Below are 463634 nucleotides of genomic sequence, written 5' to 3'. Positions count from 1 at the left end.
AAGCCTGCGATGCGCTTTAGTGTGATCTCATATGATTGATAAGCTACCAATAATAATCAATATAATTTCTCTCCGCCTATCGATTCTCAAGTGAAAACAATTCCTTTTCCCTGATTATGGCCGAGAAATATCACGGAGTCATGAAAGCTCACGGTCGAGGTATTGATTACTGCGGGGTATTGTGAATTATTTCCATTGAAACGAGTGAATCAATGAACCGTCCAAGAAAGTCATATTTCACCTGGGCATTTACTGAGACCAAAATTGTGAAGTTAATGAGTGAATGGATCATCTGAGTGTGACTGAATCTATCTTCACCATTCATGTTCTAAACTTCGAATCCAACGATGCGAGGGTATATAAACACGACACCGTCAATGTATATGCTCTCCATGTTATTAAATAGGCACTTCCATTTCGAAGTGTATGGGGTCTCCAATCCTTGGGACAATCTGCAGAGATTTAACAACTTCTGTCTGAAAGTATCATGGAAATTGAAAACACATGGGTGGAAGAGGGTAGAGAAGCACAGAAATGGTGAGAGTCGCAACGATGAGAGCTTAAACAGTAACAAAAACAAGAAAACGATGAAGAGCTCAAAACTTTGACAACAAAGAAGAGGAAGAATAGTGCTATCATGTATTCGCATAATTTGGAGTATATTCATTTGAAAAGTGCAGAGATCATACCATTATTCCAAATGATTTATGAGGTTAACTTGAGTGATCCAAGGTTTAATAAGCAATGCAATATCTTCAACATATGATCTTTCCAGGTTTGTTTCACTTTAGAATACCAAGTCAAGATCTAGAAAGAGAAGAGCCTTATATACCAAGATTTGTGGTCGTTTTAGTGGCTTCCAAGTTTGCGTCACGCTTAAACTTTCTGGAATGATGTCACGGTCTGAGAGCGTGGATCCACAGCTTCGGCGATCATAATACACAAGGAAAATTAGAGATATAGGAATAGAATACTTACTGTGAGATAAAGTTGGTCTAGCATTCATTAGTGGGCACTTGAGACATCAGACTCAACTCTCGACATGAAGTTCAGAATCATGTTACTCGACCTTGGACTCCAAATTTCCTTTCATACTCTCGTGGAAAAGGAAGCCATAATCTCACCGCGTATTTCACAGCCAGAAAACAGCTTTCCAACATGAAACCAAATCTACTCGCAACATAGAAATCAGGAACAATCAACGCAACTCGCAGCTGAAGGAGCAGCTCACAGCACCAGACCATCGACTCTACATCTAGACTTTCATCTATATCTCAATATTCGCGCAAAAACCGACAGATAATCAAGTATCGAGATGCCCCAAGTCATTTAAAAGTATCGGTAAGCTACCCCGGGATATTCAAAGATAGTCCAAGTCCCCAAAATCCGTAGCGAACTATAAAAACCGTGACATTTCCAACCTTTCTTCTTCCTTCAAACATTACAAGTCCTTTCGATTAATCGTGTGATGAGAGGTAGCAACGATCCAAGAGGCATTCTTTTCGAAGCTCGATGAGAGAGCTAAGGAGTGTAGACGCATTCATGTAGCTCTATTGAGGCATAGCATCGAAAATCCTTTCTACGAGGAATTGGTGATGAGCTGAAAATTGCTAGATTGAGGTAAACAACGACGACGAAAGTAGGGCATCGATAACAGAAACTTTATAATCTACATGAGAAATCAGAAGATTTCTTAAAGATACTCCTTGGTATGAATTATTCAATATAAGTTCCTAATGAAGATTTAAATGTAGAAGCAAGATGTTCGAACAGTCACATTTTTTCTGATGGAATTGTCTTACACTCATATCGGAGCAGAGAATAAAGTTCAACGTAGATCTTATATCGTTCCAACCACCTACCCCTTCTCTATCTTCCAGGTTATCTTTCTAAAGCTGTTCCAAATTTGAAACGAGTGAATTCATCCACAATCCACAGCCCCAAAACTCTCAACCCATGATCTCCAATACCTACCTAGGTAGGCTGAGAAAATCCCATTCCCGAAGAAGTGAATATACAAACTCACATAGTAAACACATCACGCTTGTAAAATCATCGCTACCCGTCGACCCCTCTTTCTCGCCCCTCTTTCTCACCCCTCTCAAATCCCTCATCACAAACTTATATAAACAACCACCCCTCTCCCCTCCAACTTTTCTCTCCAAAAACAAGTATTGGGGGGTATTTGGCGATATATGGTGAGAATATATCCTCTGGGTATCTAGTCTGGGTCACAAAATACAATACATAGATAGCATACACATCTCCCATTTTTCGTTCAAATCTTAAGAAAAGATTATAAACTTCTCAGCCGAGAAGGGGATGGAGATTATATAGTAATAATGATATTGAAACTAAAAGTGACAACAATAACAATAATAGCAAGAAAGAAAACGACGATGAATTTAGGATAAACGACTATACAATATAATACAATACAATAAAATACTCATCTTCAATTTTCCATCTCTCCCTATAGTAGAAAAACATAAAAATTGATAATAATCAAAACCTTCCATCAATAAGATAAGAATCCAAGAATTCACAAAGTGTATCACAGCCCAGAAAGCGGACCGCAGACCGCAGACCACACATCTCATTACCACAAGTATAATATCATCGAGTCTTTTGGTTGCCAAATGGATATTTAGAATTGAATTTTCTTTCTGGAGTTCGGGGGGTTTATATATTTATTTATTTGTTTATATATTTGTTTATTTACTCACTCATCTATTCATCCTCATTCAAATCTATTTATATATTTTTACTGAATCAGAAAACAAGATTAAGAAAACAAGATAAGTAATTTAGATAATTGATTATACGGTATATTATAAATATTTAAATTAAATAGAGAATATTAGGTAAGTGAGAAAGGAGGAGAAGTAAATAAATATGAATGGTTGGGATTTAGTATGTAAGTATATGAATATAGTAAGAAAAGTAAGAAAAGTAGGAGGGAATTAATTGAAGGAGGATGGGATGGGATGGGATGGGATGGGATGGGATGGGATGGGATGGGATGGGATGGGATGGGATGGGATGGGATGGGATGGGATGGGATGGGATGGGATGGGATGGGATGGGATGGGATGGGATGGATGGATGGGATGGGATGGGATGGGATGGGTGGGCTGGGTGGGATGGGATGGGATGGGATGGGGATGGGCTGGGATGGGATGGGGAGGGATGGGATGGGATGGGCTGGGATGGGATGGGCTGAACATGGAATGGATGGATGGAATAGATAGAATCCGATGAGATGCGATGAGATGCGGTGAAGGAATGGCTCCATCATGAGCTGCGCTGGTACCCTACAATCTCCCATCCGGGGCCTACCCGCCATCCCCCCCCCCGATAACGATCGGATCGCCTATAATATTTAATAGATACCTATATCTAGATATAGGTAGGTATCGATAGATAAAGGCATAATCAAAAATAGAAATATAATGATCAGAAATTCTCTTAATCCTCTCCCTTTTTCTTACTTTTTCACACATCTTTACTTGAGTATATATATTCATAATATATAAATCTGATTACCAATTAAAATATCTTAACCTCGATTCGCTATGATAATAAAATACTATGATGCTATTGAAAAGAAAAGGGCTCCGTATTTTATTTCCACCGAGTTATCCGTTTCGTTTCTTGATCATATTTTCAGATGCCGAGTTCTTTCTGGAACTTGAGCTTTACAACTCACTCCCCGATATCCAGCCTCACCCCTTACTTCCTCCGGCTTACTTCCTTCAACTTCCTCCCTCACGCTCACGCTCACGCTCACAAACAAACAATCCCCACATCAAAAATCCCCTCTTCCCCCCTCAACTCCTCCTCCACCTCCCTACCCACCACCCCATCAATCCCCAATATCATCAACGCCTCATTTTTAATCTCCTCACGCTGCATTCCCTCATCCCCATTTCCACTCTCCCCTCCCTTCTTATCCAAAGCCGCTACACTCATAAACCTCACATTAATCCCCGCTCTACCCAGAATCCCGCCTACCACTCCAATCTTCCCGGGCTCATCATTATTCCTCAACAAACACAATGTTCCCTCGGGTGCAAAACTCGTATTGAAGCGATCAAGTCTACTAATGAAAATTCCGCGATCACTCACATAACCACTTATAATCTGATGACCATTTCCATTCCCATTTCCATTTCCCGCGCCCCCACCCTCAACCTTCAACGTCACCAAACTCGCATAAACCAAATACTTACTCTCACTAACATGCGTCTCACTAATCACAATCCCCCTCTCCTTCGCCAACAAACTCGCATTCACAATATTCACATCTCTTCCTCCGCGTTCACTAATACTCCCCACCAATCCCTTTACCAACGCGGCAAAAAGCGGTCGCGTATTAGCGATCCCCGCAAGTTCCCCTTCATAAATCACCTCGAATTTTTTGCCCCCCACGCCCTTCCCACGATAATGTTGCGTGTACAAGCCTCCCATCTTCTCCATCAATTTGACAAACGGTTGGAGTTTTTTGTATTCTTCAGGGAGAATCAGAGGTGCGTTGACAGCAGAAGTAGGGAGACCTCCAGAGAGAATAGCACGAACTTGTGTGCACACATCCACCGAAACCGATTCTTGAGCTTCGATTGTCGAGGCGCCGAGGTGAGGAGTTGCGACGACTTTAGGATGTTGAGTGAGTTTTTGAGCGGGGGAGGAAAGGGTCGGAGGTTCAGATGTGAAGACGTCGAGACCTGCTCCTGCGATGATACCAGCGTCGAGAGCATCGAGGAGAGCTTGTTCGTTGTAGACTCCTCCTCTTGCTACATTGAGTACCTTTGCAGTTTTCTTCATCTTTGCCAATTCCTCTTTTCCGATTAGATCCAACGTACTAGCAATAAGCGGGGTATGAATTGTCAAAAAATCCACCACCGGCAACAACTCTCCCAGCTCCTTCACAAGAAGCACATCATTTGCCTCCGCAATCTGCGGACTAGCATACGGATCCATGGCCCAAACCTTCATCCCCAACCCCACCGCCATCCTCGCAACTTTCAATCCCACCTTCCCCAGCCCCACAACCCCCAATATCTTCCCTCCAACTTCCGTGCCTACAAGTTTTGCTCTCTCCCACCCTCCATTCCTCAACGACCTATCCCCAGCCGGTACATTCCTCGCCACCGCCATCAAAAGCGCAATCGTATGTTCTGCCGCCGCCGCAATATTTCCACTCGGAGAATTTACCACGATGATTCCATGTCTCGTCGCAGCTTCTACATCAATATTATCCACACCTACTCCTGCTCTCGCCACCACCTTGAGATTCTTCGCAGCAGCGAGAATCTCAGCTGTAACTTTTGTTTCTGATCGAATGATGAGAGCAGAGTAGTGAGGAATTATTTCTAGAAGGTCGGCAGGTGATAGGTTTTTAGGTTGTTGGATTTCGAATGTATTGCCTAACAGAGCAAGACCATCGACTGATACCTTTTCTGGAATGAGAATCTTGGGACGATTTGAGAATTCGGAAGAATTATTGTCGAGATTTGGTAATGCTGATGGTGCCATTGTGAAGTTTTTTGTGTTCCTTTTTCGAGTTTGATTAAAGAACAATCTTAAAGCTTCTCGAAGACTGTGTGTATAGTGACCATGTAGTATTGGGATATTCCACCGTAGGTTTGTTGAGTAATCGTAGATACTATGTTCTTTGCACTTGGTGCTCTTTCTTTGTTTTTAAAGGTCAGTATGAAAGAGAATTGAAAAGTCAAGAAGTCAGAAGAAGGAGAGAAGAAGCAAGGAAGAAGTGAATAGATAATACCAAAAACAAGAACAGGAAAGGTTGGTCTTTTGTATAGTACCCACCACCAAGAACGAAGATCAACTGCAATTCGTTCATGAAACTTTCTGAGATCTGATTGAGATGAGATGACACGGAACCCCCCACCCCGCAATTGAACCCCGCATTACGCTAATGTAGGTTATGCGGAATGTCGATGAGAACCCGGCCATCTAAGGAACCTTATTCGTGTGAAATCTAATCATAATTAGTAAAAAGATGATGTTATACTCGTAGAAATTGTAGAAGTTATATGAGATGATAGAATCTATATTGATTTGTAATGTATTATCCCCTAATCTACTCGAGTATCCCACTCAAACTTCTACCAATTAGCTCTCTCCTTCAATTTCTCATTTTGAATAACCTCAATCCAATAATTATCAGGATCAAGAACAAATGCCACGTGTTTCATACGACCATCAGTCAATCTCTTCTTCCAGTTAACTCCCATTTTCTCAAATCTCTCGCATGCTGCATCTAAATTATCAACCGACACGCCTATCATCAAATTAGTCTAGCCCATATGCGGAGAAGAAATCACTAGATAACTTACAGATGTGACCAAAGCCTTGTGGCTCATCATTACCGTTATGGTATTTGAAGTTTTCTTCTTTCTCTGTACCGTAGTTCCAGGTCAATTCCAACAAACCTTCGCGATTGGATGTAGTTGATGATGTAGGAAGACCCTTTTCTCCAGGATACCCAAGGAAGTAAAGATTGAAGTTAGCACCTGGGTTTTCAGCTGTTCGCATGAGTGACATTCCCATAATTTCTTGGTAGAACTTCAATGACTTTTCTTTATCCTTGACACGAATCATGGTGTGGTTCTACAATTTTGTTAGTTACCCAGATGTCGTTTTGTAGAGGAAAGGAAAGAGTACCATTCGATATGTCTCGGTATCAGTAGTTGTGATGTTCTCAGTCTGTTCAATAGGACTTTGCCCAATGATCTCAACCCAATAATTATCTGGATCCAATGCAAACGCAATGTGCTTCATACGTCCATCGGATAATTTCTTTTGAAATTTATATCCTGCATCTTCAATTCGTTGACAAGCTGCTTGAAGATTGTCGACAGATATGCAGGTATGCCCAAAACCTTTGTGGGGTTCAGTGTTTCCGTTGGAGACTTTATAATCGGCATCATTCTCAGTTCCATAGTTGTGTGTCAATTCGATCAATCCTTCGCGATCGCTGAAATGGTTTCCGTGCGAGAGAGCTTTGGGGGAATCGTAACCCATGAAGTAAAGGTCGAATTTAGCTTCGGGTTGTTCAATCTTGCGAATCATTTTCATGCCCAAGTGTTCGTAGAATTTGACTGGATAGATAGTTAGGTCTTGTAACTATTTGAGTGCATGTATTTGAGGTACAAACTTACCAGATTCCTTAGGATCTTTCACTCGAATCCTTTTGGCGGATTAGCATCATCCAATTGTAAAAGATGTTAATGTTTATTTTGAATTCGTACATCGAGTGATTAAACTTATAGGTGTTGGTATTGGTAGCCATTGTTGCGTATGATCTACTTGCTGTAAAAGTACTTGAGTATTAGCAAACTGTACAAGGTGGGATTGAGAGGAGTGATTGGGCTGATTGATGTAGCCTCGATAGCGCTATGGAGAACGTACCTGAATCTACAATACTTTGTCGTAAATAACTTGGTTTGATGAGTCTGTTTAGATTGCGAAAGGAGTACATAGAATGAAAGGCGAGAGTAGTTGACGTTGTTATGAATGGATAGAGACAATTTATATTGAAGAGGGGTACAAAAATACTTCGACAATAATGATGTTCCCACGCCCCTCTCTTCGGCTACCTAGTCTAGTCTAGGGAATTATGACGTGGGGGGGATTGTGAAAGGTCCAATATAATATTTCTAAGCAAATGATATCTTGTCCGATGGAAAGCTATGGATTGAGCATATATCCGAGCTGCAGCATTTAGAGAGGAGAGAGTATTTCGGTACCGACTACTTTGTACATCAAAGGGGACCGGATTTTCTCCTTTGCACAGGTGAGTGAGTTCAAATACCTAGTAATCCTATCAAAAGATTACCTACACACACTCAAGTTCGTATGTATATCTAGGTAGATGACCTTCTCATACGCTTACTCACACCTGCTACGCAAAGATGTTCTGGACCTTACCATCACCCAAGCCTCAAGCTCATATGAAAGTTATTTCCCCTTTTAACCTTTAGGCCACTGGTGGGCTAATAAAAGAGCTCTTCTTCGAAAACTTCCATGAGATCGCTAAGCTCTTCAACTACCACCACCATGATATATTTAAATCCAAACATCCATAAGGTATAAAATGCCAATGGAAATAAGAGATAATGTAATGAAGGGGTCTCGGGCGTATACCTTTCCATCCAATTTTCAAGAATCGTCATGTTTGCCGATGTCGATGATGTCTGTCTGTCTGTCTGTGCTTGTCGTAATTACCGTCGAAATTGATACTGTCGAGAATTTGTGAATTATCTAAAGGATCCTGCAAAGAAGGGAGAATAATTAAAGATTAAATGATATTAAATAATAAAGTAGTGTTCTATATTGTAAATTTCATATAAGAAAGATCTCAGTAGAATAATTGAATACCTAGTACTTGAGTAGAGAAAAGTACTTGGGTATTTATACTAGACACATAAATCATCAATTATCGATTTGTGGGTGCTAAATGTGACCGACACATTTTAGTACCATCTAGTAGATTGTCTGGTATGTATACTTCTCAATAGTAAGTGTATAACGTAGTAATAAAAGTATATTCAAACCTTATATACAAACTCTGGAAATCAAAACCAATCATGAATTCAATCTTCATGACATATATAATCGAGCGCAGCGAGCTATGGGGGTTTGGGGGCTTGCCCCCATAATTAAACCGATTAATGAATGGAAATGACGCTCCGCTGGCCCTCCGGGGGCCACTGCCGTGGAGGCAGAGTCGCTTCTTCAAACGTATACATAGGTATTCTCTACTGTTTGATATAATATACAGATTAGATCATTTCAAATAGATGGGCGTGAGATGTGGTTCCAAAAGTATGAATTCAAATGTCTGTCCATAGAATTCATGGTACTATACTTGATACACCAGTGTTGACATTTTTATATGAGTCTATTCATACATACAAGTTTCATATTCACAAACTCCAACTTTTCTGTGGAAACAATGAGTATTGTATTGAGTCATGATGAGTTACAAAATAGTAAAATCCTACCTTCCACCCTCTTGCTGCCATGAATATAAATTCGAAGTTGTAACCATGAATCTTCATGGCCTAGACTTTACCGAGATCATCTACAGCTACCTATAAACTACTCAGACCTTCCCCGCCCATGCTGCCGAGCCATTGAACAACCTCTTATCAGCTCAGAATTGCAATTCACTTCTTTTTATTATTATTATTATCCTATTGTAAGGTTGCTCACTCAATTACTTTCACTACAGCTGATTCATAATATTGTATGTATTGTCCTGAATTAATCCTATTGATATTTTCCATCTCTACAAACCTTGGAAGACAAAGATAATCAATCTCATACGAGAAATCTCTACTAACAATATCTCATTCAATAGAACAAAATATAACCAGACCAGATCAAATAATAACCATGACGTCCCATCCACCACAAAGTCAAACCATGCTCCTGAGCAAAAGAATATCCACCTTCCTACAGAACAACATATCACCACATCTGCATACACTAATGCTGCTGACGCCCACCGGCAAGCTTCTGAGTACCTCTTCCAGTTCTCCAGCCTCAGTACTGCGTCATCAAGGTACTCTCGCCCTCTCACTCTGGACACTCTACTCACCCTTTCCGGCGCAAACCGTATCGGACGCGCTTCCTCTCAATGGCGAAGCATCCAATGGTCGCACTCCCAAATCTCGAGAAACAAAAAGTATATTGATACAAATGGAATTGGGCATCATGGTGATACGACTATTAGCTTGTGGATTATTATTCGTCGCGATCGGACCAACACCCGGTGCATCAGGAACCACCACACCGCAGATTCAAAGAGAAGGGGGGTTGATTTCGATATCGCAACCAGCGTCACCAGATGGAGGGCACGAGAGGGAAGTTATCAGGAGTGGAGAAGGGAGCGAGACGGCGAGTTTGAGGAGTGCGAGAGGAGGTGGAGTGGGTATTAGCGGTATGAGAAGACAAGCAGAGGAATTGGGGAAATGGTTAGAGGGTGCATTGGACGGTTTGGTGTTGAGTACAGCGGAACGATAAATCCAGCGCGATTGATGGATGTGGGTGTGGGTTATAGGAGAAACCACTCAATCGCATTCCGACCACTTTGCGACAATTTACCATCGCGTCGCAAAAGATCAGGGGGGAAAAGTTTCAGTAATCGATCGATATTATTCGACGGAGCAAAAATAAATATCAAACATTAATGGGATTGGGTATAATGGAATAAATGGACACTGTGCATAAAATGGGAATCAGGACATCAGCACTTGGATTGTACGGATTATTCATCAGAGGATTGGTGTCAGGGGATTGGAGTTATGATACCACAGCATTCGATTCTGGTATACTTTTTTTTTAATATATATCGATTCTCAAACATATAAATAATCTTGTATCATATTGAATACCTAGTATTGGTTACTGATGCGATTGTGATTATAGGGGCATGCGGCTCCGCCAAATTGGTGATTGATCTTTCTCGATGAACAAAATCTCAATAATATCCATGTTATTTCGAGAATCAAAATCGATTCAACAGTCACTTATATCTAATGATTTAAATCTACAACCCTGGCCCGGCCCGTTCAATCCAAACCCAAAACCATTAGTTTTGATTTCAGACCTCCCTCCACAGTTTCGGTATCCTGCAAAAAATACCTTTTCCTCGAGGTCATCATCACCATCATTCTTCTCACCAATTCCTCAATTCCTCACATTCATCCTCCAGTTACATACCACAGCATCATGACAAAAAAAAGCGCCAAGAGAAAATCTTTGTCAATTCCTTCCGGTTCCACCCATCATATCCCCGCGTGTCAGAAATGCGTCTTTGTCTGTGTGCCACTAGTGTTGGTTTTGCTACCTAGCTGTAGGGGGTTGGGGTACAAAGAATGAAAGAATGAGAGAAAGAAAGGAGGGAGATGAGGATGAGGATGAGGATGAGGATGGGGATGGGGATTTGGAAGGAGGGTTGTGAAAGAGTGGTCGTGGGCTGTATACGTATACTACTGATCTCTGGGTGTATATGGTGCTTTGATTTAAACAAGGTATTGAAGAGTGTAGCCGGGAGTGTTCTGTTATTTCTCGAAGATTACTTTTTCAAGGGATGAGATGTGCGGATTGAGCTTTGGAGTTGATTAGTATATCATATCGTTCTTCGTTATATTTTACACTTTCTATTTTATCCTATCCTATCCTACCCATTACCCACACCCTCTCAACAAACAAAAATGTCCTCACGAACCCCCAACCCCTTCCTCATAAAATCCCCCTTTTCCTCTCCCTCCCCCTCCCCCTCCAAACCCACAACCACAACCACAACCACAATCTCAACCTCAACCCCCCTCCCCCTCTCCCAAGGCCTCCTCCTCTCCTCCTCCTCCGACCCCCTCGTTCCACTCGAACTACGTCTCGTCTCCCTCCTCTCCTATCCCTGCACCGCGATCGTAAATCCGATTTCTCAATCTCCGGCTGCGTATCCGCTTATGCGCGCGAAGGGTTCGATGACTGGGGTTGCGGATTCTGGACTCGTGGATTCCGGGCTCGTGGACTCGCCTTCAAGGATGGGTATGACTATTGGTACAGGGATACCACAAATAAGTCTCCCAGGCCTGATCGATAAAACCGCCGGGGAGGATCTGGCGAAGTGGAGAGAAAAGAATTGGAAAGAAGGATTGAATGCAGGAGCGTGTGGAGTGAGTGGGAGTTTTGGATTGGGTAATGGTGCTGAAGCAAAGATTGGCGAAGGGAAGAAAAATGGGAAAGTGAGAATGAGAATGAGAGAGGAGGAATATGAGAGACCGAAATACATTATTCATACGCATGCGCCGAATTTTGCGGATAAAGCGTATAGTACGCCGTTGGTGAAACAGTTGTTAGTTAATTGTTATCGGGGGGCGCTGGTGGAGGCTATGGGGATTGCAGAGAGGGAGGAGAAGGAGGAGAAGAGAGAGAGGATAAAGGGAGGAGATGAAAAACAAGAGGAGGAGGAGGAGAGGGAGAAGGAGAAGGAAATTGCTTCAGATATTGAAGTGAAAAAAATAGATGAGAATTCAGTATTCTCCACCAGTACAGGCGAAGATACGATTATGGCGGATACAGAGCCAAACACGGATGAGAATATGTCAGCAGAGCAGGAGACAACACCGGAGATACCAAGGAAAAGAGGAATAGGAAGTTTCGGCACCATTAATATGGCAGGGAGTGTGAGTGGTCCAGCAAGTCTGGCGAGTCCAAAACATGTGGATTTAGATGCGTTTGGTGTTTCGCCCATTCCGTCTCCGTCTATTCTGCCAAGTACATCTATTCCGTCGATTTCATCGATTCCGCCAATACTACTCCCATCATCCATATCATCCACATCCGTCCCTTTGATTTCCCATGACCCTTCGAAGCATCATATTGCGCAATCCTCTCCCAAACCAGCAGGTATAATCATTGCCTTCCCCGCCATCTCCACAGGTCACAAATCCTTCCCCTATCGTCTCGCTGCCCGTATTGCTGTAGGTACTGTGAGAGATTTTCTACGCCATCCTATTTTTGGCGCCGCACGAAGAAAAAGGATTCGGAAGGTTGTTTTTTGTGTGTGGCCTGGTGATAGTCCGAATAGAAAAGCGTTGCAAGTAGCATTTGGACTTAATTTTCCGCCACCTTTACCACAGAGTGCACCGTTGAGCCCGGTGACTAATCAGCTTTCTACGCCGCCGTTCTCGCCCAGTGTGAAGGGGAAGAGGGGGTTTGATTTTAAGTTAGGGATGGCGTTGCGGGATTTTGAGGGGCAGGAGAGCGAGGTGCCGAAGATTGTGGTTACGCCGCCAGTTACGCCGATGGTGGGGTCTGGTCTGAGTTTGAGTTTAGGTTCGGGGGAGAGAGATAGGGATTCGTCTGGTTTGGAAAATTTGGAAGGGGAGAGATTGAGTAGGGGACATGAGGATCTGGGAGATAGGGGAAGTGAGATTGTGGAGGAAGTGGGAATGGATGTGGAGGAAGTGGGAATGGATGTGGATGTTGATGTGGATCCGGAGAAGAAGGAGACTGAGAAAGACTTGAACGTAGAGACGGGAAGAGAGACGAGTGAGGGTGATGGTATTAGTGTTGATGGGAAACTGACAGCGGAAGTTGGGCAAGGAGGTGAGGAAGAGGAATTAAGAGAGAAATTGAGACTACGCAAACTAGAAGTAGGAGAGGAAGAGAAACAGAGAGAGGAAGAGAAACAGAGAGAAGAAGAAAAAAAGAGAGAAGAAGAAAAAAAGAGAGAAGAAGAAAAAAAGAGAGAAGAAGAAAAAAAGAGAGAGGTGAGACTACTCAAAGCAGAATTAGAGGAGGAACTGAAAAAGGAAGTGAAACGACTCAAAACAGAAGTGGAAAAGGGGGAACTGAGAGAGCAAGTGAGACGACTCAAAGCAGAAATAGAGAAAGTGCATGGACGTGGAGATAGTCGTGGTAGAGATAGAAGAGGGAGAAAAGAAACATACAGACAGAGAAAAAGGCAACAAGGGTTGAGATTGGCTGCTGCGATGAGAATGAGGAGAGAGAGGGAGAGGGAAAGAGGGGGGAAGAAAGGATATCTAAATTTGGGTGAGAATTTGAGGGTTGGAGAGAGGGATACGAGGACACCAGACAGAATGCCAGGAATTGGTGATGGGAAGACAGAGAAAAGGGTGGATGAAAGGATAGGAGAGCAAGAAGTAGACCAAATGAATGTGGCTGATGAGGGTGTTCGGAGACCTGAAGTGGGAGATGATACCGGCTCACCCGAAAGCAAACTAAGCACCGGAGAAGGACAAGCAGAAGGAATTCAACCTAAGGATAAGGAATCGCAGGAGAATATAAAAGTTAGTGGATACGTCCGTCGACATGGAGGAAGCGAAACGAGAATAAAACAAGAGAGAAGATATCCGGAACAAGTTGGTGGAGGAGATATCAACGTGGGTACGAAGAGAGGAAGGCCAAGTAGGGTAGAAGGAAGACGACCAGGAGGTGTTGATACTGAACGACGTGGAGGGAGGAAACTGAGAAAAAGGGGGAGATAGCGAGGGGAGCTTGGTTGGTGAGTTTTGTTGTTTGGTTTAAACGGATGGAGTGGAGTTAGTCCGAGGGGAGTATTTCATAATTGCGTAAATGAAATTCTTGATACGATTGGGTACGATGGAGGTAAAACAATCATAGCCCCCGATTTACAAGCTTGTGATTCAAGGGGTGTGATATGTACCCGTATCTTTAGAGCCTTTATAAGAGAATGGATCATAAGAGTTCTGGAACCTACTCACCGCACATGTAACGCTTTTCCGGCTAAAATATACGATTATTCAGCTTTTTATACTCTGGTTTATTTATGAAAGTATTAGATAAAATTGAATATAGTATTATAGAAAGACTTAAAATTACTTAAATTACTCAAAAAAATATATTATTTATTTTTAAATATTTTTATAATAGCATTTTTGAAAGGTTAAAGTTGAAAATTCGAAAAAATTCGAAAAATTCGCTTATTTTGTATAGGAAAAGTGTTACAAATTAAAAATTCTAAACTTTTTCAATTAAAAGCTTATATAATTTTTCAACAAAAATATTTAAAAATAAATTAGAAATTTTTATATATAAATAATAATTCAAATTATTCATTACAAAGTTTTTATAAATTAATATCAATAATTGTATAAATTATATAAGATTTTAGTTTATATAGGAAAATATGAATTTTGTAGGGATTATGTTATAAAACCTCACGCTGTGCGGTAAGTATGTTCGATAACTCTTATAATAAAATAAGAGTCTACTGTTTAATTATATAAATGATGAAACTAAGATAAAGAGATTCAAACTTATCAAAGAGAATATATTATTCATCCTATTGGATACTGAAGTCAAACTCAATCAAATCATAATGCTTTCACGTGATAGATGAGTTAAATTGCCATATCAGGTAAGGGCTTGTGGGAAGGAGGGGGAGGGGGGTTACAGAACGAGAAAGAGGGACATCGAAACTGTACTCTCTTGCCAATATCCAATATCAACTCTAACACTCGATATCAATGTTCATATGTCCCTGACTAGGAATTAATTCAATTACGAATTATTGAAATCTAGGTGCTCTCAATATAGCTCTCAATATATAGTTCTATTTGATGATTTGATGTCGGGTTATCTGTCCACAAGGTTAACAATAAGATATCTCCGCGAAAGTATTCCACACATCCCGTTTTCTAATGAGTTATTCTCTAAAAAAACAATGTTTCCGAGATGTAACCGAGATGGAAGGACAGCGCGTATCTTCAAGAGCGCTACAGAGACTGGGATTTTTATCTGCTGACTGACAGTCATGTGTTACATCATTCCTCGTCTTCGGTCACAAAACTTTCATGTCGTAAGTGTGCTTTATCGTCAACTAGCTGAGAAAATGAGCTTGAAATAATCATGGACTTGAGGCGACAGGAATGTTCTGGAAGTGACGAAATCACTGCCAGTACAGAAAATGGTTTATTGTGTTAGACTTGTGCGCAGAGTCTCTAATTAGATGACGCATGGCCTGTGAGTACTCTTTCTATGTGCCCAAAGGATGGTAAAGTTGGACTTCATTTTCCGACCTGGATATCTTCTGATAAATTTTTTAAGGGTGGCAGGCAAAATAAAAACCGTCCTGTCACCTCACCATTTTTGTCAGACCTATCAGACGAGTGCTGATTCTGCTGCAAGGTCAAAGCCGAGTTCAACAAAGCTTTAGGTCCATCTGAAACTTGGCAGTTATCAACATAGCAACCTAGCTTTCAGGTGCAATATATATGGGCAGAATAGTGCGAAAACTATCGAGACACAAGCTATCTTTCGTAATACAGACTGGAACACTCGAACTTATTCTCTATCATGATCGTCCTTTGCTTGGAAATCACCAAGTCAAGTTCTTTAATGCGGTATCGTCTTCAGGTTGGTAATGGCACTGGATTGTATATCTATGCTTACTTCAGTGATAGATCTATGTCGAAAATGGCTACGCATCAGTAGAAGCTCACTAGAAGTAGAAAGCAGGTTTACGGAAAGGAAAAGTGGTATTGTCCAAGACTCGGTCGAGATATGCATTTTTGATTAAGATTGTTCCGGGATTTTGACCTGTTTGCGTCACCGTTTATTCCCTCTCAGCTACTCGGAGTGAAAGACAATAATCATTCTCTTATCAGATTGTTCTATACGAAGATACTTGGTTTGTCAAAATATGCTCCTCAAACCAAGTCTATTTACTTGAGATAATGCTGAGGTACTGATGGAAAATTCCTCAAAACGGCCCAAGAGAACATGAACAATGGAAAAGGAACACATCCAGCAATTCCAATATGCCACTAGTTCTCCGTAATGCAATATCGGTGGCCAGGAAGCTTGACGTCTGATATCTTTGGATTGAGTAATTTTGTGTTATTTAGGATGGCGACAATGGCCGAGACCGAGCTGAGCAATCAACAATGATGGAGGATATCTTTATTCACGCATGGATGACCATCGAGTCGCTGTGCCATCTTGTTGCCACGAAAGTCGATATTTAAACGAGAAAATAAGGAAGCCAAGATATTGAGTGGCAGAACAACTAACCTGAACGCGTCTGTATCTACAGATAGCCACTCAGAGCCATACACACTTAGATTTTAGGTTGTGAAAATTCCGCCCGCCATTTCCTCCGTTAATGGAAAGGACCACATATCAAACGTCGCTCTTCTTCTTAGCTCCCACTACGTCTACATAAAGTCCATCCTATATGTTTCATAATAAATTACCAAAAAACCAATAGAGTCAGCTCAAGTAGCACAGCCACAATTTCTTTCGCCTAGAATCGTTTCATCTTCGATGACACTAGAGTCTTAAGTTAAGCGAGAGCAGATTGTTGGCGTTTGATGATGGAGGAAGAGGCAAAGTCTAATTGTTTGGTTTGCTGTTGCAATATTATCACAACTTTAGAAAATTTGGAAGACTGAGGAGGGAGTTTTGTTTTCGTTATGCAGGTGGGAAAGTTGGTGTCTGGTTTTATGTTTCGTGGGCTCTGGGGTTCTGAGATTTTGATAACAGGAATGAGTACTGTGCCTCAGGGCTGGGAGTCAAGCTTTCTGATCAGTGTAGTATGTGTGTGACGTGTGGACTTTGGCGGCCAAGAGACATTGGTGTAAAAGGTAAATCACCTCCTATCATTTTGATGCAGTTGGAGTTACTTTGAGAAAGTTCATAGTGACTCCGTCATTTATATGCTCACCACTCCGCATTCTACGACAACTATTTAGGAGGCATCAAGATGAGCTTCTCACTCATGAAATTAATAGCATTAGCTACTCTTATCACCTACTCCCACGCTAGAGAATGTACCTTTACAAATAGCACCACCATTTTTCGCGAACCTGCTCAGATTACCAATCTCTTCATCTGCGATATTTTCCCCACATCTGTTCGGATCTCCTCCATCTTCCCAGGCACATTTTCCCTCCCCAATATCATTAATTTCACAGGCTCTATATCCATCTACAAAGAAGTTGGTCCGCCTACTTTGACTTCTATTTTTCTTGATGATTTACAACTTCTGGGTAGTCTGGATCTAAACCAAACAACCTGGAAACTGGATTTTGTGTCTATGGGAACCATAGAAACGGTGGGGAGTATAACGACTAGTTCGATTAAGAAGATGATCTTGAGATTTCCCGGGCTAAAGAGTGCGGGAGTTGTGACGTTGAAGGGGAATGTTTCTACGTATGTGATTTTGTTTGGTATTGGTTGGATGTTTGAAGTTTAATTATTGGCGAGCTAATCGAGCAGAGATCAGGTGCTAATTTGAATGTTCGAACATAGTATAGACTTTAGATCCTTGGTAAACGTATCGCAGATTAATGTTCGCCAGTCGGTCCTTGTAGGTCAATATGCGATAATACAGATGCCGGCTCTGAACATTACATTCCCAGCTTGAAGTCCTATGGCTCTCTTACCACATAGGGAAACATATCCGAGTATGTTTTCCCAGAGTTCCTTTCTTCTTCTCTATACACATTCGATTAAATTGTCATCTGACAAATTACAGAATATCAATGCTCGTGTTCGTCGGTGGTAAAAATATAGACGATCCCATATCCATCGATGTGCAAACAATCCATGAATCACCTGGGCATCTGTATCTATAGCTTCGACCCTCTCACTAATGCCGCCGATGTTGATGTTAAAGGTTTCGTTGAACCGTATGTCGGGGGACAATGGGCTGGAGGGTGCCTCTGGTTCTAGCAATCCTTGAGATCTCGTATTTCTGGTAGTCATCTTTTTAACTAATTTGTTCACTCCCGATCTTTCTTTGTAGTGTATGGAGCCTGCGAGTAGCTCGGGGTTTGTTTAGGTGTTGATGTGGATGGTTGTTGATTTGGATTGGGTAACGATTGATCCGATTTATTTTGTGTACAGACAACCTCTGTTTAATTCGAGAGTAGATCAATAACTCTATCAAAAGGTAAGTAACTAAAGAAAGGTTGGCATTGGTAATTGTAGTTATTGATAAAGACTAGAAAGGAAGTTGGAAGTGCACCGCTGGGGTGATACCCATAGATTCGTTAATTATGTGAAATGCACATTGTGACCAGATGATTACTTATCAACTAACTCACCATAAACTCACAATAAGACAAGGTAGAGTCTCTCATCGTTTTCCAGTTCAACCAACATAATAAATTGTCTAATAAATAGAGGTTCTGATTGTTCCGAATGATTTCAAACATTCCTTTAACTTAATCATTTATTTCCGCCTGATATTTCGACTAAAACATCCCAAATGATCCGTCTCTCCGCCCTCTCAAAGTCCAAACTTCTCCTTAAACCTCAAAATCGCATCCGCAATCTCCTCAACATTAGTCTCCAGAGCGAAATGACCCGCATCCAAATACTCCACCACCACATTCTTACTATCCTTCTTGAACCCCTCTGCCCCAGCCGGAACAAAAATCTCATCATTCTTTCCCCAAACCGCTAGAATCGGTACATTTGACGCTCTAAAGAATTTCTGAAACTCCGGATACAAGTCAATATTCGTACGATAATCGTAGAAAAGATCGAGTTGGATTTCCGTGTTTCCCGGACGGGACATCAGAGCATAGTCTAAGGTATAAGACTCTGGTGCAATTTTGTGGAGATTAGCTTCTGGGGTTCCGGTAACGTATTGCCATTTGGTAAAATCAAGGGAAATAACTCCTTTGAGGGATTCTCTGGATGAGGCGAGTTCTTCAGCTGTTTTGGTTGCCCACATCTGTTCAAGAGGGGCCCAGAAACCACCGAGTCCTTCGGTATATGCGTTGCCATTCTGGGAGATTATTGATTGTATGGCGTCTGGTTGACGAAGTGCAAGACGTAATCCGATTGGACCGCCATAGTTGAAGAGGTAGATTGAGTATTTTTGAACTTTTAGTTCACGTAAGAAAGACTCGATGGAAGTGGTTAAAGAATCAAATGTGTACTTGTAGTTGAGGTTTTCGGGAACTGTAGTAAACCCAAATCCAGGGATGTCTGGAGCTAAGATGTGATATTTCTTAGATAGAAGAGGAATTAGATTGCGGTATTGATGAGACGAGCTAGGGAAGCCGTGAAGGAGAAGGAGCGTAGGAGCATCAGAGAGCCCAGCTTCTCTGTAGAATATGTCGACGCCATCAGCCTTAATAGTTTTGAGGTGTACGGCAGTCATGCTTGAGTATCGATGCGTGATTATGTCAAGCAGATGGAGATCGATTATGTGGCTCATGTCTTACATTTATACACGTCCGTCTTCAGAATCGCGGGGTACATTCCGCAACCCATGTCTGAATTATGTCAATATGGAGAGCATATAATGGCCAGAGTTTGTTAAATCTGAAAGCGGCCGCGGACTTCCATTCTTTTGTCTTTGTCATCTGCTTACAGGACGCTGACGACTTGGTGATAAGTGCATATCTGATTGGTTGATTTGCCGAACAAGGGAAGGAACAACAAATTTAGAGCATCCTTGATTAAACTTCTCCGGCGAACTCAGGTCCTTCTCGAATAATTATTCGTGTTCACATGGCATTGATCAATGAGAAGGAGTAGAGCTTCGACTATCGAAATGTTGCACAAGATATCACAAACTCGGGGATTAAATAAAATTAGCTCAAACGCCGAATGATATTATTCAGCCCGGATTGGGACATCCATGGTTTATGTTTGAGGTTGAATGAGCAATGAAAGTTGTCAATAAGATAACGAAAGGATAGTTTCCACAATTGAACAATCAGGATCTGCGAATGGGATTGTGCTTCATGCAGAGGCAATGATACTCACTCTACACGGCAGCCCACCCTCCATGGGCAAAGTAAGACTATTCCTACTAATTCTCTCTTTCTTGTCGATCAACGAAAAGTTAAAATTGACAACCAATGTTGCAATTACTTGAGCAGCCACAGCTTCTGCCATTTTCTTTCCTAGACAAGTACGCGGTCCCCCATTGAATACTGGATACTCAAAAGCAGTCTTCGAAATTATGACGCCGTCTTCGAGCCATCTCTCGGGTCTAAAATTATCAGCATCCTCACCCCAAATTGACCTTGACCTGTTCATTGCCCATGGACACCAGACTAGTACGGCATATTTAGGAAGAAAGGTTCCATCGGGTAGTGTAGTCGCTTGCTCGCATTGCTTGATTTCGAATGGCACCGGTGGATAAAGTCTCAGTGCTTCATAGAAAACAGCCATAGCATACGGGACGATTGTGGGCCTGTATGTCGTTGACTGTTTGCGGGTACTTTCTTTAGTGAGAGAGGCTGCTTCTCGACGTACACTGTCCATGACTCTTGGGTGACGCATTAGAAGATAAAATGCCCACGTTAAAGCTTGTGCAGTAGTATCACGGCCTAGGCATCATCAGCTGAAGAATGGATACACGGCCATTCGATGTGATACGTACCAGCAGAAAGATAATTCAGGGCTGCATCTGCTACCATTTGATGGTCGTCAATTGAATCCAAGAGAGAATTGATTAAACTGCCGGAAATAGAATCCAAGGACTTTTGCTCCTTGTTCACCAGAGACTTGTCTTGTCGGGCCTTAACAGCATTCGATACAATCTCAGTACCAAAGGCTTTGACTTTTTCTATTGATGATCTGAAACGACCACCAAATACCATCTCGGTGACAGGCCAAAGGGGATTTTGAAACCTTTCTCCGGTAGCTCCGGATGCGTGTTCGAAAGCTAATGAGAACGGGTCACCTGAACGCATGTCCATCTAACACTATCAGTGGAGAGCCCCATATCTGAACTACGAAGGTTACAATCCTTACATCGTATGCCATTCGACCCATAAGCTTCGTAGTCAATTCATGAAATACGGCCTCCAAATCGATGGTCCTGCCATTTCCTGCATTCCTAAGCTGTGCCAGCGTCTCCTCTAGATATTTTGGAAGTGCAACATCGGTAAGAACTTTCAGATTTGAAGCATTGAGAAAATTCAAGCCAGCTTTTCGCTGAACTTTCCATAGATCCCCATCAGCATTGATAATTCCATTGCCAAATAAATCCCAAGATCTGCTTTTGAAGAAGTCCCCTTTTGCAAAAATGTCTTCATTCTTCAAAACGTACTCGAGATTTTTCGGATCATTTATCACAACACCGGGTGGCAATGAAGGAACTGAAATTTCAAATGTCTCCCATCCAAATCTGCGCTCGCACTTGACGAACCAGGAAAAGAGCTTGTGACGAGCTTGGAGAAAGAGGATACCATTTCCAACTAATGGTAATGTATTTGGTGGTCGTCTGAACAGTTTATTAGTTTGATAGGTGACCGGGGAAAAGACTGTGATGGAAACATTTGTGCGAGATTTGCCAGATGTCAACACGAAGGACGAATGAATGTACACTCGTACAAAATTCCAATGTGATGTAGGATCATCACTAAAAAGATGCGCAACCTCGTGATTTCGTGCCAAGTTCGCGTTCACGTACCTCAGTTTCTTTCCATTTCTCTTAATCTCCGAACCTTTACACAAAGAAGTCCCCAAACAAATCGCAATGACAATTGATATAATTATCGAGATGAACATCCTCCTTCAATTCCGTACGACATCAGACAAAGAATCATGAACGTGAAAAATGTGGTGATGCAATATGCATAAGAATGGAATGAAGGAACCTGATTTTGGGCTAGTGCTAGGTTACTTGAGTAGCGTTGTGAGGATAAGAGATAAAGCTTCATGTCTCATATTTGGGATACAACATCATTCATCATTCGTCTGTTACAACTCGACATTATTCAATCGACGGCACTTATCTTTGACCGTGAGATACATATTGTGATCCAATTGAAGATACGAGGAATAAAAAAGGAAAAATGGTACTCATTTGTCCACGACTTCATTTATTTGAGATCAATGATCAACCCTGGTATGTTGGCCCTTGCAGCTCAAGACAAGCTCTCCAAGCTCCACACTTCTCCCATCTTTCATTGATACTTCATCGCCATCCCACCTCTTGCTACAACTAACGACGCCTCTTCACAGGTTTCCCCAATACCTCCGTCTAAAAGTTCAATCTTGCCTAACCCTCTGCTGGACTTTCCGCGTCCCCATCATCCAACCCTCCTCCCCCGCCCAACTAGTCGCCACAACCCTCTCTCGAGTGCTCTCCAACGACGTCACATCCTATACTTATGTCGATTTCTGTGCCGGGGCCGGGGGTCCCACCCCTTATATCGAAGTGTACATGAATGCACATTTAAATCACTCCTCTACTTCTACCACCAATGCCTCGACCTCATCAATCGCAAACCATGAAGTCTCATATGCCGAAGTCGCAGCTACGCCAAAAAATCAGATAGACGGACTCGCTCTGCGCTCACCACGCCCTGTTAATGGCGATGATAGATATGGAAAAGTACAATTTGTTTTAACGGATTTACATCCTCATATACCCGATTGGACAGAAGCGTCGAAACGCAGCGAGAACCTCAATTTTATATCTGAGCCTGTCGATGCAGCAAATGCGCCGAGAGATCTATTGAAGAACGTCAACGGCGAGACAAATGGTGTACATGGCGAGACCAAAGTTTTCCGATTGTATAATTTGGCTTTTCATCATTTTGGTGATGAATTGGGAGGCGATATATTGAAGAACACGGTGGAGACTGCGGATGGTTTTGGGTATATTTTCCCCTGCTTTCATCTCAATGTTATTTTTTCCCATTGTTATTGCCGAAATTTCTAACACATGGGTGCAGTATTTTCGAGCTCCAAGAACGCACTATTTCCTCCCTAATAACCATGTTCGCCATGGGCATAATGATTCTTGGAATTACTCCCTTCTACTTCTGGCGCTCTCCTGGTCATCTATTTTTCACATATATTATACCGATTATTCCTTTTGTGCTAGTTTTTGATGGAATCATAAGTTCTGTAAGGACCAGGAGTGCAGGTGAAGTGGAGGTATTGATGAAGAAGAGTGGCGGTGATACGAATGGGTGGAAGGTGTTGAGTGGGAGGGAGAGACACACATGGCCCACGGGATATATGACTTGGGTTATGGGGGTTAAGGAGTAGTGTGAGAGCGATGGATTCCGGGTTTTGGGACACAAGGCCGACCGTAGTAAGGTTATTATGAAATGTCTGAGTTAGCCTCCAGTTTCTTTGGAATCGTCGCATTGCAGCAGTTGTGGTTATGAACCCACTGCTACGATCAACGAACTTCTTTCACTCGAGGTGGGATTCGTTAGGAGAACATATGGATTGTGATCCGGAATTGTAAGATGGTTAGATAAAAGTAATGAATGTATAATTTATCATACTTGCTCTATATATGATTCTATTCTGGAATAAATCCACCACCCATATCATCGTCATATTCATCATCTGTATACGTATCGCTCAGCTCACTGCTATCATCGCTCTCCATAATCTCATCTTCTCTTACGAAACCACCCCCTTCATCCCCATCATCATTTTCATCCTCCTTCACGAATCCACCCTCATTTTCTTCCTCGTCATCTCTCACAAATCCACCGTCCTCCACCCCGGGCTCCGCTTCCTCCTTCTCATCGTGAGCCCCATCCTCTTCATCAACCTCAGCATCGTCCTCCCCTTCCTCATCATCAAAATACCCATCCACCGTCTCCTTGATCCTCAACCCCAGTAACCACTTCCTCCAAAGCCTCAACACCACTTCCCTCTTTTCTTCCTCTATTTCCCTCTCCCTCTCGTCCCTAAATCCCCTGACAATCTCTTCTACTGCCTCTCTATACTCTTTCGCCACCACAATTCCCCTTAAAACCGCCGTCCCATGTCTCCCTCTAAATTCAAATCCCGTAAGCGCGGCTGCAAAATCTATACCCAGCAACTTTGCCGCATATACAGATTCGGGTGCTGAGATATGAACGCCCCCTTTAGGAACCATAGATGGTACATATATATCTATATTTCCGAACGAGTTTTTGGGCACCCGACCATTTACTATTGGGGGTGGAATGAAGAGTTCAGTTTGTAATTGTGTGTAGAGGGCTGTGCCTGCTCTTTCTTCTCTTTCTTCTTCGTCTGCAAAATCGTTTTTTCGTGGGTTTCGAGATGGTACGACTTTGACGGGTTCTTCGCCCATTTTTACCTCGCGACCAAGTCGATACCATGCATCTGCACTTTTGCATATGTGAACGTCTTTCCTACGATATACATTTTCTAATTTCTTGATTCCATTCGCATTCGCATTCCCAGTGGCTACTTTCCCACTTTCTCTTTCCGCAACAATAACTTCATTTCTTCGCAAATGGCGTTCAAGTGCATAAACCGGATGGTCTTTGAAATCCTGTACATTTTTTGGCATAGGTTCTCTTCCTTCTAATGCTGCCAATTCCCCATCTTCGATTTGTTCCACATCTGTCTTCCAACCACGGGAATAGTGGGAGAGGACTTTGTTCCACCATTTTTGTCCTCCGGGCATGGATTCGATGCGTTGTTTGCGGGTTTTGGAATTGGGAGCCTTGGCGTAACGACGTGTTACGTCCCGTGCGGATGAATCTGAGGAAAAGGCAAGGACATAAGAGAGCGCGTTTTCTTTATCTGTGAGAGGTGGCTCAAAGGAGCGGGGTTTAGAGATTGTTTCTGTGACTAGGGGGTCGATGGGAATCCATTTTTGGTGAGCAGAGTCGAGGACTTCGACCCAGAATATGGGGAAGGGAGATTCGCGAATAGGTTTTGCTTTTGGGGTGGGTGGCGGTAAAGGTGCGGGATTGATTGTAGGAATACTGTAGCCGGCGGCCCCGGGATGTCCGAGACGACTGCGTGGATTTGAGAGAAGGGTTGAGTTACTGGGTCCTGGTGAGGGTATGGGTGGAGGTGGAATGGTTGGTCTCACTTTCGGCTTGGGTGGTTTGGGCATGGATGGGCCGCCGGTGGTGAAGGATAGGGGTTGTAAAGAACAAACTAAGCGGGCTTCAACATCTACGCTTCGTAACAATGCACAGAACAGTTGCGCTCCTGAGTCTCTAGAGCCTTTTAGTACCGTCGCCGCGTTCCTAAAATCTACCCTCTCATATGAAGCATCTGCATCTTCAGGCAATTTGTACTGTAAATATGTCAGATTTTTTCCTAAAAAAAAGTAAGAAGAAATCTTACATTTTTAATATCGTCCTCACTATCCGCCCACAATGCCCGCCTCATTCCCCTCTTTGTAATCTGAAACTTTGTCCTCCACAAAACAGCCACCATATCCAAACCTTTTTTCAACGATTCAGCTTGACTGAATTGCGATAGATCCTTTCTCGGCCTCAAAAATGACAATATTTTCCTATTCAAAAGCGGTCTAAGAGAATCCTGAACTTCAGAATCGTTACACCATTCATTTCTTCTATGAACATGTGACAATAAACATAAAAGATGCAATTTATGAATCTCTAATCGAAGATTTCTGTCTCCTTGAGTGAGAGTTTTACGTCTGGGGGTAGCAGTTCGACGTTGAGGTTCTGGTCTGGTAAGGGTTAATTCTAGATCTCCTGATGGTTCATCGTCTTTGGTGTTAAAATTAATATTTTCCCAGTCAATTTCCACATCTGCATCGCTCTCGTCTGTTTCTTCATCCGAATCTCTGTATGCAGTCTGCTGGGGCCCATTCACGTCCCCCTCCGGGCCTTCACCATTGAGACTCGTTGGTGCCGTCATGACATCCTCAAATTCGACATCTTCATCATCTTTAGCTTCGTCATGTGACTCCGCCACAAAAGGTTTCGAAGGCCCTGCTTCTGATGCCGTAACTACAGCATCTCGTAAAACAACTCTCCGTCTCTTTAAAGGTCTTTCGGGTACTGCTGACTGCGACGGTATGGCCTCTTCTAGCATATCACGATATACATCTGGGACTGCATTTTGACTCGCAGCTTTGCCTTTCCCCTTTGCTCTTCCCCTGGTCTTTGGAGGCATTTTTGTTTGTCAGGTATTGTGATTGGAATTTCAGTGGATGTTGATATCGATTGCGTACATGCGTCGTGCTTGGTGATCTCATTGTCCGAGAAAAATGTCCCTAGAAAGTGTTGCTACCTGGTTTGGTCGCGATGCCTTATCAGGGCTTTGTGGATTAATGATCGATCATAGAAGGTACGTTAAAGCAAGAGAATGTCAAGTTCCAAGCCATATATAATAAATCGGCAATCAATACCCGTACATAAACTTATGCTCGAACAAGAGTCTTTACAATGTTGGAGCACGCCGAAGCAAGTAAATTCAGGAACACCAGAACTGGTGAACTTGGATGTTGATTAATAAGCATGAGGTCGTTACTGGTGTACTGAGTGTGTATATTAAAAGTGGGGATGGGAATTTATCAAACTGCACGTTCCGCGCCGACAAACATCTCATCCGAAGGCATCATCCACGTTTGAATGCACACCGAGAATATATCAAGTACATGATAGTTCAGCGGGAGCCAAATGTTTGTTTCGTCGATTTCGGCTGTGACCTTCATCTAATTTTTCGGTACTTAACATTTCAAACATCAGTATCATGGTCGGTCAATGTTTAAAAAGAATTATCAATAATATCAGTAACTACCTAGTAGGTAACTATTGACATACTAAAGCTACATTCAGCAGGCCGAGCGAGTTACTGGATCTTCCTCGGTTTCGTCTATATGGTCGAAAGACTACCTCACATTTTAATGTTGGTTGTATCTCTCTCTTCCACACGAAATCCACGAAATGCCCAGAACCATATGAGCTGCTTTGAGACATTGAAATGATCTGATATATCGACAAATGATTTGATAGCAAAGGTACGACCGAATCGAATCTCGTTCCTCACAACTTACTTTCCTCATTGCTATTTCCCCTTCTCAATGTATGTGCATAATGCCAATCATCTCGTCCAATATCCATGCGTACCTTGTAAGCTTCTTCCGCGTCTTCTAAGATTTGCATGTCTAGTTCTACCACATTCATTCCTTCTTCTCTTCCCATTTTGCCTAGAGCTCCTTGGAATGGTACGGTGACCTGGCTGATTCCCAAAAATCCAGAATTCTCTTTCCCTTTTCCTACAGGTGCTCCAGCGTTGCAGAATATGATTCCACACGTATTTTCAAAGGCTCTAGATACTAGTGTAGATTGAACGAACAATTCTTCAGAGAGCGAATTTCGTGCCAACCCTGCAGGGGTACAGTCGCTGAGAGTCCAGAAGGTTGGGATGATGATGAGCTTCGCGCCTTGAGAGATGAGCTCTCGGAATGCTTCAGGAAATGCGGCATCCCAGCAAATAAGCATACCGGCTTTCCCAAGAGGAGTATCGAAAGTAGTATGTGGATCATTCGTAGACGAGGTTAGATGTGGACGCTCAGGATGCCAGAGATTTTTCTTGGTATAGGAGGAAAGTATTTTGCCCTCAGGGGAAATGAAGTGAGCCGTGTTGTGGAGATTAGAAGTCTCGGGGTGTAAAGTGCAGATAGTTCCTGGCACTATAGATATTTTGAGTTCGGAAGCGAGAGACTGATAGCCAGAGAGATATTTAGATGTGATGTCGTGGTGACACAGTGGCAGGAATTCAGGTTCATCTGGAACCCATGACGTAAGGTGATATTCAGGCAGAACGACAAGGTCGCAGCCATTGGAAGCGGCTTCTCTGATAAATTCTACTGCTTTTTTATAATTGTAATCAATAGCTAGAGGCTAGTAGAAAAATATGAGCTCGAATTCTTTCAATAACTTAGAAAATCGTGAGCATCGTATGTTGTGAATATCACATACGAAGAGCAATCAATGACAGGAAAAGAAAGAAGCAAAAGCTAGTATTTTGGAACCAGATCGCTCTTTTTGTATCAAAACTGCTGAGAAGAATTATATAGGAATGATGACCGAAAGCCAGAACCCCCACGTTGAAACCTATCTTGACTGGCTAAGCTCAAACAGTGAGAAAATAAAGGACGGAAACGCCTCTAACGGTCTCTAAGTGGTGTCATTGTGATAAAGATCCATCACTGACAGATCATTGCCAAAGCAGTTAAAAACATGAATGCCAACGAACCTTCGGGCAGAGCTGCACCAACGCAATCTTATATACTGATGCCATTTTTGTGTTTTAGTGGTTTTGAATTTCTCTTTGCTCTATCAGTGTTTGATCATGTTGAGCAGAAACCAATACTTACGAAGGAGCCCGCTTTATGATTGCTGTTCGCCAAAAATTTCTCAAGTCGGCTGGCTGACGATAGTCTTGAAAGTAGAAAGGAATTGGAATAACGGAGCGACGAACGTGGGGGTAAGGGGCTGGGGAGGTAAAGCGGGCGCTAGCGGGAAAAACTGCGCCCAATCAGGACTAGCGCAGTGTTACACTTGCGGGCAGGTAAACTCACAGACTCATAAATCTTAACGACAAGAGGGTCCTTGAGAAACGATTTATGACAGGTTCTCATTAAAAATGATATTGCTGGATACCTAGTTTATGTTTGCTATATATCTGTAAACAAAACGATGGAATTCCATCCTGGGCATTTTGGTATCTTTCGTTATTAGCCGGGGCTTCATTGGCCGATGAAAATGATGACTTTCGTGGAACATGTCATGGGGGTCAAATTCCGCAGCCTTGTTACGACATTGATGTCGTGGTACCTGTAGCTGAACCTCCACTTCTTTTTAAAATTCCCATCACTAGTTCAATATCTGTTCTTCGTCATCACAATGATGAACCCATTAGACGCGTTGTCATTGGCAGGAACCATTATTCAATTCGTGGATTTCAGCTCGAAGGTGTTGGCTGGTACTAATGAACTATACAAATCGGGCGCGGAAGCTTTGGCCGTTCACCAACAATTGGGTCTTGTGGTGGATGATCTAACTAAGATGTCCAAGAGGCTCTCGGATTCATACTGGGGCTTATCTGGGATGGGAGTCGTTTCTACACCATCAGATGACGCATTTATGTTCATATGCAGAGATGCATCAGAATTGTCCATTGAACTCAGTAATAAGCTAAACAGTTTAAAATTGACAGCCACTGGCAAGCGTAGGAAATGGGAAACTGTTAAGCAAGCGCTGAAGTCTGTGTGGACTGAGAAGGACTTGACGGCTTTAACGAATCGACTGGCATTACTGAGAGATTCTATTCAGATGCACATCGTCGTGGATCTTCGGTAAGTAACTCAATGAAGTCCTCTATCAATAGAAAATGACGAGCAGAAGAGATCAGCTCGATTCGATATCATCAAATCAAGAAGTTCGCTTCGATCACCTCGACTATAGTACGAAGACTATTATTACTGCCCTTCTCACACATCAGGATGAAGTCAGCAAAGGGATCCAAGATCAAACGATAGCAATTACTCAGTTACTCGGCAGAATTGAAATTCTGGCTGAGAAGCACACATTTCCATCAGGTATTGTGCAGCAGATTGACAAGATTGAAGTAAATCAGTGAGTTTATTTGGTGTTTTTTTTTCAATTCGCATTATTCAATCCCAAGCCATACTTTCAACAGTCCAGATTGTTGTCTGTCAACTAAAGCCTCTCGACCCGCGAGTCGTTCAAAACATTCGCTCATTTGCCTATGTATTAGGAGCCAAAGTTTGATACTCGCCGAAGAACAAACATCTCAGAATCAGGTTCTGCACAACCATGAGTGGCACGAAAAAGCACTCCGCTTGCAGATTGCTCAATACCTTGTCCAAAATTTAAAGTTCCCAGCATTGAAAGAACGAGAAGAAACTATCGCGGATGTATATCGAGGAACATTTGAGTGGTTATTCAATGATAGCCATGAATCTACGCCGTGGCCTAGTTTTGTTCATTGGTTAGAACATGGGTCCAGTATTTATTGGATCAATGGAAAAGCTGCTTCGGGCAAGTCAACACTGATGAGATTCATATATGATCACAGTAAAACGAAAGTACTTTTAGAAAAATGGTCTGCTCCTTTACCCATTGTTATGGCCAGGTTTTATTTTTGGAACAGTGGGACTCTTGTACAGAGGTCTCTAAGCGGTCTTCTTCGAGCTCTTCTTTCCCAAATTCTGGGACATCTTCCTGATCTTATTCCTGTCTGTTTTCCCCAAAGATGGGCCAAAACCTACACTGATTCGGTTAGACCGTTCTCTGAAGCACACCAAAAGGTTCATCCGATGGAAATGGAGTACTGGAGTTTAACCGAATTGCAGGCCGCAATGCGGAGCCTCGTAAGCCAAAGCGTACAGCACTTCAAACTTTGTTTGTTCGTTGACGGTCTTGACGAATATGAAGGGGAACCTTCAGCTATAACCAAATACTTTAGTATGCTCGCTCAGGTACCGTGGCTAAAAATTTGCGTCTCCAGTCGTCCTTTACTTGGATTCGATGATGCTTTTGGATCTGGACCATCATTGCGGCTGCAAGATCTAACATGTATCGATATCAACCATTATGTCAAGTCGAGTCTCCAAGAGAATGTTAACTATCGACGCTTATGCGTAGAACAGCCTGTTCAAGCATTAAATCTCATCAGAAATATTGTATCGCGAGCAGATGGGGTTTTCTTGTGGGTTAGGCTTGTATTACAGGAGATTGTAAGAGGTCTCGACAATAGAGATAGCCTGCAAGATTTGCAGGAACGTATGGAAATATTGCCGCAAGATCTAGAGGAACTTTTCTCCTCGATGCTTGGAAAGATTGAGCCCTTCTATAGTAAGAAAGCTGCATCAATTTTTCTCATTGTCCAAGCGGCAAATGTACATCAGAGGAGCGTTAAATCATTGGACACACTGATTCTGTCCTTTGCTCTTGATTACGGCACCAGTCGTTTCGCAGATATCAAATTCAACTTTCAGGACCTGGAGCTGAGAAACAAAGAGATTAGTGATCATCTAAAAGTGAGATGTGCAGGATTGCTCGAGACCGGACCGAAATACTCCCCAGGATTTGAATATCTTGGATATCGCGTCACTTATTTGCATCGCAGCGTCCGAGAATATTTAGAACGTTCAGATATACATCAAAAATTCATGAAACATAGCAATGGAAGAGGCTTTGAGCCCCACACTGCCCTTATGTGCTCATACATAAAAGAACTTCAGATCTCCAAACCTCGGAAAAACATTTTAACCCAGCCTTCGGGCCTTCCTTTATTTGTGGCAACAGTCCTCAACTACGCCCACGATGCTGAAATTGCGGGATCAAATGCTTACGTTGAACCATTGGATACATTTGCGGCATTGACGCACAGTGCGAGGTCCAAAAGAATCATTTGGGCACCGGCGAAGTTCTCTTCTTTTCTACACATCGCGACCAAATGGGATCTTTGTGCATACGTCAGAGTTATTTTAGAGAGACTCGCCTCCGAAACGAAAGGAATTGTTGCTCACAACTTGTTAGCATATGCGCTTGCGGGAACAGATGAATACTATGTGCATGGCATGGAGCAGATGGAAAACTCGGATTATCGGCGAGATCGATTTCCTCCTAGTAATCGCATGATAGGATTACTGTTGGAACATGGAGCGCAGCCTAACAAAAAGCTAAAAGACTTTCCAGCTCTTTGTGAATGGACTGCATTTGAGATAGCCGTCCGTAATGTTTGCGCAATCCTACCGCCGGTGGACACGGAAGAAAGTGAAAATCAGCAATTTTCCGAGGAGGAGAAATTTTTGGTCTCAAACCATTTGGCAATTGTCAAACTCATGCTAGACAATGGGGCAGATGCGAATACAACCCTCAATTACCAAGGACGAACAATCACCTCCAGAAAGTTGCTGACTGAGACTATGAGAAAATATTGGAGAAGCAAGGAGCGGACTGTAGATGAAATGTTTAGGATGAAAGGTGGTAAATTGGAGCCATCGATGATTAGGAAGTGGATCATGACTAGTTGGAAATATTGGATTAGCATATACTAATTAATCAACCACAGATTCTCAATGTTCCAGTTTAATTCTTTCGTTTTAAAGTCAAGAAATCTTTTGATAAAAATGAAAAAGACTGCAACGATACGCTGCACACGTAGCTTGCATCGGTTCTCAAAAATGAGAACTTCCTAAACCAATTCAGACGAGATCTTGACTCTTTATATCCATCTCACCGTGACATGTTTTGTAGTAAAACCAATCTGAGAAGTTTTTTCTTTGCAATTGTAAATATGAATTCTTTGAAATTTTCGTGAATATTGGCCACCATATGGAAATTTTTGATAAGTTGCCAACGTAATGAACAGCAGAGGAAGAAATCTGAGTTCATCGTATTGTGAGTTATCACAATGTTCATAATCAGTCCATGCGTTGAATTGGGTGATTTCTTTTTCGCGGGTGAAAGAGGAAGTAACGCTTGGGGATGACAAGGCAGGCGCTTTGAGATCGCTTTCCATTTTGAAATCAACACCAAATCTATCACGGGTAAGCTCACATCTGAATTTTCTCAAGAACATTCTTGAATGTAATGATAAAAACGCTCTCAAAATTCTTTTCCTTTTCACGGTAAGCAAAAATGTCGAACGCTGCTGGTATGTGATAGATTGGATAATCTGCCCATCTCTATCTCTCCAGTGATATATACTGATGTTTGAACTTTGAAAAAAGATCAAACCCCGCACCAGAAGCGCAGAGGGTAAGTTCTCATTTTCGTCTTGATTCCATTGGGTACATCAACTAATGAACCATTTCAAAGGACCCAACCCTCTGATCACCGTGTCTCCGTCGAGTAAGCTTCACCATATACCAGCCTGATAATCTTCTATAGGCATACTAAGAGTATTAGGGAGTACGTTGCTGCAGCAGAAAGAGAGCGTGAGAAGTGAGTCTTTTAATTGACATTGATAGCTTTGAGTTTTGTGTTAACTTGCATTCAGTGATGAAAGATATGAAGACCTGTAAGTATTATATTCAATATTGAATCGACCAATAAAACATATTCTAAGAACGTGTTAGGGAAAATGAATTCCAGGCAGGAAAGTTAGTCTCTCTATAAATCTTGACTTCTTTAGATCCCGTCATTGACGGGAAATATAGGAGAGATTGGCGTGAGGTGGAGAAGAAATTGTAAGCATTTGTTGTATTATTTATCTAAAAGTCTTCGATACTGATTTTGTGTTGTAGTAATCACCAGATTGGTGGCTTGTAAGTTTTCAAACATCCGAATTATATGTAACATTCAAAGTTGATTCAATGTAGAAGAGAAGAATTGGGCAGATAGTGAGTTTTCTTCACCCACTATCAATAAATGTACACTTAGACTGATTTGTCTCTAGCGAAAGACGTTTAGATGATGTGTAAGTTTTCCTTATGTCTAGTCTGGATTGTTGAAAGCTTACATATTAATGAACGGTTAGATCATCTAAATTAAGCACGGCGTAAGTATTCAAAACTTTTTATATCACAATCTATGTTGATGACATTGAAGACAATACTCGTCCTCTATATCTGGCTTAATTGACTTTTTGTCTCTGATTTCCTGATCTGATCATCTCAAGCCCACAACCCATGTCTTGGACGCTATAAGTATCGTTATCCTGGCAAGTAATGCACTGGCTACCTAGCTCTTTGCGTTCCTAATTTGCCAAATCAACAACATGCATAAATTTAATTTAGACCTTCGTTCTTCTTAATGCTCATTCAATATTAGTTATTGTTTGGCTCTCAACATTTTTATGGTGTTCAAGTAACCTCCTCCTGTCCTATTTGTGGCGGAAATTACCATATCACGTCGATTCTGGAGACGGCTTGACCCAATCTGCCTGATTAAGCTTCAAAGAAGCTGTATCTATTCTCTTCTTAGTAAGAAGAGAAGAAGATAAATCATGTGTTCTATAATACTTCATTCGATCTCTCATTGCTATCATTCAATGTTAAACTATCCTACTATAACCTAGCGGTGGACTCTAAGTCCTGGAATATATTAGGATCAATCGATATGATTTAACTTTTTTTATTCTGAATCAGGCTTATTTCCTGAAGCTCTCACTCATGAAACTTAACAGAACTAACTTATACTTAGAGAAGATGAAAAGCATAAGCTGTTAGTATATTTACCTAGGCAGTGATATATTTTCACTAAGATGAGAAACTAATTTTGAATGACATCTCAGAGAAAGTGTATTGGAACAGAAGTTAGTAAATTTTTAAGAAAAGATTCAAAATAGTACAGATATTAATGTTTTATTCTTCTAGAGATCGTGAAATCAATGATTTGTTAGTAAAATCTTATAGAAAGATTTTACTAGTATAAATCTAATTTAATTAATAGGAAACAACAACTCGCGATATCGGAGAGAAAGTAGGTTAAATCGTTATTATATATTTATTTATATTACTTTATTAATTTATTCTTCTAGTACATATAATTTGCGTCGAATGAGAAATAAGTAAGTTTTTAAATTTTCATTCATACTAGAATGTTTACTAATAACTATAATAGTCTAGATGAAATGGAACGATAGTATGTAAATTCTATAATCTAGAAATAATAATATATACTGATACTAAATCTTTATAGCATTCATGACTCTCGAGCTAGATGGGTAGAGGAGGATAAGATTCGGAAAACCAAGTAAGTATAATACAAATCTACTAATCGATGTTTTATATATAGTTTTTCTTTTAGCTAATTATAGTATAATAGATGGGATGGATTTTTCTTGAAGGGCTTATTAGGACGAGGCATGCTTATATTAAAGTGGGTTAATTTAATATGGTTAGCGTAAGTCTATTTCTACTACATATACTATAAATATAATATAGAGCTAACAAAATATAGAATAAGCGGAGTGATTCAGTTCGTACTTGCTATTCGTGGAGAAAAGAGAGCATCAAAAGAAGAGTAGATTACTTTTCTTACTTTCGAAAATTTTAAAAAATTTGCTCTTTAATGATTTGATTTTTTATATATAGTGAATGATTGTGAAAACTCTTAGAATATATAACTTTATATATTAAAAGATATTTATAAATTTATTTATAAAAATAATTTTATATAGAAAAACTAAAATATACATTTAAAGTTTTATACTTATTACATCATTCTTTTTTTGAAAAATTATTTAGAATACAATTTTTTTGGTTTTTGATAATAAACATAATAATTTAAAGTAGATTTTGATATATTATATATTTGAATTATTATCTCTTCTTGAGTATATTAAATAAGCTCCGAAAGTGATCTGTATATCAAGTAAGAATATTAATAACTATATTAAGAAATACTTATTTCTTTATTCTTGATTTAATTAATAAATCACAATTTAAATATGTATATACCAAAAGGAATATCCAAAAATAATATAATTTCGAATATATTTTTAATTATTAATTTATTAATCTCTTTCTTCCTGGATTCTTTATATATAATTGGATTCTTGAGATTAATAACAAAACAATCAGAATAATAATTTTGTATATAAGCTCGAATTTAAGATATAACTACTTACAAAAAAGATATTGATAAAAATATCTGATTATTTTTAAATAAATTTAAAAAGCGTTTTTTTTAAATTCGTTATATATAAAATCACTATTTTGTTTAAAAAAATACAACTTTACTAGAATTTGATAAAGTTATTTTGAAATTAATATTATAATCAATTTCTTTAATTTCCTTAATATATCTAGTTTTTAAATATTTATAATATAGTTTTATTGATATAGATCTAAATCTTATAGATTTATAAAATAAATTAAAAAAATATGTTTTTCCTTTTATATCAATCAATAAAAAAGATCCCTTTTATTTATTAGTAATTGTTTTATTGCTTTTTTTAAAAATTAAAATCTTATTATTTGATAATAAATTATAAAATTTAAAACCTTTTGTATCTATATAGAATTATATAATTTATGAATTTTTATTATAACTTTAGAGATTGTAGTAGTATATTATTTAATAATAGATATTAAAGAATTGATATTGATTATATGGGGAAATATATTAAAAATAAGTAAAGTAAATATTAAACCATTAGATTTAATAATATTATTAATTGCTTTTATAGCTATTTAAAGTATAATTATTTTATGAATATTGAATTTATAAATCTTTTTATGAATAATTTTATAAGATCTATATAATAGTATTTAAAATCTTCTAATAATATTAATTAAATAACGTATTTTTAAAAGGATTATTTTTATCTGAATAGATATTAATATAGTATATTATTGAAATGCTTTTTTAATAAAGTTAATATCAATATTATAAGTAATATACTCTAATGAATTAATATATGTATCAATCTAGTACTTACGAATCTTATTTTATATTTACTTTATAAATATATTATTTAATTATAAAATAACTTAAAAATAGATAAATCGGGTACAGAAAGCAGGCTAAACGCATTAGGCGTATTATATAATAATCTTGATTGATATAGTCAACTGGATTATATATAGCTTTTAATATAATATATATTAGAGTAGATAATAATAATGAATTAACTAGGTGTAATGTAGTATAAAGACTTTTCATTAATTCCTTCAAACTATTAAAATTCTATAATTTATAATTGTGTATAGGTTAGTATTGATCTAAAGTAGCTTTATAGGAATTATTTATATACTCTTGTTAGTTTTTATTTAGATTGATTGTGATAGAGCTCTTTATATTATATATTGCATTTCGAGATATATATATTTATTTTTTAAATTTGGTTTGTATGATATAAGAAAATGGAGTATTAAATAATTATATTCAGATTATATTCTAAAAGAAAATAAGAATATTATAAAGTTATAAATAATTAATAAATAATATTTTAATATGCTTATTACTCTTATTAATAAATTATTAAAAGCTTTATAAGTTTTTTTAATTTCCTAAATTCTTTTTTCTTTTAATAAATTATCCTTTATTAATCTTTTATTAATCCTTATTTTATTATAATTATTTTTCAATCTATTAATCTCTAAATAATTATAATTTAATCTGTAATAGGTTCTATTAGATTGATTATTTCTATATATCTTTATTATTTTAAATATATTATAATCTTTACCCCTAAAGATTTTTATTATTATAATAAAAATCCTTATATTAAATATATATCACGGAATTCACCGTATAGTATAACCTTACGGTACTAATCCCAGTACTCCTTCGGAGTACTCACTCCTATAATTACTAAAACTATTTTATTCATTTCATTTGTATGCTTTATATACCTAATTAAACAAATACCTCGCCCAATCAGAATATATAAACAAAATATAATTCCTTATAATTATACCTTAAGTCAATCTAGTTTATTATCACTCTATATACCTACCTCCTAATCAAAGTAACCATTAGACCTAGCTATTACCTCCGTGATAATATAGCTATTGCTATATTCAAGAAAAGATTTACTAACTAATATCTTTATAATATATTTCCAATATCAATTTAATATATCAAACCTAAATCTTTTAATTAATTATTTTTATTAATAATTTAAAGAAATAGAATATCAAAATTATATTAATTTATTAAAACAAATATTATATTAAGAGTATAAAGGTTTTTTTATAAAAGAAAAATAAATGAAATGATATTAAAAAATTAGAGTTAATAAAAATTTTATTTCTATTTATTATAAAAAAACTAAGTTGAATAGGTAATCTTATAAAATACTTTATAGATTTTTATAAAATTGTTATTAATTATCCCTTATTTTTTTATAAAATTATTTAATTGATTTCTTGGATTATAGAGTAATTTGTTTATATTGAATATTATTATTCTAAGTTTTATTTTGAGATTAATAATTATAATAGTTTTAAATAAAAAGGGTGAATTCCTTATTTCAATTGTTTATCCCTATGTTTTTATTATTTTTATTCTACTTTTTACTTTTTCAAAAAATAAGGCTTCAGGTGCTATGAATATAATAACTGATTTAGAAGATTATAGATTCTTTTATTATTACGGGTATTGATACGATATAGAATCAATATCGAGCTGACTATTAGTCCGGAAGCAAAGAGTTTTCATATATATATAGCTTTAGGAAAAAGATTTTGAAGAAATTAATAAAAAGTTTTATTCTAGTTTTTTATCTATATTCTATACTAATCATTATCTTATATTAATTCTAATGATTCTTTTTATTTAATCTTTTTAAAATAAACCATTAACTAATTTTTTTGAAAATAATTTTAAAAGCTTTAAAAACTTCAAACCTCGATTAGACTATAATATGCTTACAATATATTTACAATATACTAACAACATACAATTAATATTATTTAAATCAAGATTTTCAATACAAATTTTTTAAAATACCTAAAGCACCTTCATAATATATCTTTTTCTATAATATACTATCAATACCCTTTCAAAATAAAATAGAATAATTAAATAAAAAAAAAACATAGAAAAAAAAAGAAAATCTTTTTTACAAAATAATTATAAATTTTATTTTATACCCATAAAATATTAATAATACATTTATTTTATATTATCAAAAATGATAATAATATTTGTTTAATACCTTAAACCTTTTATTAGAATTTTCTTTAAATTTTAAGAATTCAACAAAAAATTAACAAAACTTTACTATTTTATAAATTTTTTATCAAAAAAATAGAGTTTTGGTATAATGTTATATAAAAAAAAAGGATTTAATTAGCTGTTTTGTAATTAATCAAAATCACTGATTAAAGCTAATTATAAATAGTTGATATTATATTGAATAGCTTGTATTTTAATTAAAAACAAAAACAATATTCACTAGAATTATTTTGTTTTAATAAATAAATATAGATTAAATAGCTTATATATTAATAAAAGATATATTAAATAGTTGATATTTAATCAAAAACAAAATGATGCTTTACTAGAATTGTTTTACCCTAATAAATAAATACAAATAAGTTATTTTTGAAACTTTTAGGTTTTTCCAGAACATTTAGGATTTTAAACCTTTTTCCAAATTTTCTTTAGAATTTGAGGATTTAATAAAAAGCTTGTAAAACTCCATTATTTTCAAGATTTTCAGAATTTTTAGACTTTTCCAGAACTTTCGGAATATTAAACCTCCTTCAAACATTCCGGATTTTTATTATTTTTAGGATTTTAAATACTATATAATATCAAAAATACTGTTTATTTCTAATTTCATAAATTTTATATATTTTCAAGAATTGGTTAAAAAGCTAACAAAATTCCATCGTTTTGAAAAGTTTTCCTATATTAAAGTTTTAAGATTTTTAGATTTAAAGAGTTTTAGAATTTTCAGATTTTAAGAATATTAACCCAACTAGTTTATAAAGTTCTATTATTTTTTAGGATTTTCAAATTTTAAAATGTCATTCACCCACAAACCACTATTAAATTCTAATTTTATATATTATATTTTTAAGAATAAAAGCTAAAAAAAAGGAAAACAAAATTCTATCGAATATAAATTATTATTTCATTATCAAATATAAATCATTACCCTACTAAAAGCAAATTGATTTTTTTTTTGAATTTTTAAGATTTTCAAAATTTTTAAGAATTCGAATATAAATTGAATTAGTTTTTGACACTCTTATACTACAACATCACTCTTTTAAAACTATAAAGAAATTAAATTTTATAAAATAAGAATATAAATACTATAACACTAACTTATTACTATGAAAATTAATAAAACTATAAAAAAAATCGATTTAATAACAATTAATTATTAAATAACTTTAAAACTTTTGAAAAAAAAAGTTTAAAAAAAAGGACTTTATTACAAATAATAATATAATATAAAATTAATATCAAACCAATTATTAATCCAAAAATAAAGAGTTTTTATATGTACATATAACTTTAAAAAAAAGATTTCAAGAGAATTAATAAAAAGTCTTATTCTAGTTTTTCACCTATATTCTATACTAATCATCACCTTATATTGATTCTAATATTTATATTAATAACAAATTATCATATTATTTCTATTTTTGTATTTATTTCTTTATGTATAAAAAAAGTTAACTTAAATACCCCAAAAAGCTCTCTTTTATTTCTAATAATAATAATAATAAGAATAATATTAATAATAATAATAATAATATTTTTCTTTATTAGATTATTAATATTTCTTAATATTCTAATATTTTCTATATTTCTAAAAGTGATATTAATATTATTATTTTCTAGATAAAGAAATGTATTTTTAAAGATTTAATAACTTTTATTTATTAATCTGTAATTAAGATATTAATCATTTAAACTATTTTTTCTTCTAATAAAGCTTTTTATATAGCTTTAAAATTAAAGATGGTATTGATTATTATTAATTCTCTTTTTGGTTTTCAATATTGGAATTCTAGTATTTTATGAAAATCTAAGGGTTTTTATAAAAATTGTAATATCTATATTGGAAAATCTAATATTTGTATAGATTTTTTTGAAAATATTCGATTTTATAAATATTAGTAGATTGCTAATAATCAATTAATAAAGATTCAAATATTTAATAAAGTTTTTAGAAAAATAAAGGAAATAGAAAGTAAGGATATATAGTGACCCACAAAAAATAAGGGCCGTAACTCAAAAACACACCAAAAATAGCCATTTTTCAGTTTTTTTAAAATACCCTAATTCTATATCGATTAGATATCTAGATTTCAAACTTTCAAATATAATAAATATTGAATAGAAGTTTAATTAAAAATGAATGAAATGTTTTTGAAAATTTACTTAATCTTGATATTTCGATTCGAAATCGAAAAAATCAAAAAATCAAAAAGTACGATAAATTTACTAGTAAAAATGTTACAAAATCGAAAATTTCAATTCAATCAATTTTAATTAATTATATCAAAACGAAATAATTTAGAAAAAAAATTCACCTTTTTTTTATTAAAATTTATATAATTTTCTATATTCAAGTGAAATTTCATTATAATAAATCTAAAGACTTTCTAAATATACAAAAATAAAAAGGTTGAATAATAGCTATTTTTGGTGTGTTTTTGAGCTACGGCCCTTATTTTTTGTCTAGTACTGTAGATAAAGTAAATACATTTTTGATGAATAAGGGTAAGCAAAGTAATAATGATATAAATAATATTATTTTTAAGGTTTTTCTTATTATATTAGATTCTTTTGATGTATAGAGTAAAAAGATTAATTCTTATTATAGGATTTTCTCAATACGTTAATATAATAACGTTTTTATAATAATATTTTTATGTTAATTAAAAGTGTATTTTTATTAAGGATAAGATTTTATAGAAGGAATAGTAATAATTCTATATGTTAAATATTAATAAGGATTTAATTAACATTAATTTCGATATTTATAAGTTGAAGTCTGAAGTATTTAAGAGATATTAGGATGAGTTGGTATTCTTGGTAGTAGTATATGATATACTAATAAATGAAAAGTTATAATTCTTGTTTTTGTTAGAATAAAAAACAGTAAAAGAAGGAATATTGTAAATAATTTTATATTATTAGTGATTTGTTTGTAGATATATAATGAAACCTTATTGTTTTATAACTTTTTTCCTTTTTTTTTCAAATTCTATATTAACAAAAAATAATTTTTTTTGTATTTTTTTAATACTTTTTTTGTATTATTAAGATTATGGAAGGCCTTTTATATATCTTTTATTAACTAGTAGTTTTTCTATTAAATTAGATATTAAATATTTCCATCTTTTTTTTTACATTATAATTTTCTTTATTTTGTATTTTAAGTGATTATTTATTTTCTTTGATAATAGTAGGTTAGTAATACCCTATTATTTGTATTATAGTTTTAATAAGAAAATATAAAAATATTATAAATTTTATAGATAGATACTAGCTTGAGTTTATATATTTAATTACTAGTTTTTATATTTATTATTTAAAAGAGATTTGTAAATTTATTCGAAAACTTCTTTTTGAATTGAAATTGCTTGATATTTTAAATATTTAATATTACTTTATTTCTGATATTGTATTATTAGGATATTATGCTTTTTATATTCTTCAATTTTCGATTTATAACTACTTGTTATAGTTTTTTTAATTTTTCCCTTCTTTTATTAAGGAAAATAATTCACTTATATATAGCTAATACTCTCCCTATAGCATTAGCATTTTCGCTAATATAATAAAATATTAATAGGAATCTATATATTATTTAGAATAAATTTATATTTATTATATTATACTATATAGTATTATAAATAAACTTTATAAATAATAATAATGAAGCCCAATTATTCTATTAGTAATATAAAAGAGTAGAAGGTGATAAGGTCATAAAGTAATCCTTCGTAAATACCACAAACAAGTCACTAAGACGTAGCACCTCCGACAAAAGAGAGGAGGAATAGGTACTATATAGCGTATCACAAAACATATAAAAAGGTAAATGAAAACTGACTACTTTTCTCTAAACTACACAAAAAAAACCTATAAATACTAGCTACAGAAAGAGGTCACGTGACCAGTACCAAGTTTCGCCCACAGTAATTTAAGTAATAACTAATATAGTAAATTAGATTCTGATTTTATTATTTTATTTATCTATCAATTTGAAAATAGAATATAATAAACAATTTGTATTGTATTTGTAAAAAAAAAACAGCTATTTTAGAATTTATTTGTAAACTGTAATTCCTTATCTAAAGTAATATCTTTTAATATTCTGAAATTCTTAAATGTATTTTATATCAATATTTAAATAAATTTTAATAAAATGATTATCTTATTAATAAATATGTATTAAATAAATTTTATAAATTTATTAGTAATTATTAAAATTATATTATATATATACTTACTTAATTTTGATAGGAATAGATCTATAATGAAATCCAAAAAAAAAAAAATTTTAAGATTTATAAAAAATTAAAAAGAACTATAGCTCACTATAAGATTTATATTTTTTGATAATGGTTTGTTAGTATATTATATGAATTTTGATATACATTTTTATATCTTTTCTTGTTAAAAACTAAAAATATTTAGATTTTAAGATTTCTATCTTCAAAGTAAAGTTTAGTAATATATAAGTGTTCTTATTATGTTTAAGAAGTTTATTGGTATTTATTTACTAAAATGAGACGATTTTAGTAAAATATAGTTTTTGATTTAAATATTTTTTATAAAATCATTATTTATTTAAAATTATAATAAAGTATTTTTTATTATTTTTAATATTAATTTAAATATGATTTTACTTTTTATTAAAATGTAAGTTATTTGATATAATATTGATTATTTTTTATTAATTTTAATTAATATATTCAATTATTTATAGAATAATAAATTACACTTTTCCCTTTATAAAAGGTCTACAATATTATATAAAAGCTTCGTTTTTTTAATAAAGGAATTTTGAAATAATTTCATAATTATTAATTTATTCCTTAATTTATTCTGTAGAGTTGGAAGTATATTATTTATACTCTTTGTATTAATAGTATAATTAGGGTGGTGTAATAATTTATTTATAGGATTTAATTTTCCTATTCTATATATTATCTCAAAACTATGTATAACTAAAACCTCCATTTATTTTGTTTATTAATCATTTAGACTTTTCTTTATTATGAAATACTGAAAACTATTATAACTCAATTTAATTATAATAGTATATCAACTCCCTATCGTATAATAATACTACTATACAAAATGATATACATTACTAATTATTTTTTGATTATAAATAAAATATTGTTATTTTGTTAGATTTAGCTTTTTTGAATAGAATATAATAAAATATCACTATTAAACCAGTGTATTTTTAATTCCTTCCAAAAAAAAAACTATAATAATATATAATTTAATGTAAAGATTGAAGTATTAATTTCGATTATTATAAGAAATAAAAAATTAAAATACTAGAAAATAAATATCAATATAAAGATTTTCTTTAATACTTCGAATATCTTTTTATCATACAAGACAATAGCATATCATGGTGGAGTAGAATAATTGGATAATAACAGTATAAGATAGAAAATATGTATATATTAAACTATACTTCTAATTAAAATTAATCTCTCCTTATAGAAAAGAAATAGGATTATATACTAAATAATCACTAAATACCGATTACAGGAGTAATAACCAGATCAGTGTTCGATCCGATTATCGTTATTCCGCTCCGAAGTATTCCACAGATAAGTCGAGTACCCCACTTTCTGACCACCCCCCTTTTCGGCTACTTTTAACACCAAAAATGCAATTTTTAACTTTCTCATTTATAGATAGAATTTTTTGAAAATTGAAATATATATAATTTAGATTTATCTAAACTTATTTTAAAATTTTCAGATTTTTAGGATTTTTCTGTATTGAGATTTAGAACTTCAAAATATCGATTTTTTTATTTGTATAGGAATCCTATACAAATTTAGAAATTCTATAAAATCTTCAATAATTTTCTAATTAAAATTGCTAAAAATAAATTGTAAAATTTTATTATAAATTTATAATATATTCAACTCAATAGATTCAGGAAAAATAGAAAATTTCTTATAAAAAAATATTTAAAGGGGTATCCTCAAAATAACAAAAATTATTTATATTATTCTAAACTTATTATATATTATATCTCTATATCTATTAATTTTTTTGAATTTTTTTTTGAATTTCTATATGGATTCAAGTTTAAATATCTCTAAAAAATATATATAATTTTCTTTTAATTATTATTATTAAAAAGTTATTAAAGATTTAATAAAAAACTTAAATTTATATATGATTTCTATATAAATTTAAAAATCAATATTTTGAAACTTTAATTCTTAATATAAATTTTTTTTAAAAAATCTAAAAATTTCAGAATAAGCTTAAATCGATCTAAATTATATTTATACAAATTTTCATTGAATTATATTAAATATTGATGGAGATATTAATCGGCCTAAAAAGTGATTTTTGGTGTGAAAAGATGGCCCAAAACAGGGGTAGCCCGAAAGTAGGGTAACCGACTTAAATTATGAAATTATTAAATCATTAAATCATTAAATCATTAAATCATTAAATCATTAAATCATTAAATCATTAAATCATTAAATCATTAAATCATTAAATCATTAAATCATTAAATCATTAAATTATTAAATCATTAAATCATTAAATCATTAAATTATTAAATCATTAAAGTATTAAACTATTAAAGTATTAAAGTATTAAACTATTAAACTATTAAACTATTAAACTATTAAACTATTAAACTATTAAACTATTAAACTATTAAACTATTAAACTATTAAACTATTAAACTATTAAACTATTAAACTATTAAACTATTAAACTATTAAACTATTAAACTATTAAACTATTAAACTATTAAACTATTAAACTATTAAAATAATAATAAAAATAAAAATAGTAAAAATAATAGAAAATAATAGACGCTCTAAAACACTGGCGAGCTAGCTCGGCCCTAAATTTTGAAAGATGTACCAATATACTCACTGAAGCATTTACAACACCCGAAAAGTCAAAGATTATGTTTGATTTAGATATTCACTCACAGTACCTGGGCTGTTTTGGGTACTCCGCTCTATTGAATTCTTGTTAGATGAAGAAATTGAGCAAGCTACCTAGCGGACTATTACGCTTTCCACCTGATTTCTTGAACTCAGCCACCTGGAGTCAGCTTCAACTTTCTCCCATTATCAACCTCCATTCTTCTACATTGATACAGCTTCTTCAACTTACGTCGGTCTGCAACGACAATTTGCAATCCTATTTCACAGAGGATGCAGTTCCTCGACCTCGCACCCGAGTTGGTCCATCAGATTTTACTCGAAGCCGTCCTTACTCGCGGGATCCATAGATCTATCACATTAAGACTTGTATGCAGTAAGTTTGATCTTGTACTCGGATTCAAAAATTCTATCCCTGACACTGTCGTGCAGAGCGGTTTTATTATGACGTCCAATTTGCGCTATTTAGATCTCACCTTCTAGACGATTACAAGACCAACAGACTCTTATGCCTCTGGGAAATAGATGGAAATAAATGGGCGAGCACATTTTGGCACTCCTACCTTGTATACAGAGTCCAATATAACTCCGATTCCTGCCCACCCCATTTTTGCCACATCCGCAGACTTGTCGAAACTCTCTGTGCGGAAACGGGCAACGACGTGAGAACCACAATCGAAAGACTTTGCTGGCCGATATTAAGACACGCAACAAATCGTGCCAGTTCCAATTTGATTGATTTAAACTTCAAGTTGGATCTTTTATGTGCCGCAACTTATCTCAATATCATCCCTGTAGTAAAACGCTTACTCAAAGAAGGATACCCACCACGGACTATGCGCGATCTCTTCGTTACACCTATGGCATTGGCTGCATGGGCAGGAAATAAAGATCTACTAGAATATTTGCAAAAGATGGTGATTGAAAGCCAATCAAGTCACGATTCAGAAGCTGAGCGCTTCAGCTCGATTGTAACGGCGGCAATGAGCGGAGACATAGAGATGGTACGCACTGCTTTGTATCCGCCATCGTGGTCAACTATCAATGATACGAACTTCATAGACGGGTCGTTTATCCCCCTAGAATCATCCGCTTCGTTTTCTCTTTGGAAAGCGCAAAGGTCCACAGGGAATCTTGAAATATACAAATACATTGAAGGATTCTTTCCAAGACCTGTAGAGCAACCGAGCAAGAGTCTCCTAGTGTTGCATATTCGTTTAGGAAATTTCGAGATAGTGAAGTACATCCTCGATACAACAGGAACGTTTTTCCGTGGGGTTCGGGGTGCCGACGGAGCAAAGCATCGAGACATGATTCATCTTCTACTTGAATACGGCTTCGATAGAAACTTCTCTCGCTTAGACGGACAGCAATCGGAATGGCTAGGAAATAAATCTATATCCATTGAAGCCCAGACAAGAAATATGCTACTCGTTCACAAGCTCTTCGATCGCGGGGCCGGTATAGACGATGTTATAACGGCCAAAAGTGCGCTAAAATGGGCGATATCAAGGGAGGATACGGTTATGGTGGGGATACTTTTGGCTTCGGGAATCGATTTGGCAAGTTGCGGAGGAAGGATGTTGAAATTGGCTGTAACCCTTGGTCTTGACTCGATGGAAGACATTTTGCAGGCGGAGTTCTTCAAACTTTCAATACCTCAAAGGGCGCGTTGGATGATGATATCGGATGGCAGGATCGATCCAGAGAAACATGAACAATGAGATTGTGTGTGGGAGGCTAACAATTCAGATATATCTCTTGAGATATTGACTTAAATACTTGAGAAGTAATGTGAAGTCTCTTCATATTTTAAGCAATGAAAGAATGGATTTACATATTAAATAATTTAACAATGAATATGTTACCGGTACATAGTTTCAATTTGAAAAGTGACCCATCAGTCCATACACCCCACTCGCGGCAACAGGAAAAATTGTGATGATTGTCACAACGATCGCAAACAATGAGTTTAACAACATTGCTATTTAGGCAGCTTCACCTATCAAACCTCGGATGTAGTTTAATAGATTGATGCTGATAATTAAAAAAAGATTCTTGAAAATACCTACACTTCTCGATTGCTCGATCATCAACGTGGCGGTGAAATAAGTTATTGTGAGTCAGCATTTATGTAATCACACTCGCTAGTTTGGTGGTTCCCAACGTCAAAATCAACGACATGCGTTCCAAAGAAATCTGCATTGTACATGAAATGGTGCCCAGAAAGGTAATTCTGGAAGTTCTGTTGACTAAGTATTGAGCCTATTGATATGATGATACTTTTCCGGAAAAAATGTCTCGTGGATTGGTTTCAAGCAAACCCCGCCCATGATTTTTGTTCTCGGGGAAGGTCTTCAGCCCATTGCACGATCAGATTTAGAATTTTCACGGAGTGTACTGGACGAAATGGACACGTTACTAATGACTCTTACTGTAGGTTGTAGCTAGATACATCTCTCTTCTATTTGTACATGCAATGTGTAGTAGCGAGGCCGTCTCACAGCGCAAGTTTGTCTCCGATAAGGGATGTAGGTCGTTGCAAGTGCAAAACCAATGCCAGTTGAATCACGTAATCTCTTTTTGAACTAAAATCATAAAGATTCGTTGAAACCTATCTTCGAAGGATTGTCGCAATTGAAAGACTCAAACTTCTTGTCTAATAATATTTTTGATTCGTGGCCATTCCCCAGAGCGAAATTATCACAAGCTTTGCGACAATCTTTCAAGTTGTCGATTTGTATGTTTACACCATGTTGTCCTGTGTTCACTTCTGCGCTTTTATCTCGCCTTCAACATTTGAGACGAATACTTTGTGCCTGGCCACTTGAAAGCCAGTTGCAAAAGCCAGGATCAGCTTGCGCCCCAACGAAACCAGCCATTCTGACATTGAGCAAGGGTCAGAAATTCAGATATGCAACATTACATCCTCAAGGTTATTCACTATTGCTGTCAGCCCTACCAGCGTGGCCCGCGCGTGGATCAGGCGTGGAAATACAGCTCAAATCTTTTGTTGCATATCTGAAAGTTTGAACTTTTTGTTAGCTCCATCTGAAATGGTTGGCTCTCGTTGAGCGCAAAGGAAAAAAAGTGACCTGAGCTTTGCGCTCGTCAAGCTATTGGGCACATACAACTCTTGAACAGTTTTGTTGCATATCTGAAAGTTTGATCGTTTTTTTAGCGTCTCTGAGAATGGTTGGCTCTCGTTGAGTTTAAAGGAAAAGAAGGAAGGGAATGTTACCATAGCTTTGCGCTCGTCAAGCTATTGGACCTCTCGAAAATATTGAGTAATTTTGTTGCATATCTAACGTTTCATCTTTTTTCTTAGCGTCTCTGAAATGGTTGGCTCTCGTTGAGTCTGTAGGAAAGGAAGAAGAAAATAGTGACCCAAGCTTTGCGCTCATTCATTTATTGGATACATTCAGAATCCAGGTCGTTTTTGTTGCATATCTGACGTTTCAACTTTTTCTTTAGCGTCTCCTAAATGGTTGGCTCTCGTTGAGCGCAAGAGAGAGGAAGGTGAACAGAGCTTTGCGCTCGCCAGTCCATTGGACAAGTCCATTCTTCGGAATATTCGAGATCTGATCATATTTCAAGTGCCGTTGTGGAGTTCCGCAACTCCCGACACGTGGATTCACTTTCATACAACATACTATTGGAAATGGTTTTAGAAACAAGTGGTGTATAAGCTTTGCCTTTTTTAACCATTGGCGCGCCTCTGCTCACTCATTGGAAGAATAATTTTGAGGAATATTTCTAACATCGTGGTAGTTCAGATATGCAACATGTGCCGGCTTCCCCTCATATTGTTGTATTCACTATCAGGGCCACGTGGGAAGTTCAACTCTGGGCGATTTGTTGCATATCTGAAGGACATCGAAATTGACGTAAGCAATCTCAAGGAGCCAATAGCATGGCGAGCGCAAAACTCTAGATATATTTTCAAGTTTCTCCACGTGGGGTTGTATTCAGGCATGCTTTGACCAATTTGTTTTGTTGCATATCTGAAAGACATCGAAATTGACGTAAGCAAGATTAGGTGACCAATAACCGCGCGCGCGCAAAGATTGATGATCTGTATTTCAAGGGGAAAGAACCACCAGCCTCGTGAGCGCATTTTCTTGCCTGATTACTCTAAATTTGTATTTCTGTTGAATTATTTTTTATTGATATCGCTCGCATATTACGATAAATCCAATTTCTGCCACCACCAGTGGGTGTACAGACGGGAAACTGCAAGAATGGACTTTTGAATATCTCTTGATATACCAAGTTCTATATGTTAAGAATTCCTACAATTGTTCAGTAGGGATGAAACAATCAAATCATTGAAGAACAAATTTGTTAAAACTTTCGAAAGTTGGAAAGTGCCCCGTCAATCCATGCACCCACTGTGCTTCCCGAAATATCTACCCGCTACTAATATTAGATCTCCTTGATAGTGAATTTCAGAGGTCACTGGATCATCGAGCGTTAATAAGCTTAGGCCACAATTTCAAAGAGTTTTGTTGCATATCTAAAAAAGATCAAGTAAAATTTTAGCCAGTAGATCATCGAGCGCAAAGCTATGGTAAATCTGATATAAAGCTTTTGTTGCACGTCTGAAGATTGGAAAAGTCTTCCTTGTCAGCCCTACATACTAAATCCCGCGTTCTACCCAGAGGTAGCACATAACCATGTGTAGGTGGGCCCTCGAAAGCCAGTCTAGTGCCCATGGCCAAGCCTAGACCACAAGTTGAAAAGTTTTGTTGCATATCTGACGTTTCATCTTTTTTCTTAGCGCCTTTTGAAATGGTTGGCTCTCGTTGAACGCAAACTTTGGGACTCTTGATTGTGTTGTGTTCTGACTGGAGCGAGAGAGGCTTTTGCATCTTCGGGTTTTCGACATGTCTTTAAATCTAGTAAATCGAAACCATACTGGTTTTTACTCAAAGATACAAGAACAGTAGCCCGAGGCTTGCTCCTAATTTACATATCTTTGAATAAATCAACAGAATGAAACTGTTGATCTCAGTCCCAGAGGCGCATAGTTTCAAAAGGATTGGAAGCTGTCTCAAGGCGCCTATCTTGTCATCTCCCAATGTGACGCTCCCCAACCGTATCTTTATCGTTTCAAAAGTGAGTGAACAAGTGCCCTTAACTACGCGACCCTTTTGGTCGATTCAGAGTCCTGGATTTCCTGAAATACAAAATCAACATTTAAAGGAATTTTCCTCTCTTGTAACAACCTTGGAACTTGAAGGTGACTTGACCCCCGTAGAATAATTACCCTAATACTACACGTGACATTCGGGTATTGCTGGCGCACACAATTACCTTCGCGAATATTGAAGCTTTCAAAAATTAACCTTCAACTTTACAACCCAATTCAATCAACAACTTTTCGATTATGATTATCAACCAACAACGCGCCAACGCTGGATTCGGCTTCATATTTACGCTCTGTTTTTAGTCTAACGGACTCTACATGGTAGAATTACTACGGACTCGAAATAAAAATATTGGCTTGAAATAGGATGCGTGCGCCTTCGAGCTGGAATCTAGAGGAAACATCACATGGACTTTGTGGAAGGGAGAGAACGAAAAATCGAATACTGGATCAACAGCTTTGTGTGCTTACTTGGATTTTACTTGGACGGACATCCATAACGTTGAAATTTGTATACTGATTTTTGGCTTGAGATGGATAGGTCGAAAACTCGACTTTTTGAACCGCCCACATTCTATTCCACAATCCTAGACGAAACAACGCCTTGGGATATCGGACAGGGGCAATGAATATTATTTCACTTTCAAAACAAAAAATTTGAGATCGACATCCAGGACAGCCGGAGCGGCCAAGGAATTGTTCAAAATCGATTTGATCAATTGAAGCACAGGATTGGAAGAATTAATAACAGTGATAGGAATCGGAATTGAGTATGTATTCTTTCATAAATTCATAACTTGTGTCGTTTAATAGTCTAGGATCAAATGGGACCAGGGATACGACAAAGAAGAGGAAGAGACTTTGGGATTCAACCACGAGGGAAATGGACTTGGGATACGCCACGAGGGATACGATAATCGGTATTGAAAGAGTGTGACTTGGCAGAGAGACTTGGGATTCAAACACGAGGGATCAACTTAGGAACTTAGGTCATTATCAAAAAAGGATTGAAAATTGGAATTCGACAACGAAGGAACGAATAAGTGATTTGTGATACGACGACGAGGGATAGGAGATTACGGATTCAACCGCCAGGGAGAGATTTTAGGACTCAACAACGAGGGAGCTAAAGAGACCTGGGACTCGACAACAGGGATTAACAAAAGACTTGGGATTCAATCACGAGGGGATGAGAATAAGACCAGGTTTCTCAACAAATTTGATAGGCTAAAAGCATTGGGTACTAAGGGAGAAATCACCAGGCTTCGTACAACATCGGCTCAATACTTATGGCCTGGGGAGGGGATGGGACTTGAGAGGAACACCGGACCAACAACTGCAAGCGTGCACACACGAACGACCTGGATTTTGCGCTGCTTACTCCTTCTATAATGTGTTCGTGACTTTTCATACGACGAAGAAATGAATTATCACTGTGGAAAGAAATAATGATGAACTTTGAAATTCCTCCAACTGTTGAAAGCGCTGTGATTCATAACGCTTTCCGTGGAAGATTTTCGATGTCTGAATTTCTGTTGATGATTCCGCGGTAGGGAAATGGAGATACCGATGATAGATTATTACCACAAAGTGACCCTCTTCACGATCCGGTTGAGGTCTTATATTCGTGGAACTGGTTATAGAGGTGAAATTGCATCAATGGAAAAGATATCTTTCCGGCGGCTTGATGGCATGTTGATTCCGGATTCTGAAGAGCAGGTTTTCGAGTGAAATTGAGAGATATACTGACATTGAAGCTCACATCAAGTAGTTTGCTGGTAATATAACATTCCTAATACCAATCAACTTATTCTATTCCAAGAACATATAATCCTTTCGATCTTTAAATTCACCACGACATTTTGTTTTTCACTTTGCCATCAAGGGCCAAAAATGAACTGATATCTCATAGCAGTACTCCTGGAAAGAATAACTATGATACAAGACAATGTACTAGTATAGGCTCCATGGCGACGTACTAACATTTGAGAAGAAGACTGAACTAATGTTTAAGGTAGCCTGGCACAACAAGCTCATTATTCTAGCGTTTTATTCTGGCATTCTTAACTATAAGGACACTTACAACTTCGGAGACCCTTTTCTATCTGTGATGACTTTCGAGGCAATTTGGATTGTTCTTGTGTTGATAGTATTTGATGAAAGGGTATTTACACGGAACTGAAGAGTGGACAAACGGGGTAGGATCACCAATCCACCAGATGGTACCAATGGAAGTCAAATACAGTACCTTCAATATGGATTCGGCTCAACTGTAATATGTGTAAGATCTTATATCTATGATAATCCTATATTGTTTCGAAATCTGATACCCCGTCAATCATATAATATAATCGAATCCTAACAACCCTCTTAATCATTGTCACTATTATCTCGTACTCTGTTATTGGCAGTCCTGAGCGCCTATGCCCGATAAACCATAGATGGAGCAATAGTTGATGTCCTGGAAGACCCGAAGCAAGCTAAAGATCCATCTTGCTTGCTCATGCATACCATAGGATGGCGATACCGATTTTTCTTGCGTCGTGTTTCAAATTGCAGTCCACCACTCAAAGACTATTTGTTATTGGCCCAATTCAAAGCTTTCCATTAATCTAGGAAGTTGAATCTGTCTTATAGTGTAAACATTCTTCGTGTACAGAAATTTTTTGATTGTTGGATCGCATCTTGGACTATGAGGAACCACGTTCTCGTTCCAGCACCGATTTTCTATCAATGAACTCCCGCACTCTTCTTTCATTGACAGTCGCCAGCTCCTGGGTCTAGGGTAGTTTGTAGTAGGGATCGGTGGGGTCCCATCCAAACTTCTCACACATCTCTACCCTGTCCCTTTCATCCGCTACAGGGTCATTCCTCTCCACTCGCATTCGTTTTTCCTTAGAATGCGACTCACGAACATCATCATATTCCATTACAAGTTTTTTAGACTCCAGTGGATGCTTTACCAACCATTCTACTTCTTCAGCATACTTCTCTTCATATTCGAGAATTAATATCTTGAGTATCTCTAAATCCGTAAGTTTTTTCTGTCCATCTGTAGCTTCGAATCGAGCATAATCATCGCTAATGTGTACCTCATCTTTTTTCGAAAAACGGTTCCCAGCTCTGCTTCGAAAACGAATGATACGGGAGAAATCGACCCCTTTCTGATCGCGGTCTTTGGCCTTTTTCTCGGACGCAGCTTCTTCTTCATCTATTTTTTTCATTTCTTCTTTAAACTTCGCGTATCTTAGTTCCCCTTCCTTGGATGCCTTCTCATACTCAGCTCTTCTGGACTTGGCCCGTGGACTTTCCAACACAAGGAGAATCGTAATGCAGATAATGACCAAAAATAATACTACCGGTATAGCCAAGAAAGGCATCCACCAAGAATTCGACCCATGGTGTGTTTTTTTGGTTGTTGATGTGGTTATGTTCGATGAGTTGTTTGTGAGAGAGACAAACTGCGAGATCAGGGTATTAGTATTGCCTACTAAGCATAAATTTCGCGAGACAAGTAGCAGAATGAGGAGCCAATACTCTTTGGGGAAGCAAAAGGATTATAAGCATGAGATACAAAAGCAGAGGGAATTTGGGCAATAGGGTTAGTCAGTCAAAATAATGAAATTATCGAATCATCTATACTCACAGGTGAAAATGTGGATGTTGTGCCGTTGATTGGAAAGGTTGGTGTAGCATTAGCAATATTTGCAGTGAGACTTTGGCTGATGACGGTGCTTAACGTAGTTAATGAAACGATGTCATATAGGGTCTTAGTCACAGTGATTGTTGCCGTCGCAGAATTGGGGGTAATGAGGAGCGCCATTGTGTGTTGTTTTCCAATGGAAATTGTGTGTTAAAATCTTTCTGATTACTGGGGAACGAACATATATATACTAAGGAGGTTGAGTTTAGCTTTTGGCCAAGAAGTTCGTCCTAGGAATGACTGAACCCGAAGAATCTTGGCTTGTCTTGATTTATGAGGTGAGTGTGTTAGGCAGATGACTAAGGCCAAGAAGTTTGGTAATCGATCCAATATAATGCCTTGATCTACTCACTTGAATGATGATGCCTGTCATAGTTTGATGCTTAAAATCATCTAAACCACCGTAGTGCTTTAGGAAGCAAACAAATGGGTCACGAGTAGCTTCACTTGATCTTGAATGGAGACCTCGCGATAGATTTCTTGCTCTACAAGATAAATAACAGGAAGTGATCTACAAAAACCTACTTTTCTAGAAGCGCTAATTCCTCTGGGTGAAAGATATGTGATAGTTGGGGTTAGATCGCAGGGAAAATGGATATATTCTGAGGCTAATACTCTTAGTACTTGACTAACTAGAACAATTCCAAACTTTAAAACTTGTGAACACATATACCTTGGGGGGAAAGATCAAATCATGCCCAGCTGCGAAGAATTGGAACAGAATCCAGCTAAACCCACACAATCTACCAAGTTGGGGGTGCACATTGCACACATTGTCATGAAGGCCTGGGAGTAGAAGTGGAAGTACAGATACCAAAGGGAAACATGTTGTGACCTTCACCTCTCCTTCAAAGCCCTATGGTTATCCCAATTGATATAATTGTCCTAACTGATTTCACCATTCCAATTTATATCATTATGCCAATTCACAATATTCAATCCCTTTCATTCCATACTACCATACAAATCCTCCTACACAACCATATCATTTGATGATTAGCTCAATGTACAAAAACCCCCATCACGCCATACAGCAACTTTTCCGTAAAAACCTTGACAAAGCGATTTTCTCGCAGGCTCTATAACATGCCTCCAAAACACAGCTTCCGCCCATTAGTTCCACAGCTCCAGCTTATATTGCCATGTTCATAAACAAATGCAACAAATTCTCTCCATACTCCTGGAATCATGCCGCCAAGTTTCAAAAATGTGGTCAAATCCCTCTATATGCGTACGTCATTCATACCGTCGTAGAATTACACCAATTGCTCGCGTTGTGTAGTCATTTTTTATATATATCTACTTTTTACAACCCTCACCAACTTGGCCGAGTAGCTGACAGATATTGCTTAATAGTATTCAGGCAATGCGCTGAAGCTCGGGACTGTTGATGAACATTTAAAGTCCGGATCGTATGCTAGCTTTGGCAGGATGCCGGCTGCTAATCCTCTTTGGTAGCCTATTCAACCAATCTGTTAGCAGTCATCCAGTGATATTCTTCGTGCTTTGGTTCTTGATCGCCCCTTTCATTCCATTCCCCGTCAATGAAGTCGTAGGTATGGGGAAGAGGAGACCTGCAGACGCGAGGAGTCGGGAACTTACTCCACTGTGTGCCACCACCCTCACTAGTCTCCGTAGTCCAAGTCCAATAAAACCAGCCCCAGCCTAATTCGAAACTATACATCTGCGCTTCGGCAAACATTTTCAAAAAGCTCTTATACGTATCACTATAAGTACTTGGATCTGCATTCGCATTGGTACAACTACATGTGCTGTCCTGTGTTGGACAATCTGGCGTCGTTTGTTGTGTCGATGAGTCTCCAGTATTATATGTTCCTTCCCATCTATTTCCTTGATTGACATTTGTGAGATAGGTCGCACAATCCGTATCGGCTTGAGACCATTCAGCAACCATCGTGGGCCCAAATCCTGTACTCGTGTTCATAGATATCTCCGTTTGTTGAGTCCAACCACTACAAGCATAATTTACTTTCTCTGTGTGGTTATACAGAATCTGTCCGCTGTTGAAAATGACATATTGATGAACATCTAAGATTAGATTATCATGACCTGTCAAATCGCCCTGCCAATTCTCGAGTCCCCGAAATCCATCTCCAATAACGACATACGCCGAAATACCATTCTTCACGACCATATCAGTGACGGTAGATGTCCAGTTTAGGACATCATTGACGTCAAGAGATGTCATTCTAGGTTCATTAGCGAGGCCATAGAAACTAACAATGTTCTTATAACGGTCTTGAGCGAAGAATTTAGAGAGCCTATCGTGGATTTCGATACTGCGTTGAGCATTTAGGTCGCCATCAGTTCCATTCAACCAACCAATAGCTCCTTGACGGCCAGAGTGATTCCAACCATTTTGAGAACCTGGGAGCGCATGAAGATCCAGGTTGATACGGAGACCATATTTTCGAGCCCATTCTATACCACGAAGAAGATAACGCCATGAGGTGCGGAAAACATAGGGGTCATCATCGTAGGTTATCACAGCCCAGTACGAGAATGGAATGCGAACGTGGTCCAGTCCAGCAGCGGCAATGTCGGCAAATGTTTGTTCGGAAACGAAGGTTGCATAGTGTTTCTCAAGGGTAGATGCGGCAGCAGTGGGACCCAATTTAGTAGTCAATGTCCACTCATCAATGATTCCATCTGCTGATGAATAGGAATTGAAAAGAGACGGTGTGATGAAAGGTTCGATAGAAAGCCAGCCACCTAAATTTACACCTCTAGCCGGTCTTGAAGTATAAGCTCCCCATTCTGCAGATAACTTTGGTGCCTTGGAATTTGGTGCTACATCATCGCTGTATGAGATATTTAAACCCATAACCGGAAGATCTCCAACAGTCTCATTCGTGTATGTGACATTGAAATCCAATGTATCGTACCATGTAAATGGGTCCAAATATGTTCCTTGGGCTGCAACCGGGATATCACTTTCTGACATCCCATCAAGATTTGAATTTGAAGGAGTTCCACTTTCTGTTGCAGGGGCTGTAGACGAGGAAGAACTTGAAGTGTGCTTTTTGCTGGTGCTCACTGCAATTGCTATTATAATTATCAAAATTACTATGCCAATGCCAATTCCCATCCCTAAATACATTATCAGCTCTCAAAATTGACTCCTTCGACCTTGAGTCTGAGAACTCACAGATACGTTTCCGCCTTTTTCTGAAGTCTTCGTCACTTTCGACGTACTTCTCTGGACAGCTTGATTCAGTAGGCGCATATCCACCTCTCAATCCTTTCAGATGTCTCAGATCATTTTTCAGTTCTGCGCCACTAAACATTCTTCGTTGCTTCAACTCCCCTTCACCTTCTTCCAGAAGTGCTCCGCTGACAACTCTCCGTTTCTTTCCTTTTGGCTCTTTCCAAGGTTTCTCATAGACAGTCTCGTCGTCTGTATATGTGTTTGGTATTTTCAAACTCCGTTCTTCTTTACGCGGCGCATTTGGCTTCGGCTTCGGCTTTGGTTTCGGTTCGGGGATGCCGTTTGGCTTTCTTCTCTGCTTTTGAATTCGTAAAGCTGTTTGTGCCGCTGTCTCATCGGAATAATCTCTAACTTTCTTATCTTTGCCAGGGTATCCAGATTCATCATCGGTATATCCCCTTTCTTGTCTCCTTCTGTCTTTTCTTGGCGAACCGGATTCATCATCGGTATATTCGTTTCGTCTCCTTCTTTCTCTACTTGGTGATCCAGGAATCTCATCATAATCGCGTTCTCTCCTTCTATTTTTAATCGGCGAACTAGAATCCTCAGTCGCATAACCGCGCTCTTTTCGTCTTCTATCTTTACTGGGCGAACCTCGTTCCCTTGATCGTCCATGGTCTTCCTTCACTGGTGGTCGCGATCTTGATTTCCTCCTCTCCTCCCTCCTCTTCTCTCGTTCAAGGGAATCCTTCAATCTTGCCAGAGAATCAATTGATAAAGTTTGCGATCCAGTTGGTTCAGAAGCCGCCTCTGATTCTGCGACAATAGCCCTCGTTCGTCGTTCTGCTCGTCGTTTTTCGTGCAACGTACTCTTTCTATGTGGTCGTTCAGTCGCGTCCCCAGCCATTCTCTCCTCCTCCAGCTTTCGCAGATTATGGGTAAAACAGATTTGCCAAAATAGATAAACTATAGAATTGACATGGTTTATATGTACAATGAATCGTGCTCGTGCTGATCATGCATCAGAAAAAGCTGTATGCTCAACATACGTATGCGCATCGAATTTCCAGGATTATTGTCTTGTTTCCACAGCAACATCCTCATCCGCATAAATTTGGGGGCTGGTCTATAATAGCTTGGCGCTTAGATCCCGTCACTAAACACGTGCTACGAGATCTGTCGGTTTATCGGTTTATCGATTAAACGCTTAGATGTGGCTACAAACGGCTACCCCAGATTTCTCCGCGTTTTGTAACTGTACATCAACAATGTCGTTTCATCGCTATCATGGAATTTTTTTTAATACAATACATCCATTTCATCCAACGTCGTAGAACGTCGTACTTGTGATCATAACTCCTATCCATCATGCGAATAACTTCCAGATTATCGACTTCCTTGGTCAAACCATTAAAACCCTTATGTGTTGTCCACAATTCGAGATTCCCAAGATCATATTCCACACATCCTCCGCAAGCAAAACTAAATAAGCCAATTGATTATGGATCAACTGCTATCTTAAGCCATACTTCATCTAGTGCATTGCAGAACCCAGAGCTTTCACCGGAAATACGAAACGGTGCCACGAAACGAATGAACCTATTCCAATCAATTAACGATGCATTATCACTCGCATTATCCAAAGATGAAACTACTATGGTTTTTGGTGAAGACGTAGGATTTGGAGGAGTATTTCGTTGCAGTACGGGACTTGCAGAGCAATATGGATCAGAACGAGTTTTCAATACGCCATTGTGCGAACAAGGCATAATAGGATTCGCGATTGGAGCAGCTGCGGAAGGTATGAAGGCTGTTGCAGAAATCCAGTTCGCTGACTACGTATATCCGGCTTTTGATCAATTAGTCAATGAGGCAGCGAAGTGGAGATACAGAGATGGAGAATATGGGAGAGGATTGGGTGGACTCACTGTTAGAATGCCTTGTGGTGCAGTGGGACATGGCGCTTTGTTCGTTTTTACTTCCATGATCTATTTTGACGCAACGCAGACTGATGAAGAGTTTTTAACAGATTTCACTCTCAATCTCCCGAATCCCTATTCACGCATATTCCCGGTCTTCGAGTCATAATGCCACGATCGCCAATCCAAGCAAAAGGTCTTCTTCTCTCCGCCATACAAAGTCCAGATCCATGTATCTTTATGGAACCTAAAGCACTGTACCGAGCAGCTGTCGAGCAGGTCCCAGTAGATGCGTACACACTACCTCTGTCAGTGGCAGAAGTGGTCAAGCCCGGAAAGGATCTGACGTTAATATCTTACGGTCATCCTATGTATACATGTTCCGCTGCACTACAAGCTGCAGAAAAGGATTTCGGGATAAATATCGAATTGATCGATCTGCGAACCGTTTATCCATGGGACAAAGAGACGTTATTGAAAAGTGTAAGGAAGACTGGGAGATGTGTGGTAGTACATGAAAGTATGATAAATGCCGGCATTGGTGCGGAAGTCGCTGCAAGTATACAAGGGGATAAGGAGACATTTTTGAGAATGGAGGCACCTGTGGCTAGAGTCGCCGGCTGGGGCATCCATATGCCATTGATGTTTGAGAAATTTAACGTACCAGATGTTGCTAGTAAGTTCAATGAACTCTCTGGGATTTGATTCAATCGCTGACAATTATAGGGGTTTATGACGCTATCAAGAAATCTATACAGTACTAGATGGGTCTCAATGCGCAGGGGGGTATAGACTAGAGCATGATAATGATTTCAATGAGAGTTAAGCAGGCGTTATAGAAAGCAGCTATTCAGTTTGCATATCCAAATTTACAAACAGTTACTAGAGGAATTCCTACAGCTTTGTGGGTATCTATCAATCAACCCATGGCCACAGTTCCAAAAGGTTAAGATTTCCTCCACTCAGAGTTCCATATATCGACTATTTGTACACATGCAATGAGAGGTTTTCACCGTGCATATTGGCTTTATACTTTGAATGATGTCGTGTATGAACCACTACATGACGGTGAGATTCATACAGTGGTAAAGCGATAAGCTTCTCTATTCTTGTCATGCAAACAGGGTAGCGCCCCGTTCTTCTGATCAATATTTAAAATCTATTCAATGTTTACACGAGAATCAATGCTCTAAAAAATATTAAGTGATACGGCTGACGAAAGGGTTCTTATGAGCAGAGTGGTTCGATCTGTCAAGAGCCCTTAAGTAGAAACTGTGAAAAGATTTGTCGTTAGAGCTATCATGAGGACTATGTTGATGATTATCAGAATATAGAAGTGGATATTGTGTTGCGTTAATTGTAAGGACTGGCGAAACTTATATCATTACTTGCACTCCGAATGTGACGATGAGGTATCATATAGAGGTTTGAGATCGGCCAGCGCAACACTGCGCTGCTCTCCATTTTTCAGCGTTCAATCACGTGATATACAAGACACTCGGATCTCGGCAGCCCCCCTATCCGAGCCGAGAAACAACACGTGGAGTTTGGAACATCAAAGTCACGCAATCATAAGGGAGTCATGTTCAATTAGTATATGGTAATTTTTCCAAGCTAGTCTGTAATCCACAACCTGAGTCTTCCCTTCTTTTGATGGTGGAAATATAGCGTACGAAATTTCGAACTAAATGGCGTACAGGACACAAGAACAAGTTAGTCAGCTGTTAAAGAAATATATTCAAGGTAATGGTACTCACAAAATATTTCCCAACAAACAACCCCCAAGATTAGAGCCGGCTTTCTTTCGCTTCTCCGGGTTCCCCAGAGTTTAAACTTACACTTGCAAGTACATTCTCCGAGCGATCTGGTTGGTTCCCCAGGTTCGGGCTTTCTTTCGCTTCTCCCAAATTACTCAGAGTACACCCTAAGGTGACTTTGAGCGATATTCTCTCAAAAAGAGAGAACGTGTTGATTGAAAAAATAAAGAGTGATCACTTAGCTCCTCGTGAGAGGGTACCCAGCTAGCACGACGTGGACGTGTGATCAAGGCTAGCCTCCCTACACACAAAAGTTAGCATTGATTCATCAGAGGAATTTGATCACCTTGTCGTCGTTTGGTCTACCCCCGGGCAGGTAGAGTGTCGTCGATGCCTGGTATCCTAGCTGCGAACTCTAGGTAATATTGGCTCCCATATTCCTATTTTTATAGTGCGGGATGGGCACTGGCGATGCCGGGTATCCTAGCTGCGTAATCTAGGTAATATTGGCCCCCATTGTGTCTGTATTTATAGTGCGGATGAGGCACTGTCGTTGATGATGCCGGGTATCCTAGCTGCGTAATCTAGGTAATATTGGCCCCCGTGTCTGTATTTATAGTGCGGATGAGGCACTGGCGATGCCGGGTATCCTAGCTGCGAACTCTAGGTAATATTGGCCCCCGTGTCTGTATTTATAGTGCGGATGGGCACTGTCGTCGTCGATGATGCCGGGTATCCTAGCTTCGAACTCTAGGTAATATTGGGCTCCCCATTCGTGTCTGTATTTATAGTGCGGATGAGGCACTGTCGTCGAGGCCGGGTATCCTAGCTGCGAACTCTAGGTAATATTGGGCTCCCCATTCGTGTCTGTATTTATAGTGCGGATGAGGCACTGGCGTCGACTGCCTGGTATCCTAGCTGCGTAATCTAGGTAATATTGGCTCCCATCGTACTCCGAAGAGATCGTTTGTGTCTGAGTCGATTCGCCTGGTATCCCGGTCGACAAGGCCGGGTAATATTGGCCCCATTGTGTCTGTATTTATAGTGCGGATGAGGCACTGGCGTCGATGCCTGGTATCCTAGCTGCGTAATCTAGGTAATATTGGCGCCCATTGTCGAGGAAGTTTAGAGACCACACTCCGAAGAGATCGGTCTTGTCTCGAGTCGATTCTCCTGGTATCCCGGTTGACAAGGCCGGGTAATATTGGCCCCATATGCTTATAGTCACACTCCGAAGAGGTCGGACTTGTCGATGTTATATTGAAGTGAGATGTGTGAAGTGAAATGTATGAAGTGAGATGTATGAAGTGAAATGTATGATATGAAATGTGTGATGTGAGATGTGCGATATGAGATGTGTGAAAAAGAGATAAGTAAGAAAAACAAAAGTCTGAAGATGTCGAGATTCTACGGAAGGAAAAGAAAAGAAAAATCCAGAGGAGAGAAGAGACCCTTATATACCCTTTCGAGGCCTTAGCCTCGCTTAGTAGTTCATAAGAAAATCATCAAACACCTTCGAGCTTTTTCAGAGATGATCTGGCTTTTACGATTCTAGCTGTTTCGATTTCGTGGATCTGGAGTAATATTTTGTAGATCATTGGTATTTTTAGGATCACGAGTACATATAATCAATAGTATAAGATCTTAGTCTATTCTGCATGCAAATCCGGGGTAAAATTGACTCAATGTCACAATCTCCCCCACCCGATTGGAACAGATATCCATGTACTAAGGAAATTGATTCCAAATCCAAGATCAATAGAACAGAGTTTTCATATGCACTTGGTACAATTTGGAAGATTTTTACTGTTTCAGTCTCAGCTTATTAGGACTTTAATGACACGATTCAGATGCCGATTGGAAAGTATTGATATGAAAATTATTTTCACTCATGGATTCAGGAGTCTAACCGAAGAATTTTCTCATCAACTGATCAAGTAGTGATAAAATGTCGGCAAAATAGTCCCATTCCATATACCAGATATCTTGATCCGGACCGGAAGTCGTCGTCTATCGGAATCGGGCTGTGTTGGATGTGAAACTTAGTTCTTTTCTCCTAACTATGGAAGCTATTGAAGATGCTTATTACCCCAGATTTTCAAAAAGACGCTCAGACCTAAATGACTCAGAATCACTTAGAATTTTCCACACGTCTATACTCCACATAGTTCAAAATACTTTCAAAGATTCTAGGTCTTCGTTAATGGCAGTATAGACAAAGGTTTACTCCGCCCCCTTCCCTCATTACCGGCTAAGATGGCATCATTGTAGCAACAACATGTCTCGAAATTTACCTAGGAAAAGTTCTCCCTAGCCTGGATAAGAGACGAATTTATTGCAGGAAGGTACGTGCTACGATCAAAAGCTAAGCGTATTGCTAGAAGTCAAATAAACGAGAACACGAAAGCTTAAAAAGGAAAGCGAGATCCTCAATAGATCTTTCCATCTCCTTTGTAATAAAAATCGCTTACTTTAAGCTAGTCTTGAAAAGAAGTAAGCGTATTGAGTAAATCACATAGGTATCCATGTGTTATTTGTCACAATAACCATCTCATCTGATATTCTCGTGTTCCGCTTTCCGGTCTTCGCAAGCGATGATCGTATACTCACATTAAAAGTTAAAATCAAAAGTCGGAATCAGATTAGGGAAACCAATAGTCCAGTCTGCAGTTCAAAGATCAGAGATTGAATACTAAAAGTAGTTGAAAATTTGAAAATAGTTCAATATCACGATCAAATTTGATATCTCAGATGACTTGAAGATTTTTTTGATTTGGGAATTTGATAATCTTCGTTGTTAAACTGCAATTCGGACTACTGAACACTCTGTATCCAACCTAGTAGCTTCGATCACCGCTCCTTCCGTATTCACACAAGAAAGCCCTCGCCGATCATCCGGCATTCTAGACCTCTTCAAAATCCAGATCTCCCTTACCCCTCACCTCGCGCCCTTTCTCCTCCCCCACAAACAACTACAAATCCAATAATCCCCCCTACTATGAGGAAACTTCTGAACTTTTTAGAACATCTAAAGGCCAGCGAGTCACTTGATAAGCCCACGTCTAATCAACACCCAAACCTAATCAATCCCCTCACTATTGGACACATCTTAGCTTTTCAGAATCCAACTTACCAGAAGACTATTCAATCCTTCAACAAGCCTACCTCTAATCAACACTCAAACCTAATCAATCCCCTCACTATTGGACACCCGTGACATCTCAGTTTTTCATCATCCAGATTCCCAGAAGACTATCCAACCACTAAACAAACTTACCTCTATTGAAACTCCATCCCATACCCACTCCCCCAGAATCTCATCGCCACTTTTCACTTCCACTTCCACTTCCACTTCCACACCCACACCCATCCACGCACCCTACGCATCCCCAGAAAATCCACCATCCCAAAACTCAACTACCTACTACTCCTATTTTATCCTAGCCAATCAACCACCTACTCCTATCCTATCCTAACCAATCATCCAATATCCAATATCCATCCTATCCACAATATAACATAACATAACATAAGGCAACATGAAAGAACAACAAACAACTAATGAAAAGACTTTTACGAAATAAAATAAAAGTATTCTATCCTTATAAAATCTAACTACCTACTCCTATCCAATCATCCAATCAACCAAACAACCAATATCTAATGTCCATCTTATCCACAATGTAACATAAAATAACATAAAACAATAACAAACAACTAAAAAGACTTTTACAAAACAAATCGAAAATATCCTATCCCCATAACATTTACAACATAACACAATACAACACAACCCAACACAACAAAATACCAACCACCCAAAAACCCAAAAACCCATTCACAAAACAAAAGTATCCCTCCCATCTTCATTACCCCCTCCCATCTCCCCTCTCCAAAATCAACCCTAACCCATTCCATCTCATCCCATCCATCCCACCCAAAATTTCAATCCAAATCCAATTCCCCACCCACGACTTATCAATCCAGCCAACAGCCCCCTAGAATCTACCATTTCAATTGACACAATTTAATTTCGAATCTTCCATTGACCCAAGGTAACCAACCGTACGACACTGTCCATTCATTATCTATTACCCTGAGAAACAAGCGAAGCGAAGCGAGGGAGCACGGGAAAAAGTTGTACCTATGCTGGAAAGAGATATTTATAGTGGTAATAAAAGAAAAGAGAAGCCCACAGAAGACAATGAATGCACTTTCATTTTGAACGTCGAGCTTCGTTCAATACATATTGCAATGCCGACACTATCGACACGTAACTCACAAACATACAAGATAGAGGGGACATGCTAAGTTGCTATTTGCTATTTAAATGCTTATCGATTCTTGTACCATATCAACCATACCATGTCGACCATACCAGACCATTCATTCATATCATCATTCCCATATCCATTTCCTTTCCCTTTCCCTTTCCCTTTCCCTTTCCCACCATGCAAATCATCTTTATCTCACGGCACTAGGATAGAGATCGGTCATTCCCTTCAACAGCGAACTAGGTTGAAAAGAATAAGTCAACAATCTACTGTAAACTTATCCGTCCCAAACCCCTTTATCATCAAACACTGCAAACCACTCCAATCAACAAGCCAATGACCAATCAAATAAATCCGAAAAGGGTACAAAACCAGGTAACCAAATTCCCATACCAAGCCCCCCAAAAGAAAAAAGGAGAAACAAAAACCAATCCAGGTCCATGAGATGTATCATGACCATATGGGCGCCAAAAACATTGCTTTGTCCTAGCAAAATGTTATCCTTAACCATGATCCGACCTTGTGGTCATTTTAATGTGTTTGCAACGCCATTCCGTTCCAATATAGGTATCATCCCAAAATGTATATCCGATCGATCATTCACGCCTTCTTGGCCATTGGAGAGGTCATAGATTCGCAGCCTTGAGGGGCATAATTCTTCATGATTTTCTGGAAATCGGATTCGTTGACGACGGCGCCTGTCTCCGAGCATTTAGCTTTCTTTTGAAGATCCTTGCAAAGGCCATCAAGGTCAAATTCGCCTTCCTTGACCTTGGGACAATTTTGGAGACGATCCCTAAAACATCAATTAGCAAATTTATCAACTATCATCGCAATGCAGCAGTCTTACCAAATGGTGTTGCACGTAAGCATCGTCGATCTATCTTCGCCTGGGACTACCTCATTATCTTCGTTCTGCTTTTCATCAATTTGTTGTACAAGATCCTTCTTTGTAGTTGCGGGACTTGGAACATTGAATGGAGTATTGAAATCTGGCATCTCAAATGCATCTGCGAAGAAACCATCATCAAGAGCAAAAGGATCGTTCGAAAGAACACTATTTTGAGGTTCGCGGTAGTCACCAAAGAGCTGAGGATCAAATTGGTTGTTGTTTTGTTGAGCGAACCAATCAATACCGTTGACATCGAAAAGGGCAGTTTCTACATTTCCTGAATTGATACCGGGTTCAGACATTGTACGTGGAATGGGATTGTTGGGATTGCCGCAAGCCATGTTGAGCTTTTCGCAGAAGGACAGCTCACCTGGTGCTGAGTTGCTGTTGCTACATGTATTCTCTTCTCCAATTGTTGTTAACGTACTGTCAATAGCTTTGTTGTATGGTGACTGCATGTTGATAGGTTCTGGAGAGGTTCCACAAGATGAACTTGCTCCGTTGTTGGAGTGCGAAGAAGCCGACGGTGAGCTGTATGACGTACTTTGACCATTGGTGGAAATGTTGGGCGAGCCGTTACTTGACATTGAACCATTGGTTAGATGTCCGAAGCCGTCGAATGGTGAGCTTTTAGATGCGTTATCCAAAATTTCGGGGGAGAATAAACCAGAGAATGAAGACATGTCATCACCGCCAGTCTGAACTGGAGTTTGAGTCAAACCAACACCAAAGGTGCTCGCATTGGATTGATTGCGGGAGCTGGTTTGACTCTTGTCAGTTGGACTAGGAGCATTCTGAGAAGAAATTGGGGAGTTAGATGGTCCGACTGATGAGCTTCCATTAGTGATAGGGGGTCCGGGAAGGCGACCAAATCTTGGGAACTCGAATTGAAAATTGACGTCATTTGGATTAGCAGATGCAGATGGAAGCCCTTTGCCTGCGAGATAAGCTGGAACGTTGCCATTTGAGCTTCGGTTGATACCACCAGTGAGAGACAATCTCTTCTTGTATTCCCTCAATTCCATCGACATTCGTTCGATTTGCGCTCTTAGAATACTATTCTCATGATTGGCAGATTCGGAAGCTTTTTCTAAATCCTCAACCTTCGTCTCAAGATCCTTTAGATGCTTTTCTTTTCGCTCACGGAACGCACGTTGGGCGGCACGATTTTGAGCTTTGCGTTTCTAATTGAGAAGTTAGAAGCCATTCAAAACAACGAAAACACCAAGAAGTACTCACTGAAGTGGGTTCTGATGTAAGAGGTTTTCTACCGGGCTTCTTCGACGATTTATCATCGCCTTCTCTTCGTTTACCACCGCCTTCTTCATCGTCGTCGTCGTCTGGATGACTTCTCTTTTCATGATTATCAGCATCACCATCCGACGAAGTTCCAGGTAAGTTTCCAATCATTTGTCCTTGTGAATCATTGGTAAAGTCGAAGTTAAAACTATCATCACCTTCAAATTCGTAGTCGTAGTCGATAAAGGGACTCTCTTCGAATCCGCTTAATGTACCCGAACCCGGAGCTTGGGTCGGAGATTCGTTGAATGCGGGTGTAGATATGTTTGGAAGGCCATGGTTCTGAGCAGAAATTGAGGTATCCATATTGTTTGAAGATTTGTTTGAATTGAGAGCAGCGAAAAGTAATTCCTCTTGTCGTGGAGATAAGGTGAAATCCGGATTTATTGGATTTGAATGGTGTGTACTGGTGGTAGCCATTGGAGCCTTGTTATGTATTGATTTGTGATTCTGACGTAGATAAGAAGAGAGCGATAGAATTCCTTTGTATAATGAAATGGGAGATTCTTTCAAGAAGAACTATCTCACATTCCCTAGATATCAACTAAAATAGTATGAATCAAATGGCGCCAATCGAAAGCGAAGTTTGAGTTCGATATCAGGAACGGACGGATTGTGTGTTGTAGTTGAGTGGGATTTGGGTTCGAGGTGGTCGGAATAAAAGTTCGATTGACTCTTCTCAACCGTAAGCTTATGCAGGACAATCAATCCCACTTCGGCGGATAAAAGAGAGGGGCCAGATGTCTTGGGGGAGTATCTTGGGGAAGTATCTTGGAGAGAAAAGAGAGATGGGAGGCGAAAAGTGGAGGATGTGTGCGGTGTATGGTGTATGGTGTAAGGTGTGAGGTGTGAGGTGTATGGAATTGTTGGAGGTGATGGGGTTATTGATGGTTGACTACCCTTTTGATTCTGGAAGCCTCGAATTCGTGGCCTCAATTGATATATGGGTGGGGTGAATGGATGGATGGATGGATGGATGTCCAGGTCAAATTGATTGATTGATGTTACTCTGTACTTCGTACTCTCTCCAATATGTATGTGTATGATGTAAGTAAAGTCGCAATATCGTCCTCGGATTGAAAGAAGGAATGGGATTGGGGAATACGATTTTACTCGGACTGAGTAATAAACTTTCTCCCCAGCTGATTTCACGATTTTTGGGCAGATGGGCAGATGGGCAGATGGACAGATGGACAGATTCATTACTCCCATTCCCCCTTCCTCGAATGATTCTTCAAGGTTCCAGGGATTCTAGAGGGGCAGTGAATTTTTGAGTTTTTTGATTTCTCAGCAACAAAATTCGAAAAGTCCGCTAAATCCGTATGCGATCTAGTCCCCTTTGATGGGATGCTCAAGTCGTTCGAGAAGGGAAATAAAAGTCTTTACATATATATACACCAGTACATATTGAGTAACTCATGGACTAGGTAGGTAGGGACAAGTAGGTACAGTGTCCACAAAGGAGAAAGATTCTCTTCTTTTTGCGATACGAGCGAGGCTCTTCTACGAATCAAAGTAAGGTTTCTTGTCTTTTTGCACAAGACTTGGCGTGGCGTATATGTATATAGGGACGACCCAGGCTCAGGTAGGTATTAACACAACACGTTCGTTCATGCTCGATCGTTTATCGTGCAGCAATTTACTGCGATTGTGTTGGTCTTGAGTGTTACCATTACTGGACGAGGAGAGTATTTTCTATGGAAACATGGCTCATAGTTTTACCGTACTAGGTAGATGTTCAGTTCATCTTTTCTGCACAGAGTAAGGTCTCTACTGTGTCTACTGTGTCCACTGGTCGGTCTACTGTACCTAGGTATGAGTCAACAGCATAAACAACGCAAGTGGTGGAATTAAACTCTTTAATGCTTCCTTCGATATTGAATTCTTAACCCTTGAACAAATCAATGGATGAGACGTTGAAGTTTCTATCCCAGCTTTGCATATGCACTACCTAGGTATTCTTATCTAACACCTAACTTGTACCTTTTTCGGGGGCTCCCATGTTGTGGGCATTCCACCGGGCTACTTGGGTGTAATCTTGTCTTTAGCATATGTCCATCTGAAAAGCTACCGCTATTCATCTCAAAACTCCACCCAAAGACCATAATACAAGAAATCAATGCAAGAGCCAAGTTTGCCGGATGCTACTACCGAGGCCAAGGAAAATGTGTGTACCTAGGAGCCTAGGTATGTATCGTACATGGCCTCAAAAGGACCCCGAAATTCGGTTTTGACAATCATTCGCCGGATTGGAGGGGATCCTTAATCGACCCTTTGACCTATCATTCACAAATTGTCTCAGCCTGTGAAACAATCTCTAGAATCTACACATCTGCGTAACCGAAAGATTACCCGATGGATTAGACAAATTGCACATGACTTTGTGGCTAGTGTGCCATTTCAGCCACAGGTCAGGTGAGGCTTGAAAGCGAGCGGGATATTATGGTCGAATGGTATGCGAGGTTGCGCTCTGCTTGCAGATCAATCACAACGTACTATTGCTCCACTCTATGGAGTATTATTCCATGCGTAAACAATTTGATAAACTCCCTATGAACTTTTAGATTTATACAGAATCATACCGCCGGTTTTCCTGTCAAGATGGATCTCGCATATGATCATATCCAAGAAGAAGCTCTCCAACCCGATCAGAACAAGGAGAAATCAACAGAGCCTGCCCCAACTCTCAATGCCGATTTCCAAGAAGCATATAAAGCTATCTCTTCAAGTCCTTGGGGTGCGAAATTAGGTGGATTCTTTGGAAGTGTCGTCAAACAGGTAAGAGACTATGGTTGGCAAACACATGAGTATTTTGGCTGAGTATATCTATTTGATCTACAGGGCGAGAATGTCTATAAAGAGGCTCAACAGGAGTTCAATACTGTTAGCGAGGAAGCTACCAAGGGATTCACCGACCTAAGATCTTCGATCATTAGTCGCACACGAGGACTTACGATTACACAAGCTCAAGAGGATGAGAAAGCGGCAGCAGGAGGATCCGCAAGCAAAGATGGAGAGTCAACTTCGAAAGATCTCACAACAGACGAGGCATTAAAGGAATCGGAAGGTGTTTTAGCAAGATTAAAGTCCGAGGCTGCGAAGAGATTAGTAGAGATTCAAAAGGCGGAAGATGCAGCAGATGAAGCTCTCCTAAAGTTTGGAACGAACATTCGAAACTTCTTGAAAGATGCTGTTAGCATTGCACCACCTACTTCAAATGCAGATGGACAAGCCAATGCCGTCCTATTTGAGAGTAAGGATTCTCAAGGAAAAAGAGTTATCCATACTACACGATTCGATGCGCAACTTCACGTTATTCATTCTACACTTGATAGCTTCACCACCGATCCAGTCAGCGAGGAATTCGAGCTTTGGGCTAAGACTTTTAGTGTTGACAAGAAGACGGATGATATCGCTAAGGACTTGGAAAAATATGAAGAGTTGAGAAGTTCAATGGAAAAATTGGTACCTGACAAGGTCAAATATGAGGATTTCTTCAAGCGATACTATTTCCTTCGTCACAGTATTGAAACTGCCGAAGCTAAGAGGAGAGATTTACTCAAAGGTATGGTTACTTGTGATACCCCAGAAAGTATAAGAAAAATGCATTAACGATATGAGAAGGCGCTGCAGCAACCGAACAAGAAGAAGAAGTAAAATGGACATCCGATTCTGAAGACGACTCAGAAGAGGATTCCGATGACGATGATTCTGAAGATGAAGATGACAAAACTGCGAAGGTCAAGACAACTTCCGATAGACCAGCTTCTGCCGAATCCTCTACCACTTTACATCCCGCAACACAAGATAAGGAAAAGTCCACTGCTACATCTCCAACTCCTACCCTCAAACCGACTGAACCAAGAAAATCCAACGATGAAAAATCTCAAGCAGATAGCGATGGCAGTTATGATGTTGTAGGCGCGGCATCAGGAGCTCCTAGTCGGGCTCCCAACAGTCCAAAGGAAAAGGCTGTAGGTGCAGGAGCAAAGAAGGAAGAGAGCGACGATGACGACGACAGCGAGGAGGAGGACTGGGAATAGATGTTTTGAGTGTGCTAAGGGAATTGAACATATCTTGATGATGACACAGGCGTCGTGGATGAGTTGACATGAGGAGTTTTGGGATTGGATTTCTCTTCTTTTTGTTGTGTTCTTAGCGACCTCATTCATAGAAAGATGCATTCGCGCCTTTCTATGCTATTGCTATTGCTATTGCTATTGCTATTGCTATTGCTATTGCTATGCTTACAGATATCCGCATTATGTCTTTAGACCTGTAGGCAATAGAACATATTTCTTCATTGATTGATATTTGATATTTCTGATACGTTTTATCTTGTGATGTGGATTGTGTTTACATTGTTTGTGTACCTAGGTATGAATCTTCGTTTCCCCCTTTAAACAACGATATTCGCTTCAATAGTCTAGGTATCTAGGCTGCATCGTTTATTGTGAATCCATCCATTATGGATAGTTTGAGTTTGTATATATATAGGTATTAGTATAATATTTCATGTATGTATACTCTCCAAATCGTTGGTTTCTTATAGGGAGGGATATTTATTGGTTGTGATGGGTTTGGCTGTATATATCATGTTTGTAGATGTAGATGTAGGTGTAGATGGCTTGGAACTTGAGGGGTTTAGGATTTTTTGGGTCTTTGGGTCTTTGGGGTAAGAATGAGTGTGGGTTGGGAGGTGGAAATGGAGATGGAGTTGAGTTGGAGGGTTATTTCATATTGTGGGTTGATTGGGGTTTGAATGGGGGGATAGGGAGAATGGGGGGAATGGAGAGGAGGGTTTTGAAATGGAGATGAGTATGGAGATGAAGATGAAGATGAAGATGGAAATGGAAATGGAAATGGAAATGGAGATGGAAATGGAGATGGAAATGGAGATGGAAATGGAGATGGAAATGGAGATGGAAATGGAGATGGAGATGGGTGTGGGTGTGGATATTTGTTAGTGGGTGTTAGGAATCGGAATGGGAAGTTTGAGGATCGGAGTTGGAAGTCGAGAGTTGGAGAGATAGGATAGTGAGTGTGAATGGGAACGGTGGGCTGAGTCGAGGGTGTGAGGAGTGAGAAGTGAGAGAGACGAAGAATTTATTACTTGGTATGTGTTTGGGATCTTGGGCATTGATGGGAGGGGTTGTATATGAGTAATATTGTATTGAGTAGTTTTGCGAGATCGAGGAGATGTAGGAGGGGAGAGAGAAAAGAGGAAAGAGGGAAGAGGAAAGAAATAATTGTGGATGGTGACCCGGACTCTGGAGATCGCCTGTAAAAACTGCGTTTTCTTTTGTTTTGAGATGGCGCTCTTTACTGCCGAGATGTATAGGAGGTAGGATGTTGGGACTATATACATAGATCTTCTCTCGGTTCTCGGAAGGCTTCATAGGGGGTTGTTCATACTCTTAAGTCATGAATATTTCATATTGGGATATTTAGGGGTCGAGATTTGATATGGAAATCTCGGGTGTTGGCGATTTCATCCTTAATTTCATCCCTCATATACATTAATCAGCTCATCACAGTAATTTGGTGTAGAAGTTTCTGGGGCGTGGAGGGATGGAGGGTCAAATTGGTACAAGCATCAAGTATCCATGGAGAGATGACTGGCGTGGTAGTACCTATTAACTCAGCAGGGTAGAACTAGGATAAGAAAAAGCAAGGGAAGTGATGCATTTGATTGGATTCTCTAGCTAGTTTAGTGGTATTTGCATTGAACATTTCAAGGTTAGGATCTATATAATACCTCGTCCAAGCAGCTCTGCTCACTCGAATAGCCCAATATAAAATGAAGAGGCCAAAAATCGCATCCAAGGAACTTCGTTGTGAGTCCTCCGTGCTGAGGCATTGAGGTCCTTCGAGCTAAAATGAGATTGAGAAAACCTTCCACACAATTGATGACGCTAGATCTTGACAGAACTATCCATCTTCATCGAGTAGATTTGCCTATGTATCCGAATTGTATGTGATCCTGAAGGCTATCCCTCGCTACCTCCGCGAATTCATCTTCATCGTGATCCGTCAGCTCCAGAATCCTCAACAAAATGAGAATCTCAGGATGTTCCACCTTTATTCCAATTGAGACTGTCCATCGGCCAGTCAAGCCTCGCCATTTCATGAACATCTGCAGAACTTCAACACCTCCTACATCTCCTCTCTATTTCTTCTTGTTTTCTTGCCAATTTCATCTTCTCTTCTTGGTAACCATAGTAAACCCATCCTCATCCACCTGAGGCACAACTGGTTCCTTAACTCTCACCAATTGTGGCGCCTCATCCATATCCACATCTCCATCTTCATCATCATCCCCACTCGCTTCCGAATCCGTTTCTCCTTGGTCCTCTCCTTGCTGGAACTGCGCTAAACTGTCACTCTTTCCCCCCTTCGTCTCCCATGCCTTCTCCAACTTTCTGCACAAACTGCTTTCCTCCTCCCAAGCACCCCTCTTACATTCTTCTCTACATTTAACAATGCCATTGGCGACTTCCATGGCGCTCCCATCGTCGACATTTACTTCGAATTCGTCAGACATGAACTGTAGCAGAATTGTCTCGATCCAGTCGGCTTCTACATCCTTGTTTTCCTCCTCGGAGAGAAGATCAATGAGAGTACCGGCAATATATTCGCGTTTATCGGCGGACTCAGGACCTCCCCAGAGGGATGTTACGGCGAGGGAGAGAGAGGGCCAAAGGAAGATGGAGAGGACGATGCTGCGTTGAAAGGTTTTGAGACGGAGTTCTAGAAAATGGAGTTTAGTATTTTGTCGTTCAAAGCATGGATATGCGTATTTGTATGCATATGCGAGGGGTAAATGAACGTGGAGTATGTACGTGAGGAATGCGATCGAGCAGGAAGGAGAGGAAATAACATACCAGGAGAGTATACCCCATTTCCTCCATTTGATTGTGAAGAAGCCATAATGTTTTCTTTCTTTCTCCTTTCTCTATCTTTCAATCTGTATTCTCTGTTCTTTTGCGACTCTTCTTTCACGGTTTTTTTCTTGAATATTATAGCCTCGAGGTTGTTTGCGACAAGAAATCCAAATCCTATTATCGCGGGGTAACCTTCAATCGCAAAATTAACAATTTTTTATCCCCAGCATAATTTGTGCTACGCTAAACCTTAAAATTTATGTATGCACCAAGGATCTGATCTCTCCACCTGAACAACCATTCACGACGCTGGAACTAAATTACTCGTGTTCATCAGCTACAATGTGCGAGTACGAAAATCCCCATGACAAGAAAGAGCCGAGGACGCCGCCTATGACGTTCATCTACCCAAGTGTGTACCGTGTACATAAGAAGGAGCGTGCGACAGCGGCTGGCTATGCAATTTGGCCAAGAAGGTAACAAGATAAGGTAGGTTCACTTGGTGGCAGTTTGGTTTTCAATTTCATATTCATATCCTTTATTTGTACCAAGTATTATTCGCACATCAATTATTGATTAATTGCCTCTCCTTTTTCGAGTATATCTTACACACTATTCGTTACTTTGTCGTGTTGTGTTTGAGACGTGTAGAGTGAAAGAAAGGGGTTCACGTCCCAGGGAATAGATAAAACTGGTAACAAAGGGTTTATGTTTATGGTTGTTGACGGGGAGATCTTGAATCTTCTTCTTGTTCTTTAATATACATACACAGCTAATTAGGACTCTCATTCGTTGGTGGAAGAAGATTCTGTGTGGTCGAGAGTGAGGAAGGAGTTGGAGATTTGATCTGCAATTTGGTTTGAAGGGATCGAAGGTGCGAGGACTTGCGAAAGAAATACCACTTAATTCGATTCGAGACTATATCACAAACAACAACACCAAATTTCAAGCTCGCAAAGTCCAGCAACTATGGGTCTTAGTACACTTTCGGTCGGGACGGCAGTTGCTCCTGTTGTATTCCAAACATTTGTTGCTCACGTACGTTTCCCCTTCCTGTACATATATTTAACTCTCTAAGAAATCGTTTCACAGTATCTCGGAGATCGGTCCCGCAAAAAGCAAAAACCTACTGCACATATCTCCTACGATGAAGGTCTTCACTTGATTCGCAAATTCCTGCTTTATGCATCTCAACATACAGTCGAAGATATTCAAGCCTTCACCTCGCAATGGGTACCTCACCCTCCGTACGTTAGCGTGAGGGAAACAACCATTGCAGAGAAGCATATACATGAAGCAGAAAAGTATTTGTCGATTCAATTGGATAAACAGGGAGGGATTGGGATCATTGGGGGGCATCAATGGTGGAAATGGAGGCGACCAGGGAATGAACTCAAGTCGGAAACGATCGAGATGAAGGCAGATCTTGAAGAAAGGAATCAGAAGGGAGAAGATCCCAAGAGGGTCATGCTGTATGTCCATGGAGGCGCTTACTTTTTCGGAAGTACGGATGAACATAGATATCAGATGCAAAGACATGCCAGGAAGTTGAAGGCCGTGGTCGTAGCACCTAGATATCGTTTGGCACCTCAATTCCCATTTCCATGTGGTCTTAACGATTGCTTAGCAGTGTATCTCAGTCTTCTTGATGATTTGCAACCATCCAGTATTATCTTTGCAGGGGATTCAGCAGGTGGTGGTATGGTGTTGAGTATGCTTGTCATTCTGCGTGATAATGGTCTACCTTTACCTGCGGGTGCTATTCTTATTTCACCATGGGTTGATTTGACTCATTCTTTTCCGAGCGTTGCTGCAGATAATCCTTTGGATTATATCCCACCGCATGGATTTCACCACCGACCATCTCCGGCCTGGCCACCTCCAAACGCAGATGATTTGGCGGATATAAAAAGAGGCGTTTCTAACAATACTTCAAGGAGGGAACGCAAGGCTACATCTAAACAATCGGAAAGGGATGCAGTTCGGGGATTCACGTCTGATGCTATCCCATCACCAGAGACGCATAATAATGCTGCTGCTGCTACTGAACCTTCATCTAACAAAGATGAAGGGCCATTGGCAAGTTCAATTCCTAAACCTGGATATGATCTTTCAGTCATGATTGATGGAAAGCTAGTTGTGATAAAAGACCAAATTCAGATGTATACCACAAACCAGCTATTATCTCATCCTCTGGTGTCTCCGGTCCTCCAAACTTCACTCGGTGGTCTTCCACCCCTCCTCGTTCTCACAGGCGGTGGCGAGATGCTACGGGATGAACAAATTTATATTGCACACAAAGCAGCCAATCCAGTTCGATATGCACCCGGGGATGCGTTTTGTGATCCACAGTCTCGTCTACAGGCATGGGACAAGTGGGCACCAACGGATGTACAATTACAAGTTTGGGATGATTTATGCCACGTTCCACCAACTTTAAGTTTTACTCGACCCGCTAAACATATGTATCGATCAATAGCACAGTTTGGAGCTTGGGCTCTAGCCAAAGCTCAGCAAACGGGGATTGAGATCCTAGATGATGATAACATTTCGGTTATCTCAAAGTCTTCAGACTCTGGCGAGGATGCTCAAAAGGTATTTTTCCTGTACCAATTCTTTCACATTTGAATTAGCTGAACTAACAAAAACTAGGAAATACCTGAATCTACAGAGGGAATAGCCGGATCTATAGGAACAATAGGCAAGGCAGGCGATCCCCTCCCTCCCTTCATAGATCATATGATCCGTCAACGTGTCGACCGTCATGGCAACATCTTCCCCCTTGACCCAGCCGATAAACTTCCTGCTTGTAATATCTCACCCAATGATGTAGGTGTCGTTAAACCTGGGCCAGTCAAGAAATGGATGGCTGTAAAAACAAAATTCGATACGAAATACGCTAAGGATAAGCGAAAGATACAAAAGAATAGGGCAAAGGAAATTGCAAGAGGATATGAACAATTTCTAGATCTACAACAAGTACCAGAAATGCCACCTCCTAGTGCATTAGCCGGGCGTAGAATGGTTGGTGTTGAAATCGACAGGGAAAGTGGGGGCAAGCAAAAGAAGAGTTGGGGGCTGTCGAAATGGAGTACATGGGGTAGTAAACATGATGAACTTACCATAGATCGCGGAATTGAAGCAGAAAGAGCAGGCAAAAATGTCGAGACTACGACTGCGAGTGCAGAAGACGGGGCTGGGGCCAGGGACATACACAGTAGAGAGACAAATGATGCTATTTCTCATGAGGCCGGTATTGTTCACACCGAGCCAAGATTAGGAGCTCATGTGGTAAATCAGCCCGTCAAAACGCCGACAAAGACTAGAGCGGGGTTCACTGAGATGAAGGTGAATAGGAGCGGAATCGCTGATATAGCGGATGAGAACGCTGATGTGAAAAGAAAATCGGGCGGGGAAATTAATGGGGAATTTTTGACCACCTATTCTGATATGCAACAATCAATGAGGACTGTGGACGATCCTCTTTTTTCTACGAAGGAAATCGCTAGTCCCCAGGTTGAAGAACCTACTCCTCACTCAACCTTGGCGTCAAGAGCTCCTGCTGAAGAAGCGAATGAAATGGGAGGTGAACCAGATGTACCAGGAATAACAATAAGCCAACCGATTATTGGAGTCGAAAATGAAGAGGGGGTAGTGAGGTATACTAGTAATGGGGAGGAAATGAGGAGACCTACGGCACAAGGTATAGCTTTCCCATTTTCCATGCGCATGGGTGGGGAGGGGGTAGATGGGATTATGAAAGATGGTGTTCGGGAGAGAAATGCGCGTAATGGTAAAATGGGGAGAGATGCTAATGCCAGTACAGAATCACTGGTTGGCAGTGTCAGGAGCGTGGTTCCTGAAGGATATGAGCGGAAGTACGATGACGAAGTAGAGGATTATGTAACAGTGAAGATTGCAGAGGATGGAGTAAAGGGGAAGGAGAACGAGCATTTAAGTGCGGGGGGGAATGTTGCTGGGCCTGACAGTTCACCTGTGTATAGTTCAGCGGATGGGATAAGCGAAATTGAAGGACAAGGGGGGCTGGACATGCTAGATACACCTCAGAGGGGTGGCAAGGGCAAAGAAATTACAGAGAAGCTGAGGACAGCGATGAACTTGGATGGGCAGGATGATGTTAATCATGTGAGTCCAAGTCTTTCGGCTGTAGGGGCTCGTTCGCGTCCGGGACCGGAGAGATTTTACTCGGCACAGGAAATTCAGGAGGAGGCTGAGAATGCCAAGGGAACTTAGAAGTGATTGTTTTTACATATGGTTTAGAAAGGTTAGATGATATTTAATGTCTGGAATGGATAGAGTGGGTCACTGGAGTTTTATTGCATTAACATCAGCATCATTGTGCAGAAGTCATCAGACTGAGTACTTACTTGTATTAGTACGATAGCGTATACCAAAAAGCGATAAAGATGACTAGCAGATAACGAATAGATTCATGTTATAATCATTTCTGTTGTTGGTTTCTACATTTACTTTAGGGTATGCATGATATAAGCATGCTCATTCAAATTTTGTGACTGTGAACGGCGTGTCAAGGAAATGGAATGTACTGGGTGGCTTCAAAAGTTCCAAAGCTAACAGTCCATATGCAACTGTTATACCACGAACCCTTATTAATATCACGCTACGATACCCCTCTCTGAACTGTACTGAGCAGTAACGGGTAAATCGTCGAATTTGCATGAAGTGTCGTAATTCGCCGGTTTATAGATACTCAAATTTTCGTTGAGATTTTCCAGGCAAACTGATATAATCTTATTGATACGTTCTTCTACTCTATTTGATACATATACAGAGTGGTTGTTGTTACAAACTTTCTGATTGGTCAATAAAGTCGCGGCTCCGATCCCCGATGTAAAGCGCGAGTTTGACAAAAACAAAAACAACATGAACTTCCATTTTGGAGACCGATATGTATCGGTGACAATGAAGGGAGCCACGTTTGTATCCCTTTTATGGTGGATAAAGTGATATTCCTTGAATCTTTGGAATTTGCATCTCGAACTTCATTTTTGCCTAGGCATTCATCTTGGCGCACCAACCTGATGTGGCAGGTCCCAACGTTATCATGCTCTCAGCTTCCTGTACACCGGGCTTGGTACGCCCAACTTCAACTTACAGATATGCTGCCACTTTCTTTCACTCGTGATCAATCGCTGAAGGTTCCAGCTTCCTGAATGCCGGGCTTGGTATCGCGGCATTTGGATTGCAGATACTCAAGTGGTTTTTGTTATCTGAAGCTGATGTATCACCCATTCTCAACCTTCCTAAATGTTGTTTTTCGTTTTAAGAATAGAATTTTCAGGCACTAGATGAGTTTCTCGAAAGAGAAGGTAGCGATTTATGTAAGATGGCCAAGCTTGCCAAGTGGTTCGCAATCTTGAAGAACTCCTTTCACATACCTATTTGCGACCGAGGGGAAGCTACAAGGCCGAGATGAGGGGAAAACAGTGAATGGGAAAGCCACGATATTGATACATATATATACTTGAGCATCATGGTCTACGTGAAGTTTTCTGATCAGTTTCTTACTACTCAACTGGCACCATGAAGCTCACATCATTGTATTACATCGCGGCTCTCGCTCCCATTTTTTCTCAGGGATGTCTTCTCCCAGAAGAAAGGGAAGGAAAACCAAGAGTTGTTCGTCGTCAAACTAGCAACGGCGTACCAATCGGAACTGGTGATCGCTACAGTGCTGGAACTATTGCACCACGAGGTGTGGGATCTCAAACCACCACTTTCACCACACTCCTGAACGTCAACGAGATCTCAAGTGGACTCAAAGCTCTTGCGAGTGTATACGGTATCACCACTTTCACCACCCCATACAAAACATATAATGGTGCTTCCATCACTGGCGCTAAAGTCGGAGGTAATGGAACATGTAATGATGCGATTCGCGTGTATTTGAATGCAGCCATTCACGCAAGAGAGCGAGGTTCTTCAGATGGCTTGTTGCTCTTTATTAGTGATCTCTTGTATGCAAACAAGAATGGTCTCGGTCTGAAATACGGTTCAAAGTCTTACACCAATGCTCAGGTGAAGACTGCCTTATCGACAGGAATTGTTTTTATTCCGCTTAGTAACCCTGATGGTGTTGCTTATGATCAGTCCACCAACAGCTGCTGGCGTAAGAACCGAAACCCAGCATCGGGAACTGGTGCTTCTGCTGGTGTGGATTTGAACCGTAACTTTGACTTTGTGTGGGATTTGACCAAGTGGGCTTCAAGCGTTCGAAGTCAGGTTGCGTCTTCCAGTCCTTCTTCTGAAGTATTCCATGGTATGTACTTATGCTTCACTATCCCTGGTCCAAACCATCTCTAATCAGTCTCACCATATAGGTACCGCCGCTTTCTCAGAGCCAGAAACCAAAAGCATCAAATGGGTGATGGATACATACTCCAAAGTTCGCTGGTTCATCGATCTTCACTCTTACACCGGTGACGTTCTCTACTCCTGGGGGAGTGACACAAACCAAGCCTCCTACCCGACCATGAATTTCCTCAACGCGGCCTACAACTCAGTCCGCGGAATCGTATCCGATACTCCTGGTTCTGGTTCCGGCTACGGTGAATACTCACCCACAGCCGAAGCTACCGCCAACAAAGCTGCAGCTACAAAGATCGGTGCAGGTATGAGTGCCGCTGCTGGACGCACATACTCTGTCATCCCAGCTGCGGCATTATACCCAACCAGCGGCGCCAGTGATGATTATTCATACTCTAGACATTTTGCCGATACGACCAAGAATCTTATCCATGGTTATACCATTGAATTTGGATTTGGAAACTCGGCATCTAGTTGTCCATTTTACCCTACCCAAGCTCAGCATAACCTCAATTTGCAAGAGATTGGAGCTGGGTATATGGAGTTTTTGCTTGCTGCTGTCAGCTTGGGATTGGGTGATGCTACGACTTGTTAGGGCGGTGTTGAATAAAAACATACTTGGAGATGGAGATCAGGATCTAGGTCTTATGTTTCGGTCTATTTGGTTGTGTATTTGGAAATAAAATGGCTGCAGTCAAGTGATGCATAAAATAGTTAGCTTGGTTTATGAATCAATTTCAAATTCATTCAGGTGCTCATTCATTGCTCTTTGTTTCTAGTAGTCCCAATTTTATCTATGTAATGCTTAGATTTTCTGTAGATTTTCTGAAAATGCTCCGGAGAATTCCCTACTCGAGGGTAAAAGTAATATAATTTCTGAGAAGTGAGCTCATCCAGTACCATGCGTTAGTGGACAATATTCAACTCGTCTTCAACGTGATGCTATAATAAAATGACAAAACAGCACTCACTCATAGAATACAATTCGGTCACCATGGCGGTACAGAGTCTCCGTTCGGAAACCCCACAATATCCGATGACTGCCCATTGGACTAATTTCAGCCTACCTGTTAGCTTCCCACTACCAGGGTTTCCAATAGGACAGAACGAAGTTTATTCTTGAGTGGTGTTTCATTCACGGATCCGTTCGTCTCTCTTGATCAATAATATTCCTACCGTGATGATATAATATATTGGTAGGTGGGTAATAAGCGAGAGGCCAACAGTGCTAGAAAGGAGCTAGATAACAACCAAACCTACCTACCCGAAACAGTAAAGCTATCACGTGTGTTTCGTATCATTGGTTCAAAGCCAATTCAATAAGGCTCAAACTCAAATTTCGAGAATCTGGGGTAGATAGGGTGAAGCCGCTCAAGTCCAAAAGAGGTTTGGTTGCAAAGCTAGATGGCCTAGATTCGACCAACTCGGGGAACTAAGAGTAAAACTTTGGAACTAAAGACTGACGGCGGCACAACTTTTGGGGATGGATAGTTCGTCATGATCGATATGTATATTTTGTCTCGAATTTCTTTTTCATCTTCAACTTTGCATTCTTTCTTAACAATAAATTTGGACATCGTATACTTGCAATTCACGCTGATGATACACACTATATAATACTATAACTTCTAATCTTTAATACCTATACAGACATTTGACGTCGTTCAGTACTTGAGATCAATACATATATTCGAATACCTTTGGATTTATACAAGCAGTTACTCACTGTCAATCATCAACGTCGGCGCGAACATCCGGCTATTTGCAATATCCAGCACAGATACAAACATTTACCAACTCGCAATTTACAATATTGACAGAAGCATAAAATCGCCCTCGATGTCTAACACCACCACCGAGATCGAATACCTTTCGATCTCCAGCCCCGGTAGAAATAATCATTCATTGGGGAGCATAATCAGCACGGGAACATTAACCCAAGAACTTCAACCTGACAATGTTGAATCGACTACTGTACCTGCACCTGCGCCCATTCGAAAATGGCGTTGGCCAAAACCATCCGAGAGAAGAAAGAAAGCAGTAACACTAGATACCAATACCAATACCAATACTAACACTCTCCCACTACCTCAAAACCCTAGTGGATGGATCTGGTGGAACGATTCACCCCAACTACCCTCGCGAAGCACTACTCCCTCATCCTCATCCTCACAACCACAACTCCTCTCTTCCCCAGACAACTCACCACCCACCCTATCCCTCACCGAGGGTTTCGAAAAATACTGGGAAGACATCTCGGACGAAGAAATGATTACGTATATCCCGCCCAACACCGTCAAGATCTGGAAGTGTATAATCGCACAGAAACGTAGGCATGCGAGAGCAGCGGGCGCAGAATATGAGAGAGCGTTGGAAGAAGAGCTTGAGGAGAAATATGGTGCGATGTTGAGGTGTAGGGAGGAGAAGAATGAGGCGTGGTCTGTGGAGGAATTGTTGGAGATGGTGGAGGAGTGTGATTTGTTTGGGTGGGTGAGGGAGAGGGGGATGGAGGCATTTTGGGAGGGGGATAGGGTGGATAAGATGGGTGATGGGAAGGGGAATGAAGGAAGGAAGAGGTGGGGGAGTTAGGTATATATCACGTGTTTATAGCGATGAGGGATGGTTCACCTTCATGTCAATACTAAGCGCAGGTGTCTTCCTATATCACGAGATACCCAACCAAACTCTGTATAAATTGCATAATCATCTTATTATTCAAACACACCCATCTCTGTCCCTACTCAACATATCCACCCCAAAACCAAACCTCCCATTCTCTATCCCTTTCCTATCCACGATCTCATCCCCAAAACCACAACTCTAGATTTTCGAATCCTCAAATTAGGTCCCTCAAGGATTTCAGATCCTAACAATCACTCAATTTCTTCCTTATATATTCTCTCCTCAAAATTCAAAAAAATCGAACCCTCTCTAAAAATAAACTCCTGAGCCATAAATACTACCCTACTAACCTACTACCCTATCACCCAACAAGCCTTCCTCTGAGTTTCAAATTTAGATGCAGGCTTCCATCATTTATCATTCCATACAAGTCTCCCTAAATAACAACCCACAAATTCTCATTTGATCAACACATCAATCCTCTCACCGTCACCACTCTTCCACTTCCTCATAAAGAGATAGAGATACCACAGCAAATACTTTAGCGAAGGAAACGAATGTGTTCATTTCACATACTTAACGCAATGGGAACTTTTTTTTTTAGATGTACATGTAATAGTAAGAACTTGAAGTGGATATAATTCTCTATTCTCTATTTCTACCCTTCATTCCAAACTTTCGAGTTCATATGAATATCTGTCTAATGTAATGAACTTCTCTTTTCGTTCATGATTCAAAAATATTTGTGTATGTAGCTGATTCCATGCCTGCTGTATTATGAAGCTTATCTCGAGCCCATGCCTAAGTTCTCGCGCGCAAAAGTATATTATGATACAACGAAACGAAGGGTACCAAACTATTTGGCAGCGCTAATTTTCTCCTGTGGTCTCCCCCTTCCCCGTCTTCCACTTCCACTTCCACCGCCTCCCCCCTTAACGGGTTCTCCTCCACTCCCACCCTTCACAGACTCTCCACCTCCACCACCTCTCCCCCTACCTCCTCTACCTCTCGTCCCACCCTTTCCTCTCCCGCTACCACTCTTCGAACCACCTCGCCCAGCCCCACTGCTAAAAGCCTTCATCCTCTGTGCTTCTTCCTCAATTGCTCTCTTACTTTCCTGATCCCACCACTCCTGAAATTTCTGCTCCTCTTGAATTTCCTGGAGACTTCTCTTTGCAACTGCTTCTTTGATCACTTCTTGTTCTCTCTGTTGCATTCCAATGATATCAGCCATTGATAATTGCAGCGAGGGCTCTGCCTTGGATGCTGGCGCTTTATATGACTTAGAGTGAGGGATGAGTGGAGTAGATCTAGATGATGGTATTGGCTGTTTTGATGGACCAGGTGATGGGGTTTGTACTTTTGTGATGCTACTGCTATCATTCCTTTTCTGTCCAGAGAATCTAGTATCTGGAGACGCAACTCGGCGTGCAATCGAGGGAGTATTTGCTGGTGAAATCGCTGGTGAAATCGTTGACAATGGCGCTAGAGATACTGGCGAAGATTTATTCTCTTTATCAAGGATATCCTTAAGATTTGTTCTCGAACCGACACCCGCAACTTGCCAAGGAGACGATGCTTTTTCTTTGCCTTTACTCACGGGAGTCTGTACAGCTTGTTGAAATGCTGCCTGCTGTTTCTTGCGTTCCTTCTGCGAGAGTCTTGGGGTTGCCGACTTAGCAGTTGCTTCTTCATCCTTGGCCTTTTGGGCAGAGAGGCTCAGGGATAAATTGGAAGTACGACTTGTTGACGCCTGGGCCATGATTTCTTTCATATCAAGCTTCAGTGAAAGATTGGGGGAAGACCATGTTTTAGCTGCTGATTGAGGTGTGTCAGGGGCGTATTTGATTCCCAAACCAGCAGAACTTGGTAGGTCCGTAGGAGACCCTGACTCTACAATCCTGGGAGTTGAGCTGCTTGTAGGAAACCTTGGAGTGGCTGGACCACCCGGAGAAGCAGAAGTCAAATCGATAGTCAAGTTCAAGTCAGGTGGACTTCCAGGCAGTTCGTCGTCATCCATATCGAACATGAAGTCGGCCGCCACATCCTTGGGACGTATACTTGGGCTAAATGGTTCGTTCTGCGCCGCCCTGGATCTTCTCCTGGCTTTCTCATTACTGGGAGAGGACAAATTATCATCAATACTTCCCATACGCATCTTAAAAGACGAAGATAATCGACTATCCTCATCTTTAAGATGAGCACGAAACATCATATCTCCAAGCCTGCGACGCCTTTCCTCGTCTATATCCTCTGCTAATTCTGGATACTTCTCGTGTAAGTCCAGATCAGCTCGGCCACTTTTTGCAAACGGCAAACAATGTAGTTGATTATCGCGTACGACTTCATCCAATTCGAGAACAAGTTCCTCGTCAAGATCATCAAGTAGACTATTTAAAGTTAGTAATGTACAAGACCAAATATTAAGATATTGCGGCTCATCAGAATTCCGAAAATAGACTTACTGATTCTCAAGCATTGATTCTAGCTGCAAGCACATGTACTCAAGACCAGCATGTTTAAGCTCGGTGATTGAGCAAGGTGCTATAGCATTAACAATATGGCAGGCATTGCGGGTAGTGACTTTGAGGATGTTAGTATTATTCGCAAAAGAATCTGTGAGGAGTGAGGTGCGGAAAGAACATACCGAACCGGCCCAAAACGTGCTGACAAATTTGGGATAATCTATCGATCATCAACTCGTTTGCAACACTCATGACATCTAAGATAAGTTCCGAGAACTCATCGATATCTGTGGAGACTATGTGGTCGAAAATCTCAGGCCCTATATCAACATATAGATAGCGTAATACGACCTCGAAGGTTTCTGGTGCAATATGCTTCAAATCGATCCTGATCGGACCTGTATTTTCCGCACGTCTACCAGCAAGCCATTGACCCCCAGACCGACCATTGAATAGACCATCAAAGAAAGGACATCTTTGGCATGCAAGCGCACTGTGAATAGGAATTTCTCCTCCATCCAACTCAACAAGAGCATCACAACCATCAAAGAATTTCTCGTCTTTGATTGCATTGTCCAAGTCAGTGGTTATTGAATCTGAGGGCCGTCTATGAAGCCCAGGCCCATTCAAGTATTCCATATTCAAATAGGAACCAAGTTCCATGAGTTGACCCCTAACCTTTCTATACCTGAAAGCCAAGTGTGGGTAGTAATTTGCAAAGTTCCAAACATCAGCAACTTCATCCTGGTAAAGAAATATAACAACGTTGACAAGAGTGATAAAATCCAGGCCGTTGAAAGTGATTCTTATCCTACCGCTTGTACCTTTATGAATGTTAAGAATATCAGGTTCTGATTTGGAACGATCGGGGAGCGAAGCGGTTCCACTGTGACGGAACTCGGCTAGAAGTGATCTTAGGACAGCAGATCTACCTGCAACCAAGAAGCTATGGACAGGTATTGCGATGTCAGATGTGCTGCTACAGATCTCAATATCATAGCTGCTATCAAAATTCTGACCCATGAACAAGCGTTCGACGTCCCCCTCAAGGTCCGGAGATGTAATGACTGCTGCCATAACAGACCCATATTCAGATGCCAAATTTTCGAAGCGATCCTTCCATTTTGCATGCTGTTCTGCTGGATACTCTGAGGCAACCAGATCTTTGATGCTTGACAATGGTTCAAGATCCTCCAACAATTTCTCATCTTCAACCCTCACTTGAGTCCTAGTCACGTCACAGTCCTTACGGATCGCCGCAAATACACCAAAAGGATTACTTCTGACAGCAACTACTTTGGTAAGTCCAGGGACCCGCTGGAATTTGAAATCCTTTCGGTCATAATCACTATTCCCAGTGAAAGAATCCTTATTCTTAGCTCTTTTGACACGTCGCCACACGGCACCAGCCTGAGTGCAAACTATGACGGATCCATTTTCGGCAACACCAACAGACTTGATTCCATCCCAGTTACCCTTGCGGAGTGACCAGACTCGCTGCGGTTGTGATAGAGCTTCCTTGATTTTTGAGGGGTTGGTTGTTGAAGCTGCCGCAACCTTTGTATCAACCTTCCTTACATTCAAAGTGTATAAATCTCCTCTACCAGAAATGGCTGCAATCGTATCTCCACCAGACTCAATATTAGTGATATTGTTAGACTCGTTGTCATATCGGGTTGTGAATGAAGTGCTTTGAAGGTAGTAGTTTGTGAAGCTTTCATGTAATGGGAATTTGACCATATTATAACCATAGTTCGTGAAAACACAGACTGTATGGTTTTCCAGAAGGCAAATTGTTGCACTGTTGATGGCCGAAACTTTAACGATTGATGACTTGAATAGGGATGCCGCAACTCTGCGGGGTACTAGTTGAGCCTCCAAGGATCGGGAATCTGAATCCATAAGGCCTAGTTGTCCTTCGTTCTTCCCCCAACAGAACAGTGAGCTAGATGTATGAGCCACTGAATGAATAGCAGATGCAGCTATACCGACTATGGTTTCTCTTTTCAGAGGTCCAAAAATCTGGCGCGGAGTTGTGCAAAAGGGTTCTTCATCCTTTAAGGCAGGGCGAGGTAGGTTGTAGCCTAATTGACCCCAAGTGTTTGTGCCCCAACTGAAAATCTCTCCTTCAGATGATACAGCAAGGGTATGGTTCTGACCGAGAGCAACGGTCGAGACTTTCTTCCCTGCTAAGCCACCCTGGTTCACTGGCACATAATTGAAGCGAGTGGTTTCATCTCCCATCCCTAATCTACCTCCAGGACCAAAGCCACACATGTAAAGGTTTGATTCTGGATCTGTAGTCAAGACAGCACTACTCAACTTGGAAAGAACGACATCATGTATGATAATAGGCCTATTTTGGATCATGGAGGGAAGCTCCGATACAGTGGTAGGAAAGCTTTCGTGACCCGCGACAGGATTGTCATGATGGACAGAGTCTAGGTAGTTTTCATAAAACTGAAAGAGTAATCGGTCAGGACGCTTCAGTGTTATCCTTTCCGGATACTGGCGATCATCCTGATCACCGAACCCCAGTGAAAAGTTTTTGTTGCTACCAAAAGCAAAAAGCTCATCCCCATCAATACTTTCGGGTTCTGACACATCAATCTTGAGCAGCTCAGAATCACCGTCATTAGAGTCGTCATCTCTTTCGTGGCGGCGCAATCTTTGCTCTCTGATGTATTCCCGGATCGATCGTGGTGCGATGGTCGCATTGTAGACATCAAAAGGGGTGTTTCCCTCCCGATCTTTAATCTTGATAACTGACGAGTCTGGCTTGGCTCCTGTGTTTCCAGTAGCGCGGTCCTTTGAGTCCCTTTCGATGATTGCCCGAGCAATCGTGACGTTACCAAAATACAAAGCCCTATGCAATGCTGTCCATCCACTTTCTGTGTCTTGTATATAGAGGTCGATAGAGGGATGTTCGATAAGGGCGGTGGCGAATTCTATTGCATTCACCGCTGTTGAAGACGCAGCTCGGTGCAAAACTGTTAACCCAGCATGATCTCTGCTATTTAACTCCGCTCGACTGATCGCATTTCCCTGCCCTTTGATCCCATTTATGTTTCCAGCAGGACCAGAAGCCTTGCGACTCTTGCCGAAAGTCTTCGGTGACGTTCCCAACCCGCCAGAACTTCCTATTTTATTCCCAAAGCTACTGGAAAATGCCGATCCTCCACCATGTCCTTTCAATGTGTGCGATGGGTTGGCGACGTTTGCCAATATGCGTCGAAATTTATCGACGTCATCTTCGTGATAATATTTCCAGAGAAGATTGCTCATGTGTGGATAAGGGTGGCAAGAAGGATATCTTCCGATTACTTCAATGAACACCTAGCTGTGGCCTCAGAGGGACACGGCGTTTTTAAAGGTGTTATGAAGTGGAGGAAGACTCCTGATAAAATCGAAGAGAAATAAAGTCTGGGCTTGATCTGCCAGACGTCTTAATCGATAGTCCAAGGTGATTTGGGCGATTGTGAAGCGGGGGTGCTTATGCGATTGATGAAAGTCGTACAAGCTCCGATACCTGTCGAATTTGAAGTTTTTGGTCGATCTTATTTATTCGATTGAATTTGGATTGTAATATGTAGTCTTTCTGTTAATTCAAGTTGAAATAATTGAGTCAGTATCGATATGGTTATTGGAAATGTATCGCACAATGTGAAGACCGTTGATATTGTGCGACGCGATAAATGCCCTGGCCAATCGGAATCGCGACTTTAGCAGCATGCTTACGGAGTGACTTGAACGTGGGGCAAGTATTTGACGAGACCCATCGTGAGCTATCACCTACCGTCATCACTTCTTACCTAATATATAATTGAAGATTTGTAGCTTCCAATTTTCAAGAATTCAAACAAGAAGTGTTTATTAGAGCTTGAGAGGAAAGTTAATATATTGGCATGAAGCTTTCTTTATGTATTCGTGCTTTAACTCCAAAAGCCATTTTCTGAAGCGGTGAAGGAAACGGACCCACATGCTCATGCAATTCTCAAAGCATTCTCGACATTTTCGACATTTTCTATCATAAATCGAATTTCAAAAGAAGCTAGAAGCACGCTGTATTATTGGTTGTTATGCTAATTGAAACCCCAGGTTATAAAGCACGTAATCTTGTGCTATAATTTTCCAATCTTGAGATTCAGATTTCTACGATGAACTTTATATGATGACTGTAACATTTTGGGCAGGTCTTCAGATGTATCTGAACTTTCACTCGGTCTTCTGCTAGCCCCTTTTGACATAGCTACAAGCGAAGCTTTTGGCTGATGATGCCATCCCAGTGTTCTCTTAATGGGCTCGTCATCGCCGGTGGAATATGATTTCCATCTTAATTGTTTTTCAAGTATGAGCAAATATCATCCATGATTTCGAACTTCTCTGTCGAGCGTTGGAGCGATGGCTGGACGAATCCGGTCCTGTGATTGAATTCCTTGATTCTCTCGTTCCTGATGGCCTGGTGATGGCCTCGGCTTCGATGACTTCCAACCTCCGTCAACAGAATCTTTTAACGTGTCGGGCACTATTTGAAGCGTGACCTGTCATTCCATCTCAAGTCTTCAGGTTGTTTCCAAATGTCTCATCCCCAGCCTCTATCCAATCCACCTCTCCTCTTCTTGCTCCCCAAAACCCTCTTCCATAACTAACCAAAATCTCCTCTCCCTTCTTAATCCCCTTCCACTTTCCCACACCCTTCCCCTTCCCTCCACCAGCCTTCTCCCCTAGGACCCAAACCCCCATACCTCTCTCTCCCCTCCCACTATCCCAAATCTCTTTAAACTCAGCGTTAACCCTTGCCCTCTCCCCACCAATAGTCACCCCCCTGAAATCGTTAATGAACCTTGCTTCATTCCCCTTTCCTTGTGCATCAACCCCAATACCTCCCTCTCGATCCAAACTCAAATCATAATCACTCTTCTCATGCCATTCTACCAGCCTCTTGATCTTTTCATCCGCCAAAGAACTCGGTGCATGCACTTCACCGATGTACTGCAAAATGAAAGTTCCAGGTTTCAAGTCTCTCATAGCGAACAATCCACTCTGGCCATTGGCGGGATGAGAAGGGTCATTGATGGGCGTAATTTTGACGAGGGATGAGGGGCCTTTCGTGTGAGAAGTGGGAATGGGAAGCGAGTCTGCAGTTGGCGTGCGGAGAGTTTTCAGATGTGAAGGGGTCATTGTTGTGCAGTATGTGGGGGTTATCAGATATGGGATCTGAGAGGGCCAATTTTTGGGTAGGGGTTGAGATGGTGCCATTTTCTTTAAGAAGAATTTGTGTGAAGGATTGGGGTCCAGTTTCTGGAAAAACTTCTGAAGGTGCCTCGACCGAATCCAAAATTGCAGCTATGGACACTTCAGCTTTCTTGATCCTAGAACTCTGTGACCAAGTATCTGTACACAAAGTAAACTTATCCCCAAATGATTTCTCTTAATCTCTGCCTCGTCACCTCAAATCGCTTCCCCCAAACCAAAAATCTTCCATCCTCAAACGCCAAGCCTTGGCGTCCGCTAGCGCCCGCCCCCACAAAACCCTAGCAACAATGACGAGCATGGCGACCAACCCTGTGAGGATCATTCTTTCCTGATCAAACAATATGGACTTTTTGATTCGTTACTTGGACTTAGACATTCACTTTCTTGTTTATGAAAGATGGGGTTTGGAAATGCCATGTTTTTTCCTTGATAGACGGTAGGATACTCCTAATTGTGGCAGGCGAGTACAAATGGCGTGGTAAAGAATGCGGAAATTGGATGTAAACGGTTGACGGTGATAGGGCTGCAAACAGGTTTTTGATATGACGCAGATGCTTGCAATAAATAGGAACAGATGCTCCTTGCTATGATTTTGTCTGGTTGTTTGCTCACGACAATGAGGTCATCTTCGATAAGTGACGCCACAAAGGTGAAAGCGATGGATGCAGGTGGTATAGGTAGCAGGTATAAATTGATAGATTTCACCGCCACATCCACACAATTCTAGTTCTAGTTCAGGATTCGTATACTCAATCTATCTACGATTCAGTTCTATCGCAATCCAATTCTAAAACAAATCAAATCAAATAGAACGACACGATCTAGCCCAGTCCAACTCGAATCAACAGCAAATATCAAAGCAACCATGCCTTCCCTCGTTGAATCCCTCACAAACCTCGTCTCCTCCATCTTCAACACTATCATCGCAACATTCAGCTCCATCATCGCCTTCCTCCAATCAATCCTCAACACGATTCTCGGCCTCATCAATGCATTTTTCGCAGCAATCGGTTCTGCTCTCGCGGGTATTGCGCAGACGTTTGAGGGATTGGTGAAGTTCCTCTTGAGTACGTATACTTTTCTTCTTTCAAATAGTAGGATAGGAAATGGAAAGGCAATTGGAAGAAAAATAGGTGAAACGATCCAAACACAAGCTAAATCTTTTCTTCAAACAGGCAACATAATTATCGTCGTCGCTCTCGGCGCTGCCTTCGTCACATACACCGTCTATCAACGTAGTCAAGGAAGACCTGTTACTGCTGCACCCGGTAGCGTCAAGAAGACTTCTTAAACTTGTCTTCTCACGAATCTCGGCGTCCAAACGGGTGATGGTGGGATACGAAATAAAGAAAATAAGTGCTAGGAAACTTCCAGCGGGACAATCATATGAGATGCATAAGAGGAGTGCTGACCGGAAAGAAGGAAAGTGAAGGGGAGGAAATAATAAAACAATGAAATAAGGGCGGTTCACTCGCGGAGTATACTTTATGATACCTCACTACGTAGTACTAATACAACAAAACAATCAAACAACAAAACAATAATCCATCTTGGAGTGACGCACAAATGATGAACTACACATCGTGTGACGTTTTCCACCTTTCAAGTGAATCTACCGGAATCGGAGTCCGAGTCATATCGTACAGATTCCGTACGACGTGAGTATTCCGCGATACTGTAGATTCCGTGGGGGCGCATTGATCTATCCACCTCTGCATTTCTGCTACCCATTCGAATTTTTCGTGTATAAAATATATGAAGTATACCTAGGTAGGTAGTGTTCGGTTACATGGCTCGCATGGAAAGGGGTTTTTTCGCTTTTTTCGCTTTTTTCGCCTGACTAGGTACCTCAAGATTACCTATTGTACAGGTCAATGCAAAGCACTAAGCATTTCCACCATCCAAATGAATCATCTCGGTCGTGCGTATTCTCATTACAGATACGAATGGATAATCCCGTTTCTCCAACTATAAAAACCATCAACGAAGATCCTCGTGGGTATCTCCGTCCCGGATTTTTGGAAGCGAATTCGTAGGCTGAGGTTGCGCTCAGACTCGAGATCATTTGATGCCCGGGCAGGAGATGGATGGAAGGTATACCCACGCACGCCACGGTCGATGCGCATTGTAAGATCAGATCACACGTTTGATATCTCCGAGCAGGTGTCTAATCACCCAGTATGTGAAAATGCAAACGAATCTTGCTATACTCACGACAAGAAAATGATAGAAAGAGAGTAAGACGGGTATCATTATCTCGAGTCAGTGATGATGATATTCCTTTTTACTTACTAGGTATGTAATCTTTCTAAATATACATCCAAAAATAATCATATCCAGCACATACTTTCCCATCCTCCCATTCTACCTTGTGCACCCCTCGGAATCCGGAACTGATTCATCATCACCCTATCATCCACGGACGTCAATGCACCTACCGACCTACCTGCCAAAAAAGCTTGTCTCCTATAAACATCAATAGCGACGGCAATTGAACAATCGTCTTTCGATCTCATTCATGAAACCACTGACTAATTTACTAATTTACTATTGTCCATCAAGATCCAGATGGCTCTTGGTTTACTTGGCAACACGTAGGTTATTTTTTATTTGATAATTTTGATTTGAGTTTGCTGCCGCGGTCTTTAATTTCTTCGAGCTAGTAGTGCAAATCTAGGACCCTTACATCTCCTTCCGCTTTTAACAGTATGCAGATATGATTGGATGATGCACTGCACCTCTGAGAATCCAGGGTTTTCTCACTTGCTCGTAATCGGAAATGCTCGACCTACCTGCCGCAAGTCCACGAGGAAGGGAAGGATAGATTGCACATGCAGTCCACGTGACACAAATGAGGTATTTATTCTATTGGTTCATTTTACTTCGCATGTCATTCATTTTGTCGAGTATCTCTGGCGGTGAGAACCTGTTTGCTTGCCCTGTTTGCGTGCATCTTGTTCGCGGAGGTCGGAGGAGAATACAGATTAAGTTTAAGGTCTTGAGTTCGAGGACCTCTGATGCGTGGGGTTGTGGTTTTGAAGCTTACAAGCAGGTTGCATCTGCATTAGTTGGTTCTGTAGGCAATGTAAACATTGCATATGGGAGAAGGATTGAGGACTATGGATGAAATTGAATTGAGAGCGGGTAGCGCGAGACTCGCGCGAGAGAGAATGTTTGATTGTTCTGATCTTGTGGTTTAATTTGAATACCCGGGTAGAATGTAAAATGTGGAAATCTTGGTTGTAGGTAGGTATTGAGGAAAACATTGGAGCTGAGTACCTACTGAAGTCTCGTTCTCGGGTCCATCCCTTAATTTCAATTCGCTTGTGGGACGATCAATTCTATCAATGCAAGACTGCAAAGATACAACATGTAATGCATAGTTTAAGGAGCTCAATTGACCCCCGCAGCAATTTTGTACCTACAGCATTTTGTCATTTCAAAGTAAACGAACAAGAAGAATCGATCCGTGTGATTGTTCAAAGTGGAAGAAGTGCAGGTGAGCAGATGATCATATTACACTTCAGATTCGGTTTTCATCACCATAGAGCATCGTGGCATCCGAGTATTGTACCACCAATTAAATGATGGTTGATATCAGTCATATTATGACGAAGAGGGCGCAGCACGCACATCAAAATTTGATCGTTCCTCTGGATTTTCCTCGTGGGGTTGAAGTTCATTTGATATGTACAAGGAGCCAGGCGAGCTCCTCCCTTGCGAATAATTTCATGCAGCTGCCTTCGAACGTGGCAACTCTAAACTTCGTATGTTGCACGAAGTTTTCGAGTATCCCATAACTTCAGCGTTAAAATCCCAGCATTCTGGTGGGCTCGTCGACCATGCATTGCACTACAGCGCTAATGTGAATGAAGGCCTGTTTGTCATACCAAGTTTTTATTGAGGGTTCTTTAGTCTCGAGTTGAGGAAATTGTAAATTTCAAGGACTCGATCTCGTCTACCGACTGCCGTAGAACTAGTGACAAGATCGTCAAATAGCTAGACAAATATTTCGGGAGATGAACATCGATTGTGTATGTGCTATTATTATAGATTGTGTTCTCCGTTCAACCGTGGTGCGTGCGTGAGCCATGAAGTAAGATAGGAGGATATCATTCCCGTCCCGTAGAAATTCCGATTGTTCTTCGTCACCATTATTTGCGTGCACATCATGTCAAGCCATATCAAATATGATACATGGAAGTTGGTGTAACGTCGACTATCTTGGGTTACTGATATTCCGGACCGTCAGAAAAACGGTAATTATACGGGGTGGGTATCAGTTTTGGGGCTGAGTCGTTGTTGTCAATGCTGATTCATGGGGATCTGTAGGTGTGGTGGGATGTGTGAATGGCTTGCATATCTTCCTTGAAGGAGGTGTACAGTAACCATAACGGCATTTACTGTATTCAAATGTATGTTCTCAAGGCAAGGCGTGAAAAGAGAGCGATTAGATGTTGATAGTGGGCCGATGAATACTCGATATTTTTCGATGGATTCCCAATGAGGGATGTTTGAAGTTGGCTGGAAATGAATGCCTTGATAGAACTCCTTCATTGACCGAATTAGACGAGGCTTTGCAATTCGTTCATGTGGTGAGCCAGTAATCGGGCAAACAGATCGGTGGTTGAATCGATTGTTGCAAAATAAAAACATCCATCCTCTATTTGCTTATCTGCATGTGTGAATGCTTACTTAGATTAGCTGACAAGAGAAATATGTTTCAATGAAGTCAAAACCGTTTCCGGGGAAGTAAACTATGCTGGCTAAATGTAGGTTTTTGTGGATGGATTGTGGATTCCGATAATCTTTCTGCTCTGATTTGATATTATTTCTCTTAACCCTAATCTTGACCTGCCCGTATATGGAGTTCTCCAAGCCGCCATGCCACCATTAGGTTACAAAATCATTTGATGTTTTAAACTTTGGACCGGGAGACAGATAGTGAAGCCAGTGCTACTCTATAGTCTTCCAGATTGACTGTTCAGACTTCAAATCAAACGAAGAGGAGAGGAGCCACCGCCCAGAAACTGACGGCTGAGGCTTCGTACATGCAAATCAAAATTTGGCGCCGAGTAAGTACTGGGTCTTTCATATATTGAATACTTGTAGATTGTAGATTGCAGGTTGCGGATTGAAGATTGTGAGATATCTGCATGTGAGTAGTCGGATACGGGTAGTAAAGTACACATTGTACGGAGTAGGTGCTAGGTGGTGTGGCATTGTAGTAGCCGCAGGTGATAAAGCAGGGGAATAAAGAGAAGAATTCCTTCCAGCCTATATGACAAAACTATTGATGAGCAGAGGCAGGTGGTCATCATTCATCCTTTCTTTCGCTGGCAAAGGGTGCAAAGAGCACAGTCACCAAACCTGCTTGATGTGACTTGATGTGACTTGATTTGGCTTGACTTGATGTGACTAGATTTGGCTTGATTTGGCTTGACTTGACTTGACCTGACTTGACTCGACTCGATTCACGATCAATGAAAAGACAGGAGTATGGGTAGTAAAAGCATAATGAACGAATAATGAACTCGATGAATGAAATTGAAGTGTTTCGCTTCGATGAGACTAACCAAACCCTTCCTACTTTGTCGAAAATAGTGGGATCATTAGACCATGAAATACTTCATAAACCCTTACTACCTGGCTACCTACTCTTTCTTCCACCCACTCCTTCACTCCCACCACGACTCACCTTCACTCCCAACACCACTCCCTTTCACTCCTGCCACTCACTTCTCCCCTCTCTCTTCACGCCCACCTCTCCCACCCCTTGCAAGAACAATAAACACCAACCAACTCCTTCCTACAAGCACAAGCGATCAGACCCAGCCCACTTCTCGCCCACCCACGCAATCCTCATTACCCTCATTACCCTCATCCCGTACACGCTACACACTGGCCACACCATAAACCAACGAACTGATCGAACTGCGTCTTTGGTTCGTTTCATTCACAAACACCCAAATCTTAATACTGTGGGTTAAGGGTCACCGTATTCCTCATATAATTCATTTTCATCGCCCAGTTTTCTATCAACCTATTCACATTTCAACTTGTCCTCCAAACAAAGGAACATAACCATATAATTTGGTAAAGCCAAACCGGCCTCGGTGTCCCGCTGTTCTAAGCCGGCGCCAGACGGTGCAAGGCTCTGCCATTGTAAAAAAAAAAAAAGCTCAAAAAAATAACAAATCTCCCCTCCATCTTCCTTCAATTTTCTGTTCTCGGATATCGCATCTTACCGGCGTTGGATCAAATATTCAATTTTGGAGTCAAAGGGCATATACCCCATATACCACGGCAGCGGCATTTTACTTTTATTATACATCAGAGCAATTTCCCATATTGCTCTCTTAACTTTTATTTACTTCGACTCGATCTATTATCGACTCAGCAATTCAATTGAATTGCATACAATTTCTTACAGATCTCATCTATCATCTTGAGGGTGGTTTTTTCCCATCTTGTTACCAGTGACGACTTGTTGACGGTCGTCCAACTTTATCCTTACTCTTACCTAAAATATATATCTCACGCTCGATTTATCTCTCTTCACGATGATCATCGACGGAGAAAAGTGGGCTTGTGATGCTTGTGTCAGAGGTCATCGTGTTAGCAATTGTCATCATTCAGACAGACCTCTGCAACACATCAATAAAAAGGTATACTAATTGTATTTTGTTGTGCCGATCTTGCTAACCAGACTTGTCTAGGGTCGTCCTGTCTCACAATGTACTCATTGTCGAACATTGCGCAAATCCAGAGCAGCACATGTTCGATGTGAATGCGGTTCAGAAAAGGCACATTCGAAAGGATCCTGTCCGGAAAATGGAGATACACAGGGTGAGCTTTTACGACAAACTCCTGGCACAACAATCCCAGTTTCTGACATGATTAAAGCAGATACCTGTTGTTGCAGCCATGGAGCCCGATGCACTTGCGCTTTGAAAAGTGATCATCTCCCTCCAGTACCCGAGTCCGACTCTGATGAAACTCCTTCGATGTCTATACCAGTATCCAAACCAAGACGACCCCGCGCGCAGACCACCCAATCGGAAAACAATTTGACAATATTTACAAATGGTCACCACAAGCCCGTACACAAGAATAACAATATGGCTCACAAATGTGGTCTTCCATACACCGTGCCCCGAGCACACTCAATCCATGGACAATCGTCATCGAGTCTGGCCAATAGGTCTGTTGATAATTTACCACACACGAACGCTATCGATACCTTACACAGCGAATCTCAAATCAAAGACTCTATAGTGAGTGCTCAGCAAGAGCAGCGAATGATCAAGTCCGAGCATGCATCGCCACTCGTCAGCCCAACAACAAATTTCCACCAAATAAATGGTCAATTACCACCTTTGGATATAACGAATATGTCGACCCCCGATTACAATAACATATATCAATTCGATGGATACGGTGGGGCAATCCAAGATTTCGAACAACCGATATTCTCCGCCGGAATCGGCTCCGCTTCTGTCGACTGGAGTAATTACCCGGGATTAAATTTCAACGATGATAATTTCGCAGCCTCTTCTTATAGCCAAGCGGCATCATTCAATGGATTCGACTTTTCTAGTATCGATCATCCAGCATTAACGACTACATCAACCTCTGGGGAGCAATCAGAAATCGAAGATTTTATGGGTGTTTCGGATCCTTCCAGACCTGCATTGATGAACAATCAAAATAATCAATACGGGTCTGATCTTGATGCATCAGAATTTGGTGGAGAAATTGAAAGATACAGATTAAGCACGACGTCATCCTATCTCGACGTGTCACAGATGCAGATGCTCGCAAGCAATGATGTTGGGACTTTTGGACTTGAGGAATTCATGAAACCAAGCTCCAGCGAATTTCTGCCATTGACACCTTCAAACCAAGGTCTACCTATGACAGGGTATCCAACCGAGATCAAGAATAATCTGCAAATACCATTTGACGAGAGCAGCACTTTTTTGCCCATAAATGTCGAAGAACCCGACAACTTTTGGATGACGGAATATTCTGTCGCAAACAACGTTGCGGCCAACAATGCGAATGGAGTACAGGATGAGATTGTTTGGAGACAATAACACCGGTGGAAAGGCAAATGGCCTCTGTGTGCAAATTCCTGATCTTTGGATATCGATTTCGATCACTTACGATGATCACTTTCCCATGAGTTTCAAGTACAGAATGGCGGCAACAGCGTTTGGCACAAGAAGTGCAGCATTTTCAGGTGGCATTATATTTTATAGACGTCTCTTGTGTGAATAGCGATAAATGACTTACATGACCAAAATATATCATGATGCATCCTGTGTATGCACTTGATATGAAATAACTGACTTTAGTGATGATTTCGCGTTCATATGTTTTTCCGTCCACAAATTGAGGACCGGATGCCAACCCATGTTACATAGGTGACTCTGCAGGCAAAACGGTTGTGCCGAAGTCACGATACGAAGAATACTTTATCTTGCATCAGTCGCTCCCGACATGCTTTACGCAATGTCACTATGAACAAGTCAACAGATCGGCTGATAGATTAGATGTTGACTTCCTCGGACTGGATCCGTATTGTAAAAGCACGAAAAGGGTGGTGAGAAAAGTAGTAAGAAAGCGCTGACCGGGAAAATGGTGGTATCCGAATCGCAAAATTTGATCGAACACGATCTAGATATGGAGGGGAGTTGTGACTATTGGCATCTCGTTATTGAAAGTTTATTAAAGATTGATCAAGTGGTGATTCGATCCTAGGTGAGATTGGTGCGATTCGACGAGTCACTTGCACGCTTGTCGGATTGCATGGACGATTCATGCTACGTTCAAACAATAGGTAAAGTATGTTTCTTCGAAGGCGGAGGAAATGGGATAAATATCTTCCAGTTGTAACAGAAGGTCTCGGCATTCTAAAACATTTGACCGAGCCCCCCTCCTTTCTGCGCTGTAGGCGAAAGGGAAAGTAAACGGAGAAGTTGGAGGTAAGAGGGATTGAGAAGATCCTGTTTGCCAAGACAGACACGTCCCTATTAATATTGAAAGGGTCACATCTTAGTTCATAATACGGCACTGATACCCCGCCGGTAAAGGCTGATGAGTGACTTGAACGTTACATCGGGGAGTGGAATATGGGCACAAGTTGCATTCTTAGGATTTACGTCGCATGACGAGATTAGGAGGATATCAATGGTGTAGACTCGAACGGAACAATAGCACTTCTTCTTCCGGCGAGATGAGACTTCTTTCGGCAGAGAGGAAGAGGGAAGTGGTGGAATTGTAAGTTCTTCAGGAATGGGTCGGATGGTCTGGGGTATTTAGGCTGGATAAATGCATGAGGGTGCTATGCAAGTGATCAAATGAGTATAGATTCCATCGGTTGTTTGGGGAAAGTTGGCAGGGAGGCAGGATACCGTATGTATGCGTGAACTCGTCTCCAAAAGATTGAAGTGGAATTGGCAGGGCAATAGATGATTAGGTCCAATAAGGAGAAGGAGATATGAGTACGAGGATATCCTCCCCAACCCTTCTGCAAGGGCTCCCGAGGGCTTACATGGAGGCTGGTCAGTCTTTGTAGATGTGGCCGATGGTGGATCAACAGGAAGTTAAATAAAAAATCACGATTTGCCCTTTGGACTTCACTCGTAACCCTTCTCCGAGATACCTAGTTAACCCGGCCGTGGATATATTGTTCACACCCTGCTCCCCCACATTTCCACATTCGTAGCTCCCGTCCCCTCCCTCCCCCTTCTCCACAAGGTGGAAAGATCACCTGCCGAGGAAGCTTCTTTCAATTATGAACATGATCATGATCATGACTATGACCTACCTACCTACTGGTGAAATATGAATGGAAGGGGATGGAGGAATGAATTTCTTGATGCAACTGCAACTGCAACCACAACATCGAAGATCAACGATTCAAGAATTCAAGAATTCAAGGTCAGCTCAACACCTCTCTTCGTATATGAAAGTTGGGTGTGTATAACCATGAATAGACATGGGAAAGCTAACAATTGATAGGTTCTCCAATTCTCCGAAGTGTTTTATTGTGATGTAGTACAAGCAAGGTATTTGTGAAACAACATCTTGAGTTGCACCTCTATCACGGAAGAGGGCGAGAGAGAAGATAGACAAAAGCAAAGAAACATCATTGAAGATACGGATACCGGACCTCATCTCATTCTGGAAATCGTTTCGATATTTGAGTGAGTGGGCCAATCAATCCTTCCTTGGACTATTCCTTCTATCTACCTATTGCACATTCATTCTCTTATGATCCTTTTCCCATGACTTCCAGCATCACTCAAAAAGCCACTTCTTACTGCTTTCTTACTTCTCTCATTCTTTGCTCTAGGTCGAAAGTCAAACGCTAACAACTCCTCCTCGAGGGTTATCCGAAAGTTCCGCTTCAATTCAATTCGATATTGTTATTGCTTCTTGCTTCACTCACGGTCCTGTGGGACTTTTGGCTATATGGATGGATGGAACATTGAATTGAATGTCAAACATTGAATGAACATATTTACCCCATCGGAGGTTATTATCACCGAGGTATGGAAGAAAGCTCCACCTTATTTGAAGATTCTCATTAGTGTCTCGAGCTTGTGAATCTCATTGGACATCTTCTTATTAATCCACAAACCTTTAATGAGGGACCACCAGGACCTTGACTGATAAATGCTTCAGCTTACTTTCTATCTTTGTACGATACAGCTTCTCGGACAACAGTTCTTCCATCACCGAAAATTTCCATATTCATCATACCATCCAAAGTTACAATCTACAACTTCCGATTGTTGTACAGTGAGCATCTGCTTGTTTACTGTTCTGCAAACTAATTAATTGGAGTCGCATACTTCTTCTCCATCAAGAATCCTTTCAAGTAAGTTCATTGAAGCCAATTTCGTTGTTTGAGAACGACGGGACTATAACAATAACCTAGGTGCGGTGGCTATTGAGATCAAGATGGAAGTGAATAAAAGTACTATGGATAGGAGTTCTCTTAACTAACTTTTTTTCAATTAGGAAACTAATCAACGTTCCTTCCTTTTGCGCCGATGAAGTCAAAGTGAAAAAGATGAACCATAACGACGCGCCAACAATGCAATCCTATCCATCTCCTAACGCGACTGCTGCTGATAGTAGTGGTGGACCTTTCTATGGACCAAATTCCTCGAATCCACATCCCAATCAACATCAGCAACATCTACCCACTCCCGATGAGCTGCAACTTGCAGAGCAATTATCCGCCGATGCTCAATTATCACGTAGTATACAGCCAAACATGGGAACCAATCGTGGAATGAGCGAAAATCCAGATTCTCGAGGTCAAGGAAATGTCAACATGAACCATCAATACCAACCAGATCATCAAATGCATGGAGGTCATACACCTATGAATCATGGACTTATGGAAGTGGGTCCTCAATATGAGGATGATTCAATATCTCCAGCTGGAAGAAAGAGATCAAAGGTATCAAGAGCTTGTGATGAGTGTCGGAGAAAGAAAATCAGATGCAATGCCAATGAACCAGGAAATGAAGATATATGCTCAAACTGTAAAAGAGTCGGTGTTCATTGTCAATTTAGCAGGCAACCTATGAAACGTGGACCAAGTAAAGGGTAGGTTGTGTAAAACGAGAAATCATGATCTTGAAGGAAACTCACTGACAAAGTAGTAGCTACATTAAAGAGCTTGCTGATCGGATCAATACATTGGAAGGTCAAGTGCAAGGAAGTGAGATGCCTCAATATCAACAGTCACAAGATATTTTACAAAGAAGACCTTCCGAAGAGTTTTCTCCGACTCCGAACCCTGAGCAACTTCCCCGCAAGCGCGGTTATTCTTCAATTTCCGGGGTCGGCGAATTTAATTCTCCGTATCAGAATCAACCACAGAGGTCAGCTTCCAATTGGATCCCTCAAGAACAGCCGCGTTCTTCAATTCCAAATTCATCATATCCTACCGGTGCATCACTACCTGGTACCACTCAACTACCTACCAGAGAGCAGAACTACTCGCCAAACATGACAGTACCTCAGCAGAAGTGGGTGAACGCGCCTGTTGTTAGTGGTTCTGTTGAAGCAGTAAATCATACCTCCCAACCTCACACTGAAGATCCTGTGGACTATATTGACGATTCTCTTCTTGAAAAGTATGTAATCACTTAAAATGTACAAACTGCATAATTACTAACAACATTTAGTTATTACAAATTCATACACCCAACTTATCCTATACTATCCCTCACCAAAGCCAGGTTAATTTCTCGGCTTTCTGCTTGTCCTGCTCCTGTCAGGCATGCTTTTTGGGAGGCGCTATATGCTGCAATCAGATCATTTCCAACCGCAGTTCCCCTCAAGCCACGAGGTATCACAAACGCTGTCAGACTCATTCACACAGTTCAATATGATTCGCAAACCATCCGTTCCCCTACTACTATGATCGCATATCTTCAAATAATGATGCTGCTTTCAATTGAAGCCAACAATCTCCCTTGTGACATTCAGGACGGTCAAATTATTCAGTTACCATCTGTTTGGTTGAGCACTGCTGTTGGCTTCGCATATTCTACGAAATTGCACGCACACAAACCAATTGACAAATCGAACAATGATCCGGATTCTGATGACAAGCATGCGAGGCGAGTTTGGTTCAGCTTGGTCATTATGGAGAGATGGAATGCTGCAGTGAGAGCTTGTCCAATACAAATTCCAGATTCGGTTGCACAAATTTATCCTGATGATCGAGCTATATTGGGTGAAGTTACATACCATTTAGTTCGTGAGTACAGTTCTCTCGTCCTATCTGCTTATCTGTTGCTAACTATATAGGTATCGCCGTCGTTATTGGAAACTACACAGAGGTGAATCTTGCTACAAATGACTTGCCGCCGCTCGCAGTTCATCGTGGACTTCACTCTCGACTCCTCAAAACCCAACTCGAACTCGTACGTCATGAGTTGAGTAATTCTGGTATCACACCGATCGAATCTCCCGTTCTTCATATCAATTATTGGTGTGCTTATCTCCTTATACTACTTCTTCAAGGGCCACAAGAAGACGCCGATGAACAAATGAGAGCTACTCATTATATTATCAGCCAACTTTCTTTCAATCCAGACCTTAAATCTCCTCTAGTAAATTACTACAAATGTTTCGCAGCTCTCGCACTTCCAAATCTTCTTCAAATTGAGAATACAAAGAAAGAGGCAGAAACTACATTGAAAACTATGTTAGATGGTCGGCTTGCATCTTCGTCTTGGGATAAAGTGACAATGGAATTCTTGATCAATCATTTGGGACCGCAAAGAAGAGGATCGATTGGTTTGTCTCAAGGTCAAAGTCAAGGAGTGCAACAAGTTCCAAGTGCAGTGGTGAATGCAAAAGTAGATGACAATCAACATATGATTACGGCTGCAAATCAAGGTCTTCAACGTTTGGCTGATTTGGCAACAGCAGAGACGGAAGATAGAGTAGAAGCTAGCAGTGGAGTTTCGACTGCGGAAACGGGGAAGAACGATAAAGACGGAAGTTTCTCGAGTGGGGGGTTGAATAAGGTATAGGTGGTGTGTGATTAGAAGAGATTGAGGGGAGGGGTGGAAGAGGATAAGGGGGAGAATATATAAGATTAAGATGGTGTGTGAGAAGTGGGCATGGTGCTTCAAGCATTTAACATGGAGTTATTTGGGTGGATGGATTGATGGATAGGATAGGATAGGATGGTGGTGTTTTGGGACATTGTTATGTATCATAGTAAGGTTTTGTTTGTGTATACCCCCATTTTGAAGTTCTATTTTTCTGAAATTTTGCGGATGGGGTTTGAGAGGAGAGGAGAGGAGTTCGGGTTGGGGTGTGATGTGGTGTAGTATATGGGGTGAGGTGTGTGGTGATGGCACTTGGAGATGGAGAGGGGAAAACAAATTGGGACTGGACGCGTGTATGCATTTATAGGCGTTATTTTGGGGATTTAGGATGTTTATTTGGTTTTGGTTTTCGGTTTTTGGTATGAAGGGGGTGAGACTTGAAATTATTCGGGGGATTTGAAAAGATCGAATTTGAATGAGTGGAGAGCAAGAAGAGAGGAGGGGAAGAAAGTGGTATGGGGGTTGTAGAATGGATATATCTGTTTGTGTATTTGAGTGTTTGAGTAGAATGCATTGATGAATTGATGAGTGAATGAGTGAATGAATGAATGAATAAATGAATAAATGAATAAATGAATGAATGAATAAAGTTGGAGTGTGATTATAAGAATAATAAGAATAATAATGAAAATATTAGAAAATATTAGGCGCTCCGAACACTAGCGAGCTGGCTCGCCCCGAAATGATGTGTTGGGGAGATTGGGGAGCTTGGGGAGATTGAGGAGATTGGGGAGAGGGATAGAGGGATAGAGGGATAGAGGGATAGAGGGATAGAGGGATAGAGGGATAGAGGGATAGAGGGATAGAGGGATAGAGGGATAGAGGGATAGAGGGATAGAGGGATAGAGGGATAGAGGGATAGAGGGATAGAGGGATAGAGGGATAGAGGGATAGAGGGATAGAGGGATAGAGGGATAGAGGGATAGAGGGATAGAGGGATAGAGGGATAGAGGAATAAATATATAGTTGTAGAATTATCTTATAGTTAATTATTTATTAAGGGGGGCTCTATGTAAGCGAAAAAAACAGGCGGAAATTAACCTATTATTTATTTATTGAATTATTAATTCAATTCAAAATAAATATTACAATTCGAAAAGATCAAATATAAATTTGAGTCTTCTTTGTATTGATAATTAGAATCTCTTAGGTTTAATATTATATTCTTTTGAATATTCGTCAATTCTCGCTGGTTATTTCGCTGATGTAGAAGGAGGTTAAGAAGCGAGAGGCGAAGATTGAGAACTGAGAAATCTGAGGTTTATGAGGGAGGCGAGGATGTGTTTGTATGACTGTGGATGGGGAATGTTATATTGTGAGATTTGAGTGAGTGGTTGATTTTGGATTTTGGATATTGGATATTGGAGAGATGGATGGATGGATAAATTAAAGTGATTGATTGATAGGGGAATATATATATGTATTATAAAGTAAAGGAAAATAGGATTAGAGAGATGGAGATATAGATAGAGAAATAGAAAAATGAAGAGAAGGAAGGAGAATGATATTGTTGAATTGTTGGATTATATTGTATCTAAGTGATCATTGAATAATTAATCATTAACTAGAGAATTGGAAATTAGAGAATTGGAAATTAGAGAATTGGAAATTAGAGAATTGGAAATTAGAGAATTGGAAATTAGAGAATTGGAAATTAGAGAATTGGAAATTAGAGAATTGGAAATTAGAGAATTGGAAATTAGAGAATTGGAAATTAGAGAATTGGAAATTAGAGAATTGGAAATTAGAGAATTGGAAATTAGAGAATTGGAAGGCGAGAATCGAGTATTATGAGGTAGGAGGTGAGAATTTAGAGAAGGATGAGAAAAATGAGGTAAGGGTATTAGATAGGGAGTGTAGTAGTATAGTGGTTTGAGAGATGTAGAATATGAGATATGAGATATAAGATATAGTGGTTTGAGATATGAGATATGAGATATGAGATATGAGATATGAGATATGAGATATGAGATATGAGATATGAGATATGAGATATGAGATATGAGATATGAGATATGAGATATGAGATATGAGATATGAGATATGAGATATGAAGTAGTTAAGGTTTGAAAATATAGAGGAATAAGTAGATATTTAAGAGGTATTTGTTTTGAGGGAGAGAGAATGAGTTGAGAATGAGTTTGAGAATGAGTTTGAGAATGATAAATAAGGATGAAAAGGGATAAAGATAGCTAAATAAATATATAAATAAATAATAGATAAATAACTAGATAAATAAATAGATAAATAAATAGATAAATAAATAGATAAATAAATAGATAAATAAATAGATAAATAAATAGATAAATAATAGCTAAATAAATAGATAAATAAATAGATAAATAATAGATAATAAATAGATAAATAAAATAAACAAATAAAAGATAATTAGAATAAAAGATAGTATTGATATTAATTACTGATATCGATAATATTATCTTTACTATTTTGATTATATGTAATATGGTATATATATAAACGTAACCAGACTAGAATAGAAAGATTTTGCGCTTCTTATATTGATCGGTATGATATTTACTCATAGTATGATATTAAATAATATATTATAGTTTGAGGTTATATATCTAGAATAAAGATGGGTAAGCGAGTAAGCGCGATGGGGAAGTTAAGATGGTGGAATGTTAAATGACAGATGGAATAGGGGATAGTAATAGTATACGGATTTAGATTTAAGGGATTCTGAGGGGACTTGAGTATATGAAGTGGAGGGTAAGAGGTGGAATCTGAGGTGTTGAGGTATTGGATTTGAGGTATGAGGTGTTGGATTTGAGATCAAGAGATGGATATAGAGAGGAGAGGAGAAGGGGGAATGTATGGAGAGAAGGGAGAGATGGGGAAGATAGAATGAGAGGGAAGGGATGAAAAGGAGAAAGATATAGAAGAGAATAGAGATGAATGAATAGATGAATAAAAGAAATAGAATAATAAGTAAAGGAATTGTTGGTTTGAGAGAGATATGGAAGACGTGGTTCCCACTATGTGTAGGCCCCTAAATATCTATTTGTATTTAATTTAAGGAGCTAGTTAAATAAGGGAAATAGTAGGCTTTATATAGGTATTATTGAAAAAACTAGTCTTCTTCGCTTTCGCTTAATACCCTTAATATAGTTGCTATTGTATTGAAATGAATTCTTTGAAGTGAATTCCCTTAAATGAATTCCCTTATTCATACACTTGTCCATACAGGAATAAAAAAGAAAGAAATAGAAAGGAGAAAGAGATAAAAGAGAGGAAATATATAGAGAGAAAAGAAAAGAGATACAAAAGATAGAATGAGAGGGGAATGAATAGAGGGTATGTTGGTTTGAGAGAGATACGGAAGACGTGGTTCCCACTATGTGTAGGCCCCTAAATGTCTATTTGTATTCAATCTAAGGAGCTAGCTAAATGAGGGGAATAGTAGGCCTTATATAGGCACTACTGAAAGAGCTAGTCTCCTTCGCTTTCGCCTAAATACCTTTAATACAGTTGCCATTGTATGGAAGTCATTCCCTTGAAGTGAATTCCTTTGAGTGAATTTCCTTGTCTACACAGGGTAGCTAGAGAAGATAGAAGAGGAGAGAGATAGATGAATAGAAGAGATAGAATACTAAGCGAGGAAATAGTAAAAAGGTAAATAGGAGAAATTATATAATCAGTATGATAACTTTAAAGTCCTTGCTTAGCTACTTACATACTCATTTATATAAACGAGATCTCAAGTTTTTGAATTACTATAATCTACTATATAAAAACCTTTCTATTTTCATCTTCTACTTTAATGTATCTATTTAGAGAGAAATTATATTCTAATATGAGATTTATACTATACTCTTAATATTATTTAAAAAATTCTTATCTTTTTATTATATAAATGAACAAAAAGTTATAAGAAATATTGAGCTATATTATATAATATATAAAACTCAATACCTTATCTAATCTTATAGAAAGAAATTATAAATAGTTAAGTCGTCGCTTCTTATAATATCAAAAATTAATTATTAAAATATAATATGTTAGGGTTGATCTACTTTATCACTAACCCACAAAAGCATAGAGTGTTCCGAATACATTCGGAACAGTGGATCTACTATACAAACCCTGTCAGGTGATCGCTCCCTGATATAATAAGTAGATACTAAATTACTTACTTAACTTATTTAATATATCTAGTATATCTCTTTATTTATCTATAAAATCGAATAAGAAAATTTTATAACTCAATTTGTTGGTTTGAGAGAGATACGGAAGATGTGGTTTCTATTATGTATAGGCCTCTAAATATCTATTTGTATTTAATTTAAGGAGCTAGCTAAATGAAAAAAATAATAGGCCTTATATAGATACTATTGAAAGAATTAGTCTTTTTTGTTTTTGCTTAATAATTTTAATATAATTGTTTTTGTATTGAAGTGAATTTTTTGAAATAAATTTCCTTAAATGAATTTCTTTATTTATATACTCGGAACTCTTTTTTATGGCTTCAAATATAATAGTAAAAAAGAAATTTGTGAAATTATAAATATTTTTTATCTATTAATTAAAGTTTCTGATCTTTTACTAACAGAATCAATTCCTTTTTTTAATCTTATTCTATTCACTTTATTGTTTTGATATCAATTTTATTTATATTAATCAGATCAATAAGAGCTTGATATAGCTTTCTTTTTGTTATTGTATTAGCTGGATTAATTGGATTATCAATTCAGATTATTTTAACGATTTTTTTTTGTTTGTAGAATTGATATAGTATTATAATATTGATTATTAGTTTCTTTTCACTAATTGTTTTCAGCTTTATGAATAGATTATATAATAATTTGAAATTAGTATATAGAATTAATAGAATCTTTTTGCTGAGAATAATATTAATTGTAGAAGTGATTGTTATATCAATATCAAATCCTTGAACTAATTTGTATAGTTTGAATACTAAAATATTATATATGATTTTTTTGTATTTAATAAATAATTAATGAATGATATTAATATTATTATGTTTATTTATTATTATAATTATATAATTTATTTAGAATAAATAGTTTTTATTATTTACAAAAGAGATATTAGCAAAAATAACAATCTTAAATAAATCTAGATTAAATAATATATATTTGAGTTTTCTAATAAAGTTTTTTTTTTACTATTTGATATACTTGTTTAATACTACAATATTATTCTTGCTAGATTGGGTTGTTTGTGTTATTATAAATAGATTGAATAATACTTTAGGCTAATATATAGTTATAATATATACTCTACAGACTTGTTATATAATATATTATTTATATATAGAAATATATTTTCAAATTTTGTTATATATATTATATATATCTATGGATTTAATAAATACAAGCTATAAATTATTGTATTACTTTTTCTAGTCGAGATAAATATTATTATTTTTAAATGTAAAAGTAATATTATTAAACTTTAATAGGTGGTTGTAAATAAGTTCCTTACAATCTTTAGTTATAAAACTAATCTGCTTAAGTTGTTTGTTTTCAATTTATATAAATATATTATCCCTAACAATGAATGTATTATCTGTTTGAAGCTCTATAATACTAAATCTAGTTTTTTTATTATTAGTATATAAAAGATAAGGATTATATGTGAATTACTATATCTTAAGCTTTTTATAATAATAGATATAATATATTCGGAACTAATAATTTCTTGTTTCAGGAATATTATATAATAACTTAATAATTAGTAAAATTATATTATTTAATAAGTTTATCTTTTTTGGAATATAAATATAAAAAATACAATACAAGTTCGAAATAGATTGAGTATATACTTGAATGATATTTCGAATATATATTTCTATATTTGTTTTTCAAGTATTTGTGATTAGTGAAACTAAAATGTATTGATACAATTATTGGATTATTGGAGATTGTATTAATATAGATATTTTATTAGTATTATTATATACTTGAATGATTAGTCTCGATTTGTGGAATTCAATATCTGTTTTTTTGTTTTTGATTTTATTGATAAATTGTAATTTGAAAATATATATATTAAAAGGAATATTCGAAAGTAATATAATTTCGAATATACTTTTAATTGTTAATCTATTAATTTCTTTCTTTTTGGATTTCTTATATATAATAGGATTTTTGGGATTGATAGTAAAATATTTGGGGTGATAATTCTGTATATAAGCTCGAATTTAAGATATAATTATTTATAGAAAAGATATCAGAATAGAAATTTAATCATTCTTAAATAAATCCAAAAAGAGTTTTTTTGGATTTGTTGTATACGTGATCACTAAAGAAGGCAATATAACTTTACTAGATTTTGATAAAGTTATTTCGAAATCAATATCATAATTAATTTTCTTAATTTTTTTAATATGTTTAGTTTTTAATTATTTATAATACAGTTTTATTAATATAAATCTAAACCTTATAGGTTTATAAGGTAGATTAAGAATATATATTTCTCTTTTTATATTAATAAATAAAAAAAGTTCTTTTTATTTATTGATAGCTATTCTATTGCTTTCCCTTTAGACCAAAACCTTATTATTCGATAATAAATTATAAAGTATAATTGTAAAAAATTTATTATATATATTTAAAGCCTTTTATATTTGTATAAAATTATATAGTCTACAAATCTTTATTATAGCTTTAGAGATTGTAATAGTATACTATTGAATAATAGATATTAAAGAGCTAGTATTGATTATATAAAAAAATATCCTAAAAACGAATAAAATAGATATTAAACTATTAGATCCAGTAGTATTATTAATTGCTTTTATAGTTATTTGGAATATAGCTATTTTACGAATATCAAGTTTATGAATTTCTTTATAAATAATTTTATAGGATTTATACAATAATATATAAAATCTCTCAATAATATTAATTAAATAATATATTTCTATAGAGATTATTTTTGTTTGAATAGATATTAATATAGTATATTATTGAAATTCCTTTTCGACGAAGTTGGTATCAGTATTATGAGTAACATACTCTAATAAATTAATATATATGTTGATCTAATATTTATAGAGTTTATTTTATATATACTTTACAAATATATTATTTAATTATTGAATAGCTTAAAAGTATATAGCTTTGTTAATAATATATAAGATTGGATTATTGTTGATATAAAGTATATCGATAAATATAATATAATTAAATTCAAAATCTTTATCAAATAAAGAAAATTTAAATCTGTTGAATGATTTATTATAAATTTAATAATAATAACAAAACTTAATAAACTATTTGATTGCTTTAAAATCCTTATTGTACTTGAAGTATTTAAATATTTTATAAAACTTATATATAAATGAATGGTTGAATTGATAGTGAATTTGTTATAATTCAATTTTGGTAAAATAGTAATCATTATTATTAATAAAATAATTAATCAATTTCTTAATATTAATATTCCAGAATAAAAATATATAATTAAATCATCAATATATAAAATAAATACTTTTAAATATAATAGCAATATTATCAAGATTATTATATTTAAATCTAAGTCTATTTATATCAATTAAAAAAAGTAAAAAGGAAAGATTGACTTCTATTATATTCTATTTTATTTTTTCAAATAGAAATTCAATATAAAACAAATTAATAGAAATTGTTATTCTAATATTATACTAAACTGTTATCTATTCAATAATAACTATATTATATTCAACATTCTCGATCTTCTTTTATACTAAATACTAATTATATCCAACAAATAATCTTTTAATTATACCTATATCAATCATAATACTGAAAAACATATCAGTATTATATTATTCATTATTTATAATAAATATCTCAACTATTAATTTATAAATACTTATAGTATTATTGAAATTAATTATTACTGAAAAACTATTACAAACTCTTATAGAAATAAAGAATATCCTGAAAACCCTATCAGAATCATTTATATCAATAAAATATTAATTAATAAAATAATCATTATTATTATTATTATTATTATCTTAATTATCTTTTTATTTAATATTAATAATAAACTACTTATATTGTTTTATAAAACTCTTATTATCAAGATTACTATATTTAATATAATAATCCGTTTTAAATCGGTTTTTTTCCTTTTATATATATTTATAATATCTATAATCCTTTTTTTTATAATCAGAAAAATAACAATCGTTCTTATCCTTATCAATTAATACAAAAAAAGATTGTTATTCGATATATTTATTATAAGATTTCCAAAAAAAGAAGTTCGAAGATCTATTGTTATAGAAATATCGATCTATAAGAAATATTTCAGGTAATACATTTTGTTTTGGAAATACTTTTTGATAAGAATTAATAGCTTATTTAATCTAATTAATAAACTCTGTAACAATTAAACAAGGATTGTATATTACAGAATAGCACTCCAAAACACCATTATATGTAAACAAGATTTTAATATAATATAATTAAGAGTTATATATATTCCTAGAAATAATATACTAAATAAAGCGTAAATCCGTAATTATTGTATTAAATATTTTCTGAGATTCTTTAATCGGGTTCTTTTCAATATAATTCTTGAAAGTGATTCTGTTCCATTTAAAAAGTATATTTTGTTGATATTCAGGTTTTTCGAAATTGTTGATTATCATCTTATATACACTTTTATATATCTCAAAAAGAATATTGAGATTAGTTTGATAAAAATCTCTAGTAATATCTAAAAGTATAATAAGGAAGGCTATCAAAGTTATTTCAATTAGTATAAATACTCTACAACAATACTTTGCAAATATAAAAATCTTCAATTGAAAAGAATTATCGATACCCTTATATTTGTTGTTATTTCTATAGATCTTAGAGAGATTAATAAAACAACAATTCTGATTATATTAATTATCTTTCTAGCGATTAGAACAATCATAATGATTCTCATTTCTATTATTTCTATTATTTCTATTATTACCTCTATTACTACCTCTATCACCTCTATCATTATTATTATTTTAGTTATTACCCTTATCATCATTATCATTTAAACCATTATCATTATTAAATAATTTTATAGGAATATTAATTAATAGAACTCTTAAACCTAATAAAAATATATTTTATATATCCCCAGATTAAAATAAAGATTAAAATAAAGCTGATTCTCTTATCATATTAAAAAAAAGGATTGATATAACTTTGCTAGGTTTCAGTAAAGTTAGTTAATTAGCTGTATTACTATTCTAAGGTTTGAGAGATTTAGTTTGTGATTTCGAATTGAGTTCAATAAAAAAGTAAATTTATTTTGTTGATATAAATAATTATATTTTATTAAACTAATATTCTAAAAGTTGATTTGTAATCTAATTATAATATTTGCTATAATCAAATATTTCTATAAAAGTATTCTCGATATTTATATTAATATCAATATAAACTCTATAACATTGCAGGATTATACAAAAGTTATATAATATCAGCTTATCAATATTTCTTAATATACCTCTACAAGCGCAATCGAAATCGGATATAACTATATCCTGAAAAAATATATCGATAATCCTTATATCCAAATATACAGCCTTTCTAAAAAGAAAATATCTATTAGTATAATACTCTATTCCCAACCTGAATATATATCCTTTATAGAACTATCTAGCTTTATTGAAATTCTTTAGAAAAATATAATTCTGAAATTTTCCTTTAAATCCCAAATCCTTAATTTCCTAAACTTTTCTTTTTTCAATTGATATTTTATCAAAAAGAATATAAAGGTTAGAGAAAACAATAAAATAGGAATAAGAAGAAATACTAATCAGATTCAGATCTCTATAAAAAGAAATACTGAAATCTACTTATAGAAGATCAATACTATTGATCGTTATATCGATATATCCTTCTATACCAATAAATTAATCAAATAAAATTGGTTTTTTACCAATATCGGATTTCTTATCAGGATTGGGTTTTTTACCAGCTTATTTAAAGCTAGCACTAGCACTTACCCAGAATATTATAATACTAATAACAGGAAATAAAAGAAATAAAAATAAAAAAGTATTTCGAATAAGTAAGTAATTTATAATATCATTAATTAATATTAATTTAAAAAAAATACAGAAAATATAGTTCCCACTATATATAAATCCCTAAATATCTATTTATATTTAATTTAAGGAGCTAACTAAATAAAAAAAATAATAGGTCTTATATAGACACTACTGAAAGAACTAATCTCCTTCGCTTTCATTTAATAACCTTAATATAGTTGCCTTTATATTAAAGTAAATCCTTTAAAGTGAATTCCCTTGAATGAATTCCCTTGTCCATACACAATTATTATTTTTATTTTATTTTATTCCAATTGTTCTTTATAGCTATTTAGTTATATAATATTAATACTTATATTTATATCTATAGATAAATAAATACTCATACTCATATTTACAAATATATTAATAAAATATTATAATATAATTATTCATCTATAAAAAGAAGTTATAAATATATATCTAAATAATAAAAGAAATAAAGAATTAAGATAATAAATAATAAATCAATATATTCTATCGATTTGTTTTTCTATATTATATATATTATATATATACTCGACTTTAATTATTAATACTATTTATAATCTATATATAATAAACCACTCGTCTATCTATCTCTCTATTTATTCTTTTTTTGTAAAGTTTAAAAATAAACAAAGTAAATAAATAGATTAATAAAATTCTAAGAAATTAAGTTTCGAGTCTCGATATCTTTATAATATATTTCTGAGATAGATATATATTTATCTATTAATTTATAGTATTTAATTAATACTCATAATTAATATAAAAGAAATATAATATATAATATATTTAACATTCACATTTATAATTCCTTTCTTTTCTTACTTTCTTTCTTTCTTTCTATTTCCAAGTTATCTATTTATATCTATATATTTCTTCTTTCTCCTCATATCGAGCTGAGGCGAGCAAAAGAAATCACTATATACCGTAAAAACTCGACAAACTGAGATCCTACTTAACCGCATTTAGCCTAGCATATTGCCGATCTCCCCAACCGGACTTATTGAAATCTAATATTTATTCTACTTTTCTTAATTATTTATATATTTAAAATACATGAATTATTTTTCGAAATTGAAAATTAGAAAAAAAAATTGATTTTGATTTCTTTCTATTATTAATTACTAAATAATATCTTCAATTTGAAAGTAAAATATTGATTGTTTATTTAATAATAATTTATTGAGGTTTTTCAAAAAAAATATTTCTTGTTTATAAATTGATTTAGTTTGTGGGGTGAGGCGTTTATATTAGGCTAAATGTGGTTAAGTAGGATTTCAGTTTGTCGAGTTTTTACGGTATACATACTACACGACTCGTGAATTCGCCTCATCAAACTAATTCTCGATAGCACCTGTATTCATAGTAAAAAATCAAATTCATAGATATGAATTAATAAAATTTACAGATTTGTAACTTAAAAAGCATTGAAAGATGAATGTAGTTACCACGCCACACTATGTAATTGTAATTTGTGGCGGAGTATTTGTGTACCTACCTATGGATGGATGTAGGTACTTATGTATGTATCTACGATATGTATATATATAAATACCTAGATACCGTACCTACCTATATATCTATATATATATTCAAGCAAATCCCATCAGCTATCTATCAAAGAAGATCTCATCTCTCTCTCTCTCTCTCTCTCTCTCTCTCTCTCTCTCTCTCTCTCTCTCTCTCTCTCTCTCTCTCTCTCTCTCTCTCTCTCTCTCTCTCTTTTGAGAAAAAAAAAGAAAGAGTAACCATGAAGCAAAAGGTGGAATCGATGATAGCTGGAGGTACCTACATATCTTCTTGAGTCTCGCTACAAGTTGCGACGCCTCTTTTCTTTTGAGGCTTTTTGAGGCTTTCAAGGCTTCTAAGGCTTTCAAGGTTCTAGAACGTTTGGATGGATGGATGATGAATGGATAGATGATGGATGAGGGGGTGGAAGACATATTTTTCTATAGATTTTTTCATCTTTTTTTCTTTCTTTAATCTTGGGGCTGGCTGTGGAATTTGAATGATTTCTAGGGGAGGGAATACTAGTATCTGGGTAGGTGGGTAGGTATTATCCCCTTAGGTGCGTTAAATAAACTCCGTTGCTTAATAGAGGCGTATTAATTAATAATATTATTAGAATTTCTTGATTTAATTTAATATTCAAATTCAATCTTTAATATAAAAATCAATCAATATCATTTTTATATTAAAATTTCGAATATAATAATATATTCTAATTTTCAATCTCTAGAATTTTTTTAAATTTAAGAAAATCGAAAATAAAAGTCAAGATTCAATATTATAAATAGTATAACTAAAAAACTATTAAAATAGCTATTTTATTCAATAAGGCTTTATTATTCAAGGCTTATTATAAGTCGGGTACCCCACTTTCGGGCCACCCCCCTTTTGGGCCACTTTTTATACCAAAAATACACCAAAAATGGAATTTATAACTTTCTTATTTATAGATAGAATTTAATGAAAATTTATATGTATATAATTTAAATCGATTTAAGCTTATTCTGAAATTTTTAGATTTTTAGGATTTTTCTGTATTGAGAACTAGAGCTTCAAAATATCGATTTTTAAATTTATATGGGAATCATATATAAATTTAAATTTTTATAAAATCATTAATAACTTTCTAATAAAAATTGCTAAAAATAAATTGTAAAATTTTATTATAAATTTATGATATATTCAACGTAATAGATTCAGAAAAAATAGAAAATCTATTATAAATAAATACTTATAGGGATACCCTCATAATGACAGGGATTATTTATATTACTCTAAACTCACTGTATACTATATTTCTATATCTATTAATTTTTTTGAATTTTTTTTTGAATTTCTATATAGATTCAAGCTTAAATATCTCAAAAATATATATGATTTTCTTTTAATAATTGTTTTTAAAAAGTTATTAAAGATTTTATAAAATTTCTAAATTTGTATATGATTTTCATATAAATTAAAAAATTGATATTTTGAAGTTTTAGATCTCGATATAGAAAAATCCTAAAAATTTGAAAATTTCAAAATAGACTTAAATTGATTTAAATTATATTATATATTAATAGAAATATTAATAAACCTAAAAAGCAATTTTTGGTATAAAAGAGTGGCTCAAAACAGGGGTGGCCCGAAAGTAGGGTACTCGACTTATATAAATTTATTTATTCTATAATCAATTCTATTATTTTAATAGAAAAATATAAATAAAATAGATTAAGTATATTATAATTTCGATTATTAATTAATAGGGATAGTTTTCAATCGAAATCAACAAATTCTATAGATATAAAGTTCTCCCCTATTTCTAAAGTTGGGATAATATCTGGATATAGTGTTCTTATATTAGTTGAATCAAATTGTATATCAATTGAAGGTATATTGATTGAATAGTTGTGTATAGTATATTGGTTGTTTTATTAAATATCAATATCAGGAATTATTATTTTAATAGTTGGGCTGGGTGCACGGGCCACATATGCCGGCCGTAACCCGCAGTCTAGGGGATACTAGGTACCTCGGTACCTGTGTATTGATTGATTGTATTATATAATCCAAATCTTTAGTACACCAGGTATTGGTGTATCTAGATATCGAGGTCATGTTATGGTCAGCCTCATCTTCGTAAGGGGCTTTTATTTTATTTTTATGTCTAGAACCTTTGGAGGGAGGAAAGTGAGGAGGAGAGAAAATTCCGAGATTCGCGATAGAATACCCCGAGAGGATTTGGAGAAGGTTGGTTGGTCGATCTTGAACTTTTTTTTTTTAGTTGTTTGATTGTTTTTGGGTTGGTTAGTGGTTTATTTGGTTGTTGTTTTTGTGGTTGAGATTGCAGTTGAGATGATAAGAGTACTGTGTATATAATTATGTTTTGGTTAGGAGGGAGTTTTATGGGGGTTTGGTGAAGATGAATGGGTTACCTAGTAGTTAATTGTGGATGGTGAATCTTGATGTTAGGGGAGCGGAGATGGATTGTATGTATGATGTACGATGTATGATGTACGATGTGATGGATTGAAGGAGTTGGAGATGTGTGTATGTAAGATGATATCATTCTGAATGAATGGAGACCGGTGATGGATGCATTGATTGATAATTATTGATAATGGATGGATAATCGATCAACAGGATGAGGGAATCCGATGGGATGACTTGATAAGCAGCAACGAGCGAAGATGGAGGACGGGGGAGGGAGGAGGGACGCATTGTGGATTGTGGATTGTGGATTGCGTTTATGGATTGTGTTTGGGTCTGTGGACGGGAAACGAACTGTGTACACAATTTTATGTGTAGGTTGGAGGGAAAAGTTGGTGCGGAATGCGAGAAGAAGAGAATTGACCAATGAGGGAGGTGGAGCGACAGATTCTAGGTTCTGGAGGAGAGGTACCTAGGTTCTAGGATAAAAGGGTTACAACTTACATTTACAACTTCATCCGAGTCCATTCGTAGAAGTGGAACTAGGTGTGTGTAAGATAGATTAATTTTGTGCATTGGTCGAGGAAGTGAGGAAGTGAGGAAGTGTGTAACTGTTGCGAGATTCTAGCTAGGTCTTTCCTTCATAAGGAGAGATACTGTCTAGAGGAGATGGATGTCTGAAACATAAAACGGATGAAAAGGACGGGAGACTGTATCTGTATCTGTATCGGTATCTGTATCGGTGATGGAGAATATTGATTCTTGGCCGTTCACATAGAGAGTATCGCACCGGCGGTTTTATCCCAATTGATGTGGAGAGAAAGGGTTTGGTTCTGTTCTTGGCCTCGTTCTTGGAGGTGGAGGTGGGTGGAGGTGTGGAAGTCTTTCTTTCAGATAATGATAATTTTGATAAGCGATGATCTTGAGGGTATGTGGATTGAGGTGAGGGTATGATGTATATTCCGTGATAATAAGTATTAATTAATGAAATGTTATATGTATAGTATGGGTATATATATGTATACTGGGTAGGTATAATAAAACAATATTCATATTAAAGTCAAGAATGATAAAGCATCCTATGAAGTATTAAATTAGTTAATAAATTGAATCCTTAGTATATTGAATACTATATCTACTTATTACTTAATCTCTAGCCATTACTTATTACTTACTACTTACTACTACTTACCACTTACTCCTCAATTCCTTACTACCTCCTACTTACTCCCTCCTATCTCCTACCTACCTCTCCTCCATTCACGTTACATTCTCACCCTAACCCCAGCCTTCAACTAAGCCCGAATCATGTGTTGACCGATGCTAGACCAAGACCATTCAAACAAAAGCATATCCTACTGCTACATACAGTCAGTGGTCAAAGTGAACCCTATTTCCCCTAAGATCTCAAGGTAGCCAAAGATGCTTGTGCAATATCCTAAAGGAGACAAAGTTGACGGGAAAGGGAAATTTTAAAGTCTTGAATTCTTGCTGAACCACCGGAATCTGGTAAATTCGAGACGGCCAACTCACTCGCTCACACGCTTTGTTTCGGTTGAGACTCTTCTCTCACAAAAACCAAGAGTCAAGAGAAGAGGAACAAGGTCATCGTAAACAAGGTAAATATGAATAACTCATTACAAGCACTTTTCATCTTTATTTCACATGAGTGATGGGATAATCCTAAGAGATCAAAAGATAATTCAAATACGAACTTTGCCCCATTCCACGCACATTTCCTATCGTCTTGTTATCAACACTCCGTCTATCCTGCACTCCGTACGACAATACCCAGGGTAGTCTCTCAAATCATGATCCGAAACATTGCCCTTCGTATTGAGATTTTGTATAACAACTCTCTGACAAAGCCATCTCCCAAGTGAAAATGTTGTCCAAAGTTTAAGGTTAAGTGAAGAAAAGGAAGAAGAAGAAGAAGAAGAAGAAGAAAAAGACCAACCCAAATCCAACTGCGCCACTCTCAAACTGTTTGTCCTTTTCCTCTCTAGTCCGTAGTCTTCTTCTCCATCAGGTCAGCTCATGACAGGACAATCCATAATACCACAAGATTGGAAATCCAAACTGGAGCACGGTCCAACTGAGCGGACGACAAACCACCGATTCATTCTTCCTTAAACCTAACCTTGTCTTGACTTAACTTGTGTCTCTTGCATCTATCGACATTATCTCCTGTTTTGGAGATTCATTCAATCACTCCATTTCATAATCCTCTCTTCATCAACATCATCGTTCATATAAGTTCGAGTCGCAGCTCTTGTTAAAGCTGTGATACTCGATCTCAATGACTCAGTTATTTCACGCTTCATCTCCAAATTCTCTTCCTGCCAATAACGAGAAGCGGAATTTGTCCGGTTCCTCGATGTCGTCGAACAAGCATTCCAATGGCCACAGTCCATTTCCTCAAAAGTTGAAGAACTTCTTTCGAATCAACAGTTCAACAAACCATAGTGAAAAGAGCGATCCGTCACTAAAGTCCGAAGGCAAATCAGGCTTTCGACAATCCAAATTCTTTCCAGGTGGTGGACGAAATCGATCAACGACAGTAGCAAGCGAAGGCAATGCATTAGACGACGGCGTCAGTAGTCCCACCGCACATGCGAATCCATACTTTGCACATCAAGGTCCTCCTGCCCTGCGACATCACGACGATGCATCGATACCTCCCAGTCCTCCCGATACTCCAAGTTTCAAAGTCGATACCGTTCCAGGTGTGAATGATCAAGCCACGGCAGCTGGCAAAGAAGAATTGGCACGGAAACTAAGAAGAGTCGCGAGCGCTCCTAATGCACAAGGTCTTTTCTCAGGTAAGGGTGATGGTGATCGACCGGCTACTGCCGAGCTTGGAAAGGAACCTTTGGTACACAATGCTAGCACGACAATGTTGAGTATGGTGGATGGAAATGATGCTATGGGTGTAAGTGCTGAAGATGACTTGGCACCCTTACAACCCCCCAGTCTACGAAACAATCCAGCCTTCAGGAGGACGTACAGCTCAAATTCCATAAAAGTACGTGATGTCGAGGTAGGACCAGGGAGTTTTGATAAGATCAAGTTGATTGGTAAGGGAGATGTGGGAAAGGTATACTTGGTGAGAGAGAAGAAGAGCAGCAGATTATACGCGATGAAAGGTATGCCACATCACGATCAAGGTGTTGTCTTCTGTCTAACATTCTTTAGTGTTGAGCAAACAAGAGATGATCAAGCGCAACAAGATCAAGAGAGCATTGGCAGAACAGGAAATCTTGGCTACGAGCAATCATCCATTCATTGTCACCTTATACCACTCCTTCCAATCCGAGGACCATTTATATCTCTGCATGGAATATTGCAGTGGGGGAGAATTCTTTAGAGCTTTACAAACTCGACCAGGCAAATGCATACCAGAAGATGATGCTAGATTTTATGCGGCGGAAGTCACTGCTGCATTGGAGTATCTACATTTGATGGGTTTCATTTATCGAGATTTGAAACCTGAGAGTAAGTTGTTTCTTGAAGCTTGGGCGTTGAAATATTAACAAGCATAGATATTTTGCTCCATCAATCTGGTCATATCATGTTGTCAGACTTTGATCTTTCGAAACAATCGGCCCCTGGCGGAAAACCAACCATGATTCTTGGCCGAAACGGCACAAACGTAAATTCCTTACCAACGATCGACACAAAGTCATGTATAGCAAATTTCCGAACAAATTCATTTGTTGGAACCGAGGAATACATAGCGCCAGAAGTTATTAAAGGATGCGGTCACACAAGTGCAGTTGATTGGTGGACATTGGGAATCTTGATTTATGAGATGTTGTTTGGCACAACACCTTTCAAGGGAAAGAATCGAAATGCAACATTTGCAAATATTTTGAGAGATGATGTTCCTTTCCCGGAACATTCTGGCTCTCCCCAAGTCTCAAAGTCGGTTACCCTTCACAAATTGACTTTCCAAAAATGCTAACAATATTTAGTCTTTGTAAATCAGTAATTCGAAAACTCCTAATCAAGGACGAAAACCGACGATTGGGGGCTCGAGCTGGAGCTTCTGATGTCAAAACTCACCCATTCTTCCGCACAACTCAATGGGCACTTATCAGACATATGAAGCCTCCCATGATTCCCCACCAAGGTCGCGGTATTGACACTGTCAATTTCAGAAATGTTAAAGAGAGCGAAAGTGTTGATATCAGCGGATCAAGAACCTTAGCGTCAGCTAAAGGAGTACCACTTGATTCTGGCTTGGCAACACCAGGTGCTGCCGAAGTCGAAGTTGATCCATTCGAGGAATTCAACAGTGTCACACTCCACCACGATGGTGACGATCACCATCAAACCGTGGATCAACATAATGGAAGATATGACGGTCGGTGATTGTAAGTTTTGGCGATCATCATATCAGAAACTGTTTATCGTCTATACTATGTGATGGAGTTTGGAGGAGTCACTTGGATGATTGATAGGACAAAAGACATCTCGCGAGCATATTTTCCTATGTCATTTCTTTGATTGCAAGGACTGGATGATTTTAATACATTGCTTGCGGTTGATATTCAGTAAGCAGACGAGTGTTTGAAGAAAAAACACAAATACGAGACTAACGCTACGCATTTTACCTCTTTCTGTTTGTAAATACTGAAACTGGGAGAAGGGAGCAGAAAGACAAGGTTATGGGGTTTTAAATTTGGGAATTTTTGAGGTATAGGGAAAAGAGTTTGAGAATTTGTGTTGTTTTCCCCAGAATGTTCAGTCCATTGACTGGATCGTGTTTATTAGCAAAGATTTGGGGTTCATTGTGGGGTATGGCGCGTACCGGTTAAGAGAATGGCGTTTTACTTTTCTAGCTCTCCTTTTCTGTGGCTGATTATGATTGGGAGATGGGAGATGGGGACTGGAGCCGAAGGTAAAGGGAGGTTGGACGGGTAGTAAGGATTAGCAGGTTAGAGGAACATGTCGATAGGTCAATAAGTTGATAGGAATTCTACTTCTTCTTCAATGAAGGGGTTGGTTTAACTAGGCGAATCTGCGTATAATTTGTGAGAGTAGGTCTTGAAAGTTGTGATGCTAAGCCTTGCCGTGAAGCATGTCACGTGTTGGATTAATGTTTGGAGGCAAGTGCGACTACGTTCCTACTCGTTTGGTCAGTTTGTGAGGAATGATTTCTCCCACATTTGAGTTTTGATAATATTATATATACTCTTTGTCAATCAAGAAGGGGTCCGAATGCACAAGATTGATGCGGACATGGTTTCATCTCCTTCGGCTTACCATTTCTTGCTTTTGATTTGACATTTCTCAATTCAAGTTTTTCTCACGCATGAATGTCAAAATGATATGTGGACTCAAATGAATGATGTGTCATTCGCCTTTCTTCGTTGGCGAGACAATCTTCGCCCTTGAGTGCAATGATGGTGGTGCGAAATATTTCGATGCACATGACCCACGAGATGCACATTTGAGATGCGACAGTCGCTTCGAAATCAAGTTATTCGAGGAGGCCTGAGGTCGGTGAGAGAATTAGGACAGAATGGGGCGAAGACTGTATGTAGTGTGATTGAATTGTGTGTATGTAGTGGAAGATGGGGATGCGGGGAGCCGGTGAGGGCTGTGCTGTGGTGGGTGGTACGGGAGAGCCTTGTCGAGTTCGTCTTTATCTTTTTGTTTTTGTCCTTTCGGTTTGAAACTACGTTTTTGTGATGGTTTGTAGTATTTGCTGATTTTTTATCAATCATTAAATAAGCAGCTATGCCCATCGGCAAGAGATTCAAACGAGGCTTTCGCTCGATCAAAGCAAATCTTAAGAATCGCTCTGATCTTCTGCAAGAGCCTGTTCAGTCCGAATCGAGTGTTGATATAACGGGTTCTGGAGCAGTTTCTGATAGGAAGAGTGGTGAATCTGTAATTCAGAGTGGCAAAAAAGCAGCTGGCGAGCAAATACAGGAGCCTATACACGATGATTCAGCCTGCTTGATGACAGGGTCATTGACGACTACCACGAATGATTTGCAGCTCTCAAATGAGAACGATCTTTGGTTCCAAGCTTCGGAGAAGCTCAAGGCTGATGATCCAGAACTGGTATGTAACTTCATTACTTCATCTCGAAAAGCATTTCTGACCAGCTAACTTTGCTAAACGTAGTATGAACAATACTCAATCATTATATGTCGCGAAGCAGACAAGAACAATGAGCACCACCCCGACGAGTCCGCACAATGCTTAGCGAATCCAGCGATGCTTCTCAAAGTGTGCCAAAATAGCCTCGAAACCATGAATTCCCCAAGTGGCAGAGCCAATAAAGTTTTTGAGAAGACGATTGAGATTGTAGGCCTGGCTAAAGATTTCGTGGGGTCTGTTGTAAGTGCCGAACCTCATGGAGCAGTAGCTTGGGCAGGTGTCTGTCTTTTTCTTCCGGTATGTTTTTGCCTACTCAGAGCTTAGTCTCTACCTTTTCTTATTTTTCTTTCATGACTTCCGATGCTTATGGTTTGCTAACAGAGGGCCAGCTTCTCCTCAATCCCTCTCAACAAGATGAAGCTTGTCGCAAAGGTCTTGAGGAACTACCCTTCCTTATCCACAAGTATAGTCTAGTGGAGAGCATTTGTGCAACTAAAAGTTCGGATTCAACAATTGCTACCACGGCTACTATGTTGTCCAGTGGGATCATCGACTTATATACCAAGATACTTAGTTTTCAGGCCGAGGTTGTATGTCAATTAAATCGATCCACGATCAAAGGCTATTTGCGGAAAGTTTTCCAAACCGATAAGTGGGAAGCCATGCATCACGATGTCTTACGCATAGAAGGGCGATGTTGGGGTATAGCCCAGGCGACTGATAGCGATCGTTGTAGTAGGTTGTCGAAGGAATGCAATAGCAAACTGGCAGAGCTTCATACCATTGGGCAAGTCCTCAGGTACACATCCAAAAAGATGATGGGCTGATTTTAATTCAGATCGGAGCTCCTTAAAGTTTCAAGTCATACATATCAGGCCGTTATTGATATTGGAATAGAATATCAGCAACGCGAAAGAACCAGGGAGGAAATGGATTGTCTGCAAGCTTTTCGTTCGGCTAATCTTTACGAAATACAGCAAAAGCGTAATCCAGATCGAGTCCCGGGCACTTGCGAATGGCTTTTAGCATCGCAGGCATTTACTGATTGGAGGGACAAGAAGAGCGCGGGTCTACTTTGGATCTCAGCTGATCCAGGCTGTGGGAAGTCCGTCCTGTCGAAAGCCTTTTACAAAGAAAAGCTAGTGAGCTTTTCTTCCGCCACAATCATATGTTACTTCTTCTTCAAGGATTCATCGCCTGAACAATGCAGCATTACAAAAGCAGTTGCGGCTTTGCTTCATCAGATATTTTTGTCTAACGGTAGTCTTCTAAAACATGCCATGGCCAAGTGGAACAAAAATAAAAGCGAGCTTTGTAATCTGCATGATGACATGTGGGATATTCTAGAAGCTATCGCTACTGACCAAGCCGCTGGAGATATTGTCTGTATAGTGGACGCCTTGGATGAATGCGAGTCTGAAAATAACTCAAGAAAATCGTTTGTACAGAGAATGCACAAACTTTTATTCAGGCCAGAATGTCATATGCGATTTGTTGTCACTAGTCGTCCTTACTCTCAAATCGAACGAATATTCACAGGATTGCATCATAATTTTCCTGTAATTCGCATAGCTGGGGAAATGGAATCTGAAACTATCTCGAGGGAAATCAACCTGGTCATCAACCACGAGGTTCAGCAGTTGGACTTGGATGAGAATGTTAAAAGTTATATCATAACTCGTCTACGAGAGATGGAACACAGAACTTACCTTTGGTTGCACCTTATCATGGACGTTATTCGAAAAAGAATCGAGAGTAGTGGGGAGTCTAGGAAGATAGATGAAAGCTTGCGATCACTGCCCAAGACTGTGGAGAAAATGTAAGTAGAATGGTTGTGTTCTATATCCATCAACACTCCAGTGGAAGCAATAGACTACCAATACTGATCAAACCCGCCTCAGATACGAAGAAATTCTAGACAAGAGTCCTTATCGAGCAGAGACCGAAAAATTACTTCATATAATTGTTGGTGCAGAGCGTCCGTTAAGTACGGATGAAGTAAACGTAGCTATGAACATTCAGATATGTTACGATGGTACCCAGAGTTTTGACGACATACAGTTAGAAAATAGTGAGCGCTATCCAGGAATGCTTCGTAACCTCTGTGGTCTATTCATACAATTTGTGGACTCGAAAGTGTACCTCATACATCAGACAGCGAAAGAATTTCTCGTCGCAACTGAATCTGGAAGAAAGTTTCCGGGTAAATGGAGATATTGTCTTGAGCCGCAAGAAACACAGAAGATTTTGGCTCAAATTTGCATCTCTTATTTATATCTGAGCGATCTCAATGCTTGGAGTGATTCTGGTTACCCAGAAGACGAGCATGGCTCCATCCCTGCGACGAATGTACCCAATAATCTGATTGATTATTGGGGGAAGAATTGGATGGTTCACTATAAACGTGTACCTAGCACCGTTGACCCCGTTGTTATCGTCGAACTATGCTCCATATCTACTCGACGCATAATCTGGCTTCGAGTTATGGGCTGGAACCCAAAGAGTTACTACCGGGTGAGCATGGAAATGGGTGATTGCTACCGTTTGAATCGAAAATTAAAAGCAGGGGTAACGCCTTTAATGATAGCTTCATTCTTTAATCTTCATGAAGTTGGCAAGTATATTGCTTCAACTTTAAATTTCCAAGAGAAAGAGTTGAATTACTGCGGCCTTTTAGGAACAGCTTTGTCGTTTGCAGTCGAAAATAAATCTTTTGAAATGGTATGTTTGAGTTCATCGTTTCTCCCGCGATAAGCGTTGTTTTATCTTGAAATAAACCTTGTTCTAGGTGGAGTTACTCCTCCAGAAGGGCGCCGATGCAAGTTTAGGGTACCACCCGTATTTGGTGAGATATTTACCTCTTGATTCTGCAGTGGAAGTCGGTGACCTTCCGATCGTCCGACTCTTGTTAGAAAACCAGGTGGCAGACGAAAGAAATAAGTACACTATAATTAGCGCACTAGAAACGGCAGTACATGCTCACAAAACTGAAATAGTCAGATTGCTCCTTGAATCAGCAGTGCGACCTGTCGTGGAAGGATATCTGGAATCAGCCTTAAAAGTTGCTGTGGAGTGTCGTTTCGCTGAGATCGTAGAAATTTTGCTGGAATTTGGAGCTAGTTCAACCTACAAATTTGATCTATGGTTCATGAACAATGCCAGATCATGTTTATCATACGTTCTAGACTCCCTTAGCGAGAGTTCACATACAGATTCTTGCGAAGCGGAGCTTATGTTGAAATTGCTTTTGTTGAAGACGGAGCCGCTGCCTCGTAAGGTTATGAATGATCTGCTAGTCGAATACGTCAGCTTTAAGTCAGATGAAGTCGATCTAGTTCGGTTGCTACTCAATCATCCACTCCATACCGAGCCAGAAGCTCATGATGAGGGTTCACCAATAGTGTTCGCAGCGCTATACGCAAAAATTAAATCCATGGAACTTATGATGAATGAGACGCATGATATTGATAGCTGTCGAGGAGCCATCCCATGGTTTAACAAATATACTTTGCCGCGAGGAAGATATGGGGGCTATACCTGGTCAGAAAGAAGGCCGATTCACAAAGGCTGGTTTACCAGGGACATCGAAATCACTGTATTGTTTGCAGGTATCATTTCTACAAATGAGCGTGTGGTCCAAAGTTTGATTGATCACGGCGCCGACGTCAACATGAATATAGAGCTTGGGACACCCTTGTTCATTGCCGCCGCGCTATCTAGCAAATCTGTGGTTCAATTGCTGCTCAAGAATGGTGCACGAATCACGCCGTCAAAATTTAGGGGGAGAGAGCAGTCGTCTCCTTTGGTTTTTGCGGCGGCTCGGGGAAACATCGAAATCGTGGAATTACTGCTTAACGCTGGCGCGGATGTTGAGCGGGGGACAGCAATTATGATTCATTCGATGCTGGCTCATAAGCGTGGTATTGAGGGAAGATTTTATCCTTCTGCCATTGAAGCTGCGGAGATGGAAGGTCATGAAGAGGTGGCTGCGCTTTTGCGGGAGTATAGGGCGAGGCAGGCCGTGACGGGAGTGGAGGAAGTGGAAGTTACTATGATGCCGAGCAGAGTTGAAGGGGTGGAAGATTAGTCTGTGGGTTGATGTCGGGGATGTTTAGTTCTTGTAGTTTGTGTAGTATTTGTTTTAGGAGATTTTGAATGTTTTGAATGTTTCTGGGAATTTGGTTTACTATATGGGTTTCTTTTTGGGGGAATATGATACTAGGATCGTGACGAGTTGTATCAAAACTTACTACCGCCAGCTTCAGAAGAAAGAGGCCCCAATATTTGAATTGAGATGAGCGCGAATAATTTGTGCATACGTCTATATAACGGACTACAATTGAACACATTTATAAGTCTCGAGACCAATGGTATCCGATATGCTCCACTGATGTACGAAAACTTGGAGCTCTCAATTTCTGTATCCGATCAGTATATGCAGTTAGTTCAAATTCTTCGATTCGATCTGAGGTCTGATGGAGGAAAGTGAAACCCACGCATCGTATCTCTCATTGATGTACTCTCCTCCCACATTACATCATGACATTCATTGCGTGACCGCTTTCCCCTTGACCCACGACCTCATCTTCTCACGATATGAAAATATAACGAGCAGGAAGTGCGAGTTATGGATAGCATAGAAAGGCATTGTTATTGTTATTGTCCTTGCTATTTATTTACATATTTACTTCTTTATTTATTTGCAATGCTAAATTCTCACGACATTTGCAATTAATAATTCCATCCCATATTTGAGCACATGACTACATTGCAATATTGCAACATAGGTGTATATAGCAACCCGTTCATTCATGCAAGCTATCGTCCATAGAAGCTATTGAATTGAATGCAATATTATTCAGATCCAAAGCAATTGATATTATCATTATCTCGTAACTTCGTAATATGCACGTACACTTACTTCTCATTCTAGTGATCTCTTGCCACATTTTTTTTCTCTCGAAGAAATACCAACAGATCCGTAAATATTCCATGAAACATATTTCTTTCGTTTCCTTTCATTCATCATTTTTCCGTCTTCCAGTCACGGAAACTCACACCCACGCACAACCCCATCCATCCAACCAACTATCTCCGTCTCGCCCTCCCCGAACTAACCGCACTCATAGGCTGAAACGCATCATCCTCATCATCCTCACTAATCTCATCATCACTCAACTCAACCACCTGTTTTTTTCTCCCTACTCCTCCTCCTCCTCTTCCCGTCGCCTGACTCGGCTGCGAAAAAGTCAACTGTGTTTGAGTTTGTCTTCCGCGCGCCGCAGCCGCTCTCTTAGGTTGACTCTTTGGTTTGGCTGCTGGCGTAGGCGCAGGTGGTTCTTCCATTTCTACATCTTCGTCTTCGTCATCGCTTGGTTCGGGCTCGGGGATCTTTTTTCTACCTCTTGCTGTGGTGGTTGGTTTGGCGGGTGTTTTTTTGGGTGCTGCGGGTTTCTTGGCTGGGGCTCGTTTGGCGGGCGTTTTTCTGGTGGTGGTAGTGGGTTTAGGTGCTTCTTCTACGACTTCAGCGAATGGATCATCGGAGTCATCGTCGCTGATGATGAATCCGCTTGTGTTCTTTCCGTTGCCGTTACCGTTTCCGCGTTTGGGCGGGGGAGCAGGTGGTGCATTGTCACTATCATCATCATTGTTTTCCCCGTTATCCGTTTCACAATGCTCGACTTTTTCACCCCATTCTCCATCGAGGTCCGAGTCGAAATCTGCGGGTCTGGGTTTAGGTTTGAGTTTCTTGGCAGGTTTTTTGGACTTGGTTCCTGAGCGGGCGGCAAGTGCTTCTTGTTGAGCGCGAAACTTTTCCATGGCAGCGTTGAGATATTCATCTTCGTCTCCGACTTCGTTGTCTGCGCCGTTGGCTTGTTTGATGAGTTCTTCGACTTGAGCTTTGAGGGACTTTTGAACAAAGATTTCCATGGCGTGACGATCATCCTTATCAACAAACTGACCTACAGCGTCGCCAAAGGGGGTTGTGGGGAGGACTTGAAGGGATTGTTTTTCGAGAAATTCTTTTACAAGGAGTTCGACTTTTACGTCGTCGAAACCGGCAACTTGAGCGAGAGTTCCTTCTTCTGGGAGATCGATTTCGGTGGCGGATTTACGGGTTGCGCCGGCTTTTTTGCGATGGTATTGGATGACATCTTTGATGTTTGCGACGCGGTTGATGAAACGACTGGAGAAACGTTGAGGATTTTCGCAGTCGAATTTACCGCCTTCTGGTGGAGTGAATTCAACCTTGAGACGAACGAGAGGGAGGGGAATATCGTCGAGTTCTTCTTCTGGTTCATCTTGAAGGGAAATCCATTCAGCGCGTGCTTGATCTATGAGCTCATCCACAATGGTCATAAGTTCTTTGGTGAGTTTTGTGCGATTATCCTTTACTTTTGCGAGATGTTTAGTTCGCTTGTCTGTAGCGAGGACAACTTCTTTTGTAATGAATGGTCGTACAGACTTGAGACGAATCTTCTCGATCTTGAATTCACGACCTGTGATGCTGGCGATAGCAACATGTTTTGGGACAGCTTCACCAGGAACTAAGGATGTAGCTACTGATGATCCAGGTTGCATGACATGAAATGACTTTTCGGGATTGTAAGTTGGATCAATAAGACATTCATGTTCGTGACCCCAGACTACTAAGTCTAGGAAATCAGGAAGAAAGTTTTCGGGTAAATAGGAGGTTTCTGTGTGAGCGTGGTGATTTTGATGAACTGCCATGAGATTAAACCAATCTTTTTGTTGTACTCCTGGTTTGAACCATTTGACATGACCATCTCTGAATGTACGATAAAGACGCTCGTCTCTTACGTTACTCATACCATACAAAGCTAGCTTCGTTTGACCTTTTTGCAAAAGTACTGGTTTGATTTGAATGCGATCAGCTTCGGGGGTTCGACCAAAGTAATTGACCAACCCGGAAGCTTGTAGTAAATCCAAAGCACAGTAATTTCCATCTCCAGCCGGATCATCATGATTGCCATGAATAGAAAACACTGGTATAGCAACATTAATATCTGGATCCTCATAATTGACATGATTAAATGAACCATCAAAGATATCGTTTGCGTCGCTGAGTAATTCCAATTCGCAGGGTTTCTCTCCTAGACAATTCATTCGTAGTGATCGCATAACTTGGTACATGGCTTTTCGGGAAGGTTGACTATAGTGAAAGAGATCGCCTGCGAGTAAGACCATATCTACATCTCGATCCTTTGCTAGACGCATAACTTCGTCGAAGCTTCTCCAGCTGTCGTCCTTGCGCACAGCATCATTCTCTGCGTATCCCACATGGCTATCTGTGGCAATGAGTATTCGAATCGTATCTGCCGCTGTAAAGAAGTCAATTGACTGTTTCCTAATTAGACATTAGAACTTACCTGTGAAAGTTGGCATTTTGGCCACTCGATTTTCTTCCAAAGGAAGCTCTCCAGAAAGGTTGTGATTGTTCCGACTTATTGCAGAAGATAGAATCACTTAAATAGGGATCATCAATATCAAAGACACGAAAATATTAACAGTTTAAGTAGTATTCCGTACGAATTTACGGTTACTATCAGAATCTAAAGTTTTTGGTTGCCTGCAGTATCTGGGAGACGCGATCTGGATTAGCGTGTTTTGTTACCCCTGCAGAATGCGAGCACTTGGAAATTTATCAAACGACAACGAAGGGACGAAGTAAATCGCCCACCAAAGACATTTACTCTTTTCAATAATCAATTTAAAATCAGCCAATAATTATTTTCAATTGAAACTCTCATAAAACCGATTAGGGTCTTTTAATTTTTCAGAAAATCGATTTTTAGATCTCAAACTATAATATTTGTTGTTTTATAGCATTGAGATACAGCAGGCGTTACAATCTATAAATTGTATTGAGGGTGCGGCTTTTTCCGTTCAGTGCGTGAAAGATTTGCCGTAATTGGCGACGAGACAATTTGATATCAATCCAACGACACAATGTTTCCCAGTAGAGTTCTTCTTTCACGGTCGGTCTGGAAAGGTACGTTTTAACTCACGCCTTCAAACTTAATCATGGAATTCTAACACATAATTTAGGCCCCAATATCGTTCCGTAAGACATTCCTTGCAGATTCTATAACTTCTCTAATCACCCCTCCTCACCAGTCTCCCCATTGTCAAACCAGTACCGGGTGTTCGAACATTGCCAATTAGAACGCAAGCAAGATCTGCGACTATTCTACCTAATTTCGTTGGTTTAACCTTTGAGATTCACAATGGGAAGGTTTACAATGAGGTGACCATTACTGAAGATATGGTGGGACATAAGTTGGGGGAATTCTCGGCGTAGGTTCTAAGGAATTGGATGAGGGAAATGAGGGGCTAATTTTGCGGTCAGAACAAGAAAACGATTTACATATAAGCAGAGTAAGAACAAGTAAATGCGGGGTGTTTAGCACCGTATGGCATGGTATGGCGTTCTGGGTTGGAAAAGAGTCTTTGGGCTTTGGCGTGTGTGCATTGTGTTGCACATCAGGTGTATCATATGAACTGGTGAAGAGTGGATACATTGGAAGAACCAAGGGTGTCTTCACTTCCAGAAGCCCTTGTCGAAGATCACAAAGTCATTACTGAGTGTGAATCGTTGTAGCTTCACAGCTGAGAGACGGATTGAACCTTCTCTGACATTGGCAGCATGGCTTTTGATATTATCAAAAGGTCGACCGAAGAGGCAGTGTCTAGAAGACGTGCGCCCAGCTCTCAAATACCCATATACAATGAGTTAAACATAGGTCGAATGAGAATAAATATCTGTTTGATTTCTGTACCTGAAATATAGAATCGTTATACAATTTCGTGATGGGTCGTTCTCTGTATGCCCTTGTGCCTCTTCAAAACTCCGTGTAAATTGTAACGCCATTGAATCCCCCAAACCTTCCCAAATTATGCCTTATGATATTGCGATTTTAACGATAGAACTCCCCGCGTTTTACATTCACGCCATATTCTCCAACGGCCATACCCAAGTCTTCCATGGTGAGAATCGTTCGGTTTTGACTACCTCCCTGTCCACCACCACCAAATCCAGGTCTTTGGATACCAAGAGGTCCTCCACGTCCCTGCTGGTCCTTTCCTCCTGTTGCGCCAGCTGGTTGCTGACCTGGAATTGGGAAACCAGCGGCAGCGCCCAAGTTTCCCATGGGATTATTGGCACTTGAAGAATTGGAAGACCTAATGCGGGAATATTGATAAGCATCGGCCGCAATATCAGCGATGAACTTTTGAGTTGCAAGCGCAAGCAGACGGGCCAAACGCGCATCTGTTTGTGGTGGGGGTGGAAGACCAGCTTTTGTGAGGTAATAGTTTGTCACAGCATCAGGAATCTACGGACAAGGATTAGATAACAAAATCATAAAACAATGCGAAACAAGTAAATCTTACGATTGGAGCGTAATCATCCATCTTCCCAAGAAACTCTTTGAGTGAGATATCTTTTTTGGTTGGAAGCTTGGGTTCTTGCGCTGGAGCATCATTTTCAGCAGTTTCTTCTTCTTGCTTGATAGGAACGAGGTCCATAGCGGGATCTGGAGATGGTGCAGCCATGATTATAATTCTGGATAGAAATTGACTATTTTGTAATAGCTACGAAGTTGCGACACCTTCAGATTCGCGATATCTTAAGTACCCTGCATTCATGGTCGATTTCGCTTACATAATACTCACTGTGGTCAAGGCGGTGACTTGAATCAGTCTAGCGTAATCAATGTCCCTACAGCATATCGATAACTTTTTCTATCTGCAATATTTTTGCGTGAATTTTAATCAGCCTTGTGAACAAATCTTGGAGAAGTAGATATAACAACAAACAATCCTTGATTGGCGTTCAACAATGGCTGACCGTCGTCCAGAAGAAGTAGAAATGTCTCGAGCAAAGCGTGCGAGAACCGACGATATGGATCCCAAGACGAATCCGTATTTGGCGCATATGTATGAGGAGGAAAGTAATGGCTGGGGCAATGGTTCAAATGGTGCTGGATCTGGACTTTCGAACTTCAAACGCCATCATACAACCGCTGCACAGGCACATGAAGCTGAAGATGGACCTGCGAATCCTTTCAATGAAAAGCCTCTTTCGAAACAGTATTTCAATATCTTAAAGACCAGAAGGGATTTGCCTGTTCACAAGCAAAGGTGAGGTTCTACTTTTCTCCAGGCAAATTGTCTACCAGCTTCTAACTATTTTAACAGACAAGAGTTTCTTGATATGTTCCAAAAGACCCAAATTTTGGTCTTCGTCGGAGAGACTGGTTCTGGTAAAACAACACAAATTCCTCAATTCGTTCTCTACGATGATCTTCCTCACCTGACTGGCAAACTTGTCGCATGTACACAACCTCGTCGAGTAGCAGCTATGTCGGTGGCGCAGCGTGTGGCAAACGAAATGGACGTCAAACTAGGAGACGAAGTCGGATACAGCATTCGTTTCGAGGATGTGACGAGTTCGAAAACCATACTTAAATATATGACAGATGGTATGCTTCTCAGAGAAGCCATGCATGATCATAATTTGACGAGGTATAGCTGCATCATTCTTGATGAAGCTCACGAACGTACTTTGGCCACGGATATTTTGATGGGTTTGTTAAAGGAAGTGGCGCTCAGACGACCAGACCTCAAGATCGTTATTATGTCTGCTACACTTGATGCGCAAAAGTTCCAGAAATACTTCAATGATGCTCCACTTTTGGCAGTACCTGGAAGAACACATCCAGTCGAGATCTTTTACACCCCAGAGCCAGAGAGAGATTATGTCGAGGCAGCACTTCGAACCGTTTTGCAGATTCACGCCACCGAAGCCGAGGGAGATATTCTGTTGTTCTTGACTGGTGAAGAGGAAATTGAAGATGCGTGCCGAAAGATATCTTTAGAGGCAGATGAGATGATTAGAGAAGCAGATGCTGGTCCATTAAAGGTGTATCCACTGTACGGTACATTGCCCCCGGCACAACAACAAAGAATTTTCGAGCCAGCACCACAGCCATTAAGACCCGGTGGACGTCCAGGACGAAAAGTCATTGTGGGAACAAACATTGCGGAAACCTCTTTGACCATTGATGGTATCGTGTATGTGGTTGATCCCGGTTTCAGTAAACAGAAGGTCTACAATCCTAGAATCAGAGTCGAATCTCTTCTTGTGTCGCCTATTTCGAAAGCATCTGCACAACAACGAGCAGGTCGTGCTGGTCGTACTAGACCCGGTAAATGCTTCAGATTATATACCGAAGCAGCATTCAAAAAGGAACTTATCGAACAAACTTACCCTGAAATTCTTCGATCGAATTTGGCCAACACTGTTTTAGAATTGAAGAAGCTTGGTATTGACGATTTGGTACATTTTGATCTTATGGATCCTCCAGCTCCAGAAACCCTCATGAGAGCTCTTGAGGAACTCAACTACCTTGCCTGTCTTGACGATGATGGAAACCTTACACAGTTAGGAAAACTCGCCTCAGAATTCCCTCTCGATCCTGCTCTTGCAGTGATGCTTATCTCGTCCCCAGAGTTTTATTGCTCAAATGAAATCTTATCCCTGACCGCCCTCCTTTCTGTTCCTCAAATATTTGTTCGTCCTGCTTCGGCTAGAAAGCGTGCCGATGAAATGAAAGATCTTTTCGCCCACCCCGACGGAGATCACTTGACCATGCTCAACGTTTACCACGCTTTCAAGGGAGAAGCCGCACAATCCGATCCTAAAGGCTGGTGTCACCAACATTTCCTCTCTCTCCGAGCTCTGCAGTCAGCTGATAACGTCCGTCAACAACTTAAGCGCATCATGGAGAAATCAGAGCTCGAGCTCGTATCTACAGATTTCAACGACAAATCCTACTACACTAATATTCGTCGTGCACTCGTAGCAGGGTTCTTCATGCAAGTTGCAAAGAAGGAAGCGACGGGCAAGACCTACAAGACGGTCAAGGATGACCAGAGTGTTTTATTGCATCCTAGTACCGTGTTGAAACAGGATGCTGAGTGGGTGTTGTACAATGAATTTGTGCTCACGACAAAGAACTATGTGAGAAGCGTCACGGCTGTTAGACCGGAGTGGTTATTGGTATGATTATCCCTTGATTTCCTCATTCGCTTACTACCTCGACCGCAATTCGAATCGTCATGTGAATCGAACATAAGCTAATTTATACCAGGACATTGCGCCAACCTACTACGATCTTGAAACATTCGGAAAAGGAGAAATTAAAACAGCTTTATTGCGGGCTCAAGATAAAGTTAAGAGGAAGCAGGCTATGAAGGGTGGTAGATAAATGCCAATCATTTTGATTCGACAACATCAAGCACGGGATACATTCCTGATGTCGTGACTAGTTTCTAGTACGTCAATGGTGCTCTAGTCGTCGACTCAGGTCAACGAACCGAGGTGAAGAAGGAAGATATTAGCATGCGCTCAATGATGCCACTTAGGAGTTGGGTTAGATGTACATTTTTGACATTACGAATATTACGAGGCTGGCAATTCTTGAGGCATGAACTCTTTAAAGTTCACTGAAAGGTATCAGAATGGTCTAAGGGCACTCAAAAAGGAAATGGAGGTGACGTGGAATAATTGCTTATACCTGGAAATGCGTATGCGATAGATGGATGATGAGGAGAAAGAGAAGAAATACAGAAACTTTTACTCCATCAATGTTTTGCATCTTGATGAATGGATCATTTTATTTGTATGCATGAGACAATTTGACTATTCTGTGTACTCGCTATAGACTTATGACAGATCCATGATGACAGAAGGCGAAGTTGAACACGGAAGTATACGAGATAATGGATGGTGTATGTATGCATCTTCCACTGTCTCACTTCAGCAGTGAGCCGCTTGGATAACTTGAACCATGGTAAAGATTAGATATCGAAGATAAAATGACATTTGCAATTAAGATGTCACGACGGACTACCATAAACGAATCCTGTAGTATCAGCTAGCCTCGGCCCTGGGAATCAGTAACCCAAAGTAAAGTCCAAACCCGTATAAACACATTTTGACGGCGAGCCGGACTGGATACCAGGATTACAATAGTGTCTGTGTTGTCCAAATTGTAATGTATATTGGCACCATAGAATATTGATCCGGGTATCATCCGGAATACGAGATGGCAGGGACTTGTGACACTGAAATAGATGGATCATAAAAACCGGTTTAGTAGACTACGTCTTGAGAAGGTAAAAATCAGTTAGCTTGTGAAGGGGCGAGGAAGACACGACAGTCTGCACGGAGAATCTGATTACCAAAGAGGTGCGAGAAAATGTGACTCGAAGGCTGAAATGCCAAGATACATCTGACAGGAAATATATCGATGTGTGAGGGAGGGAGGATTGGGCTACGAGATTGAGGAGTAGATATGTAGCAATCGAAATATTATAGGTGCTGGCACAGCAGCATTTTTACGTCCGAGAAGAAGAGCCATGATGTATGTATTGTCCAATCCGAGGTTGATGGTAAGGGAGAATGCCCCCTGAAAGAGATCGTAGAAGCAGAAGCTAGCTTCGCGGATGTTCGTCGGAAGCATCGTTCGTGTAGGGTGGTGTGAGAGAGCCTAGGCGATTGGAGCAGCCTTGGCATGTTTTTTGACGTCCCAAGGAAGAACAGTAACCTTTACCAGCTTCAGGTAATTTGTAGATCCGAGAAACCGTGTTTACGGTCCGGGTAATGGTTGCTGAGTTTTCAAAATGTATTGGAATTTGATGGAAGAGAACAAAGGGTGGGTATTCAAGTTTTCAAGAAATGAGCGATCGAAGAAACCTCGCGAAAGAAGTAAGCATAAGTGATTGTGTAAGGTAGCCATGGGAAACAAAATAGTAGCACAAAAAGAATCGGATGAATTGATGAAGTATAAGGTCCCTGGATGTATCAACACATACATGCATGACTGCAGTTGAAGATGATATGTGGGAGACTGTGCAAACTAAGCAGTGTGAAGGAGAACAAAACACAAAGTAGAAGGTAATACTGGGAGGAACTTCGAGACTGTTGTCAAAGACGATATCCGGCCCGCAAACGAATGGAGCAGGAAAACACTCGGTAAATAGGCTCGGGCTCGAATCGGAATGAAAGGCTAGAACACTGTGTGTGAAAGTTGGCAATGTAACTTCACTGGGAAATCTTCAACCTTACGCCGAGTTTTCCGAACGTTTGATTGGTATGATATTTCCAATCGGAATAATATGCTAATTAGGAAGGAGGAAGTGTCAAATCCGCATAGAATGTGGAGTAGAGCAGGGTGTGAAGTGGTGTGGTGTGATGATGCATCATAGAGTATTTTTTGAGGAAGAAGCGTGTGGGAATGTAACTAGGCAAAATGTCCGACACGACGTCGCATGAAATTGGAAAGTGTGATTTGGTGTATGCGAATTGATGCCTTGCATACCCTTCGGGCCAAAAAGGGCATTGGCAAAATTCTAAATATCGCATTTTGTCAAGTTCGGTTTACGAATTGACAGCCAGCAACTTTCAACGAATCATCTGCCGAGAGTATGGTATTGATTGCTCATAACAATTGATACGAGAAATGTATCATTCGAGTGCTTATCCCTAGCGAAGAAGAACCTGAGATATGTAATGGATATCTAGAGCCATGGTACCGCGCTAGATGTATGGGTGGCATAGCTCTTCTGCCTACCTTGACCGAGTGATATCATTCATGTGACTCAGGTATTATCATACGCAGATGCCCCTTGGAGCCCAAAGAGTAATCTGGCCATCTAACAGATCACACTCTCTGAGAAAAGACTAAACTTTCAGGTCACTGATGAATGGAAGTCAAGTAATATCCTGCATATTCTTGCATTCAGACAAAGATGTAAGCCGGAACTATAGAATGCTGTATTTATAAATGACATACGATATACGATATATGAACAATATACGAAGTGTAGTATCCATGCAGGATGGGAGACCCTATTTTGATGCTCAGGGGTCGAGTGGGAGTGGCGTGGGAGTGGCGTGATGGTGCCAGTAGATGAAACTGACGCGGGGAGGTCTGTCAAGTAGTAATTACCATGAAAAACAAGAAAGAAATACGGCAATCCTAGGTGGCAGAAACTTCGACCTCAGGATAAACATTTAAAACTTCAATTTAGATCTACTTTTAATAATGCATCTTGAGGTTCTAATATCAAACTTCAATAAAAGAGTCGAGCTTTTCTCTCAAGAAACCTGGAAACTGTTTGGATAGAAACAAAAGTCGAATGGGAGGGAAACGTGGTCTCCGGTCCCCCAAGATTCGGCATCCTCCGATGTTGAAGCTTACTTTCCCCCGTATTTGCAGTGAGTTTCATAGATATGAGCTAGTAGAAACCAATGCCATTTTTGATGACATGCATTTGCAGCCAATTGGGATATCCGCGGAGATTTGCATAAGACATTTGCACTACATCTTCGATCAACTTCGCGCCGTTCCGTTCACTTGCATCATCACAAGCATGCAGGTGGCTTTAAAGTAGTATTTTGGCTGGTCCATTGTTTCGGGATACGATTTTTGTTGCAAAAGGGTAGACAGTCGGTCAACATTGCTTCTGTCTGTTCCCCATACTAACATAGGTGAAAAGTACTCTATACCTGAGTATTAGTAGAAGAGTAGAAGAGTAGAAGAGTAGAAGAGTAGAAGAGTAGAGAGTTTCATTCGAAAGATCCATTTAATCCCGAAGAAAATTGGTCAACAGGCATGGAATTTGTTTTGTGCACGTGTGTCTCCTGCATTGAGAATTTAGGCTAATAAGATACCAGGAAAGATTCCTTGTTTGATATCGAAGTGGCGTCAATATTCTCCGAGAACACTATTATTAGATAAATACCTCAACAAGCACCGTTCAGATCTAGACTATCGGTTGGTGCTTTGAGAGGCTGACAGAGGTTCGACTTTTATATCTGGTGCAACAAAGCCTGCGAACTGATAATCGTGGCAAAATTGTGATTGGGTAGAGAGTCGATTATTAGGCAAGATGAAGCATACTTCTGATAATATAGTTCCAAGAGCGACATTCTAAGGACCGTGGAAAAGATTGACTTCTGGTGTAATGCCTTGAAATTGACTATTCAATGTCCAATATGTTTATCTCAGGGTGATGAATCTTAGTGGTTGTCGAGGAAGAAGTCTTTCCGCAGATGCGTTGCCACTTTGCGAAACTATCCATGGGGCCATTGAAAAATGCAACCTGAACTATAGCCAATCTGTGGAATCATCAGTTGAGAATAGCGTAATGTAATTCCAGATATTGATTTGATCGCAGCATGGATAGGTCCAAGAGCTGTTGTTCAACATAGCACCATTCAAAACAGAGATCCGTCTTGATGACATAGACTCATGCCTTGATTTATAACAGATGTCACTGTGGCTGTTGTACAGTAAGATCCTTCGAGAGGCTTTCAGCAACAGCGAGCTTTCGGAGAAGCTCCTCTGTGACTGCTTGTTGATTAGAGGTCTGTCAAATAACGGCCATCGCTGTCAACATTAGATATTGGATCCTTATTTAATCTAATGGCATCGAGGTTGATTCCAAGTACTTGAGTTGCTTTCTTCGCTATGAAAGATTTTCAGTCGATCGCATGGGTACTAATAAAGAAATTGATCTTGCATATGAAAGCGCCAGTTGAACTTGCGGATGCGATATAATCGTACATTCAGTATGCACATCATGCAGATATTCTTGTAAAAAATTCAAGCATGCAATCCACTGTGACACCGTCGTCTGTAGGCGTGTAAGACCCACAAACCGGAAGATTGACCCGGGGCCTTTTTTAACTGCCGTTGTTTCCAAAGGTACAGACAGACATGTCTACGTAGTCCAAAGCTTCACCGATATCTCGGTAATTGGCAGTCAATCATCAAACCGATCGTGGTAATAGAGGGCACGACAGCCGCGGTGTAATATGGCTTGAATTTCAACAATCGAAATCCAGGTTTTTGGAAGTGGCCTCGAAAAAAATCAGGCTGATGAAGCAAAGATCTCGCGCGGCAAGAATCAGTTGCCGGCCCGCGAGAATGCAAAATCTACAAGCAAAATTGAGATTTAAGACCTAACGGCTTAAAAGCTTGAGACTTTCATCCCAGCCAATGTAGGTCGACAGATTGAGAACATAAAGTGCTCTACTTGAATATATACTTTAACGTGCATATATCAACTCCGTAGCACAAGGTCTCTTGAAAGCCATTCAAATTCAACTGTTCCGATGGCATTCTAACGATGATAATCATTGAGCTTGTGCGTTGTCTGCTCGCACAGCGATTTGGTGAATTAGCTCAACAACTGAAAGTTGGAGTTCTGCTGCCGATCCTTGTCCTGTACGTGAGCAAAAGAAGATATGTTCGCGCTGTAGAAAGCTCAATTTCCAGATCTTCTCACTTAAATCAGGGCCATTTTATTCAGCCATTTCTGCGGTAACGAATCAGAGGCATCAAAACTCACACAAAACCGTGAAGCGTCTCACAACGCTATTTTATAGGCTTGTACCACGCAAGGTCATAGAATTTGGTTTCATTGGCCGGAGAACATCCCACTGCTCTACTATTCGTTACGACTGTGATGATATGAATTTAAAGAAACAAAGCCAAGAGTGAACTGTTCGGGGAAGCGGAGGCTAAATGTAGGGACACGGTATCAACAATGATGACTCCGAGCTGAAAGTCCGTATTGATGAATTCCGAGGTTGCGTGCACAAAAGATTTGCTGTATTCATATCCATGTAGACACATTAGTTGCACCGAAGATATTTGAGGCTTGAGGTACTATACTCGAGCTAGAGAAAGCGGAATTATTTTGAGCAACATACTTTTGCTTTCCACCACGTGTAACTACTCAATTTTGACAAAAATGTGATGGATTGATGTTTACCTATCCACGGGGCTGAGAATGCAGGAGCGGTCCAAATGCAACGGCCACTAAATCAAGTACCATTATCATCCTTGCGACGGCACAAGGGCGGGCAGGAAGTGTGGAAGCTGACCCGGGAAGCCTTCGCTAACGACCCGAACATCCTAGCACATTGCAGACGTCCGCGGATATTGGATTATAGATTCATATCTGCATTTATGTGTCAGCAATAATTACAATAACAATGCAGTCTATATTGTCTTTAATCTTAGCTGCACATGCCGTGTTTCGTGAAGGAAACTATGATGTCCCCAGTCGGATATGGATACAATCGCCAATTGATTTGCGGCGCAAGGCTCTCGAAAGATAGAAGTAGTCACCCATATATCATCGAGATGGGGCGATTGATTGCGTAAACTGCGTATGGGCCAGTAATAGGTGCATTAACTTAGCTGCATAAGTCTTGCGCGCCTGCAAGTTTGACAGGTGGAATGTTACATCGATTCTGATGATGATTCAACAAGCGACCGCAGAGGTACAGTCAACCAGAAAACACTCCGTATTCGAGATTGACTGCTTAAATATATCATGAATGAATCCGTGCCCGTTGTCAAATATGATATTCTTTTCAAAAGTGGGGTCTTGCCCTCGATTGTTTTTCTCTGTCGCATGGATCTTGTTGTCTGTTCATGGACTTCAGATGATTCAGTATATGGGAATCATACGTCGACTTCTCGAATATTATGAGTGCCACTGGAATGAAATCTAAAGCCACATTATTACGTATAGGACTCTATTTGGGCCTACTGCAGATGCGAGCGGATGTTTTCTTCCTGCGCTGCGAAAGCCGTGAAGTCTGCATGAATCATAATTGGAGAAACCACATGCATTCCGACACAAATCTGCAACATTGACTTTCCATGTAACTCTCATAAGATTTGAGCGGGGAAAACTTCGTTTTGATCCATGTAATTTGCCTCGAAGATTTAAAGTATTGTTGGCCTCTAAAGTGCCCTACTACTTTCCATGATCCTGGATGTCTTGATATCAGTTATATATCTTGACTCATCCAAATTCTTTCCTGCCAAAAGGTAGATATTTTACTCATACTTTTATTGAACCTCATTTGCAGGTTGAGAGTCCATACTGAGAATTAGAACAAGTATTTACATTCTCGGTGCCATATTAAGTCGTTAAAAGCTGCCCTGTTGTAGCCATCCTGTCATTTGAGCCGCTCTCCTACCAGCGGGTAGTGCAATCAAATCCGAAAGATATATTGCTGTTAGCAGTCAGTAAAAACATATTCAGAACACAATGAGTGGATCTGGTGGAGGATACTACAAGTACCGGTGTAAGTACTGGTTATTGTATAATTGCGAAAATTGGGTCTGGGTTAATAATGAATCGTGTGCAAAATGCTTGGTATGTCAATCGCCAGCCATGAGCCGATGCATGCTAATATCGGTCAGGCGAGCGGCAGAGATGAAATCATCGTTTCTGCATCTCAACTTAGAATGTCGAGGGAGATATTCGTGCCACAGATTCAAGATGGGAATTTGTATTATACAGTGATGGAGATTGTCGCTTTGAGCGACTTTGACAGCGGTTGGATAGTGAAGGAGCCAAAGAGCCCAGAGTTTCCAACAACCACGTCCCCAACGGCCGAGAGTCTTCCAGCAAACAATGGTGCTGTTTCTCAAGTTACAAGAGTGCAAATTTTACCAGCACAAAAGGATACTCGATAGATGACATACATCTAATCAATCTCCTTTGCTTTCTCCGGTTTTTGCGTTTGCTCGACAATGAAAGAATATTGTTTTTGGTGGATTATTTTCTCGCTAAAAGGGGTAATTTCCGATGTTGGCCGGACTGGGACGATTTGGAAACGAAAAGTGTTTTTCTGAAATTGCGACGGTCTATATTGGATTATCAAAATTCATTCAGCATCGTGTGGGGATATCTTCATGTGGTCAAGAATTTTTGTAATTGACCAAGTCGGCGGGTGAACAAGGGTGTAACAAAATCTTGAATCACAATATAACGGATTGCGTTGCGTGCGCATCCAGGGAACTCCTTGAAAAGCATGTGACCCTTTACGTATTTCGTACCATTGAAAGATCTTGCTCAGGAAGTACCTAGCAAATGACAATCCGCATAGGAGATTCTCGGATACAATCTTGAGAAATGAAGCTAGGCGATACACGGAGTCTGGAGAAAGGTTTCACAGCCTTGCGTGTTTGATATTGCATCAAATTGCCGGTCCTATTGAACGATAATATCCACTTTGACGAAGACAAAAGTCCGGAAACATTGGAAGTACATGTTTCTATCCTCAGTTAGCGTTTGCCTCTTTCGGTGAACTCAGCATAATTTACCGGCCATCTGCCTATCAATCATCTTGACGTCAATGAAGAAACTTTGAGATACAACGTCGTTCCCGAGTATTCGCAAATCGCTGTGCAAATTGATGTCTACTGTAGTATACATGTTGGAGATATGACATGATTGAGAAGAGCACAGTAATAAAAGTTCAAGAATAATAGCGATATTGTTCCACTCCGATTCGCCGAAGTTGTTCATACGGAGAAAGCTAAGTCACGTGTAAGACAATTATGCTTATCTAGTTCTCACTAGTCCTTAATCAGTAAAGTCGAACGCTCGCCTAGCTTCTGTCTCAACATCACTTCACTCAGGCTTCGTTCCTTCCACATCAACATCGTGTTTCCCACCCGTCTAGATTCCTATCTCTCCCCAAATCTCTTCTATATTGTTCTTCTCTTCCCCTTCCATCGATACTTCCCTCCTTCTCCATCATTCTTCCCTTATTGATGCGCTTTTATCGATATCTGGAAACGCAACATCGGTTACAGGGCATATGCTGCACATGCACAATACCTGATGATTTTCCATGCATGAATGAAGTGTATTTTCGTGGTGAAGATGCTAAAAGAAGTGATACTTGGAGAGGAGGTAATTGCACTTTTCTGATATACTCACTTCGATCGTATTTATTGGGAATCAGTGTATTTCAAGGCTTTGATGTTGACTAGAGAAGCATTCCGCTTTGAGAAGTGTCAATCTCGCATGCCCAAGCATGAGTAAGTTTAGGACAGGAAGGGTTATATCATGTTCTTAGAGTTTGATTTGATGCATCAAATTCGAACCAGTGGTTATGGCCAAGTCTCTACACAAGCTGCCAATACGTAACCACACCCAATCAATAAATCAGTAGAACGAGAGGAGCATTTTTACTGATTCGATTGTATTCGATTGTATCTTCTGTTTGTAGCCTGACAGGAACGGAATGGCAGGATCTTAACTGCAAAGCACCTGGGCATTCTGAATTCTCATGTGGCTGGACTCGCCACCATGCTTCCAAGTGCTTTGGTACTGGTAGTGGTGAAGATCGTTCGACAGACCATTTCTCTACATATCACGGTATCAAGCTCTAAGTTTGTAGTTGTAGGGAGAAGCAATGGCTCCGCTCCTATTAAAATTCATGGGTCATCTATCATGATTCCTTGATTGTTGCAGTGCTCGAGAGTAAAGCTTCAATCCGTGGTCCCTGTCTTGCTCTTGCCTCAACCAGCCTCATCACACCACACTGAGTAAGTACTAGGTAAGCATCAATGGGAGGAAATGACTTCTCGTTTGCTTGAAAAGAATTGTAAAAGTACCCAATATAGTAAGTGCACTTTGTGTCCTACATAACCGAAACTTCTGTTCCCTCAAAGAACAGCAACACCACTCCCTTCAATTTCAGTATTGCTGTTGACTGAATCCGTTCACCAGCAAGCTTTTCCTCCAACAGAGCCTCCCTCTGCCTCTTGCTACTCCTTGTGAAAGTCTCTTTATCTCTCTTCTATCGCTTTGTTTATGTCTGTCTCCCACTATCCAGACTTGCAAAATAAATGTTTGGTTTTCGCCCTTTTCAAACTTTTGTGTTTCTGATAACAATTTGACTCACTTCTGCTATACCAGTAAGTTGCATACCATCCCATCAACATTGACTCCTGTGAAGCTGTCCAGAGAATGAGATGGATGAAATGATATTCGAGATCAGAGAAGAGCATATCATGACTTTTGGATGACAACCATTACCATGACAATCTGATCAAGCAGTCATCCCCAGCTTCCAATAAACTATCCTCGAGGATGTTGGTTGTCTACCCCACCTTTCCTCACGTTGGCAGATTTGTTTTGACATTGCACATGCCCATTTTTCCACGCATTCACTTGAAAATATTCAATCACTGACTACTATCTTTGATTTTTTAGCGAGCCATCTTGAAAGGATAGGTATCAGGTATTCAAGAGAAAAAACCAACAACTCAATCTTCAATTCTTTTTTTGCGACAGGATTCCACCCTCCTCTTGACTTCCAATCAACCTCATTCTGCGATACCTTTCGCTGAACAACTTCAATTGTTTAAGAATAACCACAAGCGAGTAAAAGCTCTCAAGATCAAAACTTCGGTTCATTCTCACTCTTGTCGCAAATCACAAGATATAGCTGAGAGACGGCGTCAAACGTGGTGTTTGGCAATTCAATTCATCGACTTTCCGCAATGTCTTTTCTTGAAGATACAAGCATGAAGGCACACCGCTACACAATTGATCAATTGCTTGATCTGAAGAGATCCCTTCCATTTGTTTCTTGTGTGATCGACAACATAAACAAGCACCCTGATATTGGTTAGTATTATCCTGATCTTCCTTGAGTCGCCATTTGACAATTACTAATGAAACGACGTCTGCAGCTGCTATATTCACTCTTCCTGAGCAAGCATTCCACAACCCCCACACTTACACTTGTTTGACTACAATCCTCTCGAAACAATACAAGTATACACGTCCTGAAGTTACAACGCGCCGTGGAGAATCATCATCTTCTTCATCTCAATCAATGCGCAGTCAAGGTAGTTGGTGTTTACGTCAAAATACCAATTCGGAGTCACGCCGCACATTTGACAATCAAATCCAACCACATTCTGCGCCAACTAGCGTAGCTTTGCATCAGGCCGAGAACTTTAGAAGATTCTATAGAGCCGTTGTTTCTCCAACACACGTAAGAGTTACTGCTGGTGGTCGCATAGTTCCAAACACTAGAGCAATGGCACCACCGTCGTTTGAGCCAATTGGCAATAAGCATACATCCGAGTCTCTCCAGCAAACCAACGAGACTGAACAAATTGATCACAGCCGAGCTTCAAATGGTATTGCTGGGGACGCTCAAGCATCTTTAATTCCTGTTGGAGCTCAAGGCCCTCCAGGATTTCATCCTGTCTTTCCTGGCTCTTTCCTACCACCTTATGGCTATTTTCACCAAGGTGCACCAAATATGCCGGGCCAAACATTTAGTCACCCAGGCCACACACAGCCTCTTCATCAAAGCGCCAATAGTAACGATAGCACTAATAGCTCTTTGCAACCAGTTAGAGTCTCTCATCCTGGTCAATTTGACCCGAATCGTCCATACATGATGGTCAATAACCAGTTGTGTTTCCCCACCACAGGGTTTCCTCAACCTCCCAGCGGATTTCCTTCCGGCTTGGTGGGAAACCCACCATTTGGTCCTCCTATGCTAGGCGGCCCTCCAGGACACCATATGCCACACCCAATGCTTGGCCCCATTCCATTTCCAATATCTCCAGGAAATTTTCCGGTACCTATGATGCAACATCCTAATGGACAATTTTTCTCGATGATGCCACAACAAGCTCACACTCAGCAAACTCCGATGGCACCGATGCTACCACTCCAATCGACCTCCACCGATCAGACTCTTCAACAACATCGAGACCATCTCATGATGCTTGAAGATCACATATCCCGTCAATCGCTACAATCAGTTCCTTACTGGGCAAATCAACGTCAGGTTCTTATGGGAGAGATTGCGAGAATGACGAGCTTACTTCAATCTGAGCGCAATCAATCAGGCAGCGGCCAAACTGAACAGGCAAAATCTCAAACCTCGGTCGATGCGGGAAGCTCACTTGATAATTTATCTAACAAAAATGATATTCGAAGTCCAGTCATTGTCAGCTCTAGTCCAAGCACCACCTTACGCAGTCAGGAACCTTCCGTCGCTTATGCAAATTCGTCAACCACGCGAAGTGTTGATTCTCCAACCATTCCGCGAGCTTCCACTACTAAACTTGGATCTGGCTCACGATTGCCTGCTACAGCAGCAATGGCTCCACCATTCCAACCCCGTGGCTGTCGTACAGATCTTAGTGCTGCTGAATGGGATGAATTTGCGAGAGTGACAGATCCTCGTCCGGGAGGTCAAACATCACCACCAGCAACGCCGGAAAACACTGCTCAAAGATTGGCTCGGCTCATGGGTAACTGTCAGACACGTTGGGAGGACTCTGCTGCTGGCTCAAGCATGATCAGCATGCCAAGATCGCAGACGATGCCTGTACTTCAATTGCAAACACATGCAGCATCCTTGCCAAGTTTCCAGAGAGCTGAGACGCACCCTAACTCCGTTTCGCAGATGGCGCAGATGTCTTATGTCCCTGGTATGAATTCACATAATACAGGCCTCCAACCATACGCTCGAGTAAATACTCAAAGCTATGACCCAGAGAGATTCATTGCCCAAAAAGAGTACTTTGGCAATTTGGCAAGCAATATTTCAAATCACGGTTCTACTCGTCAAGCCCCAAGATTTGATACTGGTAGACAGACATCCGCACAAACTTCACCTGTCCATGGTAACAATAACAATCAAACCACATTCACTACGGAAGATTATCTCAACAAATGTCAATCGATATTTCTCAACGAAACAACTGATTCAGGTGTGACAAAATATGCATCACCATGGTCCAGTCCAGAACGAAATTCTGCTAGTCATAATGCTCTGGACACACGACCAAGAGCTGGCAGATCAATTCCACCATTCAGTTTGACTACCAAATCTCTTGCCAATGAGTTTACTAGCAGCTCTCACGGAGATCCGTCTCCCGAAGTTGTCAAAACACCACGTGCTATCTCTGCTGATGCTGAAGGACTCAAGATTCTCTCCGATGTCTTTGCTGAGACCCCTGAGGAGAAAATAAGCTCAGGCAAGAAGTCTGCAGTACTTCAGGGACCTCAACATGATATGCATGTAGCCTTACACAGCCCTTGCACTGAGCAGGCTACGAACTCCGCCGGTATAGGCTCGTCAACTCGTGGCGATCTTGATGTGACTTCTGAGTTGGAGGATCGATTTGCATCAACACCCACTCATTACTCCACTCAAACTACAAGTCATTCTCTTGATCGTCACTATACATCTGAAGATCTGGCTATTATCTTTTCTTCGGATGAACCTCGTGAATCGACACCGAAACGAGTCACAAGACCTGCTAGTACTCCGTCCTTAACACAAAGAGATCTTGGTATTATTTTTAACTCAAATGAACCAGATGCCCCAGACTCCTACCAGGCTAAAAAAGACTCAACTACCTCTGCCATCAATTCCAAAAAGGTTGGAGACTTGCGCAGTGCATCTCCATTGAACGACCTGCATGCAGAAGCATCTAAGCAAGACACAATATCAACTGGTACCGAGTCATTGACTCTTCAAGACCTAGGGGAGATTTTCGCATCGGGTTCTCCACAAGCCGTACCATCTTACAAGATTGAAGAGGCTTCTAGTGTTCGATTACACACATCTGAACATTTGGGTGGCATTTTTGCGTCCAACTCCCCAATCAGAGGCAGACCAGGTACCGTTACACCAACATATATGAACGGGGATGATGTAGATGATGATAAGAGTATTGGATCTTGGACCCGACGTGAAGATCATCGTACTTCGACAAGTACTCAGTCTTGTAATGAGAAGGAGAACTTGATCGTCACTCCGTCAGCTCAAGATGGTTCTCCAAAGAGTAAATCTAGTTTCGTTGAACTGATCAGAACTACAAGCAGGTGCGTAAAACCTGTTTCCTCAAACTTTCAACTCTTACTGATTATTTGTAGTGCTGTACAAAAGAACCAAATTTTGAAGAACTTGCTGAACCTTCAGCCTGCAACTCATTCAGCCATTGCTGCACCTGCCCATGTTTCTTCGGCTAATGCTCAAGGTATTGTTCCTCTCCAAAATCGCGGCTCGGCAGCAGCATCTCTGGCTCCTGCTATGGTCAACATGACATGTACCAATAAATCCTCAGCGGTCACATCGCCCCGGAGTATTGCTAGTCCAAGCACGCCAGAAAACCGTTCGCGTATCGGTCGTGGTCAATCTTTCCATCGCTCTCCAGAGCATTTAGGAAACGAGGACTATCTTGATTGCCTAAAAGAAATTGCCCGCCATACATCTATCAAGCGACGTCAAGCAGAACTTCAATGATGTGACTTTGTGACATTTTGTCATCCACTCTAGAATCTCATGTTCACAATTCATGCTACAATCGTAGTTTTCTCGTCTGCTTACCATGTTTTTCATGGAGTTCAACAGATATTGGAGACCATGTTGTATCAAACATGCACTTTCTTGTATTAATGGTTCGTTAGCACTCGATATCAAAATACCTGGACTTGCATCTGATGATTTGAACCCACTTATGCTAGGATTGGCTTTTCGTATCTTTGTACCTTTGCCGTTTACATTACTGTCTTTTGTTTTAATTATTTGGCCACAGACATACACACGAGTTTCTTTTTGTAGGATTATTTGGGCACTGAGCATTACGTTTTCTCAACATGAGATACGGCTTTCTTTCTCATAGTTGATATGAATTTGGCGGATAGTTTTATGAATGATATGGCGGGCGGGAATCAATAGGAGACGTGGATAATATGATCGGGCAGGCTCTATGGTTTTCTTTCTGATACAATTTCGTTATTTCCTTTTTTCCTCTTTGCAGAAGACTGTCAATCAGTCAGTATTGATATTGAGGTTTCAGATTGGTGAGGAAAATACTAGCATTCTTGTTTCATAGTCAAATAAAATTAATTATGTAAAATCTTTGGTATATTATGACACGATGTAACATGACGTTGAATTGACTGGTGCGAGGAGACCTCATGGAGAATATGCGTGTCTCGGTGATTCTGTCGGTATTCCATGAAGGATGTGGAATGTTTTGCCAAGGTGATGGGATTGCATCATCTTTAATGCTATTTATATGGAACCACTGCTCCAAAACTTGAATCCCAGCTCTATAAGAAAACTCTCAAACACGACCCTCGAATGTCTCAACCCAAGCTCAAGATATCTCACAAGCCAGCAAACACTGCGTACATTCTGACCAAGCCAAATCTTTGAAAAGATAGGAGTGGTAGAGTCAGTCAAATGTGGAGATTACATGGTAGTTTGGGCCTTGAGATGATAGAGGTTTGTATCTATCTCTCTACTCTTTTATGTTTTTTTTTTAAGTTGTTGGTGTGATTAACTAGGTAATTTTCGAAGTTTCATATGTAATCTTATATTCGGTTGTTATTTGAGGTATTCGGGGAGTTTTGTGGATAGAGATAGGTGGGTGGGTGGATGATGTGTTTTTCGAGGGGGGGGAGGGGGTGAGTGGGAGGTTTATAGTGTAGGTATCTAGTAGGTATTTGATGTTTTGGGAGGGGGGAAGGGGGGGAGGGAGGAAGGGGGGGAGGGAGGGATGGATGGTTTGGAATGGAATGGATATATGCTTTCGGGGAGGGAAATCTTGTTTGGGATACGCGTTGTATTTATTTATTTATTTATTTATTTATTTATTTATTTATTTATTTATTTATTTATTTATTTATTTATTTATTTATTTATTTATTTATTTATTTATTTATTTATTTATTTATTTATTTATTTATTTATTTATTTATTTATTTATTTATTTATTTATTTATTTATTTATTTATTTATTTATTTATTTATTTATTTATTTATTTATTGTTTGTTTGTTTGTTGTTTGTTTGTTTGTTTGTTGTTGTTGTATACGGAGGGGGTGATCGATTGATTTGGATGTGAGAGATGTTCAAGGTTTATGATGTATAAGTTGGAGGGAGGATGGAGTTGATGAATGTACTATCATTCATTACCTACCCTTGGCCTGTCCTAGCCGTGGGGAAAAGTAAAAAGCAACTATGTTGGTGGGAGACCAATTCTCAACATTAATATATATAGCTACATCATAAACTCATGAGATTGTATATCATCCAGCCCGTCCGCAAAACACTCATAAATCTCTCATTCATCCTCTTCATCTTCATCTTCATCTTCGCCATCCGTACTAACTTGCGTTAAAGTAGGTGGAGGCCTACTACTCATGTTCTCCCTCTTCACACTTCGCCGCCTCTCTTCGTCATCTACATCCAAAAATGTACTTTCATCATCCAACTCCTCAGGTCTATTCCTTTGCGTTCCTCTCGGAGCGTCATCCTCATCATCGCTATCCTCACTTCTGTCTCTCTGCGTCGCCCTCTTAACCTGTCTCAACAACAATTGATCATCATACATATCTTTCATGGCAATTAAATTCTCACACCCAATCGCCGGACACTTAACCACTCTTTGTCCAGCCTGATTTGTTGCGTTTTTCCCATGATATTCGATGATTGCTTCTTTCTCGAAACTGTGATTGCACTTGTTATTGGTGTATGGGAAGCGAAAAATTGCAAATGTGAGTGGACATTTGAGATCTTTGACGACTCGTTCAATAACAATCTCGTCATCGGAAGACTCTTCTTCGGCTTGTCCGTTGGCTTGAGTAGATGGGTGGGAGCGGTCCGAGGGGAACCATGTGGATTCTTTGGGGAGGGGTAGGTCTCCATCTGGATGAAGGGAGTCGTGGACTACACGCTTGAAGCTCTTGTAGTCGTTATGGGAGGCGTATCTGTGGGAGAATTAATTAGTCTTGGCCCGCATATTTGACTCTAAACTTTATGAGAGCACAGATACAAGGACAATATACCTTTTTGTCATACTTTCCGCCTCATATTTTGACCTATACTCCTCCTTGATTTGATCCAGCAACTCCACTGCACTTATGGCCACTCCATCTTGCTTCACTTCCTCTTCATCTTCTTGACCCCTAGTCCTTCGCATTGGAGGAGCTGGATTAGCCTCAGCCAATTTACCACAAACATCCCTAACGACCAGATCATTCCTCTCCACCTCATCACCCTTATCAATCAAGACCCGCATCGCCAACTCCGCCTGCTCCGTCCAAATTTTAACTTTTTTCGCCAAATGTTTCGTATGAATTTCCAAATCTTTATGATCCGCCGGAATCTCCTCATCCTCTTGTCCATCCCTCTGTCTCTTCCGCGCATTTTTCTCTACTTGTCTTTTGCGCTCCCAGATCCTATCGTTATTGGCGACAGTGGTGTCTGTGATATTTTTGATCGCTTGAATTAGATGTTTCTTGAGCTTAGCGCTATTGTGAAGAGTACGAACATTGGAAATGGCTCGTTGTGCATCGGCCGAGAGGGGACATGTTGGTGGAGTATATTCTGGGAAGGGAATTGATCCGTTTGGATTAGAGGGGCGGGATCTGCCTGGTGCAGGAGATGATTGTGAGCCATGGCGCTCAGCGCCTGTTTGGAGTCGTCTGCGGACGGACATGGTATTAGATATTGGTGCTGATGTATATTTGTCGTCGAAGGTGGGTTTTAATTATGATGTGGTGGGGAGACGCGCTTGGTCGCATGAAATCTGGGGACGCGAACTTTGGTGTATTGGTCCGCGAGCCGTTAGCGTGAGCACATGATACGGCATATTTTATATTGTATTCATTCCTGAACTGTTTCAGTGGAAATCAGAATTTTTGCAGCATTAATCATTTCTACAACAAAGATCGTGAGTCTTGTAATTTTTTTGGATGTACATTATTTTAGAAATTGTTGTTTAGTAGCAGCAAGGCTCTATTGAAGTTGCGATTCCAAATGCTCAAATTTATTTGCTTCCTTCGTTTGCACGGCTTTGGGATAATTTACTTGAGGCATTATGTTGGGCAATAACAACCTTAGCTAGGCTTTTTTGTTTTGCGCGTTGAAGTTACTGTGCTTCGATGCTAAGAGAAGAAGAGGTAAGAAGACAGAACGGCTCTGCTGTCATTCGCCCTTTCAGGCAGAATTGAACATCTAGCCCTGTCTCGATGTAGGGAGCATGAGCAATCCGCAGTCAAAGTTTCAGACTTTTCATTCTGCTTTGTTCTACGACTATATGATTCATTGTATCACTCTTGCTATCATCATCATCATCTCTCACTTCGAACCTTGATTTTCTTTTTCTACGGTTTTATTCTCCTCCGTAGCCATCAATATTTAATGACATTTGCACAGTTCCGAGGGACCGTAAGAAGATTCATCTTTCATCCTTCAAATGGCAGACTTTCCAACGATCACCGACCGCTCTTACGGCATTTACGCCATCCGTTACCTGCCCGGCCTTACGCTCTCCACACCTCCACCCGTTCCAAGCACAGAAAATACTGAAGTCCTACTCATCCTTCAAAAAACTATTTGGGAGAGTGTTCCCCCATTTTGGTGTTTCCCAAAGGGTCATGCAGAACCTGGCGATGCGTCGACATTGTATACTGCCATTCGAGAGCTCGAGGAAGAGACATCCTTGAAGGTTGAGCCTGAGGATGTCTTGAGATTCAAACCAGCTGAACACACAGGGGAGATTGAGGGACAAGATTCTAAGGACTGGGATGGAAGTTTTTCGGAGAGATACATAAACCCAGTCAGAAAGAATGGAAAGGAGGTTAGGTATTGGCTTGCATTAGTTGGAAAAGGAGAGGGAGAGAAGGAAATTAAGCTCCAGGAAAAAGAGGTTGCGGGATACAAGTGGTGTTCGTGGGATGAGGCGGCGGAAAAGGTGACTTATGACGAAACAAAAGCAACATTGAGGAGAGCGGTGGCCATGCTTGAGGGTCACGGGAAGGTTGGTGAGGAGTTCAAGGCTAAAGTTTGAAGGAATAATGGACAATGATCGGTAAGAAAGAAAATTTCTCATGGCTATCACCAGCTAACTATGCTCTCAAGTCAACACTGTTGTTAGATCTAGACGGCTGTGTACAGCCGTCGATCAACTCGATATTCTTGTGTTTGATTCGGTGAACACATAAGATGGTGTGCTCGTGAAACTTATCTCACAAAGCTGATAGGGCTGAAGCTTTTCATAGAAACATGATACACTAGACTCCAATATCTATCAATAACACAAAAAGCGGTGCCACAGCAGTGTGCAATTCTCGACACATGGTTGAGGAATTGGATAGAAGGAGACGCAAATCACAAGTGATACCTAACTTCCCAAAACTTGTTAAACTACATCCTCGAGCATACGCAATGGAACTGGCCAAATCCTACGATAGCCGTGAGAGATAACAATCGAAACTTTGACCTTCGGATATCGGTCCTGTGCCAAGATAATAGCTCTTGCCCGACAGTTTGGATGGAACTAGATCTAAATCGAGATCCTTGATCTGCTAACACGTCTCCAGAAATTGCCAATTCTGAGAAATATTAGAAAAATGGTAGACTTCGCCGTTGGTAGCCAATCCAGGAACCTGTATATTGCACATGCAAATGTTCGAGTAGTGGAAGCAGTAGTGGATAGAGGAAATCGGACTTAGGGATGATCCTCCTTGGATCAGGTTAGTTGAGTGAACTCGCAAGCATTTCTCAACCCATTTTGATTCATCCGATTGTTGACCGGTGGACTTTGAAGTTTTTAGTGTGCCCCATTTTCAGAATCGGGCAAACCGATGTGGTGTGGCTCTGTGGGTATTTTTCCCGATAGGCGTTGCTGATCATCGGAAATGGGCGTGCTTCATCATCTCTTCATGATTGGATCTCGGTGCTGACTGAGCTGAGAGCTCCACAGCGAAAAGCTTGATTATCTCACAAGAATGTGTTTCCCGTCGGTATGGCGGCGGCTTTTAAACTTTTTGAAAACGTGCCAAGTTGGCGGACGTAAGTTGTAACGTAGGTTGTGGGTAATATTCGAGGTAGTAATGGAAAAACATACTCATGACGAAGTGAAGGCACGATGATCTGGTCGAGTCGTTGATATACTCGTTTGTTGATGACGAGTGTGTTGCAAATTGGTGTGTGTATCTATCAATGGAAGTCCAAGATTACCGTGGTTATCATCTATGATTGTCTGTGACTATCTGCGACTATCAGTCACAATGCATGTTATCGCAAAGACCTCGGCCGTACTTTCCCATTTGAAAAAGTATGGAGGGGTGGGGGAAATGTCTCAAACCATTTTTGAACATTGTGCTCCATCCAAACTCCACTTCCCCACCACCGGATAAATAAATACTGATTATTGGATGGAAGTTTCTAGTATCGACGCTTGATTCCTCGTCCAGCTCACAACGTCACAATCTCTCGAGCCACCATCAAATAAAAGATCAAATACGGCGTGAATAAATCGCGGCTTCGAATTTGTATTGTGGGTATCAATCTCATCACATGCAGCTCAACGGCCTGCTTGTTGGTTGCATCGCAACAACACGATGGGTTGATGAAAGCGTTGCTTGAGCCTTGAGCTGAGCACCTGCCAGATTTGATTTGTGTTTGACAGATGGGTGGCAGAACTCTAGAATCCTATGCAATCAGAGAAATTGGAAGGGATCATCAGGTTCAACCTCAATGGAGTGGCAAGCCTTGTATCGCAGTCTGACAAATGCATTGCTGTTGCTAGTGTATCTGAATGGATTCACTGCAACTAAAAAGATGCTTGCTGCAGGAGAATCTGCATGTTACCCTACACTTGCTTCTACTGAGGGGCAAGTGAATACGGAAGAATGAATATGATGTTATTCGACAGCTACGAAGCAGGTATGCAAATGCCAATACGGTAGGCATATTTTAGATTCAAAGTTAATCACCCCTAGCACACGAAGCTTAACTTTATTTCGACGGTATTACCTATTACTTACCCTGTCCCATTCTAGGACCCCCAGACATTTCGGTAAAAGCTGGGTTCGGTTTAGCTAACTAGTAGATATCCATGATCCTTCACTCAAAAGTTCGCACATTGTTCTGTTCATTTAAGACTCCTTGTCTACCCGGTTTTTGAGAACTTTGTCTTCAGTCTTCCTCAATATCCCCCGTTGAAAATATAAGTCGAGGTTCTTGTGCGACCATCATTCGAGGAAAATGTTTAATCGCAGCAAGAAATCTGCGGCTGATGCCAATGATCTTGCTATCGATTCCAATTCGAGTCCGCAGAATCATGAAGACCCTCTCGCCAATATCCCAAAGACAAAATGGGAAAAACTCTGGCCAGCTATGGCCTGTGGTTCGGGATTGTTCTCTGATGGATACATCAATAACGTATGCTAATTCCAGCCACAAGTTCGGCTATGATAAACATACTAATGTGTGCGTACAGGTAATCGGATCAGTATCTACTATGCTCGGAGTAATCTACGGAGACGTATACACAAAATCTGCCGCCGTGAAAAACATTTCCGCAATCACATTTGCTGGTACGGTTGCGGGTATGCTCATATTTGGTTATACCAGTGATAAATGGGGCAGAGCAAACACACTCACGCTGTCCACGGTAATTCTTATCGTCTTCGCTGCTCTTGGCGCTGGCTCATATGGATACCACGGAAGTGTACAGGGTCTATTCGCTGCACTTGCTGCTTATCGTTTCCTGGTCGGAGTCGGTATTGGAGGAGAGTATCCGGCTGGATCTGTCGGTTGCTCCGAAGCTTCTGGAGAATTGAAAGAGGGTACCCGAAACAGATGGTTCATCATCTTCACGAACGTTATGATTGATTTCGGTTTTGTCATCGGCGCTTTTGTTCCATATTTATTGGTTGTCATTTGTACAGAAGACCATTTGCGGGCTGCCTGGAGAATCTCACTTGGACTTGGTGTAATCCCACCATTGCTTTTGTTCTATCTTCGATTGAAATTGAAGGAGCCAGAAGAGTTTCAAAGGTATGTGCCATGGCTGTTGAACGTTCCTCGAACTCGCTAATCCATAAACAGAGAGAGCATGAAAAATGCCAAAATTCCCTATGGTCTTGTAATTAAGTACTATTGGTTTAGGCTATTAATAGTTTCCTTGATTTGGTTCATCTACGATGTATGTGAATATTCAAATCATAAAATTGGTTTACACTAACACATAACCATAGTTCTCAACCTACTCGTTTGGCATTTACTCCTCCAAAATTCTCAGCAACATTTACGGAGATACGGCGCCACTATCTCAATCTTTCGGTTGGAATACCGTTATCAATCTCTTCTATATTCCTGGCGCTGTTCTCGGTTCTTTCTTCTCCGATATGGTCGGACCTCGCTATGCTCTTGCCATAGGAGTCACATTGCAGGGTATTGTTGGCTTCATCATGTCCGGCTTGTACCCAGTTTTATCTCAAGTCAAGAATGTCCCCGCATTTGTCGTCGTGTACGGAATCTTCCTTTCCCTCGGTGAACTCGGTCCAGGTGACAACATTGGACTCCTCGCGTCCAAAACTTCGGCGACAGGTGTTAGAGGACAATACTATGCTATTGCAGCCGCTATTGGTAAAGTTGGTGCCTTTGTTGGTACTTATGTTTTCCCATATATCGAGGCAGCCGGTGGCAGTGGAAATGCTTCTGCGCAGTATCCATTTTACGTCTCGAGTTCGGGGTGTATCTTGAGTGCAGCTTTAGCGCTCTTTTGTTTACCACATATTGGCCAAGATACTATCACAACGGAAGATGCAGCTTTCAGAGAGTATCTGGAGAGTAAGGGATGGGATACCAATCAAATGGGTTTGGGAAAAGTGGATAATATTGAAGAGTCTCCTATCAGACAGGAGATTGGAGAAAAGCAGTAGGAGACTGTTTCTTCCTTGTGCGAGGAGAGGGGTAGCTTTAATGAGTAAGGAGTGGACTGATGGTTATAAACAGAGGAGAGCTAGACATGGGGAAGAAGTATGTAATGAAGTAATGACCTCGTAGAGAGATACCTACCTAATGATACTATTAATCGTCAATCTTCTGAAGATACTAGTAGTTTGTTTCATCCGATGTCCACATGTGACGCGTTAGTACTCATGTAGTGGTTAAGATATTGATTATAACTACGTATTAGATGAAAATACACCACGTTACTAGAGTAGTACTCGCCCCTTGTGTTTCAAATTTAAATTCTGTCATCGTGCTTACCTGCGGTATTGTAGAATGGTAATTGTCTTGTTGTTTTAGATGCAGATACAAGTGTAGTGTTATAAGAGCATTCTTTACCTTTCTGCTTTCATACTTCGTGTCTTTTACTTTATGTTTCATGCTCGTTAATGAGTCTTTTGCTTTATTTCTTTTATTCTTTTTTGAAGTTTATTTATGGTTTATGATTTGTGGTTTATGGTTTATTACTGCTGAGTCCTGATTCTTGAGTTTGTGTGGAGGTGTGGAGAAGATTGATGTGGAGAAAATTGATGGGATGGGATGGGATGGATGGGATGGGATGGATTGTTTGCAGATAGTGTGGAATCTGGAGTCTGGGGTTGAGATTGGGGGTTTTGTGGCGTAATGGTTTTGTATTTTGATAGTTTGGTAGTTTGTATAGGAGAGCTGGAGGTTGGAGAGTGAGTGGGTGGGAGGTACGGGAGAATGGGTGGTTTGGAGGAGATTTGAAGAGGGATTTGGGGGATAGAGAAAGGGGATGAAAGCTATGGCTGAGGGGGTTACGATGGGAGATCAGATCTGGTGGAGAAACCCAGGGATTAGAAAACCTTAGTGGGAGTTGGGAGGAGGTAGGAGGGGAAGTAGTATAGCTAGAGGTGTTTGCGGAGATAGGGTAGGAGTTCGTAGGTTTGTGATCTCCTGTTTAATGGGGAGAGATTTGGAAAGGAATTTGTATCTGTATGGCGAGGGGGCGGAGGGATATTCTGTGAAGGGAAGGATGGGGGAGTGGGAGGTGGAGGTGGAGGAGGAGGAGGGGGAAGGAGGTAATTTAAGGTTATAGGTTGTGTCTGTGAATTCATTCATTATTGAACTTCTTTGTTTCCATGTGGATCTGACGTACAGTTGTACACTGATGTTCTGTAGAATCTTGGATCTGAATGGCTTTGATATTTTGATCATTTGAGTGTTCACAGTTATTTCAATATTCAAAATCATTTTAAAGACGCCTGGATATTCAGAACTGTTTAATATTCAAATGCAGTCGGATAAATCAGATTGCTAACTCCAAGATACATTGATACTCCAAACATTTCCAGGGTTCTCTTTTACCACTTCAACTCTTCAAATCAAACGAATCTTGCATTTCAAATAATCAAAGGCAATGGGATTTTTACCAGTCAATCTACCGTGGGGGAAACGTTCTATATGATCGTAATCTCTCGCAAACCTGCAGATTCTTTTTTGAAGACCAGTGAGTCATCCCCTGTCTGTTCAATATCACCAAGAGATGATAGAAATGGATCTTCTATGGAAACTTTCCCGGTGTACCCAATTTCGACTGAAATAGGTGTAAAGTACTCCAACAGTCCCACACGGCGATATTCGTTCCTGGTGACATCAACGCACTCGAGGATAAGGCCTTTGAGATATAAACACTTCCGATCGAAATGTAGATGGATAGGCAAACAGTACAACTGGTTTATTGAAGTCTTAGTTCTCATGTTGACATCATCCTCTGTTATCATTGCAATTCTGGGTTTGCCATTGAAGAGGACTTTGCGTGGCCCTGGCCCTGGCTTTTCGTTTTCGTCTAAGACTTCAAGATCGATCGTTTTTCCTAGAAGTTTTAGATGACCGCCTTGAACTTGACCAAATTCGTCTTCGCCGACAAGATCTATGACCACTTCCAGGATTTCTACTAGGTAATCACTTGACGAATAGAGATACATAGAAGTAAGGATAACGCGCCCATCAATTGAAGCCCAAGACCATGATGGTGCTCGATATACCCTTGATTGAAGGACAGAATTGCCACTACGCCACGCTAGCTGGAATACAAGATCAACTTCCCAAAGACCAGCTAGATATCGACATCTCATGAAGGGCTGTAGTTCCCTTGCTATGGCGGAAATTGCAACGAGCTTGTCGGAGCCTTTGCTTAATTTTCCTCGTGTATAAGCGGATAGAGCTGAGTCCCAAATCAAAAACCCACGGGTTAAGCGCTCGTATTTTTGAGATGGTGTCTCTACCTCAAGATCCAGATCAGTGAGATATTGATCCTGATGTTGAAGGGGGCTCAGGGTTTTGAAATTTGTTGCTTTCTCTATAGGTGTCCCAAATGGTGACGATTCAGAGGCTTGCAATTCTGCACATTCCCAAATGAGTTGTCTGTCTGAAAAATGGAGAACTCGGGGACTTAGAAGGCGCTAGATTATCTTTTTAGAATAACAGATTAAGTGAGCATGTTCGTCTAGTGCAATGTGCATACCTCTTGAACAACCCAAGAGCGCTGGTTTACAGGGGCATTACTGATGTCCCTGGTCCAGGTAAACTCTTCTTGAATGTCATAATAACCCTGTAGAGCTTTAGGCCTAGAATCTTCTGGCAAAAGGTTGGAGTTGGGTATTGATTGTTTGCTAGCGCTACGAAAGTATATCTGATTCTGAGAAAATTCTACTCTGGTGGGCAGACAGATGTCCAGATCACGATCAAAGAAGCATCCCGCAGTGTCATCGATTGCGGCTGTGGCGGTGATAGTGCACTTGGAATATTTATATACCGTGCTCATGAGTGATGCCTCCTGGCGCCAATCATCCTGACAGTTTTGCAAAATGCACAGAGAATCGATCCATATATATTCCAGCCCAAGCTTTTGACAAATGATAACTGCGTGATCAAATGTCTTCATGGATTCAAGGCCAAGTATTCCTCGTGTCCATGTACTGATATTCTCACTTGTCAAGACTAATCTCTGGGTCTCTGGAATGTTGCCCCAACAGTGAGATAATGTGGCGTAATCTACTCCTATGGGGATATTCCCCATCTTTCGCAAACATAAGACTAAATCATTGATACCTTTGATGCGAATCAAGCGACTCGGTGTCCATTCTTTCAACGAAGGAGGACGAAGATGTTCACATCTTCGATGCGAACTCATACATGTCTTTAGCCAATGATTAGCAAGTACAAAGCAAGCATCGGAGCCTGTATTGGTAGTTTCTTGGTAACCAGGAAGCAATAGTCGATCTGAAACCACTATCAGTAGGTACCATGCACACAGACTTCAGGCTGTGATGAACTTGGGAATAGATAGGATACCTTTAGAAGGATCAATCTTTGTAAGAAAAATACTGCAAATCAGTCGGAATGCATTGTCAGGGGCAGGGGCAATCCAGATTGCTATATTTGATTGATCACCCCATGGCAAGTATAAATGCCACCGGAATGTCAAACCGAAAGCTGCAAGTTCATCATCAACCATATTAAGAGCTTCGTCATCTATCTGTGCCCAAATTTTCTTGCATAGAGCACAGCCTTTATCAAGCGCCCTCTTGAAGGCATTATAAGTAGCATGGTGTTTGAATGATCCCCAAGTTTCTCCGAATACGGGTTCACCTTTCGCGAGAGCATCCGCTATTGTTCGAAGAAAATCCGTACAAGTTTCACAGAACATTGCAGCAGGAGACTTGTCTTTAAAGATTGCAATGAGATGAATAAAACCAAAAATTGAATGCGGGGTAGAAGACCTTTTTACATGTTAGACGTGTGTGTACGTCGGACATGCAGCCCGAACAAGACTCTGACTGGAGAACTTCTCTATCGTCCAATGAGGAAGGGGGTCGATATCGTCACTTCCATTTTCCGAATGCAGTCGAACATGCAGATCTTCCTTGAAAATTCATACAAGGTGTCAATGTCCACCAGACAGACACGTGTATCGAATCGTCGCCCTCGGGTTGTCTTTTCTCTTAATTATCTCTATAAAGCAACAGTACAGCAAGTAAACTTTCGCTATGCTGTCTACCTGTATATTGATTCCGCGACGGAAGATCGAATTCATCTAACTCTCATTCTTATCTCTACACCACTAAAAGCCCATCCCTCTCAACCCATATCAGCCTAATCACACTGTGGATAACGATTAATAAGCATGCATTCACTGTCATTTTTGAGGCTCTACATCAATTGTCAAGCCAAAATGATAGAGACAATCAGATATTCAGATTTCAAAGCAGAAGTTCTTTTCCAATTTCACACAGCTCAAACGAATGACGTTTAATGAGAGAAGTGAGCTATATACATGTCTATTCATTAAACAAGCTCATTGTTTGATTTCATTTCCGATCTGTTTCCATCACAAATAACCTCCATTCGTCATTACCAAATACATTCATTAAGTGCCAAACGCCATTCCCTCCATCCATACCCTATCATTCATCTCATTCCATTCATTTCCCTACTTATGCATCTCACATACATACAAACAGACATTATACACAGATCATGACCCTCCAACAATTACTCCTTCATTCACCTCGACAGAGGACTAACCGGACTAATCGGACTCACAATCCCATCTCTACCGGAACCAATCCCCCCATTATTCCCAAGTAATCCTCTGATTCTTCTTTCTGCCTCTCTAACAGCCGCACTCTCATCCGTCCTCCCCATTGGACTTCTAAATGTTGTTGATTGAGACGCCTGAGACATTATCGAAGTTGGCGGTGGAGGGAATGATGTTTGCACAGCTTGATATGAAGATGAAGGTATATTGTATGAAGATTTTTGATATGTCGATGCAGGATTTGAAAAGTTATATCCTTCCGATCCTCCTCTTTGAAGCGAGCTTTTCCTCGCAGGATAGTAAGTAGAAGAAGGTTGAGGTATGGTACCAAAATCCGAACCCGAACGTGAAAATGAATTACTCCTCGGAATGGTAACTACTTTTGCCGTACCTCTAAGGGCTGTGGGGCTTGGTGGTTGTGGCGGTACCTGTGTTCCTCTTTCCTTAAATGTGGGAGTTCCGAAGTCTAAAGGAAAGGGACCACGTTCGCGTTCTCGGTCGAAAGATGAAGATAGAGCTGATGAAGATGGAATGCCTGAACTTTCCGTCGTGATGGTCTTGATAGTTGAGGCACGTGGATAGGAATGATGTGTGTGGGTCACACTAATAGGAGTTTTGGGATCTGAGTTGTGGTTATTGATTGCCGAATTCGGACCTACAGCCGAAAAGCCGACTTCGCGTCCTGGGTAATTTTGTGGTTGATATCGGGTTTTAGTCGATGAGATTGCATTTGCTCCAGTGGGAGGAATAATTATAGGCGTGTGAGCCATTTCGCTCTTGTTTGTTATTGTCGTTCCGCTTGGACTGGTGTTACGCTGTGAGGTAGACTTTAATGTACCGGGGCCTTCATACCCAGGCAACTCAGCAACACTATTCCGTGGGCGTTTGGCTTTCAGACGATACCAGAAACGATTGGATTTATTCTTGACAGTGGAAGTCGTGGTATCCATCCATGTATTGGGATGAGTAGGCGGTGGTGGGAAAAATGGAAGAATAGATCCGTCTGGATCAGCCTTTTCGGACGATGGATGCCGACGCCTATATCGAACAACGAAGAAGAGAAAGAGACCAGCCAGAGCAGCTATACCTAAAGTGACAGGAACAGCGATCACTATTCTCTTATGAGCACTGGCTGTGAGAGTCGGAGTCTGTATCGGAGTTTCTGTAACAGGCTGAGGAGAGGCAGTGGGCGTTGGTGTAAAGAAGATAGTTGTCACGAGAGACGAAGGCGAAGTAGTCGCTGAAACGACAGGTGTCAAAGGAATAGTCGTAACGAGTACACCATCAGTTGGATTGTGAATCACCCCGGAAGTTGTGATCTGAGCGGATGACAGAGAGCGTACATTAGCCATACCCAGAGATACTTGATCTTGCGATTCATCTCGAATTACAGAATCCGGCCCATCCATGGTATTGCACGCGGCATTTGCAGCGCTGATAGAAGGGCTAAAATCTCTACCCGTCATGTTCGTGAGGGAGAAACGAGGTGAGAAGTTTGTGAGAACTGGAATGGAGGTTGATGGATAGTCCGTCGTGTTTATGGGGTTTGATTGAATGCCGAAGAAACTAATATTTGTTAAATCAACTGACCCGAGTGACACGAAAGCAGTATGCCCAACTATCCGAACTGATGCACGGGATTGTAAATGCTGCAAAAGTGATTGCTTACTAGGAATTGTTTGCATTGGGTCCAATGTTTGAGTTGAGGTGTATAGTTGCATTGTACGTTCCAACGGGAATGACCCATTCATTTAGAATTTGCTATGCAAACATCAGCAACTCACTCAAAATACTTTTGGAGGCAGGAAACTTCCACATACCATAACATTATTACTTCCGGTAAACAAGACCAACAAATGACTACCCATCTCCTCGATCAAAAGCGCATTTCCATCTTCCCTCCACCAAAGAGTGACATCTCCCGAACCCAAGGTGGCTCCTGGATAGGGCCATGTGAAAGCAACATCTGCCTTGATGCACCCCAGAAAAATGCAAAATACGAGGAGAGAGACCAGACGTTGCATCTTCAAGTAAGATCTTCTTCAAAACCACAAATATGCATTTTCCAAAGGAACACTTGATGTCCAAAAAAATCCAAAAGTAAAATCAGATAAAAACCTCACGTATAGGGACATGATCATTCTTATTAGAACCCCCGCAAACAGACTCGCATATCATGCAAGAAAAGATTTATTCGTGTAAAATGAACAGACGATACCACGCCACCACAGATACTACCACACCAAATGAGAAATAAAAACAATTGTGCCGAGCGAGAAGGCAGTAAGTGGTTACTTACGATTACTGTTCCATGAATACTGTTGGCCCTTGCATATACTGACAGCTGTGCCGCTCAACCTCGTCAATTTAGAGAATCTTCATTCGTTGGACCGAGGCAACTGCGCCTCTTCCCGCCGCTAATGTGGTCAGATTGTACTGCATGTTATTGAAAAAAATGTAAGAAAGATAAATAGATATCTTGATTAGATGTAAGTGTTTGTTCGTTGGAGAAAAGTGTTTCGATGAAGAAGATCCACAACGTCATCTAGGCTTCTTCACTTGAAGATCTTTCACAATTGAAGAACAACGTGTTATAAAAATCTGGCAACTTTACAATCGCTAATTATTTTCCATGTAGAAAATGTTGTATAATTTTAGAACTCAATGAAAAAAAGGATATTGAATTGGGTATCAAACTCGGTATAGTTAAATAAGAGCGAAGGATGAAAAAGGTTGTATTGAAGCTGCGCTGTAACATTCGAAAAAGAAAATCCTTCATTGTGATCAGGCTCCAAGGATAGCATACATTTATGTAGTACAATGGTACGTTAACCGGGGGAACAAACTTCCAGTACCTACACGGTGTACCATTCAGGATTCGTCAAACACGGGACGGAAAGGTTATGAAAACATATCCGCACGTTGTTGAAGATCGTTTTCCATACAGAATAGGTGGCTTTTTGGCTGTCTCGAGAAGTTGGTTGAAGGTGTATGGAAATGATACTTTGCTTGCTTGCGTCAGAGACATGATTGTTGATCGCGTAAAAGTTATTTAAAGATGCAAAGAGGTCAGGGAATCCACTTCAAATCTTCATATCTCCATATCTCCCTATAGTATAGTGCAAGATACCTGGGTGCCCCCCCTTCTACCCTCGTGCGGGGTTTCCTGAGTAGGAAGGTATCACTTGCCTAACCGAGTATAGCAACTTCAATTTCGCCATTCTTACATGCAGTCTGCCCGAGTAATCCTTCGCTACTACAAGGAGTAGATTGAAAATGAAGATCTTTGTAAACGAGAAGATTCATTGTCTCAACGAGGATATCCCAATGTTCGTGACAGAATTTCATTCACGGGGAATACGTGGGGGTTTTACTAAACGAAATATTCTAGATCGCCAGTGGGGGTATGGATTAACAGGACACTTCCCAACTTCCAATATTTTCAGCAAATTCATTTTCTAATTGTTTGATATCAGATTTCACACTTTGATTGTTTTATCTCTAATCGTCAATTGTAACAATTCCTAGAATAAACGATTTGAAACATCAAGAGATATTCACAAGTCCATTTTTGCAGTATCCGTCAGTCCGTACACCCACTTGCGTAGACCCACTGGTGGATGTTTGAAGAAAGACCGCCTTTTATTTTTCGTTTCAATAAACCAAAAAGATAGGTTCGTGTCTTTTATCTAATTTCAGAAATCCGTTTAGCAATCAAGGCTCCCTGTAGCCTATAAAATTGCGCTTCACTTGTCGACTCGTGACACAATTCTAAACTTCTCACACCCAATCATGTGACAGACTCTTACACCAGAACACAATCTGTTCAAAATCGTCAGATGTATTTGAGGAATTATTTGATTGACAGACATGGACTGAAGCATCGAAGTGTGCTATTTAGTAGCTCTGATAGCTATCAATTTGTTTCGTGCATCGTGTGTCTCTCAAGCTCTTTCCACTTTCCAAAACCTTGCAGCTACCCCTATCAATCCGCAGGCAGCACTTACTCCGGTGAATACTATCACCGCTCCATAATCAGTGCCATAACCGCCTCCCAAACTCCCAAGCCCTCCATACTGAACGAGCCATTCAGTAACTGGTCCACATGCTACGCTTCCCACTCCTCTTCCTGCGCTAAAAAGACCCATCAATACACCAAAACCAGCGCTGCTATCTGCGCGTTGGACCTCTCGTATCATTCCTGCCCAGATAGCACTCCACCCTCCTGCAAAAGTTCCATAGATAATGGTAAATATAATTAGAGATGGAAGGGAGGTTGAAATGCCCCATAGCATAAATACAGATAGAGTAGATAGAGTAGATGAGAGAAGTACGACGGTGGTTATATGCCTGACATCCGAAAGATGGCCTAGTGAAATGGCTCCGATCACGGAAAAGAAATTCAGGAGTGCGATGAGTGAAGTTCCAAGCACGGGAGAGAATGAAAGCGAAGCGCTATACGACGAAAGATAAATGGAAGGTGCGAAGAACCCAAGTGAGGACAAGACATTTGCTATCTGCAGAAACCAGAATATGGGTGACCTAAGGAATGTGTAGCTTGGTTTTGATGGTTGTTGGCTAGAGAACTTCGTTGGAATCCTGGGTTTGATATAATAGATCAATGGGCAACAAAGTAGGAACAAGATAGCAGCCCAAATCCGAAGAGTACCGCGGAATCCGCATCGATCGACAAGATATGACAGGAGAAATGGGAAGATGAGACCTGAAGTTCCCACACTGCCAAAGTTAGCTCGAGCTTTGGGCTACTGATATTCCATGCTTACCCTGACCACATAACACCAAGTGCGAGACCCTTTCGCTTGACTATCACACGGTCAGTGAAATGTAAGTAGAAATTACTGCTAAAGTAAAATGAGGTAGCAACGCGGTAGTAAAATTAAGGAAATATGGGAAACCCAAACAGAATTAGACATTATAACGATGCGAATTGTCCAACCATAGTTGAAAATGGCAATGCATTGGGACAAGCAAAAAAGTTTGGACCATAACTGAGAAAATAATAATTACTTACCGAACCATTGATCGAGATAGAACATTGTTGGAGAGTACAAAAGGCTGCCCCCAATAGCATATAGAAATCCTTGAGTAGCAATGAGGTGCCAAACTTCTGTAGCGAAACTAGCTGCAACTAGGGCTATCACTACAATAACAAGTCCCAATATTGAAGATAGCCTGCGAGTTGGCGGGAACGTCTCCAGAACGTAGAGGGAAATGGGTGCAAAAAGATACACTAATGATACCTTGTAAGTACTTATTAAGGAACGGAACAGAGAAGGGAGTGAAATAGTTTCATAGAAGCATCTAAATAAGATAAAATTTTGCACATACTGATTCCAGTAGCACAAGTTCCTGTAATAGCTATATCGTTTGCATGTTTATCGAAGGGCGGGTGAGTAGAGTAGTACGTCTGGAAAACTCCAAAAGCGAACGGAAATCCTGTTGATGTGTCAGTTGAAATGAAGTTCTCAATTTCCTTTTGATATGTTTCTATTAAAGCAATCGTAGTTTTGAAATTTCGATAAATATGATGATTTTCAGTGCTGTTCAGAAGATTGACGCGATGAGGCGGACCTGCACAGGAAGGATCACTTACCCCAGATTAATGCTTCGAATAAAAAGCATGCAGCTAAGAACAGCCAAGCATCTTTACCTCCATCTGCTCTGGGAACGTTTCCATCCGTGTTGTCTGGGTCATTGATTCCTTCCTCCAAATCTCGAGTGCTTGCATTTGAAAGCGGAATCTCAAGATCTGCAACAGCCGGTTGAACTTTGGGTTCATCTGCATCAGAGCCGAAGAATTTCCTCAAACAGAGATTAGAAAATGGATGCGCCATTGGGTGAAGGAAAATGTGAAATAGTCAGAGAGCACGATTTATGTTCTTAGAGTTGCAGTGTGAAATTGACAACCTCAAGCAAGAGAAATTTTAACTCAATGCTTTCTAAATAGGCGGCGCAAGAATGAGTGAATATATGAAGGTGTAGATGTATGTTGGAAGAGAGGTCTACCGCTTGGTGCGCTATACCTTGGTACGAGGTGCATCGCACCTTCTCTTCTGGGGCAACACTTTCCGGCCATATACACCAACATGATGGTTACGCAAGCTTCGATTTCTAAATCTGGTAACCAGACAGGTGCATGATTCGAGTCGTTATCTCCCGTGTCAGTTTGATGACGGTTGTGAGTCGTAAGTGAATTCCGGTAAATATCCAAGGGACGCAAGCAATCAGCTTCTTTGCCTTGAATCTACCTTCTGCTGCAGTGTGTCGATTTCCATTCAGTAAACTAGCTCTCGAAGTCGGGGTACCAATCTCCATACGTCCAGGAGATGCGGCTCTAGCCGAAAAAAGATCGCGATGTAACTTAAAGACAGCCAATTTTTTAAACTTTTCATCACTGATCCCGTCGAACCCTTTGCCAGGTCACGCCCAACTGCAGGAACAAATTCCGTGGTCAAACCAGGTGATCGCTCGGCCCGTGTACGAATGACACCAAATACCGAGTGGACAATGCTAAAGGCAAGGCTTCAGTCCAGTAGATTTTGAAATAGAATACCGGTAGAGTGGTTCACCAAGCATTCTAGCAAGTTTGGCAACTAGATCTTCGCAAGCAGGGCAATCTGCAGTGGGATAAATTCCGTCATCTAATATCGGAGAACCTTGCCGCCAAAGCTTTGTTGGCATTTGATTGGCTTTCCATATTGCATGGTACGATGCAACCCAGTGGGAGTCGAGTTGGAAACAAGACTCCCATTCATGTACGAGTAGATTGCTCTAGATGCAAGATAAGTGAATGACACCATCTTAGCTACATGATTTTGCTCAGAGATTGTCCTCCGCATGAGACACCATAGCGTCATTGCAGCACCAAGAAGGCGCAGCTAAAAAGTTGTATTCTTGCTCACTAACTATTTTAGTGGACGCTCTTTCTTCAGTGGAAGTTCCATGCAGCGGGGAAGTATTACCACCCGTCGCTCCCGCTGGTTTCCAGATGGGCTTGCCCTAGCTAAATTGGAACTTCCTAGAAGAGACGGTTCTTATCAGGTTGCCAAGCGTTCATATGATATGCTTCATCCAATAGTGGTACGGACCCGTGTACTTTGCTTGTTGGTTGGTCGTTGGCTGTTGATTGCTGGTATCATGCACGGTTAATGTTACTCTGTGGGTCTGGAATCTAAGTCCCCGGCTATGATACCCCACAAGAAGCGGAATTCGGCATATCTCGAGAGGTTATCGGGCTGCAATATTGAAGAATTTCCGAAATATAGTACCAACAACGCTAGCAGTTTCACACTCAAGTGCCTTGCACTCCTTTCACCGTCGATGTACGGATAGGTATCAAATAAGCTTTACCCATGGAAAGATTCGCGCTAGAGTGGCTATCGTACTCGGTATGTAGGAATGAGGCGTCTTCAAATGAATGTCGGGCCGACATGAGAAGGCGATACGGCATAGGCCCGGTCTTGATGTTGGAGAATGTTGACTTGCTAACTTTGGTTGCACGCTCTCAAGGGACAACTTTCATCGATATTCAAAATGCTTTGACTTGAGCTAGGCTTTCCGCTGTGTCGTAAACTGAGTACTCAGTGAACTTTCTGGTATTGAATGTCCAGATGGCTCAAATCTTCAAGGATGATGTCGAATTTAGACATTATTTGAGGTCGGAAAGGTTGCTTTCAAGGGATGCTGAGATAGAAACGAACAGAGGAGGCTCGGTGTATTGTCCAAGAGAAAGCAATTTCAGTCACATTGTGATTGATCCGGGGTACAAGTTGGTGCTACACTGTTGTAGCCAATAGGAGCGTTTCAAGGTGCCAAGAATTATGTTTACTGCCCGTATTAGCATGTGCCTTTCGAGTTATGCCGGGGTGAGAGAATACCTCGGCGGCCCAAATACCGTGAGATATATACAACACTAAATAAAATCGGTCGGTCCAACAGCCTTTGGATAGCATCTGTTGACCGAAAATGCTCAAAGCACACGGCGGATGAATAACATCATAGCTGCCGAAGTCGATTGGAAACGCAGCCAGCCACTCGTCCGTTAGGTGTGGTTTGATTGGTTTCACGGGGAGACGGGAAGTCCGACAAGACGAAGGTTTTCTCAAAAAAGATATTGCTATATTAAAAGCTTATAGTATAAAGGCTAGTAGGAAGCATACTGCCTAGAGAGATACCGCCGTTCAACATTCAGTTTCTGTCAACAAAATATTTGGACGGAGCGTCCGTAATTAAACAAAACGTAATCGAGCAGCTTTGTGATGGAGATTCCGAAAGAAAATGTGTTAGGTGCAATCGGGTAAGGGCTTTCTAACCATCTTATACAAGTCTCGGTTATGAACTCCGGTGAACTCTGGTCCCTCATCGTGATCTTTTATTCCATGAGATAAATTCCAGACTACTTAAACCTACAAGGTTGCAATGACAATGATCCAATCTCGTACATACAATCTTATCATCCGTGACCAATCTGATAGTCCGGAAGGGAGCTGCTTGTCAAGTCTTGCGATTGTTCATATGCTCTCCAGATTTTAAAACACCTGATTGGCAAATTATTCAGGCAGTCTTCTTCCATTGACCATAAACACCGATCAAACTGCTCAAAGTGCCAGCCAATCCAACAATACCATCATCGAAGTTAGCCAAGCCGATTGCCGAACTTGGAACTGTGAGATCGCAGAGATCTGATAAGAGTTGCATATTGATCGCAGCACGCTCCCTATACCGAGAGATTAGCAACAAGCCTGGTACGAATATCTGCGAGGCTCAACCTACTTTTCGATCCTCTTACTCGTCACAACACTTTCTCCATCTTTCTTATCAATTTTTGCAGATTGTTGTCGTAGGTTATACAAAGAGTACATTCCCGACGCCGTGCTAAACAGCAGTCCCATCAACCAGAACCTATAGGCCTCCTTCTGTATCCTCTTCGTCGAAGGGCTCTTCCTAATACCTGCAGCATCCAACACCGTGAACGCATCAAAAGTTAAATAACCTGCATATCCTAATTGCCTTCCAACAGCGCAGTACTTGATTACCGGATCAAGACTTTTAGAATCCGCAGCGATGGCGGCTGCTTTCAAATGTTCGACATTCTTGCCAAAGCGCATTAATTTGCGCGCGAGTCCGAACTGTTTTTTGATGGCCTCGTAAGGTGCAATTTCACTAGGAGTTCCATTGGTGCGAAGGAGATACCAGGCGTAAAATCTGGAAAAGTATTGAAGGGTTCGAAGGAGCTTATCGCGACCAACGGTTGTTGCGACAAATTTGAGGTAATGTGCAACGGATGGGTGGTAAACTAGAGTGTCGGCAACCATCTTGATAATGTGAGTTGTGGGATTAGGAAATCGAAGGAACGTATTGAGAAACTATGAACAGAGATGTTAGATTATAAGGTTGGAAACAAAAAGGGCGTTTGAAGGCATGAGATGATGAGATAGATGGCTTGTGAAAGGGATATGGCTATCTCGATGCCTCGGTAGTATGGGGAATCCTTGGCCCGATGACTTAATAAGCTGAAGTCTATTTTTAAGGCACTCATGCAAACATCATGGAGCATGGCTCATGGCTAGTGGAAGGCGAGTCACGTTTTGTGAAACTTTATTAACACTAGAGTTATTATCAAAGGTACCTACCTAGCTGGCGAACTATTATTTACTGATAACTACCTACCTATTTTCACGTTTTTCTTGTGATGCCGAAAATTTGAATTACATCCGACTTCATCTTTTCTTCTACCCTCTCTAAGGTTACCCCTTTTAGTACAATTAAAGCACATTCCGAGATGCCCGAAATCGCGGAGGGTAAGCCCACCAACTCATCTCCATCACGAGCTACTATGAAATACTGACTTGACCTTGCAGTTGCGCGAGCTGTGCACTATATTCGAAAAAGTCTTGTCGGCAAAACATTGGCGGTCGTCAACGCTCAAGATGATGCCAATGTCTTTGGAAAGGTCGGAACAAGTGCCGCCGAATTCCAGAAGGCATTGACTGGTAAGAAGGTTGAGAGTGCTGGACAGCAAGGAAAATACTTCTGGTTGGGTCATTCTTGCTGCTTCAAGAATCGATGCTAAATTGTTGTGACAGGATGATCATGTCCTCGCCACCACATCCAGTGTTCCACTTTGGCATGACGGGTATGGAAATAGCCAAAGTTATCTCTTGACAAGTGCTGAACAATTCAGGATGGTTTCATATTCGAGGGCAAGGCTCTTACTATTATAGATCGAAAAATGAGGATGAAAAGGAAGCCTGGCCACCGAAGTTCTCGAAATTTTCACTCCAAACAGCCGGAGAACCAAAGGTTGAGGCTGCATTCACAGATTCACGTAGATTTTCAAGGATTCGACTGGTAAATTGTGTCGCTGAGGCCATTCGAGACACGTCTCCACTTAAAGAGAACGGTCCAGATCCTGTCATTGATAAAGACATCTTGACAGTTGAGTGGCTCGAACAAAAATTGAACAAGAAGCAGGTGCCAATAAAGGCATTATTACTTGACCAGGCGAATATCAGTGGAATTGGAAACTGGGTCGGGTCAGTGAATCTCACATTTACCCCAATCTAATTGTTCGACTCCGAACTATCCAGCCTGCCATTATTATTTCACTCCCGGTTACCAAATTCACCCTCGATGTCCAATCATGCTAACATCACTCGAAGCGATGAAATACTATACAATGCACGACTTCATCCTGAACAATATAGTAATACGTTTAGCTCCGAAGAGATCAAGCGATTGCACACTTCGATGATGTCCATTTGTCAAACAGCAGTAGACTTGTTGGCAGATTCGTCAAAATTTCCCGATGACTGGATGTTCAAGCATCGATGGGGGAAGGGGAAGAAAGATGGCCCAACAGCATTACCAAACGGGGAGAAAATCACCTTTCTTACCGTTGGGGGAAGAACTTCTTGTGTGGTGCCAAGTGTACAGAAGAAAACAGGTGCCGTGGCTGGTGATATGAAGAAGAGAAGTACGTCGAGTGAAAGTGAGGATGTCAAGGATGTTCCAGTGAACAAGCAAAGCTCGAGGAAGAGGAAGGTTGCCGTGGCATCCACAAAATCAGAAGAAACCGATGAAGATATCATGGAGCGCAAGAGGGTGAAAGCCAGATCCCAAAAACCGATTCGGGGGAAAGAGGTGATTCTAAATAACGATGCGGGGCTCATTTCCACAAAAGCGAACAAGCTGACTAAGGGAAAGATGTCAAAATCTACCGAATCAAAAGTCACGGAAGATATTGCAATGATTCAACCGCGACGCAGATCTAGCCGTCAGGCAAAGCCTGTTGTATCCCTTTGAAATGGGGATAATGTACTATACCGAAAGACTCGTCCGTTCTTCAATTGTAGTAAATATGGGGGGAGATATTGTATTTTCATGTACGAATATTTGCCCGATTTTGTTTACTTCTCCATACCATAAATGATTGCTTACCTCGAAGTTTGTTCACGGGTACGATCTTAAATTCGCAACCTTAATGTGTCTGGAATGGGTGGCGTCTAGCTCTAGACAACAAGAATTCTTCGCTCGTTAAAACAGGAAATGGATCATTTAATACTCTATTCTATTCATTAGGGAGTATTGCCAATGCATTGGCATCCATCATATTATTAGTCGAGTGTGGAGTGTGAGCTTGTAGTCAGAAAGTTTCTATCTCGGATGTTCGCAGCAGCCGCTGAACCCCGTACCCATAAGGTTAGGTAGGTATGTACATAAGTCTCAGCAGCGTATTCGGGTTTTGGACTTGGCACTCTTAGTTGTGATTGATGAGATAAGTGTCGATAAGGCTGAATGTGACTGGACCAGGTTCAATTAATCAAATTCGAATGTGAAGCATGGCCATATAATAAAGTGGATGTTGGGATGTTGAAAAGAAGCTAAAGAGTAAATTTCTGGGTTTTCCTGTCATTGCCACAAATGGGTGCGAGAATAGCAAGCGAATCAAATTCTATCATTCGGAACACGGGAACTTTTCTAGCCGTCATCCATTTTATATGGTGAGCATTTAACCCCACCCCTCACATCTTGAATTACCTACGAGACTATCCATCTGCCTAGCTATCCGCCAATCTCTCAGCCAAGCTCTCAACCAATCAACACACACAAAACCTGAAGCCTCTTTCGTATATACGAGCTCTAAACGAGTTTGCTTTTCCAAAAGATTAACCATGCGGAATTTAGGAACTTCGAAAGCCTCCTAGAACCTCCTGAGAATCCTGAGACTTTCTTCGGTTCTCCATAATTTCGTTCCTTAATATACGGAACTAGTCTTTCATTCTACATAATCATTGTCATTGGCTGTACTCGGAAGAAGCTTACTCCTCTCCGCCCGGACGGCGGATGTACAGTGGAATTTAGATACCCGAGCTTTCTACGTGCCACCACAAGCTTAAAGAACTCCTATCTCACTCCTGTCATACTTTTTTGAGCAGTTTGTTACTTTACAGTGAAGGAATTTCTTCTTCACACCCTTTGCACCCAGTACATTTAATAATTTCCTCTTAATTTCTTAATTTTATCCGGATTTAGTGTTGATCGAAACAGGAATACAGTATGGCCACTTCGGCACCTTTTGGGGTTCTACCTCAAAGCGAGGCCGTTGCTGAGAAAGCGGATGAGGTCATTCAAGAAAAGACATATCAAAACATCGGTCATAAACGGAAAGACAGTGATTCGGAATCCTCGACTTTAGACTCCACGAGAGAAAGGGAAGATGCCACCATTCGAACACTTGCAAGGCAAATTACGCAAAAGTCTACGGAAGGGAATCACGATCCGAATATCAACCCGTTCCTTGGATCAGATGACCCTAGACTCGATCCATCGTCGGGAAAGTTCAGTTCTAGAGCATGGACAAAACATCTTGTCCACCTTCAATCTCGAGACCCAGAAAGATATCCCAACAGGACAGCAGGAATCGCCTATAAGAACTTAAATGCTCATGGATTTGGTGAACCAACCGATTACCAAAAGACTTTTGGTAACTACCCATTGGAAATTATCGGTATGGGCAAAAGGGTTCTTGGGCTCAGCAAACCCACCAAAATTCAGATTCTGAGAGACTTTGACGGACTTATCAGAGGTGGAGAAATGCTTGTCGTTCTTGGTCGACCTGGTTCTGGATGTTCAACTTTACTCAAGACGATCTCTGGAGAGACTGCTGGATTCTTCGTTGATAGTAACACATACATCAACTACCAGGGAATACCAATGGAGACTATGCACAACGATTTCAGAGGGGAATGCATATACCAAGCCGAAGTTGATGTACATTTTCCTCAATTGACTGTGTCACAGACATTAGGCTTTGCAGCTAAGGCCAAAGCTCCTCGCAATCGCATACCTGGTGTTACACGGGAACAATATGCAGACCATCTTCGAGATGTCACCATGGCCACTTTTGGGCTCTCGCATACTTTCAATACAAAAGTTGGTAACGATTTCATTCGTGGAGTCAGTGGTGGTGAGAGAAAACGTGTCAGTATTGCGGAAGCTGCTGTGGGTGGAAGTCCTCTTCAATGCTGGGATAATAGTACAAGAGGTTTAGATTCTGCGACTGCATTGGAATTCGTCAAGACTCTTAGAAATTCCACCGAATTGACTGGCTCCACAGCGGTTGTAGCCATTTACCAGGCCTCTCAGTCAATTTATGATCTTTTCGATAAGGTGGCTGTACTATACGAAGGAAGGCAAATATACTTTGGTGATATTCACGCGGCGAAGACATTCTTCATCAATTTAGGTTTCGATTGCCCAGCTCGACAGACAACTGCAGACTTTTTGACTTCAATTACATCGCCAGCAGAGAGAATCGTTCGACCTGGATTCGAAGGCAAGACTCCATACACCCCAGATGAATTCGCCGCAGTTTGGCAAAAGAGCGAGGATAGAGCACAACTGCTCCGGGAGATCGATCAGTTTGATGCGGAGTTCCCCATTGGCGGACAAGCCCTTGACGACTTTAAGAATTCGAGGAAGGCAGTTCAGGCTAAGGGTCAGCGTATTAAGAGTCCATATACTATTTCACTTCCTATGCAAATCAGGTTGTGCGTGGAGCGTGGATTTCAGAGACTTCGGGGTGACATGTCTCTTCTCTTGACAGGTCTCATAGGTATGTTGTAGCTCATAGATATGTGCTGACCCATTCACTGACCTTATACTTTAGGTCAAAGTGCGATGGCTTTAATTATTGGTAGTGTTTTTTACAATCTTCCGGACGATACCAACAGTCTGTATAGCAGAGGTGCACTCCTGTTCTTTTCCATCTTGATGGCAGCATTCCAGAGCGCACTGGAGATTCTTACTCTTTATGCGCAAAGACCAATCGTTGAGAAGCATACCAAATACGCTTTCTATCATCCAGTAGCAGAAGCTTGCGGGTCCATGTTGTGCGATATACCGAATAAATTATTCTCGACTATCTTCTTCGATCTCGCTCTTTACTTCATGACAAATCTGCGAAGAGAACCAGGGTATTTCTTTGTATTCTTTCTCTTCACCTTTTTGTGTACTTTGACAATGTCTATGTACTTCCGGTCTATTGCTTCACTATCGCGAAGTTTGTCAGAGGTTCGTATTATTTCCCAATTATTTTACACCTTTCAAAGTACTAACAAGGATAGGCAATGGCACCAGCTGCCATCTTCATCCTTGCCATCGTCACTTATACTGGTTTTGCGGTCCCAATTCGAGATATGCATCCATGGTTTAGGTGGATCAATTATCTCGACCCGGTTAGTTATGGATTTGAGGCTTTGATGATCAATGAATTCCATGGCCGAAAGATTCCTTGCTCGGTGTTTGTACCTTCCGGTGGCAACTACACAAATGTTGGCGCGGATGAGAGAATTTGTTCTACCACTGGTGCCGCAGCTGGTGCAAATTACGTTGATGGTGATAGATATCTCGAAGTCAATTATGGTTACTCCCATACCCACCTCTGGAGGTGAGTACTGAATTTTAGACTCGGTTTCGAGACTAGCTGACATTTTTGGTAGAAACCTCGGTGTCATGATTGCATTCATGTTCTTGGGCCTCTTCGTCTACTTAAGCGCCAGTGAATTTATATCTGCAAAAAAGTCCAAAGGAGAAGTCCTTCTATTCCGTCGTGGTCGCATACCTTACGTTTCGAAGACATCTGATGAGGAAGCAAAGATGGATGATCGAATGACTGCTGCGACTGTCACCAGAACAAAGACGGTTCCAGATGCACCACCTAGTATTCAGAAGCAAACTGCCATATTCCATTGGGACGATGTTCATTATGATATCAAGATCAAGGGTGAGCCTAGGAAACTACTAGATGGAGTTGACGGATGGGTCAAACCTGGAACATTGACTGCTCTTATGGTAAGCTCTTTCAACGTTCAACCCTCGCGTGATCTATCTGACCAAATCCTCTTAGGGTGTCTCTGGTGCGGGAAAGACCACCCTTCTCGACGTCCTTGCCTCGCGTGTAACTATGGGAGTTGTCACCGGACAGATGCTCGTAGATGGACGACAAAGAGATATTGGTTTCCAAAGAAAGACAGGTTACGTTCAACAACAGGATCTCCACTTGGCTACATCTACTGTTAGAGAAGCACTAGCTTTCAGTGCCGTTCTTCGTCAGCCTAAAGCCACTCCACACGCCGAAAAGATTGCCTACGTTGATGAAGTTATCAAGGTTTTGGAGATGGAAGAATACGCCGATGCTATTGTTGGGGTTCCAGGTGAAGGTACATACTCGTCTCCATTTGCACATACTTTTTGGTATTTAGTCTCACAATTCATCTAGGTCTTAATGTCGAACAACGTAAACGCCTTACAATTGGTGTGGAACTTGCAGCAAAACCGGCCCTTCTTCTATTCCTTGATGAACCTACTTCTGGTTTAGACTCTCAAACAGCCTGGTCTATCTGTGCATTGCTACGTAAGCTCGCAGACAACGGTCAAGCTATTCTCTGCACAATCCATCAACCTTCCGCCATTCTTTTCCAAGAATTCGATCGTCTATTGTTCTTGGCTAGAGGTGGAAAGACTGTATACTTCGGCGAAATTGGAGAGCATTCAAAGGTCCTGACTAATTATTTTGAGCGCAATGGTGCTCCTCCTTGTGGAGATCTAGCCAACCCTGCAGAATGGATGCTTGACGGTAAGATTAATCTTCGCATGGCGTTTTGTGGCCTTCACTAACATTCAATATAGTCATTGGTGCCTCTCCAGGAGCCAGCAATACGATTGACTGGCCTGAAACCTGGAAAAATTCTCCAGAACGTCAACAAGTCAAGTCGCACCTCGCAGAGTTGAAGACTACACTATCTCAAAAGCAAGTCGAGCATGATCCTACCTCATTCAATTCATTTGCTGCAGGGTTCGGAACCCAAATGCAGGTAGTACTTGTTCGAGTATTTCAACAATATTGGCGTACCCCTCCATATCTTTACTCCAAAACTGCGCTCTGTCTATGTGTTGTAAGTCACTTCCTCATCTGACCCCACATCACGCGATTAATATTTAATAGGGTCTCTTCCTTGGATTTTCTTTCTATGATACCAAAACATCTCTTCAAGGAATGCAAAACCAACTTTTCGCCATCTTCATGCTCCTCACTATCTTCGGTAACCTTGTTCAACAAATCCTACCCCACTTCGTCACCCAACGTTCCCTTTACGAAGTCCGCGAACGCCCCTCCAAAACGTACTCTTGGAAAGTCTTCATCCTCTCTAACATCATTGTTGAACTTCCATGGAATACACTTATGGCTGTCATCATTTTCGTCACATGGTACTACCCCATTGGTCTCTACCGCAACGCTGAAATGACCGATGCTGTCAATGAACGCAGCGGTCTCATGTTCGCTTTCATCTGGGCATTCTTAATGTTCACGTCTACCTTTGCGGATTTCATTATTGCCGGCGTGGATACTGCCGAAAACGCTGGAAACATAGCCAATCTCATGTTCTCTCTCTGTCTTATTTTCTGCGGTGTCCTCGCTTCTCCTACTGCTCTCCCTGGATTCTGGATCTTCATGTATCGCGTCTCACCTTTCACGTATCTCGTTTCGGGAATGATGTCCACGGGTCTCGCTAACACAAATGTGGTTTGCGATGCTATCGAATATCTTCATTTCAATCCTCCCTCTTCTCAAACGTGTGGAGACTACCTTGGTCCATATATGAGCGTCGCGGGTGGATATCTGAATAATCCTGAAGCAATGACGGACTGTGAGTTCTGCAGTATCAAAGACACGAATGTGTTTTTGGCGGCAGTAAACAGTCACTACAGTGATGTGTGGAGAAATTGGGGTTTGTTGTGGGTGTTTATTTTATTCAATATCGCGGGCGCTATTGGTATGTATTGGTTGGTCAGAGTACCAAAGGGTGCTAGTCAGGGAGAAGATAATAAAGAGGGGGCGAAAAAGGGCTGGTTCTCGAAGAAGAAGGCAGATGCTTAGATGAGCGGTTTGCAAATGCGGGTTAGAATTGTCGTTTGGGTGGTCTGTTTTCTGGGATTTTTTATTGAATGCAACGAATGCATGAAAAGAGCGATGTTTAGAAGATCAGATACCTTTCTTGTGGAAACACTTATTATTTGTTTGGTTGAAGTTTTAGAAGGGGAAGACATGATTATTACGTCGTACGTATTATATCTTATGAGTATTTTTGATGTGTCCATTAGCTTTAGAACTAGACGAGAGTATCTGCTATTAGCAGTAGGTACCGAATGGATTATTTTATTTCTGATTTGTCTGTTTATTATTTTGACAGTGCTGAAATGAGATATTGAAATCGAGGTGATGCTTCGATGCTGAGCTCATAGATCAATCAAAGCCAGCACTCGACATCATCGAACAGGAAATGTTAATTCTACATGTATCTTGAGATCTGTTCAATATCAGGATATCTTACTTTTTCACTATTCAATGGGATCCTGTAGTTGTCCCTTTCGATTCCTTCTCGCAACCATTGTGGTGTACATTTATCGACTATAGTCACATGACATAGACAGCTTCATTGCGTGTTAACTTTACTAAATCCACTCCGATTGAGCAGACGCTACCTCGTCTAATGACAAGTTCGAGCACTCAAACGCGATGGTCTAGAAACAATGTCATTCAAAGCTAGGTGGTACCTATTCAATGATTGACATTCGAACTAAAATCATTTTCTCTGGATATCATACCAGACTTCTCCCAAACAAAATGTAGATCTACATCAATACCACGCATGCATACCAATATTCATGGTCCACACCCACAACCCACACATCTCCACAGCCCCTGGATGACAGTTCCACCGATCAAATGGACAAAAGTACCGTACAACAAACGAGCCAAATCGTTCTTGCAACCACAAACAACCATAACCCCATAAACCAAACAAACACTCAGTGCAAAAAATCAACAAAATATGAAATCCCCAAAAGAATTGCCTATTACTGGAATCGAACCAATGATCTTAGCATTACAAGTGCTACGCGTTACCACTGCGCCAAACAGGCTTGGATTAGAAGTTATCTTCTAGTAGTGGATGGTGACGAGGCGGATAAATTGGTATATATCTATAACACAGCATCAAGAGATGGGGCTGGGATGTAAAACTCCCTATGATTATTCCGCACAGACTCCTCGCAACTCCTTATTCATCAGTGTATCAGTTACCTAACTCGAGCTACTTCACCTCCAGAGATCTTCACTTCACATCATATCACCGTCTACCGATAGCTCACCGCAAGGTCGTTCAAGAAATAGATGAACGATTGGGAGAAATCGCGTATCAATGTTGATGTTGATGAGTGCAATAGTAGTGTGTATGTATGTAGGTACTAGGTAGGTAGGTAGATATTCCATAATGTTTCATTTGCGAATTGACAAATAATTGTTTCACAGTCTTCAATCTAGATTTGAGAATCGGTCTTCCGTGAGACTTTGATACTTGGTATTACTTTTTACATTGGTATGTGTGTAATGCATTCTGTTCGTTTACCGGTAGGGGGTTGAAATCTTGTTAGAATTGATGGTATGGATTTGGTACCTCTCTAGAATTGTTCAGAAGGTGGTATTCAAATGCATACTAGGTACATACATGCAAAATACAAAACTAAAATAACTCTACAATAATAATAAAAGCTATCAACCCAATCTCATCCATTCCTTTCATTACCATTACCATCCAATTCAATATCTACCTGTGAACCCTACATTAATCACTCATATGGATCTTCCATACCTACCGCTACCACTACCAATTTCCCACACCAAACTCCCCCATTCTGCCAAGTCGGTGAAGAGCCCACGTGACATCCTCGCCCGACAAAAAGTTTTGTTGCACGTCTGAAAATTTGCACTGTGCAATCGGATTCATCGACACCCTTCCAAAACGAGACAAAATTTTAGAAAAAGACATCGACTGGGAATAAGAGGACTTTTGGAGAGCTTATTTCCGGCCGTGTTGCTGGAAAATTTTGGAAATTTTGGGTGGAGGTGGATGGTGATTTTGCGAACCTACTACTTACTACTTGAGGCGGTACCCAGTGACCACTTACCTCAAGATACCTAGGTAGGTACCTTCGACCTTAGATATTGGCGGCGGAAATACATGTTGAATGAATATACCTGCTCGAGTTGATTTGTGTGATGGATGAAATGGTGTTTTGTGTAGTATATCAATATACTTCTATGTTTACTGGTACTTGTATACCTACCTAAGTCTTGAACAATAGAGTCATTTTCATCTTTTGAATTTTCGAATTGCAAATCCTATGTATATATATATGTGAATTCCGCATCTCGTATGGATAGCTACCTATATATATGTATATCTACCTAGTTAGGTGTCTAGTATCTGCTAGTATATATACACTTTATCCCATTCACCAAGAAATTCCCGTACGCCTTTAGATTTCTACATCTCTCAACGCCCGCTAAATTGAACAAAAAACAAAGCAACCCCCATGATACATTCTCCAAAACCATCACCATCACTATCACTATCACCATCACCACCCCATAAACTCCCTCTCTCCCTACCCCTCCTCACAAACTCCCGTCCCCTCATCCAACCCACAAGTAATCATCGCATCCTCGGCCCCCCCTCCCTCCCCCCAAAACCTCGTCTCTCCTCCCCTAAGCCCCAATCTTACCCCCAATCCCCCCTCCCTATGCTCCAACAATCCCCCCACCAACCCACCCCCATTAATCCTCTCTACCTTCCTCTTCCCTCCCACCCCATCCTTCGTATGCAAAAACATACAACAGCACTGCTTCCCAAATAACGCCGCATCCGCGTCTTTGCGCGCGTATGCGCGTCCGCAGACTTTTTTATTCGCAGAAGGGTCTGCGAGGGGAAATTGACCTTGAGGGGAGATTTTTAGCAATCGTTCTCGTGGGAAAAGGGGAAAGAAGCAATCTTACTATCGGCTCGCAATTTGAAACTTCTAGCCAAGCTATCGGAAGCGAATAATTCCGCGAGATAACTCAGATCTTCCTTTGTCGTTTTTGAAGCGGGAGCGGGAGCGGGAGTGGGAATCGCGGAGATGGAGAGGGGGATGGAGAGGGAAAAGAGGAGGGTGAGGAGGGAGGCGGTTGTTATGTGCATTTTGTGGTGTTGTGGTGATTGATAATGCGGATGGAGAGATGAACGGATTGAGGTAAGAATTCGAAGGGTGAATAGATGAATGGTTGTTTAGTTGTTCTTTGTAGGGATGACGCTGAAGATATTGACAGTAATGCTCAAGGGAAATATATATATATATATATATATATATCTCAATCTGTCCTTTTTCTTTTCCCTTTTCTTTTCTGCCCTATCCTCGTATCAAGTCTGTTATCGATCTTCGTATTTTCCAACTGTATGCGCAGCACAATTCAATCACAGCCCAAGTACAAACACAACTGTTTTCTAACAGAAAGACGTCGTAAAATCCTTCACGAGATTCGAATTCGACACAACAGCAAAAGGCAAGATGAGAAAGACACAAAAACTCGCAAACAAAACAAACAGGAGAGTTCCAGAAGATTAAGAAGTACAAGAACACGAGAAAAATATTAAATGTTCTAGATGATCTCGTAATCACCATCTGCCATCTCTATAACTTATTCAAACCTCTCGTATCGTCCAACCCCTAGTCAAATTTATATGCATATATATAAAAATACATCCATACCCATATCCACACACTCAACCCCTTCCGGAACCAAAAAAGAAAAAACCCAAATCGAATCCCTTCCATTCCATTCCAATTTCCAATCCAAGACAATCAATCCCTATACATGAAATCCTCAAGAACAAAAAACCACACAAAGCAAGGAACGCAACACAACGCGGATATACACGTAAGGATCCCCAAAGACTCAGATCACCATAAGGGTATTTGCTGACCTCATCTTCATCCTCACTGCTGACATACATGCACGCATGAACTGGGATAATCTTCATCTCGGATTCTCAGCCCTTCCACACGGAGGTAATGGGTAGGTATGCATGTGAAGATCTTCGACGCTTGTCGTATGTAAAGAAATATGGAATATGGAGTATAGAATATGTAAGTAGCTCAAATCATAAATCATAAATCATCAAACTCAAACTCAAACTCATAGGAATAAACAAACCCGCAGACAGATCGATACCTCTCAATCAGGATCTTCACAAACCTCTCAATCGACAAACTCAACCCCCTATCCATATCCATATCCATATCCCAAGTAATCCATACCCCTTTCCCCTTTCCCCAAAGAAAAACACAATTCCGCATGCATCATAAATGTATGAACCCAAGCTACCTACAAACAAACCAACCCATACCAACCTACACAAACCAGAAAATCATCCAGAAAAAAGAATGATAGCTCATGATCACCACCACACAAAATAACCTACCTCATCCGTCATCTCTCCTCTCAATCTCCCACCACAAACCCGAACGTTAACCTTAAACCCTAGGTTAATAATAACAATCCAGAGATCCCAATTATGCCCTCCCAAAAAACACAAAGACCTGGTAGGTAGGTAGGTAGGTAGGAAGTATTTATAGATAGATTCCTCATCATACCTCATCTTACTGAACCTTACCTAAACATTATTGTATGAGATACTACCTAGGTACTCCGTAGATACCCAGCCTTATACCCAATTTCATAACTAGCTTCCAAAACGTGACTTTTTTTGATCTAATCAACTTTTTGCTAAATCCTATGTGAAAATAATTCAATTGCTTTCAATTCGATCAATACAACTCCAAATTGAAAAAACTCTATATAGAAATATAGATCTCAATTAATAGAATCAATAGATAAAATATGAATAATTTCGATTCAAAATTCATTGAATTGGAGGTGGTTAAATGAAAATTGAATTTCGAAAGTTCAAAAACCTGAAAACTACTCCAAAAATCATAATTTCATTCAACCACCTCTAATTCAATAAATTTTTGATCAATTCTATTCAAATTTTATTTATAGATTCTATCAATTAAGATCTATATTATGATACAAAGTTTTTTCAATTTGGAGTTGTATTGATCGAATTGAATTTTCAATTTCAAAAGTTCGATTAGATGATATTGAAAAAAGTGCTTTTTTCTTTGGAAGCTAGTTATGAAATTGGGTGTACCTATCCTACCCCCCCTACCAAAAATTTTCCGAACAACCGAAACGGAAAGAAGGATATGAGATAAAATGAGATATCGTAGGAATCGAGATATATAATCATCAAATCAGCTACGAAATATCTACCTAGTATCTATCTACAAACCACAAACCACAACCCCTCCCCCTCCCAAAAGATTATTCTTCAATCCTTCAAACCCTCTCTCCTCTAAGAATCAACCACTAATCACTGGTATCGATTTAATCTACTTAATACTTAAATACTTATACTTAATACTAAATACTTACTTTATTTACTCAGATATTATCTATACAATATAATCTATACATATATCTATAAACTTCATCTACAAATCCATCAACAAATCCATCAACACATCCATCAACACATCCATCAAGATTCAATTACTACCCTTCTTCCCCCTCCACCACTCTCTCTTTCTCCAACCCATTAATAAATACCTAGTACTTCACCTACATAACATAACCTAGGTATCTAAACTAAATATCAATACACCAACACTATCAACCATACTATCGACATCCACACCCACACCAACGCCAACAAAACCATCCATACCTAAACCCCAAACCCCAACCTAACGAAGATCACCTACCAAATCATTCATTCATTCATTCATTCATTCATTCATTCATCACATCCAGATTCTACTGCACCATCTACAATACAACATCTCCCATCTGGAAACCTCATACCCCAATCCCCAAAACAAGATTCCACATTAGAAAATCCCATCACGAGATACTATTCAGTTTCTGTTTTAATTTCATTTTTACATTTCTTAATATTTCCTACAAGATACGCAAGGGTATATAACCTCTCTAAACATTCTACCCGCGATGTTCAAGTAGCACCCCATCCCATCCCATCCCAGTCCATCCAACCACGTACATACGATACACCTGGGCAATGCTAGATAGGTAAGCCAGTAGACACAAATCGCCATCCGTTCTTCTCCCTACTGCTGAATTCCCACAGCATTGCTAAATCCCAACCCGTCGCATATATTTTCTATATATGTACGTATCCATGTGATAACTCCCTAAATAAACTCCATTCCCATGCCCGAATCCATTGGGTCAAAGGATCTAAAAAACGAATGTACGAATACATCAAACGCCAGCTATGCACAATTGTATGCCCTTGCCCCGTGTATATATGTACCATTACTCAAATCCGAGTATATGTGCATGCGCCCACCAATTAAATGCTTTATTTTATTTTTGACATTGACTTCATAGACATATTTACTGTGTTGTTCGTAAGATTGCGTTGAAGAAGAACCCGTCTTAGGTGTTGATATTCATGAAATATCCATATCAAATATTTTATGCGTATTCCCAAGATGTTTCGTATTGAGGTAATTCAAGACCTTGCCATGTCTCGCCGTATGGATTGGTGCGTGAACCAGAGAAGAAACCATCTTGCGCTCTTTGAATGACGTTAAGCCATGATGATGGTTCAGGATTTTTGCGCCACTAGAGTAATATTAGCCAAACTCTTGTCCAAAAAAATTGTAAACCTACCTGGTTGTGAATATGATATGTCCATGCGCCTCGGAAGAAATTCTCTAGAGTTCGATTTGTTGGTGGATATTTGTCCTCTTCCAATCTGTACTCGGCTTTGCTTAATGCTGCTCGATCAACAGTCACCATTTCGAGACCATTTCCTGTTGTTGCTCGTTCTGTTGTAACTTCACGCTTCTCAACTTCTGCTTCTTCAATAGACCTCATTTCCCAGAAATGCTTTGGTTTGGTCTCTGAGGCTAGCTTCAGTTGTGGTCCATCATAGCTTTCCCATTCATCGTGATTTGGGAAAGCATTCTTTCCTTTGAATACTTGTCCATAATCTTTGATACATGGAACTGTACATCTTCCTAATCTATCCCAGTTGAATTCAGTCCAGATCGGGTCGAAAGCGGCAGTCTCCAACATGTTGAATTCTTGATTTCGGCCATCCTTTACAGCCATAACGCCAATGATTCGAGGGTGAAAGTTCAATCCCATTCTCACACCACCTCGTAGAAGATAAGAGGATAAAGAAGAATTGGCTGTCAGAGACATCACCGCAGTGTTATAGTCACCAGGACTGGAATGCCCTCCCCAACGTTCTGCAAATGAATGTTCATCTCCAATGAGTAACGGTCGCATGTCTCGTAGCATGATAACATCCATATCATAATAAGATCCTCCATATATGTGCAAAACAACAAATCTCATAGCATCTGAAACTGCAACCGGCAAGAATGTCATTTGCTTCTCTGTCAATATCAACCATTCCTGGTCGTTTGAATCTCGGATAAGTCCATCCGCTACCAGAACCTCGCCTTTTGGATTGGGTTTTCCTGGGTTTTTGTAATATCCACGTCCATCCGTGTTATCTCCAGGTGGTAGTGGTATTCTAGAGGGAAATTTCCACAATTTCAGAGTGATGTCACCCCTTTCGACGAATGGTACAAACTTTTCAAAGAGAGGGTCTCTGGTCGTAAACTTGTCGATGGCATTTGGGTCCCTGTCTCCATCTAACCATATGAATAACCTTGAGCAAGGAAGATTTTGCGTATAAAAGTAACTTTTTATAAAAAGCTCCACTCTCCAAGTCGCAGGGCCAGTCCAGTAAGTGTGATATGGTACAATTGGCCCATTACATTGACCAGATGAGGACTTTGAGTAAGCTTTCTGTGATGGGTACTGAGCCAAAGAGTTATCCCGACCATCTGAATTGAGATACTCGGCCAACTTGGGGGGCTGCTCGCTTGCTCGTTCTCCTTGTGCCGGCATGTAATAATATTCCTTCTCACCCTCATTCATATAATTCAAACAGTCGAAAACGTATGGCATTTTCTCAATTTTTTTGTATGATCCTCTGCATTCTTCCACTAATTTTGTTAGATTCGCAACCGTATCGATGTGTGGTCGTTTTCCCAAATAGTCATCCTTTGGAACAACCAAACTCTCGGGTCTGTTGAACCAATTTGCATGTGGATTGATCTTTTCGATATGTAGTGTTGCGGGTGGAGGGGGGACGGGTGTAGAACCATGTTCAGAAGACGATCCATGAGAGGGTTTCTTGTAAAGTTCAGATGGCGATTTTGGAAGAGCTCCCCTTTCGAAGATGAGTACTGCTAAGTATAGAGTCCCATACAATGCCAGCGCTGCTAGAATGCTGTTCATCACTCCACAGCATGATTTTGCCCAATTCCTTTTTGCCATCTTGTAGGTGAATTTGTTGGTTGGTTAGAGAGTGTTCGTGCGCGTATCGATGGAGGGTTTGTGTGAGACGATTGCTTGACGCAACTTGAAAGGGTTATCTCAACTGAAAGCCATGAAGAAGTAAATGAGTGGTTTGACTGTTCGTAATTTGCAGAAAGCTATTTTTTGAATTTTAGGTTTTGGATATTGAGAGTTGGATAGCTAGATATATATCGTAAGTTGTTTGGAACAAGGTAGGCTAAGTTGAACTCCATGCGAACGGGGTACGTAAAGCACAGGCGTACGGTACTTACGAGGAGCAAAGGTGAATTATGTAAGTCAAAGATACGAAGATTCGAAGATTTTCTGGAGAGAAAGTGTAATTAATGAAAAGGAGAGGAAAAGAAGATGTGTAATATCTGTATTGAGAAAAGAATTGGAGAATGAGGGAATTCAATGGTTTGGTGACTGCGTCCACAATGTCCCAGGATGGTTTTGGTGGAGTTGAACAAGCGGAAAGGGGAGAGAAGATTAAAGATTGACTTTTCTGACTTCTCTCTTGAGTGAAGTTTGAGGTGAAATGTTCGATGTGTGAATCTGGAATCCCGATATGGACCAATGAGAGAAGAGGACGATGAGTTTAGGCAGGGGTAGAAGGATTTGGGAGTCTGTGCCATGCTCGAAAGGATCCATGCAAGCGCTCGTAGGTCGAGGGTAGATGTTCATTTATGGAGATGCTGTGAAATGTTGAATCATGAATCTTACGCGTTTTTTGATATTGTGAGAGGAGGGAAGCATACAACGTGAGGAGTTGATGATGGATGTTTGAAGATAGATTACCTTTTCTATATATGAGTGTGTATATCGTATGTATATATCGTATATATATACATACATATAATATATATTCATCGATTACCCAGGTAAATGTGATGGATCATTTGATTGATTGAAATGTGTAGTTGGATCACTTTGAAATCCTTCCAGGGTTAGAGCATTCGATGCGCAGCCAAGACTGCGGCACTGGTAGCGTAAAAGTCCTCTCGACTAAATGGGGAATGGGGAAAATCGCAATTCTAACCAACAGGGCTGGGCGTGATATCAATCCTTTGAGGCTTTGAGGGATTGAGTGATGTACATGTAGATGATTCTGATACATGTGGTGATGCTTACTTTTTGCTCATGCGTGCTTGTGTGACTCTCCATGGGCTGCGCTGATCTAGTAATATGGAGGAATTGTCTTCTGATGGTAGAAAAGGACAATATGATACTCGTATATCATGTATCATGTATCATATGCATTATCACATGTATGGAACCCTTTTTTCAACGGTTTATATCCTCAAGATGGGGGTCCACCGTACCAACAACAGTCTTCCATCTTGATTCGTCGCATCGTATCTTTGAAAAATGCCCGAATACACACAGTTTTGCAAAATGCCTCATTGACCAATCATGGTTCGACGCAGACAGTCCTTCTTACTCTTTGATCATTAGTATTGAATGCTAATGCTGTGTATCTCCTGATTCTCCTCCTACTTGCACTGCCCCCCATGCGGTGCTTCAATTCTTTTACCTTGGGAGTACAAGCAAGTTCTCAAGTTGTACCGCACAGTAGTGACAGTACTCCCAAGCTCTCCAAGGTTCCCTTAGCGAGCCTGCCTGTCAGCTCAATGGAGTTAGTTTCAGATTGTTTGGTTCAGGGGATGAGGGAACCGATTGAAATGGGGGGAAAATGATAAGTGGATCGAGGGGTGAGATTATTAGAATATCTTCTTAAGCAAATTATCATAAATGCCGCCTTTTGTAGACGAGAATATTGCTTTTTAATAAATAAACATCTTATGTATAAATTAATATATTAATATATTATCCAATGATAAACTCGTTCATTGTACATTCTATAATATTTTATTATTTTCTCAATATATTCGCAATAAAATCAATTATTTATATTAACTAAAAATAAAGATGAGATCTTATTATTGCTAATTTGCTTACAAGTGCACGGACCTGACTTTCAATAAAAACTCGTACGTACCTCCAGCTATTACTTCACTCTGTACTTACTAATTATTAGTATGTATCAGCGCGGGAGGCAATTTGCACACGTAGAAATGATTGGTCCATTTACCGACTCATTGTTTTAGATACCAGATAGACAGAAACATCATGAGAATCATACCTAGGTAATAACTAATAAATTAGTAATAATTCAGTGAAAGGGTTGATCATTGATAACTTATTACTCCATCAGACTTAGCGCCATATGCCCCTTGTCAGCCTAGGTATCCATTTTCAACCGATGCAAGAAAGTCAAGCCGATAATTTTCAATCAACGCTCTTCCATCCATTCAACCAACCTCGTGCGCAAGCTATAGATTCGGCGTCCACCAAACGAGTCTTTGCTGCATGTTAATGAAATTCTCCAAAGCCTTCCACAATACAGGACGAGACGACGGATCTGAACAGTACCGCTGATTGAAGGCGCGTATCGTGATTCTGTCTTTCTCGTCGCACTGAAAAGGTCCAATTTGGATACCATACTTTACTCCTACATTCAACATCACAGAGTTGAAATCGTTGGAAATGCGCTTGTATGAATATGGGCACAGTATACGCACATGTCGCATATTTGCACGAGTTGCAACCAAGAAATGGCCAGCTCAAAAATTGAGACAATTGGCAACAGCTGCGCCGCTACAAGTGGAAAAATATGATATCGCTTGTGGTATCTCGGGACACATCACCGTCGAGTAGGTTGGCAACTTATGTTTTCTATTTATCCGGCCATGGTTCTAGCCCGACCCGTGAAGCAAATACCCCCGGTATGGCATTCCACATTATTTGAGATAATTCACGCATCACGTGTGGAAAACGATCAAGTGGTCTTCCTCCCCTGGTAACTATGCTGGCTTCGGGTGAGTTCTCGAGCAAGTTTGTTCGCCATGATGGGTGATTTACCAACGCAGTGGATAGAAGGTCATGGTGTAAGTATCCACCAGATAAGTAATAGTAGGTGACGCCTTCGTGCCAATCGCGTAAGGGTTCTTGTACATGTTCAACATTGGTTAGTGATATATTTCCATGGCGTTTCTATATATAAAAAATGATAATCAAGCTAACATTATGCATACAGAATTCGCAATGGATTTCTCCTTCGCGATTCGCCCAAAACACCTCTGGTTATCTACTTACCACCATACCCGTCTTCTCCACTTTCATCATTTCATACACCTTCATGGTTATTGAATTCATATCCTGTCATTAACATACCCTACCGTTGGTCCCATGACCCTAAAACTTCATTTCGCAAACAAAGATCTCACGCGTTTCCCATACCACGTAAGTAAATTAATCTCAATCATGTCACCTGGCGTACAATCTCTCGGTTCTTTGCCGAAAAGAGACTTAAGTTATCCTATGGCTTTCACTGACCGCTACCACAGTTCATGATACACTTCAAGCGTATAGTTGGCTATTGAAAATTTACCTTCCCTCTCTGTTACCGGAGCCTAAACCTCTAGAATCAACCTATTTTTACAACAATCCAAAACCAATCCAACGACCACTTCTAATCTATGGATCATACCTTGGCGGTACTCTTGCCACCTCTCTCGCCCTCACAGAATCGTTTACCTCTTCCTTCTTACCCACTAAGATCCATTCTCTCATAGTGCATAATGGAATCTTTAACTGGACTCCCATCTCTACCACACCCGACCCCTCAATCTTCAACTCTGAATCCGCAGATTCGTCACCAAATCTTTCCTACAATCGCCTCTCAACGTTAGACTTATACGAAAGTTCTCCTTGGACAACTTTGACCCTCCACGCCCTCAAAACTCGGCTCTTTTCATCTCCATCTCAGACTTTCGATCCCTTCGCTTCACCCATCCTCTTCTTTCGCAACTCCGGCATCTCGGTTCCACAAAGATGGCCCGTTCCTCCCCCCGCTTCCATTCCACCCACTGAGACATCTAGTTTTGAAAGTACAGGTTCTATCGAAGCCGACGACTTCTCCCGCTATCCTGATCCCCAGTTTCCACACCCGGATCTCTCAAACGAGTGCGCAACCGAAGATGATGAAGAAGAGCCACATGAGACCCTCCTCGAATCCCGAAAATCAAATCTTATCTTCCCACCTGCTAACTCATCGTTACGGATACCAAGATCGTTGTTTACTTACTCTTCTTTTCCGTTTACTGGAGAGAAAGCATTTGACATATCACAAAACATATCACAAGATGAGGGAAAGATTGGAGAAAAAGATGAAGGAGAAAAAGGAAACAATATCTTCAAACAACAAGCTCAAGAACTAACAAAGTTAATGAGAAGAAGTGTAGTATTGCATGAATTGAAAGTAAGAGTTCAATGGGATGAGGATTGTGATGCGGGTGAGAATGCGAAGGAGAGAGTTACCGAGATGGAGGTTGGAGATGCGGGGTGGGATGGGGCGGTGGAGAGGGATACGGCAGTTAGGGAGTGGATTGATGAAGGGGGGTTGTGATTGGGGTGACGAGGCTCGAAGGGAGAGAGGTATATAAGTTTACAGTATGAGATCATTGATTATCAATGAATATTATATCTGTCAAGAAGTCCTTGGCGTGTTTGGCTTTTTGGAGGTTTGTCCAGTGCGGGATCATACTCCAGGAACATGAATATAATAACTTGTATGTATATGTGCTATGGTTCTAGTTTACATAGCACCGTTTACTAATAAGTGAATTCTATGATTGCTTTCTAGCATGCGAACTATCTTTCTATCTATCTATCCATCCATCTACATCTACCCGAGTCTGTCGAATCTATTCAAAATCTATATGCAATCTATGATATCTTTCAACAATTTAAGTCCTGAACCTCCATCCATCTCTTTATACCTATACCATCTACATCATCTCCATCTTTCTAAGCAGCAACCTCAACCTCCTTCCCCTCCTCATTCTTCACCTTCTGTTGAAACCCATCTTGCTGCCATCCACTCTCCGCCGCAGCTCTCAAATTCCTCTGCTCATCATCCGTAAGTGGTCTCTCAGTTCCCTTCCTTCTCTCTCTACTTTCTTTCGTTTCTTGAACTGCGGCATTGGGATCGCTGGAATCGGCAGCGCGGAAATGATACGAGCGGAATTCGGTATTGGTCCAGCCGGTTCCGACGAAAAGGGAGGAATCTTCCCACTATTTGGAAGAAAGTTAGTTTTTAGTTCATTTGAGTTTTTTTGAAGGATAGATCGATAGATAACACCACCAAAAAGAAAGAAAAAGAAGAAGAAAAAAAAACATACATCATCCGTAAAATAATGCAAAAAGCCTCCATGCGTCACCACCACAATATTCACATCCTCCATCCCCTCCCTCTCGGCCCTCCTCCCCAATTCCCTCAACCAAACCCGTGCTTCGCGCGCGCGCTTCTCGATCGCCGGCGCATTCGATGCCCATCTCCCACTCTTACTATTCCATCCTTCATGCACCAGTCCCAAATCCACGCTTCCGGCGAATTCCTCCGCGAGAGCCGCAGGCGCAGAGCCGGTATCGCAGGGGAGAGTCGAAGTTTCCTGGATTTCGGGGAGCGCGATGACTTTGATGTCGCGGGCGATGGCGCGGGGGAAGGAGTAGAGCGCGGTGTAGAGGGTGCGGCGGAGGGGGGAGGCGACGATGTGGGTTATTTTTTCGGGGGAGGGGAAGGTTTGCGAGAGGCTGGTGCATTGGGTTTTGCCGAGATCGGTGAGGAGGGGGTCTGGGAGGGTGTGGTTGGCGGTGCAGAGGTTGTGGAAACCTTGGGCGTGGCGCACGAAGTGGAGGGTTATGGTCATTTTGAGGGGTGGGTGTGGTGAGGTTGAAGGGTGGGTGAATGTGTGTGTTGTTGGTTTGTCAATGTTGTTTGTAGAGGAAGGAGGGAGGAAGGAAGGAAATATATATATATATAATAGATATGTAAATCCAATTGGCAATCAGCAATTCAAAATCCCCAATTGGAAATATAGACCGAGATAATTTTCTCAGAAAAAAAATGGAAATGTTTGATAATCTACGTAGTGAGTCTGAATGACTCTTACATGCAATTCTTTCTCAACGATGCAGTTTTGTCAGAAGTTTGTGAAATTTTGGTCCGCGGACCGATGGTAGATGAAACCAATGACGTGATTGGGATTGAGGGCGTGGTGGGGTGGAGTGGAATGGGGAAGGTTGTCCGAGGATCACGTGGGAGGGGTAAGTGATGGTTGATGCTCTGGGGGTGGGTGATGATCTTGATGTAGGTAATTTGGGCAGTACTCTTTTCAAGATGGTTGTGTGGGATTCATGCTTTGTTCGCATGTTTCTCAATATACATACTGTCCTGGTTCGGCAGCGTATACGAATCCGACGAGTTGGAATATCAAACATTGGGGCTATATTATCTCTTGAAATTATAGAGTTTGCAACTTGGATACTCACGATGAGATGTATTCTGTTATCAATCACTTCAAAAACTTGGAGCGAAGAACATGATCAAATCAGAGTCATATTAAAGAAGTTCATCATGAAGTTTTTGTTTCAATCATCGTGTGGTTTGTCTAGAAGCTTGAAGCCAAGTGCCCCCAATGCTCTCAACCTTGAGTTGAACTGAATGTGGCGATGTTATCTGAGCTCAAAGAATGATAATATTGGTTAAGCAGTCAAAATGAGGTTGAGAATGAAAAAAATCAGCCGCTCAAGAGGTGAGTAATACATGAAATGGAGCCCTAGGACGTTGGTCGGGATCACTGCTGACCAAACGCATTTATGGATATAACATTTCTTTGGTACAGGTTTTTGCGGCTTTGATGTACCGAGAGATCAAATATACATCATATCACTATGGCCAGATCTCTAAGAGGGCTTATGAGCTTAAAGATCCGGTGGCTATAACAGCGAGAAAGACGGCGGCTAAAATTACTGAGACCATATTTCGCTTCTCACTATTCGTGACCCTTTCGTGGATCCCTACTAGATGAACAATCCACTTCCTCAGAGATCCTGGGCGTCATTCAACACAATATAGGGGATACACCCAAATTGGAAAGTTCTGTTAGAAAGAAATGGTCTCCAAATACCAGGCTTGTTGATTTCGTGTTGAACGAGCTTCGATTTGACCACGAAGCCGACGCCGGAAAAATCCTCACTCATCGCCTCCCTATTCCATGCCGCATAGTAAAATCGTCGACTTGAAAATTTGTATCGACAGGATCGACCTCGCTGAGATCGGGCTCGAGGATCTACAATCAAAGATCTCCATCATCACATCTACAACCCGAAGCCACAAATTTCTCCAGGGACAACAGCGACAATTTTCGCTCGCACACACAGTTCTTGATCAGAATGAGGTTCTTCTCGATGAAGCGATGATTAATGTTAATTCTTAAATCGATGTGCAACTTCAAGTTGATATGCCCACCGCGGTTGAAGATACGTACGGTGTTGAGGTTCTAATTGAATGTAGTGATGGAGAAGCGGAGGCCGGGGGGTTTTTCGAGATTGGGGGGGGGGGATTTGTTGGGAGGAGTGAGAGTAGTGAGAGTAGTGGATGAATAGGGAAAGAAGTGAGGATGGGAGTGAACGAAGTGAGCGGGTTGATGCGGATTGGGATAGATGGGGAAGATGGGAGGGTTTAAGTAGTGATTATAACTTTATATGCACACAAATCGTAGGTTCTAAATTAACAAAATATTTGTCTACAAACTTACAAAGAAATCTGTTTCAGTCAATTTTCCTCCATATCAGTAGCAGGAACTTACATTTCATTCATTGTTGCTCTCCACCTAAGTACATATCATAACAACAACCATCTCGTCCAGAATCACAGGCGCGCATTTGTATCAACCACACCACAAACCTTTCTGCAAAGTCAGCCGTTTTTAAGCGATTCAATAATATCAATCTTCCAATTCAACTCAAGACATTCATCCATAACTATTTAATAATCATCCCTTCTGCATGAAATCCAACCAAGTACTATCAAGAACCACCAAGAACTGCACAAATTCCTCGCAAACAAACTCCAAGTAACTACTCACCCCCGTCTACCAGCCAATACCACCAATACCCATTCCCATAGCTTGTTCCTCTGGTACCAGGACAAAACGAACACGTGGTAATTTGATATTAGCACCACGTCTCTTATATACCTTGGCAATTTCTGTATCAGCTCCTTCGACGACTTTAGAAGCCTTCTCTCTGTATTTGGACCAGTACTCCCCATCTGAAAGACTGAATTCGAGGCGAATAAGATTTGGGAAAGCCTTGTAGAGACTAGTGGCAAAGAGACGCATATCTGTGACGTCGCAAAGTCTGTAATGAGGAAATGATAATCTTTGTACAACGTTGCCTCTCCACAAGGCAATTTGAGATGCATAGAGATTGACATTTTCTGCGGAATCGTTGAGAAACAATGTATCGAATCTCGAGGAGAAATAATCGCAGCCAAAGTAGAATGCACAGCTTTTATCCAACATGCACGCCTTCTGCGCTTGCTTGTTAACAAGCCATAATGGTGAAGGTGAAGTTCCACGTCGACGTTTGAATAAACCAGGACCCCCTTCAGTATGAATTGCATCCCGGTTAAGACTGACTGTGAGAGTTCTCCCACTTCTGACTGCAAATCCCCAGATCTTCATACACAACTCGTTAGGAAGGTCATCGAAACAATGGAAAATATCATACTTTGGCCTCGCTTGTTCTGCTTCATAGGCGGCTCTAAGTTTTTGGATATAGAGCTGCACCTTGAATGTAAATCGTACGGGGATTTCTGGTAGATATCCGATATGGGTTAGAAACTCATCGGTATTCAGATTGATGGCTCGACCCCACATAGTAAGATTGTCAAAGTTGTTGAAATGCCGAAAGTTTCGATTCACGCCCATCTCTTTACACCATTCAATAGCTTCCTCTTTCGTTGGGGCGAATTTGCCAAATATTTGGAGAATGGCTCCGGTGCAATAGGCCTCATCACCCAAATTAGGATTGCCTTCCCATACAATGGGTTTCGCAGCCGAAAATATCTGCTCCGGCTCAGAAGTTTTGACGACCGTGGCTTTTGAAGATTTCTTAGCCTTGCGCTTGCGTAACATGGCTTTAGGACATTTGGGGATTTGATTGCTTGAGATAGTATTGGAAACCTCTGGGGCTTCACCAGGAACGGTGTCGTCAATAAGCTTTTCCGGTTCGTCGTGTGAAGACAGGCAATTCTTTTGAACACAGCCATTGGGAGAATGGAAGTTTTTGCAAGCTAGCCTCTTTTTCTTTGATGGGCGTTTCGGGGAGGGCTTTAAAGGTTTAGCGACAGCAACAGGGATATTTGAATTATTGCTCTTGGGTGCAAGGACTTCTCTTGTATAGGCAGTCTGTTGATTAGTGCGAACTTGCTCAAGCTTCTTCTTGGCATCGTTGGCCGCCCATTTTTCCTTGAGCTTAGCCATGGCATTGTGATCGTGAAAGGATTGACAGTTATGCTTGTATCTGCATCCTTTGCGACTCAAGAAGTACTTGCAGACTTTAACAGGTGAGACTGCAGCGTCGGAAGTAGAATTGGCGACTTTGACGCTTGAATCTGTAACATCAGGAGTACAGAGAGCGGCCTTAATTCGGTCAAGTCCTACATCAGTAGCCACTGTAACGGCACTCTTCTCTTTGAATGTGACCGGAACAACTGAAACCGCCCCGTTTGATACAGCTTCCCCATTTCCGAATTTTACCTGAGATGCCTTAACTTGTGGATTTTTAATATCAGATGTAGATCGAGCGTCTTTGGTTTGTTCAAGCCCTACATCAGTAGCAATCAGAACGGGACTACGCGCTTCAGATTTGACTGGAACAAGTGGAGCAGCGTCGTTTGATATAGCTTCCTCACTTCCAGATACTATCCGAGAGGCCTCAACTGGTGAATCTTTAACGTCGGATGTAAAGTGAGCGGCCCTAATCCGATCAAGCCCTGCGTCAGCAAAAGCTGGAGCAGTGCCACGTTGTTTGGTCTTAGAACCGAATGATGCTGTTTCAGTCATTCCTATCAACTCCTCAAATCCAAGTGATTTCCGCGCAATCTTAATCTGATGAAGGGCCCGATCGATGCCAACCAGAGAAGGTTCATTTACTTTTGGATTAGCGTCGACGAAGTCTATTTGTGGAACTTCGATTGCAATATCTGTAAGGGCTTTGCTTGACGGGGCTAAGATATTCGCATCGTGGCGGGCTTTTTCGCGCCGGCTTAATTTAACGACTTCGGAAAGAATTTGTCGAAGTGGCTGATCATAGAAGCTGGAGAATGACATCTTGATAAAGTGGACAGACTTGAATTATCTCCGCTGTAGCAAGTAGGAAGGAGACAATGTTGAAGGTAAGAACAATGACTATCGAATCTTCGAATTGTAAGATGAATTCGAAGTATCAATCTCAGAGTAATTATGGTATCCTAAAGGAATTCGTGATGAAAAAAATAACACTTTGCTTGAAAGATAAGTTACTTTCAAAGAGTCTTCTTTCTTGCTGGATATCGTTGTTATAGGAGTATCTGAAGAGTTATATGTATGATGGAAGAAGTATGAAAATGAAGAAAGAAGTCTCAACTCCCTACTAACCCAACCCGAAGTGTGCAACCCGAAGTGTGCCGAGAAATAAAGCTAGGGGGAAAGAATGACACTAGGCAGAAATTCCACGTGAGGAGTAAAGACTTCTGCAAGTTGCAAATGCTGGATGAGAAGGGGGCTTTGGAATAATTATGTCGTTTTTATTGGTCTTGCATATGGACTTCTTTTGTAGTTTGCACTGCCGGTTGCTACTTTCCGAGTTAAGTGAATGCACTTGGCCTTGACTGTCGATAAAGTGGAATAAAATAAGGACAAGTTGTGGTTCTTCCTTGAATGAAGTTTCTATTAAGAGTTTTCTGGATTTGTTGTGAAGAATTTTATAAAATCCTATTGGTTGTCCTAGTCAATATTCATTTTTTTTTATCAAAGTTGATGTAGTTGAAATAAGTAATAAAGTATCGGATGAGGCTCAGACTGTGAATCATACGAGGTACATACCCGGGACCAGTTGCCCTTTTAATCCTCATTTAGAGATTGAAAAAAAAGCAAGTGAGTGAGAGGTAGCAGTGAAGTATGAATGTGTAATGGGCCGAAGAAGAGATGATATGATTGAATCAATATCAATTTCCCTTGGAGAGCTTAGGTGGGTACTAGGTGTAGTTCTTTGGGATGAGGAGTAAACAAAGTGGTAGCCAGGAAAGTATTATTTGGAATCACTTTGCGGCAATGGAGTAGGTAGAGTGGTATGTAAAATCGCAGGCAAATGCAAAAAGTTGTAAAGGTTGAGACTTTGCGTCGTTTTTGTTGATTTTTGATTGATATGCAGTAAAGTGTGAACGTCTCTGATTCCATCTTCGTTTGTATCCGGGAAGGTTCAGATGTTAGCTTACCCGCAATATATTTGCTGTTTATTTCAAAATGGGAAGCTGCGAATATGGAATATGCGAGCACAAATAAGATAGGAAGTAACTAACCAGTCGTCGATCTACGTTTTCAAACTTCAATTCTTACAAGCTGCCCGTGTAGTAAATTCATAGGTAACCATGGCCACCTAAGCTATTCACTTCGCAACTATCCCTAATGATAGGTGAGCCACAAAAACACTTGCAACATCAGGGTCATTCAACTAGCAACGGCGATAGCCTCAAAATTCCTGTCATTAATAGGTGTATCAAATTGAAGCGCTTAAATGAATCTATTGAATCATGGAACCCTAGTCTATTTTACTATGGCAATTTTTCCATTCTAAAATTCATTCTCATCGTTTCCAGCAATGATGACATTATTGATCTTCAATACCATACGACAAAGTTGAGTGGCCAACATCAATTGTTGCTTTTTACCGATCAATGGATCGATAACGAAAGCATCTCTCATGTCATTGCTACCAGTTTGCATACAATCAACACCTAATCTTGTGTTCTTCTCGGTGGCTTGTCTACTCTTGACAGAGGCAAGGGTTTCGATGGAAGAGAGACCGGAGTTTTCTGCCAAAGCCATTGGGATAGCATCAAGAGCATCGGCAAAGGCGCGCATAGCGTATTGTTCAAGGCCAGGTGACTTAACAGCGGCGTCCTCAACGGCTAATGAGCATGCGATTTCTGCAGCACCACCACCATAAACAACTCTGTTGTCTCTAACGAGGTTACGAACAACACATAGAGCGTCGTGGAGGGAGCGTTTCGCCTCATCAATGATCTGTTTAACCAATTAGTAACGATACAAATGTCGAATTCTTGTACAACATACCATCTTGTTACTTCCTCTAACAAAGACCGTAACAGCACGAGTGTTTGCACACTCTTCGATGACCAACATCTTCTCCCTGGTAGTACCAAAGCTCATCTCTCTGACTAGTCCAGCTCTTCCGAGTTTCTCAGCTGATAAATCTTCAAATCTTGGTACGATTCTACCGTTTGTTGCAATGGCGATTAATTCTATCTCTGGTCCTCCAACCCATCGCACGGCTGGTAATTGACTTTGTAATAAAAGATGGTTTGCCTCATCATCAAATCCCCACTGACAAATAACAAGATTGGCACCAGTATCCTTGATTTGTTGAACCATCTCGGTAAACTTGTCCTTTTCGTATGTTTGTAGTTTCTTAAATTCTTCAACGGAGGTAATGTCGAGCTTATGCTTGGTTTTTGGCTTGGGTGGTTCGAATGCACATGTGAGAATAGCAATCTTGGCGTCTCGAACTTCATCAGGCATTTGAGGGTGTGAGAAGTCTTTGTCGACAATAACACCTTGAACTAGTAAAGAATCCTCGAGAGATCCACCGACCTTACCATCAACCTTGATCAAGTCAAAGTCAACATCCTTACGCTCCAAATCAGCAACAGATAAGATAGCATCAACGGCAATGTTGGCAAATTGGTCGTGGGCCTTGGAGACGATTTTACTTCCCAAACTTGTCCTTGCAACCTTAACTAAATTCTCTTTTTGTGTTTTTGTGAATTCGATAGTATCGGCAATTCTATCCAGCTCCGCAACAGCAATATCACAAGCTTGGTCGTAACCATCAGCTATACGAATGGGGTGGATTCCCTTGTCGATAAGTTCGGCAGCTTGTTCTAACAAGGCACCGGCCAAAACTACCACACCAGTTGTACCGTCACCGATTTCGTCATCCTGAGATTTTGAGAGTTCGACTAAAAGCTTTGCAACGTGGTTCTGAATCTCCATCTGTCCCAAGATGGTAGCACCGTCGTTTGTGACTGTAATATCACCATCTGGAGAAATAAGGATCTTATCGAGGCCTCGGGGACCAAGGGAGGTCTTGACAATATTGGCTACTGTCCTCGCTGCGAGAATATGTGATTTGACTGCCTCGTTTCCATGTTGTCTCTTTTTCTTTCCCTGACTATAACCTCATCAGTACTTGAACTTTCGGCAGGAAAGAGTTAAATCCCTACTCTCTAACAACGATGAAAGGTCTTCCTTGTTCATCCTTGATCACAGAAGCTATAAATTTCTTGTAAGCTTCCAGGGCGATTTGGTGGTGTGTACAGATACAACTTACCCTGTGACATATCAATATCTACATAGCGGGGTGGTTAGCAGAAGCTCTTTAAGACATATGCTCGGTGACAGCAGGTAAAAACTTACTCATCGCCATGTTTGAAGATGTGCGAGGTTTCCTATATCAAAAGAGTGCTGAAACAAACTGCAGAGGTATCGAACAAACCAAACAAAAAGCAGAATATTTGGACAAACTTCTTCCCTGACCAGCGCGTTCAAATCGACAGTCGCGTTTATTGAAAGCCCTTCGTCTGCCAAAAATTATTTAGACAGCCTCAGGTTACAGATCATCAGCCACGATTATTAAGTGACCCCGCATCAGCCACAGTATCTTGAAATTCCAAGGTTTCCAAGTTATTCATGGCCTCGCGATAAACTTTTTGCTTTTCAATATACGATATCCATCCATGGATATCATCAATATGACATTAATATATAGTATTCTGACACCCAATCTCACATCTGATATGTATCATGAATTCGCAACCTTCCAGGTTTTCCATGAACCTAAAGAACGAACTTAAAGAACGAACCTAAAGAATGAACCCCTTTCTTTTCCATTTCATTTTCGACAAGACATTCTTCATTCGAAGAGATACTACCTATATACCTGTACACATTGGCGATACATATTTTACTGTACAGACCCATTTCATCGTGCTTGTGCTAATTTACTTCCAAGCAAGAGCTTGCTGCGGAGTCTCAGGGACTCTCGAAGGCCATCAACATCCCTCCACAACTTGGTCTACCGCTTTTAATCTCGGAAAATACATCAAATGCTCGCAAGGAAACCTTAATTTGTTGCTCCTCTCGATCGCCTTATTGGGTAATAGCAGCGAAAGTAGAAATTCTTTGAATTTCAGATATGCTCTCAAGAAACTATGGACATCGTTGTGAAAAGAACATCAATAAAACTTCAAACTTTTGATACTGCTATTAATACTCTAGGTGAGAATTTTATGGATCAGCCTTCGGACTTTTCACATTCGTACAGCTACCGATATTCATACGAGAAAGCCCACAGTCAACTCCAATACTTGAGTCTTGAGCAGATCATCGAAGCGGGGAAACAGATTAGATATTGCTCTCTTTGGAAGAAACAAAAGATGCCGTCTGATCATTTGACCCAAGAGGGCTGTCAATAATGTCATGGTTCGTACATATTCAATGCTGCACAGGGTATAAACAGGTCTAGGCGTCGGAAGTATATACACGAAACATGGCTGTCGAATGACAACTACTCCTTTTTGTTGGGATGGAAGCTTTACAACAGCCGCCACCAATTATGTACCTATGTCAACTTGTCAAGCTAATTTTCAATGCTGTTTGATTGATCTCATATCGAATCAATCCTCCTTTTCCTCACACAGACAAGTTGCACAACATATCTTCTATACTGACAAACTTTGGCAAAGGAGGAGCTTTATATAAAGCAGCAACACTCTAACAATCAAGAAGCCCTAGGAACTTGTGTCGTACCTGCATTCAGGGGAACACCAAGAACTAAAATCTAATCGCCTCGCTACCGAAAGAGGTAAGCAAGCCATGGCATCTAACCGCTTTTTGGCGGGTCAAAGTTTCAGATATATTCAAAGATTAGTACCACATTTCCCCTCGGATATATGAAATCGTCGGTAGGAACATTCTTTCAATCCCACATTCAAACAACTAGTGTTGTTTAATCTAAATACTACTTTAATTGGCTACAGCAAAGTGATTTTGACTTCATCAACATGGATTTCCATGATCCTCATCATGCTCATCTCTTTGATCTTACCCAGGTGCATCGTCCCTTTAATTCCCCACCCCAAGTTATCGATTGATTCCTTACACAGGAATAGCATAACATGGACATGGCATATACTCGAGCGAGTAAAAAGTACATGGTAGACCTATTCGGTACATATAGGCAAGTATAGTTCCAGATCTTTCAATGTTTCTTGAAGCTTTCTATCTTTGACTTCTCTTTTCTATTCTAAACGCGGATTTGTCTGCCTTTCACTCTTTTGGGGGTTCACTTCTATTTTTGAACTTTTACCATTCTCCATTCCTTCAATTTCCTATCATTCCTTTTCAAATTATTTGCAAAATGCAAATCAGCACATTATCAGCCCTCGCGGCAATTGTCCTCCCAGCTTTAGTATCAGCACAATTGACTGGTTCAGTTGGCCCCTTGACTTCAAGAGAATCTAAAGCCACAAAAATTTGTAGTGTTTTGGATTATGGTGGAAAGGCAAGCAAGACTTCAGATATTGGCCCGGCGCTCACTTCTGCATTCGCTGCTTGCAAGACTGGTGGAACAGGTACACAGTTCAAGATCCATTTCCATTTACTGAAAGCTCATTTTTAAACAGTTTATGTCCCACCTGGAGATTATGGTATGAGTACTTGGATTACACTCAGCGGAGGTTCGGCATGGGCACTTAAGCTTGATGGTATCATTTATCGTGTTGGTAGCGATGATGGAAACATGATCATGATCAAACACACTAGCGATTTCGAGATGTACAGTAGTACCTCTGCAGGTGCTATTCAAGGTTATGGTTATGAATTTCACAAAGACTCGACTTATGGACCACGTCTCCTCCGATTTTTCGATGCTAAAAACTTCTCCATTCACGACATTGCTTTAGTCGATGCCCCTGCATTCCATTTCTCCATTGATACTTGCGAGAGCGGAGAGGTTTACAACATGATCATTCGTGGTGGTGACGAGGGTGGTCTTGATGGTATTGATGTTTGGGGAACAAACATCTGGATTCATGATGTTGAAGTGACTAACAAGGATGAGTGTATTACTGTCAAGGTGAGTCTTTTTCCAATGAAGCTTTTCTAAAATACCTAATCACGTTATAGAATCCTTCCGATCACCTTCTCATTGAAGATATCTACTGTAACAGTTCAGGAGGCTGTGGTATGGGATCTCTCGGAGCAGACACTGCCATCTCCAATATCATCTACAACAATATTTACACTTATGGATCTAACCAAATGTACATGATCAAATCAAACGGTGGTAGCGGAACCGTTTCTGACTGTCAATTCAACAACTTCATTGGTCGCTCGAACGCCTACAGTTTAAACATTAACGCAGCCTGGACTCAAGCAAGCAAAGCTGCCGGTGATGGAGTCATCTACGAGAACCTCTCTTTCAACAACTGGAAGGGAACGTGTGAGAGCACCACTGCACGTGGACCAATCAACCTCCTCTGCTCATCCACCGCTCCGTGCACAAATATCACCATCACTGACTTTGCCATCGGAGCTGATTCCGGCAGCACCGGAAAATACGTCTGCCAAAATGCTTACGGTTCAGGAGGATGTCTTAAAGCCGACACCGATTCCCCATCCGCTTACACTACAACTCAATCTTGGTCCGCTATGCCAACCGGCTACGAAGCCTCTACCATGGCCCAAGATTTGGCTACTCCTTTCGCCGTGAGCGTAAGCATTCCTATCCCAACCGTCCCAACCTCTTTCTTCCCAGGTAGAACTCCTGTCTCCGCTCTCATGGCCAATGGCGGTGGATCTTCAGTTACAGCCTCCGCATCCCACGGAGCAATCACCACCTCTTCAAAAGTCGCAGTAGCCACCTCAACCGCCGTCGCTTCCTCCTCAAAGGTCGCTGCTACATCCAGCAAGGCCTCTCCCACAGCAATCGTTGCTACCAGCAAAGCTTCTTCCTCAGCTGCTGCCGTTGCCACCAGCAAAACCACTCTTGTCACCCAAAAATCCAGCTCTACTCTTGCTACTTCCGCTAAACCAGCTACTACAACCGCTGCTTCATCTTCTGGCTCAGTCCCTTTGTATGGTAACTGCGCCGGAGGAAAGTCTTGCTCTGCCGGTACGTGTGTAAAGCAGAATGACTATTATTCCCAGTGCCTTTCTGCATAGACTGACTAACAGTGCGATAGATGGTGGGTCAGGTGGTGAAGTTTCTTCAACCGAGATTGCTAGCTCGGTTGCTCCTGCTGCAACTGATGCAACGGATGCAGGTGGAGAGGAAGATGATGAGTGCGAAATTTAGATGTCTAGACGTCATCCTCAAATTGGAGACGTACGACAAGAAAGCAAATATATAAGAAGGGAATAGATTCATTGTATTATAGTTAGAACAGTATCTTGATTGTAAATATTGGAATGAAGAAAACACTTCCTACTGCCCTATTGAGTGGGGTGGAGGTTGATTGAATTTTATTTGTTGTATTTCTTTTGTGTATGTTCTATTTCAGGTCGATCATAAATGATGACGTTTGATATGTGTACATTATTCATTTTTGCGCTGTCCTTGATCTTGGTTTCCTTGGTCGAAGGTTTAAGTAAATCCTCTTTCAACATCCCTTTTCACTCCTCTGCGTCCGCTATTTCGGCTATCTTTTCCATCTCAGCTTTCAATCATTTTTCACGTAACTACTACTTCCCGTATCCTCTCAAGTTCTCAATTTTTGAATCTCTATTCCATAGACTTACTCCCATATTCCAGGTAAGTAAATATCTCTTTCTATCCAAGTCTCCATAGGCAGGAATGGATACAGAAAGTAGTACTTCCGGTGGCATAACTATTTTCTCGCTTCGGTAGCTAGCTCGGGTCTCAAGACTCGAAGGAGTGTAGTGTAACATTCAAACACTCTACATTAAAAACTTCTCTGCATGTAGCAAAGAAAGAGCATTCAATTGTTGAATAGTGATTAACAAAGCTCCTAGCTCCCCACGTATCTTCCTTCCCAACCACTAGCATCAAAGACGATTCCCACTCTCCTATTCTCACCTTCCCCTATATCCCCTACCAAATCTCGAGAGGTTTTTTCTCATTCACTCTCTCCCCTTGCCTCTCTCTTTGCCTCTATTCCTCGTTTGTCTGTGTCTTCCTCTTCCTTCCCCACATCTTTCCACTCCACCATCCAATAACCCACCGCTTCACAACCCGCAAACACCGTGTACAAAATCAAAACATAAAACACAGCCCGCAGCACCGAAACATCCCATTTATTCATAATAGCAGGTGTTAGGAAACCCGACGCGCCCGTCAACAAACCGGTGCGGAACGCTCGTCGAGTCGGGAGGGAGAAATGTGAGAGTATAGACATTGTGTTGAACTGTGTTGTATTGCGAAATATATGTGTATGGAATTGCGGAAGAGGAAATATGAGTATGTAGATAGAGAATAGGAATAGGGAAAGAAAAACAAAAGGAAAAAGAACAAAGATGTAATCATCGAGGATGAAGGAAGCCCCCTTGCTCTTGAAATCTCAGCCCTGCTGTGGCGTATGCCTTGCATATGTATGTACGTCAGCTTACCTACTTACCAGTTGGTTCCCTCCATCCCATGCAGAACTTGCAAACCGCATCTTCCGATGTGAGCAGTCGATTTCGGAAAAATCGACATTACACACATGTATGTATGTACATGGATACCAGCAGAAACTTCAAATGAATAAAATACTCCTCATTATTTCCCTCAACACCAACAGAATGCACAATCAAATTTTCAAAAATCGCAAATGTACCTCTCCGCACCCGACACACATACACTCCTCCTCCCACCCCCTGCAAAACCATAACTCCATTCCCGTCCCGTGTTTTCGCGATAAAGAGAAGTGGTAATGACAGTGCGAAAGACGCATCATACTCAAAATTCGGAGATATGTAACGGGAATTCATGTTGTCCCTCGCCTCCACCTGTACCTAGTTGGTATGTGGCGGGGTGTGATCATGATGTACCGATCCTCGGGGTTTAAAGAGGGGGTGTGCGAAGGGATTAATTTGGTGAGAGAGGTCGTGGTGACGATTGATGGTGAGGTGTGGATGAAGAAGAAAGAGGAGAGGGGTGGTATTATAATAGTTAGGGAGAGAGAAGGGGAGGTCGTTACTTTGATGCTGGCGAATTCAGATTCGGAGAAGAGATGACTCAAGTTATTGGATGAGATTTCGTGAAAAAGCATGATGCTATATAAGTCCCACTAATTTATACCAACTATTCACTCATACCATTACATCTTTCCAAGCCCTATAGTGGCGAGAATTATATCATTAATGGATATCTAGCCCATAATCCACAAACCGCAACTCAGAAAATGCCCAATACGCAAAGAACATTCCATGCAAAGCTCCCGATTGTTCAATAGGTACATAAATAAAACAATGCCGTGTAGTGCACCCCAACAAATAAACCAGACCAAATGAAATAATACTAATCCCAAACCACAGACGCCTATGTATACCTTCGAAAGGTCATATGCACAATTTATCATTCCCTTCCTCAATAACCAACCCAATGCCGATTTGTTAATACCATGAGTACATACGCTAGATGCTTATATCAAAACTCTCAACTTCATACATTACTCCGTATACCATCCCGTCTAAACCCCCACACGAGTCCAGATTTCCACATGAGTAATCTATACCACAACTCCCCTATCGCTCCACCCATTCTTTCCCTTCCAAGCCCAAACCCAAAATACAATTCCAACACCCACACTCCCTGCCATTCCCCAGAAAGTCCCCGCGTAACAGCTTTGTCCCCAGCAAAGTACTCCATCACCAAGGAATTCCTTCCATAATCCCTCGGCAACTTTCTGGTAGACTTGGCTATAGATCACACCCCAGAGCGTAGCACCTAGTGCTGGCACCATTGCTACGATTCCCCAGTTGGTTCCGAAGTTTTCAACACCCCAGATAACCGTCACGATTAAAGGAGTCAGGGAGAATAAAGCGCCGTAACCGGATCCGATGAGAGTAGAAATAATCCAAAAGCGGTCAGCGTGGTTTTGGCAAATTCCTGCAGCCAGTAGGATATCACCCAAGAGGATTAGGAGAGCGGACAAGATAAGGAACGTTATACGGGATATCGTGAAGCGAGATCTAGGTTGTGGTGGGAGAGAGGCGAAAGAATTTGACAGAGAACCGAAATGATGTGTTATAGGAACCGGAGCCAGTATATCGGTGAGGGTACCAAATAGGATACGAGCGATGGTTGAGGTAAGTGCAACAACTGAAACATGTGTTGCTGCGGAAGTAGGATTGTGGATTGTAGGTGGATTAAGCGTGCCGATTATTGTGCCCAAATTCGTGATGAACGACTCGCCTGGTCCGGAGACGAAGAAGAATCCAATGGCTAACCACCACATCGTATGATCTTTCAGAAATCGTCTTGTTTCCTCGTTTAATAACCAAGTCTTCTTTCTCGCTTCTTCATCCTCCTCATCCACGCCACCTCGCTCTTCTCCATTCAAAGTACCATATCCTCTCCTGGTATACCCTTCCTCCTCCCCAAGTAACCCACTCCTCTCCAATTCCTCAACAGCTTCTTCAATCAACTCATCCTCATCCACAATCTTCAACAATCCACATCCAATAACTCCCACCACAAGAAGTGTAATAGCCAAGAACCAAAAGAACCTTCCCACATCAACATCTCCCCTTTGACCGTCTCTCCCCCTCTCATACAATATCTTCTCCCCCACCTGACTCTGCCACATTCCACTCAACCCAAACGCTGCAATTGGACATGCAAGAGCCAGGCCTCTATATTTCGACTTCCCAAAATTCTTCGCACACGCCGTCACCGCACTAATATACATACAAGTCGTTGCCATTCCAATAATCATGAATGCAATCACCATCCAAATAATTGGCCATCCTCTTTCCGTCACATAACCCTCTATGTCTTTCTCTCCACTCTTGTATGTAAGTGCCGCCAATCCATATCCAGCTCCAAACATAATTCCCGCCCCGAGAGACAGTGGCGCAGGTCCAACCCGATCGCATAGATATCCAAACACCGGCACTGGCAGATACATTGCCAATTCCGCCGCGATGATAACAATATTGACTTGTAATTGCGTATAATGCAATCGCGATTGAAATAAATGGCCATAAAGCGAATAAGCGGTGATGGAACCTGCGCAGAGACAGGAGAGGATGGCGGAGGCGTAGGAGGTATAGCGGATCATATCTTGTTTACGGGCCTTTTGGTCGCGGAAAGCAGAGGAAGACTCGGATGGTGATCGTAACGATGAGGATGGGGAGGAGGATCGAAGGAGAAGGGTACGATTTGTGGGCGCCATGGTTTCGATGGGTGATGGGCCCCGGCTTGTGTAGATATCTATGTTAGATACGAGGGCATCGAGTGAGTTCTGAATCAAGGTGTACTCTAGAGACTTGGATCCCAAAGGTATTAGGAATTGTATCGAGGGATACCGTAGATTCAAAGTAAAACGAATTTAACAGTTTCGAATCAGAGAAATTCAGCGAGGTATGTTGTGATTGTTGTGATATTATGACTCCCGAGGTCTCTGAGCTTGGAGCTTGGAGCGTGGATGATCTCTCAAACGCGACTTCGGGATCGGCTTACGCCATTAGGCAAAGTAAGAAGTTGAATTCACTCAAGATATTAGAGATCAAATGTATGACCGTCCTAGGTGTCTTGATTTCAATTTAAAAATCCTTTCTCATCTGTAATATCTCCATCTCCATCTCCATTTCCATTTCTTGATATTCTCGGATTTCACACACCACGTCTGATTGAATGTGTACCTAGGTGTTCGGTATTACTTCGGTAAGCCGAATTTTGTTCTACAAGTTCGGAATTCGACAAGTTCATTATGTGATAATACCTCTGGTGTTCTCATCTTGTGGCAGCCAATTGAATCATGTGAAATTTGTCAAGTTTGAAAATGTTGAATTTATGTATTCAAGAGGAACTATCGCTCTTTAATCGCGAGAGCGGGGAGGATATTAATACTATAAATGCAGCCTCTTCCTCGCATTGTCTAACCTTCCAGCATTTAACGCTTCTATAACGGTATCTCATCAAAAGGTATCAAGCTGAACGCCCCCAAAATTCCCAATGTACCAAGTCTATTTCAAAACCCTCCTGCGCCAAAAGATGCTTGGATCTCGCATTCCATTCCGATGGTCTATTCCATTAATTTATCCAATCTTCCTTCTTTTAATGTACCCTATCTCTATGCTGTAACAAGTGCAATCTCCTCCTTTCATCTGCTTCCCCCGAATGTGCATGTGATGGTGGATGCAACGGTGTGAATCCCATGCTGGAGAATGGGTTTCTTCTCAAAAATCCCGGTCCGTGGTGGTGTCTATGCGTATCCGCGTGGGAATGGGAATTTGAGTTTGAGTGTGAGTGTGAATGAGAATGACCTCCGTCCAATGGGTGCTCATGCGGTGTATTTGAGCCACTACTTGCATGTAATGTCGGACTCGGTGGTGCTGAGATGGCAGATTCGTAATTGGGCAGTGCTTCGGTATAACTCATTCCTCTTACAGGGGTTTTGAGGGCTGTAGTATAGGAAGGAACTTTGGTTAAATCTCCCATTTCATTGTAATCCAAATGTTCAGGAGTATGGTATCCGCTGCTCATCGTGGTACTAGTGGCATCTGGGTGATGATCCTCGTTAAAACTTCCTCGTCTGCTAAGAGGATTACTTCTGGCAGTTGCTGAAGAAGCGGAATGACCATGGTGTGAATCAAAATAGCTTCCTTGGTGATCATCGTTATGGTGAGGAGTATTTCCTCCGGATCCAGATCCTCCATATCGTCTTAAAAAGCTATTCCTGCCAGAATTTAAATTGGTATTTAAACTTTGAAGCCTAGATGACAATGCTGCAGGGGGAACGGCGCCTGCAGGATGATGAGATTCTGGGGAGGCAGATAGATTCTCTGATGAACCTGCTCGAGACTGGGCGTAGAACGGAGTGTTCATTCCAGATTGTGGCATAGGGGTCATTAGTCCAGATTGATCCATGTCGGCGTAAAGTTGATCTAATACGTGCTCTCCATAAAGAGGTGGTGCATGTGCTGATACTGCAGTTGATTGAGTATTGGTTGTTGGTGTCTGGTCCACTAAAGCACCTTCGGCAGTTAATGGCATATTGGGAGAAATAAAGATTGTCACTGGTAGCGTTGCGCGGAGCTATATTTGATCAGTATTTTTTGCATGGATTGAAGACAAGGGAGTCATACCTCTGAAATATGCCCATCTGGGTTGTGCAATGCAATGTTGAATTTGACCTTGTGGCGAATTTTGATACCATGTACGTCCACATCTTGTATGCATCGGCTCAATCTTTTTGGCAGTGGCATGAATTCGGTCATTTTGAATCCATCTTGCCCACTGTCGTCAAGCATATCTTGATAATGCTCTTCTTCATTCAGTTCAAAGGTCCAAGCATCCACATCTCTGGAATTTTTCCAATATCTATCCGAAGTCGTAGATGTTCCTGGGAGAACAAATTCTTGTACTTCGATCAAATGACACTTTATCTTGCCTATTTTCAAGCCTTTCAACAAGGAGGTGAATCTCATCTCGATGGTGATTGCAGTACCAAATACTATGGCCTTTTGTGGAATAACCAGTTGATATTCGATTTTATTTGGCCAAACATTCTCAACTGTCATGGCGTGAGCCAATTCCAATGCTGAAGGGTCCAAAGTTCGAACGATTCGCACCGGTTTCCAAGCATGTAAATCGTATGCCAATTTTCCTCTAGCGACTGTTGCCTTCAATTTGTAGATAATGTGGCTGTCATTCAAACCCTCCACACTTTCTGACATAGATCCTGGAATGACGAGTTCGAATGGCCACTCATAATTTCCTGCTGGTAAAAGTAATCCCTTTGAGGAAGAACCAGGCCCTGCTCCACCCACAAACGGCGCCCATCTATGACTGAAAATCTCAGTAGTTCTATCGACTCGATTATTCGAAATACCGGTAGGTGTGACTCGCTGATCATTCCACCTGCATGTGGTAGTTAGTTTTTCAGCCCTTGCATATGTCCAAATGCCTTGGAAAAACTCACCCAACTTTCAATTGTCCAGTCATACGAAGATGTACATCTTCTACCTTCAGAGCAGCTGGCAGGCATAAAACTACTGATCCCTTGAGCAATTGACTCGATGCTTCATTTTCACCTCCTCGAAGTACGATGATTTCCTCGTCAAGACTGCAAAATGTCAGTAAATGAGGAGGGAATAACATCGCAGATATATTATAACATACCGTATCTCGAAAAGTGTCGAAACACCTCTTCCAGTAACGCCTCCAAAGAAATTAGGCATAACGTCTTATTAACTCGAATATTGGTCGTATGCCAAATGAGAAATAATGATTCAGGAGTTGTTTGGCGTCAGCAGGAAAGACAGAATCCCCCGACCGTTTCGTGTGCTTATTATGTTGGTGCAAAGTTGTCAAGGAGTGAGCTCCGAATATTGAGAAATACTTATACTCCACTCGTATCGGCGACTTCCTTTCCACAGCAGTTACCAAGGAAATGCGTGAAAGTGGTAATGCTAGTTGCGAATCGCTCTTTCTGTTCTGCAGCCAATATACTGCACAGGTGTATATTGAAGGGCAATAACCATATGAGTATAAAAAAGATTGAAAAAAGAAATCACAAATTATGACCTCTTCTTTTAGTTATCTTTCCTCTAAGGTTAGTCCTTCTTTGTATTTTGTATCTCAAAGATTTCGTCCTTACCCTATTGTTACTAGTATATTTGTCGCAATCTCTGTTTCTCTCTCCTTTCTTCGGTATCGAGGTACTCTTTTGCGTACTCTTCTCTCCATCCCAATCCCAATCCCACTTCAATAATCCAATGACCAGTCAATAATCCAGTGGCTCAGGCGCAATTCACGAAAATCCACACAGTCAAGACTCAAGCTGGGTAGGCGTGGGTACGAAGTAGATCAAAGTGGCGCTTCCGCACGTCACAAATCGGAAGGGGCTACGGTTTCTTGGTATGAAGTGGATATCTTCTAGTGGGGGTCACCTTCTTAGGAGAAAACCTTAGGAGAAACTTTTTTGCTGATGTTCGAGAACTTTTTCTTTACCCTTTTCTTTTCGTTGGTGTACCGTGTATCAAAAGGATTCCAAAGTGCCGATACGGTCGTATCCGTAAAAATTGGAGACTTTCAATCAAACAGACACACAAATATAGATTCGGACTTTCTCTCCTCACAAGTTGGATCTAACGATGATGGTGAATGCTACTTGAACCATATATACTTCTTCGACTTCCGAGGTTCTTACCGTCACAGTCACCGTCACAGTCACCGTCACAGTCACAGTCCCAAACTGTTATATGATTGATCGATGGTGGTTGACTGGCGCATATTCGATTATCAAATGATAATGTGATAAAAACTACCCAACCTAGCTACCCAGCACACTAAGCCCAGGATAATTCCCAAGGCTGAAGGAGTTTTCTTCCGTTCCTCGGATGTGTACCGGGTATATCTAAAAGATTTAACATTTGAAGACTCGACATCGGGTACTGCAGGAAGGTGGATATCAATAGGAGTATCTCCCTAGCATTACGGTAGCAAGGACCCAGTAAGCAGGGCAAAGTCTAAACTCTGGAAGGTAACCCGTCAAAACAGCTGCAGCATATGCTGTACTCTGTATTCATGAAAGTCAGGTCAGATCAACCTCATTTCGAAACGTGCTGAAGCTCGATGTAACTTGACGCACCTACTAGCTCTACTTTGACACGTGAAAAGGGGGTGATTCGAGCGAGGTGCGAATACTGGGTAGGTGTGAGCATCTGATAAGAGACAGGAGATCCCCTAGATATGGCATGATCAAACCTCATGAGCGATAACCTTTATCTCAGAAATCGAATGACTTCCACATGATAACAACTTTGACGGCTTAACGAGAAATCATCGGTTGTGAGGGACGGGTAGTTGAAAACAGGGTACCTATACTGTAAACGCTAATGAGTACCGATGGCATCAATCTCCTTTTCTATTATTCGATAAGGATGAGTCGTAAAGAGCGGGTTCTGATTCAGGATGATTCAGATGCATACTTCTAATTCGACGCTACTGTACTGTTTCGACCTAATAAGTTCCAACCCTGATCAACAAACTATGAACGTTTTTCTGTATGAAAATCTAAAAATCTAACCATCTAGAAATCGGAATAAGCTCGACAAGTTCCGCTATTTGACCTTTCTTTGACAGTGGACACGGACGGAAGCGCCTGCATCAAATCTTTCTCACACGTTTCGTTCTTTATCTAGCAAAAGTTAAACAACCGACACTACATAGTATGGCCGACCTCTCATGAGTCTCGTCGATACCATTAGAGGGCTCCGCCACCGAGAATAGGCCGCTCATTCTAATCAGTACCTACAGACCGACGCCGTATATACTCCGCAACTTCGCATAAAGAGATGTCTGCTCGAGTAGGATTTGCGCATTTCCTAGGTCGGTGCCGCTGCCACACCTGAAAATGTAAATGGCCGGTTAGGGCTATATGGATCCTACATATCATACAGAACCCATTATGGATGGATCAACCTCCAAAGTCACACTCCAATGTCACTTCAAAAATGCCTCATGGGAAAAATACCCACAAATATCTGATATGGAACCTTGACCTCGACTTCTCTCCATTCAATTCTTGATTCTTTCAGAAAATCCTGCGATAAGGCACAATTATGCATGGGTCACACTCTGATCTTGTTCCCGCCCCTGGAAAAGTTTACGAACTCGAGACGAATTGGTCTAATTGCGTGACAAAAAAGGATGAGGCTCAAGGATAACCACTTTTTCTCATGAGCCACTTTATTGTAATTTGTATCGGGCCTTAAAAAAAACTAGGACTGAAGAATCCATACGAGATTAAGAATCTTGGATGATGATTGGTGCATATTCTTTCGCTCGAACTTTGCTGGTTGGATTGTGGATTCATGGATCCGTACCTGGCATTGATGATATCTGAGATTTCGAGATTTCCCGATGGATAATTATTGAACGAGAGGATCTGAGAACTAATAATTGATATGGAAGACAACGGGAAATAGACTCACCGCCACCGATATAGGTGTGCTTGAGTATGAGTTCTATTCGTATATTCTCGATGTGTTAGGTTGTACGGAATAATTCCTTCCACTGATATCTAGACGTGAGATTCAGTCTTCATATTTCGACTAGGAACAGCGGCGACGGTGACACTCTTCAACGCATCTGCACCACTCCAAGTCTCCAACATATCCACATAGTAAAACACGAACACATCAACACATCAACACATAAATCCATCCACACCTATAGATCTCAAGATCACCACTCTGTTCCATTATAATCTTCACATGGAGGAGCAATTGAACCAAAGTTTAGACTGTCTGGCTGTATATTGACGCGTTCTTGCAAAATGCTAGCTCACATTACATACCTCAATTGCACATCTGCACATCAGTTGCTCTATAAATGCAAGTTGTCGCAAGGATAATCATATAATCACATCACCACTTCACACCACATCATATCATTTTGCACAATTCTCGAATCTAGAATCCAACATGCAAAGATCTAGAATCACTTATTGAATGTGTTGTACAACCTATGATCTTACCATCCAAACCCAGTTAATTAATCATTCTTCATATGATATGATCCATCATGATGAGATCAAGCGACGCGGAAATGAGTTTCACATGGAAAGCTCACTCACTAACTGTACGAGTTACTCACCCGACACTACAAGCTTTTCTTGATTCTTCATACGAAACATCGAATGCCTCCATCGATATCCAAACTTCATCACATCACATCACATCATATGTATCATTCACATGTGCTTCGAGTTCCTGATAGCGAAAGCCACATCCTGCAAGCCAAGGTCCTGATAACGATTTCTATCGCCAAGAATCGACAATGGAATGAAGTCATCCCTCTCATCCTATCCCAACAATGAATCATGGATTTTGTATTGAAAAAATAGGTAAATTTGAATATATTTTTAGAACTTCACATTAGAGTTTTGTTACCTAGCTGTGTTATTTATTGTCGGCGTAAAAGAGCAATCGAGACTCAAGAGTTTCGAGAAGATCCAATCATTTCGGCATGTGCAGAAGACTACTCTCGCTACGCTTTCCTTTCATGATTCACCAACGATCTATTTATTATATTCACCTTTCGACATCAACGTCATCCTCACTATCTATCAACCACTATCATTAACCATTAACCCAAAATCCTGCCCCTCTCATTCACTGTAGATAGCCCCACCTTTGAAGAAAAGCAAAAAGGCTCCGGCAAGGTAGTAGTGGGGTCCGCTACACGCCAAACTTCCCGCCTACGAAAAAAAAGATTTTTGCGTCAAAAAATTAGAAAAAGATATTTGAACATGAGATTCGAGGAATTCTATGTAGAATGAACTCTCTGACGGGGAGTCGAACCCCGGTCTCCCGCGGCTTGCAATGAACCATTGACAAGCGGAAATCATGACCGTTAGACCATCAAAGATGTTGTGTTATTGTTGTGGTGGAGGACTGTTTTAGAGTATATGTATGAAAGTGTGACATGGGGCGGAAAGGGGCGGACTAGTGCTTGGTGTGGAGAGTGGTGGGCGGCGGGTGGGAACGAAGAGCAGTGAGCGGGCGTTAGTCCTGGCAGAGGAGAGTGCTACGGCGGGGAGACGACCAGATTTACAATAGCTAGGGTTAAGTGTTTGCCCCATTCAGTCTGTCTTGACTTGTCTACACACATTGCAAATGGTGGAAAGATGATAACTCGTCGAACATAACGTCAAACAAAAGCTCATCACTCTGATTTGAACTCATTGAAACCCATTCAAAGAGAGGTTGAAAACTCAATTCTTCCACTGAAGATGAGAAAGAAAATTGGTAGTACAACTATTTGAGTTCATGTCTTAAGAGGTCGATGTGTTATATTGGAGACTTCAAGAAGATGGACATCAAAAGGATTGATGCACTTAGCTGTATGATCGCGGAACCATATCGAAACAGCCATCAAAGAAACAATATCAGGTGCATGTAAATAATATTCACCGCCCATAAATTTATGAATTATTTCGTCCTAGGTGTGTCAAATAGCCTGTTCAACATGGAGAACTTCCATTCTCAATGAGAAATCCACATCATGACATTGACAGCCACTTCAAATCTGCCACATAACCATCTGCCTATGCTGGTCCTCCTGAGTTTGGAAAAACTGGATGTCATTGGCGTGTCGATCCCGCCGCTGCGAGTTCGTATCTGCGCTGCTTTCACGAGTATCCTCGAAGGAAGACTTGTGATATTCACAACTATGCGACTTGTTCCCAATTACTTTTTGTTATGCCAATAGATGGCAACTCCCAGGCTGATCGCACCAAGTATACTGTATGTAAGTTGGATTAGTAAGAAGTCGGGATCTTACAATGAATTAAAGTGTGTATAGTATAACTTACTTGTCAACCAACAACGCTAGAAAACCTAGGGCGATCCATTTACCCCAACCCCCGCAACTATTTCTTCTTCTTCTCTCCTCTTGTCTTGCGGTCTCTGTTGCGCTATTGCTACATGATGATGTATTAGCTCAAATTACTGCAAGAACGCGAACAACCCTATAATATTCGAAACTTACAGAATATTCTGCTCCCTCATGCTATTGGAGAGATGTTAGCATCTTACAAGCAGATAATTTAAAGACGTACAGCTCTTGTATTTCGGTGATTCTATTGCCAAGAACATCAGCATTCAATTATGTAAAGCTTTCCTCTTCAAACAATTGGTTGAATCCGACCTACCGGATTTCAAGAACTACATCTCTGGATCCAAGGCCGTCTGCGTCAGCACTGATTTGTTATTCACTCGCCAGACTCGGTCCAAAGCACTAACCTGCGAATGGCTTCTATCATCCTACAAAGGTCAGAAATGAATTCTCAGCCAGTCATACTTCTCGAGCGAAGGCACTGACAACGTCTCGATACGCCTTAAACTATATCTAAGTTAGTGACTTGGACAGGAGCATAAGCGTTTTCAAGATAATAGACAGGAAAAGGTCAACAAAGGTATCTACAACCTTTCAATATTCAACGGACTGAATCATTAGTATTGACTCTTCAGAAAATGAGGGGCTTGCAAAATGCACCACTTACTTCTCTTCAGATGTGCTGAATTGCAAATTAGCAAAGAGCATAGAGAACGGATGAAGTTACTTGCTGCTCGCTGTCACTACTGTTTCACTTATTAGCTGTGTTTGAGTGTAGCATCTAGTAGAACTCACTCATCTTCTGAGCCGATGCCTCTCCCCGTGGCCGGTGAGCTTGCTTCGATGTTGTTAGTAAATATTAAAAGTACAGACAGGAATAAAGGCGAGACTGCTCAAGACCTCAGGGAATCGCCTCTACATACATGCCATGTTTGCAAGTGAAGAGTGCAGAAGACTGTGGAAATTAAGATTACAATTTGATCATGCTTTATGGGGAGCTCATAATATATATAAAATTTGATTGCATCATGGCTTTCTTGTCTGTCATCAGCGTGCAACTACAAAGCTTGGAAGCCAGGTAAGTAAGGGGAAGACGATTGCTTATCTCCTTTATACCCTCTGCAAAGCCCAAATAGATTGATTCAAAAAATTTTTCCCTTGAACAAGCTTTCTTCATCATTTGCTTTGATCTCGGTGTTTGTGATGAAGAAAAAAGTCAGGATAAAGATGAGTGTATATGGTAAAAGAGAGAAAAAGAATAATAGATAATGAAGGTTTGATACATGAGGTATAGTGGGAGATTAAATGGGGTAAATAGAAGATCAGAAGCTAGTAAGATGAAAGATGAGATAGGTGTCCCAATGGAAATCATTTGACAAAAGTAAAGACAGTAGAAATAAGAAAAATCTAATGTATCCCATTTTTCTGATCAATTCTTTGAAATATTATAGCAGACTAACTTGGTGGTTTGAAGGCACAAACTTCTACAAAAGGTACACAAAGACTGAAAGTGATCTTGAAAGATGAATAGCGAAGAGAAAAGATACTTTAACATCACACCTATCCTTCAATTCACCACTGCGGTGTTTGCTTTCTCGCTTCGCTTACGCACCACATCACCCCTTTCAAATTCATTTGTTGCACATCTGCTGTGAATCTTCAGCTTTGAGATATCCAAGTATCGCCTCATTTCCCAAATTCTTTGAAAGTCATCTCCATACCTTGAACAAACTCCAACAAATCTCCACACATTGCTCGCCATCTTACTTCCTATCATCCCAACTCATTACACATCACCAATGACCTCCCCATAAATCCCCTTGAACAATCGCTCTATCCCATCTAGCTTCACATCTGGTTCTTCACATCTGATTCTTCACAAACCATATTTACTCCCTTTATTCACCTCGCATTCACTCAATCCACATTTCACCCTCTCCTCGCTTGCTTCCACCAATCACAACCCGCTCATCTCCCTTCCATAACTTTTTGTTGCACATCTACTTCAGGGCCTCAAGCCTATAAATCCCTATAAACCCACTGGAATCAATCTGTACACGCTATGTATCTAAATACAAGTATTCCACACCTAAAATACCAAACATCTGAGCTACTTCCTATCGCCTACCTCTCATCTATTTTCATCCCTCTCACACACTATCTTCTCAACAGCTCGTCTGATCGCCAACTTCCTACTTACTTCTTTTCCAATCTCCACTATCACTCAGGTTCTTGCACTAACCTATCACCACTTGTGAGTCAAATCTCAAAGATATTCCGTTGCATATCTGCTTCAGCGGTCCAAACTTATAACTCCCCATCCTTCAATTGGGAAAGAATACCATGTCGTCCCCATAAGCTACTCACTCGTACTTCCCTCAATATGATACTCGCTTGTAATAACTATTCACTTAACAAATATTTTTAACAGCCTTGAAATTGAAATGAGATAATCGCGTATAGATCACCACCAATAAATTCAAGGCTTCACAGGTAGTAAAAAGTGAATAGAGTAAAAATATGATTGGATTACATGAGTAATCATCGCTAGTTTCGCCTATAGGCAGATTCTCCTATGCTACCTCTACACCAGAATGAATATTTGAATATGCCGTGCAAGAAATATGTACGCCCTCCAATCCTAGTTAGGTCCACTGGATCCCATTAAAAATATTAACACCCCAAAACCAGCCATTGTATAAGCAAAATGTCCGCGCTCAATCCATTTTAAACCCCGTATTCCTTGTCCATATACCCATTATTCAATACTCATTTTCATCAATCCATCATTAGTGTCTACCATACCCTGAAACCCAATTCTCCTGCCTCCCATCCCCGCCGAACCATTCCCCAATCCGCTCTTTCCATTTCCGGGCTCCCCGTTACTATTTGGTCTTGAGCCCCAAGGAGCCAAATCCCTTTGCATCGGACTTTGCATTACCGGACTATTGTGTACGCTCATGCCAGGACTAACCGCCCGTCTCTTAAAACTTGTAGGATCGAGATCATCGTCCCGACGACGTTTATGGGTGATTTTACGCATAGGTTCGGATGCTTGAGGAGTAGAGGATCGAGATGGAGAGGAATCAGAGTTGCTTCGGTGGGGATGAAGAGGCGTCGAGAGGTGAGCCTCTAATGATAAATCCTCACTCATGCCAGAAGTGGAACCGCGATGATTGAAATTGGGTGGAGGTGGAGTGCGATTATTATCATCACTAAAAGAATCCCAGAATTCCTTGCCTTTAGAATTGCGAATAACTTGTTGCTTGAAGCTACCAGATAGTTGAGAACTGGATGCATCAGCCATTATATCATCTTCGGGTATGCCTTCCAGAGAATCCTGTGTTGGACCCATTATCGGTGACGAGCGTGCATCTATTGTTGATATAGAGGGATGTCGAGAAGGTTCGAGATCCATATCACTTTCGCGGGTTTGGCGGACAACTTCTGCTTCTCTGCGAACTTCGGTTTCGACTGGTGCACTCTCTTCAGCTAGAGCTGCTCGAATGCGTGCGAATCCTTTTGTTTTGGGCTATCAAAAGTTAGTAGAGGTCGATTTACAAGGATTGTATACATACTAGCATGTTTCCCCTCCTGGTCACTACCCTGCGAATGACCCCTCGCTGTCCATCTTTTCCAGGTGTGCTAGGCATACCATCCACATTCTCTAGAGTGGATTTCAATCCAGCATCATCACTCTCACTTCCTGATATATGTAATTGATTTGCAGCCCAGCTTATGCTTTCTCTCCTCGAACGAAAATTATCCACAGGTCTTGGTCTGTTAAAGTAATTGCTTTCGACATTGCGCATAGTAGGAGGTGATTTGGAGGTTGGACTGGCCATTGGTCCACTCCTCGATCCTTTGCGACTCTTCCCACTTCTTAATCTTGCCGACTGGAAATTCATAAGACTATTGACTGCGGGGGATTGTCCAGACCAGGCGCCACCAGGGCTTGGGTTATAACTCCCGCCGAAAGGTGCTGTAATTCTGCTAATTTGAGGTGTTGTAATAATAGAGTCGTCGATGTCGTCTGATTCCATCATATCATCATTGTCGGAACTACTTTCAGAATCATCGGAGGCCATCATGTTAACACTGCCAAGCGAATTGGATGCCATCATTCTTTCTGTATTTGGCGCGGGAGACCACAAAGAACCTTCCCCAGCGCTGGTAAAGCTTAATCCATTTTTTCTATTCGGGATATTCATAGCTCTGCCAGTAATTGTAGGTGACGAATCGGGTGATGATTGCTCTGCAAGTGTGGAGTGATGAAGGTTTGTTGCAGCTCTTGAAAAATCTAGACCTCGAGATCGTCTAGGCAAAACACTTGTAGGTGACCCATATGTTTGTGATTGATCTAATTTTGGTGACAATGGTACTCGATTGATGTATGCTGAAGACCCTACTGGCATAAAATCCTTTGGTGGCATCTGCAAAGAAAGACCTCGGGCAAGTGCAGCAGGTCGCCTTGGTGTTGTCGGACTTTCGGAGATGGAACTATCATCTTTGGAGACTGGCTTTTCTGGTTCGCGGAATTTAGGAGACGGTGAAAGTATTGGTTGACCGCCATCTGATAATGACCGAGCTTTTGAAGGTGATTGTGATGTATTTCTAATATTGGCTTCTTCGCGTTTGTCGTTCACTTCAGTCCCCGTTTCGGGTTCAACGATATCCATACTTGACGACATATCCTCGATGGATCGATTTGGAAACATGATATCAGATTAATTGTTAAATATTATAAAGATTGAGAAAAAGTTTAAACCGATGTTTCTATATCATCTTCTAATTGTATGGGCGTATAGACTCAGCGGAAGTAGTTGCTGTATATCGAGGTGGTGGGCGATGAAGATATCCAAGGTAGGGATTATATTGAGTGAGTTGATGCCGTAGATGAATATATGCAGTTCAAAGTTGCGGGATAAAAGGAGGGGTACCTAGTCATAAAAGGTATTGTAGAAATATGAAACTGATGAGGTAGAAATTGACGATGATACTGTTTTACATGAATGACAGTCTGTCGGGTATCAGATCGGAGGCCTTCCCATTATCGTTCAAAGTATTGCACTTTCTTAAGATCGTCAAGGTGTAATAAGTAATTGTCTTGGTCGTGCACACAACGAATCAAGAATTGGATATGATTTTGGCTAGTTTCTGGAGCTGGAGCGGGACTATCAAAAGATGATACGCTTGTCTGTTTACGGCCAAATCTGCAAACGATCATCACGTGTTATCTTTTTCCTTTTTTTCTAGAACCTAGATAGAGTACACTTTCTACAACCTTAGATTTATCTAACATTCATCCTACCTACCTCGATCCAATGGATGGATATCAAGGACCCTTTGATAACTTCAGAACCTCACATAATTCAATCGATCTCAATTGAGCCATAATCTGGGAGCCTACGATTTTTTTTCATTCCTCTGTTATTTCAGGCCGGAAATTCCTCTCTTCAAGTTCAGCAACGACTAAATCATATGCTCGAGACATGGCACATTGATTGGAAATACATTGGATTTTTTTATTACTCAAAATACATTGTCATTATTCATTAAATATAGGGATGATCAAGACTCGACCCTCATCGACCCTCAGAATATTCATACAGCAGAATCATTCTTTCTCCCATTATCCCATACTTCACTGTCTATACTCGATCCCGAGGTACTGGCACTTCCACCAAGAGCACCGTTCTTGGATAAATGTTGCATGATACCCTCTTCTCCTTTCTCGTGTACATTATGGCCTTTGGCTATAACTCCAAAGCTATCGCGCTGAATCATCTCATACAATGCTGTCCCAAAAAGCATGGCAGGTATACTCGTGAGAATGGGTATCAATGAATAAAGCGAGAAAGCATCGCCTCCAAAAAATATGGCTGCAACGATGCGAGCACCCAGGTCACGGGACGAATTAAGCTCTATCGTTACATCCGCAAAACCCCAGATCATTGTTGCTAAAAGAGGTTAGCAAGTGTACAACAACCAAGAAACTGTTGAGTCCGAAGAAAACAATCGTGGATTCTATGCTTACCATAACCTAGTCCAATAACCCATGGCACCGCAGATGCAGACACAAATGGATTCATAGGGTCAAGGCAAGCCCAAATCACAATTCCCTAAAAGGTGTCAGCAAATGCTTCAATGTTTGGAAAAGTCTTTGCCGCATACCACGAAGACGTCGGCAAAAAATTCAATGAAGAACAGATATCCATATGATTGTGATGCTCCAGGAAACGAGCAAAGAATACTTCCTGGTCCGCCTGGTGAATTGAGACTCAAGCCTTTAGCACGATACTCCGCAGCAAGTTCCATTAGCTGTGGGTAGTATTGTCCAACTAAAAGCATGGCTGCCATAAAAGAACCGAAGACTTGAGCGAAGATGTATTGAGGAACCTTTTTCCAAGGGAACTGGGGTGAATTAGCTGATGTTGATATGCAAATAGAGACCACAAAAACGTACACCTAGCCAAACGGCACAAGATATCGTTACTGCTGCATTGAAATGTCCCCCTGAAGTACTTCCGCAAGTTCTATTGCGTGTCAGCGATTGAAACGATATGATAGATCGTATCCTGATAACACAGTTCAACATACATGATAGCGAAAGCAATACCAATTGCAAAGGCCCAACCAATTTGGAAAATTGATCCTAGCCCTGGGTCCCCAGGATTCAGAAAGAATGATGCGCATGATGCAATCCCCGGATAACTATGGATAACTGTCAGTTGATGTTGCATCTGACCGCCTCTTTAATCTTACACGAAAAAGAACACCCCCATGGCCTCCGCAGCCATTTCTCTCATCCACCTCGGCCTTGCATTTTCGAAGTCTAGTTTGCGTTGCGATACAGGCTTGGGTGCTACGACATGTCTATTTGCATGACGCTCTACTGCTTCTGTATAGCCAATTTCCAACTCCCCGGTACGAAGACGACTTGGTTCGTTATGGGACATTGTGGAGCGAGTGAAGAACAGCAATGTGTTCAAACTGTAGCGGTGGAAGTGGCAACAGACCAGATATATGGGATTCTTAAGCAACGTGGGAAATGCTCTAAGTGCGGGGTACAGGTGTATTATGTACAGTGCGATGCCACTAAATCTGCGGGATGTTGTTTAATGTTTGAATGAGGAAGGTTGTAGTTAATGTTTATTCGAACAGACGGGATCATGTTTAAATATGGATTCGCCACCTGTAGGTTCCACGGGAAAGGAGCAGAAAAGTATTCGACTCGTCTCAATATAGCATGTACCAAGTTGCTCATTGTGGCTAGAAGGCCAGAAACGTTATGGTCAGGAAATCAACGAGATCAACAAATCCTACAGTCCAACATTGAAACTCACTCTCATTGGTTCAATTAACGTTTATATCTTTTTGTACAGCCAATCAGATTAACTCCTCGATGAGTTCCTAAAGGAGTCCGGAGCAGTTCTAACCTTTTCGCTTATACGCATGCTTACAATAGGAGCGGAGATATTTTCGTATCTTACACCGAGGACAACATAATACCTATCTTCACAATGCCCTGGCTTCTGCACTGTTCTCAGGCTGCACTGCGTCAGGTTCAAGCACATCTTCAAAAGCTCAAAGAATTGCTAGCTTGCTTCCGAATCTGGACGACCGTTTCATGTCCGGGTGGCTTATCCATGCGCCACAAACGCCACACGCACTTTCACCTTGATATATCTCGTACTTCCTCAAACTTAAAGATCAATGGAGTTTACAACGATAATTCTGAATTTGTGTGTAATGATACAATTCAGGTAACAAAATGAATGGCCGTTATTCCTGTTCTCCTTCTCCGTTGGTACAAAAGTTTCTTCCTCCCTTTTAGATACACAACATGACCAATTCTTTCGAAGCTCCAACTGGATCCCATCCCCGTTTTGTCGATATCCTATTTTCTATTCTACAAAAGGCAAGAGAAAAAGACACATCCTCGAAGCACCGGTTCTTCAAGATTGTAAACCACCTTAATCATTCTTCATTGCTGGAGTCTTACTTCGCTTTTCATGGGGTCGAACTGGTGATTCCTGGCTATCAATCGTCCTCACTTCAGCTCGCCCATCTGAAGATCTAGTAGATTTTCTCCTTTGAGCACGTTTTGTTTTCACGATTTCCGAAGGGGAAAGCATATCATCAGCATCTGAATCCTCGGTCTCTCTGCGTGGTGTTTTTTTATAGCGAGGCTTGCCATCTTTCAGGTTATCAGTCGTTGTGTAGCAATGGAAAGACTGATGTGGAAGGGTGGAAGACATACCTATGTCGCGGCTTTGAGTGTTATTCGAGGACGGAGTTCTCGTCTGATTTGAAATCTCCGATCTGTCGCTTTCTTTGAGAGGAGTCGATGGAGTTTGTGGTTCAGGCATTTTTACATCTTTTGGCTTTTCCCCTACCGACTTGTGCTCCCTGCGCTGGTGGTAACGTCTTTCTTCGAGGCTTGCAAAATTTTCCATGCACTCTGAACATTCGAGTGAGCAGACATCTAGCAACTTATATCAGCAACATACTGGTTAGATCCATGGAGCGTGGAACTCACTTCGTCTAACATGGCGCTGTACACTCTCCTTGCTCGAGAACACGTTACCGCAAAGATCACATTTTGGCTTAGCGTTAACGATTTCACCTTCGGGAATTTTCTGTCTGGGGTTATCCTGGCATACCTGTGCCGGTCTAGCCTTTGATGCAACCGCAGAAACTGCTTGCGGCGCCTTGATGAGTTGATTTCCCATACGACTCTTATTTCGTTGACGATTCGGGCTGGCATCTTTAGCTTCAGCAGTTACTAAAATTTTGTGGATTTTATTCTTTTTCTGGCCCACTGAGGTGCCCGGCTCAGGGTGTGCCCGCCTCGGCTCGATGGGGAGTTCCTCAGGTCTGGGCGCACGATATTCGCTATGCTCGGCCTTCTGGTGATTTTGTAGAGCAGCTAGGCGGGAAAATCTTCTACCGCACTCTGGGCACTCTGTGCATTTTCCTATTTGATGTTACCACGAAGCTTGTCACAAAAGATCCAAAATCGACTCACTATTCTTTTCGTGTCTACGAAGTAGAGCTATTGCCGTAAACTCTATGTCACATTCTTCGCATCGTGGAAGAGGTGGATCTTTACTATGGTCAGATTTCGCATCATCTTCTGCTCCAGCAGATCTTTGTTCTTTCAAATTTTCAACATCACTTTCGGGAACCGGTGATGTAAGAGAGGCTTCAGCTCCTATGATAACTTTTGATTGATCCGTACTTTTATGTTTGGGAATCGGAGTTTCCGCGACCTCTGTGATATGATTGGAAACAACTTCAGGCGATCTCTTGGGGAATAGCAAATCCTTGCTGTACTTTGCACTAGCTCTTGCTTCGGACACCTTGACGAAATTTTCCGTTTGCACTAACGCGCTCTGGTTGCTATTGCCAATAATCTCAGCGTCGTAGATGTGAAATGATGCATGCATCCAACTACTACCACTTTTAGGTCTGCTTGTTTCTTCCACATCTGTTTCGTCCCCAGCAAATGTTGTACCTGGTGGGTAGATTGTAAATCCATACCGGGACTTTGTTACAACAGAATCGGCTTTCAAGGTTAATGCAGTCTGGAAAATTTCTTGCAGATGTGCTCGCCTGTCTTTCCAACATTCTGAATGCTCCCCCCAAGTGTGGAACAATCCATCTTCTGCACTGTATGGTGTGCTTGCGAACAAGGGAGCGACTGCATTAGAGAACCTGGCCGCTAGATCTGTGGCTCTTTTGGGTATCGATTCCTCTTTGAGCCATTTTCCTTCGATGAGAGCGCGATGAGCTGCTATGTCCAAGCTAGAAAGCTTGCTTTCCCCGCCTATAAAAGTTAATTTTCTACACTGTTATTAATGGCGGGACACTCACCTAAACTGGAGATAATGTGCCTGTAACTGGATAGAATGCGAGGGTTTGAAGGGGCGAAATTAGGAAACCTTGACATAAAAACCCAATCTCTCAGCGCAGCTAACACAAGAGCTCTGATGCAGACTTGAGCACCGAATTTCTTTGTAATGATCCCGACTTCATTTCTCCCAATGGCGGTTTCGATGTCACTATTGAAAGCAGAATATAGAAGGTTGCGCAAGTCGCTTGGTATTGAAAATATCTTCGGAAAAGGTTGCGGAGTATTGATGTGATGACAAGAGATGGAGGAGAGTTCGAATTGTATTTGATCTATCGCTTCGTCGATCGTGTCGTGTGCTATATTCAGGGTTCCTGGTAAATCTAAATCGGCGAATTCAGAGAACTTGTGCATTTCTCTATTTTCTTTGGTCAATCGGTAGATTTCCTCAAGGTCTTCGAATTGTCGGGTTTCTAATGAAACATAGGCATCGCTTTCTAAAGCTCTTTGTTCCTCCTCTTGACGAACCCTTCGTGCCTCATTCAGGTGTTTTAACTGTGCCCTCAAATCTCTGATCGTCCCTTGGGCCTTGGCTTCCATTATGCTGAGTTTCTCGGACTCTGCTTGCCAGAGCTCTTGCATTTGAGCTATCTCTTGGTTATGTTTATTCTCCAATGATCTCAGACGCTTTGGCCAGCTATCTCCATTTGCTGTTTGGCCTAGCGGCTCATACTGGAATGCTTGAGATTTGGCTCTGGTGAGCTCTCCGCCATTGCAAACTGCAGCTTCGGTCGAAGTTGTTGCTGGTTTTTGGGTTGGCAATCGGGATTTTACAACTCCATTCACAATATCAGCTTCAATCGTCTTTGCAGATATTTTAGCCTATGGACTAGATCAATCAAAGTTCTGTGCTAATGACAAGAAAAGTACATACTTTGCTCGAGCGAGGCTTTTTGGAAGGTGGGAGATCATCGTCTGCTTTCTCGGCCTTCTTGCTACGCTTCAATCCCCTCTGATCCTCCTCCGTTGAAGAGAGGCCCCTCAAATTCTTCGTGGCTTTCTTCAGCTTTCTATTATCCCCCATTTTAGCAATGATGAGCAGCATTAGTGAATCGCTGGAATTGCCGTCAACTTTCGTTCTGATGCTCTCGCGCATCTCGCCTGGAAGTTTGGTCATGTAAGCAGACCCTTTACTTATCATATCAACGAGAGACATTGTTTGGTCCGAGTCTTCACTCTGATCACCGTATCTTTCCCATAGCTCGCTTAGATGTTCCTTCACTACATCGCGACTGGTGAAGCGGGAGTGCTCAATCATGTAGTCGAGCGTGTCTTCCTCGGTTCCTACTTTCTGCAGCTTGCAAAAGTCAATCCAAGCAAGTAGCTCAATGTCATCCTCCTCTTTCCAGATTAAGGGCGTCATATTTGTTATCGGATTCAATATTTGAGCAATCTGGGAATGTTTGAATTTTAATGATGGTGTTTGAGGGATATGCGGACAGATAAATCCGATACTTGCATAAATTCCAGCAACCAAGCTCATTCTCATTGTCGGTCGTTTGTAATTCTCCAGATATTGTGGATCTGATAGAATTTTGGATAGAAATCAGTACTGGGGTTTTTCGTGATACCTGAAAGATGTGGCGTCCCTCCTGCAGCAACCCATTTTGCATCCAAGCGTCCTATCAAATCACTTTTCCCGCCCTGGACTATTTGCATGGATAGTCTCTATGCGTTTGCTCAAAAAGAAAAATTCAACCTATTGTTCAAGTTTGCTATTCGGATAGCACTAACACCCAATAAGCATAAGCAGATGTTATAATCAGATAACATGTAGAACCGATTCGGCCCCTTCCACTCCAGTCCATACCCCGCCCCCACATTTTGTACTTCAAGGATAAAGTTATGCTTCCTTCTTCTCTTGAATGATCTCGTGAGATAAATTTCTTTTTTACTCACGGTAGCCTACTTCCCTGTCACCCTGGAGATATGCCTTGCCAAGTATCTTTTACGAATCATTCTGTAAGATGCCGACATCCAATAGGAATCGTAGCTGATGATATATCACTTCTGTTTGTTTCTTCAAAACGAGGCCTAAGAACTTGCATAGTCAAATTCGCGGCAGGCTTCCGCTCTATCAGCCTTGTTCCAAAGTATGAAGATAATAAACCAATGAGGCGCATCTCCCTCCCCATTCCCCCAAGTCTCTATCTTGAAAGCATCATTCAAAGCTTGACTATACATCCTTATACTTCTACGGGCTAAAAGTCAAATTTTTGGAGCCTTCGAGATGTCAAAAAATATGGCAACAAGAGGAGGCCCTTTCGGGTCAAAGAATCGCAATGTCTCTAGACAGACAGTGCCAGCTCGACGTGGAGACAAGTCACAAAATCAAGGCAACAGGACGATGCATTCCCCGACCCCAAGCACTGCTATATCGGTGCGGAGTTCCAACATGCGATCACATCTCATCACCCCAACAGATAAAGTTGTTGTTGGTCTAGACTACGGAACTACATTCACATCTGTCTCTTACAGCATTGTTCCAATTAACTGTGGTAATATGAAAGGCTCTTCTAATGACGTCCTGAGTGTGATCAATTGGCCAAGCGACGGAGAAGATGGCCAGAGGAAGCAAGTTCCAACAGAGAGTTGGTACTCACCAGAGCCGGTCGAGCGGTATCGGAACGATGAAGATGAGATATTTGATGAGAATTTATTCGATACATCTCAAGGACAACATCCATTGCTTCTTAGTGGAGCAGGTGGGGACACCATCAATGAGCCCGAAGATTCGGAAATGGAAGATGAACTCTCTGTCGATTTTCTCTGGGGGTACAGCGTGCCATATCAAATGTACAAGGCGAATTCAACACGAAGTCAGAGACGTCTCGTGAAGAGAGCTAAACTCATGTTGGTGGAAACCGAGTACACTAATGAAGATCGAAAGGGTCTTCGAAGCACATTAACTGGCCTTCTCAAGGAAGGCATCATACGAAGACATGGTAAACGATCCAAAACCGAATCTGATATGTGGGATGCTGTTGACCCAATCTCGGATTATATCGTGAAGGTATTACAGCATACCAAAGAACAATTGAAAATTCTCCATGGGTTCACTGATCAAACACCTGTGGATTTCGTCATGACTGTACCTACTGTCTGGTCCCCAGAAGCTTCTCGTGTGCTTCAAACGTCTGTCAAGGCGGCTATTCAGGCGACCACCTTCGGAAATCCTTGGGTCACAACTGCGGACAACATTTTCCTCATCTCTGAGCCTGAAGCTGCCGCTACGTTTCTCTTGGAAAGTTCAGAGGACATATCTGTGAGGTCTTGTTGACAAATTTTCAATCCCTTAGCTAATAATCGTATAGCTTGGTGAGACTTTCATTATCGCTGACTGTGGCGGTGGAACCGTCGATGTCGTCACATATGGAGTCAGCAATCGGTATCCACTACGTCTACAAGATGAAAAAATCCAGCCCGCTGGTAAGTTTAAGCAGTTCTTTCTAACAATTCTGTGACGTTAATTTGTAATCTTAGGGGACAATTGCGGTTCCAGCTATCTCAATGATAATTATAAAGACATGCTACTTAATCGCCTCCAAGACGAAGATTATCTCTTCAAGAATGGCGATACCCTTGAGTCAATTGTCAATCGATTGATACCGGACTTTGAGAATGAATACAAGAGACGAGTTAATGTCATGAAGAGGTGTGGACATAGGGTTTATATCGCTGGCTTGCGCGGTGATGAACAGATGAATCGCATTGGCCTAGCTGAAAAGCGTTTCGAGGCTAACTATTTACAAATGAATTTGTATGTGTTATCCGTCTCCAGCTGGCCAGCTCATTCACTAACATGGTCTCAGGAGTGATTATAAAGAAATTTTCGATCCTCTTCTAACGCGTATCGCAAATTTGCTGGAGAACCAGATTCAACAAGCTGTGGAAAAAAAACTTGAGGTCAAGGTATGCTCCAAGATAACTGAAGGAACCCCAATCATTATCTTACTGAGTATTCAAAGAAAGTATTTCTTGTTGGTGGCTTTGGTGGCTCTCCTTCCCTGAGAAGCTACCTCAAGAACTGGCTTACAGATAGATCTGGAAAACTTAGATTCAATATCGAATTAGTAGCAGACAGGCATAAATGGTGAGATTAGTATCTTTCAGTCTGCCCAATAGGCTGACAATTTTAAAGCATTACAGCTGTAGCATCTGGTGCTGTTCTTCGCGCCCTTGATAAGAAAAATGGGCCACAAAGAATTTCCCAATCAAGCTATGGTTTCCTCCGTCATGAGCCATGGCAACCTCGAATATATCCCGGGCATGAAAGGGCTAGGCCAGATGAGAGTGAATTGGATGGTGAAAAATATGTAGCCACTATTGATTACTTCATGGTCAAGGTAATATGTTGAGTCATTAATGTTCTTGGCATTCATCCTGACAATCAATAGGGAAACCCAATTCGTCCAGACCACCAGTTCTCTCCATTCCCTACCTATCACACCTTTCCAATCGACGAAAAGAAATTCCTCTGTGAAGAAGTTCTCTATGTTTCTGACACCGCTACCGAATCCCACTACAGTCGCAGGAACCTTAAAAATGCTGGTAAGAAACCATAAATTCTAACGTGAATTATATCATCATGTCATACTGACACAAAATAGACGCACAAATCGCCGGCCGCATCATCGTAGACATGACGTTTCTCCGCGACAAAGGCATCATCACACCTGTATACCCAGAAGACGGTATGGGCGGGAAGGAACATTATAGAGTTGAATATGAATTGGTGGCCAAAGTCGAAGGGAGAGCACTCAGGTATGAGGCTAGATATCCAGCTGGAGAAGGTGGGAAAGTACGAGGCAAGGGACAATTTAGTATTGCGGCTGCTTTTAGGGAAGGAACTGCTTAGTATGTATTTCGGTCTATGATTTGGTATGTGTTTTGAATATTGGATTGGTTGGTAGGTAGTGTTAGTTATTTTTGATAATATTGATACCCCGTTTATGGCGCCTGGATACTCATCGTCACTGACTCGATTTTTTTGTGATTTTCGTCTTGGGGTCCATGGGAAATTAGTATGGGCATTGGAAAAACCATAAGCAAGAAGCTTGTACAACCAAGGCAGTTAGTCTCCTTGCATAGCCCTTCTTTTCCATTGGTCGGAATGATCATCCTATTGGAACTTCTTGCTTGTGATATCACTATCTAAAATTTCGTACCATTCAAGGAAATCCACTCACTCATTAGATGATGTGCCAAGTGAAGTGAGAGGGGAGACTAAGAAGGAGTCGTTTGAGGTTGCTGAAAAATATAATGAAAACTGTATTATCTACTAGCCACAATTCAAACACCACACACTTATGTACTCACACACTCGTCAAACACATCATTAGCTTTGCTAGTATAGTATAGACATTACTATACACTGCCAATCGTTCCACTAAAGAATCGAAGCTGAACTAGCAATCAAAAAAAGAAAGATTAGCAAAAAGGTAAAAGTATGGAAAGTTGGATACACCCGACCTTCAACGAAACTTGCTAATAATTGTTACCTACTTTCTTGGTACACAAGATATCTTCGGGGGGGAAAATTGAAAAAATTGTACCTTTTCCCAAAACGGGAGGGGGAAAAGAATCTCTAACAAGGTAACGAGACGATCTCCTATGTTGATAATCCTCCATTTCATACACAATATAAAAAGCTTGACACTCAACAAAAAATGCAAAAGATCATGCAACTGCCGTGAATCGAACACGAACCTCCACCTTGGAAGGGTGGAATCCTAACCATTGGACCACAGAAGCTAGGTAGCTTATTAAGCTGTTTGCTTAATTTGTTGGAAGGTACCACTTAGTTTAATTACATAGACCTATAATTTAACCTTCGATGATTGGATCATATAAATCATTGTGGTTCCTATTGTATCAATTTGTGGGGCTAAAATGGGGGGTGGAGGAGCTCGGCCCTCCATGATCGATAATATTGTATTTTGCGCGTTTATTTCATACGCTAGATAACTCAGGACAACGACATAGCTCCAATACATACATTTAATTTTCATTTATATGACAGAAGCCAATACAAATCAAACACTTACTACGATACAATGAAGCTCAAGCTATGGAGCTTTCGTCCTTTGGTCTGCATAAGTTTGGTTTGAATTTAGTGTTCGACTTTGGTAACCTTATGGGTAACCATACCTTCCTCTCTAAATCAAATGCTCACGTCATACCACGAAATCGCAGAAAGATACCATATTAACATATCATGATTTGACATAGATAACACAATACACAAAAGGATACAAACTCTGTTTTAGTTATTGCAAATCTCGATATGTCAAAAAGTTAGACATCGACGACGTTGAAGCTATAATATTCCAAGTGGGGTACTCGCATCTTTCAATTAGCCGCATCCTTCGTTTTGCCTTCAAGTGTTAACACATATCTGTCCATTTACCAAGTCTCGGCTTTTGTATTCAAGAAACAATGCATATTGATTGGTCAATGACGTTGCGAAATTGTTTTAAAGCTTCGTAGTTCGAAGTAGCGCGATAAAGTTCCCCGCTAAGCTTTTCCTTCGGAGACAACGGTTGAGTCTAGAGTCGTCTAAATCTGGAAGGCATCGTCAATTCTTGATAATTTACTTCGATCCTTCTAGATTCGTAACCAATTTTGATTTCTCATGTCTGGTTTCCCTCAAAAGCTATTGAGAGTTAATGTACCACACAATTTTGCCTCGAAGAGCTCCGTCCTCTCCCGATGAAATTCACCATCATCTGACTCCAAGCCGCCGAGCTACTGAATAATTTGTCGGAGAAGAGTGCTACTATTGAATTATGACATTTAACGTTGAACACTTCTATCTACTACGTTAGTTGGTAGGAACCATTGAATACCAAGAGGAGCGACACCTTCTAGCTCATCTCGTCGTCGACCAAATTATACTTTACTATGTGGCTTCCAAGGTCTCTCCTGTCAGAGCTCCACCGTTATATGAAGTTTCAATTCTAGACTCACTGGTCTCGATACATAATTGGTCACTTTACCACTTTATGATTTCAGATCTAGTTCGATGTTCAAATGTCGTGATGTAATAAAACTTCGCCTTTCCTTATATGACTAAAGTGCAAATCTAACGCCGTCATCGAGGGCTATGATTGCTGGATATGGTTTCCTAGTTTGACAAATTTTTGTCAGTAGCTTCGAGGTATCACTAGCTCCAAAAGAGCTGAAATACTATAAAATCCATGTCTCTCCCACATTTCTCTGGGTCTCTTCTTTCTCCTTTGATATCAGTTCTTCGTGCACATCAAATTCTATCTTCTTCGACAATCTTTTGCTCAGAGCTTTCAAACGCCCTTCGCATCCAAACGCCCTTCGCATCCAAACGCCCTTCGCATCAACCTGAGTAACAGTGAACAACATATTTATCTAATACCTTCACTTCTACTCACACACTTACCACTTCTTATTTACACTCGTTACTTTTTACACACATACACACATAATTAAATCATCATATCATTATCACTCTAGGATCTGATAGTATACTGATTTACCTTTAATTCTCATTATATATTCTAATTCAACTTCATCCTACCTTTCACTCTACATTCCTTAACACATCACATTTACCTTCACATCTACAATCTATACTGTCACTTTCATTTCTGATCGCATCTGTTTTATTCCGACACAAAATGGCATTTGGAAGAAGAAGGACTATAGATGATTATTTCATGTACGAATTTCCCCCCGACGAGCATCTCTTTCAGCGCAACGCCCATGCTCAGAGAGTCGCAGCATCCAGATCGTTGTCGGCTCCCAACCCATCCTCAGGCAGAATCGTGCCAATATTTCCGAACGAAATTGTTGAGTTATGTAAGCAGGATAAAGCTGTCGACTTTGAGGCTTCGGTTTTAAGAATAACCTTGCAGGACAAGACAAATGAAAGTCAAGGACCAGAGGTCGGTCAATCGAATAAAGTCGCCGCGTCCAAGTTGCCAGATTGGGAGAGAATATCTTTAGAAGAGGAGACGATGAGAAGATATCTTCTCAAGGAAAAAATGGCACTTGAAAGGGAGATTACTGAGTTGAGGAAGAGAAACGAAGAGCTTGAGAATCAAGTTAGTATAATGGACGACGAGAAATTGGAAAAGAGATTGAGATGGGTGGCCCGAGAAGAAGAAACAGTTGATCAAGACACAAAGAAATCGATTCAGAGGATTCTTAACGCGAGTCTAAAGGTGCAAGAGCTGAGAGAGAAGGATGCTTTACAAAAAGCAGAATCGGCATATTTGTTGAGAAGAGAAGAGGAGATGCGCAAAAGAGAAGAGGCGATGCGCAAAAGAGAGAGGGAGATGCGCGAAAGAGAAGAGCAGTTTTTCGAAGAAGAAGAGCATGCCCTCAAAAAAGAAGAGCAGATGTTGCGAAGAGAAGAGCAGGTCCTCGAAAGAGAAGAGCAGGCCCACGAAAAAGAAGAGCAGATGTCCCGAAGAGAACAGCGGGTCCTCGAAAAAGAGGGAGAGGTGGTACAAGCTCAAAAACAATTGCACAAAAAGGCGACTAGTTTGGCCGCGAGAGAACAATTTATAAATCGTTTCTCTAGCGAGAATAGAAGCCAAGCAGAAGGAGAAGGATCCGGAACAAGATACAGATTCTGAAGTTGGAAGAGATTGAGAATCTTTCAGTTCCCAGAGCGCATGCATCAGATGAGAGACAAGAGATGATTCATGCGCAAAACAACAGAAGATGAACCACACACGTTTTTTGTTTGAGGGAACAAGATCAATCTCCCGCCGATTGGAAATCAATTGTTGAATCAGCACCACCCACCATCCTCCACCACCACCCAGTAGTCCCTTCGCTACCACAGAAAGCGGAAATGGAAACACGAGACCCAACAAATCCGCGCCGAACAGGTTTCCTTCTTGGCGAAGGGAATCATAAAGCAGCAAAAAAGAGGATGAAAATGACAACCAGAAAAAAAGGATAAGAATGAAAATAAAAAAATGGGAAGAAAATGATGAAAAACAAAAAAAGGAAGAAAAACAATCAAAGAAAAAAAAAGTAGAAAATAAAAAAAACCTCCAAAAATAACAAACGTAAAGTTCTAACCCAAACACTCTTTCCCATTTCTTGAATTCAGTGACTTCTCCTCGTGTACATAGTGTTTGAGAAATTTGTTGGGTCATGCTTGTGCGCTTTCCTGTTTTATTACAATTAGATACATAGGCAAGTAAGTGGTGGTGAAGTGTATGTAAGATCATCTTTTTCGCGAGGAAAGAGGAGATGAGCGGCATACATGTGATATCTAGGGTCACTACCTACCTACCTATCTGCATGTTCGTCTTTTCAATGAGGTATGGATTTAATGGAGATGGTGAATTTTCGTATGGATAGGTATTGGGACGTTGTTGGGTAATGGGGTTGGAAAAGTAAGGAAATTATCTTGTAGATTTGATTTAGATGTCGGGTTTTTGTTCTTCGATTAATCTAGATTGTTCGTCTGACTATCTCTATCCCTACTCATTCTTTCCCATTTGTCTTTCCCTCAACCCTCAACCCTCAACCCTCAAACTCCCTCAACGCCTCCCCAATAACCCCCACCATCTCCAACACCTTCTCATCCTCCAACCTCCTCCCCACACACTGCAACACCACTGGCGTCCCATGATAAAACTCCTCCTCATAATCCTTCTGCAACAACTCATCTTTCCTATTCAACCCCCTCCACTCCCCCCCTCTCTTCCCATCCACCTCCTTATCCGCAAACGTCACCGGAAACGTACACGCCGGATAATCCAACAAATTCCACACCCCCGTATAATTCACACAGAAAATCTCCGTTTGCGTAACCCCCAGTCTGGGAGCCGTCCAAGGACTCGCAGGCATAACAATCGCATCCATGACTCCCTTTCCATCCGCTCCTGTACGGGTCCATCGATCCAGATATGCTTTTTGAAACGCATTTCTACGCGTAATCATTTCTCGTAATTTTGTAGGTCCTAAAGTTCCATGTTCACCCTGATCATAGGCAAATTCATAGTTTTTCATACTTTCAAAGACCGGCTCGTCGTGTTTCCGCGTCAGTTCGAGGATAGCGGCGCCGCCGAGGGTGTAGAAGGAATTATTCATTTCTTTTGCCATTTCGGGATGATCTAGAGGTTCCCATTCGAAGACTTCGTGGCCGGCTGCTTCGAGGGCTTTTTTTGTGAGTGCCAAACCGCGGGCGATAGGTGGATGAACACTAATTTCCCCATCGTTGTCGGAGATGATTCCAATGCGGAGTTTGCGGCCGGGAGGTTGGATGTTGTTTTCTCGCCAGGGGATGGGGAGACATTTGGGATCGTATAGCCAGGGTGAGAGAGAGGTGGATAGAACGGCTTTACAGTATAATTGAAGGGTTGAGAGGGATTTAGACATGGGGCCATTATTTGAGTAGATGAAATCTTGTCCCGATATACCCGATTTAGTACCATATATGGGAAATCTTCCGAAACTGTTGATCTACTGTCAATATTTTCTGTCTGTTTTGAAAGGAAATTATGTATACATACGTGGGTTTCAATCCAAAAAGACCATTAAAAGCACTTGGGATCCGAATGCTCCCTCCAATATCCGTTCCGATCCCCAACGGACTACCTCTCATAGCCAAAAGTACGCCTTCACCTCCTGAACTTCCTCCCGAAGTGGTGCCTGTATGATATGCACCATTCGTTTCACCCCATACATTCGAAATTGTCTCCATCATCATCATTGCAACCGGGACTGCCGTCTTGACATAAAAAACGGCTCCAAGTTTAGCTAACAAAGATACTAAAACCGTTTCATCTTCTGGGTTGGTGGGAACATTGGCATAACACGCCATACCGATCGAAGATGGATGGGGTGGTGTTATGAAGCAATCTTTGAGAGATATTGGAAGGCCATGGAGTGGACCTATTACATCACCATTTTTGGCGAGATAATCATCCAAAAACTCGGCTCGTTTGATCGCTTCAGGAATGAGAATTTCCGTCAAACAATTTGTCTGTGATCATGGTCAGTAGGCGTCTTTGTTTGTTTTCGGAGGTATGAGATAACCAACCAATTGATGCGCAACAACAGCAGCTTTGGAAAACGCCTTGGTAACATCTACCGATGTCCATATCCTCTCTCTAATTTTTTGAAGTATATCTTCCGCACTTGTTTCAATAATTTCTAATTCCTTAGGGGTGAAATGACCAGATGATCTTGGAACATCGGTAACGTTTTGTGGAAGATTCTCCAAGACTTCCCCAGGAAGAAGATATTCTTTAGGTAAAGCATCAGCTCGACGTTTTTGAGCAATTGCGGCTATTTCCTCATAGTGTTGATCTGTTGATAGATGTTGAATATCGCCCATTGTTGTGGTAAGAGGCAAGAGAGTAGTTGTTGTTTATTTTAGATTCTAAAGAGTATTTCAGGAAAGAGAGTAATAAAAGGAGAAAGAGGAGAAGTTAAAAGGATCTAATACATTAGGAATAGAAGTACTTGGTCATTGATCGATAGCAATGAATTACATATCTTATCTTCTTGAGTTGCCGGCACGTTCTTGATACCCCGCCGGCGCTCGAGAAGTGGGGTTTCCCGATCTCGGCAAAAAGTCCTGGCGACTGATGCCAATTGTGAGATCTTCAAAATTAAAGATGCAACACGAAAGAATAGGTAAATGACACTCATAAAATGCTTTTTTAATTCAATCTTTAAAGTTGGTGATAGGAAATAATGTTTATTATCGTAATTCCAGCAAAATATAAAAACTTTAACTGGCAAACGCCACCGCCCGCTTCGAAGTAATTCCTGCAGCCTTGGTATTTACATTCAAAACTCCCACATTTGATATCAACAGATTGACATCTGTATCACTTGCCGCCGTCCCCGAAGTAACCAGTGCTATTTGTTGACCTGCAGTTTCGCATGCGTGAGTCGTGACTTTATTCGTTACACTATACTGACGTTAAAATCATGTTTTTTCACAACTCCTCCTCAATCCATCCAGAAGGATGATGCGAAATTTAAACCTACAAAGCAATAGCTCCCGCACTTCCAGTTCCATCATTGAGATTGGCCTTTGAAGCTGTGTTATTCGCTCGGCCAGCATCCGTACAAGCGCTGATAGCAGCAGTCTCGGCAGCGGTCAATGAAGCGGCATTTGCACCGCCAGTGCCAAGTTTAGTGATAGCTGCCATAGCATCGGCCGGTATGGTGAGAGAGGATGGAGCTGTTACGCCTGCGAGAACGGTGGCGACATTCGTAGTACTGAGGACGGAAGCGGATGTCATGCCGAGAATGGCGAGAAGTAGAATAGCTGATGTCTTCATAACTGTAGAAGGTAATATGTCGTAGAATGTATGTAATACGCACCCAATTAAATTTGCAAAACAACAAGAATTACGAAATGAAAGTTAAAATTAAAATCTACAAATTCAAAGTCGACCAGCGCTCAGAAAATAGATTAAAAGATGAAGCTTACAGTACAAGTTCCGCCGAAATCATCTCAACTTATAGAGATGAACACAATGCGACATCAGACGAGAAGGCGGTTACTCTTACCTGTGATTTTGTGAAACACGGAGGACTTCGCCTAATGACACATCCGTGGTGTCTTGATCTGAAGCGAAGGAGGTGGTGACATTTACTTCGTCTGAACTTCCAGATGGTAGGGATGGTGGGTGAGGATAATCATGAAGTGAAACGGCTCGACAGCATTATTGCCTAGGGTGATTGATTTCCCAGATGTAACATGAAGTTGAACGATATCTACCTAGGTACTTTCTTGATAGTCCCTAATTAGTAGGTAGGTAGGTATTGCAACATGGAAAGAAAATGAGGTCAATCAATCGAATCACATGTCAAAAGATATGCCGTGCAAAGTGCATTTTGGTAGAATGTGATGAATTTTTAATTTTAATTGAAAGAAGCTATACATCCTCCAGTCAGTCCTCAACCTAGTGAGAAGTAGAAAATAAAATAAATGGTGACGCGAATGAAATAAGCCAAGTGGGAATGCATTTGTTTCCATCATCTAAACCTACGTTCCTTTGAAGAAGAGGAGGTAGGAGTTATGTGAGGAAGTAAAGATTTGATCTGCCATCATCTATAGACGTGTGAACCCAGGGTGTATTAGGGAAAACCGCATATGCTCAAATGGGGTGCACAAAGACACGCGTATTCAAAGTGTTCATGAAAGGATAGCAGGTCGAACAATTCATTTCCTATCGACTCCATATTCCCACATCTATATTTTCTCATCCCGAGTATTCGCAAACGCCATCGTAGCCATTAGACCGATTTGAGAGACGCATTATGCTGAGAGGATACGTATTAGTAAAGAATGTCGACAAGACCGAGAGTAGTCGAATACTAACTGTCCAAGTAATCGGCTGCCATCAACAACTCAAGGCACAACTCTGCAGGAATTTCCATGTCTGGCACATTCTCCGAGTTGCGATACTTGTAGTTGTAGTAAAAGTATTCGGCGACTCTCTCAAGGACGACACCACTATTTTAAAGTTGTGGTTAGTATATTGAATAGTATTTTATAGCAATGCCATGTTAGACAAGATGATGTTGCCATTGAGGGTTGGCTAATCATATAATGCCATCCATCTAAGGTCTACTCGTAGATGGTTGATGGTGGATGGATGAGGAAGGAAGTAAAGCTATGGAGGTGGAAGAGAAAAAAAATCTAGCAGAAATTTAAGTAGGCTTAATAGGCTTAAAAGCGGGTCTCAGATCAAGTGTAAAAAAACGACCATTCAGTCCGCGGCAATGCCAAAGTGGAATAGAGGGTCTGTATCGAAATAGCTTCTATCATCACCGACGCCTTTTTATTCCTTGCTGGGTGGGTGATGTAAAGGGTGCAGAGTATTGTCGTGTTTGCGTTTATCGAGGAATTGGAGAATCGTATTGTATGTGGACTTGGATAATAAAAGGAAAAAGTTGGGCATACCTGATCTCTGAGAAACGGCAGACTCCTGTCTGAGACTCTTCCCAACCACCTGTAGATGAATGAAATAAGTATTGGTTCAAGTGTAATAATAACCAACTATGGACAAAGTTAGATTTCTTGAAGGAGGGGCAAACAAACTGGATGGATCCAACATCTTCTTAATCGCAACACTGGTGCAAGCAGCTTCTCTCAAAACGACATATTCGAATCCATCGCAGGATACGAGTGTTACATATTTGCTTTGACCTGGTTGCGCTGTTGCCATGATTAGAGAGATTGAGGGTGATGAATGTTGTGTAGCAATTGGTGGGTTTCTTTGAAGTGGCGACGTGATATATTCCCAGGTTCTTTGAGGTTACCGTATGTGAATGTGAAGATTTTACTCTGTCTGTATAACCTACCTACCTAGGCTATTAAGCGGGAAGGCGTCAGCCACGACAAGGCTGTGAATCTGCAACCAAAATGTCAGATTTTGAAAGGCTAATGATTGTTGTAAGGTAAGCTGGAGGTTGTTATTGTTATTGTCTTTACTCTGATTGGTATTGTGTTTGCTTTTTTCCGTTTCGAACCTCACTCGCCTTTTCATGATGATTACCTACCTAGATAAGGTAAGGAGGTAAGGTAAGGCAAGAAGATCTCGACCACGCGACAACCTTCTAAATATGGGCTCGGCTACAACAAGGTTACTCTGTATGTACTTAAAACTTTATATTCAGGTCAAGATCTGCTACATCCTACAAGTACATCCTGCCTACTGCCTACCTACTTACTACCTACTTACTACCTACTACCTACCTACTACCTACCTACCTACTACCTACCTACTACCTACCTACTACCTACCTACTATCTACCTACCTACTATCTACCTACCTACTAAGTACAGACAGAGAGTCCAGACAGAGCCAATTCCAGGTTGCCAGATATCCAGAGTCTAGACAGTGCTACTTCTACGTTACTTTCAACTTACTAGATACCTACTTCAAAGTTCAAAAACGGGAGATAACTTGGTACGAAAATGCGAGTCCGAATCCGATATCAATTCATGATATGTAACGAGCAGGCCATCCATCTGATCCTTGCACTGGTTCAATTCGACATGCCCACCTAGCACCTAGGCGAGCTAGGTACAGATAAAACCTACGAGCTACTCCAATTCCGCAGCAGTTTATGCATGCACTGCGAGATGAAAGTATATATTCTTGGGATACCATACCTAATGGCCAGGATTCCCACAATGGACAAGGTAGTATTCAGTGTTCACCGACGAATTGGATATTGAAGGCGAGTCAATTGCCCGATCCAAGTCCAAGGTTGTATAAACACGCGTATCCGGTCCAATCCAGTTACATGTTCAAACTTCACTCACTCCTCTTCAATACCTAATCTCTTCCTGCTTTGGTTCGTGACTCACGAGTCAATCCGACAAACTCTCGGACAAGAAGTTCCCCCATTTTACCATGTGATTACCTAACCAACTCTACCCCAATCACTCAATCATGGAGTGGATAATGTTCAGTGCTCCGGATTGCCGAGGAAGCATAACTGGCAATCTCCTTGGCTTCCCACTCATATTATTTCCCTATACGATGTACACACCGACACCATCAACGCGGGCTAATTTGGACCCCTCAACATGAGACGCTTGTTACTTGCAACAAACCTTGGATTCCTTTATTTAACTTTTCCATCCATCGGTGTTGTGGAACATGTGCTGTGCTTGATATACCGGTATTCCATAGTCCGTACACTCTCCGTACACATTACATACATGTACTCTGTACCGAGTCCTCTTTTCCCCCTTTTCAAGTTGCAAGGCACACGAGTAACCACTGATCATATGTAAGAACGTTGGGAAATCGCCATGGACTAGGTATAGTTCCTATAAAGTATGTATGTACTTACTTTGGTAGCATGACCATTCAAACCCGGTGTCCACTCTCTTCATCGGATGTACACAAGCACAGCCCAAATAAGTCACAACCGGGAATTTTGGAAAATGAACATGTAGGTACATCGAATGGTGTGAAGGGGGTTGATATCTTATGGAAATTGATCCAATGGGCAGCATTGCCATCAATGCCATGCATTTCTTTGATTTGCTTTAAGCATTATTTTAGAATCAGTCTAATCTATATTTTGACATAATTGTGGACGTCATAAACGCTACTATATCCCAGTCTTTGCTAACTTTCCTTAGGGCTCTATGGGCCGCGGTCTAAAGTACTTCCTTAATTGCATTTCTTTTCTATTTTCTTTTCAATCCCTATCTTCCTTTTTCATTCTCTATACATCTTCATTTTTGATACCTGCTTCCTGGTAATCATGGCGGGTGTCTTTGACGCCGTTGGGCGTTTTTTCCTTCACATATACAGAACTCTACTCAATAGGTAGGCGAATCAAATTCCGGGAAAACCTCTACTTTTCAGTATGATCTGACGAGAAAAATACTAATAACATGTGTGCAGACATTCATTTTTTGGTTTACTTAGACATATTTTAATCAACATGACTTTTATTCTCATATGGATAACTACTTTCAAAAATGGTAAATTCAGATTTACCCTCAATTGATACCTTTCCATACTAATTCGATTTCCCAAGCATGGCGAATCGATTCCTCAATCCGGCCATTGATTGATGTTAACTACCTCGAAGCGTTGGATAGAAGAGTTTTTGGATTTTCAATGTTCGGTCTTGCATCACAATTCACCTGTTCGGTTATTGGAATACTTTGGATGTATACACTCACACGAAAGAAGATATCGATAATCGCTGGACTGCCTCCTCTACTCCTCAATATCCTCTACGCACTTTCCCATAACCTCTCCGAACCCCTTGATGTTTTCGCTTGGCTATCATATGGTGTTATTCACTTCATCTCTCCCTTCTTGGCCGCCTTTTGGCTTTGGCTATTTGCACCCCCTGGAGTTGTATCAATGTTCGCCTGGTCCTTTGGTATTCAAAACTGTCTAGGAATCATGACCCATCTATCCTTCCCCTCGGCTGCTCCTTGGTATGGCGACCAATACGGCTATCCTCTCCCACCTGGAAACTACAGTATGCCCGGTTCCGCCGCTGGTCTCGTGCGCGTCGACAAAGTCCTCGGAACCCACATCTACGCCAATGCATTCAAAGCCTCTCCCTTGGTTTTCGGCGCATTTCCTTCCCTACATGGAGCATTCAGCTGCTGCTGTTTCTTCTTCGTGGGCCGCTACTCCAGGAAAGGAACTTTTATACTCGGGTTTTACGTATTATGGCAATGGTTTTCGACAATGTATTTGCGTCACCATTGGCGGATCGATCTTTTGGGTGGACTCGCTTATAGTGCATTTGCATTTTCGCTTTTCTACCGCAGTTTGCAGAAAATCGACAGGGCATATGCGACGGGAGTTAGTGGGGGAAATGGCTGGCAAAGACTTTGGGAGGGAACGAGGTTGCAGTATTGGTTTGATAGGAGACCCGCGCAGCAGGGTTATGAGGTGCTCTTGGAAGAACAGGAATACAATAAGGAAGCAAGGGGAGAGGATAGAGAAATCGACAGTCCGGGATCATCTCGAGAAGATTTGGAGGGTGCGTGGGTGAGGGACGAGGGGGTTACTTGGACGGTTAGAGATACGGAGAGGAGGTCGAGGTAGGGCGAGTGGGGAGATATCTGGAAGAGATAATATTCCCGTGTAGGAGATTGCATGGAAAGAAGAGTTGTAGAAGTACAATAGATGAAGAAGCAGCATTAATATATGCATGCAGGGCGTTGGAAACTGGAATTGGCATTTAATACCTAGGTACCTAACGGATGTGCATATAAATGATACGGATCAGGAGTATATAAAACGAGCATCAGTAGGTATCAGATGAATACGAGAGTACTGATAGGAGTATATAAATACACAAAATAGGTATATAGAAATAAACTGGATAATAAATAAATATTACAACTGGCCTTTCCTGAATCTATTTACACTTGTATTCTTACGGAGTACATCCCCTCCTCATCCCAGATACTTGTCTACCTTCATAATAGATACCTAGGTATCTACCTGATAGAGTAGATAAAACATCCGCATCCACATCCATAACCCAATAACCACCCACCTACCTCGACTCCTCGAAATCATCCCATCCCATCCCATTCCAAGATTACCTACCTAGGTAGTTATACAAACAATGAATGAATGAATCTCTCTTGTCCCATCGAGCCCATTGAATATACATTCATCTAGGTACCTAGGTATTCGAATATATCTTTAAGTACAACGAGTATGTATATCCACATCTAGATATTGCTCACATTTTTATATAGATATCTAGATAAGTAAGTAAGTACTATCTATATTCATTATACCTTACCTTACCTACGAGCCCACCTACCCTACCATTCATTCCGAATATACATAACCTTACCTAGGTACATGTCATTGTCATGATAGAATAGAAAAATATTTATAAATAATTTATTATCATCTCTCATCTTTCATCTTTCATCTTTCATCTCCCATCTCTCATGCCTCATATCCCATATCCCATCTCCCATCTCCCATCTCCCATCTCCCATCTCCCATCTCCCATCTCCCATCTCCCATCTCCCATCTCGTTTCCCCACCCAAGCATAGCATCTCAAGCATCTCATCTCACAATATAGCATCTACTCTCTCCATCCCATCTCCTCATACTATCCCCAAAGGTTTATACGCCCCTTCTCCTCCTCCTTCCCTCTCTTCCCCCTCCCCACCCTATTATTACCCCCCCTCAGAACAGCTAACTAGATAAGTAGCTTCTATCTATTAATACGGAGTGAATAAACACTAAGTATCCAATGCCTATCTAGTATCGACTGCCTATCATGTAACAGTAAAGGAATGAATGCATATATGACTTGCATAAAACAAGTATCAAGTCTGCAAGAGATTCATAGGAACCTACAGTATTGGGTAGTCACTCCGAGTAAGGTCACGAATCCACAATCATCTCTTCACTTCACTTCTTCACACGCGATTTTAATCAAGAAAAGATAAGTCGTTACTTTTATATCATATTCATCCATTCTTTCCTTCAATGTGCATCCATTCAGCAATTCGATAAAATTCCATCCCATAAACGAACCAAAGAATCCACTATGTGTATACCCTAGCTCTCACCAAAAAACTCTGATGAATCGAGCAAAAGATATCCATATAAGTTCTTTCGTATCATCTCAGAACTCCTAGTATAGTATCTCTGCTTTGTTGAAATGAAGTTGAATGAAATGAATGTCGAGAGTCATTTGTCATAAAGGGAATCATCTAAGCGACCTCGGTGATCTTAGCAGCTGGCGCTTCGGAAGCTTCCTCCTCTCCTTCAAGTGCTGGCATATCGTCGTCATCCTCATCATCTTCGCCCTCATCATCATCGCCCATTCCACCCATTCCTGGCATGCCAGCTCCTCCGAGTTTTGAGAAATCAATACCACCGAAGTCTCCACCGGCTCCTCCCATCATGTCTCCCATTCCTGGCATTCCACCTAAAGAATCATCTGTTAGTTTATTGTCCAGCCTTATGTTCAATCGAATGCAAAAAACTTACCCATGCCACCCATCTGGCTCAAATCCTCCTCAGGAGCCTCATCTTGCTCATCCTCATCAACCCACTTATCGAAATCGGTCTTCAAGTAATGAACCTTCTTGGAATCCTTCAATAATCTAGGCCAGAACTCCTCCTTCAACTCCTTCTTTCTCAAGACGAATTGAGTGTTTTTCTGGGTGTGATTGTACTTGGAAGCACTCTCATCGATCTCTTCGTAGAATTCCAAGGTAACTGCATATGCACGCTTGAGAGACTCGGAGTAGCCGGAGTATGTAAGAGATTGGGACTTGAGGTCGATCTTTGGTTCCTTGACATCGGGAACGCTGATGGTTAAGTAGATGAAATTCTTTTCGGCTTCGGTCTTGTTGGATCTTTGAGCCCAGAGAACTATTTGTGAAATTCATTAGTGAGATATTCAGATACCGAGTATACATATGTGTATATATCTCTGTGTATGGGTGGTATCAAGTAAATAGCTCTGAGCAGTTACTGGCTCTTGCTTGTGAATTTTGAGGCTTCAGCCTGCAGTACCCCTCATTGAAAAAGTAAATGTGGGATGCAACAGATTGGCCTCAAAAACATAGCTAGCCACAGAAACCACCAAAGACTGGGATTCATTTGAAATGGCACAAACTCCAAGCAAAAGCTGAAGTAACAAGAAAGAACTGAGTTCTAGGTTGTGACAGTAGAGAAGCTTGAAAACCTCTTTATCGCAACACTCGTAAGAAAGAAAAGAGCTAACAAAGCTTACCTTCAGGTGTTGATTCAGCCATTGTGATTGAAAGTCTTTTTGTATGAAAAATGAACTAGAAGATGTTGTGGGTGCGAAAATTGAATTGGGGTATCAAGCAAAAGGTTTGTACAGAGTTGGTATTGTTGTTGTTGTTGTAGAAGAGAGAAATTATTGAGGGGAGGTTAAAGAAAGGATTGGCGAACTTTCTATTTGTTACTTCTTGCTGTGTGCAGACAAACGAGGCTGGAGCCAGCTAGATGTATGGAACCTGCGAGAACATTGGGGAAAGTACAATTGGAATGGTAAGTGAGTGGTAGGTAGGGAGAGAGTAACAATAATAAACATTCTTTGATTTACGGTACAATTACAAGACATGCTGTAATTATAATTAATTTCCTATTATAGTCTTTTTTAACGATATATGTCTTATTTTACTATTCTGTTCAATTTATTAATGGAAGTCTGTAAATAATTGAATCAAATAAGATAAATGAAGGTTTTCTCTTTCTTTTCTTCCTTCTTAATTATTAATGAGAACTTAACCCCACGTTGTAGTTGCGGCTCCTGTAGAAAAGTAGAAAAGCGTGAAAAGGCAACGTCACTAACCGCAGACATCTGATTGAGCTTGGACCTAAACCCCAAACTAGAGTAATACTGTACTACTGGTATACTACACTACCATGGACATGTATCAAACTACATCGTATCAATCACCATCACTTATCGGCACTCTTCCACTTATCACACTTATTACTACTCGTAGGTACCTACAATAATTGAACCTTCGACCCAGATTAGAACGATTTAATCTAATACGATCAAATTTCCAAAGAAGCCGTCTTCAACCTTCAATTTCTCTATTCAGTAACACGGCTACAAACCTCCAACCCATTCTGGTGGTAAATCGTATTCAAAACACCCATCATGGAGTCCATAAGAGCCGTCTTCTTCAAACCCGATCCTCAAGTTCAAGTGCGTATATTCCCCATATCATACCATACCATACCATACCATATCAATACCATGCATACCCATTCTCATGTTTCTCTAATCCATCTATCTCCCCTCATCTAATCCTCCCCAGGTCCGCAAATGTAACAATCTCATCCGCCAAAACACCCGCAAACTCGACCGAGACATCGCCGCTCTCAAAGCCGTCGAAAACAAAACCCGCAACCTAATCATCGCCGCCAACAAACGCGCCCAACGCAATCCCTCTCAAGCCAAACAAGCCGCCCAAGAAACTCGAATTTTCGCGCGCGAATTAATCCGCACCCGAAATACCTCCCGCAGACTCGTCACGTCGAAAGCCCAATTGCAGAGTGTGAATATGCAAGTTAATGAAGCGTTTGCGGTGAGGAAGATCGAGGGCAGTATTAAGGCGAGTGTGGGTATCATGAAGGACGTTAATAGTTTGGTGCGATTACCGGAGTTGATGGGAACGATGAGGGAACTGAGTCAGGAATTGGTAAAGGCGGGGATTATTGAAGAGATGGTTGGGGATATGATGCCTGATCAGTTGGAAGAGGAGGATGAAGAGGCGGAGGAAGAGGTTGATAAGGTACTTGGTGAGATATTGCAGGATAGAATGTCTAAGGTGGGAGCGACGCCAAATTTGCCGGCAGCGCCTGTACAAGAGGAAGTTGCTGCGGAAGAGGAAGACGAGGATGCCGAGGCTATGTTGAATCAAATGAGAGGAAGATTACAAGCTTTGAAGAGTTAGGTGGGGAAGACATAGAAATTTGGTTTTGTATACCTCATTTGGAGTCTGGCTGGAGTTCGGATTGGAGTTCTGGTTGGATTTGTATATGCTTAGAGGCATTTTTCCGCTGGTCTTTAGCATGGATCACTACAGAAGGGTTGTTCAGAAATCCTTCCTGGTCTATTACGTTATGCATGTTTACAATACACTACATGACAATAGATATTTCTCCAAGATTTAATTCAAGATGAGTAGAGCGAAGAGGTTAAAGGTGGGTGGCATGAAGTCGTCGATATTCATTTCTATTGCGATGTTACATATCATATGGTTATACCCTTGAGGTGCGCAAGCAAGTAAGCAATCAATGAATACTAGATAAAATATGATTCCTATTCTTAAGCATACCATTTCCCTCGTAAAGTTATTACTCAAATCTCCCTAGCGATAATTCATTCCAAGATTAGAAGAAGATCAAGGGTAGAAGTAAACATGATATCCAGTATCCATTCATATCATCAACCCTATTATCGAATTCGGTCCATTCGTCATTCTCTTCGATTCCCATTGTCAATTCCATATCCAAGCCAAAGAAACAACAGAAGGAAAAATATATAACTCCAACTTTCCTTCCTCTCACATTCACGAATATCGAAATACAAATCCAAATAGATAGGCCGTTATTTTCATCTCTTCTCAATCTTCTCGTCTCATCTCATCTCGTCTTGTCAATGTATGCCCCTGTCAATATCTCGTCCTTTATCCTCCATTGGGTTGAGCTTTTCTTTCCTTGTGTCCATGCGTCGAAATACCAAATGCAAAGTAAGAGAAAAAGGTATCTGGGTAAGTCCCACTGGATAGTAGGAACTGACAGTCAATCAACCCCGAATCGAGGAGGATATAAGGTTAGGTATGGAAAAATCCATCCATAAAATGATAGATTCGCCAAGCAAACACTCCGAAGAAAAGCCTCGGAAAAGGAAAAGGAAAAGGGGGATAGAGCAGAAACTGCAAGGCAGTAAAAAAACCCTACGGACAACATCTAAAATCCCGGATGTACAGGAGCATCAAGTAATTGCAATTCCTCCAAATATCCCTGTTCCTCTTGCATATTCCTGATAAAGCCCTCCTCACCAGCCTCACCCCACCACCCTCTCTCAACAACCTCCTTTTTCCTCTGCCAAATCTCACTCGCTACTCCTTTAACCTGTCCAAATGCTCTTCCAGCACTAGGCCAGACTTGCCATAAAGTTTTCAGAGCCCCAGTATTCAATTTCAATTGTTGTTTCAAATCGTCATCATTGAGAGTAGGGTAGAGAACAGACCAACAAGAGAGATGGACTACAGAGGCAAGAGTTACGACGCAGGTGAAGAAATGTGTGTGGCGGATTAAGGGAACGGGGAGAGTAATGAGTTTGGAGATTGATTGGGCGGCGGTAATGGTTTTGGAGGCGTGGATGTTGTAGTTTGAACCGGGCATGATAGGATGGTGAGGGGCACAGGAGGTTATGGGAGTAGTGATGCTACTATCTAATTCCGAGAGCTCACGGTGGAGAACGATAGTCGCGCTAAGAGGATGAGAGTTAGTTCATGTGGGAAGCACCGAAGCGAAGTTGTGGAAAGGAAAGTGGTAAAAGGTTAAAGGCTAAGAGGGTTTGCCGGAAGATAGATAAGTGGAAAACATACGCTTCTGTAATCATATTTGCTTGGAACAGCATCTCATCAAGCTTGCCATCACCACTGACGAGTTGTCTCTTGTTATCTGGTAGATGTAAACGAAAGTTTACAAGATACGCATCAAGACGATCGACGGCGGAACTGTCAGGATGTGGATTGATCATCTTTCCCGTCAATAGTCGACCTAAGTTTCGGATCGCAGAGATACGATATGTGAAAGAGGAGTAGCTGTAATCACGATGTTCAAAATCCTCATCGTCAAAGTCTGTGAGGAAATGAGGGGGTGGAATATTCTGATTTTTGTTAGTATGGTAATTTTGAAGGGTAGGTATGACGGGAAATTCTCGGGTATCAATTAGGGAGAACTTACTCCATTAATATATTCGCTCTCTTCACATGGAAGTCCAACTTCTGCGGGTATGTCCTTCATGGGAAAGAAACTCTTTTGGTGAACGCCAGCAATCATCCCATCAACCACAAACATTTCCCACCAAGTACGACGCCAACTCTCTTCCAAACTAGACCAGCCATTTCCATGCATAGAAGCAAAATCTCTTTTGTTCATTCCCAATTGTAATGCCAACTCTTGAGCATCAGTAAGGACTTCCAAGGCCTTCTCTTGATATGTGTAACCATCAAGTCCAATGCAAAGAATAAGCATTGCCTGAACTTTGAATGCATCCTTGGGACAATCTGGACGATAAATTGCTCGTTCAGCTTCTAGACATAGTGCCGTAGTAGGTGCTTGATCTATGAAGAATGACCCCACATATCTCATAGCAGCTTCTAAATGCTCCAGTTGTTTTTTCTCCTTGAGCAATCTAAGCAGATTATCTCTGGGGAGAAGGAATGGATGTGCGGGCCAAAAATGATAATAAAATGCTTCGATACATTTTTGTCGAAGGTCTAATCCGTTGTATTGAGGTTTATTGACGTCTAAAACCGTTTGATCTCTATTAATAACATAAGACGGAGGATTTGCCGGACCGAACGGTAGCGTCTGTAGTCTATTGTCGGGAGGTGTAGCTAATCCACTGGGAATGTTGACCGAATTACCGGTGGTATTGATGGTTGTAGATGATGTCCCTGGTCGAACTAATGGACAAGCTCTGGAATTGTTCGATTGAGTTGACGTCGATGCCGCCGTCTTGTTTTGAGCCCCATTACGTCTTGGACCCTTAAAGCCTCGACGACTTCTCACGTAGACACATTCATATTCATTAGTAGAGCATCTAGAACATGGACTAAAGCCATCGCATTTGAGGTGCTTGGAGCGACAAGCGACGCATGCTGACGGGACTGTAATCCGGTCCTTTTGATGGTCCGGAACGACTGCTAACTGTCTCTCGCCTTGTTTCTCAGGCACATGATCGGAATTTGGTGATAGTGATGAAGCATTACTCGTCGAAGGCGTTTGGATGGGAGAAATGGAATCCATAGCTCTAGTGGTCAGATTTGATGTGGATGTGGATGAATTGCTCGCCGACCAAAACATATGAGGCACAGAAGTAGAGGTCTGCTGCATTGGAAAGTCAATACTGCAACCCTGGTACAAAACGTCGAATGATTGATGGATATTCTATCCTTGTACTATGATATTGGATAGGAAATGCTGACTACCGTAGTAAATGTGGTACCTAGCGAGGTCCCCGATGAGCCCGAATAGATTGAGTACAAGAAGGTTTGAGAAGTTTATCAGTACAAACACGTCAATGATATGCTGACCGCGATGTCGTTTGTGTTCAACGGGGTCCAAGTCAAATCTTTATAAAGGGTGGAGGGAGCCACGAGAATGAAATAATGTTGTGAACTTGTGTTGGAAGATGTTGAGAAGACGGACGGACAGCCTCAATATAACGATGGGGACCTATCACTCCTGGTGCGAACAAGTTGTTATTATATGCATGCGGAGTGGTCCATCCGTTCAATCGATTTTCTATCTGACATACAGTTGTTTAATGCGTAGGTATGCGTAGTTGATGCGTATTTGATGCGTATCTCCTTTCATTTACTTTGGAGCACAAGAAGCAAAGAAATCCCATTGGAGCTGAGTCCCGAGAGTGGTTTAATTCACCATACACGTGACCTTGTTTCTTTTTACGTCGATTGATTCGGATTTCCCCTTCATCATCCGCGATTGATACAAAATTTCCTCAGCTCTGCATTTCCTTGCATTCAATCTGCATATAAAAGGTTAAGATTATCTCACATGGGAAACTTCCCGCCATCTGCCATTTTTCAGCACACCATAGGAGAGAGACAAGAGAGGGCTGTGATGCAAAATCTGCCTTTTGACACCTGCATAGTTGTGGAGAATAATATCAAAAGCGATTGGGTAGGGTATATGAGCATGGCCACAATGAGGCTGGCTCGCCGGTAGATGAATCTTTATCATTTTATGATACGATGGGATAATGTCTATCTGAATTACACTCAACGGTGTTGCAGTCACTAGTCGATCGTTTTGTCATTGGGTTTCTCTTCTTCATTGAGCCTGTGTATTTCGTTTGCTATAGTTTCTGAAAAGCTTCAGTTTCACATACAACATCGAAGAAAGATTGTAAGCAATAAGAATTATTCGAGCGCCATCTGCGGATCCGCGGCCCTACCCCAGTTTTTCTTTTGCCAGGTTTTCTTTGCCCAGCAAATATCTGTGCAGAAGACAATTCAGCAGCATCGTGTTTTGATGGGAGGGCTTCCACCGCAACTCATCCATACTTGCCGTTATTAGACGACCGGCCCTTTTGGTTCAATCGGTTCCATATTCTAGGCCACCCGTGCCGTGATTTGTTTTGACTCGCATACCTCGGTAGCACAATCAAATTTCCCGACACACCATTTCACTTCTTTTGAAATATGGACCCAATCAGTGCTGTAGGTATAGCTCTCAGTGTAGCATCCTTGGCTGGTCAAGTGTTTACAGGATGCATTCAAGGTACATGATTCCCTTGATCTTTACAATCAATTTATTGGATATTGATATCATTATTGTCAGGGATTCAATTCATTATCACAGCAAAGAATGTCCCTGAAGAGTCAAAATACTACAATTTGAGACTGCGGATGGAACAGCAGAGATTATTTGCATGGAGTGAAACATCCGGTCTGCTAGACCTTGACAATCAAAAGGATCAAAAAATTCGCGAATCCAATACATTTGTCATCCATCGAACCACCATCCTAGACCTTCTTGTTCAGATCCAATGCTTGTTCAAGGAATTCGAGAATGCCCAGAGGAAGAATAAGCACCTCAAGGTTATCCCTGACTTCGTGTCAGATGAGAATTCTATCGATGATCCAGCTAAAGATGCCTCCAGTGCTCATGTACCATTGTCCGAATCGAGAAGGAAATTTATAATGAAAGCTATGAAATCCCTCAAGACCAATGCCACGGATCAAATCACCGAGGGGGCGCGGCGTCTTTGGTGGACAGCCTTTGACAAGGAAGCATTTGAGATTCTTCTTCAACGTTTCTCCACTCTCAACGATAATATGACGGATATCCTTGATACCCGTTTGCAAACCGAGATCCATCGGACGACTCAAGATACAAACCGAGGTGTATTACAACTCCACAAAGATCTTTCTTCTCTATGCCAATTGGTTATGGCCCTGAATATCAAGCTGAATGCTCGAACATATCACACACCATCGATTCCTCATGATTATGCGGACGACAACAATTCGGGCTTAAAGCTCTTGTCCCAGCTTGCCAAATTCAAGGCATTTAATGAATCAATTAATCCCACGACTGGAAGTTTAACATGGGATGAGGCGACTGGAAATGCTCTTTCGCTGGGAAGACCAAACGATGAAAGGACGAGTCTCGAAATTGCTAAGTCTAGCATCCAACTTGCTCCTGAAGAGGATTCGATAGATGGAGATGCCATTAGATGCGAGGCTACATACTCCCACGATGGTATTGAAGAACCAGTATGGATTGAATGGAAAGAGTATGATTGTAGTCCGGGTGCTACCTCTCCTTCCCCCCTCATAGTAGACCGCGTTCAGAAACTTGCTGCACTCCTTCATCACGAGCCCAAACCAGAGGCTTTCCGAGTTCCTCATTGTCTTGGATATTTCGATAATCTTACCTCCGAGCCTACTTCTCCCTCTTCCGACTCCGAAGAAGATGAACCTCCCGAGGCACGTATTGGAATTGTCTTTCGGAAGCCACAATCAATTGAGACCTCCCCTACCTCTCTCATCCAATTGTTCTCGAACTATCCCAAACCTCGAATCACTGATCGTATAAAATTAGCTCATGCCTTATCTAATTGCCTATTATATCTACATTCCGTGAATTGGCTTCACAAAGGGTTTCGATCGCATAACATAGTATTTTTCCCAGTTACATCGAATGATGGTAAACGTCAAGTTGTGAACTGGGATCAAGTATATTTGAGTGGCTTTGATTTTGCTCGACCAGCTAGAAAGGATGAAACGACAGAGATACCAGGAGATGGTGAAGAGCACAATATGTATAGACATCCAAGTACTCAAAATATTGGATTTGGCCCAAGAGAAAGTGAGTTGTCTTTCCAGAAATTTAATGGTCAACGAGACTGATGTTATTTATAGGCTACCGAAAAAGCTTCGATATATATAGTTTTGGTGTGGTATTAGTTGAATTATGTTTCTGGAAATCAATAACCGAGATCATGACTGAGATCAGTGGACGATCTTCAAAGAGAGCAAAGAATGTACAGGAAATTCTTATGGGTGAAGACATGCTGTCGAAAATAGGAGGTGAGATGGGTGAAATAGTGGAAGAGGTCGTAAAGAGATGTATAGTTGGTGGTAAAGAGTTAGGGGTAGAAGATGGAGAAGATGAGATGGGTGATGAAAGAGTTGCCTCAAAACTCGGTATGAGATTTTTCGAAAATGTAGTCAAAAAGCTAGGTGATGTCAAAGTCTAAAGCATGTACGTACCTTGAAGTATCAGTACATATTAAAGTCTAAATTGAACCAAATGTCTCATAATCTCACTTTCGGTTGAATCCTGAAACATTTCGAAACAGCACATGTTGTGCTCACAAGAACACTTTTAGATAATGCCACCGGCTGCAGATTCCATGTCCATACTTACATATATTGGGCAAATGTATCTGCAACCCGACGATCTCAAGCACTGCCAATCCCCAGATTAGATTTCCTGATCACAAGATTAATCAAAAATTACCGTCATAGCCGCCATGCCCAGACCTCAAATGTCTCCCGTCTATTTCATAAATACTACGACTCTATAATACTACTGAAATATATGTATGTCAGCAGTGCCAATACGTTATACAACGTTTCGACCAACTAGGATATTGGACTCCAAGTTCCAACTTCAGACAGTGGCAAGAAAACTCGCAACGTTGACGGTAAAATGTAAGCGAAAGCGATATCACATTCATCCCGTACTTACCGTGAATATCGTTAAGTATGCATATTATATGCAATCGCGGCTCATCATCAACACAAATCCATGAGTAGAATTGATCTACGTAAATATACCCACGTATGCATGTAGTGCAGACCCAGAGTTCAACTCGCCATCAAGCCATGAAATGCACGAATTGACACAGCATAATTATGTGTAATTCCATCTTAACATAATCTCACATATATGTGATCTGCGTAGTAAACACAACATGGGTGCCTCGAGAGTGAGTGCGTCCCTGGACTGGAAGCGTACAAAGTATAGACTGGGATCAAGTCGGGCGGTTGAGAGTCGTATGATTTGGCGTTGTACGGCATGAAGTATGTACTTGGATACGTATATGGTTTTCTCTTCAGATATCTGAATTTAGATATCTTCGCCAAAAGGCGGGTTTGCAGATTTTACGAAAAGTTGTGTCATCAAAATCCTCAACAGTCATCGACAACTTCATCGCCGTCTTTATAATCCATCGTCTCACCGTCTAAACTCTTCTCATATCTACCTTATCTACCCCATCCATAACACAAACACCCTCCCATTCCTTCCGTACATCCCCGGAAGAAAATGAATCAACAGTACAACCCTATAGGCGCAGTCAAAAACGAGAGTCAAAACGAAATGCTCTGTCACTCTGTACTCGACCTGTATCACTCGTGTGACTTGTGTAACATATACTCGAGCCGGCTGAATCCGGATGAAGTTTCTATATGCTGTGTTTAGATATATATTATGTATAAACTAATGTTTGAGGGTATATACGCAGCACGTATGAATAAATGAATGGATGTGGTAGTACCGTGGGGTGAGGTGATGAGGAGATGGCTTGCTTGGTGAGAGACGGGTGAAGAGATAAGATGATGTGATGAAGGCTCGAGCGTACTGTAACGTCTGGCTGAATGTTTGTGGATGGATAGGTGAATGATGAGGAATGTGTGCGTGAAGAGATGGATGACGATTATACTACAATATGTATGTAGTAAGTTCCAAAGTTGGTGAAAGTGAGATCATGATCAATGATCACTGATTAGACATCTTCAGCCAGGCTTGGGTATTGATAGCTTATTTTACAATGCTACAATATCACTATTCGATTTAATGAATGGAAAGGATTTTCTACAAGAGAGGAGAAACATATACAGTCTTGCTTCACACATCCAAAGTCCAGAAATATATACATAGCAAAATGAATACTAAACAAAACAAATCTCGAAAACTCATGGATAATCTATATGAACGATCCCTCACACTTATTAATGTACAACACTGTGTCCGCATAACATCTGATCACCACACTTCCCAAAGCTGCCACCACCCGTGCCGCGTTCTGGTGCTTCATTCCCAATCAAGTAACATCCAAGCCACTTTTACATCCCCAAATCCCAAAGTCTTTCCATTCTTGTCAATCCATTCACCAAATACTGATTTTATCGTCTAAAATACATAGCACCCAAGCCCAAAATCCTATATACAATAATAATTGCAATTAAAATACCTACCCATTCACCGGTCTTGCCGGTCTTGTATCCACTGTGATTAGTTAGTAAAATTCCAATGAAAATCTAGATTGTGAAGGAAGGAGAGAGACTTACTATTGATCTAAAACTCCTTTACCACTAATTTTACATTGAGGCGCGAGATCGGTGACGTACATGCATTGACAGGAAGTTCCGCAAGTATAGTCTCTTTCTGAAAATTCATTGACCATCATTCCTTGGAAAACGTACGTCTATTGGTATGCATTAGCATTACTGTTGTATCATGACCACGGGTGGTACAAAGTATCTCGCGAAGAGATTAGAGAAAAGAGAACATACCTGATAATCAATGTAATGAAATACATATCTCCAAAACACGTTAAGAATTTGTGGAGGTACCAAGAAACCACCGACGCTCATCCACAGTCCATTCGCAAAAGCAGTAAGAGCAAGGGATATGACAAATGAAGGGAATAGAGAGGACACAAGAACGACAAGTGATTCGGCAGCGAGAAGATCGAGAAACAACCACATTATCCATGTGAAGAAGGCAGGAGCTGTAGGTCGGAAATTGTTGAGAAAATATGTTGTTACCGAAAAGAGAAATGATATCAAAACTGATCATAATGTTAGTTGGGCGCCAGAAAACACAATTATAAACATACATAGATAAGGTAAGCCAATAATGAAGTTCGAGAGCATGAATGCTGTAGGACCATAAAGACCATTTGCTCGCTCCTTGATAAATGTAGAACGATCTTCGAGAAAAGATGGAACATAAGCGACAGCCATAAAAGACATGAAAGCTGAGCCAAAGAACTAAATTTCGTTAGTCATAAAAATATATCCCTAGAACAAGTAGAGTACTCACAATAGCATTAATGAAAGGTTGAATTTCACTTTGATCTGTTTTAAGACGTAACCAAACCGTACCCATCATAATAGCAAGCCCCATATACATCGCAATACGAATACCATATGCGACCACATCTCGGTAACTCTTGATGAATGCTCTGTGTACCAATGTCATCAATATATTGAAAAATCCACCACGCGAGGAATTGGCCACGGGTAAAGGCTTGACATGTTGCAATGTATGCTGAATTTTATCATGCATTTGTCGAAAAGCGGACGAAACCAACCAAGATTGATAAATTTGTAGTAGTCTTGCCTGTGACTGTGACTGATTGACTGCAAAGTCGGTATTCATAAGATCAAGGAGGTATTCCGAAGCATTCATGTGGAGTGGGATCGGATATCCTATAGATTGGAAATGTTGATTGACTTCTGAGACAGGACCAAAGTAATGCGATTTTCCTCCGGATAACAATAATAACTTATCGAATAATTGGAAAGTAGAGGTTGAAGGTTGATGAATGCTTGCTATGGCAATCAACTAAATAATCATGTCAATATAAATCCTTAATAATAGTGGCAATAACTAACATTGTTTTGTTTTGCAACCTCTTTAACAAAAGACATCACTTCCCAACTTGCAGCAGAATCCAACCCAGATGTAGGTTCATCCAAGAAAAGAATTTTCGGTCCAGTGATGAGCTGACTGGCAACACTAACTCGTCGTTTTTGACCACCACTAACACCTTTCTGAATTGGTGTTCCAATAATGGTATGTGCCTGATTACGAAGACCGAATGAATTGATCAAGCCTCTGATCCGTCTCATTCGCTCACTTTTCGTCAATGAACTAGAGAAGAGTTAGTTCGTAGAATTATAAACCAAAAGCTAACGATCGTACCTTTTATGAGCAAGACGAGCCGCGAAATTCAATGTTTCTTGTACTGTCAAAGAGCCTATGAGAGCATCCTCTTGTTCAACATATGAACTCATATCTCGAAAAACACTTTTAGACGGACTTGATCCATTGACCAGTGTCTTTCCCGTTACAATCGCTTTCGCAGCTGCATTTCTATGAGCCAAAACATTCAACAGAGTAGTTTTTCCACAACCACTTGGTCCCATCAAAGCACATATCTCTCCTACAAATATATTAGTAATCTACCATTTCTCTGAGCTAACCACTCCAAATAGAACCACTGACCAGCTTCAACAACACCACTAACATCATCTAGAATTGCTTTTGATTCTTTTGTTTTATTGTCCTTCACAGTAACCGTCACATCCTTCCATGTAAAATTTCGAACGGTAGTATTGTTTAAATGAGTATCATCAACGGCCGATAATTCAACATCAGTCATGAATTGAGTACGATGTTCCATATCATAATCTTGCTCCGCCTTTCCCGAAGCCTGTGAAAGTGTGCTGCTGGTCGTGTCTGTCATAGTGTGATTCGACTCGAGCTCGAATTTGTCAAGGTGCCTGTGAAGAGGTATCCCGATTCCGAGTGATTCACAATTCTGGATCGTTGAATTCTGAAGTCCCCAAACCCTGGTTGAATGATCGTTCCGAGTCTTGATGAAAGTTGGTTCTTCGAAATCTTGTCGATCTTGGAATGTTGGTAGTCGAGGGGAATCGAATGGAGAAGTAAAAGGATTCGTATCTCGGAATTGATTATTAAATTGACTCAGAGGAATATTTGAAACTATGTTGTGAGACTTCGATTTTTGCCAATGAGTTTGATTTGACCCTGTGTTTGAAGGACATTGAGACCTTTTTCCAACGTAGGGTGCACAGCTTTTATATTCCATATTTACCTTCCGATACTACACAATCAATTGTGTGTAACACAAAACTTAAAATTCCAAACTTAGCTAGGTATTATTCAGCCTGTCTGACAACATAAGCCAAAGCATTCCAGCTCTGACACGGTGATACCGTACGATATCGCAACACAAGGAAACGTCCGAAATACGAAGCGACCGTAGTATAAGACTTACTATGGAGAATTCGCCGATCGGAGAATACAAACCTTATAGTATATTAAGAGTTATATATGAAGTCAGGCAACAGTTATATTCCAACATTAATCTGCAGGTCCCCGATTCCTGCGGGAACAATGTAAGCGCGAAGCATTTGGTGGGGCAATTGAGTACCACTCGAGCCACCGAATACTTTCTTGGGAATTGGGGATTGAAGAATTGGTAAAGGTGGGGTAAAAATAACGATCGTGCATTTATACCAAGCCGCCTTACTGGCTGGCTCCAATCTTCAACTTGCTAAGGCTTAGCGAGGTCCCCGAGAAGAGCTAGTAGATAGGTAAGCGTAGTAAGCTACTACCATACCATTGACTTCCAAAGATACTTCGCCGACATGGCATTCTATAGAGCTTTGACGTAAGTAATAAGTCGGAAAAATAAGGTATAGATACATACAAGGACAATGATATACTAAAAGATAACCACGTGAACCCATGAGAATGTTAGAAAGGTCCCCTAAATCAATCATTTGATTCCGGTCAAGGTGATTTTGGACGAAAATTTATCAAAGCCGTCGGATCATTTGGCTCCGTTTCCTTTTTCGTTACTTACCATTCTCATTCTTCATGGCGGCTAAAATCGTTATCGATGTTTCGTAGTGATGTGAGAATCCTAAGACTGGGGTGCATATTATAAAAATTCCATGCAACCACAACGCTCATTGTACCAGCCGTTGAGAATACAGTATGCAATGTCGCCGACCAAATCAAGGTACCTTGGCTTTGTTAATTATACCGGCTGTGGGATAAACGGATGCAGTGTCGCCGACCGGAGCAGATGATCTTGACTCACTCAACGGCGGAAAACGGTGGAAAAATGACTTTATGGAGATGGGAATCAAAAGTCAACAATTAGTACAGCAAAACTGACTCTTTCGTCCATGTAATTTCTAGAATTCCGACTTTCCAGTCCACAACAATTTCCATACCCGGGATTTTAAATCCCCCTTTGACCAATTTTTGAAAAGTCCCTTGTGGATCATACTTCCTACTCAGGGTTCTCATCTTCTCCATATTCCCCTCACCATATCCCGCCAATGGATTTTGCTTTTGGCCTGCATAATTAAGATAGATAAAAGGATTTGTAACTCCAAGAGTCCCCGCCACCGCATTGATTTCATCGACCGTAGCATAAGCTGCATCAGTGAACTTTTGATCATCCGAAGCTTTAAGCCAAGTCACATAGACCAAAAAGAGCGTCAAATTTTCTTTGTTCCGATCCACACCCATAATATTTCCACCAGTTGCTATCGAGCGTTCGCTGACGATCAGTGGAATAGGCTGAAAGAGAATAGACCACACAAGACCCGTAGTGTTTTTGAAAGGTTCCAAATGCTTGTTTGAGATATTCACAGCTGTTTCGTACATTCCCGCACTATTCGAAAAGGTCGTAGTGACGAAGATGTACCTAGAATTTAAAGTCGAGGTACCACCAGCAAGCTCATCAGTCAATGAACTCACATTCGTAATTCGCATTGTGCTAGATATTAAATTCGGAATTGCCAATGCATCGGAGTAAATAGCTGGAGCTTCAACTGGTGCGACATAATCAATAACATTAAGGATACTTTGCGAACCAGAAACTTGTCAATAGGACCATATATTGAGAAAATTGGCTTTTGGATCATCCGATATATGATTGGTGAAATTGGTGAAAAGATTGATTTGGGCTTTGGCCGTGCTGGCTGGATAGGTCATGATTCCTCCCCATAACCTTTCAAAAGGGAATGACTCCAGGTCATAGCGAGTTACGATACCGAAATTATTACCTCCTCCTTTCAATCCGACGAAAAGATCTACATTCGAAGTGGCATTCACATTGATAATTGAACCGTTACCAACCACAAGCTCGAAATTGATAACAGTATCCGCCACGAAACCTTTTTGGGGCGCAAACCATGAATAACCACCTACAATCAAATCCATGTAAGTTATCTCCACAGTTTATACTTTGCTCTGAAGGCAACTTACCTCCAACAACTAACCCGCCGATTCCAACCAGAGATGCTCTACCACCAGAGACCATCATACCCTTAGTTTCCAGATACTCATAAATTTGTCCCCACTTCAATCCTGCGCCAACATGTGCGATTCCGACATTTTTATCCACCGATATAGTATTGAGTTTAGCCAGATCAATGGTGACTACATCATTGATTGATGCCGCTCCAGCAAATGGTGTATGACCGCCTCCTTTCACTGAGAATTGACACTGCCATCGAGTAAGAGTTCTCACCACTGCAGCCACATGTTCTCTACTAGTTGGTTGTAGAACACAAGTTGGTTTATCATCGCGTGCTTGGCCAGACCAAAAGCCGTAAATGGTGGCATTATAAGCTTTACTATTCGGTGCAGCTGTGATATTGGATTTCAATATAGAACACTGAGATCATCCAGTCAATTCTACAGCCGAAATAATTGATGGATTCTAACTTACACATTCACTTGAAGAAGCTGCTCTTGTGAAACCCAAGGTTACTATAATTAACGCAGCTCGTAGAAGCAACATTTTTCGAAAGACGACTGTTATGAGAGACAAAGATTGGGGAATGTTGTTAAGAACACCAATATAATACTCCATATGCACTGGCATGTGTCATCCTTAACATACCCAATTTTGTATCAAAGATTTTCGTGTCATTTATCCGGTAGCAAATGGGTGAGTGTATTTTGAAGCTGCCCCTCATCAGCAGTGGAACTCAACTACCCCATTAGGTTGGTTGCTTGTGCATCCTTTTTCTGAAGCCCGGCCAGCTCATATATCATATTCAAACTCTTGAACATTATTCATCCTTGAGAAAATAAGCTGAACATCACGGCAACTATACTGTGACGATCATAGATAAGTATTCACTAGCAGTTCACCTTCTCAAAATCGAATCGAAATCACAACTCCGTAGTCTGATCACGACATTCCCGCTAATACTAATAAGGCAGACGTGACCGGCAGAATTTGATAATTGTGAATGGCGCCACATACACCGCCCACGTGCCAAAATTGCATAATCCACGTTTTGTTGCACATCTGAATTGAGTCGTTGTAAAAATTTACACTTCAGCTCAGGCCGTTCTTCAGGAATGCTACCAAAGCTCACCGGGGGGTTTAACGGAGGTCAAATTGTGTTCTAGACCGTCACCAAAATTGGTACAAGCACATATGACTATCATCTTTCAATATCAGTGAAACGTTGAGAGGGTTATTCGTAGTTTAATCCATGTATTGCAATCTCTATCTAAGCCTCGAGCAATCCCCTTCCTCAGACCATCCTCGGTCTTGATGTGCCACCGACACTTACATGATCTTTTGCATCAATAAAACTCGCCTTTAGGGTTAACAACTCGAGATATCCATATACAAACATCAGTTTCCAACACGGCTACTGTTACGTCTCACATATCTTGACCTTATCGAAGTAGTTTCCTCCCCAAAGCGGACCGATAACTAAATCTGTATGCGCGTTGCTATGCTCTTGTATGTTGAAGAACACAGGTAAGTAGGTCATTGCAAGATGATTAGGAAGCTCATGGAAAGAACCATAGTCATTTCATTAACAAAAAACCGTTCAATCTGTAAGGAATGACGTTGTTCATGATACTCATGAGCTTAGCATATCTTCCAACTGATGAAAAGAGAAGGTAAAACACGAAGAGGAACTGGTATCCTGCGATATACAAGTGTTATACCGGCAGTAATATAACAAGTTCATGATATTATGATAAGAGGGTTAGAAAAAGGAAGGAGTAGATCGACAATTCGAGCCATCGAGAGGAAAGTAATGTTGTTTTCATCAAAGGGGATAAGAGTAAAAGATCGACCGGCATAGCATCATCCCCATGTCAGGCAATATCTTCAATGAAACTGTATACTGTACCTTCATCCGAGCTAACGCTTTCTCCACAATCAACATAGCTACATCGAATCCTTCGGCTTGATGAATGAGTAGCATGTGATCATGGCTGTAGCATGTATGACGACCGGTTGCCGATTCCAAGCACCCAATCCTAACTCGGGTTCCCGTCCGCAGAATCCTAGCTGCCATGTGTCAACGATCCATCCTACACATTCCACTCCTTCCTCGTTCTGTCAATTCCTTCAGATCAGGTAGGAAAAGAGCCGCGTCGAAAAGATAAGATAGCAATGTCTTTATCTGAAATTGATAGAAACCCCGGTTGTGCTTTATTCTGCCTGCATGTGCATATTCTCGCAGAATCCAGATTATGCAATACAACATTGAAATTCCCATCATCGTCAGAGGTGTTTGGAATTGCATATAATCAGTCCTTTTGACAAACAATCATGAAGGATCATACAATTCTTTATGCTACCCCTCCACACCTAAGAAGTCCTGCTGCTTTTATCAAGCAAGTTGGACCCTAGCATGTTGTGGAATGCCGCATTTACAATAACAAGGGAACAGCTATGTCTTTGGGGACAAGTCGGACCTGCTAGCTTCTTGAAGTAATATCGAAGCTATTCGCAACAGAAGCACTGCAAATATCACATGTCCCTGTTAGTCAGTCTCGGACCTTGGTACGTTCTAGCTACCCAGTAGTAAGTCTAGAGCTTTCTGACAACTACGATACAGGTTACAGACTTTCAAACTTCACCAGCGATATCGCAAGGAATCCACTTGGTTCATCCCTTCCATGCTTTATAAAATAATTCAATAAACACAGGAAAAGGAATTTTATGCTGCAACAAATGTAGATAATATTAAAACCACATACAAGTAAACCAAGCCATAAAAACACAATAAAACAATAAGCCTCATTCAAACATTCATGCATAAATCTCCCTCTTCTCCCAACAAAAAACAACTCGCAAGAGTTTCAAAGACGCTCAGACCATTCCCCAAATTCGCACTAGTAAAGACTTGACTCTAATGCTTACCTAATCCACATGTTGCCCTGCCAAACCGTTCGAGCACCACCGTCATAATCCAAATTATCTACGAAGCATCAATATAGATTCAAAATATACGATACCATCAACATCACTCCATCTCCACATATACCCATACTCATATCTATACGACTAGCTCACCATCTAAACCGTAAAAGCATCATCCAAACCAACCACCAAAACAACAATCATGCCCACCACCCGTCGCAGCAGCGGCCCCGCCCAAAAAGGCACTCAAAAAACCCTCTCCTTCACCAACACCTCCAAGATCTCCAAAGCGGCCAGCACCCCCACCACACTCAAAACCAAATCTTCCATCACCAAGCTCCCAGACCTCACCGAGCTCACCAAGGGCCTCTCCCCATCCCCCTCCCCCGCATCCCCAGACCTCAAGCCCACCACCCTCCCAACCACCTCTCCTAAACCAACCTCCCAACCCAAACCCAAAGCCCAAACCGCCCATCAAACCCTCCAAACCACCCTCGCATCTCAAATCTCCGACGCCAAGATCCGCAAATACTGGAAAGCGCGCGAGGATCTGCGTTTAGCGCCTCGAGTACATCAGAAAGATTTAGAAATCAGTGAGAAGATATTGAGGGAATGGGATTGTATGAGTCAATTTGGTGTATGTATCATTCTTCTCCCCCCCCCTCCCCCAGAAAACAATCACAGCAACTAACAACCTCACCCCTCAGCCCGCCATCGGCATCTCCCGCACCAAACGCTGGCACCGCGCCTCCAGACTCGGTTTAAACCCACCCCTCGAAGTCCTCGCTGTTCTCGTCAAAGAAGAAGAAAAGAAGAACAAAGCAGTAGAAAGAGCGTATGTGGATGAATTGATGGGGGCGAAAGGAATCATCGGAGGGGATGCAGTGTAATTGAAATTATGAGATCTAGAGTTCTTTTAGGAGAGATTGAGATGAGAATCGAGGAATTGGAAAGGCAGGGACGAATTGCCTAGAAGAGAGAGAGAGAGACCTCTAATCTGAGAGATGGGAAAGAAGAAATTACGGAAACTGGAGTGTACGATATAGCACGATATGCTACGATATGGGAGGATCCTTAAAATAGGACATACACGAACTGGAATGAATGGATATATGCGCATGGGATATGGTCAGGCGTTAGGGATTCCCTTACTTCTTATTTTACAACAAAGCGGATTTGAGCTCATATGTATTGATAATATCAGGATGAAATATGAGCTACGGATATTGAACATGAACAGGATATCAAATAAAATACCTACTTCTCTGTGATCACAGCTTGGACTTTGTGTTGACTTTTCTATCTTGGCATAACCACAAGAAATAAGATTTTCGTTTAACTTTACTACAACATGAGAGAATTCATACAAAAACTCTAAAACTCCTCATTGATTCATCATTTTAATTTCATTTCCATTAAAAAATTCTTGCTCTATAGCAATTCTTCATCTACTACATGATTGATCTTAAAAACTCCATTCATCCAGCATGTTTTGGATCAGAAAAAAATAAGTATTCCTTGTAAGAAGTAGGAAGCATGCTCTATAACTTCCACCCTTCGAATTCATCCGCGTTTACAAAATTTGTCTCCTGGTTAACCTCAACCTTACATCTGAACCTCAACACGACCCTCAGAACCAGGGGCACCTGATGACAAAGATGGCAAAAGGTATGTAATATCATCCCAAGGATGTCTGTAAAGACCAGTGCGCAATCTCTTTTGATCAAGGTAATGAGCAATTAAACCAATAGAACGTCCAAGAACGAAGAGACCGTTCAAGACACCCATCTTCATGTAATCTTCAGCCTCCTCTGCACTGAATGCACCACAGTTGCGCATTAAATCAACGAAGCAGACGGCAACAGCACCATCAACGTTCAAGATCAAGTTATCTTTCTTGGAGGTGGTGACAGACTCAACAGCCAAAGCATAGTCGAGCATCTTGCAACTTGGGAAACGCTTCTTGACAAACTCCTTGACGAGCTCGACACGGAGATCTGGGTTGTTTCTTGACTTGACCTTGTGTCCGATACCTGGGATGAGTCTGTTTTGCTTTCTCATGGTATCGACGAAATCACGTGGGGAAAGACCCTTGTCGAAAGCTTTGGTGAACTCCTCAGCGGCACCATCGAGAGCACCACCGAATCTAGATCCGATAGTCAAAAGACCAGAAACGAGAGCAGAGATAAGATCCTTTCCTGCTCTGGTAGTAATAATGGTGTTCATGGCACCAGAAACAGCTGGACCGTGATCGGCAGTGAGCATAAGAACCATTTCGAGGAACTTGCTTGCGTAATCTGGGAGACGACGACGGAACCACAAAAGAGACATGACACCACCAATTCCGATATCCTCCTTGAAGACATCAGAAATTGGCATACCAGCATACAAAAGTTCTTGTCCACGATCATCAGAAATGGTAGAGATGAATGCAGCAGGTTTTCGGATAAGACCAAGTTCTTGAGCCCATGAGTAATCAATTGGGATCTTTGGTACAATTGGCTCAGGTTGTGGAACAATGGTTCCAGCTGCAACAAGCTTCTCGTACACAGAAGCGAGAACAGCTGGCAAATCCTCGAAGGTATCTGGAACGTGGAAACCAGCCTCCTTCATGGACTTGTTCTTGGTAGCAGCGGTCTCGAGTTGAGAGTTGGCAAATGAACCAGCGTGTCCGAATTGGACCTCAGTCTTGAACATGCTTGCGCAAGTACCAATAGCCCATGCGACAATTGGCTTTGTGATAGTTCCGTTCTTAACGGCCTCAATAACTCTGTATTCCTCAACACCACCAACTTCTCCTAACAAAACCAAAATCTTACATTCTGGGTCGGCTTGATATCTGAGGAGATGGTCGATAAAGGTTGTGCTTGGGTATCTGTCACCACCAATAGCAACACCCTCGTAAACACCATCGGTTGTGTTGGCAATAATGTTGTTGAGCTCGTTGGACATACCACCAGATTTGGAAACGTAACCAACGGAACCCTTTCTGTAAAGCTTGGATGCAACAATGTTGTCCATCATACCACCAGTGTTACCAATCTTGAAGGATCCTGGCTTGATACCACCGACAGTAGCTGGACCGATGATTGTAACACCCTTCTTTGCAGCTGCGTGAAGAATTTCACGGGCACGCTAAATAATTCATGAGCACAGGATCAGAGGAATTCGAGGGAGAAAACTTACTCTCTCAGGTACACCCTCAGCAATGATGGCAATTGACTTAATTTGTGGGTATTGCAAAAGTTCCATGGTAGATTGGTAAACACTACGCGATGAAGCAAAGTTGACAACGGTATCAACATCCTCGTGCTTAGCCATGGCCTTTTCAACATCTTGGTAAACTGGGAGCAAAGTTTCACTGGTACCCCAGTACATCTTGCTAACGAATTGACCACCGAATGTATAAATGATACCTGCAACCGAAGGAGTCTTTCTCTTGCAGATGAAGTCGAAATCGAGCATGCCTTGAACAGCTCTTGGTTGCAGACCGTAAACGAAACATCTTGTCTTGTCGTGGAAAAGGGTGTGTTCAGCTCTTGGGCTCAAAGGTCTGGAAGGAGCAGCGAATCTGCGAATGTTGTCGTTGGCATTGCCTTGGGCACCGGATGCTGTAGCGGAAGGCATGGTGAAAAGAGGAAGTAATCAACAAAAATCTGAATGTGCGGAAGAGTAAATTGTTAGTCAATTGAAGAAAACTTCTGTACGGCCCAAAAAGGAAATGGTGATTATGATGGAGTGGTGTTTGGGCTGAACGGAGGAGAGAATGAATAAGTTTGGGGAAGTCCGTATACGGAGGAAGAAGGAGACAAGAAGACAAGAAAAGAGGGTAGAATATGAGCTTACCTAGGTAGAGACTCGAGAGATTCAAGGAATCTTTTCTTCTACCGACTTTAATCTTCGACGGTGTGGAATTCTCAAAAGAATCAAGAGAATAGAGAAAGGGAAATCCGTACGTAAACAAAAACGTAAAGAAATCTAGCAATTTCGTTATTCTAAATGTAATGAGAAGGAGTAGAATGAAGTGTTTTCTTTTAGAAACAAGACAAACAACTTGAATACTTTTCAGAGTACTTTTTTTGATGTATGAAGAGGAAGAAGAAGAAGAGGAAGAGGAGGGTATTTTGAGATTGAATGGAAGGGTGACAACTTACCAGAAGAGATTGGGGGGGGGAGGTTGGATTGTAATAGAATAATCGAGAGAGAGAGACACAACAAGTGAGTCCTTTTTCTTCCAAACAAGTCCTTTAGAAATCTTTCGTTGACAACTGAATTGAGGGCCGATATTTGGAGTGAGGATTGGTTGAAGTTCTTAGCTGGATACCTAAAAGGAATAGAGGGGAGTGGAAAATAAATGAGCTCGGACCGGAGTGTGTGATATGCGTCAAGAGTTACGACGGCATGGAGTTAAAGTGGCAATGGATTTTTGGACATCAGGGCTCGAGCAGGGCATCAAGGTTTGGCCTTCTAGCGTATTCGACCGTTTCCCCTCTAAGCCCTTTTGAGCCATGTCCCTTGATGAAGTATGTCGGCGTTGAGTAAATTCCGATGGTTGAGAGCCAATAAGAGTGGAATCCTGGTTGAGCTAGCGTCCCAACGACGACCAACGACCACCACAAATCATGAGGACCCCACATTTTTGAATTGGATAGTCTCGAGATAGTTGAACATGCTCGCCATAATGCTAGTTTCCATAGTTTCCATAGTTTCCTAGTTTCCTAGTTTCCTAGTGTCCTAGTTTCCTAGTGTCCTAGTTTCCATAGCTCGAGCATGGCTTGCTTCCCTTAGTCAGTCTCTCAGTCTCTCCAGAGTGGCTTAGTGGCCATATCGCAGGAGGAATGTCACACCCTTTGGGTCCATCAACATACCAATCACATCGAGGAATCTATAGCTAGCCCGATAAATCACCCGAAAACACACGCCATCTTGCCGGACCCGCTTCCATTCAAGGGACCTCGTCTGGAACCACCCACCACCACCGCCCACTGCCACCACACCACACTTATTACCTAGCATCCCACGCTTAGGAAGAAGTACACAATGAAAAAAGCAGCCAGCACTGGTACAACAAACCAGTCCAGAGAATTAATAAATTTAGTAAAATAAAATAAAATTAAATGAAATAAAACAAAATAAAAAATTCACTTACTTCTTAAATCTAAATCTGGCCGATCTCCGTAGTCGCTGCTCTTACTCAATTCCAATATTCATTCAGCTGTTCCTTTCCAACCCACCCCTCCCCTCCCTCCTCATAGAATTTCTATTTCATTCTCCAAAAAGAATTAAGAATCTCCGATTCATTTGAACCATCTTCCCCTCCGCAAAACAGCAAAGGAAACTTGAGAAAGTTAGAATATAGATTCCATCTTTCCATTTTAATTTCACTTCCCTCTTTTCGAACAGAATTGAAATCTTGGTGGTTTCAATTATTCGACCATTTTTCTTGCGTTCCATTGAAAGAATACCCCTTTGGTGCGTATATTCTTACTTTCCCCCCCCTCCTGTGTTTACTTTTCATTTCGGAGCGGCTTCATATCGCAATTATCTCGCTCTCCTTCGGTGTCCGAGTTAAAGGACGGGACTATTGAACTCTCTCACACCGACACGACTCATCAAGCTGAAAGTCTGTTGTTTAAGTTTTGTGAGTTGGCACGATCTGCATGGTGTTGAGATTTTCGACCGTCCAGCCCTCCAATTGAGTTCGGGAATTTGTGCTTGACCATTTGAGGATTCGGGGCTTACAGCTGTCGAGGCTTGTAAAGCAACAATCTGCAGCTTTTGAAAATCTTGAACTTTCCTATCAATCTCATGTCAATAGAAATTCCCAGGACCCTTTTATGCTAATCTGGAATTTCAACAGTAAACTCATCAATTTTCATACCTCAAAATGTCTGCCAAAGCTATCACCGAGGCCGACGGAAAGGCTATCCTCAACTATCACCTCACCAGAGCTCCCGTCATCAAGCCATCTCCTCTCCCAAAATCTGCCACTCACAACCCTCCCTCGAAGCTTGCTTCTTTATATTTCCCAGTCGACGCTGAGGTCTCATCAATCCTCGATCAAGCAGAAACCTTATACCCATGGCTCCTTGTTCCAGGTTCCAAATTCGTCGCAAAGCCTGATCAGTTGATTAAGAGAAGAGGCAAGAGTGGTCTTCTTGCATTGAACAAGACATGGCCAGAAGCAAAGGCATGGATTGCTGAGAGAGCAGGAAAGCCAGTCACAGTTGAAACTACTGTGGGAACTCTCCGTCAATTTTTGGTAGAGCCATTCGTACCACATCCAGACGGAACCGAATATTATATCAACATCAACTCCCAAAGAGAGGTATGTACTATCTTCACATTTCCACTTTTGAAGGGGAAATTTCGTCAGAGGGAGTTTGCAGCAAATCTTGTTTTGGAACAACGAATCAAACGATATTTAAGTAAATATCGAAAAGTAAGATTTTGAGTATAAAAGATTTCGATATTCCAACGTTGGCAGTGGGATTCATCAGTTCTTTATTGCTTCTCATTACCAATGGATGCTTCGGAAGCACAAACGGACGAAAGGAAGCTAAGGAACCGATTCCAACCTCCCCCTGGTCCATAACTCTCCCTATCAATTTTTAATAGCAAGCGAGTTCAAGTCCGGCAGATTTTTCGGAAGGCTCGCCGCCTCTTGTTATTTATGCTACTTTCACTCGCACAATTTTCATAGAGTTTCATAGCATTATGTACATGCTCACCATTTAAATCCACGTGCTAACAAATTTCCTCTTTAGGGTGATTGGATTCTTTTCACACACGAGGGAGGTGTCGATGTTGGTGATGTCGATGCAAAGGCCGAAAAATTGTTGATTCCAGTCGATCTTGCCGAATACCCTTCAAATGAAGAAATCGCTGCAGGACTTCTCAAGAAAGTTCCACAAGGTGTACACAATGTTCTTGTCGACTTCATCACCAGATTATATGCTGTTTACGTCGACTGTCAATTCACATACCTTGAGATTAACCCATTGGTCGTCATTCCTAACGCTGAAGGTACCTCTGCTGAAGTACACTTCTTGGATTTGGCTGCTAAGATTGATCAAACTGCCGAGTTTGAGTGTGGTGTCAAATGGGCTATTGCACGCTCGCCTGCTGCTCTCGGTATGGCCGCTGTTAAGGCAGCTGATGGAAAGGTTAACATTGATGCTGGTCCACCAATGGAGTTCCCAGCTCCATTCGGTCGTGAATTGACCAAGGAGGAAGCATACATTGCTGAACTTGATGCCAAGACTGGTGCATCCCTCAAGCTCACAATTTTGAATGCCAACGGTAGAGTTTGGACTTTGGTTGCCGGTGGTGGTGCTTCCGTCGTTTATGCCGATGCTATCGCCAGTTCTGGATTTGCTGATGAGCTTGCCAATTATGGTGAATACTCTGGTGCACCAACCGAAACCCAAACTTTCCACTACGCTCGTACTGTCCTTGACCTCATGCTTCGTTCACCAATTACTCCAGAAGGCAAGGTTCTTTTCATTGGTGGTGGTATTGCCAACTTCACCAATGTCGCTTCAACATTCAAGGGTGTTATTCGCGCCATTAGAGAAGTCAGCAACTTATTGATCGAGCACAAGGTTCAAATCTGGGTTAGACGTGCTGGACCTAACTACCAAGAAGGATTAAAGAACATCAAGGCAGTTGGACAAGAATTGAAGCTTGATATGCACGTTTATGGACCAGATATGCATGTTAGTGGTATTGTTCCTTTGGCTTTGGTTCCAGGACGTCTTGCAGAGAGTAAGATTAAGGAATTCACTGGTTAAATTTGGGAAGAGATGAGACATGAACATTTTTGACATTCTTCTTCGAGGGCATTTTTGTTTGGCTATTCCAAGCAAAGGTAGCACAATGGCGTACAAAGCTTGCTTAAGAAATTAACAAATAGATACTCGTAATTGTGACCATTTTTCTAGTCTTAATGATGTGACTGTGATTTGTGATGAATGGTGCAGTGATAATAGTCTTGTTTGTGTCTTACTCGAATAAATTATAGATACGAAACTAAATATGTATAGGTGATCATAGATGAGTATAATTTCTCATGAGATTTTGAAACGAATACGCTTCAATCATCAATATCGTAGTTCCATGTTGCTTTACCAAAGCACTAATAAGAGCGAGCTAGGAACAAGCTCTGGCACGTGATGTGCATCATTCAATTTCTACCTGTACCTCTTGCTTGCATCTTTTCTTTCTTTCTTTCGAAAATTCAACACGCAATCAATTTCGATCCGTTGAAGTTGAAGTTGAACACCCGGTCCGGATTTTTATGGGAATTGTTTTTCTGGTTTAGCTGGGGTTTCTGGTTTAGCTGGATAGCTCGATATTCGTGAATATTTTGGGGTTTGGAGAAGGATTGGTAGGATTGGATTGGTAGGATAGAAGTGGATAGGAGTGGATTGATTGTGATTGACTGATTGACTGGTTGGTTGATTGATTGATTGGTTGATTGGGCTTTTGTTTTGATACATGAGGATCGAGTGAGGATCGAGTGAGGATTGAGAACTTTGAGGTTTGGGTGCGGGTGTGAATGTGAATGTGAACATGGGAATGGGATTGAATTCGAGAATGGGGATAGCGAAGAATGCTCTCGGGAAGTTTGTGGGAGTGGGAATGGGAAAGATGAGAGGATATGGATGTGGGTCTGGGAGAACAAAGAGGATGGGTGGTGAGATGAAGATGAAGATGTCGTTGGAATTGGAATCGATGGTTTCTCCTTCTGCTAGGCTTTTTGGGAGATCGAGAGGATTCTGCTCTTCTTCATCTTCTTCATATGCTTCGTCGTCTACTTCATCACCATCGCCAACCTCGACCGAAGAGAAACCAGGAGAAAAATCAAACACAAACACAAACCTTCCTTTTACGAACAAAACGATATTGGTAACCGGTGCGACCCGCGGGATTGGCAAAGCGATTGCGCAAAAGTTTGGAGAGTTGGGGGGAAGGTTGGTATTGGTGGGAAGAAATCGGGAGGGCTTGGAGGGGGTGGGGAGGGAGTTGATGAAGGGAAGAGGGGGGAAGGGAGAGGGAGGAGGAGAAGGGGATTGGATCGTTGTTTGTGGAGATGTGGGGGAGAGGGAGTTTTGGGAGGGGGAATTTGGAAGGGGAAAAAAGAGAGTGGGTGAGGAAAAAGGGGTGAGTTTGAGTTTCTATTTTTGACTTTGGCTTTGGCTTTGGCTTTGGCTTTTTGATTGTTTTGGGGGATTCGTGTTGCTGTTGTGCTGTGGTTTCTAGAGGTGCAGATTGAGGGGAAGTGGAGAGAAGAGATGTGAAAACGGTGATGTATGGCTAGCATGGAGAGATACTAGTGAGGATAGTTCCTTTCTATTATTTCCTCTGCGCCTCTGAAGCTTTTGGAGTTAAACCCTTCTAAAGCCATTAATCTCAACATCTCCTCATTTCACCTTATCCATTTTCGCTCCATCGCTATTCTCACTCCTACCCCATTCTGTTCCCCCTCACCAGCAATTACACTGTTTTCCCTATCTTTCCCTTTCCCAATTCACAATCTCCTATCACCCATTCCCAACCCCCTTTCCTCCTAACCCCCACCCTCCCACAACCACCCAACTAACATCCCCCCCTCCCTCAGAACCCCAACCCCAAACCCAAAATCGACATCCTCATCAACGCCGCCGGTCTAACCCACGCCTCCCCTCTCATAACCACCTCCCCTTCCCTCATCGAAAACATCCTCCAAACAAATTTAATGGGTACAATCTGGGGATGTAAAATCATCGGAAAAGAGATGTTGAGACGGAGAGAGGGTATGTTTTTTTTCTTCCCTTTCCTTCTTCCTTCCTTTCCTAATCCCTCTTCCCTTTCCCCCCATCCTTACACAAACTCACAAAGAAAAAAAATTCCACACAACATCAATTATCTCCCCCCACCAAAAAGTACAGAAATCAACCCAACTAACCAAACGAAAAACCAGGTTGTATTATAAACGTCTCCTCGCTCCTCGGTATCAAAGGCGGAAGAGGTAGTGCCGCGTATGCAGCTAGTAAAGCGGGGGTTCTTGGTATGTTTCCCCCCTTTTCCCTTCCCTGCACATGTTCATTCCCCTCTCCCCTCTCCCCTCTCCCATTTCCCCTCTCTCCTCAATCGTCTTCTCGACCCCCCTTCCCATCTATACCCTATCCACCCCCTCCTCCAAACCCCCAACTAACCAACCCCCCACCAAAAGGTCTCACTCGCGCCCTAGCCGCCGAAATGGGTTCTGCAGGAATCCGAGTCAACGCCATTGTACCCGGCTATATCGAGACGGATATGACGAGGGGTATGTTTATATTTATTTTATTTCATTTTTATTTTGGGGGATTTTTTTTTACCTCTTCCCTTCTTCCTCCTCCCCTCCTTTCTTTTTCTCCTTGTGCTCTCCCTCTCACTTTTATTCTCACTCTCACTCTCACTACCCCTCTCGCAATCACATGTTCCTATTCACATCCTCTCTTCCTACCTCTCTTTCACTATCTTCCATCTTCCACATCACCTCACAAACTCCCATATCAAAATAAACCACCTTCATTTTTATTCCATTAATTATGTTATATTGTTCATGCCCCCGCTATGCTATTCTGTATTCTGGTATTCTATTCATGAACTCCTTTCCCTCCCCCGTTCCGTTTCATGTCCACATTCATCTAAATTTGCTATTTGCCACCCCCCAAATGATTTTTATCTTCACCATATCCACCCTTGATTTTTTTCAATCCTTTCAAAAACCTCATATTTCACCAATTCATTTCTCGCTTCCCACCTCCAAATCTCAAATAAAATCGCATCCCCCTTTCCTACCTCTCCAAACCTAATGTACACAAGATCATCTTACATTTTCCATTTCGCATCTTAAACTCAAAATCGCAATCAAAAAATCAAAGAAAATGAACTAACAATCTCCTTCAAAGCAATGTCAGATCCCGCCCGCTCAGAAGCATTAAACTCCATTCCTCTATCACGTTTTGGAGATGTAGCCGAAATAGCCGATGCCGCCGTCTTTTTAGCAACCAATAAGTACGCAAACAATTGTGTGCTTAATATTGATGGAGGATTGAGCGCCGTATGATTTCTTCCATATAGGAGGGATGCAAAACATCTGTTGAGTCGAGGTTTGGGTGGGAGGGTGTATTCGAGGAGGGACGCCGTTCGAGTATTGGTGATAAAAACTGGATAGGTCATGATGGGATAGTGCAAATGCATAAAAGATAGATAGATCAAAATGCAAATAAGCATCTAATCATCATCAATTAAAATAGCTCCATCATTCACATCATCCAATACAATAATACCATCATTCAAAGTATCCATGGACAAATTGGTTGAACCGGGTGGTTCCATCTTGGAACGCTTCGAAGTTGGGGAAGGATCATGTTCCAATGCATCGGATGCAGGTCTCTTTTTGATACCATTGGAATTACCATTTTGAAGAACTTCTGCGGTGAGAGATTTTGCATGTCCATTTGTTGGTTCTTTGGATTCAGGTTCTGGAATAGGTTTCTTACGACGTGGAATTGGTGATTCAGGGGATGTAGCGGTAGATTCTTCGGAGATAATAGGAACGGTAGGGATGGAGGAGTTGACGTTGATATCGAGACTTTTGATGGGAGAATCTTCCATTGCGGTGTCACTATTATAAATGTTAAAATATGAAGAATAGGAAGAGAAAAAACATGAAATGTCTAGAAGACTTACGATTCTTGTACATTAAGTACGAGGTTAACTCTAGGACCCTTTGGATTTTCATCATCTTCATCAATAACTGTCAAGAATGTATCTCCTTTAATGCCTATACATTTTGTCAGTTGATCGCATTCAGACATGTGCATTCGAAAAGAAAAGCTTACCAAGTTCACTAAGTTTTTTGTCCAAATTCTCAGTTTCCTCAACATCATAAAGTAACCCACTCTCATTATTAACCACGAATTCCTCTCCGTATCCAAGTTGAAGTTTCAAGAAACCCTCAACGAGATCATTGAGTGTGGCTCTTGACATATCAACCAATAGGCGAGTCTGTGCTACACTGCATACAGGACAGTCTGGGTTTGGTTCTCGGTACTTATCAGAGGAGAGTAATCTTTCTGGAGCAAATGGAGAAAGGAAAATCTATTCGTGTAAGTGTGTATTCTAATTATCCCGAACCTGAAACTTAAACATACCTCTTTACTACTAGAGTAATCACCTCGAAGTACTTTGAATGATTGTAAAACACAGAGACCAGCTACAATAGCGTTGGTAGTTGCAATAGCAGGGATGATATTACCGGCCATTTGTTTGATATCAAATCGAGATTTAGTTTCGATACCAAAGACGATGGATCTTAGATTGGCGCTTGCGGTGACAAAGTCCAAAGTATCCTCATCATCTTTATCAAATGTGATTATTGGTTCTGCGGAGGTGGCAGCATTTGAGGTAGATTTCATTTCTTGTAATCTCTTACTTAATCGTTCCAGACTAATGAAGTCAGAATTGTGATTTTTTGAAAAGCAATAAGGGAAATACTAACCTATCTTTGAAAACAATGAGATTCTCATGTAAATTCCAAACTCGTTGATCATCTTTAAGTATAGCTTGCTTGACGGCTGCTTCGTTTCCTGCTTCTACATTCAAGGTGGTGTAATCTAATGCCTCAGGTGGTCGTCTTGATTTCCACATGTCCTCCATAGATCTTAAACGAATGATATCATCCTTGAAGACCTTATCAAAAAGTAGTTGAGGGAATGCATCGGTACCCATTGATTCTTTAATCTTCTTTAAAGCTTGAGACTCCAACCGCAACTTTTCAATCTCCTTGGCTATTTAAAATTAACACAATACTTCAAAATATCACGGAGCAATAGAGCTTGGAGCTCCATAGCTTGGAGGAACATACCATTTTCTGAATCCTCTGAATGATCCATCTCAGCTGATTCATCCTCACTAGCACCAAATACCTCACTTTGATGAATTAGCAAAACTTCCTTCCCGCTCAGTCCCCAGGCCAGACATACCTCAATAAATAGCTCTTTCCCCAAACTATACAATGAATTGGTTGACTTGGTGTACTGCGAATAGTACAAACCGGGAAACTCTTCGGTGTCTCTTTTGTTGTGCAATCATAACATGCCGTCTTTCCTTTCTTAATAACCTGAACTTGTCCATTGAAACCAGTTGTACCCGATTCGACTAAAGGTATATCCGCTGCCAAACACATCTTGTTTACATGTCTCCTAGCTTCAAGATTATCCAAAGCATTGAAAACCATTGTAAAACCCTTGAACCAATCCACATTGAATTGTGCATCCTTGATATTCGCATGATGTGCTTCTAGTTTGACTTTTGGGTTGAACTTATGCGCCGCATCTTTCGCAACCTGTAAATTTCTCATCAGCACCTATCCAAACTCGGCCATAACTAGAGAACCTACCAAAGCTTTTGATTTCTTAATATGTTCATGACGGAATAGGAATTGTCGATTTAAGTTGCTGAGATCGATGGTATCCAGGTCTACAATGTGAATTTCTCCAAAGCCAGCCAAAACCAAGTTCTTGAGTAATTCACATCCAATTCCTCCAGCTCCTACCATCAAGATCCGGGCCTATTTGAATAGTTTAGTAAGTACATTCATTTTCAATGGGTTTCCGCAAAAGTGGGAAGTTCGCAGAAACAGTTGGTTGGAACAAACAGAATTCCAACGACATTGGATTTATATTCCTGCAAATTGGATTTGCGACAGTAAAATATCCAAACCCGACAGCAAGAGCCATAAAAACAAGAGAAAATGAAACAAAATCGGAAGAACTCCTCGCCTTCCAGAGAATAAGATAGTGTGAACTTTGTACGCTTACCTCCTTGACCATAATATTCAAAGGTTTCCCCAATGACTGCATGTTGAATTGATCGCGCATCATGTTGAGTAATTCATGCGTTGATATTTTGCGACAGCGCAAGATGTAGAATGACGACCAAAATCAAGGTTGAGTTTATGTGAATAGAAATCCAAAGTTGATCATCACCGATTGAGATGGTTCCTGAGGCTCTGCTTATTATTTTGGCTAAGCTATCGATTTTACCTATGCGAGCTATGGGGATAAATCCGCCATCGCGTTGATAAAGGTGGAAAGCGCGCTTGATTATGTAAGCGAACTTCTTATCATAGTGTCGTTTGGGTGAAGTTTGTTTGGGTTTTTTTTTCACAAAGTAGGTATGAAGAGTATGTACAGAGAGTATGTACAGGAGACTATGAAGTAGGAGACTATGTAGGTACCTAGTAGATACATGATAGTCTCATTTTGACGTCTGAGTGTTTATTACTAGGTAGGAGGTAAAAGGTAGGTAGATAGGCATGAGCTGAAATTATAACTCAATTATGCATTATACCAGGTAGATAATAGTTTCATAGTATAATCTCAATATAAAAAGAAATTTAAAAATTCTATCCATCTACGTACCTAGTCGTCACCTAGTATTCTCAATCGTTCCTACCTTTACTTTTTGTATCCACACTTCATCTAAAATCGATGAATTTTACAGTCCATACATACCCCGCCGAGTCCACCTCTAATGCATCTCTCATACCCCTCCAAGCTCTAACTCTTTCAAAACTACAAGATTAGTATATTACTACCACATCATTGAACTCTCAAACATCAATCATCAATCATCAACCATTGACCCCAAACCCCCAAACCTCCCCTAGATTCCACACTCAACCCCCTATCCATCATGTCCGACGATGAAGCCGATCCCGAGCTCCTCGAGCTCCTCCGTCAACATTTCCGCAAACCTACCACCCCAGATATCCCCGAAACCCGCGTTCTCGAAAGTGCCGAATACATCTACAACAATTCCATCGATGTCGCTCTCGATATGGCTTCCACCAAAGCAGCTGCTGCATCCATCTACTCTCAAATGCAAACGAAATCCTACTCGACCAAAACATGGTCATCACATGACTTACATCCCAAAGCCAAAGACGAGAGTACGGTAAACTTCATCTTCACCATGGATCTACTCAATTTTTCCTTCTGGAGTCTTCAAAATGAAGAAGAAAGATTTGCAGTAGAGTACAAAGGAAAGAAGTGGACCGGATATTGGAGTTTAGTAGCTGCATTACAAAGAGGTTTAGAAGAGGGATATCCCATTACCAGTTCTTGTTATTGGCAAGACGAGAATGAACTCACGGAAGAAGTATTCGCCCATATCTTTCGTTCATGTACGGCGGAACCCATGCCACTTCTTACGACACGTCTCTCACTTCTTCGTGAAGCGGGGACGATTCTATACGAGAAATACAACTGTTCTTTCACAAATTGCATAAAGGAATCTAATCACTCTGCAGCTGCGCTTGTGAATCTTCTCGCGGATTCTTTTCCTTGTTTCAATGATGTGGTTTCGTTTGAGAAGCGGAAGGAAGTCAGATTACTCAAACGTGCACAAATATGTGTAGCGGATTTATGGGCAGCGTTTGACGGAGAAAGTTGGGGAGAATTTAATGATATTGATAAACTTACTATGTTTGCCGATTATCGTATTCCACAGTTGTTGAATACGTTAGGATGTTTATGGTATGCACCGGCTTTGGAGAGTAATATTAGGAGAGGGGATGTTATTGAAAGTGGACATACTTGGGAGGTGCAGTTGAGAGGTAAGGTTTCATGATTTTCCTTTTCTTTTCTTTTTCTACTTCCCATTTCTTTGTTTTGGATGTGAAGGGAATTGAAAGAATTAATCTAACATGATGAATGATAGGTTGTAGTATATGGTGTGTAGAATTGATTCGAAGAGAGATATTGAAGAATCATCCAGAGGCAAAAGTAAATGCTATTTTGATCGACTTCTTTCTCTACGACACAATGAAGGAACGGGAATTGGAAGGAAAAGACGAGATACCCCATCATAGAACCAGAAGTATATGGTATTGAGCAACGGAGATAAAACGGAGCGTTACTCAATGTTACTATACAAGAGAAGTTTCTAAATCATCAACTTAGATAACAATGAATATGCTTTGCAAGAGATTTAAATTGATGAATATGGTGGAGATATCATTTGTACAGATTTTGTATTCGTCTATCTGTTATACATATGCAGATTGACCATTCCCAGGTCCAATCATGCACCAATATGCCATTCCCTTTGACCATCGGCCACATGTATAATCTCCAAAACGCCTTGTTATGCACATATACCAATAACCATTTTATATCTAACGTAAACGCCGCTCTATGCAGGTATCTCATAAATACACGTGAAATTTTAGCCCAACTATGTATACTTCTACCATGATACATCAGATGTTCCCAAACCTTTTTCAATCGAAACCCAAGATCCATGAAATTCAAGCGATCCAGACGATAATTTTTGTCGCATCCGATAAATACCGTGTCGGTTGCTTGTAATGAATCATGAGTTCTATCGACAGCTATCGACAGCTCTCATGCCACCTCATACTCTCGTCGTTCTTCGCTTGGTAAGAATTTGTCAACAGGGGGTTCATAATGAAAGGAAAGTTTTGTGCGGAATTTCCGAAGCACCTTCCAGTCACGATTCGAGCGGGCGTAAATCTTTCTGGCCACTTGAGGAGGATAGGTGAGATAAATCTCCTCGGCCAAAAGTTTAACTTGTTGTTTCCTCTTATTGATCTTGAACAAGACCAAGTTCAATTCACGTAACTTCCACTCAGGATTTACTTGGGGAAAATCCAAGATGAGATCCCGTTCTAGAAGTTTGATATGTCTTTGACTCGTATTAATCGCGAGTTCGAGGTGACTGATTCGTTGATTAATTTCTCGCGACTCTTTCAAGCGAAGGAATTCCGCTTTCGATTTGATGCTCTGTTTCATAACATGTAGATGCCATGCAATATGTTTGACTTGTTTTGCACTTTGATTAACCTTGACAATAAGATTCATCATGCGCTGCTCTCTTTCTTTTACTATGTAGTAGAGTTCCTTCTTCAAGAGATTGATTTGTCGTAAGCTCAAATTTATCTGGTATTCGAACACATGAAGTTTTTGAAGCCGTTTTAATCCCTTGAGAACAATAATTCTGTATCCTAATGACATGTGTGGAGATTCCTGTAACCTGAGATGATATGTATATCTCCAATCCCTAGGGAATTGATTGTAGTAAAAGGAGACTAAAGACATTTCAGTCGATAAAATGTTTGCTTTTGACAATGCAACCTTGGCTTCCAAGCTTTGAAGCATCACTCTTCTACCTTGGCGGGTTCCTTGTTTCGATTTATCTGCTCGTGCGTTCTCTGTATATGTAAACTTTTCGAGAATCTCGAGGGAGCGGTCAATGCTAGGCTGAAGTGATGGTCGATTCCGAGTTTTTTTCACTGGAAGATAATCCCAAGCTTGAGTATTTCCAAATTCGGGGAAATCAAGGTGAGATTTCTTTTTGACGTTGTAATTGAATCTTTTTGAGGATATCTGAAGAATGTCTTGCAATGAATTTATACGTGCAACAAACCGTTCAACAGAATCACGTATCGAACCAAGGTTTAACCAAAATAAAAGCCTTCCCAAATTCCACCTAGGAATATCTATTGGTAAAATGCTTGGTAGATCTTTTGTCGGGTCAATTCCACAAAGATACATAAGCTCCCTTATGGCCCACCGTGTAGTTTTGGTGAGCGGGATGCGATCAGGTACTTCTATATTTTCGGCCCAGGTCTCTAATATAGAATGTAAAAGTGACGCTCCAGCAGCATGATCTAGTTGAGCTACACAACTTCTCACTGCCTCACAAAGTAACTCTGGTCGAATCTTAATTTTCTTGTCTCGACGTAAAGCTGCTCGAATATACATGACAGATTGTCGAGCAGTGGTCATTTGAAGACTCGTCCCAATAAGAGCATCGAATATAGATTCATCTCGTGGTACTTTTCGTTCCAGCCAACCTACTCTCAGGGTCAATCTTTGAGCATGTTTCTCTGCCCAACTCAAAACACGTGGATTGTCCAATAGTTGATTCTCATGTCTCCGTGCAATTTTCATACTCCCATCCACTGCTCTCATGCGCCTGATAATGCTTCGATAACCTTCTAAATCATTCTTGGCCGCATAATGATTCAAAATAACCTGAATAGTCCTTGAAGTAGGTTTGAACATTGTATCGTAGAGAAATGAATCAACAATTACTTGAGCGTGGTCATGAAGCATTAATTCTGTCAATTTCTCGATTAAAAAGTTATAGGTAAAAATATTTGGCGATGCTGAACTTATGAGAAGATTGTAGCATATCTTGGCTAGAATTAGATTGAGATTATCCTGACCCGGAGATGTAGTTTTGAGGAGATTTTCCAGCGCGTCATGTAAATGAAATCTTTCTTGACCAATTTCGGCTTCCAAATGGTACGCTGGCATGCTGATATCACCCCGTTGTAATTCTTCCACTCGTCCTATCATTTTATCAGTCTGGAGAAAGATACCAGACGATGCTGAGTGTAAATCCGCTGCCATAGGAGAGAGCTTAGTAGTCCACATGAGTCGATGAACTAGCTTCGAAATCGAGTTTTCTAATCGGTCCAAATGTTTCCGAGTTTTTACTTTGCGGGGCTGAAGCATAGCATTTGGTGGTATGTATTCGCCGAACTGTTCTAGGTTTGCAATATGTTCTGGCGTGGCTGACTGAACGGGGGAAGTGGTGGATTGGGGAATGAGATCCTGTGAACTTTCTGGTGCCGTGGTCTCGACAGACCTCGAGACATTTGAGGGTTCGTTATTGATTTGAACTCCCAACCGACTCATGGAAGAGTTTGCCGTCCAGTTGACTCCATCCCACGTCATGGGTCCTGTAGATCCAGCCTTTGTACCAATAACTCCAGTTCTTGGGAAAGAAAATTGATTCCCCAAATATCCTGGGAGCCTTGACGTTCCTGAAATGCCTGGTGTTCCTGACTCTCCTGGCATTCCCGGCATCTGATTCTTGACTTCACTTGCATTTCCTTCGACTTGACGATCCTGCGATTCCTCCACTTTGTCGGTAGGAACTCCCGCCTTTGCTTCTGCAATGACTCGATCCCATTGTTCCCTTCGTCGAACTTTTCGATTCGAATCTGCCACTGCAGCAGTGGCGAGTATTGTTGAATAACATGCCGTAAATATATCCCCTATGCTAACCCTTCGACGTTTCCCAATTGCATTTGTCGTTTGACGAGTTATGATTGTGCCGATTTTCACACAAGCGTTACAACGACATGATGATCTGGTCTGCGCAGCGCGGAACCATAAACTTTGCATTATATTTGCATACTTGTCGATTTATGGATTTTCAGCTTACTGGACTCGTCAGTCGTGCCATTGAAGGTTGGGGAAGTTTCGAACTTTTGCGCTATGTAAAATAAATTGATGTCTATCAAAACTTATCGGATGACTTTCACAATTGGGCGGCCGCTTTAACCGATCGAATTTGTAGTACAAACCACCCCTCCTCATTATGCCCCTCCATGATTTTCATACTTGCGTTGTAACAATAAGATCAAATAAATACATACATTACCAGTATCACGAAACTCACGATGCTTACCTTGACACTTACTGCAGATCTTTCTGGGTCAGTATATAAAGGAACCTCGAGATATACAAGAGCTAACACTTCACTGTATGTAGTGTGAATGAGCTTGTCCCCGATGACAGCGCAGAGAAGAACTTCTGGTATACTTTCAAAGTACAATGTGTATCATGCAGAGAAATTCATCCAAACTTCATAAACATCAATAGATTTGTAAGTCAAGTCAAGGATAGCGAGGGTCTAAATTCTTCTATCCTTCAGATACTAACATGGACTTTAGGAAGCAAATGAGATGAGTGGTAGTAGAGGAGAGGCAAACTTTGTATGGAAATGCAAGTTCTGTAAGGTGTGTAGTTCTACTCATCATATTATGAAACAGAAGTGCTGATTTCATGTATAGAAAGAATCATCTGCATCAGTTATATCAACACCAGTTCCATATCAAGCAGCCTCTCCACCAACTCGTCAAAAGATTCTAGAATTTGATTGTCGAGGTCTTGAGTTGGTAGAATTCAAACCTGAGGTAAGCCTTTCTTTCAAATGTTACTATGATATTTGAATCTTATGTATTGGTTTCTCTTAGGGAGATTGGTTGGCTGTTGGAACTGACAGTGGTACCAAATTTACTGCCATCGATTTGAATGATGGAGAATGGTATGATTATGATGATAAAGCAGGAGAGGAAGTTAGCATCAAGGACTTGAAATGGGAGATTAGGAGAAATTGAGATGAGACAGAAGAAATGAGATCGCGAATAGATGTCAAAAGGATCAAGTATGAATGTTATGAATGATTTGGTTATTAAGTCACCTGCCTGGTCTGTGGGAATGTAGTGTTGAAGCAATGAAAGTATTTGATACCTGTATGGACGATCTATATCAATATTTGATATCAAATTCCATTCAAATATCGTATAGTGACTCCCGAGATCTTCAAGCATGATATAGCTCCTTGGTCATTTTCATCATCAAAATTCTATTGACATTGATGCTGAGATTATTCCACATGATGATCACCAGCCTCATCACAATCTCAGCCTTGCACTTCGCTTAGAAAATTTCCCCAGCGACGCCAGCCTAGCCAACGAGTAGCAACCATCAGCAACCTCAATTCCGACGCGACCATTTCAAACCCGCGTCCCTCCACCACCCATTCATTTCAATCTCCAGCTCACATCATGAGTGTAAGTCATCTTTCTTCCCTCTTTAACATCAAATTACTAATTTTCATTTAGTTCGTACCAATTAACCCCCGTCCGTTCCTTCAAAACCTGTACGTACTAGCTATCCTTCCTCAATCGAGCTTCCAACATCGAATTCTCACCAACTTCCTTCTGCGCATACATGAAGCTATAAACATACTAATCCACTATGTAGCGTCAACGAAGAAGTAATCATTCGTCTAAAATGGGGCGGTCAAACCGAATATAAGGGCAAGCTTGTCAGTATCGACAGTTATATGAATATTCAATTATCGGGCGCCGAGGAGTGGATTGATTCGGAAATGACGAGTACTTTGGGTCAGGTCTTGATTAGGTTTGTTTATTCCTCATGTTATATTTGAGGTTCTCGAAGAGCTTGGGTAATTGATGCTGAGCGTTTGAATTGATGAGCTGCACTTCACTCAGTGGCACGTCATTGCGCTGCGCTGCGACATGGAAATGCTCATCACATTGCGATCGAAATCAAAGTTAAATGCGCAAAATCTAACATTCAAATAGATGCAATAACGTCCTTTACATATCAGCTGCACAAATCAAGAAGGAAGAAGATGATACGAAGATGGAGGGATGATTCTGTGAACTCGCGACTTGACAAATGGATAGATGGATGTGGAAACCATAATTGACTGAAAGGAGAGGAAAGCAAGAGAGGTCCAGTGGGAAATTTGATAGATACCTAGCATGGGAGAAAATATGAATGGAATGCGGAGAGCATTACATAGCAGATATGGTAGAATTTAGGAACATCTCACTTCCAGTGAGCAGGAGTAGTAGGAGAGGAGAAAATTACCTATACCTACAATGATATATTCACGAACGGCGTTGTTCAAGCAAATCAAAACAAGCTTAGGTACCTAGGAATGGCTACCAGATTCTAAACAAGTCACGCCACACTTCTACTTCTACTACATTTTGATATCACAGTGCACAGTGACAAATTATCGTATGGTAGGCATATTCATTTCTCTCTTACTTCAATGATAAATTGATTGATGAATATGCATTTTTCATATAAAACCTATTTACATAAGACAACCAATTGATCGGCTACTACCTACCTCACTCAAACCCACTCTCAAGCGTTTATTAGGTCCTACCATAACAAACGCTTCAACTAACCACTCATACCATACTTTTCTATCATCAGTTTGTCTCCAAATGCTGACTTCTACCTCTGAATCATCAGGAATATATAGAGGTGACTATTCATATGTTAATGACTGAAAATTATAAAGGTTAGGGAAGAAAATACATACCTTCAAAGGAAAGAAAATTGGAAACCATGAAATCATATCTTTACTCTTCGCATCAATTGTATCAGGACGCGTGCTCAATTCGACCTTATTCTCGGCTTTTCCTCCACCTTCATACAAAACAGCTTCGAAATAACCGGCAAGTCCATTGACCACACCACGATCTTTACAAACGAACTTGAGACGTGCATAACGTGTATTATGTTCATTAGCACCATCACCTCCAGACATACTTCCACCACCACCTCCACTAACACCACCGCCTCTTCTGGCTTCAGCAATGTGTAATGTGTTTACAGGAAGTGGATGTGAGAATTCCCATGCTTGTTGAATTTGAGGATGTTCCGGGACGGAAGTGGCAAGGAAATCAATGGCGTGGAACATGACTACATAAGGAGTATCTGTAGCGTGTTCGTCTGCCGAAAATCTGTTGGAAATATCGGCGTGAAGACGAGGAGCAAGAATTGGGGTAAGGTGAGCGGTATATGAAGCGGGGATTGAAATACCGTGTTCTGGTGCTAACACATGTTGAACTCCATCTATACATTCAGGTGATAATTCATTGTCTGCAAAAGAACCAAGAAGTTCAGAGACAAGTATATCAACTTTACCATGTGTAGTTGCTGGAGTGGTTGAAGATGTTGTGACGGCTTGACCTATAGGTCCAGCTGCATTCTTTAATGGTCCTTTCCAAGCACGCATATCGGTCTTTACAACATTGATTACTCCATTCCACACATTTTCGTTATGTCTTTGAAGGAGGACATATGCATTTGGATTCTTCTCCACTGCCCATACTTCAATTGGAACACCAGTTGTTTGACTTGCTTTTAGAGCTCGAGAAACCAAAGGTCCACGTCCAGAACCAGCTACTGCAAGAACAACGGCACCACTAAGACTTGATGTGGGTTTTTTATGTAAAACCCAATCTGATAATGCTCGTTCAATAGCTCGCTCATACCAATCATATTTAACAGGATCTTTTTCAAAAACCTCATATGTAACAGATTCGAGATTATCCGTTAATGGTTGAAGAGGCGCTTGTAAGTAATCTTGATAACCCGATCCGAATTTCTCAATAGGAGTTCGCTCTGGTTGATTTCTTTGAAGATATCTTAAATAAATCAAATGAGCTGCAACATCCTTTGATTTTGTTTGTGATTTGGTGCTATTTCTTCTAGCTTGCTCCGCTTCGGCTGGGGTTGGAGATGGTGCATCTTGAACAACACTTGGTGATGCATAACCATCTGCCACTGAGATTTGTTGATTTGGATCATCCAAACCAGGGATTGGTCCTACATCACATAATAGTAACCATGGTGGGTTCTTGAGCTTCATATAGCGGGTGAGGAGATTTTGATGAGCTTTGCCTAAAACTGGATGTCCACCTTTATTCTTCAAGAATGTTGATTGAGTAAAGGTCAATAATTTCAGGGGCTCAGCAAACCAACGAGATTGAAGTGATTCAATAGGAAGTTGACGGGGAAGTGCCAATGCTACAGAATATTGTTAGCTTATGCTTGTTCTTAAAGACAATCGGTCGGGGAGTAGAAGTCGCAGCTCCAAGAACAGTAATGTCATTACCGACGCGATGGATGATTTGACTTCATAAGCCACAGCCTTTGAGATTTCATGATTTGATGATTCCCAGGTCGAAAAATATGAAAATATTGGAGAAATAAAATATATATTCATTTAACCTACCTACTGAAAGTCTGGAATTGTATTTACATACATCCCGAATCAAATTCCAAGCATCCCAATTCTCATACAAATCAATTTCGTTTTCACCCTTTGATGTTTCTGTTGTTGATTGATATCTGGAAAATGGCAAAAGATCACCCGTCATTTCCGTATGGTCTTCGACACCATACATAGGCATATGAATTGAAATATTGATATAACTGGCAATTGCGAGAGCCTCTTGAATAGCACGAGCATATTGAGCAAGTCCATTATTTCCCGATTCTCCATTGTATGTTCTTGGACCTGGAATAATAACATTACCCACTCCGCAGAAGGAAGCATATGCAATTTCGATATTCAAAACTTGACGAGAAATATTTGCGATGAGCGGGTCTGGAGAACATAGATCTATCCAAGGACTAGAATATGCGATAAGTTGCGAAACTGTATCGGAGGGGGTGAATGGTGTATCGACAGGATCGAGAGGTGGAATAATGGGAGCTGGAGGGGTAGCTTTGTTTGGCGCATCACTTGAGTCGATAGCTGAAATTTCAGCGATATGATTCGAAATCAATGAAAGTACTCTAGAATGGAAATGGGGACTTGTAATTGGACTTGTGAGCATATCATACTAATAGAAAGAATAGTTAGCAAAAGGTTCAATAACTCGAGGGTTGACCTACTCCAACATCACCAGCTTGTCGCAGAACAAATTCTGTGACAGGTAAAGGTCGTTTTGACTCATGATGTCCAATGTAAAAGGTTGTGAGGTTTTCATCGTCTGCCGTGTCAGAGTTAGCATCAGCATCTGCATGCTCTCCAACAAAAGGATCCCAGGCTAGGGTACCGGTAGCCATTGTGATGAGGCGTTATGTGAAATGCGCCAGTTCTGTCTTTTGGGATCTAGGTGAACTCTAAGTTCTCGGTAGTGCGGGGTTGAATGAATTCGTTGTTGAAGAAGAGAGGGAGATATTGCGAGTACCACTACAAGTATCGTAAACCTATAGATAGTAGAATACTCCGGTTCACGAGGACCTATATATAAATTGAATAGGGTTTAACCGTAAAGGTGGTGGTTTTTTTGAGTTATTGTCCTGGATCGATGGAATGATATTTTGGTCAACTTTTCTGCCAGATTAGATCAAAGCGGTGTGTAACAGATTAGACGTCGTCGACTACTTCCAGTTGTATCCACCAACCTCGAGGAAGGACTCGAAATTCGAGACTTGAGCTTACCACTTTATTTTCAAATTAACAAAAAACATTAATTTACATTGTTTCATTGCCAAGCTTGGATCTCATCCACCTAATAAGATATCTTATTTGTTCTGAATTTACATTGTTTCCATAATAAGTTAATGAGAAGAGAACCTTTTGAGCAGATCTAAATGGCTTTGAGCGTCTCGTTTCCACCAAAAGTGTTTCTGTATGAATCTACACAGTGTACCTGCCAAGGAGTCTTTGGACCACCGGGATAAGAGACAAAATCTAAGATTCCGATGATGAGCTGGAATCATAACAAAGGAACCCTTCATGAACGATCACAAAAGTTTGTTGGTTCGATGATAGGTTATGCACTACTTAATCCTAAAACGGCCAGAAGCAGTCAGGTACCGTACCGTTCATCATACAAGTTAACTAATGGGTCAAATGAGCTTTAATGTCAACTACATGCGCATATCTTGAGAAAAGCAAAAGCTCATGAATAGATTCAAACTTTGCTTAGAAAATCCCTTTATTCCACTACGCCTCTTGTTCTCCTTTATCTAAAATTGCGGGGTCGATGGATTTCGCGAGGCGGCGATCCCCTTTTTCTTCGTTTGTCAGATCAGAAGCGCGAGACCGCATTCTGAATGCTTTAAGTTCTAGGCTCTGGTGTAGGAGATAGCTGAAGGGTATTGTATAATGGAGAAGCAAGAGTTATGACTGGTGCCTTGGTACATTCCTATTCTAGGCTTTTCCTCTGTCATCAATGTTCCATTGCCGCATCACCCCGCCTTCGAGATCCATAGACACGATGTACAAAATCAAATCGTCCGTTTAAAAAAGGAGGCTATTCATCAGACACTCACACCTATCATACTATGGGTCGTCAATACCTACTATCAGTCTATTCTTTATGAATCAGTGAGCTTCGCAAGCCGTCGGTTGGTACTTTATGAATTCATTGAGCGGAGCATCTTCCGGGTATTGCCCATACAATGCATGCTGATCGTGGAGCAAAAATGCAAAAAAACATACAACAGTGGGGATTCGCTGGTGGTCACCCACCCAACTACTAATCCACCGATCTGAAGCTTGTGTATGGCAGAGCGGACGGGATGCCCAATTCTCTTCAGTCTATGGTCGTATGTGAAAAACATGATGATGTTAAGTATTATATTCAGAATGTACAAGCCAAGAGAAAGTTGAAAGAAAAGAAGGAATTTTTGATACCTAAACTTCATCATATGCCTAGTAGTTTGTGGGCATTTCTAGACTATCATACACTATCTAATTGAAGAACCAGATGGTATTTGATTATACTCCGTATATCTCACAAGTTTTTCTGGCAGTAGTACCTAGTACACCATGTCAAAATAAACAAGGTTTAAAAATAGGACATATCTTTCATCTCCAATTTTGAGGTGATTGAAATGAGAAAACTTAATATTTAGAATCGAGAGGAAGATTAAAAGCTCATCGTTTAAACTAATAAATGATATTCACAGGCTATAGTATAGATATCTCTAGTAACTATACTTCTTAGCTATATTATAATATATATTCTATATTATATATACAGTAACTAATAATTGAAAAAAGCCATAGCTCAAAAACACACCTAAAATAATCAATTTTTAATCTTTTCAATAATATATAACTATTTATATAAAATATACAAATATCTAAAATCTTTATATATAATAAAGATTTAATAATTATTTAATAAAAATATATCAATTATTTTTAAAGATTTATTTGATCTTAAATTTATAATTTGAAATTGAAGTTTTTAAAAAAATATGAGAATAGACTAAATTAACTAATAAAATTATTACAAAATCGAATTTTTGAATTTGATCAACTTTAAACAATTAAAACAATACGAAATAATTTATGAAAAATAATTTATTCAATTTTTATTGAAATTTATATGAATTATTATACTCTATTGAAATCTTATACTAATTGAATCAAAGATTTTCAGAATATTTAAATTTAAAAAGGGTGAAAAATGATTATTTTTGATATGTTTTTTAGTTCCGGCTTATTTCAATTATTTAGTACTATACTCTTCTTATATTAATAATTTATTTATAATAAATGACTCTTATTCTCTTAAAATATATTTAACTACTTTTATATTATATCTTTTTATTTTTTTGAAAAATAAAATCTTTAATAAAATTTATTCTTAATTAATAAATTCTGATTATTATTAATTATAATTAGAGAGAACAGATTTTATAGATAGAGAGTAGACTTCGCGAGTAAAGAATATAATTATTTAAGTAAAAAAATAGATTCTCTAGTAGAAGTATAGATTATTATAAATTAAATATTATAATTTTAATTTAGATTTTTTTAGTATAGATATTAATATATTATAGTAAAACTATAGCGCGTATTAATATATTAATATAATAGTTAATATGTTTAAAAGAGTAATATATTATTCTCGTAATTATTCTTGTATATAAATACTACTAATAATATATTAAATGTTTAGTTCTTATATATTTATATTTATATTAGACTAGAAATATTTAATTTTAATTCAATTTGAACTAAAAAATAAAGTATTATTATTCAATTTAAATAGGAATGAATATTTTATAATGAATTCTAGTATTTTAATATATATATATATATTTCTTAAATGAATAATATATATTATCATATAAACTAATATACATTTTACGAGAAATATTATTATCTATACTAGATTTCAATATAAGTTTAAAAAGTATTAGAGTAAATAGATATAAGAGTAATTAATTTATATTTAAGAAGTAAAATAATGATATATTATATATTAACTAATATCTGAAAGATATTAGTAATTTCAGATCCTATTAACTATATAAAAAATATAGATATATTATCAAATAAATACTATTCGAACTTAAAGATTTTATTAGTAAAAGATTGAATATTTTTATATTCTAATCTCAATATAAACTAAATACATTATTATTCTTTAGATTTTATATTATACTTAAATCTTATTAAAAACTAATAAAAGACAGATTATATCGTATAAAGTACTATCTTAATAATAGAGTAATTTTTAATTCTATAAAGTATATTGTAAAAGAGTAGAAGGTAGTAGGGTTGTAAAGTAGTCCTTCGTAAATACTATAGATAAGTCACTGAGACGTAGTATTTCCGGTAAAGGAGAGAAGGAGTAGGCTCTATATAGTATATTACAAAACGTATAAAAAGATAGGTGGAAATTGATTGCTTTTTTTAAACTACACAAAGAAGACCTATAAATACTAGCTGCAGAAAGAGGTCACGTGATTAGTACCAAGTTTCGCTTACAATATTAGTCGATAGTATATAGATTAAAGAGATTTCTTTAAAGTATTTAATCTACTTAGTCGAACTCTCGAATAATTATTAAGCTATTTACTAATAAACAATAAGAATAATAAAATAATCAATCGAATGTTAGTAGAGAAATTGTATTCTAATTATCTAGAAGTAGCTTTTGATCTCAGAAGCTCTTTAGACTCTAACTTGTCTTTTCTATATAATCTAAAATAATTAAAAGAAGTATTTTAGCTTTTTAAAAGATTATATAGAGGATTTAAATCAATCTTAATTAGAAAATAGATATCATCGAATTTATATAATAGATAGTACAAATGTTTCTATATGTACGAGATAATAGTATATAACGGTAGAGGGGAATAATTAAATAATGATAGTATATAATCTGATCTATATGATCTACAATACCGTTTTCGTTACATTCTAGAAAATTAAAAATATTATTTATTTACTAACGATAATCTTAGTTATTAATCAAAATATCTCAATAGATTCTAAGTAACTATCTAGAGTATCATCTGACTTTATTATTATATTATTGTATAATTATTTGAGAGACTTATAATGAATCTTTAAGACTTATATTATAATTCTATAGTTTTTTATCTATATAGAAAATATATATTTTATACTATTCGGAAAATTAGTAATAATATCGATATCAAAATATTAATTTAATATATCTACTATAATACAAATATTAACGAGCTAGATCTATCTATTCTAATATATCGATAATACTTTTTCGAAGAAAAGACTTAACGAATTATAATTTACTTGTAGGTATTTTGAAAAAACTACTATTAGTTAAGAATATATAAATTAGATATCCTCTTATAATAAATATATTTTAATCGAATTTGTAAGATAATATTATTAAGGAGATCTATATTATCTTAAAATTCTTTTATAGACTAGCTTTTAAAAACGAGATCTCAGTAAGATAAAAGTTCTCTAGATATTTATACTCGATAATCTCAAGATAAACGACTAGGCTAATAATTGATATATTATTAATTGATATAGTTTACTTCTAATTTGTAAATATTATATAATTTCTACTCTCTTAAATAAATAAATCTAATGTTAGGAATAAAGTATAAAGACTATATTGAATCATACTAGATCTATAAAAAATGAATAAGTAGAGAATTTGATTCCCGCTACTTTGACCAAGGAGAAAGTTCGTAGTATAATTGTTGCGTTTCTTATAATATACCCAGCTACTAATGACTGGTATATCATCAGCGAGATCAATAAGAGGTTGGAATTAAAAATCCTTGGAACAAGGGACTTGACTGAGTAAAGATATAGCTTTTAGTCTTGATGGATACTCATTTGAAGGATCGAACAAAATATGAATATTCATGAGAGGAATAGTAAATTTACATGTAAAAGGCGTTTTGTTACATTCAATTCATACTCAAGCCAAAGGCAGAAATGATGTTGGGTTCTACTTTGCTGATGCATTTAAAAACATCCTCAAGGAAATTGAATTGTATAGTCTTTTCGATCCTTTCCTTCTTCTGTTGCTATCAAGGAACCGGGCTAGAATAACACATGAGTTAAATACCATTAGATGCTCTCTCGATCAATTATCAATTCTTCCATTCGGTATGATCTTCTGCGTGATAAGAAACCCTTTTACCGCCTTCGAATATCGAAATAGGTTTGTTATGATCACATGATAAAAATTGCCTCGCTTCCTAAACTTTATCAAAATTCTGAATTTTCGCGACCTTCAAAACTTTCTTCTCAACGACAACAATCCATTGACCAGCAATCTTTTCGATCTTAGGATAGAAAATTAGCCATTATCAATTGATTAACAACAACTCGCATTCAAACTGGTAACCCCAGTATAAATTTATTCTCCGGCCTGCGGTTTTACCAAAGGTCGTGATCACACCCACTTTCGCCTTTTTTCTACCAATCGGCTTCGGTCGAAAGGTATTCTTTTTCTTCATTTAGAATTGCGGAGACGTGATTCTATCTTATAGAATCTTTGTGAAGTCGCTTCGGTTGCTGATCATCGATTCATCTACCTGTCATCTACCTTCTTTAATCTCTTCGTTGAGATTTTAAGAAGTCTTTGACTTAGCTCTTCACCTGCTTAACTGCTTGTGAAGTTGTAACCTACTTAATTGTGGGATTGTGGCTTTATTGTCACGAGACTTGGTTCTTTAAAATGGTTCCCCAACCATCAACCTCCGGTGCGGCTTCGGCCCCTTCAAAGACCGGCTCGGATCAACCGAGCGATCAACCTATGACCGGCACAGGTGCTACTGTACCTGTAGCCGATATCAATCGACAAGCACCGGGTGCGCCGCTGTCTAAAAGACAGCAGAAGATGTTGAAGCGAAAGGCTGAAGCGGAGGCAGCCGAATCCGGAGCCGGATTAGGAGTCAGTTCGAACGCGAAGAAAGCCAAAGGAGGATCACTAGGCGAGAACTTCCCTGGCGATCAACTTGCGAAGTTGCTGGATAGATGGCATGTAGCCGGACCAAGAGGCCGCGACTTCCCAAGATTCAATCAAGCGAAGTCTATTCTCAAGAGTAGAGAATGTGCAATTCTCCTCAAGCTTCGATCGACGGACCCGGTCAAACAGGGGATCCCAATCTTCGTGGAGGCTAAGGTCAGGCTTGTTACTACCAATCAAGCTCCAGCCCTCGTGATAATTCTTCAAGGCGGCTATCAGATCCAACTCAGATCGAACCATTTCAAGAGAGATGTGAGTGCAAATGAATCGCGCGGTTTAATCGACACAAAAGTTTTTGCCAGGGATAGCAAAGTATTGAAGGATGCCCTCGAGAAATCGTACCATGTCAACCTCCGCGACGAAGTCATCAAATCGGTAAATGACATCTTCACTGTGGATACTAAGAATCTCCACCTCATGGAATTTGAACTGGAAGGCAAATTTTGGTTTGATCGAACACCCGAACTGCCACTCAAGAAAGAGGATCTCACTGAGACTCAATTGCGTCACCAAAACCTCGCGAATTCAATACTTGGGCAGCTGAATCGTGGCCGAAACGATACTATCTGCATTCGAGCACAACAACACGCCTTTCCAGTCATCAACGCATATTGGTCGAATTGTCTCAACTTGGCCCATTCGAGCCGCGATTGGTCATTCTACAACAATTACATTGGAAACATGGCTGGAAATCAATTCGATAGATGGCATAGCGAGAAAGGAAACCCAAACATGCCAATCGTTCGTCAACATTGGATGCAAGTACCCTCCGCTTCAAAGAGTTCGATGCAATATCGTTCATATCCGGCGAAGAGAAACTTCTCAAGTACAAAGGAGCTCGAGACAATCCTTAGTGTTGGTCTCATTGGAGATGCCATGTGGGACAACGTGAATATTGCTAGCCATTACAGCAAGGACGTCATGCATACCGCCATCGTTGGCGAAAAGGACGTAGTTGGCAATAGGATTCTCCACATTCTAGTTTCCAAGAGCGATGAATTCACCATGCCAGCAACACCTCCTGGCACAACACTCAAGGTTCAATTCATATCAAAGGCAACCGAATCGAAACAAAAGAAGCCTTTCGATGAATCACTGATCGCAGAAGGTTACGATGCCGAGCATAATAGTGGTGTGGCCTACAGCATGAATCGATTGACATTTAAGAATAAGGGGAAGGGCAAACAACCAGGTCAAAATGATGGCGAAGAGAAGACTATTCCGGCCGCCGATGGACCCGCAGTTGATCCTGCCGCTGGTGAGCCTGCGGTTGATTCCGCCACTGCCGCAGTCGATGTGGACGCCATGGTCATCGAAGATCCTACTCCTGCTGAAGCTTCCAAGAACAAAGACCAGCCTAAAAACAAGGGCAGCGGCAGCGGCAACGGCAACAAGTGGCAGAAACGACAGGCCAAGGTGAAGCCAGTGAAGAAGGAACCAGTTTTCCCAATGTACAGCTGCAGGGTCATTGATCTTGTTAATTCTCCTGGAGATATCTGCATCGCTGTCAAGATTGCTGACAAGGTTTTGGATGCAAGCTTTGTGGTAGGTACGGAAATCAAAGTCTGTATCATTATGACGAGAAATGCTATTCCCCAAATTCGACAAATGAAAGCAATTAGCAGCATTTGCAAGCAGCCTGCTGTTCACAATGTCAAACATGCAATGTTGCAAAGCTGGCTCCTCGGCGACGATATCTACACGGGCAAGGAGATGCCTGCACAATCTGTTCAGGATGACCACTTTTCGAGAATGAAAGATGTTGAAAAGCAAGCTTTCAATGACTTCCGCGACGCTTGCAACTTTAACGGACCTCAAAGAGACTTTTGGCAGGGCGTCTTTGCCACTACCAAGTTCATGAGTATGCTACAAGGTCCACCTGGAACCGGAAAGACAACTACCGTAGCTTCCGTCACCCTTGGTTTCGCATTATTGAGAATCAAAACTCTCCTCAGTGCACCTTCGAATACTGCCGCACAAGAGTGTATGAGAAAGTTGGTGGGCCACCTCAAGACTCTGTACAAAGTTTGTCCAGAATCGGAAGAGTGGTTTAAGGTAATTTATCTACCAACTGAATCTGCAACTCGCCGCGATCTATCTGAGCAGGACGACCTTGATGCCGAGACCGTTTCAGACATGGTTGCTGATGGAGAACAACCAACTGAAGACGAAGGATTCGAAAAGTACAAGCTCTGGAATCATATTATCCAGGCCTACAAGAATGATGCTTCAGATAAGACGATACATCCAGCAGACGAGCGCAGAAAGAATGCACGAACTTGGTTATCAACTCGTGCGGAAATCAAACTTGGTGTACCCATTAGATCAAAGCAGCGAAAGACTTTCGTCGATCTCACAAAGGCCATGACCAAGAAGATCTTTAAAGATCATCCAATTCGCATTGTAGTTTGTACATCCAGTACTTCTGCTCTCTTGGAAGAATACAAATGGGCCCCATGGGCAGTATTGATTGATGAATCTGCATTTGGAAGCGAACCAGACAGTTATGCCCCTCTAGCCTTAAAGCCTAGACATGGTGTGTTGGCTGGAGATCACGAGCAACTCAAACCTACGGCCAGATCATCCGGTCATAATGAGTTTGCAAATCAGCTTGGACTATCGCTCTATGAACGATTCTATGGAAAATCAACCATGCCACTCTATCGACTCAAGATCAACTATCGCATGCACCCTGATATTGCCGAACTTCCTGCCAATCTGACTTACGAATGGTTGGAGAGTGACGATTCTACCTTGATACCTTCTGATGAGTTCAATTTCTTCAAGGATTGGTGGTATTCGGAATCAGCCAAGGTTTATAGACACAATCGTCGAAAGCCAGAATTCGGTCTTGATACCGATGAATCTAGAATCCATCGCGTGTTTGTCAATGTCAAGAAGGGAGAATCTGCACCAAAGCCTGGGACTCAATCTCAATTGAACCACGCCAACATCAATGCAATTGCTGATATGGCCATGAGTATTATGAAGCATCAACCAACTCGTGACATGCCACCATTGCCATTCGACAAGATCAGTATCCTCACCCCTTACAAAGCAGAGAATATGGAATTGGTGAAACAAGTCAAGATGAGAATTCGCCATGTATGGGGTGATGCCGTTGGTCGATTTCCATTATTTACTACCATTGATAGTACTCAAGGTGGCCAAAACGAGATCATTTTACTTTCCTTGACTCCAGCAAACAAGACCAATGGTTCAAAAATTGGTTTCTTGAAAGAATGGAATCGAATGAATGTAGCACTCACTCGTGCTCAATCGACTTTGTTCATGTTTGGAAATCTCGATCTTTGGCGCAGTCAACTCTCAGTCCTCGTTAAAGGTATGAGATGCAAGAAGCTTGGTCTCTTCATCATGGACCTTCTTGATTATGGTGACATTATCGACATTGATGGTGACAATACTTTACCTGCCAGTCTGGAAGAGTTACCTGATCACAAGACTTGGTCCAACGCCACCATTTCTGTCCCCGTTTCAAAGAGTCAGATCTCCAAAGCCTTCTCCGCCATTAAGGACGAGTACGATGATAAGGAAAAGCTGGCCGAATTGGAGAAATCGCTCTGGACTGAAAATCGAAAGATTAGAGAGCACGGCAAGGCACAACGAGAGAGATTCAGACTTGGCCAGGTTATCGAGGCTCCTCTCAGAGTTGAACGAGACGGTGGAACGGATGGCAACATAGAACATGTTGATTCCGATGATGATGATGAGGCACCTGAGGTCAAGGATAAGGATGGTGATCTGGACATGGACCCCGAACGAATGCCGACCGAAGAGGATTTGGCTGATGCAATAGAGCAGGCTGAGATAGAGGAGGCTTTGGAATTATCAAAGCAACTTGATGAAGATCAGGCTGGAAATAAGGAGGCTTTAGCACTTCGAATGAAGAATGTGCAACCGGCATTACCTCAGCCAGGACCAGCACCAGCATCAGGAGCTTCGGGATCTTCCCAACGACCACCACAAAGCTTTGACCAGAATAATCGTGGCAAAGGCCAAGGAAATGGTGGTTCAAACCAAGGAAATGGTAGCAAGAATGGGGGAAAGAATGGAGGCAAGAATGGCAAGAAGGCCAGAAATTAAATTGGTGGATTATTTAGTTTTGATCAAATAAAAACCTTTGTTTAAAATAACTTGAGCTTTCAAATGAACGTGATGTATTTGAGTCGATTCGATTGTTTTAAAGGCTGTGATATCAGTACCAAACAAGTTCTTTGACGTAGGTGGGAGGGAAAGGGGGAGGGAAAGGGGGAGGGTCACAAAGATTTTCATTACCACTACCAAACACAATGGTTTTAAAGCAACGTTGGCGTTAGCTGTGCTACAATAGAATTATGTATACATAAATCGAAATATAAATGAATCTTCAAATCTTTACTGTAAATTATAATGCTTTGTGATATATAGAATGAGGTGAATTATATTTGACATGAGGTGTAGTAAAGATAAGGTTCACCAGTTTTTCTTTTGCTTATGTCATGACTATTATGTATGGAGTATAGTGCCTCGGCGCTCGTACACGGACGGGTCCCATTGATCACCACAAAGAATCCCGTGTATCTGAGGACAATCAAAGACACGGTGTAATTTCGACTCCGCTGGAGGAAACGGAAGAGAAATCTCAGATGTGTTTCGCTTTAGGTTAATTTTGGAATCAATCCGAGGGGCATTGGGGAACACACCGACAAAGCTTACCAAGCCAGACCGTCGAGTGTGCTATGGCGTGCGAGGGAGATGCAAATGACGTCCCCTCCCCATTCCTCCCCGGTATTGCTTTTCTTCAATTCCAAACGGCGGATCGCTATATACCTAGTCAGTACCCTTTCCCGAAGAAATAGTTATCATGCACTCAATAGAATCCAACCATATCTACACGTTCACGATTACTCATTCAAGAATGGTCAACCGATGGATTAGACGCGGGGTAATCAAAGGAAACACTCCAGACATCAACATGGAAAAGCTTTTAAAATCCTCAAATTATTCATCTCTTAAAGGCTTCTAAAAAGTCTGCTAAAGGTTGACCATCTCTTATATATTGTTCAACCTGATCCGAAATTTTATTATCAATCTTCTCAAGTTCATCTTTCTTCTTCTCCCATGTCTCTTTCAAATCAATCAATCTTTGTGTGGTATCAGCCATATCCTTCGCAGTTGACATGAACTTATCATAAACTTCCTTTCTCTCCTTCAATTTCTTAACTTCTCTCCTGACATTCCTTCCAAGTTCACCTCCAGCAAGTATTTCCTTTCTTACTTTTGACCAATATTCATCACCCAATTTTCTTGTGGTGTGTACACTAATTCCAGCAGCACAATGAGAAAATCCTCCACCATTTGCAATGTAGCCTTGTGCAAATCTCGTACACAATATCTCTCCATACATTCCATCCGAAGCTTCCATCAAATTGAATATGATGTATTGCCTATTCTTATACTCTTGAAGAAAGCGAACTCGACATACGGCCTCCACTAAATTCATGATATAATTAGATGAACGATGTTTTCGATGTTGCTCGAGTCGATCCAAACTTTGTGCGTATCCAACTTCGGTAAGAGGACGAGATAATGGTTCACTACCACGACCATTTTTGATTTCGAATTCCAATCGTATCTCAAGTGCCTTGATCCATTTCAAGATATTCTGTTTCCAAGATTCCTTCTCCACATATCTTCTTTGTCCTGGACGAAGAATTGATCCCCTGGATTCAATGGCATTATCAACTTCAATGGCCAATCTTTGAGATTGTTCATCATTTTCTGCACCGTATCCTCGAATATAAATCTTCACACTCGATATGACAAGCTTTAATTCATTCGCCGTAGGAGAATCACCCTCGAAGTTAACCAAATAGTGAATGTAGATGTAAGGTCTCGCTTCCTTCTTATCACCCCCCATTAATTTCTTCATCTTATGTCGTAGTACCAAATTTTCTGGCGCTTGTAGAGCTTTTGGTAAATCTCCTCGTACAACATGTTCAAGAATTTTCGAATTAATTCCGGCAATCATAAACATGAATGAAACGGACAATTCACTCCACAAACCAGATTCTTTTCTCTTTTGTACCCATTTATCATCAGGTAAACCAGAAAATTCCATCGCAGCTTGAACCAATCCATGTAAACCTTTCTCATACCCTTCAATTAATTTTGCCGAATTTTGATCATAAATCGAGGTTCGATTGACACCAACTCTGGGTCTACCTCCGATATCTTCCATCTCAATATCTTGAGGTTCATCATCAACCGAAGGATGTAGATCGATTTGAGATTCTTGAGCAATATCAATTAATCGATCAACCGAAAGAATTCTTGCATCACTAAGAGTAACTAACTCTTGAATTTCATCCTCAGCATCGGAATCGATTTCTAATCCATGAAACATATTTGTTGGTATATTGCCAATATCCTCCATATCCTCATCATCGGAATCATCTATTTGTGGTCTTTTACCCATGGCAATGGCAGAAAGAGTTGGATAATTCGCATCCGGCATGGAAATATCAGCACCATGTCTAGATTTTCTCACTCGAGACTCTGGGGAAGAATTGGCAGATGATGATCCCGAAGAGATATAAGGAGGAATGATCAATGGTGGAGGTGGAGTTGGTAACATTGATCGTGATGCACTCGCAGAAGAAGAAGAGGATTGAGTAACTCTTGAAGGTCCAGAAAAAAGTGGAACTGGTGGTCTTGATGGTCTTGATGGTCTTGCGATAGATGAACCAGAACTCTTTGACATTTCTCCCCTGGAAGAACCGAAATGTTGTGGTACTTGTTTTTTAGTAGGTGAACCTCGTGATGCTAAAACTTCATCATCGTCATCATCATCGTCATCAATGACTCTCGACTTCTTTTCTTCTTTTTGACGAGACTTACTAGGAGTATTCTCAAATGTACGCTTTGGTGTAATATTTGAAGGATTAGCCACATTTGAAGGAATCCAAATATTACCTGATGATTCCTTACTCAGATATTTTCTTCTCCAAGCTACATCATACTCTTCTAACCAAGCATCAAGTTGTTCGGAATAACAATTGCGTAATTCTTCTTCATCAACATAATAAAAAGGATTATTTTTAGTTCCTACATCATACTCCCAATATTTGATACAATAATAAAATGGACCATCTTTGGTTTCCTTGGTAAATCTATTCTGAATAACAGAAAGTTGCCAAAGATCATCTTTAGATATCTTATCGCCAGAACATTCAAAAGTTAATTTGAAGGCCATGACGACTTACACTCGAAGTTATCCAATAGAATATAAGTAATTTGTTTGTTTGTTTGAATCGCAGACTTTCGTCTGTCCAGACACGTACAATCAAGTAGGTGAAGGTTTGGGGAATGTCACAGAGTGACAAAGTCAAAGGTAACAAGTAATAGATCGGTGAGGAAATAAAACTTGACAATAACCAATGACTTTTATGATGACGGGGGAAGAAAGTGTGTATGAGGTTTTTGTTGTTATTATCTTAATGGTAAAGTCATGAATTGGTGGTAATTGAGGGGATTTGTGTAGGTAGATAATTTGTTGTTTGGTAAAGGAAATTCTTACGACAGCTGGAATACTTGGATTGGAATTCTGAAGATAATTCTAATCACGTGGAGGATTTTTTGTCCAGTTCGAGTTAAGAAGCTGAAGTGAGGGTTGAGGATAAATCTACTCAGAACTAGAAGACAATACCGAGGTACCTAGTCGACTATACATTTTCACCGTCAACTTTTCTCTACCTGTTATTACTGAGTTTCGAGAGTGAGATATGAAATATTTGAACATTCGTTATCGTTTCTATACGTTCTTCTTGTCATAAAAACATTATACGATGACATCTACTTACCTCCGTATGACCTTCGTACCCAAAGTTCAAAAGCTTAGGTAGGAATCCAAAAATCGGAACCTATTTTACTTCGATTTCCTCACGGTTACTACCCATTATTTGATCAAATGCGTTTGCATAAGCTTTTCTTGAAGAGATAAGTTGGGTGGAGTGGGTGGTTTTATATTCCGGTGAAGATGATCTGGTCGATAAGTTGAAGCTCCTCAAGTACATGCCATGTTCTATTAGACAAGTGAATATATGATACACAAGCTTATTGAACTCGTATCTTTCCAAGGGATCAATACCTATATAAAAACTGTCATCTTCTCGTTCAAGACTTCAAGCAAGAGGGAAAAAAAGATGATGCATTTGATGGGAGAAGAGGCGCCGCCTTTGAGATGGTCGGGGACTCTTGATTCCGCCTTCTATGAATATTGTTACGGGGTTTATTGAATGAGTGAAAGCTAGAAGTAGAGCTCGAATCTAAAGCTCGAATGTAAAGACAATAAATCAAATCGTTGTCACTGTCGCCGTCGCCGTCGCGGTGACCGTCGGTTTGCATGAATAAAAAGACTTCGATGATCAAAATTTACACCACCAACCCTTTACATTTTGACCTGCGAGTACCAGGACTTTGAAAATCTAAGTATCCTCAAGAAATTCTTACTAGAATAACAAGATGGCGCAGCAAGATTGAACACAGATGTAATTATGTATTCAAAGTTGCCCAGTACCTAAGATTTATGATCACATGATGAACATTTCCCCTTTCCTTCTCTCCCCTTTCACTCTCCTCTCGCTTCCTCACTTCATACTTTACTCATCTCATTATAATTATAGTATGTTACCTGGGTAGTTGTTATCTATCAGGGCTTCTCCCAACCGGAGAATCTGTAAATTACGCCCAAGACCAAATGATTATATCACTTTCAAACATCAAAGACTTACATTCCCGTCGCTACCATACCAAATGAGTACCCTGTCGGTTTAATATGCTAGTTTCATTCGGCCTATAGTTAATCCATTCCATTCATCTTTCATCTAATAATTGTGCGATCAAATTCTATTCCTTTTTGAATTCGACAACAACAACAATTATATACTCTGATATTATATCATCGAGTTACGACTCAGTCATTTATTTCGTTTTACAGAACCTTTCCTCCGCTGTTTGTCTTCTTCCCCTCCCACATAATTTCTTTCGTTGATACGATACCTTGGTATCGTCTTTTCAGTGAGAAATTGGGAACACTCTGGAAATTTACTCTAAGTCACTTGACTGTGACTAGAAAGTTTATTTCCAAATCCTTTCCTTACCACTAAAACTTCTTGATTGAGGTTTGGAGGCATTGAAAGTTCCAAGACTTACTCAGTGAGTCTGCTGAAACCTTTGGTAGTAAGCGCGATATTTTTTAAAAAAATATAATTATGCCGTCAAACGCATTTGATCAAATAATGGGCAGTGATGGTACTGCCCAACAACAAAACTCAAGTAGAGGTAGAAGAAAAGATGATGCATTTGATCAATATGGAGCTACATCTCTTGAAATTCAATCCTTGAGGGCTAAATTACTTACTTCAAGTAAAAATTTGGAAGAGGCAAAGGAGAATTGGGAACCATTTTTATTAGATTCCCAAAATCATACCAAAGAACAAGAGACTCGAATCGAAGATCATAAATTGGCTACATCAAATGCCGAATCAATCGAAGATAGCGGTAATCAAGCTATTGAATTAATACAAAAAGTTCTAGATGATAGAGAGAAATTGTCGAAAGATATTGATGAGAAGAGTCGGAAACAAATAGCGGCATTTAAGTTGTTATCACCAAAACTTGAGACGAGAGTGGAAAAGATGCTTGCAGATCATGATCATTTTGTGGTTCAAATGACAACCAAAAATGCTTCTCTAATCCAACAAGTGGGTGAATTGAATGGACAAGTTACCGCTTACACATCTGGAGCTCACGTGGGAGAATTGAAATCCTACCTGGAAGGTCAAATGAAAAGTTTAAAGGAAGGAAATCAAGCCGATAGTATTTTGAGCGCAAATCTTCGTACCGAGATTGCTAATTTGCAAGGCAGACTCAATATTGCCACGCAAAAGAAATCTGATGCTGAAGTCAAGGAGAGATTAAGCAACCAAGCTTTGGAAGCTTTAAGAGCAGAGCATGCCACATTGAAACGTCAAAAGGAGGAAGCCGAAGAAAATTCTCAAACCTGGAGTGAAAATTATGACAAGATATTTGATGAAAAGAAACAATTATCCGCTCTCAAGGAATCAAATGATCGCAATCTCAGAGAACTTGGAGATGAACTAAATAGAGTCTTGGAGGAACATAGATCCAAGGTATCAAATCTCGAATCTGATCTCGATCGAGAAAAGGAGAAATCCGAAGGATATTCTCAACGTCTCAGAGACTTTGAAGCCGAACAGGTAAGACGTGAAAGGGATGAGAAGGTTCGTCGAGATGAAGAAAATTCTCGGGTTGAACAAGAAAGACATCGAATGGAGATGGAAATGCGAAGACTTGAGCAAGAATTGAAATCACGTCGAGAAGAAGAAGAAAAAGCTCGGGAAGATGCACGAAATGCTCCCGCTGGGGATGATGTTCGCGATCGGAGAGCAAAGTTTCTTGATGAACTGAAGATTCAAACACTCGAAACTCAAATCGAGAAACTCAAGGTACAATTGGAAACATCTAGTGGTGTCAAAGACAATCTCGAAGCCGAGTTAAGTCGTCAAAAGCAAATCGCTATGACGGTACCCCGTTTGAATCAAGAATTACAGCAACAGAGGGAGATTGCTACCAAAGTCCCGGCGTTGGAGAATGAGGTATCCAGATTGAAGTCAATCTCGGATCGTGTACCAGATTTACATCTTGATATAAAATCATTGCGTGAAGAGATTTCTCGTCTTAATCTTCAAGGGGAAACCAACCAGACCGAGTGGAACGGAGAGGTGACAAAGTATGAGAGAAGTTTGAATGAAGTGCAGAAGCAATTGAGAAAGTCAAGTAATGATCTCAATGAAAAGGATGCAAAAATAAATCAGCTCGAGTTGGATTTGGAAACCTCATTCAATTTGAGGGAGCAATTGGAGCAAGATTTAATTCAAAAGGATGAAATCATACGACAAAAGACTTCCGATAATGAGACACTCATGCTTCGAGTTACTCACTCGGATAATGTTGATGATCTTAAAGCCGCATTTGAGAAAGAAAAGGCAGAATTGCTAGACCTCAAGGCCACTGCTTTGAGAGACAAGTGGGAGATGCGGGTAGTGAAGGAGGATGAGAACCGAAAATTACGAACCAGTTGGCACAAGGATTCTGCGAGATTGGAAAAACTTTTGAAACAAGCTCTTGATCGCAAGGAATCCTACAAAGAACGTGATAATGAGTTGGTGCATATGATTAATTCTCAAGAGAAAAAAGTACAAGAGTTCACCAAATCTAGGCAGGAGGTGGAGGAAAACCTCAGAATCGATCTCTTGGAATCTGGTCAAGAACGAGAGAGACTCCAAGGTATTATTCGTCAGTATGAAGAGTTGCAAGTGGAAAATGAGAGAAGTTATGCTGACAGTCAAGAACAAATTGATCTTTTGAAGAGCAAGGAATCACAACTGAATGACTTGCAGGATTCTTATGATACTCAAAAAGATTTATTGGAACGTACCCAAAACAGAATCAAAGACCTTTTGGAGGGAGCTAGATATGCTAGACTTGAAGGAGAAATTGTCCAAGGCAAAGAAGAGATCAAGAGACTCCAAAGGTTGATTGAAATGAACGACCGAGAAGTGGAGAAATTTAAAGTTACCTTGACAAATCTAAATGCAGCTGCTTTTAAGTATGAGCAAGAGAAGAAGGATGATCAAATTACCCTCACGAGTAAGAAGGAGGAAATTCACAAGCTTTCAACGGAATTATTATTCACGAGACCTCTGGAGGATTATGAAAATTTGGAGCAACGATATCATACTTTGGATCAACGATACCAAGATTTGGAAACACGAAATAAAGGGTTGGAACAACGTTATTCGACCATGAAATCTTTGGAAGAGTATCAAACTTTGGAAAAACGTGCTTCGGCAATGGTACCGATTGATATGTACACCAAATTGGATGAAAGACTAAAGGCAATTTTAGTAAATCCAGAAAGTGATCATGCTGTGGCTACTCGTATTGGACAGGTAACAAAAGGTATGAAGACCGAGGAAGAATTTAATGAGTTACTTGAAGAGAAGAGAAATCTTTCGCAACAAGTAGCATCTATGTATTCTGCATCGGATTATCAAACTTTGGTGGATAGCATTAAGAGTTTAAAAACTCAAAATGCTGAATTGATGACTTTGAATAATTCTTCAAGTCAAAATTCCCCACGTCCAAACTTGACTCCTTTGCCTGGATTGGCTTCTTTTCCAAATCCATACACACCGGTACAAGAACAACGTAATGTACAACCTTGGTCCGGGCAATCATCAATTTCTCAAGGTTATGGATTGACATCTCTTTTTGGTACACCATCACCAACTCAAAGAGAACAAGGATATCATCTTTCACCTCTACAACCTTCTGGTCACATGCAACCATTATCAGCGTCACCACCACCACCGCCGCCGCCGCCACCACATTATGGCCTTGGTTCTTCCTCTTCAAGTGCTCCGACTGTTGGAGGTTCACAACCTTCTAGTCAAGGGTTCGGTCATATTCAGCCTCCGCCATTTAGTCTCGGTTCACCTGCTTCGCGTCAACCTAATGTACAAAATGCGCCCCGGCAACAATCAAATCAGCAGCAACTACAGTCCGCTTTTACCCCGCACCATGCATCACTTCAACAAGTACCCCCACCTCAGCCAGCCGTTTCATTTACGCTACCCTATCGCTTCTTGGTTTCCGGGAGACCTTCAGGTGGTGTTTTGACTGTGAATGTATTACCTACGTTGATTCCGATGATGAATGCACAGATTACAAGATGGTCAAATGTGTCATCTGGTAAAGGATCTACATGGGCTCAACGAACATCAGCTAGTTCGAGTCGCTGTGTGGAAGTGAGATTGAAGAAGGAACCGGTGAGAAAATCCCCACCAAGTTCAGATTTTGGCGATAAATTTGCCTGTCAAAATTGTATTGAAAAGAAGTTACTTTGTGTTTTGATTGGGGATAATGGTCCAGTTATTGCACCTTTACCTCTTGAGGATAGGGTTGCTAATTCTACTCCCCTATTACCTGGATACTATGTAAATTAGATATTTGTTATTGGTGGAAGGAAATTTACTTGATTTACATATCTACTTCTTATTTCGATGAGTGATGTTCATGACGATGTGTGATTCTTCTATTGTGATATATCTTTACCGGTCGACAATTGAATACAAAAGTCGGTGGTGAAATTCCGGTATCCTTGATTCCCTCATTCAGTTACGGAGCTCCTCTGTTCAGGGTAAAGATATGCGATTTCTACATGGTAAAAAGCCTAGAGGGACGCTATCATAAGCTTAGAAAGGCCAATTCGGAATGAATTCTCAATTATCGAGTATCATCTTCGGTTCCCCCTGACCCCGAGACCATTTGACTCACCGGAGACAGTTTTTGGATTTTGGTAAGAACTAATCATCACCAAAAATAGCTTTTGAAAGATTCATGACAAAGATATCATTCATGGGGATCACCATACTTCTATGCAACTCATGTGAGCTCACCCGAGATAGTTTTCACTTCCAATAATTTTCCAAATTTTCCAAATTTCCCAAAAATTTGAAGCTCACCGGGGATGAATTCAGGAATCATTCCACTTCGGAACCAAACAATCTCGTCGGAGATATGTCACAACCTTACAAGATTCATGTAGATATCATCAAAAGTAACCTCATTCAATATTACCTATCAAATCCCAAAGAATTCCTCAAACTCTCAAAGTTTCCAAAATGTCAACCGCAGATTTTTACATGCGTCATTTGAGATTCTCAAGACAACAGACAACATGATCAATTGAAACTTTTGAATTGAGGTTTAGAGATTATCATTCAGTATTCTATGATCTGATCCTCGTATGTATCCTCGTACGTTACAAATGAATGAAGTATGTAAATCATTTTCTACAAGTTACTTTTCCATCTCCGTATGGTGGTACATGAAATTAGGCTGAGCTTGAGCGATCATGTAAACACCCCTCCAGGGAAAATGCACTTGACGATCGATGAAGTTCACTCCCTACATTCATCCTCAAACGCTTTCCCGTTCCATTTCCCATCCAAGGTGATGTCCATTTTCCATTTCTTGATAGTCAGTCATTTCTTCTTCGTAATTATCAATGCTGTCGACTCCACCTGACAATTATTCTCGATACCACTCAATTCATACCCTTTGCTCATTCGATTTCGCAAAGCCTTATATTGTGTCAAGTGCCACGAGTAATTGTTTCATTCATTCATCCTCCTTTACTTTTCCTCGCCTGTTTAGTAAGCTGGAGACTAAGACTTTTAGCTTGGGACTAAGGGCCTTAGCCTGGGACTAAGGGCCTTAGCTTGTAAATTTGTACTGATAGAAATGAGCTAAGGGCCTTAGCTTGTAAATTTGTACTGATGGAAATGAGCTAAGGGCCTTAGCCTAGGACTAAGGGCCTTAGCTTGATAATTTGTACTGACAGAAATGAACTAAGGGCCTTAGCCTGAGACTAAGGGCCTTAGCTTGATAATTTGTACTGATAGAAATGAACTAAGGGCCTTAGCCTGAGACTAAGGGCCTTAGCCTGATAATTTGTGTGGGGAAAACAGACTAAGAGCTTTAGCTCCACGCTAATTCCCTGCCCTCCAGGCTCCAGGCTCCAGTAGAAACCGAGTGTGTATTATCGTAACAATCTGTATCACTTCATAATGAACACGGTTTGTTAATATCAAATATCCAACTTATATAGTAATACTTCTATAGTACTTTGAAGCTCGATAACCATAAACATCTCTATAATCAATCACATCATCAAACCAATCATTTCTCTAAAGACATAGCCCCCTTTGTAATCCAAATTTGAAAGAAATCCGTTCACTGGTTAATTTTCAAAGTGTGAAAGTAAAAAGGTCATGTAAGGAGAAAAATTCCGGAAGCGAGAGATGAAGGATGAATTTCGAATGTTCGGACAATGATGATTGAGGACTTTACGATGGGATTTTCTGCTTAATCAATTAATCATAAACCTCAAGTAAGAGAATGACGAAATATAATCTACGAATGTTCTGCAAATATTTTGTGAGATCTGCGAATTCTCCGCAAGTGTAATATGATGTCGGTTGGTTGTGGTCGATTGATGAGTTGAATTTGAGATTCAAGAGCAAAGGGTACCCAACGAAATCAATCAAAAACAGACCTCCGGTCATTAAATCTCTTGCTCAAATCAATTTTTAGATATTGAAGTACCCGAAAATCGAATTTGAAAAGTTTCCATCGAGTTGTCATTGTGTTGTTGGTGGTTGAGTGATTGCAAAATTAAAGTATATTCTCAAATTCATCTTTTCTCAACACAACAAAGAAGCGACCGTAACATTTTTATTCCAATTACTTCATGGAAGAATGATTATATCTTATGAGAGTTTTCAGGATGAATTTCTTGGTTTTTGAGATTGTGAGTCGTTGAATTGTCTCAATTTGATCTCCTTTTTATCTGTGAACCGTAGATGAATCCCGACCGGAGTTTTTTTAGTCGAATTAATTTTTTGGGTATTGAAGAGTATTTCTACAAAGTTTGAAAGTATTTCTACAATGTGTTGTTTTTTAAATGACTTGAAGGAATTGATATTGGGAATGGTATTTGGTCATAGCAGACTTCTCCTCCAGGGGAGTTCCATCGCATCTTCTCTGAATATCCTCAGATATTTAAGAGAGATAATTGCCAAGTTGGGGTGAACCACTGGGCTTCAACTCTTGGTCTCCAAAATGGTACACGAAAAATACCATTACTCATCGAAAGTACTAACAGAGTCCTGCGTTCTCTACTAGCAGTGAAGTATAGCTACGAGTTTCAGGTGTCCGATCACTTGCTCCTCTCGCTCCTTCGAATTCCTGCTGATATATGTTTAACGACCGAGAGGAATTTCTCTTAATCCTTACTTCTCATGCCCAAGATGAGCTTGATTCAAAGCTTGAGATTTCTACGACGATAAAATTTTATATTGATATTAAGAAATAACTAGGGCTAACACCGGTAGGTGGCAAGTGAACAATACTAGGTACTTAGGTATCGCCAATAAACTATCGTCTCATCGACCAATCAGACACTCTGAGAATGCTTACTGTTTACGGGCAGCAGATTCATAGGTCCAGACATGCAACAAAACTACTGAAGAAGTGATCTAATTGGTTACCCGGTACTCGGAATGAAATGAATTGAATGATAGGAAATGTAATTTTTAAGAAGAAATGAGAAGAGATACTAATCAAAAGATATACGGGATTTTTGTAGTGATCAGCAATAGGAATACGATATTCGTCCGTGTACGAGAACTTTCTCACACCGGACACTCTTATACAATGGAGTCGGATAGGTGTGGTGGATATATCGTGAAAGTACCGAGTGTACTTCGTATGATCGTATCGTGATAAATGTAAAGTTCGTGTGGAAGGTTCCAAGTATTCATATGTATGTGGCGATACGAGCTACTTTGATTTTTCATTGGCTTTCAAGATATATATCCTATTTAAAGATGTCGGTATTTTGACATATCGATAAAACTATTTACCCGTGTTGAATGGAACTACCTACCTGGTAGATACTACATCCATATCCGTGTTACTATAATTTTACATAGTCTGTTGAACCAATATCAGTTCCATCTCCATCTCAATCTCACCGTCATACAACAGGACCCGTTGAAATATATGTTTATTTTCACGTCCCAACATATTGAGCAACCTCCTTGATTTCTTGGAATACTTTGTAACCTTACATCGTATACCAAAGATCAACACACGGCTAACGGCAATTGATAAATCATTTGTACGGAGGTAGATAGATGTCATCGGGATTATCTCGGATCTCGGATCTCCATTCACCTCATTGGTTTAATTTTGCATCCCCTTTTCTTTTTTTACGGATTACCATGGTGGAATAGCCGGTCGGACAAATTGTGATGTAATGGAGAGAAAATCACCGTTGGGTGTCTCGTGGTTGTGGTACATTACATCAATCTTTATCAATCTTCAACCTAGGGAATCATCTTCTTTCTTCATCAAATGATAAAACAATCGACATGAAACGATTCAAACTCTCACATTGAGGTACAAAGATTTCATCCTGGAGAGGAAGCGGTTATTAATTTCTTCTCAATCATCCTCATCACATCATACACCTTTCCTATTCCCGATTAGTCTCATGTCTCGTATTGAGTTTAATCTCTTATCAAAATTAAACTCATCATGGATTAGCCCCAATCGGGCCCCTCCATTATTCCAGTATTTGACCGTGTCATCCTTCCTTCAGTCCAAATAAGCTTCATGTGCTCCACCTTTGATTTTTGAAGTGAAGTGAAGTGAAGTGAAGCTTCCTTGATCTTTCTTTTACTCTTCACCTCTCTTCCTTACTTCTCACTCCTCTCTGCTCTCTTGCTCGTGAGTTTCGCAAGAACGATTGATTTAATTTAATTTTGTTTTGGAAATCCTCACTTCACTCGTTTGAAAGGCTTTCGAATTTCTAGTAATAATCCTTCTCTCTATATTTGCTCTCTCAAAGATTTGGTCCATCCCATCTTTGCTCTCCCATTTGCTCTCGTTTTTGTTCTTGGTGTTTTGGACTTGATTTTCTCTTGTAGAAGATTTGTTTACAGTACTACCTGCTCACCTACCTACCAATTACTTAATTAATTTTTGGAGGAAATCAGAAATCATGTTGTCTACTATGGTATGTTTACAAATCCTCGATCCCTTGCAGTTTGATGGCTTGAATGGCTTCGATGGCTTCAATGACTGAAACACAACGGCTTTCATCGCACTTTGTCGCATTGTGAACCGTTAAACACATGCATAATCTATCATATCGATTGTTGTGCAATTATATTCAATACTAATTTGTTCGCCTTATATTAGATTCCCACAACCGTCCTCGCACTTTGCGCAACAGTTACACTCGCTGTACAAACGATAGAAATCCAAGGTTCCGATTTTGTCAACTCTGTTACCGGTGATCGATTCCAACTTTTGGGTGTCGCATATCAACCAGGTGGATCTTCAGGTTATAATCCTTCGAGCGGTGTTGATCCTTTAAGTGATGGAGCCGTCTGTTTGAGAGATGCCGCTTTGATGCAACAATTGGGTGTTAATGCTATTCGTGTGTATAATGTGGATGGAAATTTGAATCATGATGAGTGTGCCAGTATCTTCAATGAGGTGAGTGATTTGTGGCTTCAGTCTGGACTATAGATAACTAACATCTTTTTAGGTCGGCATTTATATGTTGATTGATGTCAATTCTCCTTTATCCGGCGAGAGTATTGATAGAAGCTCTCCATCGACTACATATGATGTTTCATATTTGAACAGAACCTTCGCAGTTGTTGAGGCCTTTAAAGATTACCCAAATACTTTACTTTTCTTTGCTGGAAATGAAGTTGTTAACGATGATGAGACTGGAGGAAGCGTTCCCCCATACATGAGAGTAAGTTTCCAAAACAGACTCTCCATCCCGCCCCAAATAAACTAACACATATAGGCCGTTACTCGTGATCTTAAGAACTATATCTCAAAGCATGCTTCCCGCTCCATTCCAGTTGGTTACAGTGCTGCAGATGTTCGCGATATTCTCCTCGATACATGGAATTACCTTCAATGCACTACTACCGGAGATGATTCCGATCCATCAAGAGCCGACGTCTTTGCTCTCAACAGTTATTCATGGTGTGGAGATTCTTCATACACGACTTCCGGTTATGATGTTCTTGTTTCGGATTTCAGCAATACTAGTGTTCCCATTTTCTTCTCCGAATATGGTTGTAACGTTCCGGCTCCTCGTATTTTCACAGAAGTTCCAGTTCTTTACGGTCCATTGATGACTCCAGTTCTTTCCGGTGGAATGGTTTATGAATTCTCTCAAGAAACCTCAAACTATGGATTGGTTACTATTAATGATGATGGATCTGCTCAACTCCTTTCCGATTACAACACACTCCAGGATCAATTCAACACCCTTAACATTACTAGCATTCAAGGAGTCAAGGCACAAAACACCACTACAACCGCACCATCCTGTGATTCATCTCTCATCACTAGCACAACCTTTGCCAATAACTGGACTATCCCAGCTGTTCCACCTGGAGCTGAAGATCTTATCAACAATGGTATTAAAAATGCCAATAATGGAAAGATTATTTCGGTTTCAAGTACCAAGGTCACCCAAAAAGTTACTGATGTTGGAGGAAATACCATTTCTGATCTTGCCATCAAACCATTAGCAAATGATGCAAGTAACACACCATCTGGTGAATCTACTGGCTCAAATGCTACATCTAGTTCTACAACTTCATCTTCATCTTCATCAACTGCTACTGGTACTTCATCCGCTGCTAGTTCTACAACTACGAAGAAAAGTTCGGCTAGAAAAATTGAAGGTAGCATGATTGCTTTGGTAGCTGTTCTTGGTGTTGGATTGGTCTTGATCTAAATTCACTTTTTATACATTTTTCTTTTACAACATTTCGATTCTTGCACATATTTTATTTTTATCATTATCGCATGCATGCATACGCATTTTCATTGTACATTTGCTTTTGTACATGATGTGGCTGGATTCCACCGGATACTTTAAGTCATGAGATATGCAATGGGGATGATTTTCTTGGGGAATTTTGTTTAGGGTGGTATGGATTGGTGGATTGATGGATTGATGGTATTCTTCGAAGAATGATACTGGATTTTTGATGGTGAGATTTTGGGAGAGCAATTTTGGAGGGAGATTTTGGGGATTTTGGAGGAAGTTATATTTTGAGGATGATATGGCCTATATATGGGCTTGATGTTTTGGGGTGGTGGTTTTGTGAATCAAGGAAAATTAATGAATAAATGTGATACCTTTCTCAAGTGTATTATCTCTTGTGGTGAAGTTGTGATAGGATGAAATGATGATAATGTGTTGTAGATCAGAAAGTTTGACACGAAGACTGGTAGATTGATATGATTATGTGGTTGGTGGGTAGTAGGTAGAAAGGAGATGGGAGGTGGGAGAAAAAGTAAAGATGAGAGTATAAACAACTCTAAGAGAAAGGTAAGTGATTTCGATAGTATATACTATACGATCTCAAATTTCGTATAAGAAAAATCAAGGGGGTATAAGAAGGTAGAGGGGGAATTTAAAAAGATAGAATTGGGATAAGAAAGGGAATGGGAATAATGTTGGGATTATGGGATTTGAATTATTTCTGTTATTCTTTTTTGGTATTTGAGTGGAGAGATTGGAGAGAGATTGGAGAAAGATTGGAGAGAGATTGGAGAGAGATTGGAGAGAGATTGGATTGTAAAGTATATATATGAGTGTGAGGATGTTTTGTTTTGATATATAATACTGGTTTGGGTTGGCTAAATTGGCTGTGAGTTGGAGGTTGAAGATGGGGATAGGAAGTATAGAGAGGGGGATGAAAAGATGGTGGGATTTTTGAAGGAGGTGAGATGGGGGAAATGAGGGGATTGGGATTAGGAATTTGAGATTATAAGTGAGGGGATTGGGGATTTGAAATTGAGGCTACGAGAAAGAGGTTATGAGAAAGAGGTTACGAGAAAGAGGTTACGAGAAAGAGGTTACGAGAAAGAGGTTACGAGAAAGAGGTTACGAGAAAGAGGTTACGAGAAAGAGGTTACGAGAAAGAGGTTACGAGAAAGAGGTTACGAGAAAGAGGTTATGAGAAAGAGGGAAAGGAAAAATCGCTATAGGGGTTGAGGAGATAATAAAAAGAGGAGGGAATCCTGACACAATTAAATTTGTTTATATAAGGAATATGGGAGGGGTATAAAACGTATGTGATGTCAAGTGATGGCGGAATTACAATTTGTAATATGAAGGTTGTTCATTTGGGAAAGGAAGGAGAGGGATTGGGGTGTTGGAGAGGAAGTTGGATGGGTTGGATGGGTTGGGAGTGGAAAGGTTGGGATTGGAGGGGGGGTGTGAGTAGAAGATTATATTGTTTATGAGAGATGTATATGTAGGGTGATGTGAGAGGAGATGTAATGTGAGAGGAGATGTAATGTGAGAGGGGATGTGAGAGGGGATGAAGAGAAACATTACTTTATCTAAATGGTTTGGGGGGGGGTGGAGTGGAGTAGAGGTAGGAGTATCTGATGAGGAAATCGGGAAATGGGGAATTAGAGGGGGAAGGTGAATGAATACATGAGATTTGGACATTGAGGATGAATAGTGAGAATGGATGGTGAGGATGGATGGTGAGAATGGATAGTGGGGAGGGGGATAGGATGAGGATGTGTGATGATGAGTAGGAGATGTGTATACGAGATGTAGGATATTGATATGAATGATTTTGTGATGTTAACAACATGAGAGAGGGTGGAGGATTGGAGAGGTATGGCTGGGTGATGAGGGGTGATGATCAATCAATCTAGGATGATAAATTATCTACTTATAAAATGATTGTCAGTGCGATCCTAGGCGGATGAAAATAGCTTTTACCTTAATTTATATTTATATATCCAAAAGGGATGAGATGTAAAAACAAATCAAAAGAGCGAAATAAACGCTCAATGGACTGGATAATCAAGTCGTAATACGCAGGCGGGATAAATGTGTAACCCAACTCCAAATATATTTATCCACATCATCACAACATCACATCTTCACAACATAAAACCAAGACATCAAAGGTTTGAAAACATTCAAGATATGTATTCAAAAAATAAACCCCTCATGGGATGCATCCTCCAGAAAATAAATGTATATACAAAATCTGCCTCTAGTACATCAATCAGATATTCCTCCATGTGTATCTGAAATATCCATCAATTATCCGGTCATAAGAAACCGTTAAAAAATATTCAGTTCAGATATTCGGGAATAATCGTCGCGATTACTGTAAGGCTTAATATTAGCTTTAAACTTCTTTTGTGACGCTTGGTGATTTTTGCTGTTGTGTGATGTTGTGTTTATTGTGATGTGTTGAATATGATGTGATGTATAATGTGATGTGATGTAAGAAGAAATAAAGATATCGAAAACTGGTAAACTATTTGTAAAGACCTAGTCTCACTCTATCCATTTAAGCAGCCACACACTGGGAGTAATAAGCATTTTGCTCGACACAGGTACCCGTGGCACAAGCGAGTCCTCCCGTGCAGTTACCGTATAAAGGAACAGAACCAGTGGATGAAGCAGTGGTGCTGGTGGCTACAGCGGCAACACTGGTTTTGGTAGAGCTGGCTTTGGTGGTGGGGATGGCTGCGACGGTGGTTTTGATGGTGCTGGTGGCTTTGATGGTGGAGGTGGTGGTGGGGGTTGCTTTGCTAGATGTGACGGGGGTGGATGAGCTGGCTACAACTTTGACGGCACTTCCCTGGGTGATGGAGACGCTGTAGGCGGTGACGTCGAAGACGGCGTTACTACCTGAAAGTGGGGATTAGTATCTTGGATGTGAAATGGAGAATGGATTTCTTACCGGTGAAAGGTTCGGTTCCGGCTTCCAAAACGTTAATGTATTGGCTAGTAGACCATCCTTCATTGGTAGCCAAGTAGTTCAAGAAATCCATCAGATCACCATTGAAATTGGTGGCTTCAGTCGATGCAACGAATGAGTAAACGGTAGTATCTCCGTTGGGTCCAGAGTACAATTTGAATTCATAACCAGCAATGGTGGCGGTAGCGATAGGGGAACCGGTGGAAGAAATTGGTCCAGCTCCTCCGATGGCGGCTAACCAAATCATGATTTCATATTCGTTGGTTCCTCCAGCGGTAGAGGCAGTGAAGATATCCCAGGAAACATCAGCGACGATGGATGAACCGGTGTATCTATGAAAAGATTAGACTTCTATTTTTATTTTATTTTTTAAAGATAAAAGTGAAGATAAATGCTTACCCCCATTTCCAAACCGCAGGAATGGCAGAGATCGAAGAAACTTTCACACCAGCCGTAACAACCGAATTCAAAGCAATATTGGCATACGACTTAACGCTGCTTGAAGCACCCGCCCAACTCCACGATGTGGACCAAACAATGGTCGATCCACTCAAGGAAGTAACGGTCGAACATTGAGATCCGGATGTTGCTGAATCTTTACCCCAGAGATCTTGGTACACGGTATAAGCACCCGTGGCAACACTATCATATTGACCACAGATTTGAGTTGATCTCGCTTTCAAAGTTTTGTCGGCAGCTGGAGCGGCGAAAGCAGCACCGGAGAAAAGAAGAGGAAGTGCGACCTGCGTAAACTTCATTTTGATGGATGATTTTATTTTTTGCGAAAAAAGGAGGGTGAGGGTTTAAAAATAAGGGATAGAATGGTTTGTACAAGAAAGAATGAATCAACCTTTTGATTTGATGGCCAAGAGGAATGGATAATTGGCAAAAGAAGAGGAAGAGTTATATATGAGAATGAAATGATGTAAGCCAGTGGTTATTATGCGACCCGAAGGAGGAGTGGACGTCGCGCCACTCTTTCGAAATAGATGAAAAATAAATGAAGTAAGATGAGTTGAGGGGTAGAGATGGATCTTTTGATAAGCGACATGGAAATGGAGGGAATGGAATTGGGTGTTTCATTTGGACAAAGATAGTTAGATGCTCCGTGTTGCGGAAAGATTTCAGGGGTAATTTGTGGGGTACATGAGTCTAAACACTTTACCGATCCAATGATGGAGTTTCTGAGGATGGTGATCATGGTTCTTGGGATGAATGTTTGTGATGGATAAAACAAGGTAGATCGATGTCCTCATGGACCGTTTCGTTTATTGACAGACTGGGCAACAGCGGGTATGTATTGTGGATGCTTTGGACAAGCATGACAGCGTGGGAAATTCTCCTTGGCGCGAAACGATTCTTCCAGAAAATGTATACTTCGGATGTCATGTCATTTGAAGATTCATGTACCTAGTCTGGACTTGGGGTACCGACGAACGAGTAACTAAAAATAGGAGAACCATGGAGAATTATTGAAAGTATATTTGCAATATCCGATTTTAATGAATTAATCATTTTTATAGTATATTTAGAGGTTCAATTTTGGAGATTCGATCTGGAAGACTTATATAATACTTTGTACTCCGTATCTTTTTTCAATATTCCTCGGGAGCTATCCGAAAGATCCGAGGGGACCGATTGATGAAAGGAATGGTTCACCATTTACGTATTGTTTGTAAGTACTTCGTATACTCCTGACAGAGAGTATATTCCTCCCCTTGATAACCACACGACCAAAGCGAAAAAAAAGAAAACCCTCAAATGAAAAGAAAATCCTGCAATAATCCTGCATGATTCAATTTGCATCAATTTTGCTTCTGCAGTTCCAAAGTATCCAGGTATAATTGAGGAGAATGTAACCTAAGCGAGCTAAATTGACGCCGTCTGTAGGTGGGAATTTTTAACCCCGGATTTCTGCTTTTAGAAAAGATGATGATGATCAACGAAATGCAGTTTTGCCGCGTGTGAATCTACCGAGGTATTAAGGGTGAATGGAGTATGAATTCTTGGTCTTTCAAATCCGAATTCGGGTTTTGTTATCCGTATATGGTAATACAGAATTTTATAAAGGTCAGATGTACCTATGTAGATCCAACGATACCAGGTGACTTACCGGTACCTGGATTGGACTCCACCGAACAAATGTTGTCTCGAGTCAGACAGTTTGCACCTGATGGATACCTTACCGGTACATGTTGATACGATACGGAAATTAATGTTCCTCCATGGAATTGTGAGACATGAGAGGATTCTTCCGTATTGCGAATTTGGAGTGTGTGAATATGGAGTATGTGAATCAGGTGCTTGAAGGAATGGAGTGTTATTGGGCACGTTTGAAGTTATCCCGATGTTTAATATTTTGGTCTTTGGGGTATAATGATAGTGTATTCTTTCGATGTGGAAATGAATGCTGTATGTTGGAAATGCAGTACGGAAATCTTTTATCTTGTGAAGATGAAGATTGAATTAATTTTTTCAATTGAGATTGGAAGGGAATGGATTGCTGTGATGCATATTCCGGATATCGTTTTCGTGATTAAAAAAGTAAAGATTAACCTCCTTACCCTCCGATAATATTCAGAATTTTGAAGCACAAGACCTATATATCGATTTAATACCACACTCAAATACATAAGCAGTATATTATACCGTCAACAATCAAGAAAATAACCGTGAAATCTATCCACCATAAAAAATCCGTTATTCAATCCATCTAAACACCATTTCCGAATACTCATTCAAAGCACCTAAACTCAATCTTTCATGATCTGTATACATCTAAAAATATTACATTGCAGTGAATATATATTGAATCATCTCTTGCAATTTCTTATCTTAGTCTAGAATTCCTTTTAAAATCTAGATATTCGAGTTCCGTAAAATATATACTACTAATACTCGGAACTTATATTCTAATCCTTCGGAAAGACTGAGAAAGAATAATATAGAGAAATAGTATTTTTCTTAGTATGTTTGATGATTTAATAATAACTATTTTCTATAGATAAAGTAATAAATATAATATTAAGGAAAAGAAAAGAAAAGAAAAGAAAAGAAAAGAAAAGAAAAGAAAAGAAAAGAAAAGAAAAGAAAAGAAAAGAAAAGAAAAGAAAAGAAAAGAAAAGAAAAGAAAAGAAAAGAAAAGAAAAGAAAAGAAAAGAAAAGAAAAGAAAAGAAAAGAAAAGAAAAATAGAAATTATTAACCCTCTGAAAATTACCTCCTGATTTATGATTTTATCATTAGATACTTATCTATATTCTATAAAGGACTTAGATATACATTCTCAAAACCGATGAGATGAATAAGCTTAATTATAGATATGTCTTAAAGAGTATTAAATAGATAGATAGTATAATTATCGATTTATAGGTAGTATCGATAAATAATAGATGTTTGAATACTGAGTATATTATTTGTTTGTTGTTTGGGGTATAGAGATACCTATCTATCTATCTAGTATTAATTCATAATTAATCCGGATCTATGTACTCGAGTATTTAGATAAGTATACTATATCAATAAGATGAATCTTCTTAATCAAGGAATAGGGATCTTCAAACTGCCGTTGGTATTACCGCTAACTACCGTTCACACTCCCGTTACCACTACCGAACATACCCCACAATCAAGGAAGCACCTAGGTAGTATTCTCTCTTCTCCTCTTCCCCTCATCCCTATCCTTAACATACCTAGTATTCATATCCAGTACCTACCTACCTAGATATCTATCATACACATAATAAATTTACAAAACATATATCGAAACATCATTTCCACTTCACATTTAAAATCAAAACACACATACATCTCCTCTTCATTGACAGGCAGCCTAGTATCTAAATCATTTATGAATCGCTCGCTCGCTCATATCAACTCAACAGCGGTCGTCGATACTTTGTACTACTGTATCGGCGTGGCAATGGCAGGTACATATATACAAGACAAGCCAAGTTGACAAGACATGATCCGTGCATCTACCGTTGATCTAGTCTCTATTAGGAATAGTTTCCATCAACAATACTCTTTTCCAACTTCACTCCATTCATTGTAAATCATGAAAATTATCAGATGGGATGTTTTGTAAATGGATTTGGTCATGAGATTGTATATTGAAAAGCTTACTGTTATCATTTCACTTCTATCTGTTGTGGATTCCTATATTCTGGGTTTTGGTGCTTCATTTTGACTCATCTTGTCTCTATTTGTCCTTGTCCTGTCTCTACTCAGGCTTCATAATTCCTACCACCTAATAACTTCAAAATCCATCAACAGATCAAAATCTTAACCGCTAATCATCAGGTATATAACCCATTCGCAATACTATCAATCATCACTTCCTCAATCGAAACCAACAATCCATCATCGATCTCACTACCCATACCACTTCCACACCAATCATACAGACCAATCAAAAACCTAACCATGAATTTCGAGTTTCATATAACGAACCTCAGGGACTCCCGGAACCCAAAATTCAGAATTCCTGTACGGATATTAGTATTTGTATATTTTCAGGATTGAAGAAAATTATACTTACGTTCCAATGTTGGGAACACCACGATTTATAAATTCCTCTTCCATCCAAGGTACTACATAATAGTCATATCTATCCAGATCATATACTGTAGGGTTATCATATTGGATCCCAATAGGTTTTGGCCCCCCATCTTTTAGCCATGTCAACCCCCCATCTTGAAGCCATTCTCCCCAAAGGTTGTACCAATCGTCTGGACCATCTTCATTTACACGGTTGGTAAATGCAGCATGCCCCAACAAACTATCGAAGCTGAAATGTGCATCTGTATCTATATCTAAGCCTCGACGTTTCGAGTCATCGATGAAGGGTGTAAATCGAAAATCTCTGGGGCCTTGTTTGGAGATGTAGTCGGAAAAAGAATCCAGGTAAACCTTTGCCGCACGCTTTGAAAATTTTGCGCCCTGACAGCTTTCAGAGAAGAAATTCATTCCTACAAGTTTATCAGGATCTTGAACGAGACCTCTCGAATACTCATAACTGAAATGCTCGTGAGAAATTTGATTTTTATAATCTTCATTATCTTTGTGCGGCTTTGGGTCAACATTGTTGAGCTTACCTACATTGAAGGCAATTGCGGATATTTCTTCGGGGAACTGATTCCAAGAACACTCGGATTCGATAAAGTTGAAACGACCCATTGGACATACAAGATAATTTCTATGACAGTAAATCCGAGGCTCAAGTATTGAGTGACTTTCCGAGGGGATTTTGGACATTCCAAAGTGACAACCAAAGCCGAGTTTATAATATTTCAGACCAATGTACCGTGAGAGGCAGCTGATGTGTAAAATCGGAGGGACGATTTGTGTTGTTATGAATTTGAATGGATTCCATCGAACTCGAGTGGAATAATCTTGAGGGCCGTAGATTATTCGCTTTTTCTCATTCTCCCATAATGTTTTAGGTCCTTCACTCCAAGTCCAGATGTCAAGGTTTCTTGGATTGTCATTGGCGACGATTTCCCAGATTTTAATCCAAATTTCTATTGGCAACTTATTCCCATGATCAGATGTCTCATGTGCCGTCTTATCGGTTGTAAGTTGATTGGGTTCCTTCTTGTTGTCGTAAGGTGCAGTCGGCATGTTGGAGATTGTTTTTGACAAAGTTACCAAGGTTTTTACGGCATCGATTTCTTTCTCCTGATAAGTCTGGTCTGCTTCCGTGGGGGTTTCTGTTTCTTTTTCCTCTCCCTTTCCCTTTCCTCTTCTTCTTCCTCTTCCTCTTCCTTTCCCTTTTCCTTTTCGGTATTCTTCCCAATTCAGTGATGAAATGTCCGAGTCTTTGGTCTGATCAGTATTGGAGGTATGATCAAGAATCAAGGTCAGAGCACCTGGTGTGGATTAATTCACTTGACAGAATACAGCACCTGGACCGTACTCACATCTCACATACTCACATCTCACATACTGATATATTGCTCTGCCTCAAACCACATTGAATTACTTTTCTTTAATTTGTATTCATTAATCATTAATTATTACCTACCTAGGTATACATAGTCATAAGAACCATACTACTTTTTGGAGCATTCTTGGTAAAGATATACCAGCTAACTATGAGTGGTCAAACACGTGAGTAAAGTCTTGCTCCACAATATATCCCCAAATATATCCTCAATATGCCTAGGCGGTCCAAGGGAAAAGTTCGGCAGGACATCGTCAAACTGTCAAGGTTCCCGACCCGAACCAAGTGTTGAGATCTCAGGTTAGGTAGGGTGAGAGATGATTAGAGTGAAAGATGGTTACCCCGATCTTAGCAAGACCAGGGAATATTTCCTCAATCATGATGGGAATAGATCTGATAACAATCTCCTCATTGCGGGGATCGGGGATCAAAGATGGTCAATATTTGTTCCCCACAAACAAATTCAAGTATCTTTGAGAATCAATTCTTCAAACTTCAACCTTCAACCACAACCTTCAACCACAACCACAACCTTCAACCGCAACATTCAACCACAACCACAACCTTCAACCCCAAACCTCAACCATTGACTTTTGCCAGCAACTATATCTCTTTCTTTCCTCACTTCCAATCATCACTTTTACGCTCTTTTATCAAGATCCTGGTTTTCATCTACCAATCTTGGCGCTCATTTCAATCCTTCTACTCACTCTTACACTCCAACGAATTTGCGCCTTTCATTTTCTTCTCAAATTACATCCAATTCTTGGCTCTAGGTTCTTTCTCAAGGTCGCGCATCTTCAAATTTGGTCAAGATGATTGACGAATCGAATTCAATCGAACAAAATTATGTCACTCAGCCTTGTTTCCCCTTCGATTTAATTTGTCGTCCTGCTCTTCACCATACTCACCATGAATTGAAAGCTCAAAATCGCATTACCCCATCCGCTCATCACTTCCAACCTTCTCAACTTCGTCTTTCTTCTCCATTCGACCTTTCTCTCATTTCACGCCATCCTCAAAAATTGGGCTTACGTCGAATGAAAAAGAGCCACAATCTTGCTGGTCTTGCAAGAGCAGAAATCAAGTCTTACCGTGAGATTGCCATGAAAAATGATACCGATCCCGATTTTCCGAAATTCGCAGAGTTTCCAAAAGAAATTCGTCTCAAAATTTGGGAAGAATATGCCAATAATTTAACACCAAGAGATGTACCTGTTTGGCGTCTTAGGAATCCATTTGTTCATTCGTCCACCAGTTGTTACATCAATATCTATGATCATATCAGCAAAAGTCTTCAATTGATTCCTCTCAGTAGTGGATCGGTACGTCATTATGATTTCAAATGGGTTTGCCCACAACCAGATATTCTCTACATTAACTCTGAAGCACGTAAAGTTGGGTTGAGTATCTACACCCAAGAGAGTTTGAATGGTACCTTTTGCTCCAAGATGAATTGGGAACTGGGTTCGGAAACTGGTCCAGCAACTATCTATCGTCATATCAACGGAATGGATCGTATCATGCCAATGTATGATTTTTCCAATGGACACGAAACCTTTTGGATCGAACATGAACATCAACTCGAAGGAAGGATTGCGCTCAATGCTTTTCTCTATGATTTAGATCCTAATCAACCAGTTCTTTCCAGTGATACTATGTTGATGTTGATGAAGAGTTCTTCAACAGCTCGGGAAAGACGTGAACTTTATGTTAAGGAAGTCGCAAAAGCTTGGTCAGCAGTTATACCATCAACAGCTATATCACCTCCTACTAGGACACTTGGTCATTTCCATCCGTTCAATATTAAGGAGATTACAATTTACTATCGCACTGAAAGTCTCATTGGAGTTAAAGGTAAGTTCTCTCCTTCATTCGATTTCAGTCGCACATTGCTAATTTCACCCAGAATTCAAATGGACCAACATCTCCGAAAACCATCTCCACGACTACGAAGGATACCAAGAAATGCTCAACATGAAGCGCGCCATCAAAACCGCATATCAATACTGGGAGTTACAACGTTATCGCACTTGGGTACATTACACTGGTCATATGGATCCTCAAACCACAGCTGAATTGTTGGAGGATCTCAATACGCCAGAGTTTAAGAAACAAGTTGGAAAGATGAGTTGTTTGTTGTTGTCAATGACGAGAGATAATCCGGGATTGCAGGAAAAGTATAAGTCGAGAATGGAATATAAGATGGCGAATCCGAGGAGAAGTTGGAATGAGAGAATGGAGAAGATGTGGGAGGAGAGGGTACCGGTTTTGCCTAGGATTCAGTTTGCGGTTTGTAGGAGGAAGGAGGGGGGGTTGAAGGGAGTGGTTAGACCGCCGGGGTTTAAGTTGTAGGGTGAGATGGGATGGGATGGGATAGGATGGGAAGGCATAGAATAGAGGTGGAGGTGGGTGGGGGTGCGGGTGGTGATGCGGGAATGAAGATGCGTACTGAGAGCGGGAGATGAGTATTCAAGAAAGGTAGGAATGATATGTAAATTGGGAAAAGGGGAATGAAATGGGGCTTTGGATGTGCTGGTTAAAAGTACTTCTTCTGGATTGAAAACATGCGCATCGAGGGTTGGAGAATGGGTGATGTTTCAAAGGGTTGGATGATACGATGGGAGAATCGATATGACAAAAGCTCGAGATGACAAAAAGGATACGATATACGAAAATCGCACACGCTACTGTAATTACACAGAATAAAAAGAATGATAAAAGGGGTTCTTGTTTTCTTCATTTTCATTTCATTTCATTTCCTTCTCTTTGTAAATTAGGAATTATCGTCTATTTTAGTAGATTGATAATTTTAGTGTTATTTCTTGAGATTAGATTTCATTGGGTGATGTATTTGAAGTGTGAGAGGTGAGAGGATAGATTAGAGAAAAAATCGGAATAGAATGGAATAGAATGGAATAGAATGGAATAGAATGGAATAGAATGGAATAGAATGGAATAGAATGGAATAGAATGGAATAGAATGGAATGAGAATGAGAGAGAACGAATGAATGAATGAATGTTTATGTTTATATATATCTATGATTAACGATATATCTAGATCGGTAGGTAGCTCGATAGTTAAGTACCTAGTAGGCAAACAGGTAAATACAAAGAAATCTAACTAGTTCCCCATTTCAAATAAAATAAGCATACACCTACCTACCTCCCACCTACCTCTATATCACCACTTCACAAAACTCATCTCCAACAATCTAATAACCAACATCAATCGATATACTCATCTCATTCTCAACATTAACAAACTAACTACTCGAATAGAATAATAGGAAGTATAGAATGTCATCTTTAACCTAGGTAGGTATGAATATTTCTTTTCGTTTTTTTTTTAGTTTTTAAGAGAATTATAGGTTTCTTTATGATTATCGGATGGATGTTAAATTGATTTAATTTATTTCATTCTAGGATTGTTATATCATATCAAATAACCTTCATCACATCAAAACCCCAACCCCCAAGTACCTCAATCCGAAACCTAGTCTTACAGCTACTCAGTAAGTCAGACCAAACTGGTGAACCAAGCTAGAAAATCCCAGCTGACTAATCATAATTAAGCGAGATACCTCATCTTTTAATTTTCGGGTGGGACCTCTGATGTGGTAGGGCGATTTGATGACATTTGGAGGCTCGGGACTTGGGTAGGTATCTTGAGATGAGAATTTCATGGGTATTTTTTGAGGGGAGGGGATGTGTAGAGATTTTGAGATTTTGAGATTTTTGGGTTTGGGGTGATACTCGCTTGGGTTCGGATGATAGATACCCAAGGTTCTTCTGAAGACTGTTAGTCAATATTTTAATTTTGACAACGTGGTGTTAATTGCATCGCGCACGTTTGATTTCTCGATTCTGGGAGATCAGTATCGAGCTGATGATTCTCATTCTTATTAGCCTTTTCATTGTGTAGACAGCATCCGAGAATTGCTTTGCTTTGCTTTGCTTTGCTTCATCACCGCTATAACTCCCCTGGTATTCTCTTCTCCGTGAAATTTGTGGTTTTAACTATCCATTTCGCTTTCTTCCTCAATCTGCATGGGCTGTGGTTTTAAGTTCTGGTTTTGTTGAATAGCTGTTCGAGTGTGAGTGGAGCTGAAAGTGGAAGAGTTCTGAGAAATTTCCTGTGTCCACTTACGTAGCCTACAGTGATGAGAAACTTTGCCATCCCTGTGTATAATGGTTTACCGCACATGACTTCGGTCTTTCCACTTATTTCTTAAAGACCAGAATCTATTCAAATCAATTTATCCACCGTCGTGAATTGTTTCCGTGGTCGAAGGACACAAAGACAGGAACGGACCGAGACCCGAAAACCTAGACGGTACGCAATGGAGTGTTTCTTGCAATCCAGAATATCGAGAGCTGGGCCTTATCAGAGATTTTGTAGGAACTGGGTAGAAGAAACAAAGGAGAATAGTGAAGATAAATAGTATTTGCGCAGTCGCAGATTCTCATTATAATTCCGCAAACGGAAGAGTCGAGTGGAATACCGGTACATGTTAGCGGCAATCCTCCATCCGACCTGGATGCACATTTCTCACCAAAGCTATATTCCGTGGAGTTTATACCCACCTCCGAGATGTTTCACATATTTCTTCTTACGCATGCTGATTGTCGATGGTAACTTCCTTCGTTTACATGCCGGTACCCTCGCAGACCGGCAAACGTTCTACACAGATGTGCTGAGGTCATGACCATTGGCACCCACCAAGGTTCGTTTTTCACAGCTGTTTATTCACAGGTCATAAGTCTCACGCCAATAACGATGAGGGAGTGTTTTATTTCTGGAAGTAGTAGATCCATATTAATAAACATCAGGAATTCGAAGGTTACATCCATCCGCACACTCCACCGCTCTGTCTCTGTTCCTCACGTTGATATTTATTCTCGGTCGATAAGGGCGAGGAGGTTCCCGGACTTCATAACCCAAATTTTGTTTTGCGCGAGTTGCTGTCTTGTTGTTAGTATAAGTGAAATCATTGACACACGGAGAGGCAATAGTACCGAGTAGAAACAATCGAATTCTGCCGAGGAGACTTGACCGTCATAATGTGCAGCAGCGGTATTTGTCCCATGTTCTCCTCTCTTGTACCTGAAGTACTGGTACAAGTGACAATACCGTCAGGTCTGATCAGGATTCCTGAAGTCGGTGGTATTATAATGACACCTCTGCCACGTCGATGATTGCGGTGCTCTGACTCTGCCTTCTCTCATGGACTCGCATCGTTTCCGCCAGAACTGTAAATCATAATAATTAGTATTACAGATCGGCAGATCATAGATCAGGAACTCATTTCACTCACGGCCACGTTATGAATCAATCAGGTCTTGAGAAATAATTGTTTTGGGAGCGAAATCGAATGAGGAGGTCGTGGAAGAGGGTGATGCGGCACAAGCTTCTTGCATTCACCTCAAGGGAAGAAGCGGACCTTTTCTCTTTGGTTCATGAATTCCGAAAGCTTGACCTTTTAACCCGAAATAATTAGTTCCGTCGTTGTCAGTAAATTTTGGGGATAATGATAAACTCACCGAGCAAGAATTGGTAGGTCATTGCAATTAAGGAATATGCATTCACCTCCGGAAAGAGTGTAGTATCGATCTTCAACTTGTCTTTGGACAAAACCATGTGACCATTGGCCAGCTGGCTAACAATACTGACAAGCTTCATGCCAGGAGCAAAGGTTCAAAACCTGGGACAGCGGTCGTGAAGTTATCGACTTTGCATTCGCTCCATATTGGAGATACTCGCAGGTATCTTTTAAAGTTTTCGACTCTGCGCAGTGCATTCGCTCCATACTGGAGATACTCGCAAGTATTCTTTAGTATTGTATGCACCATTTCTATGAAATTCATTAGAAAAGGACATTGAAACCGCGCTCCACTTGATGGTATTGCATACATTCTTGGCTTTCAGGATGCTGAGAGTCTTGACGGAAAGGTCGTTTCATAGCGGGCAGAACCGTTAACTGGATTGGACTTTGAGCGGCGATCTATGCAATTGATTAGCTTTTGTTCTGAACTGAGTATTTCAAACCGAAATGCGATGTGAGTTGAAATCATGACCTGCCGGAAAGTTTCGAAACTGGCATGAAGAAAAGGAGAGGACTTACTTCACAATTTTCGTGGGCCAATTTGATTCGACCTTGCCACATCCTATGTAATGCCATGTTGGGTTTCAAATACTGGGACTGGCAGAACAAAGCCATGAGATGCTTCCAAAGTAATCAGTTCGTTGCTCATAGTAAATGCTGGATAAAAGTATAGAGGAATTACCTGTCTTTGTTTCTGTTCATCAATTGAATTGTTGTAAAAGGTTGAGAAGAAACAAGAAGAGTCTCAAATTTAACAAATATAAGTTTTGTGGGAAAATCCAAAAGAAAATTCGAAATGAATATAAGTTGGGCATTATCCGGATAAGTACTACATTGACTACCTTGTTTTTCCGGCCAAAGTCCTTCAAGAATGTCAATGTTTGGAACAAACGAAATATCATGACCTTCAAACTTAGCCTCGTCGCGTTTATCATTCAATGTTCCTTTATCCAACATCCTCTCTATACTTACATACCTTCGATTGTCCACCCAGAAGTCAACATTCAACCTTTTGATTCTTTAAATCACTCACCGGATAAAGAGACCGGTCATTACCATGAAGTTGGGTTGCTTTGGAAGAAGGTGATGGATAATACGAATGGGTTAATACAAAGTCCCTCGTTTTTCCCCTGACAAGGCTGGTTCTTTGTTGCGAACAAGAAAGAAAAGGAGCGAGTCCCCTAATTTCAGTTGAGGTGGAAGCAATTGAGACCGTGTAGATAGATCCATTGATTGAAAGAATGAATGCAATGTTCCTCAGCCGCCTTTGCGCGTGTACCTTTGATGCGCAAGAAACTCTCGCATTTTTTGAAAGCCAGTAAGTTCTTTATCGCTTCTATGTATCTTCCATACTTATGATGATATGCTAACAAAAATCAAGAGAAAGGTATATGTGCCACCGGGCTGTTGAGGGATCGTGGGTGGTACGTGGGGGGAACATAGAAGCTACACGACTTTGTTTAACTTTCTTATCCGTAGGGACGAACAAACACCCAAGCCAACCTATATTAAACACATAGGTATGAACAATAGCTGCGACTGGTACTGCCAGTCCTTGTGCGAATCTTCCGATCTAGGCCCAGAAGGCTTTACTCCGCTAACCATGGTTCGCCCTTGAGGGGCAAAAAAATGGACGAGGAGGTCTGGATGAAAAATATCAAATGGAGAGGGTTCAGCCAACGATAACCAATATTTAAAATACCGCTGTATTTTCGCCACTCCCATATGGAACCACCCGCAACCAAATTATTGGCAGTCATTTGAGTGGATTCAGAGGATCTGGCCGGGATTCGTTCTGGAACTTTCAAACCCTATGGTCGTCGAAGCAGAACTTCTACTCGGGCCCAATACATCCAATATCGATGAAGCGGAAGGAAAAATACAAGCAAGTGAAGGATAGGGCGATGGCTGTTGTAAGGGAGAGAATCGATGATGCCGGTATGATTCTTTTTTGTCTCTTTATCTCGTATTACCTTTTATTTTATTTTAACTAGAAACTGTTGCGAGAATCATTGAAAAATAAGAGAGACTTACTAACGATTAATATGAGATAGGAACCCAGACAAAAGGCAGTCAGGAAAGATAGACATACGGAGAACCGACGCTCACCTTAATCAAAAGATGTTCTACCTCCTCTCGAACTCAATGGTACATTTCCAATCCGAAGAGGGTTGCAATACAAGTGTATATCGGTTTAAATCTTCTCTGAAAGCACGCTCAAGCTATGAGTTACTGCTTTGGGGATCTCAGAGGTTATGCAAGAACCTATTTGCAGACTCTTCCCATGTGCCGTTAATTCTTTCCCTTTTCCATTGTGGCGACTGGATATCATGGTCACGAAGATGGCGTGGAGTTTTATCGCACCATTCTCTCCGGATAATCACAGAGATAAATAAATTTTTGGCGACAGGAAACCATTGGTGTCTTCGGATACCCGTACTTGCCGTCTTCGAGTTCAAACCCATAGAGAAATACGGCTTCAGATGATATTCTGCCGCAACAAAGAAAATCATGACAAGATCAAGCTTGCCCTTGAAGGAAAAGCATTTAGGGATGGATTGTCTGGTGGCTTCGTCCGAAAGACCATTTGAAGGGTGTGCTTCAAGACTCTATGAAGGATGGCCAACATGCAAGAATTCGCTTTGGCACGACCGAGGCAAAATCATTAGTGTCTCCCAAGATTGATTCTCCATCAAAATCCGAGCTACTTAAATGCCATCGTTTTTATTCTTATTCTTTATTACTTGTGATGAAATTGTGGTGAAAGATGTTGAAAACAGAGAAGGAAAGTACAAGGTCAGTGAGGAAGGCGCGATCGCGATCGAGCAGGCTTTGTGGGACTATCTACGAACTTTTCAACAAATTTTCTTGAGAGGACAAGAACCCCTCGGATTGGCGCTTCTTCTTTGTATCAAATAAGGAAAATGTGCTTGATTCTATCCTTCTGTGTGCCTTTTTTATACTTCAAAGGCGTCCGTGAAACAGCTCAGAAATTACCAACTTACCACAAACTTACCACTAGTGTGGATTGTCTCAACCCCGAAGTCTTTTCGATGTTAGATCGAAACTTACTAACTCACAAATTACAAAATGATTGGCATTCCTCTAACATCCGACCTGTGTATTCATAGGTAATCCCTTTACGCCATGTGCATATCCGACCGTATATGCGGAAGTATAGTCGCACTGCATGTCGAGGATGTACCTCGAGGCTGTTGAGAAATTATTTCCTTTATTACTTCGACTTCTTCTTCTTCAAGTGATTTCTTTGTTTCAATCAGTATACCATGGCGGATATCGAGTTGAAGAAAATGGCATCATGCGATAATTCCGATCAAGAAAGGAAAGACTTATTGGAAGTGGAAAACACACCTCGTACCTTGATGGCAGGCGTAGTCGATAAAAGTACGGGATCTTCACTACCCCTCGCCTCACCTCTGATTTCTTCCGAATATGATGTTCCGAATATTCATACCGAGGACAAAGGGAAATCGCCATGTTTCCAAAAGGCCCAAACAGTCATAGATGAAGATGAGAGTTTAGAAATCAAGTCAACAGGAAATTATGAAGAAAAATTTCACATGGATCGTGAGCAGTCTGGTATATACGAAAACTCTTTGAGAACAGGAAAGTCCTCGAGTCATTCTTCGAGATTTTTTTTATTACAAATGTTAACATTTTATCCTGACAGATGAGCGAATTGATTCTGATATACTGCCTCAAAACAACACCACGACGGCGCAATCTTACGGTCTGGCTACAGATACACTCGAAGCGGCATCACAAGGTCAAGATGAAACCTCAGTCACAGTACCTATTGCGAAGTTACCGCAATTGGTAAAATACGGCATACAAGTCTTACAGGAAAGCCGAAAAAAAATCAAAAGCGCTCAAATAGACCCAGAGAGAAATAGCACGGAAGTAGTACATGATAACTCTCAACTTTCAAATATGGCCGTTGAAACAGTTTTCGTGGCGATGATGAAGAGGAATATGGTACGTTTAAACATGAGTTCTTGAAATTTGAGCTATTAAGTAGAGATAAGAAGAAGGAAAAACATACAAACCAAACGGGAAAAGAAAGACTTTGATTTTGGAACGCCACGAGTAAAGAAATTGTTCATCAACAGTAGCATACAAATCATCCAATTCCTCTCCATACAATTCCTCGGTGGAAAAGACCCAGTCCGATAAATACTATGACATTTTGGTAGAGGGAGAGAGCGATAGGTTGATGACCGGGTGGTGGTGGGATGAGGAAAGTGTCGTATTGTGATATGGTACCATGGGTCAATATGATGGGTTTTTGGGTACCGGTTGAATCGGAGTTATGGAGGACAACGAAAGGTTCATATCTTGCTTGATCGAAGGTTTTGGTGTATGGGTATGATGGTACGGAATTATCCGAAAGTAATTCCTGGAGATTTTGTATTTTTGATGTACGCGTTTGTCGTTTCGAGAGAAGATTTTGAGTTGTAGATGGTAATGTTTCCGGGACTAAAAGGATTCTGCACCCCAAAGACTCAAGTAGTGCGATATGACCTTCTAGACTGTTTCGAGGCGAACTAAAAAACATCTATGAATTATGTTAGAATTCGAATTAATTAACCGAAGGAAGGGTATAGCCAGTCTTGATAGCAGCGAATAGTAATGTAATGAATGTATCGCCAGTCTTGAGGTCCAACATAGTTGAGTGTTTCAATTGTTTCACTGCGACCTAGCTTTTTTTCCATCCACCAAGAACATTTATCGATAGAACGGGCAAAGTCTTGGTTTCTATGTGATATCTTGAAATCCATCTTGGATGTCTTTTGATAATGGAATCGATGCAAAAACACGAGTGCGATCACTTAAAGCTAGGCCATCAATCACGTGAGGAGGTAGTCTTTTCCACGGTCGCTTGAAGCAATAAGATCTTGTGTCATGTTGAGATTCGAATAATCATTGATTCAGTCTTGTAGGATTATCTAGGACGGGACTGATTGAAATATATGTAAAATGAACAATTCCATGATAGCACTTGGAGTCCAAGAGTTTGTGTGACAACGGAAGTCTTTCTTGACCATTTGACCGATCATTTAACATGAAGTATCCAATCGAGGAACATTGTTTCCTGCGTCTGCTTGCGCGGGAGATTTTCTGACTGCGCATACTGGTGTACCTGGGTAGATATGCAGGTCTGCGGCAGTCATCATCTATGCACTAGCACTTGACAATTGCCAATACCAAACCGAGGTATACTAAAGAAACAACTGATTGCTTTACAGTTGCTACCTTGACACTACTAATCATAATGAACGAAGTACATGACGACGGAATGTTCTTATTCAAGGAGGCTGTGAGAGTGAAATCTTTGGAAAACTACCGAGGTACATAACAACTAAGTTGCCCGAATATGAATATTTTTGAACCAGAGATGGAAGACCGAAGACCTAGTCGTCAATCTGAATCACTAATCAAAGGCTTTTCTATCAACTTCTTTCGCTTACGTGAAATGCTGTTCGTCTAGGAGGTTCGAGAGGGGATCTAGTAGAACGGAAAAGCCGGGACACTGATAACACTCCAACGGAATTATATACATGCTAGGAACACATTTTTTTGAGTGAACCTAGATAACGGTAGGCTGAATTCCGATATTGAAGATTCCATTATGGTGTTTTTTGGTCCAAAATATTGATCATTTGATTTGATGATGAATTTTGAAAGGAGTGAATATATTATTCTTCGATCTTTCGTACTGCCAGAGTGAGGTCGGTCCAATTCATTAAAGGTGGCAATTTCCCGGTAGAACCAATACCATTATGATTATCTTTACTAGTGATGTATGTATTTTTTTGCAACGATGTGTAATAATATTCAATATCTCTTCCACGCTTTGCCGTGTTAAATGACTTCTAATCTTGAAGCATTGAATATTGTGAATAGTATCAAATGAGAAGAATCAAATTTTATCCACAACCCATGGATACCAGATGTAATGCGGGTGGATCTCCTTGAGCCTGAGGCAAAAAAAACTAAAAAGACCCCTGGACTTGTTCCCCCACATCGGCCATGGTAAAAAAAAAAGTTGAGATAATATTTTGAACTTCAATCTCCAACTTTTTTCTCTTGTCATTCCTTTTCAATCATTTTCAATATTTGCATGCGATACGTGTAAATATACTTTGAAAATGGATCAACAACAATTCTTAGAGCTCTTACAGGGCGTTCAGATTCGTAAGTTTCTACCAAATCGCAAAATACCCCTCCATTTTTGCTAATCTTTCCATCATTACAGCTGATACGGAGCGTGTCAAGGCCGCAACTACAGAATTGAGAAAGAACTATTACCCAAACCCAGAATCCCTTCTCTGGCTCATCGAGATCTTCATCGCCCATGGAGATCAAGCAACTAGACAACAAGCCGCCGTCGAGGCTCAACGCTTGGTCAAGAAGCACTGGAAAAACATTTCAGATGCCCAAAAACAACAAATCAGAGAACAACTTCTACAAAAAACATTAAATGAGGAGGTTAAATTGGTTAGACACTCTGGTGCTCGTGTTATTGCCGCTATTGCAGGTCAAGATATCGAAAACGGACAATGGGCCAACCTTCCAGATACTCTCGCACAAGCCGCAAGCTCTCCTCAAGTTTCACATCGTGAGGTCGGAGTTTTCATTCTCTTTACCTTACTCGAGACTGCTTCACCATACTTCGCCGAGCAAACTGCTGTTTTGTTCTCCATTCTCAGCAAAACGATTCACGATCAAGAGAGCACTGATGTCAGAATCAACACTTTGATCTGCCTTGGTGCCGTTGCTACTATGATCGAGCCAGATGAGGATCCAGAAAGCTTGAAACTCTTCCTTGAGATTTTCCCACAAATGGTCATTGTCTTGAAGAACTTCATTGATTCCAAGGAGGAGGACCGCACCGTACAAGCTTTCGAGGTTTTCCAAACTTTGTTGGGTTGTGAATCAGCTTTGATCGCACCTCACTTCAGAGACCTTTGCAGCTTCATGCTTGAGGTTGCCTCGAATACCAACAACGAAAACGACGCAAGAACTCAAGCTTTGTCTTTCATCATGCAATGCACCAGATATAGAAAAATGAAGATTCAAGGCACCAAGGATTTGGGTGAAAAGATCACCATGGCCAGCATGCAAATCGCTACTGAGCTCGAGGATGATGATGATGAGGATGATGAGACTTCTCCAGCTCGCTCTGCACTGGGTCTTCTTAGTTTACTTGCAGAAAGCTTGCCACCTCGTCAAGTTATTGTTCCTCTTCTTAACGCTCTTCCACAATTCTCCAACCACCAAGATCCAAGATATCGTCAAGCTGGTATCCTTGCACTCGGTATGTGTGTTGAGGGTGCACCAGATTTCGTCGGTACTCAAATGGATAGTTTCTTACCTATTGTCTTCAAACTCCTCGAGGACCCAGAAAGTGGTGTCAGACATGCAGCTCTTAACGGTGTTGCAAGATTGGCAGATGATCTTGCTGAAGATCTTCAAAGCACTCACGAGCACCTCATTCCTGCTCTTCTCAAGAACCTCGATGCTGCTATGCAATATGCAGCTGGTGGAAACAACGACAAGCAAACTCTTGATACCATGAAGGCATCGTGTGGTGCTTTGGACTCCTTGACTGAGGGCATGGACCAAGAAATTGTCAAGAACTACCTCCCAACTCTTGTTCCACGTCTTACTCAATTGTTGGACCACCCAGATGTCGGTGTTAAATCTGCTGCCGCAAGTGCTATCGGTTCCCTTGCAAGCTCTGCTGAGAAGGAATTCCTTCCATTCTTCAAGGACACCATTGAGAAATTGGCACAATTTGTTGAATTGAAGTCAAGCAATGATGAACTCGATCTCCGTGCTACTGTCTGTGATTCCATTGGTAGCATGGCAGCAGCTGTTGGTGCTCAAGTCTTCCAACCTTATGTCAAGCCATTGATGCAAGCAAGTGAAGAAGCTCTACACCTTGACCACCCACGTCTCAAGGAAACCAGTTACATTCTCTGGAGTACCTTGGCAAAGGTCTACGAGGAGGAGTTTACACCTTTCCTTGAGGGAGTTGTTACTGCTTTGGCTGCTTGTTTGGATCAAGAAGAAGACAACCTTGAGGTTGAGCTCGGTGAACATGCTCAAGACTTGCTTGGCCAAGAAGTCATTGTTGCCGGAAAGAAGGTTAAGGTTGCTGGTGCTACAGATGTTGAGGAGGCTGATGACATGGATGATGATGATGATGATGATGACGAAGATTGGGATGATCTCACTGCCGTTACCGCCGTTGCCATGGAGAAGGAAGTCGCAGTTGAAGTTATCGGTGATATTCTTACACATACTCGTCAACACTACATGCCATACTTTGAGAGAACCATCGAGGCTATCTCTCCATTGGTTGAACACTCTTATGAAGGTGTTAGAAAGACTGCCATCAGCACAATGTGGAGAGCATACGCTTGTCTTTACAGCATGATGGAAGACAAGACCGGAACAAAGTGGACCCCTGGTTTACCTTTGGCAGCTGAACCAACTCCTGAGTTGGTCAGAATGGGAGAGATTGTTACCACTGCTACAATGTCTCTATGGGAAGATGAATATGACCGGTAAGCTTTTTTCTTCTTTTTTTTTCTATCATATGAAATGATGAACAACATGACGTTATACCCAGCTCACTCAGATGCACAAGTTGCACATGCTGCGAACGCGTATCTACTCCTGATCATTATTATTGTCATTTATTAGTACAGATTCCTCGGAAGAATATATCTAACATTACATAATAGTGGTGTCGTTACTGATATTAACCGCAACGTCGCTTCTACATTGAAGCTTTGCGGACCAGCTATTTTGGCTCAACCAAACTTTGCCGAAGCCATCAAGAACGTCATCTTCGCCGTCATTATGCGTCTCCACCCATGTCAACAAGATCTTGGTGATGAACTTGAGTCACCTGATGAGGAAGATGCTGAATCTTCCGAATATGACTGGCTCGTCATTGATACCGCTCTTGACCTTACTTCAAACCTTGCTCTCGCTCTTGGAGCTCAATTTGCTGAGATCTTTAAGGAGTTTGAGAAGCCACTCAAGAAGTTCGCTTCTTCCAACACTCCATTCGAAAGATCTACCGCTATTGGTGTCATTGCCGAAATTACTGGCCACATGGGATCAGCCATTACTCCTTTCACTGCTTCCCTCTTGCCAGTTCTCCTCAAACGCCTCTCCGACACTGACCCTGAGGCAAAGTCCAATGCCGCATATGGTACCGGTCTCCTGATCTTCCACTCCCAAGATAGCGCTACCTATCTCCCATCATACAACAACATCCTTAGCAAACTTGAGCCTTTACTTCAAACCAACCATGCCCGCTCCATCGATAACGCCTGTGGATGTGTTTCCCGTATGATCATGGCCCACCAAGATGCTGTTCCACTTGATGATATTCTCCCAGTTATGGCTGGATTATTGCCACTCAAGGAAGATTACGAAGAGAATGAGCCAATCTTTGAAATGATCGCTGGACTTTACAGTCAAAGCAACCAAACAATTTTGCAACTCACTCCGAAATTGATTCCAGTGTTCGCTGCAGTCCTTGGCGAGCCAGTCGAACAATTGGAGATCGAGACTAGAGAAAAGGTTAAGGGTGTTGTCAAGTTCATTGGTGGAAGCCACCCAGAATTGTTGAACGGACACCCATCATTGCAAAACTTGTAATTGCATATTTAGGGACTTTTCTTTAGGAATAATTTGGTGGAATGGATTTCTGATTGATGACTGTATTGGTATCGAACTGAATACGATATACTTGGTCTGAAAAAATATCGGAATGGATAGATTGATGGGAAGGAAATTAAAGGTTTTTATAAGTTATGACGTGATGAACATACCCCAAATGCACGAAACGAAGGATGAAGGACGAATAGATAGAATTTTACTACTTGTAGACAGAATGAGAACTTTTGTTTTGTTTTAAATTTCTTTTGGGCATTACAGATGAACCTGGCTATACGGGCACGTGATATACAGTCATCCCCTTTATACGGGCATATTTTTTAGAATTCCTAAAAATTTATATAGTGAAATTGATTTAAACGGGCATTCCTTTATATAAGAGTATATAATCCTAATTTTCCTAATACCCTTATAAAAATTGGTAGGAATAGCCCAAGCTTTAACCTATCATATAATAAATTCATAAATTATTTAATGAAAATAAAAAGGCTGAAGGTATAAAACGAGGCTAAATGCTGAGACTGAAACTGTATATACAGGCATTTAGGCCTCGAAATTTTTAGGCCCTTATAACCAGGTTCATCTGTATTACATTTTTCGCTTGAATTTTTTCAATTTTATTATTGGCACGTGTACGTTGATTCATATCTTTTATGGGAGCAAGCCCCCAGACCCCCAGACCTCGCTGCGCTCGAATATTTGGAGGGGTGACGATCTTCTTTGAGGCTCTTTCCGATGTTTAGATCGAAAAAGATTATCAATCAATCAAGATGGCTGCTGGAAAATTACATTCGGTGGTGAACAAAGCCTCTCATTCGTAACCCGATCCAATCAGACATCGCCCACTCTCTCTATATTTAGAGATTTCGCTACCAAAATAGTGCGCAGTACTTCAGGGATGAAAAACGTTCGGTCGTGTTTTGGCCCGATTTCGGGAAAAGTATCTTCCTCAAGTGCTTCAATTGCACCGTGTTTTCCCTGCTGCGCCGTCGGTACCGAAACATCAGACCAACTTACTCGTGTTGCAGATTGCGAATGTGGAGTTGTTGATTAGCCAGGTAAGTGCATGCATGGGCTGTGTTTCCTTAAAGAAGTCTTTGCGGGGAAGATCAGGTTTGGGGGCTGGATTGTTTTTTATGTATATGATGTTTGGAAGACGGCGTGTGTCAAGTGAACATGTTTATTAGGATCGAGTATTTGATTGATTCCAGCACTTGATTTACTTTGTTTTATTGGGAAGACATGCCAGACCTTTTGAGTTTTTCTCACTGGCAGAGGCTCTTGAGAACCTGCACTTTCAATCACTTGGTCGCAGGGGTTTATAACCTGAGTGGAGACCTGTGAAGGGAGGGGTGGGGTCGAGAAGAGGCTCTTTCTAGGCTCTGCATACCCTGGAATACCAGTTTGGGAATTCCAATGCAACGCAACAAACGCGCAGCCCTTGATGTTATCTCCCCGTTTGATCCTACGTATCACATTTTTATAAGCTGCATAACGAGACTATCAGGCTCTTGCGTGAAGGATGCGGCACGTAAATTTTCGTGACAAATTATTTGGGGGCCATTCGGAGACTTTAATATAGATTGGAATGGTACTGAGCTAGAGTGTGCCATCCTTTTTTTCTTGTGATTAGTTTCTTGGGTCGATTGGTTCGAGTTTTTGTCTCGTCTAAATAAGAAGCTTTGATATTTGTTTAACGAAAATGTTGTTTCGCTACGAGAGTTTAGCTTCGTTCTTGGTTTGTGTTGAAGCTGTCGCGGCTTTGTATAGCAGTGATGTCGAGGTCTCTCAACGGGATTTTCCTTCAAGGCAAACGACTAGTTTAGGGGCTATTACTGTGCGTTCTGCAGAACAAAAACGAGGCCTTGCGAATTTTAAACCAAATTTGGAGTGTACTCATCATTATGCTGATCGTAAGTTGACTCTTTTTTCTTGGGGTCAGGGTCCGTTCGATGAATCTATTTAGTCAGACATCGGTTATTGAAATTTCCGAACAATACTGCATACTTTGCTGCTAAGATTGAACGAGATACTAATAACCCGTAGATGATTCCATAATTCGAGGAGCACATTCGAGAATTGCATCCACATCGATGAAATATAAATTACCTACAGTCACTTTGGAAGATATCGAGCTCAACATCAAGAACATTCTGTGCTCAAAGTCGACCATCATTGTTGAATTCCCTTCTGCAAATTTATTAGCAGAGGCAGAAAAAGAATGGAAAGATTTATCAGAGTTTTTGGTCATTTCATCACATGCCGGATGTAATGACCAGAATGCGCGGGCTCCATATCTGTAAGTGACAATTGTAATAATGTCTCGACAATTGCTAATAATTAAATCAGAGTGTCTAACGTGGAATACGTTCTCAAATCCGATACCGCAATCCTCTCCGTGCAACGGATTGAATGGATCGATGCTTATGATACAATGGAAGTAAAATTCGGTATGGGTAAATACGACAGTAGCGCCATTCGTATACACAGTGATTTGCGCAAAAGAATTACTTCAACCGTTTCAGTATCATCGTCTGAAACTATCTCTTTTCCATCAGCGCCATCAGCAACACCAACCTCGGATACATCAGTTCATGATATTGGACATGTGGTACCTGCGGGATTTACTCTCGGAAGTTTCTCTACTTCGTATGTTCATCTTTTATCTCTAATATATCGAACTAATAGGAGTAACAAAAATGATTAGGAACGATGGTACAGGAGGATCTTTGTCAATAAGTTGTGGTAATTGTTCAATCGAAGGTTCAATCGAATTGACTCAGGGTGTTTTCAATGTTAGCAAATCCTCTCACAATACAGAGAAAGCAGTGAACTTTGTAGAGCAAGGTTATTTCGACTTGGTAGTCAATGCGTTAGGTGCCCATATCGAAATTGATTCGGCGGTTGCGGGAACATTTACAGAAACTTTCACTGTGGAACTTACCAGATTGACTTTACCGGGTTTCCAAGTATGTCAAAATTTTACCCCACATCTCTTTGACCTAGGGATATGTCTCTCAGAGGTATCCTAACACATATTCTAGATCCCAGATATTGCCGCAATAGGTCCGATGTGGATTCCTGCAATTCAAGGTTCTATCGGTGTCTCTAGGAATCTAAACTTCACTTACGGTTTCGACGTTTCCGTCCCGGATAAATCCTCCATTCGACTTAACATTGGAAATCTAACCGAATCAACTTCTTCTGGTTTTAGCGACTCTGCCATCACCGCTCTCCCCCTAACTGCGACTGATCCCTCTATATCCTTAACTCTCTCCCTTGCCCTTCATTCTGAAATACTCCTCGGTGTCGACATATTATCAGGCAAAGGTTCCATAGCCGCCGGAGCCTTTCTTGACCTCCCCGCCCTCTCCGTCACAATCTCCGAACTCACCTCGGTGGACGAAAATTGCAATCCAGCTCAAAGCTCCTCCTCAAGTGTCAAAGATCTAGACTATTTTTCCTCTCTCACAAACATTGTTCCACAAGCAGATATAGCTATAGGACTTCAAGCCGGTATTCAATTGAGAATTCCAGATCTAAATTTTGTGGAGAATGTAGGGACGACGGCTACGCTTGCTGGAACGAGTATGCTACTTCCGACGCATTGTATGAGTTTTGATGGCGGGAAGAAGGAGTTTGTTACTCCGGGAGCTACCGGGAGTTCGAGTTCGAGTTCAAGTTCGAGTACCGGTACAGTGGGAAGTTCGAAGAAATCGAATGCGGAGAAAATGGTTTCGGTGCCGGTGGTGGGGAGTGGGGGGTTTGGTGGGTTGAATTGGATGGCGGGGTTTCTGGGGTATGTGGTTTTTGTGGCGTTGGGGTTATGATGATGATTTAATGATTCTTATGTTTTGGGTAATGAAGACGAAATAAAATTCGATATGAGTTTGTACTCATAGCTCACGTCACTAATGAATAAAGGAGATTGAACGGGCTTTGACTAATAGATTGCTGTCACGATTGATGGCTGTTAAAGTAAATGACATTCCAAACAAGGAGTTCCGACCAAAATGCGCAATTCCAAAGTTTGATACAAGCAAGTGCGAATTACAAGGAACGCCGGGAGGACTAGGTTCATGAATTGATTCCTGATAATGGCAACGTGGAGGATTTCAATCTGCGAGGAAGCGGAGCGATACGAGGAGGCGGAGGCCAGAATTTTTGACTTTATAGAATGCTGGTTCGATAGTTCGGGCTGGGAGAGTTCCTCCACAAATGATGAAGTGCTTGCTGCTCTTTCTGTGGTCCAACGGGAGGGCTAGAGTTTTGTTCGAGAACATCAGGTTACTGGTTCGCTTTTCCCAATAAAAACCTATTAAAAGTCAAAATCCAATCATATTAGTCCTGAATTCATGAATTTGCGAGATTTGTCAGGTTTTACGTGGCCTGAAACTAGAATGGTTGAAGTATTGACGGGAAGACGATGTGCAGCTTCATTAAGCATACATACCAGGATGTCTGAAGTCATGTAATCTATCGTGTTCAAAATGTTTTTGGGGGGGTTTCTATACTATATTTTTGACGCCATGCAATACTGAGGCACAGTGAATATCCCAGAGCCAAAAATGACGTCGAAAAGCCTTATGCAAGCTCCCACTAGACAATTATTGGCCCGGATAAATCGTGACAATTATCAGTAATCATTGAATTTGTCTTCTTTCCCCGCCAACTTTGCTTCTTATTTTCACGACAATCACAGAAGAGACTCTCGAAAATAAATTTTGATATATTCATTATGACATTGAACTCAATATGGCATCGATTACTCAGTCTCACGATTATGAGAAGCTCGATTTCAACGAAAATCCATTCAAACCCTGGGCTGTAGTAGGAGGTTTAGCACGAATCATCAAGCAAATAATCGTGTTACCCTAATTCCATGAGTTTGAGAGTGGGAGAGGATCAGCAGATTACGCAAAATTAGCCTTCTTTAGTCTTTACTTTAATTTTAATACAATAATAGACAGAATGACTCTGGAGAGCTTGCAGACCCTATCCGAATTCGTTATTTTTTCAGGAGCGATGAAATCAAAGAAAGTCTTCTGTGGAAGGATCTGATTGTTGATAGTTGAAGAAAAGCTCATCTCTCTCAAGGATCTGTAATTATCAGCCTCTCACACTTGTAAAAGCTTTAGTTAATGGATGTTGGTCGAGGTAGGCACGCATGGAAGGAGCAACAATCAAGCGATTGTGGTGTCACGTGTCATGATTAATACCCCGCAATATTGGTCAATACCCCGCAGTCCACAACAATACTCGAGTACTTCTTCATTACCGGACTTTCTATCTTCGTGTTACCTTCAAATCTCTTCTATTGCTCACTTCTTTTTTCTATCTCTCAGAAACTCTCATCGGAAACCTGTCTACCTGTCTACCTGTTTACCATTCTCCGATACTTCCATCGTATAACACCATTTTCCCGCCATGTCTTTCCTTGGAACTATCCGCATAAACTTTCATCATACCATCACAAGAAACATTCGTGGAAATCAAACTTTTGTTTATGAAATCATCATCAAATCCAAGACCTTTTGCGCCTTCATAGCCTAGCTCAGTTGCGACCCAGCCAGGCATCATAACAAAGGCATTCAGCCAGTCGTCCTCAGCATTAATTCGAACAGTGAGCCAATTAATAGCAGCCTTTGAGGGACCATATGCAGCATTTCTGATTGGAATTTGGTGTCTATAGAAAGTTTAAAGCCAGGCATTTAATATTATGGAAGGAATGTATTTGTGCTTACGCAATTGCCCCGGCCGAAGAGCCCATGGGTGTGAAAATGGGATTCTTTGATTTCTGCAGCAAATTTCGTGTTGCTTGGTATATTGATATACAGCCATAGACATTCGGTTCTATGTGGGCTTTCAGGTCCGATATTTTAAGATCAGCCACTGTTGGCCAAACATAAGAAACGCCTGCGTTGGCAATAACGATATCAATATTTTGGATGCCGTGCTTATCCTGGAGTTCTCGGACGGCATCAAATGCATCTTGTTCGATCGAGGCGTCAATTTTGACGATAATCACTGTCAATTGTTAGACTTATTCTTAATCTTTGAAGTTTGAAGTCATTTAGAAACTGATCAGGAAGTCCTGTGTTGTGCCTCTTCATTGCAAGTCGAAACCAGTGGTAGGCAAATCAACTATACTCACGACTAGTTCCAGATCCTCTAGGAAGATCAGCGAGCCTTTTCGAACTCTCGTGGGATGGATCACGATTTGCCGCAATCACAAGGTGATTTGGTAATGCTAAGTAGCGTTCTAAAAGTCCTTTACCTAAGCCCCGATTTGCACCAGTTATCAAAACTATAGTTGGTGACATTGTGAGGTAGTAAAGTCCTAGGTATAAGTCAATTTATTGTATTGAAGAAGTAATAGGACTTTGATGGTTGAATGTACTTCATTTTTGATGGGAGTGTATGTGAAAATCTTATACAGTGAGAAATTTATCACAGATGATAGATTTCTTCCGCATTACGGATATATTGATTGTAAATCAAGAAAATATAAATCCACTCTAGATGATTTATCTGGTGAGCTATTGGACGACAAAACCAATGACAGAAGTGAGACCATGAATTTTTCTCAAGAACGTCTGACGAGCAGGTTAACATTCCGACGAGACGACGGACATTTGTATTTCAGGGGTCCAGGGGTGGAACGACCAATCATCAGCCGCGCATCGATCAATATTCTGAATGAACCCTTCACAATTATGTTTGATTCCTTTTAATTGATTTAATAACACATCCTATTTTTGAATTTAACAGCTTTCCACTCATCTTTATACAAGCCGTCCTGGAGGTTCTAAGATAATAGTTTTATCTTTCACCTATAATTGTCGTCGCATATCCCATTCAGCCCTCGTCAAATTCAATTGGGACTAGGTCATGCATTCACACCCTCCCCAACGTCACATGCCAAGTTTTCTTTTCAGCCTCATCATTGGCAATCATGGATCTATGGAGTCATGAAAGATGTAGATCATTTAAGCTTTTCATGAAAATAGTTCCATCTAGATATATGCCGCGGAGATCTCATGCATTCTTTGCTGACTCTTAAAATCTAGTTCTGGAGACTGCTGGAAATTTCGATGCCAGAGCGGTTCAAAGACATTGTACATAATCTACATACGTTAACCTTATACACGAGTCAAGTGTGGGATCACGCGCCAACCTCCACGAAAATTATTTCTTTTTCCGTGCTTAACACTTGAAGAACTCAGGATAATCACCCGTCTCTTTGCGTCACATGAGTAGCCACTGAGTAGTACTACATAATAGAATCGTGATTTTCGTTCATATGTCTCATATTTAAGCATCTAATCATTTCAAGCGATAAATATTTCAATCTATTGTCCTATTGGCAATCAATTCCGAGCCAATATCTCGGAATCAACAGAGGTATAAGTAGGAACGTCGAGACGTGAAAGAAGTTTATTTTTCCGATTTTCCTGACATTTCAGAAAACTCTCTTCCACAATTAAAAGATTACTTTACAAAATGAGATTTTTTCTCAAAGTCATCGTCGCATTTTTCGGTGCATTAGCTACTGCTAATCCTCTTATTCCCGTTCTTCCATCGAGGGATACCTCCGTTACTCATTCATCATCTGTTATCCCCAGTTACACAGTCCTCAACAATTACTGTGAAGCCGCGGGCCCTAATGCTGTAAGTCAATTGGTCTTCCTTCATATTCGTTTGCATCTTAAGCCAGAACCAGTCGTCATATTTCATCAAAATCGCTAGCCCATAGTTCCTTGCCATAGTTTACTTGATACCTGGATATGAACCGCACTTACTAACTTTTTTCTAGTACGTCGGAGTTCAATATGATAACGGTGTAATAACCTCCTATAATTATGGTGATTGTTATTCCTACGTTGTAAATGGCAGTACCGCATTGGCAGCCGTTTTCTGCAAAAGTGTCATCTGCACAAACTGCTCGTATGTATCACGATTTTTGTTTCCTCACTTCCCGTCTCTCGTGCTGTCATTTTGATAGCTCGAATTAAATGCCCACCATCCTAGATTCTCCATTCTCCAAGCTTTATCTAACGATATACTAACATTCTTGAAATAGTGGCGACGATTGTACCGACCCCAATATTGTTCTCACAGTTCCAAGGAGTTTAGTTTTGGTCAATCCAGCGGGAGTTGTAACGACAGTGTTGGGAAAAGGCGCGATTTGTCAAAAACTTCCGCTTGACTTGCCGGTTTAATCCTCAGATGAGCCAAAGCTTTTCATTGAGAACAATTGATAAGGTGCTGAGTTGATTACGGTATATGGAAGATGGTTGCTAAATATCTGGGGGGGGGCATTCACCTTTGTTAGTATGGGAAAAGGCTTCAGAGTTTCAGAAAATGAATGTTGGTCGTCATTGAAGAAACTCATACCCGCCAAAGTGCCTTTCGATTGGAATCCCATGCTAGTTCATATATTTACCCCTTCAGTTACTCTGCTTCGATATTCTGAAATTTGCGTTTCCACACGAGAGTCCTCGTTTAATTCATCTGTCTAAGAATTGTGATCGAATCCTCGTTCAAGCGCCATGTTCTAGTGACAAATGGCATGTGCAAGCCGAAATATTTTATCTATGTCAATGCCATGAAGCGGCTTGTAGCAAATAAAGTTTAGATGTCTAACACGTTTCTCATCATTGCACCAATTATCGAGATTACAGGACTCGGGAATCTTTGTACTCGCTCGTAACATTGCTCCAGATCGTCCTTGAAGACTTACGATCAATCAATTGTGATATCTACCGGCGTGGCCGAACACTAACTATACCGATCTAAATCATCCATTCACGTTTTCGCTTCTCTCTATGGCTATCTGTGTTACGATCTTACTCTCAGCTATTTATTTTTGGTTCACTTTATACCAAATTACCGTTACCAAATTTTGTCTCGAGAAATGTCAGGCGTAGAAATGTTTTTCCAAGACGGGAGACTGTGTCTACATAATGAATGTACGAACAACTTTTGGGGGCAATTTGAGATGTTTTAGGCTTTTCTTACTTTATTTTTCACGATTGTCTTCAAAAATATCAGATATCAATTGGATATATCAACTCCCAGTCTACCGCTTCACTGCCAGCTCGATCAATATTTCATTCTGTCAGGATTTGATTCGACATTCTTATAAGCAATTGTTACAGACTTGGCAACATAGCTTTACCACAAAAATCAGTATGTTCAAGGTCCCTTTAATGAGTTGTTTGAAGAGGTATAAATACTTGCTATCACCCCCTCACAAAATGTCAATCCCATCCCATCATAAAATACACATAACATCTCATCCCTCCCATCCAATCCTAAATCTCAAACTTCTCATTCGTTGACTCCTGATTATAATTCATAAAAAAAAATAAAAAATGAAGATCACCACTCCCCTCACAAGTCTCCTCCTCAGTTTCGCAAGCTACACGACCATCAATGCTCAAACAGCAGCCGACACAATAAATTCATGTCAAAACCAGAATGTCAACAATGTAATAAGATTTCTTCCCTATACACTCCCCATCCTCACAATATCCTCCATCTCATCATCTAAACTATAAATATACTATTCCCACCAAACCATCACATCTCAAATGAACCCCCCCCGGAACATTATCCAAAAACTAACCATCTCAAAGTTCATCTTCGCAAGCTACGACGGCGACCTCGCAGCAACCTACGCATATTCCCTTTGTTTCCCATTCGAAATCTTCGGAAATGCGCTCGATTCCGCTCTTTTCTGTCGCGATGCACATTGTTCTTTTTATAGGTAATTCATTCCTTCCTTCCTTCTTTTCATTGTCTTGATGTGCGGAAGACGAAAATAACCTCTCCAAATTCAATTAGCGACGATGACTGTACAACACCCTCGGCTTTCTCAATTACTCCTATTCCTTTCATTCAAAACCAAGGTCTTCCTACCAAGGTAACTGCGAGCTTGGGGTGGAAGAGCGCAAAATGTGGAAGTAGTTTGGTGGGGTTTACTTTGGGTCAGTAAGATACCTATTCGGGATTTATTTCGGAGTTGGGTCTTGGGAAAGGAGGGGAGGGGGGGCATACCCTTTTTTTATATACAATTTTTAGTGGTCCTTTTGCTGCGTTGTAATTGATTATGAATTTCCATTATTTAAATTTGCCACTCCATTGTAATCTACTCGCGACACTATGGTGTTGTCATCGGAACCAATACAAGGCATTCGAGCTATCATTTTATCCCCGGATCCAGACGGAGTCTATGGAATTTTGGCAGTGAGACATATAACCGAAACTGAACAAATTATCAACTAATTACATAGTGATTCTGAAGTTGCTTCCATGGTGCCTGTATAACGCATTATGATTGCTTAAAATCAAGAAGGGGTATCATCAAACGTTTTGAAGAACTTGTCGAACTTTCTTCACGTTGTAATTCTGGGCTGTACACTGATATAATCCAATGCGAGATGTAAGATAACAATTCATTCTCGTTAATCACTTATTTGAGAAAAGTACACCGGGTATCGTAATATGATCCTTACTGCCCTACTAAAGCATTTAGGTCTTTCCAAAGATCGATGCCATGATTATTCCACCCATAACGCAACGACCAAACTAGAAAATAGACCCTAAATGATTATAGACTCCGCATAGAAATGCATCAAGTGACCTCAATAAAATCATTTCTCCACAAACATCCCATCACAGAAAAATGCAAACAAAAGCGCCTCCACACCTTCCATGATACCATGCTAAACAGATAATCCAACGCCCCTATGTATGTAAGTATCCTATAATATGCGACGCGCGAAGACAATGTACATATCCATGTCAATACCAATGCTTAAACACAAACCAGCGCATATGTATACCCATATCTAATCCCATACCCATTCCAAACCATAATACTGCCAATACCCATAAGTCGTGATTCTTTCCTAATATCTTCAACGTTGTCTGATACGTTCGTCAAAACCCATCCAATACCTCGTCCCAATCGGAAACCTCTCCATCACCATAATCAGTACTAACAACACTAGCTTCCCTTTGAAACCGTTGCGTCTCGTTCGTGATAGAACTCGCTCCCTTCTGCCTTTCTCTGATTCGTGATGGTGTTTGCATTTCTACCTCCTCAGTATCCATCTCTCGTCTACCCCTCTCGCTAGTCTTTCTCGGTGTGGGTGTGGGAAGAACCGCTTTGTATACTTCATCCCACTCCTTACTTTCAGCAAGCGCAGCTTTCAGCTGCCCATCTACTTCAGGTTCAAGGTCATCATCAAAGTTATGTCTATTAGATGAAGTCGCCTCTTTAATTTCATCCCATGCTTTCTTACTCTCTGCTAAAGCAGCAGCCTCCAAATCTTCTGGTTTCTCGGTGAAAAATCTCTTTTTAGTAAACTTGTCTTCTGGTTTTTCCTTAAACCAAGGTGATCTTTTTGGTTTGGGCGTAAGTTCCATATCTGGGTCAACTTGTGGAGTACTTGGTTCAGCTGACTGGCTTTGCAATCTTACCGGCCGGCCTTGATGGTGACTAAAAGGGGATATTTGAGCTTGTGGTAACTGCGAGGGACCTGCCACCGGTGATTTGGCTTTTGACAAATTCTCCAGTCCAGCGAGTTCTTGACTGGAAAAAAGTGAATCCTGGCTACAAATAAAGCTTTGTAGATCTTCTATTCCTGCCGATATCTCTTTGTGAGATTCAATGGAGTATTCCCTTTCATTTCCTTTTTGAGGCGTTGAATCAGAAATTTCCCAATCCTGCGAAAACATTTTAAGTTCCTGCGTAGATAACATGCCTCCGAATTCATCATCAAAAGTTGTAGAAACATTGTCCTTCACATCTCCTTGTTTTTCTTCATCCCGCTTGTGATCCAAATTCCTACCCGAGACTGCAAAAGATTGAGGTGCAGTGAATTTTTCACATAGTTCTCTAGCTTCTTGAGTTGCACTAGGAAAAAAGTCATCAAGATGAGATTCAAGAAATGCTTGTGTGGAAGGTGGAAGACTATAATCGTCGGTTGTTTTCCTGGTATTGACCGAAGCAACAGGGGAAGTTTTAAGTTTGCTTTTCTGGGGAAGAGCTGGGGGACCCATGTTGATAGATTTTTCCTGGAGTGCGGGGCGTATATAACTTTTGGATGTAGAGGGTTGAATAGGTGATTTTTGTGCCGGTTCTCGTTTACCATGATGAACTTCGGGCACAAGAGAGTGAACGGCTTCCTCTCGCGGGCCCTGCTGACCCAAACCGGTTGTTCGAGACACTGAACTCTCAGATGCAATGACAGTAGCATTCTTCGACATAGTTCGAGCAGTATCTGATGATATCTTCGCGCGGGGTTGGTTTCTATCCAACGGCCTGGAATTGAGGCGTGTATTTGTTCCTAGTACTGAAACTGCACGTTCATTTATATTGGATGGTGGATTTTGTAGACGATCATGAGAAACTGTGCGTGAGTGTGAGTTGTTTAGTTTTTCGTGCGTCGTGTTTGTAGCTGAAACCCTAGGAAGACGTGGTGGTGATATGGTATGTATGGATTGAGAAGTTGATATATTTCTACCATGAATAGGCGCATGCCAAAGAAGTTCTTTTTCCTCCGCAAAATCCTTTACAAGCCTGTTTGATGTGGGAGTTGTCGCTTTTGTCTCCTCTCTACAGATCTCTTTGTCAGTTGATACTGCTTGTTTACTATCTGACTTGCAAGCTGCATCTGCTGCTTCGGAACGGATTTGAGAATCAAGCATATTCTCCAACTCAAATGCGTCATCGGGCGACATTTGCTCTCTTTCAAAATTCTTCATCCGTGGTAACTCTTGCTCATCATTGAAAGGAATGGTAGGATTTTGAAACGGGGGTCTTGTCAGACCTGCAGATCTGGCTCTACCTAGATTCGCATTTTTTGGCGTGGAATGCATGGAACCTGTGTCCAACAATGAAATATCGTTTTCTGACAAGGGCGGAAAGTCTCCAAATTCGTCCTCGGAATCTTCTGGTAGTATTGGTGACCTCGGAATGACTATTTTCTCACCCCTCTTTTTGTTTGCAGGTTGTTCCTTCTGGTTTTCATCTTCAAGTTCGAAATTGCGACGCGTGATGTGTTTCGACAAGACCTTATCCTCATTTTCATCCTTTTCCTCGTCCCCGTCCCCGTCCCCATCCTCGTCCTCCTCGGAAATTTGCGCAACTCGTTTTGCGGGCGGTTCGTCATCCAAATCGTCGCATATAGTACCCTCAGATTCTTCACCTGGATTCAATATCTCCCGAAATCTCTTGGTCCCCTGCTTCAAAAACAAAGAAATCCTGGATTGACTTGGGCGAACATGTCTGCTGGGTTCCGGTATCCCCTGTCTCTTCCTTTCTTCTTTTTGTTCTAATGCTTTTGCAGCTTTCTTATCTCTCGCCGCTTTTGCTTTCGCAGCTGCTTGTTCCTTTTCATATGCTTTCCTGTGCTTCGCCAGTTCTTCGGCATCTCGTCGCTTTTGTTCCGCTTTCGTTATTCGTGGCGTTCGGTTTGCTTTTTGATATGCTTTTTTTGCTTGCTTACTGGTCATTGGTCGATGGACTTTTGGCGCATCCACCAATTCGAAAGTGCGTTGTTTGCTCGGCATTTTGAAGAGTTGTTGTGTTACATATTGCAAATTGCAGGAATGTATAAATGAAAGATTGATGATGGACGTCGTTCGAGGCCGAGGTTGGACGTTGGAAGTGAGATATTCAAGCGATCTATAATTAGTCGATGACACGACGCGTTGACCGTGTTGACGCGGGGTCTATTACTAAGGCAGATAACACCAAGTCACGAGACCTTGGACTAGACATCGCGTACAATATCCCGAGAGCTATGATAAGAACCATTAGATGCTTTTGGGGTCAGATTCCGAGGCATATATTCCGTACGGTACTTTTCACACCTATTGCACAATGGTTCGCTATATCCAGCTATCTTCACCCGAGCATACATACAAATCAGATCATGATATCCTCATTAAATAGGCTGATATGCATCCTAGCCTTCATTCCCGCACCTATCTCAACAATTAATAAGTTCTTGAGGATCACTATTTTTGAATTGGGCCTTCAGGAGATACCGTTTGCAAACGCCATACTCAACTGGGCATTTATCTCTTCGGCGTGTCTCTTGCTCCAGAGTAAGCTAAATGGATACCTACTAAATGAATTGCTTCGAGTGGTTCTCACAGGTAGGAGTATGTTTTCAGTTTATACTTCAAGAAGCAAGATTGCAGTCTGTAAAGTTACCTGATGAATATCAAACCTTTCAGTGCGGGGTAGATTTCTCAGACCATCTAGACATTTTGAAGATGCAGAACTCGGAGAACTCGATCAAAATGTGACTTGTATTTCGTTCGCAACTGGAATAGAACATAGAAAGAAATCTGTTTACGCCGGCTCATTGTTTTTTCTTAATGTCTGCATAAGAACCCAGAAAGAATCCTGGTAATAGAGTGGCTCAAGAGTGGGTACGCAGGTCAGCAGTGCTGGCCAGCACCCGGTCACTAACCGTTGGAAATTTTGATCTCCTTGCACCCGGTGTTGCTTGTATTTTCGGCAAGGCTAAATTGGTGTACGTTAATAAGACCCCACGACAGCTCCATAAATGCACTATCTGAATATTGCCTGTGTAACCGGCAAATCTTCTACAACACAGGGCTCAAATATCTAAAGCTAATATTCGTTTCGATGGAGTTATTGAAGCACAAAGATACCCTAAACAAGAGACTATTGCTAAAATAAAGATTAGTTCATTTGGTTGGCAGAAACACGCAATTGGCAAGTGAACACTCCTGGTCACAATTACGTTACAAGTTCGTCCCGACAGTTTGGTACCTACCTATCTAGTGCTTTCCCCATTAGTCTTCCCGCATATGTTGAATGGCAGCGGGCCGGGTAAAATGTCTAGGATGATTGAAAGTTGATAGGCATCGCGCAATTCTGTGTCTTGGTAATCACAATGTACGTCGTACCGATTGGATAATGAGCATGTGCCAAGCCTCGGAGATTGGAAAGTGGGTTACTATTAGTGTTCTGGTTAATTATATCAAGTATTTGACAACCTACCTATCCGTACTTGAACCGGTAAATCCACTCCTGTTGCCAAAAAGCATGCAGATCTACCGCTATGAGAACAAGACTACCCCTCATGTAGTTTGCCATCCTGTGGTATATGCATCTATCTAGCTTCGGAGTGACATACTTTCTGGCCGCACAAGTAATGTTCGAGGTGCCAGTGGAGGTCCAATTTCACAAATAAATTCTATGAAGTATCTACCACACCTCTCTGTCGAATCAGCCATGAGCGCCGGGTAAATATAACATTTAATTTTTTGTTTCTCTTATATGCGTATCGGCGGAAATTTGAATCCTTTTCATTGTGTAACCTCCAGTAAGATGTTGCGTTACTCAAAAGGAGACAACGTGCAGGCCGGGGCTTCATATTTATAAGTTAGTCCGAACGATATCCAAGTCCTTGATGCCTCGGTTATATTCAGCACCACTTTATCCTTCTATTTATTTGCAAACTTTTTCTATGAATCTTGATGGCAATCTCACGTACTAGCAGTTTGAGATTCCGCCGTCAAAAAATTGAGTGTTGCTCATGCAATGTAAACAAAATCTGACCCGCACTATGGTGGTGACTCTTCCTTATACCCAACACTTGACAATGTTTCCTCGCTTGGTTCTAATCCTGTCGTACGTATTTTTTTACCTTCACATATTAAGCATGCATTGCTACACTAATCCGAGTATTTCCTTCCGTTACCAGGTTCCAGCACAGCTCGCTCACTATGGTAATCATCGCGCTCATCAACACTCATAGCCGTCGCCATTAAAGTTGTGTCATTTTTAGGGCGTCTTTTTATGGCAGGGGGTGGTAAATCTTTTTTCCCTTCTTCTTCTAGATTATCCAGTCGATATCCTCGACTGGAACGCCTACCCGTACTTGATAATGAACCTCTCAAGACTTTGTAAAGTGGTCGGTAAGTGGGTATTGTTGCAGTGAGAATCGTAATCATTAGTTCGGTAGATGACCATAATATTAAACCTATGGTTTCATCTAAAAGAGACTGTTAATCCTTCAGTTTTGGATAATTGGCTACGGAGATTTACTCACAGGAATAATCAGACCTTGATGAGAGGCCGTTCAGGTTCACTGTTCTAATCACACCACACACCATAGCACTAATTGATTGTAAGTTTATGACTACGGTTTGTGCCAGCGAGGAGACCTACAAAATTCCCAAACTCATGGATGATGTGATAAGAACTTTCTCCTTCTTCTTCATATTCAACTTCCAAAGTATGATCCATGGTAGCGCAGCGAGAATGAAATCTGCTGCTGCGGAGGTGCCTCTGAGGTATTAGCCAATTTTTCGGGAAAATCTGGAATCATGCCACTCACCTCCCACAGTGATTGAGATGGCAGTAAATTGTTCTGTGGAGACCCAACACTTGGCAGGAATATATGGGTTCCAAACATGAGCTATCGGATCACACCGAATGAAGTCGAACAGAGCGCAAATGACGGCGATACCAGTGACCGCAAACATGGTAATGTAGAGAATCCATTTGTGCCATTCGACAACGGCAAGTCTCAGCAAAAACACCGATGCTGAAGCTTTGCTAGTGGCTATACCGATGATACAGAACCTAAAATGTATCTTAGATGTATTATGTGTATTATAGGAAAGAGGTGACAGTGTACGTTTGACCAATAATCTCCGATCGAGTGGCATTTGCGAAAGCCTCGATGGTGAGATCCGTAGAATGTTGACCGAACCCTTGAGTTGTAGCTGCCGTGCAGGCCACTGTGTATGGCATCAACATAAACTAAATATCCATTATCAGTACCGAGAACAAGGAGTCATTCGAGAACCTCAACTCACCCAGCTGACTATGATAAGATAATTATCAAAGCCCACGTTTCGCGTGATGAATCCTTTCGTGTAGAGTCTGAGACCGATTGCGATCAGAGCTATAACAGTCTCTGTCCACATGACCGCAACAATAGTTGGCCCTTTACCGGCTATGGTCATTTTGACTGGGAGAGAAGAGTAATTTAGCTGAGTTGATTCCAAAGTAGGGCTCTCTTATAAGGTATATAGAGAAACATAATGCGTATTTTCATATTGAAAACACTTGATACTCGAGCCCAACATAAGTCCGAGTTATGCTTTGCAATCAAGAACCATGGCTTTATAAAAATCGGTTGGTAATTTCTACAGTGGTATAATTGAACAATAAATAATTCGGCTTGTTGACCATGGGCCCCAGATACTGATTATTAACCCTCAATTCCTCGGTAAGAAATCAAGTTTAATATCAACGCCATTTGAAGCTGACATTAATGCCATTTGGTAGATCTCCTCTCGAACCTCTTAAAAATCTGAACGTATTCAGAGTATATGGTCAAAAACTGCTGCATCATTTCATCCATAACATGGGACCAGGCTCACTTTAATTGATCCGCAGGATGATGTTGCATCGTTTAATCCTCCCTCTACATAAGCAAAAAAACAGGCGGGAATTGACTACTATTCGAAAGACCTTTAATAACTAACATCTATTTTCGATATAATATTAAATAATAAAAACACTTAGAATCAATACAAAGAAGACTCAAATTTTCGTTTGCTTTTTTCAAATTTCAATATTTAATTTGAAATGAATTTATAATCTATTAAAAAAGTCCTTTGAAAGGTACTCAATTTCCGCCTGTTTTTTCGCTTACGTAGAGCCTCCCCTGCCACATCCTTGCATCGGTAAAACTTTTTAGTGTCGCCTTTTTGAGCTGGCGAATAATGTGAGGGAATTAATCTACAGGCATATCCGGATTTCAAAGCTTATTGTATGGGTAATGTGGGTTACCAACAGTTAGTGGAGACTGCTGCATATCTATAATCTATGCAACACTGCAAGTCTGCCAGGGGTACTTCCGATTATGCTCCCTCTACGTAAGCAAAAAAACAGGCGGGAATTGACCACCATTCGAAAGACCTTCAACAACTAGGATCTCTTTTCAATATAATATTAAATAATAAAAACACTTGATCTCAATACAAAGAAGACTCAAATTTTCGTTTTCTTTTTTCAAATTTCAATATTTAGTTTGAAATGAATTTATAATCTATTAAAAAAGACTTTTGAAAGAGTACTCAATTTCCGCCTGTTTTTTCGCTTACGTAGAGGCTCCCATTCATCACATCTTGATTGTGACAATAACTGCCTATACAATGTTTTGCTTGTTTACCTTTGTATAAAACCCGACCCTTCATCACAGATAATAGCCCCGCATTTGCCTTTCTTCAATTTCTTATTTTCTTCATCGCTATATCATGGCGCCAGGCATGTCCATCTTGCAGGTAATTCTCTCAAGTGTCTTCATTTTCGGGTTCTATTTAGCTTGGTATTACTTCAAGTCTCCCCTTAAAAGCATCCCCGGGCCATTTCTAGCGAAATTTACGAATTTCTGGCGCTTGATTGAAACCTATAATGGCCGAGCAGAGCTCACGCACAAATTCCTTCACGAAAAATATGGACAAGCTGTACGAATCGGCCCAAACCTTGTCAGCCTCAATGATCCAGATCTTGTTCGCACTATTTACAGCCTCAAGGGGGATTTCCTCAAGGTATGATTAGGCTCTATGATAAATCAGCTTTATCATGGTTCTTGAAATCTTTTCCCTCTGTTGCTAACGGGTAGACAGAGCGACTTCTACACGGTTAATGATAGCAAAGTAGGCAACATAACCATCAAAACCGTCTTTGGTATTCAAACAAACGAGATGCACAGTCAGATGCTACGGCCGGTTCAAAAGCTGTATAAGATGGGTCATATATTGACACTTGAGCCACTAGTAGATAACACCATCAATCATCTTTTCAGACGCCTCGATGAGTTGTTTGTCGATGCTTCTAACGCAGGGACAACTTGTAAAATAGATGAGTGGATGGTGTTTTTTGCATGGGATGTTATCGGCCAATTCACCTTCAGTAGATCGATGGGCTTTCTGGACGCTGCCTGCGATCATTCGGGTTATCTCGACGTATCAAACCAGATCAACGACTACTTTTGCGTAATTGGACAACTTCCTGCTCTGGACCATTGGCTTGCAAAAAATCCAGTGTGGCCTATTGGACCGTTGACTGTTGACAAAGCTGCAGCATATTGCGCCGAGCAATCCATTGCACGTCAAAAAGGTACAGATGAAAAATCTGTTGATCAGAAAGATATGCTCGATGATTTTCTAGAGCTCAAACGTTTAAATCCAGGGATGATAGATGATAACACAGTCATTGGCTATATGTTAGTAAACATTCTTGCTGGTGCTGATACCACTTCGATCGCTTTTCGAGCAATCATCTACTTCACCCTCAAAAATCCACGGGTATACAAAAAGCTCCAGCAGGAGATAGACAATGCCAATCTGTCTTTGCCTGTAGCTTATAAAGACGCAGCGAAACTACCATATCTTGAAGCCGTAGTCAGGGAATCCAGCCGCTATTTTGCAGGTGTAGGTCTCCTACTTGAGCGTGTCGTTCCCGCAAGTGGCCTCACCCTTTCCGATGGTACTTTCTTACCCCCAGGAACAAACGTGGGCATGGGTCCCTGGACCGTTCACCAAAGTAAGAAGGTATTTGGTGAAGATGCTGGATCCTTTGTTCCAGAACGTTGGCTTCGATATGAGGATCTTGAGACTCAAGAAGAGTATGAATCCCGCCGCGCTGCAATGAGACAAGCAGATCTCAGCTTTGGTGCTGGCAAAAGAATTTGTCTCGGGAGAAATGTCAGTATCCTTGAGATATACAAACTGATTCCTTCGTTATTTTTGACCTATGACGTAAGTTTATCCACCCATACTTTTTCTTCACTCAGTGACACTGACTGTAACACAAGATTTCTCTCGTGGACCCTCAAAAGGAATGGAATGTTCAGAATTCATGGTTTGTAAGACAAACTGATATTGACGTAAGGATCCAAAAACGAAAGTTTGCAGCAGTCTAGTTTTAGCCCTGTGAGTTGTGTGAATAACAAATTTAAATATAATGCAATTAAAGATATTAAAATTATGTGAAGGGTTAAAAGTACAATATCATGCATTAAGAAAAGGCGCTCACCTTATCCATTGAGAAAAGTTTTACATACCAATATTAGACAGTCACTTTTCACAAAGGACTCTGCAATTCACAGCAGCAGTATTTGACTGAATTGAATCATTGATATTCCTACAGTACCATGAATATTAATCTGGATACTTTCTCAATACTTAAGCTCCGTCACAGACCATTGTCTCGTGACAGCAATCTTCCCTTGACTCATGATCCTGTCAGTGTTCTCATTGCCACGAATTTCCTCACTTTCTTCAACTACTCCTAGTTCTCCACTGTTACCATTTATAGAATTCTTGATACCCAATATATCTTTTCCACTCTCCGTATCATTGTTTGCACTATTCAAACGGCGCATACGGAATGATTCTTTGTGGAAAGAGAACTTGGAACCTCCACGGTTGGTCTTGTAACTATTAAAGTAAGATGCGATTCGGTGGTTGAGAATGATTTCGAGAAGAGGTATGAGCGTTGGGATACATGCAGCGATGATAATCAAATTGATCTCGTATCTGCCACGTTGATCCAGTTAGCTTATATTGTGCACAGATAGGTCACTTGTAAATTGATACAAAGAGCTTGATGCGAAAAACTTACGCGTTCCATACAAATAGCCACACGGTAGCCCCTGAAGAACAAAGTCAGTTTTGAGACCGTGAGGGAGATAATTTACTTGCATGTAATATCAGAGTGATTGGCATCATTTTTGAGTTCAACAATCTTGATAACGGCGAATCCAAAGGCACTGGTTTTTAATTTTAGCAACATTAAGATTACGAAGAGCTCAACAACAGAAGATTTACGAAACACCAGTGCTAAGTAAAATACAAATGGCCACCTTCTTCCTTTTATTCATCTGCAACTTCCATATCATATGAACTGGTACAATTGCTAGAACTAAATCAATGAACGCCATATAACCTAAAGTCTCATCAGTAGGTATCAAGGTATCAATGAGAGGAAATAATTGCTTGAAGCAGATTGCGACATAATTGATACAACATTAGATTTGATGCAATGATCATTAGGCGCCGATGCTGGGTTCCAAAGCATTCTGACAGGCGTACATTGCCCAAACATGAGAATCACAGCTATACTGTTCATAGTTACCATAACAGATAGGAGGCTGATGAGAAGCTTCGTTCTCCATGGTGTTGGGTATTGAAGCCGCAAGATCAGACAAGCAACCGATATTTTGCAAGTCGTGAGACCGGAGACGCAAAGTGGCTGTGAAATCCAGTTCAATCTTGTTGTAGTGATGAGTTGTGCCGTAGTCAAAGTAGATGCATGTCGACAGCCACCATTTTTGGCATAAATTGTCCAGACAACACTCATTGCTGTCGTGGATGCCTGTTCATAACTGTGAGCTCGAAACCCCTACCACAGGAAAGATACGGATTGTCCATACTACAGCAGCCAAAATGAGCCAGTCATCCCACCAAGTGCTTCGGATCAGTCTCATGCGACAAAAGAACCGGAGAGCGACGAAAACAATGGCAAATGCCGTCCAAACCCAAGTCGAGATCAATAAGAGAGGAGCTCGATCAGCTGTTGAAGCATCAAGGGGTTTTGAACTCGAGCTCATCTTCAAGCTAGAATTCGAGTCTTTATTAAAATGAAGCGGATTCTAAAGCAAAACTGATGTGGTGAGAACGGCTCAGCGTCGAGAAGATGGGCTAGAAAAACAATAAAGCGATCGAGTAAATTATTCTATGTAATGGAGGCTTAGTCTCATTGTTATATTATTATGAGAACACAATCCTGAGCAAATCTCTTACCTCGTGGTAATAAATTCTTGCACTATCAAATCACAAACGTCAAGATAGACATGGGAAATTTCTGACATCCTGAGCCCCCGAAAATCCGGATGCAACGGGGAAGCAGATTTTAGTACCGGTTAGAAGCCCTCAGATTGCGATCCACTAGGCTACCGAACTGCTGGGAGAACCGAAGAGGAAGGTAAGTGTCGCTTATGATATTGGTTCCCTATAGCATATTCAAATTAGTAATGCTGACCATTTGGAGCTGGTGGTTTAAATTAATGTAGAAAGAAAAGCATACGTATTAAATCTCCGCTCCAATTTCAGATTACTATATCGTGGGGTTACTGCGTTGAGATGACAGCCAAGTATCCAGAGACTTACATGTGATAATCCATGAGGTGTTGCAATGGTATCATGAGCAGATTCTCGAGAAGTGATGCAGTACTTTATCCACATTATCAGTGTTGGAATTTGATAAACCTGGCATGCCAATCCCAGACCCCAGTAGAATTCAGGGACGGGGTTACTACTGTGTAACGGCGGACCATGGATGTTTCCTCGTTTATGCTTGACATTAACTCTCTAGATTATCATGTAGCGTTGTCTGTGCCGTATAAGGTCACGGCCCGTGCATCATTTAGTTGACGGGTATGAACATCCGACAGATTATCAGCAATATGGTCACTGTACGTTGACAGGTGCATCAAAGAACAATCATGGAGATGAGGGATGGAATCTGGATAAAATCACTAGAAAGTACCTAGGTGATTGAAATAGAATCTAAATGGTCCTAAAAATCTCAAAGAATAAGTTTGAAGGATACTAGTAGCATTACTCGTTCGCTTAAGATTTTGTGACAGTCAGCATCAGTCCAACAGTTCATAAAAAGCTTGATGAAGCATGTTTTAAACCTCTATCAGATCTTTGTATCTGCCTGAAATTAGAACTTTCTAAGAAACTCCTCATCTTTCAAACAAAAGACCTCAAACTTCACCAGAGTATCTGAAATTATCTGCATTCATAGACTTAGACAATCTCACACTCAATAACACTCTCGCTGATGTCATCATCTGCCTTCCAAATTCCACTGATTTTCAACCCCGCGGCAGCAATATATTTCTCGTGCAAAGCCTGTATACATTTCATACCTCCTCCAGTAGCCATCATGTTTAAGTCTTGAGCCGTCATTAATTTTGATGCCCCATCTGCTGGAACAATCCAGTCGTTGATGATCACCTTGGAATATCCTGATTTCATGGCTCTACGGATGTGATTCAGAATTTGGATCATGACGGCTTGTGGCCAGTCATGGGATATATGTCTGAGATAGTATAGACGAGCACATGTAGTCAAAAATTTATTCATTATTGGATATATTACTGTTCACATGGGTTGCGATATTGCTCACCTTTGACAGGTATTTCTGTCATAAAATCATGGACCAAGAATTCCACTCCCGCACTCTCATCTATCAAAAGTTAGAAAATAATTATCGAGTTGGTGATACCACGATATAATAGTAGTCCAATACTCTTGTCATCGACATCATCAACTCCCCCACAACCCCCCAATCCAACCCAACTTCATCATCCCGACCCATCCAACCACCGCAACCACAAAAGCACCACCAACTCTCTCCTCCCACCCCCAATCCAGCATCTCATTCCCATCCCCCAACTTCACCATTTCTTCACCACCCAACCCATTCAAAACACAAATCTCCATTTATTCCACTAGATCCTCCACAATTATTCAGATCTCTCCTGCACGAAACCTCTACAAGCATTGATACCAGCGCTTACCGCAGGATTGAGATTAATCATCAATGATGGATGTTTACCGGTGTGAGAGATAAATTCATTTGGACAGAAACTTATACGGTGAATACTGACTTCAGTATGTATAGCTGAGGACATGAGCTGAGGATCATAAATAGATTGATGGATTTGATGATAAAAGCGCAGTTTGATTCCAAATAACGATATAAAAGCGAATGGGTTTCTTTATTCGGGAATGTTGGTTCGAGGTTCAGAGTGGAGAGTGTAAAAAAAGTGGTGGAATCTAAGATCGCTTTTAAAATCGTGACTTGAAACCCTTGAACCAGTAATAAGACGCGGTAGAAGATTGATCAAATGATCGACAGTACATTAAACTCATCCTCAATGGTTTGAGACTTTTCGCAAATTCAGGAATTTATCACTGGAAGCAAAATTCCCGGTATGATGTTAACGAAACAGAATCTCGGCGCCGAGAATCCCTAAAGCGAGAGATCCGGAAACCGATTGTTCAACTCCCTGCTAGCCACCCCCTCAGCCTCTCCACATAGTCGTTTTTCTTCAGAATCTTGTTCAAGACCTCTTTGCATCGACACCTCGCCTTCTTTCTCCTGCTGTTCCTGTACGCGATTATACGTATAATTATGTGTAAGAATAGCTCTTCGAATTTCCTTAATAATACTATCCATTCTTCTTTCTCGCTCTTCGATATAATATGCCGTATCATCTGCGTCGTACGTTACGGTACATGGACGGCGTCTTGAAAGATACGATCTTTGTTGTCTGATCGATTTTCTATGGCTCTCCTGTCCTCGTAGATATTTCTCGAGCATAGCCCCCCTTTTATCTAGTACTAAAAGTAATTCGGCCCCATCTGCGCCACTCCCTGCACCTGCATCTAATAACATATCCAAAGCTTTCTTCAATGTGCGTTCATCCGAAGGGTCCATACTTGCTCCCAGGAATCTATCGAGATCCCTCAAACAGTTTAAACAGAGAACTATTGTGGTATCCATAGGACCATTTTTCTCCCAAGGTCCGCCTTTAGCATGAACATCAGCACCGGCTTTTAACAAAAGCTCAATGGTCGTAAGAATATCATTACCACGAGGCTTGCATTTGATCCAGAGAGCGAAAGCCCGATGCAGTGGAGTCCAAGTTTGTCTCCAACAGCTAGATAGACTGCCACCTTTCACGGCGATAGTCTTGTGATTTACATCAGGTCCAAAACCCAGAAGCATTTCACAAGCCTGCACATCATTTAACATTGATGCATACTGCAGCGGTGTGTAAGAGTCATGCTCCGCCTCAATATTTGCGCCCGACGCCAATAAAATCTTGATCACTCCCAAATTCCCATTCGCTGAAGCCATCAATAATGGAGTTCCAACACTATCACAAGATCCACGGGATTCAATGTTGGCACCATTTTCTAAGAAATATTCACATAAATCCACATTACCGTTCCTACAGGCGGCATGCAATGCGTTTCCATGCCGAGCGCTCGCATCATCCAGTCTTGCCCCGGCCTGATGCAGTAATTTGCAAATCTCTAATCGGTTTGCAGCAGCAGCAGAAATTAGCGGATAACACCACTCTCCGCCAGAGATGTTTGTATCCATGCCAGTTGCAAGCAGAAGCGTGACGATTCTCTCCGAGAAATACCATCCCGCGGCTGCAGCATGTAAAGGGGTCCCTAATTTGGATACTTTGGATTTATTAGGTGGACTGCTCTTGTATGGTACGTTACTTGATAAGAGTGGGACTAGACTAATCAAGCCATGATAACAAGCCCAAGACAGAGGGCATGGTTCGGGAGTGATGTAGTCCATAGAAGAATTTGTATCGTGCTCTGAGAGTGCTAGCTCGCTTGCTGAGTATGGAAATTCTGGCTTAAAGGATTTGCAGATAATCTGTGATATCTCCCATGCATTTTGATTGTTCAACGAGGCATGGTTAACAGATGTAGCCCAGCTCTCGTTCATCAACAATAATGCCAATTTCTGTGAATTTCTCACGAGATCATGAAGCTCATTGCTATTTACTTCAAGGCGTTGCATATAATAGGTCCAGCATGTCGCTGCGTGAAAAATCAACGGGAAACTTCGATAAATGTCGACTAAATCAGGATATGGATATTTCAAGGATGGCCCAGCATGAAGCAAGTATGCTATACACCGTGCTGCAATTGATTCAAGGCCATTTGCCTCTTGTAGATGGTATTCATTAAAGGGTCCGGTAGACGTGCGGCTTGATTGTAAGAACTCCTGGACGGAATAGTGGGCAAATCGAATGTATGACTCTCCATTCAACATTGGAAGAAAGTATCCTTCATTTTTACTGTAAGTTGTAACAAATGTTGATGGAATAATATCAAGAAGAGTGAAATTGTCACCATCGCAGCTCAATCTATCGTCTTCTCTCAGATAAGGAGGAGACTCAATCTGAACTATCACTGCTTCTGAGAGCTCTGACACCGTCAACGGGCGCGCAGTGTAAGTAATCCATCGCAAGGCAATTTTGACGTAGCAGTGATCTTCCTCAGGTATATTCTTCAGTGCCCTTTCGTAAAATATATCCAGAGAGCTTGGAAGTTGATTCAATCCCTTTCTTATTCCTGACACAGTCCTGTACCGTTTCAATGATTCCAATTGAAGTGCTGCTAACCTGAACATACCATCAGCTTGTCGCGCGACGGATTCCACAACTTCATCCTTGAAATCAGAACTCCACATTGTTTGTCGGAAGCTACTGATGTTTTCATGGAGAAACTTCTTGATGTCTTCGGTAATGATTGGATCTTGAACTCTGATGCTTTGGCAGCTGTCCGAAACATCTCGCTTCCTCATCTCATCTAGATGAAAACGGATATCATCCTCTGCTCTACTTGTGACAAAAATGTGTATAGAATCAATTTTCCATTGATGAATGTCCTTGAGAGCCTCCAGTAATAAATCCCGTTCTGCCTTGGGGTACTCATCCAGAGCATCCACAACCAAATAAACATCTTGAAGGCCGGTCACAACAGACTTGAGGATTTCCATCATTTGTTTGATGGTCGGTTGCTGCTGGCCATGATTGCAATGGGCATATGCATCTTTCAAAGTTTGCGGCGTGTCCCGACGATTGCTACAAATATCTCTAATCCAAGAACGAATTATATTGGAAACGCTCTGTGTAGTCAAGTTGTCGAATTTGATATACCAGTATGTGACAACAACATTTATCTCTTGTTTGCAGAGTTGCTGAATATGTTCAATCACAGTAGAACTGTGAAAATGTTAGATGGCAAGGGAAAGAGAGGTTGTCGAACATGCCATAGAATCGATTTTCCCGCCCCCGCTGATTTTATCGTTAGCTTTGTTCTTTTAGGTAGTAAAGGGTTAAACTAACCGCCTCCATTAAGCCACAAGAACGAATTATTGGTTTTCGACCAGGTGTTGAGATGATTTCCGTCTATTAGCCAAGATCCCGTACCCTCTTAGAACTTTTCTTGGGTGATATTATGTTCTGTAGATGGATCAGGAAGTGATTTTATAAGCCATTTAATTATCTGGCTTCGCTCTTTATCTCTCTAAGCCGCTCTTATTTTATTTTGAATATCCTTTAAGATATTATAATGATACATGGACATATGCCTAATGATATACACACAATCAGATTGGTCCCACAACCAATCCCCCCTCATGAGTGAGACAGAGGGACGGAATGCTAAGTATAAATGCAGGGGGTAGCTTGTGCTCGGAGGAAGGGACGATCTCCTTTAAGACTGTGGGTGGCACTTTGCCCGAATCAATCCCTCAAAGATACGCTGCTCTACTTAATAGTGGAAACCTCTTCATATTGTACCAAAACATAACTTTCTTTCTGAAAATATCCGAAATCTTTCAAACTCGGATGATGCATTGATGATTGCCTCGATCTAAAAACAGAATATTGTTGAGTTTTGGTTATGAATTTTGGTACGTAATGACGGAGCGCATCCGCGTAAATAGCCATAGCATACCACCACTTGAAAAGTATTTTGACATACAGATCTTTTGTTCTGCTAGAATGGCGGGTGAAAGTAAACAAACAGACTTACAAATTCTCAACTCCAAATGCCAACATTAAATCATGCTTATGCTTATCGATAAAATCCACATGTTTATCCACATCTTTCTTCTTGAACGGCCATATCAAAGACTTCAGCTTTCCGATATGGTTTTGCTGTTTCGAAAAGGTATCGAGTTCCTTCTCGATGCCATCAAGCTCAGCCTTACAAAGCGACAAAGTTCCCGTTTTGTTTTCCAAGAGAGTTTGGATGTTGATTGAAAGAGTATGTGGCAGATCGTTAATAGACTTTAGTACGCTTTCGAGATTCTTGATCGAATGATAAAGCCGTTGTATGTCGTCGCGAGCACTTTTGACTCCCTCGTAGTATTCCATTAAAGCCCCACCAACAGCCTGCGCCAGTTGCACCACAGCGATAACGCTGGCAGCAGTACTCAGGCCGTCCATAGTTTTAGGGGTTGTGACGATAAAAGCAAATGCGTGATGTTTATATAAAAGAGATGAAATGAAAAGTATCTTTGGATCAAATCATCCAAGCTTTCTGTGTAGTAAATTGTCTGAATCGTTTTCATGAAATGAGGGGAAGGCTGAAGTGCTGGCTGCCCAAAGCCTCATGTTACCCATCTTTCGTTTGCTCACCAATAACGGCCGATGGGTAGACGCCCACCTGCCCAAAGTAGCATCTTACATCTCGAGAATACAAGGGTCAATGAAGCGTGGCAAAAGAAGATACATTTTGTTTTGAGTGACGTGTAAGTAAATGAGTGGTAAGATTGTTGCAGGTCAAATGTAGCTTTGAGGAGGGGAAATACATAGCATCTAATAAGTCTGTGCGTCAAGAAGTCTGAGGTTCAGAATTAACGTCACATGACCAGCATGTGATGACGAACCTACCATGTGAACTACCGGTGGCCCTGGAAGGTCTAGAATCGGAAGTGAGAAACTTCACAGCGATGTACCATATTGAAGATCTTTGAATTTGCAAATCACCTGAGCTCCCCTCACCCTTGCTCTTCTCCTCCCCTCCCTTTACAGTCTTCGGATAGATTGCCCACGCAATCCGATATTAGTGTAGGTTGTTCTTAGAGCTTAGAGGTTCTCGAGCGAACGATTATGCTGGTAATAGGTATAAAGTATTCCCTAAACTCTCGCCAACGCCTCACCAATCCCAAAGTCTATAAACTCACCACCCTCAATCTCCCTCCTAGCCCATTCCATCCTCTTATTCCATACCTCATCACTTTCATATGCATATTTCATTCCCTCCCAATCATTTTCCACCGCTCCTGCCATCCACCACAAGTGTTTCTCATGATCTGCTCTCCTCACCAACATCAAAAAATACCCAACTATACCCATCATCCTCATATCTTTCTCCCTTAACAATTCCACGAATCTCGGGGGTACCAATGCCGGGAATTTCAGAATAAATTTAGTGATCTCACCTCCGCCGAGGATATTCAGATATTTGGTGCAGATAGCATAGGTTTTATAATCCGGAGCATCAAGCGGTAAATCGTCGAGGAGAAAATTGAATGTCGTAGGATAATCGTTATCGGGGTCCGGCGACGTTTCATTTTGTAGAATGACCCTAAAATTGGCTTCTTCCCATTCAAAAAGTGTTCTCATGCCTTCGTTTTGAACATATGTTGCGGCTAAGTTTATCATATCCTTGAGACTTTTCATGGGGACGAACCAATGGAGTGGTACTCTACATGTTTCTCTGTGTCTTTCTGTATTGCTGCTGGACGAGAGCTCCGAATTATGAGGTTGATTGAGGAATTTTTGACTTCCTGCAGCATGATATGTGATGAACAAACATGACCCCAGAACTGCATCGGCTGTCTTCTCTGTAACACCCTCCTCGATGATTAATTTCCGATGTGTTGCGATAGCTAGTCCCATATAATGATGACTAGCTTTTATTACTTCTCTCTCTGATTTACTTTCAGGTATTGCACTGGTAGGAAAAGCGGAAGAGGATGATGAAAATGAACTCCGGAGATGAAATGCAGAAACGCCTAGTAAAGCTTCCATTACTGAACGATGACGACAAGCGAGCTGAATGACCCATAATGATATGTTGCATACAGAAAATAATTGAGGAACATCGGTGATATTTATGAAGTGTTGAAATAAGCGGAACTCAAGTGCTTCATCCTTTCCTGAGACGGTAGTGGAAATGGAGGTCGGGAAGTAGAAAGATATAGGATTGCGTGGAACAGGACGCGAGAAATGAGCATTTCGTTGCGTGACTGTCGCCGTAGTGGGTAGAGGTAACTTCTTTGTGGGAAGTGCTTGAAGCGCAGGATTATTGAGAGGTAAGAATAAATATTCACATTGTATGCTATGCCTCAGACAATTTGCACATATTGGTTTGGTTTCATCGCACTAGAGACGCCGTTAGAATTGTGGATTGGTGGTGTAATTGATCAAGAATGGGGGTCCAAACCTTCAATCGCCTTGTCTTACAGCTTTTGCACCCATACCTAGACTTTTTATGGGGTCGTCTTATCGCTTCTTTAGGATTTGAAGAAGCCATATTTGATTAGATGAAGTTGAGAAATGGACTAGAGATTGCAACCTCATTGTAAGGCGGCCAATGAAGGGGTGATGGATACGAGACACTAAACCACATCTTGAGCGGGGTTTCATTGGTGGATAAGAAGCCAAATGTGGAGAATGAGCGCTGTGGCTTCGTAAGCAATGAATCTAGAGGCCATATTGCAGAAAGCTGTAATCTCAAAATACTGGGAGCATTCTTGTCTTTCAATGGCACCTTGCAAATACATCCAGTATATATTAACGAGTTGCGATCCCATTCATCTCAGAAAGAACAGATCTGGTGGATGAACCCAGAGAGAAATCCATCCACACCTCCGAACAAAAAATCAAAGCGACCCTTCAAAATCATCTCTTCCTTCTCCGTGATAGAAAAAGTCTCAAAAGACCAGCACAACAAATAAAATGCACAAACAAATGCACCCCAGGACCTCCCAATCCCTTCACTCCTTTTCCGAATCCTTCTCCAGTTAAGATCCTCCCTCCAGCTCTAATAGCAGGAGCAACATGATACAACGATAAAGCACCAGCGACATTACGACTTGTCCTATCAACACGCCGCGAAGCGAATATAATTGAAATGAGACATGAAACGAAAAGTAGAGTCGCGTATTGTTGAATGATGGTGTGAGCTTGTGGTGCTGGGATGGAAAGTTGAGATGAAGGGTTGAGGAAGAAATTTAAGGAGGCGGGGATTTCGATGAGGGTGTGGAGGAAGAATGGGAGACGTTGGATGAGAGACATTGTTACTTGAAGCGTGGATATAGGAAATTGTGAGTATGTTGAAGGAAAATATTGATAGGCACTCAGTACACTTGATAGAAAATACAAAGAATCTTTCTGTGAAAGATATTATTAAGCGGAACTCCACCCACGGCGGAGACTAAGGTTAATTCGGTTTGATCCGAATTGAAGCGGGGCGTCAAATAGATCTACATTAACCCCGCGGACAATCAAACTACATATCACCACATGTATTATCAAATTTCCAGCTTCCTGCTTGAGTTGCAAATACTCCGAGATCGAGCCATGTATTGCTTTTATTCTCGAGATAGTAGACGCGACTCGGCAATGATTGATTTGAAAGAGGAAATGTCAAATAATGATTACATGATGTTTTGTAAATTATATCTAATACCGGGTATACCATATCACCGAGTTCACCACGAATCTTACATATAAAAAACATCTATATATGATTGTATGCTTTCCCTCTTTATGAACAGAATCTTCCTAAAATTGAATACATATTCCTCTTACTATTAATGTCATCAGTCTTAGTCGCATATTTCTACTACTGCCAAAGCACCTGAACGATAAATAGAAAAATGGGTTTGGTGTAATGTATATAACAATTGTGCCTACTCTTGCTCTTTACAGGCAGTCACCATATTGACAATATAAATATCGTTATTGTCAGTGCAGGCGATGCTGGTAGGACAGCTGCAATTGGCTTGAGACAGGCAGGCTATGAGGTTGTGCTACTGGATCGCATGCCGGCATTTGCCTCCGTAGGTGAACTTCCTTTATTCTACTCGCATTCTAATCATCTTCAATTAGGTCAGTTTGGGCATTCACCTTCCTCCCAATAGCTGTAAAGTACTCTAGCAGCTTGGTGCCTGGTGGTGTATTGTCAAACTTCGAAAATCGTGCAATTCCTATCGAGTATATCACGTCACGTTCATATGTGAATGGGAGCACTTTGAGGAGTATACCACTAGTTCCAGATAGTCTAGAGAAGTGTAAGGAACCATACGTTGCTAAATACAGAGCCGTATTCCATCATGCGTGGAAAAATATCCGCTTCTGTTGAGAGAGAAAAGTTCCTTTCCTCAACTGATTGCATAGTACCATCAGATATTTTATCGAGTCAAGACTCGACATGCCTTGTACTGGGTTCTTATGAGGCACAGTAAAGTTATTATCAAATGTTGTATCGTTGGCTAGTGCTTACATGCAACCCTCCAACATGTGCGTGACAAGAGCGTTACACACGCGTGTTACAAGCTCTAAAATACTCAAAAGTGATAATATTAAGAGTGCACTTATCTTATACTCTGTATAGACTAGCTTCGGATCAAGATGCATCTTATTTTACATTAAAAAGATTTAATGATTAAATGTTATTCCCTGAATTCACCATCCATCCAAGATTTACCGGAATATCGTCTGCATCTAGAGTCTGAGGTTCGTGTACTTACTTCTAGTCATTTACTTCACTTTTCCTACCTCTCTCTCAATTTCAACAACGGATTTCACACCACTAAATTTCAATTTACTTGAGTTCTTAAACATTTTCAACCAATTTGATCGATTTGCTATCTGCAGAGTTCAGTAGAAGAACGACAAATATGGATGCCATCGTTACTCAGATTCAGAAGCTGACCGCAAACGCGGATGAGGCTGCCCGCAAGAAGTTGATAGATACTTTGCAAACCCTCCAGTACAACATCGAGACTCCTTATGATACACTTCAGCGATTCGCAGGATTAGTGAGTGTCACCCAATCAGTTAGTATTGCAGCCACGATGTAGTTTTACTAATTTTGAAGCACCTTCAAATCTCCGCTGCTCGTATTGGTGTCGATCTAGGTATCTTTAATGCTATTCAGGAGAGCAAAGATCCGATCAGTGTCGAAACACTAGCTCTGAAGACAAAAGCGGCTCCAGAGCTCTTAGGTAAGGATACCCGTTCCCCGAAACGCTCAAAATCTCAAGCTTAATATCTCAAGGCCGTATCCTACGTTATCTAGCCTCAGTTGGACAAATTAAGGAGACTAGCAAGGACCACTTCAGCTCAAGCTCTACTACTCCTGTCCTGGCAGACAAGAACTATCAGGGTGGAATTCATCACTTGTAAGAGCTTCTCCTATCTTTAAGAAACCATCATCCCTGACTCGCCTTGTCTAGCTTCGATACCGTGGGACCTGTTCTACAGCAGCTGCCTGACTTCCTCGCCGAGACGAAGTATCAAGACATAACTGACAATAGCAAGACGGCCTTACAGCCAACTTTCAAAACTGATCTTCCGGGATTTATCTGGTTCCCAAAGCAACCTCAGCGCTTTGGTTACTTCCAGCAAGTCATGACAGTCCAGCGTGCTGGTGCTGTGACTTGGCTATCGGCTTTTCCATCCAGACAGGAGTTAGGAGACTTTCAAAACAAGCCCGTATTTGTTGACATTGGCGGTGGCTTTGGTCACCAGTGTATTGCAGTCAAGGAGACATTCCCAGAACTTTCTGGAAAGCTTGTGCTCCAGGACCTTCCCCAAACCCTGGAACACGTTCCTGAAATTAATGGCGTTGAGATTATTGTACACAACTTTTTTGAGCCACAGGTTATTAAAGGTATGTTTCAATCGGTGGTAAATTTACAACCCATTCTAATACATCCGTAATTACAGACGCTAAATTCTATTACCTCCGCAATATTTTACACGACTGGCCAGATGACAAGGCAGTTATCATCCTTAGAAACCTCATACCAGCTCTAGGTCCAGACTCACGCATTCTTATCGATGATATGGTACTCCCCAATGAGAATGTCCATTGGCAGGCAGCCCAATTGGACCTTACAATGATGTCCGCCCTTGGTTCAAAGGAACGTACCGAGGAGCAGTGGCGCTCTCTGATCGATGCCGCTGGCTTGAAAATCCTCAAGATCATTCCATATACCATGCCATTAAATGATTCCATCATTATGGTTGTTCCGAAGTAGGGCAGGGTACATATTACATGATACCTTTGCGTATTGCCTTAGCGTGTGAATCATCATTCAATCACTCTACAATTCTGCTTTGTACTCTTGACCAACAGTTTTCTATGATTCACAAGTATGCATGTAAGACCCAACATTGTGAGATCTTGTGACTGCGGATTATCTATGATGCGCTTAACTGTTCACAATGATTTACCCAGACAAATATTGTTGTTTACATGCACATCATTCCACACGCCAAGTGTCAATCGAAAACTAGAGGTTGTGGTTTTAATTCGGCTAGAACGATTGGTCGTAGTATAATATGAATCATCGAAGACGGCGATGAATAATATGCAACAGAAATTAATCCTATTCAAATTATAATCAGTATAGCAACGTCAACACCAAGCATGAACCTCGCTATATGAGATAGATGTCGACATTTGCCCTCAGAATAATATTTCCCTTCAAAAATCGCTATTGTAATAATTAAGATTTTTTGATTTTGAACTGAAAAGCAATTGTTTTGAAAAACAATCTAGATTTTAACGGGTTTAGTGGTGGTGTAATTCCTATTTCATTTAGCGCGTGAGGAATTAACTATCCTCATGAACTTACTAATATTCCATTAAAGCAACTTACATTACAGCAAAGACGGCGCAGGCGGCGCAGAAGATAGTAATAGCAGTTGTGGAGAAGCCCAGCAGTGGGGTTTTAATACCCTGAAAATCTGCGGAAGATCTTGTTGGTGATATTACAGTTAGCCCTGCCTAGTATCAATCGCTTCGGTTAAAGAGTAATCGGTGGCGCATTCATGCAGTCGGCCGAATTCATTTAGAAAATTACTTACTAACAATAATAAAGATCACGACTTTCAAAACCCTGACGAAGCGTTTCCAGACTAAGCAACAGTTGAACAGTAAGTCATACGCATGTAGAGCTCTATAGCTGTAGTAAGATTCTAGACTGTATCAATGACACTAGATTGGAGAGCCCGTTGGCATTTTGATACTTATATAGCTGGAAATAATTTACTGTATTTTTGATACCAGTTTTCAGAGTCGATACTTGTATATAAACTCGTCTTTTGCGAACAACGGAAGCAGAATCGAAGACTCATTGGTAGGATGGATGTGAGATGCTACGGATAAACTACATGAGCGAAAGACTAGATTATCAAATTAAAATTGGAGCTCTAATTGACGATTTACAAATTTTTCTATCCTACAGGACTTTCTCCTCGCTTCCCTGAGTTAAGGTTCTTCGCCAGTTAGCTGGGTAGGCTAATTTGATCCAACTTGAAAGCAAGCCATTCTGGAATATAAATCAGATGCATACTGTCCTTACTCATAAGCTAAGATGATTTGGTGGATTTGGTCTACAAAATAGTAACAAATATAATCTGAATTATTTCCTTCGGTTGGATACAACAAACAGTTACTTTAATGGACCCGCTATATAATCGTTACCTAGTAGGGGATAATGTAAAGGCTTACCAATGAAGGGGTATGGGGTAGGTTTCGCTAATTTGGCAATACTATTTGGTATTAAATCTTTACAATTAATCTTTAAAGTTATTATTTATTATTTTGAAAAGTGAAAAACTGCAAGAAGTGTCGGAAAATGAGTGTTGAGTAGTTCAAGAGCTATTAGTCCCGAACGAGACTAGTACGCGAGGTCTACGATAACCTCACTTCTCTCTACACTACCGATACCGCCCTACGAGACTAATGAGAATCACGCAAAATTCGGGGGACTTTTTGTCTGAAGATGAAGCCCTAAAAAACTCCATGCAATCAAATAGACATTGCAGAGCATGGGCCTTTAATCAATCTGGGCCAAATTTGTACTCCACAACAGTGAACTCCCTCTCGAGACCCCCTCAACGCACTGGCTAATCTGGCTCGAATATCTTGGTGTAAAAAACTCCTACACAATCCTTGCCATTTTCACAACATCCCCTTTCACTAAGCCACAGTATTGAATTTCTGTACCTTTATCATAGGATGCTAATGGATACCTGAACCGTTAGAGAGGTCATAAATATGGATAGACCAGCATTTGTTCTACAAGGAAATATCCCGGTTCTTTCTCATCTTCTCTGTAATAGAAGTACATCCTTCCTCTAGCCTGTAGGGTACTGCAGTCGAGCTATTGTATTTCAGCCAGTAACTATGAGAATTCCGTAATCCCTAGTGGCGTAGGCAAGCCCAAGCCACCTCGAATAGTTTCTTCCTTTGGCCTGCTTACTCTGTCATGTATGTCAAGGGAAGAATGTCGCAAGAGACAAGTCCTCGGTAGAATTAATTAATGAAGCTATGAATACGGCTGAAAAAAAGTTAAGTCTCAGCATGATGAGCTGTATTTGACTGATATACTTAATTTTTATACTATTCGCTGGAATTGTCGTTCTTGCATCATCAGCCCCGGCAGTAGCATTGAGGCCATTCATCAGTTCGATGCTCGAGCAGTCTGTGAGGATGAAAAAGCAATTAGTATCATTCAATACTAGTATTAGTGATACCCTACTTTCAATACTGGCAATGAGATCCGTCTCTATGCCTCTGTATGCTTATCGCCTACCTCCAATACCTACATCTGCCTCTGAATCGCCTGAATCATCACATCCTGTAATTATCACGGTAGCAATACCTAAGAAGTAGGCGTTGAACATATCATCATTCTGGGCTGAAACTTCCGATATGTAATTCTGACTCAAAAGACGTTTTGTGAGTGAACCCCCAGTGGTGGCAGATGGCACATAGCTCTCATAGAAATGGGAATCCACCTCTGGGCTAGAGATTGTATCCCGAACATGTATAGTAAATGCATCTGAGTAGGGCTAAGTTATGGATGCGATCCTCTTATCAAGTTTGTCTAGATAATGTCAAGCATCATTTGTTTTCGGGCTTCTCTGTTTTCCTATTTGAAAATGCGATATTTGTAAAGTTGATTTCTTCCTTGCAGTACGCGATTAACCTTTGGAAGGTTGGATCAGCACGTGATCAACTATCAACACATGTCAAAATTTCAGCCACTGCTGTTATCAAGCCACACCTGCATAAAATACCTATGGACGGGCGAGCTGGAGTGCAGGTGGACCTCAGACCTTGGAAAGCTTCGTGCGTGGATTGGCCTTATCTCCACCAAAATTCTGCCCTGTCCCTCCCTCAACATCATAATTGTCCTAACAAATGGTGTAGGGCTAGTTCGGAAGGACATCTCAACAAATGCAAGAGAAGCAGCTATCGGGAATCTATGTACAATAGGAGGTACCGAGTAATAAGCACGTGATAAGCACCTGGTAAGGTTCTCATACCATTATCAATACGTAGTAGTATCGTCGTATCAAAGGACCATCAGGACCTACCTACCCATGTGCATCAGGCTGGTTAGCTATTTTGATACATCTCACACACCAACCTCGGCTTTCCTTTTATCGTTTACCTCATCAATCGTGATATACCTGGTGTATACTACTCTACTTCCCTGCTTTACATCTGTTTTATCTGACGAGTATAAGCTGTTGAATGTCCTCACACAGTCACACTCTTTAGACACTTCTATGTTTTGTTCTAACATTACTCACTCGCTCAATAACATTCATCAATTTTGTCATTGGAATCTTTGATAAAATCTAAAATCATCCCACATCCACACTTCTCAACGATGTCAAACAACACAGAAGGGCAAGATGCCCAACAACAATCTGCTAATCAACATGGATTTGGAAACCTCAATCTTTCAATCGTTGGATTGGGAGTCGAATATCCTCCATTCTTACTGGAGCCTTCAGATTTAGATACTTTAACCAAACGTCACTATCCTGACTCTCCAGCGTAAGTTATCCCTTTCCCCCTCTCCTCTCAATCCCCTTCAGATTCTCAAATTCCAGCGCCCAATTATGTACGGAAATACACCTCATACCTCACACTAACCCTCAATTACCAGAATGAAAAAAGTCTGCACAATCAATAATTTTACCGGCATCGAAACCCGCTCCGCAATCGGTACCGTCGACCACCCCATGGCGAACATGGACCGCGCCCCCACAATCACCGAACTGTGTTCCATCTTCCTCAAAGATGGCGTTGCCCTCGCCGTAACCGCCTGTCGCAAAGCTCTCCACGAAGCCCATCTCCTCCCTTCCGACATCACCCACGTAGTCAGCACAACATGTACCAATAGCGCTAATCCCGGGTACGATCATTTCGTGTGCAAAGCTCTAGGAATAACACAACCGGTTGAAAAAGTTCTGCTCCATGGAATCGGATGTAGTGGTGGTTTGGCAAGTTTACGAACCGCGGCAAACTTAGCACTGGGACATAGTTTTCGAGGGAAAAAAGCAAGAGTTTTGGTCATGGCGTTGGAAATCAGTTCTTTATTGGTAAGAAGTGAATTGGATAGTGTACATGAATTGCAGGAGACGAGAATTGGTGTTACGCTCTTTAGCGATTGTGCGAGCGCGTGTGTGCTCAGTAATGGGATTGGTGGGACGGGAGAGGAGGAAAGTGTTTATGATTTGTTGGGCTGGGAACACAAGATGATTCCAGATACTGAACATGATCTAGGGTTTGATGTTGATCCGCTTGGTATGTTGATATTCCTTTTTCCGAGTCCTATACTTACACCGATTCCTTGTGTCACACTTTTGAACAAGAAACTAATTTCAATCCCCATGAAAAGGCTGGAAAGTAATCCTCTCTCCACGCGTCCCTAAACTAGCTGCCGAAGCCGTATCACCCAGCTACCATTCCCTGATTTCCAATCTCCCCTCCCTCCCCTCTGAATACCGCAGTCCCTCTGACTTCGACTGGGCACTCCACCCTGGCGGCGCCACCATTCTCACCGGCGTTGAAAAAGCCATGTCCATCTCCCCCGAACACATGCGGGCTTCCTACGATACCTACATGAAACACGGTAATTCCTCCAGTGCCACAATTTTTAGCGTTTTAGATCGTTTACGCTGTAAAGACATGGATGGTCTTACACCCAATAGCAGGGGACCCAAAGAAATGATCGTAGGATGTGCATTTGGTCCCGGTATCGCGGTGGAAATGTGCATGTTGAAGAGGAATTTACATCATGTGAAACGAAAGTGGGATGGCGGGGTACAGAGCGGGGTAGGTGGGGAAGTTACACCGCCTTTGACGGAGAGTGAGGGGACGAGGAGTGTGGGTGAGAGTGAGGGGGAGGTGGAAGTAGAGGATTTGCGGAAGGTAAAAGAGGAGGGGGAGAAGTTGGATCAGAAATTAAAGATGGTGGAGCCGGGGGTTTTGGAGCAGAATGCAAAGTTGGGGGAAGAGGGGAAGGGAAATGAGAATGAGACATTGGACAGTTTGGAAGAGGCGATGGATGGAGTTGGGCTGGATTGAGAGATGAGGAATAACCAATGTGGAAAATAATGATGATGGGGAGTTCGGATGATATATAAGATGCATGGGTAACGAAAAAGCTGATTGTGTTTTGGGGGTGGGGGCTAGCATGTCAGTCAGAGTCGAATTCAGAGTCAATGAATATTAGACTACAGACAGCGTGCAGATAGATAGATATCTTGAAATAGACTTCTTTACAGCGAGCGAGTATTTAAAATATTGTGAAGCGAAGTAGGTCTTTGGGACTATATTCATAGACATTAATAGTCGGCTCTTCCAAGCGGCCTCCTAGTTCCTAGTCGGAGAAAGCGATTGTCCCCGGAAAACAGTTGTCCTCAAAAAAACTTCGAAAATATTATGATAATTGAATTATATCAATTACAATCTTTATAAATTATGTAATTATTAATAAAATATTGATTCCTATTATTCATTTATTATATTTATTATAATAAATAAAATTAAAGTTAAATATAATAAGTTATATTGTTGAATTTAATAAGATTATAGTAATTCAATAATATCAAATCCATTATTATTTTTTTAAAAATTAAATAAAATCTTTATTAAATTTTTTTGGGACAATTGTTTTCCGGGGACAATCGCTTTCCCTGATTAGGAACTAGGAGGCCGCTTGAAAGAGCCGACTATTAGATTCGTTGGTTTAGTAGGGAGTATAGCGATGTTTATGATGGGTTGAGAGTATATTGATTAGTACCAGGTACTTATCCAGAGCATTATAGATGAAATTGGAGGGAATGGGATGAGGGAATGAGAGGAAGCAGTAGAAAATACATTGATTTTTATTCTCTCGAATTTATCTTTCTCTCTCTCTCTGTTTTACACAGATAAGTGCTAATAATATATCGAAATCCAACGTGAGGGTATTTCTATACTTGCTATCATTTCAATATCAATACACGCCATACAACTCATTCCACTGTAATAACTACTTTTCCTCCTTCCCCTCTCTCCCTAATCGAAAACAACCTTCTTTCCACTAAAAGTCGCCTTGGCCTTCTCATCCTTTGCCTTCTTGGCGGCCTCCCAACTAGGATGTAAAACTCCCACATCATCTCTCGTCTTGATCTTTTCTCTCGGTTTCACCTGCATCATATTCGCATTATTTTTATCATTTCTGAAATCGCCTCGTTTGCCTTTACTCAAGTCTCTAGCCTTTCGACCGCTCTTTTCCGCACGCTTCATTTCGCGTTCTTGTTCGACGGAGAGACCGCCCGCCGCAATGTGTTTTGCGCCTTTGCCGAATTTCTTCTCCCAGAGTGCTTGCCGGGCTTTTTGACCCATGCGGTTTTTGCGCACGACGGGCTTCATGTCGGTGTCGGAGAGGGAGGAGGCGGATTCGGAACCGGACCAGTAGCCGCCCATGAGGGTGGGGAGGAAGGTGCTGTTTTTAGTGGATTCTGTGGGGGTGGTGGTTGATTTTTTAGGCTTTTTGAGTTTGGGTTGGGGTTCTGGGGAGGGGGAGAGGGAGGGAGAAGGTTTGCGACGGGGGATTGATGTTTGGTCGTCTTCTGAGTCGGAGAGGGAGATTGAGGGAACGGGGGAAGGTGATCGTGATGGCGTTGGTGAGAGGGATAGGGAGAGGCGCGTATTTGATTTTGAGGTTGATGGATTTTTCTCCAAGTATTCTTTTTCGTCGAATGATTCTTCATCTGAGGATGCGCCTAATAGAGCGTCATATCTTGAAAGTGTTTCTTCGTCCATTGATTCGTTTCCTTCATTTTCATCATCATCTTCGGAATCGTCTTCGTCTTCGTCATCGCCAGGTGAATCAAACCCTTCCCAAGAATCCTCTTCATTCTTTTTCTTCGATAATTTTTGTATCGTGTTTTCCATATCGACATCATTATCTTCGCCCTTATCTTGCGCCGTCTGTTTCGAGTTCTTCTTCGAATCGTCCTTCACTTTCTCCTTAACCTTATCTTTACCCTTTTTCCCCTTATCCATAACCGGCGCTGGTATTCCCATACTCATATAACTCCCCCTAATTACTCCCTCCCAAACGCTCTTCACATTCTTAAAATTCCACATCCCACTGACAACATTATTCCAAATCTTCACATCTTCCTCTCCCTTTTCTCCCTCCCATCCCTTTACCCCTTCACCATTTTGTCCCCATCCAGGAGGTAGAAATCCACTCTCACTCATAACTTTTATTTTCCCCAGTCCTCTTGCCAATCGCTGTTCCGTTACTTTATCCAAATCCATTGTTTTCAACGCTTCAATTTCTTTTCGTATCCGCGCCATTTGCGCCGCATCGCTTGCTTTGGTCGCATTTGTCAATCGCTTCCCGAGTCGTTGTCTTTCAAATCCCTTTGCAGTTTTGAGTGCGCTGCGAAGTTGTTTGCGGGCGGAGATGAGATGGATATTGAAGTCATTTTGACGGGAATTGCGTACGCGGTCGGTGGGGGGAAGAGAATCGTCCTGATCGGCAGATGAGCGCTTACGTTTAGGCATTGTTTATTATGATAAAGGTAAATTGCGAAGGAATTGAGGTTTTCGATATGGGAAATATACACTGAAATTGAATTGGGTGAAATAAATAATTTTGGAGCGCAGAAAATTAGTGTAAGATGGAGAGCTCAAAATTATAGCAGGGGTCAGTTCACCGCTCTCGCTTCTGGGAAGGTCTTGGGCAGAATAAAAATGGTTTCATTCGCCAGTTCGGGAAGTGGGGGCTGCGCCGGGAAGTGGAGTGTAACGGTTGATGATTAGTGAGCAAACACCCTTCAATTGAACGATGTTATTGAGGGGCAATTAAGTATAAATAATAGCATGAACGGTTATCATATGTACTTTCTTTTATCTAACTACCGAATAAATCATTATTTAACCAGCAGGCTTTGAATTGCTCATATCATATCATACATATCATACCTCATCATACCAAATAACAACATGGCGACCTCATCAATCCAAGCAGCGAATTTATTCAATGTCAAAGGACTCGTGGCAGTCGTCACTGGCGGCGGGACTGGTATAGTTTCTCCAGATCGACTAGGTGCCTAGCTCTCTAACGTCAAATTCTAGGTATTGGTCTAATGATGACCCGTGCTCTCGCTCTTAACGGTGCCGAGAAAGTCTACATTATCGGTCGCCGAAAAGAAGTTCTTGAATCCGCTGCATCTTCCGTAGATACCGGCAATGTCATTCCAATCGTCGGTGATGTAACCGACAAAGCAGCCATAGCTTCCATCGTCTCGAAGATTGAGTCCGAAGTAGGATACATTAATGTTTTAATCGCCAATTCCGGTATTCCTGGCCCTCAGGCTACAAAACCCATTACTCCATCTTCTTCAGTATCTGAAGTTGCTTCCTCGTTGGGCAGTGCTAGTATGAAAGAAATGTTGAAGACTTTTGAGTTGAACACTGTAGCTGTTTTCTCTTGTATTATGGCTTTCTTGGATCTATTGGATAAAGGAAATAAGAAAGGCAATGTCGAGCAGAAGAGTCAAGTTGTTGCTACCAGTTCTATTGGTGGTTTCAATCGAAAATCCCCTGGTGGAATTATTTATGGCCAAAGTAAAGCTGCGACTACACATATGATGAAGCAACTAAGCACACAACTTGCACCGTATGATATTAGGTGTAATACTATTGCCCCCGGATGTAAGTTTCTAGAATCTTTCCAATGCAAATTCCTAAGGATAATACTAATCGAGTTTAGTATTCCCATCTGAAATGGCCGCCGGGCTCATTGGTGACGGAGTTTTTGGTAAGGATCAAATTCCATTACAGAGGGTAGGCACGGAAGAGGATATGGCAGGATGTATTCTCTTTTTGACATCAAGAGCTGGTGCTTATTGCACTCACGTAGTTATTGTGGTTGATGGAGGACGATTGAGCATCATGCCTAGTACTTGGTAGACTGGGTACAGACAAGATAAAGACGAGTGTGTTGGAAAATTTTGAAGGCCATTTTGGTGAAAGCAAACTTTTTGGGTCTTCTTGTAGGGCGATTGTAGTAGTGCCTGCAGGTTATTGCCGGAATTGGTTATCTCTCCAAACTCTTGTGTTTCATTAAAGAATGTCAAATATAAATACCTTTATTTCTCACAAGCCTCATCAGCAGCTGTCTCTCAATAGTACATCAGTAATATAATAATTCATGCTTCAGATAGTCGTGAGTGGCAAAATTATTATTTCAAGACAAAAAGAACTTCATGTGGAGTTATAATTAAGGGAAGAGTAATAAGAACACACATACAATTAAATTACTCATTCTCTCATCTACTTCTTCAGGACTTATCCTCACAGTTACTCTCACGATTTATAAGTCTAACAGTAGCAACATGCTTCTAATATGTCTCTCATCGTTCGAACGACTTACTGCATCACCATCATCTCGTGGAGAGAAAATAGCAGGAGTATTTACATTGATAGCTTATTTTTTTAATCTTACTATTGAATAACATTTAAACATTGTTTAACATTTTCAAGAAAGTTTCATTTGAAAATCACCTTCTGACATCAACAAACATATTGACAAGCGTATGAGAGAGATTAATATATTTGACTGATAAGTAGATTGAATAAGTCAGGCAGATCGATCCGAACGCGCCCTTATACTGTCCTTATGTGACTTCATCTAATATCGTCTCACTTAAATTGACCAAATTATATTCATATAACATTCAATAGATTTCCCAACAAGTTAAAGAGAAAGAGATTGTTGTGATACATAAATGAAAGCCTCTCTCAATTGCGCTGGATATACGACATTAGAAGTTTACCGTCAACATTTGACCGATGACCTCATATCGAGCAGTGAAAGGTACAAAAATAAGCCAGGGAACAAATGACTGAGTGAACAACGAGAAAAAAGCGAATGTGTGTTCAAACATTCCAGTTGATAGTAACAAGAACGAAACGATTAGAGAAATATAAGAAACAGTCGGCACATGCCTAGACGTGCAATCAATCCTTCGAGACCGCTCGAACTCGCCCGCGTTTAGTACCGTAAAAGTACTTCTGGCAACACATATATCGCAATTGGCAATGATGAAAAGACCGCGACGATCAAGGCAAAAGTGACAAAGAATGAGACTTGCAACAAAAAAAGGGCGTGTTCTTCCTGAAGTGCGTGTATTCATGATGTCGGTTACGTACGATTGTGCAGTGATTCACTACATACATCGTGATAGCTTCCAGCAAATGCCTTTGTCGAATTTAGAATAGTAGATGATATATGGAGTCTAAGAAGTATTTCGTGTAACTCATCCCATTCTATGAGTCGGTTTAATGAGAGTAAACTCTTTCTTCAAATCCCGATAAAGGACGAAGCAGGAAGTTTGCAAGGAAAACAAAGGAATGGTCAACAAACATGAGCAGTGAGGAGGAAGGAGAAAACATATGGGAAAGGAATGTATTGCAAAGGCACCACTTAATTGTCCATTCGGGTGCACATGCCGACACAAGCCGCCAAAAACATTATCCAGCTTATGCCAAATACACGAATGTCAACCCCAGATTCCCATTCGGTGCCTGACATGATATTCACGCCTAGCTCAACGCGCAGCTTCGTGAGATCTGCAGCTCAAAGCCATCGGCTCAACGTATCGGTTGCTGCTGCCGAAAAAGTGCAAGTGGCGTTGATTACCAGAAAGATAGACGTGGCTATCCAGACTGTTGATTAATTCTTGGCTCTTATCGAGAAGGATTTCATAGACGTCAATATGGACCCTTCGATATGAAAGATAGGAATGCGGGTATCCCGAGCCGGATATGATCGCTGGCAAGAGTCGACAGCTATGTGTAGTAGAGCAGGTGATATGCTTGGCAGGGTCCTATTCCTTGTTCATGTCTAATTCCGTAGCGCTGGGGGATGAAGAAGGTTTGAAGAGGATCCAACCTCTATTGTGATAGGAAAGCTCTTGGCACGCATTCAATAGTTCTGCCAGATGAGATCCATTTCTTTTTATTTTCCGGCATTGTCTCTGGTCTGAGAATCGGAGTTATTGGCTCGTTACGAGAGCAAAGAGGACCCGATAAGATTCTTCAGCATTCTACCTCGGTAGATATATCTACGCTGAGCTAGAGTAGGTTGACAGTGTGGCTTTGAATTGTAATATGATTGGGTGTGAGCAGATGTTACTGACGCTGAGTGTAAGGTGGGTACTCAGTCTGACCTTAATTTAGTCCACTGTAACTCACTCTCCGTAAAAATGTGATATAATCCACTTTTTAAAGTACCTTTGTACTAGATTGATAGAAAAAAATGAACTGTGACTTCTTGCCAAGCATTTCGCCTCCGAACTTTAGTCGATTGATGTGTATACTAAGGTACATACGAGGCGGCTCGCCGGTCCGCTGGTAGGCGCTTACATAAAAAGCTAAATGGAATCCACAATTAGCCTCTCAGCTTTCGACAACTCGGGGCAGTGCAAAATCACCATGAAAGTAATTCCTAATACCACTGTTTAGCATTGATCGATGCATTATGCACCTCAAAGACTGTATCGAAATTAAGATAACAAGGACAATCATCAATTGGTGATCTTTAGAATGCAATTTCCACATGGTAAAAATCTGTATCGGACAGATGGCGGCACATGGGTGCGTGTTGTGGCACTTCGGATGTTCTATTTAGCCTATTTGGCGACTTTCTAGATCCGCAGTTCGTTTGGAACATAAGCGGTAGATGGAATTAGTTTCTCCCCGCATAATCCGAAGTGACGCCCAATAATCTACAGATAATTATATGGGGACCCCACAATATGTCAGGGAGAATGTGGGGAGGCTCGATGCAGAATCTGAGGTGTCGTTTTCGGCGGTCGTGGTCTTGTATATCCCGGATAATTAATTAAGCTTATTGGCGTCCCCGGATTATCTGGATCATATGCAAGCAAATCTCCACAACGATGAGCGTTATTGGACCATCTTACAAAACATAGTCTATCGTATTGTAAGATCCTGCTTATCACCAGACGACAATTTTGCTAAGTCGAGCGAAACGGATAAACTCAAATAATCCTAGCATCATCGCCGTGATAACAGGCATAATCGAGTCTGGGAATAAAGTCTAGTAGTACATTAGCATTTTACCAAAGCCGAGGTGTCCCAATTGTGAAAGCGGCGACGTTCAAATGTTAATCAATCTACATGCCATGCATATTTGCTCCGTACTGAGTAACTTCGCCATTACTTTTTTCCTTGCGGATACATTTCCTCCGCTCCGAATATGAATGCTGATCCTGCAGCAAATATCCGTGATTAGCACGGGCTTGGGCAGCTGTTAGAGCCCGCCCTCAATATAGGAGTTGAGTAATTAGAGCAAATTATACGTCAAATCATTTTTCTGCCATAATCGGCTGCCTTGATTGACCGGCTGTCTGCCCGTGCTTCCATATTCATCGATTGCCTCTGAAGATCTCGATTAATAAGTCATGAGAATGGACTTAGATGAAGTACATCCGGGGTGATGAGAAGATCTTGGCGAAGACAAAGACTACATAATGGATCTATCCTCGCTGTCAATAGTTCTACATCCTTCAAACACAATCATCAACATCAATTCAAAATGATTTCGAAAGTACTTGCCTTCACTTCTCTTTTAGCGGCCGCCCGCGCACAACAAGTCGGTACGCTTACCACAGAGACGCACCCTCCTCTCAGTGTCAGTCAATGTACTGCTAGCGGTTGTACTACCTCCAGTCAGTCGATTGTCGTCGACGCCAACTGGAGATGGCTTCACTCGACCACTGGTTCCACCAATTGCTACACCGGCAACACTTGGGATAAAACTCTCTGCCCTGATGGAGCAACTTGCGCTGCAAACTGTGCTTTGGATGGTGCGGATTATTCTGGAGTTTATGGAATCACCACAAGTGGCAATTCGCTCAAGCTCAACTTCGTCACCAAGGGTGCAAACACCAACGTTGGCTCTCGTACCTATTTGATGGCTGCAGGATCGACAACCCAATACCAATTGCTTAAGCTTTTGAACCAAGAATTCACATTCGATGTTGACGTTTCGAACCTTCCATGTGGTCTTAACGGTGCCTTGTACTTTTCTGCAATGGATGCCGATGGAGGATTGTCCCGTTTCCCAACCAATAAGGTATTTCAAGGATTGAAGCCCATTCAAGAATTAATGCTAATTATTATCAATAGGCTGGTGCCAAATACGGTACAGGTTACTGTGATGCTCAATGTCCACAGGACATCAAATTCATCAACGGCGTGGTAAGTATTTGATTCTCTTGGTATCCTTCGAACTTCAAAATATCCTAACGATATCGTAGGCAAACTCTGTAGGCTGGACTCCATCTAGCAATGATGTCAATGCTGGTGCAGGACAATATGGTTCATGCTGTACCGAGATGGATATCTGGGAAGCCAACAAAATCTCTGCCGCTTACACTCCTCATCCATGTTCTGTCGACACCCAGACTCGCTGCACTGGAAAAGATTGCGGTATTGGAGCAAGATACGATTCTCTTTGCGATGCTGATGGTTGTGACTTCAACTCTTACCGCCAGGGTAACACCTCATTCTATGGTCCAGGTCTTAAGGTGGACACCAACAAAGTTTTCACCGTTGTAACCCAATTCATCACCAACGACGGAACAGCTTCAGGTACCTTGAAAGAAATCCGACGATTCTATGTTCAAAATGGCGTCGTGGTTCCAAACTCGCAATCCACAATTGCTGGAGCTCCAGGAAACTCCATCACCGACTCTTTCTGTGCCGCACAAAAGACCGCTTTTGGTGACACCAACGAATTCGCTACTAAGGGAGGTCTTGCCACAATGAGCAAGGCTTTGGCAAAGGGTATGGTACTTGTCATGTCCATCTGGGATGACCATACCGCCAACATGTTGTGGCTCGATGCTCCTTACCCAGCAAGCAAGTCCCCAAGCGCTCCAGGTGTCTCCCGAGGATCATGCAGTGCTACTTCAGGTAACCCAGTTGATGTTGAAGCCAACTCTCCAGGTTCTTCCGTCACCTTCTCCAACATCAAATGGGGTCCCATCAACTCTACCTACACTGGTGGAAGTGGATCCGTCCCAACTGTTCCAGGCACTACAACCCTAAGCTCGGCACCAGCATCAACTCCAACTTCTGGAGCTGGTGCCGCCAAGTATGCCCAATGTGGAGGTACTGGATGGACCGGAGCTACCACTTGCGCTACTGGCCTCACCTGTACTGTAGTGAACCCTTACTACTATCAATGCCAATAGATTGTTCCCCTCAGGAACAATTAGGTTTTCAACCTAAGCCGATAGATCTCCACAAATCTGTACATAGGATCGGCTAAATGTTGATCATTCATCTTCTTTCATGTATTTAGTTGTTGACAATTCGAAGTGGGAAGTCAGGCGGGAAAACAGAAGCAGGAAACATATGGGGGTATAAGAAAGTCAATCGTTTACACAAAGCCTTCTTTAAAAATTCCAATCTTGCAATTTGACCTCGATAAGTGATTCCTCGTGAATGATACAATTGATTTGATGGATGAAGTCCTGATGGTAATCTTTGAATCCGCCATCGCCAATAGTGCACGGGCCATGGTGTATTTGCTTATATAATCGAGTAAATTATCAGAATCCCCAAGCCCAAGCAGCATTTCGCAACCTCGAGGCAACTTACACTTTCAACAGATTCTTGACAAGTCCAGCAATCAATGTAACTTTCGATAAAGAGATGATATCCCATTCGTACTTCTTACTCTGATTGTACACCAATGCCCACTTGATCATCTACACTAACTAAAAGATCGATATGCTAATGCCCACAATCTCTCCAAAATGTGAGATGATAGTTCTCAATTTTCCGCAAGCACGGCTCGACCAGCTGACCAATTTCTTGCGCAAATAAACTATCGAATTACAAAATCTGGAGATCAAAGCTACGAGAAAGATTCAAGGGTTTGAATGGTTCGAGCGCAAGAGGAGTATGTGGTGATATCTTGCTCCACGCGAATGCTTTTCCTACGGCAGATGATATTCGAATAATAGGAGATGTGGCCTCGGAATCTGTCCATGTGAGGTTTCGCACAAATAACCTCCCCCTGAAAAAGCAATCGTCTATCGAAAAAGAATCATCCTTTTCTGCGAGAATCGAATCGAATCGCATCCTAGTTCCATGAGTTGATTGAAGGGCATAAAAAAATGATGGTAATGGACAAACATTGATCTCTACGCATGCAAAAGCTTTGACAACTACCAACTCACTGCCATCATCACATCATGCAGAGCTGAACGTATCTTTTAGTACTGCTAGACCGAGTCTCAATATCGTTGTCACATATGCAGGTTGAATGGTTTATTCGTTACGGGTTGCGAATTAATTTGCAATACTTTTGCCAGCAGTCCAGCCCAGAGTTCATTTGTCGATATTTCGCCAGCTAATTTTCAATGCTTGGATTTGGGTTTAACCCAAATCAAACTCCAGACTGCAAACTTCGAGGCTAAATTCTCCTATCATCCGCGAACCGCCGTTAGTTTTCCTCGGGCTATTATTTCAGACTAATAACGACAGAATTTGTTTTTTACGCTCATTGAGGCGACTCCATCCGTCCGATTTTTAGGTCGGATGATCCCCCACCATATTACCAGTTTAGCTAACTGTCACTGAAACAACGAAGATACTCTCCAAGTTACTCGCGCAATACTATCGCCTGGTTATAAGCCCTTTAAATTTAGTCCATTAGATTATCGAATGAAGGAAGTCTAATTTGAAGTTTTCTTGTGAAGCGTTGATTCGTTCTCACCAAGGTCCTTCTTATCATCTAGATCTTCTTCCCCTGAATTCAGGGTCCAAAATCAATTGGTAGATGACCCATAAATAACATCCTAGCATGTACTTTTTCGAACTTTTTCGTACTTCTCGTACTTCTCGTACCACGTACTTCAACTTCGCTTTCAGGGGATTTTAGCTTACACCGCTCTAGGTCCCTCCTTTCCACTCTCGCCACTGTAACTGTTTCATCCTAATCCAGATCCACAAATAGCCTAGACACAGCCTGCTGATCCAATATCGGCAATTAATCTCTGATGTGGATTGTTTTCCGGCTGGGACCTCCATTCTCGAACTTTGGAAGAATTCAAAGAACCCTTAAAAATGCTTATCTCCACTAATATTCCACATCTAAAGCTTTCCCCGTCCGTGTCGCCGTATCCGCGTAATACGCAGATGTAACTGACCACATCCACAAATCACAATCTCTTGAATTCACATAAGATGTTGATCCTCTCCACCAAATCTGCCTCCGCGTCGTAAAACAATGAAGCAAAGAGACTCAAGATAGAAGGATGAAAATGTTATTAATAACACTGAGACGTTGCGTAAACATGGTAAATTAAAGCACCGACTCCCGATGTCATTACGCGGTGCAGGGCTCACTGAGCGGATGATTTTAAGCTGAATCAGGGGAAATGACATTCTCTCCATATGGTACCTTGACAATATTGATGGAACGAGCTCTTACATGGTAAGGTCAATGTGAAGTACATCTTTAAGCTACTCCTCTCAATGTATGCCATTGTCTTTTTACCTTGTTCTAAACTTTAGCTCTCTTCATACTTTTATCAATTGACACTTGCATTGATCGATCCGTTTCAGATAACGAGGCACCACACACGTGAGATCTACGACTCGAAGATATACAAAATTAGAGATTTTCTCTAAATTCTCGAAAAAGATTCATCTGAATATTTTTTTTCAAACTGCTCCCTTGTATCAGCACTTCAAATCGACATCAAAATCAAAATGTTTTTCTCACCCTTCATCACTGGCCTCCTCCCAATTCTAGCAGCTACTTCCACACAAATCGAAGCTCCCCAGCATCCCAGCATATTCATCCTCAGCGATCATGGATCCAGTACCTCAGCACTGGGAAATGCCCTCCAAACTTTGGGGTACACGCACATCTCCGCCGAAACATTAAACAGCTCGTTACCACAACTCAGCACACATACATTTACCGAAATCTCTATGGACGGCGCGTCAAATGAGCTCATGATCCAATACCCAAATACAAAATTTATCGTTCCTGTCTCATCGCCGCGGAAACACGGAGATGGAGAAAGTAATGTGGAGAGAAGACCCTGCGCTAACAGCTGGCTCAATCATTTGGCTACGTGGAGTAAATTATCGCAATATACCTCAAACGTCCATGCAGCCGAGGACGTCACCATTGCTCAACCCGAGAAATCAGATTCCGTCACGAGCTCCCTCAAAAGGGAGGGAAGATTATTAGAAATTGCTCTCGATGAGCAAGAGAACTATAGAGGCGAGAAATGGTTGAGATTGTGCAAGTTTTTGGATTTGGGATATAGTGTGGTGGAAAGATTAAATTTGAAGGAATTCCCTTCTTCGATGGGACAGGAGAAGAAAGCGGCGGGCTGGGGCGGAAGTTTTGGAATGTGGAGATTGGTCGTGCAGGGGAGTGGTGTTTGAAAGATCGATGGATGATTGAAAAAAAAAAATCGATAGAAAAAAAGTCTTGAGCTGGATACAAAAACACTCCTGGCTAGGATGTAGAAACGGCTGGTCGACTTGGATATCTCCTGATGTATGCCGATATTTACAATAGATGCGGCGAGGAGGAAAGAACGTCACGTGGTATCCGGAAGTCGACACGTGAGAGATACCCATTCTCCCACGGATACAACACGATTGAAGACTCTGTGTCGCGTTGTCTATTTTTCAAGGGACAGACGGGAGTGCTGTCCATGGGAAACTTTGAAGAAATATCGCTCTTAAATGCCCTCAAGGAACCTTAGCACAACAGAAGATTAGATAGCTAAATCGAGATACTTTACTGATCATATTGATTCATGACTTTCACTTTTACTTGATAAGTGGTGATACTATTCATTGTACACTATAAATCCCCCGCCCTCTTATAACCACCCTACCAATACAAGTGTACTGGGTGAGTAAACGAAGTCTATCACCACATCTTTCGCCAAGGAGGCAAGAAAACGAGTAATAAAGCATGAGGCCAAGCAAAATGCAATAAACTCGATATCATAATACATTTCTTCTCTCATATTCTTCAAAAGTCCAAACAGCTTCGTCGATTCATTCAAGAATATGTGTTCCGGTGCCAGGTTATCGGATAAATTACTCATTTTGACTTCATCATATCTAATGGATGTCCGAATTTAATCGAAAACGCGGGGAATGACACAGGCTGCTGGCATAATGTATCGAGATATCTGAGCCATAGGGGATGGTTCTGCTGTGCTCACACAACTCTTAATGATACGATAATTGTATTTATATAATATGAAAGACTAGCGGAGGTAGACCTGTCACCCGCTGGACATTGTTCTTTTTTTTGCAGTGAGTGCACGAAAGATCATTGCAGGTGATTGATTCCATTTGAAATTATCGACTGCTCAAGAGATTAAAAAAAAACGACATTGCAATGTCCTACATCCATAAGGAAATTCGATGACAACATTCTGGATCTCGTCAATTTCAATCTCCATCTCCATCTCCATCTCTCCATCACACATCCTAGGCACAGCGAATGCTCGCGTTCCATTTAACATCTTGACGCGACAAAGACTCTCGTCTCCAGCTGATGAATATACTGCTGCACACTCACATTTTCCGGAGACTCGCTAAGGTAGGAGTTCTGAATATAATTACTCGCTGCGGTATTCACGTCAGCATTGGGGATACGATTCAGTATTAGAGTCGTCAGGCATACCAAATTCTCTCAATTCATTCCACTCATCAATAATCTTCTGCATTTGTGGTCTCGCGAGTATCATTGGAGGTAAATTCTCAGTATCATTATCGATCAACTGTTTGATAGTCTCAAGATCCGTGCTCATGGATTTCCATGCTCCTTGAAGTAATTCGAGTGTGCGCATTGCGGGTCTGATTTCGCCAGTGAGATTGTTTACTTGGCTCTACAGGGTGATCGGGTTAGTATGGTGTGTAATCATACCGATGGTTTGATCACTTACGTTGACAAACCTGATATTGAGTTCCAAGCGAGAAGCAGTTTTCTGCTTAGCTTCATACTCATCCATCACAGCTTGGATCTCTTCCATAGCTTTTCTCATGCCATTAATTTCGTTTCTGGCTGCTTGAACGAGACCGACTCCAATGAAAGTTCCAATTGGCCAACTAGATATGGTTAGTTGAGTTGGAGGAAGAAGATTTGGTCTGATTGACTTACACCCACATGTATTTGGGAGCATCAGTTAGCACTTTATTTTCTATGACGTAACGAAATAGAGTCAGTAAATCATCAACGACAGAAAATGAGAAGATCAAAGTTTCTTACTTCCATCAATCCTGGACTGGTATTCTTCCAGCTCTGCCTGAGACGCATCAATTTTCTTTTGCATACTCGCAATATCATTACCCTCTTTGACTAATTGTGCCTCGAGAGAAGTAGCATTGACTCTCATCCTAGCTTCATGTTGCTCGCATTGTCCGTGGAAACCTTCCAATCCGGCTAGTGCTTGGTCTGCGCCAGCCTGTAATTGTTTGATCACCCTGAGTTCTTCGGTAACTATCCATTGTATACCTTCTTTGAGTTCCTTCAATCTTGCTTGATCAGGCCTGGGTTTGTTGTTTTCATCGTGGAAGTCGCCGATCCATTTTAGCATAAGAACTGTGTAGGAAGTTTCCTCGGTTCCACCTGACATTGTGGCGTAAATTCTGATTTGCGCTGCCATGTCGACAATGTTGCGCCATGTGTGATCTCTAAAGTACACACTGTCTGTTCTGATCTATATTGAAGGCAAGGTGATGTAATTATTAGTCAAATTTCTACTGCAAGACTTTCTCTTCGAGTGCACAATTTGAAACAAAGTGTCTTGGGAGAAATTATGGCTCAATCGAGATACGCACTTGAGTATAAGTCCTCACAAGACTGTCAACTTCATTCGCCAGGTCTATACTGAGGGGATCGGTTGACAAAATGCCCAATGATCGTAAATAATCATTGCGGGTGGTTGGAAGCAACCTGCCCGTCCCGAGAAAACGGTTCAGTGCCTTCATATCGGAAGAGTTGAAGATGAAAGCCCTCTCATCGTCGCTGGCATCAAAGCCAAACTTGGAATTAGCACGATTATCGACGAACATCCCCTTGGGGAACCAGACCTTTTCGTCATCAATTGGTCTTGAAGGATCGAACGACATCTTCACTGATGAGTTTCAAGAATGTTAGAGAAAGGCAAAAATTTTCGATTGTTCTTTAGAAAATATATTGATATCAATGAGTATGATTGTAGCGATAAAAAGCAATGAAGTCTTCCCTCTTTTAAATGTCTTTTGACAAGATTTCCGTACCAATGTACTCTGGTCGTCGCACAACCATTGATCGAGATTCAATTCTCAAATATTGTGGTTGGCTCTTAATCCCCACGGTTTTGCAAATCCCCACGTTATGAAAACATGTTTTTGTCCTCTTGCATCACAAGCGATGAAATAATGGCTGTTCATATTTCCTAGTATGGGGTGATAGTTGCATGATAAATTAAAGAATATTTGGGAAGTTGTAACGCCGCTTCACATGTGATATAAAGTTAACAATCAACATCTCAAGAAGCTCAGTAATTGAAGTCTTGGCCATAAATCCATTATCGCTTGATGCACATAGCTATAAGTGGAAATTTGGGGTATTTTCAGTGAAGATAATGAGTGACATAGCTCACATATAAAGAGAAAACGCAGGGGGATTGATTAGAGCTTTCTCTTCTAACATTCCAGCTGAAGCATATCACTGAGCGATAGCCAGCAAAGAAGTTGCGTATCCAGATAACATTATTGTCTTCTTGGCGAAGTTCAAATTTGGAAGTACACACATGTGAAAGTCGAGCTGAGAAAGTTTGGGTTGCGGGGTAACATCGAGGTGAACGTTGTTCGGGGGAGATGCAGTAAAGTTTATGACTATGCGTATGATGGCTTGCGAGTGTTACTTCCCCCACTGTGTTTCCGTAGCAGAATATGCGTGAGAAATATAATGTAGGCCGATTATTTCCGTTGTTGGGCAATTTGTTGCGCTTTCGTGGCGCTTCCTGCGTTGCGAAGCCTTAAAAATCAGCCCACAATCAATTGCGGATATATTTTCAAAGCAGATTTCTTGATTTAATCCAAGGGTATACTGAAGATCACCGCTCACACAAACCAGAGGTGGACGTTGCAAATAAACATTCCCCGCATCTCTGCCGCAAGCCACTCGGTAATTAAGCGCAGCAGCCGTAAAATTTCTCACTGACTATCATGTGTGCGGGGAAATTCTTCTTCTATTGGATGCAATCGGTACTCTCAAGTATGTCATCCAAGTTCTCGAGTTCACAAATAGAACAAAGTTGTGGGTACACAGCAGATTAACTCGTTGGGACCTGATGGCTTCTCGAATTTGCTTTCGACAGTTGCACTGCAAGGCGGGAAAATCAACCCCTCACTTTAGTTTACTAATAACTATCACATGCCGGAAGCGGCGGAGGTTTTGTTGCCAGACAATAATGTCTTGACGTCCATTCAAACGAATGAGGTATTATTTCTTTCAGTAGCTGAAGAGTTGAACTGATGAATCAAGCTGTTTGCATTAAGAAGGCTTGAAAATAAAGTCGTAGATGAGGGGGTTAGCCATTCATCGCGGCCTTGTTTGTCATGGAAACGACGTCGGTTATTGCCCACTTGCACATCACTGCTCCTATCACCTCAGTCAAATTTCCTCCAGGTAGCCACCATGCCGACCACCCGTAAATTTAATTGCAATTCTTAGGAGCTGAGCTTGTGGTGTTACTCATAATGTAGAAATCGATTGATTCAGGCTTTTTTCACTTCACAATCTGTTCTGTGATGTCCCATTAACTCCTTCAGCTTGCTACCTTGCATAGAACGTGATATTATGATGCAGCAGTGCTTTGGATTAATTTTCTTTACATACTTCAAGTAAAGCTGGCTAACTATCATTGACGAAGAGAAAGAAATCGTACCAAATCAACGTTGGGCGAATAACTCACTACTCTAACAATATCGATCATTGAAACGAAGCATCATGAGAAATATCATCATCCCACAACCCAACTCACCATCTGGGTGGCAGGCTTATGCGAATGAGAAAGCCGTGGTCAGTATTCCACTACAGGCAGCTCAAGATGTTAACCAGACTTCGGTAAGTTATCTCGTCTACAGAATTCGATGTACAGTTGTTAATTTTGATCCCTACCATTCAGAGAATCGCAACATTTCGTGGAGTTTTCCTTAATGCTTCCACGGTTCTTCCACACTCTATGAGCCGAGTAAACACCTATGCCGATGTTCTTGCCCTGGACCAAACTACCGTTATTGCACCCAACGATAACGGAACAATCCTTATTGTTGCCCGGGTTCTCACCTCAAACGGTCCAGTGACCCTCACAGTTCCAAGAGGTCTTACGACAACATGTGTCGTCTCAATCTACACGTCAGTAATCAATCAGCCAATCACAGTAGCCACAGGTGATAATACCAGACGCATTGCCCTCGATCAGATAGGAACTGGAAAGGTCAATGCTGGAGTGATTGTAGTCTTTAGTCCAAATGGTCTGCAAGTCGAATACCAGAGATACTATCCTCCTACTACCAGTAAAGAGCTTCAAGCAAGTTTGAACACGCAGCTTCAGATTGGCCTTATTCAATTCTGGCGAAATAGTTCCATAGCAATTTCACTATGCTCTCATGTTGCAAGAATCAGTACTAGGCAACAAGCCTATGCCCTCATCAATACGCAAGCAAGAGCCCTCGGTCAGCAGCTAGCTGGCCAAGCAATGGCTGGAAAAAATATGAGCTATGCTCCAGTGTTGGTTCTCAGCCGATATAAAGAGACGACCCAAGCCGCATTAAATGCTGCGACAGCATTTGAACAACAATTTGAACGCTTTCAGGATAAGGCACAGTCCTTGGAAGTTCACATGCAAGCATGGAATGTCATGTTGTCGCAAGCCATCAATGAGTATAACATGCGAGTCAGCATGCGCAACTTAGCGCTCGAGAAATACGAGTCTTCTGTAAGAACAGCTACTAGCTGTTTTCAACAATTTGATAACGACATTTTTGCTTTGGAATCTTTACGAATTGCTTTCCAATTGGGGTTGAGTAACTGGGCTTTTGAGCAAAAGTTGAGAGCTGTGTTCCAGATTCTGCAAGCAACCGTCAGTAAGTTAATTACAACAACATGATGCTTTGATGATAGCTAAGAAACTCCTAGCTTTTGCAATTGCAGTTGGTCAGCTCTGTCTTGGTAGTCCAGGCGGAGTTGCTCAAGGCGCGATAGCTGGAAGACAGGCGATCGGAGCTGTTGTCGCAGCAGAGAAAATCGCTGGCCAGGTGAACAAAATTTTGTCCTCTGGTACATTACAAACTCTTCTAGACTGCATCGAGGCCCTTGGTACTCTGTATCCTTCTGTCGATACTATAGTGAGGACACTGATACAATTTGGAAATAATCCAAACATCAATATTCCTACCACCGGGGATATCTCTGGTACAAGTCGAGGGGACGCTGATGCTGCCGCTATCGTAACCATGGCTGCATGGGATAGATGGCTTCTGGAAGCCGATGATCAAATGTTGTTTGCAGTTTCAGAGGGTGTTGCAGGTGCGAGTGCGTACCAACTAGGCCTACGAAAGCACGCTATCAATGGAAAACAATTGGCACAAGCACAAGCAGAAGCAGTTAAATCTGGGTATGAATATGTTCAGACGCAGATGGAAGTAATTCGGTGTTCTCAAAACATCGCAGATCTTCAAACATTAAAGGCTGGGTTTGTTGGTCAAGAAGCTGTTTATCTTGAAGCCAAATCAATGTTCTATGACCGGGCTATGGCTTTGCGAACCAATGTCGTCCTCTCACTCAGAAATATGGCATGGGCATATCGCTATTGGGCGCTTGCTGATAGTTCAATTACTCTCGATGGACAAAAGCCTTTGGTTGAGTATCAACAAGATCTCTCTACCGTTATCATGGAGTTGGAACGCGCCGACTCAAGATGGGCTAGTGGTCATCAACGTAAGTACTTGATTATATTTCTGTCTTTCGCGAAGATTTACTAATTTTATGTTAGCTTTTAATTATGACATTCCTTCGAATACGGTAGGATAATCCTGTTTGCCAAATCCATATCCTGCTCGTTTTGGCAGTTTATTACCACAAGAAAAATTAACTAACTGACCTGATGTCACAGCTCCCTTCCAACCAAGGTCAATCAATGATCAATGGCATCAAAAGTAATGATAACACTGCTAGTTTCACTCTTCTTACCGATAAGCATCTTGCAAGTCAATTTGTAGAGGGGTCTCATTACCGATTGAACGGTATGGATCCTACTCTAAATGGGATTCTTCCTAGACCCGAAGCAATGCAAGGTGGCGTTGTTGTTGTGAGACTGCAAATCACAACATCGGGTATCTATTCAGATATCCACAATAACCAAGTATTCCATTTCTCCAGTATCCCCCAGGTCAGAAGGTGCTCATATGATCTCTATTCAAATGGCACGAGAGGTGCGACACGTGACGAGCCTATATTCGAGACTAAAGATCATGCCGAGCCTACTCCCTTTACACAATGGAAGATTAAGTTGCTGAATCCTGGGGAAGTCAATTTGAATGGATTGAATGGAATCAATTTAAAATGGAAGGGGCGTGTTCGCTTTGATGAGAGACATCGACTGATTCGTGGTGTTGAGGAATTGTAGGAATGTCCTATGAGGTTAGCATAAAGCCTCGATAATGATTATCAGATTACAATTGCTTATTTAACTGGAACATGAAAATTCAAACATACAGTAATCATGACGGGCTGTCTGATATTCGTACTTGATATCGTTCAACAGATTATAGTTTGTAGTCCTTATTGACTACCAACCGGTATGTAGGTAGATATGCCACACTATACCGATCATTTTGCGCACGGATATACAGTACTAGTCAACTGCTATCAGCCGAAATCCATTTTCATATCAAAAATCGGCTTTTTATTATATTTTTAAATGCAAAAATCTTTATTATTTATAATTCAAATTATTTGAAAATTTATTTTTGGAAAGTTTTTATAATAATAATTGATATTTTCAAAATTTTAAATATATGAAAAATTTCTATTATAAAAATTTATATAATTGAATTAAGATATTAAAAAAGTTGCTTGATTTTCGCTTATTTTATTAGTAAATTTAACTATTTTGAAAATACTTTAATTTTTAATCTATATAATATAATCAAAAAAAATCAAAAAAAATAATTGATTTTATTTTTATTAAATTTTAATTGAAAATAAATCAATAAATATAAAAAAAGATTAATTTATATTAATATTAAATAAGAAAATTTAGGATTATAAATGATAAGTTTTGGTGTGAAAATATGTTTCGGCTGATAGCAGTTGGCATTTACTGTATTTCATCTCTACTAGCCAGAGACTAATTCCTTGGAGAGCAGAGCCTAGGTAGTAACGTGATACGGTTTGGTCCGCTTCCAACGTCGATCAATTCATCATACATTTACTCTAACTCGAGATCTGTGTCTTTCCATACCCTACGCTGATTCAAATATGGACCTGGAGCTCGAGTTCCCAATACTTACATTCCACATATTTGAGCCGGCGATGGATCGATCTTGTTATGATTTCCATGTCACTCAGACACAATCCTTGTGAGTATTATGGGTGGTGTATGTAAGATCTGTTGTTTGGTTCTCCATCTGTGAGTTGGTTTACATGTCAACCACACCAATTTCTTGAGAATCATCCTGCCAATTGATGATTGAAGCTTTCACCGCTTGGCTACCTGGAATTGGAACTACGACGATTAAATAGACATGCCACACTTGAGCTTCTGCCCAGACTTTAGCTCACAGCATGAAACGGGACATGATGGGGATGCGAGGAGCCTCAATTCTTGTCGCTATGGTGGTGATGTCGAAGACAAAAACTCAGAAAGAATCGATGAAGATTTTGTGCGTGGACCAGATGACATCAGAATGCATATTGGAAGCAAGTTGGATTATATTGAGGATATTCCAGAGGCTTTCTGTTATGATTATGTACCTAACACACCGAATCCAGAGATATTGATCGATAACAGTGAAACAATTCGATTTCCGTTGTCCCGTCATGATATTGACAAAATCGTTGTGGCAAGTAGGCAAATGTGCAAGAATGCTACAGCACACAACCGGAAAATATTGGTCTATCTCAGCAGATAATTTGAAAACGACAAATCCATCATGGAACAAGATACAAGAGTCAATCCTCCAGAAAGTGGGAGAAAAATTGCGGTTAGGATCAAGAAAGTTCGATGCTACTTTGACCAATCTAATCCTATCTGAAGACGGTACCAGTTGCGAAACTAATGTGTAAGTTCATCTCAACCGGGAGCTCTCTTCTTAAGTAACAAGTTCCGTCTACAGCCCAGAGTTTTCCGCTCGTAATTTCGCAACGTTGGATATCATCTTACCGTCGACGCGGGCGGAAGAGAAAATTGTTATCAAATCTAAGAATGTCTGCATCCATGAACTCACAGGCCCAGAACCATCAAACTGGGACAGCTCATTCTTTTGTTGGGTTGGTAAAGGCATTCTTTTTGGTCGTGTTGTCAACTAATAACTTCGCAGTTTTGAGATCTTTCAATTACAAGCACAGCACCCGTCTCCGGTCATCGCCTAGCTCTACGCTATTCTCTTCGTTATACTTCGATCAAAGACATCAGTAAGCATCTCAAATTTTTGGCCTTCAGCTGTTCCTTTGAATATGATGAGCAAGTGTATAAAACCTTTGATTGGCTGTTGTTGCGTCACACATTTGAGTGACCAATTTTGGAGTGGTCTCACAGTCTGCGCAAGTCATCGATTTTGAGACCCCGAACTAATAAATGTCTTTGTAGCCTCCTTAACCGCCCATGCTAAGCCTTCGATCAATTTACGATCCACTCTACGTCAATGGACTGATAACACTAGTGTCGCTAATAACATCTTGACACATGTACTGAAAAAGGATTATGGGAACAGATGCTCAGACAAAGATCTGAGATGGGATGATTTGTTTGCGATCACTCAACTCAAAGATGTTTCAAAACACGTTGGTCTTTTCTTATGCCTGGGTAGACTAATCGTGACTCTTGAAGGTATTACCAAACCTCCTGAATTGGATGGTATTCGCCGTGGTGAGCGTAACAGGTACGAAATTGAAACCACAAAATACGAACTGGGTCGTTTGAATTACCTGGATGGTGAAATATTGTTCAATGAACGTAATTTTGAAGTGGAAAGCTGCATTCAAAACATCAAGGATATTTTTGATGGCGGTCTATCCGATGATCGACAATTGGACTTCAACAATAAGCCTTTCTATCAGCCTTTCCATCAACGGTACCATCGGACGGTAGAAAATTCTTTCAAAAACTACATTGCTTGGTCTAGCTTGCTATAACAGTCACAGGTCGTGCTCATTATGCCTCGCAGCCATAAAATGAATTTTATATTAAGCGATAGGAAAGACGAATATGTCTTGAATAACAGTATTCAAAAATTTATCCTATATAACAGAAAGTAATGCTTTTTTAAAAATTCGGAGACTTAGATAATTCTCTATTTGATAGAATCTTTGAATCATGTAACTCATGTTAACTCTTCCTTCTAGCAATTTACTCTCGTTGGGAATAGTAGAGTAAATCGAGTTCAAAAATAAATAGGATTAGCGTTAGAAAGTTCTTTGACATGTATGATATTCTATTTGATTGATTTGGTTAAAAAGTTGGAAAGTTTTTGTAAGTCTATATTTCATAAAACATACTAAAGTATTTTATTTATTTTTATATTTATATAGGTTTATATGATTATAAGAGAATAAGTACTTAAAGATTGAGTGGTCAAGTCAGCGGTTAAAGTATTAAGAAACTATAATCAAAATCACTGTTCTGAGTATTCTAAACCGCCGTACTAAGATGTATTATATTATCTAGGTACAACAGGTTTGTTCCCTGAATACAGGTGGCTTCCTTATGAGCCTAAGGTCCTTAGTCATTACGTGACTGTAGTCATAACAATAAACCTCCTCTCAATGCATAGACCCCAATCTCAGTCTCGGATGGTTCCTTCATTCCGTTTCCTCCCAGCGCAGCGGCTTATTCTCAGCAACCCACGCCTTCTCCGCCTGGCTACCAAATGGCGGTGCATACATCCCGTTGACCTTCCATAGCCGCCGCTCCGTCTCGTCAATGTGATATTCCCAGTTGTATCCTTTATCCTCAATGTGAGGTTTAAGCGCCTCATCAACTCTCGAAGTCCACTCATAGTGTTGTGCTTCTTCCATATGAACTGCGATATGGTCGACTGCAATCCGAATGAAAGGTGTGGTTGGCTGGTCTCCGCCAACGTACATGTTTACATCTGAGACCTCTGTGAAGACAACGACGACATAGAAAGCGGGTAAACCGACTTCAGTGTAGAGTTTGGTAATGTCCTGTGACAATGACTTTTTGGAGTTCTCATCGTCGAATGCATTTTTGGTGTAATAAATATTCCAAAAAGGCATTGTTTGTTTGGATAAATATTCGAGTGGTGGCGGACGTGACTTCTTTGTATTGAAAGGCGTGTTGAGAATAATTTTGCTACAAGCTCTCATCCATCTCGTTTGATTTATACGCGCCGACAACCTCGGTCGGATGATGTTTACTATTCATCGTTCTATGATTACTGATCATTGTTCAGGTGAGACATTACGTGAAAGGCTGATTTTCTTCTCCCAAGATTATGTATCGATAAATTTATATCCAGCGATACTGTGCCCACACCGAGTTTCATAAATCAGCAATTATGATTGCTTATAGGATTTACTAGACTAAAAGTATATTCTTCGTAGATAGCTCTTGTATCCATACATGGTTCGATTTCTCATCAGTAATCACACCTGGTAAAAATAGTCCACCCGAGGCTTGAAAGAACTCTGGACTCGGTGACGTCTCTCGGGGAATGATTCCAACTCTTGTATAGTACTATAAGGCTCCATGGGAGATTTCTGAATTAAATACCGGCGGCTTATGCATTGTCAACTTTCTAATTCACCTATCCCATCTTTATTAAGCCATCGTCACCAAGTCAAAAGTTCTCGGTAATTTGATTATCAGACAATTCAAAGAGACAGATAAATTTAAACTGCGTGCAGTTCTGTTCGCTGCACCGAACCAACTTTCACCTGTTGCAACCCCAGAAAATCCGGCGCATCTATCTCTCCACCGTTCAAAAACAGCCATGCCTCTCCGTGCCAATGTCTACATCGTCCCACCAACTCCGTGGGAGTTGCCAAACACGGGCGGAAAGCAAGGAGGAATATGGTCGCCAACATTTCTCACTTTAATCCATGGCGAAAAGGAGGCGCTTCTTGTGGACACTCCGATCACTATCCGTCAGACAGAAAACCTCATCAAGTGGCTCGAAAAGACAGTCTCAGGAAAGCGCCTAACAACCGTCTATATCACCCATGGCCATCCAGACCACTGGCTTGGCCTCTCCACCCTGAAAAAGAAATACCCAGACATACGCATACTATCGACGGCAGCCACCTTGGAGCATATGAAGCACGATGTCCGCCCAGGTTTCTTTGAAAATGCATGGGGAGCTATGTTCCCCAATGGTCAGATCGATACCGATTTTGTGTTTTCAGAGGCGCTTCCTGCTAGCGGGAGATTCGATATCGAAGGCCATGAGTGTCACGCCATTGAAGTGGGCCATTCTGATACAAGGGATTCAACCATTCTCTGGGTCCCGAGCCTCAAACTCGCCGCTTGTGGAGATGTTGTGTATGGAGATGTTCACCAGATGTTAGGTGAAGCAAACACGACAGAGCTACGTAATGAATGGATTTCGGCCATCGAGCAGGTTGAAGCTTTAGGCCCTGAGATTGTGATAGGGGGACATCGGATGAGTGGGGAGGTAGACGGGGTATTCCACTTGGCTGCAACAAAGCTGTACATTCAGCAATTCAAAAAGCTTCTGCCAACTTGTAAGAGTTCTGACGAGCTCCAAGCAGAGATGGAAGAGCTATACCCGAATAGATTTAACCCCAACGTCCTAAAATGGGGTTGCAATGCTGCCTTCGGTTTACCAATGTTTGAGGGACTGTAAGCAGTGTTCCCGCAATCCCCTTCCGCCTTCCTATTATCGACTGCTGGGAAGGAGTGGGGTGATACTTCATAGACTGAGAGCCTCATTATTAGCAACCCTGGCAGTGAGCTTTGAGAGTTGTGTATAACTTTCACGCTTTCCTCCCCTCTCTTCTGGCCACGTTGTTAAAAATGTATGTAAACGAGAAGATGACTGATTATGCAGTAGCTATTCCTGCAAGAATATTGATTACATCAAGACCATGGAATATTCAATAGAATTCAGACAAAAGAAACCCTTCTCGGATTGATGTTCGGCTTGGAGGTCCAAACCCACAAAATACAGGCGTTTATGATCAAGATCAAGCTTGTGAATTCCAAAAAAACTTGTACTCCACTGGCACTTGAATTATGTGTGTCATGATTCTGTAAAGACCCAAGAAGCCTTAAAGGTAGCCAGGGTGTCCGCCGCCAAAGTGCGATGAGAAGGAGGGAGGAGGTTCCGGAGAGAGATTAGGGTTTGATCGAGCAAATGTTTCGGTGTCAAGGTAGACTGACAATATGATGGTCGGTCGGGGGAAGTATAAGCTAGAATATAGAGACATTCAGAGATAAATTCAATGAGTATACTCCCTAGCTATGAGGATAATAAGAGCCATGACATCCAGATATCTGTCTTGCTAAAACTACCTACTTAGGGCTAGCTCTCTTTACTTTAGCACCACACGAATTACTTTTAAGAGATAACTAAATTATTGATCAGGTTTCAACTGTCGTAATTAAATAGATCACAAAGAAAAATGCTTGTTAGAGTGGATTGGATTTATATAAATAGCTAATAGACATAAATGCTCCTACTGAATGCTCTAGACTCAGGAATTATTCCATCACCATACAGTAATACACGCTTTCTAAGCACCTCCCATCCATTTTTCTCAATCCATTTAGTGCTCTTCTCAAATGCCTCCACTATCTCCTTCGAAGTGTAAACACAGCCTTTAGTAACAGGGGTTTCAATGCACACACTTCGCTCAATACGCCAGCTCTCAAGGCCTTCTTGATAATCTTCATTAGAGATATAACCATCTTTGTCAATGAATTCTTTCATTTCTTCCCAGAACTGGGAGATGTCCTCCCATGCATTGACCTCCTGTATGTGGTTTTGTACCTCTTCTTCTGTAAAATGAATTGGGCAGGGAATGTTGAATTCCATTTTACCCCAATTTCTATGTGATTGTCAGTTTCTCGTTCTAAAAAGACTAGAATAAGTGTGACACTGAGGTAAAAACAAACCTTTCCAGCTTTATCAAACGTTGTCTCAATTTCACAATATCTCCATTCCAAGTATCGAAGCCATAGTCGAGAATGTTACTTCATATACTTGCAGCAGGCACATTCTTCATTTTGTTGAGTAAGGAACTCTGTTCAGCGATTTCTAATTCGTATAGATCCTTTCTGGAGAACCCGAAACCCACACGCCTGACGCGGCTGCCGTCATGTGCAAGCGGGCTAGCTTCCTTGAAATCTTTTAACTTCATCGCACGATTGTACTTTGTAAAAGCCGGATCGTCAAATTGGAGGAATAAGGGGCCAGTCCATGCAAATTGCCAATCAATACGACTAGTGATATTACCATCTTTAACGAAGACGCGGTCTGAATCAATTTCGGTATGCCAAAGATTAGATTGTGTCATCCTGGCATCTTCTGGGGTAATAAAGCGATGGATGTCCAGAAATCTGTTGTAGAGATCAATATGGGCACCAGGAGAGTGCTGGCAGTAGAAAAATGAGTCCTTTGGCGATTCTCGAAGATTACTTTGACTCAACCATTTAATCTGATTATTAGCCTGAGATTTGAGGAAGTCGTGAGCAGTTTTCCCTGAGCAAGATTAGTACTTGATACTCATGAACAATGATAAATTTTCCATTGCTTACAGGGACCGTGGTCGATTCGCAATGCTGATAGCTCTTCTTTCCATGACGTGTCTTCTACACGTGGACCAATTACGAAACGCTCTTCCACTTCTTTCTTCAATTCAATGGGTATGTCATTCAAAACCTCTGCCTTTTCACACCCAGAAAACCAGTCTTCAGTAAAGTAGATACTACCGTGGCTATTGAGATGTTAGTAAGTTCCTACAGATCCGAGCATCTGTTAAGACCAACCGTTTGAAGACTACAGAAAGTAGCTTCTTCTCTATGGCCACTATATCAGCGACGAACTTTTTTCTTGACGCTAGTTCTGTGGCAAGTTCTTCTCTTGACGCGACACTCTTATAGCACTCATAATTTCGATCTGCCAGCGATATTCTTGGTGCTTCTTCCATTATGATGTAGTCTGTGTCAACAGGGTTATTGGACTCTGCGCTCCAAGTATAGACTTTAGGAACCGGTATATTTAGAATGGTTCTAGCCTAAGGGGTCAAGATATCAGGTGCCACTTCGTGAAATGAACTGAGGGTAGACTTACGAAATCCATAGTTGCTACCTCAGAAGCTGTGGCTCTAGAATCTGGACAAAGGTTTCGAAGGGGGATGCGTGCAATAGCAACGGAATCGTTATCCATTATCAACTTGAACACTCTGTTGTAACCCGACTCGCTTATCTTGGTCATTGAAGAGCAAGATTTAGCACCGACACTTTCGATTGCAATGCGCTTGAGTGCCTCGACGTTGAACTTTTGATATTTTTCAGAAAGTCTTTTCTCTCCATCCGGTAACCACTTACCACTAGTATAGCGGAAGAAGTGATCATACTTCTGCGAATTAGTATGTGTTGACAAGCATCTTTGTTTGAACTGAATCAGACGCAATGTTCTGGAAGACGCGGGTAGAATTCCCAAAGTGTGTATAGCAATGGGCATAGATAATAGTCGACATATATGTCGACAACCGATATGGTGCCACAGCATGATGAGGGCTTTATGAAATCAAACTGGCGCCCGTGATGATAGAAGTCTCTTGTTGTGCATGGTAACTTACATGGAAGAATTGATTCTGGCGTTCTTATTTGAAACTTAGCGTGAGCGAGAAGAGAATTGTGCTCATATTCACTTGAATTGCAGTACAGTACCTAGGTACCTAGGTAGCCTCATGAAGCTGGTGTAATAAATAAGAAGGTCAGCAGTCCTACTTCGCCATTGGACGTTTGTCTTTGGTCGTGCATTAGAGATGATGACACCACGTGACTAAGTTGACATTGATTACTTCATCCACAACGTGATTGACATTATCCAATAAAGTTTCAGCATTTACTCAGGCTGTCGGTAGGGACTAGGGATGGGCAAATTACATATTTTTAGGGTTGATTATATAATTTCATATTATCACGCCTTTTGAGGTATATAAAATATTATGCCAAGCTTATGCACGTGTTTTTTGAACCAATAAAATCATCAGGATGAATGAAAGTGGGTCGTTTTTAGGAAAAGTTTTTGATGGGTTCTAATTTTCAATTTAGTATACAATTAGACCTAAAAGTCAGGTGCTAATTATTTACTAATTATGTGATTTATATATTAATTATCTTCTTTTCAAACTAGCTTCAAAATAGCTTCAAAATAGCTTCAAAATAGCCTTTTATAGGATTTTTATAGGATTTTATAGGCTTTTATAGGATTTTATAGGATTTTAGGATTAGTCATACATATAATGCGATTTGACTAATATTACGTATTATATTCAACTGACGAATATGCGATATTATATATCATCAAAAATCTCAACCCTAGTAGGGACACATGCTCCGAAGGTTTAAGATTTAGTGGCCTGGTGTGGCTCACAATTCACTAAAGTGACGTCTCTTACAGGGAGGGGGTACAGGGGCTACAGGGGTTTCAAGTAGCCCACACATTAATATTTCGAGGTTTGAATGAATAATAAATGAATAATAATCCGTCAACACGATATGATACGGTCATAGTGATATGATACATCGACTTCATTTTCTATCAACATACATCCCATTACACAACTTATCGACTGACTGAATCATTCGACTTTTTATCAACCGGAAAGAGTATATTCTGCATACGATACACATTATACTCCCTACACTTACTTCTACTCCAGTTTTCCCTCACCGATTAGACTTCAACAGCCCAAATTAATCGATTCAACGTCAGTCAACCCATCACCATCCACATCCACATCAACACCCACCGCTTCTTGTCTTTTCTTTTTACAGCTGTGCATTGAAACGCCAGCGAGGTGTTTGTGACTCAAAATGGCAGACCATGCATTTGCACTCAGGAGGGAATTTATTACAGGACTCCCCAAGATCTCTTCATCTTCATCAATCGCAGATATGAGAATAACCGAATCTCAAAAGTTGAAAGTCCTGGTGGCCGCAAATGGAAGTAAAGATGTCGCACAAGCTCTCGCCCTCATCGTGAGGTTATCCAAGAATCCTAAGATCGAAACTCGAGCGATCATTGACGAAGAAACGTGGCCATCATATCGATTATCCCAAGAGACACTGGCATACCAAAATAAGAGGTTCTTGCCGAGGGAGACGGATGAGGCAAGAAAGGGTATAGAACGAGATCAAATCGAATATTTTCGACAAGAGGCCTTTGAATTGTGTGACTGGGCAGATATACTAGTACTAGCACCTATCGATGCCGACACGTTTGCGAAAATGTTGCACGGCATAACCGATTGTCTATTGCTCGAAATTCTCCGTGGGTGGGACGTTTCCAAAAAGATATTACTTGTACCAGGAATGACAACATCTATGTGGGAGAACCCGATCACGAAGAAGCAACTGAATAAAGTACGGAGAAAGTGGCAATGGGTCCGAGTTATGCAACCAATACTGTGGCACTATGATGCGAAGGGGCCAGGTAAATGTTTCGTCGGGTGGGATGGATTCAGCGAACTTGTCGACGTTATCAAAAATCAAGCGGAACTTTTGACAATTGGACATGATGTGGATATCGCAGCATCTGGTGCCGCAAGTCTCGCAAGATATAATATGAAAACGGATGCGCTCCTTCCACCAGAGATTTGGTCCCTCATTTTCGAATACGTAGGAGATTGGGAGGTTTCGAGGGCGCTCAATGTGTACGCCAAAATACCGAGGCCAATTGAATGGCAGCGAAAGCCCGACGATACAAAAGATGAATTACAAACTTACATGCGATCACTCGAATGGATTATTCTTACATCTCCCGTTTACAAAATTATCGACAAACTGAATATCGCCCCCGAGAATATGCGAGAGCTTTCCCCACTATGCGTCAAACTCATCATCAAGTTCTGCCTTACGGAAGTTCTCTCATATCTTGAAACAAAATTAAAGGACGTGTTTTGGGCAACTTTTGGTCAGAAACTTCTACCCACAAAAGCGTCTGCTGTTTATGGACGTACCGAGATTCTAGAATGGTGGCGCACATCTCCTTCCTTCTTATCCAAGGACTATACTGCAGAAGCAATTGATGGAGCCTCGAAATCTGGATATGTACATGTTCTTGATTGGTGGAGAAAATCTGGTCTTCCTTTGAAATACACAGAATTGGCACTGGAACAAGCATCTTCCAAGGGACACATGCTAGTTCTTGAATGGTGGAAACAAGCAAGTCTTCCCCATAATGAAGCCGAAAGACGAACTCGACATGCAGAAGCTACAACCAACACCTCTGATGTTCTTCCAGCTTTACAACTCAAACCTGGTAAAGCACTGTTAGCCGCAGCGCAGAACAATAAAGCTCTCGTTCTTCGGTGGTGGGATAATTCTGGTATCCCTATCGCACATTCGGAATCCGTGGCTAAAGTCGCATCTGCACATGGCCATGTCGCATGTTTAGATACCTGGCGTGAACTCAAGGGCGAGAAACTAGCATTCGATAATCAGGTTCTAGTAGGTCCTACGAAGAATGGTCACGTAGAAGTTTTGGAATGGTGGGCAAATCTGAGTCATGGATCGAATGGAAGACCAGGAGGAAGAGTCGAATATAAAACCTGTGATATAGAGGAAGCGCTTGAAGATAGTGTAGGAAACGAAGGAGAGGAGTTGGAGGTTAGAAGATGGTGGGCGAAAATGGGATTGAATCTGGGGGGATCGGTTAGTGAGTGGACGAGGGTGAAGGTTTTGTAGATAAAGATGATGGGAATGGGGATGTCATGATATATGTTGGTAATGCACTGGGTATATGGGTATGGATGGATGGTCTGGGGTGCATGGATATGGTATGAGCATTTACGTGGAGTTATATAGCGTGTTTGATATCTGAATTACTCTGAGTATAGTACGATAGTTTAATTTTGAATAGCCTGTGTCTGTTTCCAGATGTGCCTTCTATCGAATGATTTTCTCGTCAGTAAAAAGCGCTGGTGATATAGTCGGTCTCTTACCACCCAAGAGAACCATGCATCTGTATAATTCATAGTTAATCATCTCTAGTCAGTTCTCTCACAATCCGTCTCTTTATACTCTGTAGGGAAACGTCAAATTCTCGAATCATGTCTCATAATCAGAGGAATAATCTCTCATAGTTGGACTTTTCATATAACGTGGCATGAAAGATTAGGGGAGTTGAGTAAGGTATTAGGGAGTGGAGATGGAGATGGGATGGGATGGAGATGGGATGGAATGGAGATACATGGGAATTTGTTGTGTGATGGATTGAGGGTGTGTGGTTTTCTGGATGTTTGGATGGATATTTGTAGGCATGTTTGTAAAAATGTTTGTTAGCTTTCAATAAGACAGCCAAATAAGTATAAACCACTCACTAAAGTTTGCACCTCGCACATATCATATAACCAGTATCTTTCTCTATATATGTATACCCCGCGTGACGATCCGAGCAAAGTGTATTCTTTCATCTCTAATTCTTAATTTGGTTCTAGGTTAGAGGACGCGTTGGCAATGTAAGAAGAAAATAGCAGGCGAGAGGATGAAAAGAGGGAGACCTTGGAAAGTGATTGAATCGTGGTATTTTTCTCGGTTTGCTAATGTTTGTTCTTGTTTGTTCTTGTTTGTTGTATGGATGGGGTGTAGATCCTGATATTTGTACAGGGGAGACTTTGTTAGCCCTCTTACTCATTGAAACAGCAAGTTCCCCAACAGATGACGTATACGCATGCAAGGCACGCTATCTAATGGCATGTAGGGGAATATTTTGCGCCGATTATCAAATGCAGATGTAACTTTAGATGTGAACAAAGATGTGGAATGTCAGTACTCACAATTCATCTTCCCCAACGTTCATTTGCAATATTTAATCCGACATAAGACAGACGACTTCTCCTTAACTGACTTGACACGAGCTCGTCCATGACACCCTACAATCGAAAATAAATGCTCAGCTTCCAGAAAACACAAGTTTGAGCCCAGAAAAACGTACGCTTTCGTGGCCTCATTCACTATAGAAACAAGTCAGTCTTATTAAGCGATATCGCATCCGAGAACTAACCTTCTAACTCCCTCGCTTTCTCCTTCATCACTACTAATGCCGCTTTGAAAAACTCCATTCCCTCTCCCCAAGTTTCGGATAATTAGTCGTCACTATTCTCTCCACATCCTCCAACGGCGATTCTCTAGTTCCCCCCATACCCTCCATTCGTGGATCAGCGCCATATTCCAATAACAACTCTGCAATAGGGAGATTCTCATATCGAGGCGTAAAATCAAAGTGAGTAACATCAGTAGCATAATGAAGTGGTCGCCCCCTACTCTGTTCAGCACGTCGGACTTTGTCTAGGGCGTTTGGATCAGCACCAGATTGGAGAGCTGCGCGCACGTTGCTAAGTTTTTCGGCAATAGGATGACCGGATATGATTTCCCAGTGGAGGGGAAGTGCTTCGATGTACTTGAAGGGTTTGCTTGGAGGACCTGGTGCAGACATTTTTGAGCTCGCGGGAAAGATATTGGACAGTTGAGAAAAGCGGTATGTATGTGTGAGAATTATGAGTAGTGGATGAAAAGAGATTTGGCTTCGGATAGAACTGAGTTTATTTAGTTGTCTAATCGATATACCAACAGATGGGACTAGCAGTGGGTCTTTGGCTTGTGGTGTGGGGCACTCAAGATGTTTCCCCTATCAACATCGTTACCATCTTTCTCTTTGGTCTCTTCCTTTATGTCTCCGATTTCTCATTACAAGATGTAATCAGAAGACTTGTTTAGTTATGGGAGAAGCGGAGCTCAATAATTACACTGTACGTCTTTGAAATCATCGCTCTCTTAATTTTCGATACAAATGGTATAATTCGGAGGAAGCTAGCTAGGGGATACTTCATTTCTCGGGTAATCGTTATTGTTGGTCTAATGCTCTGGGCACTATTATCTCACCTTGTGCTTTTTTTCGCCTCTTCTTGCATTCATTCACAATTTGGTCGGAATTTTGGTTGAATTCAACCAGCTTGATAAGGATTTATTTGTGTATTCTACACGTTATAGTGAATCTGTCGTGGTAATGGTTCTTCTCAATTTGAATGATCATATTTTACTAGGTCTCGAGGTACTGTATCTCAGTGCACTCGTTCCATTGCCACATAAAGAGTCTATTGGCTGTTACTGTCCCTAGACTGTCATATATGTTTCTTCAAATCATACATGACTGTATTTCAGCATGGAAGATGAAACAATCAAAAAAGTTGTGGTACTATGTCTTTTTCTGTTATATATGTCAATATCCTTTTCTTCTCGACTATAGTTCATCACAAACCACCTTTCAAATAAAGTTAAATTACATAACAATGACTCCAATCCAACCACACCAAGAGTTTGTGATTCCTCAAAACCAATATGTACCAAACAGCAACAACACTCTCCAACCATAGCCAAGTGATTCTTTGGCGATCAGAGATCTTTGTGTAGGAAGCATTGTATTCCTACCAGGAAGCTCCAGTGGCATTGAAAGGGTCAAGTGTATCCTACCTCACAGTCCATGCAAGATGCCCGAATTAAATCATACGGGATACGAACACTTTGTCATGATCCTTGATGTTTTTCGAAAACACAGCGGAGAAATAAAATGTTATATCTGTCCAGTAAGATTCCAAACAAACAAGCAAAATTATTATACTAACAATACAACAGATAACTTCTAAAGAAGGAAACGAGAAATACAAACATTTAGATAAACGAATCCTAATCAAAGGAGCCTCCGCACGACCAAACTTGTCACTAGAGCAAGTATATCTCAGGGAAGGATATATGGGTAAAACATCTTATATTCGTGTAAGCCATGTTTTCGAGATTTCCTTTTCGCTCTTGAAACCAATGAGAAAGAGAAATCAGGATCAGGTGTACTATAGGAGGCTCTTGAAACAGAGCTATTATCGGTTAATGCGGGAATTCGATCTGAAGCCGGGTGTATACGGAAATACGTGGTTTGTGATTCAGTTTGGAGCAACGATTCGCAGTAAGGATGCGACACCATCACTGAATGGTTCCAGCAGTGGGGAGATGGAAACACGACTTTTGGATCGTGAATCATCTGAATTTGCATCATCCAACGCGCCTAGTCAGGCCTTGATAACTCTTTCCCCGTCAACTTCTCAGCCAATCTTCAACTTCCCGGATCGTCAATATGGTACAATTCTTTCGGCTCTTAATACACCATCTACGCACGCATCGATCTCCACATTGCCGGTCAGGGGATCAATAATCGAGCAGAACAATGACGGCAATGAGAATTCTACATCGACTTGCCAACTTGAAGCATCTGAGATGGCTCTGCTAGACTCACAGCCTGTACCAAACAACTCCTCAAACCCCACCAACATCACCACCGAGGCCCCTCACACACCCTCAAAACTACACCAACTACACCAGCTCCGCCATCCTCCCCCTCTCGATCTCAAAAAAGCCCTCGCCCTCCTCTCAACCCCCCTCTCCCGCTTCCCCCACTACCTCCTCAAAGCCATCTTCTTCATCGGCACCCAACCCTGGGGAAAACTTTGTCTCTATTCTCTCGTTCTGCTTGCATGCTACTACACCGGAACACTTAAATTTGGATTCCTAGCTATCAAGGGGCTCGATGGATGGTTAGAGACTTTGGGGAATTGGTCTGTGCGGGGAAATTTTAATATTGCGAGGGTTTTGGGTGGGTTGATGAAGGTTTGGGGAGGATTGGCAAGTCCGGTATTGTTGAGGGTGGTGAAGGTTGTGGGGGGTTTGTTGAAGGACGTGGGGTTGTGGGCTGTGAGGAAGATTGTGAGGCGGGGTTGAAGGTGATCTAGGTTGTGAGGATTGATGGATCTTTAGGATAGAAATCTTGGTAGGGCTTCATGCTTATCCGGCTGGGCTGGGCAGTTCGACTGTAGACACTTGCCTGATATGTGGTCCTTTATCTGGAGAGAGATTGAGACTCAATGTACTTACGTTTTATCTCCCAAATCATGACTACGAGCGTGCCTTTTCTTTCGATGTGAATGCATCATCGCATGTGACAAAGAATTGCTGAAACTTGACTTTTAAATATCGCAAAATATCGCTAAGAAATGGCCAATAGGAGCTTAGCATATGATTTAGTCTCTACCTAGGTAGGTAGTCAAACGAAAGTTCTTCTCTGCAGAATCTGAAAACGGAACATCACCCAGAGAATTCAGCGCGGTGGATAAAACCATTTGGAATAAAGATAACTCTCAACCATGAGTGAATGTCTAAAATATGGTAAATTGCACTAAAAAACTTGGGAATGGACAGCCAGAAGTCCGTGAAAGATCAAAATATGTTACCAATTATTATCTATTTTTTGTATCGGCACCGTCATGCTTGAAAGAGTGGAGATTTTCCTTTTCATAAAATGGTAGGGCTCCCTTTCGAGTAACTTTTGCGCAGATATCCCTCATCACATCCGACTTGGAAGAGACCACAACGATCTACCACGTGCATCTACGTGCTGTAAAAAAGTATGTGTTACAAGTTTTGTGTGAGTAGTGAGATCTTCATAAAAGTAAATTTGTTATATTCAAAGCTTGAATACCTTCCAGTCTTTGATGCGCATATAGCCAAGGACGCCTCCAACTTCGCCTTGCTCTTGTTTACCATTCTGCCATCTTTTTGGTCCAGCAAAGTGGTTTATGAAACCCTCGGGTCCTGATACAAAGAGCAGTTTTGAATTACTCTTTTCCGTGACTGATCCAGAACCTACCACCGAACTGGGCTGTATGGCTTGTGATATCATCTTCTGATTGATGAATGTTCCCTCTTCATCCACAACATAATTTACTTGAAGGTTTTCTGGGTATTTTTGCTGCATCCTTTGCAATTGCTGAACCATAGACCCTTTTGCTGTAGGTATGTCTGACTTTGAGCCAGACTTGTATGTTTCACCTCCAACACAATCTTCTCTTCTCCTATTTGCCCAAACTATACAAATCCGTGGTAGCTTGCCATCTGAATTTCGCGCTTCCAGTAACGTATGAGCAACCTGCATGGCAGGAGCAATTCCCGTCCCACCAGCCAAGAAAACAACCTCATCCACATTCTCTGGCAAGTCAAATTCAACGTGAGGGCCTCTGAGCTCAATCTCGGAATTGGCTTGTAGCCTAAATAAATAGTTCGACATTTCCCCATTTGGTTCCTTTCGAATCAAGAAACGAAGTTCACTATTTGTGGCGTTTTCATCGGGTGGTAATGGCGTATACGATCGTGCGATTTGCAATAGTGGTTGCTTAAATTCTACTGACCAGAGACCTTTCTCCCAGTATGCAGCATAAGGATCTGATTTTGTGGATTTTTTCGGTTTGATAGTCAAAAGTTTACTTGTCGATGATACAGTTTCCTCTGAAACAATAGAAAACTTGGTAAACCTAGGAGAGTCAAATGGATTTGAATCCGTGGTTTTAAACTCATTTACAGCTCCAAGTATTAATGATCCCACGAAAACTATTTCAGTAATGAGTATTAAAGCTCTCAATACCTTTTGTTCCTTTACGCTTTTTACCCAATACAACACTTCTGTTCGTGGAATGGGAATTATGAGAGGATAAAAGACGCCAAAATATTGAGGTCCCTTGGGTGGCGGTGCTCTTCCAAACGTCATGAGAGGATTTTTTGGAGGTTCATGCCAAGGATAAAAATAGTGGCGTCGAAAAGTGTGAGAAGGGGAACATTGTGTAGTGTGTATTGGTGTTTTGTGGCCATACAACTGTTTTGGCCATAACCTTGCCGCAGTAGGAAGAAGAGTTTGCCGTCGCATTGGAAAAATTGAGGAAATGGAGATGATATGCATGACATCTACGAAGGTAGGTAAGGAAATATCGATGAGCAAAGACTTCGGATTATAGTACTTCCGGTGACAAGATTAACCAAAGGCGGTGAAGAAGAAATCATCACACTGTTCATGATTCAAAGCCAAAACTTCAATACTCATAAATCATTCTATACGATTTTGAGAGCAGTACAAAGAAGTCTAATCAACCACTTGATCTTAAAATACAAATGCCTATTATGGCAATGTATGCTACAATCGAATCCATGAGTTTTTTTGTTTTCCAACTTGACCGAATTCTATCATATAATTCACATCAACATTTGCGAAATACCCAAAACTCAGCGTCCACCAGGGTCTTCCCTTTTCATTCTGTTTAGTCTGTTCCCTAAAGATTTCCTCGTCTAGTTTCAGGGGCTTATGTTTCAGATTATGTACTATTCATTTCCTCTACGATGGAGATTTTGTCAAGTCTCTACTCGCATGATGTCAATGTACGTTTAATTCCACCTCATAACCTTAAGCACTTGTCGCTATATTCTATTAATTCTATTCTTTATCATTAAAACAAATGACTTCGCATATATATATATGTATACATTAGAACATAATTGAAGCATCCAAATTTCAATGATCGCTTGTCTCAACGAAAATCAGGTATGCTTTTTCCTATACAATCACGCATTGGCCTACCCCTTGAGGTGATTTTGCCTCGTATTCATCATCCTATATTTTTGACGACTTGGGTATCTTATTTTCTCGTCAAATCTCGGACTCATGAACGTGTTGCATCCACCAACGGTGCATTAAAAAGTACAGTCCATATTCCAACTTCTAAATCTCTCGTCTCCCTCTTCTTTCTATTTCCCCGCGGCCGTACTTCCGGATAACTCGTAAGATATATCGTTGCCATGCAATTCTCCTCCTCGTTGATATACTGTTGTATCTGGAGCTTCCGTGACATAAGGAGGAGTATTATAAGGTTCATCGCTATTAGGCTTCTCATAATATTGCGTTGGTCCATCAAGCTCACCTACAGGAACAGGTTGCAATCCACGAGGGCGTCTTCTGAGTCTTCTGAATAACAGAAAACTTCCCGCTGCAATGAGTAGAACACCAAGAGCTACTCCGATAGCCACACCAGCTTTGGCACCAGTGGACATTCCTGTACTCGATGATGCTGATGATGAAGATGCTGAATCTGTTGCTGATGATACATTACTTGGAGACGAAGTTGCGGATGCGACAGCGGCTGAGCCACTTCCAATTGGTGATGCCGTTGAGGAAGATGTAGAAGATGAAGCTGTACTTGATACCCAAGAAGGATCGTCTGAAGCTCTCTCGATGATTACACCATAGGCTGCCACCTTGTCAACGCCCGATGTGACAGTTATCGTCGTGCTGGCGTATATGACGGGGTATGAGGTTGTGCTTGCCGCAGTAACAGTATCGAATAATACGCTATTGATCGATAACGTTTCATCTTCCGAAAAGTAGGACGTACATCCATAAATTTGGTCTGATGCTCTATTTGCGAAACACGTATAGCCACTGTGTTTTTTGTTAGTCACCAACTATTATTCAAACCTGAGCTTCTCTCTTAGGGCAATACATACGTGGGACAACAAGTAGCTATGGTTTTTGTAGCACTCGAGTCTGTGGAATATGACGAGCAGGCGGCACTATAGCCTGTTGGACAGACACCCGGAGAATAATAATCTAGTAGGTGTTAGCAAGAGCTATTCACCAGCATGAAATCGTCTAGATGATCCAATAAAGATACAAAGAGATATTTGAATAGACCCAGAACGTTGAACACGAGATTTCAAGAAAGATATTCAACGACGGCCAACATGGCAGAGAATAAGAAGGTAAAATCGACGTTTAGTCTTACATGCTGTTTCACGATTGAATCCACTGGGCATACAAGTCGTACTCCCACTACCGATAGCACCATGCGCAAGCCAAGAATTTTTCAGATTTTGAGCCCAGAAAATTTGATTACAATCAGAGCCTGTGGGTGTATAAGTTGTAGTCAATGGGCCTACCAAATGACTTGATGCTGATGCAGTTGCGGCGCTCGTGATTGTCGACATCCTACTCGAAGCTGTGATGGTTAATCGTACAAACGTACTTAGATTTGGAAGTTCGAAAAGTTGAAAAGCAATTGTTGGAAACCGTCCACGACAATCACGGCGGTAGTATCGTTCGTTTTGTTAGTAATATATTCAGCTCTAATCCCTCCACTCTTGACCCTGCCAGAACGGATGTTACATATCCACTGCCTCCACTTTACGGGGCTTAGCGTGGGCGGGTCAACAGGGAGAACAATTGTATTGGCACTTTGGCACATGGAATACCGGGGTCTCTCGTTACACTTTACCATTTTCTACACCTCTAACAACGTAGCGAAAAGAAAATGGTGCGTGCGGCTCTTTCCTGGTCAGTTCTGCAGGAGGTGTATGTAAAAATCCCCGGTACACCTGATGATCGTTCAAGGAGATGCTGTCAATAATAATTAAATTGGCTATTCGCAGGAGAAAAAACAGGCGGGATTCGACCACTTCTACGATATAATATCATTCAATTACTTTCCTCCAATATTATATAAAATAAAATTTCGAAATATCACCTAAACAATAAAGAGCCAAATATTCTTTTGATCTTTTTGAATTTATATAAATCATTTTAAAATGATTTATTATTCAATTAAATTAGAAGATTTTAATAAAGATTTAAATTATCAAATTCCGCCTGTTTTTTCTTCTACGAATAGATTGGTAAGGGAGTATATAAGAACGAAATGTTGATGCAGGCCGGTATTCAAATTCTAGCGGTCCAGATGAAAAGACCTACGTAGATGGAAGTCAGCACTAGCTGATTGTGAAAACCACATCGATCCTTCATAGGCCACAAAGCATGAGCGGTACTAAAATGAGACATAATTGTGTATCGGATATAGAAATTGCAGGAATGATAAACTTTAAATCAGTGATGTAACGTATATCCGTCAAGTTTTCGACACCGTTGATTTCGATAAACAGAGCCTTTGAGTGTTTCATAGATCTATCTATTCATACTTCAATGGGAAAATTATTGGCTCATCGTATCTCCTTCATAAATCATGAATTGGGGGCTATTCAGTATAGATGCTTTTGCGAGCATCGAATACACACTCCATCATCATAAAGAAGTTGCGCTGCGGTAAGGTTAGCAAAGCGATGTCCATCTCACCAGATTGCACGAAGTATGCGGGTCTGAAAGAGGCAGAATCGCGAATTAATTTGTAGTAGAAGTCTGAATGTAAGTGTGATAGCGAAGTGCATTAAAAGAGGTCTCGCATCATAATCATCAACCAAGCCATTCAATCAATGCCATTCGAGGAGGGTTGCTATTTTCTGATTTTGATATCAATTTTATCAACATTCGAAGAATTCTTAGAGTGTTGTTGTTGTATAAGGAGTAGTCTTGAGCCGCCAGTAACTACTCTGTGTCTGTGCTAGCTCGAGACTAATACTTTTAGTGAGATCTAACTTTTATAGGCTAGCTTATCCGAGGGACAACGTATCATTCGACGACCAAATCGCCGGGCCCTCTCTGTATCATCTATTGCGGAATACAAGCTCAAAGCTGTCCTGTAGGCTCGACTCATCCGCTTGGCCATTGTGGTCTAGGATGATTACATCAAAACCCTTCTATGGAGAACATTCGTGTTGATTCGGCACTCAAAGGTTAGCGCTTGAAGGCAGGTGATGTTCTAGAATATTGATATCATGATGAGTAAGAAATACTCGATTTTCTTATTTTTTTCATTGCCACGCACCTTTCTGCTTGTGATCAAGAAGAATGACTTTGAAAATACTGTGATTCTTTCTTCCTTTGAGTAGAGATTGCTTCTGGAGTTCTTTACAATTTCTTTCGTACAATTCATTCCTTTTTTGGCTCTTTTCATCGCATGCTAACCCAGTTTTTTTCATACCAGATAATCGAATTCTACCAGAAAAAGTTCCTACAAATGCTCAATCGCTTTTATGCTATGGTCTAAATAAGTATAACGTCCCCGAAGTTCCACAAATCACCCTTGAAAACTATTTTTGGCAAGTAAGCCGCATATGAGCTGGAACTTATCCTGTATCAGCGAGCCAAGCAAAGTCCTTCCCTTATGTCTTGATTTCTCGCTATAGCCTTTTCCTTAGCTTCTGTGGAAAGCTCGCTTGGGCATCTTAGCGGATTAAAAAGATGTCATGGTAAACATCATCACTAGATATCTTCATGATGAATTTGTGTGATTTTCTCTTTCATCTTGCTAGATGTAACTCCCAGGAAGTATCCGCGTCAAACACGATCTAAGCTGTAGATATTTTGTTGCATTTTTGCGTGTAAAAGGAATATATTCCCGTTTATTGATACCTATACATCATTACCAGGGTATCTTAAAGACTTAGAAAGCCAATCGATATAGACGAGTAGAGACCCATGTTTACCGACCTTTTTTAAACAAAGATCGGATCATCCACTCAAACGACGTCGAACTCTCTCGCGCAAAGAATTTATATTTCAAATCTGTACCACAATCTACACGTTGGATGGGTTGTAGGAGACTTATCAGTATGAGCTTTAATATCTTAGTGAACATACTCGGAAAGTCCATACGAACGAGCCGAACAACCCTATAATCCATAACGCAAATTACCAGCATATGATAACATTTCAGTAATTCTCTTTGAGCCCCTTAAACATTATCCACCACATCTTCTTTATTCGCATCAATGCTCTGAATCATTTCGCTCTATTCCAAAATACATTCTCTCTACTAGGCGAGAGGCAATTTCTAACGTCAGGTTCGTAGCCTAGAAAGTAATCTTCCGCTATCTTAATATCATAATGGCTCACGTAAAGCCGTGTCCTAATCTGACTTTTCAACTTTTCTGTTGCATCCATAACCTTATCTGAAAGATCCAAATTACAGGCCCCCTCCTGAAAAATCTGTCAGATATCTGATTAAGATCATATCAATAGCTCAGATTTCAGCCCAGACTATTATTTTAGAACTAGCGACTAAGACCAATCTGAACTCACTTACTATAAACCCTTCAGAATATTCTGTTGCGCGTCTGTAAGTAGCATACTGTAAGCCTCATCTTGAAAATTCTATAAATTGTATCCCGAGTCTCTTGATTCTTACAACTCCCCAAATCTATTATAAAGAAAGAATGAAAAGTTGAAGATGAAAAAGAAATTCAAGACAAAATCTACATATCTTACTTTTTCTTTTCTAACCCGCGGCTGCTGTTCTAGCTATCTTCGAAGACTCATTCATTAGCTATCCGCAATATCACCAATTTGGCAACATAACGCTATAGAAATCATCAAGATATTTCCTCTCTGGCAATTTTGAATGTCTTCTGTTGCATATCTATACCAGATGCTACTTGCAAATTCAGCTAGTAGGAAAAAAATTCTTCCTCGTTATATAAAATCATGATATAAAATTAAACGAAGCTACCTAGTAGTTCCAAGCTTTTCAATATTACAATTCTCAAGAGCGGAAGAGTCAGCCCTAATTAATACCATCAAAGCCTCATATAATGAGAGCCCTTGACTTCATACACGACCTAGTATTCCAAACCAACCAATCATACTTCCCCCTTCCCCATCCCCCATCCCTCAAAATGAAAACTCAACATCACACAGTGAATCTCCCCAAAGACCCCACAATCTCCAATCTCCAACATCCAACATACAATCTCCAACACCGCCCCCCTCACAACAAAATCCACGGTGGGTGGTGAAGTGGCTCATACCTCTGCATCGAGGCGTCCTCGTTCGTATCGGAGATAATAGCTGTCGCGAGGGCGTCCCCACGGAACAATCTGTTAGTATCGGAGATAATAGCTGTCGCGGAGAGTTCCAAGTGTATTTTTTTTTTTTTTATATTATCATTTTTTTTTTGGACTTTTTTTTTCGTATTATTTTTGGACTGTGATTTGGAACGGGGTGGAAAGAAAAGAGGGTGGTTGGTGATGAGTAGAGGATGAGATAAATTCACTTTGATCTTATGGAGAGTATTTGTATAGTGTATGAGTAGGTACTTGGGGTAGGTACTGTACCTAGTAATGAAGAATGTATGAAAGAGGAAGAATGATATCAAGAGTAACAAATCACTACTATCCAATATAATCAATCATCAAGCCCCAAAGCACAAGAACAAGCCCATCAAACGTATTCTTCAGGACAGAAACATCTATTCTATCTTTCAGTCATGGACCTCAAGTATCTCATCTTCAAGCATTCTCACGGTAGGTAGCTCGACGTTTCCGATTAGATATAATAATAAGCGTATAAGTACTCTTTCATCTGATAGGAGATACCTATCTATATCCTATAAATGAAGAATAAAAACGAGATAGAGATAGAGATATAATACCTCAATTTCAAGAAAGGAAGTCAATGAGAATCCTAATATTCTGAACTATACATAAAGGAATATGAACTCATACGAATTATTCTATTCTATATAAATCAATATATCTTTCTTTCAAGATCTTCATTCAATCTTCAATCTTCATATCTAGTATATTGTATCTGAAATTCTATAAATTATATAATTCAAAGAGAAACTTTGAGTTAATTCCCTATTCAATTCCAAAGCAATATCTAAATATCCTTATGAAAACCTTTTAGAATAATTGAATGTGAATGTATGATATATACATATTAATTTGATCTAGCAAGTAACAAGATCAGAACAAAGCTAGCAATATCTCCATCGCATATAATCTCACAAAATGAAAACGAATCTTCACAATCATCTCAAGTATCAATACTATGAATCATTAAGAATTTACTTCGCATTAACTTCATCCCCACCACTTATTATCTTCCAATGCAATCTAATGCAATATATGTCCCATCAACGCCCAAAAACTTCCATTACCATGTATCATTCAACTATGCATCCACCATGCAATTCATCATCATATTACATCTCATCTCTATCGATGAATGAATGAACTTTTGAACCATTCTAAACTCCCCCAAGATATTGTTGAATCTTCGATGAATATATCAAGGATCTCTATTGTTGATTCCTATTTAAATCATCAAAGCTAAACCACCAGCGATACCTGCAAAACCAAGCGCAACAGCTTGTTTGCTAGCAGCACCGGTTGCAGTAACGGTAGCTGCGGTACCAGTAGCAGAAGCGGAACCGCTTCCTCCGGATTTGGTCGCAGTGACTGTGGAAGCTTTGCTTGTGAATGTGGTAGACAAAGCGGTGGTGGTTGCAGTAGAATTGCCAGAGACAGCAGTGACAGTACCGGTAGATGAAGCAGAAGCAGCAGAACTTCCATCGGTATCGGTAGTTGGGCCAGATTTTGGACCGACGGTTCCACCTTCAACAGTATCTGGAGCGATGGCTTTGGCGACCTTGGCGGCGGCGGCTTGGTAGTCATCGAGAGTTTGGGAGGCGTCGGGGTTGTTGCCTACGATGATTTGCATCGACATGCCCTTTTGGCAGTGCTCGGAAACGGAGCAGTAGAGCCACAAGGTACCGTTGACATGGGTGTCCATGATGAAGGTAGGAGCCTGGGAGGAGAAAAATATGATGAGCATTGATCCGTGAGATGGGAAGAAGAATACGTACAGGATCAGAGGAAGATGGATCTGGGCCAGAGATAACACCAGAGAAGATGGGAGCATGATCGGAAGGAACACATGGGCTATCGTAAGAGCTCTGTGCGACGCTGTGGGTGCCAAGGAATTGGAACTTGACACTATTACAAGATTAGTAAATTGGATAGGGAGTGTGTGTACAGGATAACCTACGTATCACCCACTTGAACAGTCAAGGCATTGGGAACAAAAGTAAGTCCACTGCCACCAACGACGACGGATCTCTCAACTGCCAAAGCAGAGGAGACAAGAGCGACAAGAGAGATTAAAGATTTCTGCATTTTTGCGGTTTGAGTTGATTTGAATGATTGACGAGAAACTGAAGGAAGATATCGTTCTGATATTTCAAAGTTTGAAAAGAAACTAGTTATTGAAGTGGTAGTAAGTAAAGTAGTAAAGAGAAGATAGATATCAAAGAAGTGGATGTTGTGAGAGAAAACCAGAATGTCCAATCGAGGAATCCCACAAACTTTATATAAAAGTTTTTTTTTCTTCCCTCCACCACATGCAGCTTCTCAGAAGTCCCGGAAGAATGGATTTCCGTACCTACTCAGCCTTACCTACAAACAGTTGTTTCCCAAACCATTTTGGAAATTACATCTCCATTCACTCGCACCCAACCCGATGGTGCGTGACTTCGCCCGCAAGTAAGGTTAATCCCTGTCTAATCTGAATGCTTAATTCCCCATACATTCAGGTACCGTGCCGCCGAGCCACTCAAATCACAACAAGCATTTTTAGATCGATTGGCTCGAGATTGTTTGCAAGTTATTAATCTAAGTAAGTAATAAGTAAGTTTTCGATACTTTTTTGATACTGCGCCTGGATTTTTCCGCAGTAAATATTGATTCTTTTGAATAACTACTCATAGGTATGCATGAACGACATACCTAAAACCTGGATAACCTGACTTCAGCCAGCAAAGAACTTCTATTTTTGAATTTAAAGAAAAAGCTAGGTACCTACAAGTCACATGCACAGCCACAAAAAAGACGCCCTCCCACCTTCTACTCTACTTAGACGTACCTACCTGCAGGTATCTACCTACCTAGGTAGCTATGAATAAAACTACCAGGTAAATATTCCCATCTCCATCTCCATCTCCATCTCCATCTCCAACAACAGCACATCGCATAACCAATCCATCATAACCACTCCCTCTCGCAATCCCCAGTCCAGTACACCACCACACCGTGTCTGTCAGACTCACACCAACAAAAATACGACGTTGCACACACAAAATGTAAGACGAGGTTGGGCTTACGCCAATCTCATCTTGACAAATGGGCTGGGAAGGATGGGCGGGGTACCTGCAGCTGTGCCGCAATCACGTGTTTGCTATCTACTTGATCGGATTCATGGGCATGTCACGCAAATGTCTCGGGTCGATGAATACTGGTGAGAAATCGCTCTTCAAGGTTTTCGTTTTTATCTGGATGATTGGCTACTGGCAATCGGGTGGTCATTGTGGTATGCCGATAGGTAGGTCGGTCGGTGAACCTGGAAATGATCAAAAAGTCAAATGAAGACTTTTTCCTCAATAATTTCCTACTTTCTTCCGCGTTCATCTTGTGATGTACTGATTTTCATTTCCGGTAGTTCCGACTTCTTATTTCATTTAACCTTTAAATTAAGAATTCCAAATAGTTCATGTATGCAGGTACCGTACCTGACACTTCTTGATTGATACGAAACGCCCAAAAGTATATTATATCGCTCAAACTTCTATGTTCAAATGCTAAGTGTGTGTGTACAAATTACGTATAATCTATTATCAAAAGGCTACGCGCAAGGTTGCACGAGTTCTCGATTGCGGAACGTTGTTCGGAAATCTAGTTGACGTACGAACCAGGAATTGTGTAAGGTCCATTCTTGCTCAGGATGTTCAAGTGCGATCTGAAGGATGAGATATGATGTCAGTAGGTGTCCTATCCATGTCCTTCTTCGCGCCTCGTTTCGCGCCTGGTTTCTCCATATATCCACCATCTACGAGAAGGAAAGTGGGTAAGAACTCACCTCAAACCTCCTCAAGAAACTCGGCACCAATTTGTAAATCTCCAAAAGACTGATATTCCTTCCAATACAAGACCTGGCGCCCATTCCAAACATCAACATCGCTCCATTCATCTCCTTAATTCTTTTCTCCTCTGATTCCCTATTCAATCCTTCTCCTATCAACCATCTTTCCGGCTTGAAAATCTCTACATCATCTCCAAAAATCTCTCTTCTCTGGTGAATCACCCAAGCACTACATCCTACAACGGTGCCACCCTTCACCCACTCCCCGGCAATCTCTATTCCTTGTTCTGGTACAACTCTCTCGAGTGGTAGGCCCGGTGCTGGATGTAAGCGGAAAGCTTCTTTGATACAAGCATCCAGATAGGGCAGCCCTTGACTTTCCGTCCAACTAACTAGACCCGTTTCTCCGTCCGCAAAATATCCTTCCCTAGCTTTCTGATCAATTTCGCGCATTAGCTTTTGCATACAATGTTCATTCTTCAATAAATAATAGAACACGGCACTAAGAGAAATCGCCGTAGTTTCCGATCCCGCAAATGCCATGGAAACTGCCATCGTCATGACGAGTTGATCTGTCATGAATTCAGGTCTGTCGTGTTTTGCCTGTATGAATTTCGACAATAAATCTGGTTGTAATTTATTTGTTTTGACTTCTGCGTCAACGGTAGGTAATATTCCATTTCCGTCTGTTTTTGGATATCGTTCTCGCACACGTTGTGCTGCGAATTTGGCGACAGGAAAGGTGGCATCCACAAGACCATATTTGGCAGCGAGGAGGTAAAGGGGATTCTTGAGGAAGAGTTTATCGAGAATCGGCATTTGACCAATGGGTGCAACGTAGTCGAAGAGATTTCCTAGGTAAGAAATTATACCATCGACATCTCGGTTTTCTTCAAGAAAGCCATGACGCTTTGAGTACGTCATTTCGCCAATGACATCGAACGCGTAAAACTGCAACCATTTTGCAAAATCGCAGGAAGAATGGCTGGTGGGTGAAGTAAAGAGATCGGCAGTACGAGAGAGGAAGATTTCGGTCGTACGAGTGACAAGTGGCTCGTATTGTACAAGAGATGACATGCTAAATGCAGCATTGACTGAACGTCGGAGTTGGGCATGGAAGGGCTCGGAGGTAGTGCTAAAGAGTGATGGGAGTGCATGGCCATTGGATACAGATTGCTGAACCGGGTAGAATGCGGACTGTGATGTGTTAGTGTACGATCTGAACTAGTGAATCAGCACCCCTCAATACCTTTACAAAACCTTTGTTCAATCCATAGATAGTTTTCAAAGCTTTTGGGTCTGCGAAAGAAAGGGTATTGGGTCCAAGGCGGACAATATCTCCATGCTTTGCATGTAGCTTTTGATGGGTGACTTCCGGGCGACGCTTATACACATCGTAGAACCTCCACCAATCTGTGAAGGAAGCAAGAGTGGGCCCTGGATATTTGTTCAGACCACGATTGAAACGATTTGTGGCGAGATAGATGGCAATTGCAACAATCAATATTGAAGGCCAATGCCGAATGGCCAGATCCAAAATCGTATCAGTGATCATTTTGTTTGTAGTGCGGTATGTAGGCACGGGACAGTAAGGTAATCTCTGGCGATAAGTTTCGACTCACAATCGAGCGTTCGTTATAATAAAAGAGACCTTTGGTAGTAATATATCATGTACGAAGTAGGAAGTCAATAGTGTGGAGCACGTCAATGCTATGAAAAGGTTCGCGTCCAACGTCGAAGGTGTAAGACGAAGATTATGGAAGTCCACTATATTCGGTGCAGAGTATGCTAATATGACAATATAGAAGGGAAAAAATGTAGCAAACCGTGGATCTTTAAGCATCCATTGTTCGAGGGAGGGAGCAACGTATGAGATGTAATTATAAGCGACGGCGAACAAGCATATGCCACAATATCATGCCGTGTTTCAATCAGCTTACCATTTTCATACTCCTAGGCAATTAAGGAAACGCAAAATTCTTGATTTTGTCAATGTATGTATCGCCAAAGTCGGACTAGTGAACTTTAGAGGCGTCGAGCCATGAGAGACTTCAACCTCAGACGCAATTGCCGAATATTCTTTCCGTTTCATGTGAGAACAAACAACAAGAGATAAATGAAATTCGTGGCTAGTGGTTCGAAATTGCTTGAAATCATCATGTTGAGTGACTTCATTCACTAGCAATTGTGCCAATGCTCGGATAATTCTTTAACGGCCGCTGTCAGCTTAGTCATTTGAGTAGGACTCAACGCTATCGGCAAATAGCAACGGGAATGCTCTTCACTAGGGAATTTAGAAAGGTGATGAATACATCATTAATCGATGCACCGATTACCATGATTGTGAGACCGAAATAATTGTATGTGCAGCAATAAAGAACCCCTCATTCGTACACGTGGATGTGCGGCATAAGCAGAGCGCCTTCCTCGTCAGTCAACATATTTGATCGTAAAGCACCCGCAAATCCTTTCAAAGATTGAGCTCGATGCTCGATGCGAACATGAGCTGCCGAAAATGCAATCGCATGTAAACGGGTAATCGATTCCGAACATGGGTCAAATTTATGCATGTATGGGGTGAGGAATTCTGGGTGAAGTGGAGGACGAAGTGGAGGACGAAGTGGAGGAGAAAGTTGTGTGGGGAAGATTGGAAAAGTGCTGTGTCACGGGACTTTTTTCCACACAAAAGCAAGGTATTATCGGTAGTTGGCAGAAACACACTTGCCGAAATGTCCACCGGAATTACGAGGCAGTGTGATTGTGGGCTTTTAGCTTTGGCCATTAAAATCACTTTCCCTTGTTTCGTGCTTGTTTTCAGTATTTTTGGGAATCCTTCAAAGCATAATGATTGTAAATCGAGTGACAGATCATACACGGCAGTTATGAATTGTCGAGCTTGTGGACATAATCAATGCATTTCGCGATATCTCTGGTCGACATCATACCGAAGGAGCTAGAGAGCACGGAAACCGCAATTTAATAACAGCGAGCTTGTTGGAATAGGTAGAATTTGACAGAAGAAATACAATCTTTCGTGTGGGAGTTAAGGACGATTTCAGAGGATGACTTCACGACTGGGAAACTGCAAAGGCGCCCAGGTATTGGCATATCAGGGCAAAATCATTGGGACCATGTACAGACTAACTTCTGTGTGTCGTTTTATGTTTCGAGCAATCGTCCAAATTCTGATTGGGAATCAAAACTTCTGGTTTACTTTGCCATGGAAGCAATGCAAGGAATGACAGCGTACTTGAAATGCTTGCCGGCAAATAGCATGTGTGTCTTTCACAATCGCCAATAACCCTCTTTGGCTACTTGAAACAGGCACTTGCCTGAGATATTAAACTTCGAACAATCAGTTGAAGTGCCGAAGTCATTGGCCAAAACGTCATTCGACGATTAGGGTTCAATGACCACCGGGGTAACCTTATATGAACATCGTCAATCCCGGAACTGAGTTATTTGATAGAATATGCTAAAATGATACTCGGAGCGACATATCTCGGACTCCATGCATGTTCCGATGTCCCTCCTTATCTGTGTGTATCCCCGATGTCAAATTGTTGTATAGGATTAAACTTTGTTCATCGAGTCTTCTGTAGTCTGCGAAGGAAACTGGGAAACTGGGAATCTTTGGTATTCGAATTAAAGACTTTTCGGAATATGGTTTGAACTTTCATTTCTTAGTTTAAAAGTGGCTAGAGAAAGGCCGAGCATCGGAGTACTTCAGAAGTTTAAGGTTTCCTTACTATGCACTGAAGAGAACAGATTCGAGTCTGCAAAGTAGTATTGTAAATGCCAGAGAACCGACACATTCTGCTTGTCTTGTTAAGTACTGAGAGAGGAGATGCTGAGTGCTATGAGTGCTTTTTGCTTAGTCACCGACTTGACACTGGGTCCACATTTCAACAGAATTCAACATTTGATACGAACATCAACTCACAACTAAAAATATGATCTAGCACTCGAAGATGGGATTCTGCACTTGCTTTTCTTTCTCACGAGAATCGGTCTTGCTGTTTTTTGTTGAATTTTACCACTGATGGTTTTCAACTTCACTGCGAGAGCTACCCCCATTTCTAAAAGATCACCAGCTGTGCAACAATTTGGAGCTCGATCAACATGGCAAAGTGAGCCTGACCACGTTCTGGGCAATTCATGAATAAAACTCAGCGACACGAATACAGCAGAAGACTTTTTACAAGATAAATTATGGACATCGGACCTCGAGGAACAAGCACACAACTTACGTCTTATGTTAAGTTCTTCCAAACCAAGAGGCAAAATTTGCTTTTTGCAGTATCACCTCTTCAAGCAATTTAAAACATTCTTTTCGAACATCCACGACGATACCTCGTGTGATGACACAATTTCGCTGTCCACTAAACGATTGCAAATTTATTTTCTATAGTGCAAATGTTGGCAGATGTCCTTCAGTGATCCTCTGGAACATCTCAGGAAAGCGTCGTTTGGTTTTTCGCGAACATATTGGTCGTTTATTCGACAAAAGTCGGACTTTCCCATAGTCCAAGACGTCTGGTATTGTTTGATTCCAGATGACAACAATTGGAATTACTTCTGTCAATTGATGTCTTTCTTTGATAGCATAGAAGATTCAATAGGTCTCGCCATGCGATCACTATGGCGAAATGAAATTTTCACGTATCAACACCTATGCACCGATTTTATCTCACAAGTTTTAGTACGAATAGACTAGAGGCCATTCTAGTGATGGATTGGATACGCTTTGTGGCGCGATCTTTTTCATTTTTGCATTCTTTTCCATCAGCTTGAAAACAATGCAAGTCGCAATAGCTTCAGACCATCAGATGATATCAGTTCAAACGAGATACCTGTGGTCATGGTTTTGGGGGTTCTCTCTCATAGCCTTAATACTGTCCTCGCTTATAACTCTCGTTTTTATGTTTCTATGGTGATGGATATTTGCTAAGGAGTGGAGTTGTCGGTTCCGTGAAAGAGTACAATTGACACCCCAGATGGCGTAGTGAATCTTCTTGAGTGTGAATGGAACTGTGTCATAGTCTGGTCCACCGTTTTTAATGAAAAATTGACAGTTGGCCCCCAGACCCAAAGCTGACTGAGTCAAATAATGTTATGTTTTTCTTTCGAATCACTTTAGCGCAATTTAAAGATACATACAGACGACCGATTGGGATATCAGGTTTATTAAAAACTCTTCTGCTTTGGAATCCAACTTGTTTGACTCGTCTAAGTTTAGTGTGAGCTGTTATACTGTTACTGATGTGAAACATTTTTATTGTCGGCTAATTGTTTCTCACACCTGCTTCAGTCGCCGCATATCGCGTCACCTCACCCCTCCAGCTTGAGCTGTCCTTAGGATTGCAATTTTTGCGCCAGGCTTTGGTCTATTCAAAGGTTTAGTTTTACAAATTCTTGTAATGTTTCAAATTGTGACTGTGGAATAACACTCTATTCGGGCTTATGAAATTATTGAGAGATATTGCGAATTCCTTGGGTTTCCCGCTGATTGCTTTTCTAACATGATTTTCGGAGTTGCAACGGAGCGCTCAGCTTTACCATTTCACACTTTATTTTCAGGGGCCAATAGTTTAATTCGTTCTTTTCTTCGCGACTGAATCGCATTCCATTTTCTATCTAATCTAACAACTTTCTTTTTCGTTACAGTATTTCAAGCCCATTTATACTATCAAATCGACAATCGCACAAGAGTGAAATACAAGATCCTTTTCAGCCCCTATAAATATACAACAGGTGCTAATAATCTTTCCTTCCCTTGTAACCACGATTGTTGTTCGATAGAAAGCTTTATCCGGAGTTTCATGTTGTTTGTTGCCTATCACTTCTTCGATCAATACCCAAGCATCGAACTAAGCTGTGAATGATATGGAGGTAAGCTTTAGGGAGCCAAGTCCATTTGGTTTCGAATTTCACCACGTGACGCTTAAAGTTGTATCGACCCATGCACGAGCTATCATCAACCTGCGCCTCATTAGGCAAGGCGAGCAGTCTGATGATTTAGAAGTATACTCTTAAGTATCTCATCGCCAGACTTCAGCGAAGTTTAAAGTTTGATCCAGAAAGCGTGTTGAGAGAGAGGTCATGTCGAGTATTTGATATGTATCTGATACGTGTATAGTAGACTTTGCATCGGTAACCACCCGCTCCCTCAAACCGTATATATATGATCTTTTAAGGTGTGGTATGGCTTAGAAAATGGTATAATCTTTCCTTCGAAGGAATGCACCGAACAGAGACGATAAATGCCTGCGTTTAATACTTTTCAGGTAACGTAGTCCTAATGGCTGAGCTCATCTATCATCTAAAGATAAGTCTCGCCATCAAAGCGTCGTGGATTGCCATGTGTTGTGGAGTTGAAGAATTTCAACAGGCAAGATGTAATGAAGCACGATGTGCCTAAGAGAGCCCATAATAGTGCCCGAATTTCATGATTTTGTCTCGGCGAGTGGCTTCGGGCTAGATGTTTGAAATTGTCGCAACCCAATTCCTAAAGGTTTGGCGGCAAAAGTTGACTCGCTTTGTACGAAGTCGTACGCCTTTATTGCGCGGCGATACCACCCCTCTACGACTTCCGGGTCATCGAATGTGTCAACTGCGTGTGTTGCCATGCTTCCGTGGTATAATGAACAGATGACTTTGTCGAGTGTCAGAAGTGTTGTATTGGCCACGCAGTCTACAACACCTGCAATCGGGTCCGAATACTGAACTGTAGCTCCAGCCTTATCCCATGGATTGGGAAAAATGTGAGGCTCTACTCCGCAACTTAGCCATGCCTTCATCTTAGAACAAATTTCGAGAATGTTATCCATGAAAATAGGATAAGAGCCTGCCAACAGTCCACCGGAATTTTGAAGAAACGACGAGGCTTCCATAAGAATGCTGGGTATTTCGAATAGCTGATGGCAAAGCTCGATCCGCAATTCCAGAGATTTGAGCTCCTTCGTAGTGATTGTGTTGCTAGGCCATGCAGATGTAGTTGCAAGGAGGGCCCGCCATTCTGGTTGGCGAAGATAGCAGTCTTCCTTGAATCTGGCAGATTGAATGACCTGTGAGTGAAATCTGTTGTCAACGACGCTCTCCACTTTTCTATCGATCAAGTATAATCATGGCGTACAATGTAACTCAGCTGAGATTCAAGCATTCCAAGATCAAATGGATCTTTGTATCGACCCACCCCCCGTGCTTGAATGAGCTGAGAAGTTCCACGAGCGAGATCAATCCATTTGGCTTTATCGACATTCACAACAAGCTGTTTGCGCATTAGTCACTCATATCAAATATATGGGCAAAATATACTCACTTCGCACATCTGCAATAAAAGAGAAGCACACAATGTTTCCGATTGGAAACGGAGACGTTCTTCGACTAAACACTTTTGCAATGAAGATAATGCTCGAACATAATTTCTGTAGATGGCTTTCGATTTGGTATATTCTTTCGAAGACCTATCGCAATACAAACTGCAAACACAAGTTATGGCGTCATCGAGAGCGATGTTGTAGCCCAAACGACCAGGTATGTATTGAAAAAATGATCCAATCAGCCAAAGAGGTACTAGATCCCCTTTCACTTTGCATCCCAGACAGTACATCAATTTAGTAGCCAGAGGATTATTGTCATGAAATCGGGGAATTTCTGGAGAGACTACTTCAAAGTTCTCCAAAAGAAATAAGTCCGAACCAGATTCTATGGACCCAAAGATGATCTTCTCTGGTCTCATAACATCTGGGCTTGTAGTATTGGATTCGAAGATGTATCTCCTCCGAGAGTACAGTTTCTTTAGTCTAGGCGTTTCGTTCACGAACTTCCAACGGGGTGGGTACCCCGGACAGTCCCAACCACTGCGAATGCATTCTGCGCAAGATGGGCGCTGCTCTCCACACTTTGTATCTCACGTGTTAGTTCAATTACAACTTAAAGTAACACAACTCAGATAGGAATACGTATCAACCTTCTTCTTCCTTATCCGACAGTTATCACACCTGTTACTTGTTGGTACACCGACCATGATAGTTTGCTGCGTATTTGTCGAAGTGATTTTGACACCAGTTTGTTTTCGCAATTAGGCAAAGAATGATTCAAGACTTCATCATTTCTCAAGTTCTGCGAACATCGACTTCATGGAGCCTTGGAGTCAACATAAATCCGCGGAGAGTCCGATATAAGTGGCTTCATACTGTGGCGCGAAACACCTTAAATTGATTATGTAGCCTTACCTAATCAGGTTAGCGTAGTTTCAGCCTCAGTTTCTCACAGCACCTGGTCATATCTTGCGCGTCAGCAAATCAGGGGTCTTATCTGTGGGTCGGAGATTTTTATCGCAAGGTACACGCCTACCCGTCGCCAAGAAATCCAATCCGCAAGATGGCTATCTTCTGTCAGTATCGCAAGATGAAGCCTCTTCAGGAGAAAAATTATCCTGACCTTCGAGACACGGAGTTAATAATGCAATTTGCGTGTTCGCTGCTCCTCCTATTTCGGGTTGGAATTTTGAAGAAGAACCACATGGCTGTCGGTGGAGGAAGTATTGATATATAAGGAGTTGAATTTACCTCTCACGGATATCTTACAAATATTCATCATCATCAAATCTCAAATTGCATCTTTCAAAACTTTTAAAGAATCTCACAAAGCTTTCTCAACCATCCAAGAAAGTAAGAAATCATCATGCCAGCTCCCAGAATTGCCATAGCCGGTGCCGGACCTGGTGGTCTAACTTTAGCTCGTCTGCTCCAACACAACGGAATCAAGTGCACAATCTTCGAGCTAGACGCCAACCGAGATGCTCGCTCACAAGGTGGCATTATCGACCTCCACGCTGATATGGGTCAACGCGCTCTTCGCGAAGCCGGTCTCATGGAAGAATTTCAAAAACACTCTTTGCCAGATGCAGACTCCATGAAGCTGGTAAAGGCTGATGGTACTATCGCTTGGGACGAAAATAATAACGATGACGAGAGTGATTCTATCCGTCAAGCTAGAGATCGCCCAGAGATTGATCGTGCCAGACTTCGTGACATTCTTTTGGACTCCGTTGAGCCAGACTCCATTCGCTGGAACAGTAAGATTGTTAGTGTCAAGCCAAGCGAGAGCACTCCAGCCCAATTTGATCTTCACTTTGCAGACCACGTTGAAGAAGGATTTGATCTTGTTATTGGGGCTGATGGCGCCTGGTCAAAGGTTCGACCTCTTGTCTCGGCGCAGTTGCCCGAATACTCTGGGATTAGCATGGTGGAATTGACCGCTCGCAACGTTTCAGAAAACAAGCAATGGCTATCTGATTATGTTGGTAAAGGTAGCTTCTTCATGTTTGATGAAGGCCGCGGTATCATCTGCCAACGGAATGGCTATGATGGCATTCGAGTCTACGCCGGGGTACGCAAGCCCGAGAATTGGATCAAGGATTGTGGTATCGACTGGGAGAATCCCACCGAAGCCCGCAAACAACTGACGGAACAGTACTTTGGAGATGTACATGGTGACTTGAAGAGACTTCTGTCCGAAGCAACTGATAGTCTTATCGTTCGATCATTGTATATGCTTCCGGTTGGTTTCAAATGGCAAAGTCGTTCTGGTGTCACACTTCTCGGAGATGCAGCTCATTTGATGACACCTTTTGCGGGAGTTGGCGTCAATGTTGCTTTGAATGATGCCATACTGCTTACGCATGCTCTTCTAAAGCAGAAAGATAATTTTGAGGTTGATTTAAAGGGTAGCTTGAAGCAGGCTATTGAGGAATATGAGGAGCAAATGTTCGAAATTGCTAAAAAGAACATGGAGAAGACGTATCAAGGTTTGATACACCATTTCAGTGCGGGCGGCATTGACCATAGGGTGGAACATCTACAGAAGATGGCAAAACGTATTGAAGAAGCAAAGAAGAATGGAGGCATAGTTTGATATCGCTGCTTGTAGCAGCAATTCAATGATCGGAATTGAGCTAGGAGTCGAAAGTTTATGGATTGAAGGAATGGTGTCATGGTAGACTTGTTATTTGGGTTTAATTTGAACCTTTATATAGAATGGATTTTTCAACACAAGACTTTTATCAATGAATTCAAGCCGAACAATGTCGTGGTGCAATGCAACTGGCCGAAGTCAATGTTGAGCCTCGTGTAGACTATCAGATAAATGCTAACCTTACATTGGATGATTGACCATGGTGATACTACTGAATTCGATCTGGATACTAAGAGACTGTAAGCTGAATATTGAAAATGATAGACAGACTCAACGTTAATAACGTAGTAAAGGTCCAGGGTCTTTACAAAGTACATCAGATACACATGGTTTCAACAATCAAGTTATGTTGGAAATTGAGCAGTCTCAGCTAAAGTAACAAAGTGATAGAAGATAAATTTACAATTAAATTGGCCACCAAGCAACTGTACCTGAACAGCTCTCGAATATGTCTACGATCCAAGCCATCACATTCTGGACTGTTACATTCAAACATCTGGGTAGAAAACATCTGGGTAGGTCAGATTGCATGTACTCATCCAGCAGTGGCCTTCGGAGACCTTATCGGAGGTAGCCAATTCAAAATACTGACGTCGCGATCCTACGGAGTAGTGGTCCCAGATCCCGTATTACTAATCACTTTGCAACATCACGTGCTCATATACAGTAACCCCGCTTGATAGGATCCATGGATAGCTTTGTTCTCGACTCCTCTTACAAAACAAGCAACATGACAAGAATTACGGCTTATGGAATGTCATCAAGAATGACGACTTACGCTTACTGCTCCTCATGTGTTGAGCTTACTTTTCGTCCTATTCCACCTTGATTAACTTTGACAACTTCATTAGAACGAAAGCTATATAGCCACAACAGTTACAAGACATTTCGAATAAATCGCAATGGCGTTCCAGATAGCCACAGAATGGCATGCTGGAGAGGAGGAAATGCACAAACGTCTACGAGTACCTCAGAACGAAAATCCAACCTCACCATACCTTTCACCATTCGCTGCGAACCTATTGTCCCGATCACCATTACTCGCCCTCGGCACACTCGATTCTTCCAGCAGACCATGGACTACATTATGGGGCGGAGAGGCCGGTTTTGCCTGGCCGGTCGCGCAGTCTGTCATTGCTGTAAAAGCTACAATTGACCTCCAATTTGATCCAGTTTCCGAAATTTTGCTGGGAAAGAATGCAGATGGACAAGTCAAACGAGAAGAATCGCCGGGGAGAATGGTCGGTGGTCTTGCGATCGATCTCGAATCCAGGAGACGAGTCAAACTATATGGTCGGATGGCTGCAGGCGCATTGAAAGAGACTACTGGAAATTCACTGGCGGAAGCCTCGTTAGTCGTCAAAATAGAGCAAAGTCTAGGTGAGCTTCTCATTGACCTAGCAGTTATTGTTACATACTAACGCAGTTGCAGGTAATTGTCCCAAGTACCTGAACAAAAAGCACATCACTCCTCGATTGCCGAAGCCTACACTGGTTTCCACGACATTACCTCTTCCTATAGAAGCAGTGAATTTGATAACACGATCTGACCTGTTCTTCATCTCGTCCTCGAATCATGATTCTGATATGGATACGAATCACAGAGGTGGACCACCGGGCTTTGTCAGAATCCTGGCTAACGATACTAACGGACTAATAATTGTTTATCCAGAGTATTCTGGTAATCGTCTTTATCAAACGCTCGGAAATCTCACGACTACACCTCAGGCAGGACTAGTGTTCCCAGATTTCAATACTGGCGATGTCGTGTATCTGACTGGGAGAACCGAAATACTTGCTGGGGAGAAGGCAACTAACTTAATTGCACATACCAATCTTGCAGTTAAAATATACGTGGAAGATATTCGATATGTTACTGATGGATTGAGTTTTCGAGGCGAAGAGGGTGAACGTTCACCCTATAACCCATCCGTCCGGTTTCTAGCTTCCGAAGCCGCTGTCGGGATCAAAGATGCGGGCAGTAAGATGCATGCTAAACTCATTGAGCGAAAAATCTTGTCACCAACTGTAGCAAGGTTTCGATTCAAAATTTCGAGTGAAGATAAAATCAACCAATGGAAACCTGGCCAATATGTCGCCTTGGATTTCAAAGATGAACTTGATATTGGCTATAGCCACATGCGTGATGATGATCCAAAAAGTTTGAACGACGATTACATACGAACTTTTACAGTTTCTTCGTCAAAAGATCCCACAAATACATACGATACATTCGAGATTACAATTCGCAAGGTTGGGATTGTCACTGATTTCCTCTTTCGCCATAACATTAAATCAGAACTGGAAGTACCCCTCAATGGGTTTGGGGGAGAATTCTTCATCGACCAAGGCTCTGAAGGAAAAGTTTCTTTTGTTGCTGGCGGTGTTGGGATTACGCCACTCATTGCTCAAGTTCCCGAATTGGATTTATCACGATTGCGACTTTATTGGACTGTTCGTTTAGTTGACCTGGGACTGGTTTTGGATACCTTCGAAAGGTATCCCAATCTTAGTTCTCATGCAACATTGTTTATTACGGGTGAAATGGGAGGCTGTGATGGTATGAATGAATCAACCGCCGTCAGAAAATTACGGGAATCTGGCGCTATGTTAAAAGAAAGAAGAATCGAAAAGGGTGATGTTTCCGAAGATGCTGCTAATCGATGGTACCTATGTACAGGGACTACCCTGCGTAACACCTTGATTGAGTGGCTTCAGGGCAAAAACCTCAACTACGAAGACTTTAATTACTAAGAGTGTGATATTAGTCTATTCGATCAAACAATTGTTTGCAAATGAATATGCCTTTCTTTGTGTTCCTCTTGGTTCTTTGTCTGTGTGATGACCTGTTACTAAAACGTACCAGTTAAATTCATAAGTCTGCATAGCTCGCTACATTCCTTTGTATTTTGGAGTAGCTTTATTTAACCGGTCAAGAAGCTCAAACATTCAACTTCAAATAAATTTCATTACTATTTCAAGACCCGAACTAACACAATGGCAGCCAACAACGTCCATTCTACTCCCATTCAACCCAAATACGTCCTCCGCAATCCTTTGGAAGTTGGCCACAATGCCAAGAGCATTCAACTAATCAGGATTAAAGACAACGAGTCCTTTCTCGGCTTTCCTATCCCCGACAAGAAGGTCTCATCCGAAAAAAATCCAGAATGGAAAATAAGTCTTGCCTCCGCCATCCTCCCTACAGCCGGTGTCCCGCTGTCCCGTATTCTGAACCACCCGAACATTGTTGGCCTCGTTGATATAATTCACACAGACTCCCTTGCAGGTTCCACAAAACGTGCTGGTATAGCTGCCAACATAGCGGTCTACGAAGACATGAATCAAGGCTCACTTGACCTCATTCTTCCAGACCCAGAAAACTACCCCAAGTTTACTGATATGGCAGCTTGGCGCGCCCATGCTACTCCAAATCCCAATCGCTTTTCCTTGCCTGAAAGTTTGTGCTGGCATGTTTTATCCAATATTAACAAGGCGCTCTTGTGGTTGCATACGGGTGTGAAGCAGACGGATACAAAAGACAATTGGCAAAAACATGATGATGATTGGCAACCTATTTTGATAAGGGATGTTAGTCCAAAACAGATTTGGTTTAAGAGAACAGGTGGTGGAGCAACGTATGGGCAGTGTAAATTGGGCGGGTTTGGGAAGGCGGTTGTGACGGGGTTTCCTGGTGGGAATGTGGCAAAGAGTGAGAAGAAAGAGGGATTGAGTTGGTTTTTTCAACCTCCTGTAGGTCTTGACTTTGAAGATTTGATAAAAATATCTTTGCTAATAACGATACAGGAACAATTAGCCGGGACCGAAACCTGGGGGCCAGCCTCGGAGATTTGGTCGCTAGGCGCGACAGTCTTCACGATGATGACGGGGATTCCCCCACCCCAACAATTCGAATATCAATGGGCAATGTCAAGGATGAGCGATAAACCATTTACGAGTGGACTGAAAAACTTGGTGGCGAGCATGCTGAAGACGAGAAGTAACGATAGACCTACGACGGCTCAGTTGGTGGGGAGAATTGAACAGGGTTGGGAGGAATGGAGGGCGACGGATGATGCGATTGGGTATGTGGATTGGAAGGATAGGAGTAGAGGCCGGGAAGTCAATTTGAAGGGGGAAGTGGAGGAGAAGGCGAGGTTGGGATGGGGGATTATTGATGCTGGAGGGATTTAGGTGATGCTTTCTTTATAGGGTTAATAATTAGGGGGAGGAGTTTTGGGCTTGTATTTTGACTTCGGATCATTGGTTGACTGTTAAATCATTTTTGCTGCGTACTATTCTGGCAGTTGTTTTATAATCTATGTATGTTCACTTCGAAGATATTCACATACTCTCCTCCTTGTTCTATTTGAGAGTTGTGTGGAACTTCATAACTATATTAGGAACTGTAAACTGCACTTACGTTCACATTACGTCTACATCCAAAATGACCCCCTAACGAGATGACTATTTTGTGACTTCCAAGCCCTTATTCCGCGTTCAAGTTATTCATCAAACTTGCAAAGCGAACTTGCACACCTTTCATTCCCTCGAATCCACGCTTTTCTTCGCCCTTCTACCACAATAACATCTAGGCCCTTTCTTTTATCAAATCATACATGCGGGGAGGCGATTACCTATTTCACACCTTTTTTGGGGGTGTAGATACACCGACATTCGTTTCCATAGCACTGTCCTCTCTCAACTTGCAACCTAGACCTGCTGTTGCTCGTCTGATAGAACTGAAAGTTGGAGCTTGATTCGCTAATCAGCCAATAAAAGGCACTATGGGGAAGAATAAAGATCGCTTCCGGTCTTGAAATCACTGAAGTTCGGGTGAATGTGGAAGGGTCAAAATTTTGAAGCTGATTGAAAAGTTTAGATATATTCACTACAGGCAATACCGCAGGCGCAGTTGGTCGCTTAGTGTGCTTGCTGGTGACTTTTCTCGCGCACAATTTTGTAAATTTTCCTTTCCTACTATCAATTCTCAACCACAAATCTTCTCTTTCGCATTTTGTTGCTGACTTCCAGACAGCCAATATGGACTACAGAATTGCTGGTAATAATTGCTTTGCAGATATCGATGATGAGACAGCGAAGTTGATCATTCAGCTTCAGCTCGATGATATTGAGTACTCATCTTCCAAGGGAAAAGGTCGCGCCGACAATGTATCCGACATCTCAATTGCATTAAAAATGCAGAAAGAGGAATTGGAACACGTTGCTTTATTTTTGTCAGATCAGCGGATGACGAGAAGTATTGCATTGGCCGTTCAAACTGATGGAGTTGTTTTGACTGAAGTGGTATCACGCGATGACGTTTCTGCAAGAGATCATTCAATGGCTTTACAGTTATATCGAGGTCCTTCAACACCGACTACTACACCACAGGTTCCTCCGCCTGCTGCGCCGAATACACAGATCTTGAACGAGGAGGTCTTGAGAAAACTACAAATACTATATGTCTCTGGCGACGACTCGAAGGACAATGATGCAGCAGAGTTTGATGTAACCAATTGCAGTTCGATAATTGGCTCAAATGCAGAGTCTTCTACTTGGGCAGCCTCTCGATCTGTACCCTCTAACAGTACATGCGTCATCTGTCGCGATGAGATCAGCTTCTGCGATGCAGCACGAGTTCCCGGTTCATGCCACCACGAGTATTGTCGCACCTGCCTTGGGCAGCTCTTTCAGTTGTCGATGAGCGACGAATCACTCTTCCCACCCCGCTGCTGCAACGAACCAATCACTATCGCCAGTGTCCGTCTTTTCCTCACAAGTGATATTGTGCGTGCTTTTGAAGAGAAGAGAATCGAATTTGAAACACCAAACAGAACTTATTGCTGCTTACATTCTTGCTCAGCTTTCATCCACCCGTCCAAAATCGTCAATAACGTAGCTACCTGTGATGGCTGCGGCACACAAACTCACACCTTGTGTAAGCTGGAAGCTCACATTGGAGATTGCTCAAATGATACCGCGCTTCAGGGGGTTCTGGATCTTGCTAGAGACAGGGGCTGGCAAAGATGCTATTCATGCTGGGGTATGGTGGAGCTTGAAATTGGATGCAACCATATGAGGTAAGTCTACTATTACACCTACCTTTCAAGTCTTGAACACACACTGATACTTCAAATTTTAGATGTCGATGCGGGGCCACCTTTTGTTACGTCTGTGGGCTGAGATGGAAGTCTTGTAGATGTCCACAATGGCACGAGGACCAATTGGTAGCTCGTGCTACAGAGATTGTCAACCGCAGACCTGGCCATCAACTACTCGAGCGTCCCTATCAAGCCATTGGCAAAGAATCTACAATTGAAGCTCAGATTGCGGTAGCCGCGGAGAATCTTAGAGAGAATCATGCTTGTGGGCACAACGGATGGCGCATGCTACAAGGATCTCATCAGTGTGAAGGTTGCCATGATGTTATGAGAAGATACATTCTTGCATGTCCTCAATGTGAATTAAGAGTGTGCAACAGATGCAGACTAAATAGGTTGTAGTGGGAACGAATTTGTGGAAATGATTCAGTCGTGAGGGCACTCTGGAGCTTCATTCATAAGGCTACTATTACTGATACGTCAGTTTGTACATTCTATTAAGAAGCACTATTGTACATAACGTTTTAATACCTTTAAATAAGAATTAAGCCGTGATCCAACATGATTCCAGCGTCGCCTCGTTTACTCATTGGAAAGTCCCCAAACAAGAACTGCTTTCACAGCCTTTCCACTCAAAACATCTGCTTTCGCCTTCTCCATATCTTCTGCGTCATACCTCGTGATTAAGTCCGTGAACGGAAACATTCCATCCTTCCAGCCTTGAATAAGTTTTGGAAGGAATTCAGGTGGGTATGAATTTCCCATACAGCAGCCTACAAACTTTCGCCCAGTGTTGACCGCATTAAACATGTTTATCGACACGGCGGCATCAAGCTATATAGTCAATCAGACTTGTGGGCAAGGATTGGATGGGATTCAGCGACACATACCTCTCCAACGCCTACACTGCATACTGTTCCCAATTTCGCTGTTGCCTCCAATAAGTCGGCAACAGCTTCTGGTTTACCAGTGGTGTCGATCGAAGCATCAATCCCCTCGAAGTTTGTTATTCGCTTCAGTGTGCTTTGCAGCCCTTTTTCTTTAGTTGGTTTGATGACATGTGTTGCTCCATATTTCTTGGCCAGTTTTAACCTTTCGTCCAGCATATCAACTGCGATGATCTGTCTGGGCTTTCTTTCTAGAAGATTGAGCGCCATAATAGCTGCTAAGCCAACGGCGCCTGCTCCAACAACGCACACGATATCTTCCGAGGATGGTTTGAGAACGTTGAGCATTGCTACATTCTCTTTTTAGTACTATCTGTTCTGGGAGAAAGGTTGGCTCAATTAGAGAAACTTACCACCAGCACCTGCCATGATACCACAACCTAGTGGTGCGAGAGACGAAAGATCCAAATCACTTCCAGGCCCTCCAACTCTAACACAACATCTGGCATTCGCCACCGCAAAGTTAGAGAAGCCTGTTGAAGATTAACTTGGGTTGCTAGACTAAGGCAACTCAGATGATGACTTACAACTCTGGCCGAAAAAGTGACTTGTGATTTCCGTCCCGCCTCCTTCCTCTTCAGATGGGATTTCATAAGCTTTGCTCCCATCCTCGCCTCTACCTATTCCGAAATTATCCAGCTCCCAATCACCGCAAAAGCTCGTCTGCTTTCTCATGCAATACTTGCATTCTCCACAACTTGTGTAACTGAGAATGACATAATCTCCAACTTCTACATTGGTGACTTTTAATCCCACCTTGGAGATTATTCCAGCTCCTAGGATACACGTCAGTCTATCATGTGATACCAGACGTGTGTTTATGTATTACTGACCTTCATGCCCCAAAATAGCTGGAAACATCCCATCAATATCATGTTGACTAAAATTGATATCGGTATGACAAATTCCAGTTGCTACAATTTGGACCAGTACCTCGGTATCGCGAATGTCGTCGTTAACTTCCACATCGCGATAAACAAACTCACCGCCGGGACTATTGACGACAAGTGCTTTCGTTCTCATGGTAGCTTATGTCTGTACACAGCGGGGGGTAGTGGATTTGACAGAGGATTTGTGTATCAAGGGGCAGAAAAGAGCAGGATATCACTTATCAGTGCGTTTGGCGATTTTTTATGATGTTCTGTCCATCTTCTGCAGCTGGCCACAAAGGGTGTGGTGGAATGGTGGAATGGCCCACATTTGGTATTAACTTCATTAGGGGTCGTGGTACTCCACACGCCTGAAAAGCAGCGTGATACTCTGTGTTCCACTCTACTTGTCCCGCACCGGTTGCCGACGGCATTCATCTTTAGAGGGTCCACCCACAGACTATGATACCCTGAGAATCTACCACGAATTCTTCGATTCTCAGTAATCGAGTTCTTTATCTTCATCGAGAATTCCTCGAGCACCTGTACATTGTGTGTTCCTGTTTTATTTAATCCAGTCTCTTGCATCCAAATTTCACAGTTTTTCAACCCTAAGATTGAATCTATATCGGTCTTGATTAAACGGTATGTGTGCTCGAAACTATCCAAAATTAAGCTATCAGGAGTCAAACGTACATAATTTTTTACTTCAAAAGACCTTGCTAGTATTTTGCATTGGACCATCTCATGGAGAGAATTAGGCGCGGAGAGATAGACATTCTGCATGTCTTGAATTTTTATACAATTTCATATTCAGCAAGCAGTGTGTAAGATAGCAACCAGATTGGCTATTTGACTTACATCTATGGCTGAAGGATGGCACGTTAGAGATATAACCAGCTTTAAATTTCCTTAAGGACGCATAACGGTAAGGAAACACAAGCAGGATCATTGTTGAATGAAAGATTGGTTGGTTGGACAACTGATGTGGGAGCCGGTCTCATTACACAACCCACAAAATGTGTCATATAGCTGCCGGGAGAAATTGTATACTTCATATCCTCATTCTATATAAAAGAAGTATACCTCTAATTTCACCATATTCTCTTCGCCGCCATCTCATATCTACTAATTTTAGAAAAATCATGTACGGCTCCCACCTTCTCCTTATCTCTCGCCAGCCTTTCCTTTTCTCTCAACTTCTTCAATGTCTCCGGGTCATCATCATAAATCCATCGTTTCTTATCATCATCGACTTCTACCATACCCCAGCCACCTACTCTCTTTCCGCCAGTCTCGTAGCTTCGATGTTCACGCCTTTTCATGGTAGAATAACGATTACGTGCGAATTTTAGTAAGAGCATTCCAAGAACGAGTTTGCAGGCGAGGAGAACAAAGAATGCACCGAGAAAGAAGACAATCATGGTAAGAGATGCAATTACATCGTCAGTGCTAGGTAGGTACCATGGTGTAGTCGAGTCTGGGTTTGGTAACCCGAATGTTGATCGACCGAGCGCTTTGCGGACGATGGTATCGAAATGTTCGAGAGCTGCTGTCGTTGCTGGAGATGATTCAACTGATAAGGATGTCGCTGTTGATGGAAGTGGTGGAGGAAGATGAGTCGCGAGAAACATGTGATATGTTTGAAATGCAGCCCGGATAAAAAGACATGACAGCGGTATAACTGGAAGACCAAGACGTTTGATAAGGTTTTGGTTGACAAAGGCCTAGAACAGTTAGCCATAATAAAAAAATTGAGATTGAAGACCTACATTTGTATAATAATCCTTGGCCAGAACATCGAGGAATCGTTGATAGATTGCTGGTTTGACTCCATTGAACTTGCTGATATATGCATGCTTGATCCAATCTACCAACATCTCACTGCCTATCACTATGAAAAATGGTGAAAGAACTTCGCCTGACCATACTGGAAGAATAGTAAAGCTGTTTGGAAGCATTGAGCTTGTACGTAAAGGACTGGTTGCTTCTGATGCCGATGATGCCATGCTGCTGAAGCCACCCATTTCAACAATATTTCGCAATGCAATAATCATTAGCATAAGCCACAACTGGAATCTTTCCACAACATCGGCACATGTGAGCTGGAAGAGGTTGTCCTTCTCAAACTTCTTGAACACAGTCCCTTTGACTTCCACAAATTGATTCGATAATAATAGAGTGAAGAGAGCGTTGGAGTACGAATTTACAGCAACATTCAAGGTGACGACCTGGGTAAACAATGCTGCTGCATGAGCAACATTATATATGAGAGCAAGTATGAACATGCCAAGCGGTCGCAATACCTTACTCCTTCCATCACTATTTCTTTCTAGCGTTTCATCGGAAAATAAGCATTCAAAAATGTCTTGGCCTAGCGCTGCGGCAAGGCGATCAAAGACCTATTGAAAAATGAGCTACCAAGCTTTCCAGACTGGACGGACTGACCTACCTCTAAAAGATTATATATAACATACAGTCTAATTGCTGACTGCGCTCTAATACTATGATACATCCTGCTTGCGTCTAACTTCATTAAGAAGAATGAACTGAAAATTATTACAGCACCTTGCAAAAGATCTGCTTTGTTGTATGAAGATAATGAAGACGGTTGAGATTTCATGCGTCGATGTCTACGGGCCCAACCTGGTCTTGGTCTACGCTCACCGTTTAATCTTGGAGTAGTCTCAGTAGTACCAGTACGCCTGAAGGTTTCAGAGGGCCTTCCAGCTTGAGACTGAAATGAGGTTGTTGTTGACACCGAAGGTCTACTAGGACGTGACATACTCCTCGTGGGCGAAAGAGAATCGGCACTGCGACGTTCATTTCGTCGATGCCACATCCGGCTGGTACCATGATAAATAAAACCACTAATGAAGCGACATTCCTTGGCTAGGACATGACCCCACCATGAAATAAGAATGCCTAAAGCTTTGAAAAATCGCAAAGGTAAAATGGTAAAGGTATAGAGCCAGGCGTCAAGACATGCGAAAGATCCAAAGAATAGGACCTGCTCAAGTTGTGGCGGTAATAACAAAAAATTCAATAAACGCTCAAATTTAACTTTTGACGATTCATAAGGAAATTCTGTCGAAGCTGAACGATATATATACAAAGGCGATGGCCTTGTAGCGGAAAGCTCGAGCTGTAGATAAGTAGGAATTGACATCGGAGGCAGAGGAATCGATTGGGGTATTGGCGATGGTGGTGGAATGTCTGGCAATTGTGAGGATTTGCTCGCTCCATTAGTCACAATGGACCCTTCGAGGTTGAGGTTTAATGATTCAGGGCCGCGGCCAATATAAAATGGTTTTTTCTTTGGTGATGTCGGAACGGCATTTGGCTTGGAGTATGATGGCCATTGAGTTGGTGGCGGCTGAGCACTAAAGGCCCGGGAAGAGGGTAAAATCGTGGGCCTTCTGTTACTAGCATTGGCCTGGATTACCTCTGGATAGCCTCGCTTCTCACCATTAATGTCTGCAGAGAATTTTACAGATTCCGGTGTAACAATATTACGACGATCTGTCGATTCAGACGGTCGGTCGTCAAGCTCCATGCGAGATACGTCAGAACCGGATCTTTTAGGCCCCTGTTCTTCGGCATTGCCTTGGCTTGTATCGGGAGTCAATAACTTGCTGGGCGAAACCATTGGTAATGATTCAGGAGCCGATGCTAATTCCGTCATCTCAGCAGCTGATAGTTTAAGAACCTTTTCTTCCCCAGAACCCTTCAAGGACAATTTCCGGTGATTCTCAACTTTTTCCTCTGCGATGTCATCCAATTGATCAGAAGGCGGTGGAAACTTCGATATGGGAGGCGGTGAAGTCAATTCACCTGTTCCATTGTGCTCGGCAAAAGAGGGAAAGTTCCCCAAATTATGGAAAGCTCCAGAACTGTTATTGCCAGTTTGCACAAGTGGGGTTTCATCTGCATTCCCAGGCCGCGACTCATTCACAGGCACCTGAGATGGTGATGAACACAGTGGAGGCGGACTTGGTGAAGGCGTTCGTAGTTGTTTCGAATCCTTGATCGCCGGTACAGATTTGGGGAGCTCGTCTGCGGATTGGGCGGTAAGCTGCTTGAGATTATCTTGTTCAGGTGATCTGATAAGTTGCTCCTCGTTTCCCGCCGTCCGAGATCCCGCCCCTTGAGAATTTGTTACATTCTCTACCGCCATCGAGTTTTATCGAGGTAATTAGGAGAGATCATTAGTAACGAGGCTCCGGTAATTTCGTTCACACGTATCAAAATTGGGTGGTGATGTGGAGTGATTTGAGATAAAGGTGTTCGCTAATCAAAGGCTACGGTAACCAATCATATCGTATCCCGTGCGAGTATCGATCGATAGTCATATCTCGTTCTTACGAGATGTCTTTCCGAATCTCTTCAATGTAAGGAACCATATATTTGAGTTCTGAGTTATTTTGCAACGAATTATCTCTAGCCACATGAGCTGTTTTGAAGAAAGGGTATACTCATCACGTGCCTGTAGCGCTATACTTGTTTAGTACTAGCGGGAGCTCTTGTCCCTTAATATCAAGGCATACAAGCTTCGTTTGACGAAAACGGAACACTTTGATTCCTTGTTCCTTATTTCCTATTCATTGTATTCTATTATCTAGTAAAATTGCAGCTCATTCTGTACACTATGTATTCTTTTACGAAATACACTTCTGTCCCTAAATCCTTCTCAGATTATGTTCATAATCTAGACGACGAACGATATCAGATTTTACCGATTTATATAAATCTGTTCTCCTCAAGTTGTAGCTGATCTATCGATTTGATATAACTATGAGCGGCTTAGATCTCTATGAGGTGCCCGATTCTGAGCCTATTGAGGCTAGTGGGAATAAATTGGGAATCCGAAATATTTTGTTTTGGAGTACAGTAATAGTAGTAGTCTACGCGGCCTGGACCATTGCTTCCCCGTTCTGGGATCAGATTTCCAATCGTCTATCCTCAAGGGTTACCGAAATTCGCAGAAATTCGGCAAATATAATTCTTAGAACCACAGACGTTTTTACAGGTAATTCTGAAATGTAGGCACCCTTATCATACACAGCAGGCCTCATTCCACCAATAACATCAGCTGACCTTTTCTATAGCGTGAGACCAAGATCTGAAGATGCTGTACTGAAAGGGGATGTCGTGTACATTGCAGAGCCCACCTCCGAGAACCTCAAGAAACGTCAGGGCCTCATTTATTTTTCTGGTAGCTCAGGTATAGCCCCGAGCAATCGCGCTCTGTGAGTTCCCGTGTACACGTAATTTGACAACGAGACCAAATTCTAACAATAAACAAAGTGCAGATGAATTTGCCAAGGTACACTTCAATGCTCTGGCTTGATTAAATAATCTAACAAGTTTTAGGCCGGTTATATCACTATAATTATTAACTATTGGGGCAAGCATCAAAAGATAGATCAAAAGATAGAAGGTTCTGAGTAGAAATACTTCTTCGTGTCTGGCAAGAGCTGATTATATTAGTAGACTCCGGCCCATGGGAGACCAGAGATCCTAGTAGCGAGCCAAGTGAGAGAAAACGAGCCTCCATGATCAAGAACGCCTTGGACTACCTTCGAAATAATCGAAACTGTACCCAAGTCGGTGGAGTGGGATACAGCGGTGGTGCCCTTCCACGTCAGTTCAGTTCCTCAGTGAGACCTATTGGAATTCCAAGGCACATGCTAACTTCTCTAGTCATGAACTTGATCCAAGAGCGTCCTTGTCGTATCGAAGCCGCGTTCATGGCTCATCCTGGGCGTTTGAAAACATCAGCATATGGAACAAGTGAGAATGAGTGTTTCATATGTTCCTGCAGCTTTCAGCTCTCTTTTATCTATTCAGTATCTAATATCTTTGAATGACTCTAGTCCAAGTACCACTATCTCTCGCTCAGGCATGGGACGATCGATCGGTTGACGTACGAACTCGCCACGAACAAGAGAAGGAACTTATCGACATGGTTATAACAACCAGCGCAGAGAAAGATGCCATCAAGTCGGGCAAGTTGCCACCAAGAGTCCCCTGGCAAATGAACCTGTTCTCGGGTGTTGAATATGCGTTCGCTGTTAGACTGCCAAGCAAAGGTTCACTGAGTAGAGACGAAGTCTACGCAAAGCGGGCTGCATTTTCTCAAGCAGTCATGTGGTTCAGAACCTACATGCCAATCGGCGAAAAGAAGTTGCAGTACGACGTCTGATAACTGGAGAATGAGATACATGAGCACTCATCAATCTCCTTCAAAGTCTCACGATGATTTTTTTTGTGCTTAAGATTCAATTTTGTAAAGATAAATAAGTTCAAGAGATCTATGTTAGAAATTAAATTCAAATGCCCCGATCAACAATGCTGCAAAATGTCGCAAAATGTCGCAAAATATCCCTTAATACTTTTTAAAATCCAGCATCAAACCATCATTCTGAATCATCAATCACAATTGCGTCATCCCTGCTTCCTCCAGTGTGGATTCTTTCCTCCCTCTGCATTTTAGTGTTGACCAAAGATTCTTCTTCCGAGTCCATATCCTCAATCATATCTTCATCGTCCGCGGATGCTACATCTTGGTCTTTCATATCTCGATCAACATCCACGTCACTTCCTGACACCTCCTCATCTGTATCTAAATTCTGTTGGCTATCGTCATCGAATCCAAGAATTTCTTGATCTTCCTGATCTTCCGAGTCTTCGTCAACTTCCACTTCACTCTCGTTTGAAATTTCTTCATCTGTATCCAGATTCTGCGCGTCCTCGTTCTTGGAGTCAGGATCATCATCACCCTTACTTGAAATTTCCTCATCTGTGTTCCAATTCTCCTCATCCTCGTCCTCGTCCTCGGATTCAAGATCCTTTTGATCTTCTTGGTCTTTCATATCTGCGTCAATATCTATGTCACTATCGTCTGACACTTCCTTGTCTATGTCTGAATTTTTCTCGTTCTCGTCTTCGCTTCCAGCGTCTGTTAGATCGTCCGTGCTTCGGTTGAATTCTTTTTTGAGTTGTTCGATTACAAGATCGTCGATCTCTTCATCAGAATCCGTTTCACTCCGAGCCATTATCTCCTCAACCATGTCCAAATATTGGTCGACTTGGTCATCAATTGCATTATATTCTTGATCCACGATATCTTCGTCATCTTCGCTTTCTCTGCTGGTATTCCATCCTTGTAAAACTTTCCGCAGTTCGTTTCCGAGTGCTCGTGCAAATGGAGGTGGCACAGCATTACCGATTTGTTTGAGAGCATCGGACACTTTTGTGGTTTCTAAATCCCATATGAAGCTATCTGGGAAGCCCATAGCTCTAGCTAATTCCCTTAGTGTGTATGGCCTATGTAACTTCGGATTGAGCATCTGGTATAATTCTCGTCAGCATTGCAAACTATCGTCAGCTCTTGGGAAAAACTGCGGAGAACGTACCCAACTGTTCGTCGAATATTGATCCATCGCCGTAGTCATTATCTTGAAGATCTCATCAAGAGACGGTCTTCCAAATCTTCCCTCCAACTTTCGATTCCGGTAATCAACATTTCTCCGACATCTCTCTGATTCTTTCCTCAGCTTGTTGGGCAACAATGCCTCATTCATTCTCCTGTAATCGGCACCAGCTTCGAGTGGAATGCTGCACACTCGCTCGGCCTGTTTCACCGAGATCCTGCCCGTTACATGATTATGCAGAAGCTGGTCGGGAACAGATTTGCGCGCTTGCCTCTGAAACTCACATAAATATGGGGAGGCATAGTCTTGCTTTTCTGAACCGACAAGTTTTTGATTATTCAAGATCGAGTATTGAGCAATAGTCTTACCACGGTTTATTTGGCTAGACTTTTGCTCTGGCGTTTGCTGGATTTCTTTGTGAGGATTTTCAAACTCCCATAGAGGTAAGTCTAATATACAATGCTGTATAGTAAGTGGTCGATGCGGGGCTGATCTCCTGATATAAGGGGCATCTTTGGGAATACGATTAAAAACATGTGTCGGCTCAGGAAACTTCGGGAGCTTGTACCCTGGTTGAGAGGCCCAGAATATTACACGATTTCTAGACGAAGGTACACCATAGGTACCTGCTTGCAGAGTTGAGTATTGACATTGATATCCTAAGGATGTAAAAAGTCGGAAGATAAATCTTTAGTTTTTGTTAGTTGCATCCAACCTTGAAGATTTCTTGGAGTATATGCTCACTTTGTTGCACCGCCTGTCAAAGGGCTCTCGTCAGAGGGATAATTCGGAATATCACTACCGTTGAGCTATCATGATTTTAGCAATATTCAAAATGACGATATATTCTGAGACACCTACCGGGTGGTATTTTAGGCCAGTGACATTTTCCAATAAGCAATATTTGGGTCTGTAAAACTCCACGTAAGAGAGGAATGTGGCAATTGACTCTCTCATAGGACAGATAGGGTTCTTCAGTAGCTTTTTAGGGTTATTCTGACGGTTTGCTCTACTCCATCCTTGGCAAGGTGGCCCTCCTATAATCATATCGATATCGCCTCTTGAAGGCATCTCAGTTCCATTTATCTCACGCGAGATATCTTCAACGAGTCCCGCGTCAATCTGCATCGCTTTTTCTAAAAACTCGCCTGCATCGCAATTGTATACGTTTGCGCCTGGGGAGTTTTTCGCAAAAGTTCTACATGCCGCGGTATCAGACTCAATGGCATAGCTAGTCCCCACTACTCCGCTTTCGTGCAAGCCTTTACTAAGTCCACCTGCGCCGCTGTAGATATCCTTGCCATTTGATCAGTATTCATATTGAAAAAGTCTGGAAAGGAATAATATGAACCCACCAGAGTATTCAACTTTGGACCATCCATCTTAGTCATTTCTTGCTTTCTTTTTCTCTCGAGCCTCTGTTCATTTCCTTTTGAAAACGTCAAATGTTCTTTAGGCATAAGCTCTAAGTCTTCGACTGTAATTGAATCTTTTTCCAAGTCGTGAGGAATATATTCCTGAACCCAGAATGTGTCATCGAGGTCCTTATAAATGTCTAGATCTTCGATTTGCTCTATGTGCCTCACAAAGCAGTGGCCGTCAAGATCCTTTGGATTTAACAATTTAGAGTTCCACCGGAATACTCTTCTATTGTCATGGGTTGCAAACGGGATGTTCATTTCGATTTCCTCCGATCTCTTAAGCCGAAAGTGGTCGTCGTAACGTTCGTAATTATCCACGGTTAACTTGACACTGGGCTGACCTTTCAAGCAGGTGACCCGAATGTTCTGTATTTGACCAATATTGTAAGGGTGCAATCCCTTTGAATTTGAAGTAGGTTTTGAAATAAAATAAACGAAGTCTTTGAGTTGATATTTCGTACCCTTGTAAATGAACCCAGTAGCAGATTTTTGTTTCTTGTTCAAGTTCAATACCCTTAGCAGTTGATGATTCTCCTCATATTTGATTCTTTTGAGGGCGCAGCACTCGCATTCCTCGAAAAGAGATCCTTCCCCTTGTGTCGCTATTGCCTTGGCTTCAGAAAATCTTTGGAGCGAATCATCGCAGTGCAGTCGATAAAAGTATCTGTCTGGGCTTCTGTGATACTCTTCTTCGACCAGATCGATTGCTGGGTCATTGATGTCATTGGGCTTTCCACGGAAGTCGACTCTGATTTTGGCTCTTATCTCGGCCTTCGAGATATTCGCACATCTGGAAGACACGAAAAGCACCCTTGGACTGGCCATTTCTCCAATTATGGTATCACAGCCCCTTTCAAAATACCGTATGTGGGCCATTGGTTCCTCATTCTTGCAAAGTTAGGTCGCTCAAATCTTGAGTTATAGAGTCAACTTACTTCTTTATATAAATATACAATGAGCGCACAATGAACTTTGGACTCAATTTCAGCTTCTTGGGGTCAGCCTTTGATCAAGAAAAAGGAGATGGATATTTACCATCCTGAACCAGAATGCTGTCTCCAGCTCGACACTTAGCTTGACACTCGATCAAATTTTCCCTGCTTTCACGAAGAAATTGCTCCGCGGAACTGTGAGCTGATAAAATCTCTTCATGATATTCCTTGGAGCCCGATCTCGCTAGCGTTTGATCCTTGTTTAATTTGATAGTCATGAGTTCTCTATTGAAGAGGTTGCCAGCTACCTTTGCAACGAATCGAGTTGCAAGCGTTTTCGACTTAATTGGCTTGATTGACCTGATTGATTCGGCTGACTTAAGTTTTTCTAGAGACCTCATGTGAGAATCGAAGCCAGACCTTGATTGCTGGCTACCATAGTCAATCTCTGAGTCAGATTCATCTTCAGAGCTTCCCTTGTCGACATCCGATTCACCAGATATCTCGATATCCGAGAATTCTCTTTTCGCGCCAGTGACAGCATGATCCACTTCTTTGGCACAAGCCTCTGTGTCATTTTGAACAATATCTCGCTCATCGTCAACAATGATTTCTTGCTTTATTTCATCGTCACTATCATCAATCTCAATGATCTCTCTTGGCTTCACTTGTGGGATCCTCGAATCTTCAACCTCTTCATCTGGCAGTTTGTCATTGTCAATAATGTTCGGCCGACTCTGTTCTGGTGTCTGACTTGATTTGACCTTCTTCTCCGGTCTTTCACTGACTTCCAATTGTTCCAAGGTCCTCTTCGGGATCCAAAACTCTCTCTCTTGAATCGATCCTTGCGTCTTTTTAGCTATTTCGAGACAGGTCTTGGGCACGTCAAAAGAATTCGCTTCCAGGATCGTGTATGCTTCATCTTTGGGATGAAGTTAGTATTAAAGTTAGATGGTAAGGAAGAGTTGAATCTATCTTGGCCAGTAATTGAACTCACTGTTTGTCAAGCTAGGATCGATTTCAAATAGTTGTGCGAATCTTCTGCGGAACTCAAATCGTGGCAGAGATGCCATGACTGTCTTCAGTGATTGGGATCGGTGTAAGCAACATGTAAAGGAGTCGAATCAAACTTGTCTTAGTGGATATTGATAATGTGTTGAAAGGGATTGAACATAAAAGATATAACGAAATCACGAAATAAGATATTGTGTAATAAGGAAGAAGAAAGACAGAAGAAGGAGATCCAAAGGAGCTTTTTAAAGGTCTCAAAAGGAAGCTAGTGATCTCTCTCTTGCCTAAAGTGAATTGCCACGACGAGTAGGTACCTATCCAAGACTATATGAATTCGATGGGCTAAGAGTCTCTCCCTGGGAGAGCATAAACTGTAAAGGTGAAAGCCAATATCATTGACATCCACATCCGAGGTGTGTCTTTATATTATCAAGAGAAATTTGTACATTGATAATAACTTGCCATTTTGAAAATATGTACTCTGTTTTACAATACGATACATGTTTGGTCCTCGACTTTACTTCACCAAAGGTATACCACTATGAGAATGCTCATGAGGAAAGAGTATGTAATCTTACAATGATGGAGACCGTTAACGAAAGTCCGATGTATGTCTATAAAATGAAAAGATAACCTTTGGAATATTGTCATTTCAATCGTTCATACATATTTTCTTCCACAGAGGACAGTTGAGAATACTAAGAGCCTTTCAACTTGCCCTGTTTAAAGATCAGCTCAGATTTGTCGATCAAATTTGGAACATACAGTTAATGTTCTCTACTCTTCTCTCTTCACGGTTGTTCATCCTATGAAATGTTCTCGAGCATGAGAGCTTTTAAATCTTGATCATGAGTTGTTCAACGAGTGTCCTTCGTTTCTTTAAATTATGGATTTCGAAGATTATCAGCTTATCCTCAATGCAACCATGAAATCCGAGGCCCAGTATTCGAGGTCTCTTATGTCAAGAAAATTGAATATCGAATCCATAGAATGAGACTAAGAGAATGTAAAGCCTAGGGCACTCGCGCAACTGACATCGCCCTACGACACTTTCAATTACAAGATCAGAGATCATTCCCCTTATCAATTCAGGTTATAGAGCTTGAACTTATGAGATCAACACGAGTTACAGTACAGTACTAGGGCACAGATAGTTGTCGAACACCAAAATCACACCAAAAATAGGCATTTTGCTCTATTTATATAAATGAAAAAGAAATATTTAAAATCATTAAAATCAATCAGAATTTTGAATATGATTTTATTATATAATAAAAAACCTAGAATTTATAATTTTTATAATTTTGGAATATAAGAATACTATTATTTATTAAATCGAATTTGAATCAAAAGAAAAGTTCTTGATTTTCGCTTATTTTATTAGTAAATCTCAATAATTCTAATTTATATTAACTTTCTATATAGATATTATAATAAATAAAAATCCTAAAAATAAACTATTTTTTTTTAAATTTCAATTAAATATAAATAGAATAATATAAAAATAATTGAAAAAAGTTAAGGATTTTATTGAAAAATATATAAATAATTTATATGAGTTTTGATGTGATTTTAGTGTTCGATAACTATCTGTGCCCGGTTACTGTAGATTCCTCTTCCTGTATAACATTTTCATGATCTTCTATCATCTCTCACTAAAGGTCTGTCATCACATCAAATCTCATATCCCAACAAAATGAACCACGCCAACAAAAATTATTCCACGGGGAAGAGATGAAACAACATGAAATGGTACCTCTGACTGAGTCAAAAGAATTGAAGCGGTGATACCATCGAAACAGCGACCAAATAGCCATACCAGCCCGCGAGTAGCTACAAGCTAGACCTCGAAGGACTTACTCATATCTTGAATACTCATTCAATGAGGCACGATATCTGTACTTAGAAACTCCAACTAGAAGACCCTTCGATACTGCTCGAAATGTTATCCGACTTCAAATATTCATCTCACAATTTCATGTTACTAAGGGAAAATACACAGACCCTGAAAATCTTAAAGCCGATACGAATACATGATAACACTAATCAACTTTGGTAAAGTTACTTAACACGAAGTCAAATGAGACTATTTCTTTCTAGAATAGGAAGCTTTACCTAACTCTCCACCTTGGTTTAATCCATCAGCATGCGAACTTGCTTACAAAATGGAGTTCCCCAGAAGAACTTCATGATATCTCTCTAGCTTTAGACGACATCATTCATGAATTTTCTGCGCGCACCCGCAAAACTTTATACCTTTTCACTCGAAGACCTCTAATAAAAAGAATCTTAATGATGGATCTTTATCCTAATATCATACTCTGCAGTTTCTAAACCCTAAGAATACTCTGCGCCGTGGTGCATCAACTACCACAGGTATATAACCCTGTACACTGAAGATTTCATAGACGACTCATCCATTTGACTGGCAATGACTTTGACTGCAAAAATACCGCTTTTACCTAGATCTGATGCCACACACTTACAGTCCTCAAACATCCATTCCGCGGGATATCGAAAACCTACCTATGAATCCACAATTCTATCCCATCCCACGCCTTCCTATCTCTTTCCGCTTCTTAAAGCAGATGATCCCACCAACTTCATCACAATCTTCCCCCAATCTCCTCAAAATCCTGCAAAGAAAACACTCCTTCAATCGAAGCCCCAGCATCCCAACCTATTCCACTCTCCCAAACCATCAATTCTCTTTTCTCATTCCTATAACTTTCAACAATAATAGCAAAAGGAATATACTCTCCATATCTCGACACTAACTAACCCATCTTCTCCATCTTACCGCGAAAAAGAGAGCTAAGCCTACGTCTCCTTCCCATCTATAGCCCAGCTAAGTACACACATATCGCCAATCCTTCCCAGACACACTACTTCCTAATCTCTCCTACCAATAGACAACCACAAAACCAAATCACTGCGGATGTGATACCGAAAACCCCAAGGATAAGTAAAGTGAACGTTATAAAACAATACAGAACAAAGTTAAGTGAAGATAAGATAAGTAAATACAAAAATAGAAGCAGACAAACCAGAATGGGAAATAGAATGGGAAGCAGCATGGGAAACAGAATGAGGGATGGAAGTGGGATGTTGGTGATACTGGGATGCCGGAGATAAGTACGTGCGCAAACCGGGATGAGGTGATGGGATGATGGGGTAGAGAAAGAGCGGGGCGGGGAACCAGGGAGTGAGGTTTGGATTTGTGATGTTAAGGTTTGGGGTGTCAGGGTCTAGGATGTCGGGATTTGGATGTTGAGGGAGTGGGAAGATGGGGGATCGTGAGGCGGATTATGGACACGAATTCTTAGATCCTTTCCTAGAAGATGTAGAGTTGAGGGATGAAACACGGCGTTTGTGATTTTTAGTGTCGAGGTATTTCTTTATCTCATGACTTGGTGAAGATCTAGATTGATATCGATGAGAGATGGGGTTGAATGATGTATGAACATTATGCATTATATGCTTATATACGACTATAATCTATGACAATCTACCAACGCCCATGACATACATATGCACCATCCCCATTTTCGCATCAAAACACCATCAAGAAGCATCCATAAAATGCAATGCAATGCCATGCCATGCTCACATCCACAGAAACAAACAAGCAAAAACACACTCAATCCCAATGCCCATGCAAATACTCCCCCTTGCTCACAATACTATCCTGACAATCCTTCAAATACCTCGCCTGTCTGGCCACCTCCGCAAGTCTATCCAGCATCCTCCCATTACTCTCTCCAAACCCGTAGACTTCATATTTCAATCCCGTTTCCGCGCAGAATTCCTTCACGTATCCACTCGCTTTACGTAAATTGTGTCTCGGCATGCGTGGGAATAAATGATGGGTGACTTGGAATTGGAGACCGCCATGGAACCAATCCATCCACGTAGGACAGTCTACATCCATGGTTGTGCGGAACATGCGTTGGATCCAGTGTTCGCTTGGTTCTGATTCTTCGGTCGACATGGAGAAGTGGGAGACGGTTAATTGGAGATGGAGTGGGAGGGTGATCATGTGACAGATGAGACAGAAAATGATGCGTTGAGAGTTGGTAGGGATACTGCGGTAGACGAGGAAATATCCAAACCAAGTCCAGAAGAAGATTTGCCCGACGAGCTCGAAAATTCGTTGTTTACGGTGGAGTTTGGTGCCGAGATCGCGGAGGATAAAGTCCCAGGCGAGATAGTAGAGATTGAAACGTGCGACCGAGAGGAGGAAATAGTATGTCCATGCTTGTTTTGGGACCATGAACTTTGCAAACCAGTTGTAGTGCATGATACATTCGGAAGCTGTCGAGTACAAAGAATCGAAGAATACCGGCGAAATGGCGATGAAGGGTAGGATTTGAAGATCTTGATCATGGGTGGGCGAATTCGTAACAATGTGATGAATATTGTGATTGCGTTTCCACCAGCCTATCGAAAGTCCACCGCAAAAATTCAAAACCACACCACCGATTAAGAAATCGATGTTATAATCGTGGGTTACCGCCAAATGACCTGCGTCATGTGCCGTGGCGACGATTTGATGCCAGAACATGCCGAGGAATGCTGCACTGGTAGCATACCATTCCATGCGAAGAAAAACCATTGAAAGAGAAAATAAAATCGTACATCGTAGAATTTCCGTTACATACGCCGATAGCTTGCTGTCGTATAAACCTTCATTTTCCAATCTCGCAATTAGAGCTTGGAATCTGGTCTCCAGTTCTGTGGCGTCCATCATCTTGGTTTCCAGGTCGGGAATCTCTTCGGAATGAACTGAACTTCCCTCCGTTCGATTTCGAAGTCGTAAACCCTCTTCATCGAATACGGAAGAGGCAATGGAGCTCGCATCACTGTCCGGATTTGCTTGACGCGGTACAGCTAAGAGATTCTCGGTGACGCTGACATCAACCAAAGGGATTTCGGTGATAGGTGTTGAAGGTTCTTTTTCGACCTCATTCTCTGGTATCCGAAGTGATTGCCGTTGAATTGGGGGTATAATGTTTACCCATGGTTCTTCCAATTTACCAATTCGATAACGGACCATTTGGGCCTTGACCTCCTTGCTATGAAATCTAGAAATAGTCAGCTACTATAATTTATTCTCAATCCTGCTTATATCAACCACTCACGCATCCAATTCAACGGTAGCATCTCTTCCCACAACATGTAGAATAACTTTTGCACCACCGGGGTGACGGTTAAGCCATGCGTCCAACTTCAACACATATCCCTCTGATATAACAATCGCGTGACCTTGCTCCACCAACTCTCTGATCTCCTTCAACGGCCACACCTTCTCACTCCTGACTTTAGACGACGAATCCATAATAGTTGCTTTGACCAAAGTGTCAAATTCGCCCATTTTATTTTTCTCGTGCGACGGAGCTTAAATAAAATGTGTTTGAATGCGGTACAGTAAGATTAGCGATTAGCGGAGATTAAATAAAAAATCAACACGCCCAATCTTAGATACGCCCCAACAGTGAATGACTTGGCGTGTAGGTATGGACCACGAATTAAGTACACGCTTATGAATGAAGAGCGTTGTGAAATTGCTAGATGAGGAATGAACGCAAAAATACACTCAAGAGCCCTGCACAACAAAGGGGAATCACGTGCATAAGCATAAACATAGACGATTAGGAAGATCAAATCAAATCAAATCAAATCAGAAAACGAGAGTCGAAATGGGAAAGCCCAGGTATATAAAGCAGTAGTACGATGATACCAGATATTATCTAGGTATATTAAGTACCATTCAATCATACACATGATATCCCCTTTGGTTCGC

At 41.0% G+C, this 463634-nt stretch overlaps 130 protein-coding genes across 130 annotated transcripts; 64 read left to right on the top strand and 66 right to left on the bottom strand.

Moving 5' to 3' along the window:
• Positions 1-3786: 3786 nt before the first annotated feature.
• Positions 3787-5535, bottom strand: EAE98_007138 (uncharacterized protein; the record flags this gene model as incomplete). The annotated part of the gene is made up of 1 exon (XM_038954761.1): positions 3787-5535. The coding sequence occupies one exon, from the start codon at positions 5533-5535 to the stop codon at positions 3787-3789; it is 1749 nt and encodes a 582-aa protein (XP_038808903.1).
• Positions 5536-6128: 593 nt separating this feature from the next.
• EAE98_007137 (uncharacterized protein) lies at positions 6129-7504 on the bottom strand (the record flags this gene model as incomplete). Its single annotated transcript, XM_038954760.1, has 6 exons — positions 6129-6304; positions 6360-6633; positions 6688-7124; positions 7185-7213; positions 7275-7335; positions 7435-7504. The coding sequence occupies 6 exons, from the start codon at positions 7502-7504 to the stop codon at positions 6129-6131; spliced, it is 1047 nt and encodes a 348-aa protein (XP_038808902.1).
• Positions 7505-9423: 1919 nt separating this feature from the next.
• On the top strand, positions 9424-10053 carry EAE98_007136 (uncharacterized protein; the record flags this gene model as incomplete). Its single annotated transcript, XM_038954759.1, has 1 exon — positions 9424-10053. The coding sequence occupies one exon, from the start codon at positions 9424-9426 to the stop codon at positions 10051-10053; it is 630 nt and encodes a 209-aa protein (XP_038808901.1).
• A 1193-nt stretch (positions 10054-11246) lies between these two features.
• EAE98_007135 (uncharacterized protein) lies at positions 11247-14048 on the top strand (the record flags this gene model as incomplete). The annotated part of the gene is made up of 1 exon (XM_038954758.1): positions 11247-14048. The coding sequence occupies one exon, from the start codon at positions 11247-11249 to the stop codon at positions 14046-14048; it is 2802 nt and encodes a 933-aa protein (XP_038808900.1).
• Positions 14049-17302: 3254 nt separating this feature from the next.
• On the top strand, positions 17303-18258 carry EAE98_007134 (uncharacterized protein; the record flags this gene model as incomplete). The annotated part of the gene is made up of 2 exons (XM_038954757.1): positions 17303-17736; positions 18162-18258. The coding sequence occupies 2 exons, from the start codon at positions 17303-17305 to the stop codon at positions 18256-18258; spliced, it is 531 nt and encodes a 176-aa protein (XP_038808899.1).
• A 559-nt stretch (positions 18259-18817) lies between these two features.
• EAE98_007133 (uncharacterized protein) lies at positions 18818-19699 on the bottom strand (the record flags this gene model as incomplete). The annotated part of the gene is made up of 1 exon (XM_038954756.1): positions 18818-19699. One exon carries the CDS (start codon positions 19697-19699, stop codon positions 18818-18820), a length of 882 nt encoding a protein of 293 aa, XP_038808898.1.
• Positions 19700-20286: 587 nt separating this feature from the next.
• On the bottom strand, positions 20287-22065 carry EAE98_007132 (uncharacterized protein; the record flags this gene model as incomplete). Its single annotated transcript, XM_038954755.1, has 4 exons — positions 20287-20879; positions 20933-21251; positions 21307-21778; positions 21968-22065. The coding sequence occupies 4 exons, from the start codon at positions 22063-22065 to the stop codon at positions 20287-20289; spliced, it is 1482 nt and encodes a 493-aa protein (XP_038808897.1).
• Positions 22066-22352: 287 nt separating this feature from the next.
• On the top strand, positions 22353-23556 carry EAE98_007131 (uncharacterized protein; the record flags this gene model as incomplete). The annotated part of the gene is made up of 3 exons (XM_038954754.1): positions 22353-22405; positions 22522-23160; positions 23238-23556. The coding sequence occupies 3 exons, from the start codon at positions 22353-22355 to the stop codon at positions 23554-23556; spliced, it is 1011 nt and encodes a 336-aa protein (XP_038808896.1).
• A 253-nt stretch (positions 23557-23809) lies between these two features.
• EAE98_007130 (uncharacterized protein) lies at positions 23810-26691 on the bottom strand. Its single transcript, XM_038954753.1, has 2 exons — positions 25618-26691; positions 23810-25567 (listed from the first exon to the last, which is right to left on the bottom strand). Exons 1-2 carry the CDS (start codon positions 26416-26418, stop codon positions 23819-23821), a joined length of 2550 nt encoding a protein of 849 aa, XP_038808895.1. The 5' UTR covers positions 26419-26691; the 3' UTR covers positions 23810-23818.
• Positions 26692-27290: 599 nt separating this feature from the next.
• Positions 27291-28551, bottom strand: EAE98_007129 (uncharacterized protein; the record flags this gene model as incomplete). Its single annotated transcript, XM_038954752.1, has 2 exons — positions 27291-28151; positions 28507-28551. The coding sequence occupies 2 exons, from the start codon at positions 28549-28551 to the stop codon at positions 27291-27293; spliced, it is 906 nt and encodes a 301-aa protein (XP_038808894.1).
• Positions 28552-29156: 605 nt separating this feature from the next.
• On the top strand, positions 29157-32338 carry EAE98_007128 (uncharacterized protein; the record flags this gene model as incomplete). The annotated part of the gene is made up of 3 exons (XM_038954751.1): positions 29157-29608; positions 29658-29888; positions 30031-32338. 3 exons carry the CDS (start codon positions 29157-29159, stop codon positions 32336-32338), a joined length of 2991 nt encoding a protein of 996 aa, XP_038808893.1.
• Positions 32339-32921: 583 nt separating this feature from the next.
• EAE98_007127 (uncharacterized protein) lies at positions 32922-35253 on the top strand (the record flags this gene model as incomplete). Its single annotated transcript, XM_038954750.1, has 18 exons — positions 32922-32937; positions 33014-33041; positions 33174-33227; positions 33283-33303; positions 33362-33385; positions 33443-33472; positions 33530-33550; positions 33605-33625; positions 33682-33702; positions 34428-34448; positions 34519-34539; positions 34601-34621; positions 34677-34706; positions 34765-34794; positions 34848-34868; positions 34926-34979; positions 35052-35129; positions 35187-35253. The coding sequence occupies 18 exons, from the start codon at positions 32922-32924 to the stop codon at positions 35251-35253; spliced, it is 579 nt and encodes a 192-aa protein (XP_038808892.1).
• A 10840-nt stretch (positions 35254-46093) lies between these two features.
• On the top strand, positions 46094-47544 carry EAE98_007126 (uncharacterized protein; the record flags this gene model as incomplete). Its single annotated transcript, XM_038954749.1, has 2 exons — positions 46094-46196; positions 46253-47544. 2 exons carry the CDS (start codon positions 46094-46096, stop codon positions 47542-47544), a joined length of 1395 nt encoding a protein of 464 aa, XP_038808891.1.
• A 6205-nt stretch (positions 47545-53749) lies between these two features.
• Positions 53750-54792, bottom strand: EAE98_007125 (uncharacterized protein; the record flags this gene model as incomplete). Its single annotated transcript, XM_038954748.1, has 2 exons — positions 53750-54430; positions 54616-54792. The coding sequence occupies 2 exons, from the start codon at positions 54790-54792 to the stop codon at positions 53750-53752; spliced, it is 858 nt and encodes a 285-aa protein (XP_038808890.1).
• Positions 54793-55475: 683 nt separating this feature from the next.
• Positions 55476-58907, bottom strand: EAE98_007124 (uncharacterized protein). The gene is made up of 3 exons (XM_038954747.1): positions 57842-58907; positions 56275-57783; positions 55476-56131 (listed from the first exon to the last, which is right to left on the bottom strand). The coding sequence occupies exons 1-3, from the start codon at positions 58746-58748 to the stop codon at positions 56022-56024; spliced, it is 2526 nt and encodes an 841-aa protein (XP_038808889.1). The 5' UTR covers positions 58749-58907; the 3' UTR covers positions 55476-56021.
• Positions 58908-59120: 213 nt separating this feature from the next.
• On the top strand, positions 59121-60886 carry EAE98_007123 (uncharacterized protein). The gene is made up of 3 exons (XM_038954746.1): positions 59121-59808; positions 59871-60436; positions 60487-60886. The coding sequence occupies exons 1-3, from the start codon at positions 59210-59212 to the stop codon at positions 60522-60524; spliced, it is 1203 nt and encodes a 400-aa protein (XP_038808888.1). The 5' UTR covers positions 59121-59209; the 3' UTR covers positions 60525-60886.
• A 5505-nt stretch (positions 60887-66391) lies between these two features.
• EAE98_007122 (uncharacterized protein) lies at positions 66392-68402 on the bottom strand (the record flags this gene model as incomplete). Its single annotated transcript, XM_038954745.1, has 3 exons — positions 66392-66587; positions 66642-67867; positions 67923-68402. The coding sequence occupies 3 exons, from the start codon at positions 68400-68402 to the stop codon at positions 66392-66394; spliced, it is 1902 nt and encodes a 633-aa protein (XP_038808887.1).
• A 2181-nt stretch (positions 68403-70583) lies between these two features.
• On the top strand, positions 70584-72025 carry EAE98_007121 (uncharacterized protein; the record flags this gene model as incomplete). Its single annotated transcript, XM_038954744.1, has 3 exons — positions 70584-70760; positions 70824-71547; positions 71607-72025. 3 exons carry the CDS (start codon positions 70584-70586, stop codon positions 72023-72025), a joined length of 1320 nt encoding a protein of 439 aa, XP_038808886.1.
• A 2153-nt stretch (positions 72026-74178) lies between these two features.
• On the bottom strand, positions 74179-74912 carry EAE98_007120 (uncharacterized protein; the record flags this gene model as incomplete). Its single annotated transcript, XM_038954743.1, has 2 exons — positions 74179-74732; positions 74867-74912. The coding sequence occupies 2 exons, from the start codon at positions 74910-74912 to the stop codon at positions 74179-74181; spliced, it is 600 nt and encodes a 199-aa protein (XP_038808885.1).
• A 923-nt stretch (positions 74913-75835) lies between these two features.
• On the top strand, positions 75836-79120 carry EAE98_007119 (uncharacterized protein; the record flags this gene model as incomplete). Its single annotated transcript, XM_038954742.1, has 3 exons — positions 75836-75904; positions 75959-77461; positions 77519-79120. The coding sequence occupies 3 exons, from the start codon at positions 75836-75838 to the stop codon at positions 79118-79120; spliced, it is 3174 nt and encodes a 1057-aa protein (XP_038808884.1).
• Positions 79121-80431: 1311 nt separating this feature from the next.
• EAE98_007118 (uncharacterized protein) lies at positions 80432-81809 on the top strand (the record flags this gene model as incomplete). The annotated part of the gene is made up of 2 exons (XM_038954741.1): positions 80432-81167; positions 81229-81809. The coding sequence occupies 2 exons, from the start codon at positions 80432-80434 to the stop codon at positions 81807-81809; spliced, it is 1317 nt and encodes a 438-aa protein (XP_038808883.1).
• Positions 81810-83053: 1244 nt separating this feature from the next.
• Positions 83054-83803, top strand: EAE98_007117 (uncharacterized protein; the record flags this gene model as incomplete). The annotated part of the gene is made up of 1 exon (XM_038954740.1): positions 83054-83803. One exon carries the CDS (start codon positions 83054-83056, stop codon positions 83801-83803), a length of 750 nt encoding a protein of 249 aa, XP_038808882.1.
• An 889-nt stretch (positions 83804-84692) lies between these two features.
• Positions 84693-89586, bottom strand: EAE98_007116 (uncharacterized protein; the record flags this gene model as incomplete). The annotated part of the gene is made up of 3 exons (XM_038954739.1): positions 84693-86226; positions 86302-86419; positions 86484-89586. The coding sequence occupies 3 exons, from the start codon at positions 89584-89586 to the stop codon at positions 84693-84695; spliced, it is 4755 nt and encodes a 1584-aa protein (XP_038808881.1).
• A 1269-nt stretch (positions 89587-90855) lies between these two features.
• EAE98_007115 (uncharacterized protein) lies at positions 90856-91560 on the bottom strand (the record flags this gene model as incomplete). The annotated part of the gene is made up of 1 exon (XM_038954738.1): positions 90856-91560. One exon carries the CDS (start codon positions 91558-91560, stop codon positions 90856-90858), a length of 705 nt encoding a protein of 234 aa, XP_038808880.1.
• Positions 91561-92084: 524 nt separating this feature from the next.
• On the top strand, positions 92085-93174 carry EAE98_007114 (uncharacterized protein). Its single transcript, XM_038954737.1, has 2 exons — positions 92085-92624; positions 92733-93174. Exons 1-2 carry the CDS (start codon positions 92423-92425, stop codon positions 92846-92848), a joined length of 318 nt encoding a protein of 105 aa, XP_038808879.1. The 5' UTR covers positions 92085-92422; the 3' UTR covers positions 92849-93174.
• A 4946-nt stretch (positions 93175-98120) lies between these two features.
• Positions 98121-99656, top strand: EAE98_007113 (uncharacterized protein; the record flags this gene model as incomplete). The annotated part of the gene is made up of 3 exons (XM_038954736.1): positions 98121-98225; positions 98277-98406; positions 98464-99656. 3 exons carry the CDS (start codon positions 98121-98123, stop codon positions 99654-99656), a joined length of 1428 nt encoding a protein of 475 aa, XP_038808878.1.
• A 1676-nt stretch (positions 99657-101332) lies between these two features.
• On the top strand, positions 101333-105737 carry EAE98_007112 (uncharacterized protein). Its single transcript, XM_038954735.1, has 8 exons — positions 101333-101505; positions 101587-101771; positions 101921-102117; positions 102253-102448; positions 102592-103188; positions 103248-103721; positions 103773-104350; positions 104401-105737. The coding sequence occupies exons 5-8, from the start codon at positions 102644-102646 to the stop codon at positions 105129-105131; spliced, it is 2328 nt and encodes a 775-aa protein (XP_038808877.1). The 5' UTR covers positions 101333-101505; positions 101587-101771; positions 101921-102117; positions 102253-102448; positions 102592-102643; the 3' UTR covers positions 105132-105737.
• Positions 105738-121345: 15608 nt separating this feature from the next.
• Positions 121346-124233, top strand: EAE98_007111 (uncharacterized protein). Its single transcript, XM_038954734.1, has 4 exons — positions 121346-122321; positions 122371-122670; positions 122718-123099; positions 123150-124233. The coding sequence occupies exons 1-4, from the start codon at positions 121475-121477 to the stop codon at positions 123547-123549; spliced, it is 1929 nt and encodes a 642-aa protein (XP_038808876.1). The 5' UTR covers positions 121346-121474; the 3' UTR covers positions 123550-124233.
• A 687-nt stretch (positions 124234-124920) lies between these two features.
• On the top strand, positions 124921-129376 carry EAE98_007110 (uncharacterized protein; the record flags this gene model as incomplete). Its single annotated transcript, XM_038954733.1, has 6 exons — positions 124921-125250; positions 125314-125586; positions 125679-126076; positions 126128-127108; positions 127191-128010; positions 128078-129376. The coding sequence occupies 6 exons, from the start codon at positions 124921-124923 to the stop codon at positions 129374-129376; spliced, it is 4101 nt and encodes a 1366-aa protein (XP_038808875.1).
• Positions 129377-130377: 1001 nt separating this feature from the next.
• On the bottom strand, positions 130378-132696 carry EAE98_007109 (uncharacterized protein; the record flags this gene model as incomplete). The annotated part of the gene is made up of 2 exons (XM_038954732.1): positions 130378-132632; positions 132681-132696. 2 exons carry the CDS (start codon positions 132694-132696, stop codon positions 130378-130380), a joined length of 2271 nt encoding a protein of 756 aa, XP_038808874.1.
• A 564-nt stretch (positions 132697-133260) lies between these two features.
• On the top strand, positions 133261-133703 carry EAE98_007108 (uncharacterized protein; the record flags this gene model as incomplete). The annotated part of the gene is made up of 4 exons (XM_038954731.1): positions 133261-133303; positions 133360-133375; positions 133429-133608; positions 133661-133703. 4 exons carry the CDS (start codon positions 133261-133263, stop codon positions 133701-133703), a joined length of 282 nt encoding a protein of 93 aa, XP_038808873.1.
• A 525-nt stretch (positions 133704-134228) lies between these two features.
• On the bottom strand, positions 134229-134865 carry EAE98_007107 (uncharacterized protein; the record flags this gene model as incomplete). The annotated part of the gene is made up of 2 exons (XM_038954730.1): positions 134229-134645; positions 134704-134865. The coding sequence occupies 2 exons, from the start codon at positions 134863-134865 to the stop codon at positions 134229-134231; spliced, it is 579 nt and encodes a 192-aa protein (XP_038808872.1).
• A 286-nt stretch (positions 134866-135151) lies between these two features.
• Positions 135152-137582, top strand: EAE98_007106 (uncharacterized protein; the record flags this gene model as incomplete). The annotated part of the gene is made up of 3 exons (XM_038954729.1): positions 135152-135453; positions 135511-137374; positions 137466-137582. The coding sequence occupies 3 exons, from the start codon at positions 135152-135154 to the stop codon at positions 137580-137582; spliced, it is 2283 nt and encodes a 760-aa protein (XP_038808871.1).
• A 6584-nt stretch (positions 137583-144166) lies between these two features.
• Positions 144167-145081, top strand: EAE98_007105 (uncharacterized protein). Its single transcript, XM_038954728.1, has 2 exons — positions 144167-144561; positions 144609-145081. Exons 1-2 carry the CDS (start codon positions 144454-144456, stop codon positions 144882-144884), a joined length of 384 nt encoding a protein of 127 aa, XP_038808870.1. The 5' UTR covers positions 144167-144453; the 3' UTR covers positions 144885-145081.
• A 193-nt stretch (positions 145082-145274) lies between these two features.
• EAE98_007104 (uncharacterized protein) lies at positions 145275-145626 on the bottom strand (the record flags this gene model as incomplete). The annotated part of the gene is made up of 2 exons (XM_038954727.1): positions 145275-145465; positions 145515-145626. 2 exons carry the CDS (start codon positions 145624-145626, stop codon positions 145275-145277), a joined length of 303 nt encoding a protein of 100 aa, XP_038808869.1.
• Positions 145627-147707: 2081 nt separating this feature from the next.
• On the top strand, positions 147708-151489 carry EAE98_007103 (uncharacterized protein; the record flags this gene model as incomplete). Its single annotated transcript, XM_038954726.1, has 3 exons — positions 147708-147834; positions 147900-151068; positions 151120-151489. 3 exons carry the CDS (start codon positions 147708-147710, stop codon positions 151487-151489), a joined length of 3666 nt encoding a protein of 1221 aa, XP_038808868.1.
• A 1827-nt stretch (positions 151490-153316) lies between these two features.
• On the bottom strand, positions 153317-154693 carry EAE98_007102 (uncharacterized protein; the record flags this gene model as incomplete). The annotated part of the gene is made up of 2 exons (XM_038954725.1): positions 153317-153962; positions 154041-154693. 2 exons carry the CDS (start codon positions 154691-154693, stop codon positions 153317-153319), a joined length of 1299 nt encoding a protein of 432 aa, XP_038808867.1.
• A 759-nt stretch (positions 154694-155452) lies between these two features.
• On the top strand, positions 155453-156046 carry EAE98_007101 (uncharacterized protein; the record flags this gene model as incomplete). The annotated part of the gene is made up of 1 exon (XM_038954724.1): positions 155453-156046. The coding sequence occupies one exon, from the start codon at positions 155453-155455 to the stop codon at positions 156044-156046; it is 594 nt and encodes a 197-aa protein (XP_038808866.1).
• Positions 156047-158247: 2201 nt separating this feature from the next.
• On the top strand, positions 158248-159929 carry EAE98_007100 (uncharacterized protein; the record flags this gene model as incomplete). The annotated part of the gene is made up of 4 exons (XM_038954723.1): positions 158248-158424; positions 158483-159042; positions 159094-159190; positions 159243-159929. 4 exons carry the CDS (start codon positions 158248-158250, stop codon positions 159927-159929), a joined length of 1521 nt encoding a protein of 506 aa, XP_038808865.1.
• Positions 159930-161420: 1491 nt separating this feature from the next.
• On the bottom strand, positions 161421-163672 carry EAE98_007099 (uncharacterized protein; the record flags this gene model as incomplete). Its single annotated transcript, XM_038954722.1, has 3 exons — positions 161421-162425; positions 162488-163245; positions 163318-163672. 3 exons carry the CDS (start codon positions 163670-163672, stop codon positions 161421-161423), a joined length of 2118 nt encoding a protein of 705 aa, XP_038808864.1.
• An 857-nt stretch (positions 163673-164529) lies between these two features.
• On the bottom strand, positions 164530-166587 carry EAE98_007098 (uncharacterized protein; the record flags this gene model as incomplete). The annotated part of the gene is made up of 3 exons (XM_038954721.1): positions 164530-166129; positions 166233-166324; positions 166384-166587. The coding sequence occupies 3 exons, from the start codon at positions 166585-166587 to the stop codon at positions 164530-164532; spliced, it is 1896 nt and encodes a 631-aa protein (XP_038808863.1).
• Positions 166588-168507: 1920 nt separating this feature from the next.
• On the bottom strand, positions 168508-170418 carry EAE98_007097 (uncharacterized protein; the record flags this gene model as incomplete). Its single annotated transcript, XM_038954720.1, has 5 exons — positions 168508-169300; positions 169348-169387; positions 169596-169814; positions 169913-170020; positions 170178-170418. The coding sequence occupies 5 exons, from the start codon at positions 170416-170418 to the stop codon at positions 168508-168510; spliced, it is 1401 nt and encodes a 466-aa protein (XP_038808862.1).
• Positions 170419-173137: 2719 nt separating this feature from the next.
• Positions 173138-173898, bottom strand: EAE98_007096 (uncharacterized protein; the record flags this gene model as incomplete). Its single annotated transcript, XM_038954719.1, has 2 exons — positions 173138-173300; positions 173357-173898. 2 exons carry the CDS (start codon positions 173896-173898, stop codon positions 173138-173140), a joined length of 705 nt encoding a protein of 234 aa, XP_038808861.1.
• Positions 173899-174365: 467 nt separating this feature from the next.
• EAE98_007095 (uncharacterized protein) lies at positions 174366-175888 on the top strand (the record flags this gene model as incomplete). The annotated part of the gene is made up of 5 exons (XM_038954718.1): positions 174366-174384; positions 174445-174619; positions 174670-174719; positions 174768-175119; positions 175246-175888. The coding sequence occupies 5 exons, from the start codon at positions 174366-174368 to the stop codon at positions 175886-175888; spliced, it is 1239 nt and encodes a 412-aa protein (XP_038808860.1).
• A 1254-nt stretch (positions 175889-177142) lies between these two features.
• EAE98_007094 (uncharacterized protein) lies at positions 177143-182024 on the top strand (the record flags this gene model as incomplete). The annotated part of the gene is made up of 8 exons (XM_038954717.1): positions 177143-178700; positions 178755-179158; positions 179212-179534; positions 179587-179938; positions 179994-180306; positions 180366-180722; positions 180776-181041; positions 181092-182024. 8 exons carry the CDS (start codon positions 177143-177145, stop codon positions 182022-182024), a joined length of 4506 nt encoding a protein of 1501 aa, XP_038808859.1.
• Positions 182025-184594: 2570 nt separating this feature from the next.
• Positions 184595-185166, bottom strand: EAE98_007093 (uncharacterized protein; the record flags this gene model as incomplete). Its single annotated transcript, XM_038954716.1, has 2 exons — positions 184595-184923; positions 184983-185166. The coding sequence occupies 2 exons, from the start codon at positions 185164-185166 to the stop codon at positions 184595-184597; spliced, it is 513 nt and encodes a 170-aa protein (XP_038808858.1).
• A 3359-nt stretch (positions 185167-188525) lies between these two features.
• EAE98_007092 (uncharacterized protein) lies at positions 188526-190409 on the bottom strand (the record flags this gene model as incomplete). The annotated part of the gene is made up of 2 exons (XM_038954715.1): positions 188526-188675; positions 188724-190409. 2 exons carry the CDS (start codon positions 190407-190409, stop codon positions 188526-188528), a joined length of 1836 nt encoding a protein of 611 aa, XP_038808857.1.
• Positions 190410-192977: 2568 nt separating this feature from the next.
• EAE98_007091 (uncharacterized protein) lies at positions 192978-194898 on the top strand (the record flags this gene model as incomplete). The annotated part of the gene is made up of 3 exons (XM_038954714.1): positions 192978-193144; positions 193528-193733; positions 193838-194898. The coding sequence occupies 3 exons, from the start codon at positions 192978-192980 to the stop codon at positions 194896-194898; spliced, it is 1434 nt and encodes a 477-aa protein (XP_038808856.1).
• A 401-nt stretch (positions 194899-195299) lies between these two features.
• EAE98_007090 (uncharacterized protein) lies at positions 195300-196201 on the bottom strand (the record flags this gene model as incomplete). Its single annotated transcript, XM_038954713.1, has 2 exons — positions 195300-195566; positions 195674-196201. The coding sequence occupies 2 exons, from the start codon at positions 196199-196201 to the stop codon at positions 195300-195302; spliced, it is 795 nt and encodes a 264-aa protein (XP_038808855.1).
• A 1347-nt stretch (positions 196202-197548) lies between these two features.
• On the top strand, positions 197549-197770 carry EAE98_007089 (uncharacterized protein; the record flags this gene model as incomplete). Its single annotated transcript, XM_038954712.1, has 1 exon — positions 197549-197770. One exon carries the CDS (start codon positions 197549-197551, stop codon positions 197768-197770), a length of 222 nt encoding a protein of 73 aa, XP_038808854.1.
• Positions 197771-198427: 657 nt separating this feature from the next.
• On the bottom strand, positions 198428-200671 carry EAE98_007088 (uncharacterized protein; the record flags this gene model as incomplete). Its single annotated transcript, XM_038954711.1, has 1 exon — positions 198428-200671. The coding sequence occupies one exon, from the start codon at positions 200669-200671 to the stop codon at positions 198428-198430; it is 2244 nt and encodes a 747-aa protein (XP_038808853.1).
• Positions 200672-202041: 1370 nt separating this feature from the next.
• On the bottom strand, positions 202042-204172 carry EAE98_007087 (uncharacterized protein). Its single transcript, XM_038954710.1, has 5 exons — positions 204038-204172; positions 203952-203969; positions 203845-203893; positions 202676-203792; positions 202042-202624 (listed from the first exon to the last, which is right to left on the bottom strand). Exons 1-5 carry the CDS (start codon positions 204045-204047, stop codon positions 202172-202174), a joined length of 1647 nt encoding a protein of 548 aa, XP_038808852.1. The 5' UTR covers positions 204048-204172; the 3' UTR covers positions 202042-202171.
• Positions 204173-205895: 1723 nt separating this feature from the next.
• Positions 205896-208181, top strand: EAE98_007086 (uncharacterized protein). The gene is made up of 4 exons (XM_038954709.1): positions 205896-206253; positions 206305-206756; positions 206807-207794; positions 207865-208181. The coding sequence occupies exons 1-4, from the start codon at positions 206040-206042 to the stop codon at positions 207975-207977; spliced, it is 1767 nt and encodes a 588-aa protein (XP_038808851.1). The 5' UTR covers positions 205896-206039; the 3' UTR covers positions 207978-208181.
• A 2170-nt stretch (positions 208182-210351) lies between these two features.
• On the bottom strand, positions 210352-212019 carry EAE98_007085 (uncharacterized protein; the record flags this gene model as incomplete). The annotated part of the gene is made up of 1 exon (XM_038954708.1): positions 210352-212019. The coding sequence occupies one exon, from the start codon at positions 212017-212019 to the stop codon at positions 210352-210354; it is 1668 nt and encodes a 555-aa protein (XP_038808850.1).
• An 884-nt stretch (positions 212020-212903) lies between these two features.
• EAE98_007084 (uncharacterized protein) lies at positions 212904-215029 on the bottom strand (the record flags this gene model as incomplete). Its single annotated transcript, XM_038954707.1, has 4 exons — positions 212904-213884; positions 213935-214709; positions 214771-214914; positions 214971-215029. 4 exons carry the CDS (start codon positions 215027-215029, stop codon positions 212904-212906), a joined length of 1959 nt encoding a protein of 652 aa, XP_038808849.1.
• Positions 215030-222951: 7922 nt separating this feature from the next.
• Positions 222952-224911, bottom strand: EAE98_007083 (uncharacterized protein; the record flags this gene model as incomplete). Its single annotated transcript, XM_038954706.1, has 2 exons — positions 222952-223725; positions 223772-224911. 2 exons carry the CDS (start codon positions 224909-224911, stop codon positions 222952-222954), a joined length of 1914 nt encoding a protein of 637 aa, XP_038808848.1.
• Positions 224912-225797: 886 nt separating this feature from the next.
• On the bottom strand, positions 225798-227152 carry EAE98_007082 (uncharacterized protein; the record flags this gene model as incomplete). The annotated part of the gene is made up of 6 exons (XM_038954705.1): positions 225798-226153; positions 226231-226315; positions 226368-226607; positions 226660-226729; positions 226794-226907; positions 226959-227152. 6 exons carry the CDS (start codon positions 227150-227152, stop codon positions 225798-225800), a joined length of 1059 nt encoding a protein of 352 aa, XP_038808847.1.
• A 1017-nt stretch (positions 227153-228169) lies between these two features.
• On the bottom strand, positions 228170-231472 carry EAE98_007081 (uncharacterized protein; the record flags this gene model as incomplete). Its single annotated transcript, XM_038954704.1, has 6 exons — positions 228170-228393; positions 228457-228681; positions 228736-229173; positions 229225-230025; positions 230073-230931; positions 230984-231472. The coding sequence occupies 6 exons, from the start codon at positions 231470-231472 to the stop codon at positions 228170-228172; spliced, it is 3036 nt and encodes a 1011-aa protein (XP_038808846.1).
• Positions 231473-231916: 444 nt separating this feature from the next.
• Positions 231917-234969, top strand: EAE98_007080 (uncharacterized protein). Its single transcript, XM_038954703.1, has 8 exons — positions 231917-233374; positions 233424-233538; positions 233593-233869; positions 233922-234021; positions 234078-234202; positions 234251-234455; positions 234507-234660; positions 234720-234969. Exons 1-8 carry the CDS (start codon positions 232340-232342, stop codon positions 234965-234967), a joined length of 2259 nt encoding a protein of 752 aa, XP_038808845.1. The 5' UTR covers positions 231917-232339; the 3' UTR covers positions 234968-234969.
• Positions 234970-237761: 2792 nt separating this feature from the next.
• Positions 237762-238724, top strand: EAE98_007079 (uncharacterized protein; the record flags this gene model as incomplete). Its single annotated transcript, XM_038954702.1, has 1 exon — positions 237762-238724. One exon carries the CDS (start codon positions 237762-237764, stop codon positions 238722-238724), a length of 963 nt encoding a protein of 320 aa, XP_038808844.1.
• Positions 238725-239628: 904 nt separating this feature from the next.
• EAE98_007078 (uncharacterized protein) lies at positions 239629-241447 on the bottom strand (the record flags this gene model as incomplete). The annotated part of the gene is made up of 3 exons (XM_038954701.1): positions 239629-240562; positions 240621-241093; positions 241151-241447. The coding sequence occupies 3 exons, from the start codon at positions 241445-241447 to the stop codon at positions 239629-239631; spliced, it is 1704 nt and encodes a 567-aa protein (XP_038808843.1).
• Positions 241448-241846: 399 nt separating this feature from the next.
• EAE98_007077 (uncharacterized protein) lies at positions 241847-242405 on the bottom strand (the record flags this gene model as incomplete). Its single annotated transcript, XM_038954700.1, has 2 exons — positions 241847-242030; positions 242110-242405. 2 exons carry the CDS (start codon positions 242403-242405, stop codon positions 241847-241849), a joined length of 480 nt encoding a protein of 159 aa, XP_038808842.1.
• A 983-nt stretch (positions 242406-243388) lies between these two features.
• On the bottom strand, positions 243389-244301 carry EAE98_007076 (uncharacterized protein; the record flags this gene model as incomplete). Its single annotated transcript, XM_038954699.1, has 4 exons — positions 243389-243393; positions 243453-243586; positions 244037-244085; positions 244175-244301. 4 exons carry the CDS (start codon positions 244299-244301, stop codon positions 243389-243391), a joined length of 315 nt encoding a protein of 104 aa, XP_038808841.1.
• A 2060-nt stretch (positions 244302-246361) lies between these two features.
• Positions 246362-247674, top strand: EAE98_007075 (uncharacterized protein; the record flags this gene model as incomplete). Its single annotated transcript, XM_038954698.1, has 3 exons — positions 246362-246426; positions 246505-246584; positions 246641-247674. 3 exons carry the CDS (start codon positions 246362-246364, stop codon positions 247672-247674), a joined length of 1179 nt encoding a protein of 392 aa, XP_038808840.1.
• A 1644-nt stretch (positions 247675-249318) lies between these two features.
• On the bottom strand, positions 249319-250371 carry EAE98_007074 (uncharacterized protein; the record flags this gene model as incomplete). Its single annotated transcript, XM_038954697.1, has 3 exons — positions 249319-249536; positions 249599-249985; positions 250350-250371. 3 exons carry the CDS (start codon positions 250369-250371, stop codon positions 249319-249321), a joined length of 627 nt encoding a protein of 208 aa, XP_038808839.1.
• Positions 250372-251255: 884 nt separating this feature from the next.
• Positions 251256-252054, top strand: EAE98_007073 (uncharacterized protein; the record flags this gene model as incomplete). The annotated part of the gene is made up of 2 exons (XM_038954696.1): positions 251256-251303; positions 251416-252054. 2 exons carry the CDS (start codon positions 251256-251258, stop codon positions 252052-252054), a joined length of 687 nt encoding a protein of 228 aa, XP_038808838.1.
• A 1018-nt stretch (positions 252055-253072) lies between these two features.
• Positions 253073-255232, bottom strand: EAE98_007072 (uncharacterized protein; the record flags this gene model as incomplete). The annotated part of the gene is made up of 3 exons (XM_038954695.1): positions 253073-253598; positions 253717-254000; positions 254078-255232. The coding sequence occupies 3 exons, from the start codon at positions 255230-255232 to the stop codon at positions 253073-253075; spliced, it is 1965 nt and encodes a 654-aa protein (XP_038808837.1).
• Positions 255233-256096: 864 nt separating this feature from the next.
• On the top strand, positions 256097-258753 carry EAE98_007071 (uncharacterized protein). Its single transcript, XM_038954694.1, has 3 exons — positions 256097-256642; positions 256703-258235; positions 258289-258753. Exons 1-3 carry the CDS (start codon positions 256564-256566, stop codon positions 258624-258626), a joined length of 1950 nt encoding a protein of 649 aa, XP_038808836.1. The 5' UTR covers positions 256097-256563; the 3' UTR covers positions 258627-258753.
• Positions 258754-260559: 1806 nt separating this feature from the next.
• EAE98_007070 (uncharacterized protein) lies at positions 260560-262910 on the bottom strand (the record flags this gene model as incomplete). Its single annotated transcript, XM_038954693.1, has 8 exons — positions 260560-260662; positions 260725-260861; positions 260950-261227; positions 261276-261429; positions 261482-262006; positions 262057-262315; positions 262367-262607; positions 262670-262910. 8 exons carry the CDS (start codon positions 262908-262910, stop codon positions 260560-260562), a joined length of 1938 nt encoding a protein of 645 aa, XP_038808835.1.
• A 1445-nt stretch (positions 262911-264355) lies between these two features.
• On the bottom strand, positions 264356-266012 carry EAE98_007069 (uncharacterized protein; the record flags this gene model as incomplete). Its single annotated transcript, XM_038954692.1, has 4 exons — positions 264356-265086; positions 265273-265413; positions 265475-265886; positions 265941-266012. 4 exons carry the CDS (start codon positions 266010-266012, stop codon positions 264356-264358), a joined length of 1356 nt encoding a protein of 451 aa, XP_038808834.1.
• A 2584-nt stretch (positions 266013-268596) lies between these two features.
• Positions 268597-269284, top strand: EAE98_007068 (uncharacterized protein; the record flags this gene model as incomplete). Its single annotated transcript, XM_038954691.1, has 2 exons — positions 268597-269031; positions 269102-269284. 2 exons carry the CDS (start codon positions 268597-268599, stop codon positions 269282-269284), a joined length of 618 nt encoding a protein of 205 aa, XP_038808833.1.
• Positions 269285-269999: 715 nt separating this feature from the next.
• Positions 270000-272021, bottom strand: EAE98_007067 (uncharacterized protein; the record flags this gene model as incomplete). Its single annotated transcript, XM_038954690.1, has 2 exons — positions 270000-271529; positions 271581-272021. The coding sequence occupies 2 exons, from the start codon at positions 272019-272021 to the stop codon at positions 270000-270002; spliced, it is 1971 nt and encodes a 656-aa protein (XP_038808832.1).
• A 1077-nt stretch (positions 272022-273098) lies between these two features.
• EAE98_007066 (uncharacterized protein) lies at positions 273099-276343 on the top strand. The gene is made up of 3 exons (XM_038954689.1): positions 273099-273866; positions 274255-274722; positions 275162-276343. Exons 2-3 carry the CDS (start codon positions 274282-274284, stop codon positions 276185-276187), a joined length of 1467 nt encoding a protein of 488 aa, XP_038808831.1. The 5' UTR covers positions 273099-273866; positions 274255-274281; the 3' UTR covers positions 276188-276343.
• A 625-nt stretch (positions 276344-276968) lies between these two features.
• EAE98_007065 (uncharacterized protein) lies at positions 276969-279489 on the top strand (the record flags this gene model as incomplete). The annotated part of the gene is made up of 5 exons (XM_038954688.1): positions 276969-277559; positions 278017-278191; positions 278359-278445; positions 278611-278703; positions 279332-279489. 5 exons carry the CDS (start codon positions 276969-276971, stop codon positions 279487-279489), a joined length of 1104 nt encoding a protein of 367 aa, XP_038808830.1.
• Positions 279490-279584: 95 nt separating this feature from the next.
• On the bottom strand, positions 279585-282434 carry EAE98_007064 (uncharacterized protein). The gene is made up of 9 exons (XM_038954687.1): positions 282248-282434; positions 281827-281997; positions 281411-281772; positions 281293-281357; positions 280927-281215; positions 280580-280874; positions 280268-280526; positions 280116-280209; positions 279585-280050 (listed from the first exon to the last, which is right to left on the bottom strand). Exons 1-9 carry the CDS (start codon positions 282308-282310, stop codon positions 279657-279659), a joined length of 1992 nt encoding a protein of 663 aa, XP_038808829.1. The 5' UTR covers positions 282311-282434; the 3' UTR covers positions 279585-279656.
• Positions 282435-282841: 407 nt separating this feature from the next.
• On the top strand, positions 282842-284425 carry EAE98_007063 (uncharacterized protein). The gene is made up of 2 exons (XM_038954686.1): positions 282842-284046; positions 284151-284425. The coding sequence occupies exons 1-2, from the start codon at positions 283125-283127 to the stop codon at positions 284321-284323; spliced, it is 1095 nt and encodes a 364-aa protein (XP_038808828.1). The 5' UTR covers positions 282842-283124; the 3' UTR covers positions 284324-284425.
• A 411-nt stretch (positions 284426-284836) lies between these two features.
• Positions 284837-287650, bottom strand: EAE98_007062 (uncharacterized protein; the record flags this gene model as incomplete). Its single annotated transcript, XM_038954685.1, has 1 exon — positions 284837-287650. The coding sequence occupies one exon, from the start codon at positions 287648-287650 to the stop codon at positions 284837-284839; it is 2814 nt and encodes a 937-aa protein (XP_038808827.1).
• A 184-nt stretch (positions 287651-287834) lies between these two features.
• On the top strand, positions 287835-288845 carry EAE98_007061 (uncharacterized protein). Its single transcript, XM_038954684.1, has 5 exons — positions 287835-287963; positions 288020-288134; positions 288202-288267; positions 288322-288444; positions 288505-288845. The coding sequence occupies exons 1-5, from the start codon at positions 287929-287931 to the stop codon at positions 288646-288648; spliced, it is 483 nt and encodes a 160-aa protein (XP_038808826.1). The 5' UTR covers positions 287835-287928; the 3' UTR covers positions 288649-288845.
• Positions 288846-289098: 253 nt separating this feature from the next.
• On the top strand, positions 289099-290036 carry EAE98_007060 (uncharacterized protein; the record flags this gene model as incomplete). The annotated part of the gene is made up of 4 exons (XM_038954683.1): positions 289099-289104; positions 289156-289193; positions 289298-289456; positions 289642-290036. 4 exons carry the CDS (start codon positions 289099-289101, stop codon positions 289712-289714), a joined length of 276 nt encoding a protein of 91 aa, XP_038808825.1. The 3' UTR covers positions 289715-290036.
• A 129-nt stretch (positions 290037-290165) lies between these two features.
• Positions 290166-292939, bottom strand: EAE98_007059 (uncharacterized protein; the record flags this gene model as incomplete). Its single annotated transcript, XM_038954682.1, has 5 exons — positions 290166-290345; positions 290400-291892; positions 292101-292713; positions 292766-292863; positions 292930-292939. 5 exons carry the CDS (start codon positions 292937-292939, stop codon positions 290166-290168), a joined length of 2394 nt encoding a protein of 797 aa, XP_038808824.1.
• Positions 292940-298809: 5870 nt separating this feature from the next.
• Positions 298810-303204, top strand: EAE98_007058 (uncharacterized protein; the record flags this gene model as incomplete). The annotated part of the gene is made up of 1 exon (XM_038954681.1): positions 298810-303204. One exon carries the CDS (start codon positions 298810-298812, stop codon positions 303202-303204), a length of 4395 nt encoding a protein of 1464 aa, XP_038808823.1.
• Positions 303205-304105: 901 nt separating this feature from the next.
• EAE98_007057 (uncharacterized protein) lies at positions 304106-306355 on the bottom strand (the record flags this gene model as incomplete). The annotated part of the gene is made up of 1 exon (XM_038954680.1): positions 304106-306355. The coding sequence occupies one exon, from the start codon at positions 306353-306355 to the stop codon at positions 304106-304108; it is 2250 nt and encodes a 749-aa protein (XP_038808822.1).
• Positions 306356-308399: 2044 nt separating this feature from the next.
• EAE98_007056 (uncharacterized protein) lies at positions 308400-312191 on the top strand (the record flags this gene model as incomplete). The annotated part of the gene is made up of 1 exon (XM_038954679.1): positions 308400-312191. One exon carries the CDS (start codon positions 308400-308402, stop codon positions 312189-312191), a length of 3792 nt encoding a protein of 1263 aa, XP_038808821.1.
• Positions 312192-316453: 4262 nt separating this feature from the next.
• EAE98_007055 (uncharacterized protein) lies at positions 316454-319025 on the top strand. The gene is made up of 4 exons (XM_038954678.1): positions 316454-316831; positions 317017-317316; positions 317369-317584; positions 317639-319025. Exons 1-4 carry the CDS (start codon positions 316817-316819, stop codon positions 318584-318586), a joined length of 1479 nt encoding a protein of 492 aa, XP_038808820.1. The 5' UTR covers positions 316454-316816; the 3' UTR covers positions 318587-319025.
• Positions 319026-321182: 2157 nt separating this feature from the next.
• Positions 321183-322354, bottom strand: EAE98_007054 (uncharacterized protein; the record flags this gene model as incomplete). Its single annotated transcript, XM_038954677.1, has 3 exons — positions 321183-321526; positions 321579-321928; positions 321996-322354. 3 exons carry the CDS (start codon positions 322352-322354, stop codon positions 321183-321185), a joined length of 1053 nt encoding a protein of 350 aa, XP_038808819.1.
• Positions 322355-326013: 3659 nt separating this feature from the next.
• Positions 326014-327569, bottom strand: EAE98_007053 (uncharacterized protein; the record flags this gene model as incomplete). Its single annotated transcript, XM_038954676.1, has 3 exons — positions 326014-326080; positions 326135-327464; positions 327542-327569. 3 exons carry the CDS (start codon positions 327567-327569, stop codon positions 326014-326016), a joined length of 1425 nt encoding a protein of 474 aa, XP_038808818.1.
• A 784-nt stretch (positions 327570-328353) lies between these two features.
• EAE98_007052 (uncharacterized protein) lies at positions 328354-329893 on the top strand (the record flags this gene model as incomplete). The annotated part of the gene is made up of 2 exons (XM_038954675.1): positions 328354-329395; positions 329448-329893. The coding sequence occupies 2 exons, from the start codon at positions 328354-328356 to the stop codon at positions 329891-329893; spliced, it is 1488 nt and encodes a 495-aa protein (XP_038808817.1).
• Positions 329894-332225: 2332 nt separating this feature from the next.
• Positions 332226-333908, bottom strand: EAE98_007051 (uncharacterized protein). The gene is made up of 7 exons (XM_038954674.1): positions 333828-333908; positions 333665-333766; positions 333487-333544; positions 333084-333394; positions 332858-333019; positions 332559-332792; positions 332226-332504 (listed from the first exon to the last, which is right to left on the bottom strand). The coding sequence occupies exons 2-4, from the start codon at positions 333758-333760 to the stop codon at positions 333219-333221; spliced, it is 330 nt and encodes a 109-aa protein (XP_038808816.1). The 5' UTR covers positions 333761-333766; positions 333828-333908; the 3' UTR covers positions 332226-332504; positions 332559-332792; positions 332858-333019; positions 333084-333218.
• A 2524-nt stretch (positions 333909-336432) lies between these two features.
• On the top strand, positions 336433-337165 carry EAE98_007050 (uncharacterized protein; the record flags this gene model as incomplete). The annotated part of the gene is made up of 2 exons (XM_038954673.1): positions 336433-336733; positions 336837-337165. 2 exons carry the CDS (start codon positions 336433-336435, stop codon positions 337163-337165), a joined length of 630 nt encoding a protein of 209 aa, XP_038808815.1.
• A 2150-nt stretch (positions 337166-339315) lies between these two features.
• EAE98_007049 (uncharacterized protein) lies at positions 339316-342847 on the top strand (the record flags this gene model as incomplete). The annotated part of the gene is made up of 3 exons (XM_038954672.1): positions 339316-339361; positions 339423-341739; positions 341920-342847. The coding sequence occupies 3 exons, from the start codon at positions 339316-339318 to the stop codon at positions 342845-342847; spliced, it is 3291 nt and encodes a 1096-aa protein (XP_038808814.1).
• Positions 342848-344119: 1272 nt separating this feature from the next.
• On the top strand, positions 344120-346695 carry EAE98_007048 (uncharacterized protein; the record flags this gene model as incomplete). Its single annotated transcript, XM_038954671.1, has 5 exons — positions 344120-344778; positions 344912-345164; positions 345215-345514; positions 345573-345834; positions 345910-346695. Exons 1-5 carry the CDS (start codon positions 344568-344570, stop codon positions 346693-346695), a joined length of 1812 nt encoding a protein of 603 aa, XP_038808813.1. The 5' UTR covers positions 344120-344567.
• A 1552-nt stretch (positions 346696-348247) lies between these two features.
• EAE98_007047 (uncharacterized protein) lies at positions 348248-349188 on the bottom strand (the record flags this gene model as incomplete). The annotated part of the gene is made up of 3 exons (XM_038954670.1): positions 348248-348551; positions 348610-348892; positions 349020-349188. The coding sequence occupies 3 exons, from the start codon at positions 349186-349188 to the stop codon at positions 348248-348250; spliced, it is 756 nt and encodes a 251-aa protein (XP_038808812.1).
• A 1180-nt stretch (positions 349189-350368) lies between these two features.
• EAE98_007046 (uncharacterized protein) lies at positions 350369-351087 on the top strand (the record flags this gene model as incomplete). The annotated part of the gene is made up of 3 exons (XM_038954669.1): positions 350369-350536; positions 350682-350812; positions 350949-351087. The coding sequence occupies 3 exons, from the start codon at positions 350369-350371 to the stop codon at positions 351085-351087; spliced, it is 438 nt and encodes a 145-aa protein (XP_038808811.1).
• A 1155-nt stretch (positions 351088-352242) lies between these two features.
• On the top strand, positions 352243-352865 carry EAE98_007045 (uncharacterized protein; the record flags this gene model as incomplete). The annotated part of the gene is made up of 3 exons (XM_038954668.1): positions 352243-352359; positions 352507-352637; positions 352715-352865. 3 exons carry the CDS (start codon positions 352243-352245, stop codon positions 352863-352865), a joined length of 399 nt encoding a protein of 132 aa, XP_038808810.1.
• A 947-nt stretch (positions 352866-353812) lies between these two features.
• Positions 353813-356449, bottom strand: EAE98_007044 (uncharacterized protein; the record flags this gene model as incomplete). The annotated part of the gene is made up of 1 exon (XM_038954667.1): positions 353813-356449. The coding sequence occupies one exon, from the start codon at positions 356447-356449 to the stop codon at positions 353813-353815; it is 2637 nt and encodes an 878-aa protein (XP_038808809.1).
• Positions 356450-358218: 1769 nt separating this feature from the next.
• EAE98_007043 (uncharacterized protein) lies at positions 358219-360033 on the bottom strand. Its single transcript, XM_038954666.1, has 6 exons — positions 359744-360033; positions 359563-359687; positions 359260-359507; positions 359091-359208; positions 358972-359039; positions 358219-358914 (listed from the first exon to the last, which is right to left on the bottom strand). Exons 1-6 carry the CDS (start codon positions 359891-359893, stop codon positions 358595-358597), a joined length of 1029 nt encoding a protein of 342 aa, XP_038808808.1. The 5' UTR covers positions 359894-360033; the 3' UTR covers positions 358219-358594.
• A 1159-nt stretch (positions 360034-361192) lies between these two features.
• On the top strand, positions 361193-362862 carry EAE98_007042 (uncharacterized protein; the record flags this gene model as incomplete). The annotated part of the gene is made up of 3 exons (XM_038954665.1): positions 361193-361486; positions 361565-362698; positions 362755-362862. The coding sequence occupies 3 exons, from the start codon at positions 361193-361195 to the stop codon at positions 362860-362862; spliced, it is 1536 nt and encodes a 511-aa protein (XP_038808807.1).
• A 255-nt stretch (positions 362863-363117) lies between these two features.
• On the bottom strand, positions 363118-363882 carry EAE98_007041 (uncharacterized protein; the record flags this gene model as incomplete). Its single annotated transcript, XM_038954664.1, has 3 exons — positions 363118-363478; positions 363640-363711; positions 363770-363882. 3 exons carry the CDS (start codon positions 363880-363882, stop codon positions 363118-363120), a joined length of 546 nt encoding a protein of 181 aa, XP_038808806.1.
• Positions 363883-363908: 26 nt separating this feature from the next.
• EAE98_007040 (uncharacterized protein) lies at positions 363909-364551 on the bottom strand (the record flags this gene model as incomplete). The annotated part of the gene is made up of 2 exons (XM_038954663.1): positions 363909-364343; positions 364375-364551. The coding sequence occupies 2 exons, from the start codon at positions 364549-364551 to the stop codon at positions 363909-363911; spliced, it is 612 nt and encodes a 203-aa protein (XP_038808805.1).
• A 2435-nt stretch (positions 364552-366986) lies between these two features.
• EAE98_007039 (uncharacterized protein) lies at positions 366987-371004 on the bottom strand (the record flags this gene model as incomplete). The annotated part of the gene is made up of 3 exons (XM_038954662.1): positions 366987-369774; positions 369993-370076; positions 370589-371004. 3 exons carry the CDS (start codon positions 371002-371004, stop codon positions 366987-366989), a joined length of 3288 nt encoding a protein of 1095 aa, XP_038808804.1.
• Positions 371005-371697: 693 nt separating this feature from the next.
• On the bottom strand, positions 371698-373099 carry EAE98_007038 (uncharacterized protein; the record flags this gene model as incomplete). Its single annotated transcript, XM_038954661.1, has 2 exons — positions 371698-372948; positions 373010-373099. The coding sequence occupies 2 exons, from the start codon at positions 373097-373099 to the stop codon at positions 371698-371700; spliced, it is 1341 nt and encodes a 446-aa protein (XP_038808803.1).
• Positions 373100-373467: 368 nt separating this feature from the next.
• On the bottom strand, positions 373468-373863 carry EAE98_007037 (uncharacterized protein; the record flags this gene model as incomplete). Its single annotated transcript, XM_038954660.1, has 1 exon — positions 373468-373863. One exon carries the CDS (start codon positions 373861-373863, stop codon positions 373468-373470), a length of 396 nt encoding a protein of 131 aa, XP_038808802.1.
• Positions 373864-375222: 1359 nt separating this feature from the next.
• On the top strand, positions 375223-376910 carry EAE98_007036 (uncharacterized protein). The gene is made up of 5 exons (XM_038954659.1): positions 375223-375611; positions 375671-375797; positions 375851-375974; positions 376029-376465; positions 376522-376910. Exons 1-5 carry the CDS (start codon positions 375471-375473, stop codon positions 376833-376835), a joined length of 1143 nt encoding a protein of 380 aa, XP_038808801.1. The 5' UTR covers positions 375223-375470; the 3' UTR covers positions 376836-376910.
• A 3229-nt stretch (positions 376911-380139) lies between these two features.
• EAE98_007035 (uncharacterized protein) lies at positions 380140-382396 on the top strand. Its single transcript, XM_038954658.1, has 3 exons — positions 380140-380656; positions 380769-381409; positions 381504-382396. The coding sequence occupies exons 1-3, from the start codon at positions 380487-380489 to the stop codon at positions 382190-382192; spliced, it is 1500 nt and encodes a 499-aa protein (XP_038808800.1). The 5' UTR covers positions 380140-380486; the 3' UTR covers positions 382193-382396.
• A 771-nt stretch (positions 382397-383167) lies between these two features.
• Positions 383168-384670, bottom strand: EAE98_007034 (uncharacterized protein; the record flags this gene model as incomplete). The annotated part of the gene is made up of 1 exon (XM_038954657.1): positions 383168-384670. The coding sequence occupies one exon, from the start codon at positions 384668-384670 to the stop codon at positions 383168-383170; it is 1503 nt and encodes a 500-aa protein (XP_038808799.1).
• Positions 384671-385111: 441 nt separating this feature from the next.
• EAE98_007033 (uncharacterized protein) lies at positions 385112-386080 on the top strand (the record flags this gene model as incomplete). Its single annotated transcript, XM_038954656.1, has 3 exons — positions 385112-385190; positions 385244-385822; positions 385881-386080. The coding sequence occupies 3 exons, from the start codon at positions 385112-385114 to the stop codon at positions 386078-386080; spliced, it is 858 nt and encodes a 285-aa protein (XP_038808798.1).
• Positions 386081-389732: 3652 nt separating this feature from the next.
• Positions 389733-391395, top strand: EAE98_007032 (uncharacterized protein; the record flags this gene model as incomplete). Its single annotated transcript, XM_038954655.1, has 3 exons — positions 389733-390272; positions 390326-390397; positions 390457-391395. The coding sequence occupies 3 exons, from the start codon at positions 389733-389735 to the stop codon at positions 391393-391395; spliced, it is 1551 nt and encodes a 516-aa protein (XP_038808797.1).
• A 2530-nt stretch (positions 391396-393925) lies between these two features.
• Positions 393926-394615, top strand: EAE98_007031 (uncharacterized protein; the record flags this gene model as incomplete). The annotated part of the gene is made up of 1 exon (XM_038954654.1): positions 393926-394615. The coding sequence occupies one exon, from the start codon at positions 393926-393928 to the stop codon at positions 394613-394615; it is 690 nt and encodes a 229-aa protein (XP_038808796.1).
• A 777-nt stretch (positions 394616-395392) lies between these two features.
• EAE98_007030 (uncharacterized protein) lies at positions 395393-397465 on the bottom strand. Its single transcript, XM_038954653.1, has 6 exons — positions 397037-397465; positions 396465-396915; positions 396357-396396; positions 396142-396304; positions 395880-396084; positions 395393-395821 (listed from the first exon to the last, which is right to left on the bottom strand). The coding sequence occupies exons 1-6, from the start codon at positions 397325-397327 to the stop codon at positions 395712-395714; spliced, it is 1260 nt and encodes a 419-aa protein (XP_038808795.1). The 5' UTR covers positions 397328-397465; the 3' UTR covers positions 395393-395711.
• A 1560-nt stretch (positions 397466-399025) lies between these two features.
• On the top strand, positions 399026-402165 carry EAE98_007029 (uncharacterized protein). The gene is made up of 5 exons (XM_038954652.1): positions 399026-399311; positions 399373-400333; positions 400371-401186; positions 401242-401270; positions 401362-402165. Exons 1-5 carry the CDS (start codon positions 399195-399197, stop codon positions 401872-401874), a joined length of 2436 nt encoding a protein of 811 aa, XP_038808794.1. The 5' UTR covers positions 399026-399194; the 3' UTR covers positions 401875-402165.
• An 829-nt stretch (positions 402166-402994) lies between these two features.
• EAE98_007028 (uncharacterized protein) lies at positions 402995-404603 on the top strand (the record flags this gene model as incomplete). Its single annotated transcript, XM_038954651.1, has 5 exons — positions 402995-403316; positions 403378-403531; positions 403586-403743; positions 403797-403883; positions 404059-404603. The coding sequence occupies 5 exons, from the start codon at positions 402995-402997 to the stop codon at positions 404601-404603; spliced, it is 1266 nt and encodes a 421-aa protein (XP_038808793.1).
• A 666-nt stretch (positions 404604-405269) lies between these two features.
• On the bottom strand, positions 405270-405707 carry EAE98_007027 (uncharacterized protein; the record flags this gene model as incomplete). Its single annotated transcript, XM_038954650.1, has 1 exon — positions 405270-405707. The coding sequence occupies one exon, from the start codon at positions 405705-405707 to the stop codon at positions 405270-405272; it is 438 nt and encodes a 145-aa protein (XP_038808792.1).
• A 716-nt stretch (positions 405708-406423) lies between these two features.
• EAE98_007026 (uncharacterized protein) lies at positions 406424-407296 on the top strand (the record flags this gene model as incomplete). Its single annotated transcript, XM_038954649.1, has 1 exon — positions 406424-407296. The coding sequence occupies one exon, from the start codon at positions 406424-406426 to the stop codon at positions 407294-407296; it is 873 nt and encodes a 290-aa protein (XP_038808791.1).
• Positions 407297-408109: 813 nt separating this feature from the next.
• EAE98_007025 (uncharacterized protein) lies at positions 408110-410125 on the bottom strand (the record flags this gene model as incomplete). The annotated part of the gene is made up of 7 exons (XM_038954648.1): positions 410002-410125; positions 409745-409951; positions 409441-409688; positions 409210-409388; positions 408656-409153; positions 408568-408607; positions 408110-408500 (listed from the first exon to the last, which is right to left on the bottom strand). The coding sequence occupies exons 1-7, from the start codon at positions 410026-410028 to the stop codon at positions 408110-408112; spliced, it is 1590 nt and encodes a 529-aa protein (XP_038808790.1). The 5' UTR covers positions 410029-410125.
• Positions 410126-411498: 1373 nt separating this feature from the next.
• Positions 411499-413370, top strand: EAE98_007024 (uncharacterized protein; the record flags this gene model as incomplete). Its single annotated transcript, XM_038954647.1, has 1 exon — positions 411499-413370. The coding sequence occupies one exon, from the start codon at positions 411499-411501 to the stop codon at positions 413368-413370; it is 1872 nt and encodes a 623-aa protein (XP_038808789.1).
• A 2801-nt stretch (positions 413371-416171) lies between these two features.
• EAE98_007023 (uncharacterized protein) lies at positions 416172-417450 on the top strand (the record flags this gene model as incomplete). The annotated part of the gene is made up of 2 exons (XM_038954646.1): positions 416172-416267; positions 416317-417450. 2 exons carry the CDS (start codon positions 416172-416174, stop codon positions 417448-417450), a joined length of 1230 nt encoding a protein of 409 aa, XP_038808788.1.
• A 742-nt stretch (positions 417451-418192) lies between these two features.
• EAE98_007022 (uncharacterized protein) lies at positions 418193-419269 on the bottom strand (the record flags this gene model as incomplete). Its single annotated transcript, XM_038954645.1, has 1 exon — positions 418193-419269. The coding sequence occupies one exon, from the start codon at positions 419267-419269 to the stop codon at positions 418193-418195; it is 1077 nt and encodes a 358-aa protein (XP_038808787.1).
• A 1028-nt stretch (positions 419270-420297) lies between these two features.
• EAE98_007021 (uncharacterized protein) lies at positions 420298-421533 on the bottom strand (the record flags this gene model as incomplete). The annotated part of the gene is made up of 3 exons (XM_038954644.1): positions 420298-420988; positions 421054-421156; positions 421332-421533. The coding sequence occupies 3 exons, from the start codon at positions 421531-421533 to the stop codon at positions 420298-420300; spliced, it is 996 nt and encodes a 331-aa protein (XP_038808786.1).
• Positions 421534-426532: 4999 nt separating this feature from the next.
• Positions 426533-427392, bottom strand: EAE98_007020 (uncharacterized protein; the record flags this gene model as incomplete). Its single annotated transcript, XM_038954643.1, has 3 exons — positions 426533-427024; positions 427083-427212; positions 427265-427392. 3 exons carry the CDS (start codon positions 427390-427392, stop codon positions 426533-426535), a joined length of 750 nt encoding a protein of 249 aa, XP_038808785.1.
• Positions 427393-428893: 1501 nt separating this feature from the next.
• On the bottom strand, positions 428894-430685 carry EAE98_007019 (uncharacterized protein; the record flags this gene model as incomplete). The annotated part of the gene is made up of 3 exons (XM_038954642.1): positions 428894-429007; positions 429128-430327; positions 430380-430685. 3 exons carry the CDS (start codon positions 430683-430685, stop codon positions 428894-428896), a joined length of 1620 nt encoding a protein of 539 aa, XP_038808784.1.
• A 4891-nt stretch (positions 430686-435576) lies between these two features.
• EAE98_007018 (uncharacterized protein) lies at positions 435577-437159 on the bottom strand (the record flags this gene model as incomplete). The annotated part of the gene is made up of 4 exons (XM_038954641.1): positions 435577-436197; positions 436266-436400; positions 436452-437033; positions 437103-437159. The coding sequence occupies 4 exons, from the start codon at positions 437157-437159 to the stop codon at positions 435577-435579; spliced, it is 1395 nt and encodes a 464-aa protein (XP_038808783.1).
• A 659-nt stretch (positions 437160-437818) lies between these two features.
• EAE98_007017 (uncharacterized protein) lies at positions 437819-439051 on the top strand (the record flags this gene model as incomplete). The annotated part of the gene is made up of 1 exon (XM_038954640.1): positions 437819-439051. The coding sequence occupies one exon, from the start codon at positions 437819-437821 to the stop codon at positions 439049-439051; it is 1233 nt and encodes a 410-aa protein (XP_038808782.1).
• Positions 439052-440013: 962 nt separating this feature from the next.
• EAE98_007016 (uncharacterized protein) lies at positions 440014-441865 on the top strand (the record flags this gene model as incomplete). The annotated part of the gene is made up of 2 exons (XM_038954639.1): positions 440014-440491; positions 440544-441865. The coding sequence occupies 2 exons, from the start codon at positions 440014-440016 to the stop codon at positions 441863-441865; spliced, it is 1800 nt and encodes a 599-aa protein (XP_038808781.1).
• Positions 441866-442108: 243 nt separating this feature from the next.
• EAE98_007015 (uncharacterized protein) lies at positions 442109-443305 on the top strand (the record flags this gene model as incomplete). The annotated part of the gene is made up of 2 exons (XM_038954638.1): positions 442109-442864; positions 442919-443305. The coding sequence occupies 2 exons, from the start codon at positions 442109-442111 to the stop codon at positions 443303-443305; spliced, it is 1143 nt and encodes a 380-aa protein (XP_038808780.1).
• Positions 443306-444154: 849 nt separating this feature from the next.
• Positions 444155-445617, top strand: EAE98_007014 (uncharacterized protein; the record flags this gene model as incomplete). Its single annotated transcript, XM_038954637.1, has 2 exons — positions 444155-445194; positions 445257-445617. 2 exons carry the CDS (start codon positions 444155-444157, stop codon positions 445615-445617), a joined length of 1401 nt encoding a protein of 466 aa, XP_038808779.1.
• A 180-nt stretch (positions 445618-445797) lies between these two features.
• EAE98_007013 (uncharacterized protein) lies at positions 445798-447185 on the bottom strand (the record flags this gene model as incomplete). The annotated part of the gene is made up of 5 exons (XM_038954636.1): positions 445798-446049; positions 446106-446452; positions 446516-446635; positions 446690-446938; positions 446996-447185. 5 exons carry the CDS (start codon positions 447183-447185, stop codon positions 445798-445800), a joined length of 1158 nt encoding a protein of 385 aa, XP_038808778.1.
• A 940-nt stretch (positions 447186-448125) lies between these two features.
• On the bottom strand, positions 448126-451208 carry EAE98_007012 (uncharacterized protein; the record flags this gene model as incomplete). The annotated part of the gene is made up of 3 exons (XM_038954635.1): positions 448126-448758; positions 448804-449433; positions 449484-451208. The coding sequence occupies 3 exons, from the start codon at positions 451206-451208 to the stop codon at positions 448126-448128; spliced, it is 2988 nt and encodes a 995-aa protein (XP_038808777.1).
• Positions 451209-451825: 617 nt separating this feature from the next.
• Positions 451826-453236, top strand: EAE98_007011 (uncharacterized protein; the record flags this gene model as incomplete). The annotated part of the gene is made up of 7 exons (XM_038954634.1): positions 451826-452073; positions 452140-452280; positions 452339-452357; positions 452405-452471; positions 452525-452674; positions 452735-452824; positions 452908-453236. The coding sequence occupies 7 exons, from the start codon at positions 451826-451828 to the stop codon at positions 453234-453236; spliced, it is 1044 nt and encodes a 347-aa protein (XP_038808776.1).
• A 214-nt stretch (positions 453237-453450) lies between these two features.
• On the bottom strand, positions 453451-457893 carry EAE98_007010 (uncharacterized protein; the record flags this gene model as incomplete). Its single annotated transcript, XM_038954633.1, has 8 exons — positions 453451-454383; positions 454450-455155; positions 455212-455276; positions 455329-455763; positions 455823-456776; positions 456824-456876; positions 456924-457742; positions 457818-457893. The coding sequence occupies 8 exons, from the start codon at positions 457891-457893 to the stop codon at positions 453451-453453; spliced, it is 4041 nt and encodes a 1346-aa protein (XP_038808775.1).
• Positions 457894-461471: 3578 nt separating this feature from the next.
• On the bottom strand, positions 461472-463205 carry EAE98_007009 (uncharacterized protein; the record flags this gene model as incomplete). Its single annotated transcript, XM_038954632.1, has 2 exons — positions 461472-462915; positions 462973-463205. 2 exons carry the CDS (start codon positions 463203-463205, stop codon positions 461472-461474), a joined length of 1677 nt encoding a protein of 558 aa, XP_038808774.1.
• Positions 463206-463634: the final 429 nt, after the last annotated feature.

Source organism: Botrytis deweyae (genome assembly GCF_014898535.1).
Source record: "Botrytis deweyae strain B1 chromosome Unknown BDEW_016, whole genome shotgun sequence".
NCBI classification, from domain to species: Eukaryota; Fungi; Ascomycota; class Leotiomycetes; order Helotiales; family Sclerotiniaceae; genus Botrytis; species Botrytis deweyae.
Note: the sequence above shows the minus strand (reverse complement) of the source record. Positions and strands in the feature narration are given on the sequence as shown.

Bases quoted from the DNA above. Each gene is read 5' to 3' on its own strand.
- EAE98_007036 (XM_038954659.1), top strand. From the start codon at position 375,471: ATGGATGCCATCGTTACTCAGATTCAGAAGCTGACCGCAAACGCGGAT. The intron at 375,798-375,850 runs GTAAGGATACCC...TAATATCTCAAG, and splicing joins AGCGGCTCCAGAGCTCTTAG to GCCGTATCCTACGTTATCTA. The intron at 375,975-376,028 runs GTAAGAGCTTCT...CGCCTTGTCTAG, and splicing joins CAGGGTGGAATTCATCACTT to CTTCGATACCGTGGGACCTG.
- EAE98_007066 (XM_038954689.1), top strand. From the start codon at position 274,282: ATGTCTGCCAAAGCTATCACCGAGGCCGACGGAAAGGCTATCCTCAAC. The intron at 274,723-275,161 runs GTATGTACTATC...TTTCCTCTTTAG, and splicing joins ACATCAACTCCCAAAGAGAG to GGTGATTGGATTCTTTTCAC.
- EAE98_007063 (XM_038954686.1), top strand. From the start codon at position 283,125: ATGTCCGACGATGAAGCCGATCCCGAGCTCCTCGAGCTCCTCCGTCAA. The intron at 284,047-284,150 runs GTAAGGTTTCAT...GATGAATGATAG, and splicing joins TTGGGAGGTGCAGTTGAGAG to GTTGTAGTATATGGTGTGTA.
- EAE98_007111 (XM_038954734.1), top strand. From the start codon at position 121,475: ATGACTCAGTTATTTCACGCTTCATCTCCAAATTCTCTTCCTGCCAAT. The intron at 122,322-122,370 runs GTATGCCACATC...AACATTCTTTAG, and splicing joins CAGATTATACGCGATGAAAG to TGTTGAGCAAACAAGAGATG. The intron at 123,100-123,149 runs GTCGGTTACCCT...AACAATATTTAG, and splicing joins GGCTCTCCCCAAGTCTCAAA to TCTTTGTAAATCAGTAATTC.
- EAE98_007080 (XM_038954703.1), top strand. From the start codon at position 232,340: ATGTCAAAAAATATGGCAACAAGAGGAGGCCCTTTCGGGTCAAAGAAT. The intron at 233,375-233,423 runs GTGAGGTCTTGT...ATAATCGTATAG, and splicing joins AAAGTTCAGAGGACATATCT to CTTGGTGAGACTTTCATTAT. The intron at 234,661-234,719 runs GTAAGAAACCAT...GACACAAAATAG, and splicing joins CAGGAACCTTAAAAATGCTG to ACGCACAAATCGCCGGCCGC.
- EAE98_007124 (XM_038954747.1), bottom strand. From the start codon at position 58,748: ATGGCTGGGGACGCGACTGAACGACCACATAGAAAGAGTACGTTGCAC. The intron at 57,784-57,841 runs GTGAGTTCTCAG...TAATGTATTTAG, and splicing joins AAAAAGGCGGAAACGTATCT to GGATGGGAATTGGCATTGGC. The intron at 56,132-56,274 runs GTAAGTTCCCGA...TTGGTTGAATAG, and splicing joins GGGTGGTGGCACACAGTGGA to GCTACCAAAGAGGATTAGCA.
- EAE98_007035 (XM_038954658.1), top strand. From the start codon at position 380,487: ATGTCAAACAACACAGAAGGGCAAGATGCCCAACAACAATCTGCTAAT. The intron at 380,657-380,768 runs GTAAGTTATCCC...CTCAATTACCAG, and splicing joins CACTATCCTGACTCTCCAGC to AATGAAAAAAGTCTGCACAA. The intron at 381,410-381,503 runs GTATGTTGATAT...CCCCATGAAAAG, and splicing joins GTTTGATGTTGATCCGCTTG to GCTGGAAAGTAATCCTCTCT.
- EAE98_007087 (XM_038954710.1), bottom strand. The intron at 203,793-203,844 runs GTAGGGATTTAA...ATGAGGTTATAG, and splicing joins CCTTTCATCGTTGTTAGAGA to TCAGGGAAAGAAAAAGAGAC. The intron at 202,625-202,675 runs GTATGTTGTACA...TTGGTTAAACAG, and splicing joins TTAGAGGAAGTAACAAGATG to ATCATTGATGAGGCGAAACG.
- EAE98_007071 (XM_038954694.1), top strand. From the start codon at position 256,564: ATGGACCCAATCAGTGCTGTAGGTATAGCTCTCAGTGTAGCATCCTTG. The intron at 256,643-256,702 runs GTACATGATTCC...CATTATTGTCAG, and splicing joins GTTTACAGGATGCATTCAAG to GGATTCAATTCATTATCACA. The intron at 258,236-258,288 runs GTGAGTTGTCTT...TGTTATTTATAG, and splicing joins TGGATTTGGCCCAAGAGAAA to GCTACCGAAAAAGCTTCGAT.
- EAE98_007130 (XM_038954753.1), bottom strand. From the start codon at position 26,418: ATGCCTCCAAAGACCAGGGGAAGAGCAAAGGGGAAAGGCAAAGCTGCG. The intron at 25,568-25,617 runs GTAAGATTTCTT...ACATATTTACAG, and splicing joins GTGAGGACGATATTAAAAAT to TACAAATTGCCTGAAGATGC.
- EAE98_007061 (XM_038954684.1), top strand. From the start codon at position 287,929: ATGCTTACCTTGACACTTACTGCAGATCTTTCTGG. The intron at 287,964-288,019 runs GTCAGTATATAA...CACTGTATGTAG, and splicing joins CTTACTGCAGATCTTTCTGG to TGTGAATGAGCTTGTCCCCG. The intron at 288,135-288,201 runs GTAAGTCAAGTC...CATGGACTTTAG, and splicing joins TCATAAACATCAATAGATTT to GAAGCAAATGAGATGAGTGG.
- EAE98_007043 (XM_038954666.1), bottom strand. From the start codon at position 359,893: ATGACCATAGCCGGTAAAGGGCCAACTATTGTTGCGGTCATGTGGACA. The intron at 359,508-359,562 runs GTACACTGTCAC...GATACATTTTAG, and splicing joins TCGGAGATTATTGGTCAAAC to GTTCTGTATCATCGGTATAG. The intron at 358,915-358,971 runs GTGAGTAAATCT...AGTCTCTTTTAG, and splicing joins ATCAAGGTCTGATTATTCCT to ATGAAACCATAGGTTTAATA.
- EAE98_007114 (XM_038954737.1), top strand. From the start codon at position 92,423: ATGCCTTCCCTCGTTGAATCCCTCACAAACCTCGTCTCCTCCATCTTC. The intron at 92,625-92,732 runs GTACGTATACTT...TTCTTCAAACAG, and splicing joins ATTGGTGAAGTTCCTCTTGA to GCAACATAATTATCGTCGTC.
- EAE98_007029 (XM_038954652.1), top strand. From the start codon at position 399,195: ATGAGAAATATCATCATCCCACAACCCAACTCACCATCTGGGTGGCAG. The intron at 399,312-399,372 runs GTAAGTTATCTC...CCTACCATTCAG, and splicing joins AAGATGTTAACCAGACTTCG to AGAATCGCAACATTTCGTGG. The intron at 401,271-401,361 runs GTAGGATAATCC...CTGATGTCACAG, and splicing joins ATGACATTCCTTCGAATACG to CTCCCTTCCAACCAAGGTCA.
- EAE98_007112 (XM_038954735.1), top strand. From the start codon at position 102,644: ATGAACCATAACGACGCGCCAACAATGCAATCCTATCCATCTCCTAAC. The intron at 103,189-103,247 runs GTAGGTTGTGTA...ACAAAGTAGTAG, and splicing joins AAACGTGGACCAAGTAAAGG to CTACATTAAAGAGCTTGCTG. The intron at 103,722-103,772 runs GTATGTAATCAC...AACAACATTTAG, and splicing joins GACGATTCTCTTCTTGAAAA to TTATTACAAATTCATACACC.
- EAE98_007030 (XM_038954653.1), bottom strand. From the start codon at position 397,327: ATGTCGTTCGATCCTTCAAGACCAATTGATGACGAAAAGGTCTGGTTC. The intron at 396,085-396,141 runs GTAAGTGATCAA...ATCACCCTGTAG, and splicing joins TCAATATCAGGTTTGTCAAC to AGCCAAGTAAACAATCTCAC. The intron at 395,822-395,879 runs GTATGCCTGACG...TGAATACCGCAG, and splicing joins GAATGAATTGAGAGAATTTG to CGAGTAATTATATTCAGAAC.
- EAE98_007055 (XM_038954678.1), top strand. The intron at 317,317-317,368 runs GTGAGTGATTTG...ACATCTTTTTAG, and splicing joins GTGCCAGTATCTTCAATGAG to GTCGGCATTTATATGTTGAT. The intron at 317,585-317,638 runs GTAAGTTTCCAA...TAACACATATAG, and splicing joins GCGTTCCCCCATACATGAGA to GCCGTTACTCGTGATCTTAA.
- EAE98_007105 (XM_038954728.1), top strand. From the start codon at position 144,454: ATGAGTGGATCTGGTGGAGGATACTACAAGTACCGGTGTAAGTACTGG. The intron at 144,562-144,608 runs GTATGTCAATCG...AATATCGGTCAG, and splicing joins AATCGTGTGCAAAATGCTTG to GCGAGCGGCAGAGATGAAAT.
- EAE98_007064 (XM_038954687.1), bottom strand. From the start codon at position 282,310: ATGATGCGCGATCAATTCAACATGCAGTCATTGGGGAAACCTTTGAAT. The intron at 281,358-281,410 runs GTATGTCTGGCC...AATTCATCAAAG, and splicing joins GGAAAGAGCTATTTATTGAG to TGAGGTATTTGGTGCTAGTG. The intron at 280,527-280,579 runs GTATGTTTAAGT...TTACACGAATAG, and splicing joins ATTACTCTAGTAGTAAAGAG to ATTTTCCTTTCTCCATTTGC.
- EAE98_007123 (XM_038954746.1), top strand. From the start codon at position 59,210: ATGCGAATAACTTCCAGATTATCGACTTCCTTGGTCAAACCATTAAAA. The intron at 59,809-59,870 runs GTTCGTTTTTAC...AGTTTTTAACAG, and splicing joins GCAGTGGGACATGGCGCTTT to ATTTCACTCTCAATCTCCCG. The intron at 60,437-60,486 runs GTAAGTTCAATG...TGACAATTATAG, and splicing joins TAACGTACCAGATGTTGCTA to GGGTTTATGACGCTATCAAG.
- EAE98_007086 (XM_038954709.1), top strand. From the start codon at position 206,040: ATGCAAATCAGCACATTATCAGCCCTCGCGGCAATTGTCCTCCCAGCT. The intron at 206,254-206,304 runs GTACACAGTTCA...ATTTTTAAACAG, and splicing joins TTGCAAGACTGGTGGAACAG to TTTATGTCCCACCTGGAGAT. The intron at 207,795-207,864 runs GTACGTGTGTAA...ACAGTGCGATAG, and splicing joins AGGAAAGTCTTGCTCTGCCG to ATGGTGGGTCAGGTGGTGAA.
- EAE98_007051 (XM_038954674.1), bottom strand. From the start codon at position 333,760: ATGGCTTTGTTCTGCCAGTCCCAGTATTTGAAACCCAACATGGCATTA. The intron at 333,545-333,664 runs GTAAGTCCTCTC...TCAATTGCATAG, and splicing joins TGGCCCACGAAAATTGTGAA to ATCGCCGCTCAAAGTCCAAT. The intron at 333,395-333,486 runs GTCAAGACTCTC...TGAATTTCATAG, and splicing joins CGCTATGAAACGACCTTTCC to AAATGGTGCATACAATACTA.